Source organism: Kogia breviceps, chromosome 12 (genome assembly GCF_026419965.1).
Source record: "Kogia breviceps isolate mKogBre1 chromosome 12, mKogBre1 haplotype 1, whole genome shotgun sequence".
Classification (NCBI taxonomy): Eukaryota; Metazoa; Chordata; class Mammalia; order Artiodactyla; family Physeteridae; genus Kogia; species Kogia breviceps.
In genome coordinates, this window is record NC_081321.1 from 86,540,372 (window position 1) to 87,117,087 (window position 576,716).

Below are 576,716 nucleotides of genomic sequence, written 5' to 3' on the forward strand. Positions count from 1 at the left end.
CATTGACATTCTACTCCCTTCTGATGAATGAGAAAATTGAGTCTTGGAGGTTAAATGAACTGCCGGAGGTTGAGCTGCTCATTCAGGGGCAGGACTCAAACGCAGCATTCACATCTCTAGGACACACCAAATGGAGAAGTGGATCTATTTAACTGAAAACATTGTGGAAAACATGGTCTCCCAGTAATTACTCTTCATTCAGCCCTTATAATATACAAACTTTATTCCTAATCTTTGTGAAATCTGGAAGGCAGTTATCATCCCTGTTTTATGAAGAAGGAAACTGATCCTCAAAGAGGTTGATTTGCCTAAAGTTAGTCCCATGGTTGCATAAGGGTGGAGCAGAGATTCGAACCCAGGTCCATGTTGTTTCAGAGCTGTGCTTTTTCGGTAAATCAGCTGGCTTTCTGGTGAGCTCACTGACAGTGACTGTTTATTGAGGTCTAATTATATGCCAGACACTTAATGGGAGAAATGTTCACATATTGAAGTCTGGGGAAGTCATTCTGGCTTATACATGAGCTAACTTGAATTTTGTGCTAACTAAAACAGCCTGTTTGTGGCCTATCAAACATACATTGTACATCTGCTTTAATCACTAAAGAAAAGGGTGCATTGACCAGAAGTAAAGAATGTCCATGTTAAAAATAATGATTAAATGCCTCCCTTCCTTCCTGGGATGCCAATTCTGGTCCTCCTTTGATGATGACTCCCTTTTTGGGTGCCAAGGCCATACTGACTCACTGTGTACATGCTGATTTTTTTTTTTTTTTTTTGAAACCTTGAAGGAGGGTATCCTTGGCTTGTTTGATGTTCTTTGTTCTGACAAGATATAAAACTGTGCTGAAAACCATGCTTCTCCAGAGCAGTTCCTCAAAGATGTCTGAGAGGCTGTCTCCCGGGCTATAGTCCTCAGTGTGGCTGAAATAAAACTCTTTTCTGTTCCATTTGTTGTTTGGTTATTGATTATTTGTGTCGACACACTGAGCCATTATCATCCATAAGAATGTCATGAAGTTCCTGGTGTGTTTGCCACTGCACCACATGAAAATGCCTGGAAGAGTTTTCCACGTGTGTAGAGTGTGTTTGGAGCGGTCTGATTTAAAATGTGGTGTTCACTTTTTGTTCACAAAAAGTCCTTTTGGAAATGCCGGAAAATATACCTCAAAGAGACAGGATATCTTCATCCAGAGCAGCTGAAACTAGAGACAAATAGAGGCTCTGTGTGACTGCAGATTTAGAAGTTGCTGGTATTAAGATCTATGGATAGGGCTTCCCTGGTGGCGCAGTGGTTGAGAGTCCGTCTGCCAATGCAGGGGACACGGGTTCGTGCCCCGGTCCGGGAAGATCCCACATGCCCCGGAGTGGCTGGGCCCATGAGCCACGGCTGCTGAGCCTGTGCATCTGGAGCCTGTGCTCCGCAACGGGAGAGGCCACGACAGTGAGAGGCCCGCATACCGCAAAACAAACAAAAAAAGATCTATGGATAAAATGTATGTTGGCTCCAAATATGCACCCTAAGTGAAAAGTCATAAAGGCAAATTGCAGCGAGTGACTTACAGTCCAACTGCCCCCTCTACATGGGCATCTTTAGGTAAATGTTCTATGGATGGTAACAACGGGATTAAAACATTTTTAAAATTTGATTATGGGGGATGATGGAAAAGTTCTGGAGATGGATAGTGGTGACGGGTGTACAACAATGTGAATGAACTTAATGTACTTAATGCCACAGAACTGTGTGCTAAAAATGGTTAAAATACTAAATTTTATGTTATGCATATTTTGCCACAATAAAAAGTGCACAAATTAAAAAAATTAAAGGTAAGTTTAATGATGAGTAATGATTCTCCTGTGTAACAATGAGGTGACCAATAAGTAATACAACAGAGATAAAGCCCCTCCGTTGAAAAAATGCATTTTTGGTAACTATTTGAATCATTGAAAATAGGTTAATTGAGGGATAGAATACCAAATTAGTAGCTCAGTATGGCTCCAAAGTTAATGTAATGTTTATTAAAATGGAGATTCTTGGGCTTCCCTGGTGGCGCAGTGGTTGAGAATCCGCCTGCTGCTGCAGGAGACACGGGTTCGTGCCCCGGTCCGGGAAGGTCCCACGTGCCGCGGAGCGGCTGGGCCCGTGAGCCATGGCCGCTGAGCCTGCGCGTCCGGAGCCTGTGCTCCGCAACGGGAGAGGCCACAACAGTGAGAGGCCCGCAAAAAAAAAAATAAATAAATAAAATAAAATGGAGATTCTGATGTCAGATATATACTGAAAAGAGAAACATGACAACACAGCCCAGGCCAGAGGGCGTTTCCATGCTCCCTGTCAACAACACCCACAGGTAAATGTAGCACTCCATCTTTCAGTCTGGGTTAGTTAGCTAAGTGATGGAAGACTTTAGTTGTAAGTCAATCTTTGAATTTAAATGAAATTTAAATCCACCATAGTTAAAAGAATTTCTCTTGAATCACAATCATATATGGTCTGAACATGCTAGAAAATTGCTAACCGTTACCAAACAATATGTAATTGTGTATGCACTCATACACAGTGCTTTGGAGAATAAAGGAAAAGTACGACGTGGTTCCTATTCTTAAGAAGTATGTCGTCTAAACTTATTTGCCAAGCAGAAATAGACACAGACGTAGAGGGCAAACTTATGGATACGGGGTAAGGGGTGGGGTGGAAGGAATCGGGAGATTGGGATTGACACATACACACTATTGATACTATGTACAAAATAGACAACTGAGGGGAACATACTGTGTAGCACAGGGAACTCTACTTAATGCACTGTGGTGACCTAAATAGAAGGGAAATCCGAAAGGGAGGGGATATATGTATATGTATGGCTGATTCATTTTGCTGTGCAGTAGACGCTAACACATTATGAAAAATTAATTTTTAAAAAGTTATAGAAATATTTTGAAAAAAATGATAAAATGTAAAATACTTTTTTAAAAAAGAACCATGTCGTCTAGTTAGACACTAGCCTTCCATCAGTTTCTAGAGCAGATCACGCTCATTCTCTCCTCAAGGACTTTGCATTTGCATTTCCTTTGTCTGAAATGCTAAGCCTACATAGGTTTTCACCTGTGGCCCTTTCCAGAAACACAGATGGTAGCTCAAAGCCCTACAGAGGGCTTCTTCTCTGAACATCTCATGTAAGGTACTCTGCTTCCCTCTGCTCTGCTGATATCATCACCACCTGATTGGCTTTCAATCTCCACTCTAGAATATAGCTCGCATACAGACTTTATTAGCTGAGTTGTTTACCAATGTGCCCCAGCTCCTAGAATAACGCCTAGCATAAAAGAGGTGCTCAATAAATATTTGAGTTAAATTGAATCAATCGGCTAGGTAGATTCAAATATTTGTTGAATTAAAAGGCTAGGATGAGTGACGTGCCCACTGACACACAGCTAGGAAGAGGTAACGCTGGGCTGCGAGCTCTGCTTATTTCTGCCTGTTATTCTACCTAGGAAACCAAAGCCATAAGAAAGAAAATCTTGGCACACCTGAGATGTAGCCCAGAGGTCAAAGAAGATGAGGAAAGAGAAAAGGTCATGGGGTGTCAGGTGCAAAGCAGAGAGGAAATGGTGAGGAAGAGGGGTCAGGAACAGCCTACTGTACAGAGACCTGGCAATTTGACGGGAGAGGGAACAGAATCGCCAACTCTCTGGACAGCAGGCTACTCCTCTTCCTTGTCATTTCCTCTTTGCTCCTGACAGCGATGATTTTTTTTCTTTTTCTTTTTAAGAGCCTGAACAATGACTAAATGCTAATTAGAGATAGGGATTGATTGTCTAGAAAAGTAATAATTATGAAGGAACTCAAAAAAATAATGAAAATTTGGACAATCCAGAAGAGTTCTAAAATGAAAAAAGTATCTGTAATCATATCATCCAGAGGAAAAAACATTTAAAATATTTTGATGATTTTAGAAATTGGAATCATCCCATCAGTCATTTTGTACACAGTGTTGGACGGACATTGTCACAGATATTTTTCTAACTCATCAAAGGACTTTTCAAATATGAATTCATTGACTGTATAACATACTGTATTTAATCTTTAAATATTTAATCTTTTTTAACTTTTAGGCTGTTTGCAAATGAGAAATTTCAAGCTGAAAATTGCTGCAATGTACATTCTGATTATTCTCTTAGAACAGATTTCTAGAAGTGGGAACAGTAGGTCAAAGAATATATTTTTCAGGTAAAAAGTTTGCATTATCTTTTTTTTTTTTTTTTTAAATTTATTTTTATTTTTGGCTGCGTTGGGTTTTCGTTGCGCTGCGCGGGCTTCTCATTGCAGTGGCTTCTCTTATTGTGGAGCACAGTGCGCGGGCTTCAGAGTTGTGGCGCCCGGGCATGTGGGATGGGCCCGGGCCAGGGCTCGAACCCGTGTCCCCTGCATTAGCAGGCGGATTCTTAACCACCGCGCCACCAGGGAAGCCTGCATTATCTTTTGAAGAAGTAATACCCACACGGTTCAAAAATCAAAAGGACATAAAAAGTATGCACTGACAAGTCTTGTTCCTGTCCCTGTCCCTGAGAACCCTATTGCCCTTTGTCCCCATAGGTAACAATTCCCCCCCTCCCTTTTTCCCTTCCAGTGTTTCTTTCTCAAATACTTATCCTTATTTCCCTCATTCTTACAAAAAAGGAGAACATTTTACACACTTTTCCATGCCTTGCTTTTTTTACCTCATTCTTTCTCCTGGATGTCTCTCCCTATCAGTTTGTAGAGATATTTCTCACTCCTCTTGTCTCCCAGTTGTGCTATGTTCAATGGTGTGATTGTACCTCAATTTATTCCACCAGGACCCTGAGTTGTTTTCCTTTGCTATTATAAACAAAGCTACAATGAATAACTTTGAAGCACACCATTACATAGATATTTGGGAATATCTGTATTTAGATTCCAAAAATTGGAATGTCGAGTGACCTCTAGGGTGTGCGGGGCTCCAGGAAAAGCTTTGCAACGCCCTGGACCTGATAAGCAATTTGAATTTTAAATGTTTTACAAAAGTCTTGGGCCCATGTGAAGTATAGAGATATATCGATGAAAATTTGGTATAATGAGTAGAAAAGAGGTATTTACATCTTTGTTGATTGTTCAATGAATGCAAAGATTCTTCATAGCATCCAGGCACCATCTTCTGCGTTCCTTATCGTCAAATGTGCCATTCCTGGCTAATGTCTCCCACTGTGAAGATAGAGTAAACCTGTTATTACTTGCAATGCTCTGGCTCTTCAGGACCTATTTGTATGGAAACAGTATGGATTTTCTGGCCTCTGAAGTTCCCTAATACCGTTTATTGACTGCTGTTTACGACATTACTCATGTTGTCTCATCACCCATCTCGCCCCAGTGAATATGGACTTCCAATGGCTTTCTCAAAGGTTGTTCTCGTTAATGGCTTTGTTAATGGCAACCACAAACACCCGTCTTACCAGAGGTGTGCGGGAAACCGTGAACGATCATTTGTTTTCTGATCATATAAAATTTGCCACTTGGAATTCTATAGTGTAAATGCAGAACAACACGCGTTCCAACCATGCCATCTCTTGAACCCTTAGGCTGTGGTTATTGCATTTCTAGGTGTGATTTCTTTCAGTGTTGATTGCACCCTGACAAAGATTCAGATGTTAGTCAGGCTCTGGAAACTTCTCCTACGTCCATCTATGCACTTCCTTGTAAAATCCAGTCTTAGCAAGAACCCTAAGTCAGTTTAACCAGAACATGATCACTCTCGATACCTGATGGGTTCTTCATCCTCCACCTTCTCCCAGGCAATGTGTGATCACCCTGGCCTGTCTTCAGCAAAGAATCTCGTTAGGTCAGTTTAGCCAGAATTGCTCTTACTCCTGATGTTTCCTCACAGTAATTTTCCATCCACTCACTCCCACCCTGCTCTTTTGCTTGTGCTGTATTTGGAGTTGAGCCCCACCTCTCTCCCTCACTGTAAAATCCCACTGCGGTTGTCCCTATATCTATCACGATGGTCCTGAGTCAAGATGGCACCTTACCATCTTTAACAAGTGTCGTTGGATATTTTGTCAACAACCCCTGCCTTCCACACACTGTCACCAGTGGGGAGCCTAGGCGAGGGCCCAGGAGCATATTGAGAAGAATGGTCCCATCCACACAGTGAATGGCTGTCCAGTACAATTTAAGACTGACCTGGGAGAGCATGGCATTACATCAACTGGAGGCAAGAAAGGACATCCTTCGGAAGGGCCAATTGTGGAGCCTTCTGCAGAGAAAGCGGAGGCCACCCCTGGAGGACTGCCTGACATACAGCATGGAGCTTGCAGGAGGGTGGGGAGACCCTCCTGGCTGCAAGCAGTGGGGGCAGAGAGTAAAGGATGCCTGCCACCACCTCCCCACATTTGGATGCTCTAGGCCAGAAATGATGCTGCAATCAGAATGCTGATGAAAGAAATCTGAGGTTCAAGTCCAAGGACTGTCTGCTTCTGGTAACTGGAGCCCATACAGGACCAGATTCAGGTTGGGCAGCCTACCCTGATGGCACTGCTGATCCTGGCTAGTCCCAGGTACCGGAGGGGGACTTAGAAGTAAAATCTGAGGAAGCAGGGGTGGGTGAACTTTTTTGTGTGTAAGGCCCAGAGGGTAAATAGGTTTTGCAGGTTTGGTCTCTTTGCCAGCTACTCAATTCTGCTGTTATAGAGGAAAAGCAGCCAAAAATATTTGGTTACAGTATGTAAGCAAATGGGCATGGCAACATTCTAATAAAACTATTTACAAAAATAGGCAGTGAGCTGGATTTAGCCCACTGGCCATACCTTTATAATCACTGCACGTGGCAGAGCGCTCAGGGCAGGGGCTTCACTTGCCTGGGTGTGATGGTGGGACTATAGGATCAAATGGTAAGTGCATCTGTAATTTTAGTAGATGTGGCCAGATTCCCCTGTACAGTTATTATCATTTTATCATGGTAAATTTATAATTTAACACTAGCAATTTTGTCTGTTTCCCTACAGCCTTGCCAAGAGAATGTTCTAACTTTATACTTTTGCCAATTTGATAGGTAAAAAGTGGTATCTCAGTGTGGTTTTCTTTTTTTTTTTTTTTTTAAGGGATTAGCTTGGGAAGAGGGGAAGAGCCTTCAAAGATATGGGTGCAGCACAGGCAAATGCCTTGGGGAAGTAAAGACGTTGTCCAGTTGAAAAAAAATTTTTTAATCTATTTATTTTATTTTTATTTTATTTATTTATTTTTTTGGCCATGCTGCACGTCATGCGGGATCTTCCCTGACCAGGGATGGGACCCATGCCCCCTGCAGTGGAAGTCCCAGTGTGGGTTTCTTTTTTTTTTTTTTTTGCAGTACGCGGGTCTCTCACTGTTGTGGCCTCTCCCGTTGCGGAGCACAGGCTCTGGACACGCAGGCTCAGCGGCCATGGCTCACGGGCCCAGCCGCTCCGCAGCATGCGGGATCTTCCTGGACCGGGGCACGAACCCGTGTCCCCTGCATCGGCAGGTGGACTCTCAACCACTGCGCCACCAGGGAAGCCCCCCAGTGTGGTTTTAATTAGCACTTCTTTTATTTTGAGCAATTATTGAACATCTATTTGGTTTTTACTATGAACAATCTGTCTTTGGCTATTATACTATTGGGTTGTTGGTCTTTTTCTTCCTGATTTATAGAAGTTCTTTATATATTAAGGAGATTAGCCCTTAATGTGTATTCTGTAGTTGTTGGAATAGTGGTCTATACATGCCAATTAGGTCAAAGAGGTTGATACTGTTGTTCAAATGTTTAAGATACCTAGTAGTCAAGTGGAGTTGTTCAGCAGGCCTTTGGAAATACAAATGTGTTTCCTTAATTTCTCTTTCTGATCTTTCATTGTTAGTGTATAGAAATGTAAGAAATTTCTGTGTATTAATTTTGTATCCTGCAACCTTACCAAATTCATTGATGAGCTCTAGTAGTTTTCTGATAGCATCTTTAGGATTCTCTATGTATAATATCATGTCATCTGCAGTGACAGTTTTACTTCTTCTTTCTCAATTTGGATTCCTTTTTTCTTCTCTGATTGCTGTGGCTAGGACTTCCAAAACTATGTTGAATAAAAGTGGTGCTGAGTAGGCATCCTTGTCTTGTTCCTGCTCTTAGAGGAAATGCTTTCAACTTTTCACCGTTGCATATGATGTTAGCTGTGGGTTTGTCATAGATTGCGTTTATTATGTTGAGGTATGATAAAACTTGGAGATAAAAACTCTGGAGAGTTTTTATCATAAATGGGTGTTGAATTTTGTCAAAAGCTTTTTGGCATTTATTGAGATGATCATATGGTTTTCATTCTTCAGTTTGTTAATGTGGTGCATCACACTGATTGATTTGCTGATATTGAAGAATACTTGCATCCCTGGGATAAATCCCACTTGTCCTGATCCTACTTCATCAGGACTTCCTTGGCAGTCCAGTGGTTAAGACTTCACCTTCCAATGCAGGGGGTGTGGGTTTGATCCCTGGTTGGGGAGCTAAGATCCCACATGCCTCACGGCCAAAAACCCAAAACATAAAACAGAAGCAATATTGTAACAAATTCAATAAACACTTAAAAATTATCCACATAAAAAAAAGTCTTTAAAATAAAATCCCAGTTGATCATGGTGTATGATCCTTTTAATGTATTGTTGCATTTGGTTTGCTAGTATTTTGTTGAGGATTTTTGCATCTATATTCATCAGTGATATTGGCCTGTAATTTTCTTTTTTTATGGTATCTTTGCCTGGGTGATGGTGGCCTCATAGAATGAGTTTGGGAGTGTTCCCCTGTAATTTTTTGGAATAGTTCCAGGATAGGTGTTAACTCTTCTCTAAATGTTTGATAGAATTCACCTGTGAAGCCATCTGGTCCTGGACTTTTGTTTGTTGGAAGTTTTTAAAATCACAGTTTCAATTTCAGTGCTTGTGACTGGTCTGTTCATATTTTCTATTTCTTCCTGGTTCAGTCTTGGAAGTTTGTACCTTTCTAAGAATTTGTCCATTTCTGCCAGGTTGTCCATTTTATTGGCACAAAGCTTGCAGTAGTCTCTTATGATCCCTTGTATTTCTGTGGTTTCAGTTGTAACTTCTCCTTTTTCATTTCTAATTTTATTGACTTAAGCCATCGTTTTTTTTCTTCATGAGTCTGGCTAAAGGTTTATCAATTTCATCTTTTCAAAGAACCAGCTTTTAGCTTCATTGACCTTTTCTATTGTTTTCTTCATTTCTATTTCATTTATTTCTGCTCTGATCTTTCTTTCCTTCTACTAACTTTGGGTTTTGTTTGTTCTTCTTTCTGTAGTTGCTTTAGGTGTAAGGTTATGTTTTTCTTGTTTCCTGAGGTAAGACTGTATTGCTATAAACTTTCCTTTTAGAACCGCTTTTACTGCGTCCCATAGGTTTTGGATCGTTGTTTTCATTTTCATTTGTCTCTAAGAATTTTTTGATTTCCTCTGTGATTTCTTCAGTGATCCATTGGTTGTTTAGTATGGAAATACAAATGTGGAACTCGGGTGAGAGTCTAGACTGAGAAATTTAGGAATAATAGGTATAGATGGCATTTGAAACAATGAGATAGGTGAGATCACCTAGGGATAAAAAATAGAGAAATGGTAATAAAAACTGAGCTGTAGGGCATTCCAACACTTAGAGATTGAGAGGTGGAGGAACCACCAGCGAGACAGAGAGGAGGCTTCCAGTGGTGCAGAAAAGAAAGCAAATGGCAGACTTTTTTGTAAGCCAAGTGAAGAAAGTATTTCAAGGAGGAAGGAGACTCTGTCATATACCTTTAGAGGCTGAGTAAGATGAGGATTTTTATTGAGAACTGATCTCTGGATTTGCAACATGGAGACTGCTGGTGACCCTGACGGGGGTACTTTCAGTAGAGTGGTGGGGACAAAAGCCTGATCTCCCAGAGAGTGAAGTGATTAGAGGAATAGAGGCTGCTGGGCAGTTGAGGGTTAACTTGATGTCTGAGGTTGTGAATGTAAAGATCTGTCCTAGTAGTCATGGGTTCTTCATGAACCATATTCAACTGTTCAAATGTAGGCAAAGGATAGGCAGAGAGCTGTATTTAACCAGAGCTGTCCAGTAAGTATGAAGGAGGCAGTTGAGGATGTACAGGTTGATGGGCCAAGGAACCTAAGCTGAATAATGAGGAGAGACTCTAACAGTGAAAAAGTGGTAAAGCAATGGAGTGGAGATCGAGGTATGGTCAAAGCCCAATTTATTATGCTCATAAACACAACATATATACACGGACCACCCAGTCCCTTCTGGGTGAGTTCCACACAGGCTCAGTGTTCATCTGGTTTATCAAGAAGTAAGTACAACAAGGCTGGGTAAATACATCTTAAATTTTATTATTTGGTTTACAACAATTCAAAGATGGCAGATGTATACCCATTATAAATGGGTATACTATACTAGAGCTATATTATAAGGCAAGGAAGCCCAATTACTGAGAGACCCTTCAAAAGGTACTTCACTTGGCTACATCACTGATAGTCTACGTTGTGGAATTTTTGATGTCTCCCAGAAGATGCATTACCATCAGTTTCTATTTTATTAGGTTCTAAGAAACTTTATTTTTTAAAGAAAAAAATGATTGGAGGGAAAAAATTAAAAATGTCTTTGAAAAGACTATCTGTATTTAAATAAAGTGCCTGATAAATTAGTGAAGGGAAGAAGTTTAGAAAGCAAACTTACGTTGTATAAAAATAAATATTGTGAATTCGCTGTATATAAGACTGATAATAAATGATTTTTGTGGGTAGGCAAAGTTATCTTATTGGTTCCATACTTATGTAAAGGCTTTCAAAAAACTAGTAAAATTTTTAAAAGGAATTTAAACCTCCTTTATAAATTAATTCAGCTAAATGGTGACTGATTTTTCCATATCTTTATTATTTTTTTCCCATTACATGTCTTTTAGACATTTTGTTGCTGTAACCAAGATTGGGTAGCAAAAGAGAGAGGGGACAGAACTCATATCAGTCATCCTAGTTATCTATTAGCATCTCAGGGAAAATGGCTAGATCTGGGAAGGGTGGTGGCAATTAAATATTCTATGAAATAAGGCATTGTTCTTTCTTCCAAAGTATTCATTTATCTTTGATTTCCTTGGTCTTAGGAACATGAATAATTTAGAGTTGGTTATACTTACCATCAAGATATATCAAATGAAGATTTCCCTGTCTGAAATCGGAGAGATGTAGCAATACTCTATTCTACTTTAGAAAATCCTGTTTCTCTAGTTGATTTCCTCTCAGTTAATCAGTTAGGTACTCTTGGTACATTTGGAGGGTCACAGAAATAGAACTGGCTTAGGAGACTGGAGACCTGTACTTAATCACAATTTGGGTACTCTGTAGCTGTGCAACATTAAAAATGTATCTTCTCTGATTTTCAGTTTCTTCTGCTGTAAAACAGAGATAGGAATATCTACCTGACCTATTTCACATGTACTGTTGTGAGTACTAAATAATACATGTATTTGAATGTGTTTTGGAATATGTAATGCACTAAAGTTGTTGGTAAATGCTTTAAAAATGTGGTTTGCTGTGCACTTCTTTAGGTTAAAAAAATGAAAATAGAAATCACTGGGAAACATAAATCCTTCTGAATCATAGAGCCCAAATGTAAATAAGTAATTTACAAGTGCTTTACAATAAAATCAAAGAAATTATTTATGGATATTTTAAAAATAAAAAATCTTGAAGCTAAATATTCATCAACTTAATCATTCTTTCGTTTATAAGAATGTTCACTATGTGACAATATAACTTTCTCCAAAGGAGAAATTCTATAATTAGTTCAGTTCTCTGCCTCAGTAGCTTCATTATAAGGCAGAAGAGTGGAATAAAGTTTCAAAATAAGCAAAAATATATCTCTAAACCACAGTCCCCTTATCTTAGAGCTTAATAGGAACACTTCCCCCAATATATTTATAAACAACCTACTACTTATATAATGTTAACACTAATTGACAAACCACAACGATCAAAGTCGATGTGCATTTCTTCTTCCCTTTATCAGTTAAATTATTAAATATCTGATAGTCTTGAGAGATTCCACTGCATTTTTTAAAAAATGAACTATATGTAATATAAAAATGCTTACCTATTGAATAACTAAGGTTCAGAATACAATCAGAGTTGTAGAAAAATATTTGAGAAACATAGCAGTGTACCTGATAGTCTCCTATATAGAAATCAGCCTGTGCAAACAGACGATGTGCACAGGCATGAACAATAACTGAAGTAACCCCACCAATTTCTCCTTTAAAATGGTAAGCCTACAAGTTTCAATAGAGTTCTTAAGAGGAGAGAATGAATCATTTCCTCATTCTAAATCCTATGATAGATTGGTTATATTAAATGGTACAGGTTTTTTAAATGAAAAGAAAGTATTAATTATAAGGTAGGTAACAAATACTAAATTCTGGCCAGTAGCAAAATTTTTGCACCGCATGACGAAAGCATACCAATAAAATGTGCTAAAGAATAACCACAGAATGCTAATATCCCACTATGATCTTTGCTATCAACAATTTTTAGCAAAGATTTAGCTCTCCATCAAAAGCTTCTGTTTCTCTCTTTCACACCACACACACACACACACACGCACGCACGATTTCGCACACCATCTTGTTTCTACAAACACAGCTCAGGTTATCTCATTTTGGACTATTAAGTCTTCAGAAACAGATCAACATTCTTTCAACAAATCAATGATCAAAAATGCCCCACTGATGGGATGTCCCTAGCGGTCCAGTGGTTAGCACTCTGAGCTCCCAATGCAGGAGGCACAGGTTCGATCCTTGGTCGGGCAAACTAAGAGCCTGCATGGCACATGGCACAGCCAAAAAAAAAAAAAAAAAAGACCCATTGCTTTCATTAAAGGCCATTCTGTGTTTAAAGGGTAGCCTGCTGAGAACTTGCAGAGTTGAAATTAAATTAGCATCAGCACAGGGAAATTCATACAAACAGGTAAAAGTGAGTTTATCTCATACTCAGCAGAACATACCGAGGTCAGGTTAGGAGCAAAGTAATTGGTAAATGGGTCCTCAGCTGGCAGAGAGGTGGGCATAGTTAGAACTATTACAAGCCTAGTTGGTCCCCTTTCATTTTAAAGTCTGCTCTGCAGTATAACACATCTGTGAGACAAGAAAGGCTAAACCAGAACTCTGTTTCCTTTAACGTGGCATTATGAGTTAAACAGCAATACATTACATTTCTGCTACGTCTGTGGTTTTTAAATTATTCATTGTAAACATCCTATATTTTTCCTATTTATTTCAGAGCTTGAGCTTGTGTCTATGTCTATGTCAAATTATCATTTACTCTAAGAAAAACAGCACAAATACTGTTCATCCTGGTTTCAGCACAAATTCTTTTTTTTTTTTTTTTGCGGTACGCGGGCCTCTCACTACTGCGGCCTCTCCCGCCGTGGAGCACAGGCTCCGGACGCGCAGGCTCAGCGGCCACAGCTCACGGGCCCAGCCGCTCCGCAGCATGTGGGATCCTCCCGGGCCGGGGCACGAACCCGCACTCCCCTGCATCGGCGGACTCCCAACCACTGCACCACCAGGGAAGCCCCAGCACAAATTCTTTAAAAAAAAAAAAATGTTAAGGCCTTTTAATGGAATCAGGGCCAACTGAAGATTACCCTCGCAGAAGTCAAACTACTGAATTAAAAATTTTGAAAAAGAGCCATAAGTGGTTGTCTTTGTGTTTTACTTCTTGGTAACTTGAGAACGGTTTGTAGGATTTATTAGTCTCCAACATCTCCATCTCGATCTCCGATAAGCCAAAGAAAATGAAAACTTAAGGCTAACAAGGCTGTCCCGAGCAGATCACCCAGCGCCGTCAGATAGGGGATGGAGAAGCTATCTGGGTCTTTTCCTTTCCTCCAGAAATGATGGACCATCCAGTCAGCGATCCACAGCAAGATAAACACCTAGAAGAGAGCACCAAAGATTACTTCTGTCGCCTGGATAGTCCTAGCCCAGTAAACACGGCCGTAAACCTAAGCCACTGCTCTCTGAAGGGAACAGCAAGTGTCTAAGTCAAGAACCTCACTGGAAAAGAAGAAAGAGTTAATTGACAGTAACATTTTCTTTTCACAAGAAAAATACTATGTATTGCTGCAATTAATAAAGTTTTTCTTCAACTTGTCACATATATCTTCTCATCTTCTTCTAGCCTTCCCCAAACCACCATGTCCCTTATATTTAATAGTATTTTACATTTTGCCAAACCACTGTTGTTTCAACTTCTTCCTGTATGATAAATCTGTGAAGAAGGAAGAAGACATACGAAGAAGGAAATAAAAGTTAAAATAAGGAATAACATTCTCTTATTGCAGGTACAATCAAATAAAATAAAGATGGAGAACTGACCATTCACTTACTAATTATAAGGTCATTGGTGGCTTGTCAAGGAAAACTTCGGTTCAATGGTAAGAACAGTCACCAGAAAGTAAGTGCACTGAGGAATGACTTGTTGATACAGATACAGATATATTTATAGATAGACAGGGTCAAAATATTTCAAAGGGCTATTCAAACACTAAGGTGATATAAGTTAAGTATTTTCTAGGATATCAGAAATATTAAGACCTTTGTAATGCTTTGAATTTTGGGATCAGATAAATGATTTTTATCTTTCATCCATTTAGAGTAAGAGGATTCTCTAATTTTCAAACACCTAAAGTATTAAAAGGGATTTGGGATTAGAGAGGTTAATGTTCACTCGTTTGGGACAAGTTGGCAAGTACAGGATACTGGTTAAGAGCATATCTCTATACCTACTGGCTAACTATAGGCAAGTTACTTAACTTCTCCATGTCTCTAAATGAACATTAGAGATGATAATGGCATCTACTCTCATGTTGTGAGGATTAAATAATAGACTGAGTAATTCAGTGCCTGGCACACAATACACTTTCCATAGACGTCTGCCATTAGTTGATTTTAACAGTGTCATTGCTATTACTTTGCTATTTGTGGTAGTGAGAACACTGGTACGTATAGGAGGAAGCCTGCCTAGGTCTAGCCGAGCCCAGGGTCTGTGACCTTTCACTACTCTGACAAGTAGGCCATGAAGGTGAGGTGTCTGCCTTGGGTTCCAAACTTCTGTGCTGTGGTTTAGCTCTGACACCTTTACCAGGAAGGATGGTGGCTTGTCCAAGCTGAGAGCCATATACTTAATCCAAAGGAGGGAACTTCACATGTCTTTGGATATCAGTCAGAGAGAGAGGTTGTACTTTAAGTCCTGTTTTCTTTTGTATGAGGCTGATTCTTCCTTAGTGTTTCATGGCAAAGACTGTTTTGGAATCATATTGTCCTGTTCTTCAGGACAATCTGCTTTGCGTGTGAAGGAAGCATGGAATGTTAGAAATAAACCTGGATTTGGAAGTCATAAGATCTGGATTTGATTTCCACTTTGGCCATTTATCAGCTATATGACTCTGGGCAAGCTTCTTACCATTAACCCTCAATTTCCTCATTTGAGAACAAAACCAAAATGGGCCTGATATCTGCCATATTTACTTTGAGATAATTAATAAGAGCCTTGGTTTAGGAAGATGAAGAGAACGGTAAAAAGGCAGCACAGTCTCAAGTTACATTAATAAAAGCATAGTGTACAGACCGAGAGAGTGTCACCCACTGGACCCTGGATGGGTCAGGCCACAACTCGGCAGTGTGTTAGGAACTTGTTCACCCCTGTGCTTTCAGCACCTAGCAGAGTGACTAGCTCACAAGGTAGACCCTTGATATCTGATTGAGGGCATAAAAATCAGCGGGAGACAAGGTCATTCATATAAGAGACTCCTATGAGAACAAGAACTGTTCGTCCTGGGCAAGGAGGGCAGGAGATGTAAACTTAAGAAGGTTACTGTGTCAGGAGACACTAGCTTATAACACACAGTGTCAGAGGGTAGAGTTTTAGGGTAAAAGTTACCAAAAGTTACCAAAACAACTTAAAAAAAAAACAAATTTGGGCTGTCTATAAATGTAACAAATTATGTAGTAAACTGTATTACTGGAGTATATGAAGGTTCAATAAAGAAATTTGTTGACTGTGTGAGTAATATGTGCTGTAGGAAACAAAATTTTTAAAGAGAATGAGGGTAGCTATTTTCTCTGGGATTGGCAGGAAATATAAACAAATAAATCCATATTATATATATTTTATAACATTACATATTTATATATTAATATGAGTATATTTATGTAAATTTATATAACACACATCATACATATGTGATATATAATTTACTAATTCGTGGTATAACATTTACACTGAATGGGAGATTTGTCTAGAACAGGGGTTGCCAAACTATAGCCCATGGGCCAAATTCACCCTGCTGCCTGTTTTTTGTAAATAAAATTTTATTGGAACACAACTCTACCCATTTGCTTACTTATTGTGTATTTAGTCTATTATTTAATCCTCACAACCTTCTTATTAAGTAGGTACTGTTATCATCTCTAATGTTCACTTGGAGAAGGTGAGTCAGAGAGGTTAAGAAACCTGTTTTAGGGCTTCCCTGGTGGCTCAGTGGTTGAGAGTCCGCCTGCCGATGCAGGGGACACAGGTTCGTGCTCCGGTCCGGGAAGATCCCACATGCCGCTGAGCGGCTGGGCCCCATGAGCCACGGCCGCTGAGCCTGCGTGTCCGGAGCCTGTGCTCCGCAACGGGAGAGGCCACAACAGTGAGAGGCCCGCATACCGCAAAAAAAAAGAAAAAAAAAAAAAGAAAAAAAGAAACCTGTTTTAGTACTACGATGACAGAATTATGTAGTTGGGACAGAGACCATATGGTCCACAAACAAAACAGAACTAAAATAGCATCCTTACCTCATACTCCCAAATAAATTCCAGGTAAAGACAAATATAAAAAGCAATACTTGGACTTCCCTTGTGGCACAGTGGTTAAGAATCCACCTGCCAATGCAGGGGACACAGGTTCGATCCCTCGTCTGGGAAGATCCCACATGCTGTGGAGCAACTAAGCCCATGCACCACAACTACTGAGCCTGTGCTCTAGAGCCCGCAAGCCACAACTACTGAGCTGGTGCACCTAGAGCCTGGGCTCTGCAGTAAGAGAAGCCCACGCAATGGAAAGAAGAGTAGCCCCCACTCGCCGCAACTAGAGAAAGTCCGTGTGCAGCAGTGAAGACTCAATGCAGCCAAAAATAGATAAATAAATAAATTTATGTTTTAAAAAAACAACAATATCTGCCTAGGCATATCTTACCAAATAAAAAGGCAATACTCAAAAAGTTTTATAAGAAAATGTAAGAGAAGGTCTTTAAGACCTTGATGTAGGGAATGATTTCATAAATAAAATGCATAATATATTAAAGGAACTGTTTATAACTTACATTAAAGATTCCTGTGGTTCAATAAATACCATAAATTAAGTTAAAAATCATGTCCCAGGCCTGGAAAAAAATCTCTGCACTACACATAACTGACAAAAAAATTAGTATTCAAATACGAAGAGAATATCCAGAGAACTCCTACAGTTCATTAGAAAAAGAAACAATCCAACAGAATAGAAGAGGAAACCTAAAGCTCTAATAAACATAAGATGCCCAACCTCACTAATAATATGGGGATGTAAATTAAAACCACACTGAACTCCGTTTCATATCCATCTGACTGACAGAAATCACCTTTTAAACAACAATAATAGTGAACATTGTTTTTGAAATGGCCCTTTATGGGGCCATGCAGTATTCAAAGAGGTTAATGTGTATGAACTGATTTAATTTTCAAAACATCTCTGTAAAATGCTATCGATTTTTACTATCCCTATTTGAGGGATGAGGAAACAAAAGGCATTTATAGAGTATAAGAAGTCTGCCCGGGGCTTCCCTGGTGGCGCAGTGGTTGAGAGTCCGCCTGCCAATGCAGGGGACGCGGGTTCGTGCCCCGGTCCGGGAAGATCCCATGTGCCGCGAAGCGGCTGGGCCCGTGAGCTATGGCCGCTGAGCCTGCGCGTCCGGAGCCTGTGTTCCGCAGCAGGAGAGGCCACAACAGTGAGAGGCCCGCGTACCGCAAAGAAAAAGACGTCTGCCCAAGATCACACAGCTCATAGGTAGTCTGGCTCAAACTCAGCCACTCAAGTTTAGTCTAACACTAAAGCCCAAGTTCTCATCCATCAGTGAAGTACACTGTCTTGGTAGAAAAGAACTCCACATTGGCAACATGCACAATTATTAATACTTTGGAGAGCAATGTGGCACTGCGTGTTAAGTGTGAAGATGTGCAGCTCCTTAGTTCAGCAATTCCACTAGAAACAATGATTTTTTTCCCTCTTGCAACCCGAAAAGGATAAAACTATGTAGGCTAAAGGAGGATAGCCTAAGGATCTCTGCTGGGCCCACGTCCCACGTGGCTACCCAAGGACAAGGAAGACCAATATCTTGGTGTACTGTATGCATGCATACTAAGAGAGATGTGCAAGGATATTCACTGCATCACTGCTGTAAAAGCCGAAAACTGGAAATAACCTGAAATGTCTATTGAAATAAGGAGGGCTAAATTATCTCTTAGGTCATACAACTGCACACTTATATAGAAGCTAAAATGAATGAAAAAGAGGGACTTCCCTGGTGGCATAGTGGATAAGACTCTGTGCTCCCAATGCAGGGGGCACGGGTTCGACCCCTGGTCATGGAACTGGATCCCACATGCATGCCGCAACTAAGAGTTCTCATGCCACAATTAAGGAGCTGGCGAGCTCCAACTAAGGAGCCTGCCTGAGGTAACTAAGGAGCCCATGTGCTGCAACTAAGGAGCTGGCAAGCCACCACTAAGGAGCCTGCCTGCTGCAACTAACTAAGACCCGGTGCAACCAAATAAATAAATATTTGAAAAATAAATAAATAAAATGAACGAAAAAGAGATACATGAATCAATATGAGTATGTCTCAAAAGCGTAAGGCTGAATGAAAAAAGCAGTATAAATAAATGATTCTGGGCTTCCCTGGTGGTGCAGTGGTTGAGAATCCGCCTGCCGATGCAGGGGATACGGGTTCGTGCCCCGGTCCGGGAAGATCCCACATGCCGCGGAGCGGCTGGGCCCGTGAGCCATGGCCGCTGAGCCTGCGCGTCCGGAGCCTGTGCTCCGCAACGGGAGAGGCCACAACAGTGAGAGGCCCGCATACCACAAAATAAATAAATAAATAAATAAATAAATGATTCTAATAAGGTTTATAAACATGAAAAACAATACAATATGTTATTTATAGATACACACATCTGTAGCAATAGTATAAAAACATGCATGGCAATGATACATACCCAGTTAGAATGCTAATAACTGCTAGGAAGAGAATGAAATAAGACCAGGAAGGGATATCTAGGAGGCACCAACCATAGGTATAATGTTTTGTTTTGTTTTGTTTTGTTTTGCGGTAGGCGGGCCTCTCACTGTTGTGGTCTCTCCCGTTGCGGCAGGCTCCGGACACGCAGGCTCAGCGGCCATGGCTCACGGGCCCAGCCGCTCCGCGGCACGTGGGATCTTCCCGGACCGGGGCACGAACCGGTGTCCCCTGCATCGGCAGGAGGACTCTCAACCACTGCGCCACCGGGGAAGCCCAGGTATGATGTATTTTTATTGATCATTTTGAAAGAGTTGCTTAAATAATTTGCTAATGGTTGATAAAGCTGGGTGGTAATTACATAGTTATCTTATTTCCTGTACATTTGTGTTTTGTAACACAAAGTGTAAGCAGCTGGGGCAGCGGCACCTCACTGACCAGGGCTGCCCGGGCTACTACTTAAATACCTACCCGGGGGATGCCTGAGAAAGGAAGGCAGTAAGTATGCCCTGTAGAATCCATGACAAGTTTGGACTTGTAAGGACCAAATAGTGCTGAGGCTAACACCAAAGGATTATTTTAAAGTCTGTGAATGACTTTTCACGAAGATGGCGCCGCAGGGGAAGAAGGAAGCCCCTGACCTCCCAAAGCTGAAGCCAAAACAAAGGCTTTGAAGGTCAAGAAAGCAGTGTTGAAAGGCATCCACAGCAACAAAAAAAGAGATCTGGATGTCATCCGCCTTCTGATGGCCCAAAACACTGTGGCTCAGGAAGCAGCCCAAATATCCTCAGAAGAGCGCCCCTTGGAAAAACAAGCTTGACCACTATGCCATCACCGAGTCCCCCCTCACCACTGAGTCAGCCATAAAGAAAACAGAAGACAATAACACACTGGGGTTCACTGTGGACGTCAAGGCCAACAAGCACCAAATTAAACAGGTGCTTGAAGAAGCTCTGTGACACGGACGTGGCTAAGGTCAACACCCTGATCAGGCCTGATGGAGAGAAGAAGGCATATGTTTGACTGGCTCCTGACTACGATGCTTTGGATGTTGCCAACAAAACTGGGATCATCCAAACTGTGTCCAGCTGGCTAATTCTAAATATAAAAGTTTTGACTATAAAAAAAAATAAAAATAAAAGTCTGTGAATGGAGTAAGCAAATGTCTGCAATCTCTCATCATTCTTTCAACTGTCCTGCCCAGGTGGGAGAATAAAGGGATGTATTCTAGAGGAACTGAATGGGAATGACTCAGGTCTCAAGGATACCAGACACTATGAGGTATTGGCAGAGGCTGAGGATGAACTGGAAGTCTGCACAGTTAATAGTGGGATTCTTTCAGACCTTTATTTTGTTCCAAGAACAGAGGCAGGCGGGAGTATAACACCCCAGAGAGGAGGTTAGATGTTCAAACTTGCAGGGCTCCCCGTGAAATGGCCACCACCCCCGATCCTCCAACAGTAAAGTGCCCGGTCAATAGCCTTCTCCCACCTCCAAGCTACTTAACCTCTCCATGCCTCAGCTGCCTTCTTGTACAACAGGGCAAACAATCCCTCTCTCATAGAGGTGATGAGATGAGCAGCCAACAGGACAGAGCACTTAGAACAGTGCTGGACACATAGAAAGAACATAATAACTATTTGCTATGAATTAAAAGAAACCAGCTCGGGGCTTCCCTGGTGGCGCAGTGGTTGAGAGTCCGCCTGCCGATGCAGGACGCGGGTTCGTGCCCCGGTCCGGGAAGATCCCACGTGCCGCGGAGCGGCTGGGCCCGTGAGTCATGGGCACTGAGCCTGCGCCCCGCAACGGGAGAGGCCACAACAGTGAGAGACCCGCACACACACACAAAAAAAGAAACCAGCTCATATATGAGTAACAAGAATCTGACTTTTCAACAGCAGCACTAGTAGAAAAGAGAGCAATACCTTCAAAATCCTGAGAGAAGAGTATTTCCAGTCTATAAGTCTGTGCCCAATTTATCAACTGAGTGTTGATGGTAAATCATAGTCAGCTTAAGACATGCAGGCACTCAGAAAAACTCTCCCATGTTCTCTTTGGAACTTTCTTGAAAATGTTTTGATGCAAAATGAAGGAGAGAACCAAGAAAGAGAAAGACCTGAGATCCAGAAAATAGAAGTGCTAACCTAAGAGAGAATGAGGGAAACCTCCAGGGGGAGAGCTGTGCAGTGGGCTGGCGGCAGAGTCCAGACAGAGCTGGAGGGTGGACTGCTCTGGAAATGAAGTCCCAGGATAAAGGCAAATTGGTAAATTATCTGATATAACAGAGTTGGGGGAAGGGACTAATTATAGGTGGGTGATAGTTGTGATGGAACACTTGAAAAAAATTAAGGATAGGTATAAAGAAAACTACGTGAGTGAAAAAATAGGGCAATTATCTCCAGAAAAAATTGGAGAGAGATAAAAAGAAAGGAAATATACTGCAGTACATAACGTGGCTCTGTGATAAAGGATATTTATAGCCATAGAATATAAATAATATTTATTAAATAAAAATTGAGCATTACTACATTAGGAGGATGAAAGTTGGGGAAATAAGGCATAGAGTAAGATAGATAAATGATAACTATAGGTGCACAGATAATTTTTTAAATTGATAAAGCAAAATTAGCAATCCAAATACAATATAGAGATAAATAACAGAAGATAGCTGAAGGAGCTCTGGAGGACTATTGGTACTGAGCATTTTACTCCCCCCAACATGTAAAATATCTTTTGTTAACATACATAAAATACCTTTTTTCAATAGGTGATGCATACATGAAGTATGTATGAAGTAAATTTAATGTAAATGGTCTTAAAATATTAAATGGAATAAAATGAATATAATGAAATAGCAGGTATCAGCATGTAAGAAAAAAGAAAGTACCAGCATGTACCACGCACAGTAAGAATATTTCATAACACTTTAATTTCAGCTATGAAATTATATATATTTATGTATAAATAAAATATATAAATATGTGTGCATTTATTTAAATATAAACATATTTCTTACTGAGGTCAAAAACATTTGAAAGCTACTGATCTAACATGTACATCTTACCTCTTGTGTTCTAGGGATCTAACATGTAAATCACCAGAAGGAGAAAACCATGTCTTCTTTCTATTTGATCTCTTGGTTTCCAGCAAAATACTTATACATGATAAGCCTGAAACCAATGGCTGGTGTTGAAGGGGCTCCACCACTGAATAACTGTGTTATTGTCAACAAGTGAAAAAACCTCTAAGTCTTAGTTTCCTCATCTCTAAAATGAGACTCACAGGCTAGTTGCAGAAGTGAAACAAGATAATACATGTAAAGGGTTAAGCAAATGTTTGGTACACAGTAAGTACTCAATAAATATTAGTGCCATCATCACTGATCATCAATTTTTACCACCTTTATTTAAAAGGTAATTGGAATAGAGGCATGATTACATAATGATCCACGGATAGCAATACAATCCTATCTCAAGAAACAAGAAACATCTCAAATAAACAACCTATCCTTACATCTAAAGCAATAAGACAAAGGAGAACAAAAAAACCCCAAAGTTAACAAAAGGAAAGAAATCAGAAAGATCAGATCAGAAATAAATGAAAAAGAAATGAAGGAAACAACAGCAAAGACCAATAAAACTAAAAGCTGGTTCTTTGAGAAGATAAACAAAATTGATAAACCATTAGCCAGACTCATCAAGAAAAAGAGGGAGAAGACTCAAATCAACAGAATTAGAAATGAAAAAGCAGAAGTAACAACTGACACTGCAGAAATACAAAGGCTCATGAGAGATTACTACAAGCAACTATATGCCAATAAAATGGATAACCTGGAAGAAATGGACAAATTCTTAGAAATGCACAACCTTCCAAGACTGAACCAGGAAGAAATAGAAAATATGAACAGACCCATCACAAGCACTGAAATTGAGACTGTGATTAAAAATTTTCCAACAAACAAAAGCCCTGGACCAGATGGCTTCACAGGTGAATTCTATCAAACATTTAGAGAAGAGCTAACACCTATCCTTCTCAAACTCTTCCAAAATATGGCAGAGGGAGGAACACTCCCAAACTCATTCTATGAGACCACAATCACGCTGATACCAAAACCAGACAAAGATGTCAAAAAGAAAGCAAACTACAGGCCAATATCACTGATGAACATAGATGCAAAAATCCTCAAGAAAATACTAGCAAACAGAATCCAACAGCACATTAAAAGGATCATACACCATGATCAAGTGGGGTTTATCCCAGGAATGCAAGGATTCTTCAATATACACAAATCAATCAATGTGATACACCATATTAACAAATTGAAGGATAAAAACCATATGATCATCTCAATAGATGCAGAAAAAGCTTTTGACAAAATTCAACACCCATTTATGATAAAAACCCTCCAGAAAGTAGGCACAGAGGGAACTTACCTCAACATAATAAAGGCCATATATGACAAACCCACAGCCAACATCACTCTCAGTGGTGAAAAACTGAAACCATTTCCATGAAGAACAGGAACAAGACACGGTTGTCCACTGTCACCATTATTATTCAACATAGTTTTGGAAGTTTTAGCCACAGCAATCAGAGTAGAAAAAGAAATAAAGGAATCCAAATCAGAAAAGAAAAAGTAAAGCTGTCACAGATTGCAGATGACATGGTACTATACATAGAGAATTCTAAAGACTCTACCAGAAAATTCCTAGAGCTAGTCAATGAATTTGGTTAAGTAGCAGGATACAAAATTAATGCTCAGAAATCTCTTGCATTCATATACACTAATGAGGAAAAATCTGAAAGAGAAATTAAGGAAACACTCCCATTTACCATTGCAACAAAAAGAATAAAATACCTAGGAATAAACCTACCTAAGGACAGAAAAGACCTGTATGCAGAAAACTATAAGACACTGATTGAAGAAATTAAAGATGATACAAACAGATGGAGAGATATACCATGTTCTTGGATTGGAAAAATCAACATTGTGAAAATGACTATACTACCCAAAGCAATCTAGATTCAGTGCAATCCCTATCAAACTACCACTGGCATTTTTCACAGAACTAGAACCAAAAATTTCACAATTTGAATGGAAACACAAAAGACCCCGAATAGCCAAAGCAATCTTGAGAAAGAAAAACAGAGCTGGAGGAATCAGGCTCCCTGTCTTCAGACTACACTCAAAGCTACAGTAATCAAGACAGTATGGTACTGGCACAAAAACAAAAATATAGATCAATGGAACAGGATAGAAAGCCCAGAGATAAACCCACACACATATGGTCACCTTATCTTTGATAAAGGAGGCAAGAACATACAATGGAGAAAAGACAGCCTCTTCAATAAGTGGTGTTAGGAAGACTGGACAGCTACATGTAAAAGAATGAAATTAGAACACTCCCTAACACCATACACAAAAATAAACTCAAAATGGATTAAAGACCTAAATGTAAGGCCAGACACTATCAAACTCTTAGAGGAAAACATAGGCAGAACACTCTATGACATAAATCACAGCAAGATCCTTTTTGACCCACCTCCCAGAGAAATGGAAATAAAAACAAAAATAAACAAATGGGACCTAATGAAACTTAAAAGCTTTTGCACAGCAAAGGAAACTATAAACAAAATGAAAAGACAACCCTCAGAATGGGAGAAAATATTTGCAAATGAAGAACTGACAAAGGATTAATCTCCAAAATTTCAAGCAGCTCATGCAGCTCAATATCAAAAAAACAAACAATCCAATCCAAAAATGGGCAGAAGACCTAAAAAGACATTTCCCTGAAGGAGATATACAGATTGCCAACAAACACATGAAAGAATGCTCAACATAACTAATCATTAGAGAAATGCAAACCAAAACTACAATGAGGTATCACCTCACACCAGTCAGGAGGGTCATCATCAAAACAATCTACAAACAATAAATGCTGGAGAGGGTGTGGAGAAAAGGGAACTCTCCTGCACTGTTGGTGGGAATGTAAACTGATACAGCCATTATGGAGAACAGTATGGAGGTTCCTTAAAAAAAGAACTACCATACAACCCAGCAATCCCACTACTGGGCATATCCCCTGAGAAAACCATAATTCAAAAAGAGTCAGGTATCACAATGTTCTTTGCAGCACTATTTACAATAGCCAGGACATGGAAGCAACCTAAGTGTCCACTGACAGATGAATGGATAAAGATGTGGCACATATATACAATGGAATATTACTCAGCCACAAAAAGAAACGAAATTGAGTTATTTGTAGTGAGGTGGATGGACCTAGAGTCTGTCATACAGAGTGAAGTAAGTCAGAAAGAGAAAAACAAATACCATATGCTAACACATATATATGGAATCTAAGAAAGAAAAAAAAAAGGGGGTTCTGAAGAACCTAGGGGAAGGACAGGAATAAAGATGCAGACGTAGAGAATAGACTTGAGGACATGGGGAGGGGGAAGGGTAAGGTGGGACGAAGTGAGAGAGCGGCATGGACATATATACACTACCAAATGTAAAATAGATAGTTAGTGGGAAGCAGCCGCATAGCACAGGGAGATCAGCTCGGTGCTTTGTAACCACCTAGAGGGGTGGGATTAGGAGGGTGGGAGGGAGATGCAAGAGGGAGGGGATATGGGGATATATGTATATGTATAGCTTATTCACTTTGTTATAAAGCAGAAACTAACACACCATTGTAAAGCAATTATACTCCAATAAAGATGTTAAAAAAAAATGGATGAATTGATGTCTCCACAGTCTGTTTTAGCTCTAAAGTACAAGGGTAAGAAATCTGTGGTTGTAAACCACATAGTGATTGCTCTCCTTATCTCTGCATTTCTTCCTCCATTTCTCCCACATTCTTAGTCTCATCATTGAATTTAAGTTCCCTTCCCATGCAATTTCTTTTCAAAGGTATTGTGATGACTTCAAAGTCAAGCAGGTTTAAATTTATTCATTTTTTTTTACAAGTTAACAAGAATATCAGTGTTTCCTTGGAACACTGTATATAAAGGAATTATTAAAAGCACAATAAGTATCAGATACTTCTTAATGAAATATGCTTTATTTTCAAACTAAACGATTATTTAAGGAATGTATGCTTTTTTACTGGGAAAACATATCAAAAATCTAACCAAGTGTAGACTGTATTTTACACGGTCTGTTTTTTTTTGTTGTTGTTGTTTTTTTTTTTTTTTTTTTTTTTGCGGTATGCGGGCCTCTCACTGTTGTGGCCTCTCCCGTTGCGGAGCACAGGCTCCGGACGCACAGGCTCAGCGGCCATAGCTCACGGGCTTAGTCGCTCCGCGGCACGTGGGATCCTCCCGGACCAGGGCACAAACCCGTGTCCCCTGCATCGGCAGGCGGACTCTCAACCACTGCGCCACCAGGGAAGCCCCCGGTCTGTTTTTTATGAAATATGCACAACTTCTTTGGGTAAATATACCTCCTGAAAAAGCAACTTTGTTGCCCCAGCTAATTATGCATGTTCTAGATGTATTACTTGGAATTTAAATAAATATATAAAACACACGAATATATATTTGCTTTGGATGACTGGTTCTCTCGGTCAGCTCCTTCTCTGAGCTAGAATCAACATTCCCATCCACTAGCATCCCTTCAATGCCCCATTGCCAGTAACAGCCTTGTGTATCATGTGATGAAAGATGATTTCTTTGGGAGAGGAGTGCTTAGAAATATGATACAAATAAACACCAGGAATAGCAAATTAGTACATTTCTTCCTAAGCCTTACAAAAGCTGAATTCATTTTCCCTATAAAAATATGCTTCCCTAATCCAGTTTCCAGACTGCTAAGGCTACTCATTAAAATCTAATATTTTAATGTTGGCTAGGAATTTAGGATTATCAGTCAACAGGAATTCAGGCCACTCCTGATATACAGATAAAATGTCTTTTCTTTGGCCTGAATTATTTTTGTGAGGTGGCAGGTGGGGGAAGGTAGGAAACAAACAAACCTTATTTTGAGGAGTTCCTAATAATCACCAAACTTCCCAAGGAGTCCATGGCACAAAAATGGTTGACTTTCTGTCCAAAAGAAACCCTCAGACTGTGTTCAGGAGACAATATAACAATATTCACAGCCTTGATTTTTAATAGCAAAAAACTACAAACAACCTAAAAGTCCACTAAAAGAAGAATAGATGAAAAAATCATGGACTATTTATATAATGGAATACTATATAACTAAAATAGATGAACAACAGTTACACATATGAATGAATCTCATATACAATGATGAGCAAAAGAAGAAAGCCACTTAAACATGGAATCAAATTCATTGATTCCATTTATAAATTTCAAAACCATGCAAAACTAAAACCATATATTTTTAGGTATCCAAATAAATGCATAATCATAGGGAAGAGCAAAAACTTTTTAGCCATACAATTCTGAATCAATAGTTTGCTTTGGGGAGGAGGGAGGAGCAGATAGGTAGCTTTAAAAGGTATAGGTACTAGGGTATTGGTAGTGTTATAATTCTTAAGCTGACTGGTGAGTGTCCTGGTGGTCACTGTATTATTACTCTTTATACCTTGTACACGTCATTATTGTTTATCTATTCAATATTTAACATGCAATTAAAAATTTTTAAAGGGAATTCCCAGGTGGTCCAGTGGTTAGGACTCCGTATTTCGTCTGCAAGGGGCACAGGTTCGATCCCTGGTCAGGGGACTAAGATCCTGCAAGCCGTGTGGCGTGCCCCAAAAAAAAAAAACTTTTTTAAAATACAATAATTTTTGGCTGGGAGTTCATTAACCCTGGCCTAGTGATCCTCCCTCATGTGACCGTGTCATTCTGTTCCAATCATGCAAAGAACCAGTGATAGCCAATGTCACTTAATATTATGAAATGACAACCTGAAAATCAAGAAGAAAGTCAAACTAAAGATGTTTCTTAGTTTAATAATAATAAGCAAAAAAGATGGAAATAAAACATATACAAACTGGTAGAGGAAACTAACATTTATTGACTGTCTCTTACATGCTAAATAAAATTACTTTAATGCTGTTAATATCCATAGAATATTAAGGAAAGATGCAATCAGCAGAGATCAGGCCCTGAACAACTTAGGTGTTCCCTCTTCACCCTCTGCCTGTAGCCCAAAGATGGCTCTGCTTCTAATACCATCCCTTTCAAGCAGGAAGACTTTGTTGCCCAGCAAAACATTTCACTGGAAAAAAAAAAAATTCATTCATTTAAAATTATTTATTGGGCTTCCCTGGTGGCGCAGTGGTTGAGAGTCCGCCTGCTGATGCGGGGGACGCCGGTTCGTGCCCCGGTCCGGGAGGATCCCACATGCCGCGGAGCGGCTGGGCCCGTGAGCCGTGGCCGCTGGGCCTGCGCGTCCGGAGCCTGTGCTCCGCAGCGGGAGAGGCCACAGCAGTGAGAGGCCCACATACCACAAAAAAAATAAATAAATAAAAAATAAAATTATTTATTGAATGCCTTTCTAATATATTACTCAAGTTTGAGAAATAATTTTTTGAAGAAGCACACCAAAATATTTGTGGTGGTGGTCTTGAGTATGGGGATTATGGACAATTTTACAATGATGAACATGTGTTACTTTATGATAAGAAACAAAACTCAATGAACTAAAAAAAAAATCCCACAAAACAAGACCAAAAACCACTTCCTTGCCCAAGCTCAGTATGGAGATCTGTTTCTTCCCTTTACTAGGTGAGATACCATCTCAGAGAACAGATTTAAAAGGATAACTTTGAAATCTATAGGAATTTAGTAATGGATATTGCTAGAAAATGAAACTACCTGAAAAAAATTTTAATTGCAGGTAAAAGGAAAAGAGTCAGAAATACAGCTCTGAACTTCTTTGACATAAGTAAACAAACCCTGAAAAGAAGACAACTCATTTTTGTGGGAGGGGATAAAAGTAAGGGGCAAAGAAATAACTGAGATATTTGAAACCTAGAAAATCAATCTTTTCTTGATATTAGAAGGGTCTAAAGTCATTAGTTAGAGACAGAATATGGAGAAGAGCAGAGAACAGAACTGGATGTACAAAGGCAAGGAGCATGCTTAACTAATTAACATTTTAGAAGAAGCAGCTATGAGAAGTGACAAGTATGAAAACCCCAGATATGATCAACCTGGACTTCTGTAAGGTTTGAGATACAGTATCAGACAAGGATTCATAAATATAATTACTGCTGCTGTTGAAATGCTAGCATACTAAGAGCTCTATGCTAAGCGTAGAGAATAAAAAGATGTTGATTTGGAATCACAGAAGCACATCTACATTAGATTTGATTGTTTGGCATATTTATACCTGTAAAAGTACAAATACTCATGAAAGTGAGCTGAGATCTACATAAAGAAGAGAGTTTGCAATTAAAGATGTTTTAGAAAAGTTAAGGCTTAAAAGAGAACAGCAGCAAAAGAATAGACATATAAATCAGTGGAAAATAATACAATTTAGAAACAGACCCACATATAGTAAAATTGGTTTTTGACAAACATATTAAGGTCACTGAAGGTGAGGAGGACAGTTTTCCCAACAAATGGTACTGCAACAGCTGGGTATTCACATGGGAAGATATGAACCTCAATCTGTATTTCACGCCATATACAAAAATTAACTCAAAATGGATCTGAGATCCAAATAAAAGCTAAAACCAGAAAATTTCTAAAAGAAAAAAGAAAATATCCTTAAAACTCTAGGGATCGGCAAACATTTCTTAGGACACAAAAAGCACTAACCATAAACTGAACTTCATTAAAATTGAAACTTCTGCTATTAAAATATATGATTAAGAAAATGAGGGCTTCCCTGGTGGCGCAGTGGTTGGGAGTCCGCCTGCCGATGCAGGAGACACGGGTTCGTGCCCTGGTCCGGGAGGATCCCACATGCCGCGGAGCAACTGGGCCCGTGAGCCATGGCCGCTGAGCCTGTGCGTCCGGAGCCTGTGCTCCGCAACGGGAGGGGCCACAACAGTGAGAGGCCCGCATACCGCAAAAAAAAAAAAAAAAAAAAAAAAAAAAAAGAAAATGAAAAGACAGTGCACAGATTGGGAGAAAGTATTTCCAATGCCTATATCTGACAAAGGACTTGTATCCAGAATATATAAAGAACTCTTACAACTCAATACCAATTTAAAAAATGGACCTAAGATTTGAACTTCACAGAAGAAAGCATGAATGGCCAATAAATCCATGAAAAGATACTCCATACTATTAGTCATCAGGTAACTGGAAATTATGATCACCATGAGATTACCACCAATACACCCATGGGAATGGGTAAAGGTAAAAAGACTGACAATACTAAGTGATGGTGAGGATGTGAGGCATATGAAACTCTCAAGCTAATGGTAAGGCAGAATGGTATAATCACTTTGGAAAACAGTTTGGTAGTTTCTTATAAAGTTAAACATGCATCTTCCACGCGATCCAGTAATTCTACTCCTGGGTATTTACCCAAGGAAAATAAAAACATATGTCTATACAGAGACTTGTACATGAATGTTAATAGCGGCTTCATTCATAATAGCCCAAACTGGAAATGTTCATAAGCAGGTGAATGGATAAACCAGCTGTGATATACTCATCCAATAGAATGTTAAGGAGCAAAAATGAAACAAATTACTAATACATGTAACAATATGGATAAATTCCAAAAATATATGCTGAGTAAAACAAGGAAACAACAAAGAGTACATACTTAGGTTCATTTATATGAAATTCTAGAAAAGGGAAACCTAATTTATGGTGACAGAGAACTGATCAGTGGCTGCCTAGAGCCAGGGATGGATGGGAACTGACTGCAGAGAAGCAGGAGGGAGCTTTTTGGGGGTGAAGGTAACATTCTATATGTTGACTGTGGTGGTGGTTATATTGTTGTACACATATGTCAAGACTCATCAAACTCCACACTTTACATGGGTGTATTTTACTGTATGTAAATTATATCTTAATGTTATTTTCCTTTAAATTGCTTTTGTAGGTTGGAAAGGTCATCTTTGTATGTCAAGTAGCAGTGGAGCACACAGGAGAGGTTTGACAACTATCTGTTGAGCTTTTGAACCTGTTTAGAAAGGGAATGCCTAAATATATACAAGGACTCTGGAAGAGTTTTCTTCCCAGCAACAGCCTAGAGCAGGAGTCAGCAAACTACAGCCTGTAGGCCAAATTTGGCCCACCACCTGCATGGCCCATAAGCTAAGAACGATTTTTACATTTTTAAATGGTTGAAAAAAATCAAAGGAAGAATAGTATTTTGTAACCTGTGAACATGATACAAAATCCAATTTTCAGTGTCCATAAGTAAAGTTTTTTGGGGACACAGCCATGTTCATTTATTTACATATTGTTTATGGCTGCTTTTGTGCTGCCCTGGCAGATTTGAGTACTTGTGACAGAGACCATATGGTCCGCAAGGCCTAAAATGTTGATTACCTGGCCCATTACAGAAAACGTTTGCTGATCCCTGCCCTCCTAGTATAGAGCCTCTTCCCATCATCCTCCACTAATGAAATTACCAGGTTAAGTTCTTGACCCTTTTACTTATCCTGTGATGGAGTAGACATAACAAAGCCTTTGAAGTAATACAAATCTAAGTTCAAATTTTATCTACTACTTAACTACTTCTATTACTTGGGCAAATTTTTAATGCTTTCAGTTTTTGTATTTGTCACTTGAGAAGTAGGGAAGACAATACATATCTCAGAGGACTGCTCAAAGGATTATATGAAATAATGTGAATAAAATACATATTGTCTGGCAGTTAATAGACATCATAAATATTAGTTCATATTCTCCTTCTAAATGAGCCATTTAAGAACAGTGGCTTGTCAAATGAGGAAGAGGAAGAGAAAGAATCTGATCACCCATCAAAAGTTATTGTTCCCTACTTTGCCTCAGTTCTACTCTGGCAGAAGTTAGTTATCAACCTTTCTTTACATTTTTTTTTTTTAGCTGTTAATGCCTATTTCTACACTTAATATAAATGTAATCACATATTATGTGCTCTTTTTGTGTCTGGCTTCAACCTTATGTTTGTTGCATAAAGGTGGCGCAGTGGTTGAGAGTCCGCCTGCCCATGCAGGAGATGCGGGTTCGTGCCCCGGTCCGGGAAGATCCCACATGCCGCAGAGCAGCTGGGCCCGTGAGCCACGGCCGCTGAGCCTGCACGTCCGGAGCCTGTGCTCCGCAACAGGAGAGGCCACAGCAGTGAGAGGCCCGCGAACCACACACACACACAAAAAAAGCGCATCATCTTCAAATTGTTTTATGTATATGTTTCAACTCTCCATCAGATTTATTCTCTCTTTTAGACGAGAAATCTTGTCAAATATTTGCCCTATCACCCAAACAAAGTACACTCAATATATCTGGACTCCAATTTAACAAATATTTATTTTTATCTAACATAGAAAACACTGTGATAAGCTTTCTGAAGCATTTAGAGAAGAATAAGACATGGTTATTGCTTTCAGTGAGATCAGAATCTAAATGAAGAAATATAATTGAAATGCCAAAAATAATCCAAGAATAATATAAAGCTGAATATTCATTTTATAAATATTTACTGTACCAGGCAGGGGCTGAATGCTGAGTCTAAGATGATGAATAAAACATAATCCCTGAATGAGCCTGAACTGGCAACACAGTCTGCTGTCCTCTGGGAAAAAAATGGAAGAGACCTTTAGCAGAGCTGGAAAGTACACCATAGGGAACCTAAACTGAAGTTCTCCAGAGCACTTCCCAAAGCAGATGACTCATGGAGGTTGATTATTAACCAAAGATTCTCAGAGCAAAGAGATGAGCACACAAAGTAGACAGCTTCCACCTAAGACCAGCAAAGTAACAGTTATGGTTACAGATAGAAGAATGGTTTTGGACTTTCTTTTGGCCAACCAGAACCATTGCCAACACTTCATATTATACCTGAATTAATGTTACAGACGAAATAAAACAATCTGTATCTAAGCTAAAAGAAAAGGCAGTCTGGCTACCTAGGGAATCATTAGGATGTGTTTTCTTGGTCAGGCCTGAAAAATCTTAGGTTATGGTAGTGAAATACATTCCACTCCCTTCTTACAATACTTCTAATTATTCTTGTTTATCTCACACTTAATGTTTATTGTCCAGTGTCTCAAATGTTTCAACCCAGCCACTGTCCCATAAGATGTTTCAATAAATAATTCAAAGACCCTTCCTCACAAAAGGAATTATGCAGATGGACTCAAACTGAAAATCAGATACCCCATCTTCAAGAAGAATCAACAACAGAGGTGAAGGTCTGGACAATCCTTAATGAAATCCTGCAGCTTTGACTGAGTGAGGAACAAGAGTGGAGACTGAGTAAGTAAGAAGTTCCCACACTCCCAGGAAAAGACTGATCTTTAGCCACGGTAACAAGAAGCCACCAGAACTGCTTTTAAATTCATTCACTCAATAAACAACTTGCCTTACTGAATGCATTTAGAAGGCAGCCGATCAATGGTAGTCCTTGTTTCTGAAGTAGGCAATTAGGAACAAATCCAGTCCAATAAATACACCTCTGAGGACCAACTAACAACAGCAGTCACACCCAAGTATCCATATCTCTACAGATGACATAGGCCTACTCAAGCTTTTGAACATCTGCCCATCCCTGAACTCCAGGCATCCCTAAAACCCTATAAAAGATCAGTAATTTGCTCTGCTTGGAGAGATCTCCCCTGATTCTTTACAACAGTGAGCAATAAATTCAATTTTGTTTTTTTACTTTGGATATTGAATGATGGTCTCATCATCTTTTGAAACCCTTTAAACACCCCTTGTAATAAATGCAAAAATCTTTAGAGACCTTTTGCTTTTACACATTTCCCTAGATGGTACAAAAAAATCACAACTTAGGTTAGCCTTGTTATGAAGAACTAACATAGACATTTAGCTTTAAAATAAAAAAAGAAGTATGGTGCTAAACATCTATTATTTTAAATAGCAAAAAAATTTAAATTATCGAATCATTCAAGTCAGTATTTTCTGGCTGAATATTCTGGGGTCACAATCAACCAAGATTTTATTCTGGCAAATTTCTTGAAAAATAGTTTTTATGCTTTCCAAGTAAGTGCTTTCACATAGCTGTGTTATAAGATTTTTTTTTTTTTTTCAGATGATGTGAAAATTCCTCTAAGTCACGTCTGCAATTTCAGCAGAACTCGGAGCACAGGAAGTAACATCCCGACCAGCACACTAGAAAAAGAGGACTCGGCTTCCCTGGCCCTAACTGCATCCTCGTCAGGCTTGATAGGATGGAAAAAAGCTCCCTTTCTTTTTTTTTTTTTCTTTTTTTTTTGGTGGTACGCAGGCCTTTCACTGTTGTGGCCTCTCCCGTTGCGGAGCACAGGCTCCGGACGTGCAGGCTCAGCAGCCATGGCTCACGGGCCTAGCTGCTCCGCGGCATGTGGGATCTTCCCAGACTGGGGCACGAACCCGTGTCCCCTGCATCGGCAGGCGGACTCTCAACCACTGCGCCACCAAGGAAGCCCCAAAAGCTCCCTTTCTGAATGCCTTGCTCCACAGGGCTCTGGCATGCTGGGCCTCCAATGAGGCAGGCAGTCATTTCATCTTCTGTGCTTACTGGCCTGGAGCCCAAGCATACCTGTCCAAAGAATTAATCATAAATATGGATTTAGGAAAGTATATCAATTTTAAGACCCTACAACCTAAGCTATAATAGCATAACACACTATTGTATAACAAAAAGGCAATCCCAGGGCTAAAAGGGAATCTCAAAAAAATCACCTGTTTCAACTTCCTTCCTTCACCATATTAATCAACTCCCAAAGTTAAAGTAGCTACTTTTACAACTAGAAAAAAAATTCTTGGAACTGTAGGTCCTCCCTTTACATTTTCTTTATCATTCTCTTCACACTTTCCATTCAACCCAAGCTGACCAATTAAGAGACAAAGGCAGAACAGTCACAGAAAGAATAAAGAGATCCTTACTTTCCAGTTGGAATCTGGTGGACTTAAATCCTGAGGAATGAGGAAAAAATGTGAGTGAAGTCAGGCAACCTGTTAAAATCTCCTGGTTGCTTAGCTCTTTCCTTTGAGATGCCATCTGGGAATAGGATGTGACTCAATGTCGTAATAAAAGAAAAGACATAACCACACCATTTAATAGGGGCCTACTATGTGCCAGGTATTATACCTGCTGTGCAAAGAGGAATCATTATCCTCATTTTATAGGCAAGAACAATAAGACCCCCCAAGGAATTAAGTAACTTGCCCAAGGCTAAGCCAATTAACTTGCTCAGCTATTGGGTGGGTGTCCTGGGATTCCAATTATGGCCATGTTACCATCATATGGCTACATTTTCCTTACTTAGAGAAGAATGACTCCAAGGAATGAGTCATGTGTTAGAATCATGGTAGAGACTCAATGCTAGATTCCACAGGATCTGATCCACTCAGTGATACCCAAAGAGACTCACTGCCCCAGTAATCCACAGCTATTAGAGATGATGATATTAAAATAACACAATAATAGCACCTTACATGCATTATCTCATTTCATCCTTATAACAACCCACAAAGCAGGTCTATTCTTAGCCTCCTTTTACAGCTGAGAAAACAGATGAGAGATTACCTTGATCAAGGTGACCCAGGCAGTGAGTGGTAGAAATCAAAGCTCAAGCCCTTCCACATTATATGACACTGCATCAGAGGAATGTGTCAGATCTCTCAGGTTTGCTGGGAGTGGGAAAAATGTTGAAAATCATCGTTCTACAGAATAAAATGAACTCTGCAGTCTGGTCTGCAAGACCGTTCATGATCTTGTCACAATCTGTAGTTTTCAACCTTATTTTCCATCACTCCCTTTCATAAACCCTATGCTCCAGAAATTTTCTTAGTATTTCTGTAAATACCCTGAGTCTTCTCATTTACTTAATGCTACTTCCTTTTTGCTGAAGTGGCATTTTCTGTGGATTCCACAAAACAAAATTTTATCCATTATAAAGGTTCCCTCCCTACCTAGAAATATACTCTCCCACTACTGAACTTCCATAGCACTTAGTCCTCTCAGGACCTATTCACGTCCTTGACTGGATTCCTACTTGACTTCAGTAGGCACAGATTCCATACAAACTCTGTGGAACGAATGCAATTTGGAGGCAAAACACCTGGCTGGAAGAAATATGAAGATCTAATGAAACCAGAGAGAAGAGGCAGCTTTAAGCCTCCAAGAACTGCCATCCTGAAAACTATGATCCTCACGAAGAGCAAAATAAAATGTCAAACTTATTCTTGTAAAACACAGTGGGTTAGGATTGTAGACTGGATCTGGACACTGTCTTGCCGAGTGGACTTGGACCAGCTACTCAACTTCTCTCCAGGTCGAGTGCCTCATGTGTAAGTGGGAACTAATAGTATAACTTAACCTCATTGGGCTGTGTTAAGTACTCAGTGAGTTCATACATGTAAAGTACCTCGAACAGTGTATGGCTCAGGATAAATGCTATATAAATATTTGCTATTACCATTTTGGAAACTCTTAAATATATATATTGAAAAAGTGGCTCAGAACACCAAACCTCAAGAAGGGATCTGTCAGAGATGGAAAATTTTCAGAATGAACAATTTAGGTGATAAGGAGATAAGCCGGCTTTTAATATAAGAGAGCCAGTACTCTTTTCCTCTCAAAAGTTGCAGATCAAGACGAGATAAAGCTGAACACTATAAAATAACAGAAGTCAAATTATGGCAGAAAGAGGCAAATACAGACTTCTAGGTAAAATACAGAGATATTAGAACACAGAGTGTACCCAGGAACCTGAAAGAGACTGTTTTGGGCTGAACAAATGTAAAAATAGATAGCTTCTAACTTAAAAAGGCTAATTCAAAATTAGCTATTTGGACTTGGAATACAATTTTTAAAGGAAAACAACATTTTAGGTATTGCCTGGGTTCTCTGGCTAACCCATAAAAGCCAGTTTCACTTAATATTACCTTAGCAGCAATTATAGATTTTAATGTTAAAGACTGTTTTAGTTGCCAGATAACATTAATATTAGCATATACATTATTAATTATGTACAACAATACTTTGTAACAAATCATCTTTACTGTAGGAGTGGGAATTCACAAAGTCAACTATTAGAAATGCAGGAAGGGATCTGAGCGATAGCTAGGGACACTCTACTTCCTGGTTTGCCCTGGATAGTCATGGTATGTTTGTGACTCTAATCATAATTATTAACAGCTCCCTTTCATTCTCGAAAGTGTCCTGGTTTGGACTAAAATTATATGGTTACCTTAGTGTTAGTATCTTCACCCTTGTGTTACAAGTGAGGAAACCAAGCCACAGAGCAGGGCTGTGACTTAGACAAAGTTATGGACTTAGGAAGGGACCAGACTTAGACCCCAGAAATATCTAGGAGTCTTCCTATCACACTGCCTGGACTCACCAGTAACAAGGTAATGGCAATGACTGTGATGGGCAGGATTTGGACACCAGCAATCCACATGAGATACAAAGTCTGTGTGAGCAAGGCTCTCCCCGTCCTGGAGGAACTTTACAGGGTCAGGAGATGAAGGCTGAGAGATTTAGGGGATCTTTGTGTACCTGAGCCTGACCTAGTTCTCCGTGCACTTGTGGCTTCTTGTCTACCACCCCTACTGATGTGGGAAAGACTATGAGAGAAATAGATTAGTTTTGGACATGTTAAATTTGAAACAACATTTCAACATTTAACTGGAGATGTAGAATAGGAAGCCAGACTGGAGATATCAGTTTGGGAGTTAGCGATGAAAGGGTGGTATCTGACGCTTAGGGCACTCATCAGAAGAGCAGGAAAAAGAGTTCTGCAGTAAAGAACACGTGTCAAAAGGAAGGTGAATGGTGAGGAGATGAAAAAGGCCTCAGGGCACTGAATGACCAGCTCCAAAAATGAGAGGAAGACAAAAATAACGTCTATAACAATAATGATGATAAAATGCAGCTACTACCATTACTGGAAACTTTTTATGTTCCATCAACTCTACCAGGTACTTTATATACATTAGCTTAGTTCTCATTACTATCCTCTGAGGTAGGGGAAAAAAATAAGGCCAGAGGTGTTAGAAAGCTTGACTGAAGTCACAAAATAAGCAGCAGAGCAGAAATTCAGACTCAGCTCTGCCTCTCAAGAGCTCTGTGATCTTTCTACAATGTTCTGCATTTTGGATCTTATCTTCCCTCTTTTCCACTTTGTCCTTCGTATGTGATGATTTATAAGGCTTATAAATATTTTTCTTCTGTGAAAACATTTATTTGTATGTCTTTGTAGTTAAAATAATGACACTGAGTCATGTGAATGTGACTTCAGAACTAAGATGTTGCCAATGCTTCTGTTAGCAAGTATGCGGACCATATTTCTGCCCCAAGCGTGTTCTACTAGATGAGAAATGGAAGCTGTTTGCTCTTAATTTGCACTGTTTGTGCTGTGGGTGTGTTCATGGTACAAGCATAGGTTTCAAAACAACCATGAACTATTATTTATAAAACAGAAACACTTTCTAGGAAATTCATTATTCAATATCCAGATTATTAATTTTATTATGAGGGTCACTCATTTGCTCATCTAAGTTTGGCTTGGGCTTTGCTGACAATAATTTTTCTTTTTTTTTTTTTTTTTTTTTTGCTGTACGCGGGCCTCTCACTGTTGTAGCCTCTCCCGTTGCGGAGCACAGGCTCCGGACGCGCAGGCTCAGCAACCATGGCTCACGGGCCCAGCCGTTCCGCGGCATGTGGGATCCTCCCGGACCGGGGCCCGAACCCGCGTCCCCTGCATCGGCAGCAGGCAGACTCTCAACCACTGCGCCACCAGGGAAGCCCAATAATTTTTCTTAAGAACACGAACTTGTTGGGAAATGTAAGATGGTACAATTTGCACATAAGTATAAAATGAAATAACAAACATGGCCTACTGAAAGGCAGCAATAAAAACTAAGGAGACTTCTGCTTTCTAAATTATATTAATAAGAAGTATAAGTATTACTATTTTGCTAAGAGCAGTTTCACATTTTTGATATTAATTCAAGTTTCTCATTAGCTACAGTATATATTCTGACCCTCCCTTCCAAAAAAAAAAAACCAAACCTATTAAAGCACTTTTAAACAATGAAATCCAGGCATAAGCACAAAGTGTGATTCTGAAGTTACATAGGAAGATGCTTATAACTTACTGTTATAAGGAGGTAAGTCTTAGGCTCCTCTCTATGTTTTGCATTTAAGTCTCATCTCCCACAGCTAAGAGAAGATCCTAAAGGGCAGGGACAATATCTTCTATTTCTTTTGTACAGTGACTAGCAAGATAATGTGCACTATACAGTTGAAGATAATGTACTTGGAAGATAATGTGCACTATACAGTTGACAAAATCCTGAGATTTGTATTTGTAACTTTACGAAATGAGAATTTGTCATTCCACCATTTAAGGGAACCATTTTGTCTCTCCCAATTAAAAAACAGATACAGCCAGGTTTTCCACAAGCTTTCACATGAATTTCCCATGGAATCTGGTGCTGCTTGCTAGACGTTTAGAAAAGTTCTTAGTAACCTAATTTTCTATATGAAACAATCAGTGCCTAAAAGAGGGAATTAAAATTTTCATTTAGAAGTGTTTGGGAGTCATTTTTTATGAATTATATTAACAACCACTTTGTTGGAATTTAGTAGGCCTCTAGGGCTAGAAAAATCTCATTTTTCTTTCCCACTGAAATACTTTAGAGCAGAAAAAATATTAATATACTCCATATGTGCCTATCTTTTTGCCTTTTGTAGGTTATGTCATCCAAAGTTTAAGCTTTTATCTCTTCACAGACAAAGGAGGCATATTTAGGAATTCAAACACAAAGGAGAACTAGTAGAGCCTTACATTAAGTAGGGAAGTGAACTACAATGTACTGCTGTTCCTTCTTCGTTCAAGAGATCATCAGTCTGCTTATCTGATTGACAGTTATCATTGTACCTTCTCAGGTTTATTATGCTGTCCAGGTACTATGTCCTTGAAAAAAACTGCAGGGAATAAGGCAAATAAAAGAATTAGAGACAGAAAACCCTGAGGAAGATATCAAAATTCCCTTCTGTACAGCTTAGAAGGAAGGCCACCAAGGTCCATCACAGCCTGGAATTCCTTATCATGCTTTTGATATCACAGATTAACAGGTTTTGAGCAGTCAATGGAGCATCTGAATAAGAAAGACGTGAAGGCAGAGGAAATGACCGCTTAGAGAGAAAGAACCCAATCCTCTCTAAGCTTGTAGAAGAAAGTATACTCGGGTTCCGTGAAATCAAAGTTGTGGGTTCAGTGGGCTAATCTGACACAGATGAAAAATTCTGTGCTAAAGCCAGTGACTGTACCTTAGCCACAGCTAGCCACCTCACAAATGCTGACTGATGGCACATAAGGAAGAATGGGTAATCAGCATGGTCAGCTTGGTGCTGACCCATCCTTAATGTTGGAAAAAAAAAACCCCTTAGAATGTAGTGTGGTTGGTGGTGTACTAAATATGGATGCCTTTTGCACATTACTTCAGCCTTGACGTATTCCAACTACTCTGATTGCTCTTGGGCACCGGGTGGGAACATGAGTAAGAGTACAATCCATCGCATCTACTGACTGTGGTTCAGTGGCCTTAATGACACATAACAAAAACACATTTGTTAGGTTCCTTCTAATTTCAGGACACATAATAAATACCTAAACAATGAAATGTGTGACATGTAAGCAGATTTTTAAATTTAAAAAATAGTTTCAAAAAATGGAGTCAGGGCTTCCCTGGTGGCGCAGTCCGCCCACCCATGCAGGGGACGTGGGTTCGTGCCCCGGTCCGGGAGGATCCCACGTGCCGCGGAGCGGCTGGGCCCGTGAGCCATGGCCGCTGAGCCTGCGCGTCCGGAGCCTGTGCTCCGCAACGGGAGAGGCCACACAGTGAGAGGCCTGCGTACCGCAAAAAAAAAAAAAAAAAAAAAAAAAAAAAAAAAGGGAGTCAGTGTGCATTTAACATGAACTCGACTATTCTAAGTCTCAAACAATTTCAAACTCAAGTTTACTTTTCACTTTAAGTAAGAAATAGTCAGCTACAGGACCAAAATTAGGAAGTCAATATGCTCTGAAAAACCTTAATTTAAAAAACTCCTTACTATGTAAAAATTCAAATATACACAAAAGTACATAGACTACTACACATTATCCCCACAGCAGTCTCACATTCCATCCTTCAGCTTCATCAATTTTCAACTCATTTCCAATTCCCTTTATCTAAAGCCAACCTTGCATTTTCCCTGGCCATCAAATCATGTCATCTCTAAACATTTCGGTAAATCCTTATAATTTTGACTGAACCCTGATAGAATTTGTGGTATTTTGTGTTTTATTTTTCATTGCCTTTTATTTTCTTTCTTTTTTTAAAAAAAATTTTCAATACCTAGGTCAGTGAAAGAGAGAAAATTTGAGCAAGGAGAAGAAAATTTAGATTTTTCAGTTTTTCTGGAATTTCTAGCACCTAAATACAGTTGTAAACTTTCTCCTTCCTGAAGGGGGTGACAGACCTAGCAAGGTACAGTCATTCAGTTTAACAAATACTGATTGAGCACTAGGAATGGGGCTGGGTGCTAGAGATTTAAAAAATGTGTAAAACAAAGACCCGTTCTCTAAATGGGTGAGACAGACACAGGAACAGATAATGTCAATGTGAAGTAGAAAAGCTAGGATAATGGTATTCACAAGGTACCATGGGAACAGAGAATAAAGGCACCAAATTAGGTATTCAAGAAAGGCTTCCAGGAAGATGACATCTGAGTAAATGCAAAAATACTGCAAAGAAATGTCATGATGTCATTATAATCAATTCAATATAAAGTTTCTTTCAAGTGGATTTCCTTCATTCAGTTGGTTGGGGAAATTAGGTGGTGTGGGGAAATTTCCTTAAAGAACGTTAGTCTGGGGGCTACCCTGGTGGCGCAGTGGTTGAGAGTCTGCCTGCCGATGCAGGGGACACGGGTTCGTCCCCAGTCCGCCGAGTGGCTGGGCGCGTGAGCCATGGCCTCTGAGCTTGTGCGTCCGGAGCCTGCGCTCCGCAACGGGAGAGGCCACAACAGTGAGAGGCCCGCGTACCGCAAAAAAAAAAAAAAGAACGTTAGTCTGGGAAGAGAGTGATATATCAAGAATTCAAAAAACAACCACTCTATCATGTCTTGTGGAGAATACCAAAAGAAAAAAGTCTTGGTCTCTCCCCTCAAGGAGGTAGGAATCTAGGTGGCGAGAAATTAAACAGGCATTAGAAAATTTTACTATACAATATTCAATCAAAATATAGAGTCTAGTGATGGAAAGACTGGTATGGACTGAAATATCTGAATAAGGGCTGGGACTTAAACCAAGGTTTTGAATATAAATTTAATCCAGATCCAAAAAGGAAGTCAGTCAAGTAAAGGATATTAAAAGATGAGTCTTAAGTGGTGAAGGAGTCTTTGTCTTTAAAAAGTACTTATTTAGGGACTTCCCTGGCGGTCCAGTGGTTGAGACTTCGCCTTCCAATGCTGAGGGTGTGGGTCTATCCCTTGTTAGGGAACTAAGATCCCACATGCCTCATGGCCAAAAAACCCCCAAAAAACCATAAAACAGAAGCAATATTGTAACAAATTCAATAAAGACTTTAAAAAATGGTCCACAACAAAAATTTAAAAATCTTAAAAAAAAAAAGTTCTTATTTATTCTGTCCATCTTTGGACTGAGTGAAGTAGGCAGGGAAAAGGTCAAGATTTTTTATCTCAACCTCAGTCTCTAAAGAGATGTGTAAATGTGTGTGCTCATGTATGTGTTATATATGTTAGTGTCTGAGCATGAAGACTTGATTTGACAATTTACAATCTGATTCTAAGCTATTCCATTGAAATAATGCACAATGTCAGATGCAAAAACAAAGATCTACTTTGCAGATTATCTGATTCTTAGGGAGAAAATAAAAACTAAAACTTATAAAAATGAAAGTTGTAAAAGACACATAAGAAAATTCAATCAATACTATAAAATTTTTTAAAAATGCAACTGTTATTTAGAGATTAGTGGCTCACCATTTACAATTCCATGTTAATAACAATAGTGTCATCTAACATGCATATAGCATCTACTATGAAGCAAGCTTTATGTAATTAATTCATTTAGTCCTCAAAAGTGACTATGAGGTAGGTAATACTATAGATCTTCCTTGACTTATGATGAGGTTACATCCCCAAAAACCATGATAAGCTGAGAATACTGTAAGTCGAAAATGCACTTAATACAACTACCCTACTGAATACTGTAGCTCAGCTTAGCCTGCCTTAAACATGCTCAGAACAGTAACATTATCCTACAGTTAGATGGGCAAAACCATCTAACACAAAACCTATTTTATAATAAAGTGCTGAATAGCTCATGTAGTTTATTGAATCCTGTACTGAAAGTTAAAAACAGAATGGTCGGGTACAGAATGGTCTTAAGTGGATCGGTTTATCGGTTTGTTGCCCTCATGAGCGCGTGGCTCACTGGGAGCTGTGGCTCGCTGCCACTGCCCAGCATCGTAAAAGAGCATCATACCGAATATCACTAGCCCAGGAAACGATCAAAATTCAAAATTCAAAGTACGGCTCCTACTGAATGCGTTATCGCTTTTGCACATGATAAAGTTGAAAAATCGCAAGTCAGACTGCCTGTATCCCTCCCACTTTATAGAGGAGGTAACTGAGACACAGAGAGATTAATAATTACTCTCCTCAACTCTAGTTTTTCAAACTTTACTGGTCAGAATTTAGGTCAGAGGTTAACAAAAGACATATAGGAATACTGTGAGCATAAGGTTGAAATCTAATATTTTTATGAATTCGGAAAAATTTCTTATATCCTTCATGAACTTAAGAGAAATAATGCATGATAGTATGTTGGCACAGAACCATAAACATAAACATCAAATCCATCCATGAAGTGAAGAGGTAAAGTTACAAACAGGAACTTGCTCTAAAAATGGCATGCTTACAAACAGACCAAAGAACAGTCTCTTAAATATTTCCCACAGGATTGATTACACACATGAAGAACATAAATTATAATAAATGACCATATCATATGTAGCAATAAAGATAGCCAGTAGTAAAAATGCATTTGAAGTAACTGCTGTCCCTACTGAATAGTAGAAAAATATTACTCCCGAGGTGGAATTAGTTGCTTTTTCTTCCAAGCTCTGACAGCAAATTACACACAGCTATTCGCAGCATTTATATCCTATTATAATATAATATAGTTATTTGTTCATGAGGTAGTCTTCCCTCCAGGCTATGAGTCCTTGAGGATAGGGTCTGAATTTATTCATCCTGGGATTTAAAACCCACCCCTGCATCTAGTAGAATGAAGGTTTATTGAATGAATAAATGAATGAATGATTTGATAAGTGACTTTTAACAAAATCTTGGGTGCTATAAAGCATTATAGAAAAGTTAAAAATATCAATTAAGTCATAAGGGTTTTTGTTCTTTTATGAGCAGATTCTTGTCTCCTCTGCCTGGCATTTAAGGCCTTTCTGCATTGGCCCTAATCTACCTTCCTAACCTCATCTTCTCTTCTTTTAGTTATATCCTCTGTATGAATTACTTTGCTCTTTCTGGTATAAGCTCTGTGCTTTCTCATCTCTATGCTTTTACTCAGTAACCTCCAAAAGTTTAGCTTATGCAGCCCTTTCAATATAAATGAGTATACTTATGTAACACTGTGCTAATGTTTATTGTAAAGCAATCATAAAAATAGGAGAAAATAGACATTTTAAACAAATGAGGTAGACATATAAATAGAAGTTTTAATCTTATCTTTCTGTACACAATGCATTGTTTTGCACGTACATCACTTTAAAAATCACTGATTTACATCAGAAGGACAAATCTCAGAGAGTATTTGTGAGAATGAAGTAAATCTGTACATGGAAAGCACTTAGAACAATGCTGGTCATACAGGAAACATAGTAAATGTCAGTTAATTTCATTAACATCATTATCGGCAATGCAGTTTCTTTCCACACACTTATCCTCCAGCTCGACTCCTACAATCCACCTGAAGGCCAAATTCAAATGTTATCTTTTCAAAGAATTATTTGAATGCATCTCTTAAGTTAGGATTTCTCACTGTATGAGGTACCAAATCCTACAGAGCTTAGCAACAAACCATGGCTAAGAAGCCAAAATAAAGCTGGAACAGTTGGGAAAAAAATTTAGGATGGGTCAATGGAAAATGAGGCAAATGGAAACAGATGTGATTATTTACCCAAAGAAAAGTAAAATACACAAAAAGGGCTTCCCTGGTGGCGCAGTGGTTGAGAGTCCGCCCACCGATGCAGGGGACACGGGTTCGTGCCCTGGTCTGGGAAGATCCCACATGCCGTGGAGCGGCTAGGCCCGTGAGCCATGGCCGTTGAGCCTGTGTGTCCAGAGCCTGTGCTCCGCAACGGGAGAGGCCACAACAGTGAGAGGCCCGCGTAACACAAAAACAAAAAAACAAAAACAAAACAAAAAAATACAGAAAAAGGAAATATAATACATTATCTGGCTCTATAGTAAACAGTGTTTAGATAGACCCAATAATAGAAACATTGACTACTAATTTAACCAAAAACTGTTATATAACCATATGGGAAAAATGTGGCATTATAACAGCTCCCAAATCCTCAATTTTTATTAGCAAAAGTCTAAAGAAGATTAATCATGAACTAGAAATCTAGGCATATTACTTTAAAACTTATAGATAAATACCAGAAGAAATTTAAGAACAATAGGGAAAAAGAGAAGATTTTCTTTCTAGAAGCTTCTAGAAAGATAAAAGTAGTTCTCTCCCATGAGATCAGCAGTGAGAATGGTATGTATTGTTCTTTTCAATGGTAGTAGAAGTTAAAAAGCAAGGAAGCAATGCCTTCAAAATTCTAAAAGAAATAATTCTATATCCAGTCAAGCTATTCATGTAAAAGCATTTTACAAAATGCAAAGACTCAAAAATTTTTCTCCTATGCAGCAGTCTTTCTCAGGAATTTATCTGAAGATGTGTTCATACAAAAGAAGAGAACAAATAAAAGGGAAGACACAGAATCTAGGAAACAGGAAATTCAACAGTTCTATTGATCACATCATATTAAAAGTTATTGGTTTTAAGAAGATCAAATCAATATGAAGGCATTCAGCTGATTTTTGAAATGTTAAAATATTTCTTATGCCTTTAGATTACAGTTACACTTTTACATCAATCTGAGCATAAAAGAGATTACAAGAGGTTTCAACTCTTACCTGTAACACAGCAGCAAATAAGTATACTACAACGAAGATTACAGTTAAAGAAGTGTGACCACTTTTCATCAAATGAATAGTGTAGAGGAAAATTAAATGCCCAGGTATCACTAAAAGCAGTAGAACTTGAGCAGACTTATTATTTACTCCTGTAATATAAAATGTAAAAGTTGTTTAAATCATATTTTGGTGAATAATAGGTCACAGTTGTTAAAATTTGAGGATTACTTCTAGTTACTATATTGCATAGAATCACATAAAATTCAATTGCTAAAAATAAATTTTAACTATTTACAATTCACTTAATTTTTTAAAATTCTCCCTATATGTTATATATTAATTAAATAAAAGGTGGTTGATAAAAACTTGCTATGAAGAACACTGGTCAAACTATAATATCTATTATACAAACAGAGAAAAGACAAAAGAAAAAATATGAAGTTCTTAAAGTACTGAAATGTGGTTTTTTCCCTACATCATTTAATTCCTTTTTATTGATCATTTTAATGACTAAATGACATCTCATGATCTTCTAATAGAGGACCTTTGGTTATGAAATGTTTTATTTTTATTTTTCCTTTAGAATTCTTTCACTGCAATTTTTAAAGACTGGGCATTTCTGATCCTCATTCAAAAGTTACATTTATTACATTACATTTATTTTCATCAGAAAAAAAAATCTGTCAAGAATTTAAAATTGTGGTTAAGTTTTTTGGATATCATATGCCTGGGACATAATAATGTCCTTGTAACTGAGGTTATCCCCTCTTATTCTGCTTGTTTGGGATCAAATGCCTACATTTAGAAAGGTCCAAAAGATTAATATACAAAAGACAGATGGTATATCTGTCTCCCTAAATCACCTAACAGTGCTTTCTTATAGGCACAAGGTTCCTCTTTCCTGACTCCTAAAACAAGATATCCCAGGGAAAGAATAAAGAGAAAAACTATATAAAGCTCCTCAGCAACTGCAGAATTGATCCAAATTGTGGTTTTTTTGTTGTTCACTGAGATTTAGTGAACAAAATCTATTCTAGTCTTTAAAATCTATTTAGCTCTCAAAAATGGAAAACTATGCAATATTCACAAACAAAATATGTATTCAACAAATGCTGCCTGCCTATACTCATAGAGAGCAATAGTTCCTGAATAAAATATGCAAAAATCCACAAGCACCTACCTGGACCAAAAAAAGTTCTAAATGGGCAGTAACCACCTTTGGGTTCATCGGGCAGTTCTCCTGGAATGCTGTGTAAATGGAGGTAAGTAGAAATCCTGCTAGCCTGAATGGCTACCAAATTACCACCAATACCTGAAACATAAGGAAAAACAAACAAGGTAGTTATCTTCATATTTTAAATAATGTGCATACATTCAACTGAATACAAGCCTCTTTATGTCACATCCTGGGCCAAGAAAACAAACAAAGAATTCTTCTGAAATGTTGATTTATTAAATGTTGCGGTAGATATTCCAAAGACATAAAATCACTGCTGTGAAAGACTCATTCATTATTTTTTCAAATCTAACTCACTGTTTGGTCTGAAAGCAGAGTTAAGTAATTTAAAAAAATTACTATCACAAGCAAGATATAAAACTAGGTAACAAGATATTTCATGTTTATCATCTTAATGACAGGGAAAACAAGCTAGATTTATTCAAATAGACAAGGCTTGATACATGTCTCTCAGGTTACTAAAGAAATAGGTATAAGACACTGAAAAAATTACTCAAGCAAGTCATCTTTTAACCTAGATTATCCTCTCATATACTCAGAGGAAGGGGAGTTGATGCCTAGAAATGAAATGAATTCCAAAGGGTGGTAAGTGCCCCCAAGGTAAGTTAGGACACCCAAACTCTTTCTCCTTTGACAGATTATGGGAGGAAGAGGTAGTAGTCATAAAAGCAAGTAGGAAGGAAGCAACTGAAAATTTCAAATTCTTTAATGCTGAGTGTGGGCTAACATGGGCACTTGTGAGACAGACTGAGGTAGGACAGAACACTTGAGAGAGCCGACCTTGGTGGCACACAGAAAGAAATCACATCCATTTCTTTTTTTTTCCTTTTCTTTTTGCGGTACGCGGGCCTCTCACTGTTATGGCCTCTCCTGTTGCGGAGCACAGGCTCCAGACGCGCAGGCTCAGCGGCCATGGCTCACGGGCCCAGCCGCTCCGCGGCACGTGGGATCTTCCCAGACCGGGGCACAAACCCGCGTCCTCTGCATCGGCAGGCAGACTCCCAACCACTGCGCCACCAGGGAAGCCCCACATCCATTTCTGATTCCCTCTCTCATATGAAACAAAAGCTGCTTGAGGTGATGAAGGAAACACTCCAGCTACCTGACCCCAGGCAAAGATCAGCTGCCACTGGAGGAAGAGTAGAAGTAATAGCTGTCTGCTACTGGAGAAGTGGAAGGAAATCTTCCTGCTTAAGACCAATCTGAGTAATTGATTGGTCTTAAGAAACATTGAGAAGGCCTCACCTCTGTGGAGGTGCATAGGAACTGCCTAAGATTGAGACTAGTGCAAGAGAATCCCAAGTCCCATCCCATGCCTTGTACCATGTAACAAGCATCAACAACCTACTGTGAGAAGAGAAGCAAGAGCACAGAAGAGAAGCAAGAGCACAGATAGTTAAGCCTTTCATGCTCCAGGCATGCAGCACTCCAAGCTTCACACTGAGCATAAGGTAGCAGGAGCTCATTGATAAATCTGAAGTCAGTGGTGCACTGAAGGTAACTATAACAACCACAAAAACCAGACCCAGCTCAACTACTGATGAGACTCACACAGGCCTCCATACTAATGACCTAATAGAAGAAAAAGCCTGCCTTTAAGGCATAAATAATATTTATCTCAACCTCCAATGTTCTTTTATACACAATGTCCAGCATTTGATAAAAAATTTCTGAGACAGTAAAAAGCAATAAAGAAAACAGACTATTGTCAGGAGTTAAGAAGTCAATAGGACCAGACTCAGGACTCAGGTGTTGAAACTATGTGACAAGAACTTTAAAATTACTATGATTAATATGTTAAAGGATCTAGTGGGAAAGAGCTTCCAATATGCATTATTAAAAGATGGGAACATAAATAGGTTAAAAGTAAAGGTACGGAAAAAGATATACCATATAAACACTAGGGGAAAGAAAGCTAGAGTGGCTATATCAATATCAGAAAGATAAAAAAAAAGACTTTATAACAGGGGATATTACCAGAGAGAAAAACAAACATTGAATAATGGCTGAGGAGGTCAACTCACGAAAAAGACATAACAATCCTAAATGTAGTTGCACCTAAAAATAGATCTTCAGAATACCCACAGGAAAAACTGATGAAACTGAAAACAAAAACAAAAACAAAAACCAGACAAGTTGGTATTTATACTTGGAGACTTTCTCACTCTTCTCTTATTAACTGGTAGAATACACAGATTTAAAAAAAATCAAAACTATACAGGAGATTTTAACAATAATAACAACCAACTTGATCTACAGGACATTTATAGAACACAACACCCAACAAAAGCAGAATACATATTCTTTACAAATATACACATAGAACATTCACTCAGATACACCATACTATGAACCATAAAACAAGTCTCAATAAATTTGAAAAAACTGGAACACATAAAAGTATGTTTCCTGGCTACAACAGAAAAGATAGATATCTGAGAATTCCCCCAAATGTTGGAAAGAAAACAATACACTTCTAAATAACCCACAGGTCAAAAAAGAAATCACAAAGGAAATTTTAAAATATTCTGAATTTAATGAAAATGAAAACACAACATATTAAAGATTTGTGCACACAACATATTGAGATAAGTACTCCACATAAAGCAGTCCTTAGAAATTCACAGCATTAAATCTTATATTAGAAAAGAAGAATGATCTATTATCAATGGTCTAAGGTTCCCATTGTAAGAACCTAAAAAAAAGAAAATTAAACTGAAAGAAAGCATAAAGAAGGAATAAGAAGAGCATAAATCAATGAAATAGAAAATAGAAACAATAGAGAAAAGAAATGAAAGCAAAAGCTGGTTCTTTGAATAGACCAAGAATAAAAGAAGACACAAATTTCAATATTAAGAATGAAAGAGGAGTCATCACTATAGACTATGCAGGATTAAAAGAATAATATGGTTACACCATGAACAGCTTTATGCCAGAAAATAATAGCTTGGGTGAAATTTTAAAATTCCTTGAAATACACAAACTATAAAAACTCACTTGGCAAGAATGAATAGCCCTATATCTATGAAGCAGTAGTTCTCAGCTGGGGGTGATTTTGCCACCAATTATCGACCCCCAATCCAAAAAAGAGAGATTTGGCAATATCTGGAGACATTTTTGGTCATCGTAATTTGGGATGTTTCATTGGCATCAAGTGGGCAGAGGCCTGAGATGTTGCTAAACAACCCACAGTTCACAGGATGCCCTCCCCACAATATGAAATTATCTGGCCCCAAATATCACTAGTGTCAGCATTGAGAAACCCTATGTTGAGGAAATTGAATTCATAGTTAAAAACTTATTAATGAAAAAAAACCTTCAGGGCCTGATGCCTTCACTATCTGGAAACTGAGAGAACACGCCTTTAAATAACTTGTGAATTAAAGAAGAAATCATAATAGAAATTTTAAAACATTTGTATTTGAATGGAAATTAACTATTACATATAAAAGCAAGTGTGGTGCAGCTTAAGCAGTAATGAGAAGCACATTTAAAGTCTTAAATGCATATACTTAAAAAAGAAGGAAGACTTACTGACCTAAGCATCCATCTCAAGAAGCTGGAAAAGATAGAAATATAAACACAAACTAGAATAAGAAAAGTAATGAAAGAGAAAAAAGTAAGAAGATCAATAAAGCTAAATATCAGTTATCTGAAAAGAAAAAAAGAGTAGGGAGAAACAAGAGGAAAAAAAAGGAAATCATAATTCCAATTACTACCAATATTTAAAAAATAAGATTATGAACAACTTTATGCCAATAAACTTGAAAATTTAAATGGGAAAATATTCTAAAATATATATAACTTAAAATTAACTCAAGAAGAAATACAAAATCTGAATCATTCTATGACTAAAGAAATTAAATCTAAAATTTTTAATCATCTTCAAAAAATCACCAGGTCCACATAAGTTGTTTGCTTTGTTGTTGTTGTTGTTTTTTTCAAGTGAGTTCTACCAAATATTTAAGTAAAAAATAATAATAAAAAGAATAAATTACAAACTCTTACATTACTTTACAGTATAAAGTATATGAGTAAGTATATCTAACTCACATAACTCATAACTCTGAGTTCAAAATTCAACAATGACAATATGAAAAAGGAAAATTGTAAGTCAATCTTATGAATAAAAATAAATGTAAAAAAGATATCAAACTGTTGGCAAACCAAATCCAGCAAAATGTTAAATGTGTAATACACCACAACAAAATTGCATTTATGCTAGGGATGTAAGGCTGATTTAATAATTGAAAATAATATAATACGGTACATTAACAAATAAATGAAGGAAAAAATAATATGATTATATGAATAAACGCAGAAAATTTGATAAAATTCATCATTTTATTATTTATCATTAAAAACTCGTAGCAAATCAGGAATTGAGGGGTACTTTTTTAACCTGATCACTACACACGCACACACGCACGCCTACACGTGAAATCTGTGATATACAAAAGAGGTACTGCAGATCAATAGAGTGGTATGGATTTTTCAATAAATAGTACCAAGACAGTTATTAATATGCCCAAAGAATACCATGAAATTGGACCCCTCTTCTCATACTATACACAAAAATCAGTTCCAAGTAGATTAAAGGCATCATGTGAAAGGCAAAATAATTAACATAATTAGTATAGAAACTTATTGAAGTTTTAACCTCTCATGAAGTTAAAACCCCATCATGATCACTGGTTATATTTTTAAACTATAACAGAATTATTACCTTGGAATAGCTTCCCTTAATGTCAGAAATGCTTTCTTGCTATCACGACATACTCTACACTATTAAGAGCAAGTCTATCAGCATTTCTTTTAAATTACTTAAATTCCTCACAGATTAACTGCACTACTAGAGCTAGTAGAGAGCATTTAAAGATTGTCACATAAATTAATAACATTAATAAAAACCAGATTTCCAACATACTAAATAATTAGTGAGAGCTTTCAGTATCCATAAGACCTAATTTCTAAGTGTCTTATTGCTAGAATGAGCTCCACTGATAATAGAAAGTTTGATAGTATGAACAAATTCAGAAGGTTCATCAAAGGACTGCTTTAAAATCCAACTTCATGTTTTATTAAATTCAGAAATGTATGTTTCCAGGAAATGTTTAGCACGGAATAGATTTCACACCATAGAATATATTTCAAATTATGTCAATAATTCTTTTGGGCATTCCTAAGGGAACCTGAAGTAAAAGTTCATCTTGTTCAAAAGCAAAGCCTTATAATCAACAGCACAGCAGATCTAGTCTCTTCCATATATACCTACATATTTTGGCCATCTCCACACATCTCTGCATTTTCACCTCTCCTCCTTTCATGACTCCTTATCAGAACTCACACACAGGAACTGCTCTTTTAGTTTCAAGAAATGCAAAGGGATAGGGGAGATGTGTCTTCCACTTTTTTTTTTTCTCTTTTTTTCTTTTTTAAGAAGAAATACATGTAAGCCCCTCACCCTCTCCTCTAAATGAGGGCAGGCACATTCACCTCTACCACTTCCTTCCAATGTATGTGTCGGCAACTTGATGAGTGACTTACAAGGTCTCCAAATTTTCTGCTTCCTTTACCCTAGATCATGCTTTCTTAGTGGGGACAAAATTTTGTTCTTGGGGGGAGAAAAAATGTTTTCACTCATTTTATGTATAAAGCACGGATATACATACAGTATAGAAATGGATAAATTGGATATCTGTGATACTAAAATTTCATGGGTGGGAACATTTAGGGGAAAAAATGTTTAAATGGCTCCCTCAGAGGGTCATAATGAAAAAAAGGTTGAGAAACACTACCTCGATCGGAACTTCCCAAACCAGGATGCCTTGAATAGTTAGTTTATAGCTGTGTCCAGATACTGACCTTCGAAGCTCTGCAGGGGCAGGCTGGTTGCCTCTGGTTCCAAGTGGCCTCCTTCTTCTCCCTAGTGTGCCATCTAATATTACAATTTTCTGTGTGTGTCACGACATTAAACAGGTTGGGAAATCTACCTACCTTCTTGGGACAACTGAGAATGTCATTATAGGTAAGGCCCTCCACCTTAGTCTCTCTTCAGGACTCCTTTTCTTACCACATTGAAGTAATAAGGGGTATCCTTTTTTTCCAAGGCTACTTTGTAGCCCATCATTCTGTGGACTTTGCCCCGACCTTCTTCACCATCTCTCATGCATCCACCATCTTTCCTTTTCTATTACTCCTTTGCCTCCTTGTCAATAAACATACCTATATCTCTCCTACCTTGGAAATTCTTCATTTGGACTCTTAGCTGTTATTCTAATTCTTTTCTTTTCATAGTCAACCATATAATAAGAAATCTAAAAGCACTACTTCCAGGATTTTTATTTTGTACTAAATATTTAATAGATACAGAAATAATATTTATAAAATACATATAAGCTATAAATAACCATATTGCAAAAACACCCACGTACCCATCACCCAGTTTAAGAAAAGGAATAGAGCATGACTTTTACATTTGAAGTACTCTATGTGCCCTCCCCAATCCCATATGCCCTTCCTCGTCAATCAGAGTAACTATCCTGAATTGTGTTTTTCATTCTCTTGTTTTCTATGTTATGACCACATATATGTGTATTCTTTTTTTTTTTTTTTTGCTGTACGCGGGCCTCTCACTGTTGTGGCCTCTCCTGTTGCAGAGCACAGGCTCCGGACGTGCAGGCTCAGCGGCCATGGCTCATGGGGCCCAGCCGCTCCGTGGCATGTGGGATCCTCCCGGACCGGGGCACGAACCCGCGTCCCCTGCATCGGCAGGCGGACTCCCAACCACTGCGCCACCAGGGAAGCCCTATATGTGTATTCTTAAACATGCTTTTGAACTTTATAGAAATGGGATAATTCACATATATTAAGTGCCTAAAATTCATCCTTGTTGTTATGTGAAATGTAATTCTTTAATTTTGATTGTTTATAACATTCTATCTAAGGCTGTACCTTCATTTATTTAGTCACTGCTTCTACTCAACAAAAACTGAACTCTCAAATGACTTCCAAACCACTGAAGAAATGGTTCCTTCTGAATCATTTCCCCTGGCTACACTAACTGAGCTCATCCCTCTTCTAACCAATTGATCTCTAGCTCAACTCTTTCTGTCCACAAAATATTCACTCCTGGGATTGCTAACTTCTTTCAGTAACTAAAGAGCTCCTATCTAAATATTCACTCCAGGCTTTCCTGGTGGCACAGTGGTTAAGAATCCGCCTGCCAATGCAGTGGACAAGGGTTTGATCCCTGGTCCAGGAAGATCCCACATGCCACGGAGCAACTAAGCCCGTGTGCCACAACTACTGAGCCTGTGCTCTAGAGCCCATGAGCCACAACTACTGAGCCTGTGCTCTAGAGCCTGTGAGCCACAACTACTGAAGCCCACGTGCCTAGAGCCCGTGCTCCTCAACAAGAGAAGCCACTGCAATGAGAAGCCCGTGCACCACAACGAAGAGTAGCACCCACTTGCTGCAACTAGAGAAAGCCCGCGTGCAGCAACAAAGATCCAATGCAGCCAAAAATAAATAAATAAATAAATAAATAAATAAATATTCACTCCTATATAAAAAGCTTGTAGGGCTTGCCTGGTGGCGCAGTGGTTGGGAGTCCGCCTACCAATGCAGGGGACGTGGGTTCATGCCCCGGTCCTGGAGGATCCCACATGCCACGGAGTGGCTGGGCCCGTGAGCCATGGCCACTGAGCCTGCATATCCAGAGCCTGTGCTCTGCAAAGGGAGAGGCCACAACAGTGAGAGGCCCGTGTACCGCAAAAAATAAATAAATTAATTAATTAATTAATAATAAATAATAAATAGAAAGCTTGTAGAATATACCAAAGAGGAGGAAATGCTGAGAAACCAATTTCTATGGTTACACACAGGAGAAATTGTTAAGGAAAGTAATAAACGTTGCCATCATCGCTAGTATTTTATACAAGTAGTAAGAACCATTTTTCTTTTTTTTGGCCTTTTTTTAATGCAATTCACCAGTTCCTAAGTATATGAAATGTTTCGGGTATAATCTAAGTTGTGTTATTTAATAAGATAACTTCAAATTCGGTGACATTTACTTTGCAGCAAAACAAAGCATGTTCCTTAACTCACGCATTTATTCATCCAGCAATTACCAAATCTTAACATGCTAGGCACTATCTCTAGGCACCACAGAGTCATACAAAAAAGAATCATCATACAAAATAATTATGTATGTTAAAAGTATGCTGTGGAAGCACAGAAAAGAGAACTTTTTTTTTTTTTTTGGCCATGCCGCATGGCTTGCGGGATCTTAGGTCCCCAACTGGGGATCAAACTCATGCCCTCGGCAGTGAAAGTGCAGAGTCCTAACCACTGGACTGGCAGGGAATTCCCAAAGGGAACTGTTTTGCAGAAGAGGTGACATTTTAATTGGGTCTGAATGAATGAGCAGAACCTGGTAAGTAAAAGAAGGGAAGTGAGACAGAGGGAACGTCAGGTACAAAGGAATGATATAGAGAAATGACGTGATCTTTTTGAGAAAGCAACAAAAATTCAACAAGATGAGAATTTTAAGAATTGGTGGAGAAATGAGATTAGAGAGGGTGATTTTAGGGCAGATTGGGCTTACTGAGTATATTACGCTAGATAATTTGTACTTTATCTCCAGGAAACTTAACTGTGATCTTTAAGTAAGCAAGGGACAGGATCAGCTTTGTTGATCGGGAGGCTAACTCTAACAGCAGTATGGAGGGTAGATAGGTTACACTGGGTGATAGGAGAGGCAGGGAGACAATTTATGCAGATGTACCCAGGGAAGATGAATGAACAAAACCAGGGAGCACGGGCAGACAAAGGGTTGAGGCTAACTCAGAAGGTATTTCAAGAGCAGATAAAAAGAGAGAGCATTTACAGAAAGGGAGTACGTGACTTTGGGATGTTTTGTTTGGTTAGATAATAATACCACTAACTGACAGGAAACCCAGAAGGAAGAGCAGGTTTGGGGGCAAGATAATCGGTTCACTTTGGAGCTTTGAATCTTCCATGTGGAAATATCTGTTTAAAGTATGGATCTGGAAGTGAATGAAGGTCAAGACTGGGGATAGAGAGTTGAAGTCACATAACTAAGACAAACAGTTCTCAAACATCTGCATGTGTCAGAATCAATTGCTGGGTTCTACACTAGAGGTTCTGACAGGGGAGGTCTGGGCCGAGGCCTGAGAATCTGCATTTCTAAGAAGATCCCAGGTGATGCTGCTAGTCTGGGCACCACACTTTGAAAACCTCTGGACTAGACAATATCCCTCATAAAGAAGGTGAAAAGTGAGAACAGAAGATGATCAAGAACAGAGTCTGGAAGAATCCAAATACTTAAAGAGGCAGATAGAAAGGAGGAGTTAGTGAAGGAAAATGAAGAAGAATTTTCACAGAATGGGATGAGAATTGGGAGAGTTGCAAAAGGGCAGATTAACTAGTATCAAACAGCTGAACAGAATGAAGACTGAAAACAAGTTACTAGATAAAGTAATTAGGAGGTCACTGTGGAGCTCGGTAAAAAAAAGTTATGTAGAGTGAGAGTGATGGAAAACATTGTAAGAAATTTTACAAGTATAGGCTACACTTTGAAAAGTTTAGTTGTAAAGAATAGAAGGGAGAAACTAGAAGCTTGAGAAGGCAGAACACTGTGGGAAAGGTGATTTAGAACGAAAGAGTCGAGTACAATTGTAAACTAAAGAGGAAAGATGGAAGAGAGGAAGGTATGGAAGATACAGGAAAGGTTAAGATAACTGAGAGTAAGGATCCCACTGGAGGTGTAATGGTCTTAAATAAAAGAGTCAGCTCTTCTCCTGAGATGGAGTGAAAGAGGTTAAGGGTAGACACTGTTAGAGCTGAAGGGAAAGGAAGGAGAAGGAAGCTGGGAGACACCTGCCTAAAGACTCTGTTTCCTCTGCAGAGGTGCCCTATAAGAAACATTAAAGGTGCTTCTTCTGGAAGATGGAAAGCAATACCAGATGGAAATCTGAATCTACACAAAGGAAAGAAGAGTGCTGAAAATGTTAAAAATGTGGGGAAATGTACAAGATACCACCCCCTCATTTTTTATCTTTTTAAAAAATATTTGTTTAAAGCAAAAATAATGTTATAGGATCTATAACAAAGTAAAACATATGACAAAAAGAGCCCATAAGAAAGAGTGAAAATCCAATTATACTAATATAAGGTTCTTATCCTTTATGTAAAATGATATACTATTATTTGAAAGTAGATGTGATAAAGATATAATAAGACCTAGATCAGTAGTTCTCAAAGTATGGTCTAGGGTTTAGAAAGAAGATTAGATACAGAAATTCCAACCCCTCACTAACAAAAGTACCAGAAGGGGAGACTCACAGTATCCTGTGGAAAAGAAATGTTTTTAACCTAATGTTTCCAAAACTTAGCTGACCACAGAACTCACTTTTCAACACCTCAAGAACTATTGTTACATGAAATATATATTTTTTAAATGTTACTGGTTCTGAGAGATGTTAATAAGGGTTAAAAGATACCCTCATCACAGTATCAACACAGATATGCCTTACTTTAAACAAAGTGTGTATTCCTGTATCTAATATAACAGATAAATTAGTAGCTGTTCATTTTGAAGGAAAAAAGTCACAGGCTTTGGGGTATCAAGCAGATCTGGGTTTAAATCACCATTTGCTAGATATGAGACCTTCTCTTTATTTGAGGATTAAATAACATAACATGCATAAAATACCTAAAAGTAATCTGCCACAGAGTAGGGACTTACTAAATAGCAAATGATGGGGACTTCCCTGGTGGTCCAGTGGGTAAGACTCTGCGCTCCCAATGCAGGGGGCCTGGGTTCGATCCCCGGTGGGGAACTAGATCCCGCATGCATGCCACAACTAAGAGTTTGCATGCAGCAACTAAATAAGTCCGCATGCCTCAACTAAGAAGCCCACATGCCACAACTAAGAGTCCGCATGCTGCAACTAAAGATCCCGCATGCCGCAACGAAGACCCAGGGCAGCCAAAATAAATTAATAAATAATAAATAAGTAAATAAATATGAAAAAATAGCAGATGATGATGATGATGGTGATAAAACAGGGAGGGGTCTTTTAAATAGTACATCTCAGCACACTTAAAACGAAATTCAATTCTCAGAAGTTACACCTTTTTTGAGAAGCATGGAGTGAATCTTCTCAATCAATGTTTTTAAAGAGCATAATGTAACATAAGATGTGTTCACTGTGATACCCAACTAAGAGGTTTACTTACTGAGATAGAAAAAAGATTTTACCACCATGCCATGCCATGTACAGACTTCCAATGAGGGCACTTTAGCAAACCGTTTCTTGTAAAAGGCAAAATAACAGAGATACTCACTAAAATCTTACTAATAATGGGGTTGTAATTTAAGTTAAATTTCTCACTGAGATGCTGGGCAATACAGTTCTAACAGTCATTGTTGGGTAATATTCATGCTAGTGAATTCATCAAGTAATAGTCACTGAAGAGGATTCGGACAGGGGGAAAGAAAGTGATAGTTATTCCAGGCAGTGAAAATTAGATCTCCGTATGGCCACCATGCAAGAAGCAAGTCGCAATGATAAAGGATAAACTTGTGTGCGTCCAAGAGCATATAGAGAGAGCCTTGATAGCTAGGCAGAAGAGTTCTAATTTGATTTGACAGGCAGGAGGAAACCACTGTCAAGTTCATCATCTTAAAACTAATGTAATAAAAGCAATGTTTAAGGTAGACCCGTCTACTAGTGATGTTCACTAGGGAGTGAGTCAGGAAGCCTACTTTATTACTTGAATGATGGTTGAACTGAGACATTAGTAGACTATAGCAGTAAGACACACTTGTTATATAAATAAATGAACAAGTGAATTATGTTAACGTACAAATAGATAAGATTTGGTCATTATCTATTCAAAGAGGATGAAAGAGCCAGGTTGAATCAAATGGGTCCATGATGTTAAGGGCAGGTGATGGGGAGAATTGTGGTACCAGGAAAACTGGGAGGGGCATCTCTAGGGGAAGTTTGTTCAGGTACCCCAAAATTAAAATGTTCAGTAAAAATTTTAGATATGAAATTAGATTTTAGAGAAGTTGCCTTTGTATAACATATTTCCTTATCCATAAATATACAAAAGTAATTTATACTAAATGTGTCATATATCCTGTGATACGGTTTTCACCAGGTAGCATTATTTTAAATTATATTGGCTTAGGCTATACCGAAATCCAATTTAATGACTGCCAGCCCAAAAGCCAGTAGGACTGGATTAAATTTGTCTTTTTAAATGGAATTCATATAAAAACCCCTGTGAATTTAAGTATTGTAATTCCCATTTTATAGATAAGAAAAAATATAAGGCAGATTTGAAAGGGATCAGCAGAGGAGTGATAGATTTTAATGGAGTGAATTGACTCCAGCAATGCTTAAACCTAGCTAACTCTAATTTATACACAAAAATTGACAGGGACAGCAACACAGCAGCACAAGAAAGCAGGTAAGCCCAAAGTTAATGATAATATAGAACTGGAATATCCTATTTTGCCACAGGAATCTTAAAAATCAGGTATGTCGGATTCTCAAACTAATATCTAGAGTTAAGATTAAGTGAGAGTTCTTTTCAAAAATGTGTTCTGCATACTGAGAACATACAGTGTAGTTTCCACCATGAGCAACAACCTGGGATTGAAAATCAAATGAACAGAATGGGAAGATAGACCTCTTAAAATCTGAACTCAAAGGTTCCTGTTTGTACCTAAGAATATAGAGAGATAGGATATCATTATGAAACAGTATATCTATTCTTACCATTAATAACTGGTGTGTAAACAACAATCCCAGCCAAGTTTGGATCAGATACAGTTGTGTCCAGAATAAGGCCCCCAATGCTGAAAGAAACAAAAGCATATAATTTAGGGAAGAGGAAAGGAAATGTACTAACTTGAAGTTGTTCTTTATATACAAACACTGCTACTTTTAAACATAAAATATTTAGACATTTTAAAAAGTGAATAAAAAGAAAAAATGTTCAAAGTAAAAATCACTGTCAAAAGCAAAATGTTGAAAACAAAACATGGCATAAGCTGTAGCCCCCCGTTTCAGGGCTCTCCTTCTGGTCTACATGTTTACATACGTTACATGTAAAAAGGAAAAAAGCATATACTTTAAGTGCATTAAAATGTCTGGAAGGACATGTAAGAAATTATTAACAATGTCCACCCCTAGGGGTGACACTGACAGGAGACTCATGGTCATTTTATATCCTTCTGTACTTATTAGTTTTTAAAAAACCATGTGCATTTATTACCCTTATAATTAAAAAAAATGTTTAAAGAGTATCTTTTCATATTTGAAGTAAGCAAGCCATTAAAGAGATGACTTTTATTGTGTTAAAACTAAATATAGTAGATTACAATGTCTGACCATCGGTAAATTAAAACAATGAGTTGCAGCCATAGAAAGAGCTGAAGATCTGAAGAACAGAGGTCTGGAAAAAATAACATACAGCTATACAGTGGCAAGATATACTCTCAGTGTCTCAATGGAGCTTGGAGATTTGTTTGTTTGTTTCCAAGACCATTATCAATTGGTTAACTCCAGTCTGTTGGTCTATGTACTATAAAACAGTGTCAGTCCCAGTACTTCACGGGATCCTGTTGCCAAATCTTCCAGGAAAATACAATTCACATTATAGAAAAATGAACTATATGCTGTCACAGAACAGGGTTGATGGTCAAAGTATCAGATCAAATGTTCTTACCACTACCTGATAGTTAATATTAGGAAATTATTAAACCTTTACTATTTTAATTCTTTAATAATATAAATGAATGGCTAAATATGCCTAAACTGCTAGGAGTTCCCATGAAAAGGTATACTATAAAGTCTAAAAACAGTCATCCTTAGAAATATTTTACTACGTAATTTGAAAAAATAAGTATTTCGTAGAATAAACCAGTTATGTGTCAAAGAATAAATCTCCCTGCCAAAACACACAGATCATGCTGTGTATATAACATGAACACTTGCTAAAATACATTTTTAAATATTTTTATTACCCAGGTGATAAAAACTTATCATAGAAAAATTAGAAAATACAAACAAAAAGAAGAAAATAAAAATCAACCATAGTTACATCATTCAGGGTTATACTGTTACCATGTTGATATATAGCCTCCCAGACATTTTTAAACATGTATATACATATATATATATTTATTTTTAAATAAATTTATTTATTTTTGGCTGTGTTGGGTCTTTGTTGCTGCACACGGGCTTTCTCTAGTTGAGGTGAACGGGGGCTACTCTTCATTGCGGTGTGAGGGCTTCTCATTGTGGTGGCTTCCCTTACTGTGGAGCACGGGCTCCAGGTTCACGAGCTTCAGTAGTTGTGGCACGTGGGCTCAGTAGTTGTGGCTCGCGGGCTCTAGAGTGCAGGCTCAGTAGTTGTGGTGCACGGGCTTAGTTGCTCCGTGGCATGTGGGATCTTCCTAGACCAGGGCTTGAACTTATGTCCCCTGCATTGGCAGGTGGATTCTTAACCATTGCACCACCAGGGAAGTTCAAAACATGTATATTTTTAAAAATAAAAACTCAAATTGTAAAAGTAGTTTTCTTCACTTTTATTAAATTTTATTTTTATCAAACAAACATATATGCATCATTTAAAAGGCGAAAGTACCATAAAGCTTATAAAATAGCCCCTAGCCCTAACACCATATCCTGCTCTCCACTAGCAATTCTTTTTAACTTCTTTAACTGTTTCTTCTGGCATTTAATCCTCTATTTCTAAACAGCATGTTTATACTGCTATTTCTTGATTTTTAATTTTAGACATTTACCTAATGATGTCCACTTTGGCAGGTGAGCATTTAGTCTCTCTTACCCTTCCCTCCCCACTTTAGTCCCTTCACAATTCCCTTCCTTCCTCTATCCTGCCAATCTGGTTATATTATAATTTTTGGTGAAATATTTAGGCTTTACTTTAACAATGAAATCATTATTCACAACTGGGCCACAAAGTGTGTTATGAGATCTCCCCATTTGTACTGTTTTGCCTTGTTTCATATTTTTCTTAATTTTTTTAGGTACTTATTACTAATTCAGAATCAAATTTGTAACAAAGTTAATGAATGGCCTCTGAATACAAACTCATCAGGTAACCAATCAGTTCCCCCTTTTTTTTCCTTAGAGACATTCCTTCTTAAGGTCACTGTCTTGCCAACCTGGACAGTTGCTCTGTAGGTCTGATGCTCAGCTGTCATTCTGTACCTTCCCTTCACCTCCCCACGATGGGTCTTGGTTTATGTACTATGACCAGGTCCCAACATTTCATGGGATCCTGTTGCCCAAATCCTCCAGGAAAACACAATCTACATCACAGAAAAATGAACCACATGGTGTCACAGGTTTCCTCATTCCCGTGTCATCTTTTTTCTTGATTATTTCCTCATTTTGATAGACATCTTCTCTCAGCTTTTATATGAGAGGGTATACGGGATATAAATTTTTTGAGATCCTGCATGTCTGAAAGCTTCTTGAGTCTACCCTTATGTTTGCTTGATACAGTGAGCACGTTTTATGTTCAAAATAATTTTCCCTCAGAATTCTGAGGGAATCACTTGGTGGTGCAGCTGGACATTATTCCAATTCCCAATCCCTGATATGCAACTGGACTTTTCTCTCTGGAAGCTTTTGGGATTTATGATAATGTGCTTTGCTTGGGGTCCCTCCTACTCATTGTGTGAGGTACTCAGGGGGCCTTTTAAATCTGGAAGCCCATGTTCTTCAATTCTGGGGAATTTTCTTGTATTATTTCTTTGATAATTTCCTCTCCTTATTGTTTGCTCCAACTGTCCACCTCTTTGCTTTCTGGTGTAATTTCCAAGATACTTCAACTCTACCCTCAAGATTTTTCTTCTGATTCTTTTTGTTTCTACTATTTATACATTTTTAAATTCCCAAGAGCTCTTCCAATTTTTCAAATCCTCCTTATTAGAGCATTCTGTTCTTACATTATAGATGCCATAACTTCTCTAATTTCTCTGAGGATACTGGTGATAGTTTTTTGAGACATTTCAACTATGCCTGCAAGTTTTGGGGGAAACTCTTTTTTTTTTTTTGTCTCTGTCATGTTAAAAGCCTTAATCAAATGTCTGGCAACCATTTACTGTCTGCTCCTCCTTAAGGGACACTGCAAAGCATATCTGGAGCTCTCTGTGCACAAGGGCAGAACTTGTCAGCAGGTGGGCCTCACTGAAGAATGATCACATGGGCATGTAGCTCTTTCACTAAAGGATCCACAGGGTCAGTTTTTGCAGATTTTTCTTTTGAGCTGATGAGTTTCCCCAGAAAGGAATTATCTAATTTTTTGCCTGGGGGTAAAAGCCAGAGTGCCAGCATTCTATGAGAAAAGAAAAGGAAGTGGAATCAGGTTTTCATTGTTCAGCATGTAGACTTTTCCTTAATTCTTGTTTTTTATACAGTGTTTAATCCACAGCCTCACTGGTGCAGGTGATTCTAAATCCAGAGGCTCTATGATTTAGCCTCTCCAGGGTTAATTCTTGTCTTCTATAGAATGGGAGGGGGCAGTCACCTGGGTGGTCAAGCTAGCAAAGGGCTTTTAGGATCTAATTGCTTCTTACTTTAACTTTCAACCAAACTCCTTCATTTCAGCTTTCAGAACTTGTTAGTGCCTCTAAATCCTCCACCTTTTGGGGTTTCTGAGGCTCAGTTCAGCTTGCTTCTTATCGGTGATCCCTTGTCCTGCAGGCAGTTAGGTTTTAGCTTTTTTCATTCTGATAGTTCAGTTAACAACCATAGAACCAATTCCTATCTTACTGATTTTGTTAAATCTTTCACCTACTGTCCTCTCTGCTCCCCTTCTGTTTTTGTGGTTGTATAGCTTTTTTATTCTTTTACTGTCATTTTAATAGCTTCAATAAGGAACAAGATAAACATGTCAATCTACCATCTTTAATAGGAAATTCATACTCTTTTCGAGCTTTCTCCTTTCACCAAATGTATAACAAACACCTTTCCACATCAAAGGAATGTTACAATGTTACTCTTGATGGCTGACTAATATTCCATTTTGTGACTATGCCACAATTTATTCAATCAACCTCTGATTGCTAGACACCTAAGGTGTTCTCCCTCTCTTTTTTGTTATTAAAAATTCCACTGTGGGGCTTCCCTGGTGGCGCAGTGGTTGAGAGTCCGCCTGACAATGCAGGGGACGCGGGTTCGTGCCCCGGTCCGGGAAGATCCCACATGCCGCGGAGCGGCTAGGCCCATGAGCCATGGTCGCTGAGCCTGCGCATCCGGAGCCTGTGCCCTGCAAAGGGAGAGGCCACAACAATGAGAGGCCCGCGTACCGCAAAAAAAAAAAAAAAATTCCACTGTGATAAGATCCTTACAACTTAATCATTTGCATAAATCCATAATTATATCTGTAAGTCCTGTCGGAGTCCTAGAAGTGGCGTAGTCAAATGGTATGTACATTTCTAAGGTTTTCTGATACCTATCTGAGCACTCACTGTTCAAAATAAGTAATGTCCTTGTCAGGTTAAAACTCACACAGACAAAGACAAACATCACTAAATTTTAATATTCAATCTGGCAAGGATTTGGTTGGGGAAAAGTTTGAAACTGGTAGCAAATGAGGTTCCTTCCATACATCCACTGATTTCAATAACTCTTGTCACTATATCCCTATTACTTGGGATAATAAAGAAATGACTGTATAAAATGATTGACCTAAGAAATAAAAACAGGCAATTGGTTTGTTTTAATATATACATAGATACATGCATACAGAATAACTGCCCCCCACACGCACACACAAACACACAGTTTAATACTAACCTACTTATAACCATAGCTGTTATCACAGGCTCCCAGCCTGAGTGGAGAACCGTCCTTGTGGCTGGATGTTTGGCAGCTATTATAATCCAGATAGGAGTTAGAGCCAAGAAAAAGACACCAACTAATGGAGGAATGTAGTAATAGGTTTCTAAAATTCAAAAAGAGACAACATTTCAATCTCTCTTATAACCATGTAGCAAATATAAGTATTAAAAGTTTACCAGAAGATATGTTATCAAACATACTCATGTTATATACTTTCTATAAATTTCAAAGAAATTGAAAACTACAGATAAGGTAAAAATGTTAAATAATGTAACTGAAAACTAACACATGAATCCAACATTTATTGAAATAGTTATGTGACCTAGATGTGAACAACAGTAATAATAACAAGAATAACAACAGTAAAAAATCTAACATTACTTGGCTCCTACCATTTGCCAAATACTGTGCCCAATGCTTTATGTTCATTGTCTCACTTAATTGTCCTCACAAGTATGAGGTAGAAACTCATTCCTACCTTATGAAGAAACTGAGGCTTAGGAGCTTAAGAGCACCACTAAGAAATAGAAAGAATTGGGAGAAAATGACATCTGTCTGACACTGAAGTTAGTGCCCTTAACTCCAAACTATAAAGTCTAATAGGACATTGTTTTTACCCATCAGGATCTTAGAGCACAAGCATTCCATGGAATATTGGCCAATGGATTGATAATAGATATCCTCCTAATTCTGAATAGTGTTCCAATATCCAAAATGAAATTGACTAGGTTTAATAAAGATAAACAGATTTCTTCACTGCAAAATTACTCAGAATCTTTAATATGCAGAGACAGAATATAGTATACTATATTAACCAGAGTTTGGCCAGACTACTTAGTTTCACATCTGATGTTACAACTTACCTTCGACAAGAAATTTAACTTCTAAAAAGAGAAACAAATATCGTATATTAACGCATATATGTGGAACCTAGAAAAATGGTACAGATGAACCGGTTTGCAGGGCAGAAATAGAGACACAGATGTAGAGAACAAACGTATGGACAACCAAGGGGGAAAAGTGGCGGGGTGGTGGTGGTATGGGATGAATTGGGAGATTGGGATTGATATATATATACACTAATATGTATAAAATAGATAACTAATAAGAACCTGTTGTATAAAAAAATAAATAAAAATTTTTTTAAAAATTTAACTTCTATAAATTTAAATTTCCTTATCTATAAAATGGTAAGAATTATTATAACTATTTCATGGGGTTATTGTGAGTCTTAAGAGAATTAACACATGTAATTTAACTAGAATAACACCCAGGCACATAGTTAACATTTACTGAACACTTACTAGCATCATAATCATCATTGCCACTGATATTAACATCTTTCTATTTGTGACATACTCAGAAAACAGAGTGCCAGGATTTTTTTTTTATACCTCTCTCTGGTAGATTGTCTTACTTGATCACAATTCATTCTCTCCCCATTCTTGTTAATGCTTTCCTATAGAGAGAGTTTAGAAAAGCTCATTGACTTTGGGCTTGGCTATTTGTCTAGCTTTGTAGACATGATGTATGCCATCTCTGAGCAAAATCTGAAATGTGCTTTTGGAAATTACTATAAGATTTATAAATATATGTAGATAGATAGATAATAAACTGTTTTCAGACACTGACAACTGGTATTGCAGGACTGTGATCCCTGAGAGAGGAGAAAGAAATGAGATAAGCCCTACAATAGCCTGAGCTTTCTGACTAAAGGCACATTCCAGACCACAGCTCAGGAAGGGAGAATTTCAACAGAGTGAGTCTAAGGCAGCAGGAATTTACAGGGAAGAATACTGGAGAAGAGGAAGCTATTAGAGAGGGAGCTTGCAAACTGAATACCAAGCCATGCATGCATAGGGTGAATTCCACAAGGCTAAGCCAAGACAATCGGGGAGTTGTAAACTAAAAAAATTCCCAGAGTGTACAAAGGGCTAGAAGTCATTTGAGATCTAACCCCCTAGATAGGAGGGCCTCTTTGAAAACTGAGAACATTCAGTGGAGACCAGAGAAGGGACACTTCTTAGTAGTAGGCTAGCCCTAGTGTAATGTCTACTCTAGATCTATTCCACAATGCAGAGTACTAGCCACTATATGATCACAGCTAGATCTAGTCCAGTGAAGCTTAAAACCAAGCCCTGGGGCTTCCCTGGTGGCGCAGTGGTTGAGAGTCCGCCTGCCGATGCAGGAGACACGGGTTCGTGCCCTGGTCCGGGAGGATCCCGTGTGCCGCGGAGCGACTGGGCCCGTGAGCTATGGCCGCTGGGCCTGTGCGTCCGGAGCCTGTGCTCCGCAGCGGGAGAGGCCACGGCAGTGAGAGGCCCGCATACCGCAAAAAAAAAAAAAAAAAAAAAAAAAAAAAAAAAAAAAAACCAAGCCCTGTAAGGCTCAAACTAATCCACAAACAGCTGCCTACAAGAACAAAGTCCATGAAAACTATAAGATGCTGATGAAAGAAACTGAAGATGACACAAACAGATGGAAAGATATACAGTGTTCTTGGATTGGAAGAATCATTATTGTTAAAATGACCATGCCACCCAAGGCAATCTACAGATTCAACACTATTCCTATCAAATTATCAATAGCATTTTCCACAGAACTAGAACAAAAAATTTTTTAATTTGTGTGGAAACACAAAAGACCCCAAATAGCCAAAGCAATCCCGAGAAAGAAGAACGAAGCTGGAAAAATCACACTCCCTGACTTCAGACTATACTACAAAGCTACAGTAATCAAAAAAGTATGGTTCCAGCACAAAAACAGACATATAGATCAATGGAACAGAATAGAAAACCCAGAACTAAAACCATGCACTTATGGTCAATTAATCTACAACAAAGGAGGCAAGAATATACAATAGAGAAGAGACAGTCTCTTCAATAAGTGGTGCTGGGAAAACTGGACAGCTACCTGTAAAAGAATGAAATTAGAACATTCTCTAACACCACATACAAAAACAAACTCAAATGGATTAAAGACCCAAATGTAAGACTGGATACTATAAATCTCCTAGAGGAAAATGTAGGCAGAACACTCTTTGACATAAATTGCAACTATATTTTTTTGGATCTGTCTCCTAGAGTAATGGAAACAAAAACAACAAAAATCACAAATGGGACCTATTAAACGTAAAAGGTTTTGCACAGCAAAGGACACCATAAACAAAACAAAAAGACAACCCACAGAATGGGAGAAAATATTTGCAAATGATGCGACTGACAAGGGATTAATTTCCAAAATATACAAACAGCTCGTCCAACTTAATATCCAAAAAACAAACAACCCAATCAAAATATGGTTAGAAGAGCTAAATAAACATTTCTCCAAAGAAGACATACAAATGGTCAACAGGCACATGAAAAGATGCCCAACATCGCTAATTATTAGAGAAATGCAAATCAAAACTACAATGAGTTATCACCTCACACCAGTCAGAATGGCCAACATTAAAAAGTCTACAAATAATAAATGCTGGAGAGGGTGTGGAGAAAAAGAAACCCTCCTACACTGTTGGTGGGAATGTAAATTGGTACAGCCACTATGGAGAACAGTATGGAGGTTCCTTAAAAAACTAAAAATAGAGTTACCACATGATCCAGCAATCCCACTCCTGGGCATATATCTGGAGAAAACCATAATTCGAACAGGTACATGCACCCTCAATGTTCATTGCAGCACTATTTACAATAGCCAAGACATGGAATCAACCTAAATGTCCATCAACAGATGAATGGATAAAGAAGATATGCAATGGAATATTACTCAACCATAAAAAAGAATGAAATAACGTCATTTGCAGCAACATGGATGGATCTAGAGATTATCATACTAAGTGAAGTAAGTCAGAGAAAGACAAATATCATATTACATCACTTATATGTGGAATCTAAAAAAATGATACAAATGAACTTATTTACAAAACGTAAGTAGACTCACAGACACAGGAAACAAACTTATGGTTACCAAAGCGGATGGAGGGGGGAGGTGTGGGGGGGAGATAAATTAGGAGCTTGGGATTAACATATACACACTATTATATATAAAACAGATAAACAACAAAGACCTACTGTATAGCACTGGGAACTATACTCAATATCTTGTAACCTATAATGGAAAAGAATCTGAAAATGAGTGTGTGTATATATATATATATATATATATGTATGTATGTATGTATGTATATGTATAACTGAATCACTTTGCTGTACACTTGAAACTAACACAACATTGTAAATTAACTATACGTCAATCTTTTAAAAAAGCAAAAAGCAGAACAAATACTCTGTAAGGAAAAAACAGTCAAGCACTTAACATTACATTCACAATGTCTAACATCCAACCAAAAATTATTTTTAAGAGTTTGAAATTATATTTGGTTGCATTTATAAACTTAGTTAAATACCCTGAAATATTCTATTTACTTTAGACATTTCACTTATCTCACAAAAGTCTCCTAGTACTTAAAGTAATCTTTCTAGGGCTTCCCTGGTGGCGCAGTGGTTGAGAATCCGCCTGCCGATGCGGGGGACGCGGGTTTGTGCCCCGGTCTGGGAAGATCCCACATGCCGTGGAGCAGCTGGGCCCGTGAGCCATGGCCCCTGAGCCTGTGCTCCGCAACGGGAGAGACCACAACAGTGAGAGGCCCACGTACCACCAAAAAAAAAAAAAAAAAAAAAAGGAATCTTTCTAAATCTAATAAATTATACGTACAAATATGGTGAGTCTTATGTTTTCATAAATATTCATGCAATGTATATAAATTTGGTAAGATTTCTATTTAAAAATCACAAGAATAAATTAATTACATAATTATTACTTTAAAATGGAATCAGAAGACTGACATGTTACTGTAATGGGCTAAGTAACAAGTATATTTAAAAATGTGTACTGCCTCTTTACCATAAAATCATTCATACCATAAATTTGATTCTCAAATATTTTTATATTTAGTTCTAAATCTCCCTAGGGTTAAAAGTTGCCTACCCATTCTTGAAACAGTTGCATAATCCCAAGACATTTTTGGTAATATCATTTTATCTGATCAAGATTTTATTATTGTCAGACATCTCAGCCAGGACATTCCTGCATTTTTCTCAAGGACTCTAATACATATTTTGTATGGTAGGGAATTCATAACTTAAACACAGAGCTGATCTCACAGTCTTTGTAGCCTACAGCCTTAGATTTAAGTTAAATATTACTAAATTTTTCTGACATCTCACAAAATTCTTCAACTGTTATTCACACCCTTCTCTTGAACTAAATTTTAAATTTTATCATTTTAACATATTTAAAGATCTCCTCACCTATGATTAAGATGTTTAAATTAAATAGAAACTCAATTTTTTCAAATCAGGTAGGAACAATTACTATAAATATTAAAATAATACCCAAAGAAATTTTACACTCATGGCTTTAGCTGGATTTGCCATCACTTCTTCAAAATAATTATGCTAACAAAATTCATTTAAATATTTCCTTCCATTTAAAGGGACATGACTAGTGATACATATAGAGTTATTTTCTCCATAGCTTTTTTTTTTAACATCTTTATTGGAGTATAATTGCTTTACAATGGTGTGTTATAGTTTCTGCTTTACAACAAAGTGAATCAGTTATACATATACATATGTTCCCATATCTCTTCCCTCTTGCGTGTCCCTTCCTCCCACCCTCCCTATCCCACCCCTCTAGGTGGTCACAAACCACCTAGCTGATCTCCCTGTGCTATGCGGCTGCTTCCCACTAGCTATTCACCCTACGTTTGGTAGTGTATATATGTCCATGCTACTCTCTCACTTCATCACAGCTTACCCTTCCCCCTCCCCATACCCTCAAGTCTATGCTCCAGTAGGGCTTTTTAAAAGATGAAAAAACTTTTATTGGATGGATTTCCAGTTCTCCTTGCTAAACCACTAGACAGGGATAAGTAACATTCCAATTAGGAAGCATTCTTACCTCCTAAAACAACTAAGGTTACAAACAATCTCTTTATAGACTCAAACAGCAAACTAAAAGCACTGAAACCCACTAAACACAACTGAAAAGAACTATTCTGCTAGGTTGTCTTAGTATTTCATCTTCAGATAAAGAGAGGAGCACCATGCCAGGCTTTTAATTTATTCTCAACATCACATCTCTGGAACGACATCTTAAGTTGAAGAAAACACTCACCATCCTAACTCCAGAATCACTGCCCTGAATTGTCAAAGAGGGGGAAAAATTTCTCAGGAAAGAAATAAAAAATAATGAGTGGGCAGTTCCTCAAAAAGTTAAAGAGTTATCATATGATCTAGAAATTCCACTCCTAGGTATATACCAATAGAACTGAAAACATATGTTCACACAAAAACACGTACAATGTTCAAGGCAGCATTATTCGTAATAGCCAAAAAGTGGGTGCAACCCAAATGTCCAACTAATGGTAAATGGATAAACAAAATGTGATATATCCATACAATGGAATATTATTCAGCAATATTATTAACTCATACAATGAAATATTATTCAGTACTGCATGGTATTCAGAACTGATTTATGCTAAAGCATGAACCTTGATAACGTTCTAATTGAAGGAAACCGGATATAAAAGGTCACATATTGCATGATTCCATTTTTTCAAATGTCTAAAATAGGTAATTCCATAAAGACAGAAACTAGATTAGTGGTTGCCAGTGCTGGGGGGAGGGTGGAATGGGGAGTGACTGCTAAAGTTTCTTTTTGGGGTGATGAAAATGTTCTAGAATGAGATAATAGGTTGCATAATCTTATAACTATGCCAAAACTACTGAATTGTGCACTTTTAAAAGGTGAATTGTATGATATAATTGAATTATATCTCAATTTTTAAAAATTCCAACAATGAAAAAAAAGGAGGGGGTACTACATTCTTAAAAAATGTCAATGTTACAAAAGATAAAGAACATATATATATTCATACAGACAGATGGACAGAATAAAAGATAAAGTAAATGGAGTAAAATGTTAACGTTTGGTGAACATGGGTACAGGGTATACAGGGTTTTTTGTACTATTTTATTTTTGCAACTATTTTATAAGTTTAAAATTATCTCCAAATAAAATTTTTTAACATTAAAAAAAAAGAATGTGAAAACCATGGTAAAATCAAAATATCTAAAATGATTTACTGCAAATGTATTCTATTTCAATTTCCTGCAAATCTAACATGCCCACTCCCACCAAATTAAATCATATGTTTAATTGTATAGGACCCTCTTACCTTTTCCCTGGCTAAATTCTAATCCAATAGTTAGGTGGAAGTTACAAATATACAAAAAGGGAAAGGTGCTAAAATATTCCTCTTTTTAGGATATATGGGTGTTTTATAGATAATTAAAGAATTACTTTTAGAAAACCACTAATGACACAATCAGTAAGAGAAACTGGCTGATTAAAGCCAACCATGAACTTCTGCATTAATATCAAAACCTAAACGTGTCTGCCCTCTAAATCAAATACATTTAAATGACCCTAGTCAAAATAATATTTTGTATTAATTTCTGGGTATATCACCTTGTGTAATATGGAAGGCTGAATAATGGTTCTCAAAGACATCCATATCCTAATCTCCAGAACCAGGGAATGTTACCTTATATGGCAAAAAGGGGCTTTGCAGATGTGATAAAGTCAAGCATTTTGAAATAGGGAGATTACCCTGGATTATTTGAGTAAGCCCTAAAGTAATCACAGGTGTGTACTTAACAGGCAGGAAGTAGACAGGAATTTGACTACAAAAGACAAAATAATGTGACCACAGAAGCAGAGATCAGTAATGTGGCTGCAAGCCAAGGAATGCTAGCGGCTACCAGAAAATGAAACAAGTTAAGGAACGATTTCCCCTGAAATGTCCAGAAGGAACAAGCCCTGCTGACACCTTCATTTTAGCACTGAATAACAAACTCATCTTGGACTTTGACCTCCAGAACTGTACGAAAATTAAGTTCTGTTGTTTTAAGCCACGAGGTTGTGGTAATTTGTTACAGGAGCAATGGAAATGAATACAGAACTATAGATAAAACTGTAGAATTTTAAGCCTAATAAATGTCTGTGTACCTCGGTACTGATTCCATGATATAGGTAAACTACAGAAAGGTAAGGATTAACACAGCTAAAGTGGTTCAAATTGCTATGACTCCACTTAACAGAGAAACATAACTGCTATCTTTTTGATTCATGGCTTTCACATTTATCTAGATTGTTGGTGGCATTTTGTAACTGCTGTTACATAATTTCATTAATAGCATTCATTATTTTCACCCTAAATTCTTCTGAAATATGTAGCTGCTATGAGTGACATTTTTATATATTAGCTGCTTGTGTGCAAATAAGAAATCAATGGGCCTGGAAAGTTGTAAACACTTTTTAAAATGCCCTTTATAATAACCATCAGAATTTCCTCACTAGACTGACCTTCTAGGAATCACTCTAAACTGAGATCATACGGTGCTACAGAACTCTGTAGAAGAGTGACATGCACGATAATTTTACATTCTACTTACATCACCACATCAAGGCAGTGATACTCTAGAATGTTTTGTAAATAACCAGATGGCATCCCTGTTAGTCTCCACAGGACCCAAGTAACAATCTGAGGCGGACTGTTATTGCTCTTAGAGCTTATTGCTTCTTAGGCCATCTTTTTAAAGTTAACCTTGAGGAATGAGAAATGAATCAACATTTTGCTTCTCAGATCTTGCCTAAAGAGAGAAAAGCTGATAATTTTTCAAATCAGTATATATCATGTACATGCAAGAATTACATAGCCATGTAGTTATAAAAAATTGAAAAAGAGTCTTTAAAATCCTCTTAAAATTATGCATACAAGAAAAAGAAAAGGCAACAATCACTGTGTACAGGTATTTCAGTTACTGGCCCAACGTTAGATCCTTTTAATAGTTTTTAAAAATTACTACATGTTTAAAGATTACCATATGGATGAATAAATGCCTTTATACTTTCTCTGCAAGTCATACCTAAGTATATCAAAATCTAGAGCTTAGATTACTCTCTAAACTGACTTTCTATTTCCTCTTCTATTTTCTTTTTTTTTAAAGATTTTTTTTTGATATGGACCATTTTTTTCTTTAAAGTCTTTATTGAATTTGTTAGAATATTGCTTCTGCTTTATGTTTTGGTTTTTTGGCTGTGAGGAATGTGGGATCTTACCTCCCCAACCAGGGATTGAACCTGTGTCCCCTGCATTGGAAGGTGAAGTCTTAACCACTGGACTGCCAAGGAAGTCTCTCCTCTTCTATTTTCATTTGAAATAGATTTTTTTCTAGCCACATGTTGCCATTTTTATTTTTTTATGGTGACACTAATGTCGAGATACTTTCTGCTAAGGCAGTATATGCTATTTTCCTAATACTATGTCCTCATTGAAAGGATCATTTTTTCATTACAATCTATTATGTTATTGGACAGGTACTGTGGCAAAGTCATTTCGAGGGATAACTCTCCTTCATTTTCCATACATATTCCACTTCCTGAATAATTTCTATTCACATTAATTGGATAGCTTTCAAAAGGAATAAAACATTTGGTGAAGTGCTATTTATTTAACATCCACTATGTATATGGCACTAGGGGTCAACAAAACAAATAAATAAAATAAAGACACAGTTTTGTCCTCAAGAGGCTTACACCATCATAAGGGAAGATACTACATTTACTTAAACATCTATGACTGGCCAAATATAAAGAATGACTTAAGAGAAGTGTCAATAAAATGCTATAGGAATTCAGAGGAGAAAAAGATTACCTAAGGTTAGGGAAATTTATGAATTTAGTTTTGAAAAATGAGGATTCTGACTGGCCTTCATGGAGGAGGGGAATGACATAAGAAAGAAAAGACAAAAATCACAGGTGGCGTATGAGAATCAGTAAATGGCTGAGTTTGGCTGCAGTACAAGAAAGGAAAGAGGTACAAGAAAGGGAGGAGCAGGCAGGAGCTTGAGAAGGTAAGACTCCAGGAGGCCTGAACACCAAGTTAAAACTTTAACCTTGTTCACTAAGCAATAAAGACTTCCTCAGGGTGACTACAAAAATAAAGTCAGTAACAGTAAACAAAGCTTTGTTTCTTTTGTCCTCTTTTGGAGAACTGGAGAGGTGAGAAGGGGGGAAATTCCATATTTACTTTAGATATCAGAAATCAGCACGTTTTATCAGGAGTGAAAGAAAGGTATCACGCTGAATGAGCATAGAGTGAGCCTCAGTACTTGTACCGAAGCGAACAGAACGCCAGCGGAGCTGTTCAAAGTCATTTCTGAATATCCAAAACTCTAAGTGAGGAGTTAAGTGAGACGTTTCTCAATGTCCAGTTCTTTGACAGCCACATAACTTATGGCCTCTATTGATAACCAAAGCATATGGCTGCCATGAAATCCTCTTTTTATCTCTAAAGACGGCTAAGTATTTCCAATATAGTTCAGGAACTGAACTCTGTCTCCAAGAGCTAGGCATCCCACTCAGCAGGATGAATGGGATCTTGGAATTTAAATATGCCCATTCCTAATCTCTGTGTTCAGAATACCTCCAATAAGAGGCTTCTAACTGCTGGTCCTATGAGGCCCCCTAGTGGTCAAAATGCAACTACTTTATTGTAGAAATCCAAAACTGGCACTTCAGAAACACCTTTAAATTAACTGTGGAATCAATCAGTAGCCCATTAAAAAGTATAATTTTAGGGAAACATATGATACAAATGAAATGTAAAAGATCCTGTTTTAATTAGTTCATCTTGAATTACTTTGAGCCAACTTTCAGAAGACAAGTAAAGGCCTAGAAAAGGCTAAGCAGTATTTAATAATAAAATTATTTTACAAAATTATGGTCTCATTACATTTCACTTTTTAAATTTCCTTATCTAGTTAAACTACTAATATATCATCTATAACACTCAAAATATTGAAAGCTTCAGAGAATGACACATTATGTTAAGTCTTTTATAAGGAGTTTATCACTTGTATAATTTTTAAAAATAAATTCCTCAGAAGTTGATTTATCTTATGGTATATCATAATAGTTAGTCTGTACCATTATAACAATTGTCATATTTATTATGGTAACATTCTTCAATGGCTTCAACTGGTGGAGACACCCTGGTATTTGGCAGGCAGCTGATATCATGGTAATTTAAGTATCCAAATCTGCAAATAATACACTTTTCTTTTTTATGGGAAGAAGATCTTACATTTGGGCTATTGATCATTTACTGTCTTCTACCTTACTTCAAGTAGACACATCTTATCTTTTATATGAGAATTTTCTTTTAACATACATATCAAGTCTTAATGAGTATTGTTTTTATGTCATTAAATAATTTATGGTAATTTTATATACTACATGAAACTTCTCTTGATATCTCCAAAAGTAGTAGAAAATGACTGACTGCCTTTGACAGGTTAAAGCCCTTTCTTTAGTTCAAAAACATTTATCTGAGACTCTTACTTCTACAAACCAAATATACTTTAGATTTATTCTAAAGTATACCATAAATCTGTCTAGAATCCATGAAAATATATGAGGATATGTGATTAAATGTTTGCTTCTGGCTTGGCTTATAAACTCTCTCTCTCTGTCTCTCTTGCTCTTTTTTTTTTTTTGTATTACTGTAGGTTTCTATTTTCTTTTAATTTTTAAAAAATTTGGCATCAAAAAAATGAAACTACAACCAACTTTTAACACTAAACCTATGCTCTCAAATCATATACATCTACATTGACAATAGCCACAGTATAAATTTGCATTAAAACAATCCATTACATTCTATAAATACCCTATTGCTATTATCAGGAATCACATATATAAGATGACTCCAAATTCACACAGCATTCAGGCTCATTTTCATGGTGATTTTTGGTTGCTAGTATTAATTGCCATGTTGGTTTTTGAAAGGTGGAAAAATCACTAAATTTCAAACTCCACCATAACCTTATGTTTTGAGATAACAGTGCAACACACATATCAGAATCCTGTGGGTTGACCCATCAGTGGCTACACTGATGGAAAGGGCATAATTCATAGGCTATGACAGATCTGTGTTCAACCTTCCTACCAACAGTGGGTAGCACACATAACCTTTATGATCCTCAGTTTTCTCATCTGAAATTAGAAGTGATGATCCTTATCTTTTGAGTTTTAAACTCTTTAAGAAGAGAAAAATATGTGAGAACCACAACACATAGTAGGTGTACAACAAGTAACAGTTATTGTTCTAATCAGCCTCAGCTACAGTTCTAACACAGATGAAGGCCACCACGGAATCATGACATTGCTGCAACAATATTTATTTAAAGAGACTCTGAATAATGCATGATAGTTAATTTCAAGTCAACTTACCAAGACAGGAGTACAAACCCTGACTTATCCAAGCTAATATGGCAAGAGTTATAAGGTCGCCAAAACTAGCAGCAATGGGTGTAGCAACATTATCGGGATTTATCCCAGTCTTCTTTGAACCAACGATAACCCCAACCATTATTATTCCTAGAAAAAAATAAAGCTCATAACTTTTTCTGCTATAATTTAAAGAAAATCAATCCCCTGAAATACTGAAATACATAGGCTAGACAAACAGTGTATCACTTCCGGTTAGACTGCTTAGATAAGCTGACTAAAGCAAACAAAACATTTTACTTGAATGCTTTGGCAAAATGTCTTTCAACAAATTCCAAGTAGGGATCACAAAAGATCTGAGAACTTCAATGTTGCATTTAGAGACCTGAAGAGCTACTGTAAAATAACATTAAAATTCCAAATTTAGTAACACGCATGTCTTAGATGTAATGTATTCATGTGTATCAAAGCCAAAGATTTAATTTTAACCCTCAAATAAAGTATGAAAATGTCAAAGAAAGGTGAGTCATATTTAAGAACTTCCCTGGTGGCACAGTGGTTAAGAATTCGCCTGCCAATGCAGGAGACACAGGTTTGAGCCCTGGTCCAGGAAGATCCCACATGCCATGGAGCAACGAAGCCCATGCACCACAACTACTGAAGCTCGTGCACCTAGACCCCGTGCTCCTTAGCAAGAGAAGCCACCGCAATGAGAAGCCTGCACACCGCAACGAAGACCCAAGGTGAGTCTTTTTTTTTTTTTTTTTGTGGTACACAGGCCTCTCACTGTTGCGGCCTCTCCCGTTGCGGAGCACAGGCTCCAGACGCGCAGACTCAGCGGCCATGGCTCACGGGCCCAGCCGCTCCGCGGCATGTGGGATCTTCCCAGACTGGGGCACGAACCTGCGTTCCCCGCATCGGCAGGCAGACTCTCAACCACTGCACCACCAGGGAAGCCCTGTGAGCCATATTTATACACATAGCAATTGGGAAGAAGGCCCACAAAACCAGATTTGTTTACATAGTGGTAGCCAGAAATGCTTGCTTCATTTTATTATTAAAAAGTGTTGAAGTATTAAGCAGAGGGAAGTAATTAAATTTTTGAACACTGCAGGCCAGAATACAAGAAGCAGTCTTTGTAAAGCATATTCTTTAAACCCCAAGTTTCTGTCTATGAACCTATAACAACAGAAGATGAAAATGTGACTGTATACTTATACTTTTAAATCCTTATATTCTTGAATATAGAAATGGGAGAAAAATGATAGCATTATAGCCATACCCAATTGTATAGATTTTCTCATGCCAACACATTTAAGAGGATGCAGGGCAGAGAAACTTTAAGATTAGTTCATTTATGTGCTAAACATAAATCAATATGGAAGCCTAAATATGGCTATAGACAAAAACCAGAACCTCACTGCATTTTTAGACTGAAAATGACTCTAAATGATTTTATTCTAACATACTCACTTAATAATAATAAAACTGAGGTCCTAGGAGTAGGTTTAAATTCTTGCATAAGGTCACATAACTTGTAAGTAAGTGTTTTTTCTACTACCCCGTAAAGCCAAAATATTGAAAGTAGAATTTTTGTTCAATGTCTCATGTCTTATATTCTGGAGGCTTTTTCAATCTATGGACTTACCTTTCCCATAATATCATTGTAAACAGAAAAAAAATAGCAGGAAAAAAACGTAAACATATTATACAATAATCAGTCAAGATGTGATCATATAAATTTTTTTTTCAAAATCAGCACATTTAAAGATCAATGTGGAAAGTTCTCCTATGAAAGAAGGCTGTCTATAACTTTTCAGCTGAAAACAAATATTTTGCCATCATGGACCAGTGGCAAGAGCTGGGAGGCAGGAAATGGGTTTTAATTATGATTTTTCTGTGAACAAGCTGATGAAATGGGACAAGTCACCTTACCTAAGTCAGTTTTCTCACCTACAAAAGGTGGTCAATAGTATCTGCTCTACATATATAAAGGTCAAGTTATCATAAAATTAGAATACACATTATTAAAAGTAAGAAGGCTAACAAATATATTTTAAAAATCTGAATTTTTATGGTTTTAAAAATCCCAGGCAATACAAATACTTGTTAGTCTGAAAAGTTTTAAACAATATTTTCTAAATGAAACAATATTAGAGAGAAAACAGAAGCAAATGAACCTAAAGAAACAGAGTGCTAGGAGCTTCCCTGGTGGCGCAGTGGTTGAGAATCTGCCTGCTAATGCAGGGGACACAGGTTTGAGCCCTGCTCTTGGAAGATCCCACATGCCACGGAGCAACTAGACCCGTGAGCCACAACTACTGAGCCTGCGCGTCCGGAGCCTGTGCTCCACAACAAGAGAGGCCACAACAGTGAGAGGCCCGTGTACCGCGATGAAGAGTGGCCCCCGCTCGCCGCAACTGGAGAAAGCCCTCGCACAGAAACGAAGACCCAACACAGCCAAAAATAATAAATAAATAAATAAAAATTAAAACAAAAAACAGAGTGCTAATGCTTTAACACTTTTTTTTTTTTTTTACCAGAAATTAGTTTCCCAATAGCATAACTTCACTATGCTTTCACCAGTGTTAACACCATCAATTCTAGTAATTCTATATAAAGACAAGAAACTACCTCTGGTATAATTTAAGTACTAAAATAAAATGCTTGAAAATATTTTGGTAGTCAGGTCTTAATTTTAATAAGTTTCTAAATTACCAGAACCTAGCCGAAAAAGTTAGCTTTGTTATATGATCACCTGACAGTAGTGTGTTCCATTTTTAACCTTGCTGGTGACTAAAATGAGAAGATGGCAATTATAAAATAAAAATTACCAAGTCTTTATGATTACTGTTCCATAATAAGCTAGTTCTCTAGTGTAAAGTTGATATTAATAAATCAATATAAAGAATGATATCCCAACTAAAAAAATTATAATGTAGTTAAACGTTAAAACCTTCTGGCTCTTTAACATTCTATAGCCAACAATATGCTGTTAAGCATATGGTTATACTTGTATTGCCACAGAAACAGTAAAGGAATTTTTTTTAAATCTGAAACTTCAAAAAATTTCAACAGAGGGACTGCTTTTTTTAAAAAAATATTAATTTATTTATTTATGTTTGGCTGTGTTGGGTCTTCGTTGCTGTGCGCAGGCTTTCTCTAGTTGCCGTGAGCGGGGCTGCTTTTCGTTGTGGTGCGTGGGCTTCTCATTGCAGTGGCTTCTCTTGTTGAGGAGCACGGGCTCTAGGCGCGTGGGCTTCAGTTGCTGTGGCGTGCGGGCTTAGTTGCTCCACAGCATGCGGGATCTTCCCGGATCAGGGCTCGAACCAGTGTCCCCTGAATTGGCAGGTGAATTCTTAACCACTGCACCACCAGGGAAACCCAGAGGCACTGCTTTTAAAACTCAGAATTCCTGGAATACTTGTTACTCAAATGACAAGCTGGTAAATCCTCTGCACGATTTCCAGAGAGGAGATTCTCAATTAAATTAAATTACAGAAACAAATGAATATCTAGACTATTTTCCTGATCTTGTCTGGGAGCTGCACCAGGGGACCTAAAGCTGGGACACAACCTCAGAAAGCCTGCTCTATACTAAGTATTACGTATAATGTATATAAATACATCTGAAATAATCTATTTTAAAAGTTTGTAGATAACTTTTCTCTGTTTTTTATAATGAACAAGTACCATTTAAATAAAAATAGTTAACATGGAAAATAAATAATTAGAAAGTAAAATATTATAGAGTAGACATTTATAAATTTACTTACCCTGCAGAAGAGATGCAATGAAGGCAGTTGCTACGCTGCTAGAGCACAAAAGTATGGAATGATCAAGATAGTATTTCCCCTCTGGAATCCAGCCCAATATAATTGCTGCCACAGCTGCTAGAAAGCCAACTACTGTTGCTTGAACCTTAAAAAGTTTTAATAAAATCCAACAGAATTATTCATTTTGAAAATGCATTTTTTATTTCATGGTGTAAATATGCATACAAGGAGTCAGAAGAAAGTATTATATATGGTAATTGAGCTGCCTTACCTTTTGAAGAAGCTACTGTATTTTATTTTACTATTCCCTAAGGTGATGGGTTCTCAAAGTGCCCTGATCTGGCAGCAATAGGTATTGAATGGGACCTAGGAATCGTGTGTGTGTGTGTGTGTGTGTGTGTGTGTGTGTGTGTGTGTGTGTGTGTGTGTGTGTGTGTGTGTGTGTGTGTGTGTGTGTGTGTGTGTGTGTGTGTGTGTGGTACGCGGGCCTCTCACTGCTGTGGCCTCTCCAGTTGCGGAGCACAGGCTCCGGCCGTGCAGGCTCAGCGGCCATGGCTCACGGGTCCAGCCGCTCTGCGGCACGTGGGATCCTCCCGGACCGGGGCACGAACCTGCGTCCCCTGCACCGGCAGGCGGACTCTCGACCACTGAGCCACCAGGGAAGCCCTAGGAAACTATTTTTAACAAGCACCCTAAGTGACTTTGATGGTATAACCCACAGATCACCTAAAAAAATACCAACCTTAAGACTGAAAAGTACCCAATACACATAACTGAACTCTGACTCTAGACACAGTACTGGCAAAAGACTGGATTCTACAATCAAATGATAAGAGTTTGATTCCCTAGCTATACCACTTAATCTTGTGGCAAGCTATTTAAATTTATTCATCCAACAAGCATTAATCTAGGATCTACTATGTACAAGGTGCTATGCTTAGTGTTGGGCTACAGCGGTGGTCAAAATAGATTTATTTCCTGCCCTCACAGAGCTCTTGGTCAATGGGAGGGACAGACATTAAAAAATAACCTCACAAATAGTCACAATCGTGATTAGTGGTATAAAAACCTTAGCTCCTAATCTGAAAAATGATAATGATAATATTGAACATGAAAGGGTTATTTTGATATTTAAATGAATTACATAAATATATAAAGTACTTCCCACAGTGGTGGCACAAAGCAACCCTCAGGGGAAAAAAAAAAAAAAAAAAGACAACTACTCTTAGAATCCTATTAGTCGAATGCTAGAACTAAAAGAAACCCTGAAGGAATCTCCAGTTCACTGATTCTTAACTGTGTTTGTGTCCTAGACTCCTTTGACAATTTGGCAAAAATTTTATAGATTCTTCCCTCCACGAAAACACAGATGCATTCAATATTTTGAGTACAACTTCTGGGTGCTTAGACTCTCTGAAGCCAATCCATGTACTGGAATCCAGGGCTCCAGGTGAAAAACCCAAGTAGTCTGATCTTGTCATAGAGTAAATTAATGGAAAAGCCTGGGCCAGCAAGTCCAGATATCCTAGATTCCAGCCCCATATCTTTCATCACAGCAGATTCAGAGCTGAGAGTCAAGCTGTAAGCACCATTATGGTTGTACCAGTTGCTAAGATACTTCAGCATTCTCTTACTGGTTAGTAAATAATATGGTATGTAAAAGAAATAAAATTAATTAATAATTGAAATTCTAGCACTGTGATTCCCAGGTTTTTCTTAGAAATAAAATATAGTGCTTTTACTTCTTGGAAATGAAATACAGAGCTAGGGAGCCTAGGTAAGACTTACAGCATATGCGCACGCGCACACACACACACACACACACACACACCCGAGATAAATAAGTCCTATTCTGTAAACCTGCAAAGGAAATGCCCAATTGTACCCAAGAGAAGAGCAGAGTCTGGGTTAAGGAGTAGCTGGGGAGGTTAACAGGAGCCATAAATACATGTGAGCACAGGGCACATCCCTCCTGGTGAGGTAATGATTCTTCAGCGGGACTGGGAACTTTGCTTTATTTGACAATTTATGGACAGGTTGAGGTGGCCACTGTGTACAATTGTGAAGAAATCTGTGACCGATCAGCTGCTTGGGATCCCATTTAATGGTCAGAAGAACACACCCCAGCTAATGCCAGCATGAGCCTCCTCTGTCCTTTCCATCGCTCCCCACCTCTACCCTCCGTAACTAGTCTCTAGTCGAAGGAACACTGCTAACCCACCCCACGCCCCTCCCCACGCCATCTACTCCCTCACGAGCTTTAGCGGATAAAGCTTCAGAGACAGCACAACCGCCACCCCCCACCTGACCTTGTTTTCTTCTCCCCTCTGCTTCTGTCCACAGGTAACTGGGCTCCAACCAGTTGCTGCCTCACTGCCTGGCACCGACTATGTCCTGATGGGCCTGTGTGGGGTTCCCTGTTTCTCATGCATCCGTGGTGGAGTGAGACAAAGACACAGACTTCAGGCTGTGGCAACAAGGATCAGTGAATCCCCGGCCATCACTGGCTCCCATCCTGACCAACAGTTGTGGGGAGAGAGGATGACAAGGGAAGGGTGGAGACTAAGAGTGAAAGGAAAAATTAAAAGCAGAGATGGAAAATTATTAGAATAATTTGATGAATAATTTATAGTACAATTCATATAACTTAGTAAGAATTTAGGGTATTTAAAGAAAAAAATGGAATGTATTTTCAAATTTTAATTTATATATTAATTTACAGTTGTCTACTGGTTGTTAGATATTTTGGTTATTACTCCAGCATAGATTCCTACAGTTTTGAGCTGAAAAGGATCATGCACGTCTCTAGTGCAATACTATGGAAAAGAAGAGGAAAATTAAGCACAGAAAGGTTAAGTTAACAAAGGTTATATAGCTAGTTAATGTCAGAGCCGAGATTAGATACCAGATTTTCTTATTTCTAACCCTGTGATCTTAGAAGCAGTTGCACAGATATTTTTTTAAAGCCTATATTCAAAAATTTCCTTTATTTCTTTGTCTTTGAACATTACATGAAATAAATTGTTTGCCACATGCTCTCAACATTATGTCCTAGTTGAACTAACAGTAAAATTAGTGAGCATTTCCTAAGCTGGCACTTGCTAAAGAGGTGCTAGGGGGCTGCAGTCTTGTGTCTTGGGGATAGGAGAGGGTGGTGGGAGAGAAAGAGATATTCCCCTGAGATTAGAAAGAACTGTAGGTAATCTATATATAATTCATGTATATGTAATTGACAATTTAATGTGCTCATTTATATTAACACTGATACCATTAACAAATTAAGGAAAATACAGCTTAAACAAACATCTTACCATAATATATTTAACAAGTTAAGTTTAATTAAATAGAGGGTTTACTTTAAAAAAATCAAATTAGAAAAACAGCACCTAAGCCGTGAAGTGCTAAATATTTATCTGTACAGATATTAACTCAAATTCTGGCTCTATTATATACTTATGGTAGAAGAGATTTCATATATTTATTCTATATTTTGCATGTTATACATTTTTCATATTTAGAAGAATCTGATCAGTTTCTAGAAAAAGAAAACTTTCAGAAGCCATGGGTATCCATTTATTCTATCACTTGTTCATAGTACCCAATTATTATTTTAGGTCCCCTGAAACAATTAAATGGTAGACTTAAGAGCACTAAAATTTATTCCATTCTTACAGGTAAAACTCAAGATCTGTAAACAAATGTATGTATCACTTACCTGTTTTAAAGCCAAGTTGCCAATTATTAAGTTCCACTTTTCAATGGGTGAATCCATCTTCCCAATATTTACCTGTTAAGATGGATAGTTTCATGTATCACTGAATAACCCACATGCTCTGTACTCTGTTTAAACAGCATATGAAGTCTTAAAGCCAAAAATAATCCTTTAGTATACTCGATGAGCTCACATTGCACGTTAAATGTAATTTTAAATTCACTACAAGTCTTGCATCTCACACTCAGCTTGCCTGGGATGTTTAGAAAAAAAATTTTTTTTAAACTTAATTACTAGCTCATAAGAACTAGTGGGCCAGTTAGTACTATCTACCTGCCCTCTGATGTTATTTTACAACTAACATCAAGTGTCATACTAACATGCCAAATTTTGTCTACTGAGGCCTAACATAAATAATTACATAATTTTTAGCTGCTAGCGTTTAATTCCACATCATGAAACTTATGTAATTTCAAGAATTATTGACCAAAAAACCCAGATATAAATAAATCATTCATATGTACATAATTTATATTTGAGTCATGACTAAAATTGCTATCAATAAAAAATTCATTCAGTTCACATATGAATTTTGATAATGTACTTCACTATTAAAATGTATACATCTGTTGGCTAAATCAAAGAATAGCCTCCAAAAAATAATATTATTATTCACATATTCAATTGCTGTGTAAACTAAATCATACTTCTCAACCACTTAGGATTCAAAAAATGCATATCCAAAACTGACAAGTTTTTCTAATGCAGTCATTTGGAAAGCAATAAGCAATCATCATTAAAAATATACTAAGCCAGGTTTCAATTATTCATTATATGGTTGTTCACTGAAGACAGATGAATGGGTAAAGTGGGAGATATATAAGGGTAATTATTTATGGGTAGTTAACCATGGACAAACTAGAGTTTAGCTCACTGGCTTCAAACCAACAGGTTAAGTGCTACATCAACACTTCCTGTATCAATCTGGAAAACAGATTCTATTCTCTAACTTCACTCTCGACTGTAGTCTCAAAGTATCAAGCAAATGCACATATTAAGATTTCTCAGTGTTTCAGAATAATTATTCCTGCTGTCTTTACTTGTATTATTTCCTTCCTAAGCCTGAAAGTCTAAATTATTGATAAAATTTGTGTTTGCAGCTCTAGCAACCTGAGTCTCTGCTCTAGTGAACAAGGTACAAGCAATGTTTAAAGAGTGAACCTATCTCGGGTTTGGCGTTCAAGAAATAGGTATGAGAGAAATTAGGTTTTTTTTTTAATAACTTCTAGAAAGATGTCTGTAGGTATAGGACGCAATCTAAAATGATTCTGTGAAAAAGTACAAGATGTCAAGACACCACGACTGCTTGATGATCAATGGAGACACACATTCATCTCGGTCTAGGCAAAGATTAAGAAAGGTGAAGGTGACCGAATGAGCATCATGAATTAGGTAAGCAACTGTGCCAGATTCACCTGGTATCATCACTACCAGTGATGCCTGCAGTGACATGCCTCAAAATCCCCTTCTCGAGAGCTTCAGCTTACAGTCTGCCAGTGAGAAGAACTTGCCTAAGATTTGAAAGGCAGAAGTGAAGGAGAGGCAATTATTTTTGGAAGGTCTCATTGGTCAGATACAGTAGCGTCCAGACCTCTTCACTACAAGGCACCCATGGCTTTCTTCCCCTACTCCTGGTGCTTCAGGTAGTTTCTCTGATCCTCCTGCTTCAACTTCTCCCACATTTGGATAAGCCCAGATTGGTCTATTAAACTCCTTATTGCCACAATACATAACATGGCTCTGTTTTCCTGACCAAACCCAACTGACAGAGCAACTTCACACTATTCAGTTAATTGTATTATAAATCATGATGATCACAATCTCTAAGTCCCTTCCAGTCTAGAAGTCTCTGAACCTGTAATCCTTTTAGTGTAAGATAAATAATAAATAGCAAGTTGATGTATGATGTGAAATAAAATATATTTCATATTTATGAAATATAATTTATGATGTGAAATTTAAAAAGTAGAATATATTCACAAACAATAACTCTATTTTACAAAGAAAAGACTTTTAGAAGAATTTTAAAAAGAAAATAAAACTAGAGAAATGGTGACCCATTTCCATAGTTAGGAAAAACAGTTATGGTATGGGCATTAGGGTGGGGTGTGGAAAGACACAGAAAATTGACCCGAGTTGCCGCCAACTTGTAAAAACTGTACCAAGATGCGGGCTAACCCACCCTACTGTCCAGAGCCTAGGATTAATGTGAACTATCTATATTTTTTCAGAGTAGAGAGGGAGAAGCATGAATGTTCTCTCTAAAGGCCTTTGCTGGATCGGTTTTTATTAGATTAGTTGACCTGATGGTGCTCAGCGAGAGAAACTAAGAACTTGGAAGGTGATAAAGCACATTAGGGCAAGATCTGATAAAGACTTCTGTGTAATCCAGATTTATTTAAATTCCATCTATCTTACAGTACCAGAAAAACAGGCCACTATTTCTGCAGATATACTAACTAGTCTTTTAGCAAAGAGTAGAGCTGAGATAGCCAACAGCCTGAAGATGTGCTCTGTTTGGCCAACACAGCGGTTTTAACTTTCTGAATGTGAATGCCTTTAGGTGGAGTCTGCAGTCTCTAATTTTAATAATCCCTACACCCTTCCCCTCCATAAATGTGTATGTTATTTGTCTGACCCTCAAGTACATGAGTTATGGGTAGGACCCAAGATTTATTGGGGCTAAAGATAAAAGTGGGTTGCGATGACCTTGAAATATAAATACAAATACAGTTATTATAATTGTTATCTATACACAAGTACAGTTATACATATACAAATATAGTTACTATAACTGATACTAGAAAATGTACATTTAATATGTAAATACTTAAAACAAGGGTACTGAAAGTCTGCATTGAAGTATTAGTCTTTATTTTTAAAATTTTTTAAACATCTTTATTGGAGTATAATTGTTTTAAAATGTTGTGTTAGTTTCTGCTGTATAACAAAGTGAATCAGCTATACATATACATATACATATATCCCCATATCTCCTCCTTCTTGCACCTCCCTCCCATCCTCCCTATCCCACCCCTCTAGGTGGTCACAAGCACCGAGCTGATCTCCCTGTGCTACGCGGCTGCTTCCCACTAGCTATCTATTTTACATTTGGTAGTGTATATATGTCCATGCCACTCTCTCACTTCATCCCAGCTTACCCTTCCCCCTCCCCGTGTCCTCAAGTCCATTCTCTACGTCTGAGCTCAAAAAATAGGTATATTTTTAAAAAGCTATTGTTATTTCTGGGAGATGAGTCTATGGATAATTTTTATTTTCTTCTTTGTTCTTTAGAGAATTTTTCAAATTTTCATCACTGAAAAAATAGTACTGGTATAATGAGAAATTTTATTTTAAAACATTAATTGGTGAATTAAAACACTGGCAACTAGAAAAAGAAATAATCTCAGCTTTTTGTCTAAATGTAGGTCCTACAACATAAATAACATTAAAATTCAAAGAGCATTAAGATGAAAATAATCATATAAACTAAGACCACTCTAAAAATAGAAGGAACTGGAGGGTAGCTAAAAAATGGCCTATATCCAGTAAGACACTAAACATTTGGAAGAGAATAACAGGAAGAATAAAAAAGTGAAAGGAGTAGAAGGAAAACAAAGAAATGGGAAGAAAGTGGGGAAAGGCTTTTAGGAAAAAAATGTTTCCCTTTAGAGAAGTGAGCATAAAATGCATATAATCCTTGAGTGTTAGCCACTGATTATTGGTACGTTTTCCCCAGAGGCTGTAAAAATCTGCTCTTCTGAAGTTTTAAAACAGGTTGATTCTCATCTATCTAGAAGGACACACTGGCAGTCTTGCCCAAAGTATGAAGATTTGACTAAATGACCTCTCTCATGAAGACCACAAATCAAATTTAGAAATATGCAAACTGTCCTGTAAAATATTAGTGTTAGTGAAAATGGTACTTCTTGGGTAGTTATGATGTTAAACTTTATTACATAAAATAAATAAGCATAAAGTCCTTTAAAAATATCAGTTAAAATGATAGAAGAAAATACCATAAACATGGAATCTGAAAGTAGTAAGGAACTACTCAGCTTAAAAAGCCTAAAATCTCTAAATACTACTATTCCCCACTAAAACCAAGCTCCTTAGAGAAATGGCTGGTTCCAAGGCTGGGACAGGGAAAGTATAAGATGAGCCTGGAATATCTTGTGCCAGAAAGTAACAAAGTGCTCAAAACATAATAAGGGCATGTCAAAACAACACAGGAACCATTCAGTTTGAAAGGGCTTCCCCCTAGCCAAATCTGAGACAATCTGGGCATCAGAATGAATAACAGCAGTAATGGATTATGACCCATTGGATAAAATAAGAGTCTATCGAGTCCATACTGAGAGTGGGTGGATGGATGGATGGACAGATAGATAGATGGTAGGTAGATAGATAGACAGAGGTAAGGGAGAGGTGGGAGAGAGAGAGAGGGAGGGAGGAAGAGAGGGAGAGAGGGAGATAAGAAAGACAGGGAGATCTTTTCCTTAGAAGAATGCTAAGTAATAAATGTAGAAGGAATAACAGTTAGAAAATGACAATTCAGCAGCCTTCAATGTAATAATGGATTCAGACAAAAATCATTAATATATGCTAAGATAACTGGCTAACGTTTGTTAAGTAACAGGATATGTCTGCAGTCTTCCTACAGGTTATTTAGTAATATATCAAGAGGTAAAATGTAACTTTGTAATGGAGAAACCTGGCAAACACTGTTATTCAAATAATCAATGAGAAAAATTATGATACTATTTATATGAAATCCTAACTAGTGACTGAAAGGGCAGTGATTACCTGAGACCAGAGGGATTACCTGGTAGTGGGATTAACAGCAAAGGAGCATAAGGGAACTTTCTGGAGTGAGGGAAATATTCTATATCTTGTTTGTGGTGATAGTTACACATACAATATATTTGTCAAAACTCATCAAACTGTACGCTTAATATGGGCATATATTATTACATGTAAATTATACTTCAATAAAGTTTAATTTTAAAAAGATAATTTCATTCAGCAATAATTGCTTTTATGCTTTTAAAAAATAACATTTATATTCCCACTACCCAGTTTTGTCAAATACTAAAATTTTACCATATTTAGTATACCAATATATCACATATATGTTTAACATCATTATATTGTCAGATATCCAAGGCTTTATTTATATTTTTTCAATTTTTTCCTCTCAGTTTTTCATATTGAATAATTTCTATTGATCTATCTTCAAGTTCATGAATTCTTTCTTCTGCTATCACCAATCTGATACATTCACTCATTAAGACACGTTTGTTTAATTCTTTGAACATTTTTTCCCTTTAGTTCTTTGAACATATTTCTACTAGTTGTTTTGGAAGGTTTTGTTAAATCCAACATCCAGGCCCACTTTGAGTCACTTTCCATTGACTGAATATGAATCACACTTTTGTGTTTCTTTCCACATCTAGTGATTTCGGTAGAAAACTAGACAGTGTAATAATATGTTATAATAACTCTGGATAATGCTATGTTCTTCTGAGGATAACTGCATTTTCCTTCCAATAGGCAGTAAATTTGCCTAGACTCAAACTACAAACTGTTGTCTCTTCCACAATGCAGAGCAGCTCATACCTCTGCTTGGTTCCTTCAGCTACCAACTTTTAGTCCAGCCTTTTGGGGATCTCCCCTGCACCTGTGTAGTTAAATGGTCAGCCAAAGATTTGAAGAGAATACTCAGATTTGGGGGCTCATCCTCTCTGCAGTTCTCTGCTGCTGGGATTTCCCCATAAATTTCCACCTGCTCTGTCACCTCCAAGCTCTGTTATCTGATAATTCAAGCCAACAAAACTTCAATTTTCTGCCACTATAGCTGTGCACAGTAACAGAAGGCACTTAGTAAAAAATGCAAAAACTCATAAATTTTAGCCAGTGTGTTTGTCTTTCAAGTATGGGACCCTCTCACATCTCTGCCTACTTTTCTTCTTCTTCTTTTTTTTTCGTTTGCTAGACTCCCTGACCTTTGCCACCTCAAGCTGGTAAGACTGTGGGTTTTCTACCACATGAGACCCAAGGATTGGGGAATTCCATCAAGCAAAAAAAGCCACAAACTTTGCAACTATTACCCACTGTAGTTATGGTCTTCTAAGGGTAAACTCTAGTTTCTACCTACTTTTGATGACTTTCCATTGCTTGAAAATAATTTATTATCCAGATTTTGTAAATGTTATTCTCTGGGAAGTTTCACTCAACCACTTTATTCTGCCATTAACTGGATTGGGAACGCTATTAGAATTTTACACGCTTGAAATATTTGATAATAAAACAATATACTAAAACACGTGTACGCACACACACACACCCTAATATCTTTCTGAATGTACAGGGGTGATGCATCTGTTCACAGTCTTGATTGTGGTGATGGTTTCACAGGTACATACTGTGTACTGAAACTCATCAAATTAAGACTGAGTTTGTGTGGTTTCTTGTATGTCAATTATACCTCAATAAAGCTTCAAAGAAGGGAGAGAGCTAAAAATCTAGTTGATTGAAACAGTTCTAGATTAAACTTAAGCAGTTCCACTCCACAAAGCTATGACTATGGGTTGGTATTCATAACTTAAGAAACATACCTCAAAATTAAGAACAATAGAAACATACAATCTCATTTGTATTTAATAATCAGGATATGACAAGAACACATATAATTTAGAATTATGCCAAATTTAGGAAATAATACTGACACTGTGATGGTACATAAATTATGCCATAGTTATTAACATCATTATTGGGGGCTCTATTTTTTTCATTTTAGAAGTTTCACAGTTTGAATGGGAAGTCTAATGTAAAATTATTAGGGAAAGAGGTTTTTTCCAACTTCACATGCCTCTACTGGAATGTGAGCTCAACGAAGTCAGGAACATTTTCTGGTTTGTTTATTGCAGAGTCCCTAGCACATGGAGTAGTGCTTGGCATATAGAAAGGGTTCAAAAATTTTTTCAATTAATGAATTAAAAAGGTAGAATGTTTCAAAGTAATTTCAGAGAATCAAGGTTTGAGGCAACAAAAATCACTTTTGCCTAGAGTAGAAAAGTGCTAGGCAAATTACTCTTGGAAAATAGTTTTAAAGACTTTTTAAAAAAAATCCTAAAAAAATTTTAGACCTCAGATAACAGAACTTAAACCCAGCAATTTATAGAATCACTGTACTTGGTTTATTTTTCAACTATATACTAATGTTATATATCTGTAAGAATATCGACTATAACATAGTAGATAACATACTACTATAACATATATCTACTGTTGAAAAGATAAAAATCTAGGAAAAATTATTCAAGTTAATCATTATACCTTTAGAAATAAATTTTGACTGAAGTAAAAGAGGGAGAGATAAAGTTGATTTGGATTCATCATTATTAAATCTCCCTTGTTAAAACAGGAAACATACTTTATTGGAATATCATTTTTATCTGTGAACATCTAATCTTTAGCTTCATAGAATAACAAATTTGAAATACAACTGAACTTCAACAGATTGGGTAAGTAGGCTGTATCTGATATCTTATGTCTTAAGTTCTCTATCTTTATAGGCCTTCCTTAAAATCTTATAATCTGGGCTTCCCTGGTGGCGCAGTGGTTGAGAGTCCGCCTGCCGATGCAGGGGACACAGGTTCGTGCCCCGGTCCGGGAAGATTCCACATGCTGCAGAGCAGCTGGGCCCGTGAGCCATGGCCTCTGAGCCTGAGCGTCCGGAGCCTGTGCTCCGCAACGGGAGAGGCCACAACAGTGAGAGGCCCGCATACCGCAAAAAAAAAAAAAAAAAAAAAAAAGAAAAAATAAAAAGAAAAAATGTCCTATAAGCTTGTTTATCCTGATTCTACTGCAGACAGTCATAAAAATGAGAAAAGACTTTAATGGAGCAAAAAGATTAAAGTAATCATAGACTGGCATTCTATAGCTATAATGATTTTTACTCCTACTTTCACAAATGAAAAAAAAATTGTAAAATTTTTTAAAGAATTATATTTTGACCATAGATGAAAGAGCTGACTTTCAAATTGTGCTTGTTTTAAGTTAAAAAAAAAATTATACTCATCCTTCCTTCTCCCTGGAACAAGGGAGTACAGTTAGAAATCTGCTACAGCATCCCAATTAAAGACAATAGGCAACTAAATTAAGGTGGTGGCAGGTGGGGCATAAGGGAAAGGGAAGAGGATTTCACAAGTGGAACTGACAGTCTAGAGAGTTAACTAGATAGAGAGAGGGGAGGTGATTGGTAACATTAATAAACTGACAAGAATGATAGAAAGCACAGTTAGAGTGAGAGAAGATAATGAGTTTAATTTTGAATGTAGTGAGTGGTGTAATCAGCTCTGGAGGACAGGAAAGAGACCGGAGATACAAAACTGAGAGTCAGCAATGTGCCAGGAGTGACAGACTACACGAAATTACTGATGGAGAACATGTAAGACAAAGGTACTAAAACTTCAAGAAAACCTCAAATCAAGAGGATGAGCAAAGAAAAAAGTAAATTAAGAAGAAACCATGAAAGAGGTGAGTGAGGAGAGTGTGGGGTCTCAAAGTCAAGGGTAATAAAAATTTCAAGTAGAGAACAGCCAGTGAAGGGTCTCTAGAAGGTGAGGCTTTGGGCGTTTTGTTGTTGAGAAGTCATTAACCCAGAATTGCTTTAATAGCAAACAGAGCATCAGAGCTGGAATACAGCTGACAATGATTCTCCAGCACTCTATCAGAATGGTAGTACTCTGCCTAGGAAACTTGAGATCAAATTCTCTAAGCAATTAAAACACCACAAACTAGATGAATATACCATGTCAGCTTAGCTTGATGCCACAAGTTACTAACTTTCCATCTTCTAATTTGGTTACTCTTACCCCTCTCAGATCCAGAGAAAACTTCACGTGACAACTCCTGGTCTTTAATTTCAGCTAATCAATCAGCCAATTCAGACAACTCTCTTTGAAAATGCGTTCCGGACTTCAACTATGTCTCACTACATCCCGTTACTACCCCACCCTGACCCAAGCCAACCTCATCTCCGGCCTGTAGTATTATTCCAACAGACTCTCAACTTGCCTCCCTGCTTTGGTCTTTGGCCTCTTATAGCTCTGTCTCAACACAACAGTCAAAACAATCTGTTAAAAATAGCTATCAAATCACATCACTCAACTGTTCAAAATCTTCCAAAGCCTTCCCATTTCACACAATAACCCACGTCCTCACAATGACCCACAGGTGATCTCCCACCCTGTGATTTTCCCCCTCTCTCACTTGGTCCCAGCCGTATCGGCCTCCATGCTGTTCATGTAACACAGTGGTTCTCAAACTTTGATGTGTATCAGAATCATCTGGAAAGATTGTTAAAATACAGATGTTGGGCTTCCCTGGTGGCGCAGTGGTTGAGAATCCGCCTGCCGATGCAGAGGACACGGGTTCGTGCCCCGGGCCAGGAAGATCCCACATGCCGCGGAGCGGCTGGGCCCGTGAGCCATGGCCGCTGAGCCTGCGCGTCCGGAGCCTGTGCTCTGCAACGGGAGAGGCCACAACAGTGAGAGGCCCACGTACCACAAAAAAAAAAAAAAAAAAAAAAAAAAAAAACACACACACACACAAAAAATACAGATGTTGAGCCACACCCCAGAGTTTCTGATTCAGTAGCCTTGGAGTGGGGCTGGGGCCTTGCATTTCTAACAAGTTGCTGATGCTGCTGTTCAGAAGGACACATTTTGAGAACCACTAATATTACAAATCAACAACAGTCCTGTCTCCGGCCCTGGCAATAAAGGGGACATTCTTATCTCAAATAGCCTCAAAAAATAAAAGTAAACAAATTAGTAGATGGAAAAGTAGTAACTCATGGCATCAAGCCATGATAACACGGTATATTCATCTAGTTTACGGTGTTTTAATTGCTTAGAGAACTGAGTAATTCCTTTAGTTTACGGCTCAGATATCTTATAATCAGTGACCCAATTCTTGACCTATGGAAAATAGCGACTCCATCCCATCACCCCAAAGAAAGGTCCAGCTAGATGACCCTGCAGTGAACACCATGAGCTGAGCTTCTAATCAGCTTTGGAGTTCTCCTGTCTTAAATATGAACAGACAAATAAATATAATCAGACATTTGATAAAAATATCTAATATAAAATATAGGCACCACAACAAATCAAGTTCAAATAAAAAGATTAAGATTAAATTCAGCTTTAATGGTAATACGTAATCAAATTAAACAATTTAATTTGCAGCATATTCTTTTTTAACCAGATTCCCTACAGCATGGCTTATTTCAAAATGGACTGGCATGTTTAATCTGTTCTTTGAATCTAAACAAATGCTGGGTAATGCTCAAGAATGTTGCTTTTAGAAATATTTTCTTCGAGGTAAGTTAGCCAAAATTTCAGTTTTCCTGGCAAAGTTATCAAGTTGCTTAAATGTTGGTATGCCTAACTATATCAGAACAAAGTTCATTTTCTAACAAAAGGTAACTGAAGCCACCTTTTAACTCTCATTCTCATAATTTTCTTCTCCCTTAAATGTTGCCACTCTTGTTTTTCAAGACCTCTTCTTTATTTTCCTCTCCTGTCAAAAAAGCCTCTTGGATTCAGTTCTAACTAGGTAACCCATCAGCTCTTAAGACATAATGCAAGGGTAGATCACTGGGAAAAGATGACAGATGGAACACATGCATGTAATTTCACTAACTTTGAAAACCTTAGTAGAACTACATGAAAGTTTTTGTTTTGTTTTTGAAGACAAAAGCTAGAGGTATACTAGACACACATTCCAATTGGATGCCAAATGGCCAAGTGTAAAAATCAATATTCAGCTGACACCAATGTCACCATTATATGAGAACTTCTAGGAGATTAGAACAAATGTGAAATTTAATCAAATTTTCAAAATCTTATTATCATCTTATTATTAAATTTTTGAGAAATAAGTTCTTAGCACTGAGGGCTGCTAGATTGATCCTGTGGTCACTATACTTCATATTTGTAATACTATATAGATGCCCACTTTCAAATGAAGTCATTAGACAATCAAGAATGTTTTTGGCTACTTTTGCCAGTCTAGATACTGCTGAGAATGATGGTGTTATCAAATTATTAGGCTTTCTTTCCTAAATATTATATTAGGAAAGATAATTGATAAAGGACTTATATCCTCTTTAATTCCCAGGTTTGACATTTTGGTTAATAGTGATGATGCAATTTCACTGAAATAATTGCATAAACTGAAATTTTGTATATTGCTTGATGATGATGCCTTCTAAATATTTTCAGATGAGTCAAAGGGTATTGTCCTAACACATTTTAAATTTTAATGTTTTTACACATACTTACTGCTTCACACGATCACTTGAGAAAAATTTGCATTTAAACCTTGGATCTAAAAGTGTAACAATGGAGCCATGCGACTGGCTTCCAAGACACCAAAAAGTAATGAATTTCCATTTATATCTCAGCTTTTATTGCATTCACGCCAATTTCAGTATCTTCTCAAGAGTAGAATGATAGGACAGATATCATGTAAGAGATACTTGTATACTTCAAGGTATAGCCATTTGGTTACTTAAGAAGGTTCCAATAAAAGAACTGCTTTTTCTGTAGGCAACCACTGGTTATTAGTAAGTCCTGTGACTGCTACTTTCAGAGTATAATATTACGGCTATTTTGTTCAAGCAACCCTTCTTAATATATAACTTTTCCATCCTGTTTTAATATCTTGCAGAAGTACATCACAAGGAAGCATCTAAGGAAGCTTCTAAATCTCTTCTATGTCATATAATTTTCCTTAGGCCAAGAGAAGTTTTCACTCCTGGAATCTAGAATTGGTAGTTCTCTAATTCTGTAGGAGGGACTTCAGCTCTGAGACCCATGGCTTAGAAGGCCCCACTCTGGCCCTCCTTTAGCTATGCCCCATTCCTTAGGATGAAGAGTGCATAGGGCCCAAGCAGTGTGCCCACTCGAAGCTGTGTCTCATCCCCTTCTAGGCCACACTCCAGATACCTGGGATCAGAAAGCTCCCTGACTAAATGGCCTAGAGCCCAATGACCTCTTCCTGAAGGCAGACCATGCCACCACTGGTGCATGCCCAAGCCAAGGAGCACTCAAGGGCTGGATGTTTGTTGGGGATATAGATGAACGTGAGGTGTGAGAGATGTGTGAGGTCTTTCAAAGTGCAGGACATAGGGCCAAGGGTGGAGAAGGAAGGGGGCAGGCATCAGACCAGGGGCTGGCTCTCTCCATATCACTATGTTCCAAAATAGAACCCAAGAAGTCCAAGAATTCTAAATTTGATCTTGGACTTCCAGATCATCAAAGGATATACTGTATTTGCCAAGGCAGAAAGATAGAGATTTTTTTAAAAAAATAAATTTATTTATTTATTTATTTATTTAGGGCTGCATTGGGTCTCTGTTGCTGCGTGCAGGCTTTCTCCCTAGTGTGGCGAGCGGGGGCTGCTCTTTGTGGCGGAGCACGGGCTCTAGGTGCACGGGCTTCAGTATTTGTGGCATGGGGGTTCAGTAGTTGTGGCTCACGGGCTCTAGAGCTCAGGCTAAGTACATGTGGCACGTGGGCTTAGTTTCTCTGCGGCATGTGGGATCTTCCAGACCAGGGCTCGAACCCGTGTCCCCTGCATTGGCAGGTGGATTCCTAACCACTGCGCCACCAGGAAAGGAAAGTCCCTAGAAGTTTTTTTTAATTTGTAAGCTTGTTGTTTAATTTTAAACTACATAGACATACGGTTACATGGGCCTCTGTTTACTACATAGACATACAGTTACACAGGCTCATCTGTGAAAGTGAATCTGTACAGAACGCTTATAAATATTTGACATTATTACACTAACATCATTACACTGATTAGATACAATGTAACCTGGAATGGTCTTTTCCAAGATTTTGATATGGCTGACTCACTTTTATTATTCAGGCTCCAGCTTACACACCACCTCTCAAAGAAGTCTTCCCTAACCACCTAACATAAAATAGCTCTCAGGAATCACCCTTCATCACTCAACTGTTCAAAGCCTCAGTTCCTCCTCTGTAAAACAGGAATAGTGTTGTTAAGAGACATCCTTGTTAAGCAGTTAGCACAGTGCTGGCACATTATGAGAGCTCACTAACACCCAATACTTCATTATTGCCTGGGCAGCGTATGGCTATATGACCTTTTGTATGTAAGGAAAGGGCTTAGAAATTTCCATAGGGCATATGTAGCATTTTCTCTTAATTGAGGAAGCCAATAATAATGTTAATAAAACATTATTTAATGCATTTCCTTTCCAAGCATCTGCTTCGCTCAAGAAACCTTAGGGAACTCACAGCTGCCTGGGGAAAAATGGGGAGAGGGGAAGAAGAGTGAAATAGGCCTCCCATCAACAACATGGTTGTTCAGCTTCCACATCTTGGTTACCTTTAGAGACACAAATGTTTTTTCCTAGTTCATAGATTCATTTGTTGTAACTTCTTTAAGGAAAGAAACAAACTTCATATACTAACAGCACTGCAATTAGTAATGATGGCTTAGTTAATTTTTGGCTAACGTTCCGTGGGCTGATGGCTCATTGAAGTGAACCTCACTAGCTACATGGTTTTAATCATAACTTGGTTCCACAATGGTGAACCCCCAAAGAATGTTATAGTGAGAAAACAACGTCCTTTTCGGCTACTAAAAAACCTCAGAACCCTGTGCTGGTGGCAGTATTTTCAAAAGTGTTTAATCTTGACGGATGACAATTCTGCAATATGTGGCTGAAGCCTTACAAGTATACTTTTTTTTTCCTGTACAGTAATTACAATCCTAGAATTTGCCCAAAAGAAATAAGAATGTAAAACTATGTATAAGAATATTCATTACAACATTGTTTATAACAGCAAAACATTAAAAAGAACCTATATATTCAATAACAGATGATGGATTAAGCCATGGTAGAACTATACAACAGAAAAATACACAGCCAATAAAAATAATAATAGGTCTACATTTATTGATATGGAAAGATAATCATGATGTATCTACAAATGGATATCACAGATTATAAAAGAGAATATATATGATTCCAGTTCTTTTTTTTAGAATATACAGTATGTATCTACTTTATGATATACCTATGCATAGGTAGAGATATCCAAGTAGAGAAGGATCTATATCAAAATATTAATAGTGATTAGGTCTAGGTAAATAATTGGGGGTAGTTTTAAATTTTCTTCTTGATACTTTTTTCCCTTTCCTACAGTTTGTATAATAAACATGTATTACTTTTACAATCACAAAAAGTTTAAATAACAATTTACCAACCATCGAACCATAAAGAATCTCAATATCCAACTTGCCCCATGTTTTAAGCACTGATGATAATTGCCAGAATGCCCTGGAATGAAAGGGGGCAAGAATGCTACTTCTTCTCAGGATAAAGGAAGGCCTATAATCCCCAGATTAGACAACCCAGGGAGCTTTCAGGGCATGATTAACAGGCATAAATACTTAGCATAGCCCTGAGGTTCAGAAATTTACCAGTAGACAGGGGAGAAAATTATTTTCCTGGTGCAAGTTCTCCTCAATAGAAACAGTATCTGTTTATGTATAGATAAAACAGTATATGTTTATGTATAGGAAAAAACTTACTGCGGTGGATAATCTGGATGCCAATGTCATTTCTAAATTCCCTTTTAGACCAAGAAGTGCAGGAACTAAGATGAAAACTTCTGTTACTTTTTTGAACACCTCCCAGTGCTGTAAGAAAACAAAAAAATAGAATTTTCTGACATCCTTTAAAAAACACTTTAGAATAAAGATTTCTAAAAATCTCAGCCTTTTTTCTGATGTTGCATCTACATTTTGAATAACTACACAGGTTGCTTAATCAGTGAACATTTAGCTTAAGCCATTCTCCAGAGTTCTAAAACCTTGAGTTACTTTAGAAATTCAGTTAGAGTTGGAAGTAATAGTTGATACACTCACTATATCTCATAGTACATCTAGCTTGCTACACAACTCTGTTACTCTTAAAGTCTACTGTATCTCTTTATGATGGCAAGAGTCAGTGTAACTAGTGGTTAAAAACACAGATTCAAGAACCAGATAATCTTTCTTTCTTTTATTTCTTTATTTTTCTTTCTTTCTTTCTATTTTTTCCTCCCTTTTATTCTGAGCCATGTGGATGAAAGGCTCTTGGTGCTCCAGCCAGGCATCAGGGCTGTGCCTCTGAGGTGGGAGAGCCAACTTCAGGACACTGGTCCACAAGAGACCTCCCAGCTCCATGTAATATCAAACGGCGAAAATCTCCCAGAGATCTCCATCTCAACGCCAAGACCCAGCTTCACTCAACGACCAGCAAGCTTCAGTGCTGGACACCCTATGCCAAACAACTAGCAAGAGAGGAACACAACCCAATCCATTAGCAGAGAGGCTGCCTAAAATCATAATAAGGCCACAGACACCCCAAAACAAACCACCAGACGTGGACCTACCCACCAGAAAGACAAGATCCAGCCTCATCCACCAGAACACAGGCACTAGTCTCCTCCACCAGGAAGCCTACACAACCCACTGAACCAAACTTAGCCACTGGGGACAGACACCAAAAACAATGGGAACTACAAACATGCAGCCTGCAAAATGGGGACCCCAAACACAGTAAGTTAAGCAAAATGAGAAGACAGAAAAACACACAGCAGATGAAGGAGCAAGGTAAAAACACACCAGACCTAACAAATGAAGAGGAAATAGGCAGTCTACCTGAAAAAGAATTCAGAATAATGATAGTAAAGATGATCAAAAATCTTGGAAATAGAATAGGGAAAATACAAGAAACGTTTACCAAGGACCTAGAAGAACTAAAGAGCAAACAGATGATGAACAACACAATAAATGAAATTAAAAATTCTCTAGAAGGGATCAACAGCAGAATAACTGAGGCAGAAGAACGGATAAGTGACCTGGAAAATAAAATAGTGGAAATAACTGCTGCAGAGACGAATAAAGAAAAAAGAATGAAAAGAACAGAGGACAGTCTCAGAGACCTCTGGGACAACATTAAACGCACCAACATTTGAATTATAGGGGTCCCAGAAGAAGAAGAGAAAAAGAAAGGGACTGAGAAAATATTTGAAGAGATTATAGTTGAAAACTTCCCTAATATGAGAAAGGAAATAATCAAGTCCAGGAAGCAAAGAGAGTCCCGTACAGGATAAATCCAAGGAGAAACACGCCAAGACACATATTAATCACACTATCAAAAATTAAAAACAAAGAAAAAATATTAAAAGTAGCAAGGGAAAAACAACAAATAACACACAAGGGAATCCCCATAAGGTTAACAGCTGATCTTTCAGCAGAAACTCTGCAAGCCAGAAGGGAGTGGCAGGACATATTTAAAGTAATGAACGAGAAAAACCTACAACCAAGATTACTCTACCCAGCAAGTATCTCATTCAGATTTGATGGAGAAATTAAAACCTTTACAGACAAGCAAAAGCTAAGAGAATTCAGCACCGCCAAACCAGCTTTACAACAAATGCCAAAGGAACTTCTCTAGGCAGGAAACACAAGAGAAGGAAGACCTACGATAACAAACCCAAAACAATTAAGAAAATGGGAATAGGAACATACATATCCATAATTACCTTAAATGTAAATGGATTAAATGCTCCAACCAAAAGACATAGACTGGCTGAATGGATACAAAAACAAGACCCGGGGCTTCCCTGGTGGCGCAGTGGTTGAGAATCTGCCTGCTAATGCAGGGGACACGGGTTCGAGCCCTGGTCTGGGAAGATCCCACATGCCGCGGAGCAACTGGGCCCGTGAGCCACAACTACCGAGCCTGCGCGTCTGGAGCCTGTGCTCCGCAACAAGAGAGGCCGCGATAGTGAGAGGCCCACGCACCGCAATGAAGAGTGGCCCCCGCTTGCCACAACTAGAGAAAGCCCTCGTATAGAAACAAAGATCCAAACAGAGCCAAAAATAAATTAATTAATTTAAAAAACAAAAAACAAGACCGGTATACATGCTGTCTCCAAGAGACCCACTTCAGACCTAGGGACACATACAGACTGAAAGTGAGGGGATAGAAAAAGATATTCTATGCAAATGGAAATCAAAAGAAAGCTGGAGTAGCAATTCTCATATCAGACTAAATAGACTTTAAAATAAAGACTATTACAAGAGACAAAGAAGGACACTACATAATGATCCACGGATAGCAATACAATCCTACCACAAGAAACAAGAAACATCTCAAATAAACAACCTATCCTTACATCTAAAGCAATAAGACAAAGGAGAACAAAAAAACCCCAAAGTTAACAAAAGGAAAGAAATCATAAAGATCAGATCAGAAATAAATGAAAAAGAAATGAAGGAAACAACAGCAAAGACCAATAAAACTAAAAGCTGGTTCTTTGAGAAGACAAACAAAATTGATAAACCATTAGCCAGACTCATCAAGAAAAAAAGGGAGAAGACTCAAATCAATAGAATTAGAAATGAAAAAGCAGTAGTAACAAGTGACACTACAGAAATACAAAGGATCATGAGAGATTACTACAAGCAACTCTATGCCAATAAAATAGACAACCTGGAAGAAATGGACAAATTCTTAGAAATGCACAACCTTCCAAGACTGAACCAGGAAGAAATATAAAATATGAACAGACCGATCACAAGCACTGAAATTGAAACTGATTAAAAATCTTCCAACAAACAAAAGCCCAGGACCAGATGGCTTCACAGGCAAATTCTATCAAACATTTAGAGAAGAGCTAACACCCATCATTCTCAAACTCTTCCAAAATATAGCAGAGGGAGGAACACTCCCAAACTCATTTTATGAGACCACAATCTCGCTGATACCAAAACCAGACAAAGATGTCACAAAGAAAGAAAACTACAGGCCAATATCACTGATGAACATAGATGCAAAAATCCTCAACAAAATACTAGCAAACAGAATCCAACAGCACATTAAAAGGATCATACACCATGATCAAGTGGGGTTTATTCCAGGAATGCAAGGATTCTTCAATATATGCAAATCAATCAATGTGATACACCATGTTAACAAATTGAAGGAGAAAAACCATATGATCATCTCAATCGATGCAGAGAAAGCTTTCGACAAAATTCAACACCAATTTATGATAAAAACCCTGCAGAAAGTAGGCATAGAGGGAACTTTCCTCAACATAATAAAGGCCATATATAACAAACCCACAGCCAACATCATCCTCAATGGTGAAAAACTGAAACCATTTCCACTAAGATCAGGAACAAGACAAGGGTGCCCACTCTCACCACTATTATTCAACATAGTTTTGGAAGGTTTAGCCACAGCAATCAGAGTAGAAAAAGAAATAAAAGGAATCCAAATTGGAAAAGAAGAGGTAAAGCTGTCACTGTTTGCAGATGGCATGATACTATACATAGAGAATCCTAAAAATGCTACCAGAAAACTACTAGAGCTAATAAATGAATTTGGTAAAAGCAGCAGGATACAAAATTAATGCACAGAAATCTCTAGCATTCCTATACATTAATGATGAAAAATCTGAAATTAAGAAAACACTCCCATTTACCACTGCAAAAGAAAGAATAAAATATCTAGGAATAAACCTACCTAAGGAGACAAAAGACCTGTATGCAGAAAATTGTAAGACACTGATGAAAGAAATTAAAGATGATACAAATAGATGGAGAGATATACCATGTTCTTGGATTGGAAGAATCAACATTGTGAAAATGACTTTACTGTCCAAAGCAATGTACAGATTCATTGCAATCCCTATCAAACTACCACTGGCATTTTTCACAGAACTAGAACAAAAAATTTCACAATTTGTATGGAAATGCAAAAGACCCCGAATAGCCAAAGCAATCTTGAGAAGGAAAAACGGAGCTGGAGGGATCAGGCTCCCTGACTTCAGACTATACTACAAAGCTACAGTAATCAAGACAGTATGGTACTGGCACAAAAACAGAAATATAGATCAATGGAACAGGATAGAAAGCCCAGAGATAAACCCACGCACATATGGTCACCTTATCTTTGATAAAGGAGGCAAGAATATACAGTGGAGAAAAGACAGCATCTTCAATAAGTGGTGCTGGGAAAACTGGAGAGGTACATGTAAAAGTATGAAATTAGAACACTCCCTGACACCATACACAAAAATAAACTCAAAATGGATTAAAGACCTAAATGTAAGGCCAGACACTATCAAACTCTTAGAGGAAAACATAGGCAGAACACTCTATGACATAAATCACAGCAAGATCCTTTTTGACCCACCTCCCAGAGAAATGGAAATAAAAACAAAAATAAACAAATGGGACCTAATGAAACTTAAAAGCTTTTGCACAGCAAAGGAAACCATAAACAAGACCAAAAGACAACCCTCAGAATGGGAGAAAATATTTGCAAATGAAGCAACTGACAAAGGAGTAATCTCCAAAATTTACAAGCAGCTCATGCAGTTCAATGTCAAAAAAAAGAACAACCCAATCCAAAAATGGGCAGAAGACCTAAATAGACATTTCTCCAAAGAAGATATACAGGTTGCCAACAAACACATGAAAGGATGCTCAACATCACTAACCATTAGAGAAATGCAAATCAAAACTACAATGAGCTATCACCTCACACTGGTCAGAATGGCCATCATCAAAAAAATCAACAAACAATGAATACTGGAGAGGGTGTGGAGAAAAGGGAACCCTCTTGCACTGTTGGTGGGAATGTAAATTGATACAGCCACTATGGAGAACAGTATGGAGGTTCCTTAAAAAACTACAAACAGAACTACCATATGACCTAGCAATCCCACTACTGGGCATATACCCTGAGAAAACTGTAATTCAAAAAGAGTCATGTACCACAGTGTTCATTGCAGCTCTATTTACGATAGCCAGGACATGGAACCAACCTAAGTGTCCATCAACAGATGAATGGATAAAGAAGATGTGGCACATATATACAATGGAATATTACTCAGCCATAAAAAGAAATGAAATTGAGTTATTTGTAGTGAGGTGGATGGACCTAGAGTGTGTCATACAGAGTGAAGTTAAGTCAGAAAGAGAAAAACAAATACCGTATGCTAACACATATATATTGAATCTAAGAAAAAAAAAAAGGCCATGAAGAACCTAGGGGCAAGACAGGAATATAGACACAGACCTACTAGAGAATGGACTTGAGGATATGGGGAGGGGGAAGGGTAAGCTGTGACAAAGTGAGAGAGTGGCATGGACATATATACATTACCAAACGTAAAATAGATAGCTAGTGGGAAGCAGGCGCATAGCACAGGGAGATCAGCTTGGTGCTTTGTGACCACCTAGAAGGGTGGGATAGGGAGGGTGGGAGGGAGAGAGACGCAAGAGGGAAGAGATATGGGAACATATGCATATGTATAACTGATTCACTTTGTTATAAAGCAGAAACTAACACACCATTGTAAAGCCATTATACTCCAATAAAGATGTTAAAAAAAAAAGGAGACTTCTTTCTCCATTATATATTGTTTCATACTGCTTAAATATACTTTACCAGATACATAATGTTTGTCATTAAACTTTTTGAAATAATTATAGATTCATATGCGGTTATTAAAAATAATAGAGAGATCCCATGTATCCTTTATCCAGTTTCCCCCAATGCTAGTATCTCACAAAACTCTAAGACAATCTCACAACCAGAATATTGATATTGATATAGTCAAGATACAGAACACTTCCATCACCACAAGGATTCCTCCTGTTGCCCTTTTATAGCCACATCCACTTTTCTCCACTCCCAGACCCTTCTTAATCCCTGGCAACTGCTAATCTGTTCTCCATTTCCATAAAATGTTGATTCAAGAATTTTTATAAATGAATATAGTATGTATAACTTTCTGAGATTTGCTTTTTCCACTCAGCATAGTTGTCTGGAGATTCATCTAGATTGCTGCATGTGTCAACAGTTCATTCCTTTTTGTTGCTGAGTAGTATTCCATCATGTAGATTTACCAGAGTTTGTTAAACCATTTGACTGTTGAAGGACTTCTGGGGTGTATCCCAGTTCTTGGCTATTATGAATAAGGCTGCTGTAAACATTCACGTACAGGAGTTGTGTTAGCGTAAGTCTTCATTCTCTGGAATAAATGCCCAGGAATGCAATTCCTAGGTTGTATGATAGTTAATGTTTAGGTTTTATTTTTTTTAAAGAAACTATCGAAGTGTTTTCAGTGGCTGTGTCATTTTAAATTCCCAACAGCAATATATGAGTGATACCATTTCTCTACATGCTCAACAGCATTTAATACTACCACTATTTTTTATTATAATCATTCTGATAGGTACACAGTGATTTTTCATTGTGGTTTTCACTTGCGTTCCTCTAATGGCTAAAGATACTAAATATCTTTTCAAGTTTATTTGCCATCTGTACATATTCTTCTGTGAAACGTCTCTATGCTTTTTTTTTTCTTTTTTGCCAATTTTCTAACTGGGCTGTTTTTGTTAAAATGTTGAGTTTTTGAGAGTTCTTTATTCTAGCCTTTTGCCAGATGTGTGGTTTGCAAATAATTTTTCTCTCTGTAACTTGGCTTTTCATCCTTTCAACAAGGTCATTCACAGAACAAAATTTTTATTTGATAAAGTCCAATTTATCCATTTTTCATTTTATGGATCACACTTTTGGTGTCAAGTTTAAGTGTGTCTATCCCTCCACCAAATACCACAGTCTTGATTACTTGGTCATTTTAATAAGCTTGGAATCAAGTAGACTGATCCTTCCCACTTTGTTTTGATTTTTAAAAAGAAAATTCTATTTTCTATTTTCTAATTTCTATTTTCTTTCCCTTTGCGTATACATTTTAATATTATTTATTATATTAAAAAATCTTGTGGAGATTTTTAAAGTTCTGTTAAACATGTACAGTTTGGGGAGAAATGACATCTTTATTATGTTAAGTCTTCTAAGCCATGAATATGGCAAGTCTCTCCATTTATTTAGATCTTCCTTGATTACTTTCATCAGTGTTTTGTAGCTTTCAGCATACAAATCCTGTATGTGTTTTCTAAGATTTACATCTAGGTGTTTAATTTCAATGTCCACATACTCATTGCTAGAAATAAAATTTATTTTTTGTATGTATTGTGTATCCTGGGCCTTACTAAACTCATTTATCAGTTCTTGGAGGGATTTTTTTGTTTTTGTTTTTGTTTTGGTAGATTCCTTGGGATTTTCTAAGTAGACAATCATGTCATCTGCAAATAGAAACAGTTTTACTTCATCCTTTCCAATCTGTATGTCTTTTATTTCCTTTTCTTGACTTATTGCACTATGTTGAATAAAGGTAATGAGTGTGGACATCCTTGCCTTGTACCTGATCTTAGGGGAAAACCGCATTAGGTATTTCATCATTAAATTAAGTATAATGTTGAGGAAGTTGCACTCTATTACTATTTATTTGACTTTTTAAAATCATGAATGGGTGTTGAATTTTGTCAAATGCTTTTTCTGCATCATTTGACGTGGTCATGTGATTTTCTTCTTTAGCCTGTTAATATGGTGAATTATATTGATTTTCAAATAGTGAACAAGATTTGCATCCCTGGAATAAACCTCATTTTTCATGGTGTATAATTCATTTTATACGTTGCTAAATTCTATTTGCCAATGTTTGTTAAGGATTTTTTTGGTCTATATTCAGGAGAAATATTGGTCTGTAGGTTTTGGGGGCTTTTTTGGTTTGATTTTTGCATTGCCTTTGGTTTGGTATCTGGGTAATACCAGCTTCTTAAAATGAATTGGTAAGTGTTCCCTCCTCTTCTATTTTCCAGAAAAGCTTGTGTAGAATTAGTGTTAACTCTGCTTTAAACATTTGGTAGAATTTTCAGGTGAAACTAACTGTGTCTGAAGATTTCTTTTTGGGAGTTTTAAAAATTATGAATTCAATTTCCTTAATAAGTATAGAGCTCTTCAAATTATCCACTTCATTTTGGGTGGATTGTGGTAATTGTGTTTTTTGAGGAAGTGGCCCACTTTAAGTTGTAAAATTTATGTGTGCAGAGTTGTTTGTAGTACTTCTTTACTATCCTTTTGATGTCTACAGGATCTGTACTGATATCCCCTGTTTCATTCTGATTTTGGTAATTTATGTGTTCTCTCTTTTTTTTTCATTGTCAGTCTTGCTACAAATTGTCAGATTTATTGATCTTTTCAAAGAACCGGATGTTCGTTTCACTGACTTTTTTCTACTGTTTTCCTGCTTTCAATTTCATTGATTTTTGCTTTTATATTTATTATTTCCTTTCTTCTGCTTGCTTTCGGTATATTTTGCTCATTTTTTCTAAGCTTTACTGAGGTATAATTGACAAATAGAATTGTAATATATTTTAAGGGTACAGTATGATGACTTGATATACATATACATTATGAAAGGAATTCCACCAATAAGTTAATTAACATATCTATCACCTCACAGTTATTTTTTTTTTTTGGTGAGAATATTTAAGATCTACTCTCTTAGCAAATATCAAGTATACAATACAGTATTATCAACTACAGTCACCATGCTGTACATTAGATTCTCAGAGCATACTTACCTTGTAACTGAAAGTTTGTACCCTTTCACCAACTTCTCCCCATTTCCCTCACCCCCTCAGGCCCTGGCAACCACCATTCTACTCTCTGTTTTTATGAGTTTGACTTTTTTTTTTTAAGATTCCACATGTAAGTGATACCATGCAATATTTGTCTTTCTCTATCTGGCTTATTTCACTTAGCAGAATGCCCTCCAGGCTCCCCGCTGGGCCTTTGCTGATGTGGATGTGGGTGAGGCCACGGTTTTTTCTGTAGTGTTTGGCTAGAGTAGAATAGTTATTGTCTAAAACTGTTTTTGTCTTGCTAGGGTGCCCCTTTCCTAGTCCTTCAGCTACAAAGAGCAGGCTTTTGTTGGTTTGGTTTTGCTTTGTCTGCCCTTGTTGGCATTTCTTGGTTGCTGGCTTCTTTAGCTCTGAGTCTGGGATATATGAAGCAAAATAACTAGAACGAACCCAACTAAAAATGTGAAAGACCTGTGCTCAGAAACTGTAAAACATCAATGAGGGGAATTTAAAATGACCTAAATAAATGGAGGCTATTATTCCACGTACCTGTGTTGGAAGACTAAACAGTGTAGAGAATTCTCCCCCTTATTATATCTGAATCACAAGCACTACTACTTTTTTTGAAAACTGACAAGCTTTTATACTAAAACATACATAGAAATGCAAAGGGAAAAGAATAACCAAAGAACTCTTCAGGAAGAATAAAGAGAGAACATTCTCTACTAGATATCAAGATTTATAAACTAGAGTAATGATGATGGTGTGGCATTCACGACAAGAGACATAAATATACCAAAGGAACAGAATTGAGAGCCCAGAAGTTCACCTACACATAAATGGGCAAATATTTATAACAAATATTTTGGTTATATAACAGTGCAAAGACAATTGGAAATCCACGTGGAAAGGAAAAAATATAACCTCTACCTCACACTCTGTACAAAAACCGACTCCTGGTAGGGAATGATCTAAATGTAAAAGGCAAAACAAAGCTTCAAGGAGCTATTATAAGAGAATATCTTAATTCACAGGGTATGGAAAGATTTCTTAAACAGGAGACAAAAAGCACAGACCATAGAAAAGTAGGGAAAAGGGGACTGTATAAAAATTGAGAACTTCTGCTCATCCAAACACACAAATGAGAGAGTAAAAAAGCAAGCCACAGAGGGGAAAAATTTTTGTAATACATATAACTAAAAGGCTTATATCCAGCATATGCAAATAACTCCTATAAATCAATTAGACAAAGATAAATAGGAAATAGGAAAATGGGCAAAGAAACTTCACCAATGATATCCAAATGGTCAGTAAACATCATTAGTCATCAGGTAAATCCCAATTAAAACCTCAGTGAGATGCCACTCCACATATGCCAGAATTTCTAAAATTAAAAAGACTTCTGATACCTTGTATAAATAATAATATAGAGCACTGGACCTCTCATATACTGCTATATTAGTCTGTAAATTGGTACAACCACTTTGGAAAACCATTTGACAAATGCTACATTTAAATATCTGCATATTCTAAGACCTAGAGATTCCATTTCTACATATATACCCAAGAGAAATGCATGCACACGTACAGCAAGAGCCTGGAAACACCATTAGGCCCAATGTCCATCAACAGTAGAATGGATTAAAAAAATAGTAGAATGGATTGAAAAAAATAGAATGGATAAATTGTGATGTATTTATACACTGGATTACAACACAGCAATAAAAATAAATGAACAACAGTTCCCTAAAACTTACATGATGTTGACCAAAAAAACCCAATCATAAAAGAATATATACTCTGTATTTCCACTGGATAAATTTTGAAAAGAATTAAGTAAAACCAAGCAGTGGTGCTTAATAATACATGCTTATAAAGACAAAAACATTCTTATAAAAATCAGATTATTTAAAAAAATCAGATTATTGATTATCTTTGGTGATGGAGAAACAAAGGAAGCTATTGGAAGGGAGCACTAATGAAGACTAATGAAGTATAGGTAAGAGTCTATTTCTTGACCCAGGTGATGGTTATATGGTTGTTTGTGTCATGAAAATTCACTGAGCTGTATGTTTTTGTTTTTACTGAGCTGTTTGTTTTCACCCTGTATGTTTTAAATTTCACAATTTAAAAGTTTTTAAAACCTCATTCAAATGAAATCTTTCAAAATATTTACATTATGTCTTTATGATTTTTAACACTGAAGTTTAACACTATAAAGTCCTTAGGGCTAGCAGTATTAAAGTTCATAAAATCATAAAAGGAACTTTTCCCAATTACACACATGCTCTTCTCTCAAATAGCATCAAGAAATAAGTGAACATGCACCAGAGGAAGGTACATAATGAACTATGTAAATATTCTGCTTAACAATCTATACTGTAACATATTTTTCCTATAGATGTTATCATCCTATAGCTAAATTGTCGAGTGTTTCTTCAGAATAACTGGTATATGAAGAAAAAAAAAAGTCAACCCAAAACAGCATATGCATTTTAGCAGCTATGATACTATGGTAATAATTTGAAACAATTATATTTCAAGTGGACAGATAGGTTTGGTTTCCCTAGAGTATTATAGTCTATTCAAAAATTCAATATACTTAACACAGTTTATCTTTTCGTATCTTTTCTCCATCTGATGGTGGAAAAATTATGTTTCTATTTATGTGCGTTTTCCATTTAGATAAAAATGTTATCTGTTTAAAAGTGTCTTAGCGTCACAGATAACCTGAGGTTTCTTTTAGGGAGCAAACAATGAAAGACAAAGGCACATGAGGATAATGTTTCTAACCCTTCCCCAGAGCCAAGCTTTCTCTGACTGGTGAATGAAAACTGATAGTAACAGAATGCCACCTTTTAACAATTTACTAGTTTAGAAAGGTAATTATATAATAGGTAATTTTGTAATTTTATATAATACTACATTAAGAACTCCTACAAGTCAATAAGTAATGTACCCATTTTTTAAATGGATAAAAGATACAAAAAAGTATATAAGAAATATTCACAGAAAAGGTAAGAATGGCCAATAAACACATGAAAAGATGCTAAGACATTAATAATAATTAAAGAATGTTAATTAAAATATGATAACATTTTCCTATCAATTGGCAAAAATGAAAAAGATCAAGAATATCCAATGTTGATAAGGGTATGGATAGATAAAAGTACTTATATACTGATGGCAGAACTACAAATTGGTACAAACTTTTTGAAAGGCAATTTGACAATACCTATAAAAATTTTAAACACATACGGCTGCCCTAATACCCAGCAATCCCATTTTTAAAATCTATCCTATGAAAAAATTAGTATGAGTGTGTAAAGATAAATTTATAAGGATATTTGTTACAGCACCAGCATGGGAGAGTGAATAAGTAAATTTTGGTGTATATATACAATGGAAATATCAAGCACTCTTTTTAAAATGCTGAATATCTTTGTTACTAATTTGGAAAGATGTCCAAGATACATTAATAAGCAATGCAAATAAACTGCAGAAAAATATATACAGCATTTCATTTTTATTTTTGAAAAAAGACTGCACATATGCATGTATATAAGCATAGAAAAAAGTCTGCAAGTATATACAGCAAACTCTTAACAATGGTAACCTCTGGAGGGGAAGAGAGTTTTGGTTTGGAGATGAGGAATAGGAAAGACTTATCTTTTATTTAATCCTCTGCATTGTCTGAATTCATCTTAATGAGCATATATTAATTTTTATTTTTAAAATAAAGATGTATTTAAATATAATTTATTGAGTTATTCATATAGCTGATTTACCCAATTTGGGATTAGTTTACTATTTGATATTTTATGAAAAGTTACTTTATGGTCAGAATGAGACAGTTCTCTTAGAACTTCTAAAGGAAAACAAACAAAAAAACAGAAATAGCAGATTCTTCACCAAAGTCAGCATCAGTTCATTTTAACTAAGGGATAAATTAAATCTAAATATAATGTTTGAGATTAGTAACCAACACAAAGCACTTTAAACAACAAAGACAGTGAAGTTAAACAAAGATGAAAACCCACCTGGACTATATCCAAAACCATGCCAGCTGAGACTGTTCCAAAGCCAGCTAACAAAAATGGCACAAGTATTTGCAGTGCCATGACACCACTGGACTCCTTTGGTATTTTCTGGTTTGCTTCCACAATGACATCTTCATCACCGTCTCTAGATACATCTTCATCTTGTAACATGGCCGTAGTTTCTGAAGCCTCCCTTCCATCACAATAATTGTAGTTGGCGTAGTCATCATACTTTGGGCTACAGCTTGATGGCGTGTGCCCACTGTTGCCATGAAAAGATGGCTCTGAGAAACTGTGATATTCCATGTGTTGTTCAGATCTATTACTAAAAGTTTGTGCTGCAGTTGATAACCCATCTTGCCAAATGCTGTTTCCTTTTTTGTGCCTGTCTTCCTGGTTTTTCTGGTAAATTACCGGAACCATACTCAACAGTAAGTTTAAAAACTTATCAGATTGAATTGTATTTAAACTTAAAGTCCAGTCCACAAAACCTCCTCCACTACTTGGACCACCACTTGTTCTGTTAGTAACAGATCTTCCTTTACTATTAGTCATATTGTCATTGCAAAAGACCCAGTATGCCTTAGATCTCAAGCTTCATGAACCATATAGCAGATGAATCAGAAACACAGGAATGCTTGTTTAAATTAAGATGTTGACTTCATTGTGTAGAAAACAACGTTTCCACTAATAGAAGATGTTTCGAAGTTCCACAGAGGGATTGGATCTGGAAAAATAAAGTAAAATAATTTTTAAAAGTCAGATTAACTATCTTGATACTTCATAATTAAAGGTATAAAATAACACATGTTCTTAAACCAACCCTAATGTACTGACATTATACCCTTTGGGCTTAACACATAACTGCTTTGTACACAGAAATGTAGTATACAGCCTTTTTGTGTGCTCTATCTTGGTAAAAATGTTTATCTTTGCATACTTTATGTAATTAATACCCATGTAAAGTCTTCAAATATCTCTGAAATTCTACAATAGACAAAGTTATTAAATAAAGTAATGGCTTCCATTACTTATATTGAGGTCTCAGAATCAAATTGCTACAACCCTTTACATATGCAGGCACAACAAAGGTAAAGTATATGACATTATATTTTAAACATATTAAATAATCCGTGTTACTTTATTTACAATTTAATATACATTTTGTTATTAAAATATGAAGAAACGATGATAATGTTTGCCATGAAATTATTTGATAAATATCCTAAATAGTGTACATGGCATTTACTTCACGTGTAAAATTAGGCTGATGTCATATTTGTAGTCTCTGACATACAAAAAGTTCATTATAGTTGATTTAGGAATATAATACCTCTGTTACCTAAGAAATAACCAAAATGAAAAGGGATTACAAATATTCACTTAATCCTATTTTGCAAGCCAACCAAAAGAAAGCTTGAAATGCACTTATCACTTAATGCCCTTCTCAAAGTCAGCTCTGACCCTTAATCCCAGCGTACGCTCCTGATTGGCTGGTTACGGACAAGATTCTCTCTAAAGATCCTGAACTAAAGACACAGACACATTGTGTAAGCTGGTTTGAGAATGACAGGCACTGAAGTTGTGAGGTCATACATCACCTGCCCAGGTAGAAAGTCTGACTCTTGGGACAGCTGCCAGCACAGGTATGAAGGTTTTCAGTTATTAGGGTGGGTCTAAGGCCTCAGGTGTTTCTCAGGAACGCCCAGCCCTGTCTTACATCAGAGCCAACAAATTAGCTCTGATTTGATAAGGGACAGATGGCCCACTGCCTAACTGGACTGCCCACCCACCAAGCTAGGCTAAGAATTGTTGCTACTATACTGCTGCTTTTAATGAAAACCATTCTATTCTTCAATATTTGTTTTCAATTTCTTAGAATATTGATCTCCTCTCCTTGGACAGGAAGATCAATAACAAGGAATGGAAAAGGGAAAAAGAAAAAGGGGCTATGTTAGGGACAAGTGGATGCTAGGATCTGGTTCATCTATTTCATCATCCACTCACTTTCCTTTCTTCCCTCTCGTGATTATGGAGGGGTCTGGGAATTCCTGCTGGGGAATATTCTTAAAATATAGATTCTAGGAGTCTGGACCTACTGACTCAGAATATGTTTGAGGCATATAAACCTTTTTTTTTTTTTTTAAGCTCCCCAAGTGATTACAGTACAGACATCCTGTGGACCTGCAGAGAATCCAATGAGATTAAGTACTAGCTGCCATTTTTGCCACCTGCAGGCTATCAGTATGCAGACAAAGTCAGTGTTTAAAGAAAATCAAAGGAATGGAAACAATGTCCAGAGTGAAGCAAAGAACCCAAGCAGTCCACAAAGAGGAAGAGAGCCATAACAGCTGCCTGAGAACTTTCCATGTAAGAAGGGCTCAGCTGTATGACTGGAACTTATGAGATTCCCAGCAGCCTTACATGAGTCAGATTGAGTGGGTTTCTGTTCCTTCAACCAATTCACCTCTTTTTAAGTAGTGAGCATTTCACTGCCCCAAGGAGATCTCTAATCAAACAAAAAACAGAACAAACCTCAAAGAGATAAAGCTTTAAGGCAAGTCTATTCTACTGAAGGGCCAGTGATGGATATAGGCAATTTATTCTTCCTCTTGAAGCAGAATTATAAGGATAATCAAAATGGAAATGCAGAGAAATGTAGATAAACAATAAAGAAAGATGACAGTATGTATATCACCATTCAGTCACCATTCAGCTCAAAAAGCATGCTCAGGAAAACTGACCAGCTAACACTAAATAGGAAAATGGAGTGAGGAGAAGGTTAAAAAAAGAGGAATTTCCCATAACAAGTAATCTCTCTTAGAGTATTTGCAGGACATGGTTAAGCACATGGTCTGCACTGAGTTGGCCAGCAGGATCCAGATGCAAAGACACATCCAGCTCTTACTTTTGCCCCTAGTATTCTTTCTTTAGAAGGTTAGATGGAGAGGTGGATACTCTGTACACAGGGCCACTGTGTACAGAGACCAGATAGAGCCTTTGGGTAAATTTAAAACAGTGTCTCTTGGAAAAAGTAAGCCACAGGAGTGGGGTCTCCAGCTGGATTTCAGCACCCCTCCGTCCCCTCAGCCAAGCACCTTCAGGCACTGCAGGATCTGCTCAACCTTATAAAACAAGACTGGGCAGTTGGGTGAAATGGTAAACTACGCTTAAAGGGCATAAAACAAACAAACAAAAAACCCACATTTTTATTGTTGTTTCCTCAGCATCTTTCCCCAATTTTTCAGCTTATGGTATTTCCAGCTCCCACGTAAAACCACACTTGCCCTGTTCCATGAGATTCTGGTAGGCCTAGTGACACAGTCTCCTCCCCTCCAGACCACATAATGACAAGTGCCTGGAGCAGGCCTGAGTCCTACCTTGGAATTTCACATATTTGTTGGCTTATTATTTTCTGAATGGCTATTAGATCCTGGGGTTGCCCCATTAACAAAAGAGGCACTATTCTTGCTTCAAGGATTTTTCCTTGTAGTGGGGAGGAACAACAATCAGGTGAGCAAATAAATAAATGAGATAATTTGTGATAAAGGCAGTGAAGGAAACAGTTGATAGAGCAAAAAGTGAATGACTTACAGGGCTACTTCAGAGGGGAAGGCCTCTGGAAGGGTATTTTCTCACTTCCTTTTGGAATGAAATAATTCTGAAGCTGTCACTCTGTCTTCCTCCTCAAAAAGCTCCCTCTAGGGCTTCCCTGGTGGCGCAGTGGTTGAGAGTCCACCTGCCGATGCAGGGGACACGGGTTCGTGCCCCGGTCTCGGAAGATCCCACATGCCGCGGAGCGGCTGGGCCCGTGAGCCATGGCCGCTGAGCCTGCGCGTCCGGAGCCTGTGCTCTGAGCCTGCGCGTCCGGAGCCTGTGCTCCGCAACGGGAGAGGCCACAACAGTGAGAGGCCCGCGTACCGCAAAGGAAAAAAAAAAAAAAAAAAGCTCCCTCTGAAGTGCTAGGAATTACCTTGCTACCACTGCATGCCACGGACCACCTACCACCATCTTGCACTGAGGAAAATGTGTTTATTTTTATTTATCCTTCATTTTATCCAGTTAATGAGTGATCAGTTATTCTAATGCTTGCATATTGACAAGGTCTATTATCTCCCTTAAAGACTCCTTAAATTTTCTTGCTTTAAAGAAATCACTTAGCAACTCATTGAATAATGGTTACAATCAAAATACTTTGTGGTTGATTTAAAATAGGTAATGTACACATGTGCCACTAAATAAAAAGTTGGTTGGGTTGCTCTTTATTGTTATTCATCCATGAATGAGTAAAAACAACTACAAATTTTAAAAATAAGTGAATAGAACTGGGCAAAGTTTCCCCTGGTTTTAGGTGCTTTAAATTAAAGAATAGCAGTGGAGATATTTATGGGTTACTCTTTAGCTACCTAATAGGTTATTTTAATCTAGTACCAACATAGCCGAAAATAAAGTGTCTGTAAAAGTTTAGGTTAGTTTAGGTTTAAATTCTCAATTCTCTTCGTAAGTTATAAAGCAAGCAATCTCTAGGAAAAAGGAATCCACTACTTTATTTGCTAATGGCCAATGTTTGCACAAAACAGAAGTTTCCAAAAAAAAAAAGCATCTGCAGCAGGTAAAACAAGTACAGTGATTAACACTGTGGCTTGGGTTTGTTTGTTTTTTCCAAATTGCTACATGAAAAAAAAGTATTATCTATAGTGCTCATGTAATGTCAATAAAAATATCAGGTATGATTCAAAAACCCTAGATTGAGTGGCTATATCAGATGCTGTTATGTAGCAATTTTGTTCCAAAGATTCTTTAGGTGTTATGTGGAGCCAACACAGGGGCAAGTCTATTTGAGTGCCTTAAACCCTTGTTACTCAAAGTATGGTCCACGGTGCAGCAGCGCTGGTATCACCTGGGTGGTTATGAGCAATGAAGGATCTCAGCTCCCAAGCATAACCCAACCTACTGAATCACAACCTGTGCTTTTAATAGCATCTCCAAGTGATTTATGTACACATGGAAGTTTGAGAAGCACTTCCCTGAACATTAAAAAAAGAATCTGATTTACACCCGTTAGACTAAAAATTAGATGTTGTCAGACTTTCAAATGTGAACAAAGACATGAGAACTGGTAACACATACAACACCACTAGTGCAGATGTAAACTGTAAAACCATGTTGGAAAACAATTTGGTATTATCTGCTAAAACTGAAGAGGCATATGCCCCACATTCCAGCAATTCCACACCTAAGTACATACCCTGAAGCAACTCTTGCTTTGTACACCAGGAAACACATAAAAGAATATCCTTAGCAATATTTTCACACTAGCAAAAAAACAGAAGGAATGAACTCAAGAAAAAAGATAAATGGCGGAGAGTCACATAATGGAATATAGGAAGAAGGGGACGATAAGCAAGCACAAATTTCAAGAGAATGGTTACATTTGGGGAAGAGTACAAAAGCACACAGGGAACTCCAAAAGTAGTGGTTATATTTTTTAAGCTTGGTAGTGATACGTGTTTATTATGGTTCGTTAACATTTTCATTACATCACATGAGTGCTTCAATCACATGAGTGATATTGTGACAGATTTTCTTACTCCCATTCATTGCTCCCCTCCTATAAGAGGATTGTTTTCTCCACCTGTTGCCATGTCACCTGCAGGGACTATGGGAGGGTTATCCTGCCTCACATCCACTGACATCAAGTTTGGGCATCTGACTCATGATGGCAGCAACACCTACAAACAGAAATAGTTCAGCTATGGCTTCTTTTCCATCTGACATGGGAATGACATGTCCTAGGTAAGTGCTGCTTCTTCAGACTGGGTCCTGGGACAAAGATAACACACAGAGCTGCAGCAACCTACAAGCAACATGCAACACGAGAGAGAAAGAAAGCTTTGCTGATGAAAGCCACTGAGAGTTTGGAATTGTTTACCACCACAGCATGATCTAACAAAACCTAACCAAAAAAGTAAATATTTTAAAGAAGAATCTGACCCACAGATTCCCATCCAGTTTAGTTTAAGAGAATCTCTCTGATATATGAGCACATAAGGATTCCGTCTACGGTTAAAGAGTTTGAAAACAGTGTTTTCCAAACATTTAGATCTCATTAACCGAATTTCCCCCCAAATTTTACCAATTTAAAAATGATCTTTCCTTTAAAAATAAAAATGCAGAAAGGACAAAATCTTGGATTAAAAGCCTTTCCATGGAGCACATTTAGATTTATCAAGAACTCACTTTATGCTCCCTGTGAAAGCTTTGTCATGGGCCAGCATTAATCTATAGAGCTGTGTCAGGGAACCACTGACTTAAAGGAAAACAAACTAATACAAAACAATTCTGATGAATTCAACTGTAGTTACAAAAACAAAAAAACATTAATGCTAAAATTGCTTGATTTTAGAAGAAAAAGAATTGTATTGTTACGTGTGTTGATTTACTAAATCAGTATCTCGGAGAAAATCTGCCTATCGTGCTGGAAGAGGCATTCTGTTCCATTGCAAAGGTTAAATAATACACTTGAAAAATTCATCAGAGCTGTGAGTTAGCAGGCCTAAATCACGCCTCATTACTAAGAGAGGCAATAAATGGAAGTTTAACACTTTGTCATCTTCCCATAACAACAACAAAAAGATTATCGCATTTAGTCAAAAATCTCAAAACTTGCTGGGGGGGGGTATTTTACATTTGTATAAGCACACATAAAACCACAGCACTATCACACACACACACACACACACACATAGAAAATAACCTAGAAGTCAAGCCAGCTTATGGTTACTGTGTATTCTTAGTTTCACCACACAGCAAGTGTTCATTCTGCTTTTTAAAATATTTATTTATTTATTTTTGGCTGCATTGGGTCTTCTTTGCTGCGCACAGGCTTTCTCTAGTTGCGGCAAGTGGGGGCTACTCTTTATGGCGGTGCGCAGGCCTCTCATTGCGGTGACTTCTCTTGTGGAACATGGGCTCTAGGCGTGCGGGCTTCAGTAGTTGTGGCACACAGGCTCAGTGGTTGTGGCTCGCGGCCTCTAGGGTGCAGGCTCAGTAGTTGTGGCGCACGGGCTTAGTTGCTCCCTGGCATGTGGGATCTTCCCGGCCCAGGGCTCGAACCCGTGTCCCCTGCATTGGCAGGTGGATTCTTAACCGCTGCGCCACCAGGGAAGTCCCCATTCTGCTTCTTTCATTTCCTCTGAATATATGTCTTCTGTTTCTGTTTGTTAGGAAGATGTATGTAGTCACCAAACAGGATGTGTTATGTGGTCAGTTAAATCAGATTTCAGAGAGGTCATGCCAGCCAAAAGTAGCTAGACCTTAGCTGATATTGCACAAATTATTTTCTTGTTTTAGAAACAATTCTGGTACATTCTTTTGAATAATATCCAGTAAGTACTTAATTGTTTAACTGAATAGCAGGTTCACACAGAAGGATTATGTCTGTTTAATTTGCTTTTTACAGCACCCAAACCGCAGGCTGCCTTTACGGCCGCTCAGTTTTCTTCCACTACATTCATTTAAAGACTGAAACTTGTGTAAACATAAATCTTCACTGATTTCAATGATTAGCTCTTTCCATTTACACAAAATCTATTTAAAAAAGTCTCAGTGGCCTTTTCTATTTCAGTTTCACATCGGAACTCCTCAGCTTCCCCATTCCTCATCCCAAACTCCCTTTTCCTGAAGAACTGACCAACAAATCACTCTTCTCGGCACATATCCCAAACAGCTCTTAACTCATCACCCCTTTGGTTTTCCCATGTCCACTCTGACGCCACGTTCTGCTGTCCTGCCATGACCTCACTGACAAATGCTTCTCCCTTAAGAATGCATCAGGGGCTTCCCTGGTGGCGCAGTGGTTGAGAGTCCGCCTGCCGATGCAGGGGACACGGGTTCGTGCCCCAGTCTGGGAAGATCCCACGTGCCGCAGAGCGGCTGGGCCCGTGAGCCGTGGCCGCTGAGCCTGCGCGTCCGGAGCCTGTGCTCTGCAAGGGAGAGCCCACAACAGTGAGAGGCCCGCGTACCACAAAAAAAAAAAAAAAAAAAAAAAGAATGCATCAGAACCATGAGGTCGCCCTAGTCCCATTCATGGGGATCACAGACCTTGACTGTGAACTCTGTGAACTCTTGAGTGTGAACTCACACTGAAGAACTCTCTTCCCCATATGAGATAGTCCTACAGCTATGACTAAAACCATTTCTCATTTTTAACCCTTTGATTTCACTATTCTCCATGGGGCTGCCTACATTGTTTATTTTGCCTAATTGTTGCATACTGACGGGGTGCCTTCTACTAGATTTCCTAAATCAGTTAAATTACTACCTCCTACTCTTCTCTAAGCTTCCTCTATTCAATCAAATTTCCTTTATTCAGCTTTCCCACCTCTCTACTCTCTACCAAATTTTTCCTAACGTCCGAAAACTTTCACCTCATTCAAAAGGTCACAATAAAAGTTTACCACCTCAAAGAAATCTATCCAAATTAATGCAGGGTTAAGGGTACAGAGAGGAAAAAAACAGTCAAAATTAAATGCCCAAAACAGTTAGCAATCTTCCTCAGGTACAGTTAAAAAAAATTGTTTTTTAATGAAAGGTGTCCATTTGGTCTCCCACAGCCAGTTCTTACACGGCAAAGATGCCATCTTGTGTCTCCAATGATATTTGATATATAACTTGACCCTCAAAAGTTAAAAATCAATATGGCACTATAAAAGAAATCTCCAGAATTCCAAATGTACTACTGCTGCTTGCCAGAGGTATAATTCGATATCCAGTTAAGAATGTATAACTAGAAAAAAAAATGTATGGACCTCTTTTGCTCATTTCCTGTAGTTAACTAAGGAAAAGGAACTATCCCAAGGCAACAATTCTAAAGAATGAAGATGAGTCCAGTCAGTAACTATTCTGCAAACTCCATATGCTGTTAAGTCTCAAACTGGTCCAAACAACAGCTGAGTTATAGCAATACACATACTACAATTTTTATCATTGTTCAGGTCATTTAAAAGTACTTGGAAGGGAATTAATTCCCAGGCAGCCCAGTGGTTACAGCTCCGTACTTCCAATGCAGGTGGCACGGGTTTGATTCCGGGTCTGATTCCTGGTCGGGGAACTAAGATCCCACATGCTGTGAGGCGGCCAAAAAAAGTACCTGGAAACTGAAATATAAAAACTGCTACCTCACAAATACTGTCCTCCCCGATTAAAAGGCTCACCTCTAAAGTGGAATCAACATATCTCCCCGCCCAGCCCCCGCACCTCGCCTTCTTTTGCTCCGGTTGAAATGCATAGAATTAGCTCCTAGAAAAAAAAAAAATGCTGACTTTTTGGCTTAAACTGGAAACTGTCTAATTAAACCGAATTCAAGCACTCACACAGGTTTCATTTAGGTAACAGGTAGTGATGTCAAGCTTTCTTGATTTGGTAGTCCTGATACTCTCTAACAAACACAGAAGCTTGAGAAATCATGGGCATGATTCAGCTCCTGATATCCCAAAGCTAACGGACTCCATAAAACAATCACTCATTTCTAAGACTGCCCACTGATAGAAAAGAGTAACATCATAAAATTTATCAATCCTAAAGTTTCTATAGGCCTAAAAGACAGCCAAACATTTGTAAAGAATTTGTTTGAGCCCAGAGAAAGAATCAGTGGGTATAATAAATCTTTGGTATAATAAATCCTCAATACATATCAAATAATGTTCCAAAGGAAACCAGAACCAGACAACTGATTTGTTTTCAGAATCACAACCCTTAACCCCACTTAAAAAAATAATTTTTTAAAAAGAATGCTTTATTTGGAAGAAGGATACACAGAAGACAAGCCAAGGAATCAACAAAAACAAAATCCACGGTTGAACCATTTCTGCTTATTGAGAAAATGTTGACAGAATAAATATAGTGTGTGTCCAAAGAACTAAGTGTATTGCATAAACAAAGTACAGTTCATTCTACCAAGTGCACTGCCTGGCACTTGGTAGAATGAACTTTGATTATATTTATCCCCTATCAAATCAACTGAAAAGTGAAAAAAAAACCACATTTAACTAGATTCTGATTAGATTAATAGCAATACAGTTTTATAATACACGTAGTAAACAATGACCAGAAATATCACTTAGTACTACTGTTTGAAACAACTCAGTGAATAGTTGGTAGCAAAGGAGCTAAATCAGAGAACTCTGTTTTGAAGCTGAGAAACTGCTTTTAAACAACAAAAAAGTATATTTCTCCCATTTTAAAACATTTCTTACACTTAATCTTTTTCAAAAAAACTACTTAACCACTCTCTTGCAATTAACTTGCAACTGACATTCCTTAATTTCCTGCAAACTACTGCTGAGAACATCACCACCTTATCAATCACCCTAGATAAAGTCACATGAAACTTTACTTAGAAATTATAGCTATAGAAAACCTTGCTACTGAAAACTGGTATTTTTCTTTTTCTTTAATGAAGATTGAGCCACCCTTTTATTTTACTTCAGCAACAAGGAAACTTACAACTACATCTGAAACTCACATCTATGATCAATTTATTCACCTTAATGTTACACTCCTAGTTTTATTTTCTCTGGTACTAGTTTCATAACTTTTTAAAAACCCAGTATTTCTTGTAATTGTTATTGTTTATAAAGTGACTCAACACCTTTGTGTAAAAGGTAATGTACATGAGAATAAAACATAAATAATACATTTCCTTACTGGTTTTCCCTGGCACTTATAAATCTGAAATACCTAAATTTAGAGACTAGGTAACTGGAGTTCAGCATTTCAAATGAAGAAAAATTATTATTCAGAACTCACCAAAAAGTATACTTTCATACTTTTAGCCTTAATATATCCTTATACTCTTTAAGAGAATTCCGTTTTTAAAACGCGAACACACTTCTAGGGCCAACTTAAAATATACACTTTATTCTTCGTATAATTAAAGTGAAAACTGAGTATAAAAATCTTCCAGAATTGTAAAGTGCAGAATGGATAACCATGTGTCAAAGTAAAAATCTTCCTTCTAAGAAAAGGAAAAGGGAAAAATGATTTGCCACGTGTAAGGTTAACATTTTTCTTCTACATTTGAAGACCAAGAGTGCCCCATAATTTTCATGGTGAAAATTCCAAATATTCCCCATTCCAAATATTTACTCAGAGCCATTCTACCCCTCCAGGGGCCCTTCTCCCTCCCCTATCCCTGAGGTGAAGCAGCACGCTACACCCTGCTGAGCAGGCCACATAGAATTACACTACCTTCTCCTAGGTGATGAAACAGGACAGCTCCCAAACTGAGTGAGGTCTTCCTCAGGTGGTGGCCTACCATCACCTTCCCTCTCTGGGACACCTTCACAATGGCACCACCCAGGGAGATGACACCGACCTTCCCTGTTCCCAAACTGCACTTTCCCTCAATACTGCTCCCTGGTACACAGAGCTGTGAAGGCAGGCCAAGTGCACAAACTCACAGCAAGAGGCTCTATTAGATTAGATGAAGCACAGGTACACAGTGTTACGTTACTCAACTATTTTGGCATCAAACTGAAATAATGATCTAACTCTTTCAGTATCTTTACTCTCTGCAATCAAAGTCTCTCCTCTACCCTTTGGTCAGAGCTGCGTACTTTTTAATTCAAATACCAGTTTAAAAAAAAAATAAAAATGGAGCCCAAGGGCTCTAAGTCCAACTTGAAGTTCCAACTAAAAGTACCCTCAAAGCCACCCCAAAACAACTTAGTTGCCACATACTGGCCTTTGCTCATAAAAATATCCTGACTACCTTTCTTTCCCAGCTCATTTGGAAATGGTGCTTCTAACATCCACTGGCATAGAGATCTCTTCTATCGTTTTTCTATTTTTCACAGAAGCGATATGTGTTCAATGCAAAATAAACAAATAAATAAAGGCCAAGGACAAACAAAGTTGTTTATTCTGGAAATCCACCATCCAGAGATAATCATTGATGACGTATTAGTGCATATGATAACTTTATTGCTGATATATTTTTTTCTAAATCTATGTTTAAAACAAAAATTGGTTCATATTACACACAGTTTGGCATCCTGCTTTTTGCATTTCCTAAAATATCAGAAAAGAGTGTCTTATCAGTATCCTACAAAGTTATTTTTAATGGCTACTTAAAATTTCCTCTTTCTAAAACTCCCAGGGGCTCTAAAATTTCTTCTTTCCTACTTCTCCCCCTCCACAGTTTCCCAGTTTCCCAGGAACACATCTAAAAGGCAACATTCACTCAATTAATACATCCTAAACACTTCCAGAAAACTAACATTCTGCTGTATTCACAGCAATGATTTCATTTATATTTTATATTGTTAGATGATCATGAATAAATAACTGCATCTGTGCCACCAAGTTCCAAGGCAGGGCCAGGCTGCCATCAAGTCTACAGTGTGTCTCCCCCATGAGCCATGACATATAATTCAAAATGATAACTCCAAACAAAATAAGAGTCACAACAAGGTACAACTTTTCCTGGAAAGACTATTTCATTGTTTCTTTAAAAGTCACAAAACATTAACAGATGGCCAACAGGCACAGGAAAAGATGTTCAACAACATATTAGAGAAATGCAAATCAAAACCACAATGAGGTATCGTTTCACACTGGTCAGAACGGCCATCACCAAAAAGTCTACAAATAATAAAGGCTGGAGAGGGTGTGGAGAAAAGGGAGTGTTTTTTTTTTGTGGGAATGTAAATTGGTGCAGCCACTGTGGAAAACACTATGGAGGTTTCTTTAAAAAACTAAAAACAGAACCACCATATGACCCAGCAATACCACTCCTGAGCATATATCCAGAAAATACGAAAACTCTAGTTCACCTCAGTGCTCACAGCAGCACTATTTACAAGAGCCAAGACATGGAAACAACCTAAATGTCCACTGACAGATGAATGGATAAAAAAGTGGTATATATATACAATGGAATATTACTCAGCCATAAAAACAAATGAAATATTGTCATTTGCAGCAACATGGACGGACCTAGAGATTATCAAACTGAGTGAAGTAAATCAGACAGAGAAAGACAAATATTATATGACTCATACGTGGAATCTTAAAAAATAATACAAATGAATCTATATACAAAATAGAAAAAAAAAAAAAAAAAAAAAAAAAAAAAAAAAAAATAGAAACAGACTCACAGACATAGAAAACAGACTTATGGTTACCAAAGGGCAAAGGGAGGGAGGGGGAGGGATAAATTAGAAGTATGGGATTAACAGATACAAACCACTATACATAAAAGAGATGAGCAACAGGGTTTACTGTGTAGCACAGGGAACTATATTCAGTATCTTGTAATAACCCATAATGGAAAAGAATCTGAAATATATATATTTAAAAAACTGAAAAAAATTACAAAATATTAAATTATTTAAATTTTTTTCTCTCTTTTGGTGCCCCCTTGCTAATGCTCAGACACATGCTTACATTATCTATTAAGCACTGCCCCCAGGGACTGAGAAAAGAATAGGTTTTGTTCCAAGGAATAATATGAGTTTAAACTCAGATGATAAAATCTACGCACAATCAAAATCCCAGACTTGAGCGCACAGATTTCAGTCAAACACATTTTGAAACGGAGAATATTAACTGCTTGTTCAAAGTTGTATTATTCACGTGGAATCACTGGCAAATGCTTTATGCTGTGTTTGAAACTGTACAAAGCTTCCCGAGATATGTGCAATGCTTTCATTATATGAATAAATCGATAACATGATTTGCATTGAGTGGTTTTACGGGGGAATTTCAAGTGACTTGTTCAGCAAATCTCCACACTTCAATTAAAAGAGACGATTTGCTTCCAAAAAATTAAATGCGAAGAAGTGTCAACACACTAATGATATTGACAGTAGTTTAGAGGCTGATTCTAAAGTCAAACTGCTTTGGCTTAAATTCTGACTTTCACTAGCTATGGGACATAGGCCTCTATACTTTAGTTTCCTCATGAAAAAATATCTCCTCCTTTGTGTTAAATGTATTAAATGACTTAATTAAATGACTTAATACACGTAAGGTGCTTAGAACAGTGTAGTGAGCCTTCAATAAGTATTAGCTAGTTACCATCATCATTATTCATTATTATACATTTTTGTAAAAGGCTCAAAACCTACTTTCCACCTCTTTCTCCCCTTACTAAGGAACAGACTAGACCACAGAATCACAAAAATGTTATTATACATTGCTGTATTAAACCCCTACCTTATAATTTTCAGATCAACTGTTTTGTTCCTACTTTCTTTAAAAAATAAACTAAAGTTTAATATTTACATTGTATACACTGCACTCATCCTATTTTTCATTAAACTGCCAGCATGCTATAAAATACTGTCTATCTATAATGACCAGTCTATACACAGAACAAATGGTACCTATAACTGAACAACACAGGTCTTCAGGGAACCACAATGTTTTAAAAGGAAAAAAGATGAAAGCTGCAATAGGAAGTAGCTCTAATACTGTTGTTAAATTTAAATATCATATCTAATGTACTTTTTTACTTTTAAAAAGATATCTAAATAACATTTTTACAATTTACAAATAAAAAGACTACCTTAAACCATTACTCTAAGGTTTATTCTAGAATAGAGAACTAAGTCTGCTCAACCGGAATGAGAAATATTACAAAGATAGAATCCATCATGAGTTTGCCTGGGGTTATTCTGAAACCTATAATCCAGAAATGACAGACAAGAGTTTTCTGACTTTTTTTTTCCAAAGAGTACTAGAACACTACCATAAAAATTCTTTACTGTTTGTTAGGTAAAAGATAGAGGAAAGTGGCAGATAAAATGAAGAAAATAGGCCAGGCTTTGGACTCTGGGCCTACCTATTAATTTTGCTTTCTTGATCACAGATATAACAGTCTGCTTTAAATCCCAGGAGAATACACTGGTTACTAATGAAAAAGATTTATTTCCCCACTAAATGTTCTTTGGCCCTATTACTTTCCTATATTGTTTATTCATACCTTACCAGGAATATGAATAGCTTATCAAAAAGCCACTCTCAGAATAAAAAAAAACTACTTCTTCAAAGAACTAGAGTCTAGGAAAGTCCCTGGAGGTCCAGTGGTTAGGGCTCCATGCTTCCAATGCATGGGGCATGGGTTCGATACTTGGTTGGGGAACTAAGATCCTGCAAGCCATGTGGTGTGGCCAAAAAAAAAAAAAGAAAAAGAAAGAACTAGAGTCTAATCCATAAGTCCTCCCAAATATTTAAAAACTTAAACTCCAAAGAGAGGAGAACAATCACCCATTCTACAGAACATCAAAATCACTGAAAGCAAAAATAATAGACTTTGTTTATATATACTTGTATAATCTTTTCTGAAAACCTAGGAGGTAGACATGTTCATACACTACAGTTCAGGAAACTGAGTCTCAGAGAGGTTAAGTAATATGCTCAAGTTATAAAGTCAGTAAAATAACGACACAGGACTCAAATTCACAACTTTCTTACCAGTTAATGATAAAGCAGAAATGACAGGCATTCCCTGTACACCAGTGTGAGTGGCCACAGAGACAAGGATTACAGAACAAGTCCTTCAGTGCTCCCTCCCAACTCCATGCCCTACACCGGAATCTAGCAAGTTGGATTCAAGTTATTTTTGAACACAGTTGATTGCTCAAGAATGGAAACAGCTCCCTCCCAAGTCTCACCACCTAATTCACAGGTGAATTATCTTCTGCATTATCTTCTGTTAATAAATAAATGAGCAATTATTTACTGAAGACCCAAAAATGTAACCATACCATAAATTGCCCTTTTTACAAGTGCCATATAACGTAGTGTAGAAGGAAGAGACCTCTCATATCTTTAGTATCTGCCCCTCAAACGCTCTTGTTTTATAATACATAATTGCACTTATTTACATGAAGGCTGCTCTTTACTAGTCTGTGAGCTTTTGATACAAAATTCTGCATATTCCCCACTCAGTATTAGTCAAAATGTAGGTGGCGTCCACTAAAAATGTTGAAAGGAGTGAACGAAACATTGACGAGTTGAACCTTGAATAACAAGATTTAGAGAGATGGAGAAAAAGAAGGGGAAGTACGTCCTAATGAGGTGGCTGGCAACCAGGCAAACGACTGCTGCAGAAATGGACAGGCAGGTCTGAGTAGAAGATCTGTATCACCAAGCAGCAAAAAAATGGTAAACTGGAAGATCTGGAATTCCTGACTGTGGGGTTAGGACTTCATTTTCTAAATTAGGCTAATTGTTTTTTAACGTTTATTTTTAATGCAAGGGAATGCTTTGTTTAAATTAAACCCTACTCTAAACCCCAATATAGAAAACAGGTAAAAGCAAAGCAGTACCAGTTGAAGCCCCACTCAGTCCCCATCTTACCTAATGGAAGCCCCCAAAGCCCCTCCTTGGAGCACAGTTGGAAAACCACTGGGTTAGAAAACAGCCTGGAAGGACAGATACCAAAGTGCTCAGAGCACTGACTTCTGGAGAACTGGGTTGGCCTAGGTTGAGGGAGCAGGGTAGGGAAGGACTTGAAATACTATTTTCACTTTTTAAATCCTGCATTTTTTAATATTATTTGAACTTTTGTTTATATTGAGCACTTTTTACTTTTTAATTTAAAAAGAAATAAGATACCATTGATCTAAAAAAGCATTTTTAATGGTTAAATTTCTTCAAGAGAATTGCCACATTTTAATGAATCATTTCCTTATAGTAGGATATTTTCGTGACTAAATTATATTGCAATGAAAATGAACATCTTTGTGCATAAGACTTTCTCATATTTAAAATGATTTTCTTAGGATAAATTTATACAAGTTAACGGTTTCCATTGAAGTTCTATAATACACTGCTTAAAATAGGACTCTCTAGAACATAAAAATATAAAATTCAATTAGTATTTTTTTAAAAGTCATCCTATAGGGACTTCCCTGGTGGTGCAGTCATTAAGACTCCACCTGCCAATGCAGGGGACACAGGTTCGAGCCCTGGTTGGGGAAGATCTCACATGCCGCGGAGCAACTAAGTCTGGCCGCCACAACTACTGAGCCTGCACTCTAGAGCCCGTGAGCCACAACTACTGAAGCCTGCGTGTCTAGAGCCCGTGCTCCGCAACAAGAGAAGCCTGAGCACCGCAACGAAGAGCAGCCCCTGCTCCCCGCAACTAGAGAAAGTCTGTATGTGGCAACCAAGAACCAACACAGCCAAAAATAAATAAATAAATAAATAAATATTTTTAAAAAGCCATCCTATAGTAGCAAGATTTGATCCTAGCATGCATGTTTAAGATATATAAAATCTAATTTACAAAACTAATTAGCAAAGTTTCCATATCTCAAAAAATGTATTAAAGAGAAATCTGAAACAGAACTTGAAGTCTCTCTACCTTTCATGAATTTTTCATAACTTCTCTTGCCACTTATCAAAACCATACACTGAAACAATTTTCCTTCACAGTTGGGTTTCACGATCCAATTCTGTGAAGTCACAGTACTGGGACAGTACAATCATTCTCTGGCAACAAACTGACATCTTTAAATTCTTAATTGTAAGTTCTGTTGGGTATATGGATGTTCTATTTTTACTTCTAAGATCAAAATCTATTTTCTGTTGCCTCTCCATTAAGCTCATATGATTGATACATTTTTTTTCTTGGACAAGAAAGTAGGATTTATTGGTGGGCGTGAGTAAGGAGGGGACAGTACCAAGGCTCTCTCGAGTGCAGGGCCTGCCATCTGTCCAGGGGGCCACGACGAGGGATGTATTCGACCCCACAGCCATCCGGGATAAGCCGCTTTTCTGCCACCATGTTTTCAAATTTGTCCACATTAAACTTAGTAAATCCCCACTTCTTGCAGATGTGGATCTTCTGGCGGCCAGGGAACTTGAACTTGGCCCTGCGGAGGGCCTCAATCACATGCTCCTTGTTCTGCAGCTTGGTGCGGATGGACATCGTGATGTGGCCAATGTGGACCCTGACCACTGTGCCCTGGGGCTTTCCAAGGGTACCACGCATACCTATCTGGAGCCTAGACTGGGGACAGCATGGCAGTCATTAATGTCCACTGGAAAGGGCTGCCTCCAAGGTGCCTTAGGGAAACCTATACAGGCCAACAGGCTGCATACACTACCGAGGAGGCTGCTGTTTCCAGCCATTGTGCACCAGGCCCCCATGGGGAAAAGAGCACAGTCGGCAGGATTGGCTGCAGATGATTGATACATTTTAATCAATGTATTCTCTTTGTCCCCAGCCATCTTCATAAAACTGCCTTTTGGTGAGTGCTCAGAGAATACCTATCTGTTCAAACAAAATATAAATGGCTGCCCGATTGCCTCCTCCTGTGAACAGCCTGCAATGTTCTGTACTTCTTGAAAGCAGAAACCCCAGAGTCAGAATGTCTGTTGTTCTTTTCCTTATCTCTACTACTGTTTTAGTATAACAAGAGTACTTTTTTTTAAATTAAATTTTTGTTAAATAAGTGAATGGAGTTCTATCACTAATGAATCCAACTGGCAAAAAGAATTTCTAATAAAACCTTCTTCCGGCTTCCCTGGTGGCGCAGGGGTTAGGAATCCACCTGCCAATGTGGGGGACACAGGTGCGAGCCCTGGTCCAGAAGATCCCACGTGCCAAGGAGCAACTAAGCCCGTGCACCACAACTACTGAGCCTGCGCTCTAGAGCCCGCGAGCCACAACTACTGAGCCCATGTGCCACAACTACGGAAGCCTGCGTGCCTAGAGCCTGTGCTCCACAACAAGAGAAGCCACCACAATGAGGAGCCCACGCCCCGCAACGAAGAGTAGCCCCCGCTCACCGCAACTAGAGAAAGCCCGCGCACAGCAACGAAGACCCAACACAGCCAAATAAATAAATAAATAATGAAAATAACAACCAAAAAAACCCTTTTTCTTTTTCCCAAAGCAAGGATTGCTAGAAACATCAAGGTGACTTCTACTACTATGTAACAGCTCCACTAGTCAGGGTATTTAGACTCTATCAGCAAAGATTTGCCTAGTCCCTACTGGGCATGGGGCACCATGCTAAATGCCAGATGTTCAATGTGAACAGGACAGAAGCAAGGCCTGCTCTCATAGATTTTTCCCTCTTGATGCAAAGCTACTTTAGCAAACCACGAATCTTTATGAAATGAGAAGTTCCAGTACCAAAAATAGAAATATTCTTTAGAAGAAAGAGACTGGAACCAGACTTTGGAATACCCATAACACTGGGCTGAGGAATGCAAAGTTTATATTTGAGTAGAGGAAAACGAGGTATTCCAAGGGGTCCTTAGAAAATATTAATCCTATCAGGCTCTGATTAAACCTTTTCAATGGCTTCTCATTTCCTCTAAGATAAATCCAAAATGTTTAAAAAGGGTAACTAAATCTTGTATCACCATTCCCACCTACCCAAGATCTTTGGTTGTGGTCATACTGTACTTTTTCTCTGTTTCCTTCATTGTAGGAATTTTCAAACTTTATACATCACAATCTAGTAAAGTATCTATGTGTGACATGCTTATTTTCTATTTTATTTCTTTTTAAAAACATGCAGTTCACAAACACTAAATTAATTTTACAATCTCCTGGTAGGTGCCTAGGTGCCTGCAGCTGGAAAATTACCACTTTGGAATATACCACACTCTCTCTCTCTCTCTCTCACTTCTTGGCCTTTCCACACATTCTGTTTGCCGGAAACATTCTTGCTCATCCTCCTTCTTGCCTTTTTCTGGCTACTTCCTATGCTACTTTGTGACCTGAGCTCTTAAAGATCACTTCCCTGACCCTCTTAGATTAGTTCCCCCTCCTCTGCGTTCCTGAAGTACTCTATACTTTCTAACATTCATTAAACTTTACTGTAATTGTATGTGTGCTAATTGTCTTTCTAGGCTGTAAACTCCAAAAGCATCAGGACCCATTCTTGGTCTCTGCTGAATCCTGAGAGTCTAGCCCAGTGCCTGTTACTTATTAGGCACCCAGTCAATGAGGAGTCAAGCAAGTAAGGAAATGGTCTTGAATAATCTATATATTTAACCACACAATGAAATGAGCACCCACTTAAAAACTGTTAAGAAGTTTAGCCAGTTCAAAGGAAAATATATTCTCAGTTCCAATTATATAAATGGTGATTAAGTTCCTAAGCTAGCCTACAAAACGCTATTACCCACAAGCACTTAACTGATGAGAGGATGGCTGCTTATTTGCCTCACTGCAAGGACAAGAGAACTTTCACTCCTCCAAGTAGGAGAAAACAGGATTAAAGGGACACCTTGCTTTCTCCCTACTCTATCAGTTCCTCCTAGAGCAAAGTGACTTATCTAATGGCTGAGATAAGAATAAAGGTCAATATTCCAGACAGGCCCCAGCCCTGAGCTCTCACTGGCTCTTGGATTTATCTGTCTTGAAGAAGAGAAGGTTCTCCTTTCCCTTCCAACTCCTATGAGGAAATCTCCCCAAGACAGGACTTTCCCTGCCTGCAGGGGAGACCTGCAGTTTTTTAGGTGCTATAGAATCATGTGGGTAGATAAATTAAGAAGGAACAGAGGAAGTGGGGGTCTAAGCTAAATTCTCCAATCCAGCTTTAACAGAAACGAAAATTAAATTATATTTTAATAGTACAATAATCCTCATCTGGCTTCTTGAATCTGATCTCAATTTGCAGAATCTGGAGAGAGAAGAGATGTAATCAGCACACTGAAAGGCTCCAACAGGAATAACAGTCATCCCAGTCTGATTTCTGGGTCCGAGAAGAGTATCACAGAGGAACAAGGTGGAGCAAAAGGGAAGTGAATGAAATGAAGGTTTCTTTCACTTTTCCTTGTTTGAATTTTTCTTGGGCAAAAATGTCTAAAGAAGTTGAACCTATCTTTGTATCCTACAACTTTCCCCTCCAAATTGTTTCTCATTCTTGCTTCTCTTTTCTCATCTTCGAGACCTTTTATGCTGCCCATAGATCTGCATTTTCAACACCCACACTTTCAGAAATAGAGCAAGTTCTCCCCAAACCTCAAAAATGTTCCATGATCCCATACCACTAATGTCTCCTATCCCTCCTCACGTCAAAACTCCCATTTCCTCAGTGCAGCTGATCTGGAGGAAAGCAATCTGATTAAATTCGTTCACATTAAGATAAAATAACTGGCTGCCAGTCTAGCCAGCCTACTAGAGATACATATATTTTTTATTTTATACACACACACACAGACATTTTTAAGCTATAGAAATCTAACTACAGTAATTTCAGAGAAAAGTTGAGGGGTGCCTAAAAATCTCCCATTAGGGAGGCAGGTCCGCTCTGATCAGCATTTCCCAGGGATCACATCCCCAAAGTTGTTCCTACATTTTCCCCAACTTTCAGTCTTTAAGTGACACTAAAAACCCCAGGGGGCAGAGAAAGCCAACTTGGGAAAGCATTTGTAACTACAGGATATTTAGTCATCCATTGGGTAAGTCAGTTTACAATGAGTATTAGGTTGGATAGGTTATAATTTCAGTATGTTTGACAATCATTCTATTAGGTAAAACAAAAACATAGACTCAGGTTATATATTGCAATTATTACTTCATTCTACTAATGAGGTCAATGAGGCATAAAGGGGTTAAATAACATTTCCATTGTTTAAAGTTTAGTAGTTGAAGAGCAGGACTGGACGGCTCTTCACCCACTTTGAATCAGTTGTTTAATAAATTCCACTTGAAAATCTCTAATTTTATTTTCCATAATGTCTCTGAAATTTGGTAGTGTACTTTAGAACAGTTATATTAGAGTAAAAGAAAAATGAGCTTGAATTCCTGGGAGGCAAACATCATGTCTTTTTCAGTGGTTTTTGTATGAAAGACCTGAGGCTGACGATGAATTTGTGTGTGCTCAGAAATTAAGCACGAAATAGGCAAAGTAGCATTCATTCAGCTGCAAGTGGCTCTTAACTTCAGCGCCATAAAAGATAATTATTTGCCACCCAAATATGAATATAGCTGTAACGAAGACTACACAAACTTAGGATAATAAGATCTTCCACTTTGCCTGAGAAGTATACGAAATTTTAATTGAGTAATTGGTGTTTGCTATTTTTTATTAGTTTGCTTAGCTAGCCACCGAAATTAATTATTTGTAATTAAAGTGATAACTGGGACTTTCCAAACCAAGCATAGAATACATGAAAATGCTAACTGTGTGTGTTCTCTCTTGACTTTGGTCATGAACACACTTTTTGTGGCTTTTCTCAAAAATACCAGAAAGGGTAAAGGGGCAGTAAGGTGCCCAAGAAATGACAGTTAGCATATTCTGACAGACTTAAATGGCACTTATTCACTTCCCCCAAGTAGAAGCATTATGTTGCTTGGTTATCAGGTTGGTTGGGTTTTTCAGTCAGTGCTCGTCCCCCAAACCTAGAATTTTAAAAATATAACTCAACAATAAAAAGACAACCCAATTAAAATATGGGCAAAAGATCTGAATAGACATTTCTCCAAAGCAGATACACAAGTGGCCAATAAGCACATGAAAAGATGCTCAACATAATTAGTCATAAAGAAATGCAAATCAACACTACTTCATACCCACCGGAATGTCTGTAATAAAAACTAGCAAATAGTCAATAACAAGTGTTGGGGAGAATGTGAAGAAACTGGAACCCTCATACACTGTTTGATGAGAATGTAAAATGGTGCAGCTACTTGGGAAAAGTCTGACAGTTCCTGAAAAAGTTAAATATACAGACCCAAAAGAATGGAAATCATATGCCCACACAAAAACTTGTACACAAATGTTCATAGCAGCATTATTCACAATGGCCAAAAAGTAGAAACATCCTTAATGTCCATCAACTGAAAATGGATAAATAAAATGTGATATTGTGGTACACCAATACAATGGAATACTATCCAGCCATAAAAAATAAGTACTGATACATGCTACACATGGATAAACCCTGAAAACATTATGCTGTGTGAAGGAAGCCAGACACTAAAAGCCACATAATGTATGATTCCACTTGTATGAAACTTACAGAATAGGCAAATCCATAGAGACGGAAAGGAGATTAGTGGTTGCCAGGGGCTGGGATAAGGGGAGAATGAGGAGTGACTTAATGGGTATAGGGTTTCATTCTGGGGTGATGAAAATGTTCTGCATGGTGGTGATAGTTGCAAAACTCGGTGAAAATACTAAAGGCCGCACTTTAAAAGGATGAATTGTATGGTATGTCAACTCTATCTCAATTTTTTAAAAAAATTGTTCATTTACAGAAAGAAATTACATAGACATGTAATATACCTACAAATGTATTACATACATATACGTAATCTCTTTCTATGAATCAACGTTTGGGTTTTTTTTAGTTGAGATATATTTCACATATATAAAGGAAGGAATGAAAGAACACGGTGACACGGAGCAATTGTGAGCCCTGAAGCCTTGGATCTGGGGTGTGCCCCAGCCTGACTCGCAGGGTCTCCATCCGTGCTCACCTTCCACCCATCATTCGGCCACCACCCGCTGCCCGGTCCACTGTCAGGGCCGGGGACGACCCACCGCAGCTGTCCGGCTCCGTTGCGGGTGCCCAGGGCCGGCCAGCCCTCCCGCCCGAGGTGAGGCTGCCGCGGCGGGCCGGGCTCGGGCGCTGCCTGCGGGCCCGGAGGGGACACGGCGGCTCGGGCGGGCCCCGCCGCTCGGCCGCTTCCCCTGCCCCGGCCTCCCTACGCCCCGGCCGCCGGGTCTCAAGCCTCCCTCCAGTACCTGGGATGCGCCCGAACCCCGCGCCGCGGCCAAAGCCTAGACTTTCCCTCTATTATCACCTGCCCCGGAAAGCGGTGAGAGGAGAGGGGACCCCGCCTCCTCAGACGCGACCGAGGCACCGTGGCAGGGGATGGAAGGGGCATATTCACCTAGTTCCCCCACGGCGGCGGCGGCGGCTGCCCAGCGGCCGTGGCTCCTTCCCCTGGCGCGCCTCCTCGCGCCGTCGCAGCCCCGCGCTGACAGCCCCGGAGCCGGCGCCCTCCGCCCGCGGGCTTCCAGCCGCCCGCCCCGCCCCGCCCCCGCGCGGCCGCCCAGCGCAGGCGCAGCCGCGCCGCCGCCCCGGGGGAAGCGAGAGCCTGGTGATGTGGCCGCTGGGTTGGCGACCTGGAGCGCGAGCGCCGCCTTTTCCCGGACCTTTGGCCGCAACCTGACGAACGCGGGCCGAGAACCCGATAGGGCAGAGCAAAGGGGGAATATTTCAAGGGAGGCTACTCAGCAGAGAAGGGCTGTGGCCTTCCTTGTTCGTCAGCCTCCTCCATCCCCACCGACCCACGCACATCCACATCGCTGGCTGCTCCTCGGTCCGAACCCCCAAATCTATGACTCATGATTTCTGTTCTCAGACCAGGGACCTCCTTCCTGCTGGCTTTCTTCGTATTTCCTTCTCGCAGACCGGGGTTAAAACTGTGTAAGCCTTTCTTAAGAGCAGTGCAGAATGGGCCATGCTTGATCCGAGGTAGGAGAGAAGGGGAGCGACCCCCAGGAGAATGAGATTTAGGGCAGCTCCCAGCAGTGGGAGAGAGGTGTACAGGCAAAGTGCATGGGCCCTGTGGAGGTGTCTGGAATGCCACACTTTTCAAGCTTGTCCGTGTTTGTTTTGTAGTCCGTGTAAAAGTGAGCCACAGTTTGCAACGTAAAGCCGAGAACTCGTGTATTTTATTTAACAACTATCTTTTGAGCATCTTTTGCAGGTAATGGGCAATGCCGCGGAGGTATTCCAGTGACCCAGACAAAGGTTTCCGTCCTCAGGCTCTTCTAAAAGAGAGACTGTCATTTTAAAAAATTACACAGCAAATGACACTTCCTCAAATCAAAGCTTCCACCAACTCTAAGTCATTCATTCCAATGATTTAGTAGCAGATTTTCAGGTGCTAAAGGATATCAGAGAGTACATTTATCCCGTTTTTTTCTTCTGCTTTGCCATCAGAGTTTTTACCTTAACCTTCAGGGTGCTTCTGTATCAGTCTTGGCCATCTGGGGTAATGCTTTTTTTTTTTTTTTTTTTTTTTTTTTGTGGTACGCGGGCCTCTCACTGTTGTGGCCTCTCCCGTTGCGGAGCACAGGCTCCGGACGCGCAGGCTCAGCGGCCATGGCTCACAGGCCCAGTCGCTCCACAGCATGTGGGATCCTCCCGGACCGGGGCACGAACCCGTGTCCCCTGCATCGGCAGGCGGACCAGGGAAGCCCCGGGGTAATGCTTTTTATAATGGCCCCTACAAGTGTTCTTCACCCCTGAACATCATTAGGAAAGAAAGTATAATTGCAAGGAATATGGAAAAACTGTTTTGACTGCCTTTTCAGGTGGTTTCTGTTCTTAATGCTTTGAATTGCATATCACTCAGAGGTAATTAGCTGCTGTTGAAAGTTTGCCAGAAGTAAAAGTTCCAAAAAGATGTGTTCCTCCTCTGGGTCCTGCAGTCTTTCAAGATTTCTGCGCAAAGCATACATAGGAGAGGCCACCCTCTACCGGCTTTGAAAATTCTACCAGCATTTCTTCTCAGAGAGCTGATGGCTTCCATTGCCCTGAATTTCATCAGTCGTCATGTGTGTAGCAACCTTCTGCTTATACAGCACCCTTCGTTCTGTATGCCACAACATAGAGTATATTTTTTTAGTTATTTTAAGCTTCAAGTTGGAATCCAAATTTAAATTAAATTTCAACCCTGAAAATAGCTCAGGGTGGAAGCTGGCGAAGAGCTACCCGCTTCTGAAAACTTAGGTCCCGATGTGTGCAGGCAACATCACATTACTAGTTAGTTCATCTTATACCTGACAGCTGGCAAACCTAAATGTGAAGCAAGTGACTTAGAATTGAGGATATGTAGTAATCACTGTTGTGATGATTGCTAGAGAAAAGGCTGGGAGTTATGAAAGTGTGTAACAAAGGAACCTGTTTGTTCTAGCTGATAAGAAAGATCTCTTTGAGGAAGTGACATTTAATCTGAGCCTTGAAGAATAAAGAGGAGGAGGCCCGGCAACAAAGGGAAGGGGGTGGGGTGGGGAGTGTGCCCTTGAAGCTACAGAAACTGCGGATTTGAAGGCCCTTTGGTAGGAAGGGGTTTCACCTGTGGAGGGCTTGGGACAGGGCCACTGTGGCCGGAGTGAGATGGCTCGTTCTGCAGGAGAGGCCGGCAGGAGCCTTGAGGGCCACGCTGAGGACTTTGGATTTATTCCTAGAGACAAAAGGAAGCCACTGAAGAGTTGGAGAGCGTCCATTTGGACTTGATCAGATTTGTATTTATGAAAGACATTTCTGGTCGTAGTGTGGAGCAGGAATAGGTAGGAAGGGAGCAATGGAGGAGGCGTGAAGGCCAGTTTGCAGGCAATGGGGATTAGGAGGTAGTGGATCAAAGAAATAGATCAGGGTTAGAACTGCAAAGGCTTGATCTTTGACTGTGTGTGGAAGGTGAAGAAGAGAAAAGTGTCCAAAAATGACTCCCAGGTTTCTGGCTTGAGCTTATCCTACTCCCTGAGAGGGAGAACCTGGAGGAGGAAGACGAAAGGGGCATTTTGAGTTGCTTTAGATATGCTGGGTTTGCAGTCTCTATGAGCTATCCAAGTGAAGATGCTGAGTATATATTTGGAAAATAAATCTGGAACTCAAAGTAGAGATCTGGACTGAAGATAATTTTAAGAGAACAGGCAATATGACTTGTTTGTAAGGATTTAACCTCTAAGGTTTAGAGAAGATGAGCAAGCAGAGGCAAAGGGAATCTAAAGTTACTACTTGTGAGACGCTTCACAGAGCTTATTTTATTTAATCCTCACCCCCTATGAGGGTGGTGTTATAATGCTGTTTTTCAGATGAGGAAACTAAGGGTTAAATCCTTGCTCAAAATTACTTAAATTCCCAATTAAATAAGAATCTCTGTGGGTAGTTTTGATGATCACTGAGGTTCAAGAACCACCCTGTGGACTGTTTAAAAGTGGTCCCACAAACCATGTAAAACACTCAAAGAAAAAGAAAAGAGGATTAGAGGAAAGCATGATTCAGAGGACATGCAGCCCATGCAGCCCATGTTTGCAGACATATGTCCCATTTCTTCCCCCTCCCCTGCATCCTACAATATTAACAATCCTCCCAGGAATCTCTAGGACATTCATTTGTTCATTCAATCAACAAGTAGTTATGGTAGACCTACTATGTGCCAAATAATAATAATAATAGTAGTCATTCATTCATTTACAGATACTTACTGAGCACTTACCTAGTGCCATGCTCTCTCTGTTCTGTGCTCTGGGAATAGAGTAGTGACCAAAATGAACAAATGCCTGCCTTACAGAGCTCACATTCAAGTGGAGAAAGACAACAAACAGACATATGTTTGTATATGTATATTGATAGACAAATGTCTATCCCATATGGTGGTTAACTACTATGAAGACAAAGAAAACATGGTAAGGAGTTGGAGAGTTTGGGGGCAGGTTGTGGGGATGTGTAGACAGAAAGGGAGACTTTCTGTCTAGAGGGTGATCCAGGGAGGTCTTGCAGGTCTGAACAGAAAGGAGTGAGGGAAGAGCTCTGCTATCTGGGAAGTACAGCAAGCACAAAGATCCCGAGGCAGAAGTGTGTTTGTTGTGTTCAAGAGACAGCAGAGTCCTGTGTGGCTGGAGTGATGTGATCAAGGGGAGAGTGGTCACAGGTGCAGGCAGAGCAGTGGCTGGAGGCAGGTCACGAGGCTTGAAGGCCATGGTGAGGTCTTTGGCTTTCACTCTGGGTGAGACAGGAGCCACTGAAGGGCTCTGAGCAGAGGAGCGGTTTAGGGTTCAATGGGATCCCCGGTGGAGGACTGAATGAGACTGTGAGAAGAAAGTCAGGAGACAGGAATGAGGTCACCTGGTGAGATCTCGCTGTTCTAATCGCCTTGTCGGGGTAAACTCACCCAGTCTTCGTGACAACTCTCTACATTAAGTACTGCTGTTATTCTACTTTATGGGTGAGTAACTGAGCCATTACAATGTGCCTCAGATTCTACAGCTGTAAAATGGGGATAATAAGACTCCCGAGTTTACCACTGCCTTGTCTGTCAGGGAAGACAGACAACTCAATAAACAATTACAATAATATCTGGAGCTGTGAGGGAGAGTCTGAGGGGCTGCAGTTGTACAAAGCAGCAGCATCTTCCAAAGTTTGGGGGGAGGGAAGACAGGCAGGAGTCAGGGAAGACGTACAAGAAGAAGTGATATTGAGCTGAAATCTAAAGGATCAATAGTTAAACTAAAAGCCATTTTAGGAGGTAGGATAGGAAAGGAAAGAGAGTATCCCAGGCAGGGGGAACTACTTATGCAAAAAAGAGGGGTGACAGGGATTTTAGGAATTGAAGAATTTCAGTGTGACATTTGTATCTCTTTTAGAACACCTTGTTGATTGGTCCCTATTGAGAGTTTTCCTCCACGAACGCATGGTAATATCTCAAGGGTTCCCTATTCCTGGTGTCTTTAGGACGTATCTCTGAGAAAGCAGAGGTCGGCTATCCTTGAATACTCATCAGGGCCCTGTCGTTCCTCAACCATGCCCATGGGTTCCTGCCTCCCAGCTTGGAGGCTTGGTGTTCTCATTAACTAGGACACTCCATTCTCCCATAAGCCTTCCCGGGTCTACACCCACCAGCTGAACTCAGGGTCTTCCCTCTTTGCTTCCATGACGGCCGGTGAAGGGCATGATCATGGCACTTAATTAAAATACCATGTTGGAAATACTAGGTTGTCAGCAGGGCCTTTAAATCTCAGACTAGTACACTGTTGTTAGCCTTGAACAGATACTCAATAATTTTCACCTTGAAGTGAATAAATAAATACATTTTAATTGACCTTCCTTTACTTTTAGTGGGGCTGTTACCAGCATTTTGATTTTCTGTTCCAGTTCCACTCCCAGCAGAATTAATAGATTTTTTTTTTTATTTTTAAAATAAATTTATTTATTTATTTTTGGCTGTGTTAGGTCTTCATTGCTGCGCATGGGCTTTCTCTAGTTGCAGGGAGCGGGGGCTACTCTTCGTTGTGGTGCGCGGGCTTCTCATTGCAGCGGCTTCTCTTGTTGCAGAGCACGGGCTCTAGGCGCGTGGTCTTCAGTAGTTGTGGCACGCAGGCTCTGTAGTTATGGCTTGCGGGCTCTAGCGTGCAGACTCAATAGTTGTGACTTATGGGCTTAGTTGCTCCGGGCATGTGGGATCTTCCCAGACCAGGGCTCGAACCCATGTCCCTGCATTGGCAGGCAGATTCTTAACAACTGCGCCACCAGGGAAGTCCCTTAATAGATTTTTAAATGTAATTATATATGGCATTGTACTGGCTTCTTGAATCTGACTTTTTGGATTTTGTTGGGAGACAGGTTTTCTGTAACACTGGACGCTGATGGCTGAGATATTTTTCAGGGACATCTGGGTATTGATTACTCTTCTGGGGATGAGGATGTGGCCTTGCTGATACTGTTTGGTTTAAGGACCTGGCAAACCCAATATTTGTTTTTGTTTTTTTTAATTAATTAATTAATTTATTTATTTATTTATGGCTGTGTTGGGTCTTCATTGCTGCGTGCGGGCTTTCTCTAGTTGCGGCGAGCGGAGGCTACTCTTCATTGTGGTATGCGGGCTTCTCATTGTGGTGGCTTCTCTTGTTGCAGAGCACGGGCTCTAGGTGCATGGGCTTCAGTAGCTGTGGCATGTAGGCTCAGTAGGTGTGGCTTGTGGGCTCTAGAACGCAGGCTCAGTAGTTGTGGTGCACAGGCTTAGTTGCTCCATGGCGTGTTGGATCTTCCCAGACCAGGGCTCGAACCGTGTCCCCTGCATTGGCAGGCGGATACTTAACCACTGTGCCACCAGGGAAGTCCAAACCCAATATTTGTGACCATTCCCTTAAATGGATACTCATATATCCCTGCCCCCCCCACCCCACTGAAAAGACTGTATAAAACCATTCATAGAAACAGACTCACAGATCTAGAGAACAAACTTGTGGTTGCCAAGGGGGAGGTGGGAAAGGGAGGGATGGAGTGGGCATTTGGGGTTAGCAGATGCAAGCTATTATATATAGAATGGATAAACAACAAGATCCTACTGTATAGCACAGGGAACTATATTCAATATCCTGTGATAAACCATAACGGAAAAGAATATGAAAAAGAATATACATATGTATAACTGAATCACTTTGCTGTACAGCAGAAATGAACACAGCATTGTAATCAACTATACTTCAATAAAATAAATTTTTTAAAAACTGTTCATAGCAGCTTTGTCATAGTTGTCTAAGACTAGAAATAATCGAAAGTTCATCATAGGAGAATGGAAAAACTAATTTAATAATAGAATTACTCCACAGTGAAATGAAACAAATTATGGATATACTTAACAAAATGGATGAATCTCACTCTATGCTGAAAGAGAGAGAGCCTTGACCAAAAAAATATACATACTATGCATATTTGTTTTCCGTTGCTGCTGTGACAAATTACCACAAACTTAGTGCCTTAAAACAAAACATTTGTTATCTTACAGTTCTGTAAGTTAGAAGTCCAAAATGAATCTCACTGAACCAAAAGTAAGGTGTCAGCAGGGCTGCATTTCTTCTGGGGGCTCTCTTCTATGGGAGAATCCTTTTCCAGCTTCTAGAGGCAGACCTCATTCCTTGGCTTGTGGCCCCCTTCCTCTGTCTTCAAAGGCAGCAGTGTACACAGTGTCTCTGACCCTCTTTCCATCCTCACATCTCTTTGACTCTTTTCTGCCTCCTTCTTCCACTTTTAAGGACCCTTGTGAGTACATTGGGCCTACCCAGACAATCCAGGATTATCTCCCTATTTTAAAGTCAGCTGATTAGCAACCTTAATTCCCTTTTGCCACATAACGTGTTTTGAATAAATATATTGAGAATAATGAAAGTCAGATTTCCAGTGGTACTCTGCTAAACTGGTTCTCTTGGTGGGGGGTAAAAAAAAACAAACTTGATTTGCAGCATTTGCCAATTGCGATGGTATAAATGCTCCCATAGATGATTTCAGACAACAACCAGCTCACAAAATTACAAATAGCTAGTAATCAGCCCTCGTGAGCTGGTTCATGCTGGTTCCAGCACATTGCTGCAAGCTTCTCATTTTTGAAGCTTTTAAACATAGATAAATAGAGAAGTAAATATATTGTGGATAAGAGAGTATATGTGTGTGTTTCCTTGCCCTCTACTATGGAAGGGCCTAAAATCTAGGACACGTCAGTAGCAATTAACACACCTAGCTAACTAACACATTCAGATCTTACTTTCTAAATATCATTCTCAACATTGAAAGGAACCAGTGCTCCTTGGAGAAAAGGTTAATTCCAGGGCTGGGACAGGGAAAGTACAAAATGAATCTGCGATAACTTGTACCAGAAATTAAGGAAGTGCTCAAAGAATGATGGGGATACATAAAAAGGAGAGATTTGCAAATTCAAAGGGTTCCTGATGGGACAATTTTAGTATCAAATTATAATAGCAATGGATGAAAGCCCATTAAATAGAATAAAAATCCATGAGTCACACAGGTATAAATAAATGAATAAATAAGTAAATAGGAGAAGAGAAAGCTCTTTCTCACAATAGAAAACCAACTAATACATAGAAAATCATCAATAGACGTAAAAATTAAGGAGTGAAAGTTTAATGAGACAATATGTTTACATATCTCCCCACAAATACTTAATTGAAAATAAATAACTAGTAATTTGACAGTGCAGAAATTTCACAAACACCTTAACCAAGTGATCAAAGTTAACATCACCAGTAATGAGACAAAACTACATCATGTGCCTCCTGATATGATGGACTGAGACGGACCTAGTATCACCTCTGTGGTTTATTTGTGAAAAATATATAATTTGAGTCTAATTGCAAAGAAACAGGAGAGAGACTCAAATTGAGGGACAGTCTATGAAATCTCTGGTCTATCCTCTTCAAAAATGTCAAAGTCATAAAAGAAAAAATGACTGAGAAACTGTCACAGATTGACAGAGGACTGAATGCAGTGCATGATCTTGTGTTGGATCCTCGACTGGCAAAAAAAGTTATAAAGGACAGTATAGAGACAATTAAAGTTTGAATACAAACAATGGGTTACATAGTGGTACTATATTCATGTTAAACTGTCTGATTTGTTCATTGTACTCTGGTTATGTAAGAAAATATCCTTAGGATTTATACACTGAAGTATTTATAGGTTAAACAGAGTAGGAAGTCTACAATTTGCTCTTGAATTATTCAAAAACAGGATTGTGTTGTATGGTGTGGGGAGAAAAAGAGAAAAATATGACAAAGCAAAAAACAAATGGGGCAAAATATATCCATTTTTGAATCTGGGTAAATGGTTTACAGGGGTTATAATACTGTTGCAACTTGTCTATAAAATAGAAATTTTATCCCCCAAAAAGTTACAAAAAATTGAGATGGGGGAACAGGGACATAAAGAGTTATTTTGGTAACATCCCACCAGTGCAGAGGTAAAAGCCATATAAAAACATGCTGGTTCTGCTTCTGCTGTCTGTAGCCACCCCTCTTTTGATACCTTCTGTATTCTTGGCTAAAAAAATCAGGAACTTCTAGCCAGTGTGTAGGTGGTCTGTTTGGGCAGCTTCAAAGGAACACAGCTTCTCTGAAAATGAAAGTATTCATTTAAAAATAATAAAGATCTCTCTGTCCTGGATGGCAATTTGGGGGCCCTGTCATAGTTTATAATCAGAATGTGTAAACTTGCAAAGTGTTCTTAACATAAGACAGATGAAAGAGGTAGTGTAGGATGGGAAAAAGGGAAGAGTACAAACTGTACACAATTTACCAATGTTTTTAAAAAAAAGTGTTTCCTTCCAATCCTCTCTCAGAATTTAACTCATGGGTGTTACTTCTGGTTCATTAATATTTAGCAGAATTTAACACAGATCTCATTTGTTCCAGACTATGGATGGAACTTTGACAAAGAAACGACACCTTGCACTGTATACAAAATTCAACCCTTAAAATATTTTTTTCTAAATTACAGCAGGTGAGGCAGAGAATCAAGGTTTAAGCCAGTTTATTTAAGGGGGCTACTCTTCCGAACTAGAAATAAAATCCTGTCCCCATGCCTCCCTACTCCCTCCCCCTGCGTGAACATTTTATGTTGCTAGAAAATAAAGCATTTCTTTGACACAAATGTTTGATTTTATCCGTAGCATTAAATGGATGAATTATGAGGCTAACCAAAATAAATTATTTGCAATGTAATTACACCATAATTTTCAGCATTAAAATATCCGTGTGTCTAGAGATAAAATAGTTTTGATTTGCAAAACTGGGTAATTAAATTAGGCAGATAATTGTTCCTATGGGCCTGAGAGCCAGGTAATAGCAACTTGAAAAGTTACCAACATAAATAATCAGTTTGGTTAGTCTGCTGAAGATAAAAAAATGAGTAAAGTTTACCTCTTAGGAAAAACTCTCAAAATAATAAATCCCCAATATTATTGGCTGCAGTAAACATGTGGATGCCTCCCTAATTTCCTTTGCACCCTCTCCGCATAACAGCCTTCTGGGTGATATTGACCCACCTACCCCCAGCTGGAGGCCCTGATTTGCCTAAACCAATTAGGGTCATCCTAATTGTCTCAGCTAATTCAATGGCGGGCCCACAACCCAAGTTGTTTAGTTTTACATTTTAACTCTTGCATAGCAATCTTAATTCCAATTTCTTGGAAAAGTTTTAAGGTAACACCCAGTCAGCAACCAGGGGCTGCTTCCCTTCTCTCATGATTAGAGCTTGCCCACGATAATAACTATAACCTATATGCAGGTCAACCAACAAGTTTCTTATATTTATATGCCTTTTAAGTATCTTAAAATTTAAAACAGTTCATCTTCTTTTTATATGATTTTCCCTTTGAAGCAAACAGAACTTTAACCTGTAGAATTTCCCATATTCTAGATTAGGCTGATTGCTTCCTTGGGTAGTTTCACTTATCCCTCTATTCCTCATATTTCCTATAAAATGGTAGGTAGAACTAGGCGCTTGATTTAGAGAAGTTGTCATTATTTTACAAAACATATTAGGTGGTATTGTGCACTTCCTAATGCATTAAGGCAGCAGGGCACAAACTGGTTGGTCACACTTTTAGTGATGTCAGCATGGTTGGCAGATCCAGATTTTGTCATTTTGGGCTAGTGGGAATTTCTGGAGTTAGTTCCAGATTCCTTTTGACATGACCTCAATAGTCTTTGAGAGCTTCCTTGTCTTCTGGCTCCACAGGTGTCCCAGGTTTAGATTTCCTGACCCAGACTTGAAATCAGCCATTTGTCTAAGAAGCTCAATTCCTTTTAGTGGGGAAAGGTATTTTACAGGCAAGATCTGGGCTCAGGGATACTTGTATGGTGGGTTGTTATTGTTTCTAGACCTTCCAGTGGACCAAGCTAGGGAATAAGTAGTTTTTCAGAACAAGAAAAGGAAACCATGAATTTATACAGATATTGCCAATTCATATTTAAGATTACAGGAGGGTTTTGCTTTTATTTCTTCTCTTGAACAAAAAGTCTAAGCTGCAAATGGTGTTAGTATAATTACTTATTTGCTCTATCTAAAATATTTACATAGCAGTTTCAAAATAACCATACCAATAGTAGTATGAAAAATTAAGATGATTGAATACAACTGAAGATTTCTCTGAGGGTGTGTAGCTATTGTCATTGTCCTTAAGATACATCTTACTAAGGATGTACCGTCCAAATATTGAGGTTTAAAGGTGCCTAAAATAATTCTTTTCTGTGTTGTTAGGCCACAAACTTGATGTATAGTTAAATTCAGTTATTTCAGTCTGTTTTCAGTTTTGGGTGGGGATTTTCTTTCCTTTTGTATTTAATTTTTTTAAAGTATAAAGTATTTACATGATTCCAAAGACAAAACTATAAAACAGCGCATTCGGAGAAGTCTAATACCTTCCCTGTTTCTTCCTTTCCCCTCTAGGTAACTATTTCATTCTTTTTTGGCTTATCCTCCATTGCTTCTTTTTGAAGACATAAGTATATGTGCATATGTATGTGTGTGTGCATGTATATAAACGTATATAGGTATTTCCCTCATTTTATTACACAAAAGGCTGCATATTATAAACACTTTTGCAATCTGCTTTATTCACTTATCAATATATCCAGAAAATCACTCCATAGCAGGATATACATATTTTTCTCATCTTTTACATTGCATAGTATTCCATTTTGTGTTTATTCAACTAGATCCCCAATGATAGACATCTGGGTTATTTAAAATTTTTTTTTTAAATTAATGAATTTATTTATTTTTGGCTGTGTTGGGTCTTCGTTTCTGTGTGAGGGCTTTCTCTAGTTGCAGCAAGCAGGGGCCACTCTTCATCGCGGTGCGCGGGCCTCTCACTGTCGCGGCCTCTCATTGTGGAGCACAGGCTCCAGACGCGCAGGCTCAGTAGTTGTGGCTCACGGGCCCAGTCGCTCCGCGGCATGTGGGATCTTCCCAGACCAGGGTCTGAACCTGTGTCCCCTGCATTGGCAGGCAGACTCGCAACCACTGCGCAACCAGAGAAGCCCCATCTGGGTTATTTTAATTTTTACTATTGCAAATAGTGCCACAGTGTGTATGTTATCTTGAATTTTTTCCCAGAGTATTGATAGGAATTTCTGGGTATAAAAGTAAATGCATATGTGTAATTTTACTAGATAATGCCTATTCCTTCCCATAGCAACTCTCCCATTTTGCATTCCCAACATTAGTGTATGACAATGTCTGGATCCCCCAACTTCGCCAGTAGGTATGTTGTAATTTTTTATTCTTGCCTTTCTGATAGATGAGAAATGGTTCTCCAGTGTCATTTCCTTTTGTGTGTTTGTTTGTTTGAGTTTGAGCACCTTTTTGGTTTAATATGTTTGAGCATTATTTGTATTTCTATTTCTGTGAATTGTTGATTCATTTCTCCAAGCCGTTTTTCCGTGGAGTTATTGGTCTTTTTCTTCTCAGTTTTTAGAAGCTTTTAATGTTATGAGTATTGACACTTTCCAGTGAGATAAGTTGGAAATCTTGTTTTCAAGTTGGTCATTTACCTTTTTATATTGCTTATGCTGATTTTTGTTATATAAAATTTATTTTTGAATTTTTATATAGTCAAATCACGTATCTTTTCTCTTACTGCTTCTATATTTTGAATGATAGTTAAGAAAACTTTCCCCATCGATTCCAGTTATAAAGAAAATGTTTTCTCCCTCCCTCCCTCCCTCCCTCTCTCTCTCTCTCTCAGTACTTTTAAGGTTTCAGTTTTAAAATTTGAATCTCTAATACATTTTGAATTTATTTGGAAGCATAGTGTGTGGAGTGGATGCAAATTTCCCTTTTTTTTCTAAATGGCTATTCTTTTGTTCCAATGCCACTTATTAAAAAGCCCATCTTCTCCCTACTGATCTGAGATGCTCCTGTTATCTACACCAAATTTCCCAGTGCTCTGGGATCTCCTTCTGAGTTTTCTTTTTTATCCCCTCTTTTGTTTGTGTACCAATACTGTTTTTTTTTTTTTTTTTTTTTTTTTTTTTTTTTGCAGTATGCGGGCCTCTCATCTCACTGTTGTGGCCTCTCCCGTTGCGGAGCACAGGCTCCGGACGCGCAGGCTCAGCGGCCATGGCTCACGGGCTCAGTCGCTCCGCGGCATGTGGGATCTTCCCGGACCAGGGCACGAACCCGTGTCTCCTGCATCGGCAGGCGGACTCTCAACCACTGCGCCACCAGGGAAGCCCCTAATACTGTTTTTAATTATTATGCAGACTTTGCATTTTTAATATCCACCAGGGGAAGCTCCCCCTTCCCACTATAGCATTTCCTTTTCCGAGTCTCCCTGCTGCTACTGTTGGTTTGTCTTTTTGTATGAACTTTATAATCTCTCAAAGAGAAAAAAATATCCTTTGGTATTTATATTAGGATTGGGAAAATTTCATAGGGTACTTTCGGAGACTGACACGTTTTGACGTTGAATCTTTCTATCCAAGACCATGGATTATCTATGTTATATCGTTCCATTTACTGAAATCTGTTTTTTATATTTCCAGAATGTTTTATGGTTTTCTTCATACATTTTTTTTGCAGATTTGTTGTTAAGCTTATAACGAGGTATTTTATCTTATTCCTCTTATAAGTGGGTTTTCCCTTCTGCTATATTTTCAGACTGTGTGGCATTTTTGTGTGTTTATTTTATTTCTTGCTACTTTACCAAATTCTCTTGTTAGTAGCAGTTTTTCTGATGCTTCCCCCACTCCCACCCCCAGGTATACCATCATAACATCTGCATCTAGAAATAGTCTTACTTCATGCTTTCGAATTCTTGTTTCTCACTGTTTCCTCCTATGTAACTGTTTTGGCTAACATTGCCAATTCAGTGTTTACGTACTAGTGAAGACTCTGAACATCCTTGTATTTCGTCTAGAGACTTCAGCAGGAAAGCCTTGTATTTCCCCATTAAGTTAAATGCTGATTTGGGGGCAGAGGTACACACATTTTATCATGCATAATGGGTATCAATTTTCATCTTACTGAATGTTGAATTTTGTCAAATATCTTTTTAACATCTATAGAGATGATTATGTGATTTTTCTTCTTAATTCTTTTAAACTGATGTATTATATTAATGACTATACTACTATTTTAATAAATATACTAATTTCTCCTGGAATCAGCATCTCTTGTATGGCATCTATTTTTTAATGTGCTCTTGGATTCTGTTTGCTAATAGTTAATTTGTTGCATCAATATTCATAATTAAGACTGGTCTTGAGTAAAGGCTGTCAGTGCCTCACCCATACCACTTTGGCACTGACTATTTGTGTACACATCTGCCCAGTTTTCAATGGCCAGCACTTACAACTCTGCCTGAAGATTTTCTCTGGCCAGTGGAGCCCACTTAACTAGAGAGCAAGGAGCAGGCCAGAAATGCTGGGAAATTTGCACGCCCTTGGAGCAGCCCTCGACCAATGACTAACATGAGCTGATGGATAAATACCTAGGCTCACCCAGGATAACTCCGGGAATTCCACAGCAGGATTACGTTTCAGTTGCCCTTAGCCACAACTTGCTTGCTAGTAACACATTATTGGTTCCCTTCCTTCCTAGTTTCTCCTTCCCCCTCTGGCTCCCAAGCTACTTGCACTTGAACCTCGCCTCTAGATTGGCTTTCTAGGGAAACCCAATTAAGCCAGGTGTATAATTTCCTTTTTTAAAAATTTATTTATTTATTTTTGGCTGCATTGGGTCTTCGGTGCTGTGCACGGGCTTTTTCTAGTTGCGGTGCGCGGGCTTCTCATTGCGGTGGCTTCTCTTGTCGCGGAGCACGGGCTCTCGGTGCGCGGGCTTCAGTAGTTGTAGCACGTGGGCTCAGAAGCTGTGGCTCGCGGGCTCTAGAGCACAGGCTCAGTAGGTGTGGCGCATGGGCTTAGTTGTTCCACGGCATGTGGGATCTTCCCGTACCAGGGTTCGAACCCGTGTCGCCTGCATTGGCAAGCGGATTCTTAACCACTGCGCCACCAGGGAAGCCCCTAATTTTCTTTTTTGTACAATCATTGTGAAGTTTGGGTATCAATGCTATATTCATTTCTTAGAACTTGGGAGATTTATTTCCCATACTCTGAAATAGTTTAAGTAGCGTTCGATTTATCTGGTCTTTAAAAGTTTGATAGAAATCCCCTTGTAAAACCAACTGGGCATGGTGTTTTTATGTGGTAGCTCTGACAACCTTCCTTGTAACGTCTATAGAAATTGCTCTCTTTAGACTTGCTATTGATTCTGGGGAAATTTTGTAAATTACATATTTATGGAACATTAGCCATTCCAAATGGTTTCATACAGGTTTTTTTTTTTTTGCGGTACGTGGGCCTCTCAATGTTGTGGCCTCTCCGGTTGCGGAGCACAGGCTCCGGACGCGCAGGCTCAGCGGCCATGGCTCACGGGCCCAGCCGCTCCGCGGCAAGTGGGATCTTCCCGGACCGGGGCACGAACCCGCGTCCCCTGCATTGTCAGGCGGACTCTCAACCACTGCGCAACCAGGGAAGCCCACAGGTTTTCAGTTTTATTTGCATAGAGTTGTGCAAAGTAGTGTTTATAAGTTTTTGTATATTTCCTCTGATTTTATGGTTATTGTTCCATTACCTTTTATTTCATATATTTATACCTTCAAACCTTCCTCCACTCCCTATTTTGGTTTAGGTTGGCTAGTGGTTTGTCATTTTCTTGACTTTTTCAATACTTAGCTTTTGGGGGGCACAGTTTCATTTCACTATTTCCTCTTGGTGCAAGGATTGATTAGCAGTGTGTTTTTACAGTTTTAGGTGGAAGACATTTTTTTAAATGTCATTTTTTGCCAGTTATATAGAATTGTGATCACAGAAGGCCCCTTATATCATTTACATTTTTGGAATGTATTGAAATTTTCTTTGTGGACTATAATATGTCAATTTGGTGAATTTTCCATGTGACTTAGAAGAAAGTTTAATCTCTATTATCAGGATTCAGTGTTTACATTTATTAGATCTAAGTTGTTTATAATTTTGTTTAGGTCTTCTGTATCCATACAAATTTTTTGTCCAGTTAGGTCTATTCTGTTCTGAAAGGGTATTAAAATTTCCAATTATTAGAGTTTCTGCTTATTTATCTTTGCATTCCTTTTCAGTTTGCTTTATAATACTAGTTGCTGTTTCATTGGGCACATGGATATTAATGATAGTTTCCTCTTTGCAAATTGCAGTATTTAGCATTATAAAGTGTCTTTTTGTTTCCTTTTAGGGGGAACAAGGTTGAATTCTTGCTTGTCTAATAATAAAGTCATGACCCTGTTTACTTTTTTAAAATTGAGATATAAGTGGTATATAACATTGTATTAGTTTTAGGTGTAGAACATAATGATTTGATATATGTATGTATTGCAAAATGATTACCAGAATAAGTTAACATCCCTCACCTCACACACTTAAAATTTTTTTTCTTGTGATGAGAACTTTTAAGATCTATTCTCTTAGCAACTTTCAAATATACAAGACAGTATAGTTAACTATAGTCACCATGCTGTACATTACATCTCCAGGAATTATTTATCTTACTAGAAGTTCACCCATTTCACCCACTGCCACCCCTATCCTCTGGCAACCACCAATCTGTACCTATGTGTTCTATTGTTTTGTTTTTTTTAGATTCCACATATAAGTGAGAACACAGTATTTGTCTTTCTCTGTCTGACTTATTTTGCTTAGCATAATGACCTTGAGGTCCATGCACATTGTTACCAATGGGAAGATTTCTTTCTTTATATTGCTGAATTTATATAAGTATCACATTTTCTTTATCCATTCACCTGTTGATAGACACTTAGGTTGTTTCCATGTCTTGGCTATTGTAAATAATGCTGCAAAATATGGAGGTGCTGATATGTTTTTGAGATAGTGATCATTTCCTTCAGATAAACACCCAGAAGTGAACTTGGTGGATTATATGATAGTTCTATTTTTAATTTTTTGAGGAACCTCCTTTCCACAGTGGCTGCACCGATTTATATTTCCATAAACAGTGTTCAAGTGTTCCCTTTCTTCCACATCCTCGCCAACAACTGCTGTTTCTTGTCTTTTTCATAATAGTCATTCTATCAAGTGTGAGGCGATATCTCGTTGTGGCTTTGATCCCCCGCACCCTTTTTAAAATTTAGGTTATATTTAGAATGGTTATAGATATACCAGGTACACTTAAATTTTTAAAAAACCATCCTTTTATTTTTACCACTTTAATCTTGTATTTTAGGTAAGTCTCTTCTATCCAGCATAGAGTTGGATACTGACTTTTTATCCAATCTGAAAATCCTTTTCTTTTTATAGGTCAGTTAAGCCCTATTGCATGTATTGATACAATTGATATGCTTTGCTTCAGTTTTGTCATAATCATATAAAGTCTTTCCTATGAAGTCTGTTTTATTTCTTTCTCTCTTTCTATCTCATTAATTTGGGTACTTAGGAATATTTTTATTTTGTTCTAATACCTTTACTCAATACCATTCAGCCCCCCTTTTTTATATTGTCTTCCCACTATGAACAATATTGTAATTTGCAAGTCATCTCCTCTTTCTCTTCTCTCCTTTACCCCCAGCATCTAACTTAAAGTATTACCCTTTTAGTCCCAGTTTTTAAAAAGACAGATTTTCTCTTCATATATAGTCTCTTCTTTCTCCTCATTTTTCATATTTGTGTTATATCTGTATTATCAAAGCCTATATAAATTAAATACTATTCTTTCAACCTTATTCTCACCGTTTCTCCCCAATTCTACTGTAAAATGCTCACCACCAAAACTTAAGTTGAATTTCTCCAATTATTTTCTGAATCGTATTCTCTAGTAAATTCTTTAAAAAGGGTATGGGAACAATATTTCCTGAGTCCTTGTATGTTCATAATGGTTTATGTCTCCAAAACATTATCATATATCTGATAAGAATATGTAAATAACTCATACAATCTGAGTTAAAATGGGCAATGGATGTGAACACACATTTCTCCAAAGTAGATATACAAACGATCAGTGAACACATGAAAAGATGCTCAACATCACTCATCATTAGAGAAATGCAAATCAAAACTACAATGAGTTGTCACCTCGTACTGACTAAGATGGTCACTTAAAAAAAAAAAAAAAGAAAGACAGAAAGAAAGAAAGAAAAAGAAAATAAGCATTGGTGAGGATGTGGAGAAATTGGAATACTTCTGCCCTACTGGTGGGAATAAGATAGTGCAGTCACTACGGAAACCAGTACAAAGGTTCTTAAAAGTTAAAAATAGAATTACCATACAGTCAGTAATCACACTTCTGGGTATAAATCCAAAAGAATTGAAAGCAGTATCTCAAAGATATATTTACATACCTATGTTCATTGCAGCATTATTCACAATATCCGGGAGGAAGCAACCCAGCTATCAAGGGACGAATGGGTAAAGGAAATGTGGTATGTGCATGAAATGGAATATTATTCAGCGTTTAAAAAGAAGGGAATCCTATTACTTGTCACAGCATGGATAAACTTGGAGAACATTATACTAAGTGAAATCTGCCAGTTGTGAAAAGACAAATATTGTATGATTCCACTTATATGAAGTATCTTAAGTAGTTAAACTCATAGAAACAGAAGTTAAAATGGTGGTTGTCAGGGAGAAATGGGGAGGTTGCTCAGTGGATATAGAGTTTCAGTTTTGCAAAAACTTTTACAGATCTGTCACATAACAATGTAGAGTTAACACTTCTGAACTGTACCTGTAAAAACAATTAAGATGGTACATTCTGTGTTATGTGTTTTTTTTGAACCACAATTTAAAAAAAAAAAAAGAAAAGGAGAGCAGCCCTACCGTGCGCTCTTCAGGTTTAGCGAAAAAGCCAGCCTTGCCAGCTCTTTCATCCAATCACAGGGTCTCCAGACCCTCCGCCTTCCTTTTCCCAAGATAGGAATGGCCTCCTCGCTCCGCTAGGAGCCGACCTCGCCGCAGACCACCCTCGCTCCGCCCTCACCCCGCCCCTCCAGCTTTCCTTTAATCATAGTCCTGGCCCCGCCCCCTTCCCCAGCCTTTTTCCGGCATCCGGGCCTGAAGGGGCTGCTCTGAAAACGGGCGAGCAGCATGGAGGCCCACGGCGAATTCCAGTCCGACACGAGTTGTTCGTCGTTTTCCCGGGACGGCTCCGGGGTCTCGGTGTCCAGGGAGCTGCTGAGAGCTGGCAGCGGCGGCCGCGGAGGTGACGGGCGGGTGGCGGCGGCGTGGGGCGCGCACGTGCGTCAGGGGTCGCGCTGCCGGAGCAGCAGGTGGCCGGTCGGCGGCTCCCTGCCCAGGCCCGGCCCCACCGAGGGACCCCCGGGGGTGGCCGCAGGACTCGGTGTGGGACCGGGCGTCTGGGGGCGCGCACCCGGCCTCGGGCCTGGGCGTGGGAAGGGGGAGCGGATGAGTATTAACCACCCTTCCTCCGCAGATGCCCTCACAGAGCCACCCTTAGTGTCTCTCTAGAGGAAGACGGGTACAGGAAATCCGCATAGGATTTCAGACACCATAATAGAGAATTAAGAAGCAAGGATTCGAATCCCAGACCCACGAGTTATTCGCTATGGAACTTTAGGAGAGTTGTTTACATTCCCAACGCCTTAGTTTTTACATTGGGAAAATGGAAGTAGTAGTAATATCTGTAGAATTTGTTTTTCTTTTTTCTGGAGAAGAATAATACACCTAAGGGCTTGGGCATATTCTCCTTAAATATTATTTTGAAGAAAAGATTCTGTGAGAATCCAGAGCATTCAAAGAAGTTATAATGATAATAGCCGAAGCTTTCTTAGTGCCTGCTTTGCCCCAGGAATTAATTCACTAATTTAATCCTCACAACCACCCTGTGTAGAAGGCTCTGTTATCGCCATTTATAGATGAGGAAACTGAGACCTGGTGTATCATACAGATGAGTAACTTGCTGGAGATGGTGTGGCTGGGAAGTGCAGCGTGGCTCCAGAGCCCGTGCTCTTTGCACTAATTCAATTGCTAGGTCTAAGGTAGTAAGCAAGGAATGTTGAGCTGCTGCTCTGAGGGTGAACGGGATTTTTACACCAGAGTGAAGAGATTTTCCAGGTGTCGGAAACACGGTGCGCAAAGCCTTGGGTTTTGAAAGACAAGTCCTGTTCTCTGAGCTCTGATGGGCGGGAGAGTTGGGTTGATTTGAGGAGTTGTGAATGTAAGGCTGCATAGATGGAGTTGGGAGTTGGGGAGGTTTAAAGAGCTGTTTTGTCTAGGTTGGACATCTTTACTGAGGGGGAACTAACCTGGCAGGCATGTTTTATAAATGAAGAAATTAATGCTCAAAACGCTTAGGTAATTTGTCCAATATAATGCAGCTGGTAAACCATTTCTGGCTTCACTTAACCCTTATGGTGCTTTGTACTGCTACTCGGGTTCTGTCATTGCCGACCCACATTTGTCACTGATGGGTTTCTGACCCAGAAAGGTGCAGTTCAGTGTTCATTTATTACCTGGCATTGGTGACGCAGAGATGTAGGAGACAGATTTAAGAAAGGGGAGATCCTGTGTGCAGAACTAAAATGTTGTAATGGAACTTGGAGTGCTGCTTTTTTTTAAAAAATGTTTTGGGAAGTGAGGAACGAATGGTCAAAACTTGAGGGCTTGAGGATGGTCTTGGAAAGTTTGCTGATGGGCTCCTATTTCTTTATGCTGTAGTAAATGAAGTGTGTGTGTTTGCAGGTATATGGGACAGGTTGCTCATCAACTCCAAGCCTAATTCCAGAAAGAATTCCACTCTTCAAACAGTTCGGATAGAGAGGAGTCCCCGTAAGTACTCTTCCCTTTCTCTCTCTCAAGAACCCTCTGTGATGTGAAATTCTGCCTAATTAAGCACTTATTTGATGGGACAGTATCTGCCTTTGTTGTCAGATATCAAACCACAGAGAGTGAAGCCGAGCAAGTCTTACTTGGGAATTACGTTGTGAATTCAGTGCACAGGGATAATACATGATTCCCCTGCTTTAAGAGGGTAACCTTTCCCAGAAAAAATTCTTATGGGATGGATTTTTGGAAATCAAAACCAATTATTGTTAATCTCCATGGGAAATTTTTCTAGAGGTTACGGAGTCCCGAATTCAATATTCATGTGTGGGAAAACACTACCAGATCCCATTAAATTGGACATAATTACTTAAATAGTAAATGTGACTCATAACAGGGCCAGTTCTCTTCATTAATTACTCTGTCCTATTGCTGTATTGCACACTCACAGATCACTCCGACTTTGTTCAGGTAGCATTCATGTAATACTCAGGTTCTGTGTAATTCACTCTGAATGTTTTAAAAAAGAGAATAAAGACAAGAAGTGGTAAAAACAATGTAAATGATGCATGAAGTTATCATGTCTATAAACTAAGAAATCATGAGTATTCCGAGAGGGGAACTTATTAACTATAGTATGCACTAAATCTACAACAGCTAAAATGACTGCATGGTGGCTCCCCATTCAAATCCAAGCTTTTGTGTGGACATAGGTTTTTATTTGGGGGGAGTACATATCTCTGAGTGGAATTTCTGGGTCATATGAAAAGTATTCTTTAATAAAGAAAAAAATTGCGAAACTCTTTTCCAAGTTGGGTATGCCATCTGGCATCCTTCCAGCCGTCCTGTTTCACAAGTAAAGGCCATTTCTTGACCTTCACCTCAACTTTCTTCTCTTCTTCCATACTCTGGACATTTCAGTCAGCTGTTCTGTGGTTGTATTAGTGACTTAAGGAGTTCTGGGAGCCCATGTTGTGCATAGTTATGTGCCGGGCCTCTTCTGAGAGCTAAAGAAATTAGAAATCCCTTGTATATCGGCTCCCCTGTGCTTACCGTAGTGCCTGTCAGTTATCATCCCTGTTTTACAGGTGAGTAAACTGAGGTTTTGATTGGTTAAATTAAACGTATTAGTTAGACTTCTGTGGTTGTAAATGACTGAAACCCAGTTCACATTGCCTTCAGCCAAACGATGTTGGCTCATTTTGTTGGGGAAAATTACGCCAGTGATTTCAGGTACATCTGCATCCAGGTGCTTGGCATCATCCGGGATCTTCTGCTCTGTATCTCGTAGTTCTACTTTCCTAGGTGTTGACTTCATCTAGAACAAGCTCGTCCCCGACAGGTGGCAGGTGGGCCAGTTTATCAGCAGCTCCAGGCTTACATTCAGCAGCTCACTTAGTCATTTACTCGGAAAGAAGGGCTGTTTCTCCCAACAGGTCCAACCAGAGTCCCAGGGTGATCTCTGATTGGCCTGACAGATCACAGTGTCGTTAAACCAAATCATAGTGGCCGAGCTTGTGGAACACGTCGGCATGAGTAGGGTAGGGACAAGAGTGACTAAGAGTGACAGAGCTTAAAAGGAAAGTCATCGTTATATCATCAGAAGAAAGGGGAACAGATGTTGGGCAGGTAAAAACAGCCATTGCTTCCTTAACATGCCCAAGGTAACTCAGATAGTAAGAGGTGGTACTGGGGTTCTATTATTAACATGGTCCGTCTGACCCCAGAGCCTCGGAGCCTCGTGTATTTAACTATTAAGTCCTACTGCCTACTTATTCAGTTACTGTTTGTTGAATGCCAGCCTTCTAGGAATTTCCAGTCCTGGGCATATATGAGAAACACAAAACATTGAGAAATAATTGCTGAATTGTGTAGTCCTACCGTTTTAAGAATTCAGGAGAGGATGGGAGTTTGTAAAATGGAAGGAATTTGAAAGATTTTATTATAATTATTGTTATTATTCCTGTCAAATTTAGAAGTGTTTTTGCAGGAAATTCTGGATTTAAAAATTTGAAGTTTGGCCCAATGGTAACATAAAATTTGATAAACTGTGTTTCCTCTCCTTAGTATTGGACCAAGTACAGAGCTTTCTCCCACAGATGGCTCAAGCAAACGAAAAGCTAAGGAAAGAAATGGCAGCTGCACCACCTGGTCATTTCAATATTGAAAATATTGATGAGACTCTTGGAAAAGTTATACAAATGGTAACTATGCTTTGTTTTCATTTCATAATGTAAAATTACCAGTATGCCTCGTCACCTGAAAAAGAGAACTTTAAAATTTTAATTCTGCATGTTTTTTTCCTTCTTGCAAAGTCAGCTCATGTTTCCAGTACTGCATAGATACTTGGTCATTTGATGATTAAGGATCTCATAGGTCAGTAAGCTTCCCTGGGTGAAGTTTAGGAATTTAATAATTCAGCATCATAGGGAGGCTTTTTCAAGTCAAATAATACATTTGTTATCTTGAAGCATTTATTTACAAAGTGTTCTAACTGGATTTTTTTCTTATTTTCCGATCTAAGGCCCCAAAGAGGTAATCATAGTCTGATTCATTGAGAATGCAAAAGTAAATGATGTGTATAACAGAATAACTGATCGCATAAGCCGCATGTGAAAACTGTCTCTCAATTTAGGCTCATATCTTATTTCTACACTGGAATTCCCTGTATAACACTCGTGTCTGGACAGCGCTGACACCATTGTTAAGAATCATATCTGATTCATCAGCAGATCTGGCAGCTCTACCTCCAGAACACATCCCAAATCCAGCCATTTCCACACGGCATCCACCACCCTTTCTCTAGGTGATTACGGTCTCCCCTCTGGATTATCCCAGTAATTTCCCAGCCAGTCTTCCTGCTTCCACTCTTTCTTCCCAGAGTCTATTCTTCACCCAGTGTGTGTGGCCCGCAGTGTGGGAACCAGAGGGCTTCCCATCACATTTCTAATTAATTCAGAGTCCTTCGTGGGCCTGTGTGATCCTGCCTCCAGCTCTCTGTTGACCTTGTCTCCCACCAAGGACCCTCAGTGACTGCACTGCAGTCTCCATCTCCTTGCTGAATGCCCCTCCCCAGATTCCTGCGTCTTGACTCCTTCCATCTCTCCTCACTTGTCACCTTGAGAGGCCTTCTCGGTGGCTCTATTATTAGCTTTTATTTTTTTAAATTTTCACTGCCCTACACTATGCTTTCTGTGTAATTGTTTATAGTCTTTCTTTCCCAATTAGAACAGAAGTCAGCAAACATTTTCTATACGGGGCCAGATAGTAAATACATTAGGCTTTGTGGGCCCTACTGTGTCCATTGTGACTACTCATTTCTGCCATTTCGGTGTCTAAGCAGCTGCAGATGATGTGTAATGAATAGGCAAGTTTTATAAGCTTTAATTATGGACACCGAAATTTGAATTTCATATAATTTTCATGTTTCATGAAATATTACTCTTTTGATTAGTTTTTTTCTATCACTGAAAAGTGTAAAAACCGTTCTTAGCTCAGAGCTGCACGAAAACAGGCAGTGGGCTGGGTCTGTCTTGCAGGCCGTGATTTGCCAACTCTTCCTCAAAAACATAAGTTCCACAAAGGCCAGGATTTTGTTGTTGTTGAGCCACTAGTGTGGTACATGGTTCATGTTGATACTTGTTAATATTTTTTGAGTGAATTGTGTTGAATATAATCAGGATATATAGAATTCGGTTGTGGGGAACTTTTTAGACTTGCAGTATATGTAAATCATTATGGCAGACTCTGGCAACTGAAAGAATAATAGTGCCATATTGTATTAAGAACTTTTGTTGTCCGGGGGAATTCCCAGGTGGTCCAGGGGTTGGGGCTCCATGCATTCAATGCTGAGGGCCTGGGTTTGAGCCCTGGTCGGGGAACTAAGATCTTGCAAGCCATGTGGCACAGCCCAAAAAAAGAACGTTTTCTGTCCTGCGTGCTTCTTGGGCTAAAGGTTGGTCCCTTCCCTAAGTTGTTATTGTTAACTTTTTAGGGAACTGCCCTGAAATAAATTTCCCACATGGTGGTGTTTTGCAGGATGTGGCCTTGTTTGAGCTGAATCAGTCTGATTCCAGAGAAGAGGACAGTTCAGAAGAGAATTCACAAGCCAGTTCAGAGGACAGCTCAGAATCTGAGGATGAAGATGATAGCACCTCTTCTGAAGGTGAAGTCACCATCGATACCATTAAGCTTCCTCATTCGGAAGATGGAAAAGGCAAAATAGAGGTTCTGGACCGTCCTGCCAGTGAAGAAAAAGAAACACGGACATAAACAATCTGAGAAACAGGTGACAGATGCCTGCTAATTCTGTGAAAATAATGTGGCTTGCTGGTTATTTTGCGTTTCGGATACCTGTGGTGCTTTTTTGCAATATTGAATGTATTTTGCTTCTTGGAGAAACAGAAGCTGGCTTTTAAAGAGTTGGAAGAGATAGCATTTGGGGATCTTCTAAGAGCAGACTGTTTTTGATCTCATGCTAAAGAGATTTAGTTTAGAAAGCTTAACTTTATGTGTGGTGATGAGTGCATTTGTTGGCATCCTCTTTCATCAGCATAGACTTCCGAAATCTCAAACTTTAATTTTAAGGTAAAAATACAAGTTACCCATTTGTTTTGGTTTTAAATTGGCCTCTTGGATAAAACAACGTAGGTTGGGGCTTTTTAAAGTTTATTATAAAGTCACATTTATTTGTTACCATCAAAATGGGTTCAGTGAGGGAGAAATTTTTTTTTTAACATCTTTATTGGAGTATAGTTGCTTCACAATGTTGTATTAGTTTCTGCTCTATAACAAAGTGAATCAGCTATATGTATACATATATACCCATATCCCCTCCCTCTTGCGTCTCCCTTCCACCCTCCCTATGCCACCCCGAGGGAGAAATTTTTTACTAAGAAAAGAATTACTTATATTTAGATGCCCTCAGACATATCTACTTTAATTAAAAAAAAAATCCTTTCCAGTTTGAGCTGGAAAACTGGTGCTCTGTGGTTTAATCACTGACAGTGACTCTGTAGCCTCTCAATGCATGTAGAATTTGCTGGTTGGAAAAATTTGTGGTTTTTTTGGTTTTGTTTTTTCTTTTTCTCATAAAGCAATTTTTTTGTTTGTTTCAGCTATTAAAATTATTCCTTCCAGTTGCTCACAGTTTTGAAACCTATTAATTGTAGAGAATAGGGACACCCCAGGAAAATAGGGCACAGTACATAAAAAGGTAGTAACAGGTTTTCCCTTTCAGAAGGTAAAATGATCCTGCATTGGAGTTGCTTTTCTGCCACATTCTTGATCTTATTTAACTTGTTTGGGATCTCATCTGCCATGGGACTGGCTTTGCTCAGGGTATAGACCTGAGATTTTAAAGGACTGTCTCCAAGTACATTGAGCTGATGGGATTTTGTTGCCTAATATTTTAGGGTTTTGTTTTAACTATTTTTTCCTACTCCTCTCATTAGCCTACGACATCTTGTAAATACTCTGAAGATAATTCTCCAAGTTCCTTCTGGTATTTTTCATTGAGAATTGGAAATTGACTGTGCGCTCAATATGCAGAAGTGAACAGATCTGGAAACGAGACTTCTCAGCTGCAAAGGGTATTATGCTGTACTTTGTAGCACCAAACACAGCTGTGATGAATTATTGGTGTGAATATTTAAGGATTGTCTTCTACCAGATAATATTTATGCCACATTATGGGAAGAGTTGCATTTGTCTGGTTCACTCCTTAGCTTGGTGCATGGTACACAGTAGGCACCGAATGATGTAGATAAATGAATTTACAGGTATACTGAGGATGTACAGGGCATTTTAAGCCATTGTATCCATGCGGATATGAAAGTGTAACTTCACCGGAAATACAAAGCCAAGTAGAAATAGTCTGATGGTCAGTGAAAGAGACTAGTCAGTCTAGAAATACATTTGTATAGAATACATTCTACACAAATACATTTATGTAGAATTATATTTCTCTCCTGCCATGACCTTCTCATATAATACAACTAGGTATTCTATACAGTTAAAGAAGTCAACTAAATTCAGTTCCTCTGGATATTCTTATGACATAGGAGGAAAAGGAAAAACAAAAATTTAATATGTGATAGGGATGTCGTTTTAAGTAAGTGTAAAATGGTTGAATTATTTAATATACAGAGTCAGGGATGGCTGTTTTTAAACAAAGTTGGTTACTAAGATAAATTATGTATGTCTTAAAGGTTTAAATATAAAGAAATAAAATTATAAGTTTCATACTAAAATATAGGTGAATATTTAATAACATAGTTGGGCAAAAGTTTTTTTTTTTTTTTTTTTTAAGCAGAACATCAAAGCTTGAAATTACAAAGGAAAAGAGCATAGAGTCAAGTTTGAGAATCACTGGTCTAGGTCTTAGGTCCTCTTGACTTTGCTTTACCCACTGGATCCCAGGAATACTTCCACCACACTCTCATGGCAACATATTACTTCACTTGACCTACCAAGACCTCTCATTCTGTCACACCCCAACTATCCCATCTGTTTCCATCATTCGTCCCAAAGCTGCTTTAGAGTAGTCTATACCGTCTGCTTAAACTCCTAACTTTTCAGCCCTCAGCAATTTGGCTTTTGAAACTGTTTCCCTAAAGTCTTCCATTACTGAGTATTCATTCGGCTGCCATCTGAACTAGACTGTGTGAATGGAACTCAATTTCTTCCTCTTCAGATCATCCCGTTTTCATCCTTCCAGTGAATGATACCACTAAACTAAAGCCTGGAGTTTTGGGGTCTCTGAAATATGAACTAGAATGGAATTTCCACAAGGCTGGTGACTTTGTCTGGAACATGGCTATACTGTGTGGCATGGAGGATCTTAGTTCCCCAGCCAGGAATCGAACCCAGTCCCCCTGCATTGGGAGCGCAGAGTCTTAACCACTGGAGCGCCAGGGAAGTAAGTCCCCTATAGCCCTTTTTTGGTGGTGGTTGAATTTTATTTTATTTGTTTTTTGTACGGCAGGTTCTTACTAGTTATCCATTTTATACATATTAGTGTATATATGTCAATCCCAATCTCCCAGTTCATCCCACCCCCCCACCCCCATAGCCCTTTTAAAATTAGTATATCATTTAAGAATGTTTATATCATGTAAATCATATCTCTGATAAGGGGTTAACATCCAGAATATATAAAGAACTCCCACAACTCATCCAAAAACCCAAACAACCCAGTTTAAAAATGGGCAAAGGACTTGAATAGACATTTCTCCAGAGAAGAAATACAAATGTCCAATAAGCACATGAAAAGACGTGCTTTTATATCATTAACATTAGGGAAATGCAAATAAAAACCACAATGAGATACTACCACATCCACTGGGATGGCTATTATAAAAATAAACAAAACACAAAATAGCAACTGTTGACTAGGATGTGGAGAAATTGGAATCCTTGTGAATTGCTGGTGGGAATGTAAAATGGTGCAGGCCCTCAAACCAAAAAATGTAGGGACTTCCCTGGTGGCACAGTGGTTAAGAGTCCGTCTGCCAATGCAGGAGACACAGGTTCAATCCCTGGTCCAGGAAGATCCCACATGTTGCGGAGCAACTAAGCCTGCAAGCCACAACTACTGAGCCCACGTGCCACAACTCCTGAAGTCTGTGCACACTAGGGCCCACGTGCTGCAACTACTGAGCCCGCGTGCTGCAACTACCAAAACCTGCATGCCTAGAGTCAGTGCTCCACAACAAGAGAAGCCACTGCAATGAGAAGCCTGCGCACTGCGACGAAGAGTAGCCCTCCACTCAGTGCAACTAGAGAAAGCCCGTGCACAGCAATGAAGATGCAATGCACCCCAAAAAAATAAATAGGGCTTCCCTGGTGGCGCAGTGGTTGAGAGTCCGCAGGGGACGTGGGATGGTGCCCTGCTCCGGGGAGATCCTACGTGCCGTGGAGCGGCTAGGCCCGTGAGCCATGGCCGCTGAGCCTGCGCGTCCGGAGCCTGTGCTCCGCAACGGGAGAGGCCACAACAGTGAGAGGCCCGCGTACCGCAAAAAAAATAAAAATAAAAATAAATGGAAAAAAAAAAGAATTACAAAAAAAAAGAGAAAAGAGCATAAAATTTATAAATATTTAAAACTAGTGGGTGGCAAAGAAGTTTAAAAGTCAAGGGACAAAAAAAAAAAGTCAAGGGACAAATTGGGAAAAATAATTTCATTGTAAGGCAAGAGTGAGTGTTATTAGTATATAATGGGCTCTTACAAATTAGGGAAAAAAAAATGACTAATATCTCAATAGTGAAAAGGCCTTAGGACTTGAACAGGTAATTCACAGGAAAAAAATGTTCGGTCCCATTTCTCAAAGAAATGCAAATGAAACCAATGTTGTATATTTTACCTCTCAAAGTGGCAGATGAAACAACAGCTAGTACTTAACTGAGCCCTTTTTGTGTGTCAGCCACTATTCTGAGTGTTTTATGTTTAAGAGTTACTGCCACTCACACACATAAAAATTTCTCGAGTTATACATTTAACATTGGTGCACTTTATGTATACCTTAATTAAAAAGCTGTTTTGTTTGTATGCAGTGTGCTCTACAGTCTCTTGGAAACGAAATCACCATCGTGCTTTGTTTGGTCTGACCCTGTGGGTTCTCTGCCTGATGCTTTGGTGTGAGGTGATGGCCGCCATTTGGAGAACAGTTCTGTTCCTGCTAAGGCTGATGAAATGTTCTCTTCAGCCTTGTGTATTATCTTTCTATGGCTCTTTGACAGTCATAAATCAGAAAATTAGGTGTAATGGTCTTTGAAGCAAAAATATTCTTAATGAATCTCCTCTACCTAGTCTCCTAATACTTTAATTGTGCATCAAATATGGTACTTATAAAACAACTGCCTTGCAAAGTAGCTCGTATTCCTGTGCCTGAGTCCACTACTATGGTAGGAAAGACAAGTAAAGAGGTTGAGTCTTTTCATTTGTATTTCCCTCAGTGCCTGGCATGGTGCCTTTCGCTAGGAATGTACGATAAATGTTCGTGAAACTTTTTTTTCCCTCTTGATGCCAATAAAGTAATACCTCTTAAACGTCAGTGGTTCACAATCCTGAGGAAAGAAAGACAGGTTTACTATCTTTTGATTAGTAGACTTTTCCCAAAAGTTTAATGGTGGAATCTTTGTGGTTGATTCCCCACCATATGTTCCTGGACGATCCTTGCCAGTGATTGGCTTGGGGATGGGCATGTGACAACCTTCCCAGAGAGGCACGAGCCGAGTCTTGTTAGTAGACTTTTGGAAAGAAGAGGATTTCTCATTCCTAAAAAAGAGGTACATGAAAAGATGGCTGCTTTCTTGTGGAACATGGAGATCTTGTAACTGGATATGATTCCTGGAACTCTGGCCTAGTGGCCGTAAATGGAGCCAGCTCTTGAGGGTACAGTCGGCACCTCAAGGATAGCAAAGAGAAACAAGGAACATCACTGAATTACTGCATCAAGTAACTCTGTAGACCAAACTATCACTGGATTTCTTATTTTGTGACACAATAAATTTCCTTTTTGTTAAAAAAAAAAAGACCACCATCTTATGAGATATTCTCTTGTACCTCCTTCACAGATTTAAGAAAAGAAAAAGTGGCACGGAGACACTAAGCAAATTTTTTTAAAGCCTTACAATAGGTAACTGGTGGAGCCAACTTTTAAGTTCAGTCAGCCACATCCTGCCATTGTGGGCCTACCAGTCACTATGCCACGAGCATGCGCTCTGAAGCTGGATCGATCCCAGCCCAGCCACTTTCCATTTGTAAAATGGGGATAAGAGTATCTCCCTTAGGAGGTTTTAGTAAGAAATTAATGAGTTAATACTCATCATGTGCTTAGAACAGTGCTTGGTAAGTGTGAGGTATTATGATGCTGTAAGAATAACGCACGGGGCTTCCCTGGTGGCGCAGTGGTTAACAATCTGCCGGCCAGTGCAGGGCACACGGGTTCAAGCCCTGGTCCGGGAAGATCCCACATGCCGCAAAGCAACGAAGCCCACGTGCCACAACTACTGAACCTGCGCTCTAGAGCCCCTGAGCCACAACTACGGAAGCCTGCACGCCACAACTACTGAAGCCTGTGCACCTAGAGCCGGTGCTCTGCAATAAGAGAGAAGCCACTGCAATGACAAGCCCGTGCAGCGCAACAAAGAGTAGCCCCAGCTCACCACAACTAGAGAAAGCCCGCGCGCAGCAATGAAGAGCCAACGTGGCCAAAAATAAATTAATTAATTAAATTTTAAAAAAAGAATAATGCACAGTGGTGGCAAAACTTTGGAGAAACTGTTGGTAAGATTACAGATTGCTATATCCTTTTAATCAGATTCCACCTCTAGGAATTTATTCTAATTAAGCCAATAACAGTTTTGTTCACGAATTTCTAAGAATGACTGTGACATTTAAAATAGCAGAAAGCAAATATAAATGTCCAACAATAGAGAACAAGTTGAATTAAAGCTGCTGAACATATGCAGAGGTGTGTTTATTGACACAGAAAGATGCTTACATATTGTTAACTGAAAAAAGCAGGTAAAGTTATGTACAGTATTATACTAGTTCTAAAAACAGTGTTTTCATAGGAAAAATCTGGAACATCTCAAATATCATCTGTGGTTATTTGTGGAGAGTTAATGGTTGAATCTTACCTTCCCATTTTATTATTTTTACAAAATTAGGTATTAATCATTTAAAAAAATCCTCTTGGGTGTTATTTGCATAATAGGTATAATAATAATAATAATCCACCCTATCCATCGTGTCTCATGTCTGATAATCTACTTATAGCCCAGGTTTCCCTTGATAGCTTCTGCTTTCTTAGAAGGGAGGTATGGGGGAACGAGTTTAGTTCCTTGCCCTGTCTCCGGTCATTTCCACAAAAGCTCTTGCAGTTAATGTTCACTCTGCTTAGCTTTTTACTTTGACAAATATTTAACATTTGCCTACTATTCATTACTGAGGGCCTGATTCAGGCATTGGCAGTAACAGCATCTTAGTTTGGTTAAGACTACCAGCTTCATTGCTTAAGTGCCTGTTCTGTCACTGAATAGCTGTCTGATCTGGGCAGGTTTCTTAACCTCTTTCATTTGAAAGCAAATATTTATTGAGCTCCTCCTACGTGTTAGACACTGGAGATACGTCCTTGAACAAAAGAAGCACCTGTTCACGAAGCTTACATTCTAATGGGAAGAAATCGATGCTAATAACTATGCCGGGTGGTGGTAAGTGCTACAAAAATAATGCAGGAGAAGGAGACTAAAGAATGAGGACACATGACGTGTGAATGTGGGGATCTATGTGCTATTTTAGGAAGAGTGGTCAGCAAATGGAGCTCTACTAAGGTGATGTTTGAGCAGAGACTTGGAGGAAGTAACGCAGCCACCAGCTGGGGGTGGTGTGTGGGGAAAGAGTTTCAGGAAGAGGCAGCTGTGTGCTGGCGCTGGCCCACACTTGTTCTAATTACACGCATCTCATCCCAGCTCTGCGTTCAGTGAAGTCAAGTTGGTAGCTTGAAATCAGCCTTGGTGAGAGCATCTGTACACAGAAATCAGCAAATGCTACAAATCAGTTTTCCTTTCCTCTCAGAGAGCCACTTGTTAAATATCTACCAGCACACAACTGAGAAGGAGCAGTAAGTGCAAAGGCCCTGAGGTAGGAGTGTGCTTGATCAGTTGGAGGAACATCGAGGCAGCCAGGGTGGCTAAAGAGAATGAGAGGGTAGTTGATAGGAGATGAAGTTAGAGGTAGCTGGGAACAGAACTGATAGGACTTTGCAGGCACAGTAAGTACACTGGACTTTATTCTAAGTGAAATGGGGGCCATTAGAAGGTTTTGAGCAGAGGAGTGACAGAATCTGACTCAAGCTTTGAAGAGAGCCACACAGGGAGGAATCGGAAAGGCCAGTCAGGAGACTGGCGATAACCTCTTGGTAGTGGTGGAGCCAGGAAAAAGAGCACCTTGATTTATTCATCTTTTCAGATGTTGTGAAGATTAAGTTGGCTTAGCATAGTGACTAGCGCACAGCAGCCCCTCAATAAATGGTAGCTGTTGTTACTGACAGATGCCAATCCTGGGGGTGGGGGAGGGGTGCTCATCTCTAATTAGGAAGACCAGTCATTCCAGCAGCAAGTGGTAAGTACTATGTTCCAGACAAGTGAGAGGATAGAGGAGAGACACTTAAAACCAAGTTGGGGGGTAGGAGAGGCCAGGGAGGGTGTATTTGAGCAAAAGGCTAAGGGGGTGGGTGGGTGCTGGGGGCTGCTTTAGCAAAGGCACCGGGAAGTGGACTTCGAAGGAAAACAGAACTTTAAAAAGTGTCTACACCTCCCCAGCTCCCTGGTTCGGGGGACAGATCACAGCTTTGTCCTTTAGATTAGCAAAATAATCAGTGATCTGAAGAAATGGTGATAAATTAATTACTCCGTGTGTTGATTAAATCACCTAGTAGGCTGTGCGTTGTTATGTTCCAATTCAAATTCACTGGTAATTTTATAAATTTCATGGAGCCTTTGATTCTGGTCAGCAGTCAGATATAAAAACTCAAACTGCTGAGAACTTTAGAAGTCGCTATGGGAAAAGGGAGTTCTTACTCTGGAGGTCAAGCATGGGTTTTAGGAGGTCTGTGAATCTCTTGAAGATATTTGCAGAACTAGGTGTGTACATGTGAATTTGGGACAGAGGAGATCTATAGCTTTTATCAGATTCTCAAAGAGGTTTATGGCCCCAAAACTATTAAAAGCACTGCTACTGAGAGTAATATTAGAGGGTAAAAGTCATTCTAGAAGAAATGGCCAGGTTTTTGTTTGCCATTTCATCTATCATTAAAATATTTGGTAAAGTGATATTTAAAATCACATGAAATCAGTTAAAACACTGCATTTTAAAAGTGGTTCCTCTCTGTTAAGAACATTGTCGTTTTATTCAAATATGAACTGTCAGTTTGAACCCAGCTGGGTCCACATTTAGAATTTCACCTGTGCTGTGGTACAATAAAAAACGCTTACAGGCAAAATCTGCTCTGTTGATCATCCAGGATCATACCTGATACTCTTCCTATTGAAGGTTTTCTGCCCAATTTTTCTTATTGTTGTTTATTGATTACTGATTGCCTACATTCTTCTGACGTTAAGCTGCCGAGTTTCCGAAGTAACAAGTAATCCCTAAGGGCTTCTTCAAAGCCAAAGAGATAGAGATGTTTACTGAAATTTTACTTTAAAAGGAGGATTCACGGAAATTAATTGCTTGGACCAGCTGCCAAAGACTCTTCAATTCAGGATCTCACCTCCTTCTAGTCATACATGGATGGTTAGAATCTACCCACCTACTTTTGTCTGACAACGGGCAATTACGTAAGTACTGCATGGGTTGTAATGATTCCTCTTTCTTAAGCGCAGAGAATGGTCCAAACACCGTGTTGAGTGCATTATGTATATTATCCCACCGGATCCTTACAACACCTAATGAGATAGGGACTTTATCCCTGTGTTATAGATTCCAAATCTGGGCTTTCAGATATTAGGTAACTAATTTGCCCAAGATCACCCAGCTCGTGAGTAGCAGAACCAATTGGTAGGAGAATGGAAAACCAAATGTCCTGGAAGGACGAATGAGCTGTAGAAAGAAAAGCACCCTTTTCCTCGTACCACTGTCATTTTTCACTACATGGTATTTTCCAGTGCTGCTGTATCAGCTGCTGGGCCAGACAATGGAGGAGAAAAGCAGCACATAGGAATTGATGACTCCTGGAAAGGGTTGTAGGGAAACTAATTCATTGAACTAACATATCTCACTATATTTTAAAAATAGTGACGGGGAAAGCACTTAACTTTTATTGAGCATTTGAGTATTTACCAAAAATAAAGCCCAGTGCAAGGTGCTATACTAAGATTATTGCATTGAATCCTCATTATAAGGCTTCCCAGGGAGGCACTACTGTCCCCATTTTACATATAAGGAGACTGAGGCTCTGAGAAGTTGCATAAGTTTCCCAAAGTCACACAGATAGTAAGATGGTATGATATGAACCAAGATCAGCCTCCAAAAGCTATTTACTTTATAATACATCATACTGTAAAATCTACTTTAAAAGCTATTGACTAGAATTTAAACTATTTGGGGCCAAAGATCATGTCATTAAATGTTGTATACTCCTCAGGACATAATATAGTGCTTCGTACTTGGTAGGTACTCAAGAACTGTTTCTGGGTTGGTCACTCATCACAGTGGGTTGAAAAATAGAACATCAAAGGCACAAAGATGTATCTTATTTCCAAAAGGGAAAAAAAAAAAAAAAAAGAACTTCCTTCACATTCCTTAGAGGATATACTGTTCCTTGAGAGCAAAATTACAGAAAATCTTTTTAACAACCCCATATGCCCGGTTCAGAGGTTAAAACCTGTACATACCATACAAGGGTTCCTAACAATGCACTTTCTGTATTATAACTGCATGGTATTGACGTCTGCAAGATGAACAACCATGACTAGGTTAGTCTTGGTGGGGAACAAAAAAAGCAGCTTGATAGTTTAGAAATACGTGTGGTATATGACATAGTCCAAACCCAACAACTACACATCATTTTAAGGTATAAAAGGGGTATTAGAAAATACTCAGGAACATGTGTAAATGCTTAGACCCGTGGCCCGACCCTCTTCATGGTCCTTGCGGTTTTTTCAGCTGGTGGCTGACACGTCCTTCCTCAGCACAGCCCGGCTTCTTCCGTGCGGAGGGCTGCGGAGTGGTGCTGTCTGCGAGCGGTTCCCGATGACGGCACTGCTCTAATATTCCAGCGTCACGGTCTTGGTTTTGAGGTATTCGTTTAGAGCTTCCTCACCTAGGGAAGAGAAGAGCAGCTGATGGACCACGTTCACAGGTGGATGTGATGGCGCCAGATCTTGGACACAGGTGCAGGCACATCAGTCACTAGGCAAACAGAATGGGGCTGAGGCAGTGCTTCTCAAACTTCAAATTTCATGTGAATCACCTGCAGATCTTGTGACACTGTAGATTCTGATTGGATTAAGTCCGGCAGAGGCCCCAAGATTATACGTTTCTAACCATTCCCCGAAGATGCTGAGGCTTGTGGTGCACACTTTGAGAAGCAAGGGTTTAGACCAGCTACCAGGCCTTCTAAGGACCAGAGTGTTGGCTTATCACTTTCTACCCCAAACCCTTCTCCTTTATTTCCTAGCTTGATGACAAATCTCCATGTCTATTCCTTGCCCATTTAGGCTGAACAGAAGTGATCAGGATATTGTCCTTCTGATTACATTAAACGAAGCAGACTAGAGCAAAGAAAGTTTGAGATCATTTGGTCTCCTCTTATTTTAAAGGTAAGGGAAAGGCCGTTTTCCTGACTTACATAGTATGTTAGAGACACAGGGGCATATCCAGGAAAAAATAAAAAGGTCTGCCTTTTTGTTTCTATTCTGTTCCTATTTTGAGCTACCACAGTCACTGATTTCTACAACAGTTAAAGGGCATGAATACCACAAGTGAAACTGATGAGTATATGATTCTGGAAGTTGAGCTAAACCCAGGCTTCTTAATGTTAAATTAGAATCACCTTAGGGAGCTTTTAAAATTCCTGATCCCAGGTCATACCCCAGGCCAATTAAATCAGCATCTTTCCTTTTTTTTTTTTAAAGCTCCCAGGTGATTCTAATCGAGTGTGCACCTGGGAACCATTGCGCTGAGGGAGTTTCAAAGTAAGAGAGGAAGAAACTGTTAGACAAAGTCTACTGTTTTATAAGAAAACAGACACGAAGTGTGTCGATCATTCTCTATCAAAAGACAAGTGGAACACTGTTGCCTCACTTTATAAAAATAATTTCCCTAAGAAAATCTCTCCATGTGTTTTGGATCCAGGGATGAAAGCCAGATTGAAGACATGAAAAAAAAAAAAAAAAAAAGACGTTACCTTCAACTCAATGGAATTTAAAACGAGAGCCACTTTTATTGTTGCAAATACATTGCCAAAAGTCTTCAGGAAAGAGAAATTGTAAAAATACCCCCAAATTAACCCAATTTCTGTTAGCAGACTGTAATTGCAGTAAATCACAAGCACTTCAATTTTTGAAACAACCTGCCAGACTGACTGTGGGGCGTGAGAACATGGGCTGCATAGCCAACTGTCTGGCTTTGCATTCTTTTTGCCAGTGGCTGTCTGGCTGACTTTGGGCAAGTTACCCTAAGTCTCTGAGCCCCGTTTTTCTCGTCTGTGAAATAAAGATAATAATAGCACCTACACTCCCATGGCTATTGTGAGGAATGCTCGTGCTATTACAGGTAGAGTATGAGAATAGGGCGTGGTACATATTTAGTGTTCAAAGTAAGCTATAACTGGAAATGCGATAGTGTTACTGCCCACGGTGAATTACATTTTGGGCTCTCTGCAGACTCTCAATCTGAGCTCCCAGATGCCCAGAAAACTCTGCCAGTTTCAGTGTTGTCTCTGAAAGACTGCCAGGTGGCTCAGAGACAGGATTTATTCTTGGGGCTAGCTGGTTATTGCCTTCTACCCATTTTCCTTTCTTGGTTGCACTTGGTCCCATGACATCTAAACCAAGTTCATGCTGAACGTCAGGTTAAAAAAAAAAGACCTAACATATTTTAGCTAAAAGATATTGTCAGGGTTTTCTTTTCAACATGAATCTTCTTTTTTAAAAGGAAACACTTTTCCACACAACTTGAGTGCTTTTCTATATTTACGTTATGTTCAATAAAAATGTTTAACTTTGAAAAAAATCAGTACCCTTGAAAACCCAGATCCAACTGCCATGAAGGAAATGCCCTTTAAAGCAATACAAGAGTGTTGCATGAAGCATGAAGTGGACTATTTTGTGATGTGCAGTAGAAAGGTAAGGCATATTCATACCTAAGTCTTTTCCAAAGCCCGACTGCTTAACTCCACCGAAAGGGGCTGCCACATCCGTCTTGTTGTAGGTGTTAATAAAAACAGTTCCCGCCTCTAGCTTTTCACTCACATACATAGCTTTATTTATGTCTCTCGTAAAAACCCCGGAGGCCAAGCCGTACTCTGTATTATTTGCTCGCTGCAATACTCCATCGATGTCCCTGCAAGATGTTTTTAGGAAGACATAAAACCTCATTAAATGCAAAAGCAAAACACTTAAAAAAGAAAAAAAAAAAAAAGCAAAACACTTTCATTTTCTGTTCTAATGTTTTTCCCCTCCGTGCTAGAAACAGGAAAACATTACTGTGAATGTGCTTACATTTTTATAAATGAAATATTCCAGGCTTACACCAAAAGAAACTCCCAATGAAATATTACAACTCTAGTATTATATTTTTCACATGTATCATGAAACACCTTTTAAAATCTGAAGTCAACTTTTCAGCCTTCTTCATTGCTTCTCCTTCATGACTACCCCATTTGTTTTCCTCTCCCTTGAGCTCCATTTACAGACATATTCTCAGAGCACCCGCAGTGTCCCCCCATCTACCCAGATTTCACATGCATGTTTCAAGGCTCATTCACTCGATGCCTCACCCTGAAGCCTTCCCGGATCCCACCAGTGCCACTGTTTAGGCAGTGTAGTGTAGTGGCCCGGTGAGAAGACTCCACCGCCAGACTGCCTGGGTGACCTTGGGTGAATCATTTCATCTCCCCTGCTTTTGTTTATTCTTGTGAAAAAATGGAAATAATAATAATAGCACCTGTCTTGTTGTCATGAGGATTAAATGAGCTAATAGTGTTTGGAACACAGGAAATGCTCAATGAAAGTTAGCTATAATAGGGTAGCACATATTCCTCCAATTCAGTATTTTGGTTTACCTTTTCGCGTATTTGGTGTTCACCCTCCAACTAGACTGGAACCTCCCCGAGGGCAGGGATAACATCTTACTTTTCTGTATACTAGGGTTTTACACCATCAAGTGAGAGTGAACACAATTAATATGCCAATCCAATAAAAGGGTAGTAAAATCATCCCTTAAATGGGTCTGGTGACTTCCCTGCCTTTTTACGTGTACACACCAAGTAAGTGCAGATGTGAACCTGCTCTTCTCTCAGTTAGGTCCAGTTCCAACATGCCTGCCATAGTGTGAGTATCTCATCTTTATGAGTGTCATACTAATGTTAAAAAAAAAATGCATGAATTTTCTACAACATGGCCAGCCAAGATTTCATCTGGAGGTCTGGCAAAGAAACACGATTTCTGTTCCAAAACTGGAGCAAAAATTAGTTGTGCTGAATTCTCTGAGAGACAGCATAGGCTTCAATGTGATGTCTTCCCAAGGGATTTTCAAAGGTAATCTTGACTATACACAATCTTCAACTCTCATGAGGAATGTGGAATCTAACTTGAAGAGGACTGAGGCTCTGCTAAAAACTCTCACACTTGATGCATTGCACCTGATTGCACGGCGAATACTTATAGCCTGGACTAAGGCCGGAAGATGGCTGGATGCCATTGCCCATTGAGGACTACTGAGACGACACAGCTTCACAGCACACCTTGCCCACTTTTAGAATAATAACGAGCATAATGACTGCAATGTCACCAACAGCAAACACTTGACTTATTTAACAGATAGAATGACCCAAAAAGGTAGATACTATTAATAACCCAACTTCACAAATAGATAAACTGCACAAATAGAGAAACTTAATAGAGGAATTAAGTGGCCTAAGCCCACAGAGGTGGTCAGTGCAGACTCCACCTATTGCACCGCCCACCTAGGCCCTCTGGGGTTAATTGCCCATCTCCTCGTCTGTCTCCCCTATTAGACGGTGACCTCCTTGAGGACAGGAACTGTGAATTATCTAGGCTTACATCCCCTAAAACTGGCTTCTAATACCTGCATATTTAACACAAGGACCATCCTATGGAGGAACTTAAAATAAGGAAAAGAGGGTAACAGGGCATCCTTGGATCAGCATGTCAAAAGGTTACTCACTACAGCTTAGTGTCCCCAAAGGTCTCTCACAGTATGTCTGTCCAAGACCAAGAAGTTCTTCAGAACTCTGTATTCTGTGTTCTTATTGGTTAAAGGAAAACTAAAGCCAGAATTCTGAAGAATTGTGTGCAGTATACCATGAGAGTCTATTGTATTAAATATTCTGATATGAGCTCAGTTACCATACAGCCCTCTTTGATATGCTAAGTACTGAGCATATCAAAGTTTCAGGCACCATAACAAACCAGTATGTCATTCACGGTTGATTATATGGTGATTGTGGACATTGCTACAAAGAGCTGAGTATTAGGCTTTTGGGGGCATGATCCCCTACGGAGAAAACACTCTTTCTTTGGGAAAATCAGATTTCATAGATGCTGCCTTCCCTAGAAATGTAAATGCGAAAACCAGTTCTGTTATTCTCAGTTACTGACCTTATTCCAGAGACATTTCAAATGCTGACTGTACAAAAACTAAGACTTAGCGAACATCCCATAATGTCAGCCATTAATTTAAGCTAAGGAGCAAAAATATCTTAAAATCTACATTGGTTAGCATTCTCTTCTAATTATTAAGACAATTATTCTTATGGTAGAAAATTACATGTTCATTGATTTTATGCTCTGTACATAGCACAAGGACAGAAAAAAGAAAAGTATCTATGCAATCCGGTCAAATTATGCCTGAGGAACATACCCATTTTGGAATTTAGAAATGACCATAATAGGCCCAAAGGATTCCTCTTTGGCAAGATACATGTGGTCTTCCACATCTGTGAAGACAGTAGGTTCCATAAAAAAGCCTATTGGAAAAACAGAAGAAAATAACATCAATTATAGGGTAATTTTCAATTAGTAGTTCTCTCGTTTAATTACATTATAAATTTTTTTCTTCCCTTATGGGTCAGTAAAACCAAGAAGACTTTCATTTTCCTGTTTGGTGTTAGCATTCCTAGGTTATTATATTTTGAATGTCCTTATTACAAAACTTTCAAACATATGTAAAAGTAGAGAAAATAGTATAATGAATAGTAAAATAAGTCTTTATGCATATTTTGCCATATTTGATTCTCTTTTTCTTGCTGAAATAGTTTAAAGCAAATTCCAGAGATTACAATTTATACTCCAAGTATTTCGGTACAAACCTGTAAAAATCAAGGACATTTTATTACACACCACAATACATTATCACACCTAACAAAATGAACGCCAATTCCTTATTCATAATTTATATTTCAATTCCTTTTATTAAGTTCCAATTTTTTAATTGAGATGCAATGACATAAAACATACTAGTTTCAGGTGTACACCATAATGCTTTGATACTTGTATTCAATTTCTGGTTTCTGGAAAATATCTTTTTATTGTTGACTTGTTTGATTCAGAATTCAAATAAGTTCCACACTGCATCTGGTTGTTAGATAGCTTAAGGGTCCATTAACTCTAGAATATTTCTCCCCTTTACCCTGCAGAATATTTTATGCATTTCGGATTTGTCATTGCTTCCTTGGGATGATATTTAATTTGTTCCTCTATCCCCTGTATTTCTTGTAAATGGAAAATGTGACCTAAAGGCATGACTGGATTCATGGTTAGACATTTTTGGCAAGAATACTTCATAGGCGCTGCTGTGTCACACGCTGGACCCCACGGGGACACATCGTAACCAGTCGCCCTGCTGGTGCTCAATCTTCCTACAACAGTAGAACATGAGGTTTTCCAGTTGTTGTTTGTTTGTCTTTCTCTCCTTTGGGGTATCATGACATCGAGCCATTCACATACTTCTGTAACAAGGTCCTACGTTAGACAACAGGAGTGAATCCTTCCCAGGCTAAGCTGGCTAAGATTCAATCTCACATTGCCAGGAATGAAAATCACCAGTGCCTGAATAACACCGTATCCATTACACTTGTTTACTTACGCAGCTAAGGGCCTGTCACATCCATTTTATCTGATTTTAACAGCCTCGTAAAGCAGGATATGCACATTTCATCACATTTTACAACTGAGGCTCAGAAGAACTGTTGTTGAAGCTGTCACAGCTTATAAGTGGCCAAGCAGGATCTAGAAAGTAATTCTTCTTATCATAACGTAAATGACACTACTTTTGAGGCAAGATGGTGCTGCAACGAAAACTGTTACCATTTATTCCAACTTAAGAAGCCAGGCCCCCAGCATACCTCCTATGGAGGTGGTCTTACCTGGCCTTTGGACTTGTCTTCCTCCGTACACCAAGGTGGCCCCCTCTTTCACTCCAGCTTCACAGTACTGCAAGAGCTTTTCCAGATGGGCCTTATGATTTTGGGGCCCGTGATCAGTAGATCGGTCAAGTGGATCACCAATTTTCATCTTTTTAATTTCTTCCACCTGTATGTCACCCAGTTCACAAAACACAACTGACTGTTAATAATAAGAATGGATACCCTTGACCGAGTTTCTACTGTGTGATGGGTGTTGTACTAAGCTGTTCAAAGATGCGTCCTCATTTAGTCTTCAGTAGCACTGGAGGTAGATATTTATTATTTCCATCTTATACGAGGAAACCGAGGATCAGAAAGGCTAAGTGACTTGCCCAAGGGCACACAGCCACTAAATACTGTAGAGTTTTCTTGACTTGAAAGACCAAGCTTGTAAACACTGAGTTTTAAAATTATCCCGAATGTTAATTCATTAAAATAGCAAACCTCATGTTCTGGAATTTTTGTTAATACAGCATACCTACACTCTTCATGGCAAAATAATTTTTAAAATGGCCACATTGTTGTGTTTTTCCTTTCCCCAAACGTGGCAGACTGCCCTTGTGAAATTCTCACAGTACAGCCACACCAGAGGATATACTAGAATGTTCCAATGAAAAACCATCTTTATCGAAGAATATTCATCACTGACATGTGCTCCTTGGTTATCTTAATCTATTTCTGCATTTCCTGATGTTAAGTCCAATTCTAATAAGGAGAAAGAAAGGGAGTTACCATGACCCCACAGGGCCATGAATTTGAATTTAAGTCTGGCAGTAATCCCTCAGTAAGTGCTCAAGAAATACCTGCTGAATGAAGAAATGAATACTGTTCATATGTGTGCAAAACATGTTTGTTGATGGACTGATACAGCAAATCCTTGACATTTCTGGTCTCAGCATTTTAAATTTCAACAAGTTGTTGTGAAAGCCCATGACGTGTAGTGCTGTACCTTGCATTTTACTAAGGCACAAAATTGAATTGTGGGGATGTTCATGAGGCAGCCACTGCCCTCCATCTGCCTCTCCATATGACTTCCTTGTTTTCCACTCTCATGAGGACAGATGCCTTTGCTTCTTGGGGGGTGGGATGGGGGAATTGGCTCTGAAGGAAAAAAGGCTGGGTGCTGCTTTTTTAAATAGAAACAAATTCGTGATTACTATTACCATAATGATAGAGTGTAGTATGTTTTTTTTAAATTAATTTTAAAACAAAAATTTTATTTTTGGCTGCGCTGGGTCTTCGTTGCTGTGCACGGGCTTTCTCTAGTTGCGGCGAGCAGGTGCTACTCTTTGCTGCAGTGCGCGGGCTTCTCATTGCAGTGGCTTCTCGTTGCGGAGCACGGGCTCTAGGCGCGCAGGCTTCAGTAGTTGTGGCACGTGGGCTCAGCAGTTGTGGCTCACAGGCTCTAGAGTGCAGGCTCAGTAGTTGTGGTGCACAGGCTTAGCTGTTCCCCGGCATGTGGGATCTTCCTGGACAAGGACTCGGACCCGAGTCCCCTGCATTGGTAGGCAGATTCTTAACCACTGCGCCACCGTGGAAGTCCTTTTGTAGTATGTTTAGAGTTCATTTTAGCCACAGAATTCATCTTAATAGTTCTATGAATGACGTTTAGTCTCATATTTATGGAATCATGCCCAACTACAGGGGGTATGTATGTATGTATATATATATATCTGTCTATCTATCTATCTTAGTGGAGGAAATTATATGCTATCATTTAACTGTAAATTCAGGATTTGTAAGAATCTAGTGGTATATATCTCATAGCCAATTTAGGGACTTATAATAGTCTAGGACTATATCTTCTACAAATATCAAGGATCTAGTATACTACAAATGCAGAGCAAGGTATAGGTAGTAATAGCTCTTAAGTATACTTTATCAGGTTTTCTAATATAGACCTATAACTTTTTACTATGAAAAATTATAGGGACTTCCCTGGTGGCTCAGTGGTTAAGAATCCGCCTGCCAATGCAGGGGACACGGGTTCGAGCCCTGGTCCAGGAAGGTCCCACACGCCACGGAGCAACGGAGCCCATGCACTGCAACTGCTGAGCCTTCGCTCTAAAGCCTGTGGTCTGCAACAAGAGAAGCCACCGCAGTGAGAAGCCCGCACACTGCAACAAAGAGTAGCCCCTGCTCACTGCAACTACAGAAAGCCCACGCGCAGCAACGAAGACCCAACACAGCCAAAAATAAATAAATAAATAAATAAATTTTTTAAAGAAAAATTATAAACATATAAAAGTAGGTAGAGAATATAATGAAACTCCACATACCCATCAGTCAGCTTCCACAACTGCCAACTCATGACCAATTTATTCCCCCACTTCCTTCCTTCCCTGTTGGATTATTTTGAAGCAAAGTCCAGATATCATAATCTAATCTGTAAATATGTCAGAAAGTACTTCTAAAAGATAAGGATTGTGTTCTTTTTAAAAAATACAACCATAGCACTATCATCACATCTAAGTTCATTAATAATCCCAGAAGTACTTTTAAAGTAAAGGCAATTTCTATACAAATCACAGAACAAATTTGAAGAGGCTTACCACTCTTGTCACAAAGTCATCATGGATGGATTCTTCCACAAACAACCGACCAGCTGCAATACAGTTCTCTCCTTTGTTGAAAAATACTGCTCCCATGCCCTTCGGCAGCAAAAGAGAAAATACTGTTATTGCTTGGGAAGTCAAGATTGTCATAAAATTGCACACACTGAGAATTAGATGTTATTGGGAGATAGCAGACAACACAGAGAAGAAGACAGAGAAAAACACAAGCCCTTGGCCAAGTTAGTGTTGCTTGGAGATTCTTGGTTTTGATATTTTTAGGAATGTTGCTTCTCCTTTCCCCCTTTTGGTCCATGAGTACTTTAAAAAAATATACATAACATGAAGGACATAGTGATAAAAACAGATTTTGTGTTACAAGAAAATTTAGATTATTCTATACATTTAAATGTAATATTTCTATACCAAAGTTTGCTTTTAAAAATCTCTACATCAGTTTAAATAAATCATGAATGTTTATAAATATCTACATCAGTTTTAAAAACCTGGCCTCCAAGTTTCAAAAACACATTTAACTATAATGACATTATTTTTTAAAATTAAGTGCCCTGAGCAGTCCCAAATCTAAACATAAAGAGAATGGTTTCTGTTTATGATTAGATAGAACCAAGCGTTGGGCTTCCCTGGTGGCGCAGTGGTTGAGAATCTGCCTGCCAATGCTGGGGACATGGGTTCGAGCCCTGGTCCGGGAAGATCCCACATGCCATGGAGCAACTAGGCCCACGTACCACAACTACTGAGCCTGTGCTCTAGAGCCTGCGAGCCACAACTACTGAGCCTGCACACCACAACTACTGAAGCCCACGTGCCTAGAGCCTGTGCTCCGCAACAAGAGAAGCCACAACAATGAGAAGCCCATGCACCACAACTAAAGTAGCGCTCACTGCAACTAGAGAAAGCCTGTGTGCATCAACGAAGACTCATCGCAGCCAAAAGTAAAATCAATTAACTAAGTAAAAAAAAGAACAACAAAAAAAATCCCAACCAAGCGTCATTCTAAGGTTCCTGATGAGAAGGAGGTAGAATGTGTTTCAGAAATGGGCACCTAGTTAGGTGGACTTGACCTACTCTTACCATTCGTACGGCCTTGTCAAGTTCACAGTCACTGAATATTATAAGTGGGGATTTGCCACCAAGTTCAAGGGAAACTTTCTTCAAGTTGCTCACAGCACAGCTAGAGAAAAATAAAGGGAATATGAGCTTTTAGTCTATCAGTTTCTCTCTCTGTTTCTTTAACCATAAACTACTACTTAGCATGGGAAATATAACTGAGCCTCAGAAATACTAAGAAACTTATCAAAAGACAAAACATGAATGGTAGAATGGTGATAACAGTTGAAGCTGGGTGATGAGCACACAGGAGTTCAATACACTATTCTGTGAGCTTTGAATATTAGAAATCTTCTGTAATTAAAAAAAAAAAACGGGTTTCTTTTTAAATTCTGTGGTCAAATGATTAGAGATTATCATAGGTAAATTCAGATTCTTTAGGTGTAAGAATTTTGGTTACATAAAGGCCTGGCAAAGAATTTAACCTTTAACCAGATTACTGGCACATCGGGGGGAAAAAATCAATTTTTAGAAGTATGCTGTTTATTTCTCCCTGTTTGAAAAAGCATTGTTATTTAAAGTGTTTTAAAAATACTCTTAAAAATTCAGAAAGAAGGAAAAATATCACAGAATTCCACTCCATGGCTCAATGGCAACTTTTTTTTTTTTTTTTTTTAACCATTTTTATATACTTATTTCTGGTCTGTATCCAAGCACAGCCTTTGTCTTATTTAACATAGTTAGGATTACCCAATATATACAATTTTATACTTATTTTTCTTTCCATTTACCGTTTAACACTCCAATGTTATTAAAAATTCTACGTGACTGCACAGTATTCCATTATGTTAACAAACTTTAACCACTGCCTTATTTTGGACATGTAGATGGTTTGCATCTTTTTGAACTAATGTTACTGCTTTTTAGGAATTAATTTTATAAATAATCCAGATTTGATTTGTCTATGTCTTTTCAATTTCTTACTTATGCTTCAAAACCAATTTGTGCTACAGCTCTAGTACCGAAAATGTTTTGTGCTTAATGATTGTTTAAGCTATCAGAACTTTCAGTACAACTCTGGTTTTGGTGACTGTGGGCTTTACACTTTGGAAAGTATTTTACTGTATTCAAACATTTCAATACCCTGCTGTGGTAACATCTAAATTTGACGTTATTTTTCTCCCTCCAAAAGCACCTTATTTAAAAAAGCAAAAACAAAGCCAAAGACCTGGTTTAACAGGATTTTTAGCAAATCAACACACTAAAACCAATACCTCTTCATGATCTGTTTGCCAATCAGAGTGGAACCAGTGAAACCAAGTTTGCGGACATCAGGATGTTCAGAAAGGCGCTGTCCTGCTATGCCACCTGTGGAATTATGGAATAAAATATAGATTAAAACATTATCGAGTTCTTATGGTAAAGGTGGCTTTGAATTCATTGAAGTAGATTTCTAAGCTCTCATTTAAATCTCAGTTTTACATTTTCTATACTAATAACAAAGTGACAAAAATCTGAATAATATCCTCCATGCAATTGTCAGTACCCCAGAGATGGGTATGCCTTGATTTTTTAATCTGCCAAAGTGATTTTTAAAAATTGAAATGGGTCACCATAGGGTGGTTTTACAATGTTGTACAATTTCCACCCCTCCCACCCTACTCATCTGCCACTGTATTTTCACTTTCAGATTTTAGCACATGGTAAGTATGTTTATACTTAACTGTTTGGTAAACTGTATTTAGTTTTCATATAGTTTTAAGTCAGGACAAAATACCAGTGGGAAAACTCAGCTACCCTTGAACCATTCATTAGTTACAGCAAAGTGGGTCCTTGTTGGCTTACCTGAGCCTGGAATGATGTTGATTACCCCCTTGGGAAAGCCTGCTTTAACAGAGAGCTCTGCAAACTTCAAAGCAGTCAAGGGCGTGACCTGAGCAGAAGCAGACAGCAGTTACCTACTTCAGATTCTGGCCTGTCCTTTAGATCAGCACCCAGCTTTTCTTCTATGGCCATACCAGAGTTCATTTTATGTTTTATTTTATTTATTTATTTATTTATTTATTTATTTTTTGCGGTACGTGGGCCTCTTCACTGTTGTGGCCTCTCCTGTTGCAGAGCACAGGCTCCAGACACGCCGGCTCAGCGGCCATGGCTCACGGGCCCAGCCGCTCTGTGGCATGTGGGATCCTCCCGGACTAGGGCACGAACCCATGTCCCCTGCATCGGCAGGCGGACTCTCAACCACCGTGCCACCAGGGAAGCCCTGTTTTCTTTTATTATGACGTAATTTCTGACTTACAGAAAAGTTGCAAAACAATAGTACAAACAATTCCTATGTATCCATCACCCAGATTCCTCAAATGTTAACATTTTGCTACGTTTGCTTTATCCTCTTTCTCTCTCCCAATGTTTTTGAACTGTTTAAGAAGTAAAATTTGATGTGTCCCTTTACCTCTAAATACTTTTGTGTACATCTCTTAAAGAGAAAGGATTATTTTACATAACCACAATACAATCACCAAAATCAGGAAATTAACAGCTGCTAGAATACCTAATTTACACTCCTTTTTCAGTTTTCACCAATGGTTCCAATAATGTGCTTTATAGAAGAAGAAAATCCAAGATCATGCATTGCATTTAGTGACCACGTCTATAGTTTCCCTTCCTCTGAAAGAGGTTCTGAGTTTTCTCTTATATTTCATTACACTGACGTTTTCGATAAAAACAGACCAGTTATTTTGTACAATGTCCTTTTGTCTGGATTTGCTGTTTCCACGTGATTAGATTCAGGTTATGCACTTTTGGCAAGAACACCACAGGAGTGATGCTGAATTCTCCTCAGTGCATCATATCAAGAGGAACATGCTGTTGAATAGTCCCAATGTTGGAAAGGTTAACTTTGATCCTTTGGTAAAGGTGATCTGCCAGGTTTTATCACTGTAAGTTACTGTAAAAAGAAAGGGAGCTACTTTGAGACTTTACTCTTTGTAGTTAATAAATACCTTTTAGGGAGCTACTTTGAGACTATTTAAATATTCAGTTACTCCTCAAATTTCCACTAGTTTTAGTATCCATTGATGATTCCTGCCTGAATCAATCATTATTATGATGGCTCCTAAGTGGTGATTTTCTAATTCCATCACTCCTTCTACATATATTAATTAGTTGGCTTTCCACTATAAGAGCTTTCCTTTCTATTTAATCAATTAACATCAGTGTGAACTCAGGGATTCTTACTCTATTCAAACGGTTATAATCTTTTACTACTGTTACTTGTTTTGAGGTTCAAATTGTTCCAGCTTTGGCTGATGGATCCTGTGTGGATCCTCCCTCTGCCTTTCTGACATGTCCCGATCATTCTTTGAGCATTTCCTTGCTTTTTGGCCCAACAAGATGTTCCAGGCACACCTTGTATTTTCCCTGTTCCAACCATTTTTTCAAGAGGCCCAGGTTTCTTTTAGTGCAGAATAGTATTTTAAAACTGTGATATAATGGGAAATATATATTTGGTCTTTGTCTCTGGGTCCTGGCACAGAGTTCCTAAAACCTTGGAATCCCAAATGAAAAACGCCTTCCATATACTAATGAGATGGCTGGTAGCTGGGAGCCCCTTAGGTAGCTTCAGGATGGGTTTCTGTGGCCAGAAAGATCAGGCCATGATTAGAGAGTTGGAACTTTCAGCCCCAAACCAGGAGAGAGGGGCTGAAGTTTGAGTTCAGTCGCCGACAGCCAATGATTTATTTAATCAATCGTACCTATGAAATGAAATTTCCATAAAAACCTCTCAACAGTGGGTTGAGGGGTCATTCTATCGTTCTTACTGTTCATATTTGTAACTCACTTCAACAGTGAAAAACATAGCTCCCAATATCCACAATATATTTACTTGTTTGCTTAATCCTAAAATGCCTAGAAAGTAATTTGAGAATTATTAAGCCATGTCCCTGTGAAAAAGAAGCCTACTAACTTCAATACTTATTTTCAGTGCTTTTGCCTCTAGTCTGAGGACATAGAGTGCAAATGTCATTCACAAGTTACTTGGGTGAGTGCTTCCTCACTCCCTTCGGCATGGTGATGTCGTTCATTTGAAATTTGGCTTGACTGACTGTTTTTGTATTCTATTTTGGCCTCAGCTACGTTGATTATGTTTCTTTTCTTTGTTTGTCCATTTGCCGTCTTGTTGAATATGGGAAACATGCTTCCAAAAGTGAGGACTATACAAAAGCACATTCAGAGAAGAGTCGTTCACCTGTCCAACCACCTCCCACCCCCAGTCCTTTCCACCACATCCTCCCCAAGTCTTGTAGTTAATCAACCTCATTAGTCTTCGGTTTATCCCTCATATGTTTCTTTTTGCGCAAATGAAAACATACTTATTTTCCCTTTCTTTTTTACAAAAAAATTGGTATAGTTATGGATCTCATTTTAAAGATCTATTACAGCAATGCCTATCTCAGAAGCAAAATGAAAGTCATATTTTTACACTCTTAAAAGGCAATGCTGATCAAGTCTTAAATTAGTACTCGGTTAGCTTGGTCTCAAAAAATGGAATGGGCAAAAATTGAGCTGTGAATAGAAAAGAGCAGAGCTATTTTATTTTGTATATTTTAATGGAAAAAGATATGAAATAAATCAAACATGACTAACATTTATTATGTGGCTGGATAATGGTACTCTCACTCTGTCTGAACGAAGGTCCGATGGTCACTGGTCACAGAGGTACGTGTGGTATGCTAGGAAAGAATAGGAGCTCACAAGGCCAAGGGAAAAACAGTGGTTTCCTCACTTGCTCGTGTGCTTTCAGAATATTGCCGTGTGTTGACGTTTACAGGCCAGGTTGCATGGGTTCATAGACTATGTTGTTGTTTTAACTAATGCAAACTTCATAAAATGATCAAGTGACTTAAAAAGAATCTACATAGAAACTGCATAATAAATAATACTAATAGAGCAAATACAAGTAAACAACAAGAAAAAAGCAGGGTTAACATTTTTCCTCCTTCTAGTAACAGGTCCATGACAATAACATTGTGAGGTTTAAAAAAAATGGCAATCTAGTTAGACTTGACAAGAAATTTCAAATGCCCAAATATTTGAAACTGTCAAGAAGATATTTCAAATAGTGGATTTATAACTACTATAGTTAGACAATCCTGGACCAAAGTGTGTATTATTATGCCTTAGTATGAAGTCATCATGATTAGAAAGACTTTTTAAAAGACTATCCTAAATTAGTGATAATTTTTTTTAAAGTAAGAGTAAAAAGATTTTATGCCATTAATAAATAAAACAAATAGTTTCATCTTTATCTCATCCCTTTTCATTTTATTGATTTTCTTCCATTCGGCTAACCAACTGGAATATAGGTTTATATTATGGCAGGATTATAGGCTTAAATGATATATGCGAAAGCATTTAGCAGTGTTCTGGGCACGAGTAGGTCATTATTAAATATTAGATTAAAAAAGGTGTTAGAGCCTGACAGACCTGGACCAGTTCAGACCATGGGAATCTGTACTTCTTACTGGTAAAGGGGGGAAAGCCAACTGATTCAGCCCTCCTGCCATTTGCACAGGGCCTTAATACTATCAATGGTTTCATATAATAATAAAAAGATATCTCCCACATAACAATGGCAACTTTGGGTCTTTCATTCTCAGGATTAAAATGATCACCAATCATTAAACTATCCGTTTTAAATTGCAGATGGAGTCAGACTGTAATTTCCACAGGAACAGAAATTTTATGTCTTTGTCTCTGATAATATGCCTGGCAAACAGTGGGCACTCAATATATGTTTGTAAATTTTGAACATTCTATGTAATCAGTAAGCTTTTCCAATGCTTAGCACTCTCTTTGGATGCCATATAGTGGTTCTCAACCCTGACTGTACCTGAGAAACTAATGGGAAGATTTTAAGTAATACCGATGATTGGCCTCTGACGCAGACCAATTAAATTAGAATCTCTGCCAATGGGGCCCAGATATCAGTATTTTTAAAAGAGAACTTCAGACGATTCTAATGTACAGCCAGGATTGAGCACCACTGGTTATCTGCCTTCTCTCTTCACTTTACTAGCTTCTTGCTGTTTAATGAGTCTTGCTGCTTGGGAGAAACAGCACTCATACAGGATGCTGGTGAACTGTTCTATTCCCATTGAAGGATGAGCCAGCAGCTATCACACAAACACATGTTATCTTTTAACTATCGGCTATTAGGAACATACCACCCTATAAAGATAATTGCACACGTGCATGATGCCATACTTAAAAGGTTATTAACTGCAACATAGTTTAAAACAGCAAAAAGATGGGAAAATCTCAATATCTATTAATTAGGTACTGGTTAAATAAAATATTGTTTACCTACACACTGGAAACTGTTTTAAAAAAAGAAGTTTTGGGGAACTTCCCTGGTGGTCCAGTGGGTAAGACTCCGAGCTCCCAATGCAGGGGGCCCGGGTTCGATCTGTGTTTGGGGAACTAGATCCTGCATGCATGCCGCAACTAAGAGTCCGCGTGCTGCAACTAAAAGATCCTGCCTGCTGCAACTAAGACCCGGCACGGCATACATACATACATACATACATATTTTAAAATTTTTAAAAATTAAAGAAAAAGTGCTTAACACAGCATGTGGCACATACTAAGTGCTCAATAAATATATTTTTTTTAAGTTATTTTTTTTCCCCTTTGGTAGTATGTATAGAATGCTACTATTTTATTTTATTTTAATTTTGTATTGTATTATGGTTAGAACACTTAACATGACATCTACCCTCTTAAATTGTTAAGTGTACAATACAGTATAGTTAACTACAGGCAAAATGATGTGTAGCAGATTTCTAGAACTTACTCATCTTGCATAACTGAAACTTTATGCCTGTTGATTAGCAATTTCCCATTTCCCCTTCTCTTCCTGTGTTTTTTTTTTTTTTTTTTTTTTGTGGTACACGGGCCTCTCACTGTTGTGGCCTCTCCTGTTGTGGAGCACAGGCTCCGGACGCGCAGGCTCAGCAGACATGGCTCACGGGCCCAGCCGCTCCGCGGCACGTGGGATCTTCCCGGACCAGGGCACGAACCCGTGTCCCCTGCATCGGCAGGCAGACTCTCAACCACTGCGCCACCTGGGAAGCCCTTTACAATATTTTTGACAATGCAAATTTGAATGCCTGCAAAAAACTTTTTCTTTTGATATGTCGTAGCTACTCTAAATAACTCCCTCACTACTGGGCATATGGCATTTTGCAAGAATTGAATTGGTTTGTAGAAATTTAATGGATTTCACTGACATACACTATGCCTGCTTCCACTGTCATGGAAGTTCTAAATTTTGGAATCCCCATAGGATACACTAGGTAGCTATTAAAAATGAATATTTACTAATATGAAAAGATGCCCATGATATATGAAATGATGTTGTGATATATGATCCCATTTTTGCTTAAAGACATAATATTTGTAAATGCACATCTCTGGTTTTAAGTAAACGGGAGAGGAGGAGACGCTGTACCTTGCCCCGCGCGTCTTACCTGCGCCGGCTTGAGCACTAAGGTGTTGCCTGCTGCCAAGCACGCAGCGCTCTTCCACGCCAGCATCATCAGCGGGTAGTTCCAGGGGATGATAATGGCACAGACGCTGCCGGGGAAGAAAGAGACATCCTCAGTCCTCTTGAACTAACACAAGTCACTCAGAAGCGCTCTCCTTGTCTTACCCAAGTGGCTCCTTCCTGGTGAAGGTCAGATTGCGATTTGGACGGGCCTGGTTGATGGGAATTGTAGAACCCTAAAGAATGAAAAAGGTTGATACTATTTTACTAATTTCAGTGGGTAAACTTAACGAATCAATTTTCTGTCTGCCTCTGTTGCTTTTTCTTAGCTGATGTTAAAAAAGCAGTGTTCAATTTATGAGAAATACCTCTACACCTAAAAAGGAACTGCTATGTCTTTCTCAAAAGAGCTGAGACACAGGAGGAAAAAAATCATAATTCTAATTTAATCGCCTCCATTCCCAATTTCTTGGCATGGCAGAGAATGTTAACTGCCTGAGCAATATCCATTCTACCCTCCATTCTTAGTAACAGAAACCCTATATTAATAATGGGAATGGCAACGTGCCCAGATAAACTACTACGTTCTCCAGTTTCCATAGCAGATAAGGATGGCCAATGGAAGACGTAAGCACAAAGCACTGAAAGGGGAACACTCTTTAAAGTAGGCTGACTCAGCTTGGACAAGTGCTCTTTTACTCTTCCCCTCACTCTCACTTTTTCCTTCTTCCTGCTCAGAATGTTGCTAAAAAGGCTGGCACTGCAGTGGTTATCATGAGATCAAGAAGCAGCCATTGAGGGTAGAGATCATACGGTATAAGGATGCCCTGGCAAAGAAAGAGCAGGAATCTTTATCTGACACACTGGACTTGATTGCCTGCCTTTGGACTCTTGAAAGTGAGATAAAAACAAACTTCTTAGTTGGGTTTTCTATTATACGCAGCCAAATTGGATCCCAACTGATTCATGACAGTAGTTTTTTGTGTGTGTGTGTGTGTTACGCGGGCCTCTCACTGTTGTGGCCTCTCCCATTGCGGAGCACAGGCTCCGCAGCCATGGCTCACGGGCCCAGCCGCTCCGCAGCACGTGGGATCTTCCCGGACCGGGGCACGAACCCACGTCCCCTGCATCGGCAGGCGGACTCTCAACCACTGCGCCACCAGGGAAGCCCATGACAGTAGTCTTTAACTGAAGCTATACATCTGTTTTGCCACATAAAATATTATTGCTGTTACTAATACAAGTAAGTGTACAATCTCTTATCTGAAACCCTTCGGGCCAGGTTTGGTTTTTTTGTTTGTTTGTTTGTTTGTTGCGTTACGCGGGCCTCTCACTGTTGTGGCCTCTCCCGTTGCGGAGCACAGGCTCCGGACGCGCAGGCTCAGCGGCCACGGCTCACGGGCCCAGCCGCTCTGCGGCATGTGGGATCTTCCCGGACCGGGGCACGAACCCGTGTCCCCTGCATCGGCAGGCGGACTTTCAACCACTGCGCCACCAGGGAAGCCTGCCAGGTGTGTTTTGGGATTCAGCATTTTTTGACTTTAGAAACATAATATAATGTATATACCTTATACAATGTTATTATATCTATAACCTCCAATAAGGTCTGGGGAAGCCCCCCATAATCAAGCATATTAATATTTATTCAGTGAAATATATGAATATTCACTATAAGTGATATGAATAAAGATTATAGACTCATCTTGGTTCAGGTCAGGTTTTGGCACCAAATGAGTCTGAACCAATCAAACAAATCAATTTTCAGGTTTCATAGCAATTTGGATTTCATAATTGAGGATGAAGGATGAACTTGAACTGCTCTTATTAAATACTTATATATGTATGATTTTGTGGCTGAACAATAATAAAAATGACATTTATGTGCAAGACCTACTATGGTGCAGACTTTAATCCTGTAGTATATGAACATTTGTTTCTAATCCTCATAACATAACTTGCAAGGTATGGATTATTGTGACCATTTTACAGACGAGGAAAGTAAGGCACAGAGAGGTAAATAACTTTAACAGCAATAGCTGGTAAGTGTCAAAGCTGAGGCTTGGAACCAGTTCTGATTCTATATTAATGGTGTTGGCAGCAATGTGCCCAGATAAAATATTATGTTTCCCAGTCTCCTTAGCAGAGACAGCCAATGGGAGATGTAAGCACGAGGTGTAGGAGGATGGGTATGCTTTTTAAAGTCCTTTACCTTTCTCCCTCTTCCCCACTTCCTCCTTGCTGCTGGGAATGTGGCTGTGATGGCTGGTGCTTCAATGGTTACCATGAGTCTATGAGTGGCATGCATTCTCTTGTTTGCTGCAAGCCCTATTTCCCTTCTGTATCCCAATACCAAAGCCACGTATAGTTGCCATTTATCATCACACATGTAATATTTATTTTCTTGTAGAAAAGAGGAAATGGAAATTTTTATCTAACTCATGTCTTTAAAATCTTTTTCTTATAACCAGTCTGCATAGCCCATCTATGTTAGCTCTCTGACCTCTATAGGTATTTGAGTTTTCAATTCCTCCATGATACCAGGCTTCTCTCTATATGCCAACAAGACTATTAGATGTTCTCAAGATACATTATAGTAAAGTACAAAGAACATCATTAGATTTTAGGTTCAGAAAATCTTGAGTTCAAATCCTAGCTCTATGGTTTACTTACTGTGTGACCATAGGTAAGTCATTCATTGTCCTCAAGCCTCAATTTCCTCACCTGTAATAAGAGTTAATAGATATCCACCTACCTCAGATGATTGTTATAAGGATAAGATGAGAAAACCTACATAAAGGGTGGCTCTGACAAAGTGTCTTTACAGACTAATAAACATTCGTCCCTTTTCCTCTTGGAATGATCTACATGGAGACAAACAACATTTGCACTTACTTGAATTTTGTCACACCAGCCAGCAAAATATCTGAATGTTTGCACAGACATTCCAATGTGAGTCTTCAGTGCCAAGGTGTAGACAGCCCCTGAATCGAGGGCTTCGATGGTTGCCAGCTCTTCTTGGTTCTCTTCCAGTAGGTCTGCTAGTCTGTATGCATAAAGAAATTCATTCAACAAATATTGAGTCTCTACTGCATTTAATGCATCATCCTAAGGGCTGAGAACTCAGAGGTGAACACAAATGAACCAGGTCTCTGTCCTCATGGAGAACATGGTCTAGTAGGGAAGACAGACATTCAACAAACAATTTCATTAATAATTTGTTTTAAGGGTTATAATGAAGAAGCAGAGGGTGTTGCAAGTCTGTATCATTTGCATCATAGATGTATAAGAAGTAAAATAGTGATTGAGCCACAGTAATCCAAGGAGATCAAAGATAGAAAACAGTGGGAATGTGGATAGTTCATGGATATACTGGGAGATGTCAGGCGGCAAACCACACTCCTAGAGAACCCAGGGACACTTGAGGATTTCTGGTTGGTACAGAAATATTTCCAACACTAGCTGAAAAGGACAAAGACAGAAAAACATGGAATGAATTATAAACACTGCAACAGGTTTCTGTTTGGTGTCTAGTTTCTTTGGGAAGATAAGTACAGGACTGTCTAATGACTATGAAATAGTCAAAGTTCATCTTTTGTGTTCACCTCCTCCATTTGTTTTCCTTCCTTCCTTTAGTGGTTCTGAGATGTTCCTTTTGGACCATTCCAAAGTCAGGCTTGAAATCCTCCTCCCTAATGTTTCTTTCAGATCCTGCTCCAAGAAATCTTTGGACAAAGTCAGCTATTTGGCTTTTAGTAAGTAGAAAACGGAATTTATGAGCGAATCTAATTACTCTTGGCATACTCAGCTACCGATGTATAATACCCTTTCCAGGCCTTAGTGCTTTTCCTCCTTGCTCCGACTCCCTACACATTAAGTAGATTTAAAATTTCCCTTTGAGGGCTCCCCTGGTGGCGCAGTGGTTGAGAGTCCGCCTGCCGAAGCAGGGGACGCGGGTTCGTGCCCCGGTCTGGGAAGATCCCACGTGCCGCGGAGCGGCTGGGCCCGTGAGCCATGGCCGCTGAGCCTGCGCGTCCGGAGCCTGTGCTCCGCAACGGGAGAGGCCACAACAGTGAGGGGCCCGCGCACAGCAAAAAAAAAAAAAAAAAAAAAAATTCCCTTTGGCAACAACAGGGTGCTGGATGTTCTCCATGTGCTGCTCGTTATCCAGTCTCCACTCTGCTCTGTGACCCCTGGAGGATGACCTTTATAGACTACATCACAGGCTCCCGGGGCTCTCTCACTGGGCATGGCTAATGAGGGGCCAGTGGGAGGCACCCCCAGGAGACTGGCAAACTGGAGGATAAAATGGTCTGGGATTTGACTCCTCCGGTTGCCTCAGTGATGGGCTGTAGATCAGCAGATGCTGCGTCCCTCTACCAAAACCCATGGTCGTGTGGTCTTCTCCTACAGCTACAGCTCTTACCTCATTCCTTCGTCTGTCCCTTCAGGCCTTGAAGTAGGAGCACCTTCCCCCTGTCCTACCCCTGCCTGGGCGCTTCATTATCCTTTGACGGATACCCTTGACCTTGCTCACATCTTTACAAATACATAGTCCTTTACTAAACTTCTTCTGGTACAGGGACACTGACTGAAACAAGCAACAGTACAAAAACCAGGAACTCATATACATGGGATTTTATAGAATGCAAGGAACAAAAGACATGCTATATAACAGGGGCATGCTAGAATGCTTTGAAGAAATTTTTAAAATATTGGCAATGTTAGTCAGTATCCAAAGGCCACAGGCTGTGTTCTTAAAAATCATACCTGTACATCAATATTCCTCTTTCTCGTGCATTCATTCTTCCCCATTCACCATTTTCAAAAGCATCTTTGGCTGCTGCTACTGCTTTATCAACATCCACCAAAGAGGCATAGGATACTTTGCATATCGTCTATTTCAAGGTAGGAAAAAATAGTTTCTAGGTTATTTATATATGGAGATATGCAATTATGTTTCTTGGGATTAATTATTATACTATAAAATTCAAAGAATTTTTATGATGGAAAATCAATACTTCCAGTAATATAGTAAAGAAAAAAAAACAATTTTAACATGAAAATTATGAGCCTAAAATTTAGTACTTCACATGTCACACTACACTACGAGAAGACACATTTAGGAAACTATTTCTTCTCTTGCCTTGGGGAAGCTGAATTTCTCACCACGAGCTTGCAAAGTCTGAGATTTTTTTTTTTTTATGCATATAGCTTTATGTGGAATTGTGCTTCTGATGTGTATAGGTATAGTGATCCATCTAAATTCATCATAAATATTCATTCTTTAAAGTTGGTTACTGTAGTTAACAGCAGCCAGTACCAGAACTGAATTGTTGAAAGAAATGAATGAAGTACATTTATATTAAGCGCTCAGAGGCAGAATAAGTAACTTTTTAAGACTGCTTTATAACACTGTATAAATGAAAAAAATCCATGATCCGTGGTCACTACACACACTAAGAAATTACTCACAGATCCATCTGTTGGGTTGATGGTGTCATAAGTCTTTCCATCATCGGCATCTGTGAACTGTCCATTTATGAAACACTGATATGGCATTTTTACTGTCATTTCATTGACCTCCTTTGAAACCTAAGAGAGAGAATTATATTAATAGATTCAATGGATTTCTGTGCGTATGCATTTGATACCAAACAGCAATAAAAAAGCTCATTCACTAATGCAGAGGGAGACGTTAAGTCAATGGGATTCTAGTGCTTACTGTCCAGAAGAGACAAGCATATGTAATATTTAGGCCTCATGATGCTTAGATTGGCCATTGAGACAGGAGGTCAGTTTCTGTGATGACCGAAGTACTCTGAGGGGAGCTTCATAAAGATCTGTTTTCTTCCTCATAGAGATGAAATATGACTCAGAAGACCTCAAGATAATGGAAACACCACCATCTAGTGGCAACATCTGTGGAGTGCACAAACTGCTGTCATTCAAAGATTTGAAATTGTTTGTCAATAGGTTTCCTTTTACACTGGTGCCATTTTAAGTTTTCTTTCCAGTGTTCTTCCCCATTTTCACTTTCCCTCTCTTACATATGTGTTGCTTAAATTGTACTCTATTATTAGCTGGCAAATGAATTTAGATTAGTCCATTAACCTCTATAAATCTCAGTTTTTTCAACAATAAAATGGGGATAATATACCTGCTTCATACAGTTATTAAGAGACATAATTAAAATTATATATGTGAAAGAGCATTATTGGCATAAAATCCCACATCAATGAGGGCATTAAAAAAGGAAATTTGATGATTTCAGAAATTATTTTACATAGAGAAATTGATGATGCCTAGAAAAGAAACAAAAAATAGCAAGAGGGTAGCTTGCTGCTCATCATCAGTAAGTATTAGAGAAATACAGATCAAAACTACAATCAGGTACCACCTCACACAGGTCAGAATGGCCATCATTAAACAGTCTACAAATAACAAATGCTGGAGAGGATGCGGAGAAAAGGGAACCCTCCTACACTGTTGGTGGGAATTAAATTGGTGCAGTCACTGTGGAGAACAGTATGGAGGTTCCTTAAAAAACAAAAATAGAGTTGCCATATGATCCAGCAATCCCACTCCTAGGCATATATCCAGACAAAACTCTAAATCTGAGAAGATACATGCACTCCAATGTTCATAGCAGCACTATTTACATAGCCAAGATATGGAAACAACCTAAATGTCCATCAACAGATGAATGGATAAAGAAGATGTGGCGCATATATATATATATATATATATATATATATATATACATATACAAACAATGGAATACTACTCAGCCATAAAAAAGCAATGTGCAATAACTGAAATTTTTAAAGTCACTGGAGAGGTTCAACAGTAGATTCAAGCAGGCAGAAGAAAGAATTAGCAAACCAGACAGTGGGTCAATAGAGATATCCGGTCTGAAAATAGGAAAGAAAAAGAATTTAAAAAATGAATAGAGGGACTTCCCTGGTGGTCCAGTGGGTAAGATGCTGCGCTCCCAATGCAGCGGGACCGGGTTCAATCCCTTGTTGGGGAACTAGATCCCACATGCATGCTGCAACTAAGAGTTCGCATGCCACAACTAAGAGTCTGCATGCCACAACTAAAGATCCCACGTGCCGCAACGAAGACCCGGCGCAGCCAAAATAAATCTTAAAAATAAATAAATATAAATATTTTTAAAAAATGAATAGAGCCTTAGAAGCCTACAGAACACCATGGAATGTATCAACACATGCATAATGAGAGTCCCAGGAATGAGTGGAGAAGGGGAGAGGGGCAGAAAGAATATTTGAAGAAATAATGGCTGAAAATGTCCCAAATTTGATGAAAAACATTAATCTGCACATCCGAGAAGTTCAATAAACTCCAAGTAGACAAAACTCAGAGATCCATCTTAAAAACATCATATAAAAATGGTCAAGAGCCAAAGACAAAGAGGGAATCTTGAAAGCAGCAAGGGAGGAGCAACTCATCACATAAAAGGGATCCTCAAGGGCTTCCCTGGTGGCACAGTGGTTGAGAGTCCGCCTGCCGACGCAGGGGACACAGGTTCGTGCCCTGGTCCAGGAAGATCCCACATGCTGCGGAGCAGGTGGGCCCATGAGCCATGGCCGCTGAGCCTGCACGTCGGAGCCTGCGCTCCACAATGGGAGAGGTCACAACAGTGAGAGGCCCATGTACCACACACACACACACACACACACACACACACACACACACACACAAAGGGATCCTCAATAAAATTAACAGATGACTTATCCTCAGAAACCACGGAGGCCAGAAAGCAATAGGATGATATATTCATAGTGCTGAAAGAAAGAGACTGTCAACCGAAAATTCCACATACAGCAAAAATACCCTCCAAGAACAAGGGAGAAATTAAGTCATTCCCAAATGAACGAAACTAGCACATTGCTAGCACATGAACACTGTTAGCACACGGCCTTTCAAAAAGTACTAAAAAGTGTCCTTTCGGCAGAAATGGAAGGACACTAGACAGTAATTTAAATCTACATGAAGCAATAAAGAACACTGACAGGGCTTCCCTGGTGGCGCAGTGGTTGAGAGTCCGCCTGCCGATGCAGGGGACACGGGTTCGTGCCCCGGTCCGGGAGGATCCCACATGCCGCGGAGCGGCTGGGCCCGTGGGCCATGGCCGCTGAGCCTGCACGTCCGGAGCCTGTGCCCCGCAACGGGGGAGGCCACAGCAGTGAGAGGCCCGCATACCACAAAAAAAAAAAAAAAAAAAAAAAAAAAGAACACTGACAAAGGTAAATATAAGTCAGTATAAATGTATATTTGTTTTTCAACCCTTTTCTTCTTCTATTTGATTTGAAAGGCAACTGCATAAAGCAATAATTATAAAACTATGTTGATGGGTTTACAATGCATAAAGATGTATTTGTATGACAGTAATAGCACAAATAAGGGGGTAGGAAGCAGAGCTATACTGTAGCAAATTTTTTCTAAACTATTGGTATTAATCTGAGCTAGAATGTTTTAAGAAAAACGTCTCTTGGAATCCTCAAGGCAACCATTAAGAAAATAACTAAAAATATATAGCAAAAGAGATTAAACTGGCATACTAGACAATATCCATTTAACAAAAAAGAGAGCAGTAAAGTAGAGGAGCAAAAAAGGCATAAAACAAGACATATAGAAGCCCAAGTGGCAAAAGAACAAACAGATTAATTAGACTTAATCAAATTTTAAAACTTTTGTGTGTTAAAGGACACTAGCAAAAAAGTGAAAAGAAAACCCACAGAATGGGAGAAAATATTTACAAATGATAAATCTGATTAGGGTCTAGTATCCAAAATATACTAAGGCCTCTTACAACTCAGAAATTAAAAAGACAAATATCCCAGTTAAAAAAGAAGCAAAGGATTTGAGGGAATTCCCTGGTGGTCCAGTGGTTAGGACTGGGCGTCCTCACTGCCAGAGGCCTGGGTTCCATCCCTGGTCGGGGAACTAAGATCTTACAAGCTGCTTGGTGAGGCCAAAAAAAAACCCAAAACAAAACAAAAGAAACAACAACAATGCCAAAAAAAACCCCAAAACAGGTGAAATATTTGAATAGGTGTTTCTCCAAAGAAGACATACAAGTGGTCAATAAGCACATGAAAAGGTGTTTATCATTAGTCATTAGGGAAATGTAAATCAAAACCACAACAAGATATCACTTCACACTTGCTAGAACAGCTGAAAGAGAAAAGACAGACAATAGCATATGTTGGTGAGGACATGAAGAAATTAGAAGCTTCCTACGTTGCTACTGGCATTGTAGCAATGGTGTAGTCACTTTGGAAAGCAGATGGGCAGTTCCTCAAAAAGTTAAAAATAGAGTTACTGTATGACTCATCAATTCTACTTCTAGATATTTACCCAAGAGAACTGAGAACATATGTTCACACAAAAACTTATACATGAATTTTCATAATAGAATTATTTATAATAGTCCAAAAGTAGAAACAGTCCAAACATACACCAACTGAGGAAAGGATAAACAAAATGTAGTTTATCCACACAATGGACTATTATTTGGCTAGGAAAAAGGAATGAAGTGATAATCTACTCTACAATATGGATGAACCTTGAACACATTATGCTAAGTGAAAGAAGCCAGCTGCAAAAGGCCACGTATTACATAATTCCATTTATATGAAATGTCTAGAATAGGCAAATCCATAGAAACAGAAAGTAAATTAGAGAGGAGAGCAGAGGATGACTGCCAAGGGACACGGGGCTTCTTTTTAGGAGGTGATAAAAATGTTCCATAACCAGATAGTGGTGATGGTTGCACCACTCAGTGAATATACTAAAAACCAATGAATTATACATTTTAAAAGGGTGAAATGTATGGTATCTGAATTATAATCTCAATAAAACTGTCATTTAAAAAATGTTGTAAATGTAAAAACAAATGGATGAAAGGTACAGCATTCTTTTATAGTACGAAGGTCTTAGCGATTTAGGTTTTCAACACCATGGACAGGCTTACATAATCCACCACTAGCTCCGCTTCTTGATCTTCTCCTCTCAGTTTCCTCACGACTTTTTGGATGAAGTCTTCAAACTTGGTGGCCATATAAACATCCTCATTCTGTAACTGAAGTCCTCCACATTTCTGTCTTATCTCTTCAACCAGCCTGAAAGGAAGAACCAGCTCATGTTACTTACATTTTTAAAAGAGTTTAGAGGGACTGTGATTACATTTAACGTGCTTTGAGGTAGGATATATGTCACATGTCTATTTATATCCCATGAGATCTTCTAAGAAAATAATCAGAGAAATTGACAAGATTGGGAGAAAAAATTTTAAAGCTGTCTTGAAGGACAGTGGCAATTTTAAAACTTTTTATTTATTAAAAAAATTTTTTTTTTAATTTTTGGCTATATCGCATGGCATGTGGGATCTTAGTTCCCTGACCAGGGATGGAACCTGCACCCCCTGCATTGGAAGTGTGGAGTCTTAACCACTGGACTGCCAGGGAAGTCTTGGCAGTTTTTTTTATACATGACTAGAAATACAAGAAATCAAGGCAAAGACATTTTAATTACTTGCAAGCAAGATGATAAAAGGCACATAAAATCAGTTCTTTCCTTTCAAAATACTCAAGGAATAAGAAACAAGAAAATTTCTGAACTGTGACGATTATAAGAAACCAAAGTCATACCGTAGAATATTTTTTCTAGATCCTGTGAAACAATAAAACAAACATTTGTTTGTATTACATGGCTAAGATAGGTATTAAATAGAACCCAGGAAGGTATATAAATATAATTTGTAAAGTCCTTTTCAACCCTTTGATTGTTCACTGTTAATTTTTCAAATCATAGCTCTAACTTGACGTTTCTTGAGTAGCAAAGGTGTACCAGACAGAGGTGTACCAGACAGAGGTGTACCAGACAGAGGTGTACCAGACAGAGGTGTACTAGAAAGCTCACCACAGGGGTTGCTCAGCCATTTATTCCCTAAAAGAGATGAGGCGCTTTGGTAGTCCAAGATAATAATATCAGATGATTACGGTAAGTCAGACACTCAAACAGGAAATGGGTAACTCCTGCAGGAATATCTTGTTAGCAAGAAACTAGTGTTAAAAGTACAATGTTGAAATCTTTAGTTGAGAAAATGAGAAGTTTCTGGGAACTCATGAACCATAGCTGAGAAATCTTTAACTTGAGGAACCAAAACTTTTAACTTCTGATAATGATATTTGCTCTTGAGAGGACTGTTTTTGATGATTGGAATAAAAAAGATCCACGAACGAAGGGACTTTGTCTTGTGCATGACTGTATCCCCAGTGCAAAAAACTGTTCCTGATGTCATAAGTGTTCAAGAAATTGTGTTAAATACATGAATGAATAAATAAATAAATAGACACAATGTTCATCAAGAACACTTGCTTTGCCGACATGAAGGATTGTCAAGAGGAGTTTACCTTGTTTATTTGGTAGATGGCCATAGTGTGGCCCTCAAAGAAAAAGCACCTCTGCAAGACTCGCCACTGTTAGGATTCTGGTCTGCTCTTCATGCCATAGAGGGTGGCTTTCTAGTCCTCTAGCCCTTTCTACTTGTTTGAAACCTCTGTAGAGAAATTCTGACTGTAGAGTGATTACCCTTACTCTTGCAAGAAGTCTGAAAATCCTCATTCTAGATCTATCATACTGGGTAACTTAGGGAGATAGAAGAAAAAGATTTGGGGTAAGCATAATCAATGTTAGGTATCCTTTTAGGTGAGACTATATAGGGAAATCCCTTTTAACATTCTCACTCAGAACTTCCCAATTCTAACTGGAGGAGAATCAACTAAGAAATATGAAGACAGATTTTTAAATGAAACAAACAATTAGAAGGGTTGTTTTCTAGGTGTATAGTAAATATGAAAATAACTCCTGGTTAGCAACAAAGAGAAGGGAACAAATACATGTATTTGACCATGGAAACAAACAAACCAAAAAAGATGAAGAAAAGAGAAATACAGTAGATGGGTACAATAGAGTGATAGCAACCAGTACAAAGGATTTTGATTTGATTTTTCAAAGTCAAAGTCAAAGTCACAATCCCTGGTGGAGGGGTATGAGTCAGTAAGGTGGTGGCTTTACCTGACAACATCCATTGAGCTTGCTCCAGATTTAAAGAAGTCTGTTGAATCTTCAATAACAGGGACGTTGCTTAAAATTCCAGCCCAGATGACCTACACAAGGGAAAATTTTATGAGGGAGCTGCCACGGAGAACACCGTGGCAGAGACTAATTAGCTTCCCACCAAACCTACTTCTTTTTCTGGATTGACTACAATTCTCAGCATCTCTTCAAGTTAGAGGCGGCCGTGTGACTGACGTCTAGCCGGTGAATGTGAATATAAGTGACCTGTACTCCCAGTTTTGTCCCATGAAAAACCTCCTTCACACAATTCTCTGCGTTCTTGTGCTCTTCTTGGCTGTCTGGGATGGAGATGACCCCCAGCAGGACCTTGAAGATAGCCCAGCCTGGGTTCCTGCTTGACTCCGCCCCTAACCCTCATGTTCCAGCTTCACCCCTAACCCCAAGGCCAACCTAGAACTGCCTTGGATTATTTATGTGAGTGACAAATAAATGTGCGTGTAAATTTTGGCACTGATTTCCTTTTGCAGCTAATACGAAAAGGAGGAAATAAAAGTTCCATCCCAACTACTTTGAGGGTTAATGGTACCAGTTAACAAAAATGGTTTTGTTTTCCAAGATACGAGTAACATTGAGAACTTCACGTGTTCACCTTGATGGTCTCCGCCACCTTCACCTCTTCGGCTGTAAGTTCCACCACTGATGTCTCACCCGCTGAAAAGTACTGAGAGGCAGGAATCATTTTTCCATCTTCAAACTGCAGGTTTCTCACCATCAGCTATAAAACAACAACAAAACAAGCAGAAGAATCGAGGATTAGGACAATTCAAAAGTGAGACCGGTGGGAGGAGTCTTATATGGGTATAAGAAGCAGCTTATTTGACAAATATAAAAATGTGGATTAAAAGCACTCACTGTTATGCGTAAAAGGACTGAAATGGTATTTCAGCCATGGCGGCAGAAAGGAGGAAGTTAAGTCTATGGGTAGATATACCACAAAATGGATGATAAGCACCCCCCCCCCCAAATTGACATTCGGATATAGGTATTGGGTCTAAAGCCTACTGTAACTACCACTGCTACTAGTACAAGTACTACTACTACTACTACTGCCATCTTCTGAACACTGACTCTGCAGCATGCACTGTGCTAAGTACGTATATGCTGAAGTATCTTATTCAATCCCATAAATCCTGATGGAGGCAGGTGTCCTTATTATCCCCATTTTACTGATGAGGAAATGGGGGCTCAATGAGATTAAGTACTTTGCCCAGTGCCACACAGCGAGTAACAGAGCTGGGGTGACAACCCGGGACTAGATGGACTCTGAAGCCTACAATCTCCGTCACTGATCTATCCTGTAAGCCACCAGAAAGTGTCTGTGAGCTGCAAATTCCCTTTTGCTTTCTTCACTGGGCAGCTGCCCAAGAGCCCAGAGAGGCCCAGAGTCCACGCTCCCAAAAGCACAGGCAGAGCGGGTGGGCATCTGCCTGGTGAGACAGAGGGAGGAGCATCTGAAGAGGCCACGTCATCTGATCCACCCAGACTCTGCCAGTGGGAAGGCAGACAGACAAGATCACTCCCTCTGTTTTACAGATGCGGAAACTGAGCCTCCGAGGGGAGAGGCGTCCCGCCCAAGACCAGTAAGTGGCAGGGATTCACGACCTGTTTCCTGACTAAGCTCCAAGCTCTTTCTACTGCATCACAAACCAGGCTGTGCGGGTCCTCGGGGCCTGTCCTGAGAAGGCTTCTTCTCATCAAGGTACCTAGAGCCAGCTCATCTCCAGAGAGAAATGGAGCACGGACACCTTGAGCTCCCACATCCCACTGCAAAGCCAGCCTGCCCTGTGAAAGCTAGTCCCTCAATAGCTTGGGTTATCAAAGGAAACCAAAAAAATTATTTTAGAGGTAACCATGTTGAACACTCACTGCTCCTCCATCGTTACCAAAAAGAACAAGGCCGCTTTTGGTAACAAGACCAGGCTTCTTGGCACCTTTAATTTCCAGTGGTTCTCCAGGAGGGATGGAGCTATTCAGTAATGATGAGCCGTAGAAAGTGACCACCTAATAAAGAGATCAAACCCAGGTTGTGAAAGGGGGAAGTGAAGGCTGGTTATAAGGGTGTTATGCGAGCAGCACTCCTGGCAAAAAAGCTGAAGTTGCAATTCTCATCTATGAAAAAATTAGGGATCCCCCCACCCCCAATGATATCAAGCATCTATGCAAGAGATAGTCTGTGAATGTGTGATTGAAGAGTTAAAAAAAAATGCCACACATCCAGGTGACACGAGTATACATTTATCAGTTATGCACATTGACACAAAGGTGAATGAGATAAAAGCTCTCACAGACTTTGCAGCCTGAAGGTAGGGTTTGTGGGGGAAGTGGAGGTGTTGGTGGGGTATCAGGGAGGGCAGATGCAGAATAGTAAACAAACTATTATATTGCAGTAGGATGTACGATGGGAGGTACAGGTGCTTTGTGGGTCGGTTTATGGAAACAGGACTGGATCCAGACTGTAACTAAGAGAACTGGATACTAATTGATTTGTTATTATAATTATTATTATAATTCTATGGCCATTAGCTATCATTTATTGAGCACTATAATATATATTTTTTAAAATTAATTGGCTGTGTTGGGTCTTCGTTTCTGTGCGAGGGCTTTCTCTAGTTGTGGCAAGTGGGGGCCACTCTTCATCGCGGTGCGCGGGCCTCTCACTATCGCGGCCTCTCCTGTTGCAGAGCACGGGCTCCAGATGCTCAGGCTCAGTAGTTGTGGCACACGGGCCTAGTTGCTCCGTGGCATGTGGGATCTTCCCAGACCAGGGCTTGAACCCATGTCCCCTGCATTAGCAGGCAGATTCTCAACCACTGCGCCACCAGGGAAGCCCAAGCACTATAATATTTAATATTTATTGAATACTCATTCTATGCCAGGGACTAAGTACTTGGATGAATTAACGTGTATTAACTCATTTCATCTTCACGACAACCCCAAACCTATAAAGGAGGCACTATTATTAGTCTCATTCTACAATGAGGAAACCAAGGCACCCAATGGTTAAAAAACCTGCACCCCGGTTAAATAACCTGACAAAGGTTACACAGCAAATAGTTGCAAAGCCAGAATTTTAATGGAAACATTCTGGCTTCAGATCCCACACTTTTTTTGTGTGAGTATATCTGTTTTGAAAAACTGGATATTATCAGTTGTGGTAAAATATATTCACATGCTATGATGATGTCACTCTAGTCTAAGATATACACCCAGTGCTAACCATGTGATCAAGGGTACATGTGCAAGGATGTCCATGGTAGCATTGTTTATTTTTTTATTGAAGTATAGTTGATATATAATATAAAGTTACAGGTGTACAATATAGTGACTCACAATTTTTAAAGGTTATACTCCATTTATACTTATAAAATATTGGCTATATTCCCTGCGTTGTACAATATATCCTTGTAGCTTAATTTATAAATAACAGTTTGTACCTCTTAATCCCCTACTCCTATCTTGCCCCCCCCCCCACCCTTTCCCTCTCCCCACTGGTAACCACTAATTTGTTCTCTGTATCTGTGAGTCTGCTTCTTTTATATTACATTCACTAGTTTGTTGTACTTTTTAGATTCCATATATAAGTGATATCATACAGTATTTGTCTTTCTCTGCCTGACTTATTTCACTTACCATAATGCCCTCCAATCCTACACTTTAAGCACTGCACTAAACCTCTTCCCTTGGTCCTTCGTTGATCCCACATATTTTTATTGACACCTAATATGCACTAAGAACCCTGTGTAAGTGCTGAGAGTATCAAGACAATAACATGATGCTCTTGCCCCTGAGGGGCTCACAGTCTACGGGGGTAAGAGGGATAGATACACAAAGAGATGCTTATAGTATATAATATGCTGTGTCAGAGCTAGGCAGGGCGTTACGGGAACAGAGAGAAGGGACGTCCAATCCCGCCAGGCTGGGCGTGTGAGGTCAGGAGATTTCCTACAAGAGGTGAAACCTGAGAAGCTGAGTTGACTGGAGATCCCGTAGGGATTAGAAGGCTTTTCCCGTGCCCTGCCCACCGCCCCTGCTGCATCTCTCCCCATTGCCTCTCACACCTGGAGCTACAGCTTCACTGAACTCTACTGCGAGTCCCTGTCCAGGTAATATGCTCTCCTACCTCTGGGTCTTTAACTCTTTGACTCATTCTCTACCTGTTGACCTCTTCTCGAAGTGCAAGCAAAACAGTCAGCTTTTCTAGAAAGCCTTTCCTAAGACACCTGAGTCCGGGCCTCAGTGACATCATTTGTCTTAACTTCATTGTGTGTGTTTATTCACTTCTCTGCTTTCTCCATAAAACTGCAGTCTCCCTGAGAGCAGAGGCTGTGCCTAGTGTCTGCTTCACACCAAATGCTCAATACATGGGGAGTAAAGAGGGAGGTGGTCACGTGTACCTAGAACTCTTTTAGCTGGTCACGTGTACCTAGAACACAGACTCTCCTCACAACCAAAGGAAGAACCAGAGGAAGCCTAGACTTATGTATAATACCTCTTACAAAGGTTATATGCAAAAAAAAAAAAAAAGGTTCCTAGAACATACCTGTCCATTTATCTCTGTCCAAGCTCCAGGGACTTTATCATGACCTCGGATCCAGTTATGTAAAGCTTCAGCAGACTGATCCCAAGAGATCTAGAAATGCACAAAGCACAGGTTGAACTTCTAATGCTGCAAGTCTCCAAGGCAACAGAAACATTTCTCTCCCATCAGTGGCGGACATGAGTAGAGATGGGGTAGCAGCCTCCCTTGGAGATCTACCTTTTGGTGAGGAAATGGTACACTGAAAACTGCTTAAAGGTGGACATAAATGAACTCTGAGATGTGTTACTGAGTTGATATAAATACCTCAGCATTTTCCTTTTTCTTGATACCTTCATATGTTGCAGCTTCTTCTGACTGGGGAATACAAGGAGCTTTTCCATCGGCTATGAGCTGGACAGCTTCCACCTGAAGCCAAAAATGTTACCTGTGTTAGAGCCCAGTGGTCAACAATGGCATGGCCTGTTTAACTGAAGTTTCTGTTTAACAGAATTGCTACATATAAATCTCTCCAGAGAGTCAGATTTTGATAAAATAACTACCATTTCTTTGGATCCATAATTATGCCAGGCAGTGTGGTGGCTACTTTATGTAAAATATCCCTTGCAACATCATACCAGTCCTACAACCTGGGTATTATTAGTCCTATTTTACAGATGAGGAAACTGAGGCCTGCAAAAGGCCTCAAGCTACTAGCTCGAGAAAAAGCAACTAGCTCAAGATCACAGAGATAGCCTGTAGGTGGTAGAAGCAGGATCTGCATCCCGGTCTATCTACTGCTAATATCCATCCTGTACTTTTTTAAATGACCCCTTTATTTAAGCAAATTTCAATCTCCCCTTGGTGTTTCAGTGGAAATTTCAGGAATATAAGTGTAAAATAAGTCATTGTGGGTTATTTCTGCTCATCATGATGATTCTAGAAAGTCATATTTAAGGAATTCAACTGGCTTTTTAGCTTCGGAGACCTGGAATAAAAAAACAGAACTGTCCATGAGTTTGATTGCCTTTGGGATGTGTCCTACAACCCCTTCCATGCCATATTTATGTTTACCTTGAGTTGAGAGCCTCTCTCCTTCACTGGGAGACCTATGTGAGCTCAAGTTCTCAGTTTTCTCTCTAAGTACTCACAGCTAAGTACTCCAACCTCCACAAAAGCATGTGGTGGGAGCCACCTGGGAACAGGGCCAAGTTTATAGCTCATTCATTCCACCTATTTCTGGCTATAATATCACCAGGTACAGGATCCAGGCTTGCTCGAATGCTACTGAACACACAAAATGCTATTTTGATTATAATGATCATTTTGAGCATCTATGTGTGCCAGATGCTTCACACAAATGTCATTTAATTTTCACAACAACCCTATAAGTCAGGTAGTATTATCCACATTTTATAGATGAGGAAACCAAGGCTAAAGAGGTTAAGTGAGCTGCCTATTATACAACAAATAAGTGGTAAAATGAGAACTACTCTCTTAATCGTTAAATGATACAAAGCACTGCTCTCCTTTCTCCTAAATCAATGGCTGCTTCTTTATATCATCTTACTGTCCATCTCTGTGTTGTACTTCTACCATATCAAACTACAGAAGACATTAAATGACATTGAAATTATCTTTCAATGTTTTTACAGGTTAATATATTTTTTCTTTGTGGTGCATGTTTTGAGCCTTGAATCCAGAGCATATATGAACAAATAAAGCAGTGTTAAATTTCACCCTTTTACACATAGACTGATTTTTAATGTTTTTGAAGAAAGCCCAAATTACATATCAAAATTTCTTAAGATTCTGCCGCTTCTTTACAATTAGTCATTATAAACAGGGTTGGAGATTCAAATATTTGGTAAAATGAATGAAGGAGTTTGATTACTACTTTGTCCACTTGATCACTGTTCTCAGAAGAACAAGTCAGATTCATAGACTAAGAAATTCTAAAGTGCAGATTTCCACCCTCAAAATATCATCCTACTGGCAAATATAAAATCTAATTTTATTTTGGGGCTTTTTATTTTTTTTTATTTTTATTTATTTATTTATTTTTTTTTTGTGGTATGCGGGCCTCTCACTGTTGTGGCCTCTCCCATTGCGGAGCACAGGCTCCGGACGTGCAGGCCCAGCGGCCATGGCTCACGGGCCCAGCTGCTCCGCGGCATGTGGGATCTTCCCGGACCGGGGCACGAACCCGCGTCCCCCGCATCGGCAGGCGGACTCTCAACCACTGCGCCACCAGGGAAGCCCAGGGGCTTTTTATTTTTAGTACAAATTCACAGGAGCAAATTCTCAATAAAAGAAAAACTTTAAAGCGTTACTAAATTCTCCTTGATAGCATAAATATACTGACCATGGCCTTGATTCCTTCAGGAAAAAGAAATCGATTATAAAGTGCATCCACTGTATCATTGGGTTCGACATCACACGACCTCTGGAGAAGGATGGGTCCTGTGTCTAAACCATCATCAGCCCAGAAAACAGAAAACCCAGCTTTCTTATCTCCCATGATTAGAGTCCTGGGAAAAGAAGAGTTTCAACTTAAAATGTTGGTTAACTGTATCATAAGGTGATAAATTAGTGACATTACAGTACAAGGTGTTTGCAATGGAAAATAGACAGTGAATGAAACTACTGTGAAAATTACAGCAGAGCTGGGAGATGGAAACACTCATAAAAAGCAGAACTTAATGGTACTGCTACTTTATACAACCTCATCTCTCTAGTCTTTTTTGTTAACACATACTAATGACTTATAGTCTACTCAAAAAAAAGCCATTAGAGACCATCAGTACTACCCCTCACTGATTCCCAGGTGGCGGCTTTCTACTGCAGCATCAAGTAATTTTGCCCACCCATGTCCAGTTCCTACATCGTACCTGACCCTGTGTTAGGCAGAATAAGATAATGGAAGATAAAACAGAAGATGATCAGTGCAATGTGAAAAGGAGAACTGATTATTAATTTAGGTTGTGTAATTCAGGTACAAGCATCACTTAGAGCTAGAATTAGTTCTAGATTAGCTATAAATTGTAGTAGAAGATGGTTGATTAATTCAACTATTTGTACTTTGTACTCTATAAATTTAGCCTAAGAGGAAATGCTGGCCCTACAGACCTTATAATACATACAATAAACCAGATATATGGAAATACATACATAAAAGAATATCAGAGAGCAGGCTAATATAGACAGAGTATGAACTGGTAGGTCAGCCAGGCTCTCCATCTCATCATTTTTACCTCTCTGAGCTGCTAATCAAGCAAGACCTAAATCAATCAATCAACCAGTCAATCAACCACTCTTTTCAGAAATATTGAGGAATTAATTGGCATTGTGTTATCTAAGAGCCTTGAAAATATTCATGTATTTTGACCCAATGATTCTGCATGTGCAAGCCATGTGAACTGAGAAAAAAATACATGTTTAAGTACAAAGAGATCCACTATAGTACTATTTACAAGAGCAAAAAGGAAATCAATTCATGTAATTGGTCTTAAAATACAATGAAATGCTTTTTTTCCACATTTAAACTAAGTGTAGATTTTCTGCCTGTCTGATAACTTGACACTAAGGGACAGCTGGGAGATGTGCAGGTAAAGGAGAAATGGTAGAGAAGGTGGGAAAGGCCCACCTTGACCCACAGTATAGTATACCTATAGGACTGGGCACCTACAGTATACCAGGCAGTGTTCTGGATACTGAGACATACGGCAGTAAAAATGTTAGACCGGAGTCCTTTTTCCCCTCGAGAGGCTTAAAGTAGAATGGGGGAAGTCACACCATGAGAAAGATAATTTCAGGTAATTCAGCATTTCCTGAAATGTACTTGAGATATTCTATGCAAAAAAATGTTCTACGGCCAAATAATTGTGGGAACGCTTTGTACTCAGATTCCCTCTTGGAGATTATGATGCCCACATTAAAGGACATATTAAAGTCTCTAAGTCCTAAGATAAAGAAATTCAGCACAAAGCAAACTTGTTTAACCACAGGACCTTAGCCTGCTCAATACCTAGTTACATCTGACAGAGCCAATACTCCATAGATTATTCTTGGGAAATGCTGTTCTGGCTTATGCAGTACCTCTAGATCTCAGGGGAGTTTGTGCAACTGTAGCAATCAGTCGGGACCTCACAGTTGTTCAAGCATACCTAGTTCCTTGATCACCTAGGTAAAACACAGAAGGATTACAGGCAATGGGAATGGGCCCATCTTGGTTATTTAAAAAAATCTCACCAGTTGATAGCAGAGGCTCCTCTGTGTCTGGGAAGGATAGATGGGTGATAAATGATGGAACCATGCTTAGGGCTGTCAATTACATCCATGGGGATGAACTGTGTGCAGAAGGGAAGCACATTTAGCTCAGCATCCACGGATCTGTAGGCCTCCGCCACCTCCTTTATGGTCTTGCCCTTGACTCTCCATCTAGGGAACTTGAACACAGGGGTCCCATTTTTCTCTGCAGCTAAAGCTGAGCATGAAAGAGAAGATTATTTTCATCAAAAAAGTTTTAGCCATAATTTTGTATTACTATGGATCCACACATTGTAATTTCATGAAACATTTACAAATAAAACATGATAAAGAACAATTTAGATTCTGACCAGGATTTGACATGATACACTTTTATCAAGATGCATCTATTTTTCTAATGTGATTTTTATCTATATATTTAAGGCATAATATGTTTCAACTCAGAAGTTTGTGGCTAGACAACGTTTTGAGATTTTAACTGAAGCTGCTTCTTTTGTAGATCAAAAATTGTACCTTTATAACTGATATAGCCATTTAAAGGACATTTGCTTGTTTGTTTCTTAAGAGTTGGAGTCAAGTGACAAAACATTACCACCCCAATTAGACGTAGCCTCTGGTACAGATGGAAAACCTTGATTCCCTTCCCACACGTGTTTCCTGGGGGGAAGTCCCTTTTATCACAGGGCAAACTGTAGACTGGAACACACTCTCCCAGCCAAACAGGCAGATTCCAAAAGATAAATGGTGAAAGTGATAGGGATAGAATAAGATAGTTACACAGCTAGAAATCCCACTAGGGGAAGGTGATAGAGAGAGACTTCAGGAGATCACCAACCAGAAAATGCCCAGACCATCGGGCAGCTAAGCAACAATCAAAACATTTTGAAATGAAACAGACTTACTTAGTCCAATATCACAGAAAAACAGATATAAGCCTGCATTCGGCCTTGGGAGGTCTGTAAGATAACAGACCCTGAGAAAAACTGCATTCCTGCATGTAGTCAAGACAGGTAAACAGGTGAAAGGGGAAAGAAACTAGGTGGAAGGGGACATTATACTGAAACCTGAGACAAATTACCACATTTTAGTATATATTACCACCCTTTTGCTAATATGCATATGATTTAAATAGCACCCCGTTAGACCATGTAGGGTCAAAGGAGGAACTAATGATGTAAGCCTTGACATCTACACAAAATGAGGAAGAAGGTGGTCTTCTCCCCTCCCATTTTTTCTTTGACTATAAAAATGTAGCCCTCTGGGGACTTCCCTGGTGGTCCAGTGGTTAAGACTTGTGCTCCCAATGCAGGGGGCCCAGGTCCGATCCCTGCTTAGGGAACTAGATCCTGCACGCATGCCACAACTAAAGATCCCACATGCCGCGACGAAGGTCCCGTACTCGGCAACGAAGATCCCCTGCGCAGCAAGCAGTGCTGCCAAATAAATAAATAAACATCAAAAAAAAAAAGTAGCTGTCTTTGTTCTTGGGGCTGCGCTCCCTTGCCGGCCTGCTTGTATGTCTCAAGCCTCTTATGCTAATAAACTCAGTCTTTGCCTGCCACTTTGCCTCACACTGAACTCTTTCTGTGCTGAGACAAAAGAACCTGAGCTTCAGTAAGTCCTGACACCAGGTAAGCGGTTTCAATGAAAAGTCAGTGGGTTCAAGTCCCCTCCTAGGTCAGGGATTGTGGTTCAAGTCCTAGTCCGAGGTGTGGCTGGGTTTGAGTCCCATCTGAGGAGGAGTGTGGTTTCAAAAGTAGCTGAGTTGAGCTGCGTCTGTCTAGTTCCTTCTCCTAAATTCACCTGTAAGATGAGTTGGTGGAGTAGAGAGGCCAAGAGTGCTCCCCGTAAGGGTTTGCCCTGCTGAGGCAGATCCCAGGCTCTTTGCTCAGGAAATGTTGTCCCTTCTGAAAGGAATGACTCCATCCTACCTCTGTGTGAAATGGAATGGCCCTCCAAAGTACAGACAGCACAAGCCCATTTTTTCCATAATAAAATAGCACTTTCACTAACTATATGCCTTACATATATTAAGTATATATATATTTATTCTCCAACAATAACACAAAGAAACCACATTTTCGGCAATATCCAGAAGTCTTAACTAAGGCATTTTACCTGTGTGTTCTGGCTTCCTTTCCTTTCTCCCCATCTAATCATCAACCCTCATAGACTCTGGAGGGGATGATGCCTCCACGAAGCCTAAACGCCGAAGCCTAACAAGTCCTAAAATGGCCCTGGCCTTCAAGGTGATGCTTTAGTCAATCCATTTGGGAGAATCTGAGAGACCAGTATAACAATGTTTACATAATGTAAATGTTCCTAAAATGTTCAAAAAGCTGTGAACAAAACAAAATGTCAGATGGTAGGAAAATGGGTAAATGGTGGTGAAAAGTGGTGAAATTGGGAGAAAATTGTGCAAGGTTAGACTGGGAAAGAAAAATGGGGTGGAAGAGACTTAGAAGTCTTCATTTGAAAAATCCACTCCACTGAGACAAGCTTGAGCCATTCAGGTGTTGCTCCCCCCTATTGATTTTTGGCTGCCCCAGGACTATTTTTTGTTGCTCTAGTTGACCAAACTGACAACAAAAATCGCCGCTGTCATTATTGATCCTTTTTATGAATCAGGTGCCGTGCTGAGCAGTTTATATACATTATCTCATTTAATCCATGTGCGATGGGTATCACTGAACTAAGCTTAATGAGTTTAAGTGACTTGTCCAGGGTCACAGAGCTATCAAGTGGCAGAGTCAGAACTAGTTTCATGATTCTAGAACATACACTGTTAACCATATGCTGGGACCAGGCACCAGGGAAAAGTTCATTTCCCAGGAAACACTCTGAAAGGAGGTGTAAGAGTCACATGCTTGCAATTCTTCTGAAGTTCACTGTACATGGTAGAGACTCTTAGTTGCCCCCTTTCCTCCTTCACCAAGGATTCCTCTACTTTAGCTGAACACATGGCCACCCCAAATAAAATCTGCACTTCTCAGCCTGTTCTGCAGATAGATTTGGCCTATGACTAAGTTCTAGCCAACAGGATACAAGTGGGAGTAATGTGTAAAACTTCTGGATTATGCCCTTAATAAAGGCTTGCCCTCTGCTTCCCATCTTGCCCTTTCTGCTTGCTGGAATGCAGAGTTGATAGCGGGGGCTGAAGCCACTACCTTGGACCATGAGATGGAAGCCCAGTGTTGATAATGGCCAGAAAACAAACAAAAGGAGCCTTCATTGTGATAAATATCTGGCTGCCACAACAGCTGTGATGGTCAATCCAAACTTGAGAAAGGGACTTCTATCTTATTTAAGCTAATATTATTTGAGGTCCTCCTGATTCAACAGCCAATCGGATACCCCAAATGTAAGTCCTTTCAAACATCCCCCACACAAAGCTGGTGGGAATAGATAACGATGAGACAGGTAGTCCCGGCGACGGGAATCTGTGCCCTTCTGCCCTTGGAGCCAGGTATGAATTCATGAGGCAGATTCCCTCAGAATTTCCCAGGTTGAGATAATCTTTTTCTGAAACACGGATAATTTCTAAATCGAGTGGTTAAATCTATGTGCATATGTGCTCTTGGCCCAACTCTTTTTTAGCTTGACTCTTTTTTTTTTTCTTCCAGTTTTACTGAGATATAATTGATATACAACACTGTGTGAGGTTAAGGTGTACAGCATCATGATTTGACTTACATACGTCAATGAAATGATTATCACAATAAGTTGAGTGAACATCCATCCTCTCAGATAGATACAAAATTAAAGGAAAAGAAACAAATTTTTCCCTGTGCTGAGAACTCTAGGAATTTACTTTCTTAACAACTTTCACATATAACGTGTGAATTATATTTATCATGCTATACTAAGGACATCCCTAGTCCTTATTTATCTTATAATGGGAAGTTTGTACCTTTTGACTACCTTCATCCAACTACCCCAGAACTAGAATAAACCCCAGAGCTGATTCCTTCAAGAAAGAAAAGTAAAATTTTAGGGTTATCACAGATATTGTTTCCCAACCAATGTATTGCATCATACCAGTGATTTATAAAGATCGAAGTCGTACGTCACGATTTCTAGATGCTCGTTCTTATTCCCTACCTGTAGACTGTTTCTTGCACTCTTTCTCAACATAACTATAGCGTGCAAATCAGAATCACGCTGTAGGTTTGCTCTGAGGATGGCTCTTTTCTTTACCTACCTTAATAACCAAGCAGTCATAGCTATAATTTGCTCTGAGATAAATGTATTCTTTATGACCCCACATCAGTTGCTATTGTTGGGTGTGGCCTTCCCTGCATTCCTATCGGCACCTCTGCAACAGACATTATTCTAGATGTCCTATAGCACCTTTGGAAAGTCACAAGTGTAATTCAGGAAAAACACATGCTTGGAAATTCCTCTGGGGGACCTGGTGATTACCATGGAGGTAAGTGGAGAAACTCGTAGTAAAATAGGGGTCTGCATCTTTGTCTTGAGGTCCACAGAGAAGGGAGAGTTTCTGAGTCTGTATCTACCACACAAATAGCCTTGGCCTGAGAAGGCTTTCATCAGGCAGAGTGGAGGCCAGTGCAGTCCTTGATCCTGTTGTTCCAAGATACACTCACCCAGTGGGTCAGCTTTTCCATCCTTATCTGGAACTGTGAACACTCCCACAACTCGGTGGCCCTCTTTGCAGAGGTGGCTGTAGACTTCTTGTCCAAAGAGGCTCTGACCAATAAGTGCCACCTTCAGCTTGTTTTTGAAATAAACCTGTGAAGCAATTCAACAGTGACAGGTATTAGTATGGACAGAAGACATATGGATAGTAAACACTCTTTTTTCAATCATACAAGATGCCTTGAGCATTACAAAAGGCTCAAAGATCTACACAGTAAAATAGTTATTGACATACACTGAACTCAGACTACATGCTATATAGGTAGTAGTGAAAATAATGTCACACCTAAGTATTCCCCGTTTTCCCTTTGCTCTAACTCCCTTGATTATTCATTATAATCATTGGGATTGCATATATTTTTACAAGGCATTTCAACTCCTTGATGAAATGAGGCCAGATGTTAACAAATAAACATAAGTTTCATAGTTAAAATGGGTGTAATTCTGAGCAAGATCTACTTCAATATGACAGTGCTTTCATGCCCTACAATTTTTGATGCCCACCTCCAAAAGAGGCCAAGAGCTAACATCTAGTATAACATAGGGGTCAAAAGCAGATCCTAGACTATCTGAGGTCAAACCTAGGGTCGCCTACCCCTTGTTAGTTGTGTGACCTTTAGCGAGTAACTAACTTCCATTTGCCTTTTTTCCCCCTCATCTGTAAAATTGGAATAACACCAACTCACACAATTCTGATTGCGGTGGATGACAATATGCATTAGGCTTAATGCAGTGTCTGACACAAAGCACTGTTTAAGTAAAAGCTTTAACAATGTTTTAAAGGCTTTCCTATATACTAGACAATTCTATGTTTTTTCACACGGTCCAGAATTCTACAATCCTTGGTAAGTGGCATAAACTCATTTGGTCTCAAGACATGGACTGAACTAATGAAATGTTCTTTATAGTCCTTGTAGGTTTCTTATAAGTTAATGCAGTCATTTGGCTTCAAACTTGACCTGAACTGATAATGCCACTTATAGTCTTTACTTATAGTATATTGTAATTTGCTGCAGAAAAGTCAATGTGCTTCATTACAGATACTATCCCAGACCCTGCTGCAAATTGTGCGTAAGGTCCTATGTACCATATTGACCTTCTCAAATGTGAATGATTCTGAACCCCACATTTGGCCCCGTAGATTTCAGATAAGAAATTGAGGGCTGCACATAATTTCATTTATGTTAATCCTCACAAATATCCTGTTTTCTTATCCCCCATCTGTACCATTTTATGAATGAAGAAACCAAGACTTAGAAATATCAAGTATATCTCCAAGGTCATACTAGCAAAACAAGGGAGAGGTAGGATTTGAATCCAGGGCCATCTGACTCCAAAACCTGCGAATGTACTTAAAAATAAAATGAGCCACTACTGCCCATACCTCTTCCATCTCCTTTTTTAGAACATTAACACTGATGCACAAAAAATGCAGTGATTGTCAATAAATATAAACACCACATAGATAAGAGCGGCACGAAAGGAGTTCAAGTTTTTAAGGACTGTCTTTAAGCAATTATGCCTTCTGTAAATTCTCCCAAGATGAAACCTTTTCACAAAGCTTAAGGTAACACGTTGACATGATGATTGTTAGGACGGTGATGAAGAGACACCAGGTGAAGCAGGCTAGTTGTGGGATTGTGCATGTAGAGGTAATCAGAGGGTCACGACCTCCTATGAGCTTCCCGTCTTGGCAAAGAACCAATCCCAGCTCCCCAGAGTTCATTCCATCTTTCATTCCTCCACGTTAGAATACGTCTCTACAGGATTTGGATTTAGAATATTTTTCCTTCAATCTAAATAGGATTCGTTAATGTTCCAGAAAGTCATTCTAACTTAGTAAAGCCTCACTGTTAAAATCTGACTATGAGGAAACAATTCTCCCTTACTTCCCACTTTCTTAAGGGCATAGATGGCATCCCTTTTTAGGCATAAACTTAAAAGCGTACAGGTTCAGGGACTTCCCCTGGCGGTGCAGTGGTTAAGAATCCGCCTGACAATGCAGGGGACATGGGTTCAAGCCCTGGTCCGGGAAGATCCCACATGCCGCGGAGCAACTAAGCCCGTGCGCCACAACTACTGAGCCTGCACTCTAGAGCCCACGAGCCACAACTACTGAAACCCACGTGCCTAGAGCCCGTGCTCCTCAACAAGAGAAGCCACTGCAATGAGAAGCCCACGCAACGCAATGAAGAGTAGCCCCCACTTGCCACAACTAGAAAAAGCCTGCGTGCAGCAACAAAGACCCAACGCAGCCAAAAAAAAAAAAAAAAAAAAAAGCATATGGGTTCACATCTTCCCTGTGAGCTGATAATTAAACAATTAAGGTTTTGGTATAAAAGTTCTTTTCCATGGCCAGCCAAAGTTTCTATGCCAAAAGAGCCTACAGCTTCAACATCTAATAGATTCTTGCAAACAAACAGATTAACTCTGTAAGAACAGCACAATTTGCCTGCAGATAATGCATGACTATTTCATTTCCTCTCATCAAAAATATCAAAATGTTCTGTAAGTATTCCATCTTCAAATCCTATAATTAATGCTGTTGCTTGAAATAGAACTGACGTGTTGGCTATCTAACAAAATTTGGCTTTACCTCGTACCATTACCAACACCAAATATTTTAAGACTTCTAAAATTATTAGTCTTAAAACATACAAGAGCCAAGAGGATGAGCTGACTCAATTGTAGTGTGCTCTCAGCTGTCATCTGGTTATTGGGAGTTCAATTCCAGAGTCAACTCTGCCCCAGAAAGACAGTGTTTAAAGAAACCATGTCAGTATCTCTGGAAATTCTACATTCACTGAGACACTTTCTGAGCTTAGTGCTAAAACTGAAACTATAAAGGTGAGTTTCTAGCAGTGAGAAAAAATTCAGAGTTTGAGATTTTAAGTATTTATAACGAGTTGGTATAATTCCAAAGAACTGGACTGGGATATCTCACCTTAGTCTTATTTCTCCAAGTATGAGCTGAGGACTGACTGCCCGTGTTGGCAGAATCAGCTGGGAGGAAATGTTAAAAATGTGGTTTCCTGGGCCCCATCCCTGATCTACTGAGTCAGACCCTCAGGAAGCTGGCACTAACTCAAAAGCATATGAGGAAGTTTGGATCCTGCCTCCGCACCTTATTAGCCCAGGAAGCTGCATTTGAACGAGCTCTCCATTGATTGACAGGCACACTAAAGTCTGTGAATCTCTGCTGTACAGAGTGTGTGTCCGCCCCCTACAAAAAAGATTTTGCCCTGGGGAGTTTGGGTCAGGAAAAGTGGTGGAAGTAATAGCTAACAGTTTAAGGAGACCCTGGTGTGTGTCAGGTATTTAATACGTGTTACCTCAATTTGATTGCCCGATGACTCCCAAGAGACAGACATTAAAACGCCATTTTACAGATGGCTTTACAGATGAAGAAATTAAAACAAAGAGAGGTTAAGATACAGCCTGGGGCTTCCCTGGTGCCGCAGTGGTTGGGAGTCCGCCTGCCAGTGCAGGGGACATGGGTTCCATCCCTAGTCCAGGAGGATCCCACAAGCCGCGGAGCAACTAAGCCCGTGCACCACAACTACTGAGCCCACGCGCCACAGCTGCTGAAGCCCGTGCACCTGGAGCCCATGCTCTGCAGCAGGAGGGGCCGCCGCAGTGAGGGGCCCGCATGCCGTGGCGAGGAGTAACCCCTGTGAGGACCCGATGCAGCCAAAAATAAAATAAAATAAGTGAATAAAAAGAAAAAGAAAGAAAGGGCTTCCCTGGTGGCGCAGTGGTTAAGAATCTGCCTCCCAATGCAGGGGACACAGGTTCAAGCCCTGGTCCGGGAAGGTCCCACATGCCACAGAGCAACTGAGCCCACGCGCCACAACTACTGAGCCAGCACGCCACAACTACTGAAGCCCGTGCTCCGCAACGAGAAGCCACCGCAATGAGAAGCCCGCGGGCAGCAGCAAAGACCCAACACAGACAAAAATAAATAAAATAAATACATTTATTTTTTAAAAAAGAAAGAAAATGCATGGTATTTTAAAAAATATTTTTTTAAAAAAACATACAGCCTGGAGTCAAATCACTACTCAGTGGCAGCTCTGAGATTCTAATCTAGTTATTACCCCAGTGCCATTGTTTTTCTATAACACCAGCTGTGCGATCTTGAGCTCAGCCTCATCCATTAAAATCTGAATAATAATAGCACCTATCTCATAAGGTTGTTAGCAGGACTTAGTGGGATAAAGCATGTAATGCATTAGTACAGTGTGTGGCAATAACAAAGGCTCAATAAATGTCAACTGGTATCATTATTATACCACAAGTAATACCCAGGTAAATAAAAATGATGATAATGGATCTTTCTTACTGGGAGTGTACCATGAGGCAGGCACTGTATTGAGCCTTTTTCACTGATTAAAAAAAATGTATCAGGGCTTCCCTGGTGGCGCAGTGGTTGAGAATCCGCCTGCCGATGCAGGAGACACGGGTTCGTGCCCTGGTCTGGGAAGATCCCACATGCCGCGGAGCAACTAAGCCCGTGAGCCATGGCCGCTGGGCCTGCGCGTCCGGAGCCTGTGCTCCGCAGCGGGAGAGGCCACAACAGTGAGAGGCCCGCATACCGCAAAAAAAAAAAAAAAAAAAAAAGTATCAAATCCTTATCATATGTCTTTAAGCCTTACTGTGATCCATTTTACAAATGAGAAAACACAGGGCTCAGGGAAGTTAAATAACCTGTCCACGGACAGGGCTAATAGGGACAGAGGAAGGATTCAAACTCAGATCTATTTCGCTTCAGCAGATGTGCTTCTATGGCTTTCCTATGTTGATGCCCAACCCCCCCCCCCCTTCTTTTTTAAAAGGAAAATTTGGCGATAGTTTGACAGGTCAATTATGGGAAATAGTTCCATCAGACTTCCTAAGGGAATATCATGGTGGTCCTGACATGGGAGACAGCACCATTCATGAAAGGGTTAGGCTGATGACCAGAGAACATACTTTAAGGCACTATCAGTGCCTCATTATATTGGTGAGAAAGAGGAAGGGGGCATAAAATGACCCACAGCGTTTCTAAATCCGGGTGATAAGTGCTGTTATCTTGGGGTTCTCTAGAGATAACATTCTGCATTAGAAGAGGCTTTTGCAGGGAATAGAGCTTTTGTGTCTTAAACTATCAAATACTGCATTCCCAGGCTATCCACATCCTGGTGAAATTCTTCGGGAAGCAAGTTAATAAGGACTCTGATTATGTTCCAAAGGTTTAAAGAAAAATACACACAGTCTTCTCTGGAGAACTTAAAGGCACAGTGCTAAGAGTGTGTGCTGATCCGAAGCCCTTTTGTGAAGCAGATGTTACCTTAATAGAACCAACTGAGCAGGATGTAAAATAAGGTCAAAGCTGTCCCCATTAGCAATTGTGAGAACTGGCAGCTTTCCCAAAGAGAACTGCAAAGGAGAAAGGACCTTCCCACGAAAGAATAAAACAAAATAAAATTTTCTGAGACACTGAGATGCCTAACTCTTAATGGACCATTTGGCACATGGTTCCCCAAATCGTGCCTGATGGTGTGTTAATATCTGTTCACCAAGCATGTTTGGAGCATTTGCCAAGCTCTGAGCACAGTGCATGGTGGGGCTGTAATCAGTGGCCTGGCAAAGACGATTTTATTTGGCCCACAGGGCATCTGCAGAAGAACTGTGATAAGATTTTTAGGAGGTTTCACATTAGCAGGCTGTATTTCTGACTTCTCTTTAAAAATCAGGAGGTTTGTCAACCACGGTCGACATTCCCATGTGGAAATGGTCTGCCGGAGCTGAGCAGGGGCTGCTCCCTTTAACTCTGAACGTGGTCTCTCACTCCTTCCAGCCCAAATGCTACATTTGTCTTACCTGTTTGGCCTGGGGCCGGTGGGGGGGGGGGGTCGAGGGGTAGGGGGGTGGGGGGTGGGATTTGTTTGGGATGCTAAACTGGAGGCACAAGATTAGTCCCTGCCCTAGTTTGGTTGAGTGCCTTTTCATATTTTATTGCCCACTTGTATTTCCCTTCCATTATTATCCTTTACCTAAAGGCAAGTTTAATCATTTGTCCCACTAATCTATGGACTCCTTGAAAGCAGGGACTATTTATCTCTTGTTTATTGTTTTATCCTTTTTGGCTGTGAGACTCTAAAAAAATTATGTAACTTCTCTGGGTCTCAGTTTCCTGATTTGTAGAACGGGCATTATAATAGTACCCACTTCATTGAGATGTTATGAAGACTAAATGAGTATATGTAAAGCATTTATAACAGTGCCTGGTGCATACAAAGTCCTATATCAATGATACCTATTATTATTATTATTATTTCTTCAGGATTTAGATGAAGTGCTCAGTACATAATACACAATTTAATATGGTTTGAAGTTGAATCTGAAGGTCTAAATCAAATTAGATGCCAGAGCAGAGGGTCAGGCAATAAGGAAACAAGTTAAGGACCTGGTTGCTAGAACTAGGGTATAAAGCCAGTCCTCGGTTTCAAGAAGCAGGGAAGGGTCCAGCCTCTTGAAGTGGATCATAAAGTAACCCTAAGTCCTGGAACCAGGCTATGAATCCAGAGCAACAGCCAGGCTTGTCCCAGACCCTGGCAGAGGAAATATCAGCTAAATAACAGAGTTTCAAATAAATATTAGGGCTAAATACCTCCCACCAGCGGGAGAAATTAAGAAGCAGTGAGCCAGGCAAGATACTGGAAGTAGACAATAATAACTAATTGACAAAGAGTCTTATTGCTATATATAGTTGCACTAGTTAATAAGATCTAGTCATATCATTAAGCTGAGATCATTAAATATTTCTAAGTCCATTTCTTTAAGACAGATAATAGAAAAATTAATTATATCAGGAAGTGTTATGAACTAATTTCCTCCTTGGATTTTGTTAAGTTCTGAGAGATTTTTTTTCATTCCTCCTTCATTTTGCTTTAATACCAAACTCAAAAGTGCTGTGTGATTAAAAAAATTTTTTTTCATACAAAGGTACAACTTACATACAATGAACACACCATTTTCAATGTAAAATTCTTTCAGTTTGGACAAACACAGTCATGTAACCACTGTTACAATCATGATAAAGAACAGTTCCATCACCCCCCCAAATCCCCTCCCGTCCCTTTGCTGTCAATCCCTCCCCCTATCTCCAGCCCCTGATAACCACTGGCCTTTTTTTCCATCACTATAGGTTTACTCTTTCCAAAGTGTCAGACAAATGGACTCATATACATATGCAGCCCTTTGAGTCTGTCTTCTTACACTTAGCATACATATTTGAGTTTCATCCATGTTGTTGTATATATCAGTAGTCCATTCCTTTTTTTTTTTCTGAGTAAGATTCCACTATATGGATGGATATACCACAGTTTGCTTATCCTGCCACCAGCTGAAAGACATTTAAATTGGTGATTATGAATAATCCCTTTGTAAACATCCATAAATAGGTATTTGTGTGAACAGAAGTTTTAATTTCTCTTGGGTAAATACCTATGAGGGCAACTGCTGGGTCATTTGGTGGGTTTATGTTTAATTTTATTTTTAAAAAAGTCGGTTTTCCAAAGCAGCTGTACCATTTTATGCTCCCACCAGCCATGTCTGATTTCGAACAATTCTTATAGAAAACGGTCCAAAGGATGAATCTCCATTTTCTATGGAGTAAAATATCCCAAATTCTTCACTTATTATTCCATGTCTTCCTTTGGCCATTGAAGAACCTGCCTTCTTCCCAGCCATATGGCACTGCTCTCCCACATGTATTCCTGGAGATAGACTCAGGCCCCTGACCCCTGACCATACCTGGCGCTTCCCCACAAGGGTGTTTTTGTTTATGCCATTTGCCACCTGGGATGTTCATCTTTTATTACTGAAATCTTATGTAACCCCACTATTGGCATTTTTTTCATCCTTCAGGAATCCCTTCTGCTCTCCAAAATAAGACAATTAAATGAAAGGTGTTGACAGAGGAGGCCAATAAAACAGGCATGCACGAGCCCCTTGTTCTCTGTGCCATCCAACCCAGATTCCCGTGTGCCACGTGGCAGGAGAAAGCTAAGGAGGAGTCCAGAGCTCTGCATAGGAGAGCAAGCAAAATATCTGCCAGAGCAAGTTTCTTTTTGCTTATTTGAAAAAAGGTGAATACTCTCAAAATAACTAGAACTGACTGCATGGGATAAAGTGAATTCTCATTACTTGTGGCTGTCTGGGGGACAAAAGCTTTTCCATATATGCAACTTTGGGCCAGTTCTTGATGCTACTCAAGACTTCTCTCTGCTCCAAGTTTTTTATATCTGGATATGTACACATGCGCATATGACTTTGGCAAAGAAGAGGAATCAGAAAGCAAATTCTTTTATAAAAAAAAACAGCAAACATGCACTTCCTATAAAAGAGATGATGTACATGGGGCGGACTTTTTCTTCTCTAAACAGCTTGGAGTCTGCCTAGATGCAGGGAGGCATCTCTCCCCAGGGCCCTGAAGTGCTGAAGGCAGCGCCCCATGCAACGTGTCCTCCTTCATTCCGTTTCTGGAGAGGATGATGCAATTCCAAGGCGCGGGGCTGGGCCAGGGCTAGGTTTTTGCACCATAGTTTACAAATGTTCCAGGAAGGCTGCTTCTGCAGCGCCTGGTGATCCTAGAAATCTTGCCGCCTGCAGCTCAGGAATAATGAGCTTGCGGTCACCGGCTCGGAGTGCCATTATCTGAATGGGCCCTGCATGCTAGCCGGGAGCGCTCACACCTCTCAGGCCGCGGAGGAGGACCCGGTTGACTTGATACCACTCTCCTCCAGGAGGTGGTCTCGGTCCTGTACCTCGGCTCCATCTCGTAACCAGGCAGGGATCTCACAATTGAAATGAAAACGGAAAGGGAACCGACTCTGTCCCTCTTCCCGAGTGACTGTTTCCACCCTGTCAATCCCAGCCAGACATCCTCAGCCCCGTCCCGGTAGAAGACAATGGCTCGCTCGACAAGCCCCACTCAGGACCCTCCCCGGACCCTTCTCTTCACTCTCCTGGTTTTAAAAACGTCGTCCTGGCCTTAAGCAAAGTAAACACAGCTGCAATCCCTCAGCCCCGCCGCCCGGCCCGCCCTCTCCGGATCTGGAAAGCAGCCCCCGGGTGAGAGCCGGGACGCTCGCCGGGGCCGGACTCACCTGGCCGGTGGAGAAGCGCCGGAGCGCCTGGTTGCCCTGCCACAACATGCTCGAAAGGAGCGCTCGTGCGGTCGGCGCGGGAGGCAAGCGGGAGGCACCCGAGGGCGGCTCAGCCTAGTCGCGGCCTGCAGCCTCGGAGTCCCGGGCGAGTCCCGGGACACAGCTCGCGGCCCCGCCCCCTCATCTGTCAGGGCTCCCGCGGCCAATCCCGAGCGACTGGGCGGGGCGTGCTCCAGTCTCCCGGAGCGGCGCTGGTGCCCAGCCCGAGGGGCAGCTTCTGGCAACTGCCTCGGTGCAGTCTCACTAGCTGTGGGATCTTCTCCCAGTTAATCACACCAACTGAAGTACATAAGGATCTGCCTTAAAAGTCAGTCTGACACCCCAGGTCATGTCCTTAACACAGGTCTGAGAAGACAACAGGCAAGTGCGTGGAGCCACGAAAGATAAACGGGTGAGGGCACCTTCGCGACGTAAGGATCCTGATTCCTATCTCGTAGTCTGACAAGAAGATTTAATGAGAGATTGTGTATAAAGCACCTGGCAAAGGGCTTGGCACAGAGTTGGTCCCGACAGATGATAGACACATAGATGGGTAGATAGATGATAGACACCCGACAGCCTTTTCCCTCACCTCTGAAGAAACGCTCAAGACATGCTTTAGCTGAGCACTTGTCTCAAACAGTACTCCTTAGCCTGGCATTCAAGACGTCTGTAGTTTGGCACTTACTCTTATTTCTCGCTGCTCTTTTGCACATGTAATTCAGTGTGACCATAGTACTTGCTTATTCCTTCCGGGACAACGTTTCCCAGGAAAGCTTGCCACCTGTCACTTGTCACCATCTAGGCACCACCAAATTCCTTCTCTTCTTAAAGGTATAGCTCAAATGCTGCCTCCTACAGGTATTTTTCCTGATTCTTTCCTCCCTAAGCTCCTTACTTCCTCAAAGTTATCTTTCACTCCTCTGAACTAGGAAGGATTTTTGTCTGTGCAGCTCTTGTGAAGCCTCAGTCTGTTACTACTATTTAGGTAGCAGTCATCTTCTCTACTGGAAGCTCTTTGCAGGCTGACTCCATGCCTTATTTATCAAGATTTACAGTACTTAGAACTAAGCAGAGCTTAGAAAATACTTGTTGATAAGGTAAGAGGAAAGAAAAAGAACCACTCTTAAAAAAATTTTTTAGGGCTTCCCTGATGGCGCAGTGGTTGAGAGTCTGCCTGCCGATGCAGGGGACACGGGTTCGTGTCCCGGTCCAGGAAGATCCCACATGCCATGGAGCGGCTGGGCCCGTGAGCCATGGCCGCTGAGCCTGCGCGTCCAGAGCCTGTGCTCTGCAAGGGGAGAGGCCACAACAGTGAGGCCCGTGTACCGCAAAAAAAAAAAAAATTAAATTAAATTGAAGTATAGTTGATTTACAATGTTGTGTTAATTTCTTCTGTACAGCAAAGTGACTCAGTTATACTCAGTTACATATATATATATATATATATTCATTCATTCTAGAAAAAGAACCATTCTTAAAGCCTGGAGAATTGCAGCAAACATCCAGGGTTTTGCTTTAGGAACTGCCCCTTGACAATTCACCCCATTTCTCTGACTGCATTTTTGTGACTTCTTGCTTCTCTTAAACTTCCAAATATTGATATTCAATTTTATTTGTTCTAAACCAGGGAGGGTGGGTAAAGACTGTGGTTTTTCCTGAGTGAAGATTCCATAGTTATATACTCCAACTCGCAACTTTAGAAAATGAGCTTATTTTTGCCCAAATATAAGAAAATATGCATGATGTCTAAGATTTTCTTCTTTAAGAACCAAAAATGTAGTCCTCTTGATAATTGGAGGTTAGGCCAGATACTACAGAGTCTGACAAACAAAAAATTGCCTGCCAACCTAGACTTCTCTTGCCAGCAAAAATGGAGATGAAATAAACTTCAGAAACAAAAATTTGACTTTGTCATCAGCAGACATACAATAAAGGGAATATTAAAGTATCTTTCAAGCAGGAGGAAAATTACCTACTTGGAAGCCCGGAAATGCAGGAAGGAATAAAGACCAACAAAAATGGCAAATATGTGAGTGAATTTAAGTAAACATTGACCATATGAATAATAATACTAATAAAATTTTGTAGATTATATATATCCACAAGATATATATATATATATATCCATGAAAATATACAAACAACAATAAAAAATTGTTAGATAGGGACTTCCCTCGTGGCCCAGTGGCTAAGGCTCTGCGCTCCCAATGCAGGGGACCCAAGTTCGATCCCTGGTCAGGGAACTAGATCCCACATGCCACAACTATGAGTTCACGTGCCGCAAGTAAAGATCCTGCACGCTGCAACGAAGATACCAGCGCAGCCAAATAAATAAATATTTTTAAAAAGTGTTGGACAAGTTGGGATGGCTGGGAGGAATGGAATATTCTTTAGGCAGAAAGATAATAATCCTAGACAGAAGCTCATAAATGAAGGAATGAAGAGCTTTAGAGAGGGTAAATACAAGGACAAATTTTAATTAATATTGTCTAAAATGCTTCTAATAATGTTCTATGGAGTTCAAAAATATGTATAATTAAAATACATGACAACAATAGCATATGATTTTCAGGGAGAAAAGGTTAAGTTAAAGGTTCTAAGCTTGCAGCATTGTCTTGGAAATAATAAAAGTACTAATTTATGTTAGACTTATAAGTTAAGGATGCATATTATAATCTCTAGTACAACCACTAAAAGGATAGTAATACAATGTATAACTACCAAGTTAATAGAATGTAAAACTATTAAGACAATAAAATAATTTAAAAAATCAATGCAAAAGAAGGCAAGAAAGGAGAGAAAAAGGAACATGGAAGAGGCATGGAAAATAGAAGGAAATTAGTAAGATGTTAAATTTAAGCCAGTAATTGCGGTAAATGAAAATGGACTAAATGTTTTAATGAAAAGACAAAGATCATCAGGTTGGTTAAAAAACAAAACTCTGATGAGAGAGACTCATTAAATATAAAGATTCCAAAAGCACTCATAAAATATAAAGATTCCAATTTTTTAAAAAAACACTCAAACACTAGCCAAAAGAAAATGTTAATCTGACAGGAAGATAAAGATTCTTAATTTGTATACACTTAATAACACAGCCTCAAATTTTATAAAGCAAAAATTACAGAACTTCAAGGAAAAATAGACAAACCTGTAACCATATTGAAGATTTTGCATTAGCAGGCGGACTCTCAACCACTGCGCCACCAGGGAAGCCCTACTTTTCTTTTTAATGGTAGAATTGTAGCAGCTCTTTGTATATACTGGATATTAACCCCTTATCAGATAGATGATTTGCAATTATTTTCTCCCATTCCACAAGGTGCCTTTTAACTCTGTTGATTGTTTCCTTTAATGTGCAGAGGCTTTTAAGTTTGGTGTAGTCTCATATGTCCATTTTTGCTTTTGTTGCTAAAAATCTTTTTGAAGGCATTGGAGACCTAGGTAGGTGAGGATTTGAGAAATCGAGATTCAGGAGAGAACGTCCGGAGAGGTGAACCTCAAAGCATTTGCTGATTTGTAAGTACCAGAAAGCAGCAGCTGTGAGGTTGAAAAGCTGAGCAGAGGTTTGGCAGGACTTGCCCAGCACCCCTGAAGAGCTACATCCTAGGATTAAGATGATACAGAAATAGACCAGCCCTCACAAAGGCAAAAACCCAGCTTGGAGTCAGAACAGTCCTAGACTGGGTTAAAGTAGTCTGCCCCTACTCTAATAACCTTCCAGAAGAGACAGTAGACAGTAATCTGCTCTGGAGGAAGATAACACCATCCAGATCCTCAACTGTCTCTGTAATTTTTCATACTTAAAGACCAGGATGCACTAAAAAATTTATCAGCCTGATCAGGAAACAAGACCAAATGGTGGAAAACCAAGAGGAGGAAAAAAAAACCCACACACATACCAAACACAGAGTAGAGACATACAGATAAATCCAGATATTGGAATTATCAGAAAAGATGTACTATATGTACAGATGTGAATAATAGACTCCCAAATATGTCTATGTCCTAATTTCCAAACCTATGTTTATGATAACCTATGATTATGTTACCTTACCTGTTTAAAGGGACTCTGTGGATGTGATTAAGTTAAGGTTCTTGAAAAAGGGAGATTATCGTGGATTGTCTGGATGGGCCCAGTGTAATTGCAAGGGTCCTTATAAGAGGAAGTCAGGAGAATCAATGTCACTAGTAGATGTGATGGCAGAAGCTAGAGACTGGAATAATGCATGGAAGCCAAAAAAGGCAGGAAAGTGGATTCTCCCCTCAGTGTCTCCAGGAGGGACCAGCCCGGCCAAGACCTTGATTTTATTTTTAAATTTTTAAAATTTTTGTTATTTTTATTTTATTTTATTTTTATTTTTTTAACATCTTTATTTGAGTATAACTGTTTCACAATAGTGTGTTAGTTTCTCCTTTACAGCAAAGTGAATCAGTTATACATATACAAATGTTCTCATATCTCTTCCCTCTTGCGTCACCCTCCCTCCCACCCTCCCTATCCCACCCCTCTAGGTGGTCACAAAGCACAGAGGTGATCTCCCTGTGCTATTCGGCAGCTTCCCACTAGCTATCTAATTTACATTTGGTAGTGTGTATATGTCCCTGCCACTCTCTCACTTTGTCACAGCTTACCCTTCCCCCTCCCCATATCCTCAAGTCCATGCTCTAGTAGGCAAGACCTTGATTTTAGCACGGTGAGATTCATGTCAGACTTCTGATCTCCCCAGAAGAGAGATTATCTTTTTTTTTTTAAGATAATAAATCCGTGCTGTTTTAAGCCACTGAGTTTGTGGCAATTTGTTACAGCCATAATAGGAAACTAGTACATAGCCTAACAGGGGATACAGTTATACAAACATACAATTTCAAAGTAAATACTAGGGAGGCACAGGGCTGGAGTGCTCAGTGCAATCCGGGATTCACAGAATCAGGTATGATGGTAACTTACATGATCCCATAATCATTGGTCATCCATGAGTATAAGAATCCAAAAACCCAGCTGAATGGCAGATTTTTGGAATAATCAGGAGGCTGAAACAAAACTTCATTGTATCTCTAATTAAGAAGTTTGATTTGATGAACATAGTACTCTGCATTCAATACTTAAAGAACACCCCCTTTTTTTTTTTCAGGCTCACATCCATTTTCTCATTTCACGACTCATTAGGCTACAAATTGGGATATAAAGGAAGTCTCATAATATTTGAAAGAATCGATTTCACACAGACCATATGAAATTGAGTTCAATATCAATTTTGAGTGATAAATCAAAATTCCCCACGCATTTGGAAATTGAAAAACACATTCAAAAGCACAATAAAAATAATTACTGGGTCAAAGAAAAAAATTTAATGAATATTGAACTTAATAAAAATGTCCAGATGGTAGTGAGCCAGAAAGCTCTAGAAGACATCTGTAGGATGATGAAATTAATAGAGCACCTCAGGCATCTGAACATCCTGAGAGGAAATTTAGACAATCGGTGAAGACTTTCAGGTTGAATTGGTAAAAACAAAACTAAGCAAACAACATTAAAAAACCCCAAAATAATTATGCCAGGAAAAACAAAAAGCTTTGCATGGAAAAAATATCATAGTCTACTACATGGCTCAACTACGAGTTGCGTTAATAGAGTCATAACACTGAATATTGACCTACCAAAATTATTATATAAATATATTGGAAAAAGGGTGGGATGGCAGAGATATGGATGGTGGGGTGACGGGATAAAGATAGTTACATCCTCATCTCCCATAGTGGGAAGACAATATATAATTCCCAAAGTTGAAAATTAAAGAATATTGACATTATGCTATTTAGAGAAATGGAAGTAAGTATTAAAATAATCATCTAAAAGAGATAGAAGTGGTTGCCTTTGGGGACAGGAAAATGGGGGAAGGGGTGGGTGAGACTTTGCTGTTTTTCACAACAAACTTTGTATAACTGTATGATTCTAGACCAGGGGTTGGCAAATCTTTTCTGTAAAGGACTAGACAGTAAACATTCTAGGCTTTGCAGGCCATATGGTCTCTGTTGCAGATTGGAAAAAGCCTTGTATTCCATCCTATGAAGTGTAAAGTCCATGCCAAGGACAATGGAATTCACTGATGGACTTAAAGTGGGGCGTTCCCTGATCAGATAGGTTTTGAGAAACTTCCCTCAGTGGTGTGGACAATGCAAAGAAAAGATCTGTCATGATAGGTTTAGGAAGACTCAGACTCCTGTCCAGGTGAGACATTATTTTGTAAAGAAATATATGAATTACCATATTAGGTATCTTTTTGACAGATACACATACGACTCTGACAAATTACTAAGAGAAATGCCTTTAGTGAATTATTACCATAGATTTTCTATTGTAGGAAACATACTTTAAATGTATATTAAGAAACAAGTTCACCAAGACCGTATCACTGTTTTATACACACACACACACACACACACACACACACACACTCACTATGTTTTGGTACAGAATAAACTGGTACTTAAGTTGTGGGTATAAGGGTTAAAGGCAAGGTGCCAGAAGGCAGGCACATTCTGAAGGCAACTGTTCTAAAGTTCTTTGAAGCTCTCAAAATAGCACAATACTTCCCCTTCTAGTTCCAAGCTTGCCTTTCAGAAAGTACTGTTAAGAATGAAGAAAAGTAGAAAGAAGGATATTTAATTTTTCAAAATGATTATTTGCCTTTGATAGCCTAGGCCTGGGAAATATAGAACATCTGTTGCAATAAATAACCTTCAGATAGCACATTTCAGTTTATAGTGAATGTGCTTTATTTATTTATTTAGGATGTGGATGGTTTTTAATATTTATTTTTATTATTTATTTATTTAGGCTGCGCTGGGTCTTAGCTGCAGCACACGGGATCTCCGTTGCGGCATGTGGGATCTTTAGTTGCAGCATGTGAATTCTTAGTTGAGGCATGCATGTGGGATCTAGTTCCCCAACCAGGGATTGAACCCAGGGCCCCCGCGGCGTCTTACCCACTGGACCACCAGGGAAGTCCCTGAATATGCTTTAGATTTAGTATCTAACTTGTAATTCGCTAATAAAATTGTAAATTCTAGGCGTGGAATTTGATTTAAACATATGTAAGCTCAAGACAGGCAATCCCTGACATGTCCACATTGCTATATTTAAAATTAGTAACCAACTGAGGACCTACTGTATAGCACAAGGCACTCTGCTCAATAATATTTAATGGCCTAGATGGGAAAAGAATTCGAAAAAGAACAGATACCTGTATATGTGTAACTAAGTCACTTTGCCGTATACCTGCAACTATCACAACATTGTTAATCAACTATACTCCAATATAAAATAAAAGGTTAAAAAAAATACAGGCAATCCCTGAGATTTCTTTTAAAATTAAGGATATGATGAGTCAGAACACCAAACATTTCTATAGTATGTGGCTGGCATTGCTGTCTGCCTCTTACCTGTATGAACTAAATTAGTCCTCATAACAATCCTATGAGGAGTTTACTATTATTATTCCCACTTTACAAATGAGGAAATTGAAGCAGAGGTTACATTACTTGGCCCCAAACCCCATGGCTAGTAAGTGGCAGAGCTATGATTTGGACTTACACAATTTGACTGTAGAAACTTGTGTTTTTGATTATTACATGACACTGCCTCTTGCACTGATTTAATCGATTAGTGGATATGAGGATTCAGATTGCTCTGACCTGTAATTTCAATGTATCATAATGAGCTATTGGGAGATTAATTACAGTGATTAACACAAATGTGAAGAATACAGCAAAGTCAAACTCATGATCACACATAAGTAAAAGGAAAAATGTCTGCCAACCGTGAGGCACTGATGTTACCTGTCATTTTCAAGTTTCCTTTCTTTTTTTCCTTTCTAAAATGCCCACTAAGACTGCAAGCACCACAGGGGTGGGATCCACCTTTCTTGTCTGTTTTTTCATAATAATCTCTGCATCTAGCATGGTACCTGGTACCTAGTGGGCACTCAAATATTTGACCTACTGCAGATTCATGCGCCTCAGGGAATGCTCTTCAAGAGGCCATTGACTAGCTTTGATTAAGTTAGTTATTTTTGGTCCTTTTTAAGACTACAGAAGACCATAAATTCTCACTGTTAAAGATTTAAAAACATGTAAGTAGACACAATAAAACTGGAAAATTCACTTTCTAATCACCAACACATACTCTTCCAGTTGACCACTCTCCTGTTTAGTGTGATCCACGTTCTCTTTCTATGCATCTACATGCACATATGCCAGTACACGTTTATATAAAAATACAAATGTAACCACAAATACACATTTTTCTGCAACTACCTCCTGTCAGTTTCTCATGTCTCTATAAACCTATTTCATTTCTTTTCACAGTTATCTAGTATTTCGTAGTATGGACATATTAAACTTTATGTAATTACTCCCTATTCATGGACGTTTAACTGGATTCTTACTAGTATCTATTAAAAACCATGCAGCAATGAACATTGCTGTGCAAATACCTGTAGACATGTAGCCTTACTGGGTAACACAGATCCTTGTTCACCGAAAAGCCAGTTAGCAGGTAGGCGCCTTTTAGAACCCACTTAAACAGCGCTTCTTCTTCCCCCCTGCAGAAGAGGTGGGTAGAGAGCCGGTGAGCGCAAGATTAGCAGAGAAGTAAAATTCCTCGCTTAAGGTGTTCCTAAAGTAACTCCTCTTGCACACGGCTTTTTTTCTCAAGAACAGTCTGCATAGGGCGTGCAGAACAAGAGCTCGGACGGTGACGACCGGGAGGACGTGGGATAAACGGGCTTCTGGGAAGAAGCGCCTGGACGGCGACGTCCTAGAGGACCGCGTCTTCCTGCTGAGCCCCGACCCCATCAATTTTGCCCTTTTTAGGCTAGACTGAGGGAGCACTTCTCCTAGTATTAAAAATGGCCCGAAGACAGCAGAGCGAAATTGAAGGTATCGATGTGACGTGAAAAGCGAACTGAACGGTGGCGAGGCCCAAACAGGAACGGGAGGACACCGCGAGGACCACCGCCGGCGCCGCGGCAGCCTTCTCGAGCCACCACGGAGGACTCGCTTTCCCAGCGGCCCCCGCGACCCGCAGGGGCAACGAGCCCGGCCGGGCCTCGCGAGCGGGGGCGGGACTGAAGCCGGAAGTCACGTGCGGATACAGCCGCCCGGGTGAGGCCGCGGACGTCGCCAAGGCTGGTTGGAGCTGTGACTGTGGGAGGCACCGGAGTGATGGCGGTGGAGACTCTGTCCCCGGACTGGGAGTTCGACCGCGTTGACGACGGTTCACAGAGTAAGGGAGCGGCAGGCAAGGGTTGCGGGTGGACGCTCCCCGGCCTGCCTCAGCTCCGGCAGCGCTCCTGCGGGAGGGCTCTGCGTAGCTGTCGGCGCGCAGCCGTCTGCTTCGGGACATTTTCTGCGCCTCGGGGTGTGGGAGGGACGCGTTCGCGAACCTAACTTCCCGGGTTGGGATCCCGGGCGATGCTGGGTGAGGCCCAGCCAGGGCTTGGCCTTCGTGGCGATGAATGTCCCGGGGAGACCGCTATGGCCCGTGGGGGCGCGGCGTCCACTTCGTGCAGCCGGGGGCTCGGGCAGGGCGCGCCCGGGGAGGCCCGCAGCCCGGGGAACGGAGGCTGCCTTGTCTCTGGCCGTCCGGGGCTTTCGCCAGATCCTCAGAGCGTGCAATTGTAGGTGAGGCTGAGGTCCGGGTTGCTGTTTCGGTTTCCTGTCTTCGTTTTCCTCCCAAACCAACTTTTGGAAGTTTGAGTGTTTTTACCTTCATATTCATATGCCTATCTTCGCTAGAAGATAGCGAAAAAGAACTCATTTCGCGGTAAAAAATAAACACGTGAATGTCAGTTTATCTCCTCACATGCCTTTTATTTGGGTTAAGTGGTATTTTTCTAAAGTGATGTCCTGTAGTTTCCAGCGCACCTAAAAAGGTTTCAGAAAGTACAGCAAATCTGCTTCCGAGTTTACTTAATAAAATTGTATTGTCTCATTTTAACCTAACAAATTCAGTTCCACGCAGCAAAATTTAGAGGCCAAACTATTTCAGTGAAACTTTACCTAAGATGAATGCAAATTGGTGATCTGTTTCTTATCTTTGGTGATATGAATCTGCATAGGTGATATAAGAGAGATTGGAACATACTGCTTGTGAATTTGTTTTTTAATGTAGGTTTCTCAAAAGGTGAAAGTAATTTTTAAAAATTAGGTGTAGAAGTGACTTCCCTGGTGGTGCAGTGGTTAAGAATCTGCCTGCCACTGCAGGGGACACCGTTCCGTCCCTGGTCCGGGAAGATCCCACATGCCGCAGAGCAACTAAGCCCGTGCGACACAATTACTGAGCCTGCGCTCTAGAGCCCCCGAGCCACAACTACTGTAGCCTGCGCGACACAACTATTGAAGCACGCGTGCCTAGAGCCCGTGCTCCATAGCAAGAGAAGCCACTGCAGTGAGAAGCCCACACACCGCAACGAAGAGTAGCCCCCCGCTTGCTGCAACTAGAGAAAGCCTGTGCGCAGCAACAAAGACCCAACACAGCCAAAAGTAATAAATAAATAAAATAAATAAATTTATTTTAAAAAATTACGTGTAAATTTTGCATAATTTTACAAAAGACAGGCACATTAGATGTAATTAGGTTTTATTAGCCTCTCAAAGAAGCATGAGCTTAATTCAGGATGGTTAGCAGTTTTTCATAAGTTATAAGCTCCTGTGCAGCATGAAAAAATGATCTTGGTGGTATTGAATCTTTCAACTTGTTTACAGAGAACATAACTGTATTTACTGTTCAAGTGAACTGCACCTTGTCATGTATGAAGTTTTATGGACAGAGGTTCCCTACTTTAGTATCTGAAAAATATTGGAATGAAAATATGTTTTGGGTTTGAAAAATGGTTCATTCAGAATGATCTGATTCACTCAAAAGACTTTTTCCACATGCCAGGAACTGTGGTAGGTATTAGGGATACAAAGATAAAACAAGAATTAAGTCTGTTGGAAGAGATAAGCATGTAAATAGGTTTTTGCATTTTTTACTCTTGAAGAATCATTATGGAGTTCTTATTTCAAATCTTTTTATTTTAACTTTTACCAATTTAAAAATTTATCAGCAAGAAACGTTAATGTTATTACAGGTTTTCTCTTGCCTGCTACTTTATGAATTTCCAAACGGACTAAATGAATAATTCATTGGCATGTTTTTCTAGCATTGCCATTAAGAACTCATTTGCTGTTTAAACACAGCTTTGGTCATTTCCCATGTAACTGAAAATTAGACATGCACTTGGGATTTCAAGAATCTTAATGCAGTTTTTAAAATTTAAGCTGTAGGGAAGAGAGGACCTCTCTTCTCTGTGCCTGGGTTTCATTAATTTTTGGAATATGAATCATTCTAGACTAATTGTTTTCCAGAATTGCCTAGATTAATACTATAATGAGATGGGAACCTTAATGAACTAATTGATCCACCTGATTTGGAGCATTAGTTGCAAAATAGGGGAGAATGTGAAGCTAGGTCTTTATCCTTAATGAGTTAGAACATACCTTATCTTAGAGTTGCTTGGCATTGCTAATTTGAGGAGAGAAAATTTTTAACTTTTTTTTAGAAGACAGTGATTGAATAAAGTAATTCACATCGATAAAAGAAACTGAGTTGGAGTTGAATTTGCTGCCTTTGGAATGAGTAATGAATTCATATGTTTAATAAGGTGGAATATTTACTGTCATTAACTTTGCTGAGTAGGCAAACTTTTATTGTCCATTTTATTCCAGTGAGTTCCTAGAGTCATCTATTTTTTTTTTAAACATCTTTATTGGAGTATAACTGCTTGACAATGGTGTGGTAGTTTCTGCTTTACAACAAAGTGAATCAGTTATATATATATACATATGTTCCCATATCTCTTCCCTCTTGCGTCTCCCTCCCTCCCACCCCTCTGGGTGGTCACAAAGCACCCAGCTGATCTCCCTGTGCCATGCGGCTGCTTCCCACTAGCTATCCACCTTACGTTTGGTAGTGTATATATGTCCATGGCACTCTCTCACTTCGTCACAGTTTACCCTTCCCCCTCCCCATATCCTCAAGGCCATCCTCTAGTAGGTCTGTGTTTTATTCCCATCCCACCCCCTAGTCTCTTCATGACATTTTTTTTTCTTAGATTCCATATATATGTGTTAGCATACGGTATTTGTTTTTCTCCTTCTGACTTACTTCACTCTATGTGACAGACTCCTGGTCCATCCACCTCACTACAAATAACTCAGTTTCATTTCTTTTTATGGCTGAGTAATATTCCATTGTATATATGTGCCACATCTTCTTTATCCATTCATCTGTTGATGGACACTTAGGTTCCTTCCATGTCCTGGCTATTGTAAATAGAGCTGCAATGAACATTTTGGTACATGACTCTTTTTAAATTATGGTTTTCTCAGGGTATATGCCCAGTAGTGGGATTGCTGGGTCGTATGGTAGTTCTATTTGCAGTTTTTTAAGGAACCTCCATACTGTTCTCCATAGTGCCTGTATCAATTTACATTCCCACCAGCAGTGCAAGAGTGTTCCCTTTTCTCCACACCCTCTCCAGCATTTATTGTTTCTAGATTTTTTGATGATGGCCATTCTGACCGGTGTGAGATGATATCTCATTGTAGTTTTGATTTGCATTTCTCTAATGATTAATGATGTTGAGCATTCTTTCATGTGTTTGTTGGCAATCTGTGTATCTTTGCAGAAATGTCTGTTTAGGTCTTCTGCTCATTTTTGGATTGGGTTGTTTGTTTTGACCCACCTCCTAGAGAAATGGAAATAAAAACAAAAATAAACAAATGGGACCTAATGAAAATTAAAAGCTTTTGCACAACAAAGGATACCATAAACAAGACCAAAAGACAACCCTCAGAATGGGAGAAAATAGTTGCAAATGAAGCAACTGACAAAGGATTAATCTCCAAAATTTATAAGCAACTCATGTAGCTCAATAACAAAAAAACAACCCAATCCAAAAATGAGCAGAAGACGTAAATAGACATATCTCCAAAGAAGATCTACAGATTGCCAACAAACACATGAAAGAATGCTCAACATCATTAATCATTAGAGAAATGCAAATCAAAACTACAATGAGATATCATCTCACACCAGTTAGAGTCATCTATTAATGTGTAAATTCTGTAAATATCAGCATTCTGTACTCACTGTCCTTTGGTGGCTTTTCCAATTCTATTATGATAGTTAAATAATTAAAACAAAATATTCTTGGTAGGGCTTCCCTGGTGGCGCAGTGGTTGAGAATCTGCCTGCCGATGCAGGGGACACGGGTTCGTGCCACAGTCCGGGAAGATCCCACATGCCGCGGAGCGGCTGGGCCCGTGAGCCATGGCCGCTGAGCCTGCGCGTCCGGAGCCTGTGCTCCACAACGGGAGAGGCCACAGCAGCGAGAGGCCCGCGTACCGCAAAAAAAAAAAAAAAAAAAAAAATTTCTTGGTAAATTTGAGGCATTACAGGAATAATACGATGAAGCAGGTCTAAAACCATTTAAAAAACAATAGGTGTATTTTTAGACATAGTTTACTGTGTAATTAAGCATTACATTTTAAAATTTTGCTTCTATGACAACAGATTTTTGCACCTAAATCAGGTCATGATTTTTTTTTTTTTTTTTTGCACAAAAAACTTGTTTATGACTAAAACATAGAATCAGGACATTGAGTTGTCTAAGGCATTATTCACATTTTTTAGATTTTGGAGTAAATGGTATAGTAACTTTTTCATACTATTTTAATGTTGCAGTTTTAAGATGATGTCTCTAAATGGTAACATCTACTGTTTTTTACAATTATCGTATCTATTTGGAAAAGATTGAAAGTTCAATTATTGTTTAACTTTAAAACTTTACTTACAAGAAGTCCAGACATTCCGAAGTGATACATTAACAATGCTTACTATCTACTTTGCTGTGACTTTTGAGATTATTTGAAGTAAATGTCTTGTAATTCATTACTTATACTTCTTACAAACTTTTAAAATTTAAATTTAGAAATTCATGCTGAAGTCCAGCTTAAGAATTATGGGAAGTTTCTTGAGGAGTATACCTCTCAATTGAGAAGAATTGAGGACGCACTGGATGATTCAATTGGAGATGTTTGGGATTTCAATCTTGATCCTATAGCATTAAAGGTTTGATTTTGTTTTATTTTTAAATTTATGTATACTTTTTCAGGACATACTGTATCTTGAAAACAGTTTTCAAAATTGGGATATGTATTTTTATTGTTTGGAATCTAAAAGAACTAAAATAAACTTGGAGAAAAATGGTTAATTTCCTTTGCTCTAAGCCACGCATGTGCTTTCGTTTTCCTTTTTAAAGAATGACACAAACTTAAAGTCTTTAGTGTCAAAGAATGACATGAACTCCAACTCTTTGAGCTAAATTGTTTTTCGTTATCAAGAAAATGAAGAAGATTGGAATAGCATATTCAAGCTTTACTTGTTTTTTTTAATTGAGGTTATTTTACATACAGTGAGATGCATGGATTTAAAATACTGTTCAGTGAATTTTACCAAACACCTGTTCCCATGTATCTCATATCCCAATCAAGATACTGAATATTTCCATGATTTCCCAAAAGCTCCCTTATGCTATTTAGGGGATCTTAATATGGGAGTGATTTTTTTAAGATATAAAATAAGTCACTCCTGCTCTGTTCCATTTTGAGGTAGTTCTGTTCTGTTTTATCTTTGAAACTGTTGGCGCTTAAGTAATAGCTAACATTTATTGAGTACTTATTATGTGCTAGACACTGTCCTAAGTCACATGTAGACTTACTTTAATAACAGCTTTCCTGAGTTGTAATTCATATATTGTACAATTCTTTGGTTTTTACTGTATTCATAGAATTGTGCCACCAGCACCGGAGTCAATTTTAGAACATTTTCACCAGCCCAAAAAGAAATTCCATAGCCATTAGCAGTCACTGCCCATCTGATCTGGAGCTAGTGCTGAGTACAGGGTCAAACACAAGTTTCCATAGAAGAGAGATAGTCTCAGTTTGTGTATTTAGAATTTTCATGATTTTTTTCAAATTAAAAAGAAATTTTATTTTCCTTTGTTTTTACAGCTTTTGCCTTATGAACAGTCTTCCCTTTTGGAACTCATAAAGACTGAAAACAAGGTACAGATTCCTGAACCTAAAAATCTATTTTTAAAATGCTTTAGTTATCTGCTGTAATTTACTTTTTTCCTTTTGTGTTTTTACTCATGAAACTAGGTCTTAAACAAAGTCATCACTGTTTATGCTGCACTTTGTTGTGAAATCAAGAAATTAAAATATGAGGTAATTATTTGTACTCTTAAGACATTAAAAACATGATTTAAAAGCAAATATGTGCTTATATGTGTAGTGTGCATAAATATTTAGTGAATGTTGAATGAACTGTATATTTATAATAGTAGTAATAATGAGTACCATTCACTGAGTGTTCACTGTGTACCAAACACCATGCTAACCCCGTTAATGCTAATAACCACCCAGGAGGTACGTTAGGAATAGATGAGGAAACCGAAGCTAAAAGAGTGTCACTCACCTTACATTTTACTGGTTTGAGCCTGGGTCTGCATTCCTTCTGTGTTAACTTGTCATATATAATGGCTTTCTGGATAACTGATTTTTTTAAAAGCTTTGAATTTTTAATATGTTCTGTGTTTCCTCACCCATGAGTCATTAAAACTGGTAGAAGATGGTAAACTTCATCCTTTTTTCTCTACCTTTTTGATACTATGTGGTTGCTTTTTCTCTCCTGAACTAGTGGGAGGATGTGGGAAATTATAGAGTGGTCAGATAAGACAAAGTAGAGGCTAAAGAAATCAAGAAATAAGGTTGAGTGTCAGTAATATCTTTGGTACTTACCTATATTGCAAGCAGTTTTTGAATTTAAGTGAATTTATGTGTGTGATGTAGTCATCTGCTTACTATTAAATAGGGATAACTAAGAGAGCTTAGGAATTTAAAAGCAAAATAGCAACCTTATAAAATTATTTTAATTTTTTTTAAACAGGCTGAAACTAAATTTTATAATGGTCTCTTGTTTTATGGAGAAGGAGGTAAGTTTTAAAATTTCACATTGTAATGTTGTGATGCTTTTTTTGTGATTGAAATGAACAAAAAGTTAACTGGCAATTCTAGGACTGTCATGATCATGTGAAGTATTAGTGTGAGAAAATAAACATTCAGATTTTTTGTTGGTTTATATTTTTGTTTGGTAAACAGATAAAAAAAACCTCAGTGATGAAGCAGCAGCAAACTCTGTATTAAGTTTATTTTGATATTTTTATAAATTACAAAGCACTGTAGCTAGATGAGATTTTCCTTGAATTCATTAAATAGTGAAACAGATGGTTACTTATAATTGTGTGATTAATGATTGTTTCATTTTTCTCTTCAGTGTAAAAATTCTGTTTTCAATAGTATGCAGATTAGAAGATGTCCTAATGAATAAAAATCACATTTTTTCTTTTGGTGTTGATTAAAATAAAAAATTGAAATATTCTTCATGTTGCCTTTTAAAGCTACAGATTCCAGCATGGTGGAAGGTGATTGCCAAATTCAAATGGGGAGATTTATTTCATTCTTACAGGTAAATGTTTTTTACTTTTTATTAAGCCTTTTCTTTGAAAAGTTTGAGTAAATCACACATAATCAGAAAAGAGTTATGAAACCTTCACATGCTAAGAATGTGTACTGTGAGGGTAAGATACTTAGTTGGCGATGGATTAAATTGATAGTTAAGGAGATTGTAATTCCCGGAAGATTTTCATAGCATTTTTAGTGAGATAAGCTATCAAAATAAGTTTTTTGTATAATTTCATTTATGGACAGTTTATCACCATGCCTTTTAAAATAATTTAAATTTTGTACCTGGTAGGAAAAGATACTTTATGTTCGAAAAAGTTGTTAATGGAGATCATTAAGCTGTTTTGTGAGCAGTGATGAGGTTTAAAAGCAGCAGCACATGATGCTTCTAACCAGATGTTTCAGTTTAGATATGCTTTTCATCACTGCAAAGTTTTAGTTATTCTAGGTCTTTTGGTTTATCAAAAGAATGAAATAACTTCTGTTTCTCTGTTATAAAAGCAATGCTTATATAATACGACAAAGGCAAAAATTGGAGATAAGGGAACAGTACCCATAATCCCACTTACCTTCTGATTGTTGGATATAAGATTTGATATATTTCATTGAATCAAGCGTGCTTCTATATTCAAATCTATTATATCTTTACTACTTTTTTTGGTCTTCTTACCTGAGAGCATTTTGTTGAAATTATCCTCTATGATGGTATATGTCAGGCAGGGTTCAGTCCAGAAAACAAATCACATGAGGTATTTCAAAAGGGGAGATTTAATAGAGCTACCATATGATCCAGCAGTGCCACTCCTGGGCATATATTCTAAAAGACAAAAACTGATTAAAAAAGATACATGCACCCCAATGATACAGCATTATTTATAATTGCCAAGATATGAAAGCAACCTAAGTGTCCATCAACAGATGAGGGGATAAAGAAGATGTGGTACATATATACCAAAATGGAATATTACTCATCCATAGAAAAGAGTGAAATAATGCCATTTGCAGCAACAGAGCTGGACCTAGAGATTATCATACTAAGTGAAGTAAGTCAGGCAGAGAGAGACAAATATTATGTGATATCACTTATATGTGGAACCTAAAAAATAATACAGATGAATTTGTTTACAAAACTGAAACATTAACTCACAAACATAGAAAACAAACTTATGGTTACCAAAAGGAAAAGGTGGTGAGGAGAAATAAATTAGGATTGTGGGATTAACAGATGCACAATACTATACATAAAATAGGTAAACAACAGGGATTTACTGTATAGTACAGGGAACTATACTCAGTCTTTTGTAATAACCTATAATGGAAGAGAATCTGAAAAAATATATATAATTGAATCACTTTGGTGTACATCTGAAACTAACAGTATTATAAATCAACTATACTTCAATTAAAGAAAGAGAAAAAAAAAAGAGGAGATTTAATATAGAGAATTGGTTCCATAAGAATTGGAGGGCTGAAAGAAAAAACAGTGAGGTAAGCCAGAGGAAGCAGATATTACCTCTACATCTAGGGTAAAAAAGGGAAAAGGTTCGGGTTGCCAGAGTCTGGGAGCTATAGGAGGAGAAGCCCTAGGGAATTAGTATCATACCTCTGAGGAAACAGTGCTGCCTGGTTGCTGCTGGTAGAGTTTAAAATTGAAGATTGGTTCTGTAGTGCTGAAAGAAGCAGGAGCCTGGGGCAAGCTGCCATTGCTGGGTGAACTGCTCCTGCCTGGATTATGTTGATAAAAACAATAAGAAATAGGGAGGATGTCCATTTCCTGCCTTCTAGTCTGCTTTTAATGCCACCTGTTGGCAGAACCTAACAGGAAGCCTGCTGGGCAGGAGTCTAAGAAATGTTAATTTACAAGGTTGAAGTGAATGTGTCGGTTTCTCTAGTTTTGTCAAATTTTGCATTTCTTATTTTGAGGATGTTTTATTTGGTGCTTACAAGTTTATAATTGTTCATAATTCCCAGTAAATGGAATCTTTTATTGTGTGATGACCTTCTTAAGCTGTGATAATAATTATGTATGTAATACATAATTACATATACGGTCATTAGCAATAGTAATGATAATAAAATCTGTTTGATGTTAATATCATTGCCCCAGCTCTGTTTTAGTTAGCATTTTCTTTTTTTAAACTCTTTTTATTCTTTCAGCCTTTCAGTGTCATTATGTTTTAGTTATGTTTCTTTAAAACTGCATGTATCTGTATTTTGCTTTTTTATATAATCTGAAAATCTCTGTGTTTTAATTGCTTAATTCTATTTCTATTTCTGTCTTATATAAATAATGTATTATGTACCTGGACTTATTTATGCCTTTTTGTTTTGTGCTTTCTATTTGTCCTGCATTTCTGTTCTTTCCTCTGCTCTTTTAGTAGACTTTTAGAAGTTTAATAAGAAGTGTAAAACTAGAGCTGTTTAAATAAAATTGAAATGTATTATTTTCACTTTCAAAAAATTTAAATTGTGGATCTAACAGCTGTATATGACTCCATTTTTAAACATTCAACAAATGTTTTATGAGCCTAGCATATGTTAGAAACTGTTCTTGGTGCTTGGGATACAGCAGTGCACAAAACCAACAGAAATTTCTGCCCTCATAGAGCTTACAGTTTAGAGCAGCCATAGGTTTAATTAGGTTCTAAATATTTTAGGATAGATGTGAGTTAACTATTTAATGACAGACATATTCCTGGGATAATTAATATTTCACTTGATGTGTGCCAAGCCTGTTTATAGATAAGATTCAAGGTAATAAACATTTGAAGTTACTTCAGGGTGACTTCTTTTTTTTTTTTTTTTTTTTTTTTTTTTTTGCGTTACGCGGGCCTCTCACTGTTGTGGCCTCTCCCGTTGAGGAGCACAGGCTCCGGACACACAGGCTCAGCGGCCATGGCTTATGGGCCTAGCCGCTCCGCGGCATGTGGGATCTTCGCAGACCGGGGCACGAACCCATGTCCCCTGCATCGGCAGGCAGACTCTCAACCACTGCGCCACCAGGGAAGCCCCAGAGTGACTTCTGAAGACCCCTTCCCCTCATTGTCATACTTTCTAAACTGGCAGCTTCTGAGCTTCTTCATTCATTCAGATGTTCACTCATTTATTCATTTAATAGGCAGACATTTATTAAGAAACAGTTGAGGGTTAGCCACCATACTGGGCAGTGGCCATTCAAAGAAGGAATAAGACAGTCTCTGTCAGTTAGGAATTTTATGAGTAATGAAAACAAAACTTAAAATAGAAGGATGAGTGAAATGCTGTAGGGGCAAAGAGGTAGAAATAACGTTGGGAGGTGAATTAAGAACTGATTACTTGAAGGATGCTTGAAGTTGTCTTGCTGCAGGTTAACTGGAGATTTGTAGTAGAAAACTGTTTTGTTTTTGTTTAGCATTGTTACCATAAAATTCAGTCAGAAATAGTGACATTTACTCAATTTGTAACATATACTCAACTTGTCATTTCAGGAACTGTCTTGTTTTGTTACGAGGTGCTATGAAGTGGTGATGAATGTAGTCCATCAGTTGGCTGCCCTCTATATCAGTAACAAGTAATGGATTTTAGAAATGTTTTTACATTTTTAATAGAGATGCAGGAAATGTTTTTCTTAAACTAGCTAAATATCTGAAAATTTTTCGTTTGTTCACTCACTTATTCACTCATTCCTTCATTCACTTATTCGGCATTCTTTGAACACTCATGATGTTTTAAACACTACTTGATGTGTGCAATGCATAGGTTAGTAAGACAGTTTCTGCCATGGTGAATGAGCCCATTGTCTGTCTGAACAAGAATGTTGACAGAATAATCTTAAAGAAATCTGATTGTATAGAATAAGGCTAATATAGAATTAGTATGTGTACCAAGTTCTCTCTACTTATTTCCTCTTTCCTTTACATTGAAGGGTCCTTGGATTAGAATCATGTGATACTTTTCTTAAACTGCAGAATCTTGGGGAGTGGGGCTAGGTAATCTACACTGAAAACTTTTTGTGAGTAATTCTAATGCTCTTCCAAGTTTGGGGACCACTGCCCTAAATCAAGAAAAAGACCAAATTTTCATAGAGCCCTTAGTATTCTTAACCACCACAAAGTAATATCTTGCATTTGATTAAAACTGTATACTTAAAATTTTTCCCATTTACTACTTAATTATAATGTTACAAAACTTTGTTTAGGTATATGGCTAGGGATTCTCAATTATGAGAAGAGAGATAACTGAAGCCCGAAGGAATTATTTGCCAAGATTCCATAGCGAGTTAGGTACTGCTCTTTTGATCACCAGTCCATTCACTGTTGTTCTTACTATACCATGCTGCATCTCAACTCTCTTTATAAAGTGAAAGACTGTGTTAACTGTTTCTCATTCTCATGTTTTTCCAGTCAGTTAGTTATTTATTTTATGTTCTGTGCTCTCACTGAAGTTCTCCTCATGGCAGAAGCGAATGAGAGCACAGCTCCCCCCAACCCCTGCTGTTCTTGGTGTGTAATTCAAAGAGACGCCCACTGCCACACTGCTGCCCTTGAAAGATGAGATTTGTCTGAATTTTGTGTTTAATTTTTTAAATATTCTGTCTTGTGGGATATTTATATATGCTTTGATATACAAGTATTAATTTATTTACTGTTGAGTAGATTGACTCTCTAGGAAGTAAAATTGAATTATCCTGGGGCTTTTGACTTTGGTATAATCCCATTTGTATGCATTGTTTTTTCAGTAGGAATGAGAATGCAAGCAGTAAATCCAACTGAACAGAGGTCTAGTTCCCAAATGCCAGTTTGGGTGGGATAACAAAGATTCTAGTTGAAAATTGAGGAATTCTGATAGTTTAGAAAGAAATAAATACCAGTTTTGTTATTTCTTTAGCTCCATCCCAAGTTAGATCCTTTAGGTTTGAATGGCTAAGGTTATTCATGGGCTGCATATTGACATATACCTACTCACTGAGGAGTTGGGTGTAGGCAAGGAGAGCCCAGACTGTACGTACAAGTTATCTGCTTGGGAAAATGGAATACAATAATAATTCTTTGGGTCATGTAAATTTTAGTGACTAAAACCTAAATAAAAATAAATACATATTAAAATTCCAAGAGCTTCTGCTGTTATGTGTTTTCCTTAAACATGAACTGTGACAAAAAAGGAGATTTTTTTTTTTTTTTTAACTTGGGTGTTATTTTATTACAGGATTGCACCCAAAATTATAGAGACAACTGGAGTTCATTTTCAGGTAAAAGTAATTTAACTTGACCTGTAAAACTGTAATTTTTAGTATATTTTACTTTGGAGCTTGTATGATTGGGGAGTACAACAATTATTACAAGGCTCTTAAAGGAGTTCTTTTTTTTTTTTTTTTTTTTTTTGCATTTGTTCTGTTTCATCTGTGAAGTTGATGAGGCATTACTGACCCACTATCAGTGTAACTCTTCCTAGTATTGGCCCAATGCAGACTCTCCAAGTGGTCTCTTCAAAGAATCTACAGTATCACGATTAAGGATGAAATATTGGGTGAAGGATTTCCCAACTTAAGGCTGATGGTTCCATATGAGAATTAACAGTTTCATCTGTAGTTTAATTTACCCACTGCTTTAATTTAGTAATTAGCCCAAGTGTGTTTAACTTAAAAAATCCACATGAAGCTTAACTTCTAACTAGTGATTAAATGATAATCATTTAAGGTTTTTTGACAGACTATGTATGAGCACTTGGGAGAGCTGCTAACAGTTCTGCTTACCCTGGATGAAATTATTGAAAATCATATCACATTGAAAGACCACTGGACTATGTACAAAAGGTGAGCAAATTACAATGTTTTGTTTAAAATACTCTTACTTTGTATAGGTAATGTGTTAGTAAAAAATAAATAAATATAAATAGTATAGGTCCGTTAGGAGACCTGAAGATCTGTATTTACAAGGATCTCATGTCAGATTTTCTTTGAAGACAGTAGCCATTCTTTTAATTTCAGGTAGGCTTCTTGAGAATATGATATACTTGTATAAAGCATCCTAATTCTTAAAGTGTAGTTGTTAATTTGACTATCTTAGGACTCAGATTCATTTTTTCCTTGTTCTATACGAATGATAGTTGTTTATTCTCAGCTTGGTTTTATTTTGTTTTATACTCCAGAACTTTTTAAAGTCAAGGCATTTTGTTTTATTCAGTTTATAAGCATTCACTAAATGTCTGTTATCTAGAGAGCACCAGATATCTGAATTTATTAAGATGATATAAAAAGGTATGATTAGAAAATTAAATATGTTAGGATTGTTTTTGTTCAAATTTTCAAATGTGTAGAGCCAAACAAGTGATAAGTGATACAAGTATAAAACTTTGATTTCTGGGATTTTTTTTTTTTTTTTTTTTTTTGCGGGACGCGTGCGTCTCACTACTGTGGTCTCTCCCGTTGTGGAGCACGGGCTCTGGAAGCACAGGCTCAGCGGCCATGGCTCACGGGCCCAGCTGCTCCGCGGCATGTGGAATCTTCCTGGACCGGGGCACGAACCAGTATCCCCTGCATTGGCAGGCGGACTCTCAACCACTGCGCCACCAGGGAAGCCCTGGGAATATTTTTAATACATGAATTTATTAGGCAAATCAAAGGTCTTTCTCCTACTTTTCTACAAGGTTACTGAAATCTGTCCATCACAACCCTTCAAAATTTGGAATTCAGGAAGAAAAACTAAAGCCATTTGAAAAGTTCTTGCTGAAGCTAGAAGGGCAGTTACTTGATGGAATGATATTTCAGGTATGAGCGCTGTATCAGGCTATAATAAATGGGCTTATATTAGTAGACCCATCTCAGAATGGTAGTGGGTCACTTTTATAGCATATTGTTGTGACTGTATTTTTCTTTAAAAGTGCTTAGGCTTAAAACATGGTTAATGTACTAAAATATAGTTATATCAGTATCTAGTAGCAAAAGAAATTAATAGTATACTGGTTGTATTTGTGATAAGTGTTTTTTAAATTATGTAAAAGGATAAAACTGTTCAAGGGTTAGTATCTGAGTAGTTGTGTCAAGCATTTTGTTTGTTGTTAACCTCTATATTCAGGTTTGTAAGACAGCCTTTTATAGGTCTGTTTTAATTTCCTACTCAGGGAATATAATTTGCATCTGCACAATCCAGGTAGCTTCTAACCACATGTGGCTGTTTAAATGTAAATTAATTAAAAAAAAATAAAAATTCATTTCTTCTGCTACATTAGCAACATGTCAAATTCTTAATAGCTCCATGTAATCTCATTATCTCACTGTGCACCTTAAACTTATATATGTTATATGCCAGTGATATCTCAGTAAAGCTGGGAGAAAAGCCAGCTGTGGCTAACAATCATATCAGACAGCACAGATATAAAACATTTTCATCATCACAGAAAGTTCTGTTGGATGGCACAGCTTTGGGTAGTATCCACCAGAAATTTCATTTCAGTACCCTTGAACAATATAGGTTTGAACTGCACAGGTCCACTTATATATGTATATTTTTCAATAGTAAACGCTACAGTATTACACAGTCCACAGTTGGCTGAATGCAAGTGTGTGGAGGAACCGTGGATGCAGAGGGCCAGCTCTAAAATTTTACGGGGATTAACCCCCACTTGTTCAAGGGTCAACTGTATGTTCCATTTTAAATCTGCTTCAAGGTTACCTTTAATTTATATTTTAGATGATCACAGTTTTTACAGAATGATCACAACTCTTGTTTATACCAATTTAACTGTTAATCTGTTAATTTCAGAAGAATTTTTTTGTTGATTTTTTTTCCAGGAGCCATTTCTACACAAAATGTAATAAAGTGTTAGGAAAGTAATTGTAAACAGAAAAAATAAAGTCTCCTCTTAAAAGTGCAAATTAAAATAATAAAGCATGCTTTCCCATGCTTCAACAGATACACCTTCTTTACATCAGCAAGCATCAATTATGTGTATCTCTTCACGTAGAATTATAGATTTTGGTTCAGTTTTATTACTTCCACATAAGGGGTGCTCAAAATATATAAGTACATATACATTTCCCATTCAGAAGGATTTAGGTATTAGATTAAGGTTAAAAACCTGAGCCTCAGTGGTAGTAAAATCAAAATGATGAATGTAGGAGTTTATCACTCTATATTTAAATCTGTTTAATAGCATATTAAGTCATAATAGCTTATGAGAGTGTAAATTTCTCTAAATGTTTCCTGTCTAGGCCTGTATAGAACAGCAATTTGATTCTCTCAATGGAGGAGTATCTGTGTCAAAAAATAGCACTTTTGCTGAAGAATTTGCACATAGTATTCGCTCAATTTTTGCAAATGTAGAAGCCAAACTTGGTAATGTATCATGCATTTTTTGGTTTTCGTTTAAAAGTTTTCATTTCCTTTAAAGCAGAATTTTAAGTATATTCTGTTTTTCTCTCATGTTATTGTTTTATAAGGAGAACCTTCTGAAATTGACCAGAGAGACAAGTATGTAGGAATTTGTGGACTCTTCGTATTGCACTTTCAAATTTTTCGAACAGTTGATAAAAAGTTTTATAAGTCTTTATTGGACATTTGTAAGAAGGTAAGAACTTGGAACTTATATTTTTTTCAATTTGAATAGATGGAAAACATTTTGGATAAAATTGGGTATTTTAAAATGTATTTTATTCCTGCTTACAAAAATAATAATTTTTGTAATATTTTGTAATAATTACAAAAATAATATCATATTTATTTTTTAAAAATCTAAGCATTCCAGAAATAAGTAATATAGTAAATGAAAATACCCCATAATTCCACATTGTATAAATACATATTAGTGAATGCTTTTCCACATTTTTTCCTGTACATTAACTTGCTGTTACTACTTTTTTCTTTCTTTTCCTTCGCTTTCTCTTCTTGCCACTCATTCTCATTATTGAAGTAGGAAAAAATTTAAAACAATTTTTTTCTTCGTCTTTGCTGTTTCCATGATGTGGCACCTGTTTTCAAAATTGAAAATTTGCATGGTGTATAGGATCAAGTGATATGTGACCATGAGAATTTATTGCATTTTTTTTTCACTAAAATAGAGTGAAAGGAAAGGTCATGAAAACTCAAGTTTCTGTTTAATTTTTGCATATTTTTATTCATCTGAAAATCTGTGAGTGTGTGTAAGTGTGTGTGTGTGTGTGTGTGTGCACGTGTGTGTGTGTTGTTTAATGTTTAGGCAGAATAAAATTAGTGTCATGCTCCACACCAGATATAGGAATGCCTTTACTCTGTGCCACATTAACATAATTTTTCTCATATTAATGAGTATCTTTTTATCATTATTTTTCTTGAAATAGGTTGTCTTCCATTGCATGTTGTAGGATTATTAAACAGTTTGTTGTTGAACCTGCATTTAATGATTTCCCTCCTCTTTCATTTCCTGTTTCAGGTACCAGCCATCACTCTGACTGCTAATATTATTTGGTTTCCTGACAATTTTTTGATCCAGAAAATACCAGCAGCTGCCAAACTTCTGGATAGAAAAAGTCTTCAAGCCATTAAAATATACAGAGATACTTTCCTACAGCAGAAAGCTCAGTCACTTACCAAGTAGGTTTTATAAGTACCCATAATGTAAATATTTAGATAGTTTATATTTTCAAATCTTATACTGATTCTAAATATGCAGAAAGCATTTGAATTATAAGATCAGACATAGTTACTCATTACCAGAGAAAACGTCGGGCAATCTCTGGAAGATTTATTTTCTAGGAGTGTTTTTTTATTTTAAACGTTTTAGGCTTAAACTCAATTTAAGATGTAGGCAGGGCTTCCCTGGTGGCGCAGTGGTTGAGAATCCGCCTGCCGATGCAGGGGACACGGGTTCGTGCCCCGGTCCGGGAAGATCCCACGTGCTGCGGAGCGGCTGGGCCCGTGAGCCATGGCCGCTGAGCCTGCGCGTCCGGAGCCTGTGCTCCGCAACGGGAGAGGCCACAACAGTGAGAGGCCCGCTTACCGCAAAAAAAAAAAAAAAAAAAAGATGTAGGCAAATTATACTTTATGGAAATATAGATATGTGTGCATACATTCATATACTTTTTGTCAGGTGTATTAACCATTTTTGTGTGTAAAGTGAAGTCTCTGCAGTAGATGCCAGTTGATGACATTTAGAACATTGTATATGCATGACTCAGTGTTGATTTTTGCGGGAGTTGACTTTAATGCACTCCTTTTCTTCTTTTATTTTTATGAAAGTAATGTGTGCACAGATTTAAGAAGTTAAAAAGTACTAAAGGTTCAGAGGAAAAAAATGATTGTCCACTGCCCCATTCCCCCCGTGCCTTCGTCCTGCTTTCTAAAAGAACACTTTTAACTCTTAGTTTCTTCTGATGCTTAACATCTTTCAGCTTATCTTACTATGTAAAATTTCAGATATACACAAAATAGAGAAAATAGTATAGTGAGCCCCCATGTTCTCATCACATAGCCTTAACAATTAAATTTACTGTACATTGTCACTTGAGTATACTGCTGAAATTTCACGCTGACTGGGATGAAGATTTTAAGGGAAGAGACACAGGACTCTGCCAGTGGCCCTGTACTGGACAGTTTTTAACTGTAACATGGTTAAAGGGTAATAGGGATATTTACGTACTTTCTGTTAGTCTTGACTATTGAGGGGAAATTGGGTCACTCCTCTACAGTGGGGCAAAGAGGAGTATATCTGGAATATACGAGATCCCCTAAAGCATCTCTTAGTACTGCCAAGTCCTATAATTAAAGTCAGTGGAGAGTGACAGGTCAATTCAGGCAGGACTACTCATGGCAGAGATTTCAGGGCTCTCCAGTACATTCTGAAACAGAGCTGAGGAGGGATAAAGACACAAGTTTGGATTTAGATTAAAGAGATAAACTCAGTAGGATGGAGAGATAGGACCAGGCTTGGTAGCAGTAATTTAAAAAGAGATGTGTATGTTTTAGTTATCAGAGACTTAATATTGTTTAACAGTATGATGCAGTTGCTAAAACTTTGTCAGTTCGTACTTAGATTACATTAATAACTATACCCAAGTTATGGAAACTAGTAGGTATAGTATCTAGGCTAGGGGAATTGGTAGTTCCATTAAATTCTTACTGGTCACATTATAATGAGTGTTTGGTGGTGCCACATTTTAAGAGGGCCACAAACTGTAGCATCTTTAGATGAACCTGATCAGGATGTTAGATCTGAGAATCATGACCTTTGAAGACTCATTGAAAAGTCTCTATATAGTTTGGCCTTTAAAAGAGAAATCTGAGGAATGATGTATTAGATTTCTTTAAATATTTGAAGGGCATTCAGGTTGAAGAGGGAACAGATTTGATCTCTGTGGCTCCAGGAAGTTGAATTAGAACCAAAAGATGAAGGTGACAGATATTAATAATAATTGCCAACATTATCAAGCTTATGACTATGTAGTAGGCATTATGCTAAAGGCTTTAAACACATTGTCTTTTGTAAACCCTGTAACAGTCTTCTCATATGGGAAATAACAAAGTCACAACTAATATTTACCCTATGCTTTCTATAAGCCAATAACTATTCCAGGAATTTCATGTGTATCATCTTTTTTACTCATCAGAAAATCCTATGAGGTAGGTACTGTTGTCATGTCCATTTTATAGGTGAGAAAATTGAGACACAGAGAGATTGAACTTACCCAAATTGAAACAACTAATATGTGGCAGAGCTGGGAAGTCTAACTCTAGAGCACAAGCTCTTAACATTACTCTATAGTGTTTCTCTATATTTTTATCCCATTTTCAGATAAGGAAAATGAGGCTTAGAGAAATGAACTTTGCCAGGTCACACAGCTGGGTACGTATCAGAGAAGGCATGCAAACCCACGCCCGTCCTGCTCTAGAGCCTTCGCGGCAGAGTTGTGTAGGCTGCCCTGAGAGGTAATGTACCCTTTCACTAGAGCTACGTAGGCAGAATATAGATGACCATCAGTGCAAGGTGCTGGAGGAACTGAGTCTTATTATGTAAAAGATTGAATAAGTTGACTTTCAAAGACTCCCCCCCCACCCCCGTGTGATAACATTTCAACATTTCTAAATTCTTTAATTTCAAAAACATACCTCTCTGCAGTCACTATAGAGCTCATTTGAGCTGAACGGGGCAATGTCTTTTCCATTCTCCTCATAACTGCCAAAGAAACCTAAAATTCACAACACTAAAGTGAAGCTCCGGAGAGAGGAGATGGTGTGATTAGCATGAGCTTTGTCTGACATTTTAGAAGAAGTTGAGGAAGTGACTAAGGGCTGTCCCAGTCAGGCTCCAGAGTTCGTTATGGAGGAGGAAGCAGTGGGGGACAGTTCTCCCGCCTCCGCACCTACATTAGACCCCACGTGGCCAAGTGCCCCAGCCATCTCTTTGACTAGGGTCCAAGGTTTGTAGGTTGCTGCATGTTGCTTTTTGTTCACAATCATTTTGATGCTGGGGATACTGCCCTTGGAGGGTAGAGGTATGAACCTTTGTTTCAAACCCCAGTTGATGTACAAGTGTTGACACTGTTGAGTGCTTTATATTAGGACAGGAGATTGGTTCTTTCTCCCTAGTGTTTCTCCTGTTTGTACTTTGAAATGAAGCTGACAATCTGACAGGACCCTTTTTGGACTCACTTTGTCAATTAACTTGGCTTTTTAAAACTTGAAGCAGTTTCGTTTTTATATATTTACAGGAGATAAAGATTACCTGGTGTCTGGATGTAGGAATGACGGGTGGCGTGACAGACAAACCTCTGCTTTATCCCGTGTAGTGTGATCTAAAACTCAGTGATTCTTGACTGCCCTTGACTGTGTATTAGCCTTCTTCTTAATGTTACTGACTGGATTGCCGTCAACTTGATTGCTGTTGTAGGCCTCTTCCTTCTGTCCCTGCTTGTGACTTTACTGTTCCCTTCTGTACGTTGTATCCCTGCTTGAGTCCTGATCACAGCCTCTTCCTTAAAGTGGAGGCATTGCCCTAGGACTCTGCCCAGACTTCTAAATCAGATCATCCACAAGTCAAATAATACATGTTAGTGCCAATTGAGGCAAAGCCAGAAGTGCAGCTATTGGTTTCTTTTGTCTAATGGAATCCTGGCTCAGAAGAAATAATTTTTCTCAGATTTGATTGAATTAATTAAAATTAAACTTAATTGTTTTTAAAATAAAAGAAGTATAGCTTAAATAGCTTGTGGGCTAAAAGTTCTCATCTTGAGTAATTTGAGATGCATCAATACAGTTATTTAGTGTTAGTAAGCAGCCTGCATAGTAGAATTATATTATTGATTTAGTTTTTCCACGTTGGGAAAGCTTCCTAGATTTGGGCTGAAGTCTTGGCTCGGCTGTGTACTAGTTGTATGATGTCGGGCACATTACTTCTCTGTGTGTCAGTTTCCTCTTCTGTAAAATGGAGATCGTAATACTTAACCTCATAAGGTTAATGTGAGGATTTAATGAGTTAATTTGTGTAAAGTGCTTATAACAGTGGCTGGGCATATAGTAAGCATTCAGTAAATGTTAGCTTTCATATTCAGATTCTGACAGCTTCCATTCATCTCTGGTTCAAGCTGTCATCCCCTTTTTCCTACATTATCACAGGAGCTTCCTAAGTGGTTTTCCTGCTTTTACCTTTGTCCCCTTTGTAGTTTATTTTCAACATACCAGTCAAAGTGATATTGATCCTCTTCAGAGTTAGAGTAGGTCACTCTGCTCAATCCTCTAGAGGCTTTCCACTGAAGTCCTTCCTGCCCTAACAGGCATTACACAGATCCACTCTCTACTCGCCACTTTCCTGTTCCTCCAACCCCCCGACCCCTGTACTTCTCTGATCTTTTCTGTTCTCATCTCTGCCCTCTGTGCTCCTGTCATACTGACTTCTTTGTTACTACTTGAACATGCCAGACAAACTGCTGTTTGGGGATGATTGCATTTGTTATTTACTTTCCTAAAATTCTCCTCTGTATATTTGCATGGATTACTTATTCAACTTCTTCAAATCTTGGCTCAAAATCAGCTTTACAATAGGCCTACTTTGATCACTGTGTTTAAAATTGTACTTACCACCCCAGTGGCTCTTTTCCCTGCTGTATTTTTTCCATAGCACATATCTGACATCTTATAGATTTCAGTTTCTGATTTCTTTATTATACAAGTCTAGAATATAAGGTTCGTGGGGACAGAGATTTTTGTTTATTGTGTTTACTGCCCTTTTTGCTTTTAGTACTGAGAAACAGTGCCTGGCATGTATAGGCATTCAGTAAATATTTGCTGCTTAAGTAAATTATATTTGTATATATGATATATGTATATACTGAAAACCGGAAAGATGAAGTGGCTGCTGCAGAGAAATACTCCATCCAGTATGAAGAAATGGAAGTAAATTTTCTTTCCTATGCTGAATAACCTCAATATTTTCCTTTGTTAGAGATGTACAGTCTTACTACATCTTTGTGAGCTCATGGATGATGAAAATGGAATCTATTTTATCTAAAGAGCAGAGAATGGATAAATTTGCTGAAGACCTCACCAATAGATGTAATGTTTTTATACAGGTAGTTGCATCTTCTTTCTTAGAATATTTGAGGGGGTCATTTCTTTGTTAATCCAATGTACAGAAGGTGCACTTTGAAAAAACTGTAAAGGGTAGGATGTGTTTTTGTTTTTAAAACTGAAAATTGATTTGGTTATTTATGTTTGGATCTGTTTGACTTAATTAATTAATTTAGATTTTCTAATATATTCATTTAAATCTCTGCACTCCCTCCAAGGCATGACTTTTTTGCTGTATCCCATAAGTTTTGATGTGTTGTATTTTTATTATTCTTTAGTTCAGAATATTAAAAAAATTTTATTGTGACTTCTACTTTGCTCTCGGTTCTTTTGAAATAGAATTCTTAGTTTCTAAATGCATGAGGGTTTCCTAGTTATCTTTTTATTACTGATTTCTAGCAATACTAAAATACTTGCAGTATTTTGAAGTTTGTTAAGATTTGCATCGTGGCCCAGCCTGTGGAGAACTTTGGCAAACATTTCATGTATACTTAAAAAGAATGTAATTTGCTTTTTGTTGGTTGTGGTGTTCATATCAAGTAGGGTCCTGTTTGTTAATGATTTTGTCTGAATATTCTATCAGTTACTGAGACAGCTGGGTTAGAATCTCCCAATATTATTGTGGATTTTTCTGTTTATCCTTCGTAGCTTTGTCAGCTTTTGTTTTATACATTTGAGATGAAGTAAGTGCATAACATTTAGAATTGTTGTAGTTTACTGGTGAGTCAGACCTTTTATCATTGGGACATGTCCCTTTTTATCTCTAGTAATGGTTTTTGTCATAGGTCTTTTGTGTGTGATAGTAACATAGCTGTACCAGTTTTCTTTTAATTAAGGTCTACATGGTCCATCTGTTGTCATCCTTTTGCTTGCAACCTGTTTGACTTCTTTATTTAATGTGTGTCTCCTGTAAGCAGCCTGTATTTCTCCTCAATAAAACCGTTTTCTGTATATGTCAATACTGATATTTAGATTTAAAATTAGCACCTGATTAGTTGCTTTCTATTTGTCTCACTTGTTCTGTGTCCCTATTCTTTTCCTTTTTTGCTCTCTTTTGAATTATTTTTATTATCTCATTCTTCCTTCTGTTGGTTTGTTAATTCAGTATTTTACTTTTTTTTGGTGGTTACTGTAGAGATATTAAGATGCATTATTGAACTTTCAACTCCAATATAAATTAGTAGTTTCACCACTTTCCAGACAGTATAAGGATCTTAAGCCACTTTAATTCTATTTATCCCTCTCTCACCTGTGCTGCTGTTGTGTATTTTGATTCTGTATATATTTTAAATCTTATAAGGCATTGTTGCTGTTGTTTTTAATAGTATTCATTTAGATTTACCCATTCTGTTGCTTTTTATCCTTCCTGCATCTCCTCATCTTTCTACTGTTATTATTTCATTTAACTTTTCAAATTTTGTTTTTGTTGAGAAGTCAGCTGTCAGTTTTGTTGCTTTTTCAATATGTGTCTCTGTTTAATTGCTTGTAAGATTTACTTTTTGTTTTTTAGCGATATTATTACTTCGATGAACCTATGTGTGGTTTTCTTGGTGTTTGTGCTGCTTGGGATTTGTAGAGCTTCTGGAATTTCTGGAAAATTCTCGGTCATAAACTCTTTAAGTACTATTTCTGTTCTATTCTCTTTCTGTTCTAATTATTTTTTCAGTTACATCTAACCTGCTCTTAAACCCATCTGCTGACTTCTTTTATTTCTTTCTGAGTTCTTAATTTTAATTATTTTACTTTTCAGTTTGTTTCTTTTTTATAGTTTCCAGTTCTTTTCTGAAATAATTTTGTGTTTTACTTCTTCAGCATATTCAACATAACTATTTTGAAGCCCATGTCTAATAATTTCATTATCTAGATCTTTCTGTTATCTATTTTTTGTTGTTGTTTGTTTTTGGATATGTCTTATCTCTTTGTATGCCTTGTTATTTTTAATAACGCCTGTTGTATATGGAAAAACTGTAGATATAATTGAGGATCTGGGTATTGTTTTTCTTCCTCCAGAGAGGATTTAATTTTTGCTTCTGATACACAGCTAGTCTAGGACAGGCAGCACTCAGATCATCTCAGCCCAGTCATGGATTGAGATGACTTAAAGTGGGACCTAAATTCTATGATGGCTGTCTTTTCTAGTTCACGCTTACTTTCTAGGGGGTAGTTTTTAAGAACCCAACTCAGAGCCTAGGTGATTTGCCCGGACCCCTTCCCCTCCTTGATGGGCCATGAACTCGGATTTCTACCCTCCTTCCCTTGTGGGTTTGGCTTCTGTCTTTACTACCCTCGTTGGGAATGGGCAGATGCCTCTGTGGGAAAGCAGCCACAAATGCCAGGCTCATGTCTCTGGGTTTCTGTCTTCTCCCAGGTCTTGGCCTTATATATTCTTATTTTCTTGACAGCTCTTTGATGCTTTTCAAGAGATTTAAAAAATGTTTTGCCCAGATTTCCTAGTTGTTTTCTGTGGAAAGGTTGGTCCAAAGTATTCTGCAGTTAATGGAAACAGACCCCAGACCTACCCCCTCCCCATTTAGATGTTTAAAATACATCTTTCATGTATGTCCTTCACAAACTAATGACCATCAAGGAATGGTGTGGTATTGGCCCATGAGTTCTCTGCCCCCTTTCCCCCACAAAAAAGAAACTCCCTTTTTTTTTTTTTTTAAACCTGCCTTAGAGTTATACTTTTGCTGTTCCTTGTCTCTGCTTTTTAACTTTTCCCGGTGCTGCACTAGGGCAGAGTCTGGTGTAATAGTCCTGTAGCTGACAAGGTAAGACTTGTGGCTCTTTCCTGCATGTATGCCCCAAGCTTTGGTCTTATTGTCACCTCTTAAGATGCTACCTTCTCTCTCATTTCTTAGTTCTCTTAATTTTATCACATCTCTTCACCACAGAGCTATTATTGGTTCACAAAAATCCCCTCTCCCCCCATTGGGTATCACTCCTTCAGTGAGCCATTGTTACTGATGGTAGAGCAGGAGAAAAAGGTTGAGAATCACTGGCATATAGCTTCTGCCCTGGCTCAATGGATATATTCACATTAATGTAGTTCATCTCTAAACTGTACATGTATCTTTTTTTTGGTCCTTCTTTATAAACCTAAAGAATCTCCATCATTATGTTTCTCTGTGTCCTTTTTGGATCTAAATGAAAATATATTTGAGAGGTAATACCCTTTTTCCTGTTTTGTATTCTATACGGTTTCCCTGGGTTTACTAGCACTGAATTTTTTTTAAAACCTTACAAGACCTGTGGCTTCCTTCATAAATAGGAGGATAGGAGAGAATCTGTTCTTATTGGTCTGGAAAGGGAAAGTCTGAATAGCACCAGCATAAGCAGGGGACATGGTATCAGATGGATAGTAGGGATTGGCCTGGGTGAAAAAGAAACGGGGATTTGCTTGGAACTGAGAAATACTGTTGGATATCTGTACTGGCCAGACAGCAGCTCTCTTTCTCCTTCTTTTTTCAATTCCTACCTCCTTAGAGTCCTCAGCTCTTGTCTTAAGCTCCAGCAGATAGGAGTCTTTATCCTCTTGCTTGGCAGGTAAGATAAGGATGAATAGATATCTTCCTGACATCCAGATCGTTCCTCTGAGAGTTTTGTTTTAATGGAAAGATTCTTTAACTGTGGTTATATGCTGTAATGTCAAGCGTACTAAACTTCTGGTAAGTGATAGGTTACATAACTTTTAAGGGCTGCTTTGAAGCTTAACCACCATGTATAACATTGTGTAAGAAAGAATATTTCAGAATCTTAGGAGCTGACTTTAAAATGAACTTTAAAAACACTAGTTATTGGCAAGTTGAAGAAGAATTATTATTACATAGAGAATGAAGTCTTGAAGACATGAAACCTTTTCTTGTGATTATAATCAATGTTTTATATTATTTTTTATAGGGCTTTTTATATGCATATAGTATTAGTACCATTATTAAAACCACAATGAATCTCTACATGTCCATGCAAAAGCCAATGACCAAAACATCAGTTAAGGCATTATGCAGGCTTGTTGAACTTCTCAAGGTAGGTTTTAGATGATTTTACCTTGCCATTATAATTGAGAAATGACCCAAGCTTAAAGCACGATTTTTTTTTTGGTTAAGATTTGACTTCTTGATTATGAGAATAAAAAAATTATGGAAAAGTGTACTTATCTCTCAGTTGGATAACAGAACTAGCCACTGAAAGAAAGTTCTGAGTAGTTTTCTATGTATGGCCAATAAACTTTATTAAAAGTTAACATGTAGTGAAAGAGAAAAGAAGGAAAATGAAAAGGTTAGCCTAAGTATTGGTAAAGTTTTACTCACGGAAGTTTGAAGCATGTTGCATGAGTTTTAAAAATACATGAGACATTAATATTATTTTATAGTATTCAAATGCATATGAGGCTAGTCAGCATGAGGCTGTTTATTTTGTAATTTAGAGAAAGTGTTATAATTTTGGGATTTAAATACTTTTGAAAATGTGGTAAAATGCTTCTTAGCATACTCTTTATAAATAAAAAAAAGAAACTCCTTACAGGCAGGAGAGCCCACTTTTAACCTTTTGTAAAAACTGAAATAAAGATTTGCTAGTAAATGTCTGCTAATAGTGGCTTTAGATTTGCTTAGGAAATAAAGATAGTTTGGAGATTGTGTGTCTTTAGATTTTTAGCATTTTTTTTCTTTAAGGTATTACCAGTTATATTTATTTTTTATGAAATACAAATACAGAAGTGTATATATGTATAGGTGCATATATATCTTATATATAAGCATAATTTTAAAAATAATAAACACTTAAAAACCTATCATCCCACTTAGGAAATAGAATGTTACCAATATTTTCAAAGCCCATGTGTTGTCCCTCCCTGATCGCATCCTATCCTACCTCCTCAGAGGAACCACAGCCCTGAATTTTATCATTCCCTTGTTTCTTTTTAGTTTGCCACATATGAATGAATCTATCAACCATTCATTGTTCAGTTATGTTTTTGAAATTTGTATTAATGTGTTCTTCATGTATTCTTTGGCTTGGTTCATTTTACTCAAAATTTTTTATTTGAACTTAACCATGTTGGGATGAGTAGCTGTAGTTCATTAATTTTCATTACTGTGTAGCTTTTCTGGGGATGGACTTTTGGTTTTTTTTTTTTCCCAGTTTTTGCTATTATAAATAATGTTGCCATTTTTGTATATGTCTTTCGGTGTAATTGTGCACAAGTTTTTCTGAAGTATTGTATACCTGTGAGTGGATTGCTGGGTTCTGTGATATGTACATAATCAGCTTTTCAAGATGATGCCAGATTGTTTTCCAAAGTAGTTCCATCAGTTTACACACCTCCCACAATATATTAGACTTCCCATTGTTCCCTAACTGGCCAGCATTGGTATCATCAGCCTTTTGTGTGTGTGTTTATGTGTGTGTGTGCATGTTGGTGTTTATAAATGATTTTATACTTAACATTCATTTCCCTGATTGTTAATGATGGTATATTGTCTAATACTATTAACTGTGTTTCTTTTGTGAAAAATATGTTCATGTCTTTGTTCAGTTATCTATTGAAATTTTTGCCTTTTTTAAAAAAAGTGTTTAATTTGTTTGGTGTCTTTACATATTCTGTGTACTAATCCCTTGTGTGTGGCAGATATTTTCTCATACGTTGGCTTGTCTTTTAATTTTCTTTATAGTGACTTGATAAATAGAAATCGTTAATTTAATATAGTTGAATTTACCAGTCTTATCCTTTATGGTAGTGCTTTTTGCATCTCATTTACAAATGTTTCACCTAGCTCACGGTCATAAAGATATGCTGTAATTTTGCCTAAACGTTTTGAGTTGATTTTCATAAAATCACTTCTGATTCTTTTTAGGCAATAGAACATATGTTCTACAGGAGAAGCCTGGTTGTGGCTGATTCAGTCTCACACATAACGCAGCACCTTCAGCATCAGGCTCTTAATTCTATTTCCGTGGCCAAGGTATGAAAGTTCGTATGTATTCAGCAGAATTATATTATCTTTCTAGTTTGCCCTTCCTGTTGTTTTATTTGTGTTTTCTAGTTAAACCCATGTACTCCACTTCAAACACAATATTCTTGGTTATAATCTCCATGGTATTTTATGATTTTACTTAAGAGTGATCAGGGTTATCTTTACTCTGAACTTGCAGCATTAACACAGTTCTATTAAAAAATGACATATTATGCATTTTTAAAATATGATGCATCTTCTTTTAAGAAATGAAATTCTTTTTTTTTGTGGTACGCGGGCCACTCACTGTCGTGGCCTCTCCCCTTGCGGAGCACAGGCTCCGGATGCACAGGCTCCGCACGCGCAGGCTCAGAGCACAGGCTCCGGACGCGCAGACTCATCGGCCATGGCTCACGGGCCCAGTCGTCCCGCGGCACGCGGGATCTTCCCGGACCGGGCCACGAACCTGCGTCCCCTGCATTGGCAGGTGGACTCTCAACCACTGCGCCACCAGGGAAGCCTAAGAAATGATTTTCTTATTATATTAATATGGTAATTTTGAAATATGCCTAGTAATTTGCTGTCCCTGACAGTGCTCAGCGATAATGTTATGGCAGTAAAGCATCTAACATTATCACAAGAAGCTGAACGGGGAAAGTATTTGTGTAAGTTCTCTTAAATTGAATCATGGAAAAGACACCTGAGAAATTTTTCTTCTGCATCTTTTGTTATTGCCTCAGATTTAAAGCTGATATTTCCTGTTTTCTTTTATCTTTAAGAAAAGAGTAATTTCTGACAAAAAGTATAGTGAACAGCGTCTTGATGTGCTCTCTGCTTTGGTTTTGGCTGAAAACACTCTAAATGGACCAAGCACAAAGCAACGACGACTTATTGTTTCTTTGGCACTAAGTGTTGGCACACAAATGGTAAGTGTATTGCTGTTACTTATGGAATAAAAATGAGATCTGAGGTTTCACACTTCCCTTACTACTGACCTAAGAAACCTGTCCTTCAAGTGCAACTTTTCTGCCTTTTTCCCCTCCCTGATAGAAAACATTTAAAGATGAAGAACTCTTTCCACTTCAAGTAGTCATGAAAAAGCTGGATCTTATCAGTGAACTTAGAGAAAGGTAAGTAGGTATATGTAATGATACTCAAAAGATAGGGGTAATGGGAACATCAGGGCTTCTTTTTTTTTTTTTTTCTTTTTATTTTAAGGACAGCAAGACAAGGAATATAACTTAGGTAGACCATTAGTTCCTGTTCGTAACTTCTTTAGCATGACTAAAAGTAGACTGTGACATCGATCATATTTCTTTAACTTTGCTTCTACAGTAAGGATGTAACTTTTGGAAGAACTCACGTGAGAAAATGTGATATAGCCTTTAGAGCATCTGGCAGACCCTGGAACATATTGTGATTTTTGTGATGCGTATCTCTGATGGACTTAAAACTGCTGCTTTATAACAAGACTTCATCTATTTGTGAGAGACTTAGAGCCATCTCACATAGTCTTCTGTAATTTTATTTGGGGCATGGATTTGAATTACATTGTTGGTTAGCCAGTCACTAAGATGAATTAGGTTTTGGAAGACTTATTTATATAGCTCCTGTGGCTTTATTGTTTTCTTTTTATTAAGTAAGCAGTAAGTTTCTTAATGGGAAAGTGGGTCTTCTGAATTTTGATTCCCAGCCGAATTAAGGTTTCGGCACAATTTGTATTTAATGCTCATATTTGTAATATGATGTTTTTGTTATTCTGAGAAGCTCAGATTTTTGTAGTTAGTGACATTTAACTTTCCACCCTTGGTAGAAATACTGAGCCTTCTTTACTCTGAAATACTTAATGATCATTTTGTTGCCCAATAATGTGTGAAATAGTCACTTAGCAAAGATTATAGACAGGTTGAGTGGGACTGGTTTTTGTTGTTGTCATTGTTTTGGTCGCAGTTTTTTGAAAAGTCTCCGTTTCAGCTTTGAGACAGGTGCATGTGATGCAGGTCTTGTAAGTCTAGTCATATCAAATAATATTGAAAATAAATTTATTTTAAACTCTAAAAGTTATCTGTATATAATTTTTAATACCTTTATTGGAGTATAATTGCTTTACAATGTTGTGTTAGTTTCTGCTGCACAACAAAGTGAAATAGCTGTAAGTATACATATATCCCCATATCCCCTCCCTCTTTAGCCTCCCTCCCACCCTCCCTATCCCACCCTATATTGTTTCTTAAGTATGCTTTAAAACTGAAGTGTATTTGCAGAATTCTGATAGTGTCAGGTATTGGAGTGTTTTGTTACTGTTGTTCAATTTGAATATTTATTTTGTGGCTTTTCTATACTAATTTTGGGTTAAATGATGTAAGGAATACAAAAAAAGGAGTAAGACAGAGCTTTTACCCTTATATAATGTCATTCCTTTTATTATTTTTTGGGGTTACTTCAATTTTGGTACCACTAATTATTACTTTACATTGTAGAGTCCAAACACAATGTGACTGTTGTTTTTTATACTGGCATCGAGCTGTCTTCCCAATTTATTTAGATGATGTATATGAAAATGCTGTTGATGCAGCCAGATTACATGTAAGTAAAGAATAATGTAAAGAATAAACCCATCATTTTTTTAGTCACTGTGTAAACCACTTTAATTTTAAAACAGATTGTTTAATAAACTTTTAAAACTGCTGATGCTGTTTCGTAACAGTGCTATGCATATTCAATAAAATTTATATAGTCTTAGATAAATTTTATATTACTACTAATGAATTAATATATATTTCACTCTTCCCCTCATATTCCTAATCATTCTCATTGCACTGGGTTTTTAGTTTGTGTCAAAATAATATGACTTATTTGTCAGTAAGTTATATGTTGTTCAGATCTTTCCATTTCTTTATGGAAATGAGTGTATTTGAATGATCAAGGTAGGAAAAGGATAAGTTAATGTGAATTTTTTGTATACTTAAAGTATATGCTTTAGAGAATAAAATTCGACTCTTAGGAAAGTAAGATAGTCGTGTAAAAAAAACAGCCTTCAGATTGAGGTTTTGTCTTTTAAAGTAGATAATTAACCTTTGTATATAATTTAGAAATGTAATTTTTCTAAATTCATGTACATTCTACTTTTCGTCTTAGTACATGTTCAGTGCTTTACGTGACTGTGTACCTGCTATGATGCATGCAAGGCATTTAGAGTCCTATGAAGTACTTCTGGATTGCTATGACAAGGAAATCATGGAAATTTTAAATGAGGTAACATATTTTGAGATTGCATTCTAGACACGTTTTAAGCTTTTCAATGTTTAGAAAAACTTTTTGGATTGAAGCAGGCTTTCACAAATTTAAGATTATTATTGTAAATCACAAAGGAACTATCACTATTGTGTGAAACTGGTCTTTAATTCCTAATTTTTAATATAGAAATGAGATTAGGAATTTGGAAAACTTTTTTTTACTTTAGTAATTAGTATATTTGAATTTAAAATTCTGTTTGTTAGAAGAATGCAAATGCAAAAATTGGTTTGACTATTGTCTGCAGCTAATGGTCATATAGTTAAGGTAACTTAACTATTAATGTTTTATTGAATTTCATTTGGAAAGCTAATGACTGAAATATTTTATATTTAAAAGTATAAAGCCTATTACTTGTGTAACAGATAATTTGAATGCAATATAGTACATCCGTCCCTGTTTCAATGAAGTGTGTATTATAAACACTGATATCTTTAAAATTAAATTTCCAACTAGCAGTATTTTTATATGGAGGGAGGAATTAAAAATGAGTAAACTTCACAATATAAACCTTATATAGGTTTGATAAAATTGTGAAATTTTTAAATATAATTTCTCATATTAAATACTTGTATTTAGAAAATAAGATACATGTCTGGCCAGTACTTAGAACCCCGTGGTACGCCAGAAAAAATGATTAATTTCATTGCCTTTAGCTCATGAGTTTTGTGATTTTTTTTTTAATGGTTATTACAAGGAAGCTTTTAAAAAATTTTCTCTCTTGCATATTCTCAGGACCTTTCCTCCTTTGTTGCTGGTTTCTATAAATTTTATGCTTTATATTGTATATTCATGTTCCTTGTAATGAAGCCATCAGACATTAGCTTTTGATTTTTTTTTCAAGGGTGTTATACTTAAAATACTAATGAATTCATTAGAACTCATCTAACTGCTCCCTGGTAAAAAAAAATCAGTGATTTTCAATAGATAGCAAAATAATTTCACTCTCCCAATAAAATAATATTTTACCATAGAGTATTTAGACTCTTAAACCAGTTTGACAAATGTTTTCATCGCACAGATGTTAAAGCTCTAACAGTGAGAACATAGACACCTAGAAGAATAATACAATTAGTATATTATTTTGAAAAATTAAGATAGCAATTCTTTTGTGAATAGCATTTGCTGGACAAGTTGTGCAAAGAAATAGAGAAGGACTTGCGACTTTCTGTGCATACTCATTTAAAGCTGGATGACAGAAACCCTTTCAAAGTTGGCATGAAAGACCTGGCCCTTTTTTTCTCTCTGAATCCAATTCGGTTTTTCAATCGTTTCATTGACATTCGAGGTGAGTGTTCTGGTTTTCTTCTTAGGGTCATATTCTATATCTGTTTGCCCTCTTAAAGAGCAAATAACAAAAAAAAAACCTTGAGAAAATCTTTCTTTGTATTTGTGCATTTATTCTTGAATTCCTTATTGTTTCTTCATTTTTATTTTCCTAGCACCTTATTTTAAAGGCAGAAATTTAATGTTCAAAGACAAGTTGTTTCCTTTTTAGTTTAATTTCTCTTCCTTTCCTACTGTTCATGAATCAGAAAAGTTTTGATTGTTTTTTTTTTTGAAGCTTATGTAACTCACTACCTAGACAAGACTTTCTACAATCTAACAACAGTAGCTCTTCACGACTGGGCCACTTACAGTGAAATGAGAAATTTAGCTACTCAGCGTTATGGATTGGTTATGACCGAGGCACATCTTCCTAGTCAGACTTTGGAACAGGTATAGTATAAACTGTTCTTAGTATAGTCTGATTGTAGCATGATGACAGTGTTTCTCTAGGAAAAATTTTTTCTTTTTACTTTATTTAGTACATGTTTATATTCCAAGAAAAAACCTCATACTTGAGAAGAATAAAAAATTAGATGGTGCTAATTTGCTTTATGAAAGAATTTACCACAGCCTTCCAAATGTTTATACTTCTACATTTGTTGAAAATTTGAAATATACATAGATTTATATACAGCTTTTCAGAAACACGTTGGGATAGTGAGGTGACTTCTGCCGAATTTTAAAAAGTTTAATCAAGGTGATGGTTAAGGATTTTAAACCTAGATATAATATATAAACTTTCATATGGGCTTCCTTGGTGGCGCAGGGGTTGAGAGTCCGCCTGCCGATGCAGGGCACACGGGTTCGTGCCCCGGTCCGGGAAGATCCCACATGTCACGGAGCAGCTGGGCCCATGAGCCATGGCCGCTGAGCCTGCGCGTGCGGAGCCTGTGCTCCGCAACGGGAGAGACCACAGTAGTGAGAGGCCTGCGTACCGCAAAAAAACAAACAAACAAACAAAAAAACTTTCATATGTTAGAAAATTGTTTAAATTTATGTAATTGTATTTGTCTTAAAATGAGGAGTGCAAACAAGTATTTAGGTTTACTAATTCAATAAGCTAATTTACAGTATGGCAGTATCTCATGAGTGCAAAGGTTTGTTTTCAGTTAATTTGCATGTAATTCTTTCTAAGATAATCCAGATAATATCTACCAAAAAATGTTAATTCAATTCCAAAAGTTGAGGGTCATAATTTTTCATTCATCTTACTGCATATATAGGGACCAACTGCAGGATCAGTTTGTATATCCTTTCATTCATTTATTTATAAATTTAATATTTACTGAAAACATGCTAGGCACTGTACTACATTTAGGGGTACAAAAATAAAAACAGTCTCAGCTCATGTGGGAGAATAAAATGAGTAAATAAATTTTAGATTAAAACATGAGAAAATCTATAATAAAAGCTTAATCAAAGGGGTATTGTGATGATTACTTTGAGCCCCAATTAGAAAAGCTATGGAACAGTTTGTATGATACTATTAGTATTAGAGTAATAACTGAAGAATGAGGATTCTTACTAGGTAACTTGTATATTAAAAGTGGTCTCGTATGATTAAAAGAAGCATAAGGACTTGGAATTAGATTTTTTTTTAAATCCCTGGGTTCTGCCTCTTCCTAGCTTCCTTGCGGAACTCCCTTAGCTTCATTTTCTTCAGCTGTGGAATTAAGAAGAATTAATACCTCATATTGGAGAATTGCATATAAAGAACCTTGCACTGAAAAAGTGCAAGGTGCCTGAAAAAGGCACAATGCCTGAAAAAGTATATATTTTATAAATATATAGTATTTATATATTATATAATACATATTGTGGCTTATATATAGAATAATAGCCAGAATCTGGCTATTATTTTAGAATCTTTTAGAATCTAAAATAGATTCTAAAATCTATTTTTATAATCTGGCCGTTAATTTACTTTGCAAAAAATATAGAAAAGATCCTTGCGAAGACAAATATTCTCAAGAGTGGTGGCGAAATGATTGTGAGTCACGGACCTTTGAAATTTTGAATTTAACTGTTCCTGTCTACACAAAAGGAGTAAGATAACAAGCAGTCAGATTTCCCCAAGCAGATAGTCCTAACTGTACATGTCAGAAGGCTCTTTTTAACCTTTGGTTGCACTTTTTGTATAGTTGTTCTTTAAAATAATTTAAAAATATTGGGAGACTTGGTTTAAGCAGTAAGTCACTATATTGATATGTCTGATTATTTTAAACTAATAATAATAGAACTTCTTTGTGGATTGTTTTGTAGGGCTTGGATGTCTTGGAAATTATGAGAAACATTCATATATTTGTGTCTCGATACCTCTATAATCTCAACAATCAAGTGAGTGAGTTTCAGAAAAAACTTTTTTTTATTAAAAAAATTTTGTATATCTTTATTGGAGTATCATTGCTCTACAATGTTGTGTTAGTTTCTGCTGTACAACAAAGTGAATCAGCTATATGTATACATATATCCCCATATCCCCTCCCTCTTTAGCCTCCCTCCCACCCTTCCTATCCCACCCCTCTAGGTGGTCACAAAGCATTGAGGTGATCTCCTTGTGCTATGCAGCAGCTTCCCACTAGCCATCCATTTTACATTTGGTAGTGTATCTATGTCAGTGCTATTCTCTCACTTCGTCCCAGCGTCCCCTTCCCCCCACCCCCATGTCCTCAGGTCCGTTCTCTACGTCTGTGTCTTTATTCCTGCCCTGCCACTAGGTTCATCAGTACCATTTTTTTAGATTCCATATATGTGCATTAGCATATGGTATTTGTTTTTCTCTTTCTGACTTACTTCACTCTGTATGACTCACTCTAGGTCCGTCCACCTCATTACAGATAACTCAATTTTGTTCCTTTTTACAGCTGGGTAATATTCCATTGTATATATGTGCCACATTTTCTTTATCTATTCATCTGTCGATGGAGATTTAGGTTGCTTCCATGTCCTGGCCATTGTAAATAGTGCTGCAGTGAACATTGTGGTACATGACTCTTTTTTTTTTTTGCGGTACGCGGGCCTCTCACTGTTGTGGCCTCTCCCGTGGCGGAGCACAGGCTCCGGACGCACAGACTCAGTGGCCACGGCTCACGGGCCCAGCCGCTCTGTGGCATGTGGGATTCTCCCGGACTGGGGCACAAACCTGTGTCCCCTGCATCGGCAGGCGGACTCTCAACCACTGCACTACCAGGGAAGCCCTCTTTTTGAATTATCGTTTTCTCAGGGTATATGCCCAGTACTGGGATTGCTGGGTCACATGGTAGTTCTATTTTTAATTTTTTAAGGAACCTCCATACTGTTCTCCATAGTGGCTGTATCAATTTACATTCCCACCAACAGTGCAGAAGGGTTCCTTCCCTTTTCTCCATACCCTTTCCAGCATTTTTTGTTTGTAGATTTTTTGATGATGGCCATTCCAACTGTTGTGAGGTGATACCTCATTGTGGTTTTGATTAGCATTTCTCAAATGATTAGTGCTGTCGAGCATCTTTTCATGTGTGTATTGGAAATCCGTATGTCTTCTTTGGAGAAATGTCTATTTAGGTCTTCCGCCCATTTTTGGATTGGGTTGTTTGTTTTTTTGATATTGAGCTGCATGAGCTGCTTGTATATTTTGGAGATTAATCCTTTGTCAATTGCTTTGTTTGCAAATATTTTCTCCCATTCTGCGGGTTGTCTTTTTGTCTTGTTTATGGTTTCCTTGGCTGTGCAAAAGCTTTTAAGTTTCATTAGGTCCCATTTGTTTATTTTTGTTTTTATTTCCATTTCTCTACAAGGTGGGTCAAAAAGGATCTTGCTGTGATTTATGTCATAGAGTGTTCTGCCTGTGTTTTCCTCTATGAGTTTTATAGTGTCTGGCCTTACATTTAGGTCTTTAATCCATTTTAAGTTTATTTTTGTGTATGGTGTTAGGAAGTGTTCTAATTTCATTCTTTTACATGTAGCTGTCCAATTTTCCCAGCACCACTTATTGAAGAGGCTGTCTTTTCTCCATTGTGTATTCTTGCCTCCTTTGTCAAGGATAATGTGACCGTAATGTGCGTGGAAGAAAAATTAAAAAAAAAAATTTTTTTAACATCTTTATTTGAGTATAACTGTTTTACAGTAGTGTGTTAGTTTCTCCTTTACAACAAAGTGAATCAGTTATACATATACATATGTTCCCATATCTCTTCCCTCTTGCATCACCCTCCCTCCCACCCTCCCTATCCCACCCCTCTAGGTGGTCACAGAGCACCGAGCTGATCTCCCTGTGCTATGCGGCAGCTTCCCACTAGCTATCTAATTTACATTTGGTAGTGTGTATATGTCCCTGCCACTCTCTCACATCGTCACCGCTTACCCTTCCCCTTCCCCATCCCCATATCCTCAAGTCCATGCTCTAATAGGTCTGTGTTTTATTCCCGTCCTACCACTAATCTCTTCATGACATTTTTTTTTCTTAGATTCCATATATATGTGTTAGCGTACGGTAGAAAGGCTGAGGGGCAAAGAATTGATTCTCAGTAGTGCAGGTTAGTAAAATAAAGAAGACAACAAATAATTGTTTAGAGATCATCTTGTTTATTCCTTTGCTTTGACTATTAACTTTTTGAATGACTTTTCAATTATCTTTAATAAAATAAAATTGTAAAATTCTTGGGTTAACTGGCCAGTGTTTGCTATTGATTGTGTTTGTTTCATTACAGATTTTTATTGAACGAACAAGCAATAACAAACATTTGAACACTATTAACATTCGGCATATTGCTAATTCAATTCGAACACATGGCACAGGAATCATGAATACAACAGTAAGAACCTTCTGGGAGGGAGGTTGTGTGGGTAATAGACCCCTTTTGAATTTGGTAGTTTGAAAAATAGTTTTTTTCATCAAATATTGTAGTAAATATACATTACTGCTTGTTTATATTATACCGTAATGTCCATTTTTCTGTTTGGTATAATTAAAATGTTTGTCACTGAAATTGTGTTAGATGTGATGGAAGCTTTGTAATTCAAAAGGCACTTTAGGGACTTCCCTGGCGGTCCAGCGGTTAAGACTTCGCCTTCCAGTGCAGTGGGTGTGAGTTTGATCCCTGGTCGGGGAGCTAAGATGCCACATGCCTCGCAGCCAAAAAAGCCAAAACATAAAACAGAAGCAGTATTGTAACAAATTCAGTAAAGACTTTAAAAATGGTCCACATCAAAAAAAATCTTAAAAAAAAAGGCACTTTAGAATGTTTTACCATCTTAAGATCATCATTATAAATAACATTGGAGATTTGAGGATATCAGCATAAGTATATATCTGGGTGGATTGTTTGATATTCTCTGTAAGTTGCTTCTGAAAGCAAATCATTGATAGTTTATTTAACATCAGTCATGCTCTTTTTTTGGAAGGGCGTTTACTAGTTATTTGATATCCATAAAAATATCAGTTTGCTTAAAAAATATCTTGAATCTTCTTAGAAATGGGCATTCAGTCACTTGCGAGAATCATTTGAGCTTATATGCTATGTTTCCTTCAATGGAAAAAGAGAAGTCTTTAAATTTACCTGGTTTTCAGGCCACAGTTTCTCCTTGAGGAAAGAAGAATGCAAATGTTTAAATAGTAAAGTGTTATTAAGCGTATTTGGGAGTAAGGGAATAGGGAGAAGTTACATGACTGGAAAGTTACATAGGGACCATTTTAGTGTAGTGGGGAAGCCATTGAAGTATTTGCGCTGATAAGTAATGTGATTGGATCTCTGTGTTAGTGGTTATCAATAGAGGAAGGGGACATAGGTAGTCAGAGTTTCAAATTTAAAACAAGGAGTCATCCATGTCGAGATGTCTGAGCCTTTCAGGATGAATAAACTCTGAACCTTTAAGGATCAAACTCTTCTTTGACCTCATCTGTCAGACAAACACTCATTCATATAACAGATATAACTATGCTCATATTTTATGTGTCAGGACTGTGCTGGGCACTGGGATAAGAAAAACAGACATTTCCTGCTCTCATAGTAATTGTACTCCAGCAGGAAAAACAGTTGTTAATCAGTTAACCACACTAATGAATGTAAATTCCTGATGTCTGGTGATAATAAGTTGAGCGTAGAAGAAATAAGATCAGAGGCTGGCAGAGTTACCCACTCATAAGAATGGAAAGGATATGTATGGGCTTCCCTGGTGGTGCAGTGCTTAAGAATCTGCCTGCCAGTGCAGGAGACGTGGGTTTGAGCCCTGGTCCGGGAAGATCCCACATGCCGCAGAGCAGCTGAGCCCGTGCACCACAATTAGTGAAGCCCATGCGTCATAGAGCCCATGCTCTGCAACATGAGAAGCCACGGCAATGAGAAGCCCGCGCACCACAACGAAGAGTGGCTCCTGCTCGCCGCAACTAGAGAAAGCCCGCGCAGCAACGAAGACCCAACGCAGCCATGAATGAATGAATAAATAAATGTATGGAAAAAAAGGAATGGAAAGGGTAAAGAAGAGACTACTTCTAAGACTACTACTGCTGAGGAGATCAAGAAAAATCAATGTTTAAGCCACAAGAAAAGTTCTGAGAAAGCACGCATTTCTATAACTGGGTGATGAAGACTGTTAAAAAGGGCATACATATGCAAAAATAATTAGTAATATTTGAGGGTGGTGGGGATGGAAATTAGTACGAGGCTTTCATCTATAGGTCAGAATTAATCTGGTTATTTTGACTTTAATCTCAGCTCCAGTCCTACTTTTTCAGTGTTTTCTGAGTCCAGGTCAGGACCTTTTAGCCCATTCTCAGAACACCTGTACTTCTCATTTTAGAAATTATTGCAGTTGAGATATAATAGTTTATTTAACATATACTTGTCTTAAAATGCCTGTCCTGCTAGAATATACACTTCATGATGATGACCATGTCTAGCATGAGAGCAGGCACATTGCCTTGCACATAAGAGATGCTCAAAATATTTATGGATAAATAATTGAAGGTTTACTCTCTTCCTTCAGGAAAGGTCAAAGAGTACCATGTTTCTTACTTTAGATTAGTAATAAGTAATCTTATGAATGGTGGAACATAGAAACTTCTGAGTGTGGTTTATGACTTGAAAACTAGAGTGTCAAATCTGGTTTATGATTCTCACTATAGCTCTTAGTCTTATGAAAGTATTTTCCATTTTTAAAATTTCTTTTTTCCTTTTGTGTCATAAAAATATTTAAGGGGAGCTTTTAGAAAGCTCTGTAAACTTGGGCAAAAAAACACTTCATTTATTTAAACATTTCAGGTCCAACATGAATTAGACTTTATAGATTATTTTATTCAGTAATATTGATTTGAAATTAATTTTCATAACGTTCTCCAATTTTTGAAATTTTAATTTTATAGGTTAATTTCACCTACCAGTTTCTGAAAAAGAAGTTCTATATATTTAGCCAATTTATGTATGATGAACATATCAAATCCAGATTGATTAAAGATATTCGGTTTTTCAGGGAAATCAAGGACCAAAATGATCATAAGGTATTTTTACATATTCTTTTTAAGGTAGTTTGATTCAACTGTTGAGTATATAAGCATACCTTATATTACTGTGCTTTGCTTTATTGTGCTTCTCAGATACTGCCTTTCTTACAAATTGGTTTGTGGCAAACCTGTGTTTTCAGATGATGGTTAGCATTTTTTAGTAATAAAGTATTTTTAAATTAAGGCATGTACATTTTTTTTTTTACACATTATGGTATTGCACACTTAATAGACTGCAGTGCAGTGTAAACATAACTTTTATATGCACTGGGAAACCAAAAAATTCATGTTACTTTATTGCAATATTTGCTTCATTGTGGTGGTCTTAAACCAAACCTGCAATATCTCCAAGGTTTGCCTGTATGGCAAATGTTTATGCGAAAATTCATTATGAGTTACTCTCTTGAGGTTTTTTTTTTCTTTATAATTTTTCACATAACGTCTCCTTGATTTGGCTTCCTATTTTCTATATTTTCCCTTGCAATTTCTTACTCTTTGCATTCACTGTAAACAAAAGTGTAAGGAAAAATTAAATGATCAATGTAGTCAGGTGTTACCTTTCTTTATTTTAAAATCATACACAAGCAGAACATACTCATTTTGAAACATTTAGGCAATATAGAATGCATAAACTAAGTATCCTCCCTCATTTCTCTTTCTTTCCGGTTGCATTTTCTGGAGGCAGTTGCTATTAACAGTGTCATGTGATGCCCTCCAGATGTCTGTGTGATAAACATGTATTTGTGCATTACAAATACTGCTTTTTTTTTCCTTAACAAAAATGGACTAAAACTAAACATACTGTTTTGCAGTGTGCTTATCACATGTCAGTACTTATAGGTCTACCTCATTCTTTTAAAGAGTTGATAGTAAAGATGTATACTGTAACTCCTTTAACCTTCTCCTACTGAGTGGATATTTAGTTTTTTCTGATTTTTCTGTGTTACAGACGGTGCTACACATAACATCTTTGAACATTTATCTGTGTGTTCAAATATTTTTGAAAGACAGATTCCTTGAAGAGGAAAAGGGCAAAGAATATGAGTATTTAAAATTCTGATACATATTGATTGCCAAGTACTCTAAAAATACTGTACCAGCTGACAGTCCCATCTATAATTTATAAGAATGTCATTTTCCCTTCGCCGTCAGGGCTAAGTTTTCCCATAGTGAAATGAAGAATTGCAAGTGGTAACAGTACAGAGGCATATAGCCATGTGGATGGGGAACCAAGTGGATCTTATGTTTGATTTGCCGCATCCAGAACTGTCTTAAGCATCACCTAGTTCCAGCCCTTCTATACACTCGTTGTTAGTTCTTTTCAGTGTCAGAGCGGCAAAATATTACTTTCTGGTGAAATAATTATTAAAATTACAGATTACAGTTATCAGTACAAAATTATATTCACTCTCGTCTTTATTGGAACAGAAGTTACTAGTGTTTAGAGAAATAAATAATAATACTGTTGTTGGATAAGTATTGTTTCTATTTTTTATTAATATAAAATGAGTAATTTTCTAAATCTTTTAATTGGCTAAGACTTGAAAAATTGTAAGTCCCTGATACTTCTCAGGCCATGAAAACTTGGTTACACATTTCTGAACAAATGTTTCTAGGAGGAATTGATTTCTTTTATCTATCTGACAGAGTAGTTGGGTCTAGGGAGACAAATAATGTTAGTGGAAAACCTAAATTTGGTGGCATTAATAATTATTCTCCTTATTTAATTTGTATTGACCTTGAATATGGGTAGTTTTTGTGCTATAAATTTTTTTCATTAGACTTCAGTGACTTTTTTTAAGCACGATGGAAATACAAAATTAGAAAGGACATCGGTATTGTCATGGTAGGCATTTTATGTTTTAGGGGTCTTTGTTAATAATGGTAGTCTTCAAATTATCTCTCTAGTATCCTTTTGAAAGAGCAGAAAAATTCAATCGAGGCATCAGAAAACTTGGAATAACCCCAGAGGGACAAAGCTACCTTGATCAGTTCAGGCAACTCATCAGCCAAATTGGTAAGTTATTGTAAAAGTGTTGGGAAATAAAGTACAAATCCGAAGAATCTATCTCATATATTAAGTATCTCATACAAATAAACTTAATATGTGATTGCCTGAGTTCAGCTTTATTCCACTAATAATTTCCTTTTCTTAAAAGTTTTTCAAGTATGATTAGACTGTTGGTGCATAATAATTGAGAGATTGTGGATTAATTTAAATAAATGAAATCTTTATAAATAAAATTATATAAATAACTATTTTTGTGGTTAAACTTCAGTTAAGTTAAAAATATAATAACTAACTCATCTCAAAGGCCATACTCAATGGTAAATAGTCAACTGGTAACTATTTATTGGGTACCTACTCTGTTCAAGGCACTGTTTTAGACTTTTAAAAGTTAAGCCTAAATGCAAAGGTGTAAAATGTTTATGTGAAAAGTTAACTAATAATTTTTCTATGCTACATCATTTCATATTTATATATAATTTCTTGAGTTGTCCTTCTGGTTACAAGTAGAACTTGTCTTCTGAAGTGTGTAATAATATATTTAAAAACAAGAACTGCATTTAAAAATAATCCTAGATTTAAAAAACTTTATGCTTACTAGAGCTTTTCACATATATTATCTCTATTAATATCTGCACAGTAACCCTTGAGATAGGCATGTAGTCATGTTTTTAAAGATGAAAAAAGAGAAACTCAAGAGAAATGAGTGGCATTGCTGGGACTTTTTTGGCCCCAAGTCCAAAGGTGTTTTGTATTCTTCACAGTTGCAGACACCAAGCAGTTAGTACATTCTTATTGACTATAATTTGGTAAAATTGTGCCTCCTGAGATTCATTCATTCATTTATCAAACATTTATAAAGACTCTGTTATACCAGATATTTTTCTAGATGCTGAGAATACAAATAGCCTTTGTTTGAAGGGGCTTTAAGTTTACTAGTGGGAAGGGTATTATAAGCATTTAGTTAGGTAGTAAAGTCAGTGAGCACTAGCTTAAGTTTTATAAATTAATTGGCTTACATATTAGGCCTTTCTATTTTGTATTAGTACAAGAACTTAGGGAATTTTACCTTAGTAAATTTTTAATTTTAAACAATTTAATAATGAGGTATTTTCAAATAAGTACTTTTTTATTCATAGTGATATTTGATGACATATTAGATTGTAAAGTTTTGGAGCAATAGTTTTTAACCCTTTTTGAGAATCTGGTGAAAACTCTGGATTGATTTTTGTTTTTCCCAGAACAATGCCCATGTGCTCATTCACATACATTTTGCATATGATACACTGGAGTTCAGATGCTCAAAGTCAGACGCCATGGGCCTCAAATTAAGAGCTGTTTTTCTGGAGCAGTGTTGCTTAAAACTTCACTTAATTTATACACCAATATGAGTTTTTTCCTCCATATGAATACTGCCTGTAGTAGTATTTATTTCATGTTTTTATATTTTTTAAAAGTATAATTTTGTACTATGTAATTATCATTAAATCATGAGCTTAGTATGCTAGTCATTTTTCCCCAATACACATCAAAATACACATTTTCCCCCAATACACAAAAAATAACCACACCTCTGTTGCCACTAGCATGTATTCCGCAGTTGGCGCATATTATCCTTTTTACTTTGTTCCAGCATTTTATTCTTTATTCTCTTCTTAGGAAATATAAATTCTTTACCTCTGCCTATAAAAAATTGTAATGTGCTTTTGAGTCTCTTCACTCTCTTGAGAAAAGGAGTAAGGAATCTCAGAGCCGGGAGCAAAGTGAGAAGTCCTTTTGTCTAAGTCCTTCTTTGCCTGCTGAAATAATTAACCATTAACATTTATTGAGCATTTATTTACTGTGTGCCAGGGCTGTTCTGAGTGCTTTATGTGTTCTAATGCACGTAAAACTCACAATGTTATGAAGTAAATGTTATTTCCATTCTTTCATTCCACAGGTTTATTGAGGACAACACAATGTTCCTAGGTGCTGGTGATACCTATGACAATAAACAAAGTCTTTGCCCCTTTAGAGCTTAATTTTAACAGATGTGGAGACTAAGACACAAAGTTTATAACTTGACCTAGGTGTTATAGCTAAAAAGTACAGAGTCCATATTTGAACCCAACTAGTCTGGCTTCAGAGGTTTGCTCTTAACTGCTACTCTCTATTTGCTTCTCATAGCACATTTGATCAGCCAGATACCAGTTTGACAATTTGGAGGAAAACAATCACACTAGATACTTGATTTTTCTAAGATGCATAAAGAAACATTTTAACATCATCTCTCATATTGAGATAAGCCTTAAAATAGATTCAGTAATACCACTTGAGGGTTTTAAAAGGTATCAGATGAGAGTATGTATGTGAAGTACATATTACTGTAATATATGGTTGTGAAATGTTAACAGCATCTTACCTTTTTGTCTGTTCTTTCTCCCAAGTAATTTCATTTCATTTGAGTAGGAAATGTTGGCTCTAGGGATAGAGCAGTGAAGAAAACAAAAGCTGTATCATGGATCTTGCATTCTACTGGGATGAGACACAAAGAGATATATAATGTATCAGTGATAGGTGCTGAGTAAGGAGATGTAGTGGGGCTGGGCAGTGCTATTTAGTGATATTCAGGGAAAGGAACCTAAATAACATGAAGGAATAAGCCATGTGCATGCATAGCTAGGAAAAGAGTATACCAGAAAGAGGCGACAGTAAATGTGAAATGCCTGAGTCTGCTTGGCATTTTGGGGAAATAGTCAGGGGCTGGAACGGAGTTAGTGAAGACCTGAATGGTAGGGCACGGTATCAGAACAGCAGCAAGCGGCGAGATCATACAAGGCTGTGATGACCATGTTAGGAATTTGGATTTTATTCTGAGATGGAAAGCTATCGTAGAGTTTTCAGAAAAGGAATGAAATGTTCCAACTTAGTTGTAAAAGAACCACCAGCCGCTGTGTGAAGGAAACATTGTGAGGGGTGGGACGCTAAAGGTGGAAGTAGATCAGGAGGCCATTGCATAGTGCATTTCTAGGCAGGAGATGGTGCTGGTTTGGAATAGGGTGATAGCTGTGAAGGTGGTGAAAACTGGTTGGTTTCTGGCTACATTTTGAAGGTAGAGCCAACATAATTTGCCCATTGATTAGATATAAAGTGTGAGAGAAAGGAAGGAGTCAGGGATGACTTCAGCGCATTTGGCCTGAACTACTGGAAGGATAGAATTGTCAGTTTCTAAGGTAGAAAATATAATTGGGGGTGAAGATCTTGAGTTTAACTTACTAAATTAAAATTTGTCTTAGACATATAGGTGTAGGCATTGGATAAAAAAGCCTAGAGGAGTAGCCCAGGTTGGAGATATTAGTTTGGGAGGCATCAGATAAGGATTTATGAATATCACTTCCAGCTGTGTGTGTGTATGAGCGTGAGAGAGAGACACAGACACATACTTAAATGTGAGTGAAGAAATTATTGATATAGTACTATATTAAAGTGTTTGATTTTTAAAAATGTAGTCAGCATTTAATGACTTTACAAGTGAAGGTTACATTTATTTTAAAAATATTTAATATAGATGTATATATGTACATTTATATTTTAAGTGTGCAAATATGTAAGTTTTATTTTTATGGAGCAAAAACTGAAGTGTAAAATACAGCAAAATCTCTTGCTACTTAGGAGTGGAAACCTTGTAATTGCTATAAATAACTGTATTCCTGATTGTTAGAACTTAGAGTTATTTGTATAAACATCTGATTTTTTTGTGTGTGTGGTTTTTAAGGTAATGCTATGGGCTATGTACGGATGATAAGATCTGGTGGCCTTCATTGTAGCAGCAATGCCATTAGGTATGGATGCAAACATTTTTGCCTTGTTTATGCCATTTAGAAATTTTATGTCATTTAAATCTATCTTTTTTATAAGTAATATTGTAGAGAGGGTTTTTTTCTTTTTTGTTGATATACTTTGAGATCAAATATGGAAGAAAATCATTAGTTATACTAGTTAAATCTTTTCTCAAATTTTAAGACTACAGCAGACCGTTGAAAAGCTTTATTTCTCTTAAAGTTATAGTTAATTTCTTTTATTGGTACAGTTTGTGAATAGTTCTATAGATTACATGATTTTTAAGGATAATTTGATTATTCATATATCTAAAATTCAATTATGGAACTAAAGTGGTGATATTAATAATATAACTGAAATGCAAAATTCTTTCCAAAGATACAGTTAAAAAATTTAGTCTTACAGTACTGCTTTCATATGTGTCAGTTGCACATATTTAACTTAATAAATTCCTTCCCAAATTCTTATGTAGATTTGTACCTGATCTTGAAGATATTGTAAATTTTGAAGAACTAGTAAAAGAAGAAGGTCTTGCAGAAGAAACATTAAAAGCAGCTAGGTAATCTAATTTTGGAATAATTTAAATTTGGAGATTTAAAAAGTATATGTTCATTTAAATGTTAAAGACAAGACTAGAGGGTAATATAAACTTATATGTCAGTGTTTTTACTATGCAAGTAATGGTCTCAATTTATGAAATATAATTTTTTCAAGACTACAGTATTCTGATATCTTTCCAACTTCCCTAAAAGGTATCTTCTAGACCATGGTCTCTAATACATGTGACTGTTGAACACCTGACATGGCTAGTCCGAATTGAAGTGTTCTAAAGTGTAAAGTTAATAACTGATTTTGAGGATTTAGTGTTTAAAAAAGAATGCCAGGGGCTTCCTGGTGGCGCAGTGGTTGAGAGTCCGCTTGCTGGTGCAGGGGACACGGGTTTGTGCCCCGGCCTGGGAAGATCCCACATGCCGCGGAGCGGCTGGGCCCGTGAGCCATGGCCGCTGAGCCTGCGCATCCGGAGCCTGTGCTCCGCAACGGGAGACGCCACAACAGTGAGAGGCCCGCGTACCACAAAAAAAAAAAAGAATGCCAGATATCTCATTAATAAAGTTCATTTCACTTATTTCTTTTTACTCTTTTTAAATATTTCTATTTGCCAACTAGTATTTCTAGAATACTAGTCCTTCCTTTCATGTAATCTAGAGCAGCAGTGTCCAGTACAGTAGTCACTACCACATGTAGCTGTTGAATACTGGAAATAGGGCTAATGGGACTAGGGAACTGAATTAAAATTTTTATTTCATTTAAATTTAAATAGCTAATGACTATTTTATGGGACAGTGCAGATTACAGACTTGAGTAAATAGTGATTTTGGGAAACAATTTAAAACCTGAGAGAGGCATGCAGAATTGTTAAAGTCTTCAGAAAACTAAGTTATATTATTATTAATTGTAACACTTATTGAGTCAGGCATGAAGGGGCACCCCTGGGCAAAGTGGAGACAGTTTTTTTTTTTTTTTTTTTTTGCGGTACGCGGGCCTCTCACTGTTGTGGCCTCTCCCGTTGCGGAGCACAGGCTCCGGACGCGCAGGCTCAGCGGCCATGGCTCACGGGCCCGGCCGCTCCGCCTCATGTGGGATCTTCCCGGACCGGGGCACGAACCTGTGTCCCCCGCATTGGCAGGCGGACTCTTAACCACTGCACCACCAGGGAAGCCCGGAGACAATTTGAATATCAAAAAGAATAATGGTAGAAATTGCTTAGAATACATTGAATTAAAAAAGAAACCGTGAGTATAATGATATTAAAAGTTGGAGAAGCAGAGGGAAAGTTCCTTTTTACAGTGCTAGCCAGCTAGTAAATACAAAAGGGATGAGCAAATTTAGGAAAAAAGAAACAGTTTTGCAACCAACACTGTAATACTTGAAATGAGACAAATCGTCAGTGGGTTCTCAAACATTTTTGGAGAACAGAGCATTCATTCACTATGAAAAAATTATCTCAGAAATGGATTATTAATCACAAAGGGAAAAACATCTTCACAATGTGGAGACTGACATGTTCCACCTTAACCAAGTGATCAAACTTAGCATCACCAGGAACAGGACATGCTGACATTATAGGGCCCCCTGATGCAATGTAATGGCAAGTACCTATTTTGTATTCTTGCCCAAAATGTTTACTCACCAAGTGAAGGAAAGTTCATGGCAGGTGAAGTCATGGAGTTATGAGGTTATGATAATGAATTGATTATATAAATGGACATTAAGTCTTCCAGAATGTTGGAGGAGAACTGGAGTAGGTATCATAGTCCAAGATAAATAAATGAAGAGTAGTGGTTAAAACCATTATAGATGCCTGCTTTCAGGATGGGGTAGTTGGATATAGTTGGATCATGTGAGTCTCAAAGGAGAGATTTCTAAGACCATCTAGTGGTGGGGGAATAATAATTTGAAAGTGGTAATAGCTATACATAAGGGATGTAGGAGAAAAAGCAGCTAATGTTTTGAAGTTTGAGTGGGAAGCTAAGTTCTTCAAAAGGAGATGGGTTTCAGTTGAGGTAAGGAGGTATAGAAAAAGTGTTAGTGAAGAGATTTAAGATGAAAAGGAATTTATTTACAATGAAATGGAATTCTACAGGGCTCGTTGTGAGAAGAAGAAATACAAAACTCTATAAAGTTCCAAGAGGCCCTACATATTCTGTTTTAGGAACTAAGTTAATTAAATCATACTGATTAGCCTCTGTCCCTAAAATAATGAGTTTATTCTGAACCCCAAGGAAGTTTACTTAGAGATGTCTTATATTTCACATTTTTGAGTGCTCTCATCTAAACTAATGAGAAGTGGATTTTAAAAGCCACATCTTCTTTTGAGAAAGGAACCAAGTAAATAATTTTTTTGCATTTTAGGCATTTGGATTCAGTCCTCAGTGATCACACACGAAATTCTGCCGAAGGCACAGAGTATTTCAAAATGCTTGTGGATGTTTTTGCTCCAGAATTTCGAAGGCCGAAGAATATACATCTCCGAAATTTCTATATCATTGTTCCACCTCTGGTGAGTATTTTTAGTACCCAAAATGAATTTTTTGAAAAAGTATTAATAAACAGATCCAGTTTTTTTTACAGCAGGAAATGCAAACAGACTATATTGGTGACTTTCTGGTTGTAGATAAAACTAAATGTGGTCTCAGTGAATGCGGCCTAGAATTTTTACTTATTAATTATGTAGAATGAGACTTATTCATAGTTCAGATAGATTCTTATTCATAACAGCCAGAGAAATCCTAGTGTGATTTAAATTACTTGAGCATACACTATTTTACACACACACACACACACACACACACACACACACCCATATAATCTTTGGGCTGAATTATACCATATAGTCATTTTAAGTGATTAATGTAGACTGTTAAAATATGAAGTATTTCTTAAAAGCATACTATTTGAGGACAACTTCTGTCTTTTTGGTAGTAAATATGAACATGTAAGCTAAAATTTTAGTGCTTTCTCGTTGTAGTATATGGTATGTTTTGCTCTAATTCTGTAGTTGGCATCTTAAAAATAGCTCAAGTTAACCAAAATCGCAATATAAAAACAGTTGTCAGTGGGGAAAATGGAGTTAAGAAATTAGAGAGGTATATATTAGCAATAGGAGTTATTTTTCTACAAAGGTTTCTATAACAAAGCTCTCTCTTAAAAAATTTGTAAATGGATAGCTCTAAAATCTAAATATCACCGAGCAGACGTAGCTTTTGATTATATCTAACTTTGATCGAGTTATAACTTTTCACGTTGCTGCCTGGATTAACACATATGTTCTAACATATTAGAACCATTATTATCCATTGAAAGTAGCTGATGGTCTATGGACAGCTTTTTTCTTCACGCATTTTCCTTTCTACTGTTTTTTTTAATACATTAATTGTTAATGCTCTATTATAATAATTGTTATGTCGCAGAAATGTCCACAGTTATCTGATAGGCATTATCTTTTCATCTTCAGATATGAATATAAAGTGTCAGATTGGAGGCGAGTCTATCTTAGTTATACTTTGATAATAGTGTAGTTAATTCATGGTGAGTTCTTACCATCTTTCTTTAATTTGAAGTCATGGTAAACAGCAATGGCAAACTGTTTGTGGGATTGAGGAAGAATCTAGTTTTGCAGGGCTGCTGTCAGAATTCAGTTAGTGATGGAGAAAACAAGAGGGATTACGAACACTACAAAGAAGAGAAGTATAGGACACTATTCTTTTTTTTTTTTTTTTTTTTTGGCGGTATGTGGGCCTCTCACTGTTGTGGCCTCTCCCGTTGCGGAGCACAGGCTCTGGACACACAGGCTCAGCAGCCATGGCTCACGGGCCCAGCCGCTCCGCGGCATGTGGGATCTTCCCGGACCGGGGCACGAACCCGCGTCCCCTGCATCGGCAGGTGGGCTCTCAACCACTGCGCCACCAGGGAAGCCCAGGACACTGTTCTTGTGTCCTTGAGTTTATAATCTAATTCCAGAAAGAAGACAAACATAAATGAGATATCTAAAGAAGATTTAAGTAACAGTTGACAGAGATTTTATAAAATGTGATTAATTGCCAAGTAAGTTTTACAGGCAAAAAAAAGTGGAACGTGATAATCTTGTTTCCAGTGTAGGCTATTATAGTACTTATCACACTGTACCATAATTATTTTAAAACAGGTCTCCCAGTGCTGTGCTATCCTTTTGTAGCCCCTAATGGCTACTTCAATGTAAATTAGTTAAAATTTTATAAAGAAACTCAGTTCCTAAGTTTTGCCATACACATTTCAAGTGCACAGTGGCCGTGTGTGGCTAGTGGCTTACTGTATCGTACAGTGCAGATACAAAGCCTTTCTGTCATTGCCAGGAGTGCTGCTCTATAGAGTGTGAACTCTTTGATTGTATTCATTTTTTTATTGTAATTATTTAATAATGCCTGGTATTATTAAGTTTCAGTAAATATTTGTTGAATAAATGTTATGATTAGATATTTCAGAGGCGCTAAACTTTTAGGGAAGTGCTTTTTTTGGGGGGAATTTGTTTATCCAAGTGACTACTAAGCCTTTTAAACCGAGAATATGGTAAGAAATACTATTGTAGAATGAATTGGGTGGGCAGAAGTAAGGACTGCCATGTTAAGAGTGCTTAAGCTTTTAAGTAAAGCAGGCCTACTTTTCTGACTACAACTTTGATTTAGAGTATGACTTCAGGCAAGTTACTAAACCTCTCAGGTCTCAGTGCCTTCATTTGTTAAATGTGCATATAATATATTAGAATGAACCATACACAAAAGCACTGTGCTTGGGTTAAGTGGTGGGTGAGGGACTGCTCATGTTTAAAGGACTTGGAGAGAAGAGCCATTAAGAGATACTTACACAGATTATGACCTCACCAAGAAGCTATTTATATGAGGGAAATGTTTCAAATCAAAAGGACAGGAGCTTAGAAGAGATCCTGTTTATAATTTTTGAAATGTCTGTTTTAGGAACTGAAGATTTTTTAGCACAATTGTTTCTCTAATATGTTGTTATATCTTTTTAGACCCTCAACTTTGTGGAGCATTCCATTAGTTGTAAGGAGAAATTGAATAAAAAAAATAAAATTGGAGCTGCCTTTACTGATGATGGCTTTGCCATGGGTAAGCTTAGCGGAATTGTTTTCTCATGAATTTTATGTTTACCTTACAATAGAGCTATGTGCTCTTTGTAGATTTGTTTTTCACGAGCAGTGTTTACTGTTTGTTTTTTGGCTGGGTCATCTGATTGACCATTATTTATACTGCTGTTCATGCTCCTTTGGTATTGCTAATCACTTAGAGTGGTTGGACCTGATTATTTAGGCTTTGTTTTTGTTGTGGTTTTATTTACAGTTTGAGCATTTTGTATTTAGTTTCCCTGTAGCATCCTAGTTGTTGGTCTATTTAGCAGTGGAAGTTTTTCCCCACCCTTACAGCCATATGTTATCTCCAGGTGATTTTCATAGCCATGTTATTTCTTCTTGATTGGCCTTTTTTTTAGTTCTTTGTATGTTTTTAAGGAGGAATTAAGCCATGTTGCTAAACTTATTCATTTGTGCTGTAAAATGTAATTTGAAAGAGGATTAATTCAAAATGGTTAGCTTAATTTTAGGAATTATTGGTGGAGTAGAATATTGCTTGTCTACACATTGTAATTTCGTTTTGGTTTTGCTGGTGACTCTAGGTGTGGCTTATATTCTGAAGCTTTTGGATCAGTACCAGGAATTTGACTCACTTCACTGGTTCCAGTCTGTTAGAGAGAAGTACCTGAAGGAGATAAGAGCAGTTGCTAAGCAACAGAATGTGCAGTCAACTAGTCAGGATGAAAAACTACTACAAACCATGAATCTCACTCAGAAGCGACTGGATGTTTATCTACAGGTAGAGTAACAGTCAGATCTGCTTTGACTTTTTAATATCTATTACTTCTTGATCACTGAGGAAACATAAATCATATTGAAACTCCCATTTTAACAAGTGAGATGAATAGTGGTCATAAGAGTATATTTTTAAATGAATGGTATTTGGAAGCCATTTGACTCATATCTTAAAAAATAGGTGGATTACACAGTTCAGTTTCTGTATTTGCGATTTGCACTCACTAGAGCTTTTTAGAAATAATGAGATATTAAATATAATTTTGATGTTTTACTAAAGTATTTTCAGCTTTTATTTCTAATTTTTTTAATTTACTTAGGAATTTGAATTGCTCTGTTTCTCACTGAGCAGTGCAAGAATTTTCTTCAGAGCTGACAAGACTGCAGCTGAAGAAAACCAAGAAAAGAAAGAGAAAGAAGGTGAGTGGCTTAAATTTGGAAAGACCAATAAATCTGTCTTCAGTAGCAGACACGAATACCCCATTTTATCTAGTCATATTTTTCTTTTTGAAAAATAATATAGACCTAGAAATGTCTTTTTAAAGAAGTAAAGCCTAAGGGGATCATTTGTGAAACTGAAAAGAAATTTAACATAGTTTATGCATTTCATTCTGAGATAACTCTTTATTCAGTTCATCTCTTAATTTAAAAAAATTTACCAAATTTAGGGTTTTTTTCTTTCACCCTTCAACCGTATCAGATAAGAAGGAACAAATTAGAGGAGGAGACTAAATGTTGGCTTAAGTCAGAGCTGCTGATGACTAGACACTGACTGAATGTATGGGACAGGTGATTAAGGAGACATAAAATAGTCAAGGCCATTTCAGTGTCACAGTAATAGCCTCCTGTGCTCCTCCATAGCCAGGCCTTGGAGAGTTAGAGAGCAGTAGAGCCATAATAGCTGATAGTCAGTAAGGAGAGGATTCTGTCCATTATATTCTTTGTGGGTGTAAATTGTTCAGCATTTCATACTTAAGGGACCCTCGTGGTACGTTTCTCTCCAATTTGAAATTTAGTAACAATTGTCTTCCCTGAAGAATGGATATTTCCTTTTTTCTGTTATGGACATTATTGTAACTTAGGTTTCCTCTTTGGAAGCTTAAAACTAGGTACAGCAACATGACAGGTTTCATGTTTGCTCTTTTTCCTTTTTCTTACTTGTATTTCACAAATCAAGAATAAAAGATACTTCATAAAACGTGATGTTTTTATTAATCTTATTTTGCCAGTTAAATTTTAAAATAAATGTTTTTCACGCTGAATAGAGGTGATTGATTTGGGTCGACCACGTCTGTCAGTTACCCTATTCCCTGTTGATAATGTTCCATCAGTATTACTTATTAGCATATGCAGGCACTTTTGGAATCTAGACTGAATAATAATCGTGTTCTTGAAGAATGACTGCCGGCTGTTACCTGGAAGATACTAAATATTTATTAAATAAATATATGTGTTATGTTTGGGTTCATTTAAAAATAATACTTAGCAAAGCCACCTGGAAGAATGTGAGTCAGTATAATCTAAATTGTGAAGAAATTGAGTTATTGCTTACGTTCTGCTCAGGCCTTTCGTGATGCCAGAACCTTGTCTCCAGCCTAGGTAACTAGGAATATTCTGCAGGTGGACTGGCCATTTACTTTAAGGCCTAAAGCATTAAGACAAAACAAACATTTCAGTCTCAGTGGAGCTCCTTGCTTTGGACTGCTGTTCTTAAGGAGCTCTCTCGCGTTTTGGGTAATGTATGTCACCCACATGCCTGATGCTGGGTGGTGGTTCTGTTTTAGGACTCTGTTTTAGCTAAAGTTTGCTCAGAGGTGTTGTCAAAGTTGCTGAAAACATTAGTTTTTCTCTGTTAATGAAGTGTGTGTTATATATATATATATATATATATATATATATATGACATTTTGCACAAAAGGCAGAAATTCATTTTATCACAGTCATAATAAAAAACTGCATTTAAAAATAAATTATAGGGCTTCCCTGGTGGCGCCGTGGTTGAGAGTCCGCCTGCCGATGCAGGAGACACGGGTTCGTGCCCTGGTCCGGGAAGATCCCACATGCCGCGGAGCAACTAAGCCCGTGAGCCATGGCCGCTGGGCCTGCGCGTCCGGAGCCTGTGCTCCGCAACGGGAGAGGCCACAACAGTGAGAGGCCCGCATACCGCAAAAAAAAAAAATAAAAAATAAAAAATAAATTATAAATACAGTTGGAAAGTTATTAATTCTGGACAATTTTATATGTGAATTTGTAACCATGTTTCTATCAATAATAGCACTATAGTTTCTTGGCCCAGCTGGGGGAATGTGCAGTGTGAAACCCACCAGATGCAGTTTTGCGCTCTCACAATTCTACACCACTATTACAAACCAGTCAAAACAATTACATTTGCAATATTTAGCCTAGATTTCTAAAAAATTAAGGTAAGTAAACTACATATAATTTGTGATATTAGAGAAACATTTGGTGGATGTAGCATTTTCTTAATTTGAAATTTAGCAATATAGTCCTTAATATTTTTAGTCCTTAATTTTATTTACTTAATTCATTTTTTAAAATGAACATAAATATGTCCATTATTTTCACTCATGCTTCCAGAAGAGACTAAAACAAGCAACGGAGACCTGTCCGACAGCACTGTGTCTGCAGATCCTGTTGTCAAATGATACTGATGGTATGCGTTTCCCCTATGAAATCATCAGAATTGTATATGAAATGGATGTTAATAAGCTAATAACCAAGTGTTTCCTGGGTCACATCTCTGGGAAATATTTAGATGCTGCAACTCTCTAAGGCAGTGCTCTAAAGTTAAGTCCATTCTTCTTCCGGAGGCTCTACTTTTCAAAGGTTGAGAATGAGATTTTAAAATCAGATTTTTGTCTGGACTTTGGCTAGATGTGCCTGGGAACAGTTATTTGAAATGAAGTTTTAGAAGGGTTAACTTAAATTCCTAAACTGCCACCTCAGACCTCTTGTAATCTACATGAATGTTTATAATTTGTATTTGTATAGGTCTTTGATCCATATTTGTCTCAGTCGTTGGAAAGTCAGTGCATATACTATGTACAGCCAGTAATGTTTAAACAAAAGGAATTGAGCCTGAAATTCATGAAGCATACATATCAATATTCTTACAAAAGGCATATATGAAGATGGTTTTGATACTAGAGGTGAGGCACAAGTGTTATGTACCCTTTTTGTACAGTGTGAACTGATTCATTGTTAATTTCATGTGGCTCACAAGAGCTGCTGCTGTCTGTGGTGAGATGTTTTATAACTAGTTTACATTGCTTTGAGAACATTTAACCTCCAAAAACTGCTTTAAATTTAAGATTTACTTAATACTCAAGGGGGAAGAAAATACAGATAAAGCCATAGAGTCCTGCTTGAAGCTTTACTTTTGGCTGAAGGCATTATGTATGATAGCAGAGAAAATTGAATGAATTCTTATTTCTACATCCAAACTCAGGTTTCTTCCACATTAGGTTAAACTGAAGTCTTGATGATGGTTTGGGCAGACTTTTTCTTTAAACCAAGTATAATCTAAGAAATCAGATTAAGCACTGTGCAGGCTTTTAAAAAATTACCACTGTGAGAATAAAGTTCTAATAAACTAAATCACTTACTGATTTAAAAGGTACAGAAAGATTTTGAGTAAATTTAGTTCTTGGCAAGCTATTAGCTTTATTTTTGTAAAGACTATATCAGTTAAATGGTTAATCATGGCCTATAATCTTTTAATATAATACAATGATACCTTTACAGTAAAAACAAAAAAGTTTAAAACTTTATGTGTAATACTAACATCATTTTAGGAAATACTTGATTTTTCCATTGCACTTGCCTATTAAGCATTTCTTTGGGTAAATCCTGCAAGTAATTCTAACATTGTTGTTTGATTTCCAGCTTTTGGAACGGGTGTACAATGCCCTGTCTGTATTCATTGCTCACGGTCAGGGTAACTTTCCCAGCTCAAGATAACACTTTCACTGTTAAAATTCAGAAGAAACAGAATAGGTAGGAAGTGTTTTTTGTTTATTATGTAAACATGGCTTACAGTTATGTACAGTGGATGGATTAAAGGCATTTAATATTTGTAATTTGTACTAACTGTAGAAATGGCCCTAAAGCATGCTGCATAATTAATAATTTATATTTTCACTTGTTGTAAATGTTTATATTAATGATCTTGCATTTGATTGTATCAAATTGGTCACCATTTCATAGCAACAGTATTGTTTTTTCTGTTTTTCTTCTCTAACTTCCCTAAAATCATCTCCTTTAATAGAGATAGAAATTCTAAATAGGAGAGAATCAGATGTCTCTGTCATTATCCCCACACGTCAGTTATTTTATCAATACTAGATAGAGTTCACATGCTGACTCCATGGATACCTACAATTGAGGAAAATGTGACAGATTATTATTTTGCCTTTAGTTCAAAATAATGTCACTGCAGTCTGGATGAGGTATAATAAGTTTACTTATTTGAAATAAAATCTCTGAAAAGATTAGGCATATTTAAATGCTGTTAAAAGTGCAGAGCAACAGGGCTTAAGTGTTTTATACCTAAGTTGCTGTACACATTTAGATGACAGTTTTCCTTGCTAATGTATTAATGTTAATATTGTCATTTTTTTCAGACATACTGCAGTTTAAAAATCAGTGAGCATTTGTTGTAAACTCACAGAAAACTTAATGTTCAAATTCTCAGGAATTAAGGACTAACCATAACATTGTCAGTTCTAATTAAATTTTATAAAAGATGGCAAGTTTGTTATCTCCATTAAGTGGGGCTTTCCTCTTCCCCAGTTCTAAGAGAATACAATATGCATTGATATAATAGAACATTAATAAATATAATTTCAAAAATTTACTTCCTCTGAATGTTTATGTTCAAAATTGAATGTCTTAAACCAGTAGTTCTTAATATTGATCTTTTTGGAGTTCCCTTTGATCTAATAGTGTGTGGAATCTCTTTAAAAAAATACTTGCCTGCACAACGCAAAATTTCAAGTATAAAACTGGTACTGGCTCGGCTCCTCTTTGTGTATCCCAGGTGGACATCTTGTTTTCTTTCCTTTTTATATTCTTAATCTTTCTATTGCTTGCTATTTTCAAATGAAAGAACCCACATGAATGTTTAATTTTAAATCTTAATCCTGGGAAGGGATCATTAGTTTGCAGTGCTGTAGTGCCATTTGCAGTCATGACCTGAACTGAAACAGTCCTAGTAAAGGAGAGCCTTTTAAATACTATGCTGGAGAAAATGTTCTTGCTCAAAAAGTCTGATTGCTGCTCCTCTTCTGAGGAGAAAAGTTTGCAAGGTTGTGGGAAAGATGAGACAATACCATCACATACATTGTCACGTTGCTCTTTTATGTTGGATTGGCCAAACATAAAAGGTAGACTTTAACCGATTTTAATAATTTTAGCTCTTCTTCCAGCTTAAGGTGCAGAAGTTTCAGATTGATGGTATACCTTTTCTTAAGAGAGATTTAGTGCTACAGTTTTTTGGTTTTAGATGTTAGGAACAATTTAACAGGTTGTCAAAGACTTCAGTTTTAAAAAAGGAATCCAGAATAAGTGGGTCTGTAGAGATTATGTGAAGTCATAGGACTATGCAGTGAACTCAGAGATGGTGATAGCATAATGAGAGTTTGGTTTATACAAAAAGTTCTTATATACTGTATGAAACGTCGATTTGGACAAGTATATGGATATTTCCCTCTATTGTAATAGTTTGGTTCTTCTTTACCACCTAGTTTACCGGATAGCGCCAGTTGTTCCTACCAGTGCAGACATACTCAGGAAAGTAGATGAAATTTATCTCCCAGTCAGTGCTGATGTGATGTCGTAATTCTTGGATCACCTTTAAGGACTGTACATTGTGTAGTGTAGGTAAGATCTGTGTGTATTGACACATTCTTTGGTAATGCCCTCATTATTATTAACGTGAGGGAAAAAAAGTTAGCACTTCTGTACCCAGAAGCACCAACTATATAAAATTAGTATTACAGTAATCATTTCAGAATGTGTACAAAAGGTAATAAGGCATTAAAGATGCACTTTTAAGTTGATGTACTGAATGTCTGAATAATCTTCAAAGAGTCATGTATTGAGAGAAGCATTTGGAGATTGCTTTGTCTCTGGTTTTCTCTGTGTGCTAGTAATATAGCACATAGTGGTTAGAAGCGTAGATTTTGGAGCCAGACTGTGATTTGAATCCTGATTTGCTGCTTACAAGGTTACTTAATCTTTCTGTGCTTCATTTCCTCAGGCATAAAATGGTGTAATAATATAGCTCATAGATTGTTTGAGGATTTAATTTGTATAAAGCACGTTATTAGGAAACTAACTACTATAAATATTAGCTATTATTATGATTGCTCTTACAAGCAGAAATACACTTGGCATATAATTATTAGCTGTTGAAAAGTTTGAAGACAAACTGTCTGTATTTGAGTTGGTCTCATAAAAACTGGTTTTTTTTTGTTGTTGTTTTTGTTTTTTTGTTTTTGCGGTACACGGGCCTCTCACTGCTGTGGCCTCCCCATTGTGGAGCACAGGCTCTGGACGTGCAGGCTCAGCGGCCATGGCTCACGGGCCCAGCCGCTCCGCGGCATGCGGGATCTTCGTGGACCGGGGCACAAACCCGTGTCCCCTGCATCGGCAGGCGGACTCTCAACCACTGCACCACCAGGGAAGCCCAAAACTATTTCTTTGTAAATGGCTCAGCTAAGTGTTGACAGTGTAAGGCAGGTCTGGCTTTTCCCTAACGGTAGTTCTGACAGGTGGCTAAACAACCAAAGGCAATGCTGGGAAATGAAAATAGGTGAGGCTAGCTTATTTATCCCAGGGATGCAAGGATTCTTCAATATACGCAAGTCACTCTATGTGATACACCATATTAACAAATTGAAGGAATAAAAACCACATGATCGGGCTTCCCTGGTGGCGCAGTGGTTGAGAATCTGCCTGCCAATGCAGGGGACACGGGTTTGAGCCCTGGTCTGGGAAGATCCCACATGCCGTGGAACAGCTAGGCCCGTGAGCCACAACTACTGAGCCTGCGTGTCTGGAGCTTGTGCTTTGCAACAAGAAAGGCTGCAACAGTGAGAGGCCTGCACACCACGATGAAGAGTGGCCCCCACTTGCCGCAACTGGAGAAAGCCCTTGCACAGAAACGAAGACCCAACACAGCCAAAAAAATAAATAACGTTTGCTTTAAAAAAAAAACAAAAAAACATATGATCATCTCAGTAGATGCAGAAAAAGCTTTTGACAAAATTCAATACCCATTTATGATAAAAACTCTCCAGAAAATGGGCAAAGAGGGAAACTAAACATAATAAAGGCTATATATGACAAACCTACGGCAAGTGTCATATTCAGTGGTGAAAAACTGGAAGCATGTCCACTGAGATCAGGAACAAGACAAGGATGTCCACTCTCACCACTCTTATTCAAGACAGGTTTGGAAGTTCCTAGCTACAGCAATCAGAGAAGAAAAAAAAATAAAAGGAATACAAGTTGGAAAAGAAGAACTGTCACTGTTTGCAGATGACATGATACCATACATAGACAATCCTAAAGATGCCACCGGAACACTACTAGAACTAATCAATGAATTTGGTAAGGTTGCAGGATACAAAATTAATGCACAGAAATCTGGCATTCCTATACACCAACAACGAAAAGTCAGAGAAATTAAGGAAAAGACTTCCACTTACCATTGCAACAAAAAATACCTAGGAGTAAACCTGCCTAAGGAGGCAAAAGACTTGTACTCAGAAAACTATAAAACGCTGATGAAAGAAATCAAAGGTGACATAAACAGATGGAGAAATATACCATGTTCTTGGATTGGAAGAATCAGTATTGTGAAAATGACTATACTACCCAATGCAGTCTACAGATTCAATGCAATCCCTATCAAACTACCAATGGCATTCTTCACAGAATTAGAACAAAAAATTTTCCAATTCACATGGAAACACAAAAGACCCCCCTGCAAATAGCCAGAGCAATCTTTTGAAAGAAAAACCCGAGTTGGAGGAATCAGGCTCCCTGACTTCAAACTATACCACAAAGCTACAGTAATCAAGACAGTATGGTACTGGCACAAAAACAGAAATATAGATCAGTGGTACAGGATAGAAAGCCCAGAGATAAACCCACACACGTATGGGCACCTAATTTACAACAAAGGAGGCAAGAACATACAATGGAGAAAAGACTGCCTCTTCAATAAGTGGTGCTGGGAAAACTGGACAGCTACATGTAAAAGAATGAAATTAGAACACTCCCTAACACCATACACAAAAATAAATTCCACATGGATTAAAGACTTAAATATAAGACCAGACACTATAAAACTCTTAGAGGAAAACAGGAAATTCACTCTGACATAAACCACAGCAAGATCTTTTTTGACCCACCTCCTAGAGTAATGGAAATAAAAACAAAAATAAACAAATAGGACTTAATTAAACTTAAAAGCTTTTGCACAGCAAAAGAAACCATAAACAAGACAAAAATACAACCCTCAAGAATGGGAGAAAATGTTTGCAAATGAAACAATAGACAAAGGATTAATCTCCAAGATATACAAACAGCTCATGGAGCTCAATATCAAAAAAACAATCCAGTTAAAAAATGGGCAGAAGACCTAAACAGACATTTCACCAAGGAAGACACAGATGTCCAAGAGGCACATGAAAAGATGCTCAACATCACTTATTACTAGTGAAATGCAAATCAAAACTACAATGAGGTATTACCTCATGCCGGTCGGAATGGCCATTATCAAAAAATCTAGAAACAATAAATGCTGGGAAGGGTGTGGTGAAAAGGGAACACTCTTGCACTGCTGGTGGTAATGTAAATTGATACAGCCACTATGGAGAACAGTATGGAGGTTCCTTAAAAAAACTAGAAATAGAACTACCATATGACCCAGCAATCCCACTACTGGGCATATACCTTGAGAAAACCATAATTGAAAAAGAGTCATGTACCACAATGTTCATGCAGCACTATTTACAAATTCCAGGACATGGAAACAACCTAAATATCCACCAACAGATGAATGGATAAAGAAGATGTGGCACATATATACAATGGAATATTATTACTCAGCCATAAAAAATGAAATTATTTGTAGTGAGGTAGATTGACCTCGAGTCTATACAGAGTGAAGTCAGAGAAAAACAAATACCATATGCTAACACATATATGTGGAATTTTAAAAAAAGTTCTGATGAACGTAGGGGCAGGACAGGAGTAAAGAGGTAGACGTAGAGAATGGACTTGACATGGGGAATGGGAAGGGGAAGCTGGGACAAAGTGAGAGGGTAGCACTGACATATATACACTACCAAATGTAAAGTGGATGGCTAGTGGGAAGCTGGGAGATAGCACAGGGAGATCAGCTCGGTGCTTTGTGATGACCTAGAGGGGTGGGATAGGGAGGATGCGAGGGAGGCTCAAGAGGGAGGAGATATGGGGTCGTGTGTGCATATGGCTGTTTCACTTTGTTGTGCAACAGAAACTAACAGTATTGTGAAGCAATTATACTCCAATAAAGATCTATTAAAAATAAAATGCATGCTTAAATCTTCAAAAAAAAAATCTCATTTTCTACCCTCCCACCTTTCATTTACATGGCACTTGATGCGTGCATCAACACACATTTAAGTTGAAAGTCACCCACTCTTTCTAAACTTAAAAATTTTATTAAAAAATACGATGCATGTACAAGAGTATATAATATGTATGTACTGTTCAGTGAATGAAAATAGAATGCTTGTGTAGCCACCAGGTAGGTTAAGAACTTAACTGCTACCACCTTAGGCGCTCCCATCATTCCTCCTCAGGTCTCGGCTCCCCTTTCTACTGCAGAGGAAACCACAGTGCACTGGGCTTTTCTTTGGGGTTACAACCATCTATATTTTTAGAAACAATATGATGGTGTTTTGCATGTTTTTGTAAAGTTAATATAAATGTATTGACTTCTTCATTGTCCTTTTTAAAATTCATCAGTGTTGATGCGTATAGCTATATAGTTTACTTAGCTTTATTTCCCTCATATTGTGTTACATAAATACACAGGTATTTAGTCTGTAGGTTAGATTTGGGTTATTTCCAAATTTGGGATACTTTGAATAGTGCTGCTGTAACCGTCATTGTACGTGTCTCTGGGTACGTGTGTTGTTTCTGCAGTGTGTCACAAGTGAATCTCCTAGGTGGTAGGGGCCAGGTGTACCTGCAAGTTCATTGGAGAGAATGCTAAACTGTTCTCCTACCCCAGCAGTAGGTGAGATTATTCCTCATTGTTCCATCCCTACCAGCAGCTTAATTTCTGCAGTCTGTAGTCAGTATCTGTGTGGTTTTAATTTGCATTTCCTTGATTTTTATATGATTGAACATATTTCTGTTTAAGAGCCCTTTTTATTTTTTATTCTATGAAATGCCTTCATGACTTCTATTCTTTTCAATTTATCTTTTTCTTATTGTAGGAATATTTTGTATATTCTGGATACTAATTTTTGGTGGTCATATATGCTTGGTGAATATGCTCAGTTAATTTTGTGTTTTCATTCTGTGTTTTTTTGTGAAGTTTTAATGTATTGGATTTCAGTCTTGGTTTTTCATGATTTGCAGGCTTTGTGGCTTAGTTAAGCCACATTTTTTTTTTTTTGGTGATACAGTTGATTTACAATATTGTGCTAGCTTCAGGTGTACAGCAAAGTGATTCATTTATATATATCTATTTTTTCAAATTATTTTCCATTATAGTTTATTACAAGATATTGAATATAGTTCCCTGTGCTATACAGTAAATCCTTGCTGCTTCTCTATTTTACATATAGTAGTTATATATATATATATATATATATATACACTAGTATTTGTTATTCCCATATTCCTAAATTTATCTACCCCATCCCACCTTCCCCTTTGGTAAAGTTTGTTTTCTTGTCTTAGTCTTTTTCTGTTTATAGATTTATATTACTTTTAGATTCCACATATAAGTGATACCATATGATATTTGTCTTTCTCTGACTGACTTCACTAAGTATAATATTGTCTGGGTCCATCCATGTTGCTGCAAATGCTAATATTTCATTCTTTTTTATGGCTGAATAATATTCCATTATGTTTGTGTGTGTATTTATATGTATGCACACCACATCTTTTTAAGCTAGTTGTCTGTTGATGTACCTGGGTTGTTTCCATGTCTTGGCTATTGTAAATAGTGCTGGCTGAATGTATCTTTTAAAATTAGTTTCCATCTTTTCCAGATATATACCCAGGAATGGGACTGCTGGATCATACGGTAGCTCTGTTTGTTTAGTCTTTTTGTTTTCTATAGGCCACACATTATTAAAATTTTTGTAAGTAAAAAGTTGATTGTAGTTTCTGACAATGTTCTCCTCCCATCCTGAACAATTCTAAGCAAGACTTCAGGGGACTGTGGCTCTTGAGGCCTGTCAGAACTTACTGATCTACTATGATTACAATATAGAAATTTATAAGACGTTAGTTAACACTGAAATCATGATTTTATGGTGTACAATTTCATACTGTTTTGACTAGCTCACTGTGTCTCTGATGGTGCACACATTATAGAAGTGGATTCCTCAGTTAAACCCTTTAACCTAATTTTGAGTTGCAAAAGTTATTAATCCACCATTTTAAGAGCAGCACCTTTTAAAAACTTGGCATTGAGATCACGTTATTCCACTCATGTTGCACAGTACATCCCCTCTGCTGTGATTTCATTATGAGGTCCTGGTTTTCTTTTGGGAATTAACTGTTAGAGCTACAGAACCAACTTTAGTTATTTTTCAGGGATGTTCTAGAAAGTAACCACAAAAAGCAAAAGAAATAGAAAGATAGTTTTTATTTGCTAGCTTTTATTGCTAGGTTAATTTATTACAAAGAAAATGGTATTTCTGTTGAACTTTGTTATAATTAAACATACTGTACCAATTAAAGATCATTATACTTGTTTCCTAGTGGGCTGGGATGCCTGGACCCAGACACGTCAGGGTGGAAATAGGAACTTTTTTACCGAGCCCCATGGCCAGCTGTGCTTCAAGGGAGTTTTAAAGTTACTTTGTCCCATCTTTATAAGGAGGGTCTGGCTCAGAAGAAACAGGAAGTGGTAGAGCTGCACCCTGTCCATGGTGATCCACCCCTAAAAACAGTATCTAAAGGACCATAAACTTCTGAATGCTGGTTCATTAAGGTTCCACTGTAAAACTAAACATCTTTCGTGGTACTCATCTGCTTGTCTTTTTATTGCATGACGTGTGAACAGTTACTGAAAGCAGACCTGCATTTCTGCTAGTGCTCAAGCCTCAAAGCACAGGGCTCATCACCTAACTGCACAAATTAATGCTATTAGGTCCAATTATGAGACAAACTTGATTATAAATATACAGTTTTCAGAATGAGAGGCACTTAAAGCTCATTAAGTAAATACAAAAATAGATTATATTAATAGGAAATATTTAGTGTTTATCAAATTATAAATCTAGGCTTTTACCATTTTTTGAAAAGATACTGGAAACTGAAAAGAGATGACACTGAAATAAAGTGAACAATGCATTTTTTTCCATAGGTCTGAGCGCTGAACAATGCAATCTAAGAAAAGGACTTACCACAAAGCACCTAAAATAACATTTGTAGATGGGTATGTGTTGTCAACCATTTCTTACTGTTTCCCTCCCAAGTCTCAATATCAAGGCATCAATAGTACGTTCCGCAAGCGGCTGTCAGCATTCTGAAACCAAGTGGTGTGCCTGTGTGTATCAGAGAAGTTGAAAACCCTTAAGGAGGTAGCTCTCCTTCCTGGGTGCTCTTCACCCAAAGGCGCAAGAAGGTTATGCTTCAGATTCTGCGCCTCTATTTTCACTTGGACTTCCATCATTGTCATCTGGTTGATCGTTTAACAGTACATATTTTCCATCATTGGTTAGTGGTATGGACAGCATTAATTGAGCCAGTGCTTCTGGATCCTGAAGTTATGGGAGTTTAAGAAGGAGAAAAGAAAATGCTTAAAATGCACTTAAAACCCCTTTGGCTTGGCTGTCAATTATGTTCTGTAATCTAGCCTCATTCCTTCTGACTCGTCTATGTGTGCCTTCAGGTGGGTCTCCTTGGATCTCTAAAGAAACCCTCAGTTGAATTACTTCCTCCAGGAACTAGGTCAAGTTTCTACCTCTCAGCCAGAATATCATTTGCATAGCCAACTCAGAATCATCTTTCTGGAAGGAGTCCAGAGAGGAACTTCTCTCACAACTTTGACCTTTGTTTTTAAACTCCATTTTTTCCTTTTACTCTATACCAAGAGTTGGCAAACTATGGCCATTTGGCTCACCACCCGTTTTTATAAATGAAGTTTTACTGGAACGTAGCCATGCCAATTCATTTACATACTGTGGCAGCTTTTGTGTTAACAACAGCAGAGTTGAGTAGCTGGCAACAGAGATAGTTAAGCTCAGAAAGGTTTATTATCTAGCTCTTTACAGAAAGTTTGCCAACTCTGATCTACACCGTAAAATACAAACTTGCAGGGCTTGCTGTGTTTTCATTATGTTGGTCTTAGTCCTTGATCTGTCTGCCCCTCCCTGATGGATTAAGAATTGCACGAGTGTGATACCCACTAGCTATTCAATACACATTACTATTTACATTAATTAAAAAATTGAAAATCCAGTTCCTTAGTCACACTAGCCACATTTCAGTCTGCATATTAAATAGATCTTTTCCATTACTGCACAAAGTTCTACTGGACAGTGCTGAACCAGAAGCCCCCTGGTTCACTGCTGTAATTCCAGGGGTTTTCTTATACAAAATTTAATCTCAAGAATGAGTTGGGGGCTTCCCTGGTGGCGCAGTGGTTGAGAGTCCGCCTGCCGATGCAGGAGACACGGGTTCGTGCCCCGGTCCGGGAGGATCCCACATGCCGCGGAGCGGCTGGGCCCGTGAGCCATGGCCGCTGGGCCTGCGCTTCCGGAGCCTGTGCTCCACAACGGGAGAGGCCACAACAGTGAGAGGCCCGCATACCGCAAAAAAAAAAAAAAGAATGAGTTGGGTAAATGAAAGACTGCAAATTGCTGACAGACAGGTCTGAGAGTCTTCATTTCCAACAAGCTTTCCAGGTAACATCTCAGTGTTGCTGGGTGTGTGACCACTCTCAGGAGTAGGGCCTTAGAGTGCGTGGTAGATGCTGAGGTTTGTACCAGCTTCATTTGAAAGAAAGGAAGTCTACCCAACAACAGCAGCAAACAAAAAACTGATAAAACAGTAGGAGGTGCAGCTAAGAACTCTACGTGTTACCAGTGACCGTGGAACTAGCTGATCAAAAACGCGTGGTAGTTAGAAGGCTTAAAAGGAAATCCCAACCTTGGCCACCCTGCCTAGTGAGCATCATTTCTCCTTTTGAGAGAAATAAGTGTAAAGGTAGCCTTTTGAGTTCTGTTAAACCAGCACTAAAATGCATCTTACCTTCTGAACCTCAGTGATTTCTTTTCCCAAATTAATAGCATAACATATCTGCAAAAGACAAGAAAAGTAGTGTTTGGCAAAGGCAGAAAAGGATAAAGAATTTTAGAAAGTAATGTGATTATGAGAGTACAACGAGGTCACTGTTTGCTCACGTCAGCATGGGGACAGAGGACCTGGCTCTAGGAGACTCATCACACAGGGCTCTGAACACTAGCGTCCACCTGTCCTGGTCTCCTGTTGCCGGTTTGTGCGTACAAAAAATATCCAGGTTAAGTGAAAACTGAAGGTATTAAATTGTTTAAAGTTCTTACCGGGATACTTTTTCCCTTTCTCTCTTAACCATATTTAACCACTGCACGTTCATACACAGTGGTAAACAGATATTTCCTAAAAGAAGGGTTGATTCATTCTGATTAATTCTAAGTAGTGAATGCAGTTTTTCATACTAAAGAAAGAACAGTTTAGATGTACTTTCCTGACATCTGCTTCCTTGGTTTGCTCTCTGAGAATAGATTTTCTCCATTGTAACTTTTGCTTTAATTTTTTAAAAAAGAATAAATTTGAGGGGGAACTGCTTTAAACATTTCCTGATAGCTCTACTAAACACATTTTCACCATTAAAGTTCTTCATTCACTCTATTTTGGTTGATATGTATTTTCCATAAGGAAATTATACTCCAGTTTTCTTTCAGTGGGGCCTTACTAGGAGATATTATTATCTAAACTACTCAATGGGGACCTGAAGAATAGTCAACTAAATATCCAGGGGGCTTGTGTATCTTTGTTTGGGCTGAAATATTATGGAATCTTAAGATGAAGAAAATAAGACCTTTTCGCCTTCTGAGTTGCTTTCAAAAACATATGCGCTCAGGGACTCTCCGCCTGTGGATTCGGGCATGCGGACCACAAAGCCAACCAGTCTCTTGTTTTCTTGATGAGCAGCAAACTGGGTGACGCTGGTGAGTTCAAACTAGAAAAAGATAGGAATAGACCTAATATCACACAACAAACTGGAATGAAAAAACAGACAAGATCATTCTCCATGGCAAAAGTCATGAAAAAAGTGCACTATTAGTGATGACATTTAATTTGGCAAGTAAAATTTACTAAGTGCCTACTTTGTGTTTCAGGTGGCTACAAAGGTGAATTAAGGAGTAATCACTAAAATTTGCATGCATGAGGGTACTTACATTGGCCCTTGTCACTTGAGTCTGAGGATCTATCAACCTGAAATTTTAAGAGATTCACTGTCACAAATGTTGGATAAAATAATACCCTTAGATGAGTTTGTACAAGTTCAGAATAAAATCACACAAAACCCCTCAAAATATGAAAATATAAGACCTGGTTGAGGGTGAGGTGAGATCGCTCCATGTGACATCCAAAGGGAGCATGTGCCATGATTTCTGCCTTTGCTGAACCTGTGTAGTTAAACCTCAGGGTATTTTTTTTTTTTTTTTTTTTTTTTTTCGGTACGCGGGCCTCTCACTGTTGTGGCCTCTCCCGTGGCGGAGCACAGGCTCTGGACGCGCAGGCTCAGCGGCCATGGCTCACGGGCCCAGCCGCTCCACGGCATGTGGGATCTTCCCGGACCGGGGCACGAACCCGTGTGCCCTGCATCGGCAGGCGGACTCTCAACCACTGCGCCACCAGGGAAGCCCCCTCAGGATATCTTTAATGGAAGATTATAGTAAATAGAGAATTTCACAGTATTTTAGTGCTTATCCAAAAAGGCTGCATTATAATTCTCTAGAAAATTCTCCAGAAAATTAATGTGGATGGATCTTACTCCATACAGCCTCCATCTCAGCACTTACTATCAGTCTGTTTCCCTTAAAGTACTGGATAAATGGATACTTCTAAGTTTAACAATTTTTTTAAAAAACATGGGGTAGAGGTGAGACAACAGTGAAAGGATCTTAAAACTATTCCCTATCAGTTTGGGTGTAGGAGGAGTAACTTTAAGAAGGTATTCTAAATAAATTTTTGTTTTGTTTTGTTTTGTTTTTTTGTTTTTTTTTTTGTGGTACGCGGGCCTCTCACTGTTGTGGCCTCTCCCGCTGCGGAGCACAGGCTCCGGACGCGCAGGCCCAGCCGCTCCGCGGCACGTTGGATCCTCCCGGACCGGGGCACGAACCCGTGTCCCCTGCATCGGCAGGCGGACTCTCAACCACTGCGCCACCAGGGAAGCCCCTAAATAAATTCCTTAACAACATTTTAAGCATCATCAGTGTCTCTGAGAAAATTAACTGCATTAGAGAATTTACTGTTATTTTATATATAGATAAACATTTCTACTTTCTAACACATGGTATTGTGTATATAATTATTGATTTGCTGTAAGTTTTGTAAGTGAAAGCAAAAAATCTGTTAAAAAGATGGTTATAATTCTGTTTATATGAAATGTCCAGAATAGGCAAAGCTATAGAAACAGAGAGATTAGTGGCTGGGGCTGAGCAGGCTGCAGGGGAAAGGGAATAACTACTAACAGGTATGGGTTTTCTTTGGGGGGACGATGGAATGTTCTAAGCTGTTTGTGGTGATGGTTGCACAAATCTGAATATACTAAAAAACTCTCTAAAGGGGTGAACTGTACAGTATGTAAGTTATACCTCAGTAAAGCTGTCCCCCCCCAAATGGTTACAGTTTGAAAGGTATGCAGTTATACTTGTTAAAGCATGGTTTTTATAATCAGAGGGCTTTAGACTGAATTCCAGCCTGGCTACTTACTTTATGATCTTGTGTAAGTCACCCTGACTTCTCTCAACTGCTTTGTAAAATTGGGATAAGAACCTCCATATTTCAAAGAGGTGGTTACGAAAACAAGAAAATGTGTATGGAATTTTAAGGTACAAAGCTAAATAAATTTTTATTTATCTCCCTATTAATGAGTATGAATTTAATGATTTTTAAAGTTTACATCATCAATTTCCCTCAAGTTGGGATAACTTTAAATATTTTGTAAAATTTTTCTATAAATGAAGATTTAAACCATTCGTATCATATTTTGTGAGTAACTTTTAAGTTTGCTGTCTACATCAGGTAACCTGGATTTGCTTAAGATCTGATTTTCTGTGTGACTTCTAAATTGTCTCACAACATGAATTCCCATACAAGGGTATGTATGGTAAAATTTACCATTATTGATATTTAACACATCACAGCATTGTACAACCATCACCACTATCCAGTTCCAGAACATCTTCAGCACCTCAGAAGGAAGCTCCGTACCTGTTAAAGCAGTCACTTCCCATTCTATTTTCTTCTCAGCTTTTGGCAGCTTCTCACTAACCTGCTTTGTCTCTATAGATTGCCTATTCTAGATATTTCATATACATGATCATACAATATATATGGCTTTTTGTGTCTTTCAATTAGCATAATGTTTTAAAGGCTCATCCATGTTGTAATATGTACCAGTACTTCATTCCTTTTTAAGGCTGAATAATACCCCACTGCATGTATATACCACATTTTGTTTTATCTGTGCATCTTTTGATGGACATTTGGATTATTTCTACCTTTTGGCTATTGCGAATAGTACTATTATATGAACACTTGTTTTCAGTTCTTTTGGGTATCTACCCAGGAATGGAATTCTATGTTTAAGTTACAGAGGAACTGCCAAATTATTTCCCACAGTGGCTGAACAATGTTATATGGCCACCAGCAATGGGTTCCAATTTCTCCACATCCTTGCTAATAACACCTGTTACTTTCTTTAAAAAAAAAAAAAAAAAATCCATAGCCATACTAGTGGGTGTGAAGTGGTTCTGGATTTGATTTGCATTGCCCTAGTGACTCGACACTGAGCATCTCTTCATGTGCTTGTTGGCCAATTATATATCTTTGGAGGAATGTCAACTCAAGTAGACATTCTTCCATTTCTTAACTGGGTTTCATCCATTTCTTAACTGGGTTTTTTCTTTGTTGATTTGTGAGAGTTCTTTATATATTCTGGATACTATACCTTTATTAGATAAATGATTTGCAGATGTTTTCTCCCATTCTGTGGGTTGTCTTTGCACTTTGGGGGATAGTGTTATTTGATGTACTACGGTTTTTCACATTGCTTTTACATATATTTACTCTGATCTTTTTGGTGGTGATTATAAGAAAGATTATCATAAGCTTTGTAGCTTATGAAAGCTTTCAGTGCCTATGAAAGGTCCAGGACATACTTAGAGAAAATCTTTACATAAATATAGGTTTTATTCATAAGAACCTCATTCTCAGTAAAAGGTTTATAACAAATGAAAAGGACTGATTTTAATAAATGGAAGAAACTATATTCTGATTTTTGCTGAAGTACTAATTAACTTTTTTGAAACTACCATTTACTGAGTAATTTCTATGTGCCCATCATAGCTGTAAATGTTTTACATGTATTAGCTCACTTATTCCTCATGACAATACTATGGGGTGTGGATATGGTTGTTTTCATTTTAGAGCTGAAGAAACCGAGGCACAAAGGTTAAGTAACTTGCTCAAGTTCATACAGCTAATAAATGCCAAAGTCAGGAATAAGGCTCTAAAGTAGTGCTGCTGTCCCACAGAAATTTAATGTAAGCCTCATATGTAATTTAAAAATTTCTAGCAGCCACATCAAAAAAAGTGAAAACAGCTGAAATTAATACACTTTAATAGGTTGAAAATATTACCAGCTAGGCACATTATTAAAAATTACTTTGCATTCTTTTTTGGGGGGGATAGTATGGGATCTTAAATGTTTGGTATGTGTTCTACACTTAAAACACTTCTCAATTCAGATGAGTTAGGTTTCAAGTGTTACATGTAGCTATAGTATTGTACAGAGCAGGTCTTAATGCCCATGGCGGCCACAGCTTGACTATCATTTGCCATCATTCATACGGATCTTATTACTTGAAACCACAAATCATGTAGTTAACATGACTTGGCTTCTTTATTTTCATCCCAACAAACATTAATCAGATTTTCCTTGTGGTGGTCTAGTTATCTCAGGCAGGCTCATGTTCTGTTTTCATAGTTTTAAATTTTTATAAATAGTACTCTCAGAGATGGAAGAGAAAAAACAAAAGCCCTTCCACTTGCAAGCTCTGAGATACAGAGAGTAACTCTCGAGTGATGGCATCTTTACGCCCAACAGGGTAGAATTCACTCACCACTAAAGATACCAGTTGCTAAAATATCAGCTCTTGTCTTTAAGGGCACTTCTTCTAGCCAATGTATCTTATAAAACCAAAATGTAAAAAAAACAGCAGAAACATGAGTAGCATCTTTGCTTAATCTAATCAAACAATTCTACTGTGAACATTCTAGATGGTTAAACGTGCTTTCAAAGGGGAATCAGTCGAAGCTGTAAGAAAATCTGAAAATGAAACCGAACGTACCTCAGAGCTTGACTGGTGACCATCAGGTGGGATTCTGTCATACGGAAGATGTTATGAATAGCCCGAGCAGCCAGTACTTGTCTCATCGCTTCGTAAATCACTTCAGTAGTGTTGTCTGTTTTAACTGCCATTGATCCCAAAAACCGAACTATAAACATCTGTTGCAAAAGAGAATCTGCAAGAGAGCATTTTCTGCTCAGGATCATTTCACTTCCTGCCTGTCAGTGCACATACCAGAGGCACTTGTGCTGGTCTGAGAACAGGCTGAAGACCTTGGGTTTGCCTTGCTTTCTGGAGGGCTTTCTACCAAAACGTCTGAATACTCGGCTTTTATATAAGCCACACATTGCCAAAGCTCTGAATCTCCTATTGTCCACATTTTGTCTGTTTGCAACTATTCATTAGACTAGAAAAGCACCTCTTTTTCTTCATCTATAAAGTGAAACCACATGAACATCCTTCTAGCATGAAAACTCTAGGTTGACTACATGTAAGTGGCAGTACATGCATCTTACCTTTTCTCTGAAAATAAGAGCTTTTCCACTAGACAATAAAAAATTCATTCATTACTTTGGCCCGCTGATAAAGTCCTCTTATAGAAGAAAATGTATTGGAAGAAAATAAGACCTGATGTTGGGTTTCATTCAATTCATGCACATCATTTATTACTGAAGTGCAGTGATGACGTTCCATAAACTAATGGGAGACTGCAGAACTTATTTGATGCTAATGAGCTGACAGTATTGGCTTCTTGATAATGGCACGTACGTAACCTGACAAACTGAATAAAAGCCGCCACAACTGGAAGATCGTGAAGAAGGTTTAAAAGATTTTTTTTTCCTCTAAGAACAATAATTCACTTATCTACCATTTGAAACTAAGAAGCCTACTTTGTCTTCACTTGTCCTCCCTATGAGTATCCTTGCCCCTAAAAAATAAGGATTAAAAAAACTTATTAGGAAAATATAACTGATATGTTTGTTGTAAATGGTTACTCCCATATGAAGCTAGTTTTTACAAGTTAGAAAGTTTTTTGTGTAGACAGTTAAAAAACTGTGGACTGTATGAGAAGTCAGCTAGATATAAGCAGAGAGTCAGATATGATGCAGAGCCTATTAACATTATTTTTTCTTTTTTTACCTAAAGCTGTAAGGAATGCCAGTTCTCAAGTCCTACTTTTAAATTTAAATAAGTGGCATTTCATTCTAATGACATTCTCAGGCTTCAGTCAAGGAGAGGCTGTGTTAAAGTGGGTCTCGCCAGCGCTTCTAAATTGCCGTGGCTGCTGGGAAGCGCAGCTCTGTGGAGTAGCCAGGTTATGGTCAGCTCTACTGAGCATGTTCTCTTGTGGACCTTGTAAGAATGTAAATCAAACAACAAAAATCAGAATCTGAATTTGAACAAATACCATTTTTTTTTTCATGTCATCTTCAAATTTAAGAATGAGTTATTTGTGTTTTGGGTTTTCTAAAATGAAATAGCATGTCTGTGACTCACCCAGATTTTATCCTCTTGGACTCTGTTTTGCAGTAATGTTATAGCAGATTTAGATTTGGCAGCATTTCTCTGCAGGAGCTACAAAAAGGGTATGGATGTGGCTCATGGTACGACAGCTGCAGGAAATCTGTCGGCCTCCCCTTAGTGTTTATCCCAGGACGGTCCTAACTGCATGTGTCCCAGTGAGTTTGCACAGAGAACACACATCTGTGGATCATAATTTCAATTCATATTTCAAGTCAAAGCTCTTTAGAACATGACTTCACATCTTATTTCAACGGCCCCGGTCATTTTGTGCCAGGGAAAGAATAAGTACACAGAACTAGCCACTTACCTTCTGTTTCTGGAAATGTGTCATCCTCAGTTTCACCAAAAGGGTTGATACGCCTAGGGGAATAGCCAGAGTCAAACATCCTGACAGTTTCAGCTAAAGGGACACGTGACACTAGAACTCTTAAGTCAGAAGGTGATAGTCTCTGGAGGTGGGTAGGGACACGAGACAAATTTATTTTCAGTTCTCCCAGAGGTAACCCCCCTTAGCCCATACCTGCTCCCTCTGTTCTGATCAAGGAATTCTGTAGCAGGAAGTACAATGTCGAACTGAATAGGTGTTCCAGGTGCAATTAGTTGTTCGGCTTCAGGTATAATGACTGCTGCTTTGGGAACAATCTTGTCATTTTCCACCTCTGAACTTTTCATGTTCTGGCTGGAGTACAAAATAGGAAAAAAAAATTTTTTTAAATCCCTTTTAACCTTAAGCTTTTACAATCAAATGAGTACTTGCTGAATGCTGATGTAACTTTTACACATAGATAAGGGAGAAGATTTAACCCACTCTACCAATAAATCTTCGTAAAATGTCATTCACGTCCATGGTTAAAATCCCTCAGATCTCCACATTACCTATAGCTTGTTCTGGTGCACAGCGTTCTGCATTGTTAAGACTAATTATTATATTACCTGTTAATTTCCTGTTTGTATCTTTCTCCCTTTGAGACAGGTTTTTGAGGGCGGGTAAATCATATTTATTACTTGGTACACAGTAGGCACTCAAAGACGTTAGCTGAATGAATAATACATCTTGGCCTGGCAGTCAACCACCTGGCTGTCCTTTCTCCTGAAGGTCTCCCTCTGCCCTCCCTTAATGCATCCTCCACTAGAGCTACACCAAACACCCGTGTGCTTCTCATTTCCAACTCCATCGCAGGTCTGCTGCTCACTCACTCTCTCCTGCACTTCAAACACCAACTCGGATCGCCACTCATCCACTAGGCCTTTCAAGCCAGCCTGACCCACTCCTTCCTCTGCAGTCCTGTGGTTCTTCTCAGCAAGCCACGAGGACAGTCTTGGATCTCTGTGTGCCTCCTGAGCTTAGCACTGTGCCCACATGTACTGTTTTGAGACTGTGGCACGTAAAAGTAGAGCACGTTCTGTAGTAATTAATCATGTGCCTCCATGTTTCTTCTCTTTAAGTGTCAGAATGCTGTAATTTAACCTTTCATGTTTATAATCTTTTCTCCCCAGCTAGAGTGTAAAAACCTTTGAGGGGCAAATCATGTAACAGTATTTTGATTTCTTACATTGTTTGAACCATAAGAAGACTCTCAGTATGTTTCCATTCATTTGATATTTTGTGTATCAGTATTTCAAATTTCTCAAATATGTCAACTAAATAGGTTGTATGGAACTATTATAATATCATCTGACAAATGAGCATAATGAATGGAAAATGGATACAAGCACAATAGACAGAATGGTAGACGGTCACTGCAAGGAGAGACGCTTAGTTTTAACCTCCGCTATTAACAGAAAAGGAAACTGAGGCCTCTAGAGAAGTTGAGTAGTAATCCTGAAGGCACTCAGTTATCTGGTGGGTTAGCCAGATCAAGAACTGAGGTCTCCTCACTGCCAGTACAGTGCTTTCCCACAGTGTTACACTGCCTCAGTAACCAACATGAATCACATCTGCTATATGATCCAGTCGTTAAGAGAGGAGTATGATATAGTAAGTGAAGCACTGGAAGAAGGTGTGAGTAGAAGCTTCAAGGGAAGGAAGGGAGTCCCAAGCTGTAGAGGGCTGTTAACACCATCGGGTGAGCTCTAACTTGACTCTGCATGAAGGCGGCCACTGAAGGCTCTCTGAACAGAGGAGTGAAATGATGCAAATTAAAGCATCACCCGTGATCTGCATGTCACCAACTCGAATGGACACTTTGGGATCATCGTCCTGTCTGGTCTCCCGAAGCATCTAACATAACTGACCTCTCCTCCTTGAAATTCTCCTTTCTTGGCTTGTGCTGATGCCACACATTACAGGTTTTCCTCCTACTCTTTTGCTGTTTCTTAAGTGTTTTTTTGCAGGCTCCTTCTCCTCTAATCCACATGTTGGAGTTCTTTAGACTTCAGTCCCGGGCTCCACTTCCCTCCCTCTACCCTCTCCCTAGCTGACCTCTTCTACCACCATTTCCATGCTGATGGGCTCCCAGTTCAGAGACTCAGCCCAGGCATTTTCTTTGCCCTCCAACTTATATCAGTTGACTACTTGACAACTCACTGGAATGTCTCACAAGTGTCTCAAACTTATGTCGTAAACCGAACTCCTGATACTGACTACCAACTCTTCTTCATGTCTTCATGGTGGTGTCATATCACCACCAACTGCCAAGGTGTTCAACCCAGACTGTGGTCATCCTTTGTTTTTTCCTTTCTTTCCACTCCACGTCTCACATAACAAACGTCCTACAGATTCTGCCTTCAAAGTAAGTCCCAAATCCACCTGCTTTTCATCTCCTCTGCCATGACCCGTTTAGGACACCATCGTGTTCTCCTGGACTATGGCTACAGACCCCTCACTGGATACCTGCTTGCCCAGCTCTGCCTTGTGTGTCCTCCACAGCAGCCAGAGCTGACCTTGGAAAACGTAAAGTGGATCATCTCTCTTTCTCTCGCTCTCACACACACACCCCTACCTCTAAAACCCTTCCACAGCTCCCCAAACCCCTGCCCTGACTTCCTTCATGATCTGTCCCAGCCCCTCTCCCTCCCAACCTCGTCTTGCTCTATGACCTCCCTTTGCAGACCATTGTCTAGTTACAGTGATCTCCTTTCAGTTCCTGAAAGACACCAAGCTCTTCTCTGCCATTCAGCCTCCATTCAGCTGGGATCAGGAATGCACTACCTCTGGCTCTTTGCAAGAGAGGCTACTTCTCAATTTAATTATCTCGACAGACAGGCCCTAAATAGGTCTCCTCATTCTCCATGACAGCACCCTCATCTTTAACATAATAGTGCTTTCCTGTATTTTAACTAAGTATTTGTTTACCTTTTGCCTGTCTTCTCCTACAAGTCTGTAAGTTTCATGGTCTAGCTCAGTGCCTGGACACATACTGGACACTCAACAAACATTTGTTGAATAGCTGGATAAATGAATGAATATTAGAAATATGTAACTGCAGAATGAGGGAAGGCCACACATGAAGTTTGCTTGGAAGTGAACGGCAGTTTGTTCCCAAGAACAGAGTTTCTCTGCTTCATTCTCCCACTGTCATCAAAACATCTCTTTATTCCTAATGAGCTGACCCTAAGAGAGATACTACCCCGCCCCTCCACTGCTCTGGGGCCATCATCTGGCAGCCACATCTGTCACCCTTCCGATCTTTGCATTGAATCAGCTGTCTGGCTAGTCATTTTTTTTCTAGGGATTCTTCTGTATCCCTTCTATGGGTTCCTTTCTAAGAATGTGATTTACTTATTCTATTGTAGAAGAGAGGAGAAAAATCAGTTACTGAATAAATAAATCTGAGCTGCAGACTGGTTTTTTTAGAAAACCAATCACACCTTCTGATTACACCCCAGAAAGACAGCATTTTAGAGCTGGAAGAGGCCTTGGAGGTGGTCTGATTTCTCTCATATCACAAAGTTGAGGAGACAGAGGCCCAGAGTGCTGACGGACCCACTCAAGGACATCTAGCTGTGTTCAGAGCAGAGCTGTTATTAAGACCATGTCTCCTAACGCCAAGTCTAGTGCAGTGTTCTCCACTATGTCCCTCTAACACTCGTGTGGCTTTACAGAGAGAAGACAGACACACTTACCCGGTACAGTGTTCACAGGTTAGCCCCACTGGCCGGATCTGTATTTCCATTTCCATTTATAAAGTGCTTTCCTTAAAGCTGCGCTTAGCAAGCATGCTACTTTTGTGTAAACCGTTACCCTTAGATTGTGGCACTCGAGTGTCAGACTTGTTGCCTCGTCCCCATTTTCATTCCCTTTGCTCAGGTTCTCATGTTCTGTTTCACAGCTACCACCACAGGGACATCCCGTGGGGCCTCACTGGCCTCCCTTCTCCTGCCCCACCCGCTCTCTCCCAGAGGGTGCCGCCCAGCAGTCTTTCCAGCTGGTTCTGACTGTGCCTCCCCTCTTGTCAAAGCCTGCAGTTCTGTTCCCCTGCCTGTGGCTCCGCAGCAGGGCACCTGATTCTTTCACCGTCAGACTCGGCCTATTCTCTGCTTTCTCTCGGGCCGTTCCTCCTGGCGTCCCAGGGCTGGCTGTGCGAGCGCTGGCTCCACACTGCACCGCGCTGAGACCCTGGGGAGTTACTCAACCACTCTGAGCTTTCTGACAACTTTCTTCTGGAGTCATTAGACAATGTCTGTAAAACATGTAACGGGACTCTTTCTACCATGCCACTAAAGATGGAGGCCTAATACAGTCATGATCTCAACTTGCCCTATGATGCCATGCTTTCATTAGCATAACAGATAATACAGCCTTCTATTATTTAATCAAATGGAAACTCCCATGAAGATGGCATTCCTGGAATAAATCCTAAAGCAGTATTCAAAACAAGAGGAAAGCTGTGTGAAAACGCTCACTATAGACGACAACAGCAGACAAAGGAAGGGGAAGCAAACTAAATATTCAAATAGTCGATTATAATAAATGGAATAGTGTGTAATGGGGCAATTATGAAAAATGTGAAAATATGAAAAATATATATGTGAAATAAATGAACATATGATAAGGCCTGCACCATAACATGGACACATAAAAGGTGATTTTCTTCCTTACTTTAAAAAAAATTTTGTTTTGGTTCCATAATTTTGTTGATGCTGATAGGAAATGTGGGGAGAACTCCTGACTAGCAGGATACTCAATGCACGTCCTATGTGCTCAGGCTGCAGCTGCATGGCCCAGGGGAAGGAGGCCGACATTGAAAGCAGACAGCTTTGAATTCTGACTCGGCCCCTCATTTGTGGTGTGAACATGGGCAAAGCATTTACCCTGTCCTGGCCGGAGTTACTGCTTCTGTACAACAGGGCTGAACACTGCGCTGCTGCAGGTGAAACCCCTAATACACAGTTCGGCTCCACACGAGCTAGTTTTTCCTGTCCTTTAGTTACCTGGGGCAAGGGCTTTCTTGTTTCTTTGCAAAACTTGTAATTGGAGTCACTGCTTGGAGAGCCGTCTGATTCAACTTGATGGCGACTGCCTAAAAATCCAGAGGAAGACAGGCTCAGTTCCAAGAGGTGGACGCTTACCTTTCACACTGAGAAAAAAGCCGAGATGCATGTAGGGCAGCTGTGAATTACCTCTGGGTTGTCAGTCAGGTAGATCTGTCTGGAGATGTTGTTTATTGCACATATCCACTGTAGATGACATTAAAAAAAACCCTGCTGAATCCCAAAGTCACCCACTATACTAGAACAGAAGTGAAACAAACAAAACCTTTACCTCTTCATTTTCCTTTCTGCTTTCTGCCTGGAGGATTATTCCCCTGAAATAAAGTACATCTAAGTAAGTGCTTCCTGGACCTCAGTGACTAAATATCTGCATGCAGCGGGCCAGGAATAAGATACACATGATTCTGCTCTACTTCTGCGAAGGCGTCGCTCTTAAAGGGACTCCACACCTGCCAGTCCCTTTGTTCCTCATCTCGTCTGTGGGAGGCGGGGAACACGGATTTTATCCCTATTTCTTACCTGAGGGAACCAAGGCCCAGAGGAGTTAAGTAACTGCCCGGGACTGTGACTAGAATCCAGAAGCTTCATTCCCCGGTCATTTACCATCACCCAGACAGGAAGGATGGTGTCTAAAAATGCTCTGCCATTCTGGGAGAAGAGATGGTCTACATCATACCAACACTGCCCCCTCCCCCATGAATGTGCTGCTGTTTAAATAAAATCTCAACTCAGAAGCCCAACAGAGAAAGCAAATGCAAGCAGAGCAGCTCTGACTGAGAATGGGGCCACTCCTCTCCCCCAAGCACGTGAAGCCTGGAGCACTTCATGGGGCTCCAAACTCCTTGGAGCAGTTTGAAACCACTGCTCTAAGTGAGAGGGGGGGTCCCACTGGGATGGGATCCACTGTGATGATACACGGCTGCCATTCTGCAAACATGGCCTCTCCTGGGCCCGAGGTGCACGGCAGATGTGGGGAGAGTGCTGACGAGTAACTGCTGCAGCGGCATGTCCCGTTCACAGCTCCTGTGTCAGCTGGGGAAGCGGACTCCCCAGGCAGGCACCCACTCTCCCCCTCAGCCCCCCGACCCCGTGATGTGGACAAAGGCTTGTCTAGGACAGACAAGGAGAGGCTACGGCCCCACCCCTCTCTGAGTCTCCGCTGACAAACAGCTCCTATCGCCATCTTACACACGGAGGTCACCTCTTCTCCACAGCCACAGACAAATCCTCTCTGGGACTCCTTACATAAGGCAGGCTGGATTCCATAGGGTCCTGCGTGCTTGCTTAAAGAGGACACAAAACCACCCTCCCGAAAGGGCAACGCCACCCAGAACGGGGCCTCCCCCGTGGAGGGCTGGCACAGAGGAGTGACCTAGGAGGCCCTTGGCAGAAGTGGGCTCACTGCACCTGTCTCCTCCCACATAAAACCCGTGTGGCCTACGCTTTTCCATTGGGGGTGGTGATCTGGAAGCAGTATCGTCGGTCTTCACAGTCCACCGCCATCACTGAGCAGTTGTCCAGGTCCTGGATCAAGCCTCCGGCCACGGCGCCCCTGGGCTGACACATGAGATTCCCGCCTTGGGTGAAGAAGTAAAGTCTCTCCCAGGTGGTGGTGACCAGCCCTGTTTTACTGTAAGAAATGTGTTGGGAAAAGCTCATTAGTACTAGGAGGCATGAGAGGCACCTCAGTCTTGCTGCCTCTTTATGGGTATTGGTAGCATTTTAGAAATAATATGTTGCTTTACATTAAAGCAAAACTTTTCTGAAAAGAATTCAAGTGCAAAGAGTAGCAGGAGAGGCACAGGTTAGCTTGAACGAGCTGGGAGCTGATGGGCTCTGCTCAGACGGGAAAGGCCGGTCCACAGCCAACTCCAGGGTGGGGGCAGGGGGTGCCCACCCCCACTGCAGCCAGTCTCTGGCTTCTAAAGCCGGGATCTGTTAACAGAATTAGTCCATCACCATCGGGAACTGAAAACCTGGAAGATCAATTCTCTAAGACACAGAGCTGAACTGCTCTAAGTCTAGAGTCACCAGGGTTACCCTGGCCACAGCGCACACCCCAGGATCCTGGGCACTTTATACCAGATTGGGTTTTGCTCCAGCTAGATGTTATGCTTCTTCTGTGGGCTGTTTACAAGAGAAAAATCTAGTTCCTGGCAAATAAAACCAGGAACCTTGTGGAGTTTTCTATCTGTACAGAACTAAAGGACACCTCTGGCTTGTGATCTCAACGAGCTTTACAGACCTTTGAAAGGCTCTAACCTGGTAAGAAAACAGCTGGCAATTCCTCTTCACACATCCTCCATTTGGGGGATATCAAATATATTTATTTGATTTGGTATTTACTGAGTAGCGACTATGTATGGGGCACTAGGTTTCCTGCCTCAATAATTACAATTTCCAAAAATGGTAACAGCTAACATTTGAGTGCTTATACCTGCTAGGAATTACCTCACTCAGTCTTTGTGACAACTTTATGAAGTAGGTACAATCTTCAGCTCTATTTTACAGATGAAATGCCGGGGCAGGGGGGCCCAGCCAGGCCAGGACGTCTGGCCAAAGTCAGAGCTCACCACTTCACCTGACAACAACCCCACCTGCTCTCAGGCCCAGTCAAACCTGGGCACCGCTTTATCATAGTGAACATCTGAAACCCGAGGGTTAAACATGCGGTTCAGTTTATATGAACCTAGATGATTCTGGAAGCTTCCTGGCCCTCAGACTCTGGCTTCAGTGCTGCATCACCGGCACACTGCTCTCACCCATCAGGGGTCTGGGGAAGGGTCTCAATGGTCTAGGATGATGACAGTTAAGAGCAGTCTATGTCAAATGGCCATGGTGACCAGGGAGGGGTGGCCTGTGGTGTCTCGGAAGTCTACACACTGACTGGGTTCTTACTCACATGTCTGTTTCAAGCCCCATCTCTCAGTGCAGTTTGGGACCTGGGCCCAGACACTTCCTATGTCCCAGGCAGGAGGGGCGCCGTGGCTGGAGCTCTAACCCAACCTCACACACCCCCGCCCTCTGATGGGGCACTTAACAGGTGCTTTTTAGCCACTCCCAGGGAACACAGATTTTAGGAAAAGAGGCAGGCAATGAACTCTCACTTTCTAAGATTAAGGTAACCAGCCTTCTGGATGAGGTTCCTGTTGATCTGTGGTGCAGCCACATTGAAGTCTGGAGTGTAAACAGCTTCCTCAAGAGAAAGTAACTCTTGCTGGGATGCCTGCATCTTCTCCGCTTCCGCTTCCAGTTCCACCTGGATGCTTGAGACAGAAGGTGTCAGATCAGTCACTTGTCACAGCAGATGGTGGAGCCTCCCCACGGCTTCCTGCCTCACAGGGGGGCACGACGCTCCACCTCCGAGGCTCTGAAAGCTGGACATCACAGGGACTCCGCTCTGTGCTACCAAAAGTGTTTACATGACTGTCGTTTTCAAACAGGCCGTAACGAATACCACTGGACGATGCCTGAACCCAGCTAAATAATTTCTCTGTTGACACAGTGGTATCCAGGCTCAGACTTGTTGATGCAAGTTTTAGAAGATGAACCCATCCTCAGGAGCCGCATGTGCTGGCAGCCTGTGAAAGAGCTGGAAAGGCAAAAAGGAAACGGCAGTCATTCATGGCCCCCAACCCCCGGTTTAGGCAGGAACGGTGGGGATGGCCACTGGAGACCGCAAAGTGACCAGGAGGTGGTACCAAGGTGCAACAGCAAAGCCAAGAGCAATGCTTTTCCTTACATGAGAGCCACACAACTGCCCTGAGACGGTGCAGGCTGGCCAGCCTGTCTGCCTATAGTCTGAGGCGTGGAAAAGCTGGAAGCTTTAGCTTGAAATAAGCAGCTGCCCTTTCTCCCCATAACGTGAGGCCTCAACAGCTACCCCACCCAGGGGTGACAGCCTGGGTGAGAGTCCTAAACACAGTCTGCCAAAATGGGCCCTCCATCCGGGAAAACAGACTCTAGAGGTGCTGTTCCACTTTTCCACTGTGTAAAGGAGATAGGACTGAATTCCAATGTTGAAATCAGGAGGAAGTGTAGGGGCTGGCGAGTCTAGTGTTTTACAGAGTGAGCTCCTCAGCATTTCCTTTCAAAAGCGTTCTGTAGGTGAGTGAGCTAGGGCTTGCATGTGCCAGATTCTCCTCTTAAAGGTTCACAGTGTATACACCACCTGTATCTTGTTTAATGCAACCCCGAGGCAAGCGGTCAGTCCAAGTTCATTTTGGCTATTTTGATATTTGAATGGAACGATTGGGGGGCTCCACCAACAAACGTCATTAGTTTAACGGGGTTGTCACTGCCAAGGCTGAGAGAATGGAATGAGAAGAAAGAAGTTAAGCTGTACAGAAGTGGATGGAGGGAGCTAAAAGTATACAGAACCGCTTAGGTCCTTCAGCTTTTGTGAGAAGCCTCTTTGAAGATCTGATGAAAGGTAAGGATTGTCTCCCCCAGAAAAGCCCTCCTGTGAACCAACGTGACCTCATGCACACAACTCCAGGGAGTTTTTAGTAACTGTCCCCCCTCTGCTCGCCGACCCACACAGGGAGGCTCAAAAACTCTGAGCTAATCCAAGGCTCCCAGAACTCAAAGAACAGGGTAAAAAAGTGACTCCCTTCAATTGTTCCCTTCGAAGATTTTTATTTTAAATGTTTCATTTAATTAAAAAAAAAAGCACCTGTGTGTGTGTGTGTGTGTGTGTGTGTGTGTGTGTGTGCCCCTGGCACTGTGGGGTGGCGTGAAATGCCACCCGTCTGGGTTTAGGCTGGGGTCCGAATCCTCTCACACCCTGAGGCAGTGAGACCAGGCGTCCACCTCCCGGGGAAGGACTGCGGAGCCCAGAGCCACCACTAGACGTTGTTCCTTGGCCACTCAGGCTGGCTGGCTGCTGACGCCCAGCAACGTGGAAGCAAGACCCCTCCTAGAGGCACAGGCGCAGCAGTATTTATCTACTCACCAGCATACAACGTAAGGGATAGGGAAACTAGAATTCTTGGCTGAATGCTTCAGCCGTTTGAACCAGGAGGTTCCTGTGCTCCCAGGTTCCACCGGGAGCCCTGCCTGCTGCCCCTGTAACAAGATGTGCCTGGTCGGGCAGCAGAGGTACGACTTGCAGGACTAGACCCGGCCCGCGGGAGCAGGCGGTGCGGCCTGGGCTTTCAGCGCCTGGTCACCAAATTGTGGGGACAGCTGGTGCTGCTGCACTTTGGGGGCCTAGTAACGGCTCAGAAAGACACTGACAGGGAGAGAGGACACAGGCTGCAGGATGTGTGGAAAGATACACACTGCAGCATCCCAGAAACGGGCACGAATGTCCTGCCACCAGTTAATAGAAAAATCTAGTACATGAAAAAAATCCGAAGCACAAGTAGCTCTCTCAGAAACAGAAAACCATGGGATTCTGTGAGTTAGGGAAGGTAAGAGAAAGACAGTGAGAGACAAGGGAGAGAGGATTTTTAAATGACAATTTAATAGGCTCCCTTCTCTCACTTTCTCCTAACCCTCCAGGGGCTAACGATCAAATTAAAAGGCAGGAAACTGAGCTCGGATTTCACAAATTCCTTTCTAGCATAATTATAAATCTAACCTGCATCCAACTATCAGGAAGAAAACAGCTCAGGGACTTTCAGGAAGGAATATATGTTTCCTAAACCACAACTCTCCCCTCGTGCCTGTATGACGCTCAGCACTGGTTTTCCTTGGGATTCATTCTTTATCTTCAGCATTTTACAGAGACTTCTGTCTAAATAAATCTACTGCTTGGCCTTCTTAAGGTATTTTGAAATGCAACATCCTCAAGAAAATGAACAAAAGTTCTCTTCATTTTTCCACACAAAATCCTATACTTATACTTGTTTTGTATATTTACCTATCAACTACACACGTATATACAGAGAGGCATTATTGCTATACTCCAGGAATCACGAGGAGTGCTCAGGGAACCACACGTCTGCGCTCTTAATGAAATAAGCCTGGTGTTGGCAGTGCCTGGGTGCCTCCCGCGAGCTCACTACCGCAGACGCTGATGACAGGAAGCAAGAAGACTCAGGGCGGCCACAGCCTTAATTCAACGTGGGCAGGACAGTCTGCAGAGATGACACTGCATTTGTTAAAAATAAACATTTGCAAGGCTGAACTGCAGTTTGTTAAATTAATTCAAAAAAAGGCTTAAGGCCTTATTTATCTATTATAAATCAATGTGATGTTAAGTTTCCTGAAAGGTGCAGCACTTCTGGCCGCTAACCCCATTAGCTCTCAAAGAAAAAAGCGAGCATCTCTTCTAAACTGGACTCATAGGCTTAAAGCATGTGAAACGTGAATATTAACAAAAGGAGATCCTAAGAGTAGGAACTTGGACTTAACGGGAAAGTACTCCTGTGGACATTATAATCTTTTATTTAGTCTTTTAATGTAGTTGACAGGACTCCGGCTCCACACTGGTCAAGAACTGCAGAAATCATGACTTTTCAACCACACAAAGAGCAGCAGCTGAGAAGAGGGTGCTGTTCTGAGCGTTCATGGAGTGGAGGGGGCAGGGGGCTCTCTGGGGCCCTCCCCCCACCTCCCAGAGAGACTGATTCAGCAGGAGAGGCAAAAGGCACATGAGATGCAAACCGGAGCGTAGCATTACCTTTGAACCATGTCTGCAACGGAGGATAAGAAGCTGTCCATACTTTGGGAAAACATCTCTGCTCCCTTCTTAAAAAAGTTAATCTGAAAGATATAATTATGATATTCTGAAAATTGTCTAAGAAAGGTGATCGATGAATTCATGACATGTGAGACTAACAGCACAGGGGCAGCAGACACTGGCTGGCCCCTCCTCGCCGGCAGCACTTGCTGCCTCTCTGCTGAGCCCCACCTCACTGGCTGAGATTGACTCCCAAAGCCCCTGGTGTATCTGTAGAGGGAGGAGGGTGAAGCCTCCTAACTTGCTGCAAGGCAGTAAAGACCAGGGATAATATAAGTGCTTGGTACATACCACCTCATCCATAATTACTACTGATAATTACTTTGATATTATCATCAGCAGCCTTTTTCCTGTTCTAGACAGTAAACTGTTTCTTGAGGACAAGGATTAGGTCTTGTTCACCTATGCACCTCCAGGGGCTAAACTGGAGACCAATGACATGCACCGCACCAGCAAGGACAAGCCGCACGCACAAGCAGCGTGCGGCTCTCAGTGAAGTGACGGCCACCACCGACTGCCCCCGCTCGTCGAGCCACGTGCGGCCCTGAACACAGGCTGGGTGGATGGTGATTAGGCTGTGATCTTGCAGAGGGAAGACTGGGCAGAAGATCCTTAAAAGGCTCTTCCAACCCAGACATCAACTTAAAAGCGACTGTGTGTGAGCAGGACGCCCAAGGGCTGTGGCACTGCGTCGGTGCTGGACACGGGGGGTAAAAGGCCCCCCCTGCCCCCCAGCGTTCTGAACTGGAAGCAGCTCGTGCCCTGGGTGGTGGGCGCGTGGAGATCGATCTCTCACCTCTAGGAGGCTAGTAGGTGTCATCAGCACAGTCCTGACTCCTCACACCTGGCTCCCCACACACCCTGGGGGAGTACGTGCACCAGTGTACTTAGTGTTCACAGTACAGCAACACGATGATCGTGATTATCCTAATGCAAGGTATACCTCTAGGGAGATGTTCCGGCCCCATGATCTTTGAACCATACAGAGATCAACACTGTAAATGCCATGCTGAGTCCCTGAAATGTTGAATATCAAGGTCTGTTAACAAGCATTCTACATTTCTAAGTGCACAACATCAAGGTGGCTTTTTCTCTCCTTCCCCTCCCTGAACTCCTTGGAATTTATACTCTAAGTCCATGTCTTAGCCCCTCTACTATTCTGTAAATGCCTAGGGCAGGGGCTCATGCAATCCCTAAAAAAAACCTGATGAATGAATGGATGGAAGGAAGGGATATGACACTGGCTTCTACAGCCACATTATGTAGTACTTACCCTGTAAATATGACACTAGAGTTCATTTTTGTGTTCTCATGAACCTGTACACAGATAACAAAACCTCAGTTTCTATGCAGGCCTGAGGACTGAATCATGGTCTAATTGGAAACCTCTTTAATGAGGGCCACGGAAGGAAGAAATGGAGTCAAACCACCTCCACTAAGGTGGGTGGTGCTGAGACGTCTCATTCAGTGCAACATCATCCAAAGACCTAAGTTCACGGCCCTTTGTGAACAGCAGAAAGTACTATGGTCATATGACCATCAACTAACAAAGTAGATGCTCAATGGGCATTGGTTAAAGAGGGCTGATGAGGCCGTAGGCCAGTGAATGCTTTAGAATCATCCCAAATATTCATGGTGTCAGACAACAACCTGGTCTTCAGGAAGGAACTACAGTTTTCATCAGGATTTAAAAGTCTGCAGGGTGAGACTTTTATTTGGTCTTCTGCCTTGAAATCTGCATACTTTTCATATGAAAAATGAAACACGCCATCCTCAGTCCTCAAAAATGACGCTGCCACCACCCAACAATGACGGTGTGCTCTGTTCTGACTTCCTAGGCAGGGGGGCTACACTGGTGCTACTGCACCCAATGTCTTGTCCTCCCCACTGTGTCCAGGCTGGGAGAAGTGGTGGAGTCCTTGGCCATGGAAGCGAGTGAAACCAGCCAGTATCAAACCCATCCTTTAGGACTTGTGAAGACTCTCCTCTAAACAACCAAGCTCCCCAAGCACTGATCCATCAGGCCTGGAGCAGTTCATCTTCCTGAGATGCTGAGTCCAGGTCCCTCCCTGACTCAGGGTCTCTAGCTGAGCAGGAATTACTGCTTCAAAGGCAAGAAATGTCAATCAGGGAGGACAGATGTGAGAGGAGGTATTAATCAGAGAGAGCAAAGGAGTACTGGCATTCTCTAACAAAGCCAGCACATCGGCAGGCTCAGAGGTGCAACAGGAGAGGGGAGGGTGACAGAGAGTGAGCGAGTATACATGTGTGGACACAGTACCCATTATGAGGAAGCGGGGGAAGCTCCCAAGGATTTGCTGAGGACTGAAGCCCACAGGTGCACAGTGCTAGTTTTTGGTTTAATCCATCTTTACTCAGCTGACACAGAAAGATTTTATTGCTCTAGTTAAATACTACCTCTAAAGACACCAAGCTGACCTTAGTGTCCCTACCACTCAACAATAAAATAACCATATGAAGAAGACAGACAGCTGAGCTTAGATGTTTAAAGATCCTCTCTTGTTCTCCTTTTCCCTCTCACTGTTGTGACCTCTCCTGTTGTGGAGCACAGGGCTCCGGACGCGCAGGACCAGCGGCCGTGGCTCACGGGCCCAGCTGCTCCGCAGCATGTGGGATCTTCCCAGACCGGGGCACGAACCCGTGTCCCCTGCATCGGCAGGCGGACTCTCAACCACTGTGCCACCAGGGAAGCCCAACGTATGTATTTTTAAAATGTATTTTTAAAAAATAGATGCTCACATGTGGGTTTAAGTTGCTTTTTTTCTTCTCAACATTTTGCTTCCTCACATTCCTTTCTGTTCCTAGATTGTCAACTGAGAGAAGGTTCCCAGCTGTGTTTCTCACATGCCCAAGTGAGGTTTTGGAGTCAACCTAAGTGGGGCTAAAGCAGGGCAGGGATGGAGGGTGAGGGCTAGTGCCGCACGGTCAAGGGCCCATCCCAAAACTGGAGCCTCCCTGCAAACAAACGTTCAGTAGCCCACGAAATAGGAGGAAGAAACTGGATAAATACTCTACAGAGACTTCACCAGGCAGTGGCAACATTTCCCCACGCCGCAGATGCCAAGGTGCCAGCAATAACCTCAGCAACGTATCTTTAAAGAACAGCCCAGCTGAGGGTGACCCTTACCCACACCAAGCAGCAAAGGATCGTGCGGAGTCCTGGGTTGTAGGCCTGGCTCCACCAGCCTGGAAGTCAGCTGCTTCTCAGAAAACTGGACCAGGCCTGGCTTTCATTTGAATCCGACACAAAGGGTCATGCCAGCTCCTTCCCATAGGAGTCTTGGGATCAAAGCCATCATTTCCTGCACGTATAGCCTAGCAAGTCCAACTTATGATGACCCAGCCCCTCTGGAAGCTCTCCAAGTGCTGAATCTCAGAAATTTCCAGGGAGGCTGTGCACCTGTGTTTCTTTCTCTGATGATGCTTCAGTATCTCCTAAGGACTACGTCAGCAGAATGCCATGCTGTTCTCCACAGCTGGCTTAGGTCTGACGCCTCAGGGAAAGGGATCACCCTACCTGTCCGTGGGCAAAGCCTAGCATGGGCTCCATCATGGCCACTCTCTTTCTGTACTGCAGGGTGTTGAGAGCACAGTAGTACTGAAGGGATGAAAGGTGCTGTTTCCGCCGGGCAGCTGCCACCTCCTTTACAATTTCAGTCTTCACCTGGTTAAAAGGGGAAAGGAAAACAAACATCAAGCTGTCCAAAGCAAGTGGCAATTCTGTAAGAGCATGCAACTTCAAAACATGTTTGTTTATTCATTAGAACAATTTTTGTGACAAATAAAAAACAGATGAGATTCCACCTCAAGTTTTTTAAAAATCCAAATTAAAAATACTAAATTAATGGCATCTCAGCATTTGTGAGGCTGCACTGGAGTGAAGACAATACTTTCTGCTGGTAGCACTACAAAGAGCTATAATCCTTTAGGAAAACAATATGGCAGCATGCATTCAAAGCCATAAATATTTTGGTTCACTCATAAGATTGTACTCCCAGGAAATCATGGAACAGAAGTAAAAGCTATATGCCTGAAAATATTCAATATTATCTATATCAGCTAAAAAGCTAGAGAGCATGAGTTAAAAAATCAGAGTCAACATCCAGGGCAAGGAATTCAAGTGTCCAAGTATATTTGAGTCAAATAACCATATGAGCTGTCAAGCTTAAGTTAAATCATTATGTGATTATCATTTTACAATGGTTCCAAGTTGACATTTAATAAACCAGTTTGAAAAAAGCTAGAACAGAGAAGTCTACTTATGAGATTTGGAATAAATATTTTAAAAATCCAGGGACTTCCCTGGTGGCACAGCGGTTAAGAATCTGCCTGCCAATGCAGGGGACACAGATTCCATCCCTGGTCCGGGAAGATCCGATCCCACGTGCCGTGGAGCAACTAAGCCCATGTGCCACAACTACTGAGCCTGTGCCCCAGAGATGGCAAGCCACAACTACTGAGCCTGTGTGCTGCAATTACTGAAGCCTGTATGCCTAGAGCCCGTACTCCACAAAAAGAGAAGCCACCACAATGAGAAGCCCATGCACCACAACCAAGAGTTGCCCCTGCTCGCTGCAACTAGAGAAAGCCCGTGTGCAGCAATGAAGACCCAACACAGCCAAAAATAAATAAATAAATTTATATTTTTAAATCCACGTACAGGAGAAAAAAAGAATTCATCAGGACACCCTCAATGCCACAAATTCACAATAGGGAAACATAAAAGGAGCTTAAGTAAATGAAGTGAAAAATGGAAGACAGGTATTCATACCTTTTCATTCTCCTTTTTTTTAGGAAGCCTGCTATATTTTGCCATTGAGAGGTCATGCTCTAGAAATAAAGAGATATTTTAGCACCCAGATGGGCTGAAAGGCAGCATCTCTTTCCACAGACACACTAAACTCACATACCAAGAACAGAGAAGATGCTTACCATTGCTGGCGAGTCCAAAAAGATCCTTTAAAGTGCTTACTTCTGAACAAGAGAAAAGAAACATCTTAAAGCAAAGAAAAATAAAATATGCTAACCCAGAGCTCTGTGCTTTCCCAAGAAAATAAAGGTATGTGCGTGGAAGGGGGGAAGCTCCGCCAGCACCCTCGGGTCCTGGTGCCTGGGGATGCTTGTTTTAATGAAAGAAATCCGAAGCAATCTAGTATACTGTACTTGCAACAAGCCAATACCAATAAATATTACCCCATGTGGGTGCCATACCCATCATGCACAAAGACAGCTTAACAAAGTCTAAGACCAAAAAAACCAAAAAGTTAGTGAGAGCAATGACTGTCCAAGGTTAAAAATTTAAAAACACAGAGATATTTAAAAGGAAGTGACACTTTCTACGATTCTAAAACAATCCATTTTTACTTTGTCAAACAGAGCAAAGCATTTTCAAATCTTCTACATTGTTTTTCGATTTGTCTCAAAACTGCCTCCAGCTTTTAAATTTCTCTTCACATTTTTCTTACTCTTTCTGATATGGGGCTGCTTTCTGCCTTTCTATTCTTTAATTTTTCATCTTCTATCTTTCTCATCTTCTACTTCCTGTTGGAGCAGTTTTAGAGTTTCTTCCTCATCAATTTTAAATAGCTTCCTGAATAACTCTTGTATTGTCTTCATTCAGATTATGTATTTATATTGGTGGGTAAACGAAAAAGGCAACAAAATGTAAAATAAAACACCACTCCCACTACTGGGCATATATCCTGAGAAAACCATAATTCAAAAAGAGTCATGTACCACATGTTCATTGTAGCACTATTTACAATAGCCAGGACATGGAAGCAACCTAAGTGTCCATCGACAGATGAATGGATAAAGAAGATGTGGCACAAAAATACAATGGAATGGGCTTCCCTGGTGGCGCAGTGGTTGAGAGTCCGCCTGCCAATGCAGGGGACGCGGGTTCGTGCCCCGGTCCAGGAAGATCCCACATGCTGTGGAGCAGCTGGGCCCGTGAGCCATGGCCGCTGAGCCTGCGCGTCCGGAGCCTGTGCTCCGCAACGGGAGAGGCCACAATAGTGAGAGGCCCGCGTACCGCAAAAATAAATAAATAAATAAATAAAATACACTGGAATATTACTCAGCCATAGAAAGAAACGAAATTGAGTTATTTGTAGTGAGGTGGATGGACCTAGAGTCTGTCATACAGAGTGAAGTTAAGTCAGAAAGAGAAAAACAAATACCGTTAGCTGACACATATATATGGAATCTAAAAAAAAAATGGTTCTGATGAACCTAGGGGCAGGACAGGAATAAAGACGCAGACGTAGAGAATGGACATGAGGACATGGGGAAGGGGAAGGGGAAGCTGGGATGAAGTGAGAGAGTAGCACTGACATATACACACTACCAAACGTAAAATAGATAGCTAGTGGGAAGCAGCCGCATAACACAGGGAGATCAGCTTGGTGCTTTGTATCCACCTGGAGGGGTGGGATAGGGAGGGTGGGAGGGAGATGCAAGAGGGAGGAGATATGGGGATATATATATATGTACAGCTGATTCACTTTGTTATAAAGCAGAAACTAACATACCATTGTAAGGTAATTATACTCCAATAAAGAAGTTAAAAAACAAAAACAAACAAACAAAAAAAAACACCACTAAGCAGAGGGGATGCCAGATTCTAATTTGGTTCTGATTTTGACTCAGGTATGACCCAAGCCAAACACTTCAAATTTCTGTCTTGGTGTCAGCAGAAAAGTATACCTTGATTAACTTTTTTCATAGATACTAAGAGCTTCTTCTTTTACTACTACTAGACAGTTTTATTTTCTTAAAAAAAAAATCATCATCCTGGGTAAATACTACTGATACTACTAATCCACAGGTTGAGCCCTTTTGGACTAACAAAGGCCACGTCATCAACACTACTAGGCCTTCTCCATGCTAGGTTCCTATAAACAAACCTGAAAGACATCAATCAGACAACACAAGTCTTAGGGGGTAATTATTTTGTTTCTAAAAGACTTGGAGTTTGTTTTTTAAATGATATCCCCACACATTTCTAATGTTTTCATTTAGAGAAAATCTTTTTTAAAAACGCACTCAATGAGGCTTTCAGTTACTACTGGATAATCAGCACACGACTGCATTTAAGTTTGGGTTTTACATGCGATTACAGATGAGCAACACTAAAAAACACTAAAAACCCTGCTCAATCAAGGTTTCTCTTTATACAAGCTGACATGTTATTTATTATTTTTTATTTATCAAGCGTTAGTGCTGTCACTCTGCCCTTGGGTAGAGTTTATGCCAGTTCTACTGTTTCCCCCGTAGGCTTCAGGTGACATGATCACAGGGGATCAAAGTGAGGGGAAAAAAAGCTTCATATTTAAGATTTGGCCTTCCATTTACTGCATCTTTTCTGCCTAAAAACAAAGTTTTAAACTTCCTGTTTTTAAACAGGAAGTACTATACTGAACAACAAATCTTTCAGCACTCAGGTTTATACTTTTTTGGTCTGCAATGTTTTATAATCACTGTTCTAGAAGATACAATTCTTTATTCTCTATGCAATGAATATTTTCAATGAAATAAGAAAGGACAAAAGGACTAGAAAAATCTGCATTCCCCTTTGTAATATCAACTAAGTTTTTTCAAGATTGTTTTTTATATTTAGTTTTTGACTACCTTGATTTCAAATGATATAAAATTATTCTAAAGGTTTATTTTAGTTGAAGAACCAAAATGAATCCAGAAGATCAACTAGGCTCTCTGAACTAGTCACAGATACTCCCACTCACTAAAATGGAGCTCCATCAGAAGAGGGACCCTACCTACCTTGTTCACAGCTGTACCCCCAGAGTCTAGCACAGAAAAAGCATGGTCCCCTCTCTGTCCTTTCCTCTCCAAGCCTCCCACTTTACATTCCAAAGTGTTCATGGCTCCCCCAAGAAGAGCATGCCTTTACAAGTGTCCCCTAACCTGTAATGTTAGCCTTGCCATCTTTGTCTACTTGGTAAACATTTATTTATCAAAATCCAGCTCAGAGATCCTCTTCTCTGGCAAGCCTTCCCTGGCACCTCATCCTCAAAGGGTAATCACGCCTTTCTGTGTGCCATTTCTATTCCTTGTACATCTCTGTCCTGCTGCCCTCATCACATAATATTACAATTGTCTATTTCCAAGTCTGTTTTCTCATTGGCCTGTGACTTCCTTTAGGTGAGCCAAGAACATAGTGAAGATTTAATAAAAGCTGAAAAAGAGGGCATTTCTCAATGATCCACACACTTAAAGAAATAACTGCAGTAAAAATTAGTATTAAATGAATTAATATTCTTAAAGTATATGGCACTGAACTCAGTTACTTTACCTGTAAGATCCTTTTCTCGAAACTGTATTATAGGTAGAACCATTGTGTCTGCCAACTGTTTAGCCAGCTCTGTATGGAGAACATTAAGCTGAAAGAAAGAGAAATCTACTGAAGAAAATTATACCCACTATTACTGACACTGTCTTATTTCACTGAGGGATCACACTGAACACATCCATGTGGTTAAAGAGCTCAGTTAGGATTCCTTAGCAAAATAAATACCCTTCATAAAGCAGTAAATGACATAAGCTTAAGAGGTATTAAAAACTAAATGCAAGTTTCTAACTGACCGGGGCATCAGTTAGGTTTGCTAAAAGAGTCCCCGAGCCCACAGTTATTGTTTGTTAACTGTGCAAACTGTGGCTCTGTGTTCTTGATGTGAGCCTCACCCGCCTAGAGAGGGAGAAAGCGCTGACGTGCTGGCAGCACAGGTCAGCACTTTGCCGGGCCTCTGTGTGCTCTCTCACTCTCAGAGGGGGCTGAAGTCACCCCTGAAAGACAGGCCTGCTGGGAACCTACTAACCCTGCAACTGCAGACACTGGGGGCCCGGGAATTGCTCTGGAGAAAGAATGTTCCCCGCAGAAATAACTCAGCCAGATTTCAGACCTTTCTAAGCACAAGAAGGCTGTATTCAAATGTGCTCCTCCTCTCTAGATAATTTTAACAGCCCTTGATTCTTTCTCCCCTTCTACCTCAAGGCCTTAACTAAATCCTGTCTTTGTAAACGGTCTAGGAGAAATAAAAATTATCACCATCAGCACTACCACTTTTGAGCTCTGTGTGCCACCTTTACGTGCTCTATACCACTTAGTTCCCACCTACTCTGCTAGATGGGTGTTATTTATTATCCTCATTTTTACAGGAGGGCAAATAAATCTCCAAATCCAGAGAGCAACTAAGTGACACACCTGGGATTTTAATCCTGGGCTATTGGGATCTAAAATCCATGCTCCTTCCAACACACTGTCTGGGATATAGAGTTTGTCTTTCATGCTCACAAAGCTGCCAAAACTTCAAACATGTGGTAGTCAGTAATGAACACAGTGGAAGCCCCAGACTTCCAGGTGTTATGCGGATGCTCTGGGATTCCCGTTGGGTGCCTAACGGGAAATCACGCAGCAGTCATCCTGTGGAGTAAATATTTGGCAAAGTTTTCTTTGAGCAGTGACAGCAGTCACACGTCCTATTTCCCCTTCTGCACACGGATCTCCCCCCAACAGACGTGGTCCTTCAGGGCTGCGCTTGCAGAGGCTGCTCCGACAAGCTTAAAGACTGGCTTAAGCTCAGCCATCTGTCAGGCCGGGGAGTGACGGGCCAAGAGGTCAATGTTCTCCCTATCTTTCAACCAAGCCAAAGAATGGCAGCTTTTTCTGCGGGGAACACATGAAGACAGCCACGCCAAAAAATGCATTAGGACAGAATGTGTTGACTACTTTTCCTGAATAACTTCAATAAGAAATGTACTGGTTTTTTTTTTTTTTATTAACAGTTAATTAGATGAATTGGCTCTGTACCTAATGCTCTGATATAATTATTTAATTTAACCTTTATAACAGCCTAATTAAGTGGGCTGTCCTGCTACTGCCATTTACAGATGAAAAACAACAAAACTCAGAGAGGTTAAATGGTTTTCCTTCCAGTGGTTATGCAAGTCAAGAATGGCAAATTTCCTAGCTACTCTACTACTGCTTCTTAAGGATCAAGTGGTCTGTGTCACCAACTTTTTGCCTTGGGGCTTTGAGAGGTAAGGGATAATCACTTCCAAACCTAGCACCTTTGCTGAGGAGAGTGCAAAGAGCACAGACCACCTCTTGGCACTTCAGTATTGTCCCACGGAAAATGGGCATAACAGCATCTTCCTTGCATAGCTCTTTTGACGATAAAACAAACCATGAATAGGAAACACTCAGAGCAGAGGGCCTGACACATACTGGGCAATGAAATCCATAATGTCAAAGATTTCCTGTCTCAGATGCACTAAAAGGAAGTAATCTAGAAACCTTGCTTTTGGTACAATCACCAAGGATAAAAAATCTCTGTATGCCTAGGATATCGAATACCTGAATCCAATGCATTCTATTAAATATAAGCAACACAAATCTCTACTTTTAGTTGGATTTTTCAATTTCTGAGTCAAATTAATTCTCTTGAAAATTTTTCAACATGATGCAGGCCCACCTTTTGAGAAAACCACCTCAAAAGCTACTCTACTCTTCCCACCTGAGTTAACTGCTTTCACTGGCTTAGGTCTTGAAATTAAGAGGCTTGTTTAAAAACTCACAGTGTTAAGCTTCCAGGAGGCCATGACACTGCCTTTAAATCACAATTCTAGGCTTCCATCCTTTTGGAATGATTCACTCCCCACCAGAGGAACTGTCATTAGCTAATAGGCAAATGAAAAGATGCTCGACATCGCTAATTGTTAGAGAAATGCAAATCACAACTACAATGAGGTATCACCTCACACCTGTCAGAATGGCCATCATTAAAAAGTCTACAAATACTAAATGCTGGAGAGGGTGTAGAGAAAAGGGAACCCTCCCACACTATTGGTGGGAACATAAATTGGTGCAGCCACTATGTAAATCAGTATGGAGGTTCCTTAAAAAACTTAAAAATAGAACTACCATATGACCTAGCAATCCCAATCCTGGGCATATATCCACAGAACACTCTAATTCGAAAAGATACATGCACCCCAATGTTCACAGCAGCACTATTTACATGGCCAAGACACGGAAGCTCCCTAAGTGTCCATCGACAGATGAATGGATAAAGATGTGGTGTGTATACACACACACACACACACACACACACACACACACACACACACACACACACACACAATGGACTACTACTCAGCCATAAAAAAGAATGAAATAATAATGCCATCTGCAGCAACATGGATGGACCTAGAGATTATCATATTAAGTGAAGTTAAGTCAGAGAAAGACAAATATCACATGATATTACTTATACATGGAATCTAAAACATGATACAAATGAACTTATTAACAAAACAGAAACAGACTCACAGACATAGAAAGCAAACTTATAGTTTCCAAAGGGGAAGAGGGGAGGAATAAATTAGGAGTTTGGGATTAGCAGATACAGCCTACTATATATAAAGTAGATAAACAAGATGGTCCTACTGTATAGCACAGGGAACTATATTCATGATCGTGTACTAAACTATAACAGAAAAGAATATGAAAAAAGATACATATATCTGAATCACTTTGCTGTACACCAGAAACTAACATTGTAAATCAACTATATTTCAAAAAAAAGAATCATAATTCCCACCCATGAAAATACAGCTCTGAGTAAGTATCTTAAAGTAGAAATCCTGGTTTAGGGTTTTGACAACTAATCACATTTCCTGAGCAAATCTCCTCTAGTCAAGAAAACACATAACTTCAGTGGGTGTAGACTACTGCTTCTCCCCCTGGGCTACTCATTCACTGTTAATTAAGAAAAATTATTCTCCCCACCTTCAAAAAAATCTACTTTCTGCTCCTCTCTAATTCCATTTTCCATTCATCCTCCTCCTCTTCTGGAATAGATATGCATCCATATTATCACACACTTCAAAGAGCCACAGCAGTGGGATAGAGGACAGAGTTCACGAGGAAGTGGACAGTTTGTATCTATATCCCCAGTGCCTAGAATTGCATCTGCTAAATAGTAGGTGGTCAGTAAATGTTTGTTGAGTGAATAATGCCTCGGTGAACTGATCTGTTGGATGAATGAACAGGCAATTGGTACAATTTCATATGAACGTTAGTTTCTCATTTTATGAACTGAAGGTAGCGTCACCTTCATATCAATGATTGCACGGTGAAATGGCATCTGTGCGTTCCCTTTTTGGCTTATTATCTATGCTGCTATTCTACTGTAGGTACTACACACTCCTTGGAAGATGAAACAGTTCATACCTACCTAATTTGGCAGAGGGTTCTGCCCAAAACCAGTAGCATCTAAGCTCCTGTTTTTTACAATTAGGATTTATGTACTTTTCCTATAACAATACCTGCTTTTCACAAATATTCCAAATGTATTATACAATACAGCTACAAAAACAGTTGTAAGAATCTCTCTGTAGTGGGTTGAATCACACTCCCCTCAAAGATATGTTCATACCAAACACCATGTGAATGTTTGGGAAAAGGGTCTTTGCAGATTCAATAAAGGATCTCAAAATAAGACCATCCTGGGTTATCCTGGTGGGCCCTAAATCCACTGACAAGGGTTCTTATAAGAAGAAAAGACACAGACAGAAGAGAAGAAACACGAGGGTGGTGTGGGGAGAGAAGGCCACGTGAAGTCAGGGGCAGAGACTGGAGTTATGCTGCCACAAGCCAAGGAACACCCAGAGTCACCAGAAGTTGGAAGAAGCAAAGAAGGATTCTCCCCTAGATACTTAGGAGGGAACGTGGCACTGCCAACAACTTGATTTCATACTTCAGGCCTCCAGAACTGTGAGAGAATAAACTTCTATTGTTTTGGGCCACCTACTTGTAATTTTATTACAGCAGCCCCGAGAAACTAATTCTCCCTCCTTAGGAAACTGAATTCTTAGAAGTCTTTCTTTCACTCTATTGTTCATATATACCAAAGCCTTTCCCCTCAAACCAGAAACAAATGGAACAGCATACAACCTCTTTTATGAAATGAACCTTGGAAGATAAGGTTGAGATATACCTTCTCAGATATTTAAGTAGATATCTAAAAATAAAAAGTGGGCCAAAATAAAGATGAAAGAAAGTTCAAAAAAGAATTGAATAAAATTTTGCCATGTGGCTATCTTACCTCATCCACAACTTTGGAAAAATAGTGGAGTGTAGAAATTACTTCTTCATCGCCTTTGCCAAGAGCAAAATTCTACGACAAAAGAAGAAAAGTGGCAGGTGTTAACTGAATGCTAGGGGATTCAGCACTATAGCATTACCCCACAGTACCCCAGCCTCCACCTCAACTTCCTCTCTTCTCCCCAGAGCACATCATGTCAGAGCGCCTGACGGCGGAGAACTAGAGCTCTGCCCTTGTTCTGCCCCAGCCACGCAGTCAACCGCCCTTCCCAGGCTATTCCTTTGTCAGTCATCACCCTTCTGTTTAGATATGATGGTATCTTTGAGTTTATTTCCTGGAATTCTTAGTGTTGATTCACTTGTACTCCCTTGGAAAATATGAACCCTCAGGGCAGTGGATTACTTCTGTAGGCTAATAAGAATACATCATAAAGACTCTGGGATAATCATCAGAATTTATCAGTGGATATGAAAAGGCAAGACAAAAGAAAAAATGGAAATTGCCTATGGAAAAAAAGAAAGGAAGGAAGGAAGGTCTCTAAAGGTTGCCTCTAGAGAATTCCTTTATAAGAACTCCGCTTGAGTCCTAAGCCCAGCAATATATGCCACATATGTATCAAGTTACCTGTTTTTCATATGCCAGCAGTTGCTTAGAAAGCTGTTGAGTAGCCAGGCACATTTCGTTCTGTTGGGAGAAGAGAAAAGCAAGTAAGATTTGTCCAGTGCATACACAGTCACTGAAAAATGCCACCTCAGAGAATCACTTAAACATAATATGTACGTATCTGTAAAATAATAAAATATTTTGTTCCGAAATTATTTGGAAAACAAGACCAAAACAAATTAAAAGGTTAAAGCTTGCTTTTTCCTCCCCATCATTTATAAACTGATGCTCCTTCTGGTCAGTCAGTCAACAAATGTAGTGAACAGCTAACATGTGCCAACCTCCAACAAAGACGTGGTCCCCGCCCGCACGGGGTTCACTGGGGAAGCAGACACTAAAAAATAGTTACAAGCATGATGAGAACCACAAAGGAAATACTGGGTGCAGTAGGAGGCTCTGACTGGAAGATCTGCATGGTCCTCGAGAAGACCATGGAAGAGATGTTTCAAGCAGACCCCTGGAGAAAGACCAGGAGCTAGCCATGGGGATGAGCTTTCCAGAAGGAGGGACAAGCATGTAGTAGTAAAAGCACCCTGCCTGTCTGAAGAGCTATAAAGCAGGGCATAGCTGGAGCATGGGGTGCACGGCGTGGAAATGAGACAAGCCTGGCAACACAGGAAGAGCAAGGGCATGCGGGGCTCCATGGCCCAGTTGCACACGTTGAGTGCAGTGGGAATTTGAGCAACATTATGACACAGTCAGATTCTACCAGACTTACAGCACTAGGTCAGTAATGATGGATGGTAATACAGAAGCACAGCTACAATGCCTGGGAAGGCCCTTTTTGTGCTGTTTTTCACTGGCCAATACTGTCCACTTTCTTCTCATATTTATCCCTCTGGTCTCTGGCTACACAGCAGCTGTCTACCACTATCCTCCCACTGTCAACACATCCAGCCTAGAAAAAGTGTCTTACGTTTCTAAAGCTCAGTTAAGGATTCTTTTTAGGTTCAGGGTGTATTCCTAAGAGAAGGAGGGAGCTACTGGGTCTGACCTGGAGCAGATAAGGGGAGGGCATTGGCCAGCCTTGGCCTCCACTTCCTTTCTAATTCCCTTGGGTTTGCTATTCCTTAGGGGTAAGGCCTGAATTCTGCCGGAGCTTGTTTTATTTTTCATGGGCCTCCTTTCAAGACCTATCAGAGCCTAATCCTATGTTTTTGGGGCCTTCTTTGCAGATAACTGGTCAACCTGTTCCCTGACTTCCTTCATATGCCCCAAGAAACAGCCATCAGTAGACCCTGAAATGTGGCACTCTCTCTTCTCCCCCAGAATAAAATCAGGCAAACATAATGATAATTCCTGGCTTTGGCATCCTACTGGTGTGCCACCACTTTGAAAACTAACCAGAGCTGGCAGTCACAAAGCCAAGAGGAGGGCAAACAAACAAATCCAGAAGCGCAATGTCCTGGATCTAGACAGGAGCATGCAACCATTCCTAGCACAGAGCAGGCACTCCACAAATGTTTGATGAATGAAGGAACAAACAAGGTTAGAAGATTCATATAAATTTCAAGTTTTTAAACAATACCTGGAATCACAGTGTGAGGGGAGAAATACTTCCTAACCCTGTAAGGCAACATCACAAATGGTGGGAAATAAAATACAGAGTGGACAAGCATAAAGCAGTCAGCCAGGAAACAGCCAGTTGACCATCTTTAGCAGTGCTGTTTTGAAGATCAGGGCACATGGGAACAAGGGCCTTGGCCCATTCACTGAGCTGCTACCCTGCTGTATCAGAAAATCCCCATCTCCTCTTCTCTGAGTTAGCAGCAGTGCGTTTAAGATGGATTTGTTCAAGTTACCTTGGCATCTGCCTCCCCAGGCAGCCCCATGTAGACTATGATTTGCAGACCCACAGAATCATCCTAACAATAGCAGCTAACATTTACACAGCACTTAATTCATGCCAGATACCAGCTAACTGCAATCCAGGCATTATGTCATTTAATTCTGACAAGCCTGTCAGGCATGTTCTAATTAGTAACTCAATTTTACAGAAGAAATAGAGGCACAGAGATGTTAGGCCACCTGCCCGAGGTCACACAGCTAGTTAGTAGCAGGGCTGGGATGTGAATTCATGTCTGTCTAAAATCCACACACTTTTTTTTCTTTTTTCTTCTTTTTTTTTTTTTTGCGGTATGCGGGCCTCTCACTGTTGTGGCCTCTCCCGCTGCGGAGCACAGGCTCCGGACGCGCAGGCTCAGCGGCCATGGCTCACGGGCCCAGCCGCTCCGCGGCATGTGGGATCTTCCTGGATCGGGGCACGAACCCGTGTCCCCTGCATCGGCAGGCTGACTCTCAACCACTGCGCCACCAGGGAAGCCCTAAAATCCACACTCTTAAACACTACTCTCTAAGACCCCAAGTCCTGCTAAGAGAAAAGACCTGAGAAGGCCATTGCCTTAGGGTAGAGTTGACAAACTTCTCCTGTAAAAGGCTAGATAGCAGTTATTTTTGGCTTATGGGACATACAGTCTCTGTCACAACACAAGAGCAGCCATAAATAATTCATGAACAAATGAGTATGGCTTTGTTCCAATAAAACTTTATTTACAAAAATAAGAGGCCAATCCAAGGGCTGTAAAGTACTGATCCTGCTTTAGACAGTAACTGTCTCAAAAGAGCCGTCCTCTGCCACAGCTCCCTCAGGAGGCTCTCCATGAAGCTACAATCCTTCAGATTCAAGAAACAGTTTCTACTCTTCTAGTCCATTCTTTTCTTTATTTTAGCTAAGTCTAAAATATTACTCCCCCATATCTGTATTCTTTAGAGACCAGTCAACAGATACGATAACCACCCTCTGTGCTTTCATAACAAGCAAGCGCCACAGGCTACTTGAATCCTTCTCTCCTTTAGAAGGTACTGGCAAGCACCCCACGTGTAGTGGACACACCTGCCAGGGAGCTGCTGGCATCTGACTGTGCCCAGGCCAATGGGGGGCACTCATGTGCCATGCGCACAACGCCACTGAGGCTGAGGAAGAAGGGGCACAGCACACAACAAGGACAACTGCTTCCAAAATTCCTGTGTACAGTGGACTCTGCCGGGTCTCCCCTAGAAATACTTTCTGAAAGTGCTATGTATTTCAGGTGTGTGTGATTTCAGGCAGCAAGATTCTGTTCTACCAGCATGATTCCACTGGGTACGAACAATACACGTACAAAATGGCCTGTCAACTGCCCTGAAAAGAAATGAACCTCTCCTATACAGAGCACGTGACATGAAGTCTTTTAAACTAGACCAACTTTAATCTTACTCACACTTAATCTACTGTACACAAAGGTTTTCTGAAATGCTTTACCTAATTAATACACACCCTGTGAGGTAAGCCTGCCTAATTATCTCTGCAACAAGACTTGCAAAACTGGAACTTGTGTGAAGAGTAAATATTAGCAGTAACAATAATAAAGATAGCTGCTAACATTTACAGAGTCTTTTTTAGGGACCTGACATTGCTGTTAAGCATTTTTAATATATTATTACATTTAATTCTTACGAGGCACTTATGAGGTAGGGTATATTCTTACCCTCATTTTACAAATGAGGAGAAAAAGGTTCAGAAAGGATAATACCTTTCTATAATTACACAACTAGTAACTGGCAAGGCAACGATTCAACTCAGATCTGTCAGACTCCAAACCCAAAGCCCAAGTGCTTAACACCATACTATTCTGATCCAAAGTCCCAAACTGCATTTAATAGTACTGTACTCAGTGAGCAGGCCTCACGCGACTACAGATATCAGCATAAATCCCATCCTTTTCTAGCTGTAGTCCAGCAAAAGTGGTGGCCTACAATGTAGATTCTAAAAGGAGCTCTGCGAGTAAGAGTCCGACACTCTGGAAAAGCTCTCTGGTTACTATTTATGCTATTGGGTACCTCATAGGAAGCCTTAAGAGATGACCCGCGAAGGGTTTACCGACAGAATGCCCTATGTTCATCAGAACTTCCCAAGGCTGGCGCCAAGGCAGAAAGACCAGTGGTCAACAAACCCGGAAAGAAAACTGAGCTCTGGGCAAAGAAATGTTTACCTTATGGTGGCACAGAGCGCTGGCTAACTGCAGCTGTCACCTGAAACCACCACCCAAAGGCCTCTGGGCAGGAATGGAGAGGCCGGGAGCAGGGGCAGAGGAAATCCACTAGAGTCAAAGTCACAATGTAGGCACTGCTTTGATCTAGGCCAAACAATTGGCCAGAAATGTTACCTAAAGCCAAGTGGCTGAGAGTCTCATTCATCACCGCGCTACCCCAAAGCTGGGGTCAGGGGGTCACACTGGATCAGGAGCCCCAGGGTGGGGGCAGCACACAGGGGGAGTGGCGAGGAACGTAGCAAGGACAGAGGCTGGAGAGCTGTGTTTGGGGCAGGCCATGTGGGGACGCTTGCTGAGGACTCTGACATTATTCTGCCAGCACCAGGGAAGCCCCCAGGAACTTTGGCAGGAGAATGACAAGGTCAGATGTGAGCAGAAGAAAAATCACGAATGGCTGTGGTGGAAAAAGAGGATGACATGAGGGTCAGGAGACCACCTGAAGTCGAGTGAGAGAGAAAAAAGGCTGAGCCTGAGCCAGAAAGTAGCAGAGATCTGCCTGGTATCGCTGAGGCAAAAACAACAGGCTAGAGTGAATGAGGAAGGAGGGGGAGTCCAAGATGAACGGAACCTAGACTGGGTGACCCATGATGGCAGCGCGCCAAGCTAAGGCGCTGACAGGGTGACACAGATCTGGGAGGGACCATAAAGCGCGCAGAGGGGGTATGCCGACGGTCTGGTCAAGGTGGCCCGGATGCAGTCTTTCATTTAACACCTATTTATCAAACACTGAGCGGGGTCACGGAAGGTGCTGGCCATTGGAGACAAAGACAATCTGCTCTTAGAGCTCACAGTGCACAGGGAGGAAAGAAAATCCCCCACTGTCCCTCTGTGCTCTGACCAACAAGAGTGCAGGGCATCTGGTCACACGGGTGAAGGGTGCTTTGGTCCAAAGGGAGAAAAGGAAGAAAGAAAAGGTATCAGACACCTCGGACCTGAGGTCAGTCTTAAAAGCCATTTGCCAGGAAGGCCATTTGCCAGGGCAAGGGGTCCATGTGGAGTCCTGGAAGCAGGAAGGGCATCGCAAAGTCCTGAGATGTGCAGAGGGCCTGGCACATTCTGGAACAGCCAAACGCGAAGCTAGAGGAGTAGGCTGAAACTCAGCTCATGAAGAGCTTTGCATGCCTTGATGAGGAGTTTTTACCTCTGCCTTGTGGTTACAGGGAGCCACAAAAGCAGGTGAAGACAGGGAGGGAAGGGAGGTTTGCATGTGGTAGCTCGAGAGTAAAGAAAGGATGGATTGGTAGCTCGAGAGTAAAGGATGTATTGAAAGGGAAAACAAGCCCCTGACGACAGGAAGGCTGCTTAGGACGGTGCTGCGATAGCCCAGGTAAGAGCTGAAAACTCACTCTCCACAGTGACAATAGGCAAAAGTCATTTGGAATAAGGACCTAGAGACGAGGGCTATAAATAGATTCTGAAATGGCCAGGCTTTGCTGAAGAAGTGACCTTGCCCAGGAAATGAGTAGAGACTAACCAGAGAAGGACTCCTGTGAAATTTGGGAGAACACCAAGACTTAAGGGGCAGGCAGCAAAAGGGCGCCAGGAAAGGAGAACAATCAAGAATGGTGGATAGAGACTCGGGACAGACACTGTCCCAGGAACCAAAGAAGGACAGTTTCGAGGGGGGGATTGTTAATAGCACCGGGTGCTGCCTGGGATGGAGGATGGAGAGAGGCTATGACCCAGGCATTAAGCAGCCTGTGCTGCCAATGGCGGATGGAGCCCAGACTGAGGAGCCTGAGGAGCAAATATCAACTATGTGGCGAGGAAGTGAGGAATGTACAGACTGCTCCTTCAGGAAAGTCAAGATCAGAGGACCAAGCTTCCATTTAACCCAAGTAGCAGCCCCAGGGTACAGTGCTATCATAGCTACTATTATTCTAAGGCTTAGAAGGTGGTTATGTTAACAGTAAGCACTTCGTGCCAGGGACTGGGACTGATCTTATACTTTACAGGAATTAGTTCTAATAACAACCTATGAGGTGGGTATTATTGTGGCCTCTGTCTAACCAACAGGGAAACTCAGTCAATCACGTGACTTGCCCAAGGTCACACAGCAAGTGGCCAAGTCAAGACTGGAACTCAGATCTGATGTATCTAACGTCACACACTTAACCTCATGCCGAATGAATGAGCCTGGCCCAGAATACTCTTCCATACTAATCTGAAAGCCTTCAATGCCGGAATGAGGGAAGGCTGTAGATCTCACGTGCAAATCAAGCGCAGAAACTCAGGTCTCTGAAGTTGCTTCCAGAAACCACTCAGGGGCTCTCTACTCCCGAATGCCTTAAGCTACACACATATTTCTCTGTCCCTGTCATAGAAACCTCAATTTGACTGTTTTTGAGAGCTGTTAAAATGCACTGATTGAAACCATTATGGATTAAAAACCAATTAAACAAGGGAAGTTACTCTGGGATTAAAAAAAGGAGCTGGCTCCCACCCATAACACACTACAAAGCTGTTAGGCTGATAAGTGTGGGTGTTCCATGGTGACAAGAACAACCTTTGAAGACTCCCACTTCCTTAGCCTCTGCTGCCATTTCTAGAGACCAGCAAGTCAAAAGAGTACAGCACAGGGCTTCCCTGGTGGCGCAGTGGTTGAGCGTCCGCCTGCCGATGCAGGGGACGCGGGTTCGTGCCCCGGTCCGGGAGGGTCCCGCGTGCCGCGGAGTGGCTGGGCCCCTGGGCCATGGCCGCTGGGCCTGCGCGTCCGGAGCCTGTGCTCCGCAACGGGAGAGGCCACAACGGTGTTTTGAAGTCAAAGACCTGAGTTCAAATTCTGTTCCTGCCACTCATCAGCTGTGTGACCACAGGCAAATTACACAACCTCTCTTATATAATAATACCTATCCTTTATTGTGAAAGCTAAATGAGATGATACACAGGCGGTGCCTTGCCTAGTGTGTGGTGTATGTTTATGTGCCTAATAATATTATTATTATTAAAATATACAGTTCTGATCCTGTCTGCCTCCCAAATCCTTCTCTCTCCCCTGTCACAAGCTCACACTCCTGGATGCCCACTACTCTGTTTCCCAAGAGGAACATTAACTGATTTAGCTTGATAACTATATATATTATCATTTCTAAAGAAAAATATTTTCTTCTTTATAATACCAAATGTATGCATATCTTCCCTTCAAAGTATTTTACTGCTATCCCCTCCCACGGTCTCACCCCAGTTTGAAAAGATACTACTCCCAACTCCAATGTGGGCTTTTACATTTTAGGATCAGGAGTTCTGCACTCCCAAAGGTCTGGTTCAGAGCAGCTGCAGAGATGAGATTGTGTTTGTGTAAGCCTGCTTTGCTGAAAGGAAGTGAGAAAGCCTGAACCACAGTTCTCACTTCGAAAAATTCCACCCAAAATATACTTAAAAAAAAAAAAATCAACCAAACAAACAAAAAATTCCATCCAGACTGAAGGCACCAACTACAGAGGCTTGTCATCTTTTGGAGGAGAAAGACAGGTTCCAGGAGATGCCAGGTTTCACTAATACTGCTAGGAACATCATTTGACCTTCCCGTTTTCTCAATACAATGTCTGAGAGGAGAAGTAAGAAATTTACGTAAGTAAACTTCATTGTAAGACCCTAAAAAATCCATTTCGAAAAGATTTTTTAAAATTTTAACCTCTCTAGGAAAGAAACAAAATCACGGTAGATATACAGAATCAAAAGAAGTATATCAAATGTATGAAATGCAAAATTTGAGCAGGTTTTACTGAATAAGTATACCCATGCATCTATTCAGACACTATAGAAGTTTTAAATTTAGTCAATAGTTTGAAAGATAGCAGAGCTTTCTAAGTAACCCGTCCCTTGCTGCATGAGAAGTGTGTATGGCTTCCTTCATTCAGATGACCCATGATGGAGTACTCAGTTCCCCTATGTGCAAAGGCACATGTGACAATTAGGAGACCAGATGTGACCAGGGACTGCTGTAAAATGCTGAAAACAGCTTATAGCCTATAGCTTCATTCTACTGCTTAAGCCAAATAAAATTTAAAATCTCCCCCAAACTAGCCAAAATCAGCAAAATTGTTCACAGAACTTTCCTCTAGTTTGTTTTTTTTTTTTTGTTTTTTTTTTTTTTTTTTTGGGTTTACGTGGGCCTCTCACTGTTGTGGCCTCTCCCGTTGCGGAGCACAGGCTCCGGACGCACAGGCCCACCGGCCATGGCTCACGGGCCAAGCCGCTCCGCGGCATGTGGGATCCTCCCAGACCGGGGCACGAACCCGCGTCCCCTGCATCGGCAGGCGGACTCCCAACCACTGCGCCACCAGGGAAGCCCTAGTTTGTTTTTACTCTTCCTCTTTCTAAAACTAAGGTCCAAATAGTATTCACTATATCAGAATCCAGAAACTTACCATGTGGCCTGATTTTAAATATCTTTTATGAACATTTATCATTTATCAGCAGCATAAATCTGGTTTAAAAAGTATAATAATGAGGGCTTCCCTGGTGGTGCAGTGGTTGAGAGTCTGCCTGCTGATGCAGGGGACACGGGTTTGTGCCCCGGTCCGGGAGGATCCCACATGCCGCAGAGCGGCTGGGCCCGTGAGCCATGGCCACTGAGCCTGCGCGTCCGGAGCTTGTGCTCCGCAGCGGGAGAGGCTGCAGCAGTGAGAGGCCCGCGTACCGGAAAAAAAAAAAAAAAAAAAAAAAAAAAAAAAAAAAAAAAAAATTATATATATATATATATATATATATATATATATACATAAAATAATGAAAAACAAGATCTTACTAAGTGCCTCTTTTTAAAAATGAAATTATAAAACACTATTAATGTAATTTAACACGTCTAGGTGTAAAATATTTAAGGAAGAATGTTAAATAAAACCAGGAAAACATAACTTTGGGGAAAAAAGTTGAATGAAAACATTGGTAACTCTTTTCTTTCTTTCTCTTTCTTCCCACCCTCCTCATACATACATATAAACAAACTGATCAAAGAGGAGTTAGAAAGTTTTCTTTTTAACTTAATTGAAAAGATTAATTGAAAAAGATTAATTGAAAAGAAACAAAACAAAACATGTTCAAATAAACCTGAAAAACAACTGACCCTGACCCAGCCGATCTGAATGCCACTGACCACTGCTTGTATCTGTCACTGAGTTGGCAGTACTAGCCAGATGTTCTTGCTAGCTTCTGCTGCAGGAAATGCCGAGGCAGAAGGAAGGGCTTCTGCCAGTAACCCATGTGATGATCATGTGATGTTAAGTAAAAGCTGGTTACAGCCTCTTGGAATGCAAGACCCACTTAATTTTGGCAAAATGCAGTTTTTCTGGCTCAAAAGAAAAAAACGCATAAGAGAGCATCTGGACATCTCCAAGTAAATGATTCTGACAGACATGGAAAGGCAGAGCAGACTCTTGGGAGTGGCGGATTCACAGTCTGTAAGTCTTGGGACTCTTAAACATGAGACAAATCATTTAATAACAATATTCAAACTACTAAAGAGCAGGTATAAGCTCAGTAAAAAATTTTCTGTTCTCTTAAATCTTGAATAGTTAGGGAAAAATACAAAAACATGTAATAGAAATAAATAGGGCTTTTAAAAAATCGACAAAGTATGTCCCAGTTTTTAAATGTTTTACCTAAACAAACAAGCAACATCACAAATGAGCGCATGATTCTTTTGGTCGTTAAAATTAGTTCCAATTAGTCAAGTTACACTTCTATAATATAGTAGTTTGCAAATATCTATCTCCAGCCTGAACTCTGGATCTGAACTCAACAAGATCACTTTGCCCACTCTTATGTCCCATGGACACCTCAAAGAATTAAGGGGAATTCCCTGGCGGTTCAGTGGTTAGGACTCTGCGCTTTCACTGCCAAGGGCCCAGGTTCAATACCTACTCAGGGAACTAAGATCCTGCAAGCCATGGTGCGACCAAAAAAAAAAAAGGAATCAGGAATCACTGCGACACACACACACACACACACACACACACACACACACACACACACACACACACACCCTGCTCCTCTTCCTGTATTCTCCCAACACACACACACACACACACACACACACACACACACACACACACACACACACACACACACACACACACACCACACCCTGCTCCTCTTCCTGTATTCTCCCAACTATTTATTTTTTTGCAGTATGAAGGCCTCTCCCGTTGCGGAGCGCAGGCTCCGAGTGCACAGGCTCAGTGGCCATGGCTCACGGGCCCAGCCGCTCCGCGGCACGTGGGATCTTCCCAGACCGGGGCACGAACCCACGTCTCCTGCATCGGCAGGCGGACTCTCAACCACTGCGCCACCACGGAAGCCCCTGCACCCTGTTATTGAAGTCAAAGACCTGAGAATCATTCTTGATTCATCCTTCACCCACCCGACCCCTTCACATAGAATCAGTCACCAGTCCACTTCTCCCCAATTCCACTGCCGCTTCCCTAGGTCAGGCTACCACCCTTATGCTTAGTAGTTAAGTGTTTGGGCTTTGGCTTCAGGCTGACTTGGTCTACCATGTATTAATGGGGTGGAATTGGAAAGTCATTCATCATCAGAATCCTTAAATCTCCTGACCTATAAAATGAAGATATAATAACAACACCCACCTCAGAGTTGTTAGGGAATTGAAGTGAAATGATTACATGTAAAAGCCCCTGAAACTGCACCTGGAACCTATGAAGTATTCAGTAAGTCTCAACTATCATAATCATCCTCCTTTTGGGTGCCCAGCACAATTCCTCCAGGTTAGGTGACCCTTCTCTCCTAGCACCTCTAACACTCTTTGGTAATTATTTTTGTCTGTCTCCCAACCCACTTGTAAGCTCCCTAATGGCAAGAGCTGAGTTTTTTCCCCATATATGATATGAATGATGAATAAAACCATGATAATAATAAATGATTATATATGAATATTAAAAGCTATGTAAAACAAATGAGTATACATGATTATTGATATGTTATATTATTATTATACACTGAATGTGGTATTTATTTAGAGATCATCAATGAGAAAAAGGAACATATTAACAGATACAGGCTTAAGTCAGCAAAGAATCAATAAGGAAAAGTATCGGTTGCCATAATATTTTGATATGTAACGTAACAAATTTTATTTTTAAATAACTCAAGTTTTCTCTTATAAAGTAACATACATGGGCATTTCTTGATCTTAAAAAGATCCACTTTTGCTACTCAGCAATTTATTTTCCATGGTTTTGCAATGCAGAGATATTTGTTCCTCAAAACAAAGAAGCCACCCAACAGTTCCAGAACTGTGACTCAAGTCTTTTCAGAGGAAGCCCTTGAAAAAACATCTCTACTCGCCTGCACCGACATCTAAGACTGACCATTTATGAGAAAGACAAAGAGCCATGCCTTAGAATACTGAACCCACTCATTCACAAGTAGGAAGAGGAGACTCAAATGCTTCCCTCTGGAGTAGAATTTTTTAAAAAATTAAAAAGTAGTTATGTGGTACCTTTCTACTGGGTCTACTAGTTACAGAAAAATTACCCTATTTCTTAAGCTGTGAAAACAAACTGTCCTCAGTTTTCTGAGGTGAACAGAAGAGAAAAACAATTGTGATTTTATTTCGAAAGTTTAAATGGTGGTGTTCTGACTCAAATCTCTCAGCCTCCTGAGAGAAGTTCAAGGTGGGCAGAGGCTCCCCCTCTGTTCCTCCCCAGGTGAGGGGGCAGGCGGATACCTGGGCTCCATAGACGCGCTGCATCGCCTGGAGCAGCTGGTTGGTATAATCCGTGAGAGTGCCAGCATCTTCTTCAAATACACTCAGTAAAGAGCGAGTCTGCAAGAAAAGAGGTCAATTTTATTCCTAAGTGGAAAAGTTACAATGGAGGTAAAACAAACACACGCACACAGAGATATGGGGGAGGGAAGATGTCTGTGGTCTGGCTTTACTTTTTTATTGCTAATACTAATATAAGCTGATTCCTAGTGGTTTAATTCAGAACTTCTTTTCTAATCCTTTAGACTGCATCGCGAGGGCAAACTGAATACAGTTTGAGTACTGGGGCCAGGGAAAGAAAGCCAATTTTTAAAGGGTTAAGAAGACTCAAGGGTTATTATCTGTCTCGACTTTAGCCTCTACCTAAGTACCAGTAAAGTCCATCCAGTAAAATAAGTGTTAAAAAGGGCAGTCTCTCCCTTCAAGCCCATAAACTGAACTCAAGGTCTGGCCTGTCTGTATACCTGGGGTGTGGTCACACAGCACCGCATCATCACGGCAGTTAACCATCTGTCTGGTTTTCTGCAATCTTGGACGTCTTGCAGGGGTGTATCATCCTTTCCACTTAAGATACTACAGTCAGGCTCCATGTCTTTCATCATATTCTATTCAACCAATTTTCAAACTCATGACCAGGAAATTTCATGTACCATGGGCCCACCAGTGGAAGCTCTGGGCACAAAACTCAAATAGCAACTTAAGAATGCTAGCTCAGTTCCTTTGGGAAGACTACTCAGTGCTTCGAGAGCAGCTGAGCAATGTCTTAGATGAAAGGTATTTCCTATCATTTTCATGCGTAGTGCCTGATACACTGAGCACTGAAGAGATATTTATATATCGGACGGTGTTTAAAGAAGTATCAAGGGAACACATAAGAGACCATATCTATTCAAGGGACTTTTGTTAATGTGTCCAGCACAGTGGGAATTTAAAATACTACATTAGTGATAATGGGATCTGTATTTCAGAAAATAACCCATTAGGCATAGAATGGAGAGTAAGCTATAGAAATGTCTTTAATGAGATGATACCAAAGGTACCTTACAAAGAACAATGCATTAAGGTTCGTTATTTTCCTGCAAATGAATTTCAATTCCTTCTTTCTTTTTCTAACCTATCTCAGGTAAGAGAATAACAACTGACCCAAAAGCACCCCCAATAAACTGGAAGAGGAACCCCGATGTTTAAATCATTCTATCTTTGATTTTGTTGACAAACTCTGGTGGACTTCACAGTAGTACATGCTTATCCTGGTTTTGCCGGAGGTCTTTAAGGCTAAAAATACCTGCTCTCAGACCAATGTATTCTCTTCAGTACCAATTCTTATCAACAGAAGGATCAGAACAAACAAAACAAAAATCATGGATGTGACCCACTGGATCTCATAATCCATTAATGGATGTCAATGAGTAGGTGAAAAACATCGCTTTAGAATTCTTTATTACATCTCTTTAAAACACACTATTTGAAAAAAAACGATTGTTAAAAGATGTTTTGAGAACCTAAAGTGATTGGTCTATCACTCTACATTCATTCATGTATATACTTCTGCCTTCATCCAATATTTGATGAAACATTGTGTTGGGATCTGAGATTCAAAGGTGATCAGAACCAACTCTGTTCTCCAGGAGCTTATAGTCTACTGGGGCCTCTCAAAGGATCTGGGATCCCCTTGGGACCGTGTCAATCCTGGGTCCAAATTCAGGCTCTAACACTAATTTGCAGGGAACACTAGAGGTAATGAATTACATAAAGTGCCTACCAGTGCCTAATACACAGTGATAGCAGATGATACTGATTATGAAGAAGATAATGAACTTTGCTTATAACATGCTGGACACTAAGGGTTTCACACGTTATGATTTCATTTCAACACTAAAGCAACACTATTATCTACACAGTTATCTATAAATGTCATCTAATAGGAGACTCTTTTGGTATTTGTGGTGCCAATGCTGGAGGAATCCTTCAATGTTTATGATGATTCTGGGTCCTTTCTTTGCTATAACAGTATATCTAAGAGAATGAAAAAGAGTGATACAACTGGATTGAGGATATTTAATTTTTTAAATACTACTGATGCCCATTTAGTTGAGTCCTATTTATTGTTTTTAATACTCTTAGAAATAAAACATATAGAATGGAAAATGAGCCACAGGATGAAAAGAGAGGGCTTGTATCAATGTCCTCCATAAAGAGAGTAGAAAGAAAACTAAAACTACCATTTACTCTGTACTTCCTGTGTCCGACACTGTGCTGAGCACTAAATATTACTTCATTTAATCCTTCCAACAACTTTATGAGGTAGACACCACAGTTACATTAATCCCATTTTAGAAATGATGAAACTGAGGCTCATCAAGGTTAAGAAACTTGCTCAACCTCCCACAGCTGGGAAGCAGCAGGGCTGCGATGTAAACCCAGGTCTGGCTGGTACCAATGGCCACGCTTTCCCCACCGCAGGAGGCTGCATCCACCACCTAGCAAAGGTGGGTCTCATCAGTGGGCATGCTCTTTGGCCCACAGCTCTCCATCCTGTCTGGAAGCAGGATGCAGGCTGCTTGGAGTTGGCTTCTCTTGGGTCATCCTACTGTCATGCTGTCACCTGTGATAACTGCCAAAACTACATCACAAGGTTTTTTTTCTTTATATTCTGAACATGTTTACCATGACATCCATTAGAACTGACAAAAACACTCCTGTCTTCCCTTTCTAACTTAACTAGGCCATCATCATCCTTGAAAAAAAATACACCCAGCTATCTCAGACACTGTTTTAAAATCCACATTTATCAGCTCTGCATCTGCTTAAACTTATATTTGGAAGAACAGGAATGTTCTGAGACCTAAAGAAGGAATAAGACCAAGGACCAGGCAAAGGTATACCAGTTGCTCGAAAGTTCCACAAAAAAATCCGAAAGACACTGGTGCATATCACTTATAAAGACAATAACAGCAATCATTTATGGAGTTACTATAATATGCAGGCATGAAGAGACTTTACATATGTTATTTATTCTTCATAAGAATTAAGCAACTATTTTTATTCTAATTTTACACATGTTGTAACACAAGCGGTTGAGTTTGAGTCACCTGCAGAATCAAGATTTAAATTCCGTCCTTTTTCTACTACCCTACACTCTCAAGAGTATGCATGGACAGAAAAACGAAACCAAACACCTTAGCCTTAGCTCCACATTACCCTCTATCTTAGAATAAAGAAACTGGGTGTCATCTAAAAAACTAGTCCTAGACATTTTTCACTCCTAAGAATAGCATCTAGTTATATAATGGCACAATTTTAACAGCTGTGATTGTAAAATATACACATGCACGTGTATATTTATATATATTTAAATATATTTTAAATGCTTTAACATTTATCATATATAAGTATAAATATTATACATATATATCTATTTTAAGGTAAAAACAATTAAAACTCTTATTCCCATAGTGTGGGAGGGGGAGAGAAATGTCTCAGTAGAACCAAGCCTACTAAAAGGAAAATGTATCATAAACAAAGAGTACAGCAGGACAAAAGCCCTCCACAATGAAGACAAAACCACTAGGTAATGTTTTGAGGCATCCTGCTTGAGTTAAAAAAAGGCCTGGTTTCCCAGCTGGACCTCTCACTGAATAATCTCAGAATTTAAATCTTTAAATTCTCTGTGCTTCAGCTGTGCCAACTGCAAAGGAAACAAACAAATATCGTAACAAAACAGCAAGCAACAGTGCTACACTTTATCTCAAAAGCACACTACTTACAGGAAAGAGAATAAGCCCCTGGAGAGGTGCAAGCTGCAGCAGCTCAAAGCGGCATTTGTGTTCCTATCACAGCAGCATTGACACAGTACTGCAACTGCTGCTTTCCTTATCTGTCTCCCAGAACAGACTGTGAACCAGCAGAGGGAAGGCACTCTTATCTTGATAAATTTGTCATTACATTCCCAGCATCTAGCAGCACCTAGCGAGGAGCAGAGGCTCGCAAACAGCAATGGAGACAAGTACCTTAATCCCTAAAACATTTCGTCTTTCATACACCAGAGGTAACCAGAAATAATATATGTGTGCACAAAGACTAGTCTTATAATACACTGTGCAGCACTGTGAACTAAAAAGGGCATGAATAGATGTGTATAAGGTCAGTCAACTGCTATTCAGCTCTTCTTGGGTCACTGAGCTCAAATATAAAAGCTTCTGTGTTCATTTAATGAATCCTGTGCAACCAGGTTACTGGAGCAACCCTCATAAATACTCTACATAAAACAAGAGGAAACAAACAATAGATGGTTTCTTAAGATCACTTCGCTTTAGTGAAACATTTTAGGTCACTGATGACAGAACAGCCAGGTGCTAAGTAGCTGGGCTAACTTGAACAACACAGGCTGACTGCCTGGGTTCCAATCCCCGCTCTGCCACTTGATAATGTATAATCTTGGGAGAAAGTTATTTAACTTCTCAGCTCCTTGGTAATTTTAATAGAGGACCTACTTCAAAAGACTGTTGAAAGGATAAGTTAACATATGTAAAGCACTGAGAACAGTGCCTGGCACATAAAAATGCATGTATGACACAGGTGTTTGCTATTGCTTTTATTCTCTACAGATAAAACTAAGGAGTTGGATTAGATTCCTTCCAGTTACAAGTCTATGAATCTCCTTGGCAGTAAGGCTGCATTAGGCACATACCCCATACAAGAGTGCTAAATATGCTTTGATGGTTAGCAAAGACCTTCCTGGAAGTTTGCTTCCATTCAAACCTCACCAAAAACCCTCACAGGGTGACTCCCATGTCTCAAAAGCAATGACAAGTTCCCTACGTAAAGAGGAACATGAAATAGAAATGACAATGCCTCTTAACCTCTTCTTCCTCATACAAGCTCAGTTACCAATCATGCAGATATGATAGAATTGTAAGCCCCTTAAATATTATCTGCTCCATGATCCTCATTCTGCAGATGAGAAGACCCAGCCAGTCACAGGATGAGTGACTTGCCCAAATCAAATGATAAGTTAGTGTTAGAGCCACAATTAGGACTCAAGTTTCCTGACTCGTTTGCCAGTCCGCTGTCTCCTACCTCACAGCTGAGCACACTCTGTAAACAACTCAGAAGCGGTGCCTATTCATTGATGTGAGAGCCAAAGATTCCAAATGTAACTCCTCGGTGAGGGCAACATGGAGAATCAGTTAGTGCCACTTCTCTAACCTGGCTCAGCCATCACCATGTTCAGTTAGGAAAGCAATATATCTTTGCACCTCAGTTTCTCCAACTACAAAGCAAGTGGAAGTCCCTGTTCAAAATGATATCATTAGAAACTCCACAATATTATCTTCAGATCCCACGCAACAGGTGTGAGGATGGACAAAATGACTCTATCCAGGGCACTGATCCCATTAAAATGCCAGAAGTTTAGAGACTTCAGAGAGGCCTTTGAGAAGTCAATCAGACCAGCGGATAACAATTAAAAAAAAAATCACAGCTTCCTTACACTTTCTTACTTGCCTATGTAAAGAAGATCACAAAGAAATGGGCACAAGGCAACTAAGCACACAGTCCTTTTGACTACTAATTCTGAACTGGAGAGATGCACAGTGGGTGTAGGTAAGTCCATCAAAGGATCATCCCGGGGAGGCAAAATTCACGAAGAAAATGAAAAGGAAGCACAAAGGGAAGAGAAACGGTGAAAGGAAAACAGGATACTCTTACTCTAATTTTTCAAGAGTTGAGATACTAGGGAATAAAGAGAGGTATTTAAATAACCCAAGGATGCAGAGCCTCTAGGGCAGATATGAAGCTGGGGAAATGTTAATGAAGAAGAACAAAGGTTCCCTCGGGAAAGGTGCACTGACTTATGAACTAATGTCATTCTGCACTCATTTACTACATTTACACACCAGCTTTCATATGCAGAGCTCAAAGGACTTGATTCTCATCTCGGGTGCGCCAATGAAGTTCCCCTTTGCGGCAAATAGGGCAGGTATTGTAATTTCCTCTTCACGAATGGGAAAACAGGGCCAAGAGGAGGTCTGGCACCGCCGGGGAAGAGGTCTAGGCTCTCTGCATCCCACTCTGGTCCTAAATCCACCAGGTCCCATCATATCAGAGGTAGTAATAATAATAAGTAAGACTGACTTCTTATTCTGTACCAGACATTTCCCGCGAACAATTTGACAGGCATTTCCTTATTTAATTCTAACAACTCTAGGAGGCAGGTACAATTAATTATTATTCCTAACTTAACGACAAAGCTGAAGCGAAAAAAGATTATTTGTCCGGGGCACTTGGTGGAGCCCAAGCGTAGGCCGAGCAGCCTCGGTTTCAGCTGAGTGTGGAAAGGGGTCGGGACACAAAGACTCCGGCCGCGGGGGGCTTTCCCGGCGTCTCCAGCCCTGCCTGAGGGATGCCGGTTCCCGAAGCATCCCGGACTCAAGACACAGGGCCGGGCCCGCCCCCTCTTCGCCCCCGAGGGGGCTCCGGCGTACTCCCAGCCTCCACCCCGGGGTTGGAAGGGCCTCCTCAGCCTCAAGCCCTCGGGCGAGGGGGACCCGGGCGGCGGGAGGTACCTGGGGGCTGTCCTGCAACGCCTCCTCTAGCAGGAGCTTGTCCACGGCGGGCATGGTGCCGCGCGGCGGGGCCGAGGGCCGGACGGAAGCACGGAGGGCAGGTGACGCGGCGGCCAAAGGTGCTCGAGGCTCAGGCGACGAGGCGGACGACGCTCTGTGCCCAGGGCGGCCCCGCGTGCGCCCACGCCTGGCCAGTGAGTGACCGCCGCCACCCGCCCACCGGCCCTCCTCTCGGCCCAGCCCTCAGCGGAGCCAGATCAACAGGAAGTGTGGCGAGCGCCCGACCCTGCCACCGGAAGTGTGGCGGCCCCGCTTCCCGCTCGCGCCCACCTATCGCGGGAAACCGCAGACCCCACGGGTCGCCGGGCGCCCAGCGGACGCGTAGGGTGTTAGGCTCAGCAGTTAAGGGGCCGAATCTTATGCCGGTCAATGCATCTAAAGCCCAGGAGGGGGAACTCAAGAGCGGAAAGGTAAGGTTTGATCTACGTGTGGCTATCCAGATTTTTTGAGTCAAGGAGATAGGAGCTAACAGTTTTGCTGATGTGAAAAATCTGTGAAATGCTGTGTGAAAATCCCGCGCTTCCCGCACCACTTTTTCTACGTAAATCTTAGTGCCCTCGTAACAGCTCTGAGAGCAGAGAGATCAACTAGTTCTAGGGGAAAAAAGCGGGTAACTGAATCATCTGTGATATTTAGAAGTAACTTTTTGGGAAACCACAGCTATTTAATTTGGCCAATAGTATTAGGGCTCGTCCTCGTCGATTGCTGTGTTTTGTCATTTTGGAAAGTTTCATAATCAGGTTTTTAGAAGTGGAAGGGATAGATGATGTAGTTCAGTGTTGTCATTTAGAGATTAAATAATAATAATAATCAGGGACCCAAAGAATGAAGTGATTTGGTCAGAGTCAGTTAACGAAAGAAAGCTAAAGAAAGAAGAGAAGGAAGGAAGGGGGAGTACTTGACATCTTTTAATACCAAAGGCAAGGGTTTCAGAATCTCCATTAGGAATCTTTGATTTGTGTAATAGGACATGCCACCAAAAACAAACAAAAACGGTCAGAATATGGTAAAATAATACAAAGTCTGTATTTTATAGAAATACCTAGGTATATTAAGGCACAATCTGAATTGCCAACACCTCTGAAAGTCTGATCACATGCTGCCTGATCACTTGAAAACTCCAAGGCCGTTCATTATTCCCTGTCCGGCTCTAGATCAGCACTAACCTTTCCTGAGCCATCGTGTAGGCCCCCTGGGGTAATCATCCAGCATCCTTTCCCCACCATATTCTTGCTTCTTCTTGGGTAGAATCATGCTCACACCGTGTTTCATCCTTTTCCTGTATTTTCTATCAGTTAATTTCACCTCATATACTCTCCCAACTCTTTTCTCACTGAAATCCTCTTGCACAAGGTCAGACTCAAGCACTTCCTGCTCCTTTCCTGGCCCCAAAGATCACTGAACAGGCATCACCTTGACTGTCATCCAACATGACTTACCCAGTAGTGCTTTTTCTTTCTACCTGTGGGTCTTACTTCCTCTATAAATAGTAAGCCTCTCTGTGTCACCTTCCTTCTATTCTGAATACTGAGACACATAATAACAAATACAAGTTTGCTGTTTGTGACATGTTCATTTCTTCCAACTCTTTTCCAATTACTTAAGAGAAATTTCCCTCAATATTCCATCTTGCTTTTTTCCTACCCTTCCATCCAACTTGAAACACAACAGTTGTTAATTGCCTACCAAGCAAACAATAATGATCATGCTGATGATAAGAATAGTATAAGACTGTGCCAAGGGAGAGAAATGCATGCATTTTTATTTGAAAATAGGTGTAAAAAGGAGACAGTACCCTCCAGAACACTTGAAAGGTCTCAGAAGTCCCCTTCGGAATTACCACATTTTTCATGCACCACCTCATCTCCTAATTAAAGTTACTTTTCCTCAATCACCAGTATTCCAAATTGTTTAAACCGCATTCTGACACAATGCTATTACTTTTCTACATTTTATTGCTACATTATTGGCTAAACAGCCTTAGTGGGATTTCTTGCCTCTTGAGTACCATTTATAAAATTGTTTCCATGGGAAAATGCATCCCAAATTCAAGCCAACTAAGTTACAAAACCAATTCTGGGAATACAACACATTTGCAAACTGTTAATTTAATTAATTTCATTCATTAATTCATCCAATTATTCATTTGTTTAATAAATATAGACTGCTCGATGTTAAGCACTGTATCTCTCACTCATTTTACTGTCTTTATTATGACCCTCATTTAAATTCTGAAGCCAAATATTCTCCTCTTCAACAGATAATCTGTGCAAAACTATGTAAGAGGAATTTTCATGTAAACATGAGAAATTTTTAAAAATATTTCATTAAAAATACTGGTCCCTATTAAACTATTGTGAGGGTGGATTTCAAACATCCACCCAACTATATCTGAAATCCCTGGACAGCTGTGAGGTTGGTGACAAGAAAGTACACAAATGAACAATTTAGATTTGCCATGTCCTCTGTGGAGAGAAAGGATGAACTCTATGGAGCTATACTCTTTTTATCCATTGAAGACCAATGGGGAAAAGTACACTGGCTGTTTCCATAGGTACCTATCCATGTGTCCTGTATTAATCAGGATTTTTTCAGTTGCAACTGACAGAAACCTAACTCCAGTTTGCTTAAAGAAAACATAAAAGTCTGAGAGAAACTGAGGGGTGAGAAGACTGTATTTCTTAGATTATTTGTACACTGATGAGGATAATCCAATAGAGTGGGGAGGAAAATTGAAGATACAGGAGGATGAAGGGACAATTGCAGGATGAAAGTCCTTGAGCAGACAAAAAGAAGTGGGATCCAAGTCACACGTGATGGAAGCAGGGACAATGCATTCAGGCTGATACGTGAGACAGTAGGTTTGTGGATGAAATGGAGGAGGATGAAGGAGTTCTTTTCTGATTGCTTCTATTTTCTCAGTCCTTATTTCATACATCTTTATTTCTTTAACAACAAGCTCAGGACCTGGCTTTTAATTGACTTTCGATGAAAATTTGCTCAGTGAGTGAAGGAATTCAGTAACGGTATCAGTTAAGGTTAGATTTGGCTGTAACTAGTAAGAAAAAGAAAATAGTGTCAAGCACCATAGAAGTTTATGTCTCTTGCATATTTAAAAAGCCCAAGGGGGTAGCATGGCCTTCCATGGTGTCAGTCGCAGATTCCTTCCATCCTGTCCTCTGGCTTCCCTTCCCAAAGTCACTCCATGGCCCAAGATGGCTGCTGGCCTTCCAGTCATTAAGTTGACCTTCCAAACCAGAAGGTTGGAGAAAGCGACAGAGGACATGTTTCCACCAGAAATTGCGCATACCACTTCTGCTTACATCCCATCCCATAAGCCAGAACTTAGTTGTGCAGCCATATATAGCTACAAGGGAAGCTGGAAAATTGACCTTTTCCCAGGCTCAGTATGCCCAGCTAAAAACCAAGGATTCTCCTCATATACTGCTGGTGGGAATATAAAATGGCACAGCCACTGTGGAAAATAGTTTGGCAGCTCTTTAAAATGTTAAAGTTATCATATGACCCAGCAACTCCCTCCTAATGTAAACCCAAGAGAATTGAAAACATCTGTCCACACAAAAACTTGTACATGAATGTTCAGGGTAGCATTATTCATAATAGCCAAAAAGTGGGAAACAACCCAAATGTCCATCAACTATAGATGGGTAAACAAAATATGGTATTATGGTATACCCATACTATGGAATATTATTTGCCAATAAAAAGGAATGAAGTACTTATACATGCTACAATGTGAATGAACCTTAAAAACATACTAAATAAAAGAAGCCAGACACTAAAGATCACCTAATATAAGATTCCAACTATAGGAAATGTCCAGAATAGGAAAATCCATACAGATAGAAAATAGATTAATGGCTGCCAGAGAGGATGGAGGGAGGAGAGAATGGGGAACAACTACTAATGGCCATGGGGTTTATTTGGGGGGTAATGAAATGATATGGAATTAGATAGCGATGAGGGTTGCACAACCTTGTGAATCTACTAAAAATATTGAGTTGTATACTTTTAAACACTGAGTTTTATGATATGTGCATTCTATCTCAATAAAAATAAATAATTTTTTTTTAAATTCAGAGCTTCTATTATTGAAAGAAAAGAGAAGGGAGTAATAATTTGGGGACAATGGTTTCTGCAACAATTCCCTAGAATGAGTTAGTCAGAAAAGATTCTCTCTAGGGTATGTTTAGGTTAATGGAATAGAAGGAAAAGAAAGTTCTATAAAGATTATGTGCCACCTCACACCAGTCAGAATGGCCATCATCAAAAAGTCTACAAATAGGGCTTCCCTGGTGGTGCAGTGGTTAAGAATCTGCCTGCCAGTGCAGGGGACACGGGTTCAATCCCTGGTCCAGGAAGAGCCCACATGCCGCGGAGCAACTAAGCCCATGCGCCACAATTACTGAGCCTGCGTTCTCGAGCTGCGAGCCACAGCTGCTGAGCCCACGTGCCACAACTACTGAAGCCCACGGACCTAGAGCCCATGCTCTGCAACAAGAGAAGCCACCTCAATGAGAAGCCTGCGCACCACAATGAAGAGTAGCCCCCGCTGGCCGCAACTAGAGAAAGCCCGCGCGCAGCAACGAAGACACAATGCAGCCAAAAATAAAATAAATAAAATAAATTTATTTTTAAAAGTCTACAAATAATAAATGCTGGAGAGGGTGTGGAGAAAAGGGAACCCTCCTACACTATTGGTGGGAATGTAAATTGGTGTAGCCAATATGGAAAACACTATGGAGGTTCCTCAAAAAGCTAAAAATATTTACCACATGATCCTGTAATCCCACACCTGGGATTGGAATTATATATAATGGAATATTACTCAGCTGTAAAAAAGAATGAAATAATGTCATTTGCAGCAACATGGGTGAACCTGGAGATTATCATACTAAGTGAACTAAGTCAGACAAAGACAATTTTTATGATACAACTTATATGTGGAATCTAAAAAATATGATACAAATCAACTTATTTACAAAACAGAAACAGACTGACAGACATAGGAAACAAACTTATGGTTACCAAAGGGGAAAGTGGAGGGGAGGGATAAAATAGAAGTTTGGGATTAACAGATACACACCACTGTATATAAAATAAAAAACAAGCAGCTACTATATAGCACAGGGAACTATATTCAATATCTTGTAATAACATATAATGGAGAAGAATCTGAATGTGTGTATGTATCCTGAATCAATTTTCTGTACACCCGAAACTAACACAATGTTGTAAATCAACTATACGTCAGTTTTTTAAAAAAGAAGACAAGTACGTGACAATGAACTGAGAAGTAAGCTTGAGAAAAGCTCCCAGAGAGATGTTCTCAAGTTCTGAAGCCATGGGCTCAGTTTATCAACACCTCCTTGATGAGAATTAAGACTTGACTTTCCATTTGAACTCATAAAACGACAGTTTAGGAAAAACAGCCTTGGTCATAAGGTCACTGGCTTTAGACTTCTGCAAAGTTAGCAACTAGGTCCTCTGTTCCCAGTAAATTATAAAGTGGGAATAGTCAAGAGCCTGGGAAATGCTCCAGAGAAATCACTGTCTGGCCCTCATAGCTTTGGTCATTATAATAGCAAGAAAATTGGAAGTTCAGTAGCATGAATATACCTAAACTTGAAGTCCGTCCCATGTTTGTAGAAAAGAATGCTAAGAATAATGAACAGATTAGGAAGAAAGTGTGGCATCACATGAAGGTCACTGACTGTGGCGTTAGACCTGCCTCCGAGCCCTGGCATCTCAGTATGCGAGCTGTGAGTCTTCGGGCAAGTTATCCAAACTTTCTGAGCCTCATTCCCTTCTCTATGCTATGGGAATGATAATATCAACACAGCCTGTTTCCATGGGTGCCTGGCCATCTGTCCTCTTTTAACTGGGACTCTTTCAGTCACAAAGGGCAGAGCCCTAACTCCAGTGAGCTTAAGGAAAATATAAATGGCTGGGTGAGGGTGGAGGGGAGTGAGGGAAGGCTGGATTTCTGAGACTGTGTAACCAGGAAGGGCAGATGTGAAGCTGGGAACTGTCGGAAGGGGGAACTCAAAGACCTCGGGGCTCGCTGCTGACTGGTCATCCTCTCCGTGTCGGCTTCCGTCTCTCAGCCCTGAGCCTCGGGGTCTCTAGACCATGTCTGCTGGCGGTTGCATGTTCACCTCTGGCACCAAAGAGGAAAGGGATGTGTCCCAGCTTTAGTTTGAAATATCCTAGTTAAGGACTCTGATGATCCCGCCTTAGGACCACTACCTACCCACTCCTTGGACTGTGTGTGTGTGTGTGTGTGCATGTGCACACGCTTCCTCATGCCATGAGGGGCTCAGCCCAGGCCAGGACTGCACCCTCGAGGCCCCTCAGAGGAGGTGGGGATCAGTTACCAGAAGAAGGCAGAGGGAGAAGTACTGCACAGATCCAGGCAGGAAGAGTCTACCCCCTCTCCCAGACCACCCTTCCCCTTCAACCCATCCATCCTCCCTCGCCATCCCATACTCTCTCTTTCTTCTCTTCCACGTCTCAGTGAATGACTTCACCCAGGGGCTGAAGCCAGAAGTCTGGAGTCAAGCTATCTTCCTCTCCCCCATGGAATGACTTCTCCAGCCCTAGAACTCTGCCCATGAACTCCTCACACTTCTACCCCCTTCTCTCCATCCCCACGCCTTGCCCTAGCACAGACCGTACCATCCTTTGCCAGTGTGACCATGATAATGGATCTTCTTTCTCCTTGTTGTGCCTCCCTCTGTATTAACTTCCACAATCTGCTGAGAGTTATTTTTCTAAAGTAAGTCTTGTCATGTTTCTTCCCTGCTCAGGATTTTTTGAATGGCTCTCCACCAAGGCCAGCTACCTACTTTGTGGAGCCTGGTGCCAAATGTTCAGAAAGCCAGGGAAAAGTGCCATTAAATTTACTAAAATATAAAGTTTTCACCCTTTTTTGGCAGTCTGTCTCAACATGTCATGATATTTTAATTTATCACTTAATGTCCTAAGGAAAGAAAAATTCGAATGATAAATGATTAGTATCAACTTTACTGTTCATCTTTATATTGTTCAATGCCCATTTTACATGCAAACATGAGTGTTTAACTCATATGAGGAATCACTGAAATGATACAATTTGTTTTTTATAGCCCATTGAACAAAACTAGCCGAACTGTTTTCTCTCACTTCTTAAAATGCACAGTCTATCAACACTCAGTGGGTGCTGATGCCTTCCATAATATGCTTACCTTGTACTAGCTTTGAGTCACAAAACTCCCACATGTGGTAGGCCCACTGGAATTCTGTGCTCATGGAACATCACAAACACTACATGTGAATGAAGCGGCAGGTTAATGCAGATGTGCACCTTGCATATACCTCCTCTGCTTGTGTGTATGCTCCATTGTCTTACTGGCCTTCACTTACAAAACACAAGTTCAAAGATAAAATTATTTCCATCAACAGGTGAATGGATAAAGAAGATGTGGCATATACATATACAATGGAATACTACTCAGCCATAAAAAAGAATGAAATTTTGCCATTTGTAACAACATGGATAGATTTAGAGGGTATTATGCTAAGTGAAACAAGTCGGACAGAGAAAGACAAATACCATATATACCACTTACATGTGGAATCTAAAAAATACAACAAACTAGTGAATATAACAAAAAAAAGAAACAGCCTCACAGATACAGAGAACAACTTAGTGGTTACCAGTGGGGAGAGGGAAGGGGGGAAGGAGCAACATACGGGTAGGGAATTAAGAGGTACAAACTACTATGTATAAGGTAAGCTACAAGGATACATTGTATAACACAGGGAATATAACCAATATTTTATAATAACTACAAATGGAGTATAACCTTGAAAAATTGTGAATCACTATATTGTACACCTGTGACTTACATAATATTGTACATCAGCTGTACTTCAATTTTAAAAATAAAATGAAGTAAGAAAAATAAAATTATTGAGAATTTCAAGACAGCCGACAGCAGAGCATTAAACCAATGGGTGAGTTCAAGCTGCTTTAAATGAAATACCAGACCCTTTATAATAAATTAGGCTGAAGCCTCCTTTCTTTCCTTTCTCCATTCACTCTCTCACTTATTTGCCCCACAGAATTTTTTCTTGTCCAAGGATGAACTTATAATTTTCTCTCACACTAACCTCATTGCCTGAAATGTCTGAGATTTTTCCATGCATCTTAAGTCTCAGTTCAAAGGCTGCCTCCTCTGTGAAGACTGCCTTGACTCTCCCAGGAAGATTAAGACCTCATCTACTTTTGTCTGCACTCTGAGATAGCCTGTGGTCATTATATATTGCATCACCATTGCCTGTGGGTCCATGCCCCCGAGACTGTAAGCTCTTTGAGGGCAGGAACTGTCTCTTTTCTTTTTTGAATTCACAGCATCCAGCAGAGTGTCTGGCAAATGATAGGAGCTCACTCAGTAAAATATTTGTAAATTGAATGAAAGAATGAGACAATGCCTGGCATACAGTAGGTATTCATTCATTAATTGATTCTTTCAAAAGTAGTTACTGGATGCCACTATATAATGGACTCTGTGCCATGTCTGTCCCTCCTTCAGCAAATAGTGGGTGAGTGTCGATTGCATGTCAGGGCCTAAGAGAGAAGCTGGGAACACACTGGTGAACAAGATAGGCAGGCCCCCTTCTTTCTAAGACCTTATATTCCAGTTAGCTCTCGAGAAATGTGATTTCACTTCCTCCCTCTTCCTCCGCGCCTCCCAAGAGGTAACCAAATCAGTCCTACATATTTTAAGACTTTCTCTGCTTCCACCTTCTGCTGGGGATTCTCTTTCTCAGCTTTGCTCTCAGGTACCAAGAGATGGATGCTTGATCTTGCCAGAGCTGTTCTGTTTTGTTCGGTTTTTTTTTTTTTTCAACCACTGCAGAGATCAGCTCTTTGGCCCCTGCACCAGCTCAGGCTTTCTCACTAAATTACTCCAGGGGTAATTCCCCTTAGGCTCAAGGAGATCACTCAGTGCAGACCAATGTTTTCAATCTCTTCCCCTCCCCTAATTGTTTCTCTTACAAATTAGAGGTTTATTTCCTCCTAACACATATCATGTCTGGCAATCAAAACTGTGTGTGTCTCGTGTGGAGTGCAGCTGGCTCCAGAGCTCAGCTCAGGCTCAGGAGCTAGAGAACAGAACTGTTTGGATGCTTGAGTTCTGGGTGCCATGGGCCAGTTTTCCATCCTCCCTTCACTTCTCTGTGACCTTCTGCCCTCGCGTAATTTCTAAGTGTTCTTCAGGAGAGAGGAATGTCACGAAGTCTCTGTATTAAAGAACTCTTACTCATACAGAGCTGATTTTCCCCACATTCTCCTAGCTGAGATGAAATGTTTCACACTTAATTACGGCTAAAAAACAAATATTTGGGGAAGTCTGACCAGTCTCACTTTCAGGAGCTATTTATGACTTAGAGAATTGTAGAACTGTTTAAGTGATGAAGTCTCATAAGGGTTATACTAGGGACCCAGTAAGGCACCCTTCCCCATTCGTGTGTTGAAGCCCTGACCCCCAGTGTGATGGTATTTGGAGATGGGGCCTTTGGGAGGTCATTAGACTTAGATAAGTTGGAGGTGGGACCCTAAGGATGGGGTTAGTGGCTTTATAAGAAGAAGAGAGAGAGGTCGCTCCCTCCCCACCATGTGAGGACACAGTAAGAAGATGGCCTTCCGCAAGTCAGGAAGAGGGCTCACACCAGGAATTAGCCAGTACTTTGATCTTGGACTTCCTAGTCTCCAGAAGTCATAATTAATTTCCAGACACCTCTGTTAAGTGCTAGTCACTGTTGAATAGTTTGGGTCCCTCCAGGGCATGTTCGAGGCTGGAATGACCGCATCAACTGCCTCAGCCTCTCACTGCACTTTTAAAATTCAGCTGATAACCCCAGCTGAACTCTGCCACCTTGGAAGTGGCAGTGGGTTGCTGGATCCAATGACCACTTGCAATCATTCCCAATCCATGAATAGGGTGTCGTGGAATTCTTGTTCCAGAATAAACCGCTATTAAATCATTATTTTTGACGCTGGAGGACTCAGAATCCTCACGGGAGAACCTCGACATGGAGGACTCAACTCTCAGCCACAGCACTTCGGCGCACTCTGCTGTCCAGGAGGTCACTGAAGATTTAAATGAGGCAGATGGGATGGGCCATCTCCAGCTTGAGACGGCCCCATTGTAACGGGGAAGAGCCAAAGCTGACTACACTTTGGATCTGTTTCTTTTACTTTAACCTTTGCTTCCCATTGCTTTTGTTCACTTCAAGGATACTGTCTGTACACAATGGGCTGCCTCGGGGAACCCTTCCCCTCTGCCTGAAGGTTAAACCGAAGTGCCTTGGTTCAGGGAGACCTCCGGACCCTGTCCACCTGTGGATGGTTACAAGAAAGAAGAAATTAACACATCGCCTCCCCGAGGCCATCCATTCCAGGGGACATTTGCAAAATTTATGGCCTTTTTGCTTTACTTCCTCATCTCCTCCCCCTCTCTGTTCCGTAAAAGAAACTGGCATCCAAACCCCAATAAGATGGCTCTTTTGAGACACGAGTCCGCCATCTTCTCGGTCTGCCGGCTTTCCGAATAAAGTCATATTCCTTACCTCAGCACCTCGTCTCCCGATTCATTGGCCTGTGGTGGGGCAAGCAGAGTGAGCTTGGGCTCGGTAAGACTATAGAAACTTCGCTTATCAAATAGAATATTTTGGAATACTTGGAATAGAATAACAGCAACAACTACAGCAACAATAATAGATAATGATAGCTCCCATAAATGGAGGCCTCATATACGTCAGATGGTGTGCTAATACTTTATAATATATTACATGTAATTGAGGTCTCACAGCAACCATGCAAGCTATGTACCATTATTCCTGTCTTATGTATTTGAAAAGAGGCCCCCATAGCTAGTTAGGAGGTAGAAGTAGGATTTGGACTCAGGTCCACCTGACTCCAATGCATTTGCTTTGCTCACCACTCTGCGCTCCCACTCCCACCCTGTACATCAAAAATGTGATTCTATACCTCAGCCTTACTTTCTGGGAAAAATCTATAATTGACTCAGCGTTTGATAGTTAGAAAAGTCCAATCCTGTAGTCCAGGAACCAGTGAAGATGTGTCTTGAAGTGGGACTCTTCTTGCAAAGATTCCTTTGATCTAGCATTTTAGGAACAGGGTGTGCCGTCCCGTGTCATTGAATTGTCAGTTTGTTATTAAGAGAAAACTTTTTTGAGGAGGGTCAAAAACCTTGGGGAAAAAAAAGAGCCTTTGATCTTCTTTGCCTTATTAAACAGAGTAGATTGGACATAACTAATTCTGTTCTTGGTGTGTCAAGACCATTTTTTATATAAGCAGGAACTGTGAACATCTAACATAAATAGTGTCATCCCTGGGGCTATTGCAAGCTGCTTTGTAGGGAGCTCTCGCTTCTATGTTAACTGGCGGTGAGTTACTTTTTTGTTTTATTTCTGTTTCTTGTTTCTCCTTCCTCTTAGGCAGTAACCTGTCACTTTTTCTGAGGTCAAAGGGACTTCTTCTGGTAGTACCTCCCCACTCCCCCAGTTTGCAGTTTCCTTTATCGAATCTGTTATTGTTTGAAAACCATCTTGAGTTAATTGACTTGGGAACTTTATTTTTTCAAAAAATTTCAGTCAACTGTGGGTAAGGGCGTGTGACCACCTCTTGACTCTCCCGCAGGCAATGTGTGTGGGTTCATGATGATGCTGATTCTTACCACTGTCTCTCTTGTTTTATTCTGGGTCTGTGACAATGCTTTAGGTATCATAGCTTCTTGTGAGTCTTGTCTTTAAACAAGATGGCATTACTCATATAGCAATGATGGATGCTATTACTTCCAAGGAAGAGACAGCCTTACTCAAACTGGCTTAAATAATAAGGAGATGTATCATCTCACATGACACTGAGTCCAGAGATAGGGCAGACTTCAGGGTTGCTTGATTTTAGTAGCTCAACAGCATTATCAGCGACCCAGACTTTCCATCTCTTGGTTTTACTGTGTCTAGAACAGCTCATTGTTATTATAAGATGGCTGTTAGCAGCAGCTGAGGCATCATCTGATAGCAGTGAGGGAATCATTGTTATAAGCTTGAAATATGGATTCTTCTCTTTAATCTGATGGTCTAATGTAAGCAACAAGCCCACCTCTGGAACAATACCATCTGCCAGGGGAATTCAATGCTCCGATTGGCTTAGACCAGGGGTCAGCAGACTTCTTCCAAAAAGGACCAGGCAGTAAATATTTTAGATTTTGCCCGCCATACAGTCTCTGTAACTCAACTCTGTTGTTGTACCACGAAAGTAGCCATAGGAAATGATGGGTGTGGCTGTTTTCATATAAATGTTATTTACAAAAACAGGTAGCAGGACCATCGGTAGTTCACCAACCTCTGTAGACTAACCAGCATCCACCCCTGAACCTAGTGATGAATCAGCATCTCCAGAGTCATGCAGGATAGGAGTGGACATGTGTGAAGAACGAGGAAATGTGGTCTGTTAGCAAGGAAGGGGGATGGAGGCTAGTAGCAGACAATGTGACTCACTGCATTGTTTTTGGAAGAGGGGAGTTTGAAACCACCACCTTTTTCAAATACCATCCAAAGCAAAGGAAGGAACTCCAAATGCCTGTCAACCAAAAAAAAAGTAAATTTGTTATAGCTGTTCACGAAGCGGATCACTTTGAGAGCTACTCTCTTTCCTTACACCTGGGCTCCAGCTTTTCTAAGAAAGCACAATTCCTGGAAGGCAACAGGTTCTCTTGAGCCTTGGCACTTGCGCTTCCCTTCCTTGGGCGCATACACTCCCATCTTTGTCACTTGTTCCTAGCCATCCCTCCTGCTCCATCTTGGAGACCTTCACTGACCCTAAGGTGGGAGGCTTCTCACCGCGCACACCTCCACGATAGTGTGTGGCACCCTGCGCTGTAAAGGTCTATTTACAGATGGGTATCGCACCTCATAGCGCTTTCCCGGAGGGTTCCTTCCACCGCGTGTCCCAGTCCCTGCTCAGCAAAGCCACTGCACGGCGTCGTCCCTCAGTATCTGTTTCTTGAACGAATGAGCATTAGTGCCTTGGATGATGAAAGGAAAGTAATCACTGTCAACTGAAAAAAAAAATGCACAACGTGAGAGGCGTGAGTTAAGTTCTCTGGGGGCAAAATGAGGACTTTCCCCCGGGGAGACAGCATCTCAGACAGCTCTGAGGACCCGCTCCAGAGAGGTGGTGGGCCAAGGTCTGTATTATAGATGATTTTAGTGCAGTCAAACACACATTTTGGCAGAGGCCTGGAGCTAGTCATGAGGAGCAGATATCACTGTTAATGATTTTAGTGTTTTCCTAGATATGCGAACATAAAAGAATTGGGCTCATAAAACCTTCTCCTGAAAATATCTAACTCTCAGAAAGCCTGTTTTGCCAGTTTTTCCCAGAGCACAGAGTGACTCATTTCCTAATCTCCACCCTGAACAACTTTCAGGGTATGTTAAAGGTCGGTGACTACAGTGGCTAGTGACCTCATCCTTGTAGAGGTAGATGGCAAGTGACAATTTTTAGTTGGCATTACTCTTTCAGTATGTTTGGGGTGTTACCCTTGTGGTCAGAGTAGCAAAAGGTATAAATCATTTTTTCCTGAATGCCTTTCTTGTTGAATATGAGTTTCAGGCGTTTGACCCTCTAATCTTTAAATATGGAGCTGATTTGATGGTTTTTATTCTGTGTGCCTGTGTCATTCTGACTTCAGACTTCATTTCCACAACTCTGCTTGTGCTGTGAGACCCCCTCAATCCCACATTCACCTCCCACTCCCCCCACCAATTTACTCATGAAGAGGTGAGCGTCTCTGGCCTCTGGCTGTCTCTAGAGAGGTCGGCAGATGGCTTCCTCTCTCTTCAGTTTTCTCTGGATCTCTCCCGGGAGTGTATCCAGGTCACCTTACTGATAGCAGAATTTCACTCCTGGAATTCTTGGTATTTGCAGCATTGGCGCTCTGTGGATTTGCAAGTAAAGCTCTCTAGTGGGCGGGCGGAGGAAGGGTCTCTCCTCAGCCCGTGGTGCAGCAAGTATCCAGTGAATACATGGGCTTAGAGGGATGACTGCCTTGCCTTGGTTACTGGCCAGCTGTTTACTTAGCTTCTCTAATCTACAGCTTCCTCACTGATAGGGAGACGATAATAAAAGTCCCTGCATCATAAGCTTTTTAAAATAATTAAATAAAATTATACATCTAAAGTGTAGCATTGAATCTGGCATACAGTAAGCTCAATAACAAAAGCTACTAACTGATGTCCCAAATGCATGTGGGTGTATAATTGATGATATAATAAATTTAATTTTCTTGTCTAGAGATTCTAGATATGATTCATCTAAACCTCTGGGGGAAGGTTTCTAGATATTATTACAAAACACGCCAACCTGGAAGCAGCAAAATGCAATACAATATCAGGATTAGATTCAGCGGTGAGTAACAAAGACCTCAAATCACCATGGCTTAAACAACATAGAAATTTCTCCTTTACATAAAAGCCCAGAATTGGCAGACTAGGGCCGGGATAGCACTTTACTCTGCGAGGTCCTCAGGGATCTAGGTTCTCTCTAATTCCCACCCCCAGCTTTATTGTGGTATAATTGACAAAATTATATATATTTAAATTGTACAACTTGATTATTTAATATATGTATACATTGAGAAATGAGTACCACAATCAAGTTAATTAATACATTCATCATGTTACACAGTTACTTTTTTTTTTTGGTAAGAACACTTGAGATATATTTTCTTCTTTTTTACTTTTTTTTTTTACTTTTATTTATTTATTTTTGGCTGTGTTGGGTCTTTGTTGCTGCGCGTGGGCTTTCTCTAGTTGTGGAGAGCGGGGGCTACTTTTCATTGAGGCATGAGGGCTTCTTATTGTGGTGGCTTCTCTTGTTGCAGAGCACAGGCACTAGGCGCGCGGGCTTCAGTAGTTGTAGCCCATGGGCTTAGTTGCTCCACGGCTTGTGGGATCTTCCTGGACCAGGGCTCGAACCCGTGTCCCCTGCACTGGCAGGTGGATTCTTAATGACTGAGCCACCAGTGAAGTTTGAGATATATTTTCTCAGCATATTTCAAGTATACAGTACATTATTATTAACTATAGTCACTATGAAGTATATTAGATCCTCAGAACCTATTCATCTTATAACTAAGTTTGTACCCTTGAACCAACATCTCCCCATTTGCCCCAGCCCCAAGCCCTTGACATCCACCATTCTCCTCTATTTCTATGAGTTTGACTTTTTTGTTGAGTCCATATGTGAGTGGAATATACAGTATTTGTCCTTGTCTGGCTTATTTCACTTAGCATAATGCCCTCCAGGTTCATCCATGTTGTCACAAATGGCAGGACTTCATTCTTTTTTAAGTGAATAACATATCTTTAACTATTTCACGTTTACTTTATCCATTCATCCATCCACAGACAGACACTTAGGTTTTTCCTCTATCTTGATGCTTCACCATACAGAGACTCCAAAGGTCACTTCATGATGCAAGAGGGCTGCTCAGCTCCATCCATCAAATCTAAATTCCAGGCAGGAGGAAGTAAAAAAGGGACAAAAAGGAAAGAGTATAAATGGTGCAAGCCTGCCTTCTTTTAAGGAGGATTCCTGGAAGCTGTCACATGACACTTCCACTTAGATCTCATTGGCCAGAACTGAGTCACATGGCCTTACCCAGCAGCAAAGGAGGGTGAGGAACCCAACCTTTCTTCTGCATTGCCATATGCCCAGCCACAAATCAGGTGTTCTATTACAATGGAGGAAAGGGAAAATGAAGATTGAAAACAGTCTCTGCCATGAAAACCTATCTTTCTCCTCATGATATTTAGTATAATCAGGGACATGAAGTGAGGTCCCTAAAACTTCACTGCATTATTTTTAATAAATTCAATAATAAGTCCCAACATTATGCTTGGCACTGATATACATGCCATAAATCTCGGCACTGGGGATACAGAGAGAAATAGGGAAGCGTTCCTCCCCCAATAAAAATAGTACAATGTTTTAGGTGCTGTACAAGTGGTGGTTACAAAGTGTTACTGGATTTGGAGGAAGGAATGATTAAACCTTCTGGGGAAGAGGGTCACAGGGGGTGTCCTGAGGAGGCCTCATAGAAAACAACTTTTGTTTGGGACCTTCATAGATAAAGAGAACCTTCTTAGAAATGAGCAGATACAAGCCCAAAGCCAACTGCTGGGAGCATTCGCCACTGTAGGCAAGGGATGCTTGGCTCAAGAAAGTGCATTCAAGCGAAGAGTTAGAGAGAAAGGGAATGGACAAGGAGAACCCTCCCCCTCCCTGCTTTGTGCACCCCAAGGAACCAGAAGGAAAGAATGGAATACAATGATCATTCCTTACTTTCAATGATGAAACTTGGCTAGACCACTTATGGCCCTAGCCCAATTTTTTCCCCCTGAAATATTGGATACTTTTCACGAAGAGCTAACTTATCATAATGTGAATGGGGCGGAGAGGTCCTTTTTAGAGACAGATTAAAAGTATTAAATTGCAGACTTAGCTGATGCATGCACAATATGAAATTTCTGCTGAAATAATAGAAAATAATCTCATTGAGAGAGTAATCAAAGCTCTGGGGGAAAAGCTTCAATGATGGCAATGAAATCAATCTCAGTTTATAATTACCAATGGGGAAATGGACTTATAAATTTAGCTAGCTTTCCCAAATCATGGGGCTTTATCGTGGAAGGAACTCAGATTTTCTCATTCCTGGCAATGTCGGGTTCCCTCAGTTACTAAGCCTCTTTTGAATATGGACATGGAGTTTTCTATACTGCATACATGGGATGACAACTTGAAATATTAATGGAGTAATCACAGTTCGGGCAGACAGAAATGGAATTGGGCGACCATTGAGGATCTGGTCTCAGATACGTCCCTGACCACTGAAAACTTGAACTTTCTTTGTACTATACCGGACCCAAGGACACCACTGGCCATATTCAGAACACCACCTGACAGCTACAACCTTATGGTCTCAAGGTCTCCCCTTGTATCGATGCAACCATTTCGGACCCCAACAAATCCTTACTTAACAAACACCCTTACTTATTGCCAGCTCCAATTATAATTCTTGATGAATAACTCACGTGACTAACTGTAACCTTGCGATTTTTGCCTTTATAAGCCTCCCCCATTTTGTAGTCTGGCAGAACACAATTCAAGTGCTTCTTGAATCTGTGTCCTGGGATGCAGTCCCAACAAACCCCACATAAACACCTTTTAATTTCAATCAGGTTTCTGTTTCTAAAATTCTGGTTAACCCATATAACGTTTCAAATTCCAATTTGTTTTCTATTTTGTTCCAGCATGAATACATTCTAACATAAGCTCACATGTACAAGCTGAAAAAAGACCTATAGTTAACTGTGAAAAATGTCTTGATAAAGCTTTCATCATGCATCTGGGTAACAAATTAGTATAGATTGTGATGCTACAAAACCATCACTATAAACGTAGAAGCAATCACATGTCAAAACTGGATTCAAAATAATTTGAAAACACTTCTTTCTAAAAGAGCACAGAATGACTCCATTTCATCAGAATCTAGGGAAGAAAAGATAAAGTATTCAGCCATCCAAGGCACTGCTAAATGTGACATAACCCTCGCTGTGGTTGGGGTGGGAGCTTTTGAGAAACCTGGAGTCCATCCAAGAGAAAGATACAAGGTGCCGTGTGCAAAATATGCTGCTCTCAGCAGGAAAAATAAGGGCAAAGAATAATTAAAGTAGCAATGGTGTTAGGCTGTTTTGTTCCATGTAAAGGAAGTATTTTTTTTTTTAGTACTAATAAACTTGAATGGCCTATTTTGAAATAATTTCACTATGTAATTGTCAAAGAAATGCAATAAAAGTTCCACAAACAATAAATGTCACCTTTAACTTATAAAACTTCTTGTTGCCCAGTGGTTTTGTATTCTAGATAGTTTAATTCTCTTTCTCTATCTTTTAACTTACTTTTAATTCCCTTCTGCTTTTGCATTTTTGCGAGAACAATTGCCATCTCATAAATCCGATACAATTTTACTCTCACTCTTTTGGACTTCCCTTAGGAACTTTTGGTTTTGACTCTTAAGAACCCACCAACCTCCTGGCCAGGGTCTTCCTCTAGCTGAGCCACACCTGGGTTTCCAGCACAAGAGGTTGAGAGGTGGCAGACTCAGCCTGAGGGGCTTTGTGTTATTAAGCATGCAGATCCTGGGTTTGAATACTGGCCCTGCCACTTTCTAGCTGTGTGACTTTGGACAGATTATGTAACCTCTCTGTGTCTCAGTTGCCTACCTCCGAAGGTTGCTAAGAGGATAAAATGAGTGCCTAGTGAGTGCTCAAAGAAATGTTAGCTATTATCATTATTGTTTCTAATACTCCATCAATATATTTATGTTTGATGCAAATGCTTCTTTAATGTTTTCTTTAATATAATGTGTCCTGAAGTGGAGAGTCCAGTTATTGAAGTAAAAAGATCTTGGTTTGAAGCTCAGCATTATCACATTCTAAATGTATGACTTTGGGCAAATCAGATTTTTGTTTTGTTTTTGTTCCTCAGTTTTCTCAACCATAAAATGTAAAGGGTGATGGAGAACAGGATAACTTCTCAGTCATTCATTTAACAAATTCATTCATTTAGCACTTTATATTCATCTCCAAAATCCATGTGATTGCTTTAAGCATATTATATTTTGTGTCTGCCTAATATTATCCCAGGTATTACTTTTTCAAGTGGAGTCATTCTTCAAGGGTTCTCCCACACCACCTCCTTCCCCCACCTCATATCAGCTTTCCCAAATGCTGAGCATTACCTCATAAGACTGAAGCCTCCCCTTCCAGGAGTTCTTAACCCTCCCGATGACACTCCCATGTACTAAGGAAATTTTTAGGTCCCTTGAGTTTAGCTTCAATTCCATTCCTTTCTCTCTTACTAAAGAAAGCACTTTGGAAAACAAGTGAATATGCAGTTATTAGAAGGATAATCTTGAATCTTTTAAAATTTAAAAACATAAGTGGAAATCATTAGAAAACGTGGTCATCTCTCAAATGACACAAGATAAATGAGACTGAGAACCACTGGCTTTCATGGCATACTGAGCAAGAAAGGGATTGAAAATGAAATGAAGAAGAAAGCCTTGAGCAGTAACTTCTGTGGTGCCAGGCTATAGTTGATGATATTACCTGGAATCAGGTCCCAGAGAGGAATCTTTCCTGACTTCCATCCAGGAAGTTACACTGTCTACCAAAAGTAATGGAATTTGATCTCTTCCCCTCCACACGGAGAGTGCCAAGGGTGTGTCCTCAAGAAAACGTGAAGAGAAACCATTTCCTTTGTAATAAAGAATAAATGGTTGACACCTTGTAGAGCCAAACTTCCTGAGCAAGTGACTGAAAACTGTATCTAAGATAATGCTTGAAAATGTCCATTAGCTGAGATCACGAATAAGTAGCCCATAAACCCAAAGCTATCAGAAAAAAGGAACTAATAAATATTAGTGCAGAGAGAAACCAAACTGAGAATAGAAAAATGATAGAGAAAATCCATAAAACCAAGAGCTGGGTCTTTGAAAAGATCACCAAAATTGGCAAACCTTTAGCTAGATTGACAAAGAAAAAGAGAAGAATCAAATAACTAAAATCAGAAAAGAAAAAATGGACATTACTACTGATCTGACAGAAATAAAAAGGATTATAAGGGAGTACTATGAACAACTCTACATCAACAAGTTGAATAACTGAAATGAAATAGATAAGCTCCTAGAAACACACAAACTACAAAGACCAACTCATGAAGAAATATAAAATCTGAACAGACCTATAACTGATAAGGAGATTGAATCAGTAATCAAAATCCTCACAAAAGGGCTTCCCTGGTGGCGCAGTGGTTGAGAGTCCGCCTGCCGATGCAGGGGACGCGGGTTCATGCCCCGGTCCGGGAAGATCCCACATGCCGCGGAGCGGCTGAGCCCGTGAGCCATGGCCGCTGAGCCTGCGTGTCCGGAGCCTGTGCTCTGCAACGGGAGAGGCCACAACAGTGAGAGGCTCGTGTACCACAAAAAAAAAAAAAAAAAAAAAAATCCTCACAAAAAAGAAAAGCCTAGGGCCAAATGACTTCACTGGTGTATTCTACCAAACGCTAAAATAAGGATAAATACCAGTCCTCCTCAATGTCTTGCAAAAAATCGAAAAGGAGGGAATGCTTCCAAACTCATTTAATAAGGCCATTGCTCAGATACCAAAGCCAAACAAAAATGTTACAAGGAAACTACAAATGGATATCCCATATGAATATTTATGCAAATATATTCAAAAATACTAGTGAACATAATTCAATAGAATATTAAAAGGATCATATACTATTAGTAAATGGAATTTATTCCTGCAATGCAAGGATGGTTCAACAAATGAAAGTCAATCAATGTATTACATCACAGAAACAGACTGAAAGGATAAAAAAAACTTGAAAAATTCAACATATTTTCATGATACAATAACTCAACAAACTGCTTCAACATAATAAGGTCCATATATGAAAAGGCCACAGCTAACATCATACTCAATGGTGAAAGACCGAAAACGTTTTCTCTAAGAGCAGGAACAAGGCAAGGATACCTGCTCTCGCTACAATTATTTAACATAGTATTGGCTGTCTTAGCCAGAGAAATTAGTCAAGAAACAAAAATAAAAGGCAAATTGGAAAGGAAGAAGTAAAATTATCTCTCTTCCAGATTCATAATATTACATGCAGAAAACTAAAGATTACACACACACACACACAAAACTGTTAGACCTGATAAACAAATTAAGCAAAGTTGCAGGATACAAAGTCAATGCACAAAAGTCAGTTGTGTTTCTTTGCACTAACGATAAATAATCCAAAAAAGAATTAAATAAAATAATCCAGTTTACAATAACATCAAACTGCGTATTATTTACATATGGTACCCAAGGTCTTACACCCTATTTTCTTCGGAGAAATGACCAGAAAATCTGAAGTTTAATGCTTTCCACTTACGAACTTACCTAAGCCCTACTAAAATGGGGCTGAGATTTCTGAATTGCTTCTCTGCTTTGACAGAGCTTTGATTTTTAATCCCCATCTGTTTGGTTCCAAAGTTCATGCATTTTCTTTTATATCAAATACTTGTCTAGTTGGATGCAAAACTGGAAAAAAAAAAAACCATCTTTTCTGATACTCATACGATTAATGTTGCTGGTGTATCAGGACCAAGGAATAGGAAATTCATAACAAATGGCCAGCAGTAATCAACTTTAAAGTGCTTGAAATTGGTTGGGAGAAATTTTCATAATCCAGCAAAACTTTTCACTTACCTCCTTTACCCTTTCTAGCCAATGTTTAAGATATAGAAAACATTCTTTAGTCATTGTATTTGCTTTTATATTTACTTTCATTACCATCACTGAAACATCTTGCTCCTGCAAATAGAATTTGAACAACACCAAGGCATAAATAAGTCTCTGGGGGTTGATCTGGGAGCCCTACCGTTTAGAAATTGTTTCTATGAGAAAACATGTTCCAATTCCAAACAAACAAATTGGAACACAATGCTTTTGTACATTGGACATGGCTGATTTGTACCAGGTTAAAAGCATGGATTGGAAGTAGGGTTAATTGAATTCTAAATGCTGGCTCTGCTTCCACCTGGGTTTGTCATCTTGAGCAAGCTTCTAAACCACTCTGAACCTCTGTTTCCTCTTTTCTAACATGGGGGAAATAATAGTACCTACTGCAGAGGGTTGCTGAAAGATATGAATGATATAATGTATGTAAAGCACATTGTAAAAACTCAAAAATATTAGCTATTATGATCATGTTCTTAAGGTGCCCTTTAGACCCCAGACTACACAAGTTGGGAACTAGAAAGATCAGGGCTCAGGCCCAGAGTCCCTTCTAGCATGAAATCCAGTGGTTTATTACAGAGAGATTACTATTACTGGTAAGGATTCCTTGTATCAGTATAACCTTGGAAAGTTTCACAACATTCTGTATCTGTGTTTTCTTCTTTAGGATAGAGGTAAGTAATAACAAAACCTGCCTCTCCTTTTTTTTTCCTTCCAGTTTTATTGGGATATAATTGACAGGTAACATTGTGTAAGTTTAAGGTGTACAACATGATCATTTGATACATGTATATATTGTAAAACAGTTAACATAATAAGGTTAGTTAACCCCTCCATCACCTCACATAGTTACCTTTTGTGTGTGTGTGATGATTACATTTAAGATCTACTCTCTTAGCAACTTGCAGATATATAATACACTTCTGTTAACTATCATCACCAGGCTGCACGTTGGATCCACAGAACCTATTCATCTCGTAACTGGAATTTTGGACCGTTTCACGAACATCTCCCCCTTTCCCCCACTCTCAGCCCCTGGCAACCCCCTGTCTATTCTACTGCCTATTTCTATGAGTTCAAAAACCCACCTCTCCTTAACTCACAGAACTACTGAGAAAATGGAGGAGATGATCTTTGCTCTCAAGGTCTTTGAACTAAACAATGCCATGATTAAGGTGCCATGAATCTCAGACTTGTGCAACTTTACACATACCGTCCTTTTTCTTTGGTGAGTAAAAAGGTGGGAGACCAGACCAATTCACAAGCTTCAGTTGCATTGAAGAACTTGGGAAACAGATTGACTTGAGGTCTGGTCATAGCTCTGACCCTTGCCTGCTATGTGACTTTGAGCGAGTCACTTAATTGCTTAGGGGTAATATCAGTATTTACCTCAGAGGGCCACGCTGAAGATGAAATGAGATGTTACACATGGCACACTTAACACGGTGTCTGACACAGGCTCGGTGGTCAGAACATTAGAGATGATGAAGATGGTGATGATGATGGTGGTGATTTTGTTGATTTACTGCTTAAAATGATCTACACTGACATATCACAGCTGTTCATTTTTCTTTTCAGAGGTGCTGTTGCAGCCACAGGTGCTTAAAATACAGACCTGAACTCTCCAAAGGTATTCCCTTCTCTATTTTCTAACATAGTCTTTTTGAAATTGTTGCCCTGGTCAAATTACCTTGTTGGTTCCATAACTACTTTTTGTCCTATAAGCCACATAATTGTTAAAACAGAGAGAGAGAGAGAGAGAGAGAGAGAGAGAGAGAGAGAGAGATGATGCTAGACCTATCTTTCCACATTTTCTTTTTTCATTGAGTTTCATGAATTTTCTGCTTGTTTTAAAGAAGTAATGCTGTTAGCAGAGTGTGCAGATTGTCATTTTGATGGATCTTTGTAGTATTTGACAAGATTTGACAAAGAGTTTTCAAAAACTGTTGGGTTGTCAAAATTCTAGTCTGTCCTTTGTCAAGACCCATCATCGTTTATTATAAATCAGAGACTTGTCGGATAAAAGCGTTGTCATAGCAGGGGCTGTCGGTCTGCGCTCCTCAGGCCCCCTGTACCACCTTCGACCTAAACAGCCACAATTTTATATCCTGGAATTCCACATAAGATTTCACTTGAAAAGAGGTTGCACAGCTAAAATATTCATGCTTTTTTACGTGCATGTCTTCCTGTAGACTTAGACAGGAAGTATATTTTCAGACAAGAAAAAAATTATAATTAGTCATCTTAGTGGGTCAGAAAGGTAATGGAGAAGTGACGAGAAGTATAAGGGGAAAAGGGAGGTAAATAAAGACAGATAGACAAGGCACATTTGACTAGGAAAGTGAATTTTTAAAACACTTTTTATTTGATATAAGGGTAACACATCCATGAGATCTGAGTTCAACCACCAGCTCCTTGAGGATATGAGCTGGGTTTTAAATTGGGTTTTGTACATCATTAGGAATTGCAGAGTTCAGGTATGGCCAGATCCAGAAGCTCAAAAACATTACTTACTGGTCTCTTTCTTTTCATCACTCTGCTTTCCTATGTTGACTTCATGTTCAGACAGGATTTTGCCAGCATCAGTGATGACTGCTGCCATGGTCCCTAGCTAGTGATCCTGGGGGTGGGGGGTTAAGGTGTGGAAAAGTACTCTACTCGAGCTTGACCCTCATTAGCCTGACTTGAGTCATGTGCCCATATCTTAGCCAATCACTGTGGTCAGGGGAATGAAGTACTCTCGTTGGCCATTTCTGGGTCATGTTCATTGCGAGAGCTAGGGCCAGGAGGTAAATTCTATTCGATGTATGTGGACCTGAGAGTAAGGAAGGGGTGTGACCCCAGAGGAAAATTAGGGTGCTCTTCCCAAGAGGCAAAGCAGTTGATATATATTACACCCTTGAGGCTACTTCACCTCTCTCCTCTGGTTCACTCCCAAAATTCTCAAAAGGAAATATTGTAAAGAAGGAGTTAAGATACCAGTTTTTAAGTAAGACAGCCTGTGTTTAAATTCTGTTACTGACACTTGCTAACTTGGTGTGTCCCCGGACAAATGACTTAACTTCTTTGAGCTTCATTGGTTGCTGAGATTCAATGAGATAAGGCTAAAGCAACACTGGGATGCTTGGACCTAGTAAGAACACAACCAACGTTATATTTCACAGAAGCCCTGTTAACCGCCATCTACCTAATTCATCCGTCTGATTAAACTTCACTCTCCATTCTCTCTTAAAACATACAGATAGACACCCAGGACACACCTATGGCTTTCTGGACACTTCTGTTCCCACCTTTTGAGTTGCAACTGTTCCCAAACCAAACCTGTATATCCCACCTGTGCTTGTTATAATAATAATTACATATTTATTACTAAACCAATGTCATAGAAGTGCAAAAGAGAGTTGTTTCTGTGAAATGTCTTTTGAATGCTTTATGAATGCTCTGGAAAGATTTGATAAAAGTGAATTACTAAAAAGAATTGCTACAAAATTAGAGATGGGCAAAACTAGTGTCAAAGATTGGGAGAAATCGTAAAGTTCTAGAAGGATTCTGCCCACAAAATGGTTTACAAATGTGGTTTATTCAAGAAACATGGTACAGAACTCTAATCACAGACCTTTCCTTTACTCAAGTAAAAATTTTGGCTGTAGTGTATCATGACTGTTGACTGTATACACAGTTATGTATTTTAAACTTAGATAATGCCTAAGGTATCTATGAGCTATTTTTTATGATTCCATGCTTCAGTTATTTTTTTAACTGACTAAACAATAACCAGTTCTAATTGCTTTATATAGATAGAAAACGGCATCTGCTGTATTATTATTATTATTATTATCACTAGGACTACTACTTCACTCATTGTCATCATTTTTTAACCTCCCATTCACTCCTCAGCCATTTACAATCTGGCACCTATACCTATCACTCTCCTGGAACTCTTGTCTAAGAAATTTGTAAATGCAACTCTTTACTTATTCTTTAAACATTACAGTTTCTCAGAATTCTGCCTCCTCTGAAATATTCAGACTCCAGGGGACTATTTCCAAATGCCTCATGAAGCTGAAGAACTAGCAAATCTAATCAGTCTATTTGGGATCCAATTTTCTGTATTATCAGTACCACCACTGACGGCCCACCCGGGTCATGGGGTCCTTGTCCACTGCTGTAGGACACCTCTGTTGTCCCAAGTACCTGCACAGGCTTCTTTCATGGTCTCCAACCTTCCAGGTCCCAGACTCACACTCACATACTCTGTCTCCATTCCTGCAGCATGTCCACCATGCCAGGGGTCTCCAGAGCAGAGGGGTCACTTCTGCCACATGCCGGGACCAACACCCTAGACCTTGCTGTTGAGCCTATGTCTCCTGTTCCCTCTGGAGAGCTCTTCCTTGGGCCTTTGTTGCCTTTCTCTTTCAGTCCTGAATTCAGTCAGGACAATCCCAGTGTCCTAGAGTTTTGTAGGGAAAATTGTCAAAGTCATTAAGATGAACCAAAAGAGTACTATCTGTCTTCAGTGAAAAACAAGGTGTTTTCTGACACATCTTTCTGGATTATCTGATTGTATGGGAGCTCTGTGCCTTCTGCTGTCTTTAAGGGATTTTATAACTGTAATTTGAAGACAGCTAATAGCAATGTAAACTATACTTTTCCATGGATAAAGGCAAATTCTCTCTGCTGTAAGGACAATTGTTTCCCCTTCCTCACCCAAAGAAGCCAGTTTTGCACCTATTTCTAAGTTTATCTTTGCACTCACGATTGACATATGTAAGTGGGATACTTTGAATTCTCTTTTGAACTGATTGCAACATCTTATGGCTACTTAATTAATTAATGAGTTAACTAACTAAAATCTTTGACAAATGTTCATTTTACGTTTGTATAAGAGTCATGGTTATACCATCTTTACAAAATTATTCATTCTTTAACAGCTTTTAGTACCCTTGATCCTCCAAAGGGTAGCCCTTGTCAGGCCAGAGTCCTGTTACACCCTCCCCTGGGACAACAGGTAACAACTCTCCTTCCATTTTTACTGGTAGGAGAAGCCACCTACATAATTCTTCCCAGAGCTGAGAAACTCCGCACCAAGATGATTTGCTGTTTCCATTTGGAGAAGCAGCTGACAGCTCTTACATGGCAACTTCTCTCTCTCAGTTTCCTTCTAACCGGGCTCCTCCCTACAGGAGTTCACAAACTCATTTTTCACATTCGGCATGAACCTGTTCGTCTGTATCCTCGTGTCATCCTCCTCCATCTACCCACTCCCTAGATCTTTTGGAGTGAGGACATGTCTTTTTCATCTTTGTGGTCTCCATAGTGTCTAAAATTGTGCCTTGCATATAGTAGGTGTTCAGAAAATGTTTGCTGAATTTATATCATATTATAGGATGGAGAAAAAAATGGCAGTCAGTTAGAGCAAGGATCTTAAAGTATAATGTTAGGCTGATAGAATTTTAGAATTAAAAGGAACCTTAACCATCTTCTAGTGGATATGAGGAGAGGAAAACTAAAGTGGGAGTAGTAGCTGTCTACTGACAGTCGCTTCAAGTGTACCTTCATAATGCCAAGGTCACTGGCTCCCTCCCTGCTCTAAGGGACCCACATGCCCCTACAGACCTATCGGGCTTTTACTGCATTTGAATCAAGAATCGGCCTTTACACAAACAAGGCCAAAACTTTGTATCATTTCAAATCTGGGACATACTGAACTAACAAGGACAGAGTGATTATAAGCCCAAATAATAACCTGGCACTTGCCATGCAGGGAATTCTAGATAAAGAGAAAAGTATTCTGTAATACCTTGAGATTCCTTTTTAGCCAGCACTCAGTGATCCCACAGGAGATTAAAAATACCACCAAGATTTTTTTTTTCATGAAACTAACCCACAATGTCATCAATTTAAAGTAGAACACACAGCCCTGGCCATTCTTCTGAAATTGATTTTTACAACAGCAAAATTTAAGAACAGTGCTGTACGTGGGCATACCAATAAGGTTTGGTCGTTATAGATTTGTAAATGAAATAATATAGAATAAATTAATGAGCCCCATTCATCTCTGGGAGTGTCAAGTTCAGAATCACAGACTTTCAGAACCGCAGAGCTAAGACGATCTTGGATTTTCCAGTTTAACACCAATGAGAAACACAGTGTTTACCTCTTGTAAGCATGTTCCAACATCAAAGGAGGAAGAGAAACTGACTCCCCAAAGTAATAACTATCGTTAACTGAGCACCGTCAACATCCTTTAGCCGAAGGAGCGTCTTCAGTCCATCAGAAACACACCTGTGGTTGAACCGGCTGGGTTTACTGCTCACGGCAGCCAGGGACACCGCACACCATGGAAACCATGGGGCATCTCAGTAAGGGGTATTAGAAGGAAACTATGACAGGATTTGGGTGTTGGTTGGGTAATCTTGGGGAGGGTCTGATAAAGCAAGAGCCCACTCTAGATTGGGTGCTCTCAGGAAGCAGAGACAATACCACGATTGGGCATTTCAATAAATCTTATCTCTAGGCAAGGCAGACCAGAGTGGGGCATGAAGCTGTATGGTAATGGGTAAGGAAGTAGCAGTCACTGATTTTAGCAGAGAGGGGGGATGTTTGGTATTTTGTGGACTGCATGCAACCTTCATTTGTCCTGCTTTATCATGGTCTCAGAGTGGCCTTGTCTGATGTTAATATCCTGTGAGATGGTTTATGTCCAGCAGGAGAGCACACCAGTGCCCGAATATCAAAGGCTGCTTTGTCAGTATTAACTATGCATTGAGTGCTTCGCACACATTATTTCACTTAAACCCTACAATTCTATTAGGCAGATATTATGAGTCTCATATTACAAATGAGACATTAGAGATTCGGAGAAATTAACGTTAGCAGTGAGTAAAGGGCAGGCAGAGTCAGGACTGATATAAGCTGGGTGGCTGGAGGTGCCAGTAATAAAGGCTGGGAGATTGGGACTTGGGAGGGATGAGTGTTCCTCAGCTGCGCATCTGCCCAGGGCTCTTTGGAATCTCTGTAAACCAAAGAAACCCTTCCCTTCAGGTGGGTGAAGGCACTTGGTCATTAACTAACAAAGATTAATTTCACAAGAAGCCCATGTAAGTGTCCAATAATTTACTTGTGCGTTTTAAATTGGGTGTGTCTTTAAAATGTAAAAAAGGCAAACATTAACTCTCAGATCTACTATGCTGTACCACTTCCGGCTCCTTGAGAAGTCGTTACTTATTTATTAAGAAATACTCTCTACCTCCAGCCGCATTCTTTAGTTTTCTTTCGAAAATAGCAACCAACATATGCTGCTTTCAGTTGTTGGAATGAATTAGTGTCGATTTACAGACTCAGTCATGGGAACCGTTCCAGGGTTACTCACTCTAAGTAATCTGTTAAAGGTAGGTAAGAAATGAAATGAAAGTTGATTTTTAGAAGTTCAGCCAGAAAAAGGAAAAATTAGTCAATGTGATAAATCTTAATTTGAAAAATACTTTCAATACTCCCCCTCCAATAATTCTTGAAATTACTCTGTCAATTTCAAAAGTATCCCCTACTTATAAATACTACAGATGCCTTGCTTTTGAAACACACAAATCTATATAATGAAGGATATGAATATGAATCTACTATGCTTAAAAAGCTAGAAAACAATTTCAGAACAATCATCAATGCTTTCCCTGAACTAATGTAACAAACTCTAGAGAAAAAAATTAAATGATTCTCAGTATCCTGAAAAAGAGAAAAATTTACTTTTAGATTTTGGCTGATGACTGACTGCAAATTTCTCTAACATTTATTTGGTTCTAGGTACTCCTTCTTTTTACTCAGTTGTTATAAAAATGCTCGTTTCAGCAAATGAATTTTAAAGAAAGGGCAAAGCAAACACTAGAGAAGGCGGGTGTTTCTCTTCTGAACTCTAAAAGGAGGAAGCACAATTTTCACTGCTGGTGATCACATTCTGAGAAACCCAGGGTTGAAACCTGCTCTTCGCTTTTGATATTTTTACTTTTCTTCCTTGATTTTCATCATGTACCTTCACTGCTCAAAACCTTATTTGAAAAGCTGTATTTTTTTAAACGAGATTTTAAAAAATTTTATTTTACTTTATTTATTTATTTTTGGCTTCATTGGGTCTTCGTTGCTGTGCAGGATTTCTCTAGGCGAGCTGGGGCTACTCTTCATTGAGGTGCGCGGGCTTCGCATTGCGGTGGCTTCTCCTGTTGTGGAGCCCGGGCTCTAGGTTCGTGGGCTTCAGTAGTGTGGCACACGGGCTCAGTAGTTGTGGCTCTTGGGCTCTAGAGCGCAGGCTCAGTAGTTGTGGCGCACGGGCTTAGTTGCTCCACAGCATGTGGGATCTTCCCGGACCAGGGATAGAACCCGTGTCCCCTGCATTGGCAGGCGGATTCTTAACCACTCCGCCACCAGGGAGGTCCCTAAATGAGATTTTAAAGTCATAAAGAGCAAAAAGGTATACAATACAGAGAAATATGTTCTCCTGTTCCTCAGTCATTTAATTCCCCTTCTCAGAGTCAATCCATGTTTTCAGTTGGTTGTGTATCCCTGCCTCCAGATGTTTTATGCGTTCACACATAAATATATATTTGTATGTGTACATGTATCAATTTCTTCTTAAAAATAACTTTATATTTTGAACTAGTTTATGAATCACAAGAAGCTGCAAAAATGGTATGGAGAGTTCCTATGTACACTTTACCCAGCTTCCCCCCAAAACATCTAGCATAAGCATAGCATAAGCTCAAAATCAAGAAAAATGACATTAATATCATTGATCTAATACTACCAACTTAGATACAGACCTTATTCCATCCTTTTGTTTTTATCCATCCTATTTTCATATAACTGCATATTCTAATTGTATTATTATAATATAACATTATCTTAGCATAACAGCATTTATATTCTATTTAGCATCTTGGTTTTCTACATTTAACAATATAACTTGAAAATTGTCTCATATCAATACATAAAGCACTTCTTCATGCTTTAAAAGACTGTAGGGTATTACTACATGGAAAATCAGTTTAACCAGATTTCTGTGAAATGCTTTCAGGTTGTTCTCAATCTTTTTACAATTACCAACATTTCTATAATGAATAATTCAATACATGTGTTATTTGTACATGTGTGATTATATCTGTAGGAAGAATATTCAGAAGTAAGGTGAGGGGATAAAAGGCTATGTGGATATGTAATTTTGATATTGCCAGATTAGTCTCCAGGAAGATTTATCAATTTACATTCTCCCCAGTTTTGTGGTAGAAAATTCCTCTTTCCCGAAACCCTCACTAAGATAGTTTACTAATCTGATAGAGGAAAAAGTATATCCCAATGTGGATGTGATTTTTACGTTTTAGGTTTAGCATATTTTTATACGTCTAAGGGCCATTCGTATTGTGTTTATTGCCAATGTATTGTGTCTTTTCCCGTGTCTGCTAACTAAATGTAGAGAACTCCAGCGGATTCTCGGTGGAGGATTTTGAAGGCCTGAGGGATGCAGGGCCGCAGGTGAAAGGGGTCTGGCTCCTGAATGACCATGTGGAAGGTAACCTACCAACCAATAACATTCTCAGTGTAGGCTTCATGTATCACGCTACTGAGATTTGAGAGTATTTGTTGAAGCAGCTAATGTTATGTTAACCAGTCCTGAAAGAATACAGATGTTGGTAACAGCAAGATATGGGGTAGGCGTTGTGTTACCGTGTGCTTCTATGTGGGTGTCTGATCCAACTGGAGGTTTGGAAGACTATTGAAACTTATTTGTAGCTCACAAGGTTGGGGAAACCTGGAACTGGAAGCCTGGGACCATCCTGTTGGAGTCCCTGGAGAGTTATTTCAGACTGAACAGCTTAGACCAGGGCACGTACCGCTGGAGCGGGTGAGGAAACATGGGCGAGAACAACTTGTCCAGTAGGGGATGTGATTTCCAAAAAGGTGGGTAGATAGATAGTCTCCTGATGGAGGCTAGAAGAAGGAGGCATCTCAGAAACGATGGCAGACTCATGGCCAAGGAATAAGATGGGAACACGGTGAATCCATGGAGGAGCCCCTGTGAAGAGTTTACATGGGATACTTGTCCTTTTGTCGGTGGGAAAAGTAGTATTTAGCAGACAGTTTATTTTATTTTATTGTCTAAAAAAATTAATTTATTTGGCTGCGTTGGGTCTTAGTTGCGGCAGCTGGGATCTTTCGATGAGGCACACGGGCTTCTCTTTACTTGTGCCATGTGGGCTCCAGAGCATGTGGGCTCAGCAGCTGTGGCACGTGGGTTCTCTAATTGTGGCGCGTGGTCTTAGTTGACCCACAGCCTGTGGGATCTTAGTTCCCTGACCAGGGATCGAACCTGCGTCCCCTGCATTGGAAGGTGGATTCTTAACCACTGGACCACCAGGGAAGTCCCGGTAGACAGTTTATTTTAAATAAAGCATTTTATTTATTATCAGCTATTTAAAATCTTTTATGCTCCCCTCTAGTAAATCCTGCTACTTTTTTCCGAGTTAGTATTGAGAAGGGAAGTAATGGATAAGGTCCTAAATGGAAGCTCCATATTTATATGCACTTCCTGGTCCCTGCAAGGGGAGTGGGTTGTAGACATAGCAATCACCCACGTTTGGGCGAGAGGGGCTTGGAGCCCATGAATTCTTATCTGTGAACAGCACCAAATAAGCGCATGGAGCCACAGTGAGTGACGATCAGTGGGAGGACCATGAAATTTAGAGGCACAGTGATCAGGTGATCTCTCAGGCGGGGACGTAATTCAAGCCCCCCCATCCCTTCCTAAATAGATGCATAGACTAGAAGCACAGCTACGTCTACACAGAGCTGTTAATAGTCATTATCTCTGGGCTATGGGATTGGGAATGGGAACAATTTAATATTCTACTTTTGCACATTTCCAAATTGTCTTAATTTTTACAAAAAATTTAATATTTTGATATTGATGAGGTAAAATGTGGCTTGAAAAGTAAAGGGAAGGTAAACTCCTAGAGACAGAAAGTAGCGTGGTGTTGCCAGGGGCTGAGAGGGGAAACAGAGAGTTGCTGTTTGATGGGTATAGAGTTTTGCAAGATGAAAAAGTTCTGGAGATTGATTGGACAACAATGGGAATATACTCAACACTACTCAACTGTACATTTAAAAATGGTTAAGATGGTACATTTTATGTGTATTTTACCACAATTTTAAAGCAAGTAAAGGGATTTTTTTAAGATTTCAAGAAGCAGAATTTAATTCGCCATTGGAACGTAGCCAAGATCCAGATAAAAAGCCTTCCAAATATTTAATGACCATGTATGGTCAGGCCCTGAGAAATTATGATCATCTGAAAAATTTAAGCCTTACACTTCTCAGTGAGGGAAAATGAGAGCCAGTCAAAATACCCATGGCCATTTTTCATGAAAATGCCTTTGGATATTGACCACAGTTTTAAGATATGGAAGGAAGAAATCTAGAGTTTGTTCTGAACATCATTGTTCCTCAAAATCCTGAAATCGTGAAGTCAGATAAGCTCTGATGTGCAAAACTTCATAGATCAGTTTATTGTTATGGATACCCTACCAACTAGATTTCTGAGCAACGATTATATTACCAGGGGTAAAGAAGGTTAAAGGTAATTTCATAATAATATAGAGGTCAATTAATCAAGAGAACACAATAATCTTTGATGTTTTTAAGGGTCATGTGCCTATCCCTATTATTCTAGTTGGAAGCCACCAACAAAGCCACCTGCTTGAAGTGGGGATAGGAGCAGTTCTTGCAAAGCAAAGAGACCTAAGTAGAAAAAACAATAGACGTTTATTACAAAGATGTTTGTTTTGACCAGTCCAGGGATGTGGATGAGACATGGTACAAAATATTTGACATTAGAATGTTCTGGGAAGTCCAGGGGGTATCTTCAGCAAATCTACACAACACCCTTTCTTTTCTGCACTCAAGGGTGTCCAGTATTGGCATTTGTGGAAGAAGTGAAGAAATTTGTGAAGCTGTCTATTTCAATTCTAAAGTTGACATTTTAATTTGTTTTTATTTTCAGGGACAAGTCAAATTATTTTATGATGGGAGAAGTATGACTGATAAATGATGCATTTGATATAAACTTTTTTTTTTTTTTTTGTGGTACGCGGGCCTTTCACTGCTGTGGCTTCTCCCGTTGCGGAGCACAGGCTCTGGACGCACAGGCTCAGCGGCCATGGCTCACGGGCCCAGCCGCTCCACGGCACGTGGGATCTTCCCGGACCGGGGTACGAACCCGTGTCCCCTGCATCGGCAGGCGGACTCTCAACCACTGCGCCACCAGGGAAGCCCTGATATAGCCTTTTAAAAAATCATTTGGGGCTTCCCTGGTATAGCCTTTTAAAAAATCATTTGGGGCTTCCCTGGTATAGCCTTTTAAAAAATCATTTGGGGCTTCCCTGGTATAGCCTTTTAAAAAATCATTTGGGGCTTCCCTGGTGGCGCAGTGGTCGCGAGCCCGCCTGCCGATGCTAGGGGACGCGGGTTCGTGCCCCGGTCCGGGAAGATCCCACATGCCGCGGAGCGGCTGGGCCCGTGAGCCATGGCCGCTGAGCCTGCGCGTCCGGAGCCTGTGCTCCGCAACGGGAGAGGCCTGTGTACCGCAAAAAAAAAAAAAAAAAAAAAAAAAAAAAAAAAAAAAAAAAAAAATCATTTGTTTAACAAAAGACCATATGCTTTCTACTGCTCAAGGATAGTGACATTTTGCAAAGTAGAGTTCTTGGATCCTTGATTATGTCACATTTCTATTACTCTAAACCTATAGCTTCTAGATGTGGTTTGCATGACACGTTGAAGGGAATCCATGAGTGTATAGTGAAACAAAAAGCATGAAAATGTTTTTCTTGGGTTCTATTTCAATTTTTATCTGATACCAGCTGCACAGCTTTATTTCTATATTAATTTCTCTGCCTTTAATGTGCTTTCACATACATTGACTCTCGGTAATTTAATTCAAAAGGTTTTCTCCTGCTGCAGATTGGAGGAGACACTGAACTTACACTGTGGGGACTTGGAGGAAGCACCAGTCTTTGCATCCAATGCAGTCACAGTGTCGCTGGTGAGGGTACACAGTCCGCACACAAAGAGGGTATAATAAGAGATCATTCCCTTCAGCATTTTGGAATTCTAGCTTGCAGGAATGTTTTGAAATTCAGCCTCATATTTATTTGAGGGCTTAATGGGTCCCTTGAGAAAAATAATAAAGAGACATTTGGAACTGAGGGATGGACATGGAAACATTTGCTTTCTTCTGCAAGTACTTTCTGACTCTCTCTTTTTTATAAATAACCCTCCTTGTTCCAAAATAGACTATTTCCCCTTGAAAAATATTTGTCTGAAAAATGTGATTTGCTAAAGTGAACTTTTTTTCACTGCTGTGGCCTCTCCCCGTTGCAGAGCACAGGCTCCGGACGCGCAGGCTCAGCGGCCATGGCTCACGGGCCTAGCCGCTCCGCGGCATGTGGGATGTTCCCGGACCGGGGCACGAACCCGCATCCCCTGCATCGGCAGGCGGACTCTCAACCACTGCGCCACCAGGGAAGCCCTAAAGCGAACATTTTATTTAGGAAAGAAGTTGCCTAGAAAATTGTTCCTGCCAGTGTAATTTCCATTCTATTTTTTAAATTTTTTCTTTCCTTTTTTAAAATGATTTTTAAATTGAAGTATAATTAATTTACAATGTTGCGTTAGTTTCAGGTGTACAGCAAAGTGATTTAGATATATATATATAGATATATATATCTATCTTTCAGATTCTTTTCCATTATAGGTTATTACAAGATATTGAGTAAAGTTTCCTGTGCTATACAGTAGGTCCTTGTTGTTCACTTATTTGATATATAGTAGTGTGTATATGTTAATCCCAAACTCCCAATCCATCCCTCCTCCATTCCGCCTTCCCCTTGGCAACCACAAGTCTGTTCTCTGTGTCTGAGAGTCTGTCTCTGTTTTGTATACAAGCTCATTTGTGTCATATTTTAGACACAAGTGATATCGTATGGTATTTGTCTTTCTCTTTCTGACTTAATGTCACTTAGTATAATAACATCTAGGTCCATCCATGTTGCTGCAAATGGCATTATTTCATTCTTTTTTATGGCTGAGTAATATTCCATTGTATATATGTACCACATCTTCTTTACCCATTCCTCTGTTGATGGACATTTAGGTTGCTTCCATGTCTTGGCTATTGTAAATAGTGCTGCAGTGAACATTGGGGTGCATGTATCTTTTCGAATTAGAGTTTTCTCTGGATATATGCCCAAGAGTGGGATTGCAGGATCATATGGTAGTTCTATTTTCAGTTTTTTTGTTTTTTTTTTGTGGTACGCGGGCCTCTCACTGTTGTGGCCTCTCCTGTTGCAGAGCACAGGCTCCGGACACGCAGGCTCAGCGGCCATGGGTCACAGGCCAAGCCGCTCTGCGGCATGTGGGATCTTCCCAGACCGGGGCATGAACCCGCGTTCCCTGCATCGGCAGGCGGATTCTCAACCACTGCGCCACCAGGGAAGCCCCTATTTTCAGTTTTTTAAGGAGCCTCCATACTATTCTCCATAGTGGTTGTGCCGATTTACATTCCTACCAACAGTGTACGAGTGTTCTCTTTTCTCTACACCCTCTCCAGTATTTATTATTTGTAGACTTTTTAACGATGGCCGTTCTGACTGGTATGAGGTGATACCTCCTTGTAGTTCTGATTTGCATTTCTCTAATAATTAGCAACATTGAGCATCTTTTCATGTACCTGTCGGCCATCTGTATGTCTTCTTTGGAGAAATGTCTGTTTAGATCTTCTGCCCATTTTTTGATTGGGTTGTTTGTTTTTTGATATTAAGCTGTATGAACTGTTTGTGTATTTTGGAAATTAATCCCTGTACAGTAGCATAGTTTGCAAATATTTTCTCCCAGTCTGTAGGTTGTCTTTTTGTTTTGTTTATGGTTCCCTTTGCTGTGCAAAAGCTTTTAAGTTTAATTAGGTCCCATTCATTTATTTTTGTTTTTTATTTCCATTACTCTAGGAGATGGATTTCAGAAAATATTGCTGTAATTTATGTCAGAGTGTTCTGCCTATGTTTTCCTCTAGGAGTCTTAATAGTATATGGTCTTACATTTAGGTCTGTAATCTATTCTTTCTAAATGACAATAAATTTTTAGCAAAACCCTTTTTTTTTTTTTACCACTTGGTCACCTGCTATTTTTGCATTATTATATAACTGTTTCAGGCTTGTATATCTTTCATCCTCTAATTCCAGGGAAGAAGGTGGATTTTAATTTCTTTGAATATCCTTCAGTGCTTAGCACATCACTCTGCATATAATACATATGCAATGAGCATTTGCTTAATGAATGAATAAATTGATGAATTAATGACTGCTAAAGCTTAACAATTTTGAAGCTGTCTGTAAACTCTCTTTTCAATTTACAGTGGATTATGTTATAATTTGTTTTATAAGAAAGCAATCTGTAAGTAGGCATCTCATATCCACATTTAAAAAATACTAATGACAAAAAGGTAGGACAAACTTCTTGGAATAGAGAGAGATGCTTCCCAAAGTTAAAAGTGTGAAATGTGAAGAGTCTTTGGAAACAATGGTGGGAAAAGAAGAAAAGGAAGCTTTTTAGAGAAACTGATGATCAGCAGGCATGATGCTTAAATGAGGGTGAGGGAGCAAATTGGGTTCTGAGATTCAATTTCCAACGTGTGGGTGGAGGTTTACCTCATAGCACCAAGGAATTCTCCAGACACCAGCTGGTATCCTACAATGCAACTCTGTTCGGACACTATCTACCTGGAGACAGCATCAGATCAGGTTAAGGGTTCAGTCCTACAAGACTGCCCAAATCCCCTCCCCCTTCAAGATTGTTACCTGGACTTCTGACTGATTAGCTATAAATCAGAGGTTCCCATGACTCCCACCTCAGATTTGATTAACTTGCTAGAGTGGCTCACAGCACTCAGAAAAACATGTTCAATACTAGATCACTGGTTTACTATAAAAGGATAGATTTCAGGAACAGCCAGATGGAAGAGAGGTGTAAGACAAGGTATGCATCCAGGTTCCTTGCCCTCTCCAGGAGCACCCCTCTCCCAGCACCTCCAACCTGGAAGCTCTCCAAACCCTGTTCTCTGGGGTTTTATGAAGGTTTCATTACAGAAGCACGGTTGATTAAATCATCGGTCATTCGTAATGGGTTCAACCCCGAGCCCCTCTTGCCTCCCTGGAGGCTGGAGGGTAGGACTGAAAATTCCAACCCTCTAATCACATGGTTGGCTCCAATGGCAACCGACCCCCATTCTTAGGTGCTTTCCAAAAGTCACCTCTTTCACGTAACAAAAGACACCTTTATCACTTTTGACTCAGGAAGCTCCAAGTGTTTGGGGAGCTGTGAGCGAGGAACCATGGAGGAAGACCAAATGTATATGAGAAATACATTTGGCATGTGAATGACCAAATATATATATTTTTTCTTTTCCCTATACAACAGGGTGCCTCGTTGGCTTGCTAAGAAGTACATTTTATTGGATTCTGCAAATAACAGAAACCTCCATTTGGTAGCTTAAACACATAAGTTTGTTTCATGTCTGGGGGAGGCTGTGCAGAACTGGTACTGTGGCTGCAACTTGTCTCCAATGGTTCCCATATGAGGAGCATTCAAATCACTTGGACACTGGCGAAAAGTCAGATTTCTGGGCCCAGATCACAATTTACTGAATCAAAGTTCTAGATGTGGCCACTGGGAATCTGAATATTGAATTGGTACCACCTGCTGTTCTGATGGAGGGTGTTGACCTAAAACAAATAGACTGCCAGTTATTTCTCCAGCAAAAATGTTTTTTGAGGGGGATCACCAAAGAATTGCAATCCAGACCCACAACCATGGCAAGCCCTATGCAAGTCCCCACATAGCAAGAAGAGAACTCTTTTAAAGAGTTTTCCGGGAAAAGGAAGTTGGGAGGGCAATAGTAAACAAAGAGTCTATTGGAGGAATTGAAAATTTGAAGTATAGTGGCTTTTCACTGGCTGAGTAGTGACAGTCTCTCATTGGCTGAGCTCTTTCCAGGCAAGAAGAGGAAGTCTTTCTACTTCCTGTTGGGCTCTACGCCTGTGGGGTGTAAGAGCGCCCCCTTCTGGCCTCCGGGCTCTCTTTTAATTGAGGCTTCTGTTTATGAAATTTTACAAGGGCCTGAGTTGAGAATCTGTACCTTTCTAAATTCCTACCTGCAGGAATTTCTGTCCTGAGATTTCTTCTGCAAGCTTGTAAAGTTGCTTTGATCTCTAAATGGCTAATGGCAGAGTGTTAAGCCAAGAGTCCAGCATGGAGGAGGAAAAAGGAAAGCAAAAAGCTAGTGTTAAAGCTAATTTCTCAAAGCTATAATCTAAAGAGAAGATCCTTGTTCTTTGGCTAGTAACAATGGAATTTTACCACTGAGGAATACTAAAGAATATTCCATTTGGCATTGACTCAGCCTATTTCATTAGGACCTATCAAAATGATAAACGATTATAGTTCTTAATAATAACACTCAATAGGATGGACATTGACAATCAAACTTTTCAGGAGGGAACTAAAGCAGTAAAAATTTTGCTTGATTTATGGATCTTTTCATTTAAGTAGGAGAGACAACGTAATTTTATGTGTGGGGCGTATAAGATGGCAGATAGGAATTTACTTTTCTAGTCTCCATCCCTGTAAAAGTAGTTTTAAGGCTTTTTTCTCCTTGAGCTATAATGTTTCCACCTCCAAATTTCAATTTAAGTTGTTTGTTTATTCCCCATCATGTATTCTCCTTTATTACTTTCTGTGTACATAGTGCTAGCAAGTGTCAACATTGCTTTGAGACCTGGTACTAACAGGATAATTAGAAGAACTTGCATCTTGAGAGAAAGTGCAATTCCTTTAATTGAGAAATTATACTAATGGACTTTTATCTCATTTTCCTAGTGCAACAGTCCCTAAAACTGGTTGACGATTAGAATGCCCTGGGAGGCTTTTAACATAATTTCCACTGTTGATTAATTAATTTCAATTACAAAAGTAATATGTGCTTTTGGTTAAAATAACACAAAAAGTGCAGAAGGGTAGAAAGTGGAAAGTAAATCCCCTCTCCTCCACTTTGTACTTCCTACAATAATCCCACTGTTAATATATCATTGTGTATTGCCTTTCAAAAATGTTGATACATATTTATATATATTTTTTTCCCACAAATGTGACCATTCTATACCCACCATTCTGCAGTTTGCTTTTCCAGGCCACTGTCTCCTGGACACCTTTTTTATGTAGTATATGTAGCTCCACTTCAGTCTTTCAAAAGAGTATGTTTTCCATTAAAAGGACTCTGATTCATTGAATCAGGGGAGGCCCGGGGATTTGTGCTTTTCAGAGAAGCTCCCCCATTATTTGTGATGTAAACTAATCCATGAACTAGCATTTAGAAACCACTGTTTTAGCTCAGGTGGCAAAACATGTTTTAAGATATATCATTTCCATGTTGGGCTGAAACTTTGTTGCATCAGGATTAGAAACTATGTTGACCTTTCCACTGCCTGATAAGAATGAGAAATGCAATATACAGCTGCCCCCAAAGAGATTTTTTTAAAAAGACAAACACAGGGCTTCCCTGGTGGCGCAGCGGTTGTGAGTCCGCCTGCCGATGCAGGGGACGCGGGTTCGTGCCCCGGTCCGGGAGGATCCCACATGCCGCGGAGCGCCTGGGCCCGTGAGCCGTGGCCGCTGCGCCTGCGCGTCCGGAGCCTGTGCTCCGCGGCGGGAGGGGCCACAGCAGTGAGAGCCCCGCGTACCGCAAAAAAAAAAAAAAAAAAAAAAAAAAAAAAGACAAACACAGTCTCCAATATGCACAAGGAAGAAAAGTTTCCTAGGCAACTGGTGGCAAGTCTGGAAGATAATGAGTGGAATTTATCATAAGAATAAGGAAACGTTTTTACTGAGAGAGTGTCAGAGTGAAGTGGTCTCTAAACAAGGTACTTACAGATCTGCATGCAGAGCCCAGAATAAACAACTGATAGTCGTAGATAGATAGTTGAATGGTGGCAAAGTAGTTAAAATTAAATACTGCCCCCCCCCCTTAAAGCTAAAAGTATTTTTCTTCTATCAAAATCATCTTTACCTTGAACTTGGGTCCTGGTGAATTGCCTTAAGTAATTTTTCCTATCCAGGGATAAAGACTTCATTTTTGAAAAATGCTATCCAAAGCCTTGGGTGGAGGTTTTGAATAGTCCTCTAGGAAACAACTAGAAGTCAAAAAGCCTGCCAAGAAGCTTCTCTGGGGCTCCCTGCATGAGCAGCTTGTCATCCACTAGCAGTGAAATGTGTTTTGCTGTAGGGTGAATCTTGGCTGGTCAAATTCAGACTTGTTAAGAACACTAATTAAAGTAATGTAAATTGGAGTCCATTTTATCCCTTAGGAAAGATTATGAATGGTGTGTGTTGGGGGGACCTGAGACTATTGGGTCCATTAAATTCCTTAGTTTAGAGGAAAGGACCTGCCCCTTCAACCAGAACATCTCCCAGCTTGTGACAAGTGCTGGACATGATGAGTTCCCAAGGCCTGAAGATCAAGCTTTATTTTAACCACATCACAGTTTCTAAAATGAAAAAAAAAAAAATTAAACAAAACTCAAAAGATCTTTTAAGCTTAAATTTTTTTTTGCCAAACATATACAGGAACAATTGGAATAGAAGCTGAGCACTTTCAAAACACACGGAGATTCCAGTTTGGATTTTATCAGCCATGGGACTATCCCATTTTGGAAATTACTCCTTTAAGCATTCAAACTGGGACTTCTCTGGTGGTCCAGCAGTTAAGAATCCACCTTCCAATGCAGGGGATGTGGGTTCGATCTCTGGTCGGGCAACTAATCCCATGCGCCACAACTACTGAGCACTCAGGCCACAACTAGAGAGCCTGCATGCTGCAATGACATGCCGCAACGAAGATCCTGTGTGCTGCAACTAAGACCCGACACACCCCCCCCAAAAAAAAACCAAACAAAAAAAAAAGAATTCAAACTGCATGAGAATGCATATTGTACCTCTGATAACTATGGAAGAGATGCATATTTTAGTTTGTACTTCTAGATTGGTTTCTGAAGACGTACCCATTAATTTATGTATTTATTAGTCACTATATAAGTTATATTCCTTTGGTTATAGTTAGAAACCAAGTCAGGTTAACTTTAAAAAAATGGGATGTGTTAAAAGGAAATGACATAGCTTTAGAGAATCAAAGGAGGAATTTGTCACAGATAAATGGATAAATAATAGCAAAGTAGTTAAAATTAAATAAATGTTTTGTAAAGCTAAGAGTATTTCCTTCTATCAAAATCATATTTACCTTGAATTTGGGTCCTGGTGAATTGCCTTAACTAACAGCAGGCCTTTGGAAAAAAGTAAACAAGGAAGATCTGGAGATTCCATGAACAGGCTCTTTGAGGCATTGCCATCAGGATGACTCAGCCCCACCTACTTTCCATGCTACTGTTACTCTGCTCAAGATTCAGATTGCTGGCGAAGAGCTGGATTGGCCCAGCTTGGATCACAGCCCACTGTGAACCAATTCTTCTCCTTAGGGAGCCGTCATGGCTCACAGTCCCATCAGGACCACATTGAATGGGAGATGGAGAGTTACCCCAATGCAAGTCTGGTTCTTGTGACAAGAAGAAGGGAGAAGAAGTTCTGGGTACGTCAAAACTAGAGCAGCCCAGAGGGATAAATTGGGAGATTGGGATCGACATATACACACTACTATATATAGAATAGATAACTAATAAGGACGTACTGTAGAGCACAGGGAACTCTACTCAATACTCTGTAATGACCTATGTGGGAAAAGAGTCTAAAAAGAGTGGATACATGTATATGTATAACCGATTCACTTTGATGTACACTAGAAACTAACAACATTGTAAATCAACTATACTACAAAAAAAAAAAAAAAAAAAACTAGAGCAGCCCACTACTGTCACCAAGTATATCAGTTAAGATGATTTCAGTGGCAAGAAGCAATACCTAACAGTATTCTGGAAAGTAGAGGTTTTACTAATCTCACCACCTTAGAAGAAGTCCAGAGGCCCTAGAAGCTACTCAACAAATACTCATGATGAGTAGACAGAAAGATCTAGAAAGACAGGAGGTATGCCATAAACTGGGGAAGTGAGAACAGTTGGAAGGAACAGTAGGGGGGTAGAATTGAACAGTAGAATTTATTTCTACAACTGGGGGAGATAGTCTCACTCTGATAGCCAGAGAAGAGGTAAAAGCTGATGATCTCTTTGGGAAAGAGGAAAGTGATAGAAGTGAGATGTCTTTTTCGGTAGCACAGGGGTGGAGTCTAAGGCACAGGAGCGTGACCTACTTGCAGAAAAAGTACATATGGGAGCTTTCACATGTGGTATGGGGTGGATAATGCCCATCTCAACTTTCGATGTGCATGACTGCGTGATATGACTACTCCAGCAGCCCAACCCTGATAACAAGGCAAATGAGAGAGAAAACAAAGTTGCTGATTTTAAATGCCCTTATTCTACTTTTGCTGCCATAGGCTTTCTCTTATTAGATGTAGTTCATTCCCAGAGATGTTGGAGAAGCACTTCTCAGCACCGTTCAGTGAGGGGATCTGGGGGGTCAAGTCCCCACTTCTAATGGCAGAGCCTGAATTGGTCTCATGTATGTCCCTGGCCAGCTATGGAGTATAAGAATTTCATTCTGTGCCAGTAGGTGGGAATTACTTCCAATTTATTGCCAAGGGGAATTTAGGTCACAGTCTCTAATAACCTATGAGAGCTCACTGGATGGCAAGAGAAACTCTAATTCCAGGACTGGGTCTCATGGGATGGGAGACTCCAAAGGTGTAGTTCTTCCAATGACTTTTCTCTTATTGGATGTACATTTCAAAAGCAAGTGCTCCAAGGACTAAGGAGTGAGAAAGTCGGGAAATGCTGCTTGATTTTCCTGCACGAAATTGCTGTGGACGATCTCTGATCTGGTTGAGTGACGCCTTCTTCAACAAGTTCTCCTTGACTGACTCCATGACTTCGTGAATATTTTCCCAGCATCCACCAGAGAAATAATAGCTCAAGATTATTGAGAGGTTGCCACGTGTTTGGATAAGCTCTGAAAATGGAAAGTTGAATAGAACCTTGACCTTGTGGAATTTGCATTTTAGTGTTGCTGGTGGGGGTGGATAAACAAGACCTAATGGTACAATGTGGTAAGGAATGCACCTACGTTATAGAGGGAGGTGGAATGATTTCTTCCTGGGAAGGTAGGAGATGTTACCTTTGCTGAGAAGGTAACATTTGATGGGTCTTGAGGATTGAACATGAAAGTGTTAGATGGAAGATGGAGGAGAGGGAGGAAGACATGCCAGGCAGGGGCACCTCTGTGAGCAAAGGTGTTTGGAGTGCTCAGAACACTGTGCTCAGGAAGAGGAGTGGCTGGAAATGGAGCTACAAAGGAGGAAGTGTCAGATGGTACAAAGCCTTTGAATGCCAACTAGAGTTTAGCCTTTGTCTTCTTAGCAGTGAGGAACCAGGGTGGGATGTAAAGGAGGAGAATGATATGATCAAGTGTGTTGGGACAGAAAGATGCCTTGGCAGCAGTGTGGGAGGTGGCTGCTTTCTCTCCTGGAATGACCCCTTGTCTTCTCTATCAGGCTGGACCATTCATATTTAAAGGTTCAGCTCAAGTGTCACCCCCTTTAGAGCCTTCTCTGATCTCCTCCTTCTGGGGTGCCATGGAATCCCATGCAGATGTGTACCATAGCACCCCAAACAACCAATGGCACATTTCTTTCCCTGCTAGCCTCAGAGTTGTGAGGACTGGCCTCCTATCCTTGCATCTCTGTGTGGTCATCATCTGCCACAGTCTGCAGCATTTCACAATTGCCCACTAAGAATGTTTATCGTTAAATGAATGAGAATAAGCACCCACTGCCTTTATATTTTCTGAAGCTGGAAATACACAATATGTATTGTACTATTGACTGAATGCTTACTCTGTGAGATACTTTATGATCTCACTTAATTCTCACACAAAACTGTTAGCAATAGTGATAATAACATTTTTTTTTCTTCTTCTACTGCTACCACTACCACTACCACTACTAATACTACTACTATGACTACTAATACTGAAATCTCTTATGTGGCTCTTGCCCTGTGCCAGATACTGAAGTGATTTACGTATATTAACTCATTTAATTCTCATGGCAACCTACTGATGTAGCTGCTATTATTTTCCCTTTTTTTTTTTTTTTACAAATAAGGAAGCTGAGACAGAGAGTGCCTAGATAACTTGCTAGTCAATGGTGAATTAGGATTTGGACCCAGGCAGTCTGGCTCTAAGAGTCTGTGCGCTTTCTGTTGTTATATGATGTCCATACGGTAGGTCTAAAGATGTTAGGGGGTTTTAGGTTATTCAGTTATAAATGTCAGGACAGGGAACTGACCCCATGTCTGTCTGACTTCAAAGTTCTAAGCCTTCAATGTCCTGCCCTGTTTTATCTTAAACATAATATGAGTGTTCGCCAGGATTATCATTAAGGCATTCAGAAAACTGAATTTCCGCAGAATTAAACAAAGCATGGTGGGGAGAAGTGTGACTCACGGAGAAGTTAGAAGCAGCCAGTTGTGGGGGAAGAAGGAGAAACTCAAGGTGAGTGGACTGAGTGTCTGTAAGAGGCTGGGATTTAGAATCCCTTTAGTCGAGGAAGTTTCTGGCCTGAGACTCTGTATCTAAGATCACATTTTAAGATCTTCAAGCTAGCAAACATCTGTAATTTAATAAATCTTTTTGGTCATCTGTTGAAGCATTTAAAAATCAGAAAATGATGTCCTTATTATCTCCCTGAATCCTGAGAGATTTTCTTTACTGAAGGGGCCTGAATGTGGAAATCACTTTCTTCCGAAATCCCTTTGTGTCCAAACACAGGAGTCCAAATTTTGTGTGCTTTAGCTAATGATTAAATATCCCCCTTTCACCTTCCAGTTCCTTCCCTCTTTTCCAAGCAATTTAATCTTAACCACTCATGTATATTGTTTAGTTAGTCATGGCAACTGAGGCTCTTTGATAGGCCAATTAGCAACTAAATTTAGACATGATATTGACAGTCTGGCCCTGGTAGCCAAATTTTTGATATTCTAGCATAAAGGTTTGACTGATCTCCATGGATTGCCAATTCGCTTGGAAATGATGATGTTGTATCTAAAGAAAAAAGTTTCCTTAGCATGTTAGACTGTATTGCTTTGGCTTTCAAATACATTGGTAAGGCAAACATAAGGGGTGACAATGCAGCTTGTTTGGTTTCATTTAAAGTAGTCTGTGAGGGCTTCCCTGGTGGCGCAGTGGTTGAGAGTCCGCCTGCCGATGCAGCGGACACGGGTTCGTGTCCCAGTCCGGGAAGATCCCACATGCTGCGGAGCGGCTGGGCCCGTGAGCCATGGCCGCTGAGCCTGTGCGTCCGGAGCCTGTGCTCCGCAGCAGGAGAGGCCACAACAGTGAGAGGCCCGCGTACCGCAAAAAAAAATAAATAAATAAAAATAAAGTAGTCTGTGAAAAAATAATCCAGAAGGAAGGGACTTCCTTTGGAAGAAAGGGGCTTTTCAGGAGAAATGTGGATTTGAGAATTTCAATATCAAGCTTCCTTTTATTTTCCTGTTTAGAGAAACAAATATGTAACTGTTAAAATCCCATTTTTAAATATTGAACTTATAGACATGACAGCCTGTTGTAAGGAAAACTTCATATATATGCATCTAAACTGTCATTCCCAGTTTTCTCTAAGGTTTGGTCCTGTTGTATAATTTAAAATACTAGATCTTAAATGTAATTCAAGTAAAAGGTTATTTACAAGTTTAACATTGTTTGTCAATGTTACTGCATGTTTTCTTAAGCCACTGAAGATTATTCAACCATGTTTCAAATCTTCAAAAATAGCAAGTAAAAAAATTCATAAACAAAAAAATTTCAGGCAAATTACTTCCTGTTCTTGGTTTGAATTCTAGCTTGATCTCTCTTTAATTCATCAGGGCAAGTTCATCCACTCTACACAGGCTAATAGTTGTCTTTCACATATTGAATGTTTAGCTGCCCAAGGAAAATGCTCACAGCTCCCTGTAGGAAATGAGGACATGCTTCAGAGAAAAGGATGTGACACTATTTATTTTACACGTGCATTAAACTTTCATCATGGTGCTGATTAGGCCCCAAGAAGCAGGTTTGCCACTTGCCCGCTGCAAAATTTTCCCAGCTTCTCCTCATTATGATAAATAGCTACTGACTCCCAATACAACTTTTTATTCTCAGTCTCACTTGGACCTATTTAGTCTGTAAATTCATGGGCGCACAAAACGATATACAAGCTTTGATAATGTAAAAATACTATGGAATAACCCCAAATTTAAACTGTGATAACATCTCCATTTATATGAAATACTCAGAATAGACAAATCCACAGAGATGGAAAGCAGATGAGTGGTTGCCAGGGGCTGGGAATAAAGATGGGAGACGGGGAGTGACCACTTAACGGGTGCAAGGTTTCCTTTAGAGATAATGAAAATGGTTGGACCTAGATAGTGGTGATGGCTGCAAAACATTATGAAGATTAAATGTCACTGAATTGTGTAGTTGAAAATGCTTCATTTATGTTATGTGTATTGTAAGTCAATATAAAAAATGTAATAGCTTCAAACTGTGAGGGCTGGCAATGATGCTTGGTGAGGAAAATGGGTGCTTTACAAGGAGATTGAAATCACATACCTGTTTTTGGTCTCTGCCCCAGTCCCTGCCTTTAAAAATGGCCAAGTAATTAGGTGTTAGCCTAGAGAAAAAGAAGTAGATACATCGTGTGAGCTCTAAAATGGGGTCCCCCCAGAGGCTTGATGGCAGGACATTGAACCACAGTTCCTGGGATCCTTTCTTGCCCTGAAATCCCAGGAAATTTGCTCAGCACATTTTCCTCTCCACTCTTGGGGCCCCACCTGTTCCTTGGTTCTAAGCCCCGGGTCTTGGAGTCCTGAGGTTGTCATAGCTGATGAAACACATAGCCAAGAAGCTCTAAGAGCCTACCTCCATCCTGCCCTCAGATGTCACCTTAAAAGTCACCGTCACCATGTAAGGAGCTCCTCCACTTGTGTATTTGATCTCAGCCTGTTGCGAATCTGAGTGTGAATCTCTTCATTGCACTTGCCTCAGCTGATGATTTTGGGGCATCTATTTGTGGGTTTTTGTTGTTGTTGTTGTTTTGTTTCATTTTGGGTTTTTGTCTGTCAGCTTCTCTAGGTCAGCCCTGCAGTGGCATGGATAGATGCTCACATATATTCCTGAGCCCCTACTTTGGTCTAAGCAGTGAGCGTAGTGCTGGAGAAACAATGATGAAGCCAAAGCAAGCCTGATCTCTGTGGTAATGAATAGATAGCCTCATAGGAGACACAGAGGTTAAGCTAAGAGTCACACAGAAACCTAAACCTGCAACTGTGACAAGTGCTTTGAGGACAAAGAGGCTCTGTAATAGGGAAACTTAACCCTGTCAGGGAGGTGAGACCAGGCTTCTCTGAAGAAGTAACACTTGAGTAAAGTTTGAAGGCTAACCAGGAATTAATTAGGCAAAGAGGAGAGAGAGAAAAAGAGCATTCCAGGCAAAGGGAACAGCTAGTGCAAACGCGTAGTGCTGGGAGGGACACAAAGAGAAACCCAAGAAGGGGATAAGAGGAGCATAGAAGGAGGAGAGGGGGATGGAGGTCAGACCAAGACTGGCCTTGGAGGCCAAGTCTAGGACTTTTGTTTTTTATCATAAGAGTGATGGGAAGCTATTGAAGATTCTAAGATGGGAAAGGGGTGATTTGATTGGATTTACATTCTGAAAAGGCACTCTGTTGTTGTTGTTTTCTTTTTTAGGCCATGCCATGGGGCATGCAGGGATTTTAGTTCCCTGACCAGGGATGGAACCCACGCCCCCTGCATTGGAAGGGTGGAGTCTTAACCACCGGACCACCAGAGAAGTCCCTTGAAAAGACTCTCTTTAGTGCAAGGAATGAAAAGGGAAGGGGATCCCACCTTGGTGCCTGACTAAGGTCTGCTCTTCGTGGCCCTCAGACCTAGTCCCTGCAGTCTGGGTGGAGTGATTGGGTGAAGTGAGCCTGGCCAATCAAATTGCCACACCCTCTTGTCCTCAATGACTCTTTCATGGATGAGCATGTGATGCAAAGATGGCTCAGGCAGAGTGACAATTGGGAACTGAGCAGGAATTGCCAGAAAAGATGTACGAATTTTCTCTTTGGCCTTGAACTTGAGCACACATGAGGATCTCATGCAGCTGTCTTGGCCACCGTGATGTGGAGAGTCTGATCCTACCAGGGGCCACTGAGTGGGACCTGAGAATGGGACCGAGCTGAGAGATGGTGTGAAGCTGAGTCCTGGTGACTTTTGGTATCTTCTCAAAGCACAGCTGAAGTAGTCTTTGCTTATGTACTTTTCAGTTCCATGAGGCAATGCTTTCCTGGTTTGCTTTTGCCAAATTTCACCCAAAGGGTGAGAGGGCTGCTGGACAGTAGGGGCATGTAGGAGCAGTCTTCATCTGGGCATGCTGTGTGATGCATTAGGACTGTGGAAGAGACGGGAATTTCTGTTTCAACTACTCCAGCTAAGGAGTGTGGACACCAGGGGAGGAGTGGGAGGGAAATGGACCCTGGCCTGGGAAGGTGTATTTTTCAATATTTGGTTATCTAGTTAGGATGAGATGTGTAAATTTACCCTTCTCTATGTTGAAAAAATTACGGTGTGGGTGCTGCTGTCTCTTGGTTTCCTGGTAAAGTTCATTTTGGAAGCTCGGGTTGGCTCTTGGCTGATCCGAGGGAGAAAGGGAGGGAATCAGGGAACCAGAGAGGTCAGAATGCCCTGGAAGCTGGGAGGCCGCTGATGTGGCAGCCACTGAGGCCAAACTTCAGCTCCAGGGAGATGTGCCTGTGGCTGGTCACCAGGGAAAGACATGACTGTCCTCTGCTACCCATGATGGGGCCTCCTGCTAAGTACCTGCCAACACTGCCTCTACAGCCAAGGAGCTCTGAGTTATAACTGACGTTCTAGGTATTCAGAGCCAAAGCCGCCTGCCAAATCTGATGGTTATTTGAGGTTCAAAGGTTCACACCCCTCAATCTCTTGTCTACCCAAGGAAGAATAATATCTGCAAGGGAAGAGAACAGTCAAAGGGTTGTCAGTGGTCCAGTGCATCTTTAAGGATAAAGGAGGCAGGACAGGGCTTCCCTGGTGGCGCAGTGGTTGAGAGTCCGCCTGCCGATGCAGGGGACACGGGTTCGTGCCCCGGTCCGGGAGGATCCCACATGCCGCGGAGCGGCTGGGCCCGTGAGCTACGGCCGCTGAGCCTGCGCGTCCGGAGCCTGTGCTCCGCAACGGGAGAGGCCACAGCAGTGAAAGGCCCACGTACCACAAAAAGACAAAAAAAAAAAAAAAAAAAAAAAAAAAGAGGCAGGACAGTATAGTCTGGAGATGGAGGGTGGGAGGCGTCAAGTTCTTGCTCTGCTATCTAAGGGAGCAATGGTGTATAGACCTATTTGCTGAGTTTCCTCACTCTCAGATGAGAGCATCGGAATCAATGTTCTTAAGTCAAACGCTGTACATGTTATAGTAGATAAATGCCTTTTAAAACTGCTCAGAAAATGAACCCTCTCTCAGGTTTGGGGGAAATCACCTACTAAGTCGCGATGGGAGGCAGAGCTCCCCTTTCCCTCTCTCGATGGAAGGGAGACAGCTTCTTTTTCTCTCTGACCTTACATAGCATTTCACTTTGGATTTTTCCTCCTGGGGCTTTGAATCTTGTCGCAGAGTGGCACGTAGTTAAGTGAGGGTGGGGCTGGGTTTGTGATAGCAGCAGTGGTGGATAGAGACAGAGGCAAATACAGTACCACTGGTGGCAGGTATAGTGGCACTTGTGGACGGGCACAGCGCACCGTGGCTGCTGTGTCCCCATTGCCCCGTCTCCCTTGCCTTCTGACTGCTTCCCACGTCTGTTCCCAATCTTCCTATTAAGTCTGTGAACCACCCAACAGAATCTACTCCTTAGGATTTTAATTTAATCCCCTTGAGGATTAAATGAGCTAATTCATGCAAAGTAGTTATCATTGTGCCTGACCCACAGTAAGTGCTCAAAAATTCATTATTATTGTTTTCAGAACGATGATGTCAGTTCTCTGAAAAAACCAGTCTTAGATTAATAATGGCATTTCGGGGCTTCCCCAGTGGCGCAGTGGTTGAGAGTCCACCTGCCGATGCAGGGGACACAGGTTCGTGCCCCGGTCCGGGAAGATCCCACGTGCCGCAGAGCGGCTGGGCCCGTGAGCCGTGGACGCTGATCCTGCGCGTCCGGAGCCTGTGCTCCGCAAAGGGAGAGGCCACAGCAGTGAGAGGCCCACGTACCGCAAAAAAAAAAAAAAAAAAAAAAGAAAAAAGGCATTTGGGCTAAAAACGTCTTTAACAGTGAATGATTCTCTTTCTCTCTCCCTCACCCCTGTCCATTTACACTCACACAAAGACATTTTACCTGCTCTCATAGTGCACTAAAGGAAATAAAAAATGGAAGACACATCTCTGTCCTCAAGGAGCTAACAGTTTAATCAGAGAGATGTGAGATACATATATTCAATGTTGTCTGTTAAAAAATGTCACTTATGGGCTGAATAAGCAGCACATGCCATATGAAAATGTTTTTAAAATGTCCAAATATTAAACATGGAGAATGAAAAGGGAAGTCCCAATATATTTCAAACCATCATTTTCATAGTGATAATTCTTTCCAAGACAAATTAAAATCAGTGGTAAAAATATTAATACATTTTTAAAAAGAAATTCATTTGGAAACAAAAACGTTCTCAATGATTCATGGATTAATATGTAATGGAAGTTACAAAATACAATTGAACAATGGTGAAAATATGAAATATCAAAACTTTTGGGATGCAGCATAAGCAATATTTAGAAGAAATATTTAAGTGATTTTGGTGATTAACTCAAGAAGTTGTAAAAATAACAAAGTAAACTCAGAGATTAGAAAGAAGAAAATAAGAAAGATAAAGGCTGGAAATAAATGAAAACAAAACAAAAAAAGAGATGGTAAAAAAATTAGAAGTGGACTCTGAATCTCTAATAAAATGGACAAATCTATAGCAAGACAAATCAAGAAAGAAAAGAAAGTGCAAATAAACACTGTGGGACAGCAAAAGGGAGCACACCCATGGATATAAAAGAGATCAAAATCCAAGAAAAATACTGTGGTCAATTTTATGCTCATACATTTGAAAATGTATATTGTACCAAACACAGGTTTTGTTGCTGTATCTGTGTTATGATACCTTATGAAGTGCTATGCTCTGTTTTGATAGGATATGGTATGTTATGATATACCTATTGGTATATTATGATAACCCTAACATCTCAGTGACTTAAACATAGCAGAAGTGTCTTTCTTGCTCATGCTGCAGGTCCCGTGGGGGTTTGGGTGGGGACCTGCCTGATGCAGCGACTTAGGGTTCCAGGCTGTTGGAGGATGAAACTCCTCCACATGTGCCTCTAGGGTCCTCACAGCTGGAGAATCTAGCACTTGCAATCAAGATGCATGCGCGGCATGCGCAGCAGGCTTGGAGATGTGCTGCTCAGATTTCCCTTCAAGAGAGAACCAGCTGTGAGGGGTGAAGCTGACTGACAGTCCCCAGCTATTGGCATCTTCGGGATCTTCTGCTGTAGTCAAGCTGAGGTCAAGATCTCTCTGGGCAGCTTGCAGCCTGGCTGGGATACTAGGGCCTGGCCACCTCTGCCCAGCATGGAACCACCCTTACAGGCAATCTGCACTTGAAGTTCTGCTGCCTTGGCTAAGACTTTCTCAAAGCTGCACCACAGTCTGAGCTTCTTCCTACCCAGTCCTCCTCATAGACCTCTCTTCTTATTCTCCCTGTGGGTGACAGACCTGCCATGCAGCCTGAAAGACGTTTCCTGCCTACTTCTGATCCCTCTTCTCTGTATCTTTCAGGTGTTTCCTGTAATAAATCTCTTGCTCTCCTAACTCCTAACTCCCAGGAGACCAGAACTCATGGAGCCTCTAAGTCATATTTTACTTTTACTCATATTTCACTGGCTAAAGCTAATAACATGTCTGTGCCCATCTTCAAGGGGGTGGGACACCTAATCCAGGAGACAACTAGATATTGGGGCATATCTGTAATATCTATCACAACTACTGATTTAAGCAGCTATTAATTATTCCCCCCCCCTTTTTTTTTTTGCCAGCAGAGCCCCAGTTTTGTTCAGGTGCCTATCCTGCACTTCCTGTCATGACCGGGGCACACTGTAACTTACCAGAGCAAATTATAAATGTCCTATTTACCTTCCCAGTGGCTGGATCAGGAAGGGGCATGTGATCTGATCCTGGCCAATGAAATGGGAGAGGAGGTTCTCTGGGTGTCTCCTGGCTTGAGAAAGGAATACGAAGGAGGGAAAGCTCCTTCTTTGTTGCTGAGTATTGTCGTGTGTGGTTGAGCTACTCAGAGCTGAGGCAGCCATCTTGCAGCCCGTCAACAGAGAAAAAGAGAAAAACAAAAATAAAACTCAGGTTGTCCAGCTTTTTGTGGAGAGTCCTTTACAGAAGACAAACCATGAAAACTGAGACTGACTGAGCTCCATGTTCTCCTGCACCTGGTTTGCTCTTTCTTGTCAGATCCATTTCAGTCACATGCCTTTTCTCTCTCTTCCACACCACATCAGTTCTCGTTTGAAGAATGAAAACAACAGTTAAAAGGTGTGATTTAAAACTGGCACAGAGAGAGAAGCTAAAATTTCCCAGTCAGGAAATGAGGCATGCATTAATGATTTTCTTTTGACTCATTGTTTTTCGAAAACATCCAAATGCAGTTAGCCATTGTCCACGAAATAAAATAAGTTCCTAAAAAGGAAAAAGGAGACACTAGACGTATTCTTTCACTCCATGTTAGGGAGAGGACTGATTAACATGGGGCACTTACTGTATGCCTGACATTTTATTAGGAACTTATCCTCAAATGATTTTGCATTACCCTTCGAATAAAATCTTAACTTCTTCCAAAGCCCATCCTACCGGTGCAATTTGGCCTACCTCTTCAGTGAACCCCCTCCATTTCTGCTCTAGCTTAACCATCCTGGCCTTTTTTTCATTTATGAAACATACCCAGCTTGTTCCTGCCTCAGGACTCTTGCACGTCACATTCCTTCTACCTGGAGTGATCTTTCCTTGGTCTTCACATGTCTTATTTCTTCTCATCAACCAGACCTCAGCTAAAATAGCCCTTCCTCAGAGGGACCTTCCTTGACCATCCAAACCTAACACAGACCATCCTCTTAGGAACCTATTCCAGTATGCTGCTTAATTTTTTTCCCATTGCACTTAGAGTATCTGAAATTATTTTTTATTTGATTTTGATCTGTCTCCTTGCATTAGATTTTTCCTCTATGCCTTGTTCACTGCTGTATGTCAAGCATTGAGAAGAGTGGCTGGCACAAATGAGACACACAATAGTGTTTGTCCAAAGAATAGGCAGATAGCACACTCCATAACCTTATAAGGCAGAGTATGTATGATTTACAAGGGTCAATGTCCTCCAGTCAAAGAACTCCAGGAACATCCTGGTAGTTGAACAAGTTGGGTTTATCGCTCATCATAGTGACAGAGAATGCACACAATGGGGAACCATGAAGCATCTCAGTAACAGAATGTTAGAAAAGGACTTAAAAGATGTGGGTTCAAGTTAGGTGATTTTGGTTGGGGTTTAAGGAAGCAGCACTTTTATTTCTGGATTGGATGTTGTCAGGAAGCATGGACAGTTCTATGACAGGATATCCTTAATGAATCTCACCTGCAAGGTAGGAAGACTGGAATCATGCTAAAATTATAACTGGTAAAAAAAAAAAGTAGCAATCATTTGTATTAGTCAGGATTGGGTGGTGTTTTTTGGTTTGCCAGTGACTTTGTTTTTGTCATATTCAGACAAGATAACTGAGTGGTCTTACTTTTGGTCTACTTCCTCAGAGTTATTGAGCCACCATCTCTGATACTGGTGTTCTGTGCAATTGTCTTTAATAGGAGAACATGAAGACCTAGCTGTGAATGTCAGATCATTTTCTGGATGTCAGGATCTGTTTTTCTCTTTCTTATGAGTGTTCTAGGGCTCCAGTGTCATACAGTGAAGAAATAAGCAAGAGTATTTCTTTTGGCTGTTTGATAATTCCCCCCTTTCTCCCTCACCAATTCTGTATTTGTAAGGGGGTAGCCACTGAACCAAAATGGTGGAGGCCAAGGTAGAGAAGCAGTGCTTCTAAGATGGCAGACAACTCAAAAATGCCCTATTTGCCCAAGAGTTAACTACCATCTCAGCATGAGCCCAGCTATACCTAATTTTCAAATGGAGCATGGTGTATCTTTTGTACCCTGAATGATAGGACTACCCACTCCTCACCATTGTCCCAAAGATCATGTTCAACCATCCACCAGGGCCTTGGTTCTAGTTCAAGGTTTCATCTAAACACAGCCGTATGCTTTTAAGAAAGTGTTTGTACCAGTATCCCAGCATCCCCTGGGTTCCCTGTATTCCTCTGTTAGCATCTCTGCTATATTGTAATTAATTTGTTTATAATCTGTCTGCCTGGTTAGACTGTCTCCCACATGTTAGTATCCCTGGAACTTAATTTTAACAAAGCACTTGGCCCAGGCTATATTCTCTATAAATATTAAATGTATTTAAAATGGAGATTTAATTCCTGGCTTGAATTCATCTCGCACAACATTTATTGAGTCTGTCCTATGAGCCAGGAGGACATTTTGATAAACCAGATAGTCCTTACTTTCAGGGAAATAGTGCTCATTTCTAATAGGTTTTAAAAAAAGAAGAGCTGGCATTTATTTAGGGTCAAGCACTGTGTTAGGTGCTTTGCATGTATCAGAATTATTATTGCCATTTTACTGGTAAAACAACTGATAAGTTGTGAGTTAAGTAATTTTGCTGAAGTAACACAGCTATTAAGCGGCAGAGCAGGGATTTTAACTCAGACAGTCTGACTCCAGTAATACTTGCCCAACTATTAGGTTGAAAGATGCCACATAAATTCACAGTTCTGTCATTAAATCAGAGTTCAGGTTGATCTCAGGTGGCCTTGGCCTGCAGTGGCTTGAAGCAGGATCTCAGTTCCCTGACCAGAGATTGAAGCCAGGCCATGGCAGTGAGAGCCCCAAATCCTAGCCACTAGACCATGAGGGCCAGTGGCTAGTGACAAGGCCCAGGATCGTCTGCTTTGGAGAAAGGAATTTCAACCAAGAGACGGAAAGTAGTGAAACAAGTAAAGCATTTATTAGGAGGAAAAAAGTACATGTGCATAGACATGCATGGGTGGGCCCAGAGAAAGTGTAGCTGACAGAGCATACTATGGTCTAGTGCCCCCTCCCTTCTCTGACCTCTGAGGAAACTTTCTGCTGTGTGTAGTTTGGGAGGTCTCCTTTACCTCAAGAATGAGAAATAGGGCAAACAGCAGAAGCAAGAAGAATTACAATCCTGCAGCCTGTGGAACAAAAACGACATTCACAGAAAGATAGACAAGATGAAAAGGCAGAGGGCTATGTACCAGATGAAGAAACAAGGTAAAACCCCAGAAAAACAACTAAATGAAGTGGAGATAGGCAACCTTCCAGAAAAAGAATTCAGAATAATGATAGTGAAGATGATCCAGGACCTCAGAAAAAGAATGGAGGCAGTGATTGAGAAGATGCAAGAAATGTCTAACAAAGACCTAGAAGAATTAAAGAATAAACAAACAGAAATGAACAATACAATAACTGGAATGAAAACTACACTAGAAGGAATCAATAGCAGAATAACTGAGGCAGAAGAACGGATAAGTGACCTGGAAGAGAGAATGGTGGAATTCACTGCTGTGGAACAGAATAAAGAAAAAAGAATGAAAAGAAATGAAGACAGCCTAAGTGACCTCTGGGACATTAAATGCCACAACATTCACATTATAGGCGTCCCAGAAGGAGACGAGAGAGAGAAAGGACCCAAGAAAATATTTGAAGAGATTATAGTCGAAAACTTCCCTAACACGGGAAATGAAATAGCCACCCAAGTCCAGGAAGCACAGAGAGTCCCATACAGGATAAACCCAAGGAGAAACATGCCGAGACACATACTAATCAAATTGGCAAAAATTAAAGACAAATAAAAATTATTGAAAGCAGCAGGGAAAAATGACAAATGACATACAAGGGAACTCCCGGAAGGCTGGCAGCTGATTTCTCAGAATAAACTCTGAAAGCTGGAAGGGAGTGGCATGACATATTTAAAGTGATGAAAGGGAAGAAACTACAGCCAAAATTACCCCGCAAGAATCTCATTCAGATTCAATGGACAAATCAAAAGCTTCAGAGACAAGCAAAAGTTAAGAGAATTCAGCACCACCAAAACAGCTCTACAACAAATGCTAAAGGTACTTCTCTAAGTGGGAAACACAAGAGAAGAAAAGGACCTACAAAAACAAACCCAAAACAAGTAAGAAAATGGTAATAGGAACATACATATCATTAATTACCTTAAACGTGAATGGATTAAATGCTCCAACCAAAAGACACAGGCTTGCTGAATGGATACAAAAACAAGACCATATATATGCTGTCTGCAAGAGACCCACTTCAGACCTAGGGACACAAACAGACTGAAAGTGAGGGGATAGAAAAAGATATTCCATGCAAATGGAAATAAAAAGAAAGCTGGAGTAGCAATACTCAAATCAGATAAAATAGACTTTAAAATAAAAAATGTTACAAGAGACAAAGAAGGACACTACATAATGATCAAGGGATCAATGCAAGAAGAAGATATAACAATTATAAATATATATGCACCCAACACAGGAGCACCTCAATACATAAGGCAACTGCTAATAGCTATAAAAGAGGAAATCATCAGTAACGCAATAATAGTGGGGGACTTTAACACCTTACTTACACCAATGGACAGATCATCCAAACAGAAAACTAATAAGGAAACACAAGCTTTAAATGACACAATGGACCAGATAGATTTAATTGATATTTATAGGACATTCCATCCAAAAACAGCAGATTACACTTTATTCTCAAGTGTGCACAGAACATTCTCCAGGATAGATCACATCTTGGGTCACAAATCAAGCCTCAGTAAATTTAAGAATATTGAAATCATATCAAGCATCTTTTCTGACCACAATGCTATGAGATTAGAAATCAATTACAGGGAAAAAACTTAAAAAACACAAACACATGGAGGCTAAACAATATATTACTAAATAACCAAGAGATCACTGAAGAAATCAAAGAGGAAATAAAAAAATGAATCAAAAAATGAATACAACAAACCCACAGCAAACATCATTCTCAATGTTGAAAAACTGAAAGAATTTCCTGTAAGATCAGAACAAGACAAGGATGTCCACTCTCACCACTATTATCAACATAGTTTTGGAAGTCCTAGCCACCACAGTCAGAGAGGAAAAAGAAATAAAAGGAATACAAATAGGAAAAGAAGAAGTAAAGCTGTCACTGTTTGCAGATGACATAATACTATACATAGAGTATCCTAAAGACTCTACCAGAAAACTACTAGAGCTAATCAATGAATTTGGTAAAGTAGCAGGATACAAAATTAATGCACAGAAATCTCTTGCATTCCTATACACTGATGATGAAAAATCTGAAAGAGAAATTAAGGAAACACTCCCATTTACCACTGCAACAAAAAGAATAAAAAACCTAGGAATAAACCTACCTAGGGAGACAAAAGACCTGTATGCTGAAAGCTATAAGACACTGATGAAAGAAATTAAAGATGATACAAACAGGTGGAGAGCTATACCATGTTCTTGGATTGGAAGAATCAATATTGTGGAAATGACTATACTACCCAAAGCAATCTACAGATTCAATGCAATACCTATCAAATTACCAAGGGCAGTTTTTACAGAACTAGAACAAAAAAATCTTAAAATTTGTATGGAGACACAAAAGACCTCGAATAGCCAAAGCAGTCTTGAGGGAAAAAAACAGAGCTGGAGGAATCAGACTCCCTGACTTCAGACTATACTACAAAGCTACAGTAATCAAGACAATATGGTACTGGCACAAAAACAGAAATATAAATCAGTGGAACAAGATAGAAAGCCCAGAGATAAACCCACACACCTATCGTCAACTAATCTATGACAGAGTAGGCAAGGATATACAATGGAGAAAAGACAGTCTCTTCAATAAGTGGTGCTGGGAAAACTGGACAGCTACATGTAAAAGAATGAAATTAGAACACTTCCTAACACCATACACAAAAATAAATTCAAAATGGATTAGAGACCTAAATGTAAGACTGGACACAGTAAAACTCTTAGAGGAAAACGTAGGAAGAGCACTCTTTGACGTAAATCACAGCAAGATCTTTTTTGATTCACCTCCTAGAGTAATGGAAATAAAAACAAAAATAAACAAATGGGACCTAATGAAACTTCAAAGCTTTTGCACAGCAAAGGAAACCATAAACAAGACGAAAAGACAACCCTCAGAATGGGAGGAAATATTTGCAAGTGAATCAACGGACAAAGGATTAATCTCCAAAATATATAAAAAGCTCATGCAGCTCAATATTCAAAGAAAAAACAACCGAATCTGACAATGGGCGGAAGACCTAAATAGACATTTCTCCAAAGAAGACATACAGATGGCCAAGAAGCACATGAAAAGCTGCTCAACGTCACTAATTATTAGAGCAATGCAAATCAAAACTACAATGAGGTATCACCTCACACCAGTTAGAATGGGCTTCATCAGAAAATGTACAAACAACAAATGCTGGAGAGGGTGTGGAGAAAAGGGAACCCTCTTGCACTGTTGGTGGGAATGTAAACTGATACAGCAACTATGGAGAACAGTATGGAGGTTCCTTAAAAAAACTAAAAGTAGAATTACCATATGATCCAGGAATCCCACTACTGGGCATACACCCAGAGAAAACCATAATTCAAAAAGACACAAGCACCCCAAAGTTCATTGCAGCACTATTTACAATAGCCAGGTCATGGAAGCAACCTAAATGCCCATAGACAGATGAATGGATAAAGATGGTGGACATATATACAATCGAATATGACTCAGCCATAAAAAAAGAACAAAATTGGGTCATTTGTTGAGACGTGGATGGATCTAGAGGCTGTCATACAGAGTGAAGTAAGTCAGAAAGAGAAAAACAAATATCGTATATTAACGCATATATGTGGAACCTAGAAAAATGGTACAGATGAACCGGTTTGCAGGGCAGAAATTGAGACACAGATGTAGAGAACAAACGCATGGACACCAAAGGGGGAAAGCGGCGGGGGGTGGTGGTGGTGGTGTGATGAATTGGGAGATTGGGATTGAAATATATACACTAGTATGTATAAAATGGATAACTAATAAGAACCTGCTGTATAAAAATATATATAAAATTCAAAAAAAAAAAAGAATGAGAAATATGTGGTTTCTCTATCTTCTATCCAAGCAGAACTCAGCTCCTCTTTGCTCCTGCCATTATCTTTATCTTGGAGTATCTGTCCACAGGGGACAGATTCCAGCTGCTCAGCCTGGGGCCCATCTATCTCCTGCCTCAAGGTTCTGGATCCAGGTCATCACAATTGTGGCAGATATTCATTTTAAAGTCGAGTAGGTTAACATGACCAACATGAGGAAGACTTATGTTGCAACTGTGGATGGGGGAACAGAGTTGCATTGGTTTTCTGTTAGAGCAGGAATGGATTTCGGTGTTGGCTTCAGTCTGTAACATATTTTGGCTGCCCTCTGTGCTCAAAACAGCTGTTCCCTGACACTTCCTCTCCTCCCCACATCCTGGAGCAGGGAGGGGAAGTGGCGAAAAGGAAGAAAAGGCAAAGAGGATGTGGAAGGCAGGCAGGTGGGCATCCTCTGCCGCCCAGCCTCACCCTCCAGCCCGCACCGGCCACGCCCCTCGGCCCCGCCCTCGCCCCAACCTACTTTAAACTCCCGCCCCCTCGTAACGACGACCAATGCCCAGCCGGGGAGCCAGCAGGAGGCTGCGGATTGGCCGGCGCCGCGGTTGCCCAGGTGACGGGTGGGTCCTGCGGGGTCCCAGAGCAGGGCGGGGCGGGGGCGAGGGTTGCCCGGTGGTTTCCGTCCCGGCCCGCCCAAGCCTGCGGCGCCCAGGTTTGCACCCACTGGTAGCTGGAGGGGGCGGTCCCCGCGCTCCCCTTGGCCCAGCGCGTTTCCCGCCGGCCTCCCGCTAGGGGCGCGACGCCCTCCGCCTCCGTCTCCGCCCCCAGGATCTGCGGCTGCCAGCTTCCGAGCGCGGCTTCCCCGGACGGCGGCGCGATGGGCTGCGGGAACTCCACCGCCACCAGCGCGGGCGCGGGCCAAGGTGAGCGCGGCGGGCGGCTGGGGGCGCGGTGACGGCGACTCGGGGGCTGTGGGGAGCTCTGCAGGGAGGGCCACCTCTGCGGGAGAGGCCAGGAGAGAGGCGGCGAGAAGGAAGGATGCAGGGACATCCTGGCAGGGAGGGCGTGCAGCCCCCTCTCCCCGTCCCCATTTTCGGGACACGAGCAGATTGTCCGGTTTTGGAAAGACCGAAAGCAGGGCATGTCCCCCCTGTGCGGGGAGCCGTCGCGCCGGGACGAGGCGAGCCTGCAGAACGATCCTGCGGAGGGAGCGCGGGGAGTCCTGGCGGCGGGGCTCCCCTGCAGCGCGTAGACCCGGCACCCTCCTGGGAGAGAGGGTTCCTACTCGTGGCCGGCGTCTGCTCCCCCTCGTCCCGCAGTCGCTCCCGCAGGCCTCGCCCCCAGCCCCTCGGAACCCAGAGGCTGCACCTGGAAAAGTGCAGCAGAACAATTCAGGACTTTTTTTGCGGGGAGGGGGGGTGCTAGTGCGTTGTGAAGAACTGCAAACAGGGCTCTAAAAATTCATCCGAGTCTGTCTTGATGCTTAAGACCCGCTGGGCTGCTTGTAGGATTTCTTTGAGAACCTGCAGTATTGAGTATGCTTTAGAATATGTGTGACAGAGCTTTAATATTAGCTGTGATCTGTTCGTATATTTTTCATTTAAAAAATATTGAAAGTTCTGTTTACACCTCCTCATTTTGTTGATTGGCAGGGGAAGTCTTCTGTAGATTTCCCGAGTCAGCCAGGCTTTGTATCTAGTGGCTTATTTCAAAACTCAACCGTTCTCTTTGACCCAGCTAGTGTCTACTGATTTACGAGTCTGGATCTGTTTTGAGTAATATCTGCTGACCTATTTTGGTGTCTTTTGGATAAAGAACCCATATCTCGTCCACTGAGATCAATCAGATGCCACATTCCATCCTAGCCAGCAAATGGGAACAGCGCTCTGATGCTGCAGTATTTCCTAGGCGGGCGTGGATGCCCTGTCAATGACTTTGTGACCTTGGGTCTGTCACTTCCCTTAACCCAGACCTCCTGGAAGATGTAATTTGAAATTTAAGCCTTTTTCATTTATTTAAAGTTTATTTTGATGTTCACTTATGGGATCAGATATGGAAATCTGCTCATTTGATTGGCAAAGTTTGTTATTCCTCTTTGGCTGTCAGTGACCACACAAATGGAATATTTTAAGAAAAGGTGCTAAAATATGTGGGATTCTAGTCCTAGAGCTTTGAATGAACCCAGGTAATAATTCATTGAAAAGTTTATTTCTTGCAGGTAACCTTTACCATCGCGAATTAAATTCTCAATCTTGTGATAGGCTGAGAGCCACTGGGGAACACATTTTTCAATTCCTGTAACAGTGATGTAGGTTATTTAGCTTAGTTAGTGCCTTAAGGAAAGGACAGGATTCTAACTTGAGAGTGGCCAGAGAGCTCTGCGTGGAAACCTGGAACAGTGTCAAGGCCATATCCTGCACCAGGAATTACAATTGACTCTTGAACAGAATGAGGTTGAACTGTACCGGTCCACTTATGCACAGATATTTTTCAATAGTAAATACTATAGTACTACATGCTCTTTGGTCGTTTGAATCCGAGGATGTGGAACTGCGGGTATGGAGGGCTGACCATAAGTTACACTCGGATTTTCAACTCTGTGGAGGGTTGAGGCCCCTAACCCCTGCACTGTTCAAGGGTCAAGCGTATATCTCTCAATCCAACATGCACTGTGGCCCTACGCCTTCCACTGCATGTTCACCCTGCTTTTTTTTTTTTTTTTTTTTGTGGTACTTGGGCCTCTCACTGTTGTGGCCTCTCCCGTTGTGGAGCACAGGATCCAGACGCGCAGGCTCAGCGGCCATGGTTCACGGGCCCAGCCGCTCCGCAGCATGTGGGATCTCCCCAGACCGGGGCACGAACCCGTGTCCCCTGCATCGGCAGGCGGACTCTCAACCACTGCGCCACCAGGGAAGCCCCCACCCTACTTTTAAAAAGGTTAAGAACTGTTAACTACAGTACACAAAAAAGGAAATCATAGGAAGGATTTGTAACAGATTTCCTTTAAAGTGGAGCTAATTTACTTCATTTACATTTTTGTTTATTAATGAACTGCTTGTCAGGTTTGGAGATAGAGGGAGGAGTTCCACTGCTAAAGCAGAATGATGATAAGGGAGCTCTGCAACGGTAATGTAAGAAATAGAGAAAATATAATCCTCTTTACAAATATTTGGTTGACCTTTTCCCCCCCAGGAGCACATCCCTTATTATGTAAAGGGAAATACAGTTATATTGAAAAAAACCACTCCAAGTGCATGTCTTCTTAATGAGTAGCCTCACTTTTGTTCACAAAGGACCGCTTCTGTAAGAGCGTGCTGTTCTCTCCTCAAGCTTGCTCTTTGCTAAAAATTACTGTATGTTCAGAGAAGAGCAATATACCGAGGGGAGACTGTAAAACATGAAGGAGGGGAAAACATTTGAGTTGGGAGTTGTTGCATCACTTCTTTGATGGCTCTACCCTTGTCTCTGAGAAGTCACCCCCCCAAACATTTCTCTGCTAGTGAGTCCAGCTGGCTAGCTTCGGGATTTGTTCATTGTTATTTTGAAATTTTCTATCAGCTGGTGGTAGGACTTCTGTTTCAGAAAGGAGAAGAGATGGAAGGTTAAGAAAAAAGTTCAGAGAAAGATGGTAGGCAGGTGCTGCTGAACTTGAGTCTGGAGAGTGAGGCTCAAGCTTGACATTGGCACTGTGCTGGCTGTGTTACTGTGGGCATTTCATTTTACTTTTTTGTACTGTAATTATTATATTACAGTACTCTGTACTGTAATTATTATATAGTAGTAGAAAATACCACGTTGAAGGTGAAATGGTTTTCCTTGAATATTTTTCTATAAGAACATGGCAAATCTACTTTCAGAGGGTGCATTTGCACTTTATAATAATGCCCCCAACCTGAAATCTCCATTGTAAGCCCTGTTTTACTACCTAAGTAATTCAGGTAAAACCAGATAATCGTTTCTCTTTTCCCTGAGCTATTTGGACAACTGCTTTTCTTGGCTTTTGTCTGGTGAAATTGGTTTCTATGACAAATTGATATTTAGTGGTGTACTTGAGTAAATTTGATTCTGTATGTCCAACATGTGGAAAAACTAAAATGCAGTACAATGGTCAAATGGCGGGAAGGACTCAGATCATTCAGTCCCTAGATAATTCAGGTTAGATTTCCTTTATAGTAGATTTCTAACTCTAAGCTTGTACAGAGTCCACCTCTATGTGCAGAGCTTTGTACTCTTTTAGGAAACGTTAGGGCAAGGGTAGGGGCAGCCAGCAAGGCATGATTGTAGAATGAAATCAAACTTTCCCCCTCTTAAGAAGCTGATTGTCTAGGTAGGAAGATTAACCATTTGAGAACAGTTGCATAGCAAAGTGTAGTAGAATATTCATCGAACCTCCAAATGCCCAGGAGATGTTGAATAAGATGCTAGTTTAATCGGAGAAGTCTTTGGGGAGGAGTCAAGCTATCAGTGCTTCAGTGTAGATGGGATCATGAGAACCATTGTGCTTACACAAGCTCTCTCTCCATTCTAATGTTTTAATAAGATCACCCTCTCGATGTAGGAATTTGATTTTTCCCAACCTAGAATTATACAAGGACTTCTTGTATTTTCCATTCATTGAAGATTCAGTTCATTTTTCCTGCATAATGTAGAGTCTAGACCCTAAACTGTAGAGAAACATCTGGGTTAAAGAGTCCATTTAAAAAAATTGAAGTATAGTAGATTTATAACATTTTGTTAATTTCTCCTGTACAGCAAAGTGATTCATTTATACATATAGATACTTTTTAACGTTCTTTTCCATTATGGTTTATCTCAGGATATTGAATATTGTTCCCTGTGCTATACAGTAGGACCTTGTTGTTTATCCATCCTATATATACTAGTTTGCATCTGCTAACCCCAAATGCCCACTCCATCCCTCTCCCACCCTCCCTCCCCCTTGGCAACCACAAGTCTGTTCTCTATGTCTGTGAGTCTGTTTCTGTCTCATAGGTAGGTTCACTTGTGTCATATTTTAGATTCCACATATAAGTGATATCATATGGTATTTATCTTTCTCTTTCTGACTTATAAAGAGTCCATTTTTAAGGAGTTGCGTTTGCTATAGTGCAGGGAGCTTTTGCTTTCTGTGTGGTTTTCTCTGCTCTCCGTCCCCACCACTCTCTCACTCGGCAATCAGATTCTCTATCCGTTTGTTTTTCCTTGAATGTATTCTCTAATTAGGCCGAGACATGAACACCCTTGCATTTGAACTGATGATCCACAACAGGTCAGTCGTTTCCTGTATACAGTCATACATGTAGATTGTTGAGCAAGTCTGTAATGTAAACCAGAAAAATCCTATTTTATGTGAACCAGAAAATCCCTTCAAAGTTTGCACGGTTCCAAATATCTACAAGAGCCTATTTCGATGCAGGCTATTTTGCAGGCTGTAGAAGCTTTTTGCAGAGCAGAGTCATTTCAGAAGTGTTCTGCTCATGGTAGTTGATTGAATTGGTGAGTTGTAGGTTTTTTACCAGAGATGTGTAACTGGCAGTTATCTGACCATAACTTAGCTTATTACTAGAATGTTTCTATAAGGGTTCTTCTGTTATTTATATAGTAATAGTCTGAGGAGGCATGGAGGAGGAATTTAACAATTCTTTATCCTATTTTATCAGTGTACCCAGGGAGTTACTCTAATTCTTTTGGGTCCAATTACTTAGGTTAGTTATCTCCCTATCCTCAATTAGATAGGTAATTGCATTCTCTTCTTTTACTGTAGCTGTATGGTCTGGCCTTAATCTACATCTGTAAATGGTTTGGTAGTATTAAAATTCTTCCACCCTGCTCAGCATTAGTCCAGGCCATGTGTGTGTGGGGGAATAATATAAAATTTTACTGATATCATCAAAGAAGTCATTAATATCTTGTGCTACTTCCCCCCAGCTCACTTAGGTCCCAGCCCCAGCATCCTTCTTTCTGTTCTTTATGCTGAACTCATTCTTGTTTTCTATCTGTTTGGAACACTCTTTGCTGGAGAGCTGATATTTTGTTAATTTATTTATTGTCTTTTTTGTTCCCCATCCCCAAAGGTAGCCCTCATGAGAGCCTCGCACATCTTGTTCACAGCTGGACCCTCAGCCTCTAGACCAATATCCAAACTTTCAATGGAATTTTTAGGGTCTTAAAATTTTTTCTTTTGTTGAATGAATAACTATATTGGGGAAACAAAGGTGTAAAATTGAGTCCTAAATTTTCATCATGTACCCTGTGACTGATGTAACACTGGAGGGAATGAAATAAAACCATAAGCAATCAGGGAAGCCTGCTTGGAGGAGGTGGGACTCGATTTGACTTTGAAGAATAGGTAGGATTTGAATAAGCAGAAAACGGAAGGGAGGGCATTTTTAGAGCAGTATGAAAACATAGGGACAGAAATGGGTTTGGTGCATTTCAGGACAGTGAGAAGTCTGGCCTGACTGGGTTAGTAGTTCATGTTGATTGCAGGGCGTCGGAAGTAAGAACAGTTAGGATGGGGGTGAGGAGGACAGAGAGGCAGGAAGGCCTCAGAATTGAGAGGAAGCACTGGAGCCAAAAAATCCTAGTTTGAATCCTGCTTTCATCATTTATCAGCTGCATGACCTTGGGCCACTTGCTTAAACTGTCTGTACCTTAGTTTCCTCAGCTGTAAAATGGGAGAGTAGTTATAGAACCTACTCAAGATTAAATGAGTTAATATATGTAAAGTGCTTAGAGCAGTGCCTCATATAAGTACTCAGTATGCTATTTATTATTAATATAGGGAAAGACATTCATGACTGGTGTAGAAGGAAAGAGCGAGCATGTAGAGTGGCGTAATTTAACGCTGTTGTCAGGAGTGAGTGAAGTGAGAAGGCCGTCGGTGAGTGATGGAGGTATTGATGTCAGGGACCCCTGGAAGCCAGCCAAGCTGAGGATGGGCTGCATGTGAGGGAGGAAGGGGAAGGGAGAAGGAAAAATGAACCCAAACTGTTAAAGCCTGGGCGACTGGAAGGAGATGTTACTTCCTCTAAAGGAAGGTAAGAGGACGCAGGCGATCCATATACTCTTGGGTGTACCGCGTTGGACGTGATGTGAATGATGAGGGGTGTGGAAACGCCTCTGCTCAGACAGTTACCACTGATGCAGCAGAATCAGGAGGTTCACTTGTTCCAACTCCCCAGAATCGACGTTGCAACCATATGAATGGTTCACGAAGGTGACCCAAGTGAATTACCCAAGTTCTGCCATGAGCCACTTACAGCTCAATCTAGACATGGCTTAAATTATAGCAGCTAATTGTCAATGTGTTACTTTATGTCTGTACTTATATGGCTACCTTTATTTATTAATTTTTACCTGCTGAAAGCATAGCTACTCAGCAAGGACAACCTGTAAGCAAAGAGATTTTCTGTAAGAGCTTCCACGTTCATTAACATAATTTTATTTGCAGTAACATGGATGGACCTAGAGGGTATTATGCTAAGTAAAATAAGTCAGACAGAAAATGACAAATACTCTGTTATCACTTACACGTTGAATCTAAAAAATGAAACAAATGAATAACTATAACAAAACAGAAACAGATTCACAGATACAGAACACAAACTAGTGGCTGCCAGGGGTTGGGGGTGGAGTTACGGGTGAAATAGATGAAGGGGATTAAGAGGTACGAACTACCAATTATAAAATAAGTAAGTCACAGGGATGTAAGGTACAGCACAAGGAATATAGTCAATAATATTTTAATAAGTTTGGTGCATAATCTATAAAAATATTGAATCCTATGTTCTACACCTGAACTATAATATTGTAAGGCAGCTATACTTTAAAAAATTATATTTCTAGGTATTCCCTGGTGGCGCAGTGGTTGAGAGTCCGCCTGCCGATGCAGGGGACGTGGGTTCGTGCCCCGGTCCGGGAAGATCCCACATGCCGCGGAGCGGCTGGGCCCGTGAGCCATGGCCGCTGAGCCTGCGCGTCCAGAGCCTGTGCTCCGCAACGGGAGAGGCCACAGCAGTGAGAGGCCCGTGTACCGGAAAAAAAAAAAAAAAATTATATTTCTAGGACACGTTGACCTGAATTTTTTTCTCCATTACTGAAGAAATGACTTATGAATCTGTATCTCTTATTGGCTTATTAAAAAATAAACACTGCTTTAGATGAACTAAAGAGCTGTTGTTCTCCTTCTTTGGGACAAATTGAGACTATGACATAGTTTTAGAACTATTATGGGTCAGAGGAGATGTAGCAAGCTGTCAAAATTAGAGGGAACTCTATTTATTTTTCTGTAGTTATGTTTATACAGTTCTCAGAGGGATGTTTTTCTTTTATAAAACAAATAAAGAGTAAAATGTTTCTGCATATTTTTATTATTTCCCATGAGAGCCATAATCATTTATATTTCTGATTATTTATGCTGAAAGAAGAGTGATTTGTAAATCTTTAGTACCTTTTAGAAATTCTTCATATACATAATTTTATTTTTTGGTGTGTGTGTTTAAATTATCACTACTCAGTCTGAACAAAGAGACATGATTTAATATGTAATTTAGCAATTCATTTACTTGTGAATATTTCCAGTATGTTACATGAAAGCTATAAAGTGCATAGAGAACAGTGATGAAAAAGGCATTAATAGACTGTATTCTCTAATGTACAGATATATGTGACCTTTTAAAAGAGATAAATATTTTCTTTGTATTAGCATTTGGCACATGTAAGGAAACTCATAACAATAAATGTATGACTGAACAATATTGAAAACATACTGGGCAGTACAGCTCATTCTTTTTAACTTATAAGACTGATTAGATTGCAAAGGAACATCTGTCTATAGGAACCAAGATGTTATAAATATCTACTTAATATCACTGAACTGATGTAGTATCTTACAGCTGGCCTTCTCATGCACAAGGAATAAAATTTTGTCTGTGTTTGCAGAATGTATGATATGTCATATTAAACTTAATTCTCCCCCAAGATTAATTTTGCTATGTATTTCTTTTCAAAAGGGACTTCCTCTTTTTTGGAGAGGTGGAGGAGGCCAGGGATGAGAAGGTGTAGTGGGTTGAATGGTGACCTCTAAAAAGTTATGTTCACATCCTAATCCCTGAAATGTGTGAATGTTATCTTGTTTGGAAAAAGGGTCTTTGCAGGTATAATCAAATGAAGAATTTTGAGATGAGGACATTATCCTAGATTGTCTGGGTAGGCCCTAAATCCAGTGATAAGTTTCCTTATAAGAGACAGACGAGGAGAAGACAGAGATACAGAGAGAAGGTGGTGTGAGGACAGGTGTAGAACAGAGAATGCACTATGTGGCCACAAGCCAAAGAAAGCCAAGGAGGACCTACTGCCACCAGTTGCTAATAGGCCTAGAACAGATTCTTCCCCGGAGCCTCTGTAGGGAGTTGGGAACTCCGGACACCTTGATTTTGTACTTCTGGCCTCCAGAATTCTGAGAGCACGTATTTCTGTTGATTTAAGCCACCCAACTAGTGGTGATATGTTACAGCAGCCCTGTGGAACTAATACACAAGGCTTTTTCTGCACTTGTTCTGGGAATGGGATAAAATAAGAAAATATAATTTACAAACTATACCTGGAGTGTAAATAATTATTTGCTGAAGCAAATGCAGCACATTTTAATCTTGGTGTGATTCATAAAGCATTTCAAGGTTGTTCAGGGGGTACCCGATTTTTATAAAACATGAAGAATATCTGAGAGGTTTATTCCCTCCAGATGCTATCCACTTCTCCAGTTCTCGGACACCAACTGGGCTGTCCTACCATCCGGTTCAATTCTCATGCTCCTACCTGGAGTTAGTGTCTGTCACCACAGGTTTGAGGGCTCAGTCCCCCGAGATGGTCTCACCTCAGATGCCAGTAGCAAGGATCAGGTCCCCAGCTTACTTGCATTGCCATCTGACTTGGCAGCAAATTTGGGGGTTCTCACAGCCCCCCTCCTCAGATTTGACAGTTTGCTAGAATGCCTCACAGAGTTCAGGAAGGCACTTTCCTTACTGGTTTAAACATACCAGTTTCTTATAAAGGACACAAATGAACAGCCAGATGAAGAGGTACAGAGGACATGTTAAGGGTCTCAGGGGCAGGGGTCTCTGTCTCCATGGAGTTGAGGGCCGCCCCCTCCTGGCACATGGGTGTGTTCAACTCAGAAGCTCTCTGAACCCTGTCCTTATAGGGGTTTTTATGGAGGTTTCACTACATAGGCATGACTGTTCAAATCATTGGCCATTGCTGATTAACTGAATCTCCAGCCCCTCTCTTTTCCCAGGAGGACAGGGAATAGGGCTGAAAGTTCCAAGTTTCTAATCAAGCCTTGCCTTTTCTGGCGACCAGCTCCCGTCCTGAAGCTGTCCATGGGCTGCCAAGAGTCTCCTCATTGGAATGAAAGAGGCTCCTATCACCCCTATCTCTCAGGAAATTCCAAGGGTTCTAGAAGCTCTGTGCCAGGAATGGGGAACAAAGATCAAATATCTTTCTATGACTCCTCAATATCAGATTAAGTTTTTTAAATGTTTAAAATAAATTGAATTTGCTATGCATTTTTAAGTGAGTGAGGCTTTTGACTTGGAGAATCATGAATACAATTTTAAAATCTTTTGACGAAAGTATTGATAAAAGGTATAGACTTCCCTAGCGGTCCAGTGGTTAAGACTCCACGCTCCCACTGCAGGGAGCACGGGTTCGATCCCTGGTCGGTGAATCCCATGTGCCATGTGGAGTGGCCAAAAAAAAAAAAAAAACCAACGGTATACATAATCACGGTGAAGTGAAGTGATATTGTGAACAAGCAATAATCTTTAAGTGTTAAAGAAACAGTTACATTCAGAAGGAAATATTCTTCTTGACATACCCTAACCATTTACAATTTTTGTCACTGGAACTGTATATGATACTTTTCTAAGAGCAGACCTTCCCCCCTTCTACTTTTTAGGAAGATATTTAAAATTATAATTATCAGCACTACAATTTAGGAAAATAGTCATTAACTCTTTTGACTGACAAAAATTCTAATGGTCTATATATTTTGTGGTGCTTTTATGCCACAAGAAACATTTTTTACCTTGCCTCCCTTATATTAAGGTACCACGGCTATGTTCAAATAGTAAAGAGTCATTTTGGCAGGAAATGAAGTGGTACTAACAGGAACAAATGTTCTATCCCAGACGGCTTGAAAGAAGTAGCTACACCACTATAAATATTTGTTCAATAAATGATGAATCACATGAACCATAAACATAACTTAAAGCAAATGGGATTTTGGCACTGTCTGAATAGTTGTAGTCAAAGGACCTTTTGCATGAATTATCTGGAGAAGAACTCTCCGTCTGGCTAATTATAATCAATACATAGGTGAAGTGTGATTAAAATGTTGCACTGAGGGTAATCAGAATTTTTCTTCTATTTCTAATAATTTTATGATTTTATACTTTTGCAGAACAAAGAGATATTTCACATTTTATATGCCTAGATATTCTGATAGTTTTGCTGAGGGTTTCAACAATTACAGTCGTCTTTTTTTTTTTTCCTTTTTCTCTGTGAAGCTGTGTGTCCGGAGTCGTGTCCTACCTGCCCTGCTTATAAGCTTATCATTAACCTCCTGCTACCTTGCTCCTAAGAAGATGCATACCTTCTTCCCTTTTATAAAGATGGAGTGTATATTACAATCATATGTATATACTGGATTTAATGTTTTTGACTTCTTGGCCTCCTTCACTTTGCAGTTATTAAATAGACGGTGCCCTTTAAATGAGGGACATTTGAGAACAGAAGAAATGGCCTGCTGACTTCCTTCTGGAAGGTAGTACCTGGCATCTGCCTTGAGCCTGCTGGGACGTTAGATGGTGAACCCAGCAGGGAAGAGGCCGCAAGGGTGCCTGGAGCCTGGTGCAGTCAAGGTGAAGTGGATGCAGGGTTGCTGGTAGCTTATTAAAATAGGTACTGAGGAGACAACGCGTGGCTGTTTTGAAGCGAATTTCACAGCCATTTATTGTACTTTGTCCTCTCAGCTGCCCTTGTCGGCCCAGTATTAGCAACTGAAGCTGGGTGAACTAGTGACTGTCAAACAAATACTGGAGCAGGAATTTTACTTGGGTCTCCTGCCCTCCAATTCCACGCTCTTCTTCCCCTGCCACCCTGCTGCCATTGCCTGAGACACAGCAGACACTTCTGTCTGCTGTGCCCTCCCCGTGGATTGTGCTCGATGGCCCTTCATCTCTAAAGGCCCAGCACTCATGACCCGTCATGATCGCTTTCTTCTCTCTGTAAGACATCACAGAATCAGTTCCCAGCACCTCCGGCTCTCCCTTCCCCTGAGTGCAGCAACTCCCCAATCATTCCCTGTCCTTTTCCTTGAAAATGAAAATAAGAAAATGAGGATATTTATTTTCTTTTTAGACTTTCTTCCAGATTCTCATGCTTGTTTTGACTCTGAAATAAAACATTCATTTTTATGGGTTTTTGGTGGCACTAAGCCTTTATTTTTACCTATCGAAACACTCCACTGTTCTTATGTTAAGGCTTTTAAAATTTTAGGATTTTTTTTTTTTTTTTGGTTTTATGATCTCAGATTCCAAAGCAGTTTTTATTTATATAATTTTAATGAGAATTGTGGAACAGAAATGTTACTCTTCCCTGAGTAAAGACTCAAGTTTGTTACAAAGTTCAGGTTTGGTCAAAGCCTTAAAAGAATTTATTTGAGACATAGTCTTGATTACCTTTATGCTCTGCTTTGAATTTGCAGAATTATAGATCCTAGATTAATATCACTGGGGTACAGTTCTTACAATTTTGGCAATAACTTTTTTGCAGACTTATTTATTTTGTAGCACATTTTCCTTTATTTTCTCACCTCTGTAACTTGTGCAGAAGTTAATTTAATTCCCATTTCATAGATATGGAAATTGAGATATTAAGGAAAATGTGACTGCTAATAATAACAACTTAGTGAGCTATTTTTATGTGCCAGACTTTGTGCTGTTTACATCTTTTTATAATTTTTAAAATTTATTAAATTTTTTTTACTGAGGTGTCATTGACATATAACATTGTATTGGTTTCAGGTGTACAATGAAATGATTCCGTATTTGTATACACAGTGAGATCATCACCAGAATAAGTCTAGTTACCATCTGTCACCATGCATAGTTAACTCTTAGGATTTACTGTCTTGGCAACTTTCAAGTATACGCTACAGTATTATTGACTGTAGTCACTGTGCTGTACATGACATCCCCATGACTTATTTATTTTAGAACTGGGAGTTTATATCTCTTGACCCCTGTCACTTGTTTGCCCATTCCCTAACCCATCTCCCCTCTGGCAACCACCATTCCTTTCTCTGTATCTTTGATTTTTGTTTTGTTTTGTTTTCATTTGTTTTGTTTTTTTAGATTCCACATATAAGTGAAACCACATGGTATGTGTCTTTCTCTGACTTATTTTGCTTAGCATAATTCTCTCAAGGTCCATACATGTTTTCGCAAATGGCAAGATTTCCTTCTTTTTTTTATGGCTGAGTAGAATTCTATTATTCTAGCCTCTTATATATATATAGGTATATCTATATATCTCTCACATCTCCTTTATCCATTTATCCAGCAATGGACCTTGTTTTCAATCTTGGCTATTGTGGATAATGCTGCAGTGAACATAGGGGTGTATATATCTTTTTGAATTAGTGTTTTTTTTTCTTTGGATAAATACCCAGGAGTAGAATTGCTGGATCGTATGGTAGTTCTATTTTTAATTTTTTGAGGAACTTCCATACTGTTTTCCGTAGTGGCTGCACCAATTTACATTCCCACCAACAGTGTGCACTGGTGTCCCCTTTTTTCCAGATCGTTTATCAATACTTGTTATTTGTTGTCTTTTTGATAGTAGCCATTCTAACAGGTGTGAGGTGATATCTTCTGGTTTTGATTTGCATTTCTCTGATGATTAGTGATATTGAGCATCTCCTTTGCTGTGCAGAAGTTTTAAAATTTGATGTAGTCCCACTTGTTTACTTTTGCTTCTGTTGCCTTTGCTTTTGGAATCAGATCCAAGCATTAATTTCCAAGACTGCTGTCAAGTAGCTTACCACCTGTGTTTTCCTCCAGGAGTTTTTATGGTATCAGGTCTTACATTTAAGTCTTTAATCCATTTTGTGTTAATTTTTGCGCATGATGTAAGATAATAGTTTAGTTTCATTCTTTTGCATATGACTGTCCAGTTTTCCCGACACCATTTATTGAAGAGACTGTCCTTTCCCTATTGTATATTCTTGCCTCATTTGTTGTAAATTAATTGACCGTGTATGCATGGGTTTATTTTTGGGTTCTCTAGTCTGTTCCATTGATCTGTGTACCTGTTTTTTTCCAGTACCATACTGTTTTGATTATTATAGCTTTGTCATATAGTTTGAAATCAGGGCGCATGATGCCTCCAGATTTGTTCTTTCTCAAGATTGCTTTGGCGATTCAGGGTCTTTTGTGGTTCCATAGAAATTTTAGGATTATTTGTTCTATTTATTTGAAAAATGTCATTAGTATTTTGATAGGGATATACATCTTTTAAAGAACTTCACAATAACCTTTGAGAAAGGTATTCTTATTTTCCTCATTTGACACAAGAGAGGAGTGAGGTTTTAAGAGATTAAAGGATACTTAATGCCATGTGGCTTGTAAAGTTGGAACCAAGTTCTGTATTGTTCAGGTAAGGCTATTAGGGGGAGGAAGTGCAGATGGAACTGTGCTGTGGGCAGAGAATCTGTGTTAAGTGATAGGACTGGGGTCCAAAAGAGATGGGTTGTTTTTGGCACGTGAGTGGGAAGCAGAAATGAGAGGGTTCAGTAGCAAATAGAAGCAGAATTAGAAATGTATGTTACTCCTTTTGGAGCTGGGCTGGCATCCTTGAGTCTTGCTAATTCATTTAGGACATCATCTCCATTTTGTCTTGTGACTTTGCTTTACTTTATGATTAGTACATAGTGTGACTTATAACAGTTCCATGTAGGTACTAGCTTAGAAGGTATGTGGCTTAGAAAAGAAAATATTTCTCAAATCTGTCAGTTTCCTAATCTGCTCATCTGTAAAATAAGCAGATTAGTTTGGGCGGTCTGTAAAATCCCTTTCAGAAACAACACCTTATAATTTATAGGAATTGTTAAAAATGGGCAGAATAAATTCTAAACCAAAGATTTGGATTTTATGATTTTCCTGCTCTCCTTTTCTTTTTTTAAGATGATCTTTCAAAAAATCTCAACTCATCTCTTATAAAATATTATTTTAGTTGGGTATTGGGCTTAAGATTTTTGTAGCAGTACTATCAAGATAATGGAAAGCTATCTTTTTCTTTTTTTCTAGGCCCTGCAGGAGCAGCTAAAGATGTGTAAGTACTTAATATTATGATTTTCTAAACTCTTTCTGAGGAAGACACTGTTTTCATGGTTATGACCTTTAGATATGTAGGTTTGGCTGAAAAGACATGGAAGTACTTTCTGTACTGAGCACAAATTAAGATTATCATTTGGTTTATAACTAAAGGGCTATTTGAAGAATGGGTTTATTTGTGACTTTTCATTTTAGCATTTCAGTTGCCCTAGCACTTTAACTCAGAATTGTAAGAAAGGGAAATTTAAACTCTGTTTCTGTACCAGCTTGTGTAGAGAGTTCTTCTAATTGCAAGCAAGTGATTATGGGAGAATTAAGCACCTAGCTCCCATGACTATGCAACATCTTAGAGTTTAGCCCATGAGGAGGGCCTAGAGCCAAGCATTTACCAAATGCACACTGAATCGTTTTAAAGTCGATAATTAGACATTTGAGTGAATGTATATGACCATTCAAGGTAATCAATATTGAGTTGAACTTCAGACCACAGGACCCTTTCAGTGTTTCCATAACGCCCCTTCTTTGCATCCTCCTACCTCAAATCTAGGTATAGTAAGGACTTTGCAGTAGTTCACTATTTAAGAGTGTTTGTGGCACGGGAAACTGTATTCAATATTCTGTAATAATCCATAATGGAAAAGAATATGAAAAAAATACATAACTGAATCACTTTGCTGTATACCACAAACTAACACAACATTGTAAATCAACAACTATACTTCAATGAAAAAAATAAATAAAAATAAAAATCAGCAGTTCTGGAAGAAAAAAATAAAGTGCCATTAGGGAGTTGGACATTGGGATTGGGGGAGGGAGAAGGTGGGGATGGAGAGCCCCAAGAATGACAACAACAAAGAGAGTGTTTGCGGTCACTCCGTGGATTGTGGAATCAACCTCTGCCCGAGCCACCCCAGCTGGTTTGGATGTCAAGACCGATGGTGCCACACACACACCAAGAGGGTAGGAAGAGATGTGTTGCTCACATAATGAGGCTTTCTGGGGAGAGCAGAGTGGCTCCCGAACTGGTCCATTCAGTCTGAGTGAAGGAAGGGGTGAGCAGCTTTGGTTTTTATTGGGAGTGGGGCTGGGGTGAGGGCTCCTGCGCATGGGCAGAGGAGTGCCTGGCTGTATCTTCCCCGCCAGCACACATGTACGAGTTCCCAGCTCTCTTAAAGGCTTTCACAGCTGGGGCAAATGGAGTGGTGGGCCTTAAAAGCTTCTGTCAAAAGCAGAGTCAGACTTTTTTTTTTTTAATTATAAAAAGGAATCCGGAGAAGATTAGAATAGGGTTGTAAAGTCTTTGGGGAATTAAATAAGCTTTTTATGTGGGACTTTCTGTACAAAGGAGGCAGTATAGAATGCTTCAGTGTCCTGGTTGCAGTGGCTGAGTTTATTACCAAAACGTTTAGCAACAATGTGTTCAGCATCCTTACCTGTTCCTGTTGTCAGCAGTATCTGGGTCTCTCTTCAGTCTCTCCCTCCCCTTTCTATATGTTGTTACCAGATTAATCTTCCCTGCCCTTTTAGGCCCTCCACTCGCAACTTTTGATTAGTCTCCACTGCCCACGGGATTGAGCCCAGAATCCTTTGGGAATAGGAAGGCCCTTTAGGTTTCAGCCTTTAGGGGGAAGGAAACCCTGCAGTTAAGAGAGTGAATGAGGCCAAGGACCCAGAGGTGAGCTGAAGTCCTGCTCTGAGACCTCTCTCAGCATCTCAAACTGACCTCCTGTTTCCTGTCTTGGCTCCTTGTTTTTTTTTTTTTTTTTGCTGTTCCCTCTGCCTGGAATGACATTTTCCCCAATTCTGTCTGTGAAAATTCTATCTATTCTCCTGGGTTTATATCTTATTCTTTACGAGAAGAACTTCCTGGATCTCTCTACTGGATATGTCTTCCTCTTCTGAACTTTTACAGCAGCTTGGACCTGTCTTACGATATGTCGTATTGGGCTTATAATGTTATTTATCTCCTTGTCTTTTCTCTCTTGGGAATTGAGAGAAGTCCCCTCTAGTTAATAGTATCGTGCTGTGGACATAGTGTTTAACAAATGAATTCCATCATTTCTCTTTACGGAGAGATTGATTTCATGACTTCCTCTTTCTTTCAGAAGCATGGAAATTTCTAAGAAGATTTAGTGATACCTTTGTGGACATTTTGTCAACATTAACTACTCCAGGACATGAGATGCTATTTAACTGCTTTCTAAAATCCTGAATTCTCTAGAATTTAAACTTTCTGTGACTTTGTATACCTCATAGTTTCTATAACTAAAAAGATAGAATTTTACTCAATAAATGACCCTTTAAAAATAAATATGGTAAATTTAATTGGAAAAAATTGAAGAATGTTATAGTATTATTTTTCCTTGCACAAAAGGTATATTCAAATACTTTTAAAAGAAAAAATCAGAAGCTATAGATTTATAAATCTTGACTGTAACATTGGGGGGGTGCTATGAAATTAGGGGGTGCCATGAAAGGAGCTAAGAAATTAAGACAATTTAAACTTATATTATGAAGATTTAAATTTTTTCTTTTTGTTTTAAATCTGAAGACACTGATTTCAAGGCAGAAGAAGTGGCCAAGCTCACGTAATGGATGCTAAGAGTACAGAACTTCAAATAGGGCAACCACCATAATGTACAGACCACATAAAAGTCTTTGGGGGGGAATTACGATTGCTTTTTAGAAGTCAGAAACGTTATGATTACTCCCTTAATATATAATAAAAATCAGTTCTCTAGGGAAGGTGTGGGATTTTTACCATATCTCCACTTACCTGTTTATTTGCCTGTTTTCTATAGGCAAGAAGCCAGGATTTAATAACAAATAAAATGATATTTCTGCCCTAAAGTAGGTCAGTGGCTACTGGGGACCAAAATGCAGTGTGATTTTAAGTGTTAATTATTAAAATAGTCAAAATTTAATGCTTGTCTGGGTCTTGAAGGGTGAGCAGGAGTTTGTGTAGGAAGGAGAAGAATGGCAACCCAGGGCAGGAGAAAGAACACGAAAAGAGGCACATGGGTACAGGAGAGCCCCAGCTCTTCTGGGAAGTCAACCAGTCTGCCCTGAGCCTGTGGTGTAGGCCCAGCAGAGGTGGAAGATGAGGCTGGTGGGCTGGAGGCGGCCTGTGGAGGGCCTTTGGTGCCAGGCCGGTCATTGTACTTGATTTTTATATGCATTCAAGAGCCATTCAGAATTTGAAGGTGGGGAATTACAAGACTGTGTTGGAGCTTTAGGGTGATGACTCCCAAGGCAGTGGGCTATGTGAGATGGGGGAGGGGTGGAGGCACAGGGGATTCATGGCGCTGAGGCCGCGAGAGGGTTGGACAGCAGACAGGGCACCGGAAAGGAGCAGAGGTGGTGTGTTCACGGTGCTCCCGGACATACAATTGATAAGACCCGTTGAGTGACTGAATGGGGAAGTTAAAGGAAAGGAAAATCTGAGGTAAAGATGACCCTGTGGTTTCAAACTTGAGCCAAGGGAAGGGATGGCTGATTATCCAAAGAGATCACATGGGCTAAAGGGAGAAGAGAAGCCAGTGCATGTAGAGTGACAGCCACACAGGTCCCTTGGGAGACTGTGGTTTCAGTTGGGTGATGTGAGTTCTCTGATGGAGTCAGGGTGAAAGCGAACTCAGGAGTGAGGAAGTGATGCCTGGTCTTTTGTTTTACAACAAAAAGGCAGTAAGGGATGGAGAGATGTTAGTAGCTTAAAGAAGAAGCATATTTTAAGAAATACATTTCTTTTTTTTTTTTTCGGCCACAGCGTGTGGCTTGTGAGATCTTAGTTCTCCAACCAGGGATTGAAACCCATGCCCCCTGCAGTGGAAGCACAGTCTTAATCACTGGACCATCAGGGAAGTCTCAAGAAATATATCTGTTATACAAGGAATACTAAGGAAATTCAGAAAGTATGGAAAAGCATTTTTTTTTTAAAAAGAAAAAATCAGCTATTATCCTCCCACCAGAGACAATCATCATTAATATTTTACACTGTTTTCTTCTGTTTCTTTGTGATTATTTCTGCCTAGTTATGTGTATGGATGATTTTGTATATTGAAGTCTGTTTTTCTTTTTCTATTTATTTTTTACATGGAGGAGAGGTAGGTGTACCCATAGGCAAAAGGGCAGGAACAAATTGACTAAGAAGAGCTGAGGGTAGTTTGGGGAGGGGTTATCTGTGTGACTGAGGGAATAATCAATGTACATAGATCCTAGGACATGCAAGCAGGAGTAAAAACATAGAAGGGTCCCCTTAGCAACTTGAGATAAGGAGGAAAGCATGGGTGAAGATATATAGAAATTTAATCATCATAAGACAGACCCACATGTATATCAGGGAATGAGACTTTCTTTTTTCTCTCCCTCTCTTTTAAAAAATAAATCACAGTACACTAACATGCAGAACAAAACAGAAGTGAATTCAATGTGATGACATTTGGCTATTTTCACAAACCTGCGAATCAACCATGCTTTTATTTTATTTCAGCGAATTATCTTAGCTATTTGGCACAAATAGGTCGTGTTGGGATATTTTTGGTTGGAAATGGCAGAAGCCCAGCTTAAACTGGCCTAAACAAACAAACATAAAGGAATTTATTGGCCTGTGTAACGGAAAACTTCCAGGGGTTAGGCCTTAGTCACAGCTGGATCCAGGTGATAGAATGACAGGAAGAAACTCTCTCATCTCTCCTATCCTGTTTTTGGCTCCATGCTGAGGCAGCTTTCTCCCAGTGGTGATGGAGATGGCCAGTTTCTATCTCATCAGCTTAATAATTCCTGTAGAAAAAAAGCTTCTCTTTCCCCGTAGTTTGATCAAAAGTCCTAGGGCTAGGCTTTCCCTGGCTAGGACTTGGGGTCAGGTGCCTCTCCCTGAACCAGTCAGTGGGCCAGGGGAACGTGGGCTCTCATTGGCCAGGCCTGGGTCACGTGCCCACTGCTGCAGCCAATCAGTGTCATTAACCTCACCTAACCATATAGCTAAACAGTGGGAGAGTGGTGATGCTGTTACCAGAATGGGAGGGAATTATAACTGGGCAGGCAGAAGAGAAGCAGCTTCTCCATGTAGGTCACCTTCCATGTAATTTCAAAAGAATCTCTTGATTTTTAAGAATACATATATTCTATATATATGAATTTTCCAAATATATGTTGAATAACAAGTTGACTCAAATTTAATGTCTGCTGTTGAACATAAAAGCTCATGGCCACTCAATTTAAACAAGGTTATTCAAATACTTCTTTCACTTAAAACTTGTAAAGTGATATTTCATTAAGAGTTTATTCTGGGCAAAGTAATTTTATTGTTATGGAAGGTAACAGCTATAGAGAAAAATATCTTGGAATGAGTTATCATAAAACACAATGAAGGGACTTCCCTGGCAGTCCAGTGGTTGAGACTTTGCCTTCCAAGGCAGGGGGTGTGGGTTCAATCCCTGGTTGGGGAGCGGAGATCCCGCATGCCCCGAGGCCATAAAAGGCCAAAATATAAAGCAGAAGCAATATGGTAACAAATTCAATAAAGACTTTAAAAATGGTCCACATCAAAAAAAAATCTTTGAAACAACAACAACAACAAAAACATGCTGAAGCTCTGTCTTTTTTTAAAACATGAAATTATGTATCTCTAATCTTGAGTTTCCTTGGAATTTTTTATAAATTTCTCGTGTCATATACACCCGTGTCAGCTGAGCCCTCTCCTAATTACAAGCCTGAGGGTATCTGATAGCCTTGTTTCTCCTCTGTGACATGGCAGGCAAGGCTGTCTTCTGAAGTGAGGTAGCATTGAAAAATTCTACCCGTCTTCTGGGGTGGAAGTAGCATTGAAAAAGCATGCATTTTGGAAGCAGGCAGACCTGTGTTTAAACTGCCCTCCATCCTTTACTAGCTGTGTGATATTGTGTCTTTAATCTTCTTATCCGTAAAATTGGGATAATAATAACCGTTCAGGGTAACCATCTTCATCATTATCCTCATCATTCTCAATTTTAATAGCTCATCTTTATTGAGAACTGCATACCATAGAGTGATTTCCAGCACTTGAAGTACATTATCTCATTCAGTACCCCCAACAGGCTGATGAAGACAGTGCTGCTCTTTCATTTTACAAATGAGGAGATGGGACACAGAGAGGTTAAGTAACTGCTTAATGGTTATGATGGTTATTAGTACAGTATATTCAGTTCCTAGGATAATACTTGGTATTATGTGTTGCTATCCTGCTCCCCCATCCTGCCCCCCCCCCCATAAATGGTAGTTAGAATTATTAGGTGGTTTAAGGGTTGTTGAAAAGATCTGGCAGTGCCTCTGTTATGAATCCCTGATGGCAGAAGACCCAGTGCATTGAGGGCCTTGCTGTGGTTAGAAATCTCACATTCCCATTGGTTGCCCATCAGTACATGGTCAGATTTTCCTTGACGGGACCCAGTGGAATAAAAGCAGGCAGAGAAGCAATTAAGTGGGTTCATTCAGGGATAGAGAGGGGTTGATGGTGACCAGCAAGTATGGTTGAAATGCTTGACTGCAAGGCACGTGCTAGAGAGAGGGGGAGGGGAAGCCCTAAGGGGCTGGTGAATGGGGAGAGCTGGGAGCATGGATGGACTGGAGGCTTCTTGGGAATTGTGGGGAGGGGAGAAAGAAGGATTTTTTTTTTTTTTTCCGCCTAAGGAGTGGGATTGTCTACTCTAAAATATCAGAGGTGAAATAATTGCAGGAACTAAGCTCCATGGAGCACCCCTGGGATTAAGTTCTTAGAGCAGCAGTACAAGTTGCTGGGATAGAGGAAGTCAGCAAAATGTGAAGCAGGAGGTCGTTTAGGTGGTTTTCATGGGATTTAAAATTGTCCAAGGTAAGATGGTTAGGAAGAAAACTTTTTGAGTCAGGGCCAAAATGTTTAGTGCATCCGGGGCTGTTATGGCCTGGCTGATGCCAAAGAGGAGAGATTTTGAGTGAAAATGAAATTGGCCCCATCTGAAAGAGTGCTTTGGGGAGGTTGGGAGCATTCTGGCTCTGTCTCCTGTTTGGAGACCCTGGACAAGGGAAAACAAGTTACTTATTCCCAAGGGTTTGAGAAAAGTGATACATCTGGGAAAAGCAAGATTTCTTAAAGGGGAGAACACTCCTGCCTACTTTGTAGCAAAGGATACTTCTACAGCCAACGTTGAAGTAATCCAGCACTATGTGCTTCTTAGAAGGAGAACAGAAGAGGGGTAGGGAAATTGCAATTTAATTCTTGATCCATTACCCCATACAAAGAGCAAATGTCGCTCATGTTCTCCGGTAATACATTCTGGAAGAAAGAAAGGGGCCCATCCAAGGAGAGAGGCTTAAAGCTAACTGTCCTAAGAAGTTTTGAAATTGTGAGGACATGAATGAGATTACATATAGGCCCTAACAGTCAATGATAAAATGTTAATTCTGTCCAATATCATATGTAATTAAATGCTTGGTAGAATTGATTGGAACCTCCGTGAAAAGGAGGGGTCATCATAAAAATATATTATAGAGAAAATTAAATGATTCCACTTTATCTGGAGGATGGTAGTGTCAATGGAAGTAAACATTGTCAATTAATAAGCTTATTCCAAAAGATGATCATGAATGGTAACTAAAAATAGATCATTGGAGCTACACGCATGAGCTCCTGAGGTTTCCATATTGAAATTGTACCGTTTACAAATCAAAATAAGTTTGGCCTCTGTAGTGACACTGCAAATATGGAAAAAGGCTGCAGCCTGTTTTTCTGCTTTTTAGATCATTGCTAATAAGAATAGCTCTATATTTAGAACATTTTTGTTGATGAATGAGTGAAAAATAAATCCTTTCTTTGTCACAGAACTATATCGTTCTGGAAGTCTAGGCCAGTGAGAACGTTTTGAATTTTCAGGCACCTGTAGCCACCATGCATGAGGAGATACTAATTGGAGTGGCTAGTGGCTGCCTGATGTTTATCATCTGTGTTTGTTCTAGAGAATGCATATAATGTATCCATGCCGTGGTTCCATTATTTTACCTTTGAAACCTTTTTTGTAGGTCACTTGGGACAGCTATTTTGTACAACCCAGAAACCAAGCAAATATTGTGAGGAAAATATTTTGACATGGTAATGTGCTACTGAGGAAGAAAAAAGTAGTGGTTTATATTTACTATGGTAACTCCGAATAAGGTCTTGCTTCATTGAAGTGATGTTATTGATAGGATGGTGACCATAGTGGTATAAATTGATTGAAAGGTTTATGTGTTCTGTGTGGATAGTTAGTTTTAAATAGGTATATGCACAAAATACATTAATGAAGAAAAGACAGGCAGAGGAAAGCCAGCCAGCCCCAGAGAGCAACTACAGACATGGAGCTGGTTTGGAAGTGTCTCATCGTCTGGAAACTTGACTTAAAAGAAGTCAGAGCTTTATGGTTAAAGAGAAATTCAGTGTCTCTGGTTCATTTAGGAGAAGGTCTGCAAAGCTAGTAGGAAGTAGATGGGTGTGCAGTGACCTAGAGAATCTGGATCAGTATAAATACTTGAGAAGTGTGAGGAGAGTACCATGCCGGCTTCCCAGGAAGTAGGCTAGAAGTATTTGGTGGAAACTCTGAGATATAAGAAAGCAGTTTTGAAACCAATGGTTGCTTTTTTTTTTTTTTTTCTTTTTCTGACATCGCCCCAAATTGGGGCAACTTTGGTAAGATAGGGATCACTAAACACTATATCGCTCTGCAAAGGTGTGTCATTTTTTTTAGACATCTTTATTGGAGTATAATTGCTTTACAATGGTGTGTTAGTTTCTGCTTTATAACAAGATGTGTCATTTTTAAACTATCACCTGAGGATTTAGCTTTTCAGAAATCCCCAAAGTGGGGGGAAATGATGGACTGGTGTTCTACCCTCAATCACACTTGGCTCTGCAAACATTTTTATGAATGCAGTGGCCGAAAGTCTGCGTCAGAGACTGGGAGCATGTGATCTCACTCCAGGAGATTATCGTGAGACTCAATGGGTGGCTTTCACTTCGACCCATTCTTTCTCCTCCAACACCTGTCCTTTGACAAAAGAAGCTAAATCTTTGTTAACATAGAGAGACCCGATGGTAATTAAATGCCCAGTGTATTTTTTAAACCTGGTCCCAAATTGTTAACATATGCTCCATGGTTCTTAGGAAATGTCCTTGCAGTTTAAAAGTTTTTTTTCAAAAGATGTGATGTGACCTTTTGATTAAACAATATCGCAGTATTACATTTTCTTTCTAAATGTGACATCACTTTTCACAAATTTTCAGATGCTGTATATGCCCAGAAATAAGACACTGTCTTGAGACCAGAGAAAGCAATTTACCAAGAGGCTTTTGGTCATGCTTTCCCTGGAAAAAAACAAGTTTATTACGCAAGTTTACTCTGTAGAGTAGTGGCTCATGGGGATTTAAAAATGGAGGAACTACTTGCTAAACTTACTCTAGGTCTGTTAGTACCTCTTCGCCCCTTTACTCTTTGGACCCGAGAAGTAAGTCTTCCTTCTAAAATGTGTCCTGGGCACACCTGTGAAACAGACCCTGTTTATACCCGACCCCCAGCTCTTAGTTCCAGCCCCTCCCCTGGGGCCCGGCCCCCTCTTTCACGTGCCTCTCCCTTCATTGACACTGAGGCACACGTGATGGATAATAGAGAAGTTGAATTTGTAACTTTAGCCAACAGGTAAAATTAAACTATATTTAAATCCTAGCCTTTCCAGACCCTTAAAATTATTCAAATGTGTGGTTGCTTACACCACTGAGTAAAAAAAGCCAGCCTGCCTGCCTCTTTACACCACCCCCCACCCCGCGCTTCCTCTTCACTTAGTTGGGGATGCCAGAAATCAAGGGGGGCCGTGACTTTCTCATCTTGTTACATTTGCCGTGATATTAAGGCATTAAGACTGTGTCAAGTGGCCGGGCTTTCTCTGTTATCTGTTTTAGATTGAGTTACACGTTGCAGGGAGTAGTCTGTGGCCATTTAGTCCCTGGTTAGAGTAGAGACAGCTGTTGTAGCCTCGCCTATTTCCCATTTCCTCTCTCAAGAGCACTAGACTGGGCTAAATTAAAACTGAGGTGAGGGCTTCCCTGGTGGCGCAGTGGTTGAGAATTCCCCTGCTGATGCAGGAGACACGGGTTCGTGCCCCGGTCCGGGAAGATCCCACATGCCGCAGAGCGGCTGGGCCCGTGAGCCATGGCCGCTGAGCCTGCGCGTCCGGAGCCCGTGCTCCACAACGGGAGAGGCCACAGCAGTGAGAGGCCCACGTACAGCAAAAAAAAAAAAATTGAGGTGAAGCAAATGATGAAGAACATTCTTTCTCTCCCCATCTTTGCCAGCCAGAAACTTTCTGTTTTCCTGGCAAGGCCTTTGAGAATGGGGTAGACCGGCTGGGTAAGAGGCATGGAATTGGGTCCCCTCGCCTGGGTGACTGTCTTGTTAGGGGGTGCTTGTCCTCCTCAGGACCTACTGCAACCACCCCTTATTGCTACGGGACCCGCACATAGAATCAGATCTCAGGATGCTCCCACGGGACAAGCACAATGTCTGACCTGGGAGGAAAGAGCTTACACGGCAAAGTAATTGCAGGCTTGTGCATTTTCTTCTACCAGAATCCTCAGGAATGGGTATGGAAATGGCTTCTAAGGGTGTGAGACCAAGGAGAAGCAGGGTATGCTGAGACTGAATTTATTGATATTGTTGTATTTAACAGAGATTCCAGATTTAATTTAGGTGCATGGCTAGGGCTCTTAACAGTTTAGTCAACTTGGTTGATGAAACTAAACTGAAGGAGCTTATGCTCTCTCCAGGGGAGGAGTATGTCAGAACTTCTCTGGTGTGATGGAGAGGAAGGAATCCAAAGGCTTGAAGAGATAGGAAAGCTGGTGTGAATTTCTCAAGTGTGAGCTGCTCCCCACTGCAGAGGAGACTCCCTTCCCTAGGAGGCTGAGCAAATTGAGAAACACATAGTGAAGGGAGGGTCCAAGATGATTGTCCTCTATAACATGGCTATGACAGTCGGGAGATGCTGCCCTTGAGATGGGTTCTTTGTTTCCTTGGGTGTGACGGGATCCCAGAGAAGCAGAGACCAAGAACTGAACCCCCTAAGACAAGGCGGGCACACTCGCCATAACAGACAGCAGGGATGAAGAGGCAGAATGTTTCATCCTGGAAGGAATTTTGATGAGAGCTAGTTGATCACGGTCTCCCTAGGGATAGATAAGAAGGATGGCCATCTAAGGATTCATTTTCTCCCTCTGTATATTTTATAAGAGGAAGACTTCTGGTCTGTGAGCCAGAAAGCTAAGCTGAGTCATCACAATGGAAAGGCACAGCCTCTTAACCCAGTTTCCAGACCCAAGTCAGACTCAGAGCAATTAAGGCCACATTCCCTTGAGGGAATTTTAAACATGGCCACATGTATGTACGGTAGATACTCTTTCACGTCTTTCCCAAAGGATTTGTGTTCATTTGCTAGAGCAACTGTGTCCAGAACAAAAGGAAGTACCTGGACCTTTTAGAGATTTCTAGGCACTGGCTCTGAGTTGCTGTTAACACCTGAGGACCCAAAATGCCACTATGGGCGATCAGTCCATGTGTGGGCTTATAGTGGTCAGGTGAAAAATGGAATTTTGGCTAACCTAAAAATTGCAGTGAGTCCAGTAGTCTGCAGATCCCATACGCTGGTTATTTCCTCAGTTTGTGAGTTCATAATCAGAGTAGGTGTATTTGGCAACTGGAAGAATCCCCACATTGGCTCTCTGACCTGTGAAGGAAGGGCTGTCTTGGTAGGAAGGGTCAAGTAGAAGCCTATGGAATTTCCCTTCTATACCAGAATAATATACAAAAAGGAATACTGCATTCCTGGTGGAGTTGCAGAAATTGGTGCCCTCATCAAAGACTTGAAAAAATGAAGACATTTCTCATGTCTCCTTTTAACTTGCCTCTTTGGCCCATGTGGAAGGCAGATTTATTTTAGAGAGTGACTTTGGATTCTTATAAACTTGATGAAATGATGATTCCAATTTCAGCTGCTGTTCAAGGTGTGGTATCTTTATTGAAAACACTCAACATAGCCCCTAGCTCCTGTTTTGCAACCTTTGGTGAATGCTTTACCTCTGAACCGGTTTGCGAGGATAACAGAAGCAGTTTGCTTTTACCTGGCAAGGCCAACAGTATACCATCACAGTCTTGCTGTTCATCCTCTATTCTGCAGTAACTTGATGTTACTGATGTCCCACAGCACGTCATACTGGTCCAATACACTGCTGACATAGTAATTGGGCCTGATAAACAGGAAATAACAGGTACTTTATTTTTTATTTATTTATTTATTTATTTATTTTTGTGTGTGTTACGCGGGCCTCTCACTGTTGTGGCCTCTCCCGTTGCGGGGCACAGGCTCCGGACGCGCAGGCTCAGCGGCCATGGCTCACGGGCCCAGCCGCTCCGCGGCATGTGGGATCTTTCCGTACCGGGGCACAAACCCTTATCCCCTGCATCGGCAGGCAGATTCTCAACCACTGCGCCACCAGGGAAGCCCATCTTCCCTATTTATGGTAGATTCAGGGGTGTTCTCGTCCCTGAATCCCTTCATTCAGTGCCTCTGCCTGTAGGCACCTGGGCACTGACTCCTGCACTGCTTCAGAACTATTATTTAGAAGTGGATTGCTACACTAGGAGATTTCTCCTGGTTGAGGTATGTTCACTTGCTTCTTGTCTAAAGGGGCAAAGAGTACGGGTGGGCTGAGTTTGTGGAGATATTTGGACCAATTAAGTCCTGAGCAGTGCGGTCTGGCATCTTCCAAATCATCTCCTGTGAATCGGCCTCCTTTTCACTTTGTCATTTCCAGCATGGACTAATTCAATCTTCAGTCTCTGTTTTCTAAGGGAAGACTCCAGGGTGAAGATCTCATTCTTTGCCTTTAGTACCAGCAGAAAATAGGACCATGATGTCTGTGACTGAGGGCCCTCCAGACTCTGTCAGCGGCTGCTGTTCCCGCCAAGGCGGAGTCCGTGTGGCTTTCTGTCCTGCGCTTCCTCCCCACTTCCTTCCCTGCTTCAGGAACAAATCTTGTGATCTGTCAACAATCACAGCTGCAGGCTGCACAATAGCCACTGCCCTTCCACTAAAGCTGTAGTGACCAGAAAAGAAAAATAATCGAGTCCCTCGTGAAAAACAGTGGCTCATCCAGGGGCTCCATGGTGGGGGGTGATCTGGCCCCAGCGCAGTTCCTAGCCGGATGCTCTGGATTGGCAGCGTCGGAGAAGGACCACAGGCTATTTTCGTTACTTTAGAAACTGAACGGAAATCTGCACGTGCCTACAACGAGGCTGCACAGGCTCTACGTTAGCAAAACATAAGATTTATTTGCCTTGGAATTGAATTACACAAACACCCTGTGGGAACCATCCCATGCACATCAGAGGCTCCCGTTGGCACTTGTATGTCTAAGGAAATTATCAGCAAGTGAGATAGTAAGACCAGTTGATAACAAAATCTTTCAAAATATGTTTTGTGAGGGGAAACAAGTACAGTGATTCTTGAAAGTGGTGTACAGGTTGGGCAGCCCAGGTGTTCGGACAGCCAGGCCATTACTCAAAACTTGAAAATCTCCCCAGGGATTAGAATCCTAAAGACTGAAGTTTCTTGCTAAGTTGCTTAGCTGTCAGATAAATTTATCACCCCAGTTTTGAACTGTCCCGAGATAATGTCCACTTTCTATCGACAAGAAACACCCTTTCAAGAGAAGTTGGTCCCCACAGCAGAAGGTATATTTTTTGGATGCCCATCTGGGGTCACTAGTAATCATGAGACAATTTCGCCAGCTTTTCAGGGCCTGTGACTTAACATCTCTGGGCCTTCCTTTTACCAGGAATCTTTGTTGCTGCTTGAGGAACCATTTCTTCTTCGAATGCTACAGCCTGTTTAGTCGGGGCAGGACCACATCACCCTGCTGGGAGGATGCTGTCTTCCTGGACAGGACAGGGCAGCACTTGGCTCTCAGGCAGCTAAATACAGTGGCTTGGACCTCTCTGTCGCAAGGAGATTTGGTTTAGACCAACCACGGTTTTCCGATTTAACCTCAATTTGAAACGGGTTGTCCAGATGAATAGAGTCTAATGTAACTGCTGATCTGGAGAGGTTTTCTATTGGAATAAAAATGATTTATGTAGCCATTCAGCAAGTTCTGCAAAGATTGATTGTCTCTGGCAGCATAGAGGTTTAGGTCTAATGCTATCGAAACACTGACTAAGACTCTTCTGCCATCTTGTTTCCCTCTTATAAGTGGGATGGTAAAAATCAGAGAGATCCAGCTTGGGAGGTGGGGGTGTTTCCCTGATACGAGTTAGCATGGGCTCACAGTGTATGAAGCAGGAGCTAGAACCACACAACCCGGGCTTTGAATTCTGGCTCTATTACCTGGCCTTGTAACCTTGGTCCTGCTGCTACACCTTTCAGAGCCTCAGTTTTCCATCTTTAAATGTGGCTGATACCCATCTTGCAGGAGTGTGGTGAGGATTAAAGGAAACAGTAGAATCCTACGAGCAAAGTGCCTGGTGCAGTTACACAAGCAGGTTGTGAGACAGGGGTGAGGCTCAAAGCTTTTGCAAGAGTGGTACAGAGGCAGTGCCCACTCCAGGGGAAGCCAACATGTCGGTTTGTCACCGGAAGTGTTTTTGACTTTCACATCTTCCTATCTGAGAGGCAGAGTGGTGAATTAGAATGTGGAGCATGTTTTTCATGTCAGATAGATGGGGTTTCAATGTTGGTCTTGCGTATTTGTTAATTACCTGGCTCTCTGAACCTATTTCCTCAGATGTAAACCCTCAGAACTGTTGAGAGGAGTAGCACTGATGCGTGTGAAGTGTCTGGCACCGTACCTGACACACAGGAAGGACTCAGTGATGATGCTGTTTTCACCCATGTAGTCTTTAGTCTCCAGTCTTTGTATCATAGAATAATTGTTTGTGGAAGGAAGGGAGCATGTAGACAGACAGGCATTATAACTTACTTAAAAGTTTAAAAGAACGGACATCTGAAAAGTCTTTATAAATGGTATTTTTAAAGATTTAGTAATATCTCTGAAGCTTAATTTGTTATCCAATAAATATGACAGACACATTATCATTTCCTGCAAATCAGATGCATAAGATTGTTGATTAATTTTATCAAGGAGAGCACAGTTGGGTTTTAGGGCATTGAATAATTTATGAGAGATAATAGATTAAAAATAATTCACTGTTTTTTTACATTTGGGGAAGTTAAATATATTTTAAAACACTGAATAAATCCTTAAGATGGATTAGGCAAAAGGGGAAAGATTTAAAATACACAGAGATGTCATTGGATATGAAACGAATATCTGTGAGAAAAAATGAGACATTGTATATGTCCAAATCTGCCAGTTACAGCTTCACAAGCAATTTCATCATAATGTTGGCCATTCAGAACCAGAGTAAACAGTTCTGATCATCTTGAACGAGTTTGCCATCATCATTTTTCCTAGTATCTGTACTAGCGGGTTATAAATCCATTTTAATTAAAACTGGTAAACAGCACCTGAAAGTGTTATACCACTTCAGTAAGCATAGCACCAGTTCTAATACAGTATGACTTTGACACCTTTGAATTAAAAAACGATCCAACTTTAGCAAGAGATAAATGAAGTTGATAATTAAAAGTGGGTTATGGGCTCAATTTGGACAAATTAGATTGCAGGGTGGTTTTTGCCCTCTATTGGAGTATTTTCTATGTGCATGGCCAGTGTTTAACAGATAATTTCCAAATCTCCGCTTCCTTTCTCTATAGACTTCGGCTTTACGGGCTGTTGCAATGAGGCAGAATCTCATGTACATATATACATTCACAGCTTTTAAATGTGTGAAACCATGATATGACAATCCCTGCAATTAAAAGATTCAGTGAAGCTGTTTAGATGTTTTCAGTCTGCTTTCTTCTTAACTGAAGCCCCTTATAATTACATGTTGAGTTCAGCGAGATACATTTGAATCTTTTTTTTTCTTTCAGAAAAATAACTAATGTATACTAGCTAGTACTTCAAGGTAAGCTTCCTGATACTCCTAAAAATATGCCAAGGAATTCTATTAGAATATGGATTCCTCTTATTCAAGGAAAGATACTGTGCATTTTAAAGTAGTGATTCCCTCTAGAAATTTCCTTTGAACATTTCCCTCTTCTCTTTGCAGTAGATCATGTATAAAAGAGCTGTTTTTTTAAATAAAAGAAAGTTAAATTGACTTTAACTCTTTTTTCACTAAAGAAATCTTTCATACCTAGAATTGTGCTGCTGAACTGGCATAAGAGACACAAACTCATAGTGTGTTAGGACTAGAAGGGACCTTGGGCGTCATCTGGTCGACCCCATTATTTTACAGATGAGCTACAGGCCGGCAACTTGGCCACAACCTGTCACACAGGAAGCGAGTGGCACAGCCAGACAAGAACCCAGGCTTCCTGACACCCAATTTATGTGCTCTTTCCAGTCTTGGCTGCCCTCAGGTTTTTTGTTTTTGTTTTTTGTCCCTCGAATTAGTGTTTTCTGTATTTTTTTTTAATTAAAAAATTTTAAATTGAAGTATAGTTGATTTACAGTGTTGCGCCTATCTCTGCTGTACAGCAAAGTGACTCAGTTATACACATATGGACATTCTTCTCTTTATATTCTTTTCCATTATGGTTACCTCAGTTTTTGATTTTGTTCAGCAATTGGACTTGTTGGCATTTGATGGATTTGTGCTTTCTCGTAAGTAGAAAACTGCCAATTTCTTAGTGTATAAATGATTGAGGTGAAGAGAGAATCCTGTGTTACAGAAATACTCGATGGAAGAACTTGAGATAAACAAAATTGGCTTTAACTTGTCAGTCCCTCTTTTCTCAGAGCCAGAAATGAAGTCTTTGACTGTGTAACCAAACGGCTCATAGCAAATGTTTTTGACCTTTTAGAACAGAAGAATCAATAACAGAAGATGACAAGAGGAGGTATGTTTGGTGTTGAAGCTACCTTCAATTTGAATAATTTTGGTCCCACCTCATGGATTTAATTTAACATGAATTAATTTAACTCATGCATTTAATCGACCACTGTAGCACATTGCCAGTAATACAGATTCCGCCAGGAAAACTTTTGGCACAGAGAATACAGGTAGGAGCATGCAGTGTGATAAACATCTTGCCCCAGGGACCATAATCTTTGCTTCTTCCAAACAAGCTTGGTTTGTCCTGTGCACACGGCTTGTGCTAGTTTCCATCTTGTGGCCTTTGGAGGTGCTGTTCTCTAAGATTGGATGACATCTCTTCCTTCCTTCAGGCTTCTCTGTCCTTCCATCCTCTGATTAGCAGCACTCCACTCTCATTACTCGTTATCTCTCTCTCTTCCTCCTCACTTTATGTCTACCTACAGGTAAAGTGTGTTTTTGTGTCCATAGCACCTCATACCACATTGACCACTCTGAATTCTTGATAAATGTTGACTTATTAACTGTAACATGTCACGCTACTGATATTTATTACTCTACTAAATTCTAAAAATCCCAACTTCTCTTCTTTCTCATTGCAAGTAAAATATCTAAAAATTCTACTACACAGCTTTCTTTTTAAAATATATAGCTTCTTTTTTTTTTTTGGTGGTACGTGGGCCTCTCACTGTTGTGGCCTCTCCCGTTGCGGAGCACAGGCTCCGGACACGCAGGCTCAGCGGCCATGGCTCACGGGCCCAGCCGCTCCGCGGCATGTGGGATCTTCCCGGACCGGGGCACGAACCCGCATCCCCTGCATCGGCAGGCGGACTCTCAACCACTGCGCCACCAGGGAAGCCCCTAGCTTCTTTTTTTAACATAGAAAAACAATTATCTCTCCAAGGACGATAATATTCTGAATTCTACTTTTGAAAAGTCATGAGTTATTTTAATAATTCTATAATTGTTTGAAGGGCCCCATGCTGTCATCAGTTTCTGCAAATGTTTAGTAACCATGTCGTGTGGTCTGATTTTTCTATCTCTGCTTCTTTTCATCAAGAAACTATGGAGGGGTGTATGTTGGTCTGCCATCTGAAGCTGTCAATATGGTGTCCAATCAAACAAAGACTGTGCGAAAAAGTAAGTAAAACCATGTGACGTTTACTCTATCTACATGTTTATTTTTTTTGTTTTGTGAAAAACGTATGAAATGTATATTTCAGCTCGCCTGACTCACCCTACATATTACTGACTTGCAGTGAACTGTGTATAAGAGCCATAGCTGGGACTTCCCTGGCAGTCCAGTGGTTAAGACTCCGTGATCCCACTGCACAGGGCGTAGGTTTGACCCCTGGTCGGGGAACTAAGATTACGCATGCCGCTCGGTGCGGCCTTTAAAAAAAAAAACCAAAAAAACGATATCTGCTCATTTTAATCATTTGTTGAAATTGCCACCCACATGATGAGAGGAATTCCAGAGCAAAATTTGGCTTCCGTTTGTGGTTATGCTCCATGGATATTTTAAATTTCCTGTTAATTTCAGTGATGATCAGTGTGAAAATGAAAGCAAACATTTCAGTAAGTTTCTGGAGTTTTTGTAGAACATAAAGGTACATTCCTATAATACATTATAAATGTGACTGATAAGTAGTCTGGTGATTAGAAGAAAATTAACTGTCTTTTGTATAATGAAATGAGGTGGAGGCTCCTTTTTCTGAGTTTTAGTAGTTAGTAATTGCAGGGCTAATGAAGTTCTTTTGGTAATAGGTACGATTGCAGCCTTGTAGATAGCTTCTTGCTTATGTAAATTTTTTTTAAAATTTATTTTTATTTATATTATTTATTTTTGGCTGTGTTGGGTCCTCTTTGCTGCGCATGGGCTTTCTCTAGTTACGGCGAGCAGGGGCTACTCTTTTTTTTTTTTTTCCAATACGCAGGCCTCTCACTGTTGTGGCCTTTCCCGTTGCGGAGCACAGGCTCCGGACGCGCAGGCTCAGTGGCCATGGCTCACGGGCCCAGCCACTCTGCGGCATGTGGGATATTCCCGGACCGGGGCACGAACCCATGTCCCCCGCATCGGCAGGCGGACTCTCAACCGCTGCGCCACCAGGGAAGCCCAGGGGCTACTCTTCATTGCGATGCTCTGGCTTCTCGTTGCGGTGTCTTCTCTTGTTGCGGAGCATGGGCTCTAGGTGCATGGGCTTCAGTAGTTGTGGCACATGGGCTCGGTAGTTGTGGCTCTTGGGCTCTAGAGCACAGGCTCAGTAGTTGTGGCGCACGGGCTTGGTTGCTCCGTGGCATGTGGGATCTTCCTGGACCAGGGCTCGAACCTGTGTCCCCTGCATTGGCAGGCGGATTCCTAACCACTCCGCCACCAGGGAAGTCCCTTAAGTAAATTTTTAAGTGTGGCTCGTGGTGAAGAATGCTGATTTACTAATCAATGTGCAGTTGTCTGATAATATGGTTTTAAAGAACTATTAATATGTACACATACAATTATATATATGTAATATTTGATTTAATTTGTACACAAGCCTTTATTATTTCTAAACATACTATGGTTATTTTTTCCTCATTGGTTTTTCTCTACTTGATGATTTAGACTAGCAAATACATATATGTCACAACTATTTGTAGTTTTGTAGGAAACTAGAATATATTCTTTACAACTGAACATTTAACTTTTCTTAATTTTCTCTTTTTTAAGATTAGAAGAAAGTAGTATCATGACAATAATCAAGAGGTACTGTATATTTTTCTAAATAATTCTATACATTTAGCCTGGATGAATGAACTGTAGATATTAGTCCTCTATATTTCTAAGAAATCTTGAACTTGAGTATGAGGAGGGGTCTCATCTTGTGGTTAAATCTATGGAACCCAATATATTTTATTGTAAAGAGGTCTTTAATGATTAGATCAATTGTCTTTGCAGTTACTTTTTTTCATTAATATTTTTTCAAATGTAACTTAATTCATTTAATAAAGAACAAGCTGTTTGCCTAGACTACCAGGGTTTTACTCTTCATTGCCAAAATCTTTGAGGGGCTAGGACCCTGGAAATGACAGACAAGAGAGGTTGGGAATTAGATTAGGGTCAATATTAAATGTTTGGCAGTAGTCAGGGGTAGTTGATATACAGAGAGAAGATGTACCAGCACCAAAACTCCAGTAGAGAAAGGCAATCGTCAGTGTGCAAAGATGCAATTTTTCAGGAAGGAATAGTAAAATCATAGACCAAGTTTAAAAGATGAAGCACCGTGGACCTGGTGAAGAGCTTGGAGTTAGAATTATAAGACAAACAAGAACAAGGACAGAAGAAAAATAGCTTTCATTTCTTAACTACTGTCTGGGTACTAGTCTCTAAAAGATACTGAGCAGCATTTCCATTGAGGAAAAGAGCTTCTGTTCACCTGGACCAAAATGCATGCGATGCTTAGATCCCCACTTTCAGTCTTGCTGAATGACATCCCACCTCTTTTTTTGTTGTTGTTTTTTGCGGTACGCGGGCCTCTCACTGCTGTGGCCTCTTCCGCTGCGGAGCACAGGCTTCGGACGCGCAGGCCCAGCGGCCACGGCTCACGGGCCCAGCCGCTCCGCGGCACGTGGGATCCTCCCGGAACGGGGCACGAACCCGCGTCCCCTGCATCGGTAGGCGGACTCGCAACCACCGCGCCACCAGGGAAGCCCGACATCCCACCTCTTTTGAACATCCAGTGATCAGGAATGCTCTGTCTCCTGAGATGGCCCATTCTCTTTTGGGTGTCGAACAACCTTGGATTTGAATTCAGGCTCTTTCACTTACTAGCTGGGCAAGTTTCTTCCCCCAATGCCTGTTGGAAGGGTTCTTATTAGGATTAAATGTGAAGTAAATGGTAGCTTCTGCTATAATTGTCATTGTCATCGTCACCATCAAGATCATCATCACTGTACCATCATCCTTTTTTGTAACCAGAATCCAGCCATTGGTAGATCAGAAGCAAGACTGATTTGATATTGAGCCAGCTTCTGGCGGAGGGCCAGTACTGATTGATGCTGGTGTCTGGGATGGGATGGGTTGCAGAATAAGCTCACAGGTAGAGACAAATAAGCTTTCCTACTGGAGAAAAGGGACATGGAAGCTGTAACTAGTTTCTTCTGGACAAGAAATACAACAATATTGGGCAGCTGCTTCTTCAAAGACCCTCTCATCAAAGGCTACAGCATTATGGAGCATTATTCCCTAGGGCCCATAACCACCTTAGGGTGCTGAGCTGCTCTTTAGGAGCTTACTGGAGATTTTCTATTTCTAGTATTTTTAACAGAGTTCTGACTCTCATGTAGATTTCTAAGTTCCCCGCCAGTTTTCCCTGATGCAGCAGTGGTTTTACTATTTGCATCAAATAGAAAAGATAATCTAGTTGAAAGTAGGCATATATTAGTGTTTACCCTCCTGAAAACAGGGTGTATTTCAAAAAGCATCTGAATAGAGTAGGAAGAAGTGCTGTGTAGATAGATACCTGGAGACTTGGTAGCTCTGCTGTTAACACAGGACCTTAGATGGAATCCCTTACCTTCTCCCAGCTTCACCCAATTTCAGCTTTTACACGACAGAGTTAGACAAGATGATTGTCCAGCTTTGTATATGGATCTAAAATTTCCTGATAACAGTTGAGCGCTATTGCTGGTTAGTCAGCCCACATAACATTAGACAGCTAGGTAGACTATTTCCCTACTGCTCATGGCTATCAATATAAAAATGAAAACTATTTTATTGCCATCCTTCTCTCCTCTCAATTTCCGCCATTCTTTTCCTCTATTGCTAAACAATCCATTTGCCTCTTTTGAATTATCTGAAAAGTTTTCTAAGTTGATAGGCTCTCCATTTACTCAATTGCTAAGCATCCATTGTGGTACTTATCTGTGAGGCATCTGAGCTTAAATTATTGAGCAGAAACCCCGATGAGAGGAGACATTTTATGGGAAAGATTGGAGACACTTTTTTTTTTTTTGACCCAACGTATAAAACCTCTCTAGAGATAAAGCCACCGAACTCACTCAGTGACCCAACTTCAAAGTTGACTTGGTTACTTTTTGAAGCAAATTGAGGAATGATTTCAGAATCAAAGTTACTTATATCACGATACAGATGTGTAGTTTCTTCCCTAGATGACCCAAGGGTGAACGTCACGCCCGTTTAGGTATACGGAGTGCTGCCAGCACAGTGATGCTTCTCAAATGCCAGTGGGTGGGCTCGCTGCATCAGATCCCCTGGGGGAGCTCGAGGAGAAGTGGGTGGCTCGCCCCTCTTCCCGAGAGGGTCTGACCAAACGAGGAAGGGATAGCTTGTGGCTGAGCAGTTGGCGTCTTTGTGATGTTGCCGTGGAGCTTGGTTCAGGCATCCTCCTGTTGTATTTTGGTTATAAGTTTAGAAGTCTCTCTCTCCACCTGACTTTGTCTCTTCATGCAACTGTCATCAGTGCTTCACACTGTGCTGGCCACACATTCAGTCTCAAATCAATACTGGACGGATGTTGAACGTGTGTTTTACTGAAAAGAAAATCAGTAAATAATTTGCAGGCTTAACGCTGATATGTTTTTACCTAAGTGGTGCCTTTTCACGCTTTCTAACTCTTTTCCCTTTTTTGTTTGTTGCCTTCATAGCCTGCTCATCAAGATCTGGATGGAATTTTTGCTTTGTGGGATTTTTGTAACGTGCACAGACATTTCCAAGGAAATTCTAAGCAGTCGCTCCCCCCCCACCCCAAATTCTTAGTTTATAGTTAAAACCCACGGGTACATATTGAATGTTGTGGTACTAGAGAGGAATTGGTTAAACAACACACGTATATGGAACTATATTTGGTCCACCTGCGGAAGACAAGCTTACAAAGGGTTCTTGCCCAGCTGGCTGCTGTGCCCCAGCTGCCGTTCTCACCCTGGCCATCCCCACAGCTCATGAAGATCATGTCTTTTCACTGATACTTTTTTGATAGTTTTTATATAACAAAATCCTTCATCTATTTATAACTTACAATAATAAGGCACTATTGATGAATTGCCCAAAGTAATATATTTGTCTGTTATCTTTCACTATTTCTACTTCATGTTAATGTTTAGCTGTAAAATTGTTAAATTGATTCTTACTGTTAGCGCTTTCCTTTTTTACGATTTGGTTTTCAGCTTGATTTAAATATCAGAGGAGTTTCTTTATTGAGAACAATGTACTCTACATGGCAATACTTAAACTGTTGAGGTTTGCATGCCGTATGTACATTTCGATTAATTTCCTATTTTCTTTAGTCAGGGGCTTATGTAACTACAAATACTTCATAGCCATTGAGTCTCCCATTCTACCTGTGTGGGATCAGAGCACCTCATCATGTTAATTCTACACTGTTTTCAAGGACTTATCACTGATGATTAGTCGGATATTTGGAAAGTTCTTAATTTGATAGTGATCATGTGTATCCACTTAGTACTGAAATGTAAATCACTCAATTTACCAGTGTATTTCAACAATTAAAACATTTTTATCCCTCTTTACCTGGATTTCTTCATTATTTTTCAAAAGAGCAGTTTCAAATAAGTCACAAATTGTGATGTATAGATATAATACATCAGTATAAAAGTAAAAATGTATAAATAGATTACTATGAAAAACCAAAATTTTTCACAAGAAGAAAAGCATTATCTTATGTATTTGGTCCGTACAACTATCCTAGGGACATCAAAAATTTTTTTTTAAAATATTTTTACTGGAGTATAATTGCTTTACAATGATGTGTTAAGTTTCTGCTGTACAGCAAAGTGAATCAGCTATATGTATACATATATCCCCATATTCCCTCCCTCTTGAGCCTCCTTCCCATCCTCCCTATCCCAGCCCTCTAGAGGGACATCCCATTGATCTGAAAAGTAAAGCTGAAGATTAAATTCACTGAGAAATGATTACGATACAGCTACTCCTGTCCCATATCCACATATCCATAATGGAATTTAGGTGAAACATCAGCAGTTTATCCCATTAGAGATAACAGATTAACTTTTTGAAAACTTTTAATTTTGAAATAACTTTAGATTTACAGAGGAGTGTAAGGATGGTACAGAGAGTTCCTATATGCCCTTCATTTTTTAAAAAATTAATTTTTATCGGAGTAGAGTTGATTTACAATGTTGTGTTAGTTTCTGCTGTACAGTGAAGTGAATCAGTTATACATATACATATATATCCACTTGTTTTTAGATTCTCTTCCCATATAGGTCATTACAGAGTATTGAGTAGAGTTCCCTGTGCTATACAGCAGATTCTTATTAGTTATCTAATCTTATTATTAATCTTATTAGTTATCTATCTTATTATTTTATATATAGTTGTGTGTATATGTCAACCCCAATTTCCCAATTTCCCAATTTCATCCCTCTCTCTTCTTCCCCCGTGGTATCCATACGTTTGTTTTCTACGACTGTGACTCTATTTCTGTTTTGTAAATAGGTTCATTTGTACCATTTTTTTTAGATTCCACATATAAGCAATATCATATGATATTTGTCCTTCTTTGTCTTTCTATGTCTGACCAGCTTCCCCTAATGTTAAATAACATCTTACAAAACATAGCACATATGTCAAAACTGAGAAATTGAACTTTGGTTCAATGCTATAAACTAAACTGCAGCCTGTCATTGGATTCCATTAGTTTTTCTATTAATGTCCTTTTTCTGTTCCAGGATCCAACCCAAGATCACACTGCATTCTGCTGCATTTAGTCATCCTGACTCCTGAGTCTCCTCTTCCTGGCATCTTTCTCAGTCTTTCTTTGTTTTTCACTACAGAGGTGAAGTGCCCCTCTCATCACATCGTATCATAATATCTCATGATTTCGACATGACTTGTTATTGGTGGTATTAACCACGATCACGTGGATAGGGGCGTCTGTCAGGTTTCTCCACTGTAAGGTTTCTTGTTTACTGTTTCCATCCTCTGTTCCTTATAAGTGAATCATAAGTTTAGACCACACTCAAAGGAGAGGGGAATTAAGCTCAACCTCCTGGAGGAAAGAGTATCAAGAAATTTCTGGAATTTTTTTTTTTTTTTAATTTACTATCTTAGCCATTTAAAAAAATATTTATTTATTTATTTTTGGCTGCATTGGGTCTTCGTTGCTGTGCGTGGGCTTTCTCTAGTTGTGGCGAGTGGGAGCTACTCTTCGTTGCACGGGCTTCTCATTGCGGTGGCTTCTCTTGTTACGGAGCGCGGGCTCTAGGTGAGCGGGCTTCAGTAGTTGTGGCACACAGGCTCAATAGTTGTGGCTTGCGGGCTGTAGGGTGCAGGCTCTGTAGTTTTGGTGCACGGGCTTAGTTGCTCTGTGTCATGTGGGATCGTCCCGGATCAGGGCTCGAACCCATGTCCCCTGCATTGGCAGGTGGGTTCTTCACCACTGTGCCACCAGGGAAGTCCCTGGAATTTGTTAAAAGCATTTTTTATATATATGTGTGTGTGTGTGTGTGTGTGTGTGTGTGTGTGTGTGTGTGTGTGCGCGCGCGCGTGCGCTTTTATTTATAAGCATTATATATTATGTATATAATGAAATATTATTCAGCCATAAAAAAGAATGAAAATCTTGCCATTTGTGACAACATGGATGGACTTAGAGGGTATTACGCTTAACGAAATAAGTCAGACAAAGAAAGACAAATACTGTGTGATTTCACTTATATGTGGAATCTAAAAAACAAAACAAATGAACAAGCATAACAAAACAGAAACAGAGTCATAGACCTAAACAGCTGTTTGCCAGAGGGGAGGAGGTGGGGGGAGGAGTGAAATCACTGAAGGAGATTAAGAAGTACAAACTTCCAGTGACAGAAAAAGGAGTCACGGGGATGAAGTGTACATTGTGGGGCATATAGTCCATAATAATGTAGCATCTTTGTATGGTGACAGATGGTAACTAGACTCATGGTCATTTCGAAATGTACAGAAATATCAAGTCACTATGTTGTGCACCTGGAATTAACAAAATGTTGTAGATCAATTATACTTCAAATCAAGAGGGAAAGGGGAAAAACCAAGCACCACAGTAATTATTAATTATTTGGGGGGAGATACTTTGAGACTCTGCACATGTCCTGTTTCTCCTTAAAGATTTGTCCACTAATTTTAGCATTCACCTTTGGACCTTGCCTGTAGCATATACTGTGGTGTTCCAATGCTGATTTTCTACTTCCTTTGTTCCTTCACATGTGTTACTTGGAATTCTTCTCTAAGGAATATTTGTCTTATCTCCCAGATTTACATTTTAGTCAATCATTTATTTATATGCATATGGACTCATAGATATTAATTTCTTTAGGTTATAATCCAACACTATAGTCATTATTTTATTGCTCAAATCGTTCAAGCTTTGCCCATTGGTAGTTTTTCATGTTGGTTCTTGACAAACCCCATCCTTTTTTTCTTCTTAGGTTGACTTTTAATAGCAAGCAGAATAAAAATCCAATTCAAAAGTTCGTTAAAACACATTCCTAAAACCTCATCAAATTTAATTATAAATGCAAGATGTTTTCCATATCATGACAAGTCTTACCGTTTTCCTTCAAGTAGACATTACTTAAATTTAGAACCTCATGATTCTTACCAGTTAATAATACTTACCACCCACTTACCTATGTCTTAAGGTTAATGATTATAATTTTTATTAAGTATTGCAAAGATCTTGAGTGAAAGTCTTAGAGAAGAATAATTACTAACATTAGGAGCTTTCAAAAGAAAAGTGAGAGATTGGAGGAGCCTTTAAAATGCCTGAAATTTAAGAGTTAATAGCTTTTCAAACTATATTCTGGTTCTTTGTAAGATTGTTATTGAAATGTATGTGTCCTGGAGAGATGAGTTGCAGAGAATTTCTGGTTAATAAAATTGTTTGTTTTGATTAGAAAAGGTTTTCTTAAGAAACCTTCTAAATCAGGAGACATTTATTCCTAGACTTGGTTAAAGGAGACGGCTAGAATTTAGTTTTGGAAGAACTGTTTCAGTCTCTGGAATGTAGAAATCTGGTTTGGCAAGTACAACTAACTTCTGGGATTTTATGGAAAAGTGGCTGACGCGATGAACTGAGTTCTCAAAAGTGATCTGGAGTAGGCTTTGGGGAGAGGAGTCGAGTGATAGAAGGGGCTGAGTTAGTACAACTGGGAAGGGATCTCTCTGGGCTTTTGAATTGGGAAGAGCTTGAAGAGGAGGAGAAAACAGGTTCCGTTTTGCAAATGGGAGCTTTATGTAGTCACGTTATATCTATGCCCAAAGTTGTGAAGAATTTCAGGAGGGAAAAGTTATGTGAGGGACTCATTCCCAGGAGGATAGTTTACATTTTCTTACATTTCATTTGACATTTTCTTTACATTACTTTTACTTAATGCACATGTTAAAACCCAGCAGTACAAAAGGACGCGCTTTTCCATAGATTGGGTTCTGATACCCCATTCTGATTTTCAGTTGTTTATCGATCGTCACCACTTGAGTTCTTGCTGGTTACCAAGGGTACTGCTGGAAGACCCACCCCCTGCATTCGGAGCTCTTTAGAATAGTGGGGTTACACTGGTTAACCTGTAATAAACACAGAGCAACGCCCAGGGGACCATGATGACTTTGGGAGCACAGCGTAGGGGCACCCATGTCAGACTCATGGCTTAGGACAGACCCCCCAGAGAGCAGTCCCCTGCAGAGCCACAAGGGGGAGCACGAGGTAGCCAACTATAGCTAGGACAAGAAGCAAAGTTCGGGCAGAGAACCATAGGTGCAAAGGCGCAGAGCCCTGAGGACCCTCAGCGTGGTCTGGGAACTGCTGGGAGTTCATCCTGGGTGGGTGGGAGGAGGTGGGAATGGGGTTGGAGAGGTGGGGGCAAAAGGTGAGCTGCGGGGAGCATCATGGGCCGCGCTGGAGCTCCTCCTGAAGCCTGTGCGAAACCACTGTGGAGAGAAGCCATTGTGAGGTTTACCTGCTGGGTCTCCCCATTCACCTGTCACCTGGGGGCCATCAGAAGGCTTTGTCTTATGGTCTCTTCCAACTCCTGGTTTGTGAGTCTCTCTCTGTAGGAAGCATGACCTATACTTGCAGTTGTGTTTTGTGAAGGTGGGCCTTTCCTATTTAATCCATAAATACAAAAAAGACTTGGAGTTTTCAGACACAGTGCAATTTGTAGAAACGTTTGGTAGACAAACAATAAGGTCCGTCTCCTATACGAGACACTCCTTCCAGACTGGACACGTAGCTGGCTGTTTCATCTAATGCATAGAAACCAACACAGAGAGTCAAGGAAAATGAAGAAACAGAAGTGTGTATTCCAAACAAAACATTCCATTAGGAAGGTCAGAAACATTCCATAGGGCAGGGCCATGCCTATCCTAGCACCAGGTGCTTAGCATTTGGGTTTTTGATAATGTTGAAGCCATCCTATTGCTTCACATTGCTCTCCCACTTCTCTCTCCACTAAAGCAATCCCTTAAATGAAGACAAACTTCTTTCTCCACCAGTAGAGTCTGTAACACTTAGATAATTTAGCACTCGATTACCTGTTTTGCTTATCCTCTAAATATTTAATAGCAAAGTACTGCAGACTCCCTAGAATGCAGGTGCCTTGTATATTCTTTTCCATTCTTCTTAGAATTGGGTCCCAGGAACGTATTATGAAGAAATGGCCTTGGGTTGGTGTGAAAGCAAGATAATTTGTGACTCTCAGACAGGGACAGACTGCGGTGTCTTCTCTAGAGCAGTAGTATCTTTGGAACAGATTTAAGGCCTTTGGTAAATCATTTGGCTTTTCTGTGCCTTGGAAATGTTCAATGAATGGGACAAAATCTATTCTAATTTTCCTCTAGGATTATTAGCAGAATTCATTCATTCATTCATTCATTCATCAAACTATCATTTTCTGAGTGTCTACTCTAGGCCTGGCATTGTTTTAGGTATTGGAGATGCAGTGGTGAACAAATCAGACAAAGGTCCCTGATATGTGTTTTAGGTTTTACAGAGGGGAGATGCACTAAGTGAATAAATATCATATATGTAGTTGTCAGAGTAATAAGTTCTAAGGGGAAAACTGAACCAGAGAAGGGGGAAGAAAGAGGTAGTTGGGAAGGTAGATATTGCAATTTCAATCTTAAATAGGACAATCAGGGAATTACTCACCGAAAAGATGACATTTGCAGGCAAAGAACTGACGGAGAAGTAACTACCCATGTGGGTCCCAGCAGAACATCTTAAGGAGAATTGGCAAGTTAAAATGCCCCATGCGAAAGTGTGCCTGGAATATGTGAAGAAGAGTAAAGACCTCAGTGTGGCTGGAAAAGGATGGCAAATGGGAGAGTCATAGTAGAGGTTAGAGGGCTGCTGGGAAGGAGGATTTTGACCATTTGCTTTTTAATTTTTTAAAATGTATTTGAAAATAAAATTTGTATATATTTATGGTGTTCAACATGATTTGATATACATAGTGAAATGATTACTACTGTCAAACTAACACATTATCTCCCATACATTTTTGTGTGTGTGATGAGATCACTTGAAATCTACTTTCGTAATGTATTTCAGGTATTCAATACAGTATTATTAACTATAGTCATCATGCTGTACATGAGACGTCTGGACTTATTCATCCTCCATAATGGCAACTTTTTACCCTTTAACCAACATCTCCCCATTTCCCCCACTCTCCCAGACCCTGGTACCCACTGTTCTACTCTGTTTTTTTTTTTTTTTTTTTTTTTAAATTTTTTTATATTTATTTTTGGCTGTGTTGGGTCTTCGTTTCTGTGCGAGGGCTTTCTCTAGTTGCGGCGAGCGGGGGCCACTCTTCATCGCAGCATGCGGGCCTCTCACTATCGCGGCCTTTCTTACTGCGGAGCACAGGCTCCGGATGCGCAAGCTCAGTAGTTGTGGCTCACGGGCCCAGCCGCTCCGCGGCATGTGGGATCTTCCCAGACCAGGGCTCGAACCCGTGTCCCCTGCATTGGCAGGCAGATTCTCAACCACTGTGCCACCAGGGAAGCCCTACTCTCTGTTTTTATGAGTTCATTTTAATTTTGGGGGGTAAGATTCCACTTACAAGTGAGATCAGACAGTATTTCTCTTTGTTTTATTTTACTTAGCATAATGTCCTCTAGGTTCATCTATGTTGTTGCAAATGGCAGGATTTCCTTCTTTTTTATGGCTGAGTAGTGTTCCACTGTTTATGTACACCACATTTCTTTATCCATTCCTCCAAAAACAGACACCGAGATTGTTTCCATGTCTTGACTATTGTGAATAATACTGCAGTAAATATGGGGGTGCAGATACCTTTTTGAGATAGTGATTTCATTTCTTTCAGCTATATAACCAGAAGGAGAATTGCTGGATCCTATGGTAGTTCTGTTTTTAATTTTTTGAGGAACCTCGTTACTGTTTTCCATAGTGACTGCACCAATTTACATTCCCATCAACAGAGTACAAGGATTTCCTTTTCCCCACATTCCTCTCCAGGACTTTACTGTTTGTCTTTTTTTTTTTTTTTTTTTTTTTTGCGGTATGCGGGCCTCTCACTGTTGTGTCCTCTCCCGTTGCGAGGCACAGGCTCCGGACGCGCAAGCTCAGTAGTTGTGGCTCACGGGCCCAGCCGCTCCGCGGCATGTGGGATCTTCCCAGACCAGGGCTCGAACCCGTGTCCCCTGCATCGGCAGGCGGATTCTCAACCACTGCGCCACCAGGGAAGCCCTGTTTATCTTTTTGATGATGGCCAGTCTAACAGGTGTGAGGTGATACTTCATTGTGGTTTTGATTTACGTTTTCCTGATGATGGGTCACATTGAACACTTTTCATGTACTTGGCTGTTTGTATGTCTCCTTTTGAGAAATGTCTATTCAGCTTCTTTGCCCATGTTTTAATTGGGTTATTTGTTTTCTTGCTCTTGAGTTGAGTTTATGTTTTTTGGATATTAACCCCTTATCAGAAAGATATATGGTTCTCAAATATTTTCACCCATTTCATAAGTTTCTCTTCACTCGATTGTTTCCTTTGCTGTGCTCAACAATAAAGGAATACTTAAAAATTATGAGTCAGCTACACAGGACTATTACATAGTCAGAAAAATCATGCGTTTGAAGAATATGTAATTCAATGGGAAAATATGCATAGTATATTTCAGAAAGCAGAGATAAAAATTATATACAGAATTATCCCGTGTGTGTGTGTGTGTGTGTGTGTGTGTGTGTACACACAGAATAAGAGCGAGTGGGGGGTAGTGCAGTGGTGGGGAGGGTCCTTGTCTCTCACTGTTCAGTGACCTTCATGCCTGGTACACCCTGACCCCTAGCACTAGTGCAGTGTTAGGCTCACAGGCATGAATAAAAGATGAAGTGAGGGCTTCCCTGGTGGCGCAGTGGTTGAGAGTCCGCCTGCCGATGCAGGGGATACGGGTTCATGCCCCGGTCCGGGAAGATCCCACATGTCGCGGAGCAGCTGGGCCCGTGAGCCATGGCTGCTGAGCCTGTGCGTCCAGAGCCTGTGCTCCACAACGGGAGAGGCCACAACAGTGAGAGGCCCATGTACCACAAAAAAAATTAAAAAATGAAGTGAATATTGATGAAGTCATTTCATCAGTTTAGCAGATCTTGACAGTTTATAAGACATTTTAAACTATATTATATTTAACCCTCACAGAAATCTTCTACACTTTAAGGTGATAGGAAAATAGTTTGAATTGATTTCTTCCTTAACAATCGGCATAAAATCTGCGATAACTTTCAGTTTAACGTCTTAAAAAAAAAGGCAAACTCCATGGGCTAGGGTCATGCCTATGTAATGCATACATTTACTGCCCTCTGGTGGAATCAAATTCTAATAGCAGCTTAATTTTTTCCCCCTTTATTGCTGGTGGGAAGTAATCCTTATCTTACTTTCCTTAATATATTCATGGATACGAGGATTCATGAGTTTCTTCATAATGGCCAAGAGTTTATATCCTGGCTTTGCCACTTACTAGCTATGTATCTTGGGCAATTTACTTAACTTCTCTGTGTCTCAGTTTCCTAATCTGTAAAATGGAGACAAGTTAAGTACGATAAAATATCAAAAAGCAATAGGTATCAAGTGTTTCCTACATGCCATGCATCAACTCATTGAATTTCCACAATAATCCTATCATAATAGGAGCAAATGTTATTTCCATTTTACAAAACAAGGAAACCAAAAGCCCGGAGAAAATAGTTTCTACTTCTCAGAGGTGTGAGAATCAAGTGAGTTAATATATGTAAAGTGATTTGAAGATGGCCTGACTGGAGTAAGTGTTCAGTAACGTCATCAACATTTTGAGGATTACAAGACTGGATCTGTGCCAAAGACATTGCCATGGACCACGTGGACCCTTATTTATGTTTGGATTACTCCCATTTGTAACACATGCCAATGACTTGCACAATGTAACATACACTATATCAAAGAGTAAACTGTGTTTATTTCTACGTATTCTTCTAGACACTTTTCTTAAGTCAGGACATAATTCCTTCTCATTTCTCCAGGGGCTGATGTGAGGTCAGCCTATTTCACTGCTGACGGCCCTGGGAAATTCAGGGCAGGGGAAGAAAGGATAAAAGGGCAGATGTAGGATTTATATTAGTTTGCGATTGTCTGCAGGTAAATGGGATCTCCACATATTTTCCCACGTCTGAGAATGGGGAGTGTGAAGGAGGGAACCGGGATGGTGCCCAAAGCTATTCATGTAGCACATTATGCTGCCCATTGCTTTATTTATCTACTCAAAAAATATGTACTGAGTCCCCTCACGTCTTGTATTATTCTAAGCACTGGCCTCTCCCTCAATTCTCCTTTACAAAATTCATCATGCTGCTGATACCAACAAATTAAAGAACTGGGGACACAGATCAAGTTGAGAACACAGCTAACATATGGATTTTCTCATAGACAAATTTTTTTTAAAAGTTTTATTTATTTTTATATATATATATATATATATTTGGCTGCGTTGGGTCTTCGTTGCTGTGCCCTGGCTCTCTCCAGTTGCGGCGAGTGGGGGTTTCTCTTCATGGCGATGTGTGGGCTTCTCATTGCAGTGGCTTCTCTTGTTGTGGAGCACGGGCTCTAGGCACGTGGCCTTCAGCAGTCACAGCACGTGGTCTCAGTAGTTGCGGCATGGGGGCCCTAGGGCGTGCGGGCTTCAGTAGTTGTGGTGTGTGGGCTCAATAGTTGTGGCTTGCAGGCTCGAGAGCGCAGGCTTAGCAGTTGTGGCACACGGGCTGATAGGCTTAGTTGCTCCGTGGCATGTGGGATCTTCCCGGACCAGGGATCAAACCCATGCCCTCTGAATTGGCAGGCGGATTCTTAACCACTGCGCCACCAGGGAAGTTCCAGACAAATTTTTTTACATTGCACCTTAAAAAGAAAAAATAGATATTGTGTAAAGAAATTCAGTATACGTACTGTGAATATTTGAACATTCAACAACTGACATTACATTTGATTCTTTTTAAAAGTATATTTTATTTATTTATTTGACTTCATCAGGTCTTAGTTGCGGCATGTGGGATCTTCGCTGCAGCTTGCAGGATCTTTTTAGCTGCAGCATGAGGGATCTTTAGTTGTGGCATGTGGGATCTAGTTCCCTGACCAGGGATCGAACCTGGGCCCCCTGCATTGGGAGCGTTGAGTCTTAGCCAATGGACCACCAGGAAAGTCCCACGTTTGATTCTTGATCAAAGGGCTGCTCATGCAAAATTAAAAATTGAACTTCTGACAGTTTAAATAATCAAGTCCAATATTAATGGAGGCCGATAATTGAAGGTGAGAGGGAGTACATTTTGGAACTTGATTTTTTTTTTAAAACAAATAGAGCACTAGAGGACAGCACATAGAAAGCTGAGGGAGTATTAAGAGAATGTGCTAGGGAATGACCAGCACATAGGACATTCCAGGGAAAGATGGGCTTGGTGCCCATTTCACTTTGAAGATGAGTGGTATAATGACAGCATGGCTGCTTCATGGGAAGCAGGCAGCTGCCCTGCAATGCCTGTTACCTAAAACTGCCACTTCTTACCAATACTGTTGCTGTGAAAGTACATACTGAATCTGTCCAGCTTTCTACCCAGCATAGAGTGAAGTCTCATCCATGGGCTTTCAACTTAACCTGAAGACTTTAGAATCTAAGTCCCTTCCTTCCTTCCCTTCCTTCGTTCCTTCCCCTTCCCTCCCTCCCCCCTTCCTTTCTTTTTCTCTCTCTCTCTCTTTCTCTCTCCCCCTTCCTTCCTTTCTTCCTCCCTCCCTCCCTCCCGCCCTCCATCCCTCCATCCTTTCTTTCTTATTGTTGCCAGGATGGGGAATCCTTTTAGACAGGAACGCGGAAGTGGAGACCATGATCCATTCTACCATCCACAGTCCTTGAATCCCTCAAGCCCATCGCACTGCTCAGGATAATGGCCATGTGAGCCCCCACCCCCTGCTTAAGCTTCACTTTTCAAGGACATTTTGTTTCCAGAGATCACAGGTGATCATTTAATTGCTGGATTTACCCATGAAATGCCACGCGCTACTAGAATCCCTTCTTACAATTTTAGCTGTAATCTCCCAACTCCAGAGCCAGTCGAGCCAGAAGTCCATCCTTGATGCCCTTGTCCTCGAGTGTCTGCTGCCGGTGACAACCCCTGTCATTACTTACTATAACAGTCAGGGTTTTTGTTGAAACAGCAGAGTCTGCCTTAACTAATTTTAGCATAAAATGAATTAACGAAAGGATATTAGGAGTGCAAGAATCTGGGGTGAGGGAGAAGAAGGAAGGCAGAGAGTGTCAGGCTCTGAGGCTATCTCAGCCGGAAGCAACGCCCAGGCCATCCCATGGGGGCTGCCCCAGTGAAGATCCCACCACCGCTGCTGCTGCTTAGTGTGGACACTGATGCTGATGGACCTGGACACTCATGCTGTTGAGACTGGATACCAGAAGTCCTGCCACTGCTGCCCGTCTTCAGCCACCTCCTCCAGGAAGCCTTCCCTGACTCCTCGAGGAGTCAGGCCCGAAGTGCTGGTAGATGGCAAGGTGGGGCTTGAGTCTCGGTTTGTACAACCTCAAAGACTTTCTACTACAGCATAGCAATATTTGTCACAGACTTAACTAACAAAAGAGTGGTTCAAAAGCAAAAAGAAAGAGAGATAAGATAAATGACAGGGAAGAAAAGAAAAAAGGATGCAGGAGAGAAATGACCTCATTACTGTGTGGTTTAGAGCAGGGGTCCCCAACCCCCAGGCCACGGACTAGTACCGATCCGCGGCCTGTTAGGAACCGGGCCGCACAGCAGGAGGTGAGCGGCAGCCGAAGCTTCATCAGCCGCTCCCCATCGCTAGCATTACCGCCTTAGCCATCCCCCCCATACGTGGAAAAATTGGCTTCCACGAAACCAGTCCCTGGTGCCAAAAAGGTTGGGGTCCGCTGGTTTAGAGATTGCAAATAGGCAACTTTCGTGTTAGATACGACAGCTGGACTTTTAGGAGATAAAGAAACAACAGTCTTTTCTTCCTCTCCCAGTTGGAACCAGTGTAGAGATAGACACAGGAATCAGACAGGTGGAGATTAAAATATCACTCTTAAAAAAAATCTGTTGAGTTGAATAGCAATCCCCCTCCAAAATTCACGTCCACTCAGCATCTCAGAATGTGATCTGATTTGGAAATTGGGTTCTTGCAGATGTAATTAGTTAAGATGAGGTCATAGCGGATTAAATGGGCCTTAAATCCAACATGTCTGGTGTCTTACAAGAAGGAAAAACAGAGACACAAAGGGAGCATGTCATATGAGGACGAAGGCAGAGGTGGAGTGATGCAGTTGTAAGCCACGGAATGCCGAGGATTGCCAGGAGGCACCAGAAGCTAGCAGGGGCAAGAAAAGATTCTTCCCTAAAATCTTCAGAGGAAGTATGGCCCTGCTGACACCTTAGTTTTGGATTTCTGGCCTCCAGAACTGTGAGAGACTACATTTCTGTTAAGTACCAGTCTGTGGTACTTCATTATGGCATCCACAGGAAATTGAAACACCACAAAAGCAGTTTGGAGAACACGACTTTCTGCTCACAAGGAAATGGGTTTGTGAGTGCTGCATCCCTCAATAGATGGACTTTCCCACCCAGCCTTTCTTTGAAGCTTTACCCCAGGGCAGGCTGGCTCAGGAGGAGGATGGAGATTAGCTGAGCAAGCCCAGTTCCTTCCTGGAAACTGACCAATCAGAGGGGAAGGATGGGGGATTTGGGGGTAGTCCAGGTAAAGTTCTTCCCACAGGAAACACGAGGAGTGGGGAATAAGAGTTCCTGCCTGACAGTGGACTGCGGATGCCAGTTTTCCAGGCTGCACCATGTTTTTTTTCTAAAAATATTCGAATCAGTTCCCATAAAAGTTGGGAGATTTCATATAAAATCCAGATTTCAAGCTTCTCTTGGAAAATGGAAAATCTGGCCACACTGGGCCACTTTCCCACAGGGCTAGGGCTGGCTGCTGCTGCCAGTTGGTGCCTTCTTCAGATGGGGGCCCTCCAGCTTCCCATTCTACCTGCCACTCCCCACGTCTTTCCCCTGGTCCACACCATCCTCTCTGCTCCCACTTGGCGCCTTTAGACGTTTTGGCTTAGGATTCTCAGATTAGTGGTTGAGAGCAGACTCAAGTCAGACAAACCCTGGGTTCAAATTTGTGCTCCTTACTTCCTAAATGTGTGGGCTTGGGCAATTTACTTCACCTCCTTGAGCCTCAGTTTCCTCATATGTAAAGTGGGAATAAAAATAGAACCTACCTTATGGGGCCATGGAGAGGATTCAAGAATATTATCATGTGAGTCTTACACATGCCAGACACATCGTAAGTGCCCAATAGATGGGGACTGTTGCTGCTGTTTGAAAAGCAAAACCGGACATTGTAAGAGGAAACCTCACAGAGAGAAAGCCTCTGGCATGAAGTGTGCTTTGTCTGGTTTTAGGGCTGCCCTCCATCTCACCAATTTTCAGAAAAATATTTTAATAAGCCAGCTATCAAGGAGCTCCTTTCTGTAGTAAGAAGTCCAATAGCAGTTTTGGGAATCAGAGGTCCAATTAAGGTGGTTTTTCCCTCCTCCTCGACAGTTTGATTCTCTTCTGGAAGGAGGGCTTGGGGAGGCAGGAAACTCTGGATCCCATCCAAATACTTTGATGTCTGGGTTTTAAAATAGTTGCGATCTTAGCTGGCTTTGCAGACTTCCTAGTGGCCCTCAAAGGACAGCTTCTACTCGGACTGATCACTTCTCCTGGGAGGCCTGGAATGATGGAAGATGCAGAAGGAACCAACTGACTTCAAATAGCCTACTTCCAGGTGGAGGCGAGAAGCCAGAAGGAATTGGGAAGGAGGCAGCGTGACAGAGAGGAAAGGTTTCTTTTTTTTTTTTTAATGAAGGACATATAAACTTTTCATTGTGAGAAGGAAGGCCCAGTTAGGAGGCCGTCAGCCTCTGAAATGGTTGCAAGCGACAGAAACCAACTCAAGCCAGTCCTTGTAAAAACGTGAATTTATTTGGAGGGATAATGGAGTATTTCATAGAACCCAAGGCCAGTGAGGCTTCCCCAGGGACTAGAACCAGGAAGTGGGAAATGATCAGGTACACAGTGCAAAGTATACAACTTAGTTGTTGATACAACTGGACAGCTGCCTCGTTGTTCAAGCATCATGTATTGAATAATCCATCTTTTCTCAACAGGTTTGAAATGGCACCTTTATCACATTCTAATTTTTTGGTGTTTGGGTCAATTCTGGTAAAATTCTACTTCATCTGCTATTCCTGGTTATTATGGGTTGAACTGTATCCCACAAAAGAGACATGTGGAAGTCCTAACCCCCAGGACCTCAGAATGTGGCCTTATTTGGAAAGTGGGTCTTTACATAGGTAATCAAGTTAACATGAGTTCATTAGGGTGGACCTTAATCCAATATAATTTCTGTCCTTATAAAAAGGGGACGTTTGGACACAGAGATAGATGTCTCCCTTCACAGAGGGAAGGCAGTCATACGAAGAAGAAGAAACACGTTGGTGTTCCTATAAGCCAAGGAATGCCAAAGAGTACCTGTGAACCACCAGAAGTTAGTAAGAGGTGAGGATCCTTCCCCAGAATGTCTCAGAGGGAGCATGGCCCTGCCGACACCTTGATTTTGGACTTCTAGCTTCCAGGACTGTGAGACAATACATTTCTCCCAGTTTGTGGTACTTTGTTATAGCAGCCCTAGCAAGCTAATACAGTGCTTCAATGTCTCAAACTCTTTTGATTATTATAGCTTTATAATATTTTTAAATATCTGGTTATGTTAATCCCAGGGATCTTATTTTTAAGATGGGAAAGTTTAGATCTCATGTAAATGCTGAAGATTATAATCTAGAATACCATTATTAAAGTTAATTTTATTTATCTAGGAAACTCATTGAAATATACTCTTGAAATGGGTTCATTTTATTGCATGTTAACTATCCCTCAATAAAATTGATGGAAAAGAACAGTAAGACTCAAATGTATCATATCCTACCATGTAGCAAAGGGGGGGTCACCACCATTTTGCTTTTTAACGTATGTTGCATGGTTTATGCAACTTTGGGCCAGAGCTCTGCACATATTTAAAATTCTGGTGGAAGTCTCATTAACTGATGGGGCTGGAGTGTTACGCTAAAATTTAGAAACAATTTAGGCCAGCCCTCATCTACTTGCCTGAAACTGCTAGTGGATAAATTCTTGTAACACAATTGTGGACTGAACATTCAAAACAAAATAAATTAGTTTTGAAGTATTCTGTAACAATCTGACAGAACAGGAATTGAGATTTCTAGTAATTAAAAATGTTGTCATCGAATGTTTCAAGGTATGTTTGAAAAGTGTTCTGGCTTTACAACAAAAGGAAAATCAAAATTGGCTGAAGACTTGTTCGTCACATCCCTCCTAAGACAACAGTTAGTAGTTAAGGAACGTGAATAATTGTTCATGTTAGTGATTCATTGTTAGACCAATGAATTCCTACTATCTCTCAAGCTCTGAGTCTGTTCCAGTCAACTGAGATTGGAAGGTGAGCTATGAAAGCTTTTACCTGTGTAGCTACTTATGTAAATTAAGTGGTGCTATGGGTTTTGTCTGTCTAGCACACTTTCCTTTTCCCCTTGTTCTGCTAACAGAAGCCCTCCTCCCCCTTGGAAACCTATTCTTCATGGATGGGAAGGGCTGACCTCTCACCCTCCCTCATCCCGAAATGACAATGTGACCCTAATCTGGTCAAGAGAGTTTCCTATTGTCATTATCTGTAGTCATCCCTTCTGAGAAGAGAATACGCATCTGCCCTGAAATTTTCTCCAGAACTTTAGGGAAAATGTTTTCCCTTTATGATCATAGCTTTAACTATAATGTAAGCCTATAGCTATTGAGGCCACCTTTCCTTCCAATACAGGGATGCTCTCTGAGAATAAAGCCACCTTGAGGGAGAGCAGGGTTGAGAGGTGGAGAGAGGGGGAGATGAAAAGATTGCCAGGGCTGAAGCTCTTTAAGTCCTTGACTCTTTCTTATGGGAACTGAGAAACGCTCCCTCTATTTTGTTTTCCTTAATCTGAGTTGAACTGAGTTTCTCTCCTGTGCAACGTAAAGATGGCGAATTGTAATGATAATTACTGGCACATTGCCTAACTGTGAAAATCAAGATCTTCTTGGAACTGTGCAACAGCAATAACACAAATTAGATGCTGAAGCTAATATAGGACCGAACTCTCCTACATTATGCAGAATCCCACAGTATAATTTGTTGGATTCATCCAAAGAACCTCAATCAAATTCAATGGCAGATAACTTGAAATTAAAATGATACCTTTAACAACATGATAAATATAATTCACACTGCTGTATGTTATATTCGAAAGTTAAGAGAGCAAATCCTCGAGTTCTCATCACGAGGAAAAAATATTTTTTTTCTGTTGCTTTAATTTTGTATCTATATGAGATGGGTGTTTGCTAAACGTACTGTGGTGATCATTTCCTGATGTATGTAAGTCAAGTCGTGCTGCACACCTTAAACTTATACCATGCTGAATGTCAGTTATATCTCAATAAAACTGGAAGAAAAACATAAAATAATACATTTAGGGCTTCCCTGGTGGTGCAGTGGTTGAGAGTCCGCCTGCTGATGCAGGGGACACGGGTTCGTGTCCCGGTCCGGGAAGATCCCACATGCCGCGGAGCAGCTGGGCCCGTGAGCCACGGCCACTGAGCCTGCGCGTCCGGAGCCTGTGCTCCGCAACGGGAGAGGCCACAACAGTGAGAGGCCCGCGTACCACAAAAAAAAAAAAAAACATTTATATAAAAATACTACTTTACCCATTTTCTGCATTATGGTTCTGGATAAAATTTCATTGGACAAAAGTGTTCTCTTGCTAGAACTGATTTGAAAATGACTGTATTGGGTCATTCCTCACAGCTCTCTTAGCCTTGAGATTTTGAGATTCAAATATCCTTCTCTAGATTGAATGGAAGAGAGAAAAAGGAGAAAAATCTCATGGAGAAGGAATGTTAGTCTCCTTGAGTTTTTTTTCGGAACTAACCAGTCTGCGTTGGTCGTCAGCTGGGCTGTGCAGCCCGGGAAGAGGCCCCCTTAAGGGAATATGTGGATTCACGGGAGCCTGAGGTGGGGCTGGATCCTCAGGGAAAATGGCCAGAAGAACTTTTGGAAGGATGTAAATGGAGATTTTTGAGATGGTCCCCTTTATGTTACTTCTTCCCCAAGTTGCTCAGAGCTCTCTTCTTGGCAAGAGTTGTTTGGTTCAGGACAGGTATGCTCATTTGTTCAGCACTAGTTTTCCTTTCTTCCTTCCTTCCTTCCTTCCTTTCTTTCTCTTTCTTTCTTTCTTTCTTTCTTTCTTTCTTTCTTTCTTTCTTTCTTTCTTTCTTTCTTTCTTTCTTTCTTTCTTTCTTTCTTTCTTTCTTTCTTTTCTTTCTTTTCTTTCCTCCCTCCCTCCCTCCCTCCCTCCCTCCCTTCCTTCCTTCCTTTCTTTCATAAAGAGAAATGAACTGGTTTCCTCTCATGAGCAGGATATTTCCGAAGCCTTCCTTTATTGGCTCCATTTAAACACCAGGAGGCCTTTCTACTTGCTGTTCTTTCTACTTGCTCTCTCTGGAGAGGAATTGGTTTTCCATCCCCCATCAGCTCTGAGGTAGAATGAACCACAGACACACAGGACGGAAATGGCATGTTGGGCAGGAAATGTGGCATCTGTACCCTCGTCAACCCCCCCCCCCCAAGGCTGACATCTTCCGTGGCTGAATAACAGAAGTAGTGACCATTTATAGATCTCTGGCCACATGCCCGGCACTACTCAGGTTCTCAATCTCATTTCATCCTCACAAGAATCCACGAGGTAAATAAAGTTTTCTCTCATGACCTCTGCAGGCTGAATTTGCCTCTCCCATGCTCTCGTATGATGTTCTGTAACTTTCCCTCAGAGCACCTACCTCAGTTTTATATAATATAAGTTATACTTATTTATGTCTCCCCCAGTGGAATGTAATCTTAACCAGGGCAGGAACTATGTCTATTAATTATGGATGTGCAGCCCTAACACAGTACCTGACATGTAGCAGGCACTTAGGAAACACTTGTTGAATAAATAAATCCTCATTTAATATGGAGAAATGAAAGCTCAGAGAGGCTAAGTATCTTGCTCAAGATTGCATAGCTAGCAACCAGTGTAGCCAGTGTTGGAATCCATGTTCTTATTACTTTGCCTCCCAGGAGGGAAACCTGCTTTCCAGGCTGCCTCTGTTGAAGCCGTCTTGGACGGGGGAGAAACCGTGTCCAGTGTAGTTAAAGGGTGAGAATCCTGTACCAATTGATGGGCATCTGCAGGACGAGAGGGGACAGAGTGGACTCGGCATCATTGTAAAGGAGGTGAGGTTGGCTTTCAGAACTCACCTGTGGCGAGTCCCTGATGTTTGACTTTTGTTTCTGGATGATAGTCACCTAATGTATCATTTTCCCCAGAAGTGCCTGAATTGTAATAGGGGAGAAGTATTTCAATTACAGGAGTGGCTGTCTTGCATTGAGGTCTCTAACTTATTAACTGATTACCAAATCATACCTTGGTGGAGGTAGCGTAGACCCTCTCCTAACTAATGTCCATTTAATGGTCTTGCCATCCTCTGACCATGCCAGAGGATGTGAGTACATCCACACTCTCCTTTCTCTCTCTAAAACTTACTGAATGAGGCTCAAGGTGTGTTAAATGGCCGTGGCTACTGGGCTACTCTACAGAACCCTGCACTTTTTCTCCCAACTCATTGAGTTCTTACCAAGAGGGAATTGTGTTTGTTTCCAGAACTATCCCGCCAATTCTACTTAATGCAATTCTTTACCAATAAAATATTTTTTAAATGTTAAAAATGGATGGGGTTTCCCTGGTGGTGCAGTGGTTGAGAGTCCGCCTGCCAATGCAGGGGACATGGGTTCGTGCCCCGGTCTGGGAAGGTCCCACATGCCGCGGAGCGGCTGGGCCCGTGAGCTATGGCCGCTGGGCCTGCGCGTCCAGAGCCTGCACTGCGCAACGGGAGAGGCCACAACAGTGAGAGGCCCGCGTACCGCAAAAAAAACAAAAACAAAAACAAAATGGATGAAACATGAATGTAGAAAAAGGGTTGTTTTATGAAAATTAGACTGTTTCAAAACGTAAAAATGAGATGCTTAAAAAACTCATTAAGGGACTTCCCTGGTGGCACAATCGTTAAGAATCCTATTGCCAATGCAGGGGACATGGATTTGATCCCTGGTCTGGGAAGATCCCACATGCCACAGAGCAACTAAGCCCGTGTGCCCCAACTACTGAGCCCGTGTGCCACAACTGCTGAGCCCACGTGCCACAACTGCTGAAGCCCATGAGCCCGAGAGCCCATGCTCCGCAACAAGAGAAGCCACCGCAATGAGAAGCCCGCGCACCACGATGAAGAGTAGCCCCCGCTCACCACAACTAGAGAAAGCCCGTGCGCAGCAATGAAGACCCAACACAGCCAAAATAAATTTTAAAAAATACTAAAAAAAAAACTCATTAAAATAGTTGTGGGATGAAAAAAATTATCAAAAATTTAGAAGGACTCTTCAATCAGATTACTTACAAACACCTTTAAGTTCTTATTCCATTTTAAAGAAACAGAAATAGGATATCTTAACTAATGCAAAACGGTGGTGATTTATGCCAGAAAGAAAGAATGGATCTCCAATCAGCCCATCCGTATTCAAAGAAAAACTCTTGGCCCAAACATCTTAACGTTGCACTAGTTTGTTTCCTTTCTTCCTTTCCCTTCCTCCCTCCCTCCCTCCCTTCCTCCCTTCCTTCCTTCTTTTCTAATGATAAAAAGAAATGAACTGATTTCCTCTCAGTGGCAATAAGAGAATATTTCAGGATTTTTTGTGTGGTTATATTGGTTTTAAAGTTAAAATAAAATACTCAAGGTATGTATGTATCATTAAAAAAAAAAGATTCCGTACTTTAGCCATCTTTTTTGGTTGACAGTCTCTGGAGTCATTCAGGTCATAGGGTCTTTAATGTAAATATAAAGTTCTACAAGAGATTCCCAGATCCTTCCAAGATGGTGAATTAGCACAGGTTTCAAAAGCTCTACCTGTAACCCAACCCCCAGTCAATTCAGAAAAAAAATTTAGAGGAAAACACAGAATACAGGAAATAAATTAAAAATAAAATCCAAAACAAAACAACAGCAACCATCCAACCCAAAGCTCTTGGGCGATGGACAGCTGCTTTGAACTGTACGTTTGGGTGGGGAAGGGGGGAAGGTGGAGGTGGAGGTTGCTGTAGCCTGGGGCAGAGGACCACGTGCTCAGATAAATTAGAACTACCCGGCTAAGGTGCCCCAGAGTTCCTGAGCCACAGCAACTGTGAGATAATAAACATCTGTTATCATCTTAAGCTGCTAAATTTTGGAGTCATCTGTTATGCTGCAATAGATGTAAATACACTGTTCTCTATCCTTGTTTCAATTCCCAAGTTCTTTCCCCCCTTTGCCTTCATATGGCTCTCAGGTGTGCATGCGTGTAGTTGAATCCCCGACTGACATTTCTGGGCCTTTATTGAGCCCTTTCTGCCATTGCCTGTTTCAGGGAAGGATTCAGTACAGAAAGATCCTTTTAAACTACTGGTTCATTCTTCTCCCAAGATACAGCACAGGGAGTTTACCGTGCAGAGTTAAAGGTGGCGTGGGAGCCCATCCCTTGGGAGGGTGTACCTGAGGAGACTGATGTATTGGTCTTGCTCGATCATTGGTGAAAGCCACGTGAATAGAAGCAGCTCATTTTGGCTTTAAGATCAAGGCATTTTCCACTAATTGGGGAAAGGAGTGGCGGGGAGGCTTTGGCTGCAGAGAGGAGATTCTTCTCTGCTGATCCGTGGACAGTGACTTTCCTTTCCTGGCCTGTGTCTCCTCAGATGGCTTTTTAAATGATGTTCTTTTGACTAAGGATGTGTGGTTGAGAGTCAAGCTGTTGGAAGAGGCTTTTGGCGACTTGAGGACATTCTAATGAGCTTGTGTCCTTCCTCTTGAATTTTAGGCTGTCCCCTGTTGAGTTCTACGGGACACCCAGAAACGCTTGTCTAAGTTGTTCCTTTTTGATGGTTGGGAATATTATGTTCATTGGGATAAGCATTTTTGTCCCACCCTAGCCTCAACATCTGGACTTTTTTTTTAATGTGAGCTGAGTGCAGGTTCTAATCTCCAACTGATCTCAAAGTCTCTACTTTTGATGTTCTTGTTTTAGCGGGGTGTGATGGGTTTGATAGTTTCTGTGCTAAAATGCCGTGTCTTCCAATAAAAAGAAGAGTCGCCCTTTTCCTTAGTGGTCACTCTGGGTCAGACACAAATCGGGCACTCTGCTCAGTGGTGTATTTGTACTATCTTATCGAACCCACCACAAAGCTGTGTGGTGAGGACCACCACTGCTGTGCTGTAGACGGGGCAGCTGACACTGACAGGTGAAGTGATTTGTCTGAGGTCGTGTAGTCAGTGCAAGGGAAGAGAACTGACCCCAGGCCAGTGGGATCCTAAAGCTGGTTTGTTTGACACAGCACCAGGAGGCCACCCCTGCTATGCCAGGAAGCCTTCTGCCTGGATGGCATCTGGAAAAGCTGAGGGGAACAGAGCAGAGGCTACCTGCTGGCCCAAACCCTCACCCAGGGGGTTTAGCAGGTCACCCGACACCAAGCATTGTTTTCCCACCTGGAAGAGCTTAAAAGCTGATCAGTACACCCGTGACTGCGATGATAACAAAGTTCTTTCAGCAAATTCTGTCTTCCTTCGGGGAAGTCCATATTGAGGAGCCTTGATGCACTGCATCATCTTGCGGAGTGTGTGTGTGTGTGTGTGTGTCTGAGTGTGAGGCCTTGTCTCAAATATCCCAGCTAGCTCTCCTTTGTCCCAGCCCTGTCCCTGGCACATCCTGGATACCATCATTTCCACCTGCACCAGTGCTCTGCAGGCGAGCCACTTGCACTGGATGTTGCCAACACCTTCTCTCACTCTGCAGCACAGGGCATTCTCCTTTAAAGCTTTGAGGGGCACCCCACATATCTGTGTCTCTACTGAGCTCCTCTAGCAGTTACCCGGCCTTCTGAGAGCGTGAATGCCCCTCTTCCAGAGCCAGGATGGTGTGGTGCTCAGCAAGGGTCTATGGATCAGGCCGCCATGGTTGCTTTCCTGGCTTGACTCCCTGCTCCCTGTGTGTCCTCAGGCACGTTGGTCAACCCCTCTGAACTTTAGCTTCCCTATCTGTGAAGTAGAGATCAGGGTACCCATCCCATTGCTAGCAGTGAAGAGTAACTGAGATGATGTACGTAAGCGCTAGTAGATAGCATCATCTGGGAAACGGAGGCCTTTTTATGTTTTCCTTAATTCAAACATCATAATTTCTTTATCGCGATCATGTCTTGAAGTCAGTGGGAATATGTCCCAACAGTTCAGGGTCCTTGGGGCTCTCGGTTCTCATAGACTGTGGACAGGCTGTGGCTTCAGGTGAACCCGGGTGTTACCCGGCAAGGGCTCACCGCCCGACGCCCAGAGAAGCCAACATGACGGAGCCAGCTTTTGAGAAAAGGACTTATATTGTGAGATCGAGTGACGAAGAGACAGGAGGCAAGGCTCACCAATCTACTTCCTGGATCCAGGGTCCAGGGAGAAATTTACAGGGTCAGGGGAATTTCAAACCTGGAGGCTGATTGGCTAGTCTCCAATCCGTCCGTATTAGCTACTCGGGCTGCTGGAGGCCAGATTTTCCTTATTGAAGCACTTCTTGCTTCGTAAAAGGCTCTGGTGGCAGCATTTCTATTCTTTGAGCTCCGTAGACTGAAGATTCCCGGGTCATCCTGGAGACCCGGCCTCCCGTCTTGCGCACGTGCAGTGCTGTCTCGGTAAAAATAACTCAAAATTTGACTAATCAATCATCCTATTTACGGAGGCAAAACTCATTTTAGCTGGTCAGTGTTTTACGTGCTGTTTCACAGGTGCTTCCCTTTTTGGTTTTCTCCTCTTCACGGGTTTCAGGGTCTGACTCAGCATTGAGGACTCTGTGCTCAACACCAGCCTTCATCCTCCTGGTGAGACCCCCACCCCCCCACCCTCCCCGTTCAGCTCCAGGCCTCCGAGACGAGTGTGACATCGACATGACCCCTCGTGGGGCCCCTGTGCTGTGCTGGCGACATTATCATCCTCCATGCAGTTTCATTTGTAATGACCTGAGACAAGATCATGCTTGTGAAAGGGCCCTTCTCCTCTTTCCCTTGGCTGGAAAATGGTGATCCTGGCTGAAAGAGATTTTCACCATCTTGAGAACCATGGAATGTGAGCGCTACAAAGGCCTGCAGTTCAAAGTCCATTTTACAGAGGAGGAAAACTGAGGCCAGGAGAAAGGAGAGGGCTGTGTGTTACAGGAAGACAGCGCAGGCTGGTCAGGAAGCCGACTCAGGTTCCAATCCGGGTTCCTTCACGTACTCACCCTGTGACCCTGAGTAAATCATGGGGTGTCTCTGGATCTCGACTTTGTCTCCTGTAAAATGGGAATGACAGTAGTGCCTGACTCCTCGTGGAGTCATGAGGATTAAATGAGGTTGTGTGTGTGTGTGTGTGTGTGTGTGTGTGTGTGTGTGTGTGTGTGTGTGCATCGCTTAGTCCAGAGCCTGGCTCCGAGGCACTGCTCGACCAGTTCTAACGCTCGCTCTCTGCCCTAACTCCCCTTCACTTTTCTTCATCTATTCAGCGCCCTTGCTGTGGAGTGTGCCTTGCAGAAGCCGCACTCCTTCTCCTTCACGATGCCCATGATTCTGGAATGTGGGGACCTGGAAATTACCCTCATTTTGTTTTCAGGTTTCCCATGGTCACATGCTGCATAAGCTTTGGGGACAACTTTGGTTTTTCCTTACTTATAATTATGTCATAATAATTGCAAAAAATTGTATAATTACGTTTTTTTAAATTGAAGTATAGTTGATTTACAGTGTTGTATATAGCAAAGTGATTCGGATATATGTATATAAAACTCTCTCTCTCTCTCTCTCTCTCTCTCTCTCTCTCTCTATATATATATATATATATATATATATATGCTTTTTCAGATTCTTTTCCCTTATAGGTTATTACAAGACATTGACTGTAGTTCCCTGTGCTATACAATAGGTCCTTGTTGTTTATCTATTTTATATATAGTCGTGTGTATCTGTTCATCCCAAACTCCTAATTTATCCCTCCCTCCTTTGGTAACCACAAGTTTGTTTTCTATGTCTGTGAGTCTATTTCTGTTTGGTAAATAAGTTCATTTGTATCATTTTTTTTAGATGCCACATATAAGTGACATCATATGATATATGTCTTTCTCTGACTTCCTTCACTTAGTATGCTAATCTCTAGGTCCAGCCATGTTGCTGCAAATGGCATTATTTCATTCTTTTTATAATTACATTTATTATAAAGAGTAATAGGCACCTATGAGATGTGTCCACGGTGGCACCCTGCATGAATCTTCACAGCAGCCCCCTGAGGCAGGGCCTATCTTTATCGCCCTCCTTATGCAGATGAAGAGGCCGAGGCACTGAGAAGCTAAGGGTTTGCTCAAGGTCACTAGCTGCTTAGTGGCGGTGTCCAGATACGGCCCCAGAGCACTCTGATTTTGGGGTTGCCGTGCTTCTCTCTCTACACGCAACCAGCATGCCTTCATTACCCTTAGCTATTGCCTTATTTAAAGAGGATCATCCACTTTTCTTCTGTCTTTTAAAGTCCATGTTGGCTTGTCAAGTTTTATGGGCAATTATATAGTTTCCCAGTTGTTGATTCTCTGGTCTGGCTGTTGCACTGGCAGTTTCTCTTCTGATGAAATTGGAGATGGCTAAGGTCTTCCCGTCAGCTTCAGATGTCTGACAGCTGGTATTCTCTGCCACATTTTCTCTTGCTATTTAACAACTTTTGCCTCAGATGGAAAAATTTATAGTTTTTTAAAATGGCTTTTTATAAAATTTGAGGGTTGGAGGTGATGGGTGGAAAAACAGGCAGGGTAGAGGAGAAAGTCTTTATTTTTGAGTCTGGTCTCATTTAAAAAGCTCTTTTTGCACCCTCTTCAGCGTTTTGGCCTTTCCAGTTTTTCTCTCGTTAGTGGTTTTGCCCTGTCTCAGTTTATTTTGTGACTCGTGCCTGAGGGGACATGTCCTCAAAAGAGGATGCCCCACACTACATCTTGTTCTGGCCATGTACTGCCCCCCGTCTCTCAGGCAAGGCCCTCTCTGTGCGGGGGAGCCGAGGGTTCACTCTGGTGGACGGGATGCCATATAGGAGCAACCGTTAGATGGGGTAGGGATGGAGTGAACTTCCCTTAGAATAGCCAGACATTTGAGTGATTAAACCCATGACACGATGTTTTTCCTGGCACCAGGACCCCTTAAGCAGCAGCTTAGTACAGAGGATTCTCCTGTGGGTGACTGAAGCACATCAAGATTCCTGTTGTTTTAGTCAGAACGGAGAACAGAACACTTCACTCAAATGAGCGGGGGCTCAGGAGAGGCCACCTTTTTTGTTCCACTTGGAACTTCCAACCCATAGGCACATTCCAAGAAACACAAATGACCAAGAAACCCAATCATATCCTTTCTGATACGTGTTACTTCCTTGTAGTTGCCAACCACTTATGTTGAAAATGATGACGAAGAAAGAAAGATAGAACAACCCGCAGTTCCATTTCCATTCTACACGTGCAGAATGTGCACATGTGCACGTACCAAGAAGTAAAATAAAAACAGTTGAGTCAGCTTTGTGCAGCATTTCCACTGTTCTGGGAAGAAAGAAATGCACATGCGTGTGTGAGCTACAAAATATGAATTAGGCAATTTTAGTAATTCTGCATGAGTCAAGTGCTCTTATATTTGCTCTTTATATTGTACATCTTTGTACAATATGAAGATGGACTATAATTTATGCTAATAGTTAAGATTTTCAACTTTACTTTACTTAGAACAGCATTAAATAATAAATAAAAAGCACCATGTCAAGGTCAACCTCAATGGTCATAAATCACATCAATAGCATGTAGCCTTGATATGATGTGATGAAATAGCACTTTATCCTGTGATCTTCCTCCCTACACCCATAAACGCAGTTTAACCAAGAGAAAAACACCACACAGATCCCAATGGACAGGCATTCTACAAATACCTGGCTAGTACTCATAATTGTAGAATCATCAAAATCAGTAAAAGTCTGAGAAACTGTCACAGCCAGGAGGAGCCTTAAGGACACATGACAACTAAAAGTATGTGGTATTCTGGATGGGATCCAGGAGTAGAAAAAGGGCATTACCTAAAAACAAAGGAAATTTGAATAAAGGGTAGTCTTTAGTTTGAAAAAAACGAGGGGGCCTCACTCAAGGTCTACGACCATTATTTCATCGGAAAACTAAGATGCTTGGGCCTCAGAGGACCTGGGTCCAGATTTTCGGGCCACAAGTCACACTCTCTGGCTTGCACTCAGTGCAGGGGTTCCCTTCTCCTCCTTCTCCTCCTCTTGGGGCTGCATAATCTCCTCTGAGCCCCATTTCCTCATCTGCATAAGAGTCTCAGAGTGGTTGAGGGCATAGGCTCAGGAAGCAGAAGCTGGATTTTCATCCCTGCCATGGCCGCTTGCTAAACTTTTGGCAAATCGGTGTGTGCCCGTTTCCTCTCCGGTGAAGTGAGCGTTGTCAGATTCTTGGTGGCTGAGAGGTTTCAGTAGGTTATCGCTTGTCAAGTACTTAGCACAGTACCTTGTGCCGGGCAGTGCTCAGCAGAGGTTAGTGTGGTTCTCTTGTGACTGGCTTCCTTTGCTCTCACGTGGACAAACAGAGCCACAGCCTAGGGTAGCATTAACCCTGCTAGTATGAATCACAATAGCTCATAGTTATTAAACTTTTGCTGTGTAACTATTTTCATTTCATCCTGAAAATCACATTGAAACAGTTACCTTTATTATCCCCTCATTATCCATGAGGGAACTGAGGTTCAAGGAGAACAGACAACTCACCCCAAGTCACACAGGTAAGTAGGAGCCAAACCCACGTGCATATTTTGGGAACACATGACTTAGTCTGTTGGGACTGCTATATCAAATTGCCACTGACCGGGGTGGGGGGCTTATAAACAACAGGAGTTTATTTCTCACAGTTTTGGAGGATGAAAGTCTGAGATCAGGGTGCCAGCATGGTTGGGTTCCGGTGAGAGTCCTCTTCCAGATTGCAGACTGCCAACTCATCATTGATTCCTCATAGGGCAGAAGGAGGTGAGGGAGCTCTCTGGGGTTACTTTTATCAGGCACTAATCCCATTCATGAGGGCTCCCCCCTCATGACTTAAGCACCTCCCAAAGGCCCCACCTCCAAACACCATCACATTGGAGATTAGGTTTCAAGATATGAATTTTTTTTTGCGGGGGGTGGGGAGGGAGGGGTGGGAAACGCAAAAATTCAGTTCACAGCAACGACCTTCTAAATCCAATGCTTCTCCTATCGGATGGTGTGGTCTGCAGTTCTCAATCTTGGTTTCTTGGTTTACTAGTTTGCATTCTTGAGGAGAACTATGACGGACTCAGCTCAGTCTATGGATATTTTCCCCCTTGGGTTAAGTGTGCATTCTTGGATCGGTCAGCTGTGACCAGAGGGGTCGGGTCATGTGGTTCCAACATGGTAGCCTAAACCACATAGAGGCTGAGAACTTCTAACAGAAAGGGAAGGTAGGCAATCAAACCTTTCTATTATGCACTCCCATTCCAATCCTAAAATTGTCTCAGTGTTCCCTCCAGAGGCGTAAGCCACGGCAGGTATTACTGTCTGCCTTCCTCCTGCCGAGCTTGGCTGTAGGCATGGGGGACCTTCACTGGCAAGCTCAGTCCTGCCCAGTTCTGGAATCCATCTACATAGTGTTGGCAGTACATTGAGTGCCCTGTGTCTGCCAGTGGGTGAGATCTGGAAATTAGTCTGGCAGAGTCATAAGCAGCAAGTGTCTATGTGTTTACCACGCTAGGTTCCCCCCACCTCCTGCTAGGTCTTTCTGATGACATTCCCGCCTTGTTCTTGGGATGGTACTTCAATAACCCAGATTATCTTACCACTTCCTCCCCACTTCCTGGGCCCCCAACCACTAGGTGAGGTCCTGTCCTAATTTAAACATAAGGCTCTGAATCATAAACTCCCCCTGCTATCACCCACCCATCCAGCCACCCACCCATCAAATCAGGTCCCTCTGCATGTTTTTCTTTTAACTTTTATTGTAGAAAATTTCAAACATTCACAAGAATATACAGCCTCATATGATAAATCCTCATGTACCCATCACCTGGCTTCAATGATGATTAAATCATGGCCAAACTTGTTTTATCTATACTTCCGCCTAATCTCCCTCAATATTATTTTGTAGCAAATTTCAGATCATACCATTGCATCTGTAAATAGTTCGGTGTACATCTCTGAAATATTAGAAGTTTGTTTTTAACATAATCACAAGCCTATTAATTCACCTAAATATATTAGCAATGATTTCTTAATATCACCAAATAATCCAGCCAATGTTTATATTTCCAGTTGTCTCACATGTTTGAAAGGTTTTTTTATTAACAGTTTTTGAGTCAGCATCCAAATAAGGTCCCATATTGTGATTTGTTGATAAAATCTCTAGATTTTTGTCTCTATCTCTATTTTCCCCTTTATTTCTTAAAGAAACTGGGTTGTTTGTTCTGGAGAGCTTCCCAGTTGGTACTTGATGATGGAACATTAAGAATGAGGGCCCTCTTCTGGGTTGCAGGCCGCCGACTTCTCATTGTGTCCTCATATGGTGGAAGGAAGAAGGGAGCTCTCTGGGGCCTCTATTGTAGGGCACTAATCCCATTCCTGAGGCCTCCATCCACATGGCCTAACCACCTCTCCAAAGTCCCACCTTCTAATACCATCACATTGGGGATTGGGCTTCAACATATGAATTTTGGGGGATAAATATTCAGCCTGTAGCAGGGCATAAATTGGACTAGATATGAAATAGACCCCCAAATAATGATATATTCAATTAGGTAGAAATTGATTTCTCTCTCATGCATGTAAACATCTGAGCTGACGACAGTGGCTCTGCTTCACAAAAGCATCAAGAGCCCAACTCCTTCCATTTTTTGGTTGAGAATTTAGTCTTTGGTTGCAGGAGATAAGAATTTTCTTTATATGAGGCTAAGGAGGGCTTTGTGCTTTTGTGTTTATTTTTAAAATTTTATTTACTATTAGTCATTCGCAATCTTTTGTTATCTTTTTTCCAAAGCATACATTGTTCTCCAATGATGGCCATTCAATTCCATTGCCCTTATAATGTCTATTTCCTCCATCTTTTGCAAAAGCCTGATATGTCACACCCTCTAGGACCGTTTCTTCCACCAGTATCCCTTTCCATTTCACCGCTGGTGGAAGTTTTACCAGTTTCATTGCCATCTGTGTCAGGGGCTAAATTAGTTCTGCGTATCAATGGTAATGGGGTTTTCATTGCCTGTCGGCTGGCAGGTGATACAGCCTCAGAGTCCATTCTAGCATCTGCTTTCTCAGACTACTCCTGGCATCATCTGTCAGGTTGGGGTCCCCAGGGAGCAGCCAGTGGAACAGAGATTAGATTGTGATAGGTCTTCTGGGGGATGTGATCAGGATGGACACCTGTGGTGGAAGGGAAGTCAGCAGGACTGACCAGACAGAGAAGTTTGACTGAAATTCAGGTTCAGTAAAGGCCTCAGCTGATCACTGGGGAAGCTGTGAAGCTGGGATGACCCGTCAGACTTGTCTCAAGTTTGGGCAAGGGGCTAAGCCTTTATATCCCTGTAGTGACCAGTTACCACTGCAGGCTGCTGCCCCTGGGAAGGAGGATCGTCCTTGAGTGAGGTGGCTTTCTTCAAGAAAACATGAGCTGTTTCTGAGAGGGCTGATAGTTGAGGGACCTCAGCCAGCAAAACTGCCAGCAGCTGAGGGAATGTGAAAAAAAAAAATGGCCACAGTATTTTTATAGATCCACCCACTTAAGAAGTGGAGTCTTTTTCCACCCCTTGAATTTGGCTTGGCCTCACGACAGGCTTTGGCCAATGGGACAAGGAACACATGTGATACAAGAGTCTTGAAAAGTGCTTGTCCACTGAGCCTTGCCCTTCTCTTGCTGTTGAGAGCTCTTTCACCGGTATGTGGAGAAGTCCAGGCCAGCCCCCTGAGAGGAGAGGGGCCCCACTCAACCCAGGTAAGTCCCAGACACGTGAGTGTGGCAACCTAGCTCATCCAGGGCCAGGCCAGAGGCCCAGGTGAACCACCTAGCAGACCCACAGGATCAGGGAAAATGGTAAGTGTTTATTACTTTCAGTCACTAAGTTTTAGGGGTCATTTGTTACACAGCAAAAATTTACTGATGAGTAGACCAGCATGAACTTGGCACTTGATCTGACCAAATGGGGAAAATGTTTTGGGATTTGGCAAACATACATGGCTTTATTTCCCCTTCCCAGGTTTCTAGATTTCTAATAAAACTCTAGGCAAACTCATGTGTTTTTCAGAGTTTTTACAAAGCACCCTTCCAATTACCCTCCTCAGGTCAGAAAAGGGAATATAAGAGGCCTTTACCATTCATATTTGCTAAAGAAAAATGCATGCTTTCAGAGCTGTCAGTGTTACTGAACAGAAAACACAATCACGACTGGAAAAAACCAGGGACTGCTATTTGATCATAAATGTTCTAAAGATAGCAGTCTGCTGATTATCCATTGCACAAAGTTTTGGGAGGACCATTTGAGGACGTGATGCAATGAATTCAGTGGAAATGTGCTAAAGTGAGAAAGAAAGGTCAAATCAAAAGAAAATGCAAATCGAGCACCTTCCAGTTGCTTATTGGAAAAATATTTTCATAGTACATAGTTCTTGGCACTTAAAAATGTTTGTTGAATGAATGAATGAATACATGAATAGTAGGAGGATGTGCTACCATGCTTGACAAATGTGCTTCCTGCTGCCACAGCTTTGAGATCTTGGACGGATCAAGTCGGCATAAAATAGAGGAGTTGGGTTCAGTGATCTCAAGGTTTCTCTCCCCAGACCCCGTAGATCTGCACTCAAATTCTAGGGCCACCACTTCCATAGGCACCTCTATCCCCTCTCCATTCCTTGATTTTTCCTTCTGAGAACGGAGGTCTGGGCCATCTAGAGAGCCTAGGTTTTGAGACTCTCCGTGGGGTAATGAAATGTGCTGGGAGAAAGAGTGATCTGGGTTTCCTTCCTTCTTCAACCTCTCACCAACCTCTTGTGTGACCTGGGCCAAGTTGTTCAAACACTCTGTGCCTCAGTTTCCAAATCTGTATAAGAGGACAATACTACTACTTGTAGGGCTGTTGGGAGAATCAGGGGTAATATATGTAAAGTGTCTGGAATGTAGGTGCTAAATAGCTAGACAGTATTTTATAATGGGTAAGTTGTAGATTGATGTAGAGTAGGGAGAAGAAAATCTAATGGACCTTGGGAAATCTGGTATTTTGGATTTTATTCGTAATTGTCAAGTACTGGGGCAACCCCTGTGGGCCCATTCAGCCCCACAACTTTATTTAGAATTCTGAACTCTTTCTTTCTGACTAGTTCCTCCCCCAAACCCCCATGGGGACAAGTCACATTTCTCAAGCCGCTAAATCGAATGACAGTTGCTTCTTAATCCATGTGTTTCTCATTCCAAGATGTTGTTTTGAGTATTTTCGGCTACTAAGCACAAACTCTGGTCGGCTATGTTTTGCCTTATAATTTATTTTTTTCTTTTGCACATTTCAGATGCCTGCTTTTGGGTTTTGCATTATTCTGTGGTTTCCTAGTCATTCGCCCCACCCTTTAATTGCTCCACCAGCACTTAGTCTCTGCTGCCTGCCAAGGCTGTCTCCCCCTTTTCCTAATATCCCCCAGTTCTCTCCAAGGGCCATTCCTTAATCCAACGAGCTCTCCAATGCTTTGCAAAATTGAAAGTCCTCTGTTTATTCTGCCCCCTCCCCTTAATGTTCATGGCAGTTATCTCACTCGGGCTCCCATTTCCTGCTCTTATTCTTGGCCCCCTGCCACCCATCACACATTCATATGAAATCCTGCCTTTCCTCACAGAAGGGAAAGGCTGTTTCCATTCATGGAATGCTCATTGGCCACAAAGATGCTACACCCTAGCCACAGGCAGGGTGTTTCGGGTTTCCTGACATGCCCTGGTCAAGGCTGGATGGCTGTGGTCCCAACAGTTATTTACAATAAAGGCAAGTCAGGCTAGAGAACAGTGTAGTCTTTGTGGGGAAGGGGAGAGAACGTGGACTGTCAATTCTAACTGACCTGGATTCTGGTCCATGTATCATGACTGAGCCTCAGTTTGTTAATCTGTGAAATGGGACTCATAATTATTCCCACCTCACAGCCTTCCCGTGAGTGTCATGAATGAAAAGAGCTCTGTCCTGGGCCTGGAAAATGGTATTTGCTCCATAAGGATTATATTTTCTCCGCCTCTTATTGGTTGCTAAGCCCTTCAGGTCCTAGTCCCAGAAAGGAAGAGAATGGTACCTCAAAGGGGTTAATTGGAGAGGGTGTAATGAAAGGATTATCTATAGATTTATGGAGGTGTGGGTAGGGGGTGAGAAACACCCTGGGATCAGCAAGAGCCAGAAGCCATAGCATTTGCTGAAGGGCAAGAGAGCTGTAGCCATGATATAGGGTCAGGGCAAACTAGCCCTTGGAAAGTGTCCTGGGGTCTTAGCAGACATCTGTCATTTCCTCCCCTCTTTCTCGGGATCCTAGATTTCTAATAACACCTGGGAAAACCCAAGCGTTTTTTAAAAAAATTAAAGTGGTTGGATAGGAGCTGTGGCTCAGGTAGAGGAATGCAGTCACTGCTAAAATTATAGCCCTTTGGAAAGAGGGGGGCCTCACAACTCCCCCTTTTCTGTCTTGCTGCCCATGCCTTATATTGGCTGACCCCACCTGGAAGCCAGAGGGTGAGGGGCCTGGAGGATGAAGTCCAGTTGTATTGGCCTCCTGGTCACAGAGAAAGGCAGGGAAACCTGGAGAAGGGGCTGGGAGGAGCGGAGAATCATCTTGTCATTGGTCACTAGTAGCCAGTAACTTTGTGCAAGGAGCCTCCATTTCCTATAAGGTGGGCCTAGAACTAACCTGCTGATCCAGCCGCCAGGGCTATAATGAAGATCAGGTGAAAACACGATGATCATTTACTGTGCAGGGAGGCCTCCTCTTCATCGGCTGTATCTCACTCAATCCCCAACAGCCAGGGAAGGTGGAAGGCAGAGGGGCTTTGCACTCAGGAGTGGGCTGGCCGCTGAGGCGCAGCCAAGCTTTCTAAGTGTGGGATCACGAGAGCAAGTAACTTCACTCTCTGAGCCTCCCCTGCTGTCTTCCTTTGGGTTCCCCAGCAAGCGGATCCTGAGACAAGTGTTTAAGGGAAGTGGTTTATTTGGGAGCTGCTTCCAGGAAACATAGAGTGGGGAGCGTGGGGAGTGAGGCAGGGAAAAGGAGGAAAACCATTAGTGGGTCTCAATCCCACATGGGCCTCTGGGAGACCCAGCAGGGCACATCCCTGGATTGTTCTACTGTGGGGTGAGGGTGCTGGACTGTTTACCCACAAACTCCCAGCCTTCGTTGCCTGAGGGTTGCTCATGGGGTTTCATCTCCCCGGCCCTTCCCGGATGCCTGTTTTTTTTTTTTTTTTTTTTTTTTTTTTTTTTTTTTTGCGGTATGCGGGCCTCTCACTGTTGTGGCCTCTCCCGTTGCAGAGCACAGGCTCCGGACGCGCAGGCGCAGCGGCCATGGCTCACGGGCCCAGCGGCTCCGCGGCATGTGGGATCCTCCCGGACCGGGGCACGAACTCGTGTCCCCTGCATCCGCAGGCGGACTCTCAACCACTGCGCCACCAGGGAAGTCCGGATGCCTGTTTTTAGGCAGAGGAGGCTCACGCAGCCAGAGAGACACAGGAAGTGACATTTATGCCCTCCCATGAGCCAGGAGGAGTTGGCGGGGGGACCGACAGCACCTGCTTTGGTTTCCTAAGTTATATGGTAGGGAAGATGCCTAACTCACGGGGCAGCTGTGAAGATGAAATGATGAAATGTCTGCCAAGAAACTGGCCCCATAGTAGGTATCCAATAAATAGGAGGTATTCATAATAAGGTGGGTAAATATTACTCCTGTCTTACAGATTGTGGCAAATGGGACTCAGAGTTAAGACGTTTGTCCTAAATCACACGGACAGTTCTCACGTGGCCAAGGCAGACACGACTTGCTGTCTGCCGTAGCTACCTCTGCTAATGGACTCTACAGGTAGAGAGCTTTTGTGTCATGAAGCATGAGAAGCTCCATAAATATAAAATGCTTGCAGTCCCAGACGCGCTAGCTCACATCAAACTTAAATGGACTCTGAGTAGCTTTTCTCTCAGCCCTTATTCTCCTAAGCTCAACTATATACTTTCTGAGTCCCCTGGGATCTTACATTCTGTGTCCCAACAATCCCCAGCCCTTCATTAGCGATGCCTAGGTGTCTCCACACATTTCAAGGGGTGCCAGAAAGTCTCCCGACAAAATAAAATATGCCGTAAAACGCCAAGGGCATAAAATTCTAGACACCTTGTTCTCCCTGTAATGTTTCCTTTTAAAAACAAATATTTTGAAATGCCCTCTTTACTATCCTGCTGATACACGCATAAAAACCAATAAAACGCATAACTCTTTAAAAAAAATTGTAGTAAAACATACGTAACATTAGAATTTACCATTTTAACCACTTTTAAGTGTACCGTTTGGTGGCACTAAATGCATTCACATGGTCCTGCAACCATCGGCAACATCCAGCTCCAGAACTTTTTCCATCTCCCCAAACTGAAACTCTGTACCCAGCAAACAACTCCCTATTCCTTCTCCCCCCAGCCCCTGGCAACCACCATCTCTACTTTCTGTCTCTGTGAATCTGACTCCTCTAGGGACCTCATGGAAGTAGAATCATACAGTATTTGTCCTTTTGTGACTGGCTTATTTCACTTTAGCATAAAGTCTTCAAGATTCCTCCGTGGTGTAGCATGGGTCATCATTTCCTTCCTTTTAAGACTAAATGCTATTCCACGTGTTGTGGAATAGCAACAACACCACGTGTTGTTTACCCTTTCATCCATCCATGGACCCTTGGGTTGCTTCCACCTTTCGGCTATTGTGAATCATGCTGCAGGAAACACGGATGTACAAATGTCTATTCGAGTCCCCACTTTCAATTAGTTGGGGTATCTACCCAGAAGTGGAATTGCTGGATCATTGGTAATTCTGTGTTGGATGTTCTGAGGACCCTCCATACCGTATTCCACAGTGGATGCAGCATTTTACGTTCCTGCCTGCATAACTGTTTTACAAAGGAGAGAAACAGGAGAATAACCTGTAATTACATGGCATGTAGTGTTTCAGAATGCAGTGATGGGGCCGCGGACCACAGAGACCTACAACACCGTGGCTGCATGCCTACTCCGTACCCACAGACACAGACCAATGTGCGGGTGTGACGCAGCCCATGCTATTCCTTGAGCGTGTTGACATCAGTGATTTTCCACAAACAAGCACATCAATGCCATCTCCATTTGACTTGTTGCATTCCTGTGTACAATATACATTGAATATATATTTAAAATGTGCAAAAAGTACCTTGATACTTATATGTGAGACAAAATTATAATCAGAAAATTATGAACCAGCTTTTTATCTATATGTCTCTCCAGCAGGACATTTGAACATTGCGTGGGATGGGGATCATTTTTTATTGTGCAGAACTGCCCTATGCCTCACCTGCTAACTTCCAGCAGCAAATCCCCCCAAACCCGCAACACTGTGACCAAAAAATGCCCCTGGAAATTCCCCAAATACTCCCCAGGGAGTGAGATACGGTCCCCATTTAGAAATGCTCTAGCAAGCCCACCTAGCATCTGAAACATAGTAGATAAGTGATTTTTGGTTGCTTGACCATAAAAGGAGAATTGTTGGAGCAAAGGCATTTAAGAATGTCCAAGGAGTCCAAGACTTTGGTCACAAAAATCAGCACCTGGACTTTCTTCCACTGGTTTCTTCCATCCCACAAGAGCTCAGTTGTTCTCAAAATCTGTTTTCGGTGCTCAGCCCATGGGTGAGAAGGGACCCAAGGCGTGAGCATGTGTGGTCTCGGTGGGGAGGTACAAAAAAGAGGGCAGATTTGTGACACATCTTTGAGGCTGAAGCTCTAAAACTTAAGTGATAAGATGTGGGGAGTAAGAAAAACGATCAAATAAAAGATGGCTGAGTATCTTTGTGTTTGGGTACTGGAGAACTGACATGCCATTAGCATGGAGAGGGTGAGGGAGTATCACACTTAGAGCTGGCCCGGAGTTCAGCTGATGGAGGGCTGTCTGTGACTAGGTGCTCCACTGTGAATGGGGGCCCGAGGGTGTGCTCTGAATGGAAAGGGTGGCACAGAGAGACTGGTTAGAGGTTATAAGTGGTTCCAAGATGTAGTAGAAAGAACACAAGGCATTTGGAGAAGGAAGACTAGGATTTAGATTTCTTCTCTACCATCCGTAAGATGTGAGATTTGGGACACATCGCTGACAAGTGTCAGTTTCCTTATCTGTAAAATGGGGCTAATTCCAGCCCGAACCTACCTCCCAGGACACTCGTGTGAGAGCATCGTATTCTTGGCTTCACCCCTTTATCTGACACCTACTGCTCTGTTCACCTCACACCTGAAATGTTAATAACTACCCTGTGTATCAGACAAGGTTCTCCAGAGAAAGAGAATCAGTAGAATACAGTATATGTCTGTGTACACTAAGAGGGTTATTTTAAGGAATTTGTTCACGCAATTATGGAGGTTGGCAAATCCAAAATCTGTAGGCCAGCCTGGCAGGCTGGAAAACTCAGGCAGGATTTCTACATTACAGTCTTGAGGCAGAATTCCTTTCCCGGAAAACCTCCCTTTTTTGCTGTTAAGCCTTTAGTTGATGAGATGAGGCCCACCCACATAATCGAAGGTAATCTTAAAGTCAATTGATCGTAGATGTTAATCACAGCTACAAAATACCTTCACAGCAACATCTAGATTAGCGTTTGACCAACAACTAGTGTTGGTACCAGAGCCTAGCCAACTTGACAGACACAATTTAACCCTCATGCTTTGGACACATGGAAAGCCAGACATGACAGGGGTCCAGTCCGCAAACAGGAATTGAGCCCGTGGGATCTGTTCCAATTGTCACATAACCAAGAACATACCCTGGCTTGACTCTGGGCCTCATATCTTTCCCTGGTAAACTGACTATTGGAGCACAGTCCTTCCAAAGTCTCGGGAAGAACCTTCCCCAGCAGGCCCTGTGCTTTCTTGCCTTTGCTGGTCCCCACACCCGGGCTGCCGTCCCCTCCGCCTCTGCGTGTCCAAAGCCTGACTCTTCTCTCCCTGGTTCAGCTAAGTCCCCCTCTCCTTGGATTCCAGACCCCTTAATTCCATTCCTTCTGCGGCATTTATAATAACAGTAACAACCAACCTCTGTCTGGCGAGTTATACCTTATGATTTTTTCTTCTTCTAACCAAAAGATTTTGGTGAATAGCAGCCATGTATCTCATATTTACTACGAACAGATTCTTTACATACATACCACTCCTAATGGTCACAGCAGCACTGCGAGATGTGTGTTAGTACCCATTATACAGATGGAGGAACTGAGGTGCAGAGACACCAGATCCCTCGCTCAGGTTTATCCAGCCAGGAGTCAAATGCAGGTCTGCCTGACTTCAAAGCCTTCTTATCTACCAGAGCATGTGGCCCGTGGTAAGGACATACTGTTCTCTGGGTCTCTACTTATAGAAAAATTGGAAACGAGGCTGGGTGAGGATGGGGAACTTGCCTAAGATGCAGATGCAGGACCTGCAGGTCCAGGTCTTCTGATTACAAATCCCAGACTATCCGCCCCCCCCCCACACACACACACTCCTGTTTCTCATGGCTGTTCATCCTGCTGGATAGCCATTGATGTTCACGACTAACCTCCGCCTGATGTGACCAACATCAGGGTAAGATTCGCGTTGGATTCACCTGGGGGAAGACGCCAAATTGCCAAACTGATGCCTGACCACTGGGGCATCTGATCCATGTAACGTGGGTAGTTAAATGGAAGGTGTAAGATCTACTTATGGGAAGGGAGGCGAGAACATCGTGGAGGATAAATTCCTGTGCCAGGTGGACAAATCCACTTGGGATTCCACGTTCGGAGACGTGATCAGGAGGGACGCACGTAAGGAATGTGGCTCTTGGCAGGTAGGCAGACTGTGAAAACAAACAGTGCTCTCTTCGTAGTTTTGCCAGGACCACCTCATGTGGGATGGTGGGTGATGGGGCAAGAATCCTAGGGCCTGGCGCCTCCACAGACAGTGGCCACCCGCAAGTGTGTGTGATGGATCTGGGCATGGCGTGCTCTGTGGGTCCGTCACTAGCTCCTAGCGTACACATGGAGAGATCCAGCATTTGCGTGGAACTTCGATGTTTTCTTTTCTTGGTACTTTGTTCTTTCAGAGTATACAGGAATCAACAATAATAAGTACTGGTGGTTCCACTGAAGGAGAAACGTGCCCTTGGATGACTGGAGCTGCAAACGGGGTCAGTTTGGGTCCTCTGAGAAACAAACATGAGATGTACAAGGAATTTACTGGGGGTAAGAGCTGTGAGGGATAAAGGAGCAGGGAGCAAGAGTGGGTGGGGGACCCTCAGACCACAATGCGGGTCTGACACCTGTGACATGAGGGCAGGAAGGGGGACTGGGTAGGAAAGAGCCTCAGACTGCAGTGCAGGCTGCCAGGAAGTGTCCAGCAGAGGTGGCCTTAGAGGAGTCCTGCACTGGGCAGAAATGACGGTGTCTGGTCCATGCCTGGTGCTCCGTCACTGGTGGGGTGAAACCGGGAAGAGTGTGGCCTCGGTGCACACGCTGAAAGCACAGCAGCTGGAGGCTGTCAGTCCACTGCGCCCTTTGCCAGTGACCTCCTAGGGCCAGCGCATCTGCACGAGTGACACAGAGACGAAGCCAATGCTTTGGACCCTGAAAGATCCGCCTTACTGGTCATGTGGCCACAGGTAAGAAAATGAGCTTTTTTAAAGTTAATTAACTGACCTTTCAGTTGCTCAAAAATTGTTCGCTATCTTCCTTTCTGGGAGGCAGTTTAAAATGAACGGCTAGCAGGGTAGATACACCTGGGTTCAAATACAGTTTCTGCTGCTTGTTAGCTGTGTGATCTCGGGCAAGTTACCTAACTCCCTGGGGACTGAGATTTCTCCTCTGAAAATGTAGATAATAATTTTTAATGTCATGGGGCTGTTGTGAGACTTCAATGGCATAATCCAGGTAAAGGAGGCGGAACAGAATAGCTGTTGTTATTTGCCTGAATTCTAGAGTCAGGTGTCCCTCTTAAAGGGTCATGCCTGGAGGTGGCCGGCAGAGGGCAGCATCCCTGCAGTAATCGGACCGGATTCTGGGCTAATGTAATTGGGCCTTTCAAGTTTCAGGCGGAAAAAAAACGTCTACGAAGTGCAGCAGAATGACCAAATGAAGAGATGCGATGGCCCAGGAGAGTGGGCAGAATTTTAAAAAGTATTTATTGGTGGATGGCTGCAATGAAACAGAATGGAGAAAAATACCAAGAATTGAACATTAAAAGCCCCCACACAGGTTGAGCATGCAAAACCAAAGCTTCTTATTGAGAAGGACATTTTTGCTCTCCTTGAACGTGTCTCGGGGAACTCTGGAGTCCTATAACCTGGGTTCTAGTTTGTTTGTATAATTTGTGCCAGAGATTAAGACCGTCTTTGAAAACACTTGGAATGCAACTTAAGAATCAACAATCCAGAGTTGACTGCATTGAAAGGGGAGCAGCCTCGGACTTACAGGACATCGGCTATCTCATGCCAGCTCAGTTCCTAAGTAGCTGGGTGACTTTAAGCAACCATTGGCACATCTGTCTGTGGCATGCAGACAACCTTTGGAACAGTCAGGAGCGAAGGGCCGGGGTGGGGCTTATCATTATTCCATATTCCCTGCAACATCTCCCCAAAGTCCTTCTTGATTTGCCCCTGTTGTCCTGCAGGATATTCTGCTGGTTTCTCTAGCATCTTGGATAAAGGGGGACATTTTCCTACCCTCCTGGCGTGCCTGTGACTAATTGTAACCTTTACTACGTTGCCTCTTAGGAGCCTCTCGGAACTATCATTAACCATCGTTAAACACAGAAATCCCTACTACTGTTTGCCATGGAGCCTGGCTTCATGTACAAAAATACAGTTTTGTTTTATGTTGTTTTCAACCTAAATGCTTAAGTCCCTGCCTCATCCTGTACATAGCCTTCCACGGTTTGCCTTTTTCACTTAACCCCGTACCTCAGAGGATTTCCTATGCCACATGTAAAAACTGACCTTGTTCTTTATAACAACCTGATGGTAATTTATTGTATGGATGTGCCAGAGTTAATTTAAGAAATTCCGGATCGATGGACATTTATACTCTTTCCAATTTCTCCCTTTTAAAAGCAGCTCTGCAAGAGCAGCTCTGCTGTGTCTGCTCTGCAAGACACATATCCTGTGTCTTGTTGTCCATATCTGCAAATCTTTAGGATGGATGCCTAAAAATGGAATTGCCAGGTTACAGGGGGTGAGCGTTTAAAATTTTGACAGATACTGCCAAGTTGCTTCCAAAGTCTGTGCCTGTTTACATTCCTGTCTGTTTCTAACACACTCTTTTATTATAGTCCACAGATGGCAGGTTGGTTCTCTGTCATGAACCGATGGACTTGAGAGGCAGGCTAGCCTAGCGGCCCAGAGCTAGATGTTGCGTTCAAATCCTAATTCTACTCTGCACACTTATATGTGAATTTGGGCAAGTCATTTTAACCTCTTGTGATTTGGTTTTCTCGGGAGTAAAATGAGACTATGGCTAGTACCTAATTCACAGGTGGTTGTGATAATTAAATGAGTTAATGTTGTAAAGTACCCAGAACAGGTCTGATGAGCAGCCAGCCGAACCCATAGTTTCGGGGCATCACGATACCAGTTTCTCTGATCTGTAAGACACTGGGGGGTTTGGTGGTGGGTTAAATGTGTGAGAAGTTGCAAGATGCATGTGGTGCATCAAACCAGAGAGTAGATGTCACTAGTCAACTTTGTTGAAAAAAATTAAGTAACTTAATTGAAAAATACCTAAGAACATTTTTATACACAAACAAATGCATATATAATGGAGAAGAATACAAAACTGACATGACCTTGAAAACATGGGACTTCAACCATTGGATACCTCTTGAAGGTTGATGTGGATGAGTTACTTCAACACCTAAGTCCAGTCATTTTGGGTGATTCTGATGGGAAGAGGTTGAATAATTAGATTAATTCATAGTGGCTGGTTTGTCTTCTGAAACCAAGGGTCTTCATGGGTTGGGTTTGCTTCCCATAGTTTCCCAGCACTAATGACTCTTCCTAGTAATGAAATGCAAATTATTTTTATAGATAGCCAATATCAATTTTTTTTCAGATCAATAAAGAGATGTTATACTTGAAATGATTTCTTTTTTTAACTGAAGCACAGTTGATTTACAATATTGTGTTAGTTTCAGGTGTATGGCAAAGTGATTCAGTTATACATGTATATATCTATATTCTTTTTAAAAATTCTTTTCCATTATAGCTTATTACAAGATATCAAACATAGTTCCCTGTGCTATACAGTAAATCCTTGTTGTTTATCTATTTTATATATGGTAGTGTGCATCTGTTAATTCCATACTCCCAATTTATTCCCTCCCCTACTTCCCCTTTGGCAACCATAAGTTTGTTTTCTATGAAATGATTTCTAATTAGTGCCCTATAATTAGCTGGCTTTTAAAATAGTCAGCCAGTTTGAGCCCCGGCCCAGGAAGATCCCACACGCTGTGGAGCAACTAAGCCCTGTGTGCCACAACTACTGAGCCTGTGCTCTAGGGCCCGCGAGCCACAACTGCTGCAGCCCGCGTCTAGAGCCTGTGCTCCGCCACAAGAGAAGCCACTGCAATGAGAAGCCCACGCACTGCAACAGAGAGTGGCCCCCACTCGCCGCAACTAGAGAAAGCCTGCGCACAGCAACGAAGACCCAACGCAGCCAAAAATAAAGAAAGAAAGAAAGAAAGAAAGATTCCCATCAACTGTTAATAAATAAATAAATAAATAAAATAGTCAGCCAGGTATTCAGAGTCATCTATGGTCTTCTACTTTGTGGAGTCAGCAAGAGAGATGGGGCAACCAGGAAAAACTCAGATTTTCAGAATCTTCAGAAATCATTAAAACTTCTACGGCATTTACAATGTCCTTCACTCTTTGTCCATCCTTCACTCCTGTCTTTCTGCTGTGTACTTTTTCACGTGTTTGTCACACTGCAATCAGTAAAAAATCTTGTCTCCCTCGAGCAGCTCCTTTTAGCTAGGCTAAGTAGTGACTTCAGATCTTGGCTTGATTACCTAATAAATAAACTCGTGAACTTGGGCAAGTTTGCTAATCTCTCAGAGCCTCCTTTACCTCAGCTAGAAAATGGGGATCATGTCTGTATCAGGTAGGAGTCCTTCTGTTGCAAATGCTAAGAAATTCATGCCAAACAGGGTTCCCATTTTAGGCTTTTTTTTTTTTTTTTGCGGTAGGCGGGCCTCTCACTGTTGTGGCCTCTCGCGTTGCGGAGCACAGGCTCCGGACGCGCAGGCTCAGAGCACAGGTTCCGGACGCGCAGGCTCAGAGCACAGGCTCCGGACGCGCAGGCTCAGTGGCCACGGCTTACGGGCCCAGCCCTCCGCGGCAGAAACCCGCATCCCCTGCATCGGCAGGCGGACTCTCAACCCCTGCGCCGCCAGAGAAGCTCGATTCTTCAGTTTTGCCTCCATTCTCAGACTTCAGGTGAAGCAAGATGTTTGTGGGTGCCCCCTCCTCTACACCCCTCAGGTTTCAAATCCAAGGAAGCCCTTCTGCCTCTGTCCCAGAATTCCTAGCAAAAGTGTCACAGGCTCTCACTGCAGCTGATTGGGTCTTGTGCCAATCCCTGGACCAGTCACTATGGCTACGGGGATAGGAAGTGCTGGTTGTCTTAGGCTAGGTCACATGACCCATCCCTGCGTTGGGAGCTGAGCTCCCCTGGATACCTTACATTAAGGGTGGGAGCAGGGGTACCCCCCCAAGCCCAAACTGTTTTATGGTGCTAGAGAAAGAGAGAACTGGTGTTGGGAGGCACATGACAACTCTTTGCTCTTATATCGCTTCTCCAAAGGGTTTATGATGTGGGTAATGGGGTGAAATAATGAACGGTACACCCACCTGGCAAAGTGACATGTGCTGGGCAGTTAATGTCTGTTTTCTTCGAATGTCTCCCGTCTGGCAATGCTTTGGACATTGCTGCTTTCTCTTTATACTCTGTGCTTTTGAGATTTTGTTCACTTTGCAACTATCCCCAGCCCCGACCTCTCTCCATAGTTTTAGTCCCATGTCTCCAACTGACCCCTCCTCATTTTCACTTCGTTATCTCAACACATCAAAAACCCAAGTCATCTTCTTGATCCTTAAATCAGGCTCCCATTCCTGAATCTCTCCCTTCTGCCCTTGGGTCCCATACACCCTCCAGGCACTAAAATTGCTTTGATTTTGTATCCATTTCCACTCTCACTTGATTTCTGGATCATTAAAACGGCCTCTCCTGCTGGGTGCAGGCTCACCCTCTTGTGAATCCTGGGTCACTGAGGATGAGGCTCTGGAGTCCCACTGCCTGGGTGTCATAACTTTGTTACACATCTTATAAGCTGCATTGAACGTGAGTAAATAGCATTTCTATGCCTCAGTTTCCTGATCTGTAAAATCTATTCTGCTTTTTTCAATGTCTATTTTCCATTTAAATCACATGTTCCTTTGATGAAGGATCTAGTCTTTAGAGTCGTGTGTGGGCACTCAGGTTTGCAGGTATGGTCTGCTGGCTTGAGTATCCTGCACGATCTCTCCCATCCCATTTTGCTCTAGTTTATGATTCACTTCACCCTCATTTTTTTTTTTTTTTCCGGCAGCAGATATTTTTGATTTAGAGAGTGTTGGCTAACTCTATAGAAATGCTCCTTTCGCACCAGTGGAATATCATGTTGCCTGACATTCACTTCTGTAGCACTTCTAATCCTCTCCAGTTCTGGGATATGTAATTATATACACCCCTTCTCAGCTCTGGCTGCTGTAGCCCCACTGCTGGGTTGCTTGTCTGTTTCCTCCTCACCTTCCAATGACCCCTAAAAGCATTGTTACCTGGGAGGTAGATTTCTCCAGGCAGAGGTGAATACACTGGATGTAATCACAGGCTTATCGATAGGAGTCAATGAATGTCTGGTGAGTTACTGCTGGGGCTGGACTTCACTGCAAGTTGCTACACCCTCACTGTGGGGTGAAGTAATGGCTGGGAGCAGAGAGACAACGAACACACCTGGGTGTGCAGGCACTGCACCTGTGCCATCCCAGATGGTAGCTGCTAGCCTCAGCCACATGTGGTGATTTACATTAAAATGAATTAAAAATAATTAAATAATTAAAATGTCTGTTCCTTAGCCATACTAACCGTCTTTCAAGTTCTCAATATCCCCTTGGGACTACTGGCTTCCATTTCGGACAGCACAGATACAGAACAGTTCCATCACTCTAGAGAATTCTGTTGAAAAGCAACAGGAGTGGGCATGCTGGGACCTCAGCCAAGGCTCCCGAGGGGGAGAGCAGAGCCCTGCCCCCTTGGCTGATATGAGGCAGGCTGGGGAAAACTGGCTGGGTTTCAGAGGTAGGCCCTGGACCTGGCAGGGCATAGCATCCCAGGAATGTCCAAATTCAAGTGTAGCTGCCTTAATGCTATGCGGGGAGGGTGGTCTGAATCTTCTCGGCCAAGCACGATCTTGAGACTCAGGCAGATGGGAGCCCCAGGAATCAAGCCTGCACTGAGCATTTTACAAAGATTGCCTCATCCAACCTTAGCAGGAGATAATACTACCTTCAACTCATAGATTAGGATTCTCTGAGCCTCGGAGAAGGGAGCCCAGATGTAAGTACTTCTGTGCTGCTCCAATGGCGGGGCAGAGAGGGACCTGAGTTCTGGGGGGTGCAGCAGTCTGAGCTCTTGGCAGGAAGCTGGCTAGAATCAAGCAGGGTGTGGCTCAGACTGGGGTTGGGGTCAGCTCCCTGGCTCTCAAAGAGGACTGGAATGTAAGGCAGAGAAGAGGAGGCAGGGCAAGGCGGGCCTGGGACAGTGGGACAGACATAACTTTGGGGGTGATGCTGACGCCTTGGGGTGCATACAGATGCTGTAGTGATGCATCCTGTGAATCTGAGAATGGGACTTGAAGGGTAGGACTATTATGCAGTGATGACATGACCATAAACTCTGTAGGGTCACACAGCCCTTCTCGAAATTCCACCTCTGCCATTTATTCCATTGCAGCAGCTGAGGTCACCTCTCTGAGTGTCGGTCTCCTCATCTGTAGAATGAATATGATATGATGGCATTTATTATTATCATCATCTTTGTAGCCTCAGATCTGAATATACCATGTTTAACATAAGCCCTCAATACAGACTGAATGGGATTGAATCCAGTTGTGAGGGCTGGAGAATGTAAGGGTTGACACAAGTGTCCATCTGGATGAAAAGGGAGAGACCTGCCTACCCAGGTGTACAGCAGGCCGATAATTACTGTAAATTACAGGTCATTTACCTCTGGCCCACCAAAAGTTCCAGTTTGCTGTCCGTCTTAAGGGATTATCTTTTGCGAGGGTTTTGCAGAAAGAAGATGGGGTGGAAACAGGGAAGGTCATCTCTTAACTGCCCTGGGGTCACAGTCACCCTGCATTCTTCTGCTGATCTCAGTTGTGCTGGTTCCTGTCTGAACAACAGGACACAATGTCCTCACTAGGATGCTGTGTTCTTACAATGGCAGCCGAAAGGTAAAAATGGGCAGCCCATGCATCCTGTCCCTGCCCTCTCTTTGTTTTGCAAAGCCTGAACATTCAAGTTTCTATCTGAGCATCAGACTTTAGGGCAGGATTGAGGATAAGTAAGAAGGAGACATTTAAAAAATACGTGCTAATTATTAATATTCCCATTTTAGGGAAGAGCCCCCAGGGAGTTCGAATGCTTCACGTGCTGTTGGTCTCTCGTGGCCATCGCCACCTCCTCACGTCAGTCCTTTGTCCCAGGTGGAGGCACCTCTGTGAGTACATTCTTCCTCTGTTGTGTGCTCTGTGTCCAACTTTCAGAAAAAACCTCTGTGTACCCACAGGATGGATCCCTCCTCTCCAAGTGGGTCATTTCCTAAGTCTGACTTTTTGTGTGTGTGTGTGTGTGCAGTACGTGGGCCTCTCACCGTCGTGGCCTCTCCCGTTGCGGAGCACAGGCTCCGGACGCGCAGGCTCAGCGGCCATGGCTCATGGGCCCAGCCGCTCCGCGGCATGTGGGATCTTCCCAGACCGGGGCACGAACCCGTGTCCCCTGCATCGGCAGGCGGACTCCCAACCACTGCGCCACCAGGGAAGCCCGTAAGTCTGACTTGAGATACATTGCCCTGAGTGTTGCTACAGTGGTCAGTCCACAGTTGCTCTTTGCTGCAGTGTTTTTCGTACAGTCTGGGGAAGAGAGGTGTGTGGTTGGGTTGGCTGAGTCTTGATCCTCACAATGAAGTTTGTGGTGGTCCTGGGCGCCCAAGTGAGCTGTTGCTGGAAGTCTCCACACCAGTGTGAGCTGTAGCCTGGACTCTTTCCTTCTTCTAATTGTCTAGCTAGGAACTGTCGAATTGTCTAGCTAGACCTCCCCGCCTCCAAACAGCACATACACATCCAAACACACACACATCCCCCCCTCCCAAGGACCAGTGTGAATTCTCAATAAGAGTAGAGTCGAAACTCACATGATTATAAAGCATCTCTCTAGTGATGGTGCTCCTGCCTGCCTCTCTCAACTTGCTTTCAAATCACCCCCCATCCAGCCTGATGGGGATACAAAGTGTGACTACCCCTGAGCTTCACAAGGACCCGGGAAGCTTTGGAATTACCATTAACAAGGGCCCGGTTATATTCTTAGGGGCCATTTCTGCCCCTCTCGTTCTGGAAAAGGAAGCTGAGGGGTTCATTCCTCCACTGACATAATTGTGTCCATTCACCTTTATTTGTCAGATCTATGCAGATCTGATTTTAAGGAATCCTAGTGCTATAGTCTTTTTAGAAACTGAGGTGTTTTGAGTTCATGTTCGGTCATTATTAACTTGACATAATTCCCCTAATTTATTAAAACTGTCACTTATGTGGCCTTAAGTTTGCCCAACAAAATAGTTCATCTGAGTCTCAAACACAGCCACCAGCACCAACAGTACTTTCCCATATATTATTATTTGATCTTTACAACAGTCCTGGGCAGTAGGCAGACCATGTACTTTTATTCCCTTTTTAAAATTAAGAAACTGATGTTCAGAGAAATGGATTCTTTGGGTCTCTCAGCTAGTAAATGATTATTTAATTATAAATAAGTGATCAAACACTTTTGTGACCGTGCTAAGAAGAATTCTGTATTTAACGGAATGCAAAGACCTCCCATTTCTTCATAAAGCTAACAGATTATTTTGCAAACGAGCTGTGGGAAGTTTTTAAAATGTGAGAAGTATTGTGTTGGAATTTGGTTTTTACTTTCTGCTTGGTGAGACCCCCCGCTATTCAAACTGGAAGTTGGAGAGAGAGAGTTCAGCTGGCTGATCTGTGAGCTATTGAAGTTTTCGCTTAAAAAGGAAATTTGATCTCTGTCTAAGTGGCACTAATGTGTGGGCTGAAAGCTGCTACTGTAAATTCAGTAAGGGATTCATTAATGCCGTAAGCCTCCTGGAGCGCCATGGATGGGTGACCTCTGAAATAAAAGCATAACCAGGAAAGATAAGGCTTCATGCATGATCTACAGGACTCTGTTTCTGGTGATCTTCAAGATATCTTAAGTCAAGAGTACTTAGGGCCAGGAAGGCAGAAGTTGGGTGGGGAGGGGGAGACCACCCAAAGATTAAATGATGCCACACAATAGATTCTTGGCTTTTTGAAATTCTTTGGCAAATCTCCCCCCCACCCCCCACTGTCCTCTGCTGGGAATAGTTTTTACATTATTCTTTTTGCTGAGAAAAACAGGCTGTTTTTGAAAAAACTATGATGCAGTCAATAAGGCTCATGAGGAAAGATGGGGCTGGAAAATCCAGCCAGTAGTTCCCTCTTATCTGTGGGGAGGATGCGTTCTGAGACCCCCAGTGGATGCCTGAAACTGCAGCTGGTGCCAAACCCTATATATACCATGCTTTTTCCTAGCATACATACCTATGATAAAGTTTAATTTATAAACTAGGCACGGTGAGAGATTAACAGCAATAACTAGTAATAGAACAACTGTAACAATGCACTGTAATAAAAGTTATGTGAAGGTGGTTTCTCTCTCACTTAAAATATTTTATTGCTCTCTACTCACTCTTCTTCTTGTGATGATACAGTGCCTACGTGATGAGATGAAGTGAGGTGAGTGACGTAGGCACTGTGACATAGCATTAGACTACTATCCTAGAGGCTACTAAGTGACCAATGAGTGGGTGGTGTAAATAGCAAAAATATGCTGGACAAAAGGGTGATTCATGTCCTGGGTGGGACAGAGTGAGATGGCACGAGAATTCATCAGGATGGCACCCAATTTGAAATTTATGAATTATTTATTTCTGGAATTTTCCATTTGATATTTTCAGACTGCAGTTGACTGTGGGTTCCTGGAACTGTGGAAAGCAAAACCACAGATAAGGGAGACTATGGTACCAGTCAGAATCCTGCTGGGAAACCCAGTCTTTGGAGTATCAGACAGCTTTGTAAGATTCTGACTTTGACATGGGGTATGGGGTTGGGATACAGAGGGGCAATGACTGAGACTAGCCTTCTGGGAGCTTTCTCTTATGATACCAAAGCTATCCTGACCACAGAGCATAACTGTTTTTATTACCAATCAGTACTCTGGGTTTGGATTTCAAATTGACTATTTGAAAAATTATGGGTTTTTTGCCCCCTTAAACTATTGGAGTCTGCTTAGGCTGCCATGACAAAATACCACAGTTTGGGTGTCTTAAGCAATACATATTTATTTTCTCACAGTTCTGGAGGCTGGAATCCAAGATCAAGGTGCCGGCAGGGTTGGTGTCCAGAGAGACATTTCTTCCTGGCTTGTAGATGGTGGTCTTTTTATATCCTCACATGGCCCCTTCTCTGTGCAAGTGGAAATAGAGAGCTATCTCTGGGGTTTCTTCCTCTTCTTCTAAAGACAACAATCCTGTTGGATTAGGGCCCCACCCTTATGACCTCATTTGTTGTTATGACCTCATAATGTTGGTCATTAATGACCAACATTAATTATGTCCCTATAGATCCTATCTCCAAATAGGATCACATTGGGGGTTAAGACCTCAACATATGAATTTGGGGTGGGTGGACACAATTCAGTCCATAATAACTACAAAAGAATATACTTATTGTAAAACATTAAACAGTATTGAACTATGATAAGAAAGCGTAACCTGTCCTCTCCCACTTCCGCCTGTCCAGCCAGGTGACCAGTGGGTGTGTATCTCTCCACATCTTTTCTTTCCTCATACAAACACATGGCACATTGTGTTTTTGTTTTTACAGCAGTGAGGTTATATTGTGTACATTACTCTGCAACATGCTTTCCAATTGACTCACATTAAACTGGTTTTTAAAAATCCTGTTAAAATTTCCCATTAGTGTCAATGATTGTAGGGCAAGTAATCCAAACTGGGGTTGGTGGACACCTAAAAGTCTGTGGGTAGAATTCATGAAGTCCATGAACTTGATTGGGGAAAAAAAATTACATCTTGATTACCACTCACACTGAAATGTAGTGCATCTTTTAATTAGGAGATAGACAGCCAACCAGTCATGTTTGCAAGAACCGCAGATATTTCCATAATACATTACAGTTTTGCAGATATCTCAAAATATCCTATATGCTTTATATTACAATAATGATCAGATCTACTACTGGAACATGTTATTTAAAGCATTAACAAAGATGCACTTATACTATTATATTGAAAATTTGTTTTTACAAAATTTTTTGATAATACTTCAATGTAGTTGGTTTCCTTAATTGTCCTATGTTTTTTCCCTCCTCCCAAGCATTTAAAAACAGGATTTTGAGAATGGACCCAGGGACCTCACTAGTCTGTCAAAGGGATCTGTGACACAAAAAAGGTTGAGAACCCCTGCTATAGAGGCATGACTTAGGCTGAGGATGTAATATTTTGCTTGGAAGCCAAAAAAGATGTGGAATGTGGAGCAATATGATTTTTAATACCCAACCAATTGGGAGGTTTATAAAGGATAAGAACATCACAGACACAAGCAATGATTGTACCTGTACATGCAGCAGGACATGGTGATCTGTGTCCACTCATTCTATGACTTTTATATAAACAACAATGACAGTTCCAACTACCATTAGTGAGTATCTACCGTTAACGAAAATTTTCCAAAAAGGTAAAATCATGACTTACGCAGATGTAGAATAAATTCAAGACAAAGATTTTATTTAACTCCTAAATTAAATGAGAATAACAGAAAAGATGGGCACATGCAGACTCTCTACCCTTATAATTAGACCAGACATTGAAAACCAAAGCCACAGGTCACTGTCTATAGGAATAGGACTCTGTGCTGTTCCTCTGTCTTCATTAGCATAACCTGATTCTTCCAGGAGTCTGCTGCCCAAGCAAATAGTTGGATTGTTCATCACAAGAACTTCCTTAAAAAGCCGTCCTAAGATTCCTTGAAACCCTCACCCTTTTTTTTTTTTTTTTTTTTTTGTGATATGCGGGCCTCTCACTGTTGTGGCCTCTTCCATTGCGGAGCGCAGGCTCCGGACGCACAGGCTCAGCGGCCATGACTCACGGGCCCAGCCGCTCCGCGGCATGTGGGATCTTCCCAGACCGGGGCACGAACCCGTGTCCCCTGCATCGGCAGGAGGATTCTCAACCACTGCGCCACCAGGGAAGCCCGAAACCCTCACCTTTAAATCTTCACCTTGCTGCTTCTACCAATCCTGGACTATTTTATCGTGATCTTTACCCTATCGTAACTGAGAATTTGAAAGACCTGCCTTGAATCAGATGTTCAAATCTCAATAAGTCTGATCTCACCTTTCCTTCTTTGAGATGCTGCCAAAGCTTTGAGAAGTGGCACTCTCTTAATGCAGTAAGCAATAAACAGCTTTGACATATCAAGAGGTTGTGTTGGTGATACTTGGGGAGCCAGTTTTTGACAGATTTGGAGGTCCCACTGAGATCCAGTCAGGGCCAAGCTCTCACTGCCGTGGCCAATGTCCTGGATTGGGAAACAGAATGCCCTCTGAGGCCCTCTGAGCCTTCTGTTTGGGGACTTTCTGCTTGTGATGACAGGGCAGGTAAATAGACCTTGCATTGATTAGAACTTTGACCTCTTTCACTGCGCTCCTGGATGCTGAGTTTATTTCCTTTCCTAAAATTAAGAAACCCTCCTTAAGTGTCCAAATTTGAAAAAACAATGTATATATCCTTGGTGGAAATTTGTTTGTCTCTCTGTCTTTGTCACTTTTGTTGTCCATCAATAAGAAGAAATTTATAAGGAAGAGGAGAGGTGTAGGCCCTGAAATAAGCCCTTTCCTCAAGATGGCCCTGAAGACTGAGAAGATCAGCTCAAAAAAGGAGAAAACTGGGCTTCCCTGGTGGCGCAGTGGTTGAGAGTCCGCCTGCCAATGCAGGAGACACGGGTTCGTGCCCTGGTCCGGGAAGATCCCACATGCCGCGGAGCAACTAAGCCCGTGAGCCACGGCCGCTAGGCCTGCGCGTCCGGAGCCTGTGCTCCGCAACGGGAGAGGCCACAACAGTGAGAGGCCCGCATACCGCCAAAAAAAAAAAAAAAAAAAAAAGAGAAAACTTCAAACTTCCAATGGTCTTCATTTCTTAATTGGCATAAAGAAAGTTCAGATTCCAAAATGACTTTCTTAATGAATTCCTTGGCCAAAGCAAAAAAAAAAAAAAGTCTCATAATCCTCCTAAATCAGTTTGAAACTAATAAAAGCCTTTGTCCTCCCATTCTTCCCCAGTTCTGTACTCTGCCATTTCCTTCTGGCCCTATGGCTCCCTCTGATTTGCTCTTCTCCCCTTAGCCTGCCAGAATCCTCTTAAGCTCCGTTGTCTCTTAAAATTAAACCTCCCTTAGAACAGACAAACCTCCTTTCTGTGGATTGCAAGCCCTGGTCTCACTCTGAGCTGGGAGCCCAGACAGGGTGGGGAGAAATTTGCAGAAGAACTTAGAATAATTTTATGGACGTGTAATGCAGGACTGGCTCACTGGTCCGTATCAATGAGTGTTAGTGGGAAACTCAGATGCTAAGCAATGGATGAAGAAAGCAGGATTGGAAGCTCTCAAGGATGATTTAAAGGACCCCAAATTTCATAGGAAATCAGAGGGGTTTAGAAAAGCTGTAAATGTTGGATAAGGTCTTTTGGAGTCAGTCTATCCTCAAAGTCTTCCCCGTGAAAGTAGATTAGAGTCTAATCCAGTCTCAAGTAAAGAAAGGATGGGGACTTGGGAGGCTTCGGGGATAGTTCTTTATAACATTAGATAGCATTCAGGAGAAGATCAAGAGGCAGATGTGACCCCAGCTCTTCCCTCACTTTTTAAAACTGGTTTTAGGCTAGAAATTGTGTATTTAACATGTAAGCAGAGACAAGAATAGGAAGTAACCCCATTAGCAGAACTCCGACACCTGCTGACATAATTTTCATTTGTAAAGGTGTTCCCCTTTCCTATACCAGGAAGAGGAAAGTGACTCTTGTCTGTATAACAAATACAGGGCTTCCCTGGTGGCGCAGTGGTTGAGAGTCCGCCTGCCGATGCAGGGGATGCGGGTTCGTGCCCCGGTCCGGGAGGATCCCGCATGCCTTGGAGCGGCTGGGCCCGTGAACCATGGCCGCTGGGCCTGCGCGTCCGGAGCCTGTGCTCCGCAACGGGAGAGGCCACAACAGTGAGAGGCCCGCATACCGCAAAAAACAAACAAACAAACAAACAAAAAAAACAAATACATAACCACATATTTCCTAGTAAACGTCCCACACTTTATCACCCCTTGGAGCTCCCCAACCCCCTTTCCTTTGTCTTGTCACTTCTCCATAATTTATCACCCTTTGTTAAAATGGTATATAAGCTCCCAAGTCTAACCACTTCTGTGATGGCCTTCATGCATGTAAAAGTTAATATAGTAACATAAAGTAAAATGTGTATGCTTTTTCTCTTTTTAGTCTGTCTTTTTTCAGTTGAATTAGCAGGTCCCAGATGCTAGCCGTAAGAGGGTAGAGGAAAAATATTTTTTTCTCCTACATCATACACTTCCTCATCCAACAGGATTATGAAATTGGGCAGGTGGTCGTTCAGAACAGAGCTGCCTTAAATATAATATTGGCCTCTCTAGGAGGAATGTGTTCTGTTTGAGGGGAAGAATGTCATACTTAGATCTCCCTGCAGACTTCTCTTGGATCTTTAATATGACTAAAATAAGATCTGGGAAGTAAACAAAGAAATCAGAAAATTAGGTAATTCTGTTAAAGACCCCATATCTGGTTCAGTAGATGTTTCAGACTGAGGGATAGAATCTGTTCTTAATCTGGGTGTCCTGGGCTCCTGGCCAAGAAGTGAAAAACGAACTCTGATCATCGTTCTTCCCTTAGTATTTGTCTGTGTGTCCATGTTCACATGCATCATCTCCAGAGTTGTAAATACTGTTGCTCAGCTGTTATTGCAGCAAATGATCTCGTAAAGTGCAGCAGAAAGAACTGGAGAAGCTAACACTTATCGAGTTTGAAACAACCACCACAGGAAACTTGGATGGAACTATTGATGGAATTTTGACATGCAATTATGACACTTCAAACAGCAGCCGCAAAGACCTGGATTAATTACAGCCCAGTTGTTCATGGTCTATCTTTCAGCTCAGGGTGCAGAATGCCATCAAGAGAGGCTGGGAACCGAACTGCTTATCCTCACACTTAATAAGGGCACTGAGAGCCAACCGGCACCACACTCTGCACATTCGCTACTCTGTGCTCTTCCGAGTCTTCATTAGCATGATCTTCCGGGAGCCTGCTGCCCAAGCAAATGGGTTGTTCGTCCTGAAGATTCCTTGAATCCTTTGCTTTGAGGCCCTCCAACCCCGAACTGTAGAACCATGATCCTTACTCACTCCGAATGAATGCCCTGTTTTGAAAACCCACCTGACATCAAACTTCCAATTCTTAATACCGTCTGACTTCCCCTCTCTTCCTCAGACCCACTGCCACAGTTTTGCAAGGTGGCATTCTCCCTTGCCTCGGCGAGCAATAATCCCAGCTTTGTCTTATCAAGGGGTTGTGTTAGTGATCTTTGTGGAGACAGCTTCTGATGGGTGTCACAATCACTTTCAAGGAGACGTTAAAATGCAGAGACTTCGAGAAATAAATGAATTTGCAAATGACTGCAAAACTGCCTTTTTAAAAGGGGGGGCAGGTTATCCCTCCAGCAGACAATTTATTTGCATGTCTGTAGACAAAAATTACTTGCATTACTCTCAGTTATCTACAATTTTACAGAGCCATAAAAATTCTCAAAGGCAATGAAAGTGGCAGATTCCTCCATAGAATCAAAATCAGATGCCCCAAAAGATGTGCTCTAGACGATGCATAGTTGTCTAAAAGCAAGTTGTCTGAAGCACAAATTCTTCCCTAAACTACTAGGTGCTGGGTATCTGGGACGGTTCTCAGGCGTTTCCCAGACAGCGCCTTTAATCTTCAGTGCACCCTACAGAATGAACACTATAATTTCCTTCTTGCAAGTGAGGAAACTGAGGCTCAGTGAGGTTTTTCAGAAGCCACAAGAGTGCTCAAATAACATGGACAATATACGGTTAGCAAAAATGTCATATAGCGAGAGGAAAAATTGCACAAATCTTTGAATGGTGGAGAGAAAGGGATTAATGAGTATTATAAGAAATGCTGGGCATTCCCCAGTTCTTTGAGTTTTTTAATTTTCTAGGGGTCCGCACCTTTCATTGTCTTTGATCTGTTTCATAACTTTGTAAGTTGAAAAAAACCTGTAGTTATGTAAATGATTCTTGTCCACATTCAATGCAAATGAATGTCTGGTGGAGGAAGCCAGTCTTGCATGTCTTAACAAATGCACTTCAGCTTTTCTGAAATGCAGTCAGCACTTCTGATTGCCTACATGTGTGTCTGCTGTTTGACTTCTCCTTTGAACCAATTTGACACCTTAGGGTTCTGTCATTACTTGATGAATACAATAGAATCTTTGATGCGTGTTTATCTTATATTTGCATGAGAGTCCTGATTTCTATCTTTTCAAAAAATATCTTTTAACAGTTGGAAAAGAGTTTAGTCTTTCATTAGCTGGCTTTGGGGGTACTTAATGTTTCAGGCCATAGAGAAGGTTAGCAGCTCATCTAAGGCTAGCCCTGCTCTGAAATTATTAGATTTTATGACTTCATACCTGAATTCCAGAGTTGCAGGGTAAGCCTTCTATTGTTTTCTTTCCAGAGCTATCTGATGGTGCAGGCCATCTGTTAAATACAGTCTGCGCAATTAGGCCTAGCTAATGTCTTCCTGACCAAAGCGCAGCACAAATATCTCACAGCAACAAGTGAATGAGAATAAATAGGGGCCAATGAATGGGGATTCACTAGGTGTTATCATGGAAACAGGGGTGACTGTATGGATAATAAATGTGACTTCTCTCCCAAGATGTCTGAATTCCAGATACAATTAACTTTAACCGTTTGAGTCCTTGGCAGTTTCACAGATATCACAATGACTCTCTGACCCTTCTAGATCCTCCCATGTCACCCTGGGGGTCTTTGAATACCTGGAACCCTTGCTTTGGTGTCTTGAGCCTTGTGTCATTAATTACTCAGTATAACGTATCACAGTTGGAATTCTCACATTCAAAGCATCAAAAAATCCAGATGTATTCAGAGTTTTAGTCATGGCCCTCTTTGCTGCAAGTGATGGAAAACACAACTCAAGATAGTTTAGGCAAAAAAAAAAAAAGACTTTGTTGGGTGACATGGCAATTGCCCTTAGGCAAGGTGAGTTCAGGTATAGCTAGATCTAGCAGCTTCAAAAATGTCATCAAGACCTGGTCTTCCTTCTTCTCTTGGTTCTTCTTCCTCTGGGTTCACTTCATTGTCAGAATCCTTCCCCCCTGATGGCATCAGGACACTCCTGGCTTTCAACCTCCTTTCCCCAAGACGGGCGGAAAAGGGTTCAGCTCTCGTCAACTCTTTTCTGGTTGCTCAAGCCAAAGTCTCAGGATCAGCTCTAATGGGTCTGATTAGCATGGATTGGATCACAGGCCCATCTCTGATCATGTTGCCAGTCACAGTGTCCAGGAGGCTGTGATATTTTGATTAGTAAGGCTTATGTCACAGTCCAAGCTTAGAGTCAGGGGTGGACATCCAGTCCACGTCCCACCCAAATCACAAAGAGTGAGAGTGGGGTGAGAGATTTCCTGATTTCCCTAGAGGAAAATCAGGAAATCTAGCTATTGGAAGCCCAAACCACCACACAGGAGTAGTAATTACATGTCTCCTGAAGCCCTCAGTTTAAAATCCTTGTCAAGTGGCAGTACTTTCTGAGGACTCTCTGCAGAACAGCTGTGTTGCTACTTGGTATCTAAAAACATCCAACCATTCTATCAACAAACACTCACTGAGCAGTGACTATGAGACTGGCTATAAACTAGATATTGAGGATACGGAAATAAAACCCACAGTCACTGCTCTCAGGGAGAGCAGGACATTATCGCCATTTTACTGTCAGAGTCTTTGGTCGTTAGACAATCTGCCGAGAGTAGAAACCAGCACTGAGCCACAATATGGCGTCACTCCCCTGGGTGATCAGCTAGCTACCTGGTGGCAGGTTGGTTACATTGGACTTCTTCCATCACGGGAGGGGCTGCATTTGTCCATACGGGAATAGACACTCTGTATACCAACTTTGCTTCCCTGCACATAACGCTTCTGCCAAAACTACCATCTGTGGACTCGCAGAATGCCTTATCCTCCATCTTCGTATCACACAGCATTGCTTTGGAGCAAGAAACTCATTTCACGGCAAAAGAAGTGGGGCCCATGCTCGTGGAATTCACTGGTCTTACCGTGTTCCCCACCATCCTGAAGCAGCTGGCCTGATTGAACAGTGGAATGGTCTTTTGAAGACTCCGTTACAGCACCAGCTAGGTGGCGGAACCTTGCAGCGTTGGGGTTAGGTTCTCCAGAAGCCAGTGTGTGCTGTGAATCAGCGTCCCGTATATGTTTCTGTGATAGCCAGGATTCACAGATTTGGGAATCGGGGGCAACAATTGGAGTGGCACCTCTCACTGTTACCCTTAGTGAGCCGCTTTCAAAATGTAGCTTCCTGTCCTTGTGACTTTATGCCCTGCTGGCCTAGAGGTCACAGTTCCAGAGGGAGGAATGCTTCCACCAGGAGACACAACAATGATTCATTGAACTGGAAGTTAAGACAGCTGCCAGGCTGCTGCTGGCTCCTCATGGCTCTTTAATCAGGCAAGGAAGGGAGTTACTTTGCTGGCTGGGGTGATGGATCCTGATGACCAAGGGACTATTGGTCTGCTACTGCACAGTGGAGAGGAGGGAGGTTATATCTGGAATACAGGGGATCCTTGAAGGTGTCTCTTAGTATTACCATGCCCTGTGACTGAGGTCAATGGAACAAACTACAGCAACCCAATCCAGGCAGGACTTCTACTGACTCACACTCTTTAGGAATGAAGTTTTGGGGTGAAGAACCACGACCAGCTGAGGTGTTTGCTGAGGGCAAAGGAAATACAGGATGGATAGTAGAAGAAGGTAGTTATAAATGCCAGCTAAGACCACATGACCAGTTACAGAAACAAGAACTGTGATTGTCATGAGTATTTCCTCCTTATTTTGTTACGAATACATTTGTGTCTATATACATATAGTAAGCAAATATTTTTGTTTTCTTTCCTTTCGTATTCCCTTATCATGTCACATAAGATGTATTGACTTTATACCATGGTATTTAAGTATTATTAACTTTACATCATAGTCCATAAGTTATAGGAGATCAAGGAGAGAAGTAGACATCACTCAAGGGTGTATCTTCTCTTCTGGGGAAGGGGTTAGTGCATTTTCAGTTGTTAGGTGGAATTATGACCTTGTTAATGTCTTCATTTGGAGATGAAGTATGGTTTAAGGAGGTACACATAGGTGTCAAGTTGACAAGGGGTGGATTTGTGATGGTTAATTTTATGTGTCAACTTGACTGGGCTAAGGGATGCCCAGCTAGCTGGTAGAACATTATTTCTGGATGTATCTGTGAGGGTGTTTCTGGAAGAGACTGGCATTTGATTCAGTAGGCTGAGTAAAGAGATCTGTCCTTACCATTGTGAGTGGGCACATTGAATGGAACCTGTTAGGGCCCTGAATGGAGCAAAACGGTGAAGAAAAGGCACACTCTGTCTCCCTCTTCTTGAGGTGGGATGTCCATCTTCTCCTGTCCTTGGACATCGGAGCTCCTGGTTCTCAGGCCTTCAGACTCTGGCACTTATACCAGCGGCCCCCCAGTTCTCAGGGCTCTGGGTCTGGACTAAATTAGCTTTCCTCATTCTCCAGCTTGCAGGTAGCAGACTGTGTGACTTCCCGACCTCCCAAACTGTGAGCCAACTCCTATGATAAATGTCCTCTTCTCTCTCTCTCTCTCTCTCTCTCTCTATCTCTATCCTGTTGGTTCTGTTTCTCTGGAGAACCCTGACTAATACAGGTGGATAAAATGTGGAATTAAATCAGGGACATGTTGAGTTTAGGTTCCTCTGAGATGTAAAGTTGGCAGTTACAGGTATTAGTCTGGAACTCAGAGAGAGGCCAGAGAGCTTAGGTACACATTTGGGTGCTGTGTTCATTTTTGAGGGCTGCCATAACTAATTACCATGAACTTGGCAGCTTAAACAACAGAAATTTCTTCTGTCTCAGTTCTGGAGGCCAGAAGTCCAAAATCAAGGTGTCAGTAGAGGTGGTTCCCTCTGGAGGCTCCATGGGAGAATCCATGCCTCTCTTCCAGCTTCTGGTGGCTGCTGGCAATTCTTGGCTTGGGGCTGCATAACTCCAATGTCTGTTTTCACATGGCCTTTCCTTCTGTGTGTCACTGTATCTTCTCCTTTTCTCTTTAAGATCACTCACCATTGGATTTAGGGTCCAACTGAAATCTAGGGTGATCTTATCTGGAGACCCTTAACTTGATTACAGCTGCAAAGAGCCTATTTCCAAATAAGGTCACATTCACAAGTACCATCTAGGACTCGACCATGTCTTTTGGGGACCACTGTTCAGTCTTCTACAGGTGCTGTCAATTTAGAGGTGCCATCCAAACCCTGGAGCATGGATGCAGTTACCTCAAGAGAACACAGAGGAAAAGAAAAGAAGGCCCAGAGCACAGTTGTAAAGAGCTCCATCATGCAATGGTTGGGTAGAAGTGGATGAGCCTACAAAGTAGAATAAGAAGAAGAGGCCAGGGGGTGGTGGAAGGAACACTAGGAAGAGGAAGTCAGGGGAAGAGAGCATTTCTAGATGGAGGGAGAGGGCGGAGCTTACAAATGATCACCAACGATGTAACACTGCTGAAAGGAATCTTCGTTATTGGCCTTTAATGTTACTGATCTAGGGCTAATGTTATAAATTTATCTTAGTTTTTCTCGATTGAACTGTAACTAGAAGTCCAAGTGGAATGTTAACTTTAGAGAAAGTTCAGTCAGACAAATACATATATGTTGACCTAGAAATTTTCTGGGCTCTTTCCTTTCCTTTTTGGTGGGGACAATCTCAATAGCTTATCACCTGTATCTTTCCAACAAAGATTTAATATTTATGGAGTAACAGTTTACCCTTCATCTTTGCAGTGAACTAAAATAACAGTCCTGGATCTTGACTTGCAGCTGCATTTTAGAAACAACCCCCTTCCTTTGATGCCTTTGTGGCAGAATGATGTTACCACGAGGGAGATACATTTTAAAATATATAGAAAAGGCCACAAATATCTACCAGTATCAGCGGACTCAGAAAAAGATTGAACAGTATGTTTCTTTTGAGATAGCAGGCGAGGCAAAAGGCTTTAGCAAAAAATACCCTGTTGTATTTACCAAATGAAATTTCTGGTTGCCTAGTGGATTGAAACCTGTTCCTAGCTTTGTGGGAGTCTCTTCCTCTTTACAGGTATGTTGGTACTTTCTGCCTTTCCCTGAAGTGTTTTCCTGGACGTGGAGGGACCTGAGGAGGGTGAGGTACATTCTGGCTGGAGCATTGATGGGGACTGGGGTATAGATGGCATGAATGAGGGACAAAAACACTGTCTGACAGTGTTTGTATAGGGACTGAAAAGGACAAAGTTGGGAGGGTTGGGTCAGCTTGTGGAGGACCTTGAGTATCAAGGTCAGGACCCCCCAGTGGAATCAGTGGAATCCGTCCCAGAACAAAGACTCCTTTCTCCACTTCTGTGGCTGTGATTTATCCTTGGTTTTCAGTGCAAGTGCGGCAGTCCAGGATGTAGTTATTTGTGTTCTCTGTGGGCTACTTTGGGAGGTTCTCTGGATCGAGGTCAGATTTTCATAAATCAACCTGGAATTCCTTGGCTAGGACGTGGGCAGAGTAGCTCAGGTAACGGGCGGCTAGATCAGAGATCTCCTGTTGTTGCAGGCACTGTGGAGTCCACACCCGGCATCCATGGACCTTGCACCATACAGTAGGACCTAGATCAAATGGGTCACAGGGGTGGAGTCCCCTGGAGCCTGATCAGCAGTGACCAGAGGGGTCATGCTCATCCTCTGCGTATTTTTGTTTACCCCCTTCTTTCAGCTCTGGGAAGCTCTGGAGAGATGTGTTCCTTCTGTTTTTATTAAGTTCCTCTGGTTTGGGGAGTGAAAGAGAAGGGGAACAGGGAGGGAGTTATGGAGGAGACGGCCTCCAAGGCTGGGATTTATAAGAACATCCTTCCAGTGGATGATGTCCGCATGAGATGGACGGATGGTTTCAATTCCACTCTGGCAAGGCGGGCCGGTCCACGTTGCCAGCACACTGCTCTCTCACAGGTCTCACACTGATTCAAGAGTTTGTAGACAACTTTGTACTCTGGGTCTCTGCCAGCTGTCCTGAAGGAACAACTCCCCTTGGCTTCACATCTTCTCTCTCACCCCCACTACTCCCAACCAAAGTTAGAGGATAGTAATTGTTTTGTTTTCTTAGCAAATAACTGCTCCTAAGGAAACCCAAGAAGGACCTAAGCCAGTGTAGTCATTTCACATCTTTGTGACTTTCTTCCTTTTGATCACAGAAGCATGGCGCCCTTAGATTGATACCACTCTGGAGATTGTCCAGGGCAAGAGGGTCACTGCACACACAGCCGTCCGGCCGGGAGGAATGGATTTTTCGTTCTTGTTGTGTTTTTAAACTGCTCACCCGGTTTAGATTTTTCATACTTAATGTGCCACCACATTTCCTGATATATCAGTGAAAGAGAAAAAAAAACACCCATATCTCCATTTCGTCCCTCTCATTCGCCAAAATGCTTTTTGTTTATTAAAGAGTTAAGATCCAACTTACCTGTCTGCAGACCATCCAAACCATTGGCCTCTCCTCTGTCTTCCCCCTGCTCTTTCTTATACAAAGATGGTTCACTGTGTTCCAGCCCCACCTGGGGTGGAAAGGAAGGAAAAGTGGTAGCGGGTCTGTCCCTACGTCAACATTCTCGACCAGCTGCCAGGATCTGTGTAGAATGCAGTTCTGATCCTAGAACCTGTGAGCTTAAAACAAAGGTTGGCAACATTTCGTGTAAAGGGTCAAAGAGTAAATGTTTTAGGCTTTGCAGGCTCTGTGATGTCTGTTACAACCACTCAGCTCTGCCATCCTAGTGTGAAAGGAGCCACAGAAACTATGTAAATGAATGGCTGTGGCTAATGTTCCAGTAAAAATGTATTTACCAAAACAGGTGGGGAGCCAGATATGGCTCAGGGCTGTAGTTTGCTAAGCCGCAACTTAAAAGGCTTTATTGTTTTGTCTGTGCCTTTAGATTGAACCCCAAACCCCCACCCAAGGTGTCGGGCCAGCATGCTTTGGCCCTACCACTTCTAGTGCCTTCCTCCCTCATACGTGGTATTCCAGCCATGATGATTTTGCTTCCGTTCCTCAAACTTGCCTTGCTCCCTCCAAGCTCGGGGAATTCAGACAAGTTGTTCCTTCTGCTGTAAACCGTCTTCCAGTCCCCTCTCTTCTCCTGCACACATTTATATCCAGCTTATCCCCAGGATCTCCGTTTAATCTTCTCTTCCTCAAGCAAGTCTCCCTTAATCCCTGTATAAATAAGGACTCTGGAGAGCCAATGACAGAAATTAAATTTGATTAAACTGAGGCATTAAAAACAAAGGATTTCTTTGGCTGAAATAAACAAACCCTGGATCAGGCTAAGGGGAACTGAGCTTGGGAATGAATAAAATCAGAGCTTGACGTAGTTGATACAGAATGTACTCATCTCGAGGTAGAAAGTCAGAGATGTCTCCTAAATCTAGTGGCCTCAACTGACTACAACATAGCTGAGAAACTAGAAGCAGCAAGGGCCTTGGAGCATCAAAAAGAATGTTCATGAAAACAAACAAAAACAGCCTTTCATTGTGCTCCTCGGAGAGCTCCCCAGACCCTAAATCAGAGCCCATTGATTTGCAGTTTAGTCACATGATAACAAGTTTATTTATTAACTTTCCCAGCCTATCGCAGATTAGAAACAGCTTTTAAAAAAATTATTTTATCGGGGTGAGGAGGAACTGCCAGAAGCCAACTAGGAGTGGCAGTTAAGTGACAAGGAAGGTAGAGAGGGAAACTTTCAGGATGCAAAGGAGGCTGGGACCACTTGGTGACTGAGAAAGTACTTACATCCTTTAGTAGGTACTGAGGGCATCAGTGCTTTTTCAGACTATCTAATAACAAAATGTATATAATGCTTATTATACACTAGGACCTGTTCTAAGCACTCTATGGGAAGTATTTAATCTTGAAATAACCCTTGCAATGCTACCGTCATCACTAGTTTATAGATTATATTAGTTTTCGATAACTGTGTAGCCAAAACATAGTGGTTTCAGGCAAACAACATTTTTCTCCCAGCTTTTTTGGATCAAGCATCCAGGTGTAGATTAGCTGTTCCTTGGGCACAGGGTCTCTGATAAGTTTGCAGCCAAGGGGTCAGATAGGGCTGCAGTGATCTCAAGGTTAGGGCAGGACTCACTTCCAAGCTAAGTTGCCCGGCTGTGTTGGCCTGCAGCTGCTGAACTCATGGCCTCAGTTCCTTGCTGGCTGTTGACTGACCAGAATTCCCTGCCACGTGGATCTTTCCACGGGTCAACTCCCAACATGGCAACTTGCTTCATCAAAGAGAGCAAGTGAGGAGCCTTAGAAAGAGACTGTGGGCAATATAAAGTCGTTACCTAATCTTTGGAATGACTTCCTGTCACTCTTGCTGTGTTCTGTTTACTAGATCCAGCCACACCCAAGGTGGGGAGGGATTACACAGCACGTGGAAACCAGGAGATAGGAACCACTGGGAACCTACCACCAACTACCACGTAGATGGAGAAACCAAGGTGCCAAAACGTCATGGACCTGACCTAAGGTCACACACAGTTAATAAACCAGAGAACCTGGAAATTAGATCTGGGGCTTGTGCTTTTAACCACCCAGCTACACTGGGCAATTAGATTTGTATAGTCTCCTGGGTGATTCTAATATGCAGCTGAGATTGTGAATCACTAGCACTTCTCAACCTTTAATGTGCACATAAATCATCTGTGTTAAAAACGCTAGTTCTGGTTAAAATGCTGATTCTGATTCGGTGGGTCGGGCTGGGGCTTGAGATTCTGAATTTCTAACGAATTCTGGGGGGTGCTTCAGCTGCTGGTCCGCGGACTACACTTTGAGTAGCAAGGGCTTAAAGGAACAACTCTGGACTGACAGTTGGGCCGTTGGTTTTCCACTTGTGATTCTTCTTTGAATTTGTGGTAGAGTGGATCAGTCGTTTGGTCTTTCTTCTCTTTAAAAATCTTGTATTCATTTTTTCATGTATTCATTCATTCATTCTTTCATTCACATTCAGTATTCAACAGCTGATCATCCAGTAATAGCCAATACTAACTTTGAAACCTTTTGTTTTATTCTGGTTATAAAAGTAGTAGCGATTTTCAGGTTTGGTTGAAATGTTACTTCCTATGGAAAACCTTCTTTTACTTCTAAAGACTATCTTCAGATGTGTTTACACAATACCTTTTGCCTTTTCATCACTGCACGTATCATATTGCACTATAATAGCTCATGACCACTGAGACCCCATTTATTTGATGGTTTTGTGTGAATTCAAAAAGGCATCCCTTTCCCAAGACTCTGTACTTTCATCTGCAGGAAACTCAACTAAATATCCAGGTCTGTGATGTAGATGATGGTGATGATGACCTTGAAGTTGTACAGTGCACCTTGCCTTTGTTCTTGTCTGTCTCCCACACTGGATATCAGTTCTGGGGCAGGGACTGTGTCTATTTTACTTTTATATCCTCCAGGGCCTAGCACAATGCCTAGTATGAGGTATGCATGCAAAATATATTTGTTGAATGAACAAACGTTCATTGTAGAAAATAGTGAAGAGAAAAAAATAAAAAATAGAGTGCCATCCTATTACAGAGAGAGAACCTTTGCCAATGCTTTGTATTTATTTCCTCTAGTCTTTTTTTCCTTTTGTGAGTGTTGTGTCATCCATATCTACATTTGCATCTAAATATGTAACTTTTCCTCTCCTTTTGAACGAGAACAGCCAGCATTTACTGACACTGTGCTAAGTGCTTAGAAAGATCCACTGTAATAAGCCCTACTTCTTGTCACTAAGCTCCTGGGAACTTAGAGTCTAGGGATAAGTTGGAACCAATGCTAACAAGGCACAGCTGTCATGAGGCTCTGTGTTTTGGGGATTTGCCTGACCTCTTCAGTATGAGGTGGGGACAGCAGCTGGTCCTAGCCCTGCTAGGAGGTGTGGGACAGACCTCGGGGCCTGACCTGGGGGCCGCCCTTACTGACAACCTCTGACAGCCAATACGGTCCTCCACTTTATCAGAACAATTCTTTTCTTAAAATCCCTCATCATAGGGCAGATCAACTGAAGTTGAAAAACACTATTACTTTCAGTCCTCAAATTGACTTCCATTCTGTTAAAAAACCAAAACAAAGACAAAAAAGCAACCGTCAAATCCCATTAAAATTACTTCAAATGAAATTACTTCATTTGTTAACTTAGCCTAACAAAGCATTGCCCTCCCATACGGCTGTTTACTTGCTTTCATTAATCCGTTACACAAAGCACAATGAAGACTTTAAGATTTTGCTCTTGAATTACAATTATGATGCTAAATTTTTAAACAATTCAATCTTTAGAGCAAACAAATAAACCCAAACAGAGCAGCAGTGACAAAAGAAACAAAGCAATTAAAGCAAAGAGTTACACTACACTCTCTGAAGAGGTTGATATCACCGGGCATAAGGTACAAGATTGTATCCTTCGTAAATGAGCAAAGCATCAGGATTCTGAGAGGGAAAGTTGGTGAAACAGGTGCTAACTGTACAGTTGCAGAAAACGACCCCATGGTCACTCTTGACTCAGGCATTCTGTAAGGTGAGCAAAAGGCAAATGGATCTTCCAAAATGCAAAGATTTTAGTAGATGAGAGAGGTCTGCTACCAAAAACTGGGCTGATAAAATGAATCCAATTTCCCCTCTGTGTAATTCTACCCCTGTTGTACCAAAGGCTCCCCATTGTAACAGGAACTGGGGGATTAGCTACTCCCCCTTTGATTCTCCTACCTCCAGATTTATTTCTCCTCGTCTTCTCCATCTCAGTAAATGAGAGCACCTTGCATCTAGTTACCTAAACTAAAAACCTGGGTATCATCTTTATGATGGTCAATTTTATGTGTCAGATTGACTGGGCCATAGGATGCCCAAACATCTGTAAACATTATTTCTGGGTGTTTCTGTGAGGGTGTTTCCGGAAGAGATTGGCATTTGACTCGGGGGGCTCAGTGAAGTGGGAGGTCCTCTCCAATGTGGGAATTGCTCATCCAATCCACTGAGGGCCTGCATAGAATGAAATGTGGAGGAAAGTTGCATTTGCTGTCTGCCTGACTGCTTTAGCTGGGCCGTTTACCTTCTCCTGCCCTTGGTACCGCTGGTTCCTAGGCCTTTGGACTTGGACTGGAATCTATACCATTTCTTCTCCAGCTCTCAGCCCTTCAAAATACACCACCAACTTTCCTGGATCTCCAGCTTGCAGATGGCAGATTGTGGGATTTCTCCACCTCCATAATTGCATGAACCAATACCTTATAATAAATCTCTTTCTATATATCTGTTTATATCTAGCTATCTACATATCTATGTCTATATCTACCCTATTGGTTCTGTTTCTCAGGAGACCTTCGACTAATACAATCTCGATTCCTTCCTTTCCCTAATCCCCCCTATCCAATTCATCAACTAGTCCTAATAATTCTACCCAATATAGATCTTGAATCTACCCCATTTATCTCCACCAGCAGCTTGCAGGCTGGGCTGAAGGAAGACGGTACCAGAATGTGTCTCCCTTTTTAATCCTCATCACTGGGCACCACAAAGACAGAAGTCAAAGACAGCTGCTCATTACCACAAGCTCCACTGGACAACCCCAAGGTTTTATTCTACCCCCAGTAGGAAGGGATTTCCATTGGGATTCTGAAGGAGGTAAAGGACTTTCTAATTCTAGCTTTTGCCAGAAAGTAGCAGAATGAGAAAGTGAGACAAGGTCACATCCATCTTGAGTGGCTCGGAGTTAATAGCAGAATGACTGGGATGTATGTACGGGGGGACCCAGATACTCCATCCTTTCCCTGTCCCTTATCTCTAGATTATCCCATGTGGGAGCATTTAGAGCCAGGCAGAACAATGTGAGGAGATTTGTACAGAGTGTTAATCTCTGTATTTTACCAAATAATTGGTAAACCCCAGGGGGCTGGTCCAGCCTCTGCTCTGACCAGGAACGGTGTTTGGAAGCAGGGAGGAAAGATCTTCAGTGGTCCCACTTGCCTCGCTTGGTAGTAAAGTCTTAAAGCTCTCATGCTGTCTGTGCTTGAGCCAGGGGCCAGGGTCAGGGCGGCTCAGTGGCCACCTGAAGCTTGAACGGTGTTGCTGGGATGCTTTTGTGCAGCCAGGAATCATGTGGCTTCCTTCAAGACCTTTTTTGGACCCCCTTTGGGCCTTCTCTGTGTATGGTGTAAAAGCATACTTTTCAAAAGGCTAAAAAAGCATGATTCTAAAAACCTAAAAAGTACTCATGCAAACATAAAAGGAATACATGTCAAAGATTTTATTCCATGCATTAATTAATTAGAGAATCACTAATATGTTGAAACCTGTCCAAAGAGCATTTTAGAAGCTAGGGCTATACACATACATACATTAATCATATACAATATATAATATTAATTATATATAACATGTGTATAATTATATGTAGTTATATACATATGGGCAATTATATAGTTATATATAATATATTATATAACTATGTATTACATTATATGTAATTATAGATATAGCTAATTTAATAGGTTGCTGGGTTTAAGACCAACAGGGTCATATGTCATAATCTGTGGGGTATCTGCTCCCCCAGACTTAAATTATTTGCATCTTTACCAGACAAAATTCTACAAGTCAACCTCTGCCCTTAGAGAGTTGTAAAATAGCCCAGGAAATAGAAACTCAAGACCAGCACTGTCCTGAAAGAGTGCTCAGTAATCTCTTTTGTCTATTTCCAGCAATCAGATGATTTTTCTGATAATGGATTCTGATGAAAGCTCCCCGCTCAGGGTAATTTGATGGTAGTTGAAAGGGGCCGGTACCAAAAGTTTATCCTGACAGCCTGCTGTGGCATCCCATTCTTCTCTGTGAAGATTTCAAGCCTGTACTATGTGCAATATAATAGTTAATATTTATTAAGCACCTACTCTGTGCCAAACAGCTGCTAAGCACTTTATATGGATAACCTTATTTAATCCTCACAATAAATCAATTATTCTTTTTAAAAAAATGTAATTTTATATTGGAGTATAGTTGATTTACAATGTTGTGTTAGTTTCAGGGGTACAAGCAAAGTGATTTAGTTATACATATACATATATACATTCTTTTTCAGATTCTTTTCCCATACAGGTTATTACAGAGTATTGAGTAGAGTTCCCTGTGCTATATAGTAGGTCCTTATTTGTTCTCTATTTTATATATAGTGGTGTGTATCTGTTAATCCCACACTCCTAATTTATCCCACCCCCCTCCACCTTTCCCCTTTGGTAACCACAAGTTCGTTTTCTATGTCTGTGAGTCTATTTCTATTTTGTAAATAAGTTCATTTGTATCATTTTTTAAGATTCCACGTATAAGTGATATCATATGGTATTTGTCTTTGACTTAATTCACTTCGTATGATAACCTCTAGGTCCATCGATGTTGCTGCAAATGGCATTATTTCATTCTTTTTTATGGCTGAGTAATATTCCATTGTGTATATGTACCACATCTTCTTCATCCAGTCACCTGTTGATGGACATTTAGGTTGCTTCCACGTCATGGCTATTGTAAATAGTGCTGCAATAAACACTGGGGTGTGGGTATCTTTTCAAATTATGGTTTTCTCTGGATATCTGCCTGGGAGTGGGATTGCTGGATCATATGGTAGCATTATTTTTAGTTTTTTAAGGATCCTCCATACTGTTCTCCGTAGTGGCTGCACCAGTTTACATTCCCACCAACAGTGTAGGAGGGTTCTCTTTTCTCCACACCCTCTTCAGCAGCAAATCAATTATTCTTATCTCTAGTTTGCAGATGAGAAAATGGAGGCTTAAAGAAATTCAATAGTTTGCCCAAGGTCAAGAGCCATCCAGGAGGTGGTGGATCCAGGATTTGCAGGCATGCAGTCTGACTCATGAACTGCAAAAGTTGTTCTAGATACTGTGTGTTACAGAGATTAATTTCACACTCTCCCTGCTCAAAGTCGTCCTGGAAAGGTTAATTTCCTACCAAGGCAAAGCCTCATATTTTACCTGCAAAATGAGATAATACTCATGCTGTCACCAAGCTTACTGTGAGGACAAATGAGATTATGTGGAAGCACTTTATAAATGCAGGTCAACATTATTGCTAAGGAGCTTGAAAGTCTCATTATCAGAGTCATCCTTTGGCTCTCCTTTGGGCATTTCCTCAGGGAAGATGGAATTTAGGTGTTGGATGAGCTGAGTCAACGATGAGCTCCTTTTGGTGACCAGCAGGGCTGGGACTTGGGTGGTACAAAATTTAAAGGAGTGCCGAGATGGGACTTCTCTGGTGGTCCAGTGGTTAAGGCTCTGCAGTTCCACTGCAGGGGGGACGGGTTTGATCCCTGGTTGGGGAACAGATCCCACATGCCGCATGGCACGGCCAAAAATAAATAAATAAATAAATAATAAAAGTAATTATAGAAAAGAGGGGACACCAAAAGCTCAGTCATCAAGGTAAAAACATCTTTGTACAATATTAAAAAGAAATAAAAATGAATGCAAAAAAATCCATGATGAACAAAATATCAAAAATGTAAGCAAAGACAGGATCAGCATTACCAACTTTTTCCCTTGGGCTTCAGTACGGCTCAGCTTGACACAGGCTACTAGCCTATTTCCTGAAGGAGTTCACCAAAAGACAGTATTTGATGTGTACTCCCAGTCTTGTGTTGGAATATTTACTGCTCTTACATATGGATATTGGGTCTGCCAGATCTTAAATACAAGTAGAGCAATTAAATTTTTAAAAAATAGTTCTTTTCTATCCTTGAAAAAATGGATACATACAAATATATCATAAGTGTATATAGTTCGCTGAATTTTCGTAAAGTGAATCCATCCAAGTAACCAGTACCCAGATGAAGAATAAGAACATGATCAGCCTGTAGGGAACCCTCCCTGCTTCTTGTGACTCCTTCAAGCCATAACTTAAGAGCAATTTTCCTTGTGGGAACTCATTCATCACGTAATAATTTTTGCCTTGTGGAGATATATGCATACCTGAGCTTGGAGCACAGACTAGATCCACTCTAATCCTTGGTCCATGACACACGTTCATTGTTTGACCCGTGGGCAAGGCCCTCTTTTTATTAAGATATTAATTTATTTTAAATAAGACTGTAAGAATGGAGAATAGAACACTGACAGCAGCTTACACCCACCTCTGTGGTCCTTCTGCATCCTGTCCCCTGGCCTCCCTTCATTGGAAGAACTTCTTTGTAGCCCTAGAGTATATGCTTGTAGGCTGTTCTATTTGCTGAATTTCCAACATCAGCCAATCAGAGCCCTGACCTTTATGTATTGTCTGACGGTCCATTCGGAAGTCTGTCCTCTCCACCTAGGAACCCTGAACCCCTTGTTCTGCTCTGCCCTTGGGTAGAGGAGGTCAAGGTGTAGGCTGGCCCAGCTGGACAGTCAGTTCTGGGAGCAGCTCAGGGTCAGATCTGCCTGGGGTGGGTGAGTGGGAGGGTGGGATTCCAGCTTGGTTCTCCTGAGATGTGAGGGGAAAATTTGTCAAGGGAGCCTGGAGGAGGGGGAGGAAAGGCAAAGTTGGGGTGTCAGCGGGAGAGGCTTCAGCAGCTGGGAGTGGTATCTAGATACCCAAGATTTTTTTTAGCTGAAAAACGAGGGGCAGAAACACCAGGGGTGTGTGTCAGAGGGAAGTCAGCAAGGGGAGGACGGAGGTCCCCCAGAGCAATATTTAAAATGCATCACTCCTTTGCTGAAAAACCACACGCATTATGGCGGCATGAGCGTATGTTCAGGCAGTGGGTTCTAATCCCAGCTTTATTTAGTCGTCTGCTCTCAGACAAGTTACTTAATTTCTCCACCCTCTGTTTCCTCATCTGTAAAGTGGGGCTAATCATACTGCTGGTCTCACAGTGATGTCCTAAGGATTAAAAAGAAAACAAACGTAAAGCTCTCCGACGTTGGCCTACACCAACCACGACATTAATCGTAGACTGTTGTTATTCATGTTGGTATCATTATGATGAATATAGAATGGACTCTGTGTAGCGTGGCAGAGAAAAATCATCTGGGATCCGGTTCTGCCTCTTCCTCTTGCCTTATCTTCCCCCTTCTCTGCTTTATGTACTGTGATCTGGTAAGGAATGCTTACATCACCTCCCAAACCACACACCAGGCGGCTTGGGCACACGTGGCTTGAGGGGCCTTTGCTCATGCGGTTCCTCCTGCCTAGATTTCCCTTCCAACCTAAGTGGATGAAATTGATCTCCTTGTTGCCCGGGGGCACCCATCTGCACTCAGCTGCTCTGAGTGTTGGCTGCTCGTGGCCCACTGCTATACTCTTTTCCACAGAATTGCCCTTGATCGGGAACAGAGAAGTGACTCCTATGGCTTAACTGTTATTGTGTAAATTGGCAAGTACTGGTAAAAGCTGGCATGAATTTTTAGTGGTTATCTCCTCCACAAAATGGTTCCAATTGCATTTCCAGCCCCAGGGCCTGTCCCTCCTTTCCTGGACTCCACACTCCCCCAGTCTTCACGACTTGCTCTCTTCTGCTTGCACCTGGCTTTCTTGCTTCTGTGCACTTTTCTCGTGCTGTTGGATGTGCAGGTGGACCTGTTGGTCTCATTTCCACAGGTCCAAATACAATAAAGTGGCTTAAGAGCCTGGCTGCATTAGGTCAGGCACTGCATGGCTGCTGTTTAAAAAGCAGCATCATTGGTTGGACTTGATCGGAGACCTCAGACTACCTAAGCCTGCCTTTCAGGACCTTAGAGGTCAAGCGGAGCCTGAACCATTTCCTTATTTTGAAGTAACTGGTATATTAAAAAGGAAGAAATCCCCCAGTATTGGTGGAATTAAATGTTTACGTAAGTTCACATTGGATGGTAGTGGCTCTCTGTATTTCTGTGTCTAAACTCAGCTGGAGTAATGTCAAGAATTTAAACTTGAGACCTGTTTGACAATGGGGTTTGGGCCAAAGAACCTTCTTGTTTGCCCTGTGAGAGGCTCTCCTTGCCTTGACAATGGCGTTTGACTTGGATTCTGTCAGCTGGTCCTTCGGTGTTATCTCATTCAAGATGGCACTTTTGGCAGCAAATCAAAGCTTCTTAGCTTATACCTCTGAGCACTGTGTTCCCCACTGTACAATCAAGACTTCCTGTTGGCCATCCTTTCCCGTCCCCACAATCCCCATCTTTTAAAAAACAAATTCTGGGGTAACATCTCATGAGTACTTTCTGTGGCAAGAGTTTTTCACTAATTGCCTCATTTAATCCTTTCAGCTCTCCCTAAGAGGTAGATATTGTTGGCCCCAATTCACAGATGAGAAAAACTGAGGCTCAGAAATACAAGTGAGCTCGTTTGAGGGCCTCACGCAGTTGGTTAGCGGCAAAGCCTGTGTTGGAAGCCAGGCATCCTGGCTCTACAGCTCATGATATTCACCACCTCACCCAACTGCCTCATTTCTTTTTTTTTTTTCTTTTTTTTTTTGCGGTACGCGGGCCTCTCACTGTTGTGGCCTCTCCCGCTGCGGAGCACAGGCTCCGGACGCGCAGGCGCAGCGGCCACGGCTCACGGGCCCAGCCGCTCCGCGGCACGTGGGATCTTCCCGGACCGGGGCACGAACCCGCGTCCCCTGCATCGGCAGGCGGGCTCTCAACCACCGCGCCACCAGGGAAGCCCAACTGCCTCATTTCTGAGAGAAACCTATGCCTAAGAGCCTCCTGGTCCACCCCTAACTCAGCTGCCATCTCCTTTATGGGGTCTTTTCTGGTTACCTCAGCTGGAAGCTCATTCCCTTTTAACTCATCGTCCTGAGCACTTTGTCTAAGCCCCTCTTATATCGCCTACCACCTTCTTCCATTTCCTATAACTATTTGTGTCTGTTTCGGAAAATAGGACCCTTGTCTGAGAACAGCGCAAAGCCTTGCTTCTAGGAAGGGTTCTGTGTTTCTGCTAAATGGAGGGAACCTGCTAGTTACCCTCAGGGGCCGAGCCCTTGGCTGCTCTGTGTGTGTCCCGCTCGGTGTGGTGCATTGAGCCGTGGGGGCGACAAACGTTGCTGGCTGACTGGTCAGGGGGCTGAGGCGCCTCCTGAGCGTGGTTTTCTGGGTTTTTCTGTCTTCCACATGCAAAAGGCCTTGCTTTTGTTTTTGTTTTTTTGGTACTAAGACGTTAAGAATTTTTCCTTTCATAAGGTAGGAAATAGCCAACGGAAAACAGAATCTTGCCAAAACCTTAAGAAAATTCTTGTCAAAGCTCTCCCCAGAACTCCCGGGAGTCTGTTGAAGCCCAAAGGCCCCAGGTTGAAACTCTGACTACCCAAAGAGGTCTTTCTATGGGGTCTCACTGGGTCCGATTCCTCTGGTGTGTGTGTGTGTGTGTGTGTGTGTGTGTGTGTGTGTGTGTGTGTGTGTGTGTGATAAGTGTCTAATAAGGAAAGCAACAAGTTAACATCTTTTAAACAGGCCTCCCCAAGAGTGGTGACTTTCAATAGTAATGGACTTTGTGGGGATGTGGTAGTGACAGGCTGAGGAACTGGGCTTTTAGGGCTGCTTCTAAGTGAGATGGAGATATCGGTGCCGCCCATTGACATGTTTGGATGTCCCCTTTCAGATCTCTTGGCCAGTTTTGCTGCTTCCTCACCCGGTCTACCATCCATTGTCCCCTTATTGGCCCTTGTTTTGAGAAGCCCTGACACTGAGGTACCTGACGCTTTCCTCCTACTCAGGACCCTTCTGACCCTCTTCCCTCCCAGGTGAAATGTGGCCATCCAGTCTCCGTCTTCTCGGGGCCTGTTCGGGGAGTCTAGCTAATCTGCTAATGTGATCATGGGAATGCATGTCTTTCTCCCTATCCCAGATAACATACTTTCATTTTATTTTTGCTCAGACACAGACAAGCGGGGAGCTTGTAGGAGCAGGGCCAACACTATTGGATTGCATCAAAGTTAGCAGCATTTCGGCCTTCTTGTTATTGTTTTTGCTTTAAAAAAGCAAAGGACAAGCCAACCAACAAATAAAACAGAAGCTGTTTTGCAAATTCAGGTCCAGTTTATGGTTCGTTGTGGCTCTGGAATTTTTTTCCCCCATTGGACTCTTACATAGCAAGGCTTTCTCTGGCCTGTAGGTTGTACATCCCGTTTTTCTAGATGATTTATATAAATGAGAAAAATGTGTTTAAAATATTCTCCCCTCCCTCACAACACAGATAAGATGCCCATTTCTTTCCATCTCCTTTGCAGTAAGACCCTCCCAATGTAAATTGATCCAGCCACTACGGAGAACAGTATGGAGGTCCCTTAAAAAACTAACAATAGAGTTACCATATGATCCAGTGATTCCGATCCTGGTCATATATCTGGAAAAGATGAAAACTTTAATTTGAAAAGGTACGTGCACCCCAATGTTCACAGCAGCACTACTTACAACAGTCAAGACATGGAAGCAACCTAAGTGTTCATCCACAGATGAATGGATAAAGAAGATGTGGTAAGTATATACAATGGAATATTACTCAGCCACAAAAAGGAGCGAAATTATGCCATTTGCAGAGACTGTCATACAGAGTGAAGTAAGCCAGAAAGAGAAAAACAAATATTGTATAAAATATCGGTATATGGGGAATCTAGAAAAATGATACAGATGAACTCATTTGCAAAGCAGAAATAGAGACACAGACATAGAGAATAAACATATGGATACCAAGGGGGGAAGGGGGGGAGTGGAATGAATTGGGAGATTGGAATTGACATATATACACTACTCCTTAGATAACTAATGAGAACCTACTGTATAGCACAGAGAACTGTTCTCAATGCTCTGTGGTGACCTAAATGGGAAGGAAATCCTAAAAAGAGGGGATATATGTATATGTATAGCTGATTCACTTTGCTGTACAGCAGAAACTAACACAACATTATAAAGCAACTATACTCCAATAAAAATTTAAAAAAAAAAAAAAAAAAAGATGCTCCCAGAGGGGAGATGACAAGCACTGCAGTTCTCACAATCCAACTGCCCCAGCCCCATCCTGCCCTGAGAAATCTAGGGATGTCTGTGCAGGATAAAGTGTGGCCGGTTCTTTCTCATCAGAGCTCTGGCCCTTGTTCTTCTTTGGCTTCCTTCTGACCAGGCAGCTGAGATGTGAGTCTAGAGAATTCCCTTTGCTCATTTTCCCAGAGCCACCCATGCCTTGTCTTCTTCCTCCTCCCATCTTTGTCCTCTGAGATGCAGGATGCCCTCCACTAAGGGGGTTATCTCATTTCCTCAGTCTCTAAGGAAAGAGAGGAAGAGCCCATCCCATGGAAGAGAATCAGAATCATTTCTGCTTTGACCTCTTACCCAAGCCACACTACACCTACTTCAGTAGCCCCAGTGTCAATCATTGTGTGTTTGATCTGGGTGAGACTTCCTTCCCCCTTAGTGGGGAGCGTTGACCTTCCCCTAGAGGTTGATAAAAACAAGGTGAACACTCTACACTTCTCCTTTCTAGGCAAGTGGCAGACATCACTAATCAACTGATTTTCCACTGAGCCTCGGGGAGGGCTGCACCCTAGCAGACATTATCAATCTATTGGAGTGTCCACTGGAGAGCAAACACATTTGCCATCCCTTGCATATTGATGCTTCTGTGTTCATGTAGGAGGGTGGGAATAGGAGCAGTTCTTCAGCTGCCTGTGGCTAACAAGACGTGGAAACTGGGGAGGAAGGTTTAAAAAAGCTGTTTTCTTAGGTTTCATGTGAATTTAGCTTTAAGGCCAAAAGCTTACCTGTTCTGGGCCTTACTGTAGCATCTCCACTCACTTTTCCTGCTGAATAGGTAACACAAAGTGCAAGAAGTAACTACCCTTAGGGTAGCAGTAGACACGCTCTTTGGGGAGGAAGGAATAAGTGATGCATTACAGGGACGCAGGCAGCCAGAGGGTCCTGGAGGAGGAGGAGGAAGGGGGTCAGAGGCTGGGACTGGCAGGCCAAGCTGGAGGGATCCAGTTCCCTGGCAGCCCTGGCGGCCCACCGTGATCACGCAGAACAACACATATTCTCCTTGTCTGCCGCGGGTATTTAGACGCCACTGGAATGTCCTGGCAGTACTGTCTGTCCAAATCCATTCAAAATAGATTTTTGTGTCTTCGATGGGGAATTTTGGCCAGAATCCCTGTCGCCCCCCATTCAGTGAGACAATCTCCTTTCCCTTCAGCTTATTAGCTGCCTCTCTGTCAGAGTCTGGGCCTTTGCGTTCCCTCTTGAGCCAGTTCAAATGATCTGAAGCCGTCATAAGGATTGAGGTGGGTCCTCATGGCAAGGCTGAAGTTCCCAGATGCGTTTAGTTAAAGCAGCAGCCTCTCCACAGGGTGGACACAGCCCAGTGCTGAGAAATTGTGTTCTCAGCCAGGATCTCCCCACTTTGCTAGAGAGCCCGGAAATGGCTAGGAATGTCCAGAGCCAGAGCAGAGGAAAAGAAGGCGTCAGAAGAGAGAAGCAGAGGCCATGTAGGAAACATTCTCTCGGGATTTACTGCAAGACCAGCTCCTCCAGTCAACGTGCCTTTTTGGAGGGCTGCTGCCTGGGAGCTTGCTGTGCCATCAGCAGCTGATGGAGCATTGACACGTGCCAGGTGCTCTTGGGGGCTCGAGAGCTGAGAAGGAGCGAATCCTTCCCTCCAGGAATTTACAACCAGACAGAAGAGATGACAAGTACAAACCTGATGAAAATTAAAATGTGGAGAAGACAGACAGCTAAGAGATGCTAAGAGGAATTCAGGTTATGTGGAACTACTATCTTCTCTAAAGGCTCTAAGAACTAGATTTTGAGGTTGTGTGTGTGTGTGTGTGTGTGTGTGTGTGTGTGTGTGTGTGTGTGTGTATTTATCAAGAGTTCTCTGTGCTCTGGACAAAGGGCTCTCATTCTCAATCTTGGCTTCTTGGCTGTACATTGGAGTCAACTGATGAACTTTAAGAAATACTGATGTCAGGTTCTGTCCCCAGAAATTCTGAAGCAATTGAGTCTGAATCTAGGGGGGAATCCCATAGGGATAGGCAAGGTCAAGTTGTGTGATTGGCTGGCCTCTGGTGCTCATCTGATTTGATTGATAAGTTGGAAAAATGGTGGTGGTATGGAGGAGAGTGCAGTTTCTGTGAGTCAGATGGGAGGTACCGTGTTTTCTCTGGGGGGAGGTAAATGGAAAATGGACCCACAGGAGGCAGGGTTTCACAGTCCAAAGCAGCACCTCCTTCTGCTTTAATATTAATGTGCCCTCCTGGGAGGACTGTTCTCATTTTCCCTCACCCAATTTTTCCATTCATTCTTCCCTTCTGCCCTCTTTCCCTTCCTTAAACCTTTATCTACAAATACTTACTGAGTACGTACTATGTCCTGGGCACAGTTAATTGGGATCCAGCAATGAACAAGACAGATTAGTTCTTGATTTCAAGATCGGACAGTTTGGCTGGTTCTTTAATCCCTGCCTGGCCTTTAAAGGTTGCAGCTGCTACCTTTGAGGCAAAGTATCATTCATTCATTCATTGATCCATCCATTCAACAAGATGTCTTGAACACCTACTCTGTGTCAGGCACTGTTCTAGGTACTGTGGATACAGCAATGAACAGATAGGACCTCATGAAGCAACCTGCCCTCAGGGGGCATCTGCCCAGAATGTTTGAGGACCATCAGGGAGGCTGGTGTGGAGGGAGGAGGGGAGGGAGTGAGCAGGTGCGTGGAGGAGAGCAGGTCCCGGGAGGATGCGTGGAAGGCTAGGTACTGCCTTCTGACACCACTGTGAGGACACTGGCTTTGGCCATTGCAAGGCTTTGAGCAGAGAGCAGTATCTGACATGTTTGAAAAGGATCACTTTTAGGTGCTGGTAGAGAACAGACTGGGGGTGTAGGCAAGGTGGGGGGCAGGAAGGAGGAAGCAGAAAGACTGGTGTGGAAGTTGTTGCTAGAATCCAGGCATGAGAAGAGCGTGGTGACTTGATCTAGGGCATAGCTTGCACGGGGCAGTGGCAAATGGGATTCATATCCGTAGTTGTAGTCCTAGCTCAGCCACGGATAGTAGACAGATCTGTCCTAATATTTTCAGGAACAGGGGCAAGAGTACAAAATGGAGGTCCCCAAACATTTAAATGGTTTAATCAAGCTTGAAAACTTTTAAATAAAATTTACTTCATTCTTCCTGCCTTGGCAATATACCTTCAAAATGACAAAATAAAAATTATTATGGTATGATTGTGTTTCCCTGTAGCCATCGAGCGCCTGAAAATCCCACAGGGTCAGGGCTTTCTCCCTCCACTTTGGCTGTGAACTGTTCGGGATCATGTGTGATTGACCCATGTGAGCCGATCGGCAGGATGCATTCCCCTCCCTCACCTTCTAGTGGTCTATAGATGCCTCTCTCTCTCCTTTTTTTTTTTAACAAATGTGGGTCTAGGACCTACTTGCTGCCTTGGGATCAAACAGAGAGAACCAAGGTTACTTCCCTGAGTTTCAGGAATGGCAAATCTTTTTCTGGCCAGTGGTTCTGGTCTTTCTGCTGGGGAGAACCAGGTCCTGGTCCCATTGGGTGAGTTCTACTTTTTTAACAGCTTTATTGAGACATAATTTACATATCATAAAGCTAATATATTTAAAATATACATTTCAGTGAATTTTAGTATCAGCATATTCACAAAATTGTGCATCCATTACCACTAATTTCAGAATATTTTTATCAGCCCCCCAGAAGATGCTGTGCCCACTAGAAGTCACTTCCCTTTCTCCTCCTGCCCCCTGCAGCTCTAGGCAACCACTAATCTATTTTCTGTCTCTATCGCTTTGCCTATTGTGGACATTTCATATAAATGAAATCATTCAATATGTGGTCTTCTGCAACTGACTTCTTTCATTTTGTATGTTTTCAAGGTTCATCCGTGTTGTAGCATGTATCAATACTTCATTCCTTTTTATGGCCGAATAATATTCCATTGTACGGATATACCACATTTTATTTACTCATTTGTCAATTGAGGGACATCTGTGTTGTTTCTACTTTTTGGCTATTATGAATAATGCTGTTCTGATCATTTTTGAACAAGGTTTTGAGTGTATAACATATGCTTTCATTTCTCTTGGATATATATCTAGGAGTGCAATTGCTAGGTGATTTCTGAGGAGCTACCAAACTCTTTTGCATAGCAGCTGCTCCATTTTATACTCCCACCGGCAATATATGAGGGTTTCTGTTTCTCTATATCCTCACCAACGTTTGTTATCATCTGTCTTCTTCACTATAGCCATCCTAGTGGTTGTAAAGTGGTGTCTCATGGTTCTGAGTTACTTTTCCATGATGAGTAATGATGTTGAGCATCTTTTCATGTGCTTATTGGCCATTGGTAGATCTTCTGTGGAGAAATGTCTATTCATAGCCTTTGCCCAGTTTTGAATTGTGTTGCCTTTTTGTTGTTGAGTTGTAAGAGTACTTAATATATTCCTGACACTAGTTCCTTATCATGATTTGCAAATATTTTCTCCCATTCTGTGGGTTATCATTTCATATTCTTAATTTAAGTCTATTATTGACCTTCTAGTTTTTGCAATACTGTCTAGGCTCTGGTAGTTCTGATCCTTGTCAAGTCAGAGAACATTAGAGAAGGGAACAAACATTTATTAAGTACCTTTCATGAGTTATTCATTTTAATTCCCACAATAGGCTGATAGGTCATGTTATTGGTCCCATTTTACAATAATTAAACTGAAGCTCAGAAACGTTAATGTACCTTGGTCAAAGCCCCTCCACTGATAGGAATGGAAAAGGAGATTGAAACCCATTGTCTTTTGATTCTAAATCCATGCCTTTCATTTTCTAGCTAGTCGGTCCCCTCCTATCACAATGAGTTGACATCAGATTCATCAGAATTATAAAAATAAAATACTGATAGCGAAGCAACAATTAAGGGCTTGGCCTGAAAGACCATTCACCTAACGTCACCTCCCTTGAAAGGAGTGGGAATTATGTATATGTGGGAGCCTGGCCTGGGAATGAGACATCTCAAATGAAAGCACATGAGTATTGTTGGTAAGCCATTGTTTGCTCTTCCTTTAGGGAGTGTTGGGACAGCTCCACATGGCAATTTATGATTCCACTCGGCATTGCAACCTAGGAGTTGGCAATGGGACCCCATGGCATGACGGGATACTCCTTATCACAGAAGATAAAGGAGCTTGAAATCACCAGCTGGCCTGGATTTCCTAGTGAGATTGGAAGGGCAGATATTGCTGGGAGGGGAAAGGGCTGCAGATAATGTCCTGGGAGAATGATTGGCTGTGGAAGGCAAGAGGGCCAGCGTTAAACAATCCTCTTCCTCTGGGAATGTTCTCTTGGCATTTGATAACATAGGATTCCCAAGGCTGCAACGGTGTAGTTACATAGAAAGGGACTCTGCTGGAAATGAGGTCCTTGACTCCAGCTCAAAATTTCCTTTTTTCCCTCTGGAAAAATACCAGACGATCTTTTATATGCATAAGAAACCAGATCTTCCAAGTAGGCTTTCCTGAAACTCCTAGGTCAGTTGGAAATGTCTGGTGTTGGAGACGAGGATTCAGTAGATGGTTTTCCTCTCTGCCCAAGATGTCTTCCTTTGTTTTCAGTCATCTTTTAAATCTGGCACAATCAGCAAAGATCAGCAGAGCGGGTGGTGTGCACTGGCCAACAGTGTGCATTCGGATGGTGGGGTGGCTTTTGAGGGAGGGTTAAAAAGCCTTCAAGTGGTCTCCAAATGCACGCTACATCTTTCCAGCCCTGGTCTCCTTATAGATCTGTATAGGGGTACCAGCGATGGTAGTTTGCTAAATTCTGATATAACTGAAGGAGTAGGGTTTGCCACGCCTCAGGAGGCTCTGTTCAAATAAGATCCTCTAAATCACTAATTCTTTGAACAATGAAGAGGCACGTAGTATAGCCCTGACATTGTGTTAGGTGCTCTGAAGCACAGTAGGTTCAAAGACATTGCCCACACCCTCTTGGTGCTGAGTGTGTTGTGGGTAGGTGCCGAAGAGGGGTAAGTAAATGGACTATTATAGCTCAGTCAGGAGATAAAGTGTTCTGTTCTCTGAGAAGGCAGATCCAAATCCAGTTGGGAGGGCCAGGGGTGACATCCAGGAGAAATTGACTTTTTAATTTGAAGAGCAACTTTTAATGCATTTTCTAAACTCCATGCTGTTTGTTCCTCTGGACAAAAACATCTGGGAATCATTTCATTCCTATATGTCTTGCTGGGTGTGCCAAGAACGCAAGCCTGACTCCTCTTTACCTGGGACAAATCTCAGAGTTGTGTTTGCAGTGCACACCCTTGAGGGAGGAAGTAACATCTCCCTCTAGGATAAACGGCAGGTGGGCTTACCGCTTGCTATAAAAGTGGTAGATTCCCCGAAGCTCAGTGTCCCTCAGCTGTGATACAGACTCACTGGATGTCAAGCATCCATCTGGGCCTTATTACATTGCCATGTGGAACTTGGGTACCAGAGGAACTGATGCAAACTGCTGCTACTCATGCTGCTTGCTGTGCTGAGAGAAATAACATCCTTTGTCTCTGACCCAGGAGTCTTGTGTCTTCTGCCAGCATCCATGATACAGTAACATGCTAACTTATGAGCTTATAAAATTCTAGGCCCAACAGTGCCCCTTTCACTATGTGAGGAAATGCTCTTTCTGTGCTATGCTTGGTTAAAAAGGAAGAAAAGAACCCTCTGGCAAGTGTGCTTGAACCCCCAAAGTATCACAGATACATAACATTATAGTTCTACATCACTGGCACCATCATAGTTCTGGAGGGATCTGAATTGAAATGGAATAGATTATTCTAGAGCAGAAGTTTCCAAAGTTTTCTCATTTTGACAGTTGACCCATTAAAAAATAATAATTTGTAAGAAACACCAATATATATGAAGAACTCAGAAAACCACCATTTTAAGGACAAATTTGGGTTTGAAAGCTACTTATTTTTTTGTTGTTGTTATTAACATGTGTTTCAGGAAAGAATATTCATAATTCCATTTTGGTGAGAGTTGCCCTGCAAGGCCCCCTAGGTATCTTTGCGCTAGTTTAAATACAAGGTATTTGGTGGAGGAGGGCTTTTGCCAGGGAAGGCGGCTACTTCTCTACTACAGGCATCATAGAGGAGCATTTACCTTTATGGATTTGCCACATTCTGCTATCTGACCTTCAGTTTTGTAGATTCAGAGACCTGATTTTTCAGCACCGTAGGCGTGACTTTTGAGGGCTGACTCACAGGAACTGTGCTTATAGAAGGCTGATGTCTAGAGCAGCATCACTTTTGTTCAAACTAGACAAAGTTGACCTTCTACTTGGCCAACACAGTCCTACACCGAGGGCTTGGTGACAGGAGTGTATGAGAGTCACTGGGACACCTTCCCCACCATGGGCACAGCATTATGCAGTGGCCTATGGCATGGCAGCTCTGTTTAACGCCTACATCCCCAGCTGGACCCCAGCTTGTGAGGGAGGGACCACGTCCTATACATTCTTTTACCCACAGGGATTAGGACAGGGCTTTGCCTTCTTCTATGAACTAACAAAAGGAAGAAAAAGAGGAAGAAAGAGAAAAAGAAAAAAAAAGAGAAAGGGAGAAAGAGAAGATGGAAGGAGAAAAATGTCAAACAGTGACCTAAAAGGACAGAGCTTTTCTGATTTAGACAATGCTTTTACACATATTGGCACGTTAGATCCTGTATATCTGTGTGTGATCCTGGCAGTCTTGTGAGGCATATCAGACAAGTTGTCGTTATTTTATGGTTGGGAAACTGAGACTCAGAGAGGTTGTTTGACTAACTCAAGGTCACACAGTGCATAGATCTTAAAGCTGAAATCCAGCTATCTATCCTTCATTCTGTTTGTGATCTGTAGTTTGGCTTTGGGAAGCGAGTGCCATTCCTCATTAAAGCTTGCTTGATGGAGCTGTCCCAGGGAGGAGGTGGACCTTACATGCGGTTGCTCTATTAGCTCAGCTCTGGATGGCTTCTCCTATTTAATCAGTCGTGTTAACTTTACTAGCACTTGTTCTTGGCTCCACTACATAGCAGTGGTTTAGGCAATGTGTTGGAAAAATGTGCTAATTGCAGGCTCTAATTTTCTTCCATCTTAAAATAAAAATACTTAGCATTTTAGTACTTGGAGAGAGGAATGACGGAGCGGAGCTGGGGGACTCACAGAGGTTGGTGGCTAGCAGGGACCAGAGGGTGTGGGAGCAGAATGCGTAAGGGCGGTAAAATGGAAGTTTGCAGAAGGTCCTGGGTCTGGGGTCTATTTCGTGGGAGGGGTTTGTGTGCGGGGGTGTGCTGGAGGGAGGGGGAGAAGCAGGGGGGAAGATACCACCAATGATCCCTGTTACACAAGAAGAGAGGGTTTGACAGTTCATGTGACTTGCCGCTGTTTGGCAGTTGTAAGCGGGTAAGGTACAAGGTCATGAATTATTCTCTCATAAACAGAATTGTTCTCTCATTCGAGGAGTGTTTTTGAGTACGTGTGTGTCCCAGGCACTGTATTCAATGCTGAGCAGACAGTGAGACCAAGGCAGATGTGACCCCTGTCCCCATGCAGCTGACAGTGGCGTCTCAGAATACTAGAGCTGGATGGAACCTTAAAGGTAATCTCTTCAACCCTTTATTTCACCGTCATAGAAACTGAGGCCCAGAGAGGGTGAATGAACTTGACTCCTATGCCCTCAGCTATTTAGTGGCAGAGCCCAGATTAGAACCCAAGTTCTAATTAGAACCCAAATCTCTTGATCCCGGGCCCAGACTTCTACTCACATCTTCTTTACGGCCACTAAAATACAGCATCTATTCAAGATTGGGAGCCGTAGATATATGGGAATATTTAGGGTGTATTAGGCAATGTTAGTGGCCATAGGGAAGAAGCTGCCAAATCTCAGTAGCTTAAACAATGGAACTTGATCCCTCTGTCACGTTAAGTCCTTTCAGCTGCTGGAATCCACACAGTTGGATTCTGTCATCTTTAAACCATGGCTTCTAAGGTCATCTGGAAAGATCTAGATTTTGCTAGAAGGAGGCTTCATGGGCCCAGGCCTAGAAGTGGTGCTCTCAATCCACTGGCTGAAACTCAGTCACGTGGCAGCACCTCATTGCCAGAGTGGCTGGGAAATCCAGTTTAGTCACCCAGGAGGAGGAAGGACCTGTTTGGTGAGCAGGGAGCCAGTCACCACCATCTACTGATATATTACCTTATTACATTATATTATATTATATATATAATATATATAATATATATATTAATATATATAATATATAATATATTATAATATATATTAATATATAATATATATAATATATAATATATTATAATATATATATTATATATTTCATATATTATATATAATATATTTATAATATATTATAATATTTATATATAATATATATTATATATAATATATAATATTTATAATATATATTATAATATATAATATATATTATATATATTATATTATAATATATATTATATTATATTATATTACAGATTTCATTGTTGGATAGAAAAGGGAAAGTTACAAAATATTTGTTACTGAAAGAGGACATTGGATCTGATAGAGGTGAGAATCCTCGTGGTATGTGCTAATCCCTAGGCGGAGGTGTTCAGTGGTTTCTCTCATTTTTTCCTTTCCCATGGTTTTCCAATCCCTTCCTAACAAGACTTAACTTTGACCTGATGGAAATCCCCTCAGACGATTAGAAGGGCATAACCGTGGCTCCAAGGAAGAGGGAAAGAAGAAAGCAGTCTGCAGACAGGTTTTCAGCAAATGCTCCTTGTGCCTTGGGTGTGGGAGGTCCTGTACTGGGCAAAGCTGAATTCGATGCCATTGACAATTGTATTCCTGAATCAGTGAGCTCTGAGCCTTCATAAGCCCTCATGTTTGGATAGTGCCTCCTGGCTGACAAAGAGCTTTCTAGAACATTCTCTCACTGCGGCATCACATTGAGCCTCCCTCCGAGATGAAGGAGAGGAAGGAAGGGAAGGAAGTAGAGAGGGGAGGTGATTTCTAGCTGAGAGAGGGACCCAAAGAGGCCTCACTGGGGAGGTGGCATTTGAGATGGGCCTTGAGGGAGGCGTGGGAGAACAGAGGAGAGCACCCCAGGTGGGGACCACATCATGGGCAAAGGCACAGAGATGTGAAAATGCTGGGGTGTCTTGGGGACTGGGAGAGAAGGCCAGCCTGGAAAGCTACACTGCACCCAGAATGCAGCATCCTTAAGACCATTATCCTCACTGCCCTCTTAGAAACACATTTCCACATCACCTGCTAGACGCCAGGTGCTTTGCTAGGTGTGTGAGATGCACACACACACAAAAATCACACACAGCTTCAGCCCTTACAGAGCTATGGCCCCCCGAGGAGAAACGCCACACTCACAGAGCAACCTTTCACGAAATGCGTAGGAGCTACTTGTAAAGTTTGCACCTCTATTTAACGTGTGCATGCTTTCCTGCTCAAATCACAACAGCAGGGGCCTCCAGAGTTCCCTTCTCACGTGTACCTGGAGCTCTCCCTTGAAGAGTTCTCCCTTGAAGACTAACCTATGATTGGTCTTTGAGGAGGCAGCATAACCCAAGTTTGAGAAACAGTCTCTGGAGTCCGAAGGGCTGGGCTGAAATCTGGGTTCCGCCACTGATGACATATGACCTCTGGTGGAGTGTTTAGTCCTCCAGCCTCAGTAACGTGTCTATAAAATAGGGATGCAAATGCTACCAGACTGATTGGGTCGTCACGAGTGTCAGTTGAGATGATGCAGGAGAATAAGTGCCGTGCATGGGACACAATGAAGACTCAATAAATGCGAACGAATACCAAGATGCTCTTGGCCATGGCTTTTGTAGCCTGCTGGGCAACGGTAGAGTCTCTGAGTGGGGAGAGCACTGAGGAACATGCCCTTCCACGAATCCCGCTCAGGAAACAAAGTTGCGCTGGTGCGCGCCAGGTCATTGCGGGGCCTTGGTAGCATTTCTTGGCTTGAAGGCGTCGAGGTTTCTTAACAAGTCAGGTGCTTCTTGTAGACACACGCCACATACACACGCACCTCCTCTTCAGCAGTGCCTGGAATGAGGAAAGGATGTTTTGAATGTGTCACCACTCACTGTTACATCCATTCTTGAGCGGTGGGTTTCCTGCAGCTAAACCCAAGGCCAGTGTCAGAGCGAATGCTGGGGTAGGTGGGCCGGGAGCCCAGCTTTGTGGCAGATGATGCATTCCTCTGAAATACTCCGACCCCTTGAGGGCTTCCTTCAATTATGCTGCCCTGTGTGAGTTTACACACCCTTACACACAATTGGCTTTCCTCTCTTAGGAGTTTGGAATATTTTGGGCGTTGCTAGTCAGCTGTGTTTATTAGATAGCCTTGGTTTTCCCCTTCTAAGATAGGAAGCTCATTAGAAACAAGCACAAACAATCACCCTTTAGTTTAGAGTTCCCCTGAGAACAGGGGATAGGTCTTAAGGGGGTCATGTTCAGAGAGACGGCCCAGCTCAGAGGAGCTAAGCTGCCTGGTCACGTTGCAGGCGATGCTGGGCTGAAAAAGTAATTCTCCACATTCTGAAGATTTTGAAGTTCCCTAATGAGTGCTTTCCCTCTATAATCCCATTTCACAGGTGAGGAAGATCTAGGGCAACACCTAAGATTGTAATCAGTCAGGATGGCCCTGGAGTCAGATGACATGGGCTCAGGTACTGGCTCGGCCTGTTCCCTAACCATGTGACCTTGGGCGAGTTACTTAACCTCAGATTCTTCACGGTTACAATAGGGGTGGTAAAAATACCCTCTTCACTGGATTATCCTGAGGCGTAAGCGAAATCATGTCCCCGATTGTTAGTGGTTATAATTTCCAGGGGCATTCATTCATTCCTTTACTCAGCTGATACTGACGTAGCACCTTGTATGTGCCCAGTGCTGTGCAAGGTGCGGGAGATGCATAAATGCATGAACCCTTGTCCTTGCTCTTGGGGAGGCCACCACTCAGCGATAGAGACAAACATGGGGGCCTGGGTGATTATAAAACAATATGAAAAAAAAAAAAAAAAAGGAAAAAAACAATATGAAAAAGGTGTGTAACGGGCTTTGGGGGCACCTAACTCTTGGTGGTGGTGGTGATGGTGTCATGGTAGCAGTGCTCATGGTGGCGATAATGGTGATGCTGTGATGGTAGTGCTGTTTGACGGTGGCAGTGTGCTGGTGATGATGTCACTGGTAGGAATGATCGTAGAGATGGTGGACATGGGGCCTCAGGTCTGGGGCCTCACAGTGGACTCTGATTCTGCCACTTCTCAGCTGGGCGACTTTGTCAACTTACCTAAGCTGTCCAAGCCACGGTCTCCTTATTTTTAAATGGGGCTAAACAGAACACATATTATAGAGGCTGCTGTGAGAATGACATGAAATTAACACACGTCAAGTGCAGCCCAGTGCCTGCCCTCAAGCTGGTACTTGATAAGTGATAGCGGTATGGTTCTAACTGCAATACAATTCACTCCGGAGAAGCTAAGGGATCCCTGGGCCTCCTAATACCCCTGGGCAGAGCCCTGAAAGAGCTTTCATCTCATGTTCTCCCCACCGATCTTGCTCTTAAAGTCCGGGACAGCACTGGGTGGAGGCAGAAAAGGCAGATTTTTCCGGGTTTTGCGATGATGTGAGAAGACGGTTCTCCAATGACCTGCTCGTGGTCTGCACGCCAGCGGCACAGTTTCTTTGTTGTTTATTGGACTTCTCCTTGAGGCTTTGGGAAGTAGCCCTATTAAGGGAAGGTGTTTGGGTGGGTGTTTGATACCTGTTAGGTCTTTTACTTGCCTTATGATGCTTATTCACCATCACAGATATAAGGGGGCAGAATCAGAACTTGAAACCATATTGCCTCCAGCTACCACTGCCTGCCCTCCCTTTCCTTGTCTGCCCCCATGTTTTCTCCTTCCCTACTTCTTCGGGTAGATACAGCACCTTGAATTATTATCCGAGAACACTGTAGTTATCAGCTAACACCTTGTTTATCAGCTAGCGCCTCAACTATCAGCTAATGCCAAGAGCCTGAACAGAACTAGTGCTCTGAAGACAGCCAGGATGTAGGCGCATTTCCCAGCCATGTAAGCGGGTGGGCACAGAAGGTAAACTGCCCTCGTTCATGGGCTGCCTCCTGGCTGGGCCTGTGCCAGTTCAGCCTCAATGGTGTCCTGTGTGCAAAGGAATCTTTGCACTGAGCTTAAACCTGAAACTAGAAAGCATAAAGGTGAGAGGCAGGGGCTACCCCACCGGGTGCGGATGCACTGGGGTGCTGTCCAGAGGCACACATCGCTCTTTCCCTACAGCAGCTCCATCATCCCCAGCGACGTTAGTCCGAGGCTGGAGGAACAATCGCATGGACGTTTCCTAGCAGAGTGCCTGGCGTTTAGTAGGTGTGCGAAGCGGCATCCTGGTTCTGGTTAAAAATTGCTTACATTTGTCAGTGCCCTGCCCCCCTTCTCAAGGACCTTCCTCCCACAGTTTTGTTCCTTCCTGCATCCTCATTCACTCTCTGTCTCGCTCTCTCTCCCATCGATCCTATCAGGATCTGACATGCTCCAGTGTCTCCCAGCTTTAAAAAGGCGTTCCCTTTACCTGGCAAACCCCTTCAGCTACCATGCCATTTCTCTGGTCCCTGTTAGAGAACGAGCTCTTTAAAGAGGTCCATACTTGTTACCTTCACTTCCTTACCTCTCATTCATTCTTAAAAATGTTTGTATGTGTACTGTTACATATATGCAAAAGAATATATGAATCAAAATAACTTATTTGTAAGTACAGTATTAGTTAAGTTAGGGTAAGCTATGCTGCAGTAACACACGAGCTCCAAAATTTCGGTTGCTTAAAAGCCTGGATACATTGCTGTCTCATGTCCCAGAGCAATGTGATTGGCCAGGAGCAGGGCTGGTGGGGGTGCTCTACTCCACGCAGCCATTCAGGGTACCATCCTCCTCCAGTTTTAGGATGCAGCTCTCTTCAGTGTGTGTCCTTAAAGATAGCTGCAGAAGGGAAGGAAAAAACGTAGGATTACATGTGTGAGTTGTAATAAGCCCGTATCCCAGTGGCCAGAACACAGCCAAGTGGCTGGGAAATGTAGTTTAGCTGTATGTCATGGGAGGAAAATGTTTGGCGAACTCTAGTATTCTCTCTGCTGCTATAAGTTATGAAGTGAAAAGATAAAATGAACACCCATGAATCCACTACTCAACCTCAAAAAGGATTCTGTTGAAGCAACATGTGTGCTTATCCCTGATCACAGCCCCCTGTTTTCTTATTTCAGGTAAACAGATTCCAGAAATTATTTTTTATCATAGCCTTGCCTATTTTTATATATTTACCCCAGACATATGTAACCCTAAGTGATATATTGTTTAGTTTTACTTGATTTTGAACTGCTTCAAATGGGATCAGATTATAGGTGGTCTTCTTCCATTTGATTTTTTTAGTTAGTGTTCCTGAGAGTCATACAAGGTGATGTACGTAGCTATAGTTTGTTTTATAGTTCATTTGCACTCTGTGTAATATTCGCTCAAGTCTACTATTCCATGATTCACTGATCTCTTTTCCTATTGATGGATATTTGTAGGAACTGGGAGAATGAGGTGTTATTTACTAAGATGAGAAAGGTTATTGTGATGGTTCACAATTTTGTGTTAATGTGACTAGGTGACAGTGCCCAGATATGTGGTCAAACATCATTCTGGATGTTTCTGTGAGGGTGTTTTGGATGAGATTAACATTTAAGTTGGCAGAAGGACCTTCAAGATGGTGGAGAAATAAGACGTGGAGATCACCTTCCTCCTCACAAATACATCGAAAATACATCTACATGTGGAACAACTCCTACAGAGCACCTACTGAATGCTGGCAGAAGATCTCAGACCTCCCAAAAGGCAAGAAACTCCCCACGTACCTGGGTAGGGCAAAAGAAAAAAGAAAAATCAGAGACAAAAGAATAGGGATGGGACCTGCACCTCTGGGAGGGATCTGTGAAGGAGGAAAACTTTCCACACACTAGGAAAGCCCTTTGTGGGCGGAGATGGGGGGGTGGCGGAGGGGGGAAGCTTTGGAGCCACGGAGGAGAGCGCAGCAACAGCAGTGCGGAGGGCAAAGCGGAGAGATTCCCACACAGAGGATCGGTGCTGACCAGCACTCACCAGCCCGAGAGGCTTGTCTGCTCACCCGCCGGGGTGGGCGGGGACTGGGAGCAGAGGCTCCTGCTTCGGTCGGATCTCAGGAGAGGACTGGAATTGGCTGCGTGAACACAGCCTGAAGGGGTTAGTGCGCCACGGCTAGCAGGGAGGGAGTCTGGGAAAAAGTCTGGACCTGCCTAAGAGGCGAGAGACCATTGTTCCAGGGTGCGCAAGGAGAGGGGATTCAGAGCACCACCTAAACGAGCTTCAGAGATGGGCATGAGCCGCGGCTATCAGGGAGGACCCCAGAGACGGGCATGAGACGCTAAGGCTGCTGCTGCCGCCACCAAGAAGCCTGTGTGCAAGCACAGGTCACTCTCCACACCTCCCCTCCCTGGAGCCTGTGCAGCCCGCCACTGCCAGGGTCCCGTGATCCAGGGACAACTTCCCCAGGAGAACACACAGCGCACCTCAGGCTGCTACAATGCCACGTTGGCCTCTGCTGCCACAGGCTCACCCCACATTCCATATCCCTCCCTCTCCACAGCCTGAGTGAGCCAGAGCCCCCTAATCAGCTGCTACTTTAACCCTGTCCTGTCTGGGTGAAGAACAGACACCCTCAGTCTACCTACATGCAGAGGCGGGGCCAAATCCAAAGCTGAACCCCAGGAGCTGTGCAAACAAAGAAGACAAAGGGAAATCTCTCCCAGCAGCCTCAGGAGCAGCGGATTAAATCTCCACAGTCAACTTGATGTACCCTGCATCTGTGGAATACCTGAATAGACAGTGAATTATCCCAAAATTGAGTGGGTGGACCTTGGGGGCAACTGTAGACTTGGGGTTTGCTTTCTGCATCTAATTTGTTTCTGGTTTTATGTTTATCTTAGTTTACTATTTAGAGCTTATTATCACTGGTAGATTTGTTTATTGATTTGGTTGCTCTCTTCCTTTTTAAAAAATATTATTTATATATATATTTTTTTCCTTATTCTCTTTTTGTGAGTGTGTATGTATATGCTTCTTTGTGTGATTTTGTCTGTATAGCTTTGCTTTGACCATTTGTCCTAGGGTTCTGTCTGTCCGTTTTGGGGGTTTTTTTTAGTATAATTTTTAGTGCTTGTTATCATTGGTGGATTTGTGTTTTGGATTGGATGCTCTCTCTCTCTCTTTCATTTTTTTATTACTTTTTAATTTTTAATAATTAAAATTTTTTTATTTTAATAACTTTTTATTTTATTATTTTTTTCTTTCTTTCTTTCCTTCTTCTTCTCCCTTTTCTTCTGAGCTGTGTAGCTGACAGGGCCTTGGTGCTTCGGCTGGGTGTCAGGCCTGTGCCTCTGAGGTGGGAAAGCCGAGTTCAGGACATTGGTCCACCAGAGACCTCCTGGCTCCACATAGTATCAGATGGCGAAAGCTCTCCCAGAGATCTCCATCTCAATGCTAAGACCCAGCTCCACTCAACAACCAGCAAGCTACAGTACTGGACACCCTATGCCAAACAACTAGCAAGACAGGAACACAACCCCACCCATTAGCAGAGAGTCTGCCTAAAATCATAATAAGGTCACAGGCACCCCAAAACACACCACCGGAGGTGGTCCTGCCCACCAGAAAGACAAGATCAAGCCTCATTCACAAGAACACAAGCACCAGTCCCCTCTACCAGGAAGCCTACACGAACCTGAAGCCTGAGAAAAGGAGACCCTAAACACAGTAAATTAAGCAAAATGAGAAGACAGAGAAACATCCAGCAGATGAAGGAGAAAGGTAAAAACCCACCAGACCAAACAAATGAAAAGGGAACAGGCAGCCTACCTGAAAAAGAATTCAGAGTGATGATAGTAAAGATATCCAAAATCTTGGAAATAGAATGAAGAAAATACAAGAAATGTTTAATAAGGACCTAGAAGAACTAAAGAGCAGACAAACAATGATGAACAACACAATAAATGAAATTAAAAATTCTCTAGATGGAATCAATAGCAGAATAACTGAGGCAGAAGAACAGATAAGTGACCTGGATGATAAAATAGTGGAAACAGTTACTGCAGAGAAAAATTTTAAAAAAAGAATAAAAAGAATTGAGGACAGTCTCAGACACCTCTGGGACAACATTAAACACACCAATATTCGAATTATAGGGGTCCCAGAAGAAGAAGAGAAAAAAAAAAAACAGGACTGAGAAAATATTTGAGGAGATTATAGTTGAAAACTTCCCTAATATGGGAAAGGAAATAGTCCATCAAGTCCAAGAAGCGCACAGAGTCCCATACAGGTTAAATCCAAGGAGAAACATGCCAAGACACATATTAATCAAACTATCAAAAAAGAAAAAATATTAAAAGCAGCAAGGGAAAAGCAACAAATAACATACATGGGAATCCCCATAAGGTTAACAGCTGATCTTTCAGCAGAAACTCTGCAAGCCAGAAGGGAGTGGCAGGACATATTTAAAGTGATGAAAGGGAAAAATCTACAACCAAGATTACTCTACCCAGCAAGGATCTCATTCAGATTTGATGGAGAAATGAAAACCTTTACAGACAAGCAAAAGCTAAGACAGTTCAGCACCACCAAATCAGCTTTACAACAAATGCTAAAGGAACTTCTTTAAGTGGGAAACACAAGAGAAGGAAAAGACCTACAATAACAAACACAAAACAATTAAGAAAGTGGTAATAGGAACATACATATCAATAACTACCTTAAACGTAAATGGATTAAATGCTCCAACCAAAAGACATAGACTGGCTTGCTATTAGTTAAGCAAGAAGTAAGCAAAAGTAGATAAAATAGTAATATAAATCCAGTACACTTATCACTCAGTTTCAGCAATTATGAATACATGACCAGTCTTGTTTCGTGTATTAATATAACTTCACCTATTCCTCCTACCTCAGGATTAGTTTAAAGAAAATCTGCCCAGTTATGTTATTTCATCTGTACATGTCATACATTTAAATTTACATTTTAAACTGTTCAGTTGCTAGTATGTAGAAATGCAAATGGATTTTGAAATTGACATAAAATCTAGTAACCTTGCAATTCTCTCTCTATTATTCTCTCATCTCTATTGTGTCTGTAGATTCAGCTGGGTCTTCTACGTAGACAATCGTATCATCTGCTAATACAGTTTTGTTTCTTTCTCATACATGTGCATTTTATTTATTTTTTCGGTCTTATTACACCATGTCTTTCAGTTTAGTGTAGAAAATACCTTTGTGGTGATATTTCGTGGGGCGACAACTTTGTCTTTTTCCTGATTTTAATGGGAATGATTCTAATACTTCAGCTTATTGTAGGTTGAATAAGTATACTCTATGAGACTATGAAAGTTTGCTCTCTTTTTATCCTCTTTTGCTAAGAGTTTTAAAAAATTATGAATAGTTGAATTTTACCAAATGTTTCTTCTGTTTATACTGAAACGATTGTATGGTTCTCTGGACACTCCTTGTGTACCACTCAGATGCTCTCAGCCTTGACATTGTCTTACCATAGTCACCATGGCAGTGACCAATTTTGTGTGAAGTCCAAGCAGCCTCTTGCAGGTGCATCCTGACAGCACCTCACCTCCGGGTCCCACTACATGCCTCATCCCTTCTCTGTTGATGCCTCAGTGGGAACCAGTATATGGACCACTTGGCACTTACTAAGGTTTATTCATTGAGAAAAAAGTTTGTTTTTCTGCTGTCTGGACAGTACCGAGATGCATTTCACGTGGCAATTCACATGACAGATGCAGCTCCATGGGATTAAGTCACCCATGCCGTGGCCAGCTTGATAACAGCTGGCAACAGCTGTGTTGGTTTTCCCTCCCTTCTGGCTTTCCTTTCCTTTTTTTTTTTTTTTTTTTTTTTTTTTTTTGCGGTACGCGGGCCTCTCACTTTTGTGGCCTCTCCCGTTGCGGAGCACAGGCTCCAGACGCGCAGGCTCAGCGGCCATGGATCACGGGCCCAGCTGCTACACGGGATGTGGGATTTTCCCGGACCAGGGCACGAACCCGTGTCCCCTGCATCGGCAGGCGGACTCTCAACCACTGCGCCATCAGGGAAGCCCTGGCTTTCCTTTCTTGTCCCTCTCTCCTGATCCCACACCTCAGACGAGTACTGACACTTTAGCCTTTATTTCAAGGGAATTCAGGTTAAGGATGTGGTCTTTCTCCTTTAGTCTAGTCACATGTTGAATTACATTTATAAAGTTTCTGATGTTAAATTACAATGCATTTCTTTGGATAGACTAGCCTGGTCACAAAGTGTTTCTTTTTAAAAAAAAAAAGAATACTGCTGGAGTCAGTTTGCTACCATTTCATCTAGAAATTTTACATCTGTATTCATAAGTAAGATTGGTGTGTATATATTTTTTTCTAAACTCTCCTTGTCTGGTTTTGGTATCAGTATTATATTAACATCATAAAATGAGTTGTACAGTGTTGTCTTTTTGTGTTCCATGATAAAGATATTTGAAGGTATAAATGGTCTGTTCTTTGAAAGTTTGTAAAATGCACCTGTAAAGTCGTCTGGGCCTGGTGTTTCTTTTCAGAAGGATTTATATTGCTGATTAAATTTCCTTAATGGTTATAAGATTATAGAGGGTTTCTATTTCTCTTTGAGTCAGTTTTGGTCACCTTTTCCTAGGAATTTATATTTTTAATCTATGCTTTCAAATTAATTAACATTAAACTTTAAATTTATTAACATTAAATTTACACTTATCATTTTAAGTCTCTGTGGTAGTGTTATATCCCCCTTCATTCCAAATATTGCTTATTTTTATTTTTATTTTTTATTTTTTTGATTAGTCTCACTACTGGTTTATCTGTGTCTTTCGTCTTTTCAAAGAGCAAACTTTCAGCTTTGTTGATCCTTTCTACAATGCTCTTGTTTATACTATGTTGTCATTAGACTTTTGTTTTCCTTTTAACTTTTTCAGCTGGTTGCTCAGCTCATTAATTTTAAGCTTTTCATCTTTCCTTATACAAGTGTTTAAGGGTACTGTAAATTTCCCTTGAAGCATTGCTTTCACTTTACCCCATAAGTTTTGATATGCAATATTACTGTTATGATTTAATTCTATGTATTTTTAAACTTTCATTTTTGTTTCTCTTTTCCCCATGAGTAATTTATACATTTATTTTAGAATTCCCAGTGTGTTTTAAAAATGATCTTTCTGTTATTGATGCCTAACTTAATTGCATTGTAATTAGAGAATATCTTCTATATAACAGGCATTTGGAATTTGTGGAGACTTATTCTTTAACATACTGCATGGCAATTAAAAAAGAAGTGTTCTGTTTTTGAGACACATTTTCTAATTATTGGAAGCAGGTTTTTAAATATGTGCTTAAACCAAGCTTGTCAATGAATTATTCAAATCTGCATTTTTTTTACTTTTTTGTTAGCTTGATCAATGAATCACTGTAAGGGTAGATTTGTCAATTTCTCCTTGTAATGTCATTAACTTTTGATCTCTATAATTTGAGGTTATTTTTTTTAATGTATACAAGTTCAGTATTATTGTATCACACTGGTTAATCCGACTTAGTAGAAGTCTGCCCTTCCCTACTGTACTTACACAGTATATTATAATGGCCTAATTTGTGTCTATTTCTGCCATGGACCGTAAGTCTTGGGAGTTCACGCAACAAGTCTGTCTTGTTCATCTAGCATAGTGTTCACTCAATAATTGTCAAATGAACGGATGCATGAATTGACCATGATTCTTCTGATACGGCAAATGATTAATACCGAGTTATATATACCAGGATCTCTTGTTTTATGCCCAGTCCTAAATATGTGTCATGATGTCAGATTTGCAAGCTAGATCTCAGATATCCATATCTCAGTTTAGTGGTCCTCCTCATTTTACAAAGGGCTAATCTGCTGAGGAATCCTGCTGGTTTTAGTATTTTGATGGCAGCTCTGTTTCCACTTGGTTGAGAATCATTCTTCCAACCCTTTTTTCATTCCAAGATTTCCAACAAGGTCAGCAGGTTGTTTCCTTCCCTCGAGGCCATAGCCAAGTGCTGATGGAGCAAAGTGGGGAAGTGCCTCTAGTAGGGTACTAGGAAAGCTCTCTTCTCATTTGTGTCTGGAGGATCTAAGGTTAGGTAGGGAATTTTTAATAAAAGAATCCCAAGGACTTTATTTAGCTTTAAAAGAATAAACCCTTAAAGCTGTTTTTGTTGCCAGGAGGATTGACTAAATGAAAGCTCCTCCCTCAGGCCCAGTGGTAGATTTGGGGAAATGGGCAACTATTTTAAATCAATAAAACAAAACGTTTTTGAGCCCCTGCTCCATACCATGCATTAGGCTAAAGCATAATGATTGCAAAGAGGCAGAAGACCCTTCAAGGAACAGCAGGTCTTTGCGGGGCAACAGGCCATGTACAGTTGCTAGCAATTTCAGTGAACCTCACAAACCTGGCCTGTGAGTAGCATCTGAGGGTCCCTGGGCTGCCAGGGCCTGAGCAGTCTCAAGAAAAACAGTTATTTTTTCCTTTTGGTGACGTAACTCATTTATATTCATTATCTCTTTTGTTCTTCACAACAACCCTTGCGGTTAACTTTTGTTGTTCCCATTTTGTAGGTTAACAACCTACAGGCTCTGAAGGGGGCTCTGCCATGAGGGCTTGACTCCAACCTGTTCAATAAGTAATAAAAATATCTCACATTTCCTAAGTTCCTACTAGGCTGCAGGTACTCTTCTAGATTTTCAATGCATCATATCCTTTAATTCTGTAAAATAACCCTGTGAATGTTGGTACCACTTAATCCCTTTTTGCAGATGATAAAATTGATGCATGGAGAGAGTAGGAAGATGGTGCAAGGCTACCAGGTGTCAGAGGTGGGATTTGAACCCCCAGAGTCAGGCTCTGGAACTTTTATACTTTTAACTTAATCATAAACAACATGATTTAGTCCAGTAATCTTGGACTTGACAGCCTAAGACTCCACTTTGAGTCCCAAATCTGCCTCTGATCTCCTGGCTACTCAAAGTGTGGTCCATGGAGCAACAGCATCACCTGGGAGCTGAGAGAAATGCAGACTCTGGGCTCCACTCTAGACCTCCTGGGTCAGAATCTTTTTTTTTTTTTTTTTTAACTTTTAATTTTATACTGGAGTATAGTTGACTAACAATGTCGTGTTAGTTTCAGGTGTACAACAAAGTGATTCAGTTATACATATACATGTATGTATGCTTTTTCAAATTCTTTTCCCAATTAGGTTGTTACCGAATATTGAGCAGAGTTCCCTGTGCTCTACAGTAGGTCCTTGTTGGTTATCCATTTTAAATATAGCAGTGTGTACATGTCAATCCCAAACAGAATCTGTATTTTACCTGCATCTCTGGATAATTCGCCTGCACGATGCCTGACATCAAATCACTGTGGTCTTATCAGCTCGGCCCAAAAAAGATCCCACAGGATTTGTCTCGGCCTCAGTTTCTCCAGCTGTAAAATGAGGTCAGCATCTGTGTCTGCTCCCTCCCTGGGCTGCTGTGCAGTTCAAAAGGCAGGAGGTCTGTGGAAGGCATTGTGAATTGCACAGTGTTCCACAAAGGTCAAAGCCAAACAGTGAACCAGAGCATTAAAGCTTTAGAGACGATTTGACAAACAGATAATGCCTTTTATCCCCACGGCCTGGCTGGGCAGGAACTCACAGTGCTGTGTGTCATGCAAAATAACCAGACAGAAGAAATGCCTTTTACAAGCAGTTCCTGGAAATTTCGAGCTTTATCAAGGAATTTGGTTTCTCCAGTTCACTGCCTCGTGAAAATAGCTGCGCCTTAATAAGGCCCAGATGTTGACAGAGTTACTCACCTTCCCCATTGCATGGATGCGTTTCATACTGAATTTCACCTAAGGAATTTTAGACTTTAAAGATAATAATCAAAAACACTGCGAGCTTCCCTTTGGGATTCTTGCTGATTTGAGAGATCAAAGATGTCCCAATAACACGATGAATGTAGACAGAAAGTAGTTTTCTTTCTTTGCTAACGAAAAGATGAATTCAGCGAAACAATGGCCATTTTCACACTTTTAGCCATTCCCCCCCCCCCCATCTGCTCAAAGCTGGTTCTATTCTCACATATTTTTTATTATCCCCCCCACCCCACCCCACCCATGGCCCCTCTCCTCCTCAGGCTCTCGGTGAACGTGGTCGGTGTGCTAACAACATTAGCTTCTGTTTCAAATACAATTAAACGGATGCCCTTGCTGGTTAATTCTTGGCATACCTAAAAAATACTTCCTCTGCGTCTAGGAAAAGTATGAGATGTTTAAATTCCATACAGTGAATGATTCCCAAGGCTATCTCACATGGAGCTTCGTGGGATGGGAATTTGGCCCAGAAGAAAGGCGCCCTCCATGGTGGCCCCTCGCTTTTTCCAGAGGCAGCCTGATTGGCCTTTCTGTGAGGGGCTGAGAAATAACATAATTCCTGACTTTCGAGAGAGCCCCGCACTCTCGCAGACCCACATCTACCGAGCAGGCTGTTTTCATTACACACGCACTGGAATGCATGTGATCTGCTGCAGGTCTCCAGGGATTGTAGGAACCCCGAAGCAGGAATGGCAGAAATTTGACTTTTAGAGCCCAGCTGCCACTCTTCAACTTGCTCGGTGGTTTCCTCCCCTTCCCTAAAGAAACTATGGAGGGAAACCATCTCAAAACTGTTTTAAAGGGCCAGACGTTGAGGATGTTACCTCACTGAGGCTACTCTTCCCCAGGCCAGGGTATCTTGTGGACATGGCCATTTCCACCGAGACGGAGGCATGAAAATGGGAAGCTTATCTTTTGGGGCTAGCGATTGAGTCTGGGCGGTTCCTCAACTCTTCGGAGACTGTTTCCTTGCTGTAAAAATGGCCCGCCGCATCTCTGAGGGTTCTTCGTCAGATTACATGGGCCCTTGGCTTATGCTACTGAAAAATCTGTGGATTTCTCTCGAAAGATATTCTTTCCTTCTGCTCAGGAAGCCAACACTGTCGAGCTTTATCTTGAGTTCTATTATTTTTAAAATATTTAAGATGGAAAATACAGAATTGGTCTACGTTAGGAACAGGCTGGATGGTGCTGTTCTGGTGTAGAACCCGGATCTACACCACAAGCTGCTCTCTGGGAGTTTCCGAGAGCAAATATGTATTGGGGTCCTGCTAGGTGCTTCAGTTGCAAGAGTGAATGAGACAGATGTGGTCCCTGGGGTTACAGGACCAGGGTTAGTGGAGGAAAACATATAAGCAAACCAGCAATTAGCAAACGGGGTGATAAATGCCACAACGGGAGAAGCATAGGTGCTAAGGACACCTGCTGAGACCTGAAAGGTGGGGGAAGCTTTCTCAGAGGTAGTGATATTGAAGATGTGATCTCGATGACCAATGAAACAGACTAGGGGACACATGTGCAAAATCCTGCACGTGAGACCAAGCAGGGCTTGTTCCGGGAGGTGAAAAAATGGCAGCAAAGGAAGAGCAGGGCCTGAAGAGAGGGGATTGTGGAGCACATGAGGCCGAGGTGAGGGCAGGCCCCATCACAGAGGGTGTATAAACCAGTTTAGGGAGTTTGGATCGACCTGAAAGAGACTGGGAGCTACGTATGCAGAATATAAAGCAGCGGAGTAACATGATAAGCTTTGTATTTTTGTCAGCAGCTTCTTCTGTGAGCCCCTAAGGGCATCCCGCTCCCCATCTCTGCTCTCATTCCCCTGGATGGCAGCCCCCTCTTTCTTAATTCGTATGCCTTTCAAGGGCAGGGACCGGGTCTGCTCCCCTCTAAACCCTCAGCCGCCAACAGAGTACCTCAGTAAATATCTTTGGAGCCATTTCAATGAAGGAGAAAGAGAAAAAGAACAGCAAACAGCTCAGAAAAGAGTGCCAGGCAGGAGTCTGAACACTCAGCTAATATGAAGTCATTAAATCTTTACAACGGGGCCTCCCAGGTGGCGCAGTGGTTGAGAGTCTGCCTGCCGATTCAGGGGACGCGGGTTCGTGCCCCCGTCCGGGAGGATCCCACATGGCGCGGAGTGGCTGGGCCCGTGAGCCGTGGCCGCTGAGCTTGCGCGTCCGGAGCCTGCGCTCCGCGACGGGAGAGGCCACAGCAGTGAGACAGTGAGAGGCCCACGTACTGCAAAAAAAAAAATCTTTACAACAATCCTATGAAGTAGGTATCACTTTTGTCTCTATTTATAGATCCGGAACCAAGGCACAGAGAGGGGAAGTCACTTGCCCAAGGTCTCACAGTAGTAAATAGCTGATCTGGGAGCTGACCTCAGGTTGTCTGGCTTGTAGCGTCTGTCCTTCCCCGAGGGAAGAAATTCTCACCAGGTTGCTAGTGGCTAACCTAGATGAGAGGCAAAGAGCCTCACATGATTTTCTGCATCACGTATCTAACATGCGCTCCTCCCCACCCAACTGAGGGGGCCGCTTGGATAGACTGGGGGTACCACAGGAGAGAAGGGAGCCCCAGGACTTGGCGCTGTTAGCAAGGCCTCTTCCTCTGATAAGCTAAATAGAATCCAAGGCTTTTGAGGATGATAGTGCAAGAAGCTCCATGCCAAGTTCTGAAATGCTGAGCAAAGCATTTACAGACAGAGCGTTTGATAGGCGTTTATATCATTTATGTAGATAGTATGCTAAAAGAGTTCCCGGGTCTTCTATTCTACCGAAAGTGCTCTTTTCATTTTGGCTGTATTTAATGGCATAGCTACACTTTTTATCCTGGGTGGAAGCGAGGGATGGGACCAGGCCAGAGTGGTGTCGGAGGCTGTGGTGATGAGGGTGGAGGGGATGATGATATGACAGAGATCGGCTGGTGCTGGTGGTCCGCCTGCATCATTGATTAGCGGGGTAGCAAACTTCAACCTTTATCTAATTTTGCTGTGGATTTTGTGAACTTGATTTCCAACTACATCTTAAAGTCATGTTCTCAATGATCATCTGTTGTTACTAACTATTGTCATTGATGACAGTCACTCATATCCACAAAATATTACTCAGAAAAATGACTGGAAAGCTGTCGCTTTGGGAGAATGTGCTTGGGGACTGGCTTTCCTACGTTTCTGTTTCTTCGTGTTCAATCTGATCTCAACCACCTCGGCATGATTATACAGAATAACCGCGATAATGTGTGTGAAAGGTCACAGGAATAATAATAACAGTGACTATTTGTTCATCACCTACTCAGTGATAAATCCGGAAAGTTCTCATACATTCCTGATAATTCTAAACACAATCCAGCTGGCATTGTTTGGTATGATCGACTTTCACTTTGATTCAGAAAGGATTTACAGGCCTAGATTTTTATTACGTAAAACGGGATTGGTTTAAAAATTAGGTACAAAACAAATAAGAACGGAGACTAAGATGAAGCCAGCAAAACAAGGCTAACAAGGAGAGCACAAAGACCTTGTATTTCAGGGGCCACGATTTGGGCACTTAACTTTCTAACAACCATTTGGAAAGAGAAACTTGGTTATACAGTGCAACTTCCTTCAGAGAAAAGCCTGATGTTATTTGGTTGATCAGGAGTCCTGTGGGTGACCTGAAGGCCACCGTCCCAGTGACTGGGGAGCCAGGTTTGAATCCACAGCCGCTCTACCTGCACCACCTGTGCTCGTCTCACTGCCTTGTGTTCCTTCTTGGTCCTTCGCTCTGTGAAGGCAGCAGTGGATGTTACCGGCAGAGGCCAAACTAGGGCTGATTCTAACGTTCTTTTTAAACCAGGAACCCCTACCCAGCTTGCACACGTATTACAAGCAGTCTGAAATCTGTAAGAGGTTGGGTTGCTTAGGACTTGTTCTCCAGCTTGTGTAAGATATACGTAGCCACCCATCCCTATGGCTGTGGGCTTTAGTTGGTTGCCTTGAACAGTCTCTCTCCTCTCCCCTTCCTGTGCCCCCTTCCCAGTGACCAGCTGCTGCTGGAGAGGCTCAGGGCAGGGGGAGAGTGTGGAGAGTGAGGCCATGTGAGGGGGGTGGAAAGGGGGCCCGGGTGGGGGAATGAGTGGGACTTTCCCGAATGTGAATGTTCATTCTGAGGGATTTAGATGCTTAAGTGCCTTTCACACTAATCCCTGGAAATCCTAACACTTGTGGAATGAGGAATTTCTCACTTAGGAGAGAAGCACTGGAACCTGATTATTACCCTTCTGGGGGATTCCTGAAGACACATGCTACATGATGCCTTAGCAGATAAGAAAGTGAACCCGGAGGTGGGAGACTCCGCGCTCTACCGTCTCCTTGTTTAGAATTCTTTCTCTGAGATACGATATGATCTCCAGGTCCTATTTATCACTGTCAGCTGGAGATGGGGGAAAATGCTTGTGTTCTCTCTGCTGATTTAAATGTTATGCCCCTTTTCTGATGCCTCGGCCTCCCTTGTTTAAGACCTATCCGTTGAGAGGTTAGTGGCTTGTGCTTGGATGATAATGAGACAGTGGTATTTGCCAGGGAGTTACTGTGTGTCAGGACTGTGCTGATTGCTGTACCCGATCACCTGCTTTGCTCATCATAACAGGTAATATTATTATCTCCAAGTGCACATAAAGAGAGCAGAATATAGGGAGGTTAAAGAAACTATGGGATGTTACACGGCTTAGATGTAGTGTGGCTGAGATTTGTGCCCAAGACTGTTGGATTCCAGAACTCACAGGCTGAGCCACTAGTTTTTGTAGCCTCCTTCCAACGTAAGAATAGCCAATAGGTGCAGGACAAGAGTCAGGGCACTGAGTTGGAAGGTGGCTCTGCCATAGACAGCTGGGGGACCCATGGTAAGGATGCCACTTCCCTAGGACTCAGACTCCTTGATTTTAAGGATGCACAGTTGGTTTAGATATTCTTTAAAGTAACTTCTAACCATGAGAGTTGGTGGTTCTAGAATAATGTCTCCTCTCTGATCAAGAGCTGGAAAAAATTACTGTCCTTTCTTTATAGGCCTGGCTCCTTATAGCCAAAGAAGGAGACTTTGGCTTTGAGGTTAGGACCCTAATCTCATTTAGGAGGTTAATGTTCAGCATAAAGTGTTCAGGCTTTGGAAACTTTGGACCGAGATTCAAATCCTGGCTCTACCATGAGTTTTCTGCAAGTCACTCTATCTCTGTGAGCATTGGCTTCCTGGTCTGTAGGATGAGAATAATAAACCCTTCCCTACAGAGGATCTGTGCATACCTCAGCCATAATGGTGAGCCCATAGTATTAATCCATCCTTGAGAATAGGACCATATGCCTTATTTATTTCTGCCAGACATGGAGTTGGGGTTAAACTGATTTCAGGAGGATAGAAAAAAGGCAATCTGGCTTTCTGTGAACAACCAGGGTATGTTTCTCCTTTGCTGGAGGTGGGTGGGATATGTTTCCCAGCCCCATCATCTCCCATTAGCCAGTGTTTTGCCTTCACCCAAGAATATCACCGCTCAGTTCAGAGGACTGTGTCATCTCCTGCTACTCCAAGTGGGTCAAAGCACGTAGTACACAGTGTCTCTGGCTTTGATCATGGGGAAGGGTTTGAGGCGGGCTGGGTTTTCTTCTTTGGCCTCACACCAAGTGGCTACTTTGTTCCTACCTCTTCCCCCTTCCACCTGTGTATGCACACTGGCTTACGTTGGTAGGGTTTCTTCTCTGGATTCCCCATACTGAGATGTCATCTTGGAAGATGACTAGCTCTGGAGTCAGACACACCCTGGTTGCATCCTGCCTGTGACTGACTTTCTTTCTGAGCCTCAGTTTCCTCAACTATAAAAAAGGTTAATGATAGTACTTGCCTTCTAGGGCTGTTGTGATGATTAAATGAGGCCTAGTACAAGACAAGGGCTCAATAAATGTTAGCTGTTAAGGGGTTTCCCTGGCGATGCAGTGGTTAAGAATCTGCCTGCCAGTGCAGGGGACACGGTCCGGGAAGATCCACACATGCCTAGGAGCAACTAAGCCCGTGCGCCACAGCTACTGAGCCCACGTGCCACAACTACTGAAGTCCGCATGCCTAGAGCCTGTGCTCCGCAACAAGAGAAGCCACCACAATGAGAAGCCCGCATACCGCAGCAAAGAGTAGACCCCGCTTGCCACAACTAGAGAAAGCCTGCGTGCAGCAACGAAGATCCAATGCAGCCAAAAATAAATACATTTATATTAAAAAAAAATTTTAGGTGTTTTTACTTTTGTTTCGGCTCTTCTCTGCCTGTCACTGGGGACTTGGCTGGCACTAAGTAGACAGAATGATGGGGAGAAAAGGAATCAAAACTGTGGGTTTGTTTTAAGCTGTGCCAGTCATTCTGACCTATAGCTGAATTTGAAGTTTAACTTAGAAATTTGAGCTCTGTAAATGCATCCATGACTTTTAACTAGAACCATTGGTATTTCAGATCTGGAACAGACTAAATGATCATATACTCTGATCTCCTCTTTTTGGAGTTGGGGGAAATGAGTGACAGAACATCCCTCCTCCCCTACTGAAAAACAGTGGTTTAAATAAGATAGAAGTTTGTTTGTTTCCACATAAATATCAGTAGCCCAGGGCTGAAATGTAGCTCATGATAATCAGTGAAACTAGGCTCCTTCAAGCTTGTTACTCTCTCATCCTCAATACAAGGCTTCTACTTTGTGGTCCAAGATGGCTGCTCCAGCTCCAGCTATCACAACTTTAATCCAAACCCCAGGGAAAAGGAAAAGGAAAAAGAATGGCACAAACATTCCACTTAAGTATACATCATGGAATTTATACAAGTCATATCATACATGCATAATGATTTATACATATGAATTTATATACATAAGGATCACATGAGTCTTATTCACTTACATCCCATTGGTTAAACTTTGTCTTATGTCTGTATCTAGCTGCAAGTGGGCTTGGGGGAGTGTAGTGTTTATTCTGGTGGCTATGTACCCAGCCAATATTTGGGGGATTCTATTGTGGAGGAATAAAGGGAGGGTGCATCTCTGGGGACAACCAGCAGGATCTGTCACACTGAAGTAGCACACCTACTTTCCTGTGATGTTGAAATACAGATATGTTGCCCCCCTCAACCCGTGTTCTCTCCATAGCATCACAAATTTAGATTACATTTCTCGTAGGTTCTTAAAATTTCCTGAAAAATTCTGGTCACGAGGGGCAGCAGCTGGCAAGTTCCAGATTCAGACGGGCTGGCAAGAGTACAGACAGAGAGTGGGTGAGAATAAAGTGGGGGACAGAACCCGGGCAGAAGTGATACAAATGCCTTCTGTCTGACCGGGTCCCTCATGTCGAGGAGACCCTTGTCTGCACTTGGAGCATGGCAGAAGCGCCATACTGCAACAGGGAGAAATGAGATAATACAGTGCTGGGAGAAAGGGACAAGAACTTCTGGGAAGATCAGACACTTGTAAAAATGCCATCTATTCAGCAGGAGCTGTCCCAGTCTCTTAAAACAGCAGCCCAGAACTCTGGGAAAAGCCATACGAAGAGGATCTGGACCCAGAGTTAATAAAGGGTAGAAATGTGGAGCCTTCAATTTGTTGGATCACTGAGACTTGATAAGGACCTGAGAGTGAGAGGGAGGGGTGAGTGCGCGCGTGTGTGTGTGGGGGGCGGGGGAGGAAGAAATGTGTGTGTGTGTGTGTAGAATAAAGGGATAGACATGGGGAGGGGAAGCAGAAATAAAGATGGGAGAGTGAGAGAAATAAAGATGAGAGAGGAAAGTATGAGGGAGGATAGAAAAAAGGGTGTTTGAGAGACGATAGAAAAGAAAGACGGATGGACAGAAAGAAAGAAGGAAGGAAGGAAATAAAAAGGGAGAGAAGGAGAGAGGGAAAGAAAGAAGGAAAGATAAAGCAGAAAAAAACAGAAGGAAGGAAAGAGGGAAGGAAGGGAGAGAGGTATGTTTACCTGTGTGTGCACGTCAGGAAACAGGGTTGGGTAGACAAGGTACTGTGAGCCTCCGCTATCACTTAAGATAAAAACCCAGCCCTCCCCCGCCCAAGACTTCGACTTTGGTAGAAAGTCTCCTTCTACTTTGGTGTATTTTCCAATACACCAGCTCTAATGTTCACACCTTCAGGTCCCGGGAAGAAGTGAGGACTCACTGCTGTTTCTCTTCCATTTCCAGTCTCCTGAGCATGCATGGTCCTAATTCTACATCATTCTCATCTCACCCAACCTCCACCCCAGTGGGGTCCTGGAGCCTCCTGGGAAACTGCAGAATTGTTTCGCTCATGTCATTGGCCGTGCTTTGGCCAAGGAGACCAGGGGCTTCACTCTGCCATGTGTTTTCAGTGTGCTGGCTGCCCGAGAACACATCTGTCAACCTTAACATCAGAGAACAAAAGCTTGGGTTTGACATGAAAAGGACAGCAAAAGAGCAGCCCTGACCTGACTGCCATGTGGCTTTCCTAAGCGTGCATAGATTCGGCCTGGAAGATATGCACAGTACTTGAAAGAAGTCTTTTATCCAGGCAAGAGGGGATAAACACATCTGTATGGCATTGATTTTTTTTTTTTTTCCTACTTTCTTTCTGGGATTTGGAGCTGGGCTGGGGGAAGGAACAATGAAAACATTTGAAACATCTGACACTGAGTTGGGTTTGTGGGTAGGCAGCGTTTGGGGGGAAATGAAAGGTGAAATGCCAAATTTAGTTTGGCTCTTCTTTCTTTCTGGCGCCATTTTTCTCTCTTCTATTCCACCCGTATTTTCCTTTTAGCACCGGTGGGGGGGGGGGTGGATCATGTAACATTCCTACTTAGCACATACATAGCTTGCCTTGTCTTGAAAGGGAAACATACACTGACAACGGAAACCTCACAACCTCCCGAGTGGGAGACAACCTTAGGATTCTGGCTTCCAGGATATTTATTTTGGTTACTGTTTGGTGTACTGAACACCAACCAGGATCCCTTGACTCACAACTGAAATGGGATCAGGATCCAAAGGCAGGACGTCTCTGCTGGAAACACAAAAGTTGTAGCTATACAAGAGCAAACAACTATATTTAAGAAGAAACGAGTCATTTGTACAGTATATCCAACCAACCTTTCTGAGTTTCATTACTTTTGGTTTTCAAAAGTAGGATGTTGTGAGATATAAGTTAAAATATAATATACAGGTGAAAAAAAGCCTAATATACTAGAACTTAGCAAAGGCTGAGTAACATATTTTCTTATTTCCTGCCAGTGTATCTTCAGCTAGACTGTAAGCTTCTTGAGTGTGTATATATTAATTTGGGGGATTTCTATAATATTTAACTTTATTGCTTTGTAAGCTTAAACATTTAAATCCTTATTAAATGTGCTTTGGTTGATTATAATAAACGTTTTTTCTCTTTTAAGATAATTTTAGGGTGTCTGTTTTGGAAAATCATCCTTGAGCTCTTAAAGTCTTTTTTAAAAAATAACAGTTTAAGATATAATTCACATTCCATAAAGTTTGCCCTTTCAAAGTGTACATTTCAGTGGTTTTTAGTATATGCACAGAGTTGTGCATCCATTACCAGTATCTAATTCCAAAATATTTCATCAACCCAAATAGAAACCCTGTACCCATTACCACTCACTTCTCCATGCCCTTTACCTCCCCTTGCAGGTCTGGGCAGCCCCCACTTTATTTTTGTTTCCATAGATTTGCCTATTGTGGACATTTCATATAAACGGAATCATACAATATATGGTCTTTTGTGACTGACTTCTTTCATTTACCATCTTTTCAGGGTTTATCCAGGTAGCAGTACCTCATTCCTTTTCATAGCTGAATAACATTCCATTGTATGGATATACCACAGTTTGATTATTCATTCATCAGTTGATGAACATTTGGGGGTATTTCTACTTTTTGGTTATTATGAATAATTCTTCTATGTACATTCATGTACTAGTTTTGTGTGGACATGTTTTCAATTCTTTTGGACATATACCCAGGAGTGGAATTGTTAGGTCTTATGATTACTCAGTGTTTAACTTTTTGGGGAACTGACAAACTGTTTTCCAAAGTGGCTGCACTATATATTCCTGCCAGCAACATGAGAGTTCCAATTTTCCCACATCTTTGCCAATATTTGTTATTGTCTGTCTTTTTTTTTGTTGTTATATCCATCCTAGCGGTATGAAGTAGTATCTCATTGTGGTTTTGATTTGCATTTCCCCGATGACTAACAATTTTGAGCATCTTTTTGTATGCTTATTGTTTATTTGTATATCTTCTTTGGAGAAATGCCTCTTCAAATTCTTTGCCCATTTTTAAATTGAATAATCTTTTTATTGTTGAATTGTGATTTAAAACATATTCTCTACTATTTTTTTTAACATCTTTATTGGAGTATAATTGCTTTACAATGGTGTCTTAGTTTCTGCTTTATGACAAAGTGAACCAGTTATACATATACATATGTCCCCATATCTCCTCCCTCTTGCGTCTCCCTCCCTCCCACCCTCCCTATCCCACCCCTCTACGTGGTCACAAAGCACCAAGCTGATCTCCCGGTGCTATGCGGCTGCTTCCCACTAGCTATCTATTTTACGTTTGGTAGTGTATATATGTCCATGCCACTCTCTCACTGTGTCCAGCTTACCCTTCCCCCTCCCCGTGTCCTTAAGTCCATTCTCTAGTAGGTCTGCATCTTTATTCCCATCTTGCCCCTAGGTTCTTCATGACCATTTTTTGTTTGTTTGTTTTTTGTTTTAGATTCCATATATATGTGTTAGCATACGGTATTTGTTTTTCTCTTTCTGACTTACTTCACTCTGAATGACAGTCTCTAGTTCCATCCACCTCACTACAAATAAATAACTCAGTCACCATCATCCTCAGTGATGAAAAACTGAAACCATTTCCACTAAGATCAGGAACAAGACACAGTTGCCCACTCTCAGCACTATTATTCAACATAGTTTTGGAAGTTTTAGCCACAGCAATCAGAGAAGAAAAAGAAATAAAAGGAATCCAAATAGGAAAAGAAGAAGTAAAGCTGTCACTGTTTTCAGATGACATGATACTATACGTAGAGAATCCTAAAGATGCTACCAGAAAGCTAGTCGAGCTAATCAATGAATTTGGTAAAGTAGCAGGATACAAAATTAATGCACAGAAATCTCTTGCATTCCTATACACTAATGATGAACAATCTGAAAGTGAAATTAAGAAAACACTCCCATTTACCATTGCAAAAAAAGAATTAAAATACCTAGGAATAAACCTACCCAAGGAGACAAAAGACCTGTATGCAGAAAATTATAAGACACTGATGAAAGAAATTAAAGATGATATAAATAGATGGAGAGATATACCATGTTCTCTACTATTTTTTGAAAGAGTTTGTGAAGAAATGGTATTAATTCCTCACATGTTTGGTAGAATTCTCTTGTCATGCTATCTGTACCTGGACTTTTCACTGTGAGACTTTTTGATGATTAACATAATCTCCTGTTATATGTAAATTCAGGTTTTCTATTTCTTCTTGAGTCAGTTTCTGTAGTTGTGTCTTTCTAGGGATTTTTCCATTTCATTTATGTTATTTAATTTGCTGGCAAACAATTGTTTATGTTATTACCTTAGAATTTCTTTTATTTCTGTAAGGTAGGTAATGATGTCCCCTCTTTCATTCCTGACTTCAGTAATTTGACTATTCCCTCTCTGTCTTGGTCAGTCTACTTAAAGGTCAATCATTTCTGTTGATCTTTTCAAAGAAACAACTTTTGTTTGCACTGGTTTTCTCTATTGTTTTCTATTCTCTATTTCAGTTATTTCCACTCTAATTTTTATTATTTTTTTCTTCTGCTTGTTTTGGGTTTAGTTGGCTCTTCCTTTGCTAGTTTCATAAGGTGGAAAGTTAGGTTATTGATTTAAGATCTTTCCTCTTCTTTTTAACATACATATTGATAGCTATAAGTTTCCTTCTCAACATTGTTTTGTCTGCATTCCATAAATTTTGGTATACTGTGTTTTGTTTTCATTCATTTCAGAGTATTTTCTAATTTCCCTTTGATTTCTTTTTTGAGCCAAGTTTTGGCTAGGAATACATTGTTCCACAACTACATTTTTCCACAAATTTCCCAAATTTACTTCTCTTGTTGATTTCTAATTTCTGTCTATTGTGGTTAGATAGCATACTTCATATAATTTCAATTTTTTAAATTTATTGAGGTTTGTTTTGTGGCCTAATATAGCTTATCCTGGAGAATATTCCATGTGCACTGAAAAAAACAATGTATATATTTTGCTGTTGGCTAGAGTGTTCAATAGATGCCTGTTAGGTCTAGTTCGTTTTTAGTATTGTTCAAATCTTCTATTTGTTAGTATTCTGCCCATTATTGAAATGGATCCACCAAAAATGGATACCTTATCCATTATATAAAAGGGGGGGCCTTCCCACCGGCCCTTGTGCGGCGTGGGCAATGTGGTCTGCATGCGGAACTGTGAGGGTCGCGTCTTAGCGTCTCTGTTCTTTCTGCCTGGCTGAGACTCACCAGTGGGAAATATGAGTCGGAGAATAAAGTCAACATACAGACCTAAAGAAAGGGTTTATGATCAAGGCTATCCCAGGGCAGTTGGGCCTGTGGTTTTCCAGCAGCCCGGTGATAAGCAACCTGAACAAAAGAAGCCACTAACTAAAAGTCAGGACGTTACACCTGGTCAAGAGAAAAAGGATGAAGGAGCATCTTCAGTTCAAGGGTCTGCCCTGGAAGCTAATCAACAGGAACTGGCTCAGCCAAAGACTGGGTGTGGGTGTGGAGATGGTTCTGATGTCAAGGGGAAGAGACTGCCAAATCCAGAGCCCATTAAAGAGCCAGAAGCAGGTGAAGGGCAACCACAGGTTTAAATGAAGATAAACTGTAACCATGCAGGCTGTTCTTGTGTTGGAAATGTTACTGTTAGAATTCTCTCAGTAAAGTTTTGCAGTTTTGTCCAAAAAAAAAAAGGAGGGGGGATAATAAAGTCTCCAATTATTATTGTTGAGTTGTCAATTTCTCCCTTCAATTCTGTTTTTGCTTCGTGTATTTTAAGGTTCTCTTGTTAGACGTGCATATGTTTATAATCGTATTATCTTTCTAATGGATTGTCCCTTTAATCATTATAAAATGTTTCTCTTTGTCCCTAGTAAAAATTTTTGTCTTTGAGTCTATTTTGTCTGATAGAACATAATTACTCCAGCTTTCTTTTGGATACTGATTGCATGGTAATTCTTTTTCCATCATTTTCCATTAACCTATTTATGCTGCTGAATCTAAAGTGTGTCTCTCATATAATCAGATAACTTTCCCCCATCCATTCTGCCACCTCTGATTTTTATTGGATGCTGTTGTCCATTTAAATTTAACGTAACTACTACCCCTGACCTTTTAAAGTGTCATTTCTCAATGTTCCCCCCCACCCCGTTCTTGTCTCTCTTATTACATTTTAAAAACATTTTTATAAAGTAGACATTGTCTCCTTGAGTTCAGTGACATGTTCATCTTTGTACCCCCAGTGGCTATTACCATGCCTTATAGGTATTATCTTAATGTTTGATGAATAAGTGAAGTTTAAGAACTAAATAATTTAATGAAACTGGTTGAGAATTTTCCATAAAGACATGACTCAGGATAGAAAGTTTTTCTGATACGACGTTTACTTCATAACCTTTTAATAAAAATGCGTTGTTTACCACTAATGCATAATCATATTGGGGAAACTGAGGCAATATCCCATAATTGTAAATGTGTTGCCAGTATGAATCAGGCACCACTGTGGGGCAAGAATCAAAAGACTCAAACCTCCTCAGAACTGACCTGACTCAACTACTCAGTTTCAGGGGGAGAAGCTGGAATAGCGAGAGCAGATTCCTGGCTGGCTGTGTGTCCAAGAGAGCAAGAGACAAGTGGGGATGTGAGACAAGCCCTATTGCTATTTCAGTATGGCGATCTTATCTCCTGATACATGCAGCACAATGGGTGTCAGGATTCACTGGTGTCACTAGTTCTCTTTTCAGTTAGATAATACAAGAGTGGAGAGAGAAACTGGATGAAATCACTCTATACTGAAGTTGCCTCGTATTTCAAAACTCTTTTTAGAAAATTTCCAAACTCAAACTGGCCTGAGCAAAGAGTTTATCAATCCAGGTAACTGAAAAGCTCAAGAATTCTCTAGGAGCTTGGTTGACGCCATGAGAACTGAATTTCTCTTCATCTCTCTACTTTCAGCATGATGGATTCAATCTCAGGCTCTTCATGGAGGCCCTTGGCACTCTAGGCTCACATAGTCCCAGATTTAAGTCTTGCAGAAAAGAGGATGTGTTTCTTTCTTGGAAGTCCCAACAAAAGAATCATTGTATTTCAATTACTCTGATTGGGTCTTATGTCCACTCCTAAACCAAGCACTATGCCCAGAGCCATATAATGACCGGAGTAGCCACCTCTGGATCTGGCATGGCATCAACTCCATCCTAAATGCATATGAGCTAAATGGGGGACAGGTGGCTATAGAGAGGACTATTAGGGTACCATTCAAGGAAAATAATTAAAATGGAAAAGACGGATGTTCAATTTACTCTCCCTCAATGGAAGTGTAAGAACCGTGATGATTTTCCCACAAACATTGTTGAGGTTTGTGTTGTCCAGTATGAAAGCTATTAATCACATATGGCTATTGAACACTTTAGATGGGGCTAGTTCAAACTGAGATATAAAATATACATTGAGTTTAAGACTTAGTTAGAAAAAATCTTATTTATAATTTCCTTATATTTTTTACATGTTGAAATAACTTTGAATATGTTGGGTTAAATAAAATATATTAAAATGAAATTCACCTGTTTGTTTTTATTTTTGTAGTATAGCAACTAGAAAATTTAAAGTTACATTTGTAGCTCCCATTCTATTTCTATTGGGCAGTGCTCTTCTAGATGTTTCTAGATTCTTTATTCTACTGCCATATTAGATGGAATTTCTCTTGAGATCGGGGACCGTGTCTTATTTGTTATTACTTTAGTAGAGGGCCTTGTATATACTATGTGCTTAATAAATATTGTAGAACAAATAAGTGTTATCTGTGTTAAATAATTACCCATTTTCAATAGAATGAATACAAATTTCCTTAACAATCTGACTCCAACATTGTATTCCAAATTTATTGTCTGTAGTAGGTTGGACCACATCTCTTGGGCCACATTATGTTCAAACAGGCCTCTGTCCTCTTCCTTCCCAGTCTAGCCTGCAGAGACAACGCAGCCCAAGACACAGAAGAAAGAGGTAGATAAGAGGGCTTGTGGCAATAAAATATGCTGTCATGTTAAGAGCTGTTCATCTCGGGCTTCCCTGGTGGCGCAGTGGTTGAGAATCCACCTGCCGATGCAGGGGACACGGGTTCGTGCCCCGGTCCGGGAAGATCCCACGTGCCGCCGAGCGGCTGGGCCCGTGAGCCATGGCCGCTGAGCCTGCGCGTCCGGAGCCTGTGCTCCGTTAGGGAATGACTTGGGCATTCCCCCCACTATGCGAGTCTTGGACTTAATTCAGTTTGGACTTCCTGAAACTTTTCCTAAGATTCCCAGAGTTCATAAATGCCCTTGTCCCCTCTTTGGCTTAAACTAGTTCACCTGAATTTTGGTTAGTTGTCTTAAAGAAGAAGACTCATAGGAACACAGCCCTCCCAGGACTGTGCGTGGTAAGTGCTGATTGAACAAACCAAATGCTCTGTGGTCTTAGTCCAGAGAGCAAGACAGAGCAGGAACTAGGACCCAGGTCCTTTGACAATGTGATCAGTGCTCTTTCTTCCCATCTATACTGGGCCACAAAAAAGAAATGCCGAAGAGGTGCTGTGCACTCTTTATAAAAGGCGATATCTGGTTTCCTTCTTCAGGCAGTTTTCCTGTAGAGGAAAATGGAATAGATTGTGGATACAGGGCCATGGCATCTGTTGTGTCTGTACTTGTTCCATGAGCTTTGAGCTGTTCTCTCAGTCCCCCAGAAAACAATGCACATGTTAATGTTTCCTGCTATGTTTTCCCTCTTTTCAGGAAAAGTGGGAATAGTACCATACTGTTCTTCCTAGAGGGACAGTACCTCCCAGGCTCAGGCCTGTAGTGCTCTGTAGAGCTGATTCTGGCTATGTTGCAGAGGTCAGCAAGCACACCTGTAGTCTGAAAGCCAAGAGCCCTCATGATGCACATCCAATACTAAGAAGTCCAGAGTTACTGAGTTCAGGCATAGCTGGAGCCAGGTGTGCACGTGATTTTTATCAGGAAGTGACTTCTCTACATCTCTGTCTCTTTCTTGGTGTTGACTTCTTTCTTAGGTTGGGGAGCTTTACTCTTGAGGTGATGCCTGGCAGCTCTAGATTTATAGATTCACAGTTGAATGACTCTTCCTTGATCACGCCAGCAACATTTCTAGGATTAGCTCCTATTGGACACACTTGTGTTACATTTCCACTGTTGAGCTATTTCTTTGGTTCATTGTTTGCTAAATTATTCAACCAAAATACATTAACTGCTTTCCATGTCGCAGCAGCATTTTAAGGTACTGGGGATATAGCATTTAAAAGACATACAAGATCCCCGCATTCATTCCAGGTGTGGGAGATACACACACACACACACACACACACACACATCCCACAGAAAAATGAATAAACAGTAAGAAAAGACATCAGATAAGAGCTGTGTCGAAAATTAAAATAGGGAGATATGATTAAAAGTGATTGGGTTTCTACTTCAGATTGGGTGGCGAGGACAGGTCACCAATCACCATCACCAAGTGGCACCTGATTGGTAATATGGTGTTGCCCCCTGTATCATGGAGATACGGCAGCATTCCCATCCAAACCAAGTGCCAGAGAGACTATAGGAATCTTTTAATTGAAAGATTAATAAAGCAGTTTTTATGAGGATACTTCAAATATTAAAATAAATGAATTCAGCAGTATTTTCTTAGGTTGAATTTGTTTTGCAAGGTCAATGTCATCACAGTAAGCACTGTGAAGTCAGGCTGTGAGAACAATGTTTTGATGAGCCTCATGTGAGATCTATCTTGATCTGCATCAAGTGTAATTCAAATCCTTTTCTCTGTTGCTGGTCCTCTGCGAGGGGGATGGAAGGGCACATTTGCCAGTTCCTTCCAAGGACTAGTCCATTTGAACTGATCCTACAGCAAACAACTATTTGAAGGAAAAAACACCCAACCTCGAAAGAATAAAAACATGTTCAGCTGTATGGTAGACACATCCATATAGAAAAGAAACTTTTCTACCCCCAAGGGCAATGGCGTTCACAGAGATTTTGCTCTTGGAGGCTCTGGACATAAGCAAACAGGCTATTCAGCTCACTTGTCTAAATTAGATGTATTTATCGGATTCCTATCTTTCTCCAAGATGTTCTTGCATTACTTTTGCATATCTAAAAGCATCATTGATATGGTTTTATAAAAAAAAAAAAAAAAGGAAAAAGAAACCACAGACAACACCTCCCCAAAAAATGGATTAACCAATCCCAGAGGAGAGATCAGATTTGGGGCAGATTCGTAACCTGACACATTCATAGTCCTCCACTCATGATTCCACCTTAATTCTCACATTTTTCTCCTTCACTGCTAGCCAATGTATTGTTGGCTTCAGCTTGAACAAGTTCTCCACTCTCCCTTGTATATTCTGTGCCAATTCAGCCTCCACATTTTTATTTATGTTGTGATACCACTGGATTCCTTCTCTTGTTCTCTCCAAATCCCATCTATCCTTCAAGGGTCTACTTAAAGTCAAGGAAATCCTCCCAGACCAGCCCACTGGATTTCCATAATGCTTTGTTTCTCTCAACAATTTGGATTTGTTATCTAAATCACAGACAGGAAAAATGAGGTGAAATGTCTATGATCTAACTCCATTCTTTTCGAGAGGGAACAGCTTTGGCTAAAAACACCTTGATTTGTCCATTAAGGGGGTTGGCAGGCCCCAAAGGCATGGGTTTTGGCAGGCTCACAGGCAGATAGCAAGATGGCTCAGATGCTCTGCCTGAGAATAAAAGAGAGGCGTTTGCTTTCTGCTTCTGAGAGGAGGTGTGGTTAGAGAAGAGATGGGAGGTGATGGGAAGGAATGGGGAAGAGAGGGAGGAACCTTTGAGATCAGTGAAGGTGGCACCTTTGAGCGAGGAAGAGGAGCTTCCTTGTGGCAGGTGACAAGGGCTTTTTTTTTTTTTTTTTTTTTTTTTGCGGTATGCGGGCCTCTCCCTGCTGCGGCCTCTCCCGTTGCGGAGCACAGGCTCCGGACGCGCAGGCCCAGCGGCCATGGCTCACGGGCCCAGTCGCTCCACGGCATGTGGGATCCTCCCGGACCAGGGCACGAACCCGCGTCCCCTGCATCGGCAGGCGGACTCTCAACCACTGCGCCACCAGGGAAGCCCGACAAGGGCTTTTTAAAAAGGGGTGTATCTTGTGTTCCTTCTAATGTTGCTCGTGCTGTGTTGTTGTAATCCTTTTCCTTGGCTTCCTCCAAATCTTTAGAAAAGTCTGCCATTCTCATAAGAGCTTTGAGTGAGCAGGTTTTGGAGGAAATGGAAGAAAGAGCTGAGTTTTATATCGGGTTGACGTGAAAGTATGGGTAAAGGGAAGCAAGAAACTGGATGCAGTGGCTACACAGTGACTCTGTAGAAATCTTTGGGAAGCATCTTTGAGGCGTTCTACCCAATCATAACCATATCTCAGGGGCTCACATTGGGACTCCCCTGATTACAGTCTCTGTACAGTGAAGCAGCCCAACAATTTGATAATCCCCAAACCACCTGTACAGGAATCTCTTGTCCCAAGGTTCTTCTCCTTTAGGAAGCTACTTATTTTCTCCCCCTCATTCTTTCTCACTTTCTGAGAATGTCTCCTTCCTCCTCTCTCCCCTCTTTGGCCTCATCCTGTCTTATTTCGAGCAATTTGGCCTCTACCATCCTTCAGTCTACTCTCTCTGTCAGCATGACAAAGACCTGGTAATGGACCAAATGATCAAAAGATCATGCTTTCAGGGATAGTGGGAAGTAGGATGCAGAAGAGGTAGACTGCAAATCTTATCAGAACCCCTAATTTTTAAATTCTATGAGAGTAGAGACCACATCGCTTTTATGAGTCCTTATTCAAGGAATCCTAGATGACCTTCAGCGAGTCACATGCCGTCTATGGGAGGAGGAGGGAGGGAATGGGATTGACACTTATAGAGCCTCTGTTACATGCCAGGCATAGAACAAGGCACTTCACATGTAACATCTACCGTATACTCAATGCCTACCATGCATCCAGTATTCTACATAAGTTCTCTTATTTAATTCTCATTGCTGGGCTCTGTTACTCAGTTTTAGAAATTGTGCAATATGGTGGCCATACTCATAACCATCTTATAATGTAGGCATTGTGAGCACCATTACACAGATGAGGAGACTGAGGCTCTAAGAACCATTACCTCTGCTCAAGCTTCCACAGGTGGAACGGCAGACACCGAACTTTGTCCTGGTATTTTTGACTCCACAGCCATGATCTTTTTTCCTCCACCATAAAATGTGAAGACAAGATATGTCAGGGCCAAGAATGAGGAATCCTGTGCTCATAACTAATGTACTGTGGGGTAGGAGGGTACAGGATGGGTATAGGGTGACACACTCTGCTCCAGCAGGGTTTCTCTGGAGGAAAGCCAGGAACATTTTTTGGCTGGATAATTCTTCATTATGTGGGAATGTTCTGTGCATTGCAGAATATTTTATATCCTTAGTGCTTGCCCACTAAATGCCAGCAGTGCCCTTTCTCTTTGTGACGCCCAAAGATAAGTGCTCTCAGACATTTCCAAATGTCCTCAAGAGTGTGCACTGCCCCATCTGCTTTAAGAGCCACTATAGAGCAAGCTGCCTCCCAAAGTGACTTCCTAGATCCCTTTAGCTTCGCTATTCAATAATTCCGTGTAGAAACAAATGAATGAATGTACAAAGAAGAGACGGTCAGGAATGATCCCAAGTACTGGCTGTTCTAATGAGGGCAGGTTTGAATGGGATGTTCCTGTGGCCTCGGAGTACTGAGATCACAGGGGCCTCAGAATGATACCCAAGTGGAAGTGTGATGTACGACCCAGGTGTGAGACGAAATCACCTGGAAGGCAGACTTCATCTAGTCTGTAGCTTACCTCTAACCAGATCCCTTCCTGGTGCTTTCAAGACTGTTAAATGAAGACTCTACTTGCTTAGTGGCAGTCCAGAGTGAGAGCAGAGGAAGGAGAGAAGGTACATCAGCCTCAGTATAGTAAAGCGGAATCCCATCGCTCTCAACGCTAATGCAAACCAGCTGCTGGCCGGCCCCAGCTTGCGATAGAACAGGCGGAATTCTTGGACACTGAGTTATTCTTAGAAGCGTATGCACAGCTCCCCTGGCAGTGCTCACTGTGAACTGGCTGCTGCCAGCCCCTGTCGGGATGCCGTGCCAGCAGACCTAAGAGTGATTGTTCTTGCTTATGAAAAATAACTTTGGGATTTTCATTTCAAATTACCCACAGAGCTGGTGGGGCCTGGATGCGGAGAATGATGGTAAGGGCTAAGAGTGGAGCAGGACAGAGGAGTACATGAGGGACAGAAGAGCATCATTCACTAGTTCAATGAATATTCGAGTGTCTACTGCATGCAGATACTGGGGTTCTCATCACATCCGGACTTTCATTGGATCTGGGTGGAGGTAGATGGATGTTGTCTAGACCTTGAGAATGGGCACTGCCATGAGTTTTTAGATTGTTCATTGAGTGCCAGGCTCTTTACATAGAAGATCTCATTCAGTCTTTACAGGGACATGGAGAGGTGGGTATCATTTCTCCTATTTGACAGGAAACTAAATGTTGGAGAAGGAATCTGCCCAAGGCTCCACAGCTATCAGGTGTCAGAATTTGAACTCAGGCCAGCCAACTCCTCCCTTCATGGCTATGTTGAGAGCCAACTCTAGGCCAAGGCTGAGCTGGATGTTAGGCCCTGTGAAAATGAATAAAGGGACTGAATCTCAGTCCTCAATTCTCTGGGTTGCACTGATGGGAGAAACAGGCATATGACAAGGAATGATAACAGGATTTGTAAAGCAGGAGATCAGAGCTACCGATGACCACCGCTGAGATGCGTCAGGAACAACATTGTGGAGGGAGCGGTTGAGTCTTACGTGGCACCTCCATGGATGAGAATGGGGAAGGGGTGCTTCCAGCAGAGGACCAGTGTGTGTGGTGCCGCATAGCTGGCAGTCACGGGTCTCTCAGTGGGGCTGCAGTGCAGGGTGTACTGAAGATATGTAAGACGAGATGGCTGAAGGTGAGAAGAATCTGACCTGGAAGGGTCTTTTAGGACAGACCAAAGAGCTGGAACTTCCACCTGGAGGAACTGAAAACTCCTGTATCCGTCTGTTTAATTATTCATTTATTCAACATATATTTATCGAGCACCCCCTTTACACCGGGCACTCTATTTAAAAAGTTTTAAGCAGGAAACAGGTGCATGCTTTTAGAGAAAGAAAAAATACCCGTATGGAAAATTATTTAGGGGCCTCTTTAGTTGCCCAGGTGAAAGATGATTCCAACATGACCCATGGTGGAAGCTGGGAGTTTAGGGGCATACGTAACAACATGAAAGACCTTTTCACTTGACAAACACAGCCTGCACAACACATTGATGAATGCGTGCCCTCAGCACCGGAAGTGCTTGCGGGTGTGGGCTGCACTCCAGGACACCCACTCACACGTCTGTGCCCATCAGTTGAAATGTATGTCTACGAAGGATCATTTGTGTTTGGTACCAAATCTATTTATGCCAGGCTTAGTTGTTCATTACTTAATGAAACATTGGCCCCAAAAAAGTGTGTAAAAAGGAGAAATGTTTCTAGCAATGCTGGGTTGAAAGCTTTGAAAAGACTTAAGAGAATTGCTAAAAAAAAAAAAAAAATTGCTATGAATTGGGTGTGGTTGAGACAATGAAAGGACTGGGAAAATCATAAAATTCTAGCAAGATTCTGCACTCAGACTGCTTTACAAGGGTCTTTAAGGTCTCTCTCTACTTCAAAGAAACTGACGCTGGGAACTACAGATGATGCATTATGGGTGTGGTTTATGTAAGAAAGATGACAAGAAGCTCCAGTGAGCTGACCCGTTAGCAAAGAAAAGGCTTGGCTCCAGATGAAAAGAATGGTGAATGAATGTGCATTTATATGCTTTAAGTTAAAATTAAACAGGTTTGAAGTATTATGGATCATTTTTAGCTTTAAGAAACGTTTTTATTGAAGCATAACATACATAGAGAAAAGTGCACAGATCTAGGAGTAAGTGGGATGTATTTTTACAAAGTGAACACACAGTGTATCCAGCAACCAGATCAGGAAATAGAATTTTCCAGTACCCCAGAATCTTTCCTCATGCCTTATCCCAATCATTACATACTCCAACCTCAAATGGGACCACTGCCCTGACTTCTATAAGCATTGATTACTTGTGCCTATCATATAAATCAAGCTGAATGTTTTTGTTTTCTGTTTCGGGCTTGATTTCTTTTGTTTGGCGTTATGTTTGTGAAATCCATCCATGTTGTTTAGCATAGCAGTAATCTGGTGACTCTCGTTGTATAGCGTTCTATGAGCTATGTAGTGGTACACAGTAGGCACTCAAAAATGGCAGCTGAAAAGAGATGTAAGTGACTGCTAGCAAAATAGAACACCTGGATCACTGTTGATCATCTGAGTTCAAATGGTGCTTTGGAAACATGTCTATTCAGGTCCTCTGCCCATCTTTTAATTGGGTTGTTTGTTTTTTTGGACTTCAACTTGTATGAATTGCTTATATTGATATATTTTGGATATAAACCCATTATCAGACATATCATTTGCAAATATCTTCTCCCATTCAGTAGGTGGCCTTTTTGTTTTGTTGATAGTTTCCTTCACTGTGCAAAGGCTTTTTAGTTTGATGCAGTCCCATTTGTTTATTTTTGCTTTTGTTTCACTTGCCTGAGGAGACATAGCCCCCCAAAATATTGATTGCTAAGTCAAATAGTGTACTACTTACGTTTTCTTCTAGAAGTTTTATGGTTTTGCATCTTACATTTAAGTCTTTAATCCATTTGACTTTATTTTTGTATATGGTGTGAGAAAGTAGTCCAGTATGATTCCTTTGCATATAGCTGTCCAGTTTTCCCAGCACCACTTATTGAAGAGACTGTCTTCTCCCCATTGTATATTCTTGCCTCCTTTGTCAGAGATTAATTGACCACACAAGTGTGGGATCATTTTTGGGCTCTCTATTCTGTTCCATTGATCTATGTGTTTGATTTTGTGTCAGTACCATACTGCTTTGTAATATGGTTTGAAACCAGGGAGCATGACTCCTCTAACTTTGTTCTTTCTCAAGATTGCTTTAGCTACTTTGTGTTTCTGTGTTTCCATACAAATTTTAGGATTATTTGTTCTAGTTCTGTGAAAAATGCCATTGGTATTTTGATAGGGATTGCATTGAATCTGTAGATTGCCTTGGGTAGTGTGGTGATTTTAACAGTACTAATTCTTGCAATCCATGAGCATTATATAGCTTTCTACATGTTTGTGTTGTCTTCAATTTCTTTCATTAGTGTCTTATAGTTTTCTGAGTACAGGTCTTTTATCTCCTTAGTTAGATTTATTCCTTAGTATTTTATTCTTTTTGATGCAGTTGAAAATGGGATAGGTTTCTTAACTTCTCTTTCAGATAGTTCATTGTTAGTGTATAGAAAAGTAACAGATTCCTGTATATTAATTTTGTATCCTAAAACTTTACTGAATTTATCAATGAGTTGTAGTAGTTTTTAGTGGCATCTTTGGAATTTTCTATATAGTCTCATGTTGTCTGCAAACAGTGACAGTTTTACTTCTTCTTTGCCAATATGGATTCCTTTAGTTTCTTTTTCTTGTCTGATTGCTGTGGCTAGGACTTTCAATACTATGTTGAATAAAGTGGTGAGAGTGGGCATCCTTGTCTTGTTCCTGATCTAAGAAGAAATGCTTTCGGTTTTTCATCATTGAGTATGATATTGGCTGTAGGTTTGTCATGTATGGCTGGCCTTTATTGTGTTGAAGTGTTGTTCCCTCTATAACCACTTTATCATAAATGGATGTTGAATTTCATTGAACGTTTCTCTGCATTTATTAAGATGATCATATGATTTTTTTCTTCTTCAATTTGTTACTATGTGTATCACATTTACTTGTGAATATTGAAGCATCCTTGCATTCCTGAGGTAAATCCCTCTTGATCATGACATATGATCCTTTTAATGCATTTTTTTTTTTTTTTTTTTTTTTTTTTGTGGCATGCGGGCCTCTCACTGTTGTGGCCTCACCCATTGTGGAGCACAGGCTCTGGACACGCAGGCTCAGCGGCCATGGCTCACGGGCCCAGCCGCTCCGTGGCATGTGGGATCTTCCCGGACTGGGGCACGAACCCGCGTCCCCTGCATCGGCAGGCGGATTCTCAATCACTGTGCCACCAGGGAAGCCCTTAATGCATTATTGAATTCAGTTTGCTAATATTTTGTTGAGAAGGTTTGCATCTATGTTCATCAATGATATTGGCCTATAATTTTCTTTTTCTTTTTTTATGGTGTCTTTGTCTGGTTTTGGCATCCCGGTGATGCTGGCTTTGTAAAATGAGTTCAGAAGTGTTCCTTCCTCTGCAGTTTTCTTGGAATAGTTTGAGAAGAATAGGTGTTAATTCTTCTTTAAATGTTTTATAGAATTAACCTGTGAAGCCATTTGATTCTGGACTTTTGTTTGTTGGGAGTTGTTTTATTACAGATTCAACTTCATTACTGGTGATTGGTCTATTCATATTTTCTATTTCTTCTTGAGTCAGTCTTGAGAGAGTACATTTCTAGGAATTTGTCCACTTTTTCTAGGTTTCCATTTTACTGGCATATAATTATTTTAGTAATCTCTTACAATCCTCTGTATTTCTGTGGTGTCAGTTGTAACTTATTTTTCATTTCTGATTTTATTTGGGCCCTCTTTCTTTTTACTTGATGAATCTGGCTAAATGTTTATCAATTTTGTTTATCTTTTCAAAGAACTACCTTTTAGTTTCATTGATCTTTGCTATTTTTTTAGCCTCTATTTCATTTATTTCTGCTCTGTTCTTAATGGTTTCTTTCCCTGTACTAACTTTGAGTTTTGTTTCTTCTTCTTTTTCTAGTTCCTTCAGGTATAAGGTCAGGTTGTTTACTTGATATTATTCTCGTTTCCTTAGTTAGGCTTGTATCCCTATAAACTTCCCTCTTAGAACTGCTTTTGGTGCATCCCATAAATTTTTGGATCATTATGTTTTCGTTTTTATTTGTCTCCATGTATCTTCTAATTTCTGGTTTGACTTCTTCAATGATCCATTGCTTGTTTATTAGTGTATTGTTTAGTCTTCACATATATGTTCTTCGCAGTTTTTTTTCTTGTAGTTTGTTTCTAGTCTCATAGTGTTGTGGTTGGAAAAGATGTTTGATATGATTTCAATTTTCTTAAATTTACTGAGACATGTTTTGTGTCCTAGCATGAGATCTATCCTGGAGAATGTTCCTTGTGTACTTGAAAAGAATGTGTATTCTGCTGCTTTTGAATGGAATGTTCTATATTTCGCTGTCAAGTCCATTTGCTCTAATGTGTTACTTAAGGCCATTGTTTCTTATTGATTTTCTGTCTGGATGATCTGTCCCTTGATGTAAATGTGGTGTTTAAATCCTCTACTATTATTGTGTTACTATCAATTTTTCCTTTCATGTCTGTTAATAATTGCTTTATGTATTTAGGTACTCCTATGTTGGATATTTACAACTGTTATATCTTTTTCTTGGATTGATCCCTTGATTATGTAATGCCCTTTTTTGTCTCTTATTACAGTCTTTGTTTTTTAAGTCTATTTTTTCTGATATAAGTATTGCTCTGTTTATGATTGTAAGAATGTTCTTCTATGTTATCTTCTAAAATCTTTATTGATTTACCTTTCATATTCAGATCTATAATACACCTGGAATTGATTTTTTTGTGTAGTGTGAGGTAGGGTCAAGGTGTTTTATTGTTTTCCATGTGGATATCCAATTGACAAACCCCCATTTATGGAGAAGACCATCCTTTCCTCACTCCAGGCATTTTCTTTTTCTTTCTTTCTTTCTTTCTTTTTTTAAATCTCTATTGAATTCTGTGAGTCTATTTGTCTATCCTTTTACCAGTACCATGCTCTCTTAATTACCATTGCTGTAAGTCTTGGTATCTAGTACTGTAAATCCTCCATTTTCTTCTTATCTTTCAAGATTATCTTGGCTATTCTTGGTTCTTCTTTTTCCATACAAATATTAGAAGAGCAAATTAATCATCACACACAAACACACACCCCCCTATAAAAATAGATACATTTATTTATTTAGGTCTTGTAAAATTTCTCCCAATAATGCTTTTCAGTTTTTGTGCAAAAGTCATACATATTTTGTTTTAATTTAAGTAGTTAATATTTTTGATATTGTGGGTAACTTTAACATTTTAATTTGTAATTGTTTACTGATAGTGTATCAAAGTATTACTTTAAAAATATATTTATGTTATATCTACTATTTCCAGCTTCCCTTATTAATTTAATTATTTGTCTGGAGAATCTTTTGGCTTTTCTATGTACAAGATTATGTTGTCTTGTCAATAAAGGCAGTGTTTTTTGTTCCTTTTCAGTTTCTATACCTTTTATTTATTTCTCTTTCCCTTTTACATTGGCTATGACTTCCAATACAATGCTGACTAAAATGCTGATAGTAAACATTCTTTTCTCATTTTTGATCTCAGGTAGAAACTTTAAACATTCCATTGTTAAGTACTTTTGTAGCTTTAAAAATATATATACGTATCAGATTTTAAAAGTTCCATTACAGGCCTAGCCTGCTAAGATTTAAAAAAAATCACAAATGGATGTAGGCTTTATAAAAGCCTTTTATTCATTTTCTCCTATATTATACTGATGTGGTGAATTACATTGACTGATTAATTTTGAATGTAAAACTAATGTTGCATTACTGGAATAAACCCAACTTGGTTGTCATGTATTATTCTTTTTATATATGGTTAGGTAATATTTGGTTACCATTTTTCCACCTATGTTTATGAGAGAGATTGACCTGTAATTTTCAACTCTTATAATATCACCAGGTTTAGTTTTCAAGGTTATTCTGGCATTA

The 576,716-nt window shown here is 40.4% G+C and overlaps 6 protein-coding genes, 1 non-coding gene and 1 pseudogene across 20 annotated transcripts; 4 read left to right on the top strand and 4 right to left on the bottom strand.

The window, feature by feature from the left end:
• Positions 1 to 13,741: 13,741 nt before the first annotated feature.
• On the bottom strand, positions 13,742 to 137,390 carry SLC41A2 (solute carrier family 41 member 2). Its single transcript, XM_067010015.1, has 11 exons — positions 137,265 to 137,390; positions 113,387 to 114,113; positions 100,380 to 100,487; positions 85,683 to 85,754; positions 81,968 to 82,112; positions 78,195 to 78,341; positions 65,787 to 65,934; positions 60,729 to 60,808; positions 47,854 to 47,985; positions 46,674 to 46,822; positions 13,742 to 13,981 (listed from the first exon to the last, which is right to left on the bottom strand). The coding sequence occupies exons 2-11, from the start codon at positions 113,939 to 113,941 to the stop codon at positions 13,796 to 13,798; spliced, it is 1,722 nt and encodes a 573-aa protein (XP_066866116.1). The 5' UTR covers positions 113,942 to 114,113; positions 137,265 to 137,390; the 3' UTR covers positions 13,742 to 13,795.
• LOC136792320 (large ribosomal subunit protein uL23 pseudogene) lies at positions 19,969 to 20,509 on the top strand (annotated as a pseudogene).
• LOC131767506 (small nucleolar RNA SNORA70) lies at positions 131,451 to 131,586 on the bottom strand. The gene has a single exon (XR_009338716.1). It is a non-coding gene; the product is annotated as a small nucleolar RNA SNORA70 (small nucleolar RNA).
• An 18,496-nt stretch (positions 137,391 to 155,886) lies between the features above and the next one.
• On the top strand, positions 155,887 to 165,741 carry NOPCHAP1 (NOP protein chaperone 1). 3 transcript variants are annotated; one of them, XM_059081763.2, is made up of 5 exons: positions 155,887 to 156,145; positions 157,645 to 157,731; positions 159,793 to 159,929; positions 161,764 to 162,013; positions 163,179 to 165,741. In XM_059081763.2, exons 1-4 carry the CDS (start codon positions 156,031 to 156,033, stop codon positions 161,995 to 161,997), a joined length of 573 nt encoding a protein of 190 aa, XP_058937746.1. In that variant the 5' UTR covers positions 155,887 to 156,030; the 3' UTR covers positions 161,998 to 162,013; positions 163,179 to 165,741. The 3 variants fall into 3 exon arrangements, with proteins under 3 accessions (XP_058937746.1, XP_066866119.1, XP_066866120.1); XM_067010019.1 differs by lacking the exon at positions 155,887 to 156,145 and adding an exon at positions 156,941 to 157,031 and having other exon boundaries at positions 163,179 to 163,972; XM_067010018.1 differs by lacking the exon at positions 163,179 to 165,741 and having other exon boundaries at positions 161,764 to 162,873.
• Positions 165,742 to 170,618: 4,877 nt separating this feature from the next.
• Positions 170,619 to 233,924, bottom strand: ALDH1L2 (aldehyde dehydrogenase 1 family member L2). Of its 2 annotated transcripts, none has more exons than XM_067010017.1 (23): positions 233,355 to 233,924; positions 215,611 to 215,755; positions 210,986 to 211,220; positions 209,100 to 209,265; positions 207,062 to 207,163; positions 206,759 to 206,848; positions 204,085 to 204,219; positions 202,808 to 202,933; positions 202,156 to 202,247; positions 200,051 to 200,198; positions 195,526 to 195,645; positions 194,821 to 194,948; positions 192,946 to 193,096; positions 190,219 to 190,289; positions 190,037 to 190,142; positions 184,347 to 184,434; positions 183,776 to 183,869; positions 182,526 to 182,625; positions 181,431 to 181,529; positions 178,840 to 179,005; positions 177,336 to 177,441; positions 174,595 to 174,794; positions 170,619 to 172,551 (listed from the first exon to the last, which is right to left on the bottom strand). In XM_067010017.1, exons 3-23 carry the CDS (start codon positions 211,072 to 211,074, stop codon positions 172,496 to 172,498), a joined length of 2,433 nt encoding a protein of 810 aa, XP_066866118.1. In that variant the 5' UTR covers positions 211,075 to 211,220; positions 215,611 to 215,755; positions 233,355 to 233,924; the 3' UTR covers positions 170,619 to 172,495. The 2 variants fall into 2 exon arrangements, with proteins under 2 accessions (XP_066866118.1, XP_058937732.1); XM_059081749.2 differs by lacking the exon at positions 233,355 to 233,924 and adding an exon at positions 224,815 to 225,598.
• A 79-nt stretch (positions 233,925 to 234,003) lies between these two features.
• On the top strand, positions 234,004 to 308,407 carry WASHC4 (WASH complex subunit 4). 9 transcript variants are annotated; one of them, XR_010835904.1, is made up of 36 exons: positions 234,004 to 234,145; positions 238,899 to 239,038; positions 239,980 to 240,033; positions 240,130 to 240,195; positions 240,917 to 240,962; positions 241,428 to 241,495; positions 244,959 to 245,041; positions 246,676 to 246,718; positions 247,179 to 247,282; positions 248,116 to 248,236; positions 249,680 to 249,803; positions 249,908 to 250,035; positions 250,876 to 251,036; positions 255,880 to 256,006; positions 259,905 to 260,030; positions 261,860 to 261,967; positions 262,738 to 262,884; positions 263,009 to 263,088; positions 264,439 to 264,544; positions 265,097 to 265,213; positions 266,372 to 266,540; positions 266,817 to 266,971; positions 268,844 to 268,918; positions 271,270 to 271,374; positions 273,921 to 274,055; positions 275,967 to 276,075; positions 279,821 to 279,887; positions 280,358 to 280,444; positions 282,799 to 282,946; positions 285,452 to 285,548; positions 286,111 to 286,307; positions 286,624 to 286,723; positions 288,902 to 288,977; positions 289,316 to 289,473; positions 290,210 to 290,320; positions 306,125 to 308,407. XR_010835904.1 is itself a non-coding variant. In XM_067010021.1 (34 exons), the coding sequence occupies exons 1-33, from the start codon at positions 234,085 to 234,087 to the stop codon at positions 288,967 to 288,969; spliced, it is 3,522 nt and encodes a 1,173-aa protein (XP_066866122.1). In that variant the 5' UTR covers positions 234,004 to 234,084; the 3' UTR covers positions 288,970 to 288,977; positions 306,125 to 307,581. The 9 variants fall into 9 exon arrangements, 4 of the variants coding, with proteins under 4 accessions (XP_066866122.1, XP_058937730.1, XP_058937731.1 ...); XR_010835900.1 differs by lacking the exon at positions 306,125 to 308,407 and having other exon boundaries at positions 290,210 to 291,178; XR_010835901.1 differs by having other exon boundaries at positions 288,902 to 290,320; positions 306,125 to 306,742.
• On the bottom strand, positions 298,197 to 352,337 carry APPL2 (adaptor protein, phosphotyrosine interacting with PH domain and leucine zipper 2). 3 transcript variants are annotated; one of them, XM_059081750.2, is made up of 21 exons: positions 352,038 to 352,337; positions 345,433 to 345,531; positions 333,613 to 333,672; positions 332,989 to 333,060; positions 328,176 to 328,263; positions 324,794 to 324,835; positions 324,633 to 324,691; positions 323,379 to 323,525; positions 319,781 to 319,863; positions 316,260 to 316,418; positions 314,594 to 314,782; positions 313,424 to 313,466; positions 313,282 to 313,338; positions 313,093 to 313,181; positions 308,240 to 308,398; positions 308,027 to 308,079; positions 306,196 to 306,370; positions 302,014 to 302,050; positions 301,653 to 301,793; positions 300,824 to 300,871; positions 298,197 to 299,331 (listed from the first exon to the last, which is right to left on the bottom strand). In XM_059081750.2, exons 1-21 carry the CDS (start codon positions 352,089 to 352,091, stop codon positions 299,197 to 299,199), a joined length of 1,989 nt encoding a protein of 662 aa, XP_058937733.1. In that variant the 5' UTR covers positions 352,092 to 352,337; the 3' UTR covers positions 298,197 to 299,196. The 3 variants fall into 3 exon arrangements, with proteins under 3 accessions (XP_058937733.1, XP_058937734.1, XP_066866123.1); XM_059081751.2 differs by having other exon boundaries at positions 298,197 to 299,115; positions 352,038 to 352,304; XM_067010022.1 differs by lacking the exons at positions 345,433 to 345,531; positions 352,038 to 352,337 and adding an exon at positions 335,180 to 335,212.
• C12H12orf75 (chromosome 12 C12orf75 homolog) lies at positions 352,174 to 451,041 on the top strand. Its single transcript, XM_067010023.1, has 7 exons — positions 352,174 to 352,507; positions 375,129 to 375,180; positions 427,517 to 427,541; positions 444,506 to 444,541; positions 445,577 to 445,656; positions 447,229 to 447,259; positions 450,160 to 451,041. Exons 1-7 carry the CDS (start codon positions 352,457 to 352,459, stop codon positions 450,269 to 450,271), a joined length of 387 nt encoding a protein of 128 aa, XP_066866124.1. The 5' UTR covers positions 352,174 to 352,456; the 3' UTR covers positions 450,272 to 451,041.
• The last annotated feature ends 125,675 nt before the right edge of the window (positions 451,042 to 576,716 follow it).

What these genes read in the sequence shown, in the direction of transcription:
- NOPCHAP1 (XM_059081763.2), top strand. Translation starts at nt 156,031, where the DNA reads ATGGAGGCCCACGGCGAATTCCAGTCCGACACGAGTTGTTCGTCGTTT. An exon ending in TGGCAGCGGCGGCCGCGGAG is followed by an intron (nt 156,146 to 157,644) that starts GTGACGGGCGGG and finishes GTGTGTTTGCAG; the next exon opens with GTATATGGGACAGGTTGCTC. An exon ending in TTGGAAAAGTTATACAAATG is followed by an intron (nt 159,930 to 161,763) that starts GTAACTATGCTT and finishes GGTGTTTTGCAG; the next exon opens with GATGTGGCCTTGTTTGAGCT.
- ALDH1L2 (XM_059081749.2), bottom strand. Translation starts at nt 224,862, where the DNA reads ATGTTGTGGCAGGGCAACCAGGCGCTCCGGCGCTTCTCCACCGGCCAG. An exon ending in GGAGCCTCTGCTATCAACTG is followed by an intron (nt 209,266 to 210,985) that starts GTGAGATTTTTT and finishes TTCTTTTCCCAG; the next exon opens with GACTCTAATCATGGGAGATA. An exon ending in ATGACTTTGTGACAAGAGTG is followed by an intron (nt 179,006 to 181,430) that starts GTAAGCCTCTTC and finishes GGTGACATACAG; the next exon opens with GTGGAAGAAATTAAAAAGAT.
- APPL2 (XM_059081750.2), bottom strand. Translation starts at nt 352,091, where the DNA reads ATGCCCGCCGTGGACAAGCTCCTGCTAGAGGAGGCGTTGCAGGACAGC. An exon ending in GTCACCAGTCAAGCTCTGAG is followed by an intron (nt 302,051 to 306,195) that starts GTACGTTCGGTT and finishes TTAAAATTTCAG; the next exon opens with GTTGATAGATCCTCAGACTC. An exon ending in GCAACTCAGAAGGCGAAAAG is followed by an intron (nt 300,872 to 301,652) that starts GTCTTATTTTCT and finishes TGTCTTTTGCAG; the next exon opens with ATATGTTATGCTATTAATTT.
- WASHC4 (XM_067010021.1), top strand. Translation starts at nt 234,085, where the DNA reads ATGGCGGTGGAGACTCTGTCCCCGGACTGGGAGTTCGACCGCGTTGAC. An exon ending in GATGTAATGTTTTTATACAG is followed by an intron (nt 256,007 to 259,904) that starts GTAGTTGCATCT and finishes TATTTTTTATAG; the next exon opens with GGCTTTTTATATGCATATAG. An exon ending in TGATGATGGCTTTGCCATGG is followed by an intron (nt 285,549 to 286,110) that starts GTAAGCTTAGCG and finishes TGGTGACTCTAG; the next exon opens with GTGTGGCTTATATTCTGAAG.
- SLC41A2 (XM_067010015.1), bottom strand. Translation starts at nt 113,941, where the DNA reads ATGACTAATAGTAAAGGAAGATCTGTTACTAACAGAACAAGTGGTGGT. An exon ending in GGGTTTGTACTCCTGTCTTG is followed by an intron (nt 65,935 to 78,194) that starts GTAAGTTGACTT and finishes TTTGAATTTTAG; the next exon opens with AAACCTATTACTACATTCCT. An exon ending in TAGAACTTTTTTTGGTCCAG is followed by an intron (nt 46,823 to 47,853) that starts GTAGGTGCTTGT and finishes TTTATATTACAG; the next exon opens with GAGTAAATAATAAGTCTGCT.
- C12H12orf75 (XM_067010023.1), top strand. Translation starts at nt 352,457, where the DNA reads ATGCCGGTCAATGCATCTAAAGCCCAGGAGGGGGAACTCAAGAGCGGA. An exon ending in GCAGGAGCAGCTAAAGATGT is followed by an intron (nt 427,542 to 444,505) that starts GTAAGTACTTAA and finishes TTGACCTTTTAG; the next exon opens with AACAGAAGAATCAATAACAG. An exon ending in ATCATGACAATAATCAAGAG is followed by an intron (nt 447,260 to 450,159) that starts GTACTGTATATT and finishes TTGCCTTCATAG; the next exon opens with CCTGCTCATCAAGATCTGGA.